Source organism: Pseudorca crassidens, chromosome 20 (assembly GCF_039906515.1).
Source record: "Pseudorca crassidens isolate mPseCra1 chromosome 20, mPseCra1.hap1, whole genome shotgun sequence".
Lineage (NCBI taxonomy): Eukaryota > Metazoa > Chordata > Mammalia > Artiodactyla > Delphinidae > Pseudorca > Pseudorca crassidens.
The window spans coordinates 61217876-61739976 of NC_090315.1; the positions used below are offsets into that span (position 1 = coordinate 61217876).

General features: G+C 58.8%; 8 protein-coding genes, 2 long non-coding RNA genes and 1 pseudogene across 22 annotated transcripts; 6 read left to right on the forward strand and 5 right to left on the reverse strand.

Annotated features, from left to right (window-relative positions):
• Positions 1–12556: 12556 nt before the first annotated feature.
• ZNF469 (zinc finger protein 469) lies at positions 12557–302976 on the forward strand. 6 transcript variants are annotated; one of them, XM_067720960.1, is made up of 6 exons: positions 12557–12950; positions 66207–66256; positions 170687–170790; positions 286632–286691; positions 287019–287162; positions 290384–302976. In XM_067720960.1, exon 6 carries the CDS (start codon positions 290511–290513, stop codon positions 301674–301676), a length of 11166 nt encoding a protein of 3721 aa, XP_067577061.1. In that variant the 5' UTR covers positions 12557–12950; positions 66207–66256; positions 170687–170790; positions 286632–286691; positions 287019–287162; positions 290384–290510; the 3' UTR covers positions 301677–302976. The 6 variants fall into 6 exon arrangements, with proteins under 6 accessions (XP_067577061.1, XP_067577062.1, XP_067577064.1 ...); XM_067720961.1 differs by lacking the exon at positions 12557–12950 and adding an exon at positions 62172–62492; XM_067720963.1 differs by lacking the exon at positions 12557–12950 and adding an exon at positions 64653–65944.
• LOC137214542 (spidroin-1-like) lies at positions 254550–277864 on the forward strand. Its single transcript, XM_067718423.1, has 14 exons — positions 254550–254610; positions 255505–255689; positions 256568–256762; positions 258223–258671; positions 258758–258939; positions 259050–259178; positions 262578–262827; positions 264040–264225; positions 264329–264410; positions 264718–264960; positions 268226–268352; positions 273549–273656; positions 277480–277541; positions 277781–277864. Exons 1-14 carry the CDS (start codon positions 254550–254552, stop codon positions 277862–277864), a joined length of 2343 nt encoding a protein of 780 aa, XP_067574524.1.
• An 8585-nt stretch (positions 302977–311561) lies between the features above and the next one.
• On the forward strand, positions 311562–381219 carry ZFPM1 (zinc finger protein, FOG family member 1). The gene is given in 11 exon segments (XM_067717879.1): positions 311562–311594; positions 311596–312292; positions 337872–337982; positions 340607–340735; positions 362410–362543; positions 373182–373284; positions 374806–375015; positions 378254–378487; positions 378776–378871; positions 378953–379099; positions 379238–381219. Coding segments are annotated over 11 exon segments (3747 nt in total). The 3' UTR covers positions 381091–381219.
• Positions 381220–417028: 35809 nt separating this feature from the next.
• LOC137215588 (uncharacterized) lies at positions 417029–423491 on the reverse strand. The gene is made up of 5 exons (XM_067721000.1): positions 423173–423491; positions 422895–422999; positions 420861–420986; positions 419871–420098; positions 417029–417775 (listed from the first exon to the last, which is right to left on the reverse strand). Exons 1-5 carry the CDS (start codon positions 423474–423476, stop codon positions 417468–417470), a joined length of 1071 nt encoding a protein of 356 aa, XP_067577101.1. The 5' UTR covers positions 423477–423491; the 3' UTR covers positions 417029–417467.
• Positions 423492–433411: 9920 nt separating this feature from the next.
• On the forward strand, positions 433412–484427 carry ZC3H18 (zinc finger CCCH-type containing 18). 3 transcript variants are annotated; one of them, XM_067718821.1, is made up of 19 exons: positions 433412–433603; positions 439784–440373; positions 448004–448088; positions 448807–448878; positions 458206–458354; positions 458648–458740; positions 459377–459534; positions 462138–462255; positions 463839–464101; positions 475193–475384; positions 476112–476237; positions 477964–478065; positions 479208–479351; positions 479699–479758; positions 480608–480768; positions 480898–481097; positions 481511–481607; positions 482678–482774; positions 483591–484427. In XM_067718821.1, exons 2-19 carry the CDS (start codon positions 439798–439800, stop codon positions 483802–483804), a joined length of 2907 nt encoding a protein of 968 aa, XP_067574922.1. In that variant the 5' UTR covers positions 433412–433603; positions 439784–439797; the 3' UTR covers positions 483805–484427. The 3 variants fall into 3 exon arrangements, with proteins under 3 accessions (XP_067574922.1, XP_067574924.1, XP_067574923.1); XM_067718822.1 differs by lacking the exon at positions 433412–433603 and adding an exon at positions 433950–434086; XM_067718823.1 differs by lacking the exon at positions 448807–448878 and having other exon boundaries at positions 433414–433603.
• LOC137214707 (proteasome subunit beta type-6 pseudogene) lies at positions 456928–457674 on the reverse strand (annotated as a pseudogene).
• On the reverse strand, positions 474146–479213 carry LOC137214709 (uncharacterized). The gene is made up of 3 exons (XR_010939009.1): positions 477203–479213; positions 476779–476847; positions 474146–474760 (listed from the first exon to the last, which is right to left on the reverse strand). It is a non-coding gene; the product is annotated as an uncharacterized lncRNA (long non-coding RNA).
• Positions 484428–484552: 125 nt separating the features above from the next.
• IL17C (interleukin 17C) lies at positions 484553–491246 on the forward strand. Of its 2 annotated transcripts, XM_067718827.1 has the most exons (4): positions 484553–488691; positions 489165–489540; positions 489817–490151; positions 490585–491246. In XM_067718827.1, exons 2-4 carry the CDS (start codon positions 489538–489540, stop codon positions 490844–490846), a joined length of 600 nt encoding a protein of 199 aa, XP_067574928.1. In that variant the 5' UTR covers positions 484553–488691; positions 489165–489537; the 3' UTR covers positions 490847–491246. The 2 variants fall into 2 exon arrangements, with proteins under 2 accessions (XP_067574928.1, XP_067574926.1); XM_067718825.1 differs by having other exon boundaries at positions 489165–490151.
• A 2038-nt stretch (positions 491247–493284) lies between these two features.
• On the reverse strand, positions 493285–500668 carry CYBA (cytochrome b-245 alpha chain). Its single transcript, XM_067718828.1, has 6 exons — positions 500509–500668; positions 497130–497199; positions 496567–496641; positions 496265–496348; positions 495662–495743; positions 493285–493697 (listed from the first exon to the last, which is right to left on the reverse strand). Exons 1-6 carry the CDS (start codon positions 500564–500566, stop codon positions 493488–493490), a joined length of 579 nt encoding a protein of 192 aa, XP_067574929.1. The 5' UTR covers positions 500567–500668; the 3' UTR covers positions 493285–493487.
• Positions 500669–501546: 878 nt separating this feature from the next.
• MVD (mevalonate diphosphate decarboxylase) lies at positions 501547–508283 on the reverse strand. The gene is made up of 10 exons (XM_067718824.1): positions 508132–508283; positions 506096–506166; positions 505589–505703; positions 505164–505310; positions 504186–504385; positions 504023–504097; positions 503707–503925; positions 503432–503547; positions 502552–502660; positions 501547–502207 (listed from the first exon to the last, which is right to left on the reverse strand). Exons 1-10 carry the CDS (start codon positions 508199–508201, stop codon positions 502127–502129), a joined length of 1203 nt encoding a protein of 400 aa, XP_067574925.1. The 5' UTR covers positions 508202–508283; the 3' UTR covers positions 501547–502126.
• Positions 508284–508683: 400 nt separating this feature from the next.
• LOC137214625 (uncharacterized) lies at positions 508684–517766 on the forward strand. 5 transcript variants are annotated; one of them, XR_010938964.1, is made up of 7 exons: positions 508684–509330; positions 509442–509652; positions 509865–509962; positions 510866–511751; positions 512347–516774; positions 517220–517261; positions 517465–517766. It is a non-coding gene; the product is annotated as an uncharacterized lncRNA (long non-coding RNA). The 5 variants fall into 5 exon arrangements; XR_010938961.1 differs by having other exon boundaries at positions 510866–511049; positions 517220–517766; XR_010938962.1 differs by lacking the exon at positions 510866–511751 and having other exon boundaries at positions 517220–517766.
• Positions 517767–522101: the final 4335 nt, after the last annotated feature.

Below are 522101 nucleotides of genomic sequence, written 5' to 3' on the forward strand. Positions count from 1 at the left end.
GGCTCAGATATCTTTGGCATCAAAACCTAAGAAGATAAGTAGGGACAGAAAATTACAGACCAGTCTTACTCAGAGAAAAGAAATTCTATGCAAAATATTAGCAGATCAAATCTGGCAATAATACAAAGTGCAGACGGGAGATCATTCGCTGCCTGACTTGCGGGTAGCGAGAAACACATCGGGCTTGAGGTTTATTTTATTTCTAGGAACCGGGCTGAGCTCCCTAAACTAAATACGTGAATTCACGAGCGTGGACACAATAAATCCTTCAGGTTTTCTTGGTGCCCGTGTGTTTTTAGCTCAGGACTGCAGCCTGGTTTGTGACACAGCACATTTAGAGATTAAGGGGGAAAGTCACACGATTAGCTCCGCAGAAGCAGAGCCAGCCTTTAAAAAAAATCCAGCCTCTATTCAAAATGCTAAAAAAAAAACGAGACAGCATTCTAGAAATAAGAGGGAACTTCCTCACCTCGCTCAAGGCTTTCCACAAAGCCCGGCCGGCCGGCAGCAGGCTCACCGTTGACCCCAGGAACTTGGTTCAGCGTTGAGCTGAAGGCCTTCCAAGCCGTGGGGGAGAAGGAAACAAGACTTCAGGAGTGGAAAGGGAGAGACAAAGCTGTCATTATTTGAGGTGATGCCGTTGTGTTCTAGAAAATTCCAAACAATTTCCAAAGACAGGTTATCGCAACTGTTGGCTTAGCAAGGTTTGGGGTCAAAACCAAGTCCCTACATACGAACGAGTTCCCTTCTGAGAGCACGTTCATAAGTACAACAAATTAGCCTGGGTACCCAACTCACACAATCGGCTACATAGTGCTCTACTGTAATAGGTTTATACTACTTTTCACACAAATAATACATAAAAAACAAGCACAAAAAGTAAAAGATCTTTAACTTTACAGTACAGTACCTTGAAAAGTACGGTAGTACGGTACAACGGCTGGCATACAGGGCCATGTTTGCATCTCTGAAAATTCCAACTTGAAGCTTTGTGTGTAGGGGCCTTCCTGTACAGAGTGTTACTGCATTTCTGCATTCCGTCAGCAGTCACATGAAAATGAAACTTTAAGAAGACTTCATTAAAGTAGCCGTAAAATATCAAGAAATAAATCCAATTAAAGATTCATACGATGTTTATGGGGGAAAATCACAAACCTCCCGAGGGAGACCTGTCCCCATTGGTGGGTGACAAGGCGCCCTGTTGCCCGGGCCCTGGAGTCTCCTGGGCTTTGGCCCCCTCCCCTGGCCTCCTGAGCCCAAGAATCCTTCACCCAGTCGGGAGCCATAACCCGCTGACAGCCTCGCCCCTCACGCCCTCTCTTCCCTCCTCAACCCGCTTGAACTTCTACTCATCTAGCAAAAGCCCACACAGAAAATCCCAGTGTTCGCCTACCTGCACAGATCAGCGGGGGAGCACCCTGCGCTTCCCAGGGGCCGCGTGATTCTGCCTGGCGAGCCCACTCTCCCCTCCCCGGCCTGTTCCAGCTCCTCCCACCCTCACTGCTGGCAAAGCCTCACTGTTTCATCAAGGGAAGCGAGCACAGGGGTCACCGCCAAGCAAGTGTCGGAGCACAGCTAGAAACCCACACTCTCAGTGTCTGCGTGGGGCTCCGCACTGGAGGTGGCCATGGGGTCAGGTCAGCCACCGGGACTCAGCCTCAGAGCCTCAGACGTGCTGAGCGCTCTCTGTGCTGCATCCCACGGAATCCTGACTGTGCATTAAAATCACCCCCCGTCTCAGCCAGGCGAGGAGGAAGCAGGCCCGGAGAGCACCCGGCCCCTGACCTGACCCCCGCCTCTCGCTGCCCCACATTCTGGCCCCCCTCCCCACACCCCATACCCCAACCTGCTTTCCCAGGGCCTCCCGGAGGGTTAGTCCTCTGGCCAGCTGTCCTGGTCTCCTGAGGTGGGCTGTACGTGGTCTGGCTGTGGCTCGGGGAGCACGTACCTTCCTTGAAAGTGTCCCCCCTACCCAACCCCGGCCGCTCCCGTTCCCTCCCACACACATCCTCTGGTTGCAGCACAAATGAACATGTCAGGAAGTTCGGAGGCTGCCGCTCTGGCCTGGCCTGGGTGGGCTTAGAGCTCGGACCCCTCCTTACCTGGATGGGCCTCCTCTCATCCCCCCAGTGAGTCTCGTTTTCAGAAGGGTCTGTCCCCCGCCACCCCACGCGGCCCAGCCATTTGAAGTCACCGGGCAGTAACCCTGTCCTGGGTTCCGCTTTCCAGACTGTGCCAGGCGGAGGGTAATGAAGGGCCCAGCTCCACACACACAGGAGCTGGGGGGAGCTCCTCCTGCCGCGTCCAGAGGTGGCCAACTCGGGAAGCCTGTTCCTGTCCTTGACCGTGGGCGCCGGGAGGAGGGGTCAGAGCAGAGCCCCCAGCGGCCCCTGCTCGGGCTCAGGCCTGGTCGGTCAGCCTTGAGGTTTCTCGGTGACCCCCCCCACACACACACCCAGAGTAGGGGACGCATGCCAGGCGCCCAGGGGCTTTTGAGAAGGCTGGCGACCCTCCAGAGCGGAGTTGGGGGCAGCGGCCAGCAGCTGGTTTAGGGGAAGGAGTCGGCGGCCGCCCTACCAGTCGGATGGAATAACAGACTGAGCAGGGCCTGTGCGAGCCGTGCCTCTTCTCTGTCCATTTCCTCTGCCAGAAAACGCGGAAATGGGTCAGGCTCTGGTTCCCCCTCCAACGGCATCAAAGACCACTCACCCACGCTGCCCGCTTCCTAGGACGGTGCCAGCGCCCACAGCCTGCCGTCCACCTGCCCTCGCTGCTCCCTCCCTGGAAACCCACACGCCGCGGCCCCGGGGAGCGAGCAGCCACTGGCTGGCTCTACAAGGAGTGAGATTCGCCCAGAGAAACCCGGATCCGAGCGTTGCCGGCAGATGCCAGGAGTGAGGGTCACTGCTGTGGGCACAGCTGCCAGGCGGCGGTTGTGACTGTCCTGGTCGTGTTGCTTTACCACTGGCTTCGTTCCATGAGGCCGTAGGACCCATAGGCCCAGGCTGCGTTTCTAGGTCAGCTGCCCTCTCGGGAGGATGGGCAGAGGGCCGAGGGGCCGTGACGCCCAGAGGAAGCCAGGAGTGGGGGGTGGTGGGCGGCCTGGCCCGCCTGCACAGCTGGATGGCGGCCTGAGGTTCCCGTAGGACCCGGCTGCTTAACGCCACCCCGGAACCAGGCTGCAAGCCCAAGTGGGCAGAGCCGGGAGGACTGGCTGCAGCCGCCCCTGCTGCCTGGCTGGACCTGAGCCCCTGCTGACCCTGGGAGGTGCCCACTGGGGCCCCCTACCCCCACCCCAGTTCCAGCCTCCTGAGGCCCGGGGAGGGGCCCTCGCCATGCACTCCCGTGGCCGTGACCTTCCATAAAGTTTGCACGGTGACGTCGTAGCTGCATTTGGTTATGACCACCGGCGCGACCCCCCATCACCCCTCCCCTCCTGGCACGGGCGCTGCAGTGGCTCTGGCTCGTCTGGGGCCTGTCCTGGGGCAGCAGGTGGGGGATACGGAGCGTCTGGGTTTAGTGGGGTGTGTTGACGGGTTTGCTGTCTCTTCTAGTAGAACTGAGCACCGCTAGCCGTCCTGGGTGTAGATAGGGGCGGCGCCCAGGGGGAGTCTGAGCGCCCCCGGGCCCGACGCACCCAGTGGTGACGTGGGGATGCCGCCACCACTGCGGCACCGGCAGAGCAGGAACCAAGTGTTCGCCACCGTGCCGGTCTGGTGTCCGTGACTTTGCACTGCTTTTCCTGAGAAGGACTCCACAAAGTTGCGTGAGCTCTTGGCCTCACAAAACCTGGATTTATTCTCCGTCTAGCCCCCAGCTCCCCGATTCGAGGGAGCTGGGGGCTGAGGAGCCCAGAGGGAGGGACGAAGGGTCTGGCCTGGGATGTGGGCGGCAAGGCTGGTCTTCAGCTCATTCCCTGTGCACTGTCCCCTGGGGGACTGTGCTGGCCCTGCTCCCTGAGAGGACCTCCGGGTGTGAGCACACAGGGGCCCTGGCTCCCGGCCAGGCTGGTGGGTGTGGGTCAAGGCCGCTCCTTGGAGTCCCAGGCTCTCTCCGCCCACCCGCGGGCGGCCTGCCTAGCGAGGACCTCGTGCCGGCCGGGCCGCGAGGCCTGGGGCAGCTCCAGGCCCCCTGAGCCCGCACCCGGCTTACCGCGGCCCCGCCCCCCCCGGCCTTGCTGTTTTCAAGGATGACCTCAGTGCCGTGGGTGTAGCTGATTGCAGGCCTGTGTCTGGTCTTTGCTGGAGTTTATCACGAGCCCTGCAGGCGGATCTCTCGCGCACCCAGTACCGTTTGCTTTATTCCCGTGCTGCTTTCTCCAGCTGGGACCAGGCCCCAGAGGACCCGGACCGCTTGCGCGCCTGCGGGAGTCCCCATCCCGGCCTCCCTGACTCACGTGGGGCTGGTGGAGTCGTTTTATCCACAAGCCACGGGTGCCAGAGCCTTGCCAGCGAACAGAGGGGACAAGGGTGGGTATAGGAGGAAACCGAGTTTCTCAACAGGGTGATCCTGACCCCGCAGGACATGCTGGTCAATGTCTGAAAACACTGCGGGGTTGCAGCTTGGGGGCGGGCGTGCCACTGGCATCTAGCGGGTGGAGGCGGGACCCGTGATGTCAGGTGCGGGAGTTATTGTGAGCAAAAGGGGGCGGGGTGGGAGACCAGAAAGCCCTGGAGGCCCCCATTTCCCCCCCACAAGGCCGGGAGCCCCTCTGGGCACAGCTGGCTTCCCACCGCGGGGCAGCCCTTCCTTTCCTCGGCGGGGACGACGGGGTGACAGTGGAGCACGGGCAACAGGGCAGAGGCACCGTGGAGGGACGCCCTCTCACCCTGGTGCCTGCACTCAGCGTCTGTGGAGGAGTGGGTGGTGGACAGACCAGGCCCGGGGCCCCCTGTGGGTGCTCTGAGCGCTGGGACACGGCTGTCCCTTGGGGCCTTGCTCAGACCCATGGTCCTGGGGGCCCTCCTTGCTGACCACCCCCCTACCCCACCCCCACGGACCGGAGGCCCTGCAGTCCCTCCAGCCTGGGCCCTCGTCCGGTGTGAGCCCTCGGGCAGCAGAGCAGGAGGTGGACATCGGGAGGGCTCCGTTCGGGTCAGGAGAGGCCGGTGGAGGGACGAGCAGAGCTGGGCCTGTGGACGGGTCAGCCCCACCCCTGGGGAGGGTGGATGCGCTCCATGCACAGGTGGAGGGGGGCGGTTCGATCCATCCCTCTACTGGCCATGCAAACGACATCAGCCTCCCCTGCAGAGCTACCCCGTCCCTCTTTATTATAAGTAACTATTTTGTAGGAAAGCACTTTAAAACTACACAAACTTCCCACGCTTCCTCAGACTTCCACTTGTCTATTCATCTGAGTATAAGCGCGTGAATTACAATTCTTTTCAGCAGGCGGTAGTCTGTTCCTGTCGGGGCACCCTGTCAGGCTGGCTCCAAGCACGCTGGGGGCCCCCGGGGGCCCTGGACGGCTTCCTGGCCGTCTGGTGTTTCAAGATGTTCCAGGAGCATCTGGTGTTTTCCTGCCCAGGTTGGAATCAGCCATCTCTCCAAGGAGTCCCGGCCACTGTCAGTGGAAGCTGGTGTTTAGAAACCATGATCTGGGTGCTGGGGTGCCCTGGGTCCTTGCTGCTGGGGTGTCACAGCTGCCAGCCCTCTCAGTGGACAGAACTAGGACTTGTACAGACGCAGGTCCACACTCACAGTCACCCTCGCACAAATGCACTCACTCACACATTTATATCCGTGTTTATCTCATGACCAGTTTCCCCATCGCCGGCTCACTTCCCCTGCCAGGCGGGCCGTGTGTTCAGGTTACTGATGCACAGAGTTCCTCACTCGGTCCATGGCAGGGTTCTGTGGGCCTTAGGAAGCTGTCCCTCGAGGCTGTGATTTGATGGACGGAGCAGCCTGGGCTCAGCGGGAAGCCTGGACCCGGGTGGAACTCAGAACAGAGTCCGTCCTCGAGGCCCTCCTAGCAGACTTCTGCAGCAGCTCCTGACCTTGGCAGAGGGTCGAGCAGGCCTCCGTGTCCAGTGGTGGGGAGTGATTCTGTGAACTATGGCTTGGGCGTCTGTCACGGAATTCTTGGCTCCGGACCGAGGGCCGGGGGCAGAGGGCGAGGCGGGTATTCTCAGGCTGCAGCTGGCGAGGGGAGGAGGGAGCGTTTTGGCAACACAGCTTGCACTAGGCCAGGGCAGGCCAGCGCTCAGAGCGGTAACCCCGTGACCTGCGTCCGGGCTGGCTGGGACTTGCTGTTTCCTGGGGTCACGACGGAGCCCCCACCTCTCCACTCCGGAGGACACCCTGTGACCCGGCTCGGGGGCCCACGGGGCCTTCTGCTCGTTGGCCTTGTCAAGGATCGCGGCAAGGGGCCGGGAGAAGTGAGTCCGAGTCCACACGTACCGTGAGCCCGTGCTCGCGTCCCTTTGCCCTGGGCCGCCAGAGCCGCACCCTGACTCCCACCGAATGTCGTCGATCGGTAGGAAAGTCACGCGGCCAGTGCCCGTCTCCTCTGTGCAGGTGCCTGGCCAGCCCGCCGGGCCGCGCCACCATCCCCCGCCGGTGCTCCGGCCTGTGGGGCCCACCCGCCCCTTCTCCCGGGTTTGGCTGCAGGACGGCCTGGCTGGAGCCGGAAGCACAAAGGAAAGGAGGGTCGGATCGGGGGGCGACATTACACCCCAAGCTCCCCACCCTGCGGGGCTGGACGGGTCCCAGGGTGAGCTGCAGGGGCTGGGAAACGTCTGCAGGAGGGGAGGGCGGAATTATGCCCCCGGCCGCAGGGACCCTCTCCCCACAGAGCCAGAGAACGTGGGTAGGGATGTCGGCCCGTGAACTCGGCGCTGGATTCAGGAAGCAGGTTCTCACTGTGGTGCTGAGGCCCCTCGGGACAGGCCGCCAGGCTTCACGCCAGCATCACGGGAGCGAAGCGGATTCTCTGGTGATATCCACTCACGGGCGGTTCGGCCCTGACGCCTCCAGACCTGTCTTCCCACCGAGGTCCTTTTCAGCCCGAACTTCATGGTTCCTAGTACCTCCGGGGCAAGGAGTTCCCTGCTGAACTAGCCACATCGACCGGCATTTCTCTTCAGTGCCCGAAAATACCCTCTCAAGTGTCAAAAGGCCTCACGAGTCTGTCTTGGTGACGGCAGACCCAAACCACTGAATCACGGGCTTCCTACTGGTGAAACGTACAGCATATGACTTGCAGCACAGTAAAGCTGTTAATGACAACGGCATCACCCTTCGGCCCTTCATTATTCTTTCTGTTACTCCTTCGAACTCCTAACAGGTAGGTGTAGAAGGGGGTCAGGCACCACCACCGTCCCCATTTTGCTGCTGAGGGAGCTACGTGATGGTCACAGCCCCAGATGGGAAGTGGGAGGTCTAAGACTTCGGCCCGGAGATGGTGAGTTTGGCTCCTTCTGTAAGCTCACCGTCAGCCCGCCTTCCACGGTCTAACGCTGATCCCCCTCCTATCTAATTTGGTCATTTTCAGGTGATTAATCTGACTCCCTGGACCCTCCCATTGCTTTTCTCTGAACCCTCTGAGACGGCGCAGTGGCGGTCAGCCTCCACGATGACCCCACTCATCCCGGCCTCTTGGTCAGCGTCACCTTCCCGCATCAAATCAGGGCTGGTCCATGTGGCCAATGGCGTAGGGCGGAGCTGATGGGGTTGACTTCTGAGGCTATAAAAGGCACTGCAGCCTCCGCCTTGGCCTCTTGGATGGCAGCAGCCGCCGTGTCGTGACACTCAGGCAGCCCCACGGAGAGGGCCACTTGCAGAAACACAGGTCTCTGGCTAAGAGCACCAACGTGCCCGCCGCGTGACAGAGCCACCTTGGAAGTGCCCCTCCCGCCCTAGGCCAGCCTTCAGACGATGCCACAGCCCCGGCTGACACAGGACCACACCTGCACGTCACGGCCCAAGTGGAGACTGCTCAGCCAGGCCCTCCCCAGAGGCCTGGCCGACCGACGGTGTGAGAGAAGCCACTGAGTTTGGGGGGTGTGACTGGAACGAGCACCCAGACCTGCACAGAACCTAGACGTGGGGCTACACCCGAGACAGACAAAACCTTCTCATTTTCCTGCCCAGGTCCCTTCTTAGTCATCCTGGGGTAACTGGACTCCCGTCAGCATCAGTGACCTGCTCGGAGGGTCCACTCCAACCCGCAGGGCCACAAGCAGGGCACACCCTCACGTGACAACCAGACTAGCAGTTTCACCACTCGGGAGGCCAGGTTTGGGTCTCAGCTCCTCCCCAAAGCTGGGCAGGCTGTTAGCAGGGCGCGAGGCTGTGTCTGCCCCACGAAGGAAAAGCCTTCCTCTGAAGTGCCTCAATCAGAGTTCTTGTGGGTAGACCAGAGGCGCTCAGCCTCGGCCATGCACTGGGAGCAGCGGCGGGAGCTTGAAGCCCCCCGTGCCGGCCCCAGCCCGACACCGGCTCAGCGTCTGGGACACATCGGGTGCCAGGAAGCTCAGACCTACCCGGGCGTTCTGAATGCAGCCGCGGCCGAAACAGCTGGTTCACGTCAGCCACGTTGATGCTTAAAAGTGTTTTCAGGCCTTGTTTACAACATAGAGCAAGCACTTGTTTAAAAAGGAGACTCCAACACATCAGGCAGGCCACATCTCAGGAAATGGTTTTTCTGGACACAGTGGTCTAACCTGAGATGGTTTACGTTTAATCGCATTTTGCCACAGGAAAAAGTGCCCCAGGAAACACTGCGCGGAGGGCAGGATGCCCAGCTGGGCTCTTTAAACAGCAGTGGCCACAGACAGCGCAGTTCACTGATTCTGTAAACGACCTCAGAGGCTCTACCTGCCCGGAGCACAGCTGCCCGACGGTACGAAACTCATTAGGAAGCAGGCACTACGGGGACGTCCACGTTTTACTAACTCATGAGGTCCCTTCAGACAGCTGACACCCAGCGACCGGTTCGGTCTCGTACTGGGCAGGGTTCTACCAGGGACAGAAGTCGTAGGACATTTTTATGCAGAAAGATTTCTTACAGGGCTGGGCGTAGACGGCTGTGGGGCTGGCACCTGGGAACAGCCAGGAGCTAACGCTGCAGCTCAGATGCGGGATTTCTTCTTCCTCGAGGAAACCTCCAATTTCTCCAAAAGGCTTTCAGCCTAGCGGCCGAGGCCCCCGCACATCACGGAGGGGGATCTCCTTCACCTAAAGCCGGCTGGTGGCAGAGGTGACACACATCCCCCAGGTGCCTTCACCCCAGCCCCCAGGTGAGCGCTTGATTGAATGACGGGTGGACGGCAGCCTGGCCAGGTGCCTCGCCAACCTGACCAGGTCCCTCACTCGGCCGGCTCCGCCCCAGGTTCCTCCCGCCCCTTCCTCAGAGGGGCCTTCCCTGGATACTCACCCTGAAATAGCCACTGTGTTGGGATTCTTTGCCCAAACGCACCGCTCCTGGACACCTGTGATGTTCCCTTGCTGGTTTAGGGCCCGCGTCCCTCTGCTCCTCTGCGGGGTGGTGCAGACTTGCCTCTAGATGTTCCCTGTGATGATGGGGACACCTGGATGACTGTGACATGGATCGTGAGGCCACCGTCCCCAAGGGCAACTCCCAGACAAGCTCCAAAAGGGAAGCCCCACGTGGGACTCGGCACCTTTGCCCTGGTCCCCACGGGGGAGTTCCTGACCTCACAGGCCAAGGGACTGGACTCAAGTCCCAGCCCTGCCACCTGTTACCTTGGTGACGTGGGCAGGTCACTTAGCCTCTGGGAGTCTCGGCTCCCATCTGTAACTCGGGCAAGAACACCAGCAGACCCTAGGTGGTGAGCGTGACAATGGGCCAGGATGCTGTGGGCCCGCAGACCAGGCAGGGGACAGCGGGTGGAGGAGGAGGGAGGTGGCTTGGTCAGGCAGAGAAGAGCAGAAACAGAAAAGTGGGAGCAACAAGAGAGACATTTCAAAGGAAGAGCCTGTGACTGAACATGAGGGAGAGGTCAGGGCTGGCTTTTTATTTTTTGTTTTTTTTTGCAGTACGCGGGCCTCTCACTGTTGCGGCGCACAGGCTCCGGACGCGCAGGCTCAGCGGCCATGGCTCACAGGCCCAGCCGCTCCGCAGCATGTAGGATCTTCCCGGACCGGGGCACGAACTCGTGTCCCCTGCATCGGCAGGCGGACTCTCAACCACTGCGCCACCAGGGAAGCCCCAGAGTTGGCTTTTTGTTTTGCAAATGTCTGTTTCCTGATTATAGACGCAGTCCTGCTCATCGTACAAAACTCCAAGATTAAAGTTTGGGGGTATTTCAGTTATTCATTCTTCTTTTCTCCACCCTCCCCCACCTCCCCGATTCAGCATTTAATGTCTTAGACATCAGTTAAGATGATTTAAAAATTCTAATCATTTTATTTTAATGCATTGGTCCTCCATCCTGGACATCTTATTTTGTCTATTCTAGATGGACTTCTAAATATATATATATTAATATCTATTAAACCTATTAAAATTACATCTAAAAATATATGTTCAGATACAAAGCCCACAAGGTAGCAGCCCCTCAAGCATCACCCCGTGAGCTGCATGCTCACCTGTGTCATTATGTTTCCTAATTTACCAGCCCCCTATTTGGGGGCCTTTCGTTTCCAGTTAGCATCCTTGTAACGTGTTTCCTGGACATGGCAGTTCTTCCACAGAGCAGTGCCCACGGAGTGACTGCCCTAGAGGCTCACAGCGTTTTCAGGGCTGCGGATACGTGTCGGCAGATTCACTGCCTGGGGCCTGCTCTTATGTGCTGGAACTACAGGGCTTCGCAGGAGCCCTGTGTCAGGACCAGGGGATGGTAGGATCTCTCCTTTGAGTTCTAGTAATAGCACCTTTGAGAATGTTACATGTGTTAAAAGTCATTTAATCCTGAACACCATCCCCACGAGAGAGGTACTATTATCATCTGAATTTTGCGGATTTGCACACTGAAGCTCAGAGAGGTTAAGCAACTTGCCTCAAGCAGCACAGCCAGTAAGTGGTGGAATCAGATTTGAACCCAGGCAGCTGGCTCCAGAGTCAGGGTCCGACCTGTATGGACCTGCATGTCCAGCGCCTGATTCACCTACACCCGACGCACCTGACTGACCTTCCTACATACTTGCCCCAAGCCAGCTGGTGACTGTGCTCATCAAGGGGAGGAGAGGGACGGGCCCCTCCGCTGGTTTCCCTGGTAACTAATGAGCGCACCTGATGGCAATTCCACTGTAACTGGTAACCTCCCCTTCCCGGCTGGAGGCTGCCACATCGTCCTGCCCACTGTCCACCGCACGCGGTGGGGTGTTGCTCCAGGACCTTTCTTCAGACACGTAAGCTCTGCCACCCATGAAACCACTGATGCCTCTGTCACCGACTCCGGGCTCCTTCTTTGGTCTTGGGCAAGCACAGGCCTTGCAGGCCTGCAGGGGGCAGCCCAACAGGGCCCCTACACACCGCCGCCTCTCCACCATGGTGTGGGTGCTCAGGGGGTCTCACCCCTTTCCTCCACGTGGGAGCAGGAGCCACTTCAGGGGGAGCCACTGAAGGAGAACCCAGGGATGCCCCCTGTGGACCGGAGTTCGTGGGGCATCAGCTGAGTTCTGGAACCAGGAATCGGAACCAAGATCGGGGACGCATCTTTTCAGGCTCCCCATCTAATGGCCACTGAGGGTCCTTCCTGAAGGGGTCTTAGTCAAGAGGGAGGATTCCTGAGACACTTTGGGAGGGTCACGTGACCCTCGTGTGACCGGGGAGCATAATAACAAGGGCCTCACAAGGTCCACGTGGTCAGACCGGGAGGGGGGACCTGAGCGCCTGTGTGTGCGTGAGGACGTGCCGTGGGGGCGTGCGTGAGCGTGTGCGTGGGCGCGTGGGGGGCGTGCGTGGGCGCGTGGGGGGCGTGCGTGAGCGTGCGTGCCATGCGTGCGTGAGCGTGCCTGGGGGCCCTCAGGGGCGGGGACTTCTCCCCCTCCCCGGCCGCTGGCCCTCAGGGGGTCACTTCCGGCTCCCGTTCCTGCCTCGGCAGTGGAATCCCAGGCTGGCCGGTGGTAGGGCTTCAGGACCCGCTTCGGGTCAACATCAACAATGGCCGTGTTAAGCTCTCGGGCCGTGTCTCCCTGGGGGCTCACGAGAGTCGAGGGCGCCGTGGTGGGAGTACAAAATGGGCACCTCAGGGGCGCGACTCGGAGGAAAGGCGACCCTCGCCCCAACCCCCGGGCACGTACAGCCCCCCTCCCCACCCTGGGGTCACTGGTGTGTGCGTGTGGGTGCTGTGGACAGCTGCTGGACGAGGACGCCGGTCCCGGAAGGAGCGTGACCGCTGAGCATCCCAGGGGAACCAGCGGGGAGGCTGGTGTCCGCCCGGCCACTCTTCTCCGCCCCCGCCCCGACCCCCTCGCCCACCAGTCTCCCGAGCCTGCGGGTGGGTCTGAGCCGCTCCACGCCCTGAGGGAAGTCCCCAAAGGAGCCCGGCGAAAGGCAGCCTCCCAGAGACCTGCGGGCTGGTAGCCCCGGGGTGGACGTCTCCAGAAATCCCTGCCGGCAGGTGCGCCCTCGCTGCCCGGGGAAGCGGTCCAGAGGGTTAAGAAGCGGGCCTGCGCTGCAGAGAAGCATCTTCCGGCTCCTTGCACATGTGTTCAGTTTACGAAGGAGAAGCAGGAGGGAAGCCAGCCGGGGACCAGGCGCCGCTCCTTCGTTCTGGAGCACACGAGACTGGGTTTCTTCCAACCACGCCTCGGCAGGCACGAGCAGGGTTAAGTGTGTGCGAGGGGAGAGGGAATCCCAGACCGTCCGGAACTTGAGACTTCCCAGCTGAGAGCGAAGCAGCCCGGGGAGAGGCAGCGCCAGCCACCCTGCGGTTTCCGCAGGCACCTGGGCCCGCGAAGTAGGGGAGGACACGTCAACAGCCTTCTCGTCACACGCCATCCGCAGGACACGCGGCAGACGGGCCACGGCCGCCTCCGGGGTAAGTGCAGGCCCCCTGGGTCCCCGCCGGCTGGCAGCGGGGTGTGAAATGAAGTGCTGTCCTTAGGAGGTGGGATGCGCTGGTGATAGGGCTCTCTGTTTCTTCTTTTCGTTATTAATGCATGCAGACTTACAACCAAGCCGTGGCAACAAATGCAGTTTGGAAACATCTTTATGGCAAAACAAAGCGTTCCGCTTTCCTGTTGACAATTCAAGTGCTGGACCCAAAGCCAGAGCCCAGAGGCAGATCAGTTTGGCGTGGAGAGATGTGTCTGCGGTCTGTGCTCTGAGGGCGCAGTCAGGGTCTCCCTCCTTCCTTCGGGCCTTCTATTCTTTGCCCAATTTATTCTCTCTTTTTTTTTTTTTTCTGTGATATGTCCCCAGTGACAGTCTTCTGTCTCACCACCCAAGCTCGGATGTGCCGCAGACAGGCCCGATTAGCGACACTTTCTGCTCAATGTGCATCTCATTAAGGCTGTTCTGAGCAAGTGTGGAGACAGGGCTGGGTCCCCCGACCCAGCACGGGCGGAATGGGGGGCTCGCGGTGGCATATAACCTGTCACAAGCCTGCACTATGGGTGACAAGCCATTTTACCAGACATGGGGCCAGCAGTCTCTTCATAACGGTTTCACTTGAGCAAGTTTCAAAGCAGGTTGCCTCCCAGTGCTTTGATATGTCTGTTTCCCATTATACGGTCAGGCCACCAGCAAAAGTGACAGTCGCGGTTTCCGTGCGTAGACTTTCTGAACCACCCCGGGAGGGGTCGTCCACACGGGCAGATGCACCCACCGCCCTCACTCTCGGGCCTTCATAGCGATGAAGGATGGCAGCCCCCCCATGGGTTCTGGTTTCTTTTATTTGTTTGTTTTTAATTAAAATACAAAAGCCCACCTCTTAAATGGTAAGGGAAAGATAAAGGATGAGACATGGCAATCCTGTTGCCTGCAGAGCTGGGGTGGTAACAGTAGTGACAACACAGTAACACTGATAATAATACACAGCTTCCCAAAGGTCTTGTGCGTTGTGCTTTTATTATATTTTTTTTATTTTATTATTTTTTTTTTGCGGTACGCGGGCCTCTCACTGTTGTGGCCCCTCCCGTCGCGGAGCACAGGCTCCGGACGCGCAGGCTCAGCGGCCATGGCTCACGGGCCCAGCCGCTCCGCGGCGTGTGGGATCTTCCCGGACCGGGGCCCGAACCCGTGTTCCCTGCATCGGCAGGCGGACTCTCAACCACTGCGCCACCAGGGAAACCCCCCCTTCTTTTTATTTTTTTATTTTTATTTTTTGCGGTACGCGGGCCTCTCACTGCTGTGGCCTCTCCCGTTGCGGAGCACAGGCTCCGGCCGCGCAGGCCCAGCGGCCATGGCTCGCGGGCCCAGCCGCTCCGCGGCACGTGGGATCCTCCCGGACCGGGGCCCGAACCCGCGTCCCCCTGCATCGGCAGGTGGACTCTCAACCACTGCGCCACCAGGGAAACCCCCCCTTCTTTTTATTTTTTTATTTATTTGTTTTGCGGTACGCGGGCCTCTCACTGTTGTGGCCCCTCCTGTTGCGGAGCGCAGGCTCCGGACGCGCAGGCTCAGCGGCCATGGCTCACGGGCCCAGCCGCTCCGCGGCACGCGGGATCCTCCCGGACCGGGGCCCGAACCCGCGTCCCCTGCATCGGCAGGCGGACTCCCAACCGCTGCGCCACCCGGGAGGCCCGCGTCGTGCTTTTATTTCCTCTTATGTCATTTGATTTTGCAACCACCATTTTCAAGTGAGGAACTTGAGGTTGAGGATCTTGGCCAAGGACACATACCTAGTGAGGGGCAGAAATGTTAATCCCGGGGTTCCGATAATAAGTCCCATGTTTTGTGCTGAAGTCGTTCGCCCCTTCCCGTGTTATCCTCCGTGATACCCGAGTGCTACCCTGGAAAACTCCCGCTAGGCAGAAGGTGAGGCCCAGCTGGAGGCCTCTTACGATGTGAAAACTTGGTGTGTGTGTGTTTAAAATCCAGCAGTTAACGGGGTTAGAGCTGTGTCTGCCGTCTACTGGTAGGTAATTCAGAGAGCCCGGAATGATGATGTGAGCTCAGCACTGACGTCATCTGGGGCGAAACAGACGGGAACGCGAGACGCTGGGGAGCATTTCTTGGCCCTTCTGCCACGTACCGCGTGTGCTTCCGTAGGGCCCTGTGTCCACTGCACGCTGTCGCAGAGGAGAAGGCCCTGGACTGCTCGCGGGGTTTCTGGGCGGGGCTCAAGTGGCAGAACAGGAAGGGAGATGGGTGAGGTTGGCCAGAGACAGCCTCAGAGGTGGCTTCTCCTGAAGTGTCACTTCGCTTTGTGCAAGAATCTGGCGTGACGTAGAATCTGGGGAAGCCCTTGCCACGTGGTGGCGACTCCGTCTCCCCGCGTCCTGAGTGGTGGCAGAGACAGGGCGGGGGCGGCTTCCTGATTGTTGAAAACGTGGGCAGGATTTCCTGCCTCGCCGAGGATGGGGTCAGAGCTCGGGGCCTCTGATGCCTTGGGCTCCCGTCGGGTCTGAACCTGGCGGTGGTCAGGCTTCCAGGTTTGGAAGTGTCAGCTGTCGGGCACCCCCATCGTCTTCCCGGCTTGGACTCCGAGAAGAGGGTCCCTCCAGGCCGGGAGTTCGGTTTAAGCTGAAAAGACAGAAATGAGGTGCTGGGCGGGTGAGCCCGAGGCCCGGGCACTCGCGGCTGGCGTGTTCGCTCCCGGGAGCCGAGTGTGTTCGTCCCCACCGCTGCCTGCTGGGATCTGTCCCCTGGGTTTTGAGTCCCATGGCGTGAGTTTTCAAGGGGGGAAGACTGCCAGGCTTCAGGGTGAGTGCTTACTTCACGGTTCTGATTTTCCTGGCAACGGTGTCCCAAGTCGCCAGAGTGCAGAGGCCCCTGTAGGTAGGAAGGGCCCTCGTCCGCCTCCCCAGACCCGGGCCCGGACTGCCGGCAAGGTCATGAGGCTCCGTCTCCAGAGTCTGCGATTCCTCCACCCCGAGCACCGGCCTTGGGTGCTATCGCGTCTGCCTGCGGACAGCAGGGCTGTGGGTTTGGCTGGACTCTGACCCCTCCGCCAGGCCCCTCGCTCCTTAGCTGGTTGGGGGGGCGGTAACCCCTCCACGTGGGTGCAGGCCCCACTCCGTTGCCCCCCCAACCTGCTGAGTCCTCCCTTACCCGAGGCGGCCGGAGCCAGCCCCGCCTCCCTCCCAGGGACCCGCTTGAGACCCTCCTCGCTGGGCACCCTGCACCCGCATTTGGGGCGATGCCCCTCCTCCCCAGACCCCCTCCACACGCGCCAGGTGGGCCTGTGGATGGGTGTGGGCGTCTGCTTCCCGTTGTCCTGCAGGGAGCGGCTCTCACCCCGTGGGAGCTGTGGGCCCTGCCTCCCGGGTGGGCGAGGGCTGGGCACAGCCCTCAGGAGTGGTCAGAGCGGCCCCTTAGCTCTGGCTCTGGGATCAGGCTTCTGCTCCCGAGGGACCCGCTTTCCTGTCTCCTGCGCGCCAGGCCGTTGCTGTCGTGGGTTTCCATCCTCACGTGAGTCCCCATAGACGAGCGGGGTGAGTTATGTTAACCTCATTTTATGGTCACAGAAGCTGGACCTCAGCGCAGTTAAGCCGCTTGCCAAGGCCACCTGGCCGGAAGCTCTGAGCCTCCCGGCAGCCTGGCTGTGCGGAGAGGGGTCATCTGCCCCCCAGATGTGATCTTAAAGAAGACGCAGCAGATTTCTCGAGCTGTAGCTCGCATGCCGTTCAGTTCACTCATTTACAGAGCACAGTTCTGTGGTTTCCAGGGTGTTCGTGGAGCGGTGCAGCGCTCACCGTAACAATTTCAGAACATGTTCGTCACCCCAAGCAGAAGCCCGTTCCCATCAGCAGTCACCCCATCTCCTCAGCCCCCGGCAGTCCCTAACCTTCTCAGTGTGTCTGGACATTTACCCTGAATGGAATCAGATAATATCTGGCCTTTGTGTCTGGCCTCCTCCCTCAGCATCACATCTTCAAGGTGCGTCCACGTGGCAGCCTGAGTCTCTAGGTGAGACCCCAGCCTTTCCCGCGAGAGCCTCCGAAGACATCCAAAGACTCGGGGAGGCTCGGGCTTCATCCAGGGCCCTGCTTCACGTTTCTTGTGGAGATCCTGTGTTCTGCCCTGTTCTCTGTGTCATGACAAATAAACACAGAAGGCCGTGGACCCCTGGCTGCCTGTGGCCAGATTTGCTAAGCCAGCAGCCCAGACACCTTTCACCATAAATGTGTGGGACCCTGCTGGCTTCCCTCACCACTTGGACGTGAAGAGGAATTTCCACCGTTGCAAGTGTAAAAGCCATTTCCGGGAGACCCTGGGGGACATTTTCAAAATAGTGTATGAAGTGTGTATTTGAAAGCAAACAACCATCTCAGGCAAGATAAGTGACTAGGTGTCATTTCAGGTGAACAGAGTATTGAGGACCTGCCTGAAGCACTGTGCTGTAAAGGATTCCAAAGCCCTGGCTTTGGAATTTTGGTGATTGATTGATGATGTCTGCCGTGGGCTGGGGAAGGGGTGACAGTGAGCTGTGTGGTGGCTTCTGGTTGGTGCAGATTTGGTTGGAAGGGAGAAGCCTGGATCCTGGAAGTCAGGGCCGGGCACACTCAGAAGGCAAGTGTTTACACCAGCCCGTGTGTGTGTGGACGGAAGGACACGTCCTCAGGCCCAGCTGCTCAGACCAGGCCAAGTTTCAGGAAGGCGGAGTCTGGGCCCAGGCCCAGCAGGCTGGTTTCGGGAGTCCATGAGGAAGTCTTCTTCCGGGTCATCCCCCTCTGAGTAATTGAGGATTTAATAACCAGAATCTCTTGCCTCACCACATCTGGCAACGTTTGGGCCAGCACAGCACATTTCCTTCTTGGCCGGTGGGTCCCCTCGGAGGGAGCGGCGTGGATGGGCGCCAGCGCTGGGCCGGCTTCCAGCCCCCATCACATGCCCCGCACCTCTGAGGTCAGCGCGTTGCAGAGGCGTTACGAGCCCGTCCCCGCTCCGTCCTGCCCCCGGTGCCTCCCCTGCTCACAATTAACAGACGGTCCTTGGCAGGTGGGGGCCCTGAGGAGGATTCCTCCAACGGGGGGACGGGGGTACAGCAGAGGCCCACGGATGAGGCCGGAGGAGGAACCCGTGTACCATCTCGGGGGGTCGGGTGTCTGCATGCTCGCCGCCAGGTCCCAGTGCTTTCCTTCAGTGTCCCCTTAATTATGCGTCTCCTTTATTTGCCTAATTCGTTTCTCTTGAAAGGTTGGCTTTTCCCCTTAAAATGCAACCCAGATAGCAGATGTGACCAGAGCGGGGAGGGTGTGGTCAGTCTGTCCCTGTCGGGGTGACGAGGTTGTCCTGGCGTGTCACCCCACCTCTTTCTAACCCACGGTTTCCTCTGCTCTGCGGCGTGCAGGCAGGTGGGCAAGGCTGGCCTGAGGCTGGTCCCGTCCTGGTTAAGTGCCTGGGAGGTGTTTATCCTGTGCAGTCTGGGGTGAGGGGGTCGCTACCAGCCAGGAGAGGGGACCCCAGGTGGCTGCCGCTCTCCATGTGGCAGGGTGACCTCAGCGTGGTCCGTGCCCCCCCTGCCAGGTGGACCTCGCCAGGCCCACGGTGGGTGGGTGCGTGTCCCGCGTGCCTCTGCCCTCTTCGGCCCCTGAGGGCGGGCTATGACTTTCTGTTTTGAGATGCGGTGACTCTGAGGGGCTGGAAAGTGGCCCCCAGGACACCCCCATCCTGATCCCCAGAAGGGCGGCTGGATATGTGACCTGACGTGGCGGAAGGACTGTTGCAGGTGTGCCTGGGTCAGGGGTTGGAGGTGGAGCGTTTCGTGGACCGTCCAGGTGGGCCCGGCATAACCATGGGGTCCTCACACGAGGCTGGGGACTAAGCCTCTGACGTTGGGCCCGTCAGGCCATGTGGGTGTCGTGTTCCATTCCGGCCCCCGGGACGGGGGCCCCATCAGCGAGTTCACGTCTTACCTGCTAACATCTGGTGGATGTGAGCAGGTGTCCCGAGCAGTGGCCACCCACGTGGGGCGAATCGAGAAAACCCTCTGCTATAAAAACAGTGTCCCTGAGGCGCACACCACATGGCCTGGATCCCCTGTTTACAATCCTGTTTTGTCCTCACCACTCAGCTATGAAATGCAAACCCTCCAAGGAAGAAACCGCATGGAACATTAAAGTTTTAGGGTGGGAAGTGGCTTTCACAGGACGTCCAACTCCAGCCCCTTCTGGAATGACCCGGTGCGACGCCACTTACCAGAACCCTTGGGGAGGGCGGGGGTAAAACAGCGTGGGGTGTCTGATTCAGCAGGCCTGGGCTGGCCTGGGAACCTGCATCTCTCACACGCTCCCAGGAGGCACTGCTGCCGCTGGTCCAGGGTCCACACTCGGAGAGCCCCCTCCGGTTCGCGGCTGGGCTGAACTGGGGGCTCCCCCAGCCCCTGGGTCCTCACCTTCTGGTTCTGGGAAGGACGCTCCGGGAGTGTCCCTGGGTGTCCCCAGATGGTTCTGACGCAGGTTGCTCACAGGGTCTGTGTCACGAACGAGCGGTTCCACCTGCAGGACCCGACTTGCTCGAGGTCACCCAGCCTGGCTCCCGGCCTCCTGGGCTCTTTTCAGGCCATCGTCCCTTTGCCTCCGTGCCAGCCAACGTGGAAAAGATGTTCTCCTGTCGTGAGCGGCAGCTGCCGGCTAAGAACCCTTGTGTGGCTGTTAAAAGCCTCTCATTGCAAATACCTTCTCCAGCAGAGACAGCTGCTCCGTCAGAGGTGGGAATCCGAGCGGGGGGTCTCGAGCAAGGCGGACCCTCCGAGGCCTTCAACCAGGATAGGTCGCTGTGCACGTTGGGCTTTCCTGGCGAGCTCACCCTGAATGCGTTATTCATGAGGGACCCAGGTGAGCTGGGAGGGACCCACTGGGCAGGTGCCGACCTCTCAACAACCTTGGTGCAGCCATGATGGAGACGTAGGGCTGTGTCTCACGTGCTCGCCCGCCTTGGTCTCTCTGGGGCCCCAGGAGAGACACTGGGGTCCAAGGAGCTGCAGTGAACCGGGAAGCAAACCGCCTGTTGCCGCCCGCACGTCAGACCACCTCCTGCAGTGGGGCTGGTGGGGCTGCTGCCTTTGGGGACCTTGAGAGACGTTCTTTTTACTTAGAGCCGGTTCCCATGGCACCTGGTGGTGGGGTGGCCAGGTTCCGCGGGATTGGCGATGCCTAGGCGAGGAGAGGGGACCAGGCTTCTGAGAAGCTGGGTTTGAAGCCCAGCGTGTTGGCGGGACGCTGCACTGTGACCTCGGGCCCTTGGTTTTCTCTGTACAGCAGGGCTGTCGTGGCCTCCGGCCTATTGTAAACGGTCAGCAAAGGGCCGCTCTTGGGATGCGTCCAGGGCCAGTCCTGTGGGCACCACCCCCGCCCCCACCCCCGTGTCTGCTGGGTGAAGGGCAAGGCGAGGCGAGGGCCGCGACAGGATGGACGAGGGATGCGTCTGCTCTGCGCAGCCGTCGTGGTCCCCTGGGCAGACGTTCTGGCCTCTCCAGGAATGTGGGACGTTCCTGCTCGGCCACAGGGCTGGGGGGCGGACAGCGGGCTCCGTGCCGGACTTGTGCCTTGCGACGCAGACCCCACTGTCCCTGATTGTCTGGGTGACACCAAAGAGGTGCCCCTTCCTGACAGCGGAGCCCAGCCTGGCCCCCACCTTCAAGTGGAGAGAACAGTGGTGAGCAGCTGGGTCGGTGAACTTGAAGCTTGGACTGAGCTCCTGGGACCCTGGGCCTCGAGGCTGCTGGGTAGGACGCACCCCTCCTGGGAAGTCAGGGTGGACAGAAGGCACGGCTGGAAAAGGGCTCTGGGCTTCAGGTTGTCCGCTGTGGCAGGGTTCTGGATTTGGGGGCGCAGATGTACAACCAAGAAGAGACCCCTTCCTGCTTTGGGGGAGGGGTTTGTGCACCCGTTTCGATAGGGATCTTAGCCGTCTGCACGAGCCTCATACACTTGGAAGAATCAAATCTACTGAACAAAAAGCTAAATCCCAGTTTCCATTTGGAGGATCAGTGGGCCCCCCCTTGACCTGCACTGGCACCGCCATCGACTCCACATGCCTGTTCCAAGGGCTTTGGCCCACGCTGTTTATACTTTTCACCATACCCGGTCCTTGTTCTGCAGGTGAAGACACAGACGCCACCAGAGATAAAGAAACAAAACGCTGTCCAAGGTCACGGGGTCAGCAGATGGTGGATCCCGGATGAAGACGGGATTGTCTTACCTGAAACCCCAAACTTGTTTCGACCACACTGCCTTTTCTTGCGTTTAAGGCATGACGCAGTCGAAGCCACACTTAAAATAGCAGCGTGCAAAGGTGGCAGACGGGAGTGCGCGAGCCCCGAACGGTCCCGGTGTTCATTCCTGGGGGGTTGGAAAATAGCAGCGTGCAAAGGTGGCAGACGGGAGTGCGCGAGCCCCGAACGGTCCCGGTGTTCATTCCTGGGGGGTTGGAAAATAGCAGCGTGCAAAGGTGGCAGACGGGAGTGCGCGAGCCCCGAACGGTCCCGGTGTTCATTCCTGGGGGGTTGGAAAATAGCAGCGTGCAAAGGTGGCAGACGGGAGTGCGCGAGCCCCGAACGGTCCCGGTGTTCATTCCTGGGGGGTTGGAAAATAGCAGCGTGCAAAGGTGGCAGACGGGAGTGCGCGAGCCCCGAACGGTCCCGGTGTTCATTCCTGGGGGGTTGGAAAATAGCAGCGTGCAAAGGTGGCAGACGGGAGTGCGTGAGCCCCGAACGGTCCCGGTGCTCATTCCTGGGGGGTTGGATTATTTTCATGCATTGTTGTAGTTTTTCATCTGTCCACAGTGAATATATATTATTTTCATGATCATAAAAAACATTATGAGGATCTTTAAGAACACAGGCATGATGTGCCAATCACGTGAGTCCCAGCGGGGGGAGCGGTCACCTCCTGAGAGAGGCTGGCGTCTACCGCACTGACGGCCCCGCGTGCAGCCGTGTGTGTGGTCAGGCCTTGCTGGCACACGCCATCATCCCTTCTCTCCTCCCTTCTCGATTTAACCCTGACTTGTCTGGGGTGACGGTGGGCTCCGTTAAAAATACTTCCAAGGCTCCCTTGTGGTTAGGGCTGGTCATGTGGCAGCTCAGGTCAAGGAGGTGATAGCCAAGTGTTCCTCATAGGCTTTTAGGGAAGCAATGAGTTTCCTGCTTAGAAGGGACAGACTCAGCCTGCGAGCACTGTTTACCCTTCCCCCTCCTGTCTGGAAGGCAGATGTGATGCTCAGAGGTGGAGCAGCCATCTTGTGTCATGAAGACAAAAGCCACACGCTAAGGATGGTGGAGTGGAAAGAGAGGAATTGGGTCCCTGGTGGCATCAGGCCCCATCCTGCCACTGGATTTCTGCTCCATCCTAACTGATACCCCTTCCTGTCTATTCTCTGGTCCAGTGTCTGGTGGCCAGAGTATAATAAAATGCCCTGAGCACGACAGCTGTCTCCAAAAGACATCTTCTCATTTTGCTTTCTCCTTGAAGACATGGTCCCTAGCTGCTCTAGGCCTTGGGGGTAAACTCTAGGACAGGCTGAGTTCAGAGCATCTGCCCTCCTGGGTGGGGATGTCCTAGCGTGGGCTTGTGGCCACAGAAGTGGTGGCCCAAGAGCAGCCTGGGGAGCTCTGCTGTGCGGGAGGGGAATGTGGCCCTGGGCACGGGGGTGAGAGTGGAGGGTGGCGGGGCGTGGGGGCTCTGCTGTGCGGGAGGGGAATTTGGCCCTGAGCACGGGGGTGAGAGTGGAGGGTGGCGGGGCGTGGGGGCTCTGCTGTGCGGGAGGGGAATGTGGCCCTGGGCACGGGGGTGAGAGTGGAGGGTGGCGGGGCGTGGGGGCTCTGCTGTGCGGGAGGGGAATGTGGCCCTGGGCACGTGGGTGAGAGTGGAGGGTGGCGGGGCGTGGGGGCTCTGCCGTGCGGGAGGGGAATTTGGCCCTGGGCACGTGGGTGAGAGTGGAGGGTGGCGGGGCGTGGGGGCTCTGGGGGCAGGCTGCGGTTTGTGGGCCAGTTACTCGACTGAGCTTAGAGGAAGAGGTTTTCTCCTGTGCCGAATGGTGGCCGAGGTCTCTGCCGCCTCACCGGCCTCTCGTAAGGATTAAATAAGACATGCAGGTGCCCACACGCGGTGTGAGCGTCCTGTGGCAAGTCGCCCCGGACCTGGGGAGTTACAGCGGCGAGCGTGCCCTCTCACAGCTCTCGGCCCAGAAGCCCCAGACCACCTTCACGGGGCTGGAATCGAGGTGTCCCAGGGCCGTGCTCCCGCTGGCAGCTCCGGGCGGGGGGTTCCCACTGGCAGCTCCGGGCGGGGCTTCCCTCCGGCCTCTTCAGCTTCCGGTGGCTCAGGTGTCCTGGGCTGTGGTCGCCCCACTCCAGCCTCCTCCCCAGTAGTCACTGGGCCTCTCCCCGGCTCTGTGCCAAGTCTCTAAGGACACCTGTGACTGCACTCAGGGTCCACTCGGGTAATCAGGGTCATCTCCCCACTCTGAGATCCTCAGCTCAGTCACACCCACAGAGTCCCTTTCTCCAGGCGGGGTCACAGCACAGGTTCTGGGACAAGGACCTGACATCTCTGGGGCATTCTCCTCCCACACAGGTAGGGCATGGTTGTTGCTGTAGGAAGGGCCTGGCTGTCCCCAGCTCCGACCCGGCTCAGTTCGGGGAACAGGTAACTTTCCAGCCCTGAGCGGACAACAGGAGAATGAATTGAGCTGATACCACAGAGCCCTCTGTGCGTGTGACTCGAGTCCTGCCACATGTGTGACGTGTGACAGCTGCCTTCATGTCATGTGTTCTGCACTGTGTGATTTTTCCTTCAGGGAAGATTCTGTGAGTCGCCAACATATGATTAAAATTAGACTGACTTTGCAAGAAAGCATTTTCCTCACTTCTCCACCCTTCCTTTAAATAACATGAACGATACAGTCTTTACTTTAAAGTGCAACAGCAGGGCTTCCCTGGTGGCGCAGTGGTTGGGAGTCCGCCTGCCGATGCAGGGGACGCGGGTTCGTGCCCCGGTCCGGGAAGATCCCACATGCCGCGGAGCGGCTGGGCCCGTGAGCCATGGCCACTGAGCCTGCGCGTCCGGAGCCCGTGCTCCGCAACGGGAGAGGCCACAACAGTGAGAGGCCTGTGTACTGCAAAAAAAAAAAAAAAAAAAAAAAGTGCAACAGCAGTCTATCATGTAATGAGGGCATTCTCAAAGTGGGGCCCCCAGGCCAGCAGCAGCATCACCTGGGAAATGCAGATTCTCGGGCCCTGCCCCGCCCTCCTGGCTCAGGAGCCCTGGGTGAGGCTGGCTGTTCACAGCCATCTGAACACGGCTGCAGCGCAGGTGGCCAGCCGCTTTTCTAAGGAATGCTTCCTCCCAGCCTGCTACATGCTCCTCCCCGGACCAACTGCGCTGCACGGAGAGGCTCCTTCTGGTTTTGTGAATCTGCTGGGGGAGGGGCCAGCTCAAGGGGGCAGGAGACACTGGCCCAAAGGAGGGCCACCCAGGAGGCCACTTACTAAGTGGTAGACACCGGTGGCCGAGGACGCTGCGTTCGCATCTGCTGAGACTTTGGGGAAACGTTTGGAGCACCGTTGGCCAGGGGTTTGGAAACGTGCCTGCGTGAGTGCAGGTCATTGCAAATGCTCATGTTTAAAAAGGAGAGAATAAAACCCAGAATTGATTCTGGGAGATATGGACACATTTATTCTAAAATTTACGTGGAAAGGCAAAGAACCTAGATTGTTAAGGGGGAAAGAACCACTCTACCTGTTGCTGACACTTACCTACAGAGCTGCAGCCGTCAAGACAGGATGGCGTCGGCGGAGGGACAGAGGACAGGAAGTGGGGCAGAAAAGAAGGCCCAGAAACAGACCCACTCAGACGTGCCCAGCTGACTGGCAGTAAAATGCAAAGGCCGCTCCCCAGAGGGACCACGGCCTTTTCACCACCTGGCGCTGGAGCAGCTGGACGGCCAGCCACCGTGCACCTCATACTAAAGTAAGTGCAGGATGGGTCGTGGACTTGAATGTAAAACAGAAAAGGACAAAAGTTTAGAAAAAAGAAACATAGGAGGAGGTCTGCAGGACCCGGGCCAGGCAGAGAGTTCTTAGAACTGACACGTAAAGCACAGCCCCTCCAGGGGTTGTCAGAAACGTGCTGACACCCATAAACTGGGCTTGATCAAAATGAAAAGCTTCAGCGGAGTGACAGACTCCGTGGAGAAGACGGACAGACGAGATCCAGGCTAGGGGAAGACAGTCGCCAACCACGGAGTTGACAAAGGACTTGGGTCTAGAACATAGAGAACTCGCAAAAGCCAACAGTAAAAAACAGCCCAGTCAGAAAATGGGCAAAAGGCATGAACAGACGCTTCATCACAGAGAGGTACGGGTGGCACATAGGGCACGAAAAGGTGTTCAGCATCATTAGCTGTTGGGGAAATGCAAACTCAAACCCCAGTGAGATGCCGCCACACACCTGCCGGCATGGCTGTAGCCCAGACGGGTAACACCAAGTTCCGGGAGGCTGCCGAGAAGCTGGGTCTCGTCTGCTGCTGGGGGCATGCAACACGGTACAGCTCTTGGAAAAAACGGTTTTGCGCTTTCTTCTAAAGCTCAACAAGCCACCCAGCGATGACACTCCGGGGGCACTTATCCCAGAGAAATGAAGACCGGTCTTCACACGAGAACAGCCACTGCAGCTGTATTTCTCACAGCTCCAAACTGGAAACCACTGGGATGTCCTTCAACACCGTGGCAAACTAGTCGGCAATAAAAAGGAATGAACTCTGTGGGTGGAGAGCTGCTCACACACATGCACACGCACGCACACACGTGCACACACGCACACATGTGCTCGTAGAGCTGGCAGAATCTGGATACGCACGAGGCCTGTGTGGACCTCCTGGGTTGGATGCCCTCCTCCACCTGTGCAGGATGCTAACGCGGGGGAGGTGGGAACGGGGAAGGGGGTACGGGACCTCCTGTACCTTTCTTTTCAATTTCCTGTGAATTTATCATTATTTAAAAATTAAACGTTTTAGGGACTTCCCTGGCGTTCCAGTGGTTAAGACTCCGCGCTTCCACTGCAGGGGGCGCCAGCTTGACCCCTGGTCAGGGAACTAAGGTCCTGCATGCCATGCAGCGTGGCCAAAAAAACGCAAAGAAAGAAAGAAAGAAATTGAACATTTTAAAGAAGGGGAGAATCGAAGCAAAAGCACCACGAGTTCTTCTTTTGTCCCTTTAATCTTTTTAACTTGGGGAAGTGACTAAGGCCTCTGGACAGCCAGCGTCTGCGTCACGGGGAGGCTCTGGGGACTCAGGCTGATCAGACCGCAGGGAACGCGGGACTTTCCTGGGAAGGCCTTGACCCTGCTGAGCCCCAGGGGAGCCCTGTCTCTCTGAGCCTCGGTAATGGGTAACCTACCAAGCTGTCACACGGACCGGGAGGGGGCGCATTTTGAAGGTGGTGTAGTATAGTTACGTCTGTGGCTGTTCCCATCGACGTGTACTCCCCATGTCCAGCCAGCAGGTACTTGCTGGGCACCTCCGGTGTGCCAGACGCAGGAGACGGGAGTGCAGAGGCGTAAAGCGGCTAGCCCCAGGTCACAGAGCCAGTGCGCGGCAGAGCGGGGCTTTGAACCTGCCACTGGTTCTGGGGGCCACACGCTCCAGATGCGGGTTCTGGAGGCCCACTCCCCACGGCTGGACCAGCTGCCACTGGTTCTGGGGGTCTTCATCACCCTCCTTCCTCAGTGCGGACGAGTCTGGGTCCACCCGGGTCACCCAGCTCCACTCGTGGAGGGCGGCTGCAGTGAGGTGTGTCTGTGCAGCGATGGCTCAGCCAGGAAGCCCTCGGCGGGGAGCAGCCATTGTCCTCCCCGAGTTCTGACCCGGCCCGGGGCATGGGCTGTGCTGAGGCCGGGCTCCTCGGGCAGCAGAGGCCAAGGGAGAGTGGAGCCGGTCTGGCCCGAGAGCGCAGCGGTGCCTGTGGGTCCTTGGCCACCGGAGCGGTGTCCCAGCCTCTACAAGCCCTGTCCGTCGGGATCACCGACAGGTGTCAGAGGGAGGGAAGCCCCCGTGAGCCCAGAGGCTCTCCCGCAGGCTCTGCGCTTGTCCTGCTGTGGACGGGAGGCCGCTTAGAGAAGGGGGAGGCAGCACGCTTGGGGGCCTGAAACCTGCTTAGAGAGCCAGCTTTGAAACTTCCTGCTGTGTGACCTCCAGTAAGGCCCTTGACCTCTCTGGGCCCTAGTCTCCAACCGACAGGCTCTGACAGGCTGTGTGTTGGGGTGCAGCAGCCTCTGCCTTCCTTTGCAGCCTGATCGAAGGTGAGTATCTCCTTCTCTCTAAGTAGCAACCGGCCTTTGTGGATGGCGTCTTGTTACCTGGTCGCCTGTCCCAGCATCACGATTGAGAGACAGTGGCCCGGATGAGAGGAAGAAGGACACAGCACCTGTTCAGGACAGCACCTGTCCCACCCCTCCCATCGCTGTGCTGCCCCGTTCCTGTAGGGGAGGGGCACCACCCTGCACCTGTACCAGCGGCAGCCCCCGGGGGGGTTTCCCTTCCCTCACCCACCCAGGAGTTTCGTTCCCCGGCGGTGCTTCTGGTGGTCCTGGCTCAGACCAGGGTCCCTAACCCCCAGGTGCCATGGACCCCATCTCGGAGTAAAGACTTCTAAACATGTAAAATAACAACTCTCTTCTGGACGTACAAAGGGGCCCAGCTCCATCGTGGGGCAGATTCCCAACAAAGTAAATCCGGCGAGTGAGGCGTGAGCTCCTCACAGAGCTGAGTGGCCGCCCAGCAGCTTCTGGACTTGAATGCAGTGCTGAGCGCGCACGATCCCACCGGCGGCAGAGGCCCAGGTGCCACAGATTCTACCCCGCGTTGAGACCCGCGTTTGTACTTGAAGGAAACGCTCCCGTTCACTAAATGAAGATGTAATTCTTGCCCACGCAAGGTCACGGGGTTCTTTATCTGTCCTGGGGACGGCAGATGGACCCCCGGTTAGGCTGATTCAGAAACGACAGGGCCTGCTCATCAAAAATACAGACTGCTAGGCCCCCCCGAAGAAAGTCAGATCCTGAATCCCTATGGGCAGAACTGGGAATCTGCATTTTAAGCCACGCCCCTAAGTGATGTTTATAGCGCTAAAGTTTGGGACTTTTTCGAGAATGCAGGATGGGTTCTAATAACTAAGGTCTCAGTGTGTTTCTGTCGCAGACCAGGAGCCAGATCCCCAGGCCATGGACAACTGGCCACGAGAGGCCGGCCTCCCTCCCTCCCTCCTGTCTTTCTTTTCTAGGCAGTCACGCCTGTAGACATGTTTTTCTCTGTAGATGGCTGTTACCAGCACCTCTATGTTAAAAAGTTGCCTTAGAGCTTTCAGAGGTGGTGTGTTTCTTCCGGGGTATGCGGGGGCCGGGGGGGTGGGCTTCTCCAGAGGCTTGGGCGGTGTTTCAGGCCTTTGGAATTTCCTCAAGGCCGTTCACAGCCGGGCTCAGAGGGGTGAAGGCCTCGGGGCTAGGGCCTCACGTCAGCCGCCCCACGAACGGACAGCAGGGAGGACCCCGTGTCCGGCCATGCAGGGTGGAGGGCCTGCTTTGGGGCCAGTAATGGACTGAGGAGCACAGTCTGCATTTGGTTCACTTTCCACTTAATCTCTATGTAAAGCTGAACGTAAGCGTCCTCGTCTGGAGAATGAGGATTAAATGAAATACAGATGTGCGGCCCATTACCGATGCACCAGATAGGTTCATTGTCCTGTTTTCTTCTGTACCGAGTGGGCTGATCTGGGCTCAGAGCCACACCCGGCCATTTCCTGGCAGTGAGACCCCAGTGGAGAAGGATCATTTCAAAAAGAAGATAAAATTCGGGCTGTAAACAGTACAAGATGCACGCCTGTCAGAGGCTTTATGTAACTCGTTAACAGATGAGGGAAACAGGGAGACGTCGCCCATGTTGCAGAGGTTTCGGAGAACTACGCACGCAGGCGCCAGTGAGGAGCGTCTGCGGATTTACACGTGGGCTGAGCTGTCCGCTGCTGCACCTGCCTCTCTGTGGACCAGAGTCCCTGCGCCGGGATCACCCCCTTGCGGGCACAGGGCTGGCAGCGTCGCCGGCAGTGAGGGCGGAGAGGCAGACGGGACTTTTTCCATCTCAGAGTCTTTGCAGGTTTCGTGACACTGGTAACTGTTGAATGGTAATGACGTTCCCCAGCCCCCAAGTTGTCCTGAGTGTGAAGGAAAGAGATGGAGGGAGGAGAGGCTCTGCAGAGGCTTATGTGCGTCAGGTCTGTGGAAGCCGTGGGGCTCAGGGGCGCGGCGCAGCCATGCTTTCGGGTCAGCTCTTGGCTGGAGCCGTTAAAACTTACAGCCCTGTCTCCTGTCTCCACGCCCCCCCGCCCCCCGCCCAGTCCTCCTTCAGAGCAAGCTCCCTGGCCCCGAACCCGGGCACACGGGCGCCCGCGCTGCGTTATCGCTGTTGCGCATAGCGAGAATGGCCTCCGGCTGCTGGCAATCATCTTTTTTATTCTTGGTCACCTGTTCCCCTTCCAAGCCAATTGCTCAAAGCAACCAGACACCCAAGTTTCTGGCAGAGTCCCTCCCACTGTGTGCAGAGATTCATGACGCCTGCTACTGCCAGGGGCCAGGGCCCGGGCCTGGATGCCATCCACGGTGGGGGTGGGGGGTTGGGGGCCATGGAGCTGGAGGCGCAGGCACGGGAGCTGCCCTCTGCCCGGCGGCCTCCACCCGCCAGGGCAGCTGCTGGCCGGCCAGCGGGCCTGGATGTCGGGGCAGGTGCGCTGCTCCCAGCATCTCCCCACACGTGCGGAGCACTTTGAGGAAGTAGGCTTCGCCCCACTCCCCAAACCCTGGTCTTTGTTAATTGGGAAACATCAGAGTGGACGCGGGCGAGGGAGGACAGCTCACCGAGCGTGAGTGGTGTGGACGCCGCACTTTTTCTGAGCATCCTGTGGGGGCCGTCTGGCCGGCTTGGGGAGCCCGCCTGGTTGGCCTGTCCTGACCAAGTCACTCGCAGCTTGGCCAGCAGTCCCTTCTGGGGAGGCTGCTCACAGCGCCGGGGGCCTGGATCTCCCACCGACAGAGCTGAGGAGGCCCCCACGTGCACGTGCGGTTTTAGAGGGAGGAACCACCGGCACAGCTGGCTCCGCGTGGGTGGCGAGCCCCGGGCGGGTGGGCGCATTTCCCCGCCCCCAGAGAGCGCCGGGTTGGCCTGACGTTCCCGAGGACGGAACAGTCGTCGAGGGGGTGGAGCCGGCCCGGGGCCGTCCTTCCTTGGGGGTGCCTCTGGACGTGCGCTCTCTCTCCAGGGTTCAGCCCTCCAAGGGGCTCCAGGCCCCTTCCTCTGCCTCGCGCGAGTCACAGAGACGGCAGATGATAAGCGCGTTCGTGCCTCTGCGCTTTGTTTCCATTTCACGGGGTGATGTCATCGGCCCTTTCCGGAGGCGTCACTAGCTACAGGGCGGCGAAGGGAAGTCGAGGGGCTCCCCTGAACCTCAGGCGGCTGGGGGACGCGGCCGGACGTCAGTTACTAGGGTCACCTGGGAACTCATCAGTGGCAGGAGGCTGGGTGTCCCAGGCCTGAGACTGGAAGTGGAGGCGAGAACCCCCTCCCCCAACCAGGGCAGGCGCCGCGCTGCATCCACAGAGCGCTCGGCGGGGCTGGCGGGGCTGGCAGCGCCCAGTGTGCCAGATAGCGTGAGTCGCCACAGCTGCGGGTGGGCCTCGTGGGCGAGGACAGGTGGTTCCCACGCACCCTCTCCACTTGGCTCCTGGCGGGCAGAAGGCACAGGGCAGAGGAGCGGGAGGGTGGACCTCTGTCATGTGTCTCAGGGGCTTTGTGGGCGGGGACCCTTGTCCGGGTGACAGAGGCCGAAGTGCCCACATGGTCTCCCGTGGCGCCCACGTGACCTCAGCCTGGGCTGGCCGTGCCTGGGCCGCAGACCCAGGAGTTTGCCCTTTGAGGTCCTGGAAAAGCCCCGTGACGAGGCGTGGGTGTTTTGTGCCCTCGCTTCGTTGGCTGGGCGTCTGCTGCGTGTCCTGCGCGGGGCTGTGCTACGTGTTGCCCTCACTAGGACCCCCGTCCTCATCAAAGCTCTCCGAGAAGTTAACCCTAGTACAAAGATTAAAAAGAAAAGAAAAGACAAACTCAGAGAATTTAAGAGGTTTGTCCAGAGTCAGACAGAAAATAGAACCTAAGCTGATGTATCGAACGCCACGTCACAGGCTGAAAATGTCAAAACTGTTGATTATGGTCACTGGACGGGCAAATGCATTTAACGCTCAGAAGGACATTGTTAGCAGAGGAATGAAATCGGCCCTGAAAGGAATCCGGCTTTGGCCGCGCGGCCTTTGCCGTCTGGCTGTGGACCGTGGTGCTGGCTTGTCTGCTCCAGTCTGGCCCTGGGCCTGTGTGAGAGTGAGTAGGTGAAATTCCAGAAATATTTAAGCATATCTATACTTTATTCCAGTGACCCCAGAATAATAAATCATTTTGTCTGCTGTTCGGTAACCTTCGAGTCCTGCCTTCCCGATCCCTAACTGGCAGAGCAGCTGCAACACCGAATTGCATAGTTCTGATGTAACTATGTAAACATTAACACGCTAGGTCCCAGCTCTGGTCAAGTTTACTCTTTATAATTCAGGCTTTATTTTGTCAAAAGACGCCTCTTCTTTCTTATTCCACTGGCTGCGAGAGTTTCATTAAAATGTGTAAAGAGATGGAGTGGCCTCTCTTCCGCATCACAGCCGTTTCCCTCCCTTTTTTCAGTCCCACACAGAAATAAAACAAATAGTATAAATGAATCCCCCCCCGCTAATTAATTATCCACATTTTGCAATTTTGTTTCATCAATTCCTCCCTCTCCTGCCCACCCCACTCCCGCTACCCGAGTCCTTAAAGTGAACCTCAGTGTGGATCTGCCCGGTGGGCTGGGACATCGGGGCCCCTTGGTCCACTGGAAGAGCCCCTACTTGCCTTCCGCCTGGAGCTTCAGTGGCGGCTCAGTGAGCCTGTGTCCGAGGCTGCGTTAGGGACTGACTGTATCGTTCCTTCTGCGTGTCTTAGCGATGGTTCTTTACAGAGAATGACTGTCCTGCTTCATACAGGATCATGTTGGTAAGTCACGCAGGGAGGGGGAAACCAAGCATTCATCCTGACGAACTAGCATCCTCCAAGACCGACGCGTGTGTTTTAGTGTGATTATGACGCCAGGGTTGTTCGTATGCTGCCTTGCTTTCATCCATTGCAGTCTTTATGTTTTTGATACTCAGATCCATCCTTGGCCAGTGGGAACCCTCCAAGGTTCTCCTGAGTCCTTTTAAATTCTAATTTTTTAATTTTAATTTTTTCATGTGGAATACTTTTAATCTTTTGAATTTTACATGTTGATGAGTTTGGACAAATTTATGCATGTGTGTAACCAACATCACAATCGAGATAAATCGCTTTCATCAGCCCAGTCACATCGCCCCACCCGACCTGCTTCCTCGCACAGATGACCTAGAACTTCATGTAAATGGGACCATCCAGTGTGTGCCTCTCGTGCGTCGGGCCTCGTTCACAGCGTAACGTTGCTGAGATCCACCCGTGTCGTGGTGTTCAGCGGAGGTTTGTCCCCCTTCGTTGTCGGCAGTGGTGGGCTGTTCTGATGTTTGTGCGTTCCCGTGTTGATGGACGTCTGGGTTCGTTCTGGTGTGGGGCTGTGATGAATAAAGCTGCCGTGAGCCTCCACGTACAGGCCTCTGCGTGCACTTGTCCTTTTCATCGTTTGGGCCAGAACCTAGGAGTGGAATTGCTCGGCCTTAGATTAGTTCAGGCTCAGCTTCCTGAGCTGCTGCCCAGGTGTTTTCCAGCGTGGCAGCTTGCTGTGCACTTGGACCAGCAAGGTGCCCGCGTTCAGGGGTCAGGGCTGGGAGGAGGCTGAAGTGAGTGAGGTGCCCGCTCTCGGGGTCCCCCACGGCCAGGCCTGCATGAGCCCAGAGAGGACGCCCCTCGCACGATCACCCGACGCCTGGTTGCCCCCCATCCTCGTTAGCACTTGGTACTGTCGGCCGTTTTAAAGTTTCTTTTAGCCATTCTGATAGGTGTGTAGTGGTGCCCATAGTGGTTGTAACTTTCGTTTTCCTAGTGACTAATGATTTGGAGCATTTTTTCATGAGCCCATCAGCAGTCTTTGATGAAGTCTACATCAATCTTTGATTCATTTTTTATTGGGATATTTTCTTATTACTGAGTTTTGAGAGGTTTTGTATGTAGTTTGGACACAAGTCCTTGATGAGGTACGTGTTTTGTGAATACTTTTCTCCCCGTCTTGGCCTTGCTTTCTCATTTTCTTAATAATATCTTTTGAAGAACAGAAGTTAATGATGTTTAATTTATCAATTTTTGTTATGGTTCATGCTTTTTTTGTGTCCTTTCCAAGGACTGTTTGTGTATCCCAAGGTCATGAATAATTTTTCTTATGTTTTCATCCAGAAGTTTTATTAATTTAGCTTTTATGTTTACATCTGTGGTCCATTTCAAGATAATTCTTGTGTATGATCTCAAGTAAAGGTTGAGATTCATATTTTTTTTCATATGAATATGCACTTGTGTCAGCACTGTTTGTTGAAAAGACTGTCCTTGACCCCCGCAAATTACTTTGGTACCTTTTTTTTTTTTTTTCCAGTACGTGGGCCTCTCACTGTTGTGGCCTCTCCCGTTGTGGAGCACAGGCTCCGGACGCGCAGGCTCAGCGGCCATGGCTCACGGGCCCAGCCGCTCCACGGCATGTGGGATCCTCCCGGACCGGGGCACGAACCCGTGTCCCCTGCATCGGCAGGCGGACCCCCAACCACTGCGCCACCAGGGAAGCCCCTTTGGTACCTTTTCGAACATGAATTGACTATTTACATGTGGGTCTATTTCTGAGTCTCTTCCTTTGACCTAGATATCTGTCTTTGAGCTAATACCACCCTGTCCTGATTGTTGTGGCTTCATGGTGTGCCTTAAATACCATCTTCTAAATCTGTTCTTCTTTTTCAAAGCTATTTTGGCTATTACAGATCCTTTGTATTTCCCTGTAAACTTTAGAATTGGTCTGTCAGTTTCTACAAAAACAACCTGCTTGTCCTCGCCTGGGATTGGGTTGAATCCATGGACCACTTTGGGAAGAGCTGCCATCTTGCTGTACTGACTTTTCTGACCCATGAACCTAACGTTGCCTGCCTCTCCTTTTAATCAGGTCTCCTGTAGCTTCTCTCAGTAATGCTTCGTAGTTTTCATCGTCAGGTCTAGCACGCATTGTGTTAAATGTTTCTCTGAGCATTTTAAGATTCAATTGTAAGTGATATTTAAGTTGCTTCTTCAATCTCCAGTTGCTTGTGCTTACACAGAGAAATGCGTCCGATGTTCGCCATTGACCTTTATCCTGAGGCCCAGCTCAATTCTCGTTCTAGTCATTTTTTCTTTTTAATTCCTTGGGGTTATCTAGGTAGACACTCACATGGCCCAAGAATAGAAGTTTGGTTTTTTAATTGAGGTATAGTTGCTTCACAGTGTTGGGTTAATTCCCGCGGTACGGCAAAGTAGTTCAGTTATACGTACGTGTACATTTTTTTATATTCTTTTCCATTCTGGTTTATCACAGGAGACTGAACACAGTTCCCTGTGCTGTGCAGTAGGACCTTGTTGTTTGTGAGAGTAGAAGTTTGACTTCTTCCTCTCCGACCTGTGTCCCCGCGTTGTGTGTCTCTGCCCTTCTGCTCTGGCCTGGACCTCCAGGCAGGCGGGTACCCTTGCCTTGTACCTCCCATGGTGGGGAGTGTCCCGCGTCTCACCGTCCAGGCCAGTGTGTGCTCCGGATTTCACATGGATGCCCTCTATCGGGTTGAGGAGGTTTTATTCTGTCTCTGATCGGCTTGGAGTTTTTATCCTCATTCGTTGCTCAGTTTCGTGAAAAGCTTTCACGGCGTCTTTGGAGAGGATCTTACTGTCTCCTTTTTTCCGCTCGAAATGGGGAATTTTGTTGATAGATTTTCGAATGTAAAACCAACCTTGCATTCCTGGGACAACCTCACTTGTTAATTATGTGCTGTCATTTTCATATTTGCTGGAAATGATTTGTTCATATTTTGCCGAGGAATTTTGTGTCTGTGCTCATGAGGGGTCTTGGTCTGTTGTTTCCTTGTAATGTCTTTGTCTGGTTTTGGTATCAGAGTAACAGGCCTCATAATGTGGATAAGAGATCATTCCCTCTCTCTTTATTTTCTTAATGAGTTTGTGTGTTTTTTAAAAATTAATTAATTAATTTTTGGCTGCATTGGGTCTTCGTTGCTGCACGCGGGCTTTCTCTAGTTGCCGCGAGCGGGGTCTACTCTTTGTTGTGGTGCACGGGCTTCTCATTGCCGTGGCTTCTGTTGTTGTGGCTCACGGGCTGTAGAGCACAGGGTCAGTAGTTGTGGCGCACGGGCTTAGTTGCTCCGCGGCATGTGGGATTTTCCCGGATCAGGGATCGAACCCGTGTCCCCTGCATTGGCAGGCGGATTCTTAACCACTGTGCCACCAGGGAAGTCCCAGTTTGTGTTATTTTGATGTTATTTTTTTCCTTAAATTTCTGGTAGACTTCAGTGATGAAGCCACGTGGACCTCAGGATCCAGCTAGAATGTAATCGTTTCACCTGTTTTCAGTGTTTCTTGTGGTTACTTTCTGTGTAGTCAGTGGATTCTGATTTTTTCATTTGCCACAGCAGTGTCAAGTTTGATTTCTCAGTACTTGTATTGGGACTTACAAATAAAGATAAGAAGTGAGCTGTAGGACAGGGTGTGTTCAGACATGGCAGTAGTTGTGCGTTTAGATTAGAAAGACTGAGGTATGAGAAGTGGTACGTGCTGGGCTGCAGCAGGAGGGGCCTGCAGGTCACCCCGTCTCCCCAAATGTCGTGTGTGGATTCAGATGGATTCAGGCTAATAATGGTGGGTGTGGGTCTACTTTTTTTTTTTTTTTTTTTGCCATACGCGGGCCTCTCACTGTTGTGGCCTCTCCCGTTGCGGAGCACAGGCTCCGGACGCGCAGGCTCAGCGGCCATGGCTCACGGGCCCAGCCGCTCCGCGGCATGTGGGATCTTCCCGCACCGGGGCACGAACCCGCGTCCGCTGCATCGCCAGGCGGACTCTCAGCCACTGCGCCCCCAGGGAAGCCCCGTGGGTCTCCTTTTGGTTTGGATTCTATACTAGAGACGAAGAAGATGAGATGTGGTGACAACCGGAGCTGTGTTTAGAAGGAAAACTTTGTTACTTGAAGCAACGCCTACCCCTGAGTTACCAGAGGATAAATGGGTCTTAAAGGGGTCTTTCCGACCCTGATGATCAGAGTTCCTTCCCAAATGCCTCCCCTGGAAACACGTTCCAGAACATATAAGCAGGAAGCTCGTCTGTATGAATTGCAATTTCATGCTGAGATGTGTGTGTCCTGGGAAGGAGCGGGCAGACGCCCTCCCCACGCTGGAGTCTGCGCGTGGGGATCGGGTCGTTGCTGCCCGTGCTCGGGCGCCGGCCCTGATGGCGACCTGGGGCACTGGCTGGCGCAGTGCTCTGTAGGTTAGCACTTCCTTGAAGTTCTACGTTTAATCCCGCCATAGAGCCATATCTAATGTTTAAAATAACTGAGCAGTTTAATCTCCTGTTCTCACCTCCAATCCTCCAATGAAATTAATGCTCTGGGAACTCACCCAGTTTCCTGCTGCACTTACCCCACTTCACGAGCTGGCCCGGCTCCTCTGGGATGTTCTCTCCACCTGCGGAATCTGAGCTTCTAAGCAAGGGTGCTCCCTCTGTGGTGTGCAAACGTCAGCCCAGGCGAGAGGACCTTTCCCAGCGGAGCAGGGATTTCTGCCCCCACCCGTCCAGGTGTCCCTCTGCCCCCGGTGTGACGTCGGCCCTCTGCACTTCTTCACCACCTCCGCAAGCCCCTCTGGACCGTGGATTCCCAGGGCTGCCGGGGGAGGAGCCGGGACCCCTGCCAGGGCCTTTCAGGGGCCTTTGCTGCCCGCTTCCCATGACTCGGTCCTGGCTCTGCTCACCTGGGCTGTGAGGACGCAGCGGCCGGGACAGGGAGATGGGGGCGGCAGTGAAAGCGTGCAGGCTGTCTGCTGTCAGTGTGTCACTGCCGCTCCGACAGCGCTCAGGCTTCATTCAGGGCCACAAGGTAACGGGGTGAAGAATGGAGGAAGCCCTTCTCTTTACTGGAGGCCTTGCACCGGGACGAGCAAGTGAAACACCTCTGCTCCTAAAACTCCCACTGTGCTACGCCTGTCGTCTGAATAGCTAAGAATGAGTAAAGTCAGTTAATGAAAGCAATGTGTAATATAGCAGTAGAGTCTAAACTCCCCCAGCAATCCAACGGGGCCTGCACTTCTCCCGAGGAGACCTCACTGGCAGTGAGAGCTGCGTCCGTACCCAGCTCTGCCACTCACTGCGCACGTTTGCACAAGTCACCAACCCTCTCTGAGCCTCGGAGCCCTCGCCTTCGGATGGGCTCAAGCTCAGGCTGTCTGGGGACTTGCACCAGCTCCTCAGATGAGCTGTGGGTGGCGTCTGGCGGGCGGGAGGTCCCCACCGCCCGCAGTTGCTCTGGGTCCTTCCTTCTCTGAGCCGCGCTGTGCGTCTCGGCAGGGGAGGTGGGCCGGCCTTTGACACGCACTTACTATTGAGAGCGCTGCGTCGTATTGTATCCACTTGTCCCAGTGCCTGTTTCTCACTCTAGAGTCCTGCTGGGTTTGGTGGTGGTTTGGTGCTTAGAATTCAGGTGATGAATCAATGCCTGTTCCATTGAAGGGTTGGATTAACCAGCCGTTGAAGTTATTCTGAGGGAATCCTGAAGTTCTTTGGTCCTTGATTTGAAAAAGTTACCAATTCGGTAACTGAATTCTTATACTCAAAACCAGGTCATGCTGCAGGAAGACATCTTTGTAGCTTTCTCTTTAGCGAAAAACGCTAGTCTGACTTGAAAGGACTATTATAAACGGGCGGGTGAGGGGGTCGTGCGCTACAGCTCGCCACAGTCTGGTCCTTGCCTCACGGTCATACACGATCCAAATCCGTGCAGGAGGCAAGGGCGTTCTCTGGAAAAACTGCACATCCCATGTCACACGGATGATTCTGCCGTACTATCACACATGAATTCCTAAAGATCACCATGTCCTGCACATTCACACAATGAAAACCACAGGGCTTGCGGGAAAGATGGGGCTGGGGGCATAGCCCTCTAAACTCCATCACTGACACGTAAAGATGAGAACTCGATGGAAAGGGCACCATTTCCCATGTTCAGTGGGTGCATACGTAGCTGCCTTGGTGACCCTGCACTTGGCAGAGACGGGAGTTTGCAGGGGACGTAGGTGCGGGGGCGCTGGCTGCGGTGACGGTGGGTGTGCCCAGCACAGGGGCCGCGGGCTTGGGGCGTGTGCGCGTCTGTGTTCCCTCCAGGCTCTGTTCAGAGGGGTGTCCGAGTTCCCCAGTGTTTCCGGAGGGCGAGATCGTGCATGAGAAAAACGGGCGATCTGTCTTATCTTCAGACTGTTCCCTGATACATCGATCGTGTTGAACAAATTTGCGTTTTCACAACGGGCATCACAGCAGGGCTTGCCGGGGAGCTGTCTGGGCCATCCAGGGTCGAGTGTTTGTAAAGTGAAAAGTTGACACACGTCATCTTCCCCCATTGAATAAATTTAAAAATGACCGCTTTACTCTGCCAGAGACTGTTGAAAAAATGAAAAGCAAAACAAAACAAAGACTTGGAGTGTTGGCTAAGCCTGCGACCCGTCCAGACGCAGACGGGGGCTGGTTAGTGCCCCCCGCCCTCCCCTCTCTGGGGGGGGGCAGCCCTTCCCTAACCACCCTTCCTGGATCTTCTAGTTTTTGGGCAAGCGTGGTTTCACATTTCCCCCCTCCGGCGCGAGTGTTCTGCAGATGCTGGGGGATGAGGCTGGCGAGGCTCGGCGGGCGAGGGCGCTGGGGGCAGCTGTGCTTGGCGGGGCGTGGGAAAGTGGAAATAGGACGCAGAGCCGTACCCGCTGGGTGTCTCGGTGGGCGCCCCCTCCAGGAGGGGCGCGTGGGACCGGGGCCAGCCGTTGCCCTGTCCACTGCTGACGGGCACGTGTGCTCCCCCGGACACAGCTGAGGTCAGATTCACCTCTGTGACCTCCTGGGCGCGGGTGTCCCCAGCTGCCCACATGTGGCACACCTGGGCCAGGCAGGACGCAGTGTGCGCCTGTCCCCCATCCGTCTCAGGGTAGCTGAGGACAGTGCTGCTTGTCCTGGGCCCCGAGGGGCCCCGTCAGCTGGGAGGACACGTCCAGCCCCTCCATCTGCGTTGCATCGTGGCCCGGAGTTCTGATGCTTCTCAGTCCCTCTCGGCCACGTTTTGGAAATTACCCTCCGCGGACCGGCCTTGCCGATGATGTCAGCTAGCTCACGCTGCCTTGCGGTAATGTCACAGGACCACGGCCTGCTTCCCGTCCCAGCTCAGAGCCGGGAGGTTCTCAGGGCCCCGGGGTCCCTCCGCCCTCGCCTGGCCCTGACCTCGGGCCTCCCTGGCCACAGCATCCGCCGCCTCTCAAGCATTCCTTCACCGTCGCTCTGCCGGCCGTGCGCTCCACACAGAGTGGGGGTCCCGGCCGGCCTTCGGCCTCCATCACCCCATTCCTGGCGGCCTGAGTGAACAGCGTGGCCTTCCCCAGAGGGTTTTTCTCTGTGAAATCAGGACTGAAAGCAGTGAACACTCAGGTGCTTCACAAATGTGACTGTTACATCTAGTGTCTCTGGGTGTGTGTCTGCTCTTCCCGGGAGATTTGAAGAGCTTCAAAAGCCGGGCTGGCGGTTAGCGGTGGCGATGGTCACAGCACGGCCAGAGGGCAGCTTGGGGTCCAGTCCCATCTTGGCCTCGCGCTCGGATGCGGCCAGCCAGGGTGTTCGGTTGGGGCAGCGGCATCGTGTCGGGAAGAGACTCTGGCTCCCTGGCCCTGTGGCCGTGGACGCTGGGTTTGCCTGAATCTCAGCCCTGCACCTGCGGGGGCTGGACCAGCGCCTGCCGGGCAGCGCCGTGCGGAGCCCCGAGGCAGCGCCACCTGTGCACCGGCCTCCTCCCTCGGCGCCCGGCCCAGGAGGTCCTGCTCCTGTGGTTGGCAGGGTAATGGACCTCAAGGATGTTCATTACCAGACCACACCCCCCCAGAATCCGTGGATACGCCCTGAGGTCTTTGCGGGTGTGACTAAATTAAGGACTTTGAGATGGAGTATCCAGGTGGGTCTGTGTCAACCACAGGGCCCTCATAGGGGGAGGCGGGAGGTCTGAGGGGATAGGAGGTATGGTCACGGGGGCAGAGTGAGCATCAGAGAGGGGCTGGGGGCTGCAGCTCTGAGGACAGAGGGAGGGGCGCTGAGCCTCTGGAAGCTGAAAAGGGGCAAGAATGCAGACCCTCCCTGACCGCCCAGAGCCTCCAGAGGGAACCGGCCCCGTGACGCCTTGACTGAGCTCCGTGAGGCTTGGGTGCGACTTCCGACCCCCTGACTTCAGGGGGTCGGTCTGTGTGGCTTTGAGCCACCAGGTTCGAGGCTGTTTGTTCCAGTAGCCGCGGGCCGCTCAGACCCCTCCCTGCCCTGCTCCACTCCCTTCCTGGCTGCAGATACGAACCGAAGAGCAGGGCCGTGGATGGCGGGTACGGCAGGTCTGCTGCGTGCTGAGCTCGGGGATGTCTCTGTGACTGGTGTCGGGATCACTTCCAGGCCTCCTGAGCTGTGTCCGCCCCGTTTCACAAACTCGTCAGGACTTGCACGATGCAGGGCGGCGGGTCGGCCCCGGATTCCACACGCTCTCCCACCCTAGCTCGGCTTCCACTTCTCAAAGCATTTTTGGAATCGTTTAAAGCATCCGTATTTCCTTGCTTTGGATGTTCTCGGTGGTGACAAACCTTTATCTTGCAAGAGTGGATTCAAATTTCAGGACAGATGGAAATGGCTGGAGCGGAGACTTGCTGGTGTCCTTGACAAGCGACCATCCAGCCTGTCGGCCCAAGTTCTCTGTAAGTGAGGTTGGAAGGCTGCCTGGCGGCCCCAGCGAGGGAGGATTAAGTGAATTAAGACACGTCGGCAGGTCGGCAGGGCCCCGCGCGGCAGACACCCCGTGGACGGAGGTGACCTGGGGCGGGTGGGGCCTTTGTGAGGTGGCAGGGCACGGCTGGCGCTCTGGGGACGACGCCCCGCGGTCGGTTCCAGCTGAGGCCTCCTGGGGCATCTGGGGGGTGATGGCGTCACAGGAAGACCACCTCCCTCTGTGGGTTCATCCTGTCAGCAGACCCTGATGGACAGTAGCTGGCTCCTCTGTGCCGGTGGGCTTGGGGTATGGAGTGAAGGAGAAAGAGGGGATCTTCTTGGTCGCGTCGGCATTTATTTAATAGATCCCTAATTCGGAGTTTTTCTCCTACAAACCCCGTGGTGGTGAGCATCTTTATTTATCCATCCTTGTGTAAACATCTTATTAATGCCTTAGGGTCCGGCCCTGGAGGTGGGCTCGCAGATCCGGAGTGAGGCCATTTAACATTCAGACAGGAATCCGAGTAATTCCTACAAAGCCTGCTGCCCCGGCTTCCGTTCGGCGGCCCGGGGGGGGGGTCTGCCACGCCCCTGCTCCGGCGCGGGTGCGGGGCTCTCCGCTCCCTCGGTCAGGCCTGACGGCTGCTTGGCTGCTGTGTCTTGGAGGAGGTGCAGGTGGCCAGGGCCCCCCGCCCGTATGGGAGGTGGAAGGCGGCTGGCTGGGGTACGGGCCGTGGGCCTTCCTCAGGGCAGGGCTCCGGAGGGACCTTCTCGGCTCCTGGGTGGTATCCCCGTGTCTCCCCTCCTTCGCCTCCCAAAGCTTCCTTATCCCGAGTGCATGTCTGCTGAGGAATTTCTCAGCCCCCGCTGCCTGCCGGCGCTCTGTGTGCGGCTCCAGCCCACTCCGATGGCATCTGGTGAGAAGAATTTGAGGCCGGTCTGACTGCTGTCAGTGACGCCGTCAGAGTTCACCCCAGGTGGGGTGGAGCTGGAAGGGGGCCACCCCGAGGCCACCCGGAGGCCTGCTGTTGGCGGGAGCTCCCTGCCCAGGATGGCGTCGCCTGGCTGGGGGCCTGGCTCCCTCGCTGTGGGTCTGCTTATCCCTGATAATCAGGGCACCTACAACCACGCGTGTCGTAGGGCAGCTGGCGTGAACAGTGGAGCCTCCCATGAAGCTCGAAGTGCCAAAGAACTGCATCATAAAAAGTGGATTGAGAACCTTTGCCCTTTTCCTGGGGAGGTGAAGAAGCCCCACCCCACCCCCCACTTTTTAAAAAAATGCAGTGAGAGCTGCCAACACCCTTTTGCACAAGTTCAGTGCTAGCGAGAACAGTTCAGATAAATTAAAAGGTAGAACCATTAAACACAGCTGAGAATCAGAGAATATAGGCCTGCAGTTCTCTCCACAGCTTTGAACTCAAATTGAGAAGTTGATTTTGATGTGACTTATTTGAATTATGTCTATAAAATTTTTCTCAACTGTTATTAGTTTGGTGTGGAGAGAGCTTTATAAAACTGAACCATTGTTTCATACTTTATAATAGACAAGTCGATTTCCCAGGGGGGAAGAAGCTCCCAGGGATTTGAGTAGAGCAGGAGGTTTGCCCCGAAATATAAGCTCAAACCTTTAGCGCCTGTGCGTCTGGGGACCGCGTTTCTACTGTCTCTGGGGCAAGAGAGTCAAGCAGGTGAGACCCTGGGTGACACGGAGGCCAGGACCGGGGGCTGGTGAGCGCAGGGTCCCCAGACACCCTCGGAAGAAACACCTCCTGCCCGAGGTGGGCATGTAGTGAAAAACCACGCGAGGAAATGAATAACTAAGCAACGGAGGATTAGCACTGAGTCAACTAGAAACAATAGAACGAAATGAAATAAGTATGTTGTTTTAAAATGATGAACTCCAAAAGAAGGAGTCAGAATGAAAGACCAGAACAGGAGAAGTGAATTTGGAATTGAACCGGCAGAACTTATCTGAATGAAAAATGTAGCCTTTAAAATAAAAGAACTCACTGGGTAAGTTACACTGAAAAAACTCTAGCAAAGCCAGTGAGAAAAGTAGCTCATTGGAAGAAGGCTCTGAAGACACACAAGAGAGAAAAAGGAAAGAGGTGTGCAAAGGAAGACAGAACTTCTTAGAAAACAGGCTGGAGTGGGAAAGTCCAGTGACAACTCCTGGGATTAACAGTGCGTAGATGGGATATGAGAGAGGCGATTGGAAGATGTTGGGGAAAGTCGGGGGCCTCGCCCTCCTCGTCCTCCTTATTAAAATACAACCTGAGGCGATGCTAACTCAGAAGCACTGTGCAGAGGCAGGTAAGTGGATTTAGAAAATGAAGAGAATCTAGCATGTGGCCCTTTAAATGAGAATTTAGGAATTTGGAAACATTTCAAACAGAGGAAAGGATCACTCAAAAGTATTGTTAGTACAATTAATCCATCTTTTGGAAAAAAATAAAGTTGGAGTCCTACCTCATGTACAAAGTAAAGCCTATGTGGATTAAATGGCAAAATATCAGAACAGTATATAAAAGGATTAGAATAAAAATACAGTATTTTCATAATTGTGGTGCAGGAGAGGACGCTACCCCAAACTCCATAAAGGACATAAAGGACAAGATGAACACATTCAGTGATGTAAAAACTTGAACTGTCACGTAGTAAAGACACAAACGCAGAAGTTGCAAGACAAGTTCAGACCAGGAGGACGCACTTGAAGCATGTGGAGAAGGCAGGGGGATAGGCGGGGCAGAGGCCCCCAGTGACACCTGTGTCCCGATGCCCGGGACCTGTGGGTAGGTCACCTCATGTGGCAAGAGGGACTTTGCAGATGAGGTGAAGTTAAGGCTCCTGAGATGACGTCATCCTGGAGCAGGGTGGACCCATTGTCATCACGAGGTCCTTACAGGAGGGAGGGAGGAAGTTCAGAGTCAGAGAAGGAGACGTGACCGTGGAAGTGAAGGCCAGGCTGGCACACGGCCACGAGCCACGGAATGCAGCACCTCCAGAAGCTGGAAAGGGAAGCAGACGGAGTCTGCCCTGGAGCTCCAGAAGGAACCAACCCGGCGACACCGTGATTTCAGCCCAGTGAGCCCCGTTTTGGATGTCTGCCTTCCAGAACCGTGAGAGAATCAGCTCCCGTCGTCTTCATAAGTTTGAATTTGTTACAGCAGCAACAGGACGCTTATACAGACATAGACATTCAGATCAGGTGTGGCGCACAGATGTCTGATGTATATACTCAGACCAGCTCTTCTATAGATAACACGAAAATAACCCATAATCCTTCGGGCCAAGGACCCGAAAAGACATTTTCTGGAAGAAGAAATACAAACGCATCTGAGGGCATGTGGAAGGTAAAGCCTGAGGGCTCCTTCTTAGAAAGGACGAGAAATCAGCACCGAGAGTCAGACCTGGGCTGGGGGCTGGGGCACTGCCCAGGGGTGGGGACAGTGTCCATCAGGGCCGAGGGACACCCTGGCCCAGCCGCCATCCGTCCTGGCGGATGTGTCAGTAGCCCAGCCTCCCCCAGGCCATCTGCTCCCCGCTCCTGGGACGTGCCGGGAAACAGCTTGCAAACGGCTGAATTCCATCCCTCTACCCGACTGTTAACGGCAGTTCCCCCATCTGAGTGGAGGTTGGGTTTCCAGGCCCCTCCTCCTCTCCTCCCTTTTGTCCCCCCAAATCACCGGGCACTGACTCTGTGCCCGCCCCCCATTGTTGATGGAAACGCATCCCCAGAACATTTCTGTAAACCAGCCTCACTCGTCTCCCTGTGACCCAGAGCAGGGCTGTGGTCTCTGGCGTGGCTTCGAATCTTCTCCTTCGCTTGAGGCCACATGACCTGGCGGGTGTCGCCAGGGCAGGCTCCGCCCCTGTTTATGGGGGGGCGACCCTGCTGTTTACGTCGTGGACTGCTGTTTCTGGACGTGGGGGGGGGGCACGTGCGTGGTGGCGGTGGGCACGCTCGCTCTGACTCTGCAGCCAGGCGCTCCGTTCGCTCTCCAGGCGGGGAGTGCGAACCCCCACGGGTGTGAAGTTTTGTTCCTTTCAGGAGTATCCTGACGGGTGCCGAGCTGGATCACGTGCGGGGAACAGACAGGGTTAGTGTCCCGAATGCACTGTGTGACTCAGTTGGGAAAACACTCCTGGTAATCGTCTCCAGACCCAGGCAGCCTTCGATCAGGAAAATCTCTGTTTATTCTATGATATAAATATGGAAGAAATCCATTTGTTCCAAAGTGGATGCAAATGAACCCCAGCAGATACGCCTGGCCCGCGGAGCTGCCCAGAGCCAGGAGGGGAGGGGAGCACAGAGCCGGCCAGGAGCGCGAGGCCTCCCCCCGCAGCCTGGGTGTACCGTGCGGCGCTCACGCCAGTGGCCCAGGAGCTGTCCCTGCGCTGTGACGCCTGCGCTGGCCTGTGATCCCGGCCCTCCTGACGCACAGTTTGGGGTCAGTGACACAGTCTGTGTCCTTAGCCAGAGCAAGGACGCTGCCGTTTCTGTGTGTGTTTTAGCTGCCTGACTCTTCCCAAGGCCTCCGATAGCATCTGGCCCTGGGCCTCCCGCCCTCCCTGCCTCCCTTCTTTCCATCACAAACATTTACCAAGAGCCAGCTATGTGCCGGGCGCTGGAGAAACAGCAAAGTGTTCGAAGCAGAACGCCAGTGTATTTGGGGAGAGAGATGCACGGAGAGGCGATTGCACCCAAGGGGAGTGAGATGGCAGAGATGGGGAGGGAAGGGGTGGGGGAGGCCTTGAAGGCTTTAATGGAAAGAAGCCCAGACTTCGTCTGTTGGGCCTTGAGGAGTCGGCTATCAGTCATTTACACTTTAGTAAGAACTTAAGCCAAGGTGTTGCTTTCTGTAGGTTGATTCTCATTTTATGTTTGGTTTGTGATTGTGGAACGAAAGCTCTGTGCTCCCGGAAAGGATTCCAAACACCTTGGGTCAGGAGGAGTGATATAAGGCAAAGGGTGGATGGTCCATGGTCAGACCACAGAGCTCAGACGGTGCACCTGGGCTGCAGTACCTTCTGGGCGGGGGAGGCTGGACCCCTGGGTGCATAGCCTGGGTGCTCTCTGGGGTGGTCCAGGACGGGTCCTGAGCCTGGGGAGCTGTGGTGTGCTCCCAGCTGCAGCTGTGTCTGTGTGTCCCCTGGGTTGTGAGTAGCTTCAACAGTCACGCACAGTGTTGCCGCAACTAGAATAGAACATGACCAGATATTTACTGGGTGTCAGCTTAGCTCTCTTATGTCCTGGGGAGGCGGAGAGAAGATAAAGGGCCACACGGGATGAATCCAGCTGCCTGGCTCTGAAGAGGGAGGTGGAGTCTCTCTCATCCCTCTGCCTACTCTGACCATTTCTCTGTTATGTTTCAAGTCCTTTCTTGCTCATTTTTCTACCTGTTTTCAAGGACGGATATGATCACAGATGTAGCACGTGCTGCCTTGGAAGTGTTTTAGATTAATTTTTGCCTCTGATCCCAGACTCTAAGCTGTGTGTTTTCTGAGCCCTCTGTGCTTGCCCGTGTGGCCCTCATGAGAAGGCAAAGCTGAAGGGATGAAACCTGGAGTCCACACAGCGGACTTTGCAGAACTTTTTATATTATTGTCTGGCCATGTCCCTGACTTTCGGGCTAGAGCCTCTCACATCAGGCACTGGTTAAATGCCATTGCTGCCTTTTTAGAGATCAAGTACAGAATTTTTTAAACCTTGAGTGACCTGAGTCCCAGGGGCAGCGATGAGTCACGTTGCAGGGGAGCAGCCTGATGTGCCGTCGAACCGCTTGCAGTTAAGGAAGCAGTGATTTGGGTAAGACTCTAACTGGCACTCATAGAACAAGTGCACCTACCACCCAGCTGCGCGTCCCCCCTCACAGCCCCCTCATACCCCACTCTCCCCGCTCCCCACCCACTGGGCTGTTTGGAGGCAAATCCCAGCTGCCCTTCCCAGAGTAACGCACCGAGATCCTGGCTTCTCGGGCAGCACCTGCTTTGCCATCTGACCCCTGTGGCCTCGTGCTCGGCCCCTCTGCGCCAGGGACCCGCTGTCCTCCTGGGAGAGGCTGGGGCAGGGGGCTCGCTGGCCTCATGTCCCAGATGCTGAGGGGCCACAGTCGCTCCTGACTCCTTGCTCTGGGTCCCCCCGGGAGCCCTACAGAGCCAGCGCACCGGGCCAGGCCTGTGCACCCTCCTCTCCCTGGGGGGCCTCTCCCTGGGGGGAAGATGCTGGGGAGACCGAGGCAGGGCTGGCGCCCCACGTGGAACGAGCACTGGAGGTCACGGGGCGCTGTGAGCGAGACTCCTAACAGGCCTTTGCAACGGGACTCTCGGCCCTGCTGTCACGAGGTGCCCCGAGATGGTGGAAAGTTCCCAGCTGGCCACAAATCTATGCTGGGCGACGGGAGCCTGGGAAGAGGCTGGGGAAGGCCTGTGCCGTCCACCTCCTGCGCCGCCGTGATTGTTGGGGGGAGGGGAGGGCTCTCCACCCCGTTCCCTGGCCTCTGCCCTGGGCTGGGCAGCTCTTGGCCCCCTGCAGAGTCGGGGGGTCTCCTTTTATGCTGTTGGCTTACGGAGGTGATTTCCTACCGCCCCTCCCCATCCTCCCGGACAGGCAAGGGGTGGCCGTCAGCCCAGGCGGTGCCCCTGAGCGTGGGAGAGGGGCCGTCCAGAGGCTGTGTCTCGGGGGCGGAGCCTTGAGCGCAGCGATGGAAGGGCCGGTCGGGGGCTCGAGGGACAAGCCGCGGTGAACTGTAGTCGGGGCTCCAGCTGCGATTCAGTGGGCCACTGTGTTTAGTGTCCCTACGGACGTCCCAGGCGCAGAGAAGCACCCCCTGTGTTGTGTGGTCGGATGAGGAATGGCCCCAGCGGTGTCCACGTCCTGCGCCCCGGAACCTCTGGGGATGGGACCTCGCACGGCAGAATGCAGAGGAGATGAAGCATGTCGGGGTGGGGAGGCTCTCCTGGGTCATCTGTGATCACCTCCTGCGAGAGGGAGGCTGGAGGCCCCACAGCCCTGGCTGTGCCGTGGGGGATGCAGAGGCTCTGGGAGTTGCAAGGGGGCAGGAAGGCCCCTCCCACGGAGCCCCCAGAGAAGCCAGCCCTGCGACACCTCGATTTCAGGACTTCCGGCCCCAGACCGCGTGAGAGCATAGATGTGAGTTCTAAGCCGCCAAGTTTGGGGTCACTTGTGACAACAGGCCCAGGGAACTTCCACAGTGGATAGATCCCTACTGCCCCCCAAACCCTGGCACGCCTGTGGGTCCCCAAACCATTCATTTCCTGGACAGCCGCCTTCCACACCGGTGGTCTCCCGGGGCCTGGGCGGGGGGCTGTCAGAGGTGCTCCCGCGCTCTTCTGTGCACAGTGCGCCCGGGAGGATGGCCTTCTGGGGTGGAACCCGGGCTGCGTGACTGCTGCCCCACCCTACCAGACAGGCCCCTTTCCCCGGGCCTGGTTCTCGCTCCGCCGCAGGGTTGGCCCCCAGGGCCCACCTGCTCCTGGCCGGGCCTGGGATTTCTGGGTGGTGTGCGCTCTGCAGGGGAGGGAGGGACGCTGTGTTTGGTGAGCTGCCTGCTTGGCCGGCGTCCCCAGGGCTGGCCATGGCCCTCAAGGCTGGCTGCAGGTGGCTGACCACTGCCCACCGCCGTTGCCTCCCTCCTGCTGGCAGGATGCCGGGTGGACTCGCTTCTGATCGGGGTGGACCTCACATTTCACAGCATGGCAGCAAACTCTCCAGGGAGGAGCTGGGTCTTGGGGCCACCGTGGGAGCCCGGGATCAGCACGTGGTCCTGGCAGCGGGGACTGGGATTTTCGGGGCCTTCCGTGGGCTCCAGCTTTGCACCGGCAAGTGAGAGGGCAGGGTTTTATTGGTCCCTGTGGACAAACTCCTTGCTTCTGTGAATTCTCACGATTCCTGGCTGTTCGGGGGTCACCTCCAGACTAACACCTTTTAAAAACGGTTATTGCAGTGTGGAGATCTGGGGCTGTGAAACATTACAAGACGTGCTCTTGAAAATCAATTTCAAGTGGCTTTCCTCTCTGGAATTCAGTCAGAGCTTTTTGCTGGGTTTTGGTTTGCGAATCAATGTTTTGAAGGGCGATCCGCAGCCTCCGGCTGAAGGATAGACCCGCCCTCTGTGCCTTTTCACGTTTACGTGGCCGCAAGAACCGTGTGCGGGGCCTCCTAAAATACACGTAGTTGCACCCCCTTCACCCAGAGATCGATTCAGAGCCTGGAACGGTGCCCGGGAATCCGCATTGTAAATTGGCCCCAGACGACTCTGTTGTAGGTGGTCCTCTGACCACACAGCAGGAACCCCTGTCCAGATCCCCACGTGAGCAGGTTCACAGCAGCAGGGTGGGGCCCGCGTGGGAGCTGAGTGTGGGTTTCCAGGTCTGGAACCCGCAGTCCCCAGGAGAGGCCAGTGAGCCAGGCTTCGGGGGGAGGACTCTGTCTGGACTCTTGGTTTATTTATTTATTCCTTTTTATTGTAGTAAAATACGCGCACCATAAAATTGGCCGCCCACACCGCTCTTAAGCGCACGGCTCTGAGGCACCAGGCGCATTCGCGTTGTTGTGCGACCATCACCAGCACCAGTGTCCACAGAGCGTCCACACCGCTCTTAAGCGCACGGCTCTGAGGCACCAGGCGCATTCGCGTTGTTGTGCGACCATCGCCAGCACCAGTGTCCACAGAGCGTCCACACCGCTCTTAAGCGCACGGCTCTGAGGCACCAGGCGCATTCGCGTTGTTGTGCGACCATCACCAGCACCAGTGTCCACAGAGCGCCCACACCGCTCTTAAGCGCACGGCTCTGAGGCACCAGGCGCATTCGCGTTGTTGTGCGACCATCACCAGCACCAGTGTCCACAGAGCGCCCACACCGCTCTTAAGCGCACGGCTCTGAGGCACCAGGCGCATTCGCGTTGTTGTGCGACCATCACCAGCACCAGTGTCCACAGAGCGCCCACACCGCTCTTAAGCGCACGGCTCTGAGGCACCAGGCGCATTCGCGTTGTTGTGCGACCATCACCAGCACCAGTGTCCACAGAGCGTCCACACCGCTCTTAAGCGCACGGCTCTGAGGCACCAGGCGCATTCGCGTTGTTGTGCGACCATCACCAGCACCAGTGTCCACAGAACGTCCACACCGCTCTTAAGCGCACGGCTCTGAGGCACCAGGCGCATTCGCGTTGTTGTGCGACCATCACCAGCACCAGTGTCCACAGAACGTCCACACCGCTCTTAAGCGCACGGCTCTGAGGCACTAGGCGCATTCGCGTTGTTGTGCGACCATCACCAGCACCAGTGTCCACAGAACGTCCACACCGCTCTTAAGCGCACGGTTCTGAGGCACTAGGCACATTCGCGTTGTTGTGCGACCATCACCAGCACCAGTGTCCACAGAACGTCCACACCGCTCTTAAGCGCACGGCTCTGAGGCACCAGGCGCATTCGCGTTGTTGTGCGACCATCACCAGCACCAGTGTCCACAGAACGTCCACACCGCTCTTAAGCGCACGGTTCTGAGGCACTAGGCACATTCGCGTTGTTGTGCGACCATCACCAGCACCAGTGTCCACAGAACTTGTTCATCTTCCCCGAATGACCCTCTGTCCCCATTAAACGCTCCCCCTCCCCCTCCCCCAGCCCCTGGCACCTGCCCTGCTCCTTCTGTCTCTCTGAATTTGTCTACTCCAGGGGCCTCACGTAAGTGGACTCATACAGGATTTGTCCTTTATGACTGGCTTGTTTCACTTAGCATAATGTCCTCAAGGTTTATCCATGTTGTAACATGTGTCAGGATGTCCTTCCTTTTTAAAACCAAATAATATTCCACGTCGCGGATGGACACATTTTGTTTGTCAGCATCCGTTGATGGACCCTTGGGTTCTTCCGCCTCTTGGCTGTTATGAATAACGCTGCTGTGAACGTGGGGGTCCAGACCTCTCTTTGACCCCCGGCTTTCTGTTCTTTTGGGTGTGCGCCCAGAAATGGAATTGCCGGATCATAGGGAAATTCTACTTTAATTTTTTGATGGAGCTGAGCTGGATTCTTGGTGTATCTGACAGTTAGCATTTTCTGTGACATGGGGGAGAACCTTCCCTGTCAGCTGTCAGAGGAGTCCTTCCAGAATTCACTCCTAATTTGCCACGTCCCCTCCTGCCTCCTGGCCCCAGAAGCTGTTTTACTGCTGTGGGTTTCAGGGCTGTGAGCCCGGCCTGGCCTCCCCTGGGGCCTCTCGGGGCCCGGGGTTCCCCCTCACCCCACCTCAGCAGACGTCCCCTGGGTGAGCGTTCACACACACAGCTCAGCCCCCGCCGCCCCGTGGATTTGCGTCCAGTGTGGGACAAACCAGTGCACACGGGTGCAGGGCCCTCAGCTACGAGCCGTCACAAGTGCAGAGTGGGGACAGAGGGGCCGCAGGAGGTTGGTCGTGGTGGGCGAGGGCGGGAAGGCGCTAATTGTGTAGAAGCTGCATTTCAGCAACAGCGTGAAGTCGGCCCCGCTGGAGAAATGCCTTTTCTGTGAGGGAGCGCTGGACCGCACCCCACGGAGTAGTGCAAGGGCTGAGAGCAGAGGCTCAGGGTCTGCGTCCCACAGCCCCAGAGACGGTCACGGCCAGCGGGTGGGTTTCAGATGCAGGAGGAGAGTGCTTACAAAGCGCTCACAGCTCACGAATCCCCAGAGCACAGACCTGATGCTTCACCCCTGGACCAGCGTCCTTCAGAGCGAAGCCTGCAGGGCGAGGCTTGCAGAACCCAGAGTGACGCGGCCGGGCTGGTCCGGGGCAGACCCTGCGGTGCTCTCGGGCGTGGCGCTTGGGTGACACGGCACCCGCCCCCCGTGGCTGACACCGGAGGTCATGCCGAGTGAGGACACGTCACCCGCGCCTCACTGCCAGCTTCTTTTCCTAAAGATAAAAAGAGAAACTCATGGAGCAAGAAATCAACTAATTGTCACGATGCTTATAAGAGAGACGGAAATTAGTCTGGAGATTTCTGATCACCCAACAAGAAGAAGACAGAGAAGGAGAGATCTATTTTTCCCACCCTCTAGAGTGCGTCTCAGAGCTGGCTCAGGGAACCTGGGTTAGCCTGGAAGGGCCATGTGTCTCTCAGCCTGATTTATTCGGTCGCTTAGCAACAACTTAGAACGCAAAACCGGAGCACACACTGCAAGTGTGTGCGTGTCCCCGATGGAACCACGAAGCAGGACTGGCCACAGAGTGCCCTGCTTCGAACCAGCTCCACAGTGGGCGCCCCACTCTGGGAGTGTTGGAAGGTCCCTGGGGACACCGGGCTCCGGACGAGACCCCTCCTCCGGGTTGCGGGTGGAACCTGCCTCTGCTGAAGTCATTTGTCCTCACCGTGTCTGTCGCTCCAGGGCCCGGGCGTCCTCCGTGTGGTCCCTGGTGCCGACCCGAAGGACCCTCATCTTTCACTGGGATGGTCCTTCAACAAACCGCAGACGTGCTCGGTGTGGCCACCGGAATTCTGGTAGACGTTCTCAGTGGCTCAGCCTGCCGTTCCGGAAGAACCCTCGTTCTGGCCACTTCAGAATCAGAAGCTTCAGTTCACAGGAAACGGGTCCCAGCGCTGGGCAGGAAGCAGCACATCACTTTTAAACGCCTAAGTGTGGGCGTCCACATTGATCACAATGAAAGCACAGAAGCCGCTTCTAGTGACAAAGCTGAGGGACCCTGGAGACCCAGGAGACACGTTCTTGCTTGGGGGGGGGGCACTTTTGTAAAGGGTGTGTTTCCTGCACCAACCGTAGACTTGCTCAGTGCCCTTGTGCAGTGAAAATTGAAAACTCCTGCTTCCCCAGCTCTTGGGGGCGGCGGTGGGAGGGGGTGGACCCAGCGGAGAATTGACTTCAGAGAGAACTGGGGCCAAGAGCATTAGGTGGTGGGCAGGGGAGGGCGGGCGGCTCAGACCTTGATGGAAAAACAATTCTGAAAACTACAGCACGAGGAAAATCTCATTTTCCATTTGGCTAAAATTCCCCACCAGGCACTGCTTTGCTCTAGAGCTGACGTACGGCCTCGTGGGCCGGCTCTCCAGTCCCCACAGGGTCTCTGAGGGTCCTGTCCCCTCGACGGCGTCTCCGCCTCCCGGTGTCGATGGGGCCTGGACAGCTATGGACTTCCGCTGACCCGGAGGCGGGATGCGCACGGCTGGTGGCGGCACGGCCCCCTAAGCACCGGTGCGCTGGGATCTGCCAGCCGGCCTCCTCCCAGCCCGTGGCCGTTGCCAGCCCCGACTGAGTCACCGGGGGCTGGGCACCCTCCAGATGCTTTATCCCGACTGTCCTTGCTCACCGGGAGGAACAATCCACGTCAACCTGGGTCTCTGGGTGGATTCTTTTCAGTTTTTGGATGTTCTTAAAATGCCAGAGTACTTAACAATTGGTAAATCCCTTCCCTTCCTTGAAAAGAGCTTCGCTTGCAGAGAAGCTGCGGCGTTCCGGGAATCCTGAGGTTCTAGAGATCTGCGCGCGGCGCTGGGGGCGGGGCCTTGCTGCGAACCTTCGCCGCACGTTTGCCTACACAGACGGCCGTCTGATGAGCTGCCAGACTTAAACCATTCGGGTTTGCGCTGATGATTTTGGACCCGGGCCAAGTTTCTGTCGAGAGGATTTGCTCCAAATGCCGTTTCCTCTGTCTGTCTTGCTGGGGAGGCACCCGGTGCTGTGGGTGCCCAGGTTCCCTCGCCCAGCCAGTTATCTGCGGCCGAACCAGCGTCCCGCTCTGGGCTGGGGAGCGTGAGGGGGTCCAGGCCCTCCCACCAGAGGGGCTTCGTTCTGGGACTTCCACCGACCCGAGTGCAGAGGATGCCTGTGCGCCAGCCGTTCTGGAACCCGGGCGAGGGCACAGGGCACTGGCCCAGCTCGGCCACACCGGCCTTCCCCAGGCGGGACGTCTCGCTGTCGTGGCGGGTGTGGGACGGGAGGCTGGCCTTGCACCCTTGGCCGAAACCTTTCCGCTGAGCCCCCTGGGATGTGATCAGGTCGGTCTAGGTTTCAAGCAATGTCTGTACCCACACACCTAGGAGTGCGGTCGCTGCGTCCAGGTACCCTTTAAACATTGGCGTTCAGATGCCCACTTTCGAGGTGGTCTGTACTTTGGTCTGTACTTCTGACCCTTGTTAATCTGACGGGCTCACCTGGCCCCTCCTGGCTCTGGTCTGCTTACTGGCAGCTCTGATGCCGAGAGAAGGGGGGGCCTCCTGCCCCGCAATGGGGTGCGTTTTCCGCAGCGCAGGTGGTCTACGGGCTTGCAGACATGACTCCTGCCCCTCCCGGGCCTGGCTGACTCTCCGGGATGGTCAGTCTGACACCTTGTCAGGCCATTGGGCTGGCCGTGTGGGAGACCCGGTGGCCTATGTCACAGGGGAGGCCTCCCTGCCTCACCTGTGCCGCTGGCCCCGGGCCTAGGGGATGCCGCGGGCCCTGCTCGGGGTCCTGCTCGAGGGAAGGAAGGAGAGCGCCTAAAACGTGGGTGCCTGCCATGGGGCGCCGTCTAGGGACAGAGCAGGGTGCGGAGTGTGACAGCGGAGCGCGGGGGTTGACAGAGGGTGGCTCAGGGCACCGCGGATGGGCGGATGGAGCAGAGCGACCTTGCTGCCTGCGCAGACATGGAAGAGGCTGCCAGGGACCGTGTCTGACCTTGATGTTCTCTGTGCGAGGTCAGACCTAGAGCACGCAGGAGGCTGGCACGTGTGCTCCTGGGACCTCCCTTTGTGGGGTTTTGTTCTTCCGTTTCCTTATCGCTCTCGTGAACCACAGACGTGGACGAGCCTCTGCCACATGTTAGGGGTGAAGGGTGGAGAGACCCCTCCCCTGAAACGTCCACTCCCCACTGGTTTTCAAGGAAGGCAGTGGAATGTACTGGAAGAAACAGACCATCTGACCCATCCTGTGCCTTCAGGGTTGTCCTACGCCTGACACACAGTAGCGCTCCACGGCCACCTACACCACAGCCTCCGCCGGGCACACACATAGGTGAGTCCCAGCTGGGAACTTACCCCGTCGTAGGACACAGCTCTGCATCTTTTCGTCCTCACCACGAGCCCCACACCTGTTCCTGTACCATGGGACGGGGAGGATGCGTCGGAACGGATGGCAAAGCCTTGCTGGTGAGCAGGACACTGGGCTTCTCATCCCCGAAGCATTTCCCGCCACTGCCGCTCTTGCTTCTTGGGGTTGGCCAGTCCCCTCCAAAGGGGAGCAGCTCACAAGTCCACACGCCAGCTTGTACGCTTTCCTCTGGGTCCGTCCTTTGCCTGGCCCTGTGGGTCTCCACCTTTGGTAGGCAAGACCTGGCGTCAGGGGTGTGTACACCCAACTCGTGTGCCAGGGGACACTTTGCACAGCTGTGACTCGACTTCAAAACCTCCCGTATAAGATGTGACTCAATGGCGTTGCGTCAGGGAGGAGGAGAGAGTATCGTCCCTTTCCTGCCGTCGTGGGTCTTTTGCTTCCAGTGTGGGGTGAGTTACATTCACCTAAACCCCCGTCTGCAGCACAGGACTGTGACGGTCAGAGCTGCGCACTGTGTGTGTGTGAGGTGAGGTGATTGGCTGGGACGGGGCTCACGGGAGCAGTTTCTAATATTTTTTTTTTTTTGGCCAAGCCACATGGCTTGTGGGATCTTAGTTCCCTGACCAGGGGTAGAACCCATGCCCCCCTGCAGTGAAAGCATGGAGTCCTAACCGCTGGACCACCAGGGGAGTCCCAGTAGTTTCTGAATTGAGCCTTGACAGAGGAACTGACCAGATCAAGAAGGGGATGGGAGAGTAGCACTGATAAAACCCTCCTGTTATGGTGATAATAATGGCTGTCATTTGTTGTGTGTCCATTATGTGAGACGTGTGCTTCTGCTTATTGAATCCCAACCCTTTGAGGTGGGGACCATTATCCCATTTTACAGATGAGAAAATTGAGGTCCAGGGGGATGAAATGAATTGTTCGACCTGAGCTGAGTCCTGTAACTGTCAGGACACAAACCTAGGCAGAACTTGAGACATTAACCAATCTTCTAGAGGCAAGGATGGGCTGAGGTGTGAGAATTGTAGGATGTCAGATCTGATTTTAAAAACACATTATTTAAAGGATCTTGACAAGTAGAAGCGATCACCTTTCTGTTAGAAAGGGAGTTTGTCTAGCAGAATGAACTGACTTTTTAGTGGCAAACCAAAACAGTGTATCAGCAATAATTATCAGATGTTTCCAGCTAAATGAGAGCGGATTTGCAGGTTGCTTCTCCCTGTGTAGTGACAGTGGGAGGTGAACAAAGACAAAACAACATGCTTCCAAGAAAGTCATTTATTTGGATGAAAAGTTACATTTTCCTATTGACAAAAGATACCATCTTTATCTTTCAATTTGAGCATTTTGTCTGTTTACATTTAACGTGATAATTAATATATTGGGGATTTCATCTAACATTTCCATCTATCTAAGTTACTGTGTGGTTTTTGTTTTTGTTTTTGTTTTTTTTGCGGTACGCGGGCCTCTCACTGCTGTGGCCTCTCCCGTTGCGGAGCACAGGCTCCGGACGTGCAGGACCAGCGGCCATGGCTCACGGGCCCAGCCGCTCCGCAGCATGTGGGATCTTCCCGGACCGGGGCACGAACCCGTGTCCCCTGCATCGGCAGGCGGACTCTCAACCACTGCGCCACCAGGGAAGCCCTACTGTGTGTTTTTTATTTGTCTTGATTATTCAGTGTCCCTTTTTCTCTCCTTTCAAAAATAATTATTTTTATTATTTTATACCCCCCTTTGTTAGTTTGATAGTTATACGTACCTTTCTTGTTCTTTTAAATTACCGTAGAAATTAAAATATGTATCTGGGAGTTGTCAAACGCTAATAAATATTAATATTTGTGAAAGAGAGAAATAACCTAATTTTTTAAACACACAAAAGTTTGGCATAGGCCCTTCATTTAAAAATCTTCACATGGCCAGTAAGCATGTGAAGAGGGGCTCAATATCATGTCGTCAGGGAGATGCAGATGTAAACCGCTCGAGTACCAATATACCTTCACCAGAATAGCTAAAAAGTTATTATTTTCGTCCGCAAAGTTTCTTTGATTTATCTTCCAGTTCCCTCCTTCTTTCTTCAGTTAGATACAGTCTATTAAGTTCTAAATCCCAGTTATTATATTTCTCAGCTCTAGAACTTTTTTTTTGACTCCTTATTATAGTTTCCACTGTACCAGAATTCTCAATCTTGTCTTTCATTTTCTTGAGTATTGTAAGGGATTGTTAGAAGTTCATATTCTGATGATTCCATTTCCATAATCCATGGCTCTGTTTCTGTTGTCTGTTGTTTCTCTTGATTTTGGATCATGTTGTCCCGTCTCCTTATATGTCACATTATTTTTGACTGTGTGCTGGGTATTATACATGAAAAAATACAGAGATAACTCAAGGCCTAGGACAGTGTCATCTTCCTCCGTGAGAGGATTTATCTCAGTGTCTGGCAGGCAGCTGGAGTGGTAGCCATACCGCGGCCACTGCTGCCTGAGCAGGGACTGAGTTCCAGAATGACTGGTCCTGCTTAACCGTGCAGCAAGGCGGCAGGTGAGGTAGTGCTTACCTTGTGGGATGTGGATGACCCCACGGAGGGTACTGAGAGTGTCTCCAGGAGGAGATGGGAAGCTGACTCAGTGATTTTTAAAGTCCCCTCCAGCACAGCGCCCCAGAGTCTCTGTGGCTGTAGCCCCTACGGCACACGTGTAGGACGGGCAGCCTGTCTCCAGGGCTCCTGATCCACACTGACGAGTCGCTCCTTCTGGCCTCAGAACGGTGGCAGCAGCTGCCTGTTACTCCTGAGGCAAGGAGGCCGCGTCTGCTTTCTCTGACCAGATGTCTCCCGCTCACACGGGAGGGATGAAGCAGCCAGCCTCAGGGATCCAGTCGCAGCGCCTTAATGGAGACATGAATTCCCCGTGGATCTAGTTAAAATGCAGATGCTGGCCAGCACGTCTGGGGCGGGGCCTGAGAGTCTGCATTACTAAGGAGCTCCCAGGTGATGCTGATGGTGCTGGCTCATGGACCATGCTTTGAGTAGCACGTGGGGCTGGATGACTGGTGACGAGGAAATCCAGACTTAGGGAAAACCTATGTGAAGGTGTAAGTCCAGAGGAGGTGACAGAGCAGGCAGTGAAGAGCTTTGACCTGAAGGGCCTGACTTCAAGTCTTGCCTCTGCCCTTTATGTGGAACGTGGTCCGTTGATTACTGCTCCGGGCCTCAGTTGTTCTTAACATAGCTTTATTGAGAAGTAATTCACGTACTGTACAACTCACCTATTTAAAGTGTACAATTAAACGGTTTGTAGTACGTTGACAGAATTGTGCAACCGTCACCACAATCAATTTCAGAACTATTTGGTCGCCCCAAAAGGAAGCCTTGTCTGCATTAGCAGTCTCCCCCCATTTCTCTCTCTAGCTGCCCCTAGCAACCATGAATCTGTCTACACTTGCGTGTTTTGGACATTTCACATACGTGGAATCACGTAGTATGTGGTCTTTTGTATGTGGCGTCACTCACTCAGCGTGACGTGCTCAAGTGTGGCCTCAGTCACTCAGCGTGACGTGCTCAAGTGTGGCCTCAGTCACTCAGCGTGACGTGCTCAAGTGTGGCGTCACTCACTCAGCGTGACGTGCTCAAGTGTGGCCTCACTCACTCAGCGTGACGTGCTCAAGTGTGGCCTCACTCACTCAGCGTGACGTGCTCAAGTGTGGCCTCAGTCACTCAGCGTGACGTGCTCAAGTGTGGCCTCAGTCACTCAGCGTGACGTGCTCAAGTGTGGCCTCACTCACTCAGCGTGACGTGCTCAAGTGTGGCCTCAGTCACTCAGCGTGACGTGCTCAAGTGTGGCCTCACTCACTCAGCGTGACGTGCTCAAGTGTGGCCTCAGTCACTCAGCGTGACGTGCTCAAGTGTGGCCTCAGTCACTCAGCGTGACGTGCTCAAGTGTGGCCTCAGTCACTCAGCGTGACGTGCTCAAGTGTGGCCTCAGTCACTCAGCGTGACGTGCTCAAGTGTGGCCTCAGTCACTCAGCGTGACGTGCTCAAGTGTGGCCTCAGTCACTCAGCGTGACGTGCTCAAGTGTGGCCTCAGTCACTCAGCGTGACGTGCTCAAGTGTGGCCTCAGTCACTCAGCGTGACGTGCTCAAGTGTGGCCTCAGTCACTCAGCGTGACGTGCTCAAGTGTGGCCTCAGTCACTCAGCGTGACGTGCTCAAGTGTGGCCTCAGTCACTCAGCGTGACGTGCTCAAGTGTGGCCTCACTCACTCAGCGTGACGTGCTCAAGTGTGGCCTCAGTCACTCAGCGTGACGTGCTCAAGTGTGGCCTCAGTCACTCAGCGTGACGTGCTCAAGTGTGGCCTCAGTCACTCAGCGTGACGTGCTCAAGTGTGGCCTCAGTCACTCAGCGTGACGTGCTCAAGTGTGGCCTCACTCACTCAGCGTGACGTGCTCAAGGTCCGCCGCGTCGCAGCCTGTGTCAGAGCTTCGTTCCTTCGTGCGGCTGAGTGAGATTCCAGTGGACGGATCGGCCACGTTCTGCTCATCCAGTAATTGTTTCTGTTATTCGCCCATTAAGAATAATGCTGGGGCTTCCCTGGTGGCGCAGTGGTTGGGGGTCCGCCTGCCGATGCAGGGGACAGGGGTTTGTGCCCCGGCTGCTACAAACATGTATTTTTGGTGTGGTCATGGTTTTTTTTTTTTTTTTTTTTTTTTCCCAGTATGCAGGCCTCTCACTGTTGTGGCCTCTCCCGTTGCGGAGCACAGGCTCCGGACGCACAGGCTTAGTGGCCACGGCTCACGGGCCCAGCCGCTCCGCCGCATGTGGGATCTTCCCGGACCAGGGCACGAACCCGTGTGCCCTGCATCAGCAGGCGGACTCTGAACCACTGCACCACCAAGGGCAGCCCAGTGTGGTCGTGTTCTCACTTCTCTTGTGTATGTGCCCAGGAGTGGAATCGCTGGGTCGTATGGTAGCTCCATGTCTAACCTTTTGAGGGGCTCGCAGACATGGCAGCTCACCTTGTTACGTCCCTGCAAGCAGTGCTCGAGGGTTCCAGTTTCCCCCCATCCTCATCAACACTCTGGTTTTCTGTCTTTTTTTTTTTTTTTTAAAGCATTTTTAAAAAATATGTATTTATTTTTGGCTGCACTGGGTCTTCGTTGCTGCGCGTGGGCTTTCTCTAGTTGTGGCGAGTGGGGGCTACTCGTTGTTGCGGTGTGCAGGCTTCTCTTTGTGGTGGCTTCTCTTGTTGCGGAGCACGGGCTCTAGGCGCACGGGCTTCAGTAGTTGTGGCACGTGGGCTCAGTAGTTGTGGCTCGCGGGCTCTGGAGCGCAGGCTCAGTAGTTGTGGCGCACGGGCTTAGTTGCTCCGCGGCACGTGGGATCTTCCTGGACCAGGCATCAAACCCCTATCCCCTCCACTGGCAGGCGGATTCTCAACCACTGCACCAGCAGGGAAGTCCTGTCCTTTTCTTATTGAATGGTCTTGGCACCCTTGTTGAAAACCAATTGACCGTACGCATGAGGGTTTAGAGTGTCAGATTTTAGTCTTAAACTGAGGATAAAGATTGATGCCTGCGTGATATTGCTCTCACGAAGGTTCAGTGATCAGTTCCCACGAGGAGCCTTCATCCGGGGTCTGGCACTCAGAGCATCGCTGATGATGGGGACGCAGGAGCCGGGCGTTCACCCCGGAAGAGGCACAGGCTGGGGGGGCGGGGGCAGCTTGGCCATCGCTGAGCTTGGGGGTGACACTTCCCTCCTCGCAGCCTGTCTCGCTGGCATGCCAACGTGACCTGGGCAGCGGGGACGGAAGGAATTACTCTGACTTCTCACAAACGTGGACGATGATCCTAGGTGAGGGGTAGGGAGTTGGAAGAGCGTCCTCGGTAATAAAGCAACAAAGGCTCGGAGAAAACATAGCCCCAGACAGCGTTTTCTAGGGAGGCCGCTGGGCCCCCGTTGCCCGCAGAGCAGCTGTGGGGGGCTCTCCTTCCCCTGCGGGGCTGGCTTATCCTCTGGCTCCTTGAATCCCCCATGAAGTGTGTCAGGGCACCAGGCAGCCGGCACACAGGTGTCGTCTGCGGCCACCTCCAGCTCAGGGCCACGCTCGTGTCGCTCTGCCGTGGGCTGGGGGATGAAGCAGAGACCACCACCGTGGTCCATCCGGAGGGCCTGGGGTTTGGATGCTCTTTCTACCAGCATGTTTTGTACCCCAGGATCGATGGAGCACCTCCGAGCTTGGTTTCGCGACTCACATGGTGCCTCTGGGCTGCTTCTTTACTCCAGGCGTCCTGTTTGCCCCAAATTCCACTTCCTGAACAAAATCCTGGCAAAATCCTTAGATCGTGTCCTGCTGGGACTCTTCCATCTCAGCTGCTGCTCATGGGGTTGTCGAGACTTGTCCCCTCCAACCTCTGGCGTTCCCGTCAGGGCAGTGCTGTCCCCTCAAGCGTGGGCAGTGCCCATCTCTCAGGTCTCCCCCTCCGTCATCCCCCTCCCGAGGTCCCCCAAACCTGCTGTCGGTGACCACGGCATGCAGACCCTCTCGGGGATGGGCAGTGCCTCAGTGGGTGGGTGCTATCGGGAAAGTCTGATTTGGCCTGAAGTGGGGCTGCTGAAGAAATGCCCCGATCCTCCCCGTGGGCAGCCCTCCCCGGCCAGAGCCACCCGGCATAGAGATGAAGCGGCTCTCGGCCGCTCACGCCTTCTTCCCCCGCAGCCCCCGTGTCTGCAGCGTCAGTATGTGACTGCACATCCCCACAAGGGCAGGGACTGGCCATCCTGGGCACTGCTGAGTGCTGGTGGCCAGTGGGGACCCCAGGACCTGCGCGCAGTGTCCCCTGCTCGCTGGGACCCCTCCCTCCCTCTGCCATGAGGGACTTTTCCAGCACCTCCCTCAGCTGCTCAGAGGCGTCTGGCTCCTTCCTCCTTCAGGGTAAGACACGAGACCCTCTGCTGCCTCCTACCCCAGCCCTGGGAGCCGGTCCTGGCGGTGTGTCCACGTGGCCGTGCCCGCTCCTCTGCAGGTTCTGTGCTCCCCCACCCTGCCTGTTGGGAGGCCTGGTCCTTGGGCTGCCCTGGATGGCTTGGGCTGGGGCCGAGGGGAAGGATGCTATGCTGCACTTTCCAGTGTGACGCTGGGCTGGGCACTTACCCTCTCTGGACACGCCCTGCGGACACTTGCGGAAGGAGGGACTGGCCATCCCCACACGGGCACAGGGGTGGCTGTTGGGGGAGGGGCGTGGGTGTCTACCCCACCGTTCCCAGAGCTTCCGGACGACAGGCCGGTTTACTGGCCTCCACCCTCCGCAAAGCGCTAGTGCCTGGAAGGGGGGCCAGAGAGAGACTGCGAAAGGAGAGGGTGAGTCAGGAACGTGGAGCCACGGTCTGGGGTGCGGGGAGCGGGGAGAACGTCTCCCCCACGTGGTTCTTGCATCCGACGCAGCTTCTGGAAATGAAAACAGCAGTTGAGCCTGCTTTTCCAGTGTTTCATTTTCCTTCGAAACAGAGCTGCATTCCATCAGAGCCGCTAAATATTTATCTTAACATTCTTCCTATAATTTAAAGTTATTTGCCATATTCTAGGGGATGTTTCGTGTCTCCCGTTGTGCAAGAGCTCTCTTGTTGTCACAGACACAAGCCCAGCGTTCTCTGGCCCTGGTCACGGACAGCGGTGTGGCCAGGAGGGAGACTGGGTCAGGCACTGACGAGTCGTGTCTCCGACATTCACTAATCTCCCTTTGAAGCAAAGACAGCAAACATCGGGCCGGAGATTTGGGTGGCAAGAAAATCTAGCTAGGATTTAAAGATTTAAAAAATGAATTTGTCTTTAACGCGTGGAGCCTGCTGCCCTGCCAGCCTCTGGTTCTGGGACACGCGGAGCCCCCACGCCGCCAGGCGACAGGGCAGTGGGCCGCATAGGAAATAGTGCAAAGGCTCTCTCGGATCCAGTTTAAAAGTTCAGCGTTGAAGGTACAAGAAGTTATTTTTGCAGCGATAATACAAATTCAGATTCTGGCGGAACACGCATCATGCTGAAAAGAAGATTTTGCCAGACTGAGATGTCTGTGGAGCAGAAGTATGCTTGGAATTGACGACGCTGCCCAGCTAGCGATAACTGCATCAGAAAACCCTCCCCATCGCGAGAGAGGCTGAGGTGCTCAGAGTCCACAAGAAAGAAGTGGAGCGACTGGACCGCGAGGCCCATGTGATGCCGCTGATGCGGAACTGAAGAGCGAAAGCAAGCTGAGCGGGGCAGGCGCCCTTCTCCCCGTGCTCCCTGCCGTGCGCTCCCTGCCGTCCTCATCCGTCGCGCTCAGAACTGTGGGATCCTTAGTAAATCACGTGGCCCATGGTGGCATTTAACTGTTAAACGAGCCCTTTACATTTGGGGTGCATTTTATTCAAAATCCACTGGGAGCTTCAAATTTTTCAATGAATGTTGTGCCAGAAAACCACTTCGGGAAGCTTTTAGTGAAGCGCAGTTATCGCAGAGCAAACTCGCTCGCGGAAGGATGCTGGCATGTTTCCCTGCAAAAGCACAGGAGGACCAGGGGAGCCACACGCCGTGGTCCTGGCACGGGGTCTTTGGGAACCGTGCTGTCCTGTCCCTGTGGAATGTTCTGGGCCGGTGGAGGAACCTTCTGACGAGGTCCACATTCTAAAATCCTTGCATCCCAGGGCATCTTTTATCCAATCTGGGACCACGTCCATGCACTGAAGTCCTACCCACCTTGAATAACTCCCCCAGGAGGCTGCCCGCCGCCTGTCACGGCAGCACACGCTCCGGCCGGTCCGGGCTCCCCAAACCCCTGGCTTTCACTGCCTCGGGCGAGAATAACTTGTTCATCCCGGTCCCCACGAGCCTCCAGCATGATGTCCCCTGGCGCTTGTCGAAGGTCATGGAATGAGGCTGTTCCTGCCATGGTCCGCCTCCCTGTCCTGTCCCCGTCTCAGGGCGGTGCTCACGCAGGAGTCCAGTGGTCAGAAGCGTTCGAGGTCCAGGACTCGGAGCCATCTACCAAGGCACACCTCAGCCTCTTGGTTCCCAGCGTTTCAAGCAGAAACGGCTGCTAAGGACGGCCGGTGATGCCGAGCGCTTGCTGTCGAGCCAGGGCTGGCCGCGTGCTCTGCGCACATCGCCTTTTAACCTTCGCACAGCCCTGAAAGCGGGTGCTGTCGTTGCGCACCATGTTCAGTTGGGGGAACAGAGGCGCAGAGGTGAAGACAGCTGATCGGTTCTGCAGCTGGGGTTCAGCACGGTAAGGACCCGCCGCAGACAGGCCGGCCCCACCGTTCACACGCACAGGAAAGCTGAGCTGATTTTATCACGGACACCCACGTAACCCACCACCGGCTCCCACCGTTAGCGTCGCGCTGCATTCACTTTCCCAGCGGTCGATCAGCTCTCCCTCCCTCTCTGCATCTGCGGATCCGTCTTATTTCTGTGCGCGTTTCAAGCAGCCGCCGCGGACTCCCGTGCGCTTCACCCCTTAACACTCGGGCTCACGTTTCACCAGCTAGAGCTCAGTGTTTATGTTTTCAAGTAAACTTTCCATGCGGTGAAATGCACAAACCTTAGGTGTACCGTTCGCTGAGTTGTAACGTAAGCAAACACCTGTGAACCCCTCCCTCATCAGCAAGTGGAATTTCCCATCCCCCCAGAAAGTGCCCCAACCCCAGGCAGTCCTTGCCTGCACCCCGATGAGGCAGCCAGTGTCCTGATCTTTTCATCATTGATTAGTTTTGCCTGTTGTGGAACTTCATATAAACCAAGAGCCAGCATTTTTAACTCCCAGTCTGCCCTGCCACCTGGGTGAGGAGCGTTCAAGGGCTGGCCTTGGGGGACTGACAGATCTTTGTTTTCTCTGTGTATCAGCCAGGGTTCTCCAGAGACACGGGACCAAGAGGATCTCTATCATCTGTCTGTCAGTTATCTATCTAATCTGTCTATCTGCAGAGAGAGAGAAATTGATTTTTATTTTCAGGATTGGGGGTTGACAAGTCCAGAATCTGTAGGGCAGGTGAGCAGGGTGGAAACCCTGGCAGGCTGTCTGTTACAGTCACGAGGCAGAATTGTTTTCTTCTCTGGGAAACCTCAGTTCTGGCTCCTAAGAGCTCCATCTGGTCGGATGGGGCCAACCCACGTTACGAGGAGCCGTCTCCCTTGCTGGGAGGTGGCCGGTTGTAGGTGGTAACCACGTCTACCAAATTCACACAGCCTTGTTGTTGGCACTTGACCAGGCAACGCACACCCTGCCCTCTCGCTGTGGGATGTCTCCGTGTTGAGACCTCCCGCCCCGGCCCTGGTTGAGAATTGGGAAGGCAGTTTCCTGTCCCAGAGACCCAACTGGAGGGGAGGAGCCAGGACCCTGGTCAGGAGTCTCACCAGCCGGTGGAGGGAGCCATGCTGGGCCGGGAGCAGACTGGGGGGTGGGCGGTGCCTGGGCCTCCCTACCCCAGCCCAGCCGCTGAGCGCCGCTGCACGTCACCGGAGGGGTTCTCTGTGCTGCCCTCCTCCACAATGGCTCCTCCCAGAAGATGATCTGATTATGTTTTAATGAGAATAATATTTGCTTCGAGGAAGGATGAATCCAGCCGTGTTTTTATATCAGCCAGATGTCCTCAACTATTCACCCCCTCCCTCCGCTAGGAATCTGGCAAAACTTGTGAAGCAGCCGGGCCCCAAAGATTCCCCTCCCCGGCCTCACCTCTCCCAACCGCCAGCTTGAATTCTCAGGCCCAAGGGTGTTTCCAGGGAAAGGGAGCCACGTGGAGCTGATTCATCTGCGCGGTGCTCATCGAGATGGTTTTGTAAGAGCTAATTGGAGCGCGGGTAGCCTTTCAGATCTTTCTCATGAGCCTCTTTCCGACCCTGTTGTTCGAGCCAAGCCTCAAGAGAACCTCGACTTCAGCAGACTGACGATTGGTCCGAAACTCAGAAGCTCTGGTGGTGAAGCAGGCACCAGACTTGGCTGAAATGTTCTGCTGATTTTAGGCTGAGCAAAGCCAGGCAGTTGGGAAAGCCTAGACTTCAGCAAAGCTAGTAACTGTTTCCTTCCCTTCTGTTTTTCAGGCTGACAACAAGCTCTGAGCCGTGAATCTGGAGACCTGCCGCAGCGACAGGTAGGGCTCATCACTTGTCCCCGCCGCTGACCTGCGATGGCCCAAGGGGTGGCTGTGTTATCTTGCCCTGCGTCCTTTTTGATAGAGTTTTCTTTTGCCAAAGAATGGGGTGTAGAGAAGTCACTTCGTGTGTTTCTTGTCTCCAGAACTTAGTTGTTCACTCATACATTCTCTTATTCAATAACTTTTATTGAACACCTACTGTGTGATGAGCTGTAACAAGGGCCGGGCATCAGTGCTGAGAAAGAGACATTGCGTGTGTCCTTCATGGGGAGACGAATAACTACCAGGCAGACGGCTAAGTGGGAATGTGATCGCCACTCGCGATGGAGGGAGAGACTCATGAGCGCCAGACAGGAGCCTCCTCTGGCAGGTGGTGGGACGAGGCTCTGAAGCTGGAGAAGGAAGGGTGTGGGAGGGGCGGGGAGCAGAGTGTGCGGGATCCCTGAGGACCGGAAAGACCTGCGGGAGGGACGGCTGGGAGGAGGGTGCAGAGGCTGAGGACAGGAGCGTGTGTTGTATCCCAAGAGTAATGAAGAGATGCTGACACGTCTGCAGCAGGAGAGGGACGTGGTCTGACGTGTGTTGTTGTTTAAGGTTTATTGGGATATAATCGACGTCACTAAAATCCACGCCTCTCACTGTGCCGTTCTGAGTGTGGAGACATGCGTCCAGTTGCATAACCACCACAGTCAACATACAGAATGCTCCCATCACCGTCCCGTCACCCCCCAGAATTCCCTTTGTAGTCGACCCTTCCCGTCGCCAGCCCCCGGCAGCCCCATCTGATTCCTGTCGCTGGAGATCAGTTTTGCCTTTTCTGGAACGTCCCTGAAGCGGAATGACTGGACCTGCCCTTTGGGTCTGTCTTCTTTGCCTGGTTGCAATGCATCCGACAGCCACCTTGTCACACGTGTTAGTCCTGTGCTCCTCGTGACTGCTGGGTGGTCTTCCGTGATGCAGACGCATCCGTCCACCTGCGCAGACGTCTGGGCGATTCTGGTTCTCGGGGCCGCGCTTAGAGCTGCCAGGAGCCCTTGCACCCGGGCTGGCGTCTCTGCCTGTCTCTCCCCGGCGCCCAGTCGGTGCTCTGTGTGTATTCATCGGGATTTCTGGGCTGTACAGTGACATAGATGTAGCGTGAGAAAGCACCAGAACACATTCCACAGTGGCTGCCCCGCAAGGCACTCCCACTGCCACGCCCAGGAGTTCCCGTGGCCTGGTTGTCAGCGTGCATGAGCTTGGCCGTCCTGGTGGGCGTGCAGTGGCCCCTCGCCAGGGTTTTGACTTGTACGTTGAGCATCTTCCCATGGGCTTCCATGGTCTCGGATGGGGTGGGGGGAGCACCGTCCGGGAGCCGGGGTCCGAGTCCCGGTCTCAGTTCGGCCACCAGCTCGCTGTGTGACCTTGGGCAAGTCCCTTCCCCGCTTTTGCCTCATTTCCTACGCTGTTCGCTGGGGCTGTTGTGAGGATGGAGGCCAAGGTCACTGTGGGAAGGGGCTTGACAGCCGCACGCCCATCGCGTGGTCGTCGTTATGATTCCCAGGGACAGCAGCCGCCAGGCCCCCCTGCCCGTGGACTCAGCAAATCCCTTCCGTCCTTGTTCACCCCCCACCACGAACACGAAGAGATCAGCGATGAGGACAACCGACATTAATCCATCTTTGACCTTCCAGCCTGCAGGTCACCTTCACAAGCACGTCTGTTTTTATTTTCTGTGGTGAAGGAAGGTGGCTCATACACGGTGATCCGTCCTTTCTGGAAAACCGTTTAGCGTCGCTGTCCTCCCATCCCAGCCTCGGCCCCCGCCCCATCTGGCTCCTCCCGCAAGCTCTCCTGAGCTGTACAGGCAATGCCACGTTTCCACCTTCTCGGCCGAGAACCTTCGTGTCATCCTGGACCGCGCACTCGCACCCCCATGCAGCCACCCAGCGGGTCCTGTGGCGCCTTTATTAAGAGAGATGCAGAAGCTTGCCATCACATCCATCGCTCGCAGCCAGTCCAAGCCCTCCTCTCTCACCTGGACCACGGCCAAGGCTTGCTAATGGGTCTCCCCATCCCCGCACCCTATAGTCTGTTCTCCAAAAAGCAGTCAGAGAGGTCCTGCGACCCCTCAGAGCCCCGTCTGGCTGCGGCCCAGGACCTTCTGCCCAGACCCCTCCCGGCTGCCCGGCTCCGCCCTCCGCTCGGGCTCCGCCCCAGGGCCACCTCCTCGAACACCCCTGTCCCTGTTCCCTCCCGACTTCTCTCCACGGCACACGCGGCCCCGTGAGCACCTGCTGAATCGACAGGCACGTGAATGATGGGGAATCAGGGCTGGTAACGGTGGTCCTATCCCAGTGTGAAGGCCAGTGTCATAGGGCAGCGGTTTTTCTGAAACCCCCAGGGGGTCAGCAGGTGGCCCCTGGAGGTCACGCTCACCCAGTGTCAGGTGGGTTCACACGTGCCTTCTCAAATGAGGCGAGCAAGGGGACCCTTGGGTGTGAGAAGAAAATATTAAAACTTCTGTGGACTTTTGAATACCATTCTTTTAAAATTTCGCTGTGTATATGTGTTGAACAGCATGGCCAGTATAGTGATCCGATAGCACGTGTGTACGCTCTATAAACAAGCGGACGAAGTCATTTACAAATGGAGACGCGCCATGAGGAGGATTGAAAGACTTGTTCCAGAGCTGCGCTTCCTAACCAGGGGCACGTCTGCCCACCAGGCAGGGGCGTCGGGTAAAATACAGAAGGCCTGGCTACATGTGAATTTTGGGATTTTAGACGAACAGGTAGGGTTTTGAAACAGTATGAGTATATCTCACATATTGCTCGGGACATTCTTATACTAGAAATGATTCAGTGCTTATCTGAAATACAGACTGGACTGGGCGTCCTATATGTTTATTTGCTGAATCTGACAGCGCTATCCCGAGGGGATACATGGCAGTGCGTGGAGACAGCTCTGACGTTGCAGCCGAGGGGGGGGTGCTCCTGGCGTCTCGTGGGAGGAGGGGTGCTGCTCAGACCCCCAGAGTGTTTGGGACGGCCCCTCCCAACACAGACTGAGTTGCCCCACTTGTCATTTGTGTCCAAACTGAGAATCTTCTCGAGGGGGGGGCCGCTTGGCGGTGCTGGTGGCTCTCCTGGTCCTTGTCACCCTCGGGGGAACGGACTTTCCGCTTGGTGGGCTCCAGGTCTGCTCCAGAAACCGGAGGAAGCGGGCTTCCCAGGGACAGTGCCCACTGGGCAGCTCACCACGTACAGTGTTCACGGAGAGGAAAATCAAGACCCCTTAGTAGATGGTCCTTGCGGGCCAAACAAGGCAAACTTGATTTGGGAAGGTGATGGCCGTCGTGAGAAACTCAGTCCCTTTCCATTCTTTTCCTGTCTCTTTGTTTTTCAACGTAATTTCCCCCGGAAGCTCTCCGTCCACGTGGTGTTGAAAGTCCAGTAGGACGTTATTTTCCACTGAAGACCATTCCCTGCCTCTCTTTCCACTCAAACCCTCTTTCCCAGACAGGCTCCAACTTCTCTCTGTTAGTTGTTTCTTCTGATTAGTTTTCAGTAACTCTAAGTATTTCGCTTTTACTGCTACTTCCTGATCTTTCGCATTTTAAACACCCTTTATCTCTCACGCACAGCTCCCGACCCTGCGCCCCCTGCAGCCTCTTCTGCATCCCCGTCCTCATGACCCTTGGTTAAAGCAGTATTTAGCGTGTGAAGGGTTATGGATGGTGTCAGTCACGTTCCCATCAGGCTGCACGACGTGCTGGAGTCACATTTCTTTTCTGCAACAACCTTTTGTTTTCTCTGGGGTTAATAGACACTTCTCTCCTACAAGCTTAGTGTTCTGCGTCTGGTCCCGTGTTTCTTCTCCAAGCCATCTATCTCAACCCTAAGATTCTCTCCACGTGGTAAGCCCTGCGGACAGGTGACGGCTCCACTGTTTGAGGAGGTTTCCTCCCCACGCTTCTGTCCACCCTGGGCCACAGCTGGGAGCACTGTTTCTCCGCATCTCACATCTTGCCTTATCTTGGTGTTCGCCTTCCCTTCCTAGCTTCTTGGGAAACAGTGCACGGTGGGTAAGTTTTTAAGATCTGGTGTGTCTGGAAATGTCCTTATTCCGCCCTCACACTCGATAACTTGTCTGACTCCAGAATCCTGGGTTTGAAATAATTTCCCTCCAAATGTTAAAGGGTGTTGGGGTTGCCGTTGAAAAAAAGATGCCACCTGATTGCTGATCCTCTGTGACGTGTTTCGTGTGTCTGGAAACTTCTAGGCCCCCTCCCTTCTGAAATCTCATGGTGTGAGGCTGCAGTGTGGGTCTCTTCTAGGAGCTGCCTGGGAACTTGGCCGTGTCTTTCATTGTGAAGATTCCTGCCCCTCTCTTCTGGGAAATTTTCTCTTCCTGGTCCTTTAATTTACAATAGTCCCATTTTGCCTCCATCTTGTGTGTTCCGTAACAGCTCCCAGTCAGGTCCTGGGCCTTTTGGGCTGGTCCTTTTATTCTCGTACCTCTCCTCCCTATTTTTAATCTCTCAATCTGTCTCTTTCTCTTTAGCTGTTCAACTTTCTGGGAAGTTTCCTCAAACAATTTCTTCCTACTTTTCCATGATACTTCTGGTTTTGTCTTGCGAATATGTTTTAGATCTCCAGGATGTTTTCTTGTTGTCTGAACCACTCTTCCTTTCTCAGGGCGCCCTGTTCTTCTTTCATTGATGCGCCATGTTTCCCGCTGATGGTTATTAACTGTGCCTTCTCCGGAGCTTTCTCCTCCTCCCGGCGTCTTCTGTTTCCTGAGAGTTCTTGTTTCTTTCTGCCATCTTCTTCTTTCCCAGCCTTTGGGTTTGATCTCTGTCTTTGTTGTGAGGGTCTCCACTCAGTGTCCGGGGCCCATGGCTGACCTCCATTCTCAGAGTGGGTGTGAGCAGGACCGCACGTTACTCCAAATTAAGCCAGGCTTGGCGAGGGCCTCCCCGGAGGGCAGTGACCCCAGGAGCCAGTAGTTTCACAGGAGGACTCCTAAAGTCAGTATCTGTGCTCACAGCTCCCCAGAGGACCATTTCTCTGGAGGGGGTCTTCTGGTTTCCAGCTGCCGGTGAAGAGGCTGCTTGCCGGTGGGTGGGAGGAGGGGGTGCAGGTCTTGGGCATGGCAGGCAGCAGGCAGCCTGGTGGTTGATTGACGGATTGAGGCAGCCAGCCGTCATCTTGACTCGTGCCTGGGTTCCCCAATTCAGGAACAACCCCTGCCTTTGCCAGGGTGGGAGAAGGATGGGCTCAGCCGATTGGGGGTGGAGAGGAAAGGGGACAGGGGTCCAACCAGGGCTCTTGCTCCCATCTTAGCCCACACTCCCACCCGCGGGGACTCCTGGGGTCTTCACTTCCTGAGCCAGTGGCAAGTTCTCTATTTGAACAGGGCCTCTGTCTAGCTCAGGCTCAACTCTGCTCTCCATCACTGGGACCCCCCCTAGCCTTCTCTCCACTTTGCTTTCATCTTCCATCTGACAGTGTCCACCTCTGACCCCCACTGCTCCTGGTGGGTGTGTGCCGTCTCTGCCTCTGCTCTAGTTCTGTTCTTGTTAAAGGGCAGAGAAAGATGGGGTGTGTTCTTTCAGCCAAATTTAACTGTGCGCTGCAGAATCTTTTTCAAAATTTCCAATTACGTGTAAGAGAAAGTCTCAGTTAGGTATTAATATGACCCTAATACCTCTCTGGAAGTTGCCGGTCTCTCTCTTTAATGAAGCATGAGAAAGTCCCAGGAAAGTAGGAGCATCTGGCTAGAAGTTAATCATAGTGTATGATTTTCGTGGGTCCCTGAGGGTTTTCTTTAAAAAGCAAATGATACTGATTTCTCATTGGTGGCAGTGACGTACATTTCTTTTTAAAATAAATTTAGATATTTTTAGAAATGATGTTAAAGAAACACGTTAAGTGAGTAACAGGTAGGTATTGCGGAGACTTGGCAAACGTTTGCGGGAGGTCCGTGAACAGCTGGTACTTGGGAACCACCTTGACCTGACGCTTGGCAGACCCAGGTGCACCCTGGCTCCACCTCTCATGGTGGTGGGCCACCTGCCACCTGCTCCAGGGTCCCTTTGAGGATGCAGTACGATATTGATATGAAGTGCCGGCCTGGGGGCACCTCGAGGTGTGTGGAGCCCGCTTTAGAGATCGCTGCCCTGGGTCTTGGTGACAAGTACCTGTCCCTGTGTCACTTTGGCTTCCGAAGCAGAACATCTGCCCTTGACTCTGCCAGGAAGACACATGCGAAGGTCATGCTCACGGTTTCTGCTTCACATACACACACCTAATGATAATAAACCACCTTCCTAACTCCTATTCCAGGCACGGTATCTCCATCATCTCTAATCAATATTGTCTTCAGTGTCAGCCTAGCAAAAAACGTTCAAGTCTGTGGTTAAAGAAGGAGATTGCAGAGAGTTTATAAACTGGTGTAAGACCCACAGCTGTCCCACTTTGGGGAGAAATACCCTTTATCCTGAGATAGTATTCTTTTTGTTATTTCATGAAATGATAATGACAGTAGAGAAGAATGGATCTTAGGGGTTCTATTTAAAATGTGGAAAAAAAAAAACCCAGCTCTACATGAGAGCAAAAACCTCTTCTGAAAATGTTACTGACTTCTGGGTTTGGACATCTGATTCTGGCCAGTGTGGGGTAACAGGCATGGGACTTACCTTCCTGCTGTAAATGACCAGAAAGCCGGAGGGAATGTACCAAGCACAGCTCTCACACACTGGACAATAGACAGTGAAAGGGACAAACGAGGGCCCATGACTGCACCGGCTCACTGGAGGGAAGGGAAGTGAAATAGAGGTGGTCTCACTGAGTGGAGGAGAGAGAGCTTGGAGTTCAGGGAAGCCAAATTTGCAAGACTTGGAGGGCAGAGTGCTGGGGCAGAGAGAGCTGCAGAGAGGCCCCACCAGGTCGTGGCTGATGTGTGCATGTGTGTGAGGGAAGGACGGATGGCTGGGGAAAGAGCTGCCCAAAGGAGCAGGCAGAACAGTCCTTGGAGCTCACACAGGGCTTAGGATAGTTCGTGTTTACACCAGTCAGCATGGAAAGACCTTAGAGTACACGGGGCATTAGTAGAATCCTCATGAGTATTTTCTGAATAATGGCGGGAAGTTAGTTTTAGCCTGAGTCTGTTCCGCACCCACCCTAATGACACTTGATAAAAAGGCTTCCGAAGAGTCTCACTAATTCCAAATAACTCAGAACTGCCCACCAGAATAAAATCCAAGACCATTGAAAGGAGCACCACAAAAACCAGAAGGCAACAGGGAACATTCACAACGTCTGGCATTCAGTCAAAATTAACCACGTGTGCGAAAACAGAAAATTCAGACCCAAAACCAGGGGGAAAGTCAGTCAATAGAAACATACCCAGATGTGGCAGAGGTGATGGAATTCTCAGCAAGGATGTTAAAACAGCTACTAAAAATATGTTCCGTACATTCAAGAGGGAAGAGCAATAAACAATAAGAAGCGAAATGAAAGATACAAAAAAGTCACCGTGGATCTTTGAGTTGAAAATTTAATCATCCAAAATGAAAAATATGCTGGATATGAAAAGTACACAGCGGAGCAAACGCTGTAGATTTAGGGATCAGCGAGTCTGAAGCCACAGAAACGATTCAAATGAGAGCAGAGAGAAAAAAGACGTAAAAACCAAAATAGTAGAACCGTGGTGACCTGTGGGATGGCATCCAGTCATCCAGCCTGTGTGTAATTGGAGTTCTAGGAAGAGAAAGAGGCAGGGACAGAACCAGGAAATCATGGCCAGAAGGTTTCTGAATTTGATGGAAACTAGAAACCCCCAGATCCAAGGATCCAGATGGAGCCTGTTTTGAGAAAACACCGAGAAAGCCACCTCAAGGCACATTATAAACAAATGGCTGGAAACCAGTAATAAAAGGAGCTCTTAGAGGGAGCCAGATAGAAATGACACATCGTGGACAGAGGAACAGAACCGTGAGGGACAGCAGACTTCCTGCCAGAAACCATGCAAGCCAGAAGACAATGGGGAAGCATCTTTGGCGTGCTAAGGGCGGTGGGAGGCGGGGTGCCTGTCAACAATGATTTTATTAGCTAGTGAAAATGCAGTTCACAATTGGAAATAAAACAGAGACTATTTCAGGCAAACAAAAAGTGATAGAATTCATTGTCAGCAAATCCGATTTACAAGAAGTGTTAAAGGGGGTTCTTCCAACAGAAAAACAAATGACCCCAGGTGCAAATTTAGATCTACACAAAGCAGTGAAGTGACCCAGAAATAGTAATTAAATAGGTAAATGTAAAAGATATTTTTCTGTTTTTTACGTCTCCTGCAACGGTATTTCACTGTTTAAAACAAGAATAATAACAGTGTATTCGGGGGTTTATAGTTTACAAGGAAGTAAAATCTGTGGCGATAATAGCGCAAGGGATGGGAGGGGGACATAGGAGTATATTGCTGAGTGATTCTTACAGCAAATGGGATGTGGAATAATATTACTTGAAGGTAGGTTGTGATAAGTTAAAGAGGTATATTATAACCTCTAGAACATCCAGTAAAAATAAAAAATTAAGGGGTAACTAATAAGCCCATGGTGGAAATAAAGGAGAATCATTAAAATAAAACCCTTGATTAATCTAAAAGAAGACATGACAATAAGAAAGAAAAAGAAAGAACAGATGGGGCAAGTAGAAACCCAGAACAAGGAGGTAGATTTAAACCCACCTATAGCGTAATTACATTAAATGTAAATAGTCTAACATTCAAAATGAAGACAGAGACTGCAAGGTAGGATAAAGACGCAAGACCCAAGTAAACGCTGCCTACAAGAAGTGCAGTTTACGTAGGAAGCCACAAATAGGTTAAAAGTAAGAGGACGGGAAAAGATGAACCTTGCTAACAGTAACCAGTAGAAAACTGCAGTGACCGTACTAACACCAGACAAAGTAGATTTCACGTCAAAGAGTATTTCCGGGGACAAAGAAGTCCATTCATCAAGATAAAGGCGTCAGTTCATCAAGAAGACACAAATGCTGAATGTGTATACCCCCAGTAACAGCCTCAAGATACATGAAATGAAAACCGATAGAGACGAGACGAGAAACAGGGAAATCACAGTCACTGCTGGCTGTTTCGATACCCTGGGGTTAGTCAGGGTCCAGCCAGAGGAGCAGAACCCGCAGGAGGTGTGTTTGTATCAAGAAGCTGAAAAGCCCATTCGTGCAGTTGTACAGGCTGCAACGCAGGTTGACGTGGGTGCAGATACAGCCAGCGCTCTTGCTCAGGGGAGGAATTTCTTCTTTCCCTGGGGGAGCCTCAGCCCAGCTCTTAAGGTCTCCTGACTGATGAAGCCAGGCCCACCCAGGTCATCTCCTTTACTTAGAGTCCACTGATGAGGGGCTGTAATCACATCTGCAAAATCCCTTCCCAGCAGCACCCAGATGGGTGTTTGACTGGGTAACTGGAGACCGTGTCCCAGCCAAGCAGACACATCAGAAAGCATCCCAACCCTCCTTCCCCCAACAAATGAGGGAGCAGGTAGAAAACCAGTGATGACACAGAGCACTTGAAAGACGTCATCAATTAACTTCACCCAATTGGCATTTACAGAACGTTCCACCCAGCCGCAGTAGAACACACATGGAAGATTCATCCAGACGGACTACATTCTGGACCTAAAATAGATCTCAGTGAATTTAAGAAGATTAAAACCCTTCAAAGTATGTTTTCTGATCATGAGGGGATTAATTTCAAAGAGGGCAGGAGAATTCTCCAAGACCAGGCAGCTGGTAAGTGGTGGAGCTTGGATCTGAACAGAGCCCTTCTTGCCTTTGAAAGATGCAGCCACGTCCTGCTCTGCCGCCCTGACTCCTGGGGGTGAGCAGGTCTGCGCCTGGTGGGCTGGAGATGCCTGGCACCTGGCTCCAGCTGCATCTTGTCAAATGCTTACAGCTGCTGGTGACTCTGTGTTATTAGGACCAGCCTGTGCAAGCGCTCGTGAATTCAGGCTCACATCCATCATCACGAAGGGCCTCGTGTGCTACGCCCCTGGGTGCTTCTGTCTTCGGAGATGCTGGGGTGAACTGATGCGGCTGGCATTTCTCTCCGAGGACCCAGAGATGCAGCAGAGAGAACATGATGAATTGGACCTGGGCCATCAAAGGAGTTGGCTGGGGAGCCAAGCCAGTCAGTCAAGGCGCAGAGGCACCGGAGAAGGAGATCTGCCCTGGGACACCGAGGAGCGAGCCCCGGCCCGTCCAGTGCCCTCCAGACACTGCCAGAACCTCTCCAACAGAACTCGGGGTGGTGGAGGTGGTGGTGCCCCGAGTCAATGCAGCGGGCTTCACACATCGCCCTTTCTCCCACAGAATAATAGAGCACCTCCTGCTCCAAAACGTCTTGAACTTGGAACTCAGAACAACAGCTGAGAGAAAAGTGTAATTCAAAAAGATACCACAGTGTTCACCGCAGCACTATTTACAATCGCCAGGACGTGGAAGCAACCTAAATGTCCACCAACAGACGAACAGGTAGAGAGGATGTGGCACATATATACAACGGAATATCACTAAGCCATCAAAAGGAATGAAACTGAGTTAATTGTAGTGAGGTGGATGGACCTAGAGTCTGTCCTACAGAGTGAAGTAAGTCAGAAAGAGAAAGACAAATACCGTATGCTAACACATATATATGGAATTTAAGGAAAAAGATGTCATGAAGAACCTAGGGGTAAGACAGGAATAAAGACACAGACCTACTAGAGAATGGACTTGAGGATATGGGGAGGGGGAACGGTAAGCTGTGACAAAGCGAGAGAGAGGCATGGACGTATGTACACTACCAAACGCAAGGTAGATAGCTAGTGGGAAGCAGCCGCATAGCACAGGGAGATCAGCTCGGTGCTTTGTGACCACCTAGAGGGGTGGGATAGGGAGGGTGGGAGGGAGACGTAAGAGGGAGGGGATATGGGGTTATATGTATACATATAGCTGATTCACTTTGTTGTACAGCAGAAACTGACACAACATTGTAAAGCATTTATGCTCCAATAAAGATTTGGGGGGAAACAAAAAAGCTGAGGGAAATACCAGTATTAAGGTGGGCACGTTTTTTATTGTTATCACTGCGTCTCTGTCCCCTGGCGGGCTTTTCAGTTGCCTGCTGCAGGTCGTTCCAGACCTGTCAGCCCAAAGGCCATCTCAGCATCTATCATAACTCGCAAATGACCAGCACGTCATCTCGCATACTCATCTGCTTTTGTAGTAAGTCTGGGTAAAAAGCGGCTTTGGAAAAAAGAGTCAATTAAATCCAAACAGATATGACGTGAAATACCTATGGGAACCGTGGATGGTGAAATGATGGGTTCTCATGCGTGGCCCGAAAAGCTGTGGCAGAATGGGGCGTGGCTCATTCCCATGTGGCTTGTGGCAAGGAAGTTCTAATTTTGGAACCCGGCACGCTTTTCCGAGGCCGTAGAAATGGTAAAGCAGAGGAGACGCCTTCCTGTACTTGGCTGGTGATTGACAGGTGATAATGTTTTATTGGAGCAGAAACATTTCCGGGCTAATTTATTCCTTCACTCATCTGGGTTAAAAGGGGTGGGGGGAGTTCCAGGGAGAGAAGGAGAAAATGGGAGTGGATTAAGGGGGGCTAAGCTGAACGTGTTTGCCAAACCACACATACCCAACTTTCATAACTAAAACGAAACGTTGAATTAATCACAACAAATTAAAACACTATTTATTGAGGAACGGAGGGGCCCAACTTTCTGTAACTTGTGGAATTTCCTCTGTCCCTCCTGTTCTCTCCCCTCTCCCCAGCCTCACTCCCCACTGGCAGATGAACTTGTTTTTCTTGCCACGTGAGTCCATCGAAATCAGAACACTACCTCGACAGGAAGCAACGTATTCTATAGTTACCCTGGGAGCGGGGAGGTGTCCGTTCTGCTTCCCGGCACTTGGCATCCCAAGCAGCCTGGGGCTGTACCCTCATACCCCGCTTCCACTCCTCCTGACAAGGAGTCACTGTCAGGACGCGGCCAGGCTTTTTTATTGCAGCAAAGTGAAACTCACCGAATTCTTTCCACTTTTACAACACTGCCTGGCTCACTTATGGAGGTCGTGTTGACTCTTGTGAGCAACAGCTTCTGAAAGCTCCTTGTTCTGTAACGTAGGCCACAGGGGAATGGGACGCTTTATTCTCTCTCCTAAGGGTTTTGTGACTTTTCAATCCTATTCCAGTGACTGAACTCTCGAGACCACCCCCCCGCCCCCTCCCTCTGTCACGTGATGCAGAATTGGAGGTGGGAGGGGAGGACCGGCCCCAGGCTTGGGGGGTGGGTGACAGCTGGGAGAATAGAGGGGGAAGGTTTGGGGGGGCTCTGGTGAAAGGGGCTCGGGGGTTGGGCTGTGAGAATTGGGGGAGAGGAGGGAAGGGACGCCACACGTTATGAACTGGACTCTGAAGGCTGGGTGAAAGGAGCCGTGCCCCTGAGTGGCATCCGCTCCGCTGATGCGCTGGGCCCTTCCGAGGGCACTTGTGCAGAAAAGGAGCATCATTGCCTACTTCTTACCCTCAAGAGGACTCCTCATTTTGCCACCAAAGGGTAGAGCGTGAGATGAACTTCTGTCATCATTCTGCCTGTTTTCAATATACCCTGGACTCTGTTTTTAAAGGAGGTGTTTAGACTTGCTATGTTGGAAAAGCAAAAAAAAAAAAAATGTTTTGTAAAACAAATATTCATTGGCTAACTAATATTTTGGGTAGACTGAGGTTTCCCCACATGTTAGGTTTGCTTGAAGAAGAGACGGACCACATCAGGGGAAAAGGAGGAGAAAGATTCATTCATTCATTAAAAGTAATTATTGGGTTAGAATTGCAGTCTTGCCCTGGGCAAAGAGAGGGTGCTGAGTGCTGTCACTGGAGGATGCCCTTTCTCTTTCACAACCAGGTGTCCTGGGTTCCCACAGACCCACTGGATCAGACCACTTAATGGGCCGTCAGAATTTTCCCCTTAACCCCCAACCCACCTCTCTCCGTCCTCCCAGTATGGATATATCATCATTCAAGTTAGGTTGATAACCTGTGTTAGTAATTTTGTTTACAGCAGTGATTCTCATGGTGGGGGGTGGCCCCAGACCAAGAGCATCAGCATAACCTGGGAACTTGCTAGAAATGCAGATTCTCAGGCCCAGCCCCACATTTGCTGAGTCAGAAACTCTAGAGGGAGGGGCCGGGCCATCTGCCTTTTAATAAGCCCTCCATGTGATTCTGACACAGTTTGAGAACCTCTGGCCTTTGGAACTGTGCACTTTAAATGGCGAATTTTATGCTCAGTAAAGATTTCAAAAACACACACACAAAAACAGACCATGTGAAACAAAAATTATAGTGCTGTTCTGTGGGGTTTATAGCTGGTCAAAGTAAATATATGACAACAATAGCACAAAGGATGGAAAGAGGAAATGAGAACATATATATTGTTGTAAAGTTATTTCACTATATATGAAGTGGTTTAATATTATCTGGACAGACTTTAATATGTTAAAGTTATATATTTTAAGCTCTGTTGCAACCACTAAAAACTAGAAGGAGAGGTATAATCAATAAGGTTGTAGCAATGGAATCATAAAAAATACTCAATCCAATAGAAGGAGGAAAATAGTGACAAAAATTTAAAAGGAACAGATTAAGACAAATTGGAAAATTAATAGTAAGATGATAGATTTAAATTCAGCTTCCCAATGAAAAGATAGGGATAAGATTGTGTAGAAAATAAGACACAAATATATGTTCTCTCAAAAAAGTTTTTTTTAACATTAAAACGTAAGTGGATTGAAAGTAAACAGACAGAGAAAGTCACACCATGAAAATGCAAATCAAAAGAAAGCTGGGGTAAAGATATTAACATTATACAGAGTAGACATCAGAACAAGGAAAGTTACCAGAGATGATCAAGGACATTTTGTAGTAATAAAAGTGTCATTCTGGGGACTTCCCTGGTGGCGCAGTGGTTGGGGGTCCGCCTGCCGATGCAGGAGACACGGGTTCGTGCCCCGGTCCAGGAAGATCCCACATGCCGCTTAGCGGCCGGGCCCGTGGGCCACGGCCGCTGAGCCTGCGTGTCCGGAGCCTGTGCTCCACAACGGGAGAGGCTGCAACAGTGAGAGGCCTGCGTACCGCAAAAAAAAAAAAAAAAAGAACACTGTAAATGTGCCCTCATCTACACGTGAAACAAAAAGTAAAGTAGAAACAGAAAAATCCACAAATATAGTTGGAAACTTCAGTATGCCTCTCTGTAAGTTATGGAGCAAGTAGAAAATCAGTAAGGATGTAGAAATCTTAATCATAATATCATCTAAGTTGATCTGCTTGACATTTATTGGACAATTTTCCCAATATCAGCAGAGTACACATTGTTTTACAGGTGCATACGGAACATTCACAAAGTATGCTGGGCCATAAAACAAGTCTTAACAAATTTAAAAGAAGTGAAATTATGTGAAGTATATTATCTGGCCACAACAGAATTAAACTAAAAATCAATAATATGTAACTCCAAATATTGGAAATTAAACAACATGCTTTTAAGTAACCTACGGGTCAAAAAATCAAGAGAAATTAGAAAATAATTTAGTTGAACAAAAAAGAAAGCACAGGACTTCCCTGGTGGTCCAGTGGTTAAGAATCCACCTTCCAATGCAAGGGACATGGGTTCAATCCCTGGTCAGGGAACTAATATCCCACATGCCCCAGGGCAACTGAGCCTGCATGCTCTAGAGCCCGCACACCACAACTAAGATCGGAGACAGCCAAATAAATAAATAGATAGATGGATATATGTATATATCAAAGAAAGCACAACATATGACAATTTATAGGATGATGCTGGTAAGGCAGTACTTAGAGGGAAATTTATAGCATTAGTTGTACCTGTTGGTAAAGAAGAAGTTCTCAAAGCAGTAATCTAAGCTTCCACCCTTCAGAGCCTTGAAAAAGGAAGAACACAATAAATCCAAAGTAAGCAGAAGCAAGGAAACTATAAAGGTAAGAACGGAAATCAATGAACTTGGAAACAGAAAAATAGTAGAGGAAAATCAACAAAATCAAAAGCTGGTTTTTTGAGCAAAATAGCAATTGAAAAGCCTTAGCCAGACTGATCAAGGGAAAAAGAGAGCCGTCACCATTACCAATATCCAAAATGAAAGAGGGACATCACTACAGATCCTACAGACATAAACTGCAATAGTAAGGCACACAATAAGAGACTATTAACCATTATGACAATAAATGTAATAATATACATATAATGAACAAATTTCTTGAATGACACACACTATTAAAGGCCACTAAAGGAGAATTAGATAACACACACAGCTCTCTATATAATATAAAATTTGAATTCGTACTTAAACATTTTCCTACAAAAATAAACTCCAGGCCCAGATAGCTGGTAGCTGGTGAATTCTACCAAATATTTAAGATATAAACAATTCCAATTCTACACAAACTCTTCCAGAAAATAGGAGATGAGGGAACACTTCCCAACTCAATTTACAAGCCCAGGATAACCCTGATACCAAAACCAGACAAAGATATTGCAAGTAAAGAAGACTACAGACCAATATCCCTCATAAATATAGACTCAAAAATTCTTAGCAAAATTTTAGCAGATCAAATCCAACAACATATAAAAAGAGTGACACATCACAACCAATTCTGTTTACCCTAGGAATGCAAGGTTAATTCAACATTTTAAAACAAATGAATGTAGTTCATCATACCAGTGGTCTAAAAGAGAAAAACCATATGATCACCTCAATATATACAGAAAAAGCATTTAGCAAAATTCAGTATCCATTATTGATTTGTAAAAAAAAAAAACCCTGGTAATTCAGAGTAGAAGAGAACCTCAGGCTCTGATAATAATGGACAAATAATGAACATCTGTGAAAAACCTGTTGCTCACATCACACTTCACAGTAGAAGACTGAAGCCTTCTTCCTAAGATTAGAGACAAGGTAGGATGTCTGCTCTTGTCACTTCTATTTGACATTGGGCTGGAGTTTCCAGCTGGTGAAGTCACTCCAAAAAAAAAAAAAAAAGTAAAGGGCATTCAAATTGGAAATAAATAAAATCACCTTTATGTGTAATTCAACATGATCATCTATGTAGAAAACCCCAAATGGTCTGCCAAAAAAAAAAAAAAGTTCAAGAGCTAACAGATTTAACAAGGTTGCTGGACACAAAGTCAATATGTAAAAATTAATTTTATTTATATATACTAGAAATGGACAATTGGAAATTGAATTTAAAAGGCAACACTATTTACGGTAACATCACAAAGTTGAAATACTTGGTGTAATCTTACAAAATATGTTCAAGGTTTGTATGCTAAAAACTACGAAACATTGATGAGAAAAATTATGAGAAGACCTAAATAATTGGAGAGCTATACCATGTCCATGGATTGGAAGGCTCAGTTTTGTTAGGATACCAATTCCCCCCAAACTGATCTATTGATTCAGTGCAATTCCAATCAAAATCTCACCAGACTTATTTTGGTAGGCATTGGCAAGCTAATTCTAACACTTACGTGGAAATGTATAGGAACTTAAATAGCTCAAACAATTCTGAAAAAGGAAAACAAAGTTGCAAGACACACTGTATGATTTTAAGACCTACTATAATGCCTCTGTAATTAATTCCAATGCTACACAAATTGTGTGACATTGTCATAAAGATTGACATGTAAATCAACAAAACAGAATAAAGTCCAGAAATAGACCACATACAGATGGTCAATAGATTTTTCAACAAAGGTGCCCATATAACTCAATGGAATAAAGACAGTCTTTTCAACAAGTGGTACTGGAACAACTGGATATTAATATGCAAAAAAGAGAGAAATAAGCCTTGACTTAGATCTTGCCCATATACAGAATTCAACTTACAAAGGTCATAGATCTCAAGGTAAAATTTTAAAGCCATAAAACACGTAGAAGAGAACAGAAACAAATCTCTGTGATAATTTGTTAGGCAGAGACTCTTAGGATACCCAAAAATGACCACAAAAGAAAAACTTCATTAATTGAACTTTATCAAAGTTAAAATCTGCTTTTAAAGGACACATTTAAGGGGCTTCCCTGGTGGCACAGTGGTTGAGAGTCCGCCTGCCGATGCAGGGGACACGGGTTCGTGCCCCGGTCCGGGAAGATCCCACATGCCGCGGAGCGGCTGGGCCCGTGAGCCATGGCCACTGGGCCTGCGCGTCTGGAGCCTGTGCTCCGCAACGGGAGAGGCCACAACAGTGAGAGGCCCGCGTACCGCAAAATAAATAAATAAATAAAAAATAAATAAAATAAATAAAAATAAATAAATAAAATAAAAGACACATTTAAGGAAATGAAAAGACAAGCCACAAACTAGGAGCGAGTGTTTGCGAAACAATCTGACAAAGGACTTGTAGCCAGAATACTGGACTCTTATGACTCAGTACTAAGACAGATAATCCAATGAGAAGCAGGTAAAAGATTTGAAATAATACATGAAGTAATATACAAAAAGATGCTCAACTCACTAGTCGTTAGGGAAATCGAAATAAAACCACTGTGAATTACCACTAGACACCTACTAGAATGGCTAAAATAAGAAAATTTAAAAAAAGGAAAGGTAAAGAAAATCAGACTGTACCAAGCGCTGACGGGCGTGTGGTGCAGCAGGAATGTCTCACCTCACTGGTGGCACGGTCTCGTCAGCAAAGTGTCTGACAGTTGTCTGAATAGTTAAAGTACCCTTTACATAGGATCCAGCAATTCTGCCTCTCGGGGTCTACTGGGGAGAAATGAAAACCTACATTCCTCCAAAGTCTGCACACAGATGTTTATAACAGCTTTATTCATAGTAGCCAAAGGCTGGGACCAACCCAAGTGCTTGTCAGCTGGTGCCTAGACGAGCAGACAGTAGTGCGCCCATGCAATGGAAGCCACTCTGAAATAAGGAGGGACAGGGTGCTGATACAACCACATGGGTCTCAGGAGTATTGTAGTAAGTGGACGAGACCAGACTCAAAGGCTGCGTGCTGTGGGATTCCACATACAGAATGTTTCAGAACAGTGAAACCACAGGGACGGAGAAGAGAGAGGTGGGTTGCCTGGGGCCAGCGCTAGGTGAGGGACCGTCTATTAAGGGACCAGTGTTTCGTGCCTGTGTTGCCGGGGAGGGATAGCCTCGCCAGAAACACCTGTCAGGTCGTCCAACTGCACGTCTGAAGGGGGGGGTGGAATTTCCTGTATGTAAATTATGCCTCAGGAAGCCAGAACTTCGTTAAAATGTGTAAAGCCATCAGCACAGGACCTGCCAAGCGTAGTAGGTGCTCAGTTAAAAGGGGATCCCATCACTGCAGCCCACCTGTCTGTTTGGGGGGGACAGGAAAGACGTCCCATGGGAGGAGGGGCCCCTGTGGGCTTGATGCGAGGAGGTGCTCCAGGCAGAGGGCGAGCCCCTCCGGAGGCAGGAGGGAAGGAGCCGCTTTGTTGGGAGCAGCTGAGCAGCAGAGGCCAAGTTTCTGGCACAAACCCCGCTCCCTGCTCCTTGCTGCCTTCGCCTCTCCGATGGGTCAGGGAGGTGAGGCTGGCCCCCCCCCCCCGCCCTTGCCCAGTGACACGTCCCTCGCTGGCTCCATGCAGCCGCCTTTGGTATCTATTTAACCAGATACCGTTTGGACACAGAGACCGAGGTCAAACCCAGAGATGCCAGCCCCCAACTCCCCCGGGTGCTCATACTTCTGCCTGGAGCCATCCTTCCCATCCCATCTGCCTGAGGACGCACTTCCTTCCCACCTGGTCCCTTCCCCTCTTCTGCTCGTATGATGCTGAATGAGGTGCTGAGGGCAAAAGGGGCCCAGCCTGTGAGACTTTCTTTTGGGGCTTTCCAGCACGGGGGTCAGAGGTCCACAGCGTTTGGGAAGGAACCCAGACGTTTGAGGATTTATCCAGCTGACTTGGCCCCTGACAGCTCACCCATAAGTAAGCAAACTCGTTTTCCCAAAGATGCCCACCCTCTTGCCCCGCTCCTGTGCAGCTCTTGGGCATACAAGGGTGCCACGTGGGAAATAGGACTCGACCTTGTAGTGCCGCTGTGCCAGGTGCAGCGATAGAGAAAGGCTTAGTGGAGACTGGGGCCAGGACAAGAGACGGTGGAGGGAACCGAGGCAGGCGGTGATCGGTAATCGGCTGACAAAATGGCAAAATGACGGGTGTACTGGGAGAGCAGATGCAAGCAAGCCAGTGTTTGAGTCGCCCGAAGTACGTGGAGGTGAGGCGGACACACACAGGCTCCAGGTTGGCAGGTACCTGTCCTGGCCTCGCGTCCACAGCCGGGAAGACCCCCTCCCAGGTGAAAGGGAGGGCCTCATGTCTCTGACCAGTCCCGCAGTGCTTAACACGGCTCCATCGGGAGAAGGCCAGCTCCGCATCCTGCTACCTGGGCCATGCTGGGGTGGCTCCACAGCCTGGCGTGTCCCCGGCCCAGCAGCGTCGGGGCAGAGGGCCCAGATCTCCCAGCGACACGGGGAGAGCGATGACGGAGGCACAGCAGAGCCACGGCCGGCCTGCCGCTGGAAGATCCCTTTGGAAAGTGGGAGGAACCGGCTATTTAACGTACTCTTTCTGCCCCCTGCCCCCCCCCCCCAAAGGCACAGCCAACTGGAAAGCTATCTTAGCAGGCGACTGGAAAGAAAAGGCAATTTTTCTTGGCCTCGTGGTCTCGGTTTCCTCTGCTTTTGGTGTCGGGGCTGTTTGCCCTCTGATCACTGCTGAGCAGTGGTGCTGGGCAGCGGGCGGGGCCCACGCCCCGTCACCTCCCCATCTCAGGTAGCGGGCACCTCTCAAGTCTGCAATGAAGCGCCACTGTTTACACGAGAAGAAAGACCAGTGATGAAAGGAAAAACTCCAGGACCACAAAGACGGCCTTCACGGGTGTGTGGAAAGCGCCGGAGGCGTCAGACCCCCGGGATGCCGCTCCCATAATCTTATCATTGAGCAAGCGCTGCTGATGGCGGTGCTCAGCGGACACCCGCTCGCTGGCCCTCGCTTCCCGCCTGCCTCGGCTGGGCTTGTGCTGGGACGCGGGCGCTAGCACACCCCGGAAACACGCTCACGTAAACAAACGTACACACGCTGGTGCACACGCAAGACACGCACACAGACGTGTGGACACACTCACTCCCTGGGGTTGCCCCGGGGTGAGTGAGGCAGCACCAGTATTCTGAACTCTTAGGAATCGCTCCACCTAGAGTAGACGCCCTCGTGGTTGCCCTTTGTTATTCTGACGATGATGACTGTGACGGTATCTTAGATGCTGGGGCCTCGGGAGGAGGAGTCCAGCCTGGCCCAGTGACCTTCCTCCTGGGAGGACCAGCGCCGCCTCCAGGCCCCCACGTCCAAGGGCGTCTCTTTCCCGCTGGGATGCTGGATTTGTCAAACTGGGTCATGCTGACGGGTATGCAAACTTGGCCTCTTTATCCCCTTTCCTTATAAATCAGCCCGTAATGGGAGGCTTTGCCAGAAGCCTCTGGAAACAAGAGTTGCTCTTCCCCAGCCAGCCTGGGTAGCGAGTGTGGAGGGTCTGGGCTGCCCCACCCGCGGGCTCCACTCGACGTGTTTGCGGGGAGGTGAGCCAGGCTTGGGTCACATGCTGCAGAGTTGTTTTTGGCACCAGCCTTTTCTGCCGGAGAGCACCAGAGGGGCTGAAGAGTCAGACGATAGCTCTAAACAATAAGTGCGAGCCCCAGTACCCCCGAAATGTGGCAGGGCTCCCCCTTTTCCCGAGAAGAGGTAGCTCAGTCCAGATGGCATCGGCTGCTCAAATGCACCGGCCCAGGTGAGGGAGCTGCTGGGAGGTGGATGGAGGGAGCAAAGTGCCCTCTCTGGAGGGTCGGACCGCCCGGGGCTGGTCGGGCTGGCGGTGCATTGCCCAAAGGATTCGAGGAAGCAGCCCGTGACCGAGCGGAGGGTGGGTTCCAGAGTAGCTGCTGGTCAGACGGACCCTCGGGGACCCTGGACTTTGGACGGTCCACGTGAGTTTGGACTGCCCAGGGTAGGGAGGGGGGTCCTGGGGGGTGGCAGGGTATGGGGAGCGCCCTCCGTTAGCAGGAGGAGTGGGTGGGGTGTCAGCTCCTGCTGAGGCCCCGCCACGTTCCCGCGAGAGGAGGCTGGGGGTCCAGCACTCCTGGTGGGAAAGCCCTTGAAAGTGGACGGGTGTGGACGCCCAGCGGTCCTGTGCTTGCCCGGCGTTGCCCACGGAAGACCCTCAAAGCTGACGGCCTCTCCTGTCTTGCTGGGGTCCCCAGAACCCCAGCACCCTCTGTGCCCACCGTGCAGGCTCGTGTTCAACCCAAGAACCCACACGTTCTATTAATAACCAAGTTCTCCTTGATAAAATCGGAAAATCTCCTGCAGGTCTTCTAAATGCAGCAATTCACAGCCTCTCTGTAATTAGAACAAGGCTAGATTACGCCGATTAGAACAATGAAGGAAAGGCTGCCTCACGCTGTGGATAATGCTTTTTGTGGAGACAGATTATGAATCACGACCCTGACAACGTCCCCCCCCGAGTTTATTTAGGGTTTTTTTGACTTGAAGAAGTCTCTGTAAATTGAACCTCAGAAATGCTGAGCGAATCCCAAATGTGGTTTATAGAAGAAGTTTGAAGTAGTCCAACTTAATTCCAGATTGGCTGCATTTTTTTTTTTTGCATCTGTGAAATCAAAACCAGACAGATGCTTTATTTAAATGCAGTGCCTGATGCTAATTTTTTTCCCATGGCTAGTGTAAGCGGTCCTGGCTTTCTCGGTTTCTCTGAGTGTTTATCTTGGAGCGGCTCGAATCTCTTCCATGCTCTTTCTCCTCCTCCCGTGGCGTCCCCGGTCTCTCTTCCCCCTCGCAGGGTCTCAGGAAGCAGCCTGGGCAGGGAGGCAGGGGTAGGGGCAGCCACTGGGGTCTGTTTCCCAGACCCTCCTGCTGGGATCATGGCCTCCAGCCTGCTGGGCTCTGCCTCTCCCACCATTTCTCCTTCCGTGACCCCATTTCCACTCTGGAACTCTGGTCTGGCCCTAAGCTGTCTCACACTCACTGTTTCCGAGCAAACATGAGCATTCATTACACATCCCCCGCCCCGCTTTTGCCTAAGCTGCCGTCCCACCCAAGTGCCTACCTTATGAGCCTGAAAATGCCCCCGTCCCCCCTCCTCCCAGTGTCCGTTCCTGTTTCACCAATTCCGTGACATCTCCCTCACCCCAAGCACCGCGACTGGCTCCCTCCCCCTAGGTCCCATGTCTCTTTGTAGCATCTGTGACATCGTGGGAGACTGTCTGTTGTCATCCTGAGTGCTGACTCCCGGGGATTGCCCCAGCTGCTGCGTCGAGAAGGATTCTGAGGCTGTGTGACTTGGTAGGAAGGACACTGCATGCTTCTTTAATGATGTCATCGCGTGCAGGAAGGAGGAGGTGGCAGCTCCCGGGCAGACGTCTGCTGAGCATGGTCTGGATCCCTTGGTGCTTGAACCTGCCAGAGCGCCAGAACCCCTGGGGGCTCGTTAAGCACGGATCCCAGGCCCAGAGCTTCTGGTTCAGGAGGTGGGGACACTGACGCTTGTCCTGGGCTGGCAGCCTCAGCCTCCCCAGGAACCCTGTTCGCAATGCAGACCCTCGCCCTGCGCCAAAGTCTACATTTAAAAAGATCCCCAGGTGGCTCCTGTGTTTACCAGAGTTTGAGAAGTGCTGGCTTAGCCCCTCAGCTCCCTGGAGCAGCGACCCCACGTCCCGTGTCTCTAGCAGTCTTTGCACATGCTCGTAGGACGGATGCTCTGTAAGCCAGGTGTTGCCTCATTTTCCCATTTGAAAAGGAAGACCCTTCTTTCCTGAACCTTGTCCCCAGTGAGGGGAAGATGCTCTATTAAAACCCTGAAGGGCGGGCTTCCCTGGTGGCACAGTGGTTAAGAATCCGCCTGCCAATGCAGGGGACACAGGTTCGAGCCCTGGTCCGGGAAGATCCCACATGGCGCAGAGCAGCTAAGCCCGTGCGCCTCAACTACTGAGCCTGCGTGCCTAGAGCCCACGAGCCACAGCTCCTGAGCCCGCGCGCCTAGAGCCCGTGCACCGCAACAAGAGAAGCCACCGTGATGAGAAGCCCGCGCACCGCAACAAGAGTAGCCCCTGCTCGCCTCAACTAGAGAAAGCCCGTGCGCAGCAACGAAGACCCAACGCAGCCAAGAATAAATAAATTAATTAATTTTTAAAAATAAAAACACTGAAGGGCATTACATAGCAGCACTTTTTAAAGTCTCTGGAGGTTCAGCAAATGCGGATAAGATCGGGGGGAGGGCACGCCTTCAATTGTACCTTCTGAGCTGTATACCTGCCCCGTCACCTCTGACAGCAAAAACGTCTGAGTGCACTTCTCAAAATAGCACCAGAAGGATGAACGTGGTAATGCTTGGACGCTGTACCCAAGCAGTAGGTAGGGTACAGAGGTCTCGTGAGGTCAAGGAGGAACTGACTTGGGGAGGGACGTTGGGCCACGTGGACGTGCGTACCTGCGCAGGCCTGGGGCTCCTCTCGGAAGCACTGGGCATACGCACCACGGGTTTATCGTGCCCCTGCTGTGTGCAGGGCACTGGGCTGGGTCCTGGGGGCGGGGAATCCCTCCCTGTACTGGTTATCAGCGCAGAAACAGCCACAGAAATACTAACCAACCAGGAGGGAAGCAGATTCCAGGGCACTTTCGAGAGCCTCGTGCACCATCCCTGCCTCCGACCCCTTCCTGTCCTGCCTCGACGTTTCTGTCTTGTTTCGTCATCTTGATCCTTTGTGCTGCGAGATGGGTGCTCGTACGTGGGGCTTCGGGCTTCGGATGGGTGGGTGGGTCCGAATCCACGTGTGTAGCTAATCTGGAAACATCAGGCCCAAACCTTCCCACTTTTCTGGGCATCTCTCTCTTTTTTTTTCTTGGTCTGAAACATTTTGATTAGTATAGACTCGCAAGAGTGGGGAAGACTTTAAAGGCTAATTTCAGGTCCAACACCGACACATTTTAGAGGAGAAAAGAGGGGCCCTTGGGCATCTGCCTGGGTAGTGGCTGAACCAGCGCTGACACCGCCCCCCCTCCACGGCCCCCACACACCGGGCGCCATGCTGGGCGCTTTGCACACCTCACGCTTTTGATTCGCGTAGTGGAAGAGATGACATGTTGGTGAGATTAACAGAGGCTCGTGTTAGCTGGAGCAAGGAGGGCGGGGAAGGAGAGGGTAGCAGAGGTTGAGCTGGAGTAGATCAGGATGAGATCACACACAGCCGTGAGATGCATGTTTGGGATTAGTCGTCGTCCTGAGGGCAGCAGGGAGCCACTGAAGGCTCTAGGCTGGGAGGAACACAGGCAAAACTGTGCCTTCTAAGCACCCCTGTTGGATTTGGCAGGGCTGAGACGGAGGCCGAGGTGAGGCTGGTGCAGAGCCCGGGAGAGCGACAGGGTTGCGTGAACGAGGGCAGTGTGTGTAGAAACGTGTAAATGGGATTTTGCGAACTGTTACAGTCGTGCTTTGCCTTCCGTGGAATATTCGTTTCCCGTTGCCTCTGTTACTGACTTAGAGCTTTAAACAGCAGAAATTTGTCGTCTCCCAGACCTGGAGGCCGGAAGCCCCCGAATCCAGGCGTTGCAGGGCCGAGCTCCCTCCAGAGGCTCCGGGGTGTCCTTCCTGCCTTTTCCAGCTCCCGGGGCTGCAGGCTGCATCCCTCCATCCCTGCCTCCTCTCCTCTCCCTCTGTCTGCCTCTTTCAAGGATACTTGTGACTGAAGTCAAGCCATCCAGGAGCATCTCATCTTAACGCACACCCGCAGCGCCTTTGCCATGTAGGGCGGCATCCAGAGGTTGAGGGATTAGTACCTGACGTCTCTGGGCTGCAGTCCAGCCCCTCACATGGGGCCAAAGGGCTCACCTTCATTTGCTGCTCCCTGCTAGCTGGAGGGGGCTTCTGTGGTCCCTGGCCTAGCCTGGACCTGCCGTTGGGAAGTGCTTCCATGTCCGTGACCTCTGACCCTCCCAGGATTCCACGAGAGGGGCAGGCAGCTGCACTCCGGCCTGGAGAGAGGAAGGACAGGCTCAGAGGGAGGGAGTGACTAGCCCCAGGTTGCCCAGCCAGCGACACTTGCAGATGCAAGCCTTGTGCTCTGATGAACGGCACGGGGGAAGGGCTTTCAGGCAGGGCAGCAGGCTGGCCGGGCCACCTGGGGAGGCGTCACGGGGAAGCCAGGAGAGAAGTTGACCACTTGGGGCCCTTTGGCTGCAAGGACAGAAACCCAGCCTGGGCGCCCCCAGCACAAGCGGACCTGCTGACCTGAGCCCTGAGAGCATGTGTCCGGCTCGAGGCTCTGCTTCCTTCTCAGGAGGGCCGGCCCTCATGACAGCAGGGTGGCATCTGGAAGGGTCTGGTCACGCCCCTGTGTGGCACGAGCTCCTTTCTCCAGGGCTCCCAGCCGTGTCCCAGAACCTCATCTCAGGGGCCGGACTCGGGCCACTGCCCCCTGAACCAGTCCTCGAGACCTGGCGACAGTTGCTCCGATGGGCTGGATCACGCGGCAGTTCTGGGAGCCGGTCAGCTCTGCCCAGACCACGTGACCCGAGGAGAGGTGGGGGCGGGGTGCCATGGGGGCGACTGGAGAGCCGTCGCGGCAGCCGGGGCACGGACCCTGTGGAGCTGTGGCCGTCCTGGCTAACACGCTGACCACACAGAAGGCCGTGCCTCGGGGGTACCTCCACCTCCGGGGTTTGGTCCTGAGACCCTGAGTGGCAGACCTTCTGACCACACCGGAGGATGACCTTCCCGCCTGTGTGGAGTCTGTGTCACACGAAGCTGGGGGACACATGCTCAGCTTCCACTTAGCCGTTCCCTCCTAAGTGTGGGGCAGAAGTGTGTTTGCAAACAGCTATAAACATTTAAGACTCCAGTGACCACATCAAATGTGCACTGGGAAAAAAAAAGAAAGGCGCTGCATGTGCATGCAGTCACACGTGTGCAGGCAGCTCGGGTTTCTCTCCGACACCAGGGACGTTCTGAACTTTGTGGGAAGAAGCCTCAGCTGTTTGCACGGTCATCACTGTCCCACGTGTGGGCGTTTGAGCCTTCAAATCACGCGCAGGGAGGGAACGTAGCATCCGCTACGTGCCAGGCGCCGAGCTGAGCATCAGACGTCTGCGCGCCAATCCTCGATGACCTTGAGGAGGAGTGTGACCCACCCCATCCTGATGAGGACACTGAGGCTCAGAGAGGTTCAGCAACTTGTCCGAGGACGCCCAGCAGCAGGTGGCAGAGCAGGACGTGCTGTGTGTGTCGGGTGTCTCTTTTTAATCGCAGCGTTTTCTTTTCCGTGTCCTCATGTGCTGCTGAATTAAAATGTCATCGTTCTAGATGAGCGCCCAAATGCTGTCCCTTTCCAGCAAAGGGGACCGAGAGTGTAGGATTGGAGAGAGCCTGCGGGTTCCCTTGGACACTGGAGAGAGTTATGTGGGCTTAGCACAGGTGTTGGGTTTAAGGAGTTCTCCTGGGAGAGCAGGATCTGGGTGCCTTGAACTATCTCCCCAAGTCTCTGGGGAAGATAATCTCACCCCTGTGGTGAAGCTGGGCCCCCATCCCAACCACGGCAAACGCGGGAGGGGCAAGTCCTCCCTGCATCCCCCTCCGTTCCTGCCCACCTTGGGTCCCGTGCTGTGACCCCACGTCACAGAGTGGGGAAGGGGAGCAGTGGGGCCCGAAATCCTGCACGGTGGGTGCCGGGGTCTCAGTTTCCCACACGATGACCCCAGACTCAAGTCCCACAGCTGGAAGACCAGGGCTCGGATTCAAACTCAGGTCTTCAGATTTCCTGGGGTTGCCCCGTGTTGCTTACGCGCAGGATAAGCGTGTTGGTTTAAGGTCTGCGCTTCTGTTCTGCTGTGCCGTCTCCTCCTGTGTAATGAGCATCCCAAACACCAGGACTAGAGCTCCCAGCAGCTCTGCAGGCTCTGGAGGGTGGTGGAAACAAGGTTCGAGGCTGGCTTTCCATTCACACGCCCCCCCTCCCCCGCCTTCGCCCGCCCCGGGCCCGGGCCCGGCATCCCTGTGGGGCCGACGTCCTTGCCCCCCTGTGCAGGCGGGACCCCAGAGACCCAGAAGTCCAGCCGCCCAGCCGGAGCTGCAGCTGCGTCTGCTCCTTGCCAGGCAGCTGCACGACCAGAGCGGCCGTGGACAGTGCGTGCACTCAGCGGCAGTGCCCCCTGGACCCCAGCTTCCCGGCAGGGTCTCCGTGCCCTTCTGGCTGTGGCAGCAGGCCTGCCAGGTAGGCATGGGTCACCCTTGGGTCGTTGCCAGAGGCGGGTGTGTCATCGCTGAGCGCAGACGTGCCATCGTGCTGTCCCCTCCCCTCCGTCCCCGCACCCACCATGAGGACGAGGGGCTGGCGCCCTCCTCGCTGGGGTGGAGGTGCCCTGGCAGGTCGCCCTTGCGTTGTGAAATCAGTTCGTTTGGCATCAGCGTGGCTGCCGTTGTCCAACTCATCCTTCATCGTGTCAGGGCTCGCGCCAAGAATAGCACAGTGTGTTGCTGGCACTGTCCCGCCAAGTGGGAGGGCCGTGGATGGCCAAGCGGCACGGGTCCAGGAGGCTGTCGAGGGCAGGGAGACATGAGGGGCTGTCTGCTGCTGCTGGGGGAGCATTCTGTCTGCAGGGGCCGGGGCCTGGGCCTCGGGATATGGACACGGGGTCCTGAGAGAACCGTGTGTGCTATTGCTGGGAAGCCCATCACTAGTGGACTGGGTGCAATGACCATGGCCCCAGCCCCGACTGCCTGAGGAGTCCTTCTCTCCACCTGACTGCAAGTCCCTGAGGGCTCCTGTCCTGCTTCCCCTGAGGGCTCCTGTCCTGCTTCCCCTGAGGGCTCCTGTCCTGCTTCCCCTGAGGGCTCTTGTCCTGATCCCCTGAGGGCTCCTGTCCTGCTTCCCCTGAGGGCTCCTGTCCTGCTTCCCCTGAGGGCTCCTGTCCTGATCCCCTGAGGACTCCTGTCCTGCTTCCCCTGAGGGCTCCTGTCCTGCTTCCCCTGAGGGCTCCTGTCCTGCTTCCCCTGAGGGCTCCTGTCCTGATCCCCTGAGGGCTCCTGTCCTGCTTCCCCTGAGGGCTCCTGTCCTGATCCCCTGAGGGCTCTTGTCCTGATCCCCTGAGGGCTCCTGTCCTGCTTCCCCTGAGGGCTCCTGTCCTGCTTCCCCTGAGGGCTCCTGTCCTGATCCCCTGAGGGCTCCTGTCCTGCTTCCCCTGAGGGCTCCTGTCCTGCTTCCCCTGAGGGCTCCTGTCCTGATCCCCTGAGGGCTCCTGTCCTGATCCCCTGAGGGCTCCTGTCCTGCTTCCCCTGAGGGCTCCTGTCCTGATCCCCTTGAGGGCTCCTGTCCTGATCCCCTGAGGGCTCCTGTCCTGCTTCCCCTGAGGGCTCCTGTCCTGATCCCCTGAGGGCTCCTGTCCTGATCCCCTGAGGGCTCCTGTCCTGCTTCCCCTGAGGGCTCCTGTCCTGCTTCCCCTGAGGGCTCCTGTCCTGATCCCCTGAGGGCTCCTGTCCTGATCCCCTGAGGGCTCCTGTCCTGCTTCCCCTGAGGGCTCCTGTCCTGCTTCCCCTGAGGGCTCCTGTCCTGATTCCTCTGAGGCTCCTGATGCCCTTTGGCCCGTAGAGCAGTGTTTGGGAGGTTGCTTGAGGAAGAGCCTGAAGGTTACAAACGGGAAGAAAGAGAACTGCCAGTTGTGCAGGTGGAGTCAGGATCTGAACAGCCCTCCTGAAGTACTCGCTATTTTGAAAGAATATCTGTCAATATCTGTACCAGGTCCCCAGCAGGACTGGTGTCCACAAACTTCATTCCAGCCCTGGGAACTGCTGGCACTGAGGTCTTGAGGGGGTGCTCCCCCATGGCTTGAGCACTTGGCCGTGGCTGGACAGGCCTAAGCAAAGGGGCTCTGGGCTGGGTGAACTGTGATGAAGGAGCATGAAGCCTCCACCAAAGGTTCCAGCCTGCCGAAAGCCCAAGGCCCGATGGCTGCGTCTCGACCCTCGGGACACCTGACATCTCAGGTGCCAGGTACAGAGGTGGGCGGTCCTAGGGTTGGCCAGCGTCTCCCCAGAGGCCCCGAGGCCCCAGCTCGTCCCACGTGTCCTTAGTGGTTGCTGTAGCGTCATCCGGCATCTGCAGGCACCAGGCCAGCTTCTTTCCGGAAAGCACAAAGGCGGCCCAGGTTCCAGCTGGGGCCAGGGGTTCCTGGGCCATGAACAGACCAGACTGCATCCTGCAGTTGGGCGGGTACTGGATCTGGAGTCTGAAAATCTGGATTTGAGATCACAGGCTGCCTCGACAGTGTGGCCTTGTCTCACTTCTGGCAAACGGGGTAATGACGTCACCACCCCGAGGGTTTCGGGAAGATTAATTGACAAGATGCATCCGAAGGTACTTTGAACTCTTTTTAAATATATTTATTTTTCTTCATTCGGTCACAGAAGAGAGAAAGGGCCAAGGGAGCTGAATAAACAAGAGTAGGGGAGGCAGCATTGAGGGAGAGGAAAAAGAAGAGGTATGTATTGGGGCGAAAGTCAGAATTCTTCCAGCATCTCTCCTGGGAGCCAAGTGACGAACCTTATTCATTCATTCGTCAGTCCCCAAACACCAAGGCACGTTAATAGGCCCAGCTGAGAATTTTTTTTTTTTTTTTTTTTTTTTTTTTTGGCGGTACGTGGGCCTCTCACTTTTGTGGCCTCTCCCGTTGCAGAGCACAGGCTCCAGACGCGCAGGCTCAGTGGCCATGGCTCACAGGCCCAGCCGCTCCGCGGCATGTGGGATCCTCCTGAACCGGGGCACGAACCTGCGTCCCCTGCATCGGCAGGCGGACTCTCAACCACTGCGACACCAGGGAAGCCCCCAGCTGAGAATTTTAAAAGGAATAACAGTTCCTGCTCTCATGGAATAGAGGCAGAGAGGAAGTAGTGCTTGTGTCTGGTGGTGAGTTGCTGGTCAGTTTTGCGTCTGTCAGGGAGAGAGGACTGCATGTTTGTGCCCCCCTCAGATTCATTCACTGAAGCCCTAGCCACCAGCGGGGTGGTATTTGGAGGTGGGGCCTTGGAAGGTAGTTTGATGTGGTCGTGACGATGGTGACAGTGGTGATATTGGTGATAATGATAATGACGGTGATGATGGTGGCGGTGATGGTGGCGGCAGTGACGGTGATGGTGGTGGTGATACGCTGACAGTGTTGATGACGTTGGTGGTGATGCTGCGGGTCGGTACCTGTGGACCGTGGGCTTTGGTCCAGCCACTCTCTCGGCTCTTGACCTTGATTACCTGGTTGTTTCCCTTCACAAATCAGCAAAGCTTGAAGTTGTTGATTATCCTCCTCTTCTAGGTGAGAGATCAGGGACCTGGAGGTGAAGACACTTGCCCAGGTCACGTAGCCAGCAGATGGCACTGAGCTGGCCAGCGCCAGAGCTCACTCTTAACCACCTCAGGGTCCCGTCAGGTCATCCCAGCCCCGGGGGGAGGGTGCGGACCTGGGACACCAGTCAGGATTGTCCCAAGACGTGGCAGAGGTCACATGCTCTGCACACACCAGGCAACGGGATGGGGAAGGAATGGTCTGTTAACTGGTATCATCTGCCTGCAGGACCCTCGTGGCTCCCAGGCCTGGTGGCCTCGGGCACAGGTGCTCGGCCGGCGTCTGGAAGCACTCAGCTACTGCTGGAGAGGGTGGCCTCACCACGTAGCCTCCGCCGGGCGTGGGTGACGTCTGCAGTTTCACGCCGTGTCCTTTCCTCCTTCCCTGCCCATTGTGATTCGCTCTGGGGCAGATTTAAGCCCTTCTTTATTTTCCAGTCCAGGGGTTTGTTAGCGTTTCAGCAGACTTGCATAAATCCACCTTTCTGGTGCCAGGACAGTACCGCCGAAGGGAAACGTCCTGTTGTTCTGTCCTTGGAAAGGAGGGAGCGTCGGGTTTCAGGAGTGCGAGGGAGCCAGGCGATCACGGACCCTCACGGAATGCTCCTTCGGAAGACCCCGCTGCTCTCCCAGGAAGTAATTCTCCCTGAGCCCCATTCAGGGGCCAGTTTGGCAAGGGGGCCCAGGCTTCGAGACGTGGTGGCAGTCTTGTTGCAAACCGTCTATTCTCAGAACACAGCTGGGCTGCGTTGTAATCACACACAGATCTCGGCAATAAATAAGGTGTGCACGGACGTGCTCTCAGGTGAGTGTGAACTTCTGCAGTGTGCACAAACAAATCTCCCAGGCTTGAGACGGCTAGAGGGAGCCAGGAGGGGTGGACCAGGGCCGTCTGGGGGCCGCGGTGAGTGGCTTTTTGAAAATCCACAGTTTAGTTCACACCGACGGCTTGGTACGAGGCTGTGGGCGGGAGGGTTTTCTGGGAAAGCGAGAAGCTGGTCGGGAGTGGAGGCTGCGGCTGCTGCCCTCCCTGGTCCAGGAAGGAGGTTGCAGCTCGATTCTGGAAGTCAGGCTGCTTTGGTGGGTGTCCCCTGGCACATCATCAGAGCCTGACACACAGGTAGTGACGGTGCTCACCGAATGGGTGAGGCGTGTGTAATTTCGTCTAGAGAAAGGGTGGAAACGGACAGCTGCTCTGGGACGTTGGGGTACCACGGAGGCTCAAACGAGAGCAGAGCTGTGGACATCAAGAAAGGGCCTGATGACTCTCCTATTGGTTTTCATGCCCTGCGCTATCTAAACAGAAAGCTCTTCCAGAGTGATTCATATTCTGAGTAAACCGGTCAAGGACATCCTCTGTGGGTTTGGGAAGGTGAGGTGGAACTCCAGAGAGGACGATCTGACGGGTAGATAGCCGGTCCCACGGTGACTGATGTGGGCAACTGGAACCGTCCTGCCCAGAGGAGGCCACGGTGCCGCCCACAGCCTCTCCCGAGGCCTCGGGTCTATTCTCGCTTGAGGTTTGGGCTCTGACTCAGCCCCACCTGCCCGGCTGCACCTGGAACGCTGGCACCCCTGAGGCCAGCCCTACCCTTTCAGTCTGGGGGGAAACTGAGGCCCAGAGCGGGCCGTGGCCCACGCTGAGGGGCACTGACTGTGTGAGGCTGTGCTTAGCAGACGAGTGCCCTGAATCCCAGCCTGGGTTCATCTGGACAGCGCCCAAGCTCGTCGGCCACCAGCTCAGAGGGGCCGGTCCAGGGTCAGGTCTGCTGCCTGGACCAGGTAAGGGGCTGGCTCTGAGTGGGGCGGTTTTGTGACTCTCAGACGGAAGGGCCGGCGCAATTCAACTCTCCCTGGGTCTGCCCGCCGCTGCGACTGGGGAAGCCTGGGCTCTGCCCAAGGGGCTTAAACAGGAGGAGGAGGGGCTGGCGGGTCCCCTGGGCACTGGCTGCACAGATGCCACAGGGAGTGGGGAGCGCCGTGGACCCCGAGGCCTGTCTCACGCTCACTCAACTCTCTGCCTGGGTCCTCACAACGGCCCTTCGCACCCTGGTGTCACCATTCATCCTAGACGGGAAAGTGAGACTCAGAGAGGGCAGCCAGGTGCCCAAGGCCTCACAGCAGGAAGGCGCGGCCCTGCCCCACACAGAGCTCTTCCCCAGGGGCCGTGCGGCCTCGTGAGGGTCAGCCCCACCTGTGCCCCCAGCAGGAGGTCCCGGAGGGGACATCTCGCCAGTTACTTCTCATCTGGGTCATGGTCCCAAGGGTCTCTAGAGGAGAAACATCTTGTTCATAATTTGTCCCTGGGTTTCTGCCTTTGACGGTCCTCGAACCTCATGGCTGCTGCCCCAGTAAATCAGGTCGTGATTTACTGGCCTTGGACAGCACTACTGGGCATCCCATCTAGGAGGCCGGCTGTTCCCTCTCTCGAGGCCTTTATGTGAACCGTGCTGCGGGGAGCGGGGAGACAGCGGCCTAGACCAGCCGTGGCCTCGGGTCCTGCCTCCTGTACAGAGAGGCGGGGAGCAGGCTCTGGGACCAGCGGAACAGAAGCTGGCAGGGGTGCCTCCTCCCATGGACCTCCCACCATCTAGATGCTCCTCTCTCGATTTTCAGTGCTGGGCGCACAGCCTGTGCTCAGGCACCGCGTGTCTCAAGGCACAAGCAAAGCGGGTGTCTTTCCCGAAGGCGTGTGGGCCGAAGTCTTGGGGTGACATGACCAGCTTTGCCCGTTCCCATGGTGGTAGTTATCACTGCCGTGTAACAAATGACCCCAAGGTGCAGCAGCTGTGCTCCATCTCACAGTTTCCGTCCAGGAATCTGATAGCAGCTTGGCACGGTGGCTCTGGCCTCACAGCCTCTCCGTCAAGACGGGCTTGTGTGGTGGTCACCTGAAGGCCTGCCGGGCCTGCAGGGTCCACCTCCAAGCTCACGCCTGGAGAACTCACGCTGGCCGCTGTTGGGGTCACCTGCCATGTGGACGTCCTCACGGGGCTGCTTGAGCTTCCTCACAGCCTGGCAGCTGACGCCCCCCCCCCACCCCCCAGAGCAGTGAATCACGGGAGCGAGGTGGCGCCTGTTGACCTCGCAAGTCACACACCATCACGTGCGCAACCTTTGTTCGTTAGAGGCGAATCTCTAAGCCCAGCCCACGCTGAAGGGAAGGGAATTAGGCTCCACCTTTCAAAGGGAGGCGTGTCCATGCATTTCACAGCGTATTTTAAAACCACCATGCCCATTAAGGCTAGATAAAGCGAATTTCTTCATTCGTCCAAAAAATATTCAGTGAGCACCCGCTGTGTCCCCAGTTCCGGGGACAGAGCAGACATAAGTGGCTGTCATGTACTCACATGGCAGTGGGTGAACAGACAACACATGGGTGTTTTCCAGCGTGTGTGGTTTAAAGGGTGAAGACCGGGTAAGATGGTGTTTCGGGTGGAGAAGGCCAGGGGAGCCTCGGGCGGCTGACACTAGCGCAGAAACGCGAGGAGGTGCCGGTGCACGTGGGTCTCTACCTCCTGTGTTCAGAGGCTCGCTCTGGCCGCCGGTGGACGGGAGGCTGGGCTGGGGCTCAAGCGTGGAAGCAGTGAGACCAGTTGGGGCGCCAGCCGTGTCCCGACCAGCGCCGTCCAGTAGAACTTACTGCCACGGTGGAAATGTTCTCCATCTGCACGAACGCGATCGCCGTCACTCGCACGTGGCTTTGGATCACTTGGAATATGTCTCGTGCAGTCGAGGAAGTGAATTTAAAATGTATTGGATTCTAATGACTTTCAACTTAAATAGCACCTGTGGTTCGAGGTGGCTGTAGTGGACAGTGCAGGTCCACAGTGGCTTGGGCGCTGGTGGCAGCGTGGGAGGAGGTGAGAAGCGGCCAGAGCCCGTGTATGTTTTGAGGGTGGGGCTGACAGGTGTTTGATGGGCGGGTGATGAGCAGAATGGGTTGCTAGTTGCCCAGGCCTCCGGACTGTGAAACCCGGGTTTGAATTCCGGCTTTGTTAACGAGTGGTTCTGTGGGCTGGGTCCAGTCCCCAAACCTCACCAAGTCTCAGTCTCCTAAGAGTAGGGGTCATTGCTGTGCTGGCTTCTCGGGGTGCCGTGAAGCACAGATGTGATGGTGCCAAGCCCGCGAAGCTCAGACTCTGTACACGTCAACTCGGGGCGAGCCAGCGCCGGCTGGGGAGAGAGACCATCCCTTTATCGCGCTCGTTCTACTCACAGGAACACTGCTGTCTCCTCGGGGACCGGCGTCAGCCCAGGCTCCACAGGGGCTCCCCTTGGTGCCTTTGGGGCGCACCAAGTTCTGTGCTGTGGCCTGATGGCCGAGGCCTGGCCCTCCCTCTCCCCCAAAAATGCCTCCTCCTGGGCTTCCCGCTCTGGCCTCGCAGGGCCGGCCCAGGCTGCACGAGGAACCCTGGCCGGCTCCTCGGCATTGGCCGCACATGACGTTCTAAGGGCTGCCTGTCAGTGGCTGTGCACCTGCCAGGCACATAGACGGGTCCCGGGCGCACGCGCTTGTGGGTTCGTGGCCACAGCACGGCGGCCCTGGCGCCCCAGGCTCCTTGGTCTGGGAGCCTTGCAGGGCACGAGCCCGGCCTGCCTGGGCAGCTCTGCACCTGTGAGCTTGTCCCCAGCGGCCTCCCCTGGGTCCCCGCATCCGACAGCCCCGCGACGAAAGGCCCATGTGACAGCGGACGATGGAGCTTCCAGAAAAGATGAGACCTTTTCATTATAAAACAGGTGTTTTCAGCGGAAAAAATCCAGCCAATGCCAGGCAAGTATCTGACAGATGAGAGCAGCGGTCATGGCCGGAAGCCGCCCAGCCCCGGGGTGCCCTCACCTTCTGTGGTAGGAGGGGGCCGGCCGGGAGAGATCCCGCCCCGAGCCTCCGGCCTCGAGGCTGCTGCGAGCGTGCTGCGGCGAGCGGCGCCGCCGGCCTCCGGTGCTGGGGAGAAAGGGCTCGACCGCTTCTGCTGCTGTCCCTGGACCTTCTTTGGTGAGCGGCCCGTGACCACCCAGGGTGTCGTAGCAAAATAGGATCTGATGTCAGGGCTCCTGCTTCCCCCAAGCGACACTCGGGTTGGGGTGTCTGGGAAGGGACGATGGCCTCCAGCACGGCGCAGACGGGAGGGCGGAGCACGGCTTCAGGGCCTTAGAAACCCTCCGATCACCCCGTCCTTCCTGCGTTGCTTCGCTGACCCTGGGAAGCTGCCTCAGCCCGGGACCAGCGAGGGGCTGCGTGGCCCTGGAGTCCATGGGGGTGGGGAGCCCGCGAGCAGGTCCACGGGCGTGTTCTTGGCTGGCCAGAGCAAGCTCTCAGAGTCCTCGTCTTTCTTGGGTGGAAAAATCAAAAGGGAGGGGGGCAGAGGGGCGCGGGGGACGCGAGGGGCCGGGCTGAAGCGCCCAGGAGGTTCCCAGTCCCGGTAGCCCTGCGACTGGGCTGAGTCCCCGACGGCGCACACATGATGCTCACCACGCCCGCCTCCGCCACCTGGCCGTTGGTGCCACGCCCTTCGGCCAGCCCCTCCGCGTCCCATCCGCCGGCAGTGGGACTGTCAGCAAGCAGGGGGAGGTGTTCCCGCCCGTGGGGAGGATGACAGGTGGATGAAAGGGACACGTGTGCCAAGTGACGGATCGGTGATGGGGCAGGCACGCAGCGCCGGCACCACCAAACCCTGGCAGGCTTTCCTGGGGAAGACAGAATCGGGGAGCAGGCCCAGCAGGGACGTGCCTGGTTCTCCAGGGTGCCCCGGGAAGAGGGGCAACTCTGTGTCCAGGCACTGCCTCTGGGGCTCGGACAGAAGCCTTCCCTGGAGCCTGGGAGACCGAGAACCCGTCGCTCCCACAATGAGAGGGTGGCTCGCTGCCCTCTGTCACCGGAACCGAAGGCCCAGGGAGAGCACGTGCTCTGTGTCCAGGCACTGCCTCTGGGGCTCGGACAGAAGCCTTCCCTGGAGCCTGGGAGACCGAGAACCCGTCGCTCCCACAATGAGAGGGTGGCTCGCTGCCCTCTGTCACCGGAACCGAAGGCCCAGGGAGAGCACGTGCTCTGTACCCGTCGGTCCCTCTGCTCCCGCGCCGAGCTAAGCAGGGAGACCGACCCTCTCACCGTCACTGGACCAATGGCCTACGATACAAGGAGGGATTTTTGAACGGCCGGCCGTGCCTCTGCTTGTCGTCAGTATGGCCGTGGGCTGGACGGCACGGCACGGCCGGGTAAGGGCAGCCGGTTTACTCTGCCTGGTCTCACTGTTAAAGCCATGGCGTGGGATGAGACTTGGGAGAAAAATCCTAACAAACAAAACGTGTTTCCAGTTTTCTGAGAGCCTTGACGCCTCGTCTCTGGGCGTGAATAGCTGTCAGCTCCTCGGGTTCTCCCGAAGACGCCCTCCGCCCACACTCAGGCCCACGCCCCTGACGCCACCCTCACAGCTGCTCCAGATGCAGGAGGGGGACCGGTGGCCCTGGCCTTGGGGACAGCGTGAGTCCCTTGTGTGTGCGATGAGGTGGCCAGTCCATGCGAGCACATCGTCACTGGGCAGGGGCCTGGGAAGTTCCGTGTCCCTGCTGTGTCCACAGACGCCCCCGGGCGCCCGCGCTGTCGTGGTCCCGGCGAGCAGCGCGCTTCTCCCTGGCCCCGTGAGCCACCAGCCTGCTCTGTGCCCCAGCTCGCCCGTCTGGACCAGGCGGCAGCTCTTTTCTGTAAAAGAGCCAAGTGGTAGATACGTTTTTGTCACTTATTCTTGCTTTGCTGCCTCTTTCTTTAAAAATGCAGTCAGTTCACAGGTCAGACTTGGCCGTGGGCCGCAGTTTGCAACCCCTGGAGTGGACAGTGGGGTGAACAGCGCCTGTCTCGGGGGGACCCCGGAGGCCCCGAGCAGCGCGCCGCCTGGCGGGCGTGGCGGGCGTGGCTCCCCGGTCGCTTGCAGGGAACCGAGGCTCGGAAAGACTAAAGATTTCCCGGAAGTGCCGTGGCGGCTGGTGGGCGGGGCTCTGCCTGAGCCCCAGGCTGCTGGCTCCGTGCTCGTGGCCGACAGACCCTGCTGGCCTCACCCCACCTGCCCGCTGGGCTCTCCCCTCCCTGCCTTCTCCCCAGACTCCCCAAACTCGTGGCCCCTCCAGGGAGATTTGCATCTCAGAGTCCCCAGAGGGCAGCGCCTAGCCCAGGGAAGGGCAGCCTCAGGGAGCTCCTAGCTGGGCTCAGGGGCCCGGGACCCAGTGACCCACAGTGTGCATTGGCTGCTGTACCATTCCGTGAGAGGTGAGGGTGGCATCACGTCCCGTAAGCCCTCGTGGCGAGGCCGCGTAGAAGGGACCGAGCTTCGCTACCCCTCAGGCGGTGCCTGCAGCCGCGGCCTGGGGGCTGGGCTCCGGCCGTCCGGCCACGTGTAGGCATGGAGGCCCTGGTGACCCTGCTCAGGGTCCCCGAGGTTCCCGAGGTCGGGTCAGCTGTACCGGGCGAGCGGGGGCCAGATGCCCTGTGTACCTGCCCCAGGTGACGTCTCGTCCTTCACCTGGTGCCCTTGTCCCCAACGGAGCCACCCAGCAGGATGCGTTTGCTCTGGCCCTGAAGGATCCGGGTTCATCTCCTCTTAGCACCTGAGGCACAGAACGTTGGGGAGGAACCTGGGGGAACACAGCTGAGCTTGCGCTTCCACGGCGGCCCCGAGGGGCGTGTGTCTTTTCTCATCCTCCTGCCTGCTTAGATGTCCTCAGGCCCCACATTGTCCCCGAGGGAGTCTCGCTGGGCCAGCACCCGGGGCGCGGAGGAGACAGGGACAGGGGTGTGCAATGACGGCTCCAGGAGGTGTCTCTGCCCGTGTGGCCCTTGGCGTGCGGCACGTGTCCTCGCTGAGCAGGGCTGCAGCCTCGCACAGCTGGGTAAAGTGCCCTGTGACAAGGGCAGCCTGAGTGATACCTTGGGAGCAAGAGGAAGGTTCAGGTCAGCCACCAGGGAGGCACAGAGCTGAGAGGGAGGCGGAGGGGAGGTGGGGTGCGTCCACAGGGGCTGCGACCTGGTCCGGGTGCCCGGGAGCCTCAGCTGGGGGCTGCCCATCTCCGTCCGTGCCCTGGAGCCTCCGCCATCAGCCTGCTGCTTGGGGGCACTGGGCGTGCCAGGGCCTCACCCACACTGTGTCTTCAGTCCTCGTGGGAGCTCAACCGAGCAGGTCCTCGTGCTAGTGTCCTGGGGCCACCGTAACAGATGACCATGCACCAGGAGATTCAAACAGCACAAGTCTATCCTCTCCCAGTCCTGGAGCCAGAAGTCCAAAGTCAAGGTGTCAGCGGGCCGAGTGTCCTCAGGGGGCTCAGTGGAGGGTCCCTCCTGCCTCTTCCAGCTCCTGGGGGCCCCAGCGTCCTTGGCCTTTGGCCGCCTCCCTGCAGTCTCTGCCCCTGTCCTCCTGTGGCCTCCTTCTCTGTGTCTCTGCACGTCCCAGCCTGCCTCTTCTAATGAGGACCCCAGTCATGGGTTTACAGCCCACCTGACGACCTCGTCCCGACTTCATCACGTCCGCAAAGACCCTGTGTCCAAATAAGGTCACGTTCACAGGTGCTGGGGGTTAGGACGTGGGCGTGTATTTGAGGGGGGGGACATAATTCCACCCGTAACATGTATGAATTTCTAAGTAAGAAGAAGTTTTTAGGAAGTACGTCCTAGCCCCTCAGAGTGGCTGGAGGCGACCAGAGCTTTGGCCCTGAGGTTCCTGGGAACCAGAGCCAAGCAGGATTTTGTGGGCCTGCGTGCGGCCCCTCTGCTTCTCTTTGCCGCTCCCATCAGGCCCTCCTGCCTTTCAGCGCAGAAAACCCCCCAGGGGGAGGCGGGCGGACGAGAGGGAAGAGAGGTTCCGCTTCAAGCTCCTGAAGGATTTTCTCCAACAGACAAGAGGCTTCGTTGGCCAGAGGTCAGGATCTCCTTTGTAAGAGGGAAGCAGGCACGAGGTGCAGGCAGAGCGGGGCGGTTGGTCTGTCTCGGGGTGTCTAGACGTCTCTGCTTCGGTCCCCGCTCCATTGGACTTGGCTCTGGGAAGCTGGTGGCCGTGCGGTAGGGCCCGCCGTGTGCTTTTCAGAAGTCTGCAGCTTCTCACCGGCACCCCACAGACCTGGAGCAGCCCGACATGGGCAGTGGAGCAGTTGCTATGAAGCAAAGGAGTTCCACTTTGGGTGCTGGCACGGGCCTCCCAGCCTCCAGGAAGCTGGCGGGCGGTGGGCTGCGGGCGTCCAACAGAAACCGGAGCGGGGCCAGCCCTTGGTATCTAACATGGAAAGTGGGGAGCACATGCGGAGGGGTTGCTGAGAGCACAGAGTCTCGCCCTGTCCTGCTGTCCAACCTCCCCAGCACCCCGACCTCACCCCTGACGTCCTCGAAGCTCTTGGCCACGAGAATCTGAGGGAGCGCGTTACTTTAAGAAAATGGTGAACGAGGAAAATCATATCCGAATACATAACCTCAAACCGCAGTGGAAAGTGTTCCCGAAACAAAGTCAGCGTCTCCGGGCCCCTGATTACTTCCCGGTGTCCTCGGGGAGATCTGAGGGGCCCCCGGGCGGGGGGAGCCGGAGGAGTTTCGCTGGGGCATCTCTGTGCCTGGAAATCTGTTGCCAGACAGAGTCCCCCATTTGGGCTGTTTCGCAAGAGCCGGTTTTCGGGGTTCTGATCCCCTGGTCAGCAGCCATTGACAGTCCACCACCCGCGTCACGGCCTTTCCCTTCACATCAGTTGAACGCGCTGAGCACTGGTGTGGCAATGCTAAAGGTGGGGTCAGGGGCCTTGGGGTCATGCTGGAATTCCCCAGAAAACTTTGCACAAGGAGAGAGAATGGCCGGAGGCGGCCCCGCACGTAACAGGCGACGGGTCCGGGGCGGGGACTCCCATCACAGTGCCTGCCGTGGCCAGGGCGGGGCCTCAGGGATGCACCGCCCCTCCTTCTCTATGAAGAGGAAGTTGAGTCTCCTGAGCGGTGGTGGAGGGAAAGAGTGGTGTCCCTCGGGGCACGCACAGGCCAGATAAATGATGGGTTTAACACAGATCTGGAAAGCGGGCCTGAAAACCAAGGAAAGTCCGCAGCAGAGCCAAGCCTCAAGAATGTTCCAAGGAGGAATGGGACCGGGGCCGTGGAGGGTCCCGGGGGGGTAGGGGGGCGCCAGTCCCCACAGCCCACGCTTGGGGGGCGGGGTGAGGGCACTGCCTGGCCCTGGGTGCAGGCATCTGTAAGGACCCTGCTGCCCCGGGAAGGGGTGCAGGCGTGCGTCCTGGGCAGACGCGCCCCCCGGGGGAAGCAGGACAGGACGCAGGTCTGGGCGCCTCCCCTGGAAGTTTTCGTTCATTTTCACCCCCAGATACTTCAGGCATGTTTCCTCAGCACAAGGACAGCCCCTTCCATGACCACGGCTCAACTTCTGAGATTGAAAAATTAACATCTAATCTACAGACCTTGTTCACATCCTGCCTATTGTCCCAATAAGGCCCTTTATAGCAGAAAAGAAAACAGAAGGAGTTATTCCTGGTCTGGGAACCGACCCGGAGCCAGTGTCGCACGCGTCGCCCGGCCCTCCGTCGTCCTTCGGCCTCGACCTGTCCTCGTCTCCACACAGAGCCGCGGGGGCTCTGCGGGGGGCTCACAGGTAGGTCGCCCCTCGCTGGCGTGCCTGGTGCCTCTGGGGCTGAGATGCCGCTGGGCGTCTGCGGTGGGAATGGCAGCAAGTGAGGCAGGCGGCGCCCCTCAGTGTGTCCGGACCCCCACCCTGAGGCACTGGGTGCCCGGGGCCCCTCGCTGTCATGGTAACTGACCACCTGCTGAACGGGGCCCCCAGGTTTCTCCACTGGGAGGCGCCAGTCGTATGAGGTTCTGCAGCTGCTGGAACAAAGCGCTACAGACAAGGAATCTCAAAAGAGTAGAAATCTACTCCCTCCAGGTCCTGGAGGCCAGAGTCGGGAATCCAGGGCGGGGTCCCTCCTGCCCCTTCTGGCTCTTGGGGGTCCAGGATACAAACGACTGTAGTCAGGGCCCAGGAAATTCTCCTTGCCTCTAGATCCCTCACTCGCATCTGCAGAGACCCTTTCTCTGTGTGGGATGCACGCCCAGGTGAGGGCGTTAGGGCCCAATGTGTCTTTGGGAGCCAGTCTTTAGCCTGCCTGCGCATAGTGATGGATAACTACTCGTGAGATGCTTTGGGAACGTACAAATGTCCTGAACTTCATAAACTGTGATTTTCCAATTCTGTCATTTCTCTGACATGCACTAGCGGGGTTTCTACCGTGGGGAGGAGATCTTCTTTCCTCCCACTTACGTTTTCATCTGTATACTTATATCAGGATGGATGCATGGGGTTTTATATATTTGTGGGTTATAATCCATTACTGATACGGTTTGACGCCCAAATTGTCGCAGATTTGGCCGGTGGGACTCTGTCCCTTTGACATGTTCCCATCATTCTTCAAACACTCCCTTATTTTCTGGCAAAAACAAAGACATTCCCAGCTCATCTTGGGCGTCCTCTGTCACGGCCCTTCAAGCTGGCATTTTCCCCAAGGAGCCTCCCTGTAGTGGCGGGTGGTGTATCTGGGAACCGGGACCTGGCGCTGAGCGTGGTTGCTGCCACCGTGCGTCTGCTTCTCAGGCTTCTCAGTGGCCGCAGGGAGGCAAGGAGAGAAGGGAGGGAGAGAGGGAGGAGAAGAGAAAGGGGCAAGACACGCCTGCATCCGAAGTTCCCCGTAGTGTTTGCACACACATCACGCGTTTCCCGCCGACACTTCCACCTGCGTCCTGAACCACCGGTGCACTCTCGCTGCCCCCCTTTTCCACGCTCGCCGCTCCCTCCTCCGACAGCAAGGAACCTGGCTTCAGTTGGCCTCCACGTATTTACTTCTGTGCTCAATCCCAGAATACACAGAAAATAGTTTCACAATGGCTAACCCACACCACTGTGAAAAACAAACCTATTAACCAGACTTTAATATTGTTTACGATTCTTTTTGTCTTTAATCAGAAGTCTGTTCACAAATTACGTGGGTGCGTTTTCCCTGCCCGAACATGACTCATGTGAAACACGGTTTGGTTCTTTTGTTTCTATCTAGAATCTGTTGAGAGTCACCACTCCATCCTTTTTTTTTTTCTGCACATGTACAATATTAACATGGGTTCCACAAAACTCTACACACAAGCATATTCAGAGAGTTTACTGAGGATGACCCTGCATGGACACACCATCGTCACCCGCGTCCAAAGTCCACATTAGGACTCACTCTTGGTGTTGAACGTTCTATGGGTTTGGACACATGACGTGTATCCACCTTTATAGCCTCCTGCAGAGTAGTTTCACTGCCCTGTAAACCCTGCGCTCCACCTGTCCGCCCCTCCCTCCCCCCAACCCCTGGCCACCCCTGATCTTTTCACTGTCTCCATAGTTTACCTTTCCTAGAATGTCACAGACTTGGAATCATGCAGTCTGCAGCCTTTTCAGATTGGCTTCTGTCACTTAGTCACATGCATTTACGATTCCTCCGTGTCTTCTCATGGCTCAACGGATCATTTCTTTTAAACCCTGAATAATATTCCACTGCCTGGATGTCTCACAGTTTATTCATCCCTTCACCTACTGAAGGACATCTTGGTTGCTTCCGAGTTTCCGCAGTTACGAATAAAGCTGCTATAAACATCCATGTGCGGGTTTGTATGTGGACATTAGTTTTCAGCCCCTTTGAGTAAACACCAAGGGGCCCAATTGCTAGCTCATATGATAAGAGGATGGTTAGTTTTGTGAGAAACTGCCCACCGTCTTCCAAAGGGGCTGCTCCACCGCATTCTGACCGGCAATGAATGAGAGCTCCTGCTTCCTCACGCCCTCGCCAGCGTTTGGTGTTGTCAGTTTCTGGATTTGCGCCATTCTAATAGGTGTGTAGTGGTATCTCATTGTTGTCTCATTGTTCCCTGATGACATAGGACGTGGGGCATCTCTGCAGATGCTTGTTTGCCATCTGTCTGTCTTCTTTGGTGAGGGGTCGGTCTGTTCAGGTCTTTGGTCCAGTTTTTATTTCTTCTGGCTTGTCGCGCGGCTTCTGGGATTTTAGTTCCCCAACCAGAGATGGAACGCAGGCCTTTGGCAGTGAGAGCTCGGAGTCCTGAGCACTGGACCGCCAGGAATTCCTTTGGCCCATTCTTTAATTGGACTGTTTGAGTTTGTTTTTAATTTCTGTTTTTTTATTGAAGTATAGTTGATTTACAGTGTTTCAGGTGTACAGCAAGGTGATTCCGTTATACGTGTATATGTATTCTTTTTCAGATTCTTTTCATTATAGGTTATTACAAGATATTGAATATAGTTCCCTGTGCTATACAGTAAGTCCTTGTTGGTTATCTGTTTTATATATAGTAGTGTGTATATGTTGATTCCAAACTCCTAATTTATCTCTTCCCCCCCCACACCCGACCCTTGCTGTCCCCTTGGGTAACCACAAGTTTGTTTCTGAAGTGAGTCTGTTTCTGTTTTGTAAATAAGTTCATTTGTATCATTTTTTTTTAGATTCCGCATATAAGTGATATCATACGATATTTCTCTTTCTCTGTCTGACTTACTTAGTATGACAGTTTCTGGGTCCATCCATGTTGCTGCAGATGGCATTATTTCATTCTTTTTTATGGCTGAGTACAGGTTGTTTTCTTTTCTTTATATATATAAATTTATTTATTTATTTTTGACTGTGTTGGGTCTTCGTTGCTGTGCACGGGCTTTCTCTAGTTGCGGCGAGCGGGGGCTAATCTTCGTTGCGGTGCGCGGGCTTCTCATTGTCGTGAATTCTCTTGTAGTGGCGCGCGGGCTTCAGTAGTTGTGGTGGGCTCGGTAGCTGTGGCTTGTGGGCTCTAGAGCTCAGGATCAGTAGTTGTGGTGCACGGGCTGGTTGCTCCGCAACACGTGGGATCTTCCTGGACCGGGCTTGAACCCATGTCCCCTGCATTGGCAGGCGGATTCTTAACCACTGCGCCACCAGGGAAGCCCCCAGGTTGTTTTCTTATTGTTGAGTTTTAAGAGTTCTTTGTCTATTGATGCGTCTTTTCCAGATACTTTCTCCCAATCTGAGCTTGTCTTCTTCTCTTGACAGTGTCTTTCACAGAGCAGAAGTTCTTCATTTTAATGAGGTCCAGCTTATTATTATTTCTTTCACAGATCATGCCTTTGGCATTGTATCAAGGTCATCTAGGTTTTCTCCTATGTCATCTTCTAGAAGGTTTTATTTTTGTATCTTACTTTTCGGTCTGTGATCCATTTTGAGCTAACTTTTGTGAAGGGTGTAAGGCCTGTGTCCAGGTGTATGTCCCGTTGTCCCAGCACCATCTGTTGAAGAGGCTACATTCGCTTCATTGTGCTGCCTTTGCTCCTTAACCAAAGACCAATTGCCTGTATTTATGGGGGTCTAATGTGGGGCTTTTAACTTTGTTCCACTGATCTATTTGTCTCTTCTTCTGCCAGCACCACACTGTTTTGATTACTGTAGCTTTAGAGTGAGTCATGAATTTGGGTAGGGTCATCTCCTTCTTCCCCTTCAATACTTTTTTTTGTCTTTATAGGTGTTTTTATTTATTTGTTTATTTTTACCATCTTTATTGGAGTATAATTGCTTTACAATGGTGTGTTAGTTTCTGCTTTATAACAAAGTGAATCAGTTATACATATACATATATCCCCATATCTCTTCCCTCTTGCGTCTCCCTCCCCCCCACCCTCCCTACCCCACCCCTCTAGGTGGTCACAAAGCACCGAGCTGATCTTCCTGTGCTTTGCGGCTGCTTCCCACTAGCTATCTGTTTTACATTTGGTCGTGTGTATATGTCCATGCCACTCTCTCCCTTCATCCCAGCTTTACCCTTCCCCCTCCCCGTGTCCTCAAGTCCCCCTTCAACATTGAGTTGGTTATTCTGAGTCTTGTGCTTCTCCATGTGAACTTTACAGTCAGTTTTCGATATCTACAAAATAGCTTCCTGGGATTTGAATTGGAATTACATTGAATCTGTACATCAGCCTGGGAATAACTGACATGTTGACAATATTGAGTCTTCCTATCCATGATCATGGAATATCTCTCCATTTATTTAGTTCTTTGATTTTCTTCATCAGAGTTTTGTGGTTTTTCTCATACAGATCTTATACATGTTTTGGTAGATTTTTACCTAAGTATTTCATTTCGGGGGTGCTAATGTAAACGGTATTGTGGGGTTTTTTTTTTGTTGTTGTTGTTTTGCAGTACGCGGGCCTCTCACTGCTGTGGCCTCTCCCGTTGCAGAGCACAGGCTCCCGACGCGCAGACTCCGGACGCGCAGGCTCAGCGGCCATGGCTCACGGGCCCAGCTGCTCCGCGGCATGTGGGATCTTCCCGGACCGGGGCACGAACCCGTGTCCCCTGCATCGGCAGGTGGACTCTCAACCACTGCGCCACCAGGGAAGCCCTGTGTTTTTAATTTCAAATCCCACTTGCATGTTGTGGTATATTGGAAAGTGCTTGACTCTGGCCTATTAACCTTGTATTCTACAACCTTGCTATAATTGCTTATTGGTCCCTGCAGTGTTTATTTTTTTTGTCAGTTCTTTTGGATTTTCTACATAGACAATTATGTCATCTGTGAACAAACACAGTTTTATTTCTTCCTTCGCAATATGTATATTTTTAATTTTTTTTTCTTGTGCATTAACTAGAACTTCCAGTATGACGCAGAAAAGGAGTGGTGAGAGAGGACATCCTTGCCTTGTTCCTGACCTTAGTCAGGAAGGCTTCAAGTTTCTTACCATTAAGCTTGATGTTAGCTGTAGATTATTATTATTTTTTTTTTTAGTATTAGTTTTTTTTGTTAGTGTTTTTTTTAATACTGCAGGTTCTTATTAGTCATCAGTTTTATACACATCAGTGTATACATGTCAGTCCCAATCGCCCAATTCAGCACACCACCATCCCCACCCCCCCGCGGCTTTCCCCCCTTGGTGTCCCTAGGTTTGTTCTCTACATCTGTGTCTCAACTTCTGCCCTGCAAACTGGTTCATCTGTACCATTTTTCTAGGTTCCACATACATGCGTTAATATATGATATTTGTTTTTCTCTTTCTGACTTACTTCACTCTGTATGACAGTCTCTAGATCCATCTACATCTCAACAAATGACTCAATTTCGTTCCTTTTTATGGCTGAGTAATATTCCATTGTACATATGTACCACATCTTCTTTATCCATTCGTCTGTCTGTGGGCATTTAGGTTGCTTCCATGACCTGGCTATTGTAAATAGTGCTGCAGTGCACACTGTGGTGAATGTGTCTTTTTGATTTATGGTTTTCTCTGGGTATATGCCCAGAGGTGGGATTGCTGGATCATATGGTAATTCTATTTTTAGTTTTGTTTTTTTTTTTTTTTTAATTTTTATTTTTTTTAATTTTGGCTGTGTTGGGTCTTCGTTTCTGTGCGAGGGCTTTCTCTAGTTGCGGCGAGCGGGGGCCACTCTTCATCGCGGTGCGCGGGCCTCTCACTATTGCGGGCTCTCTTGTCGGAGCACAGGCTCCAGACACGCAGGCTCAGTAGTTGTGGCTCGCGGGCTTAGTTGCTCCGCGGCATGTGGGATCTTCCCATACCAGGGCTCAAACCCATGTCCCCTGCATTGGCAGGCAGATTCTCAACCACTGCGCCACCAGGGAAGCCCTATTTTTAGTTTTTTAAGGAACCTCCATACTGTTCTCCATAGTGGCTGTATCAATTTACATTCCCACCAACAGTGCAGGAGGGTTCCCTTTTCTCCACACCCTCTCCAGCATTTGTTGTTTGTAGATTTTCTGATGATGCCCATTCTAACTGGTGTGAGGTGATACCTCATTGCAGTTTTGATTTGCATTTCTCTAATAATTAGTGATGTTGAGCAGCTTTTCATGTGCTTCTCAGCCATCTGTATGTCTTCTTGGAGACATGTCTATTTAGGTCTTCTGCCCATGTTTGGATTGGGTTGTTTGTTTCTTTAATATTGAGCTACATGCGCTGTTTATATATTTTGGAGATTAATCCTTTGTCCGTTGATTCGTTTGCAAATATTTTCTCCCATTCTGAGGGTTGTGTTTTTGTCTTGTTTATGGTTTCCTTTGCTGTGCAAAAGCTTTGAAGTTTCATTAGGTCCCATTTGTTTATTTTTGTTTTTATTTCCATTACTCTAGGAGGTGGATCAAAAAAGATCTTGCTGTGATTTATGTCAAAGAGTGTTCTTCCTATGTTTTCCTCTAAGAGTTTTATAATGTCTGGTCATACATTTAGGTCTTGGATCCATTTTGAGTTTGTTTTTGTGTATGGTGTTAGGGAGTGTTCTAATTTCATTCTTTTACATGTAGCTGTCCAGTTTTCCCAGCACCACTTATTGAAGAGACTGTCTTTTATCCACTGTATACCTTTGCCTCCTTTGTCATAGATTAGTTGACCATAGGTGCGTGGGTTTATCTCTGGGCTTTCTATCTTGTTCCATCGATCTATGTTTCTGTTTTTGTGCCAGTACCATATTGTCTTGATTACTGTAGCTTTGTAGTATAGTCTGAATTCAGGGAGTCTGATTCCTCCAGCTCCGTTTTTTTTCACTCAAGACTGCTTTGGCTATTCAGGATCTTTTGTGTCCCCATACAGATTTTAAGATGACTTGTTCTAGTTCCGTAAAAAATGCCATTGGTAATTTGATAGGGATTGCATTGAATCTGTAGATTGCTTTGGGTAGTATAGTCATTTTCACAATATTGATTCTTCCAATCCAAGAGCATGGTATATCTCTCCATCTGTTGGTATCATCTTTAATTTCTTTCATCAGTGTCTTATAGTTTTCTGCATACAGGTCTTTTGTCTCCCTAGGTAGGTTTATTCCTAGGTATTTTATTCTTTTTGTTGCAATGGTAAATGGGAGTGTTTCCGTAATTTCTCTTTCAGATTTTTCAGCATTAATATGTAGGAATGCAAGAGATTTCTGTGCATTAATTTTGTATCCTGCAACTTTACCAAATTCATTGATTAGCTCTAGTAGTTTTCTGGTAGCATCCTTAGGATTCTCTATGTATAGTATCATGTCATCTGCAAACAGTGACAGTTTTACTTCTCTTTTCCAATTTGTATTCCTCTTATTTCTTTTTCTTCTCTGATAGCCATGATTAGGACTTCCAAAACTATGTTGAATAGTAGTGGTGAGAGTGGGCATCCTTGTCTCGTTCCTGATCTTGGAGGAAATGCTTTCAGTTTTTCACCATTAAGAATGATGTTTTCTTTGGGTATGCCATATACGGCCTTTGTTATGTTGAGGTAGTTTCCCTCTATGCCCACTTTCTGGAGAGTTTTTATTGTAAATGGCTGTTGAATTTTGTCAAAAGCTTTTTCTGCATCTATTGAGATGATTATATGGTTTTTCTTCTTCAATTTGTTAATGTGGTGTATCACATTGACTGATTTGCCTATATTGAAGAATCCTTGCATCCCTGGGATAAATCCCACTTGATCATGGTGTATGATCCTTTTAATGTGTTGTTGGATTCTGTTTGCTAGTATTTTGTTGATGATTTTTGCATCTATATTCATCAGTGACATTGGTCTGTAATTTTCTTTTTTTGTAGTATCTTTGTCTGGTTTTGGTATCAGGGTGATGGTGGCCTCATAGAATGAGTTTAGGAGTGTTCCTTCCTCTGCACTGTTCTGGAAGAGTTTGAGAAGGATGGGTGTTAGCTCTTCTCTAAATGTTTGATAGAACTCACCTGTGAAGCCAGCTGGTCCTGGACTTTTGTTTGTTGGAAGATTTTTAATCACAGTTTTAATTTCATTACTTGTGATTGGTCTGTTTATATTTGCTGTTTCTTCCTGGTTCAGTTTTGGAAGGTTATACATTTCTAAGAATTTGTCCATTTCTTCCAGGTTGTCCATTTTATTGGCATAGAGTTGCTTGTAGTAGTCTCTTAGGATGCTTTTCTGCAGTGTCTGTTGTGACTTCTCCTTTTTCATTTCTAATTTTATTGATTTGAGTCCTCTCCCTCTTTTTCTTGATGAGTCTGGCTAATGGTTTATCAATTTTATCTTCTCAAAGAACGAGCTTTTAGTTTTATTGATCTTTGCTATTGTTTTCCTTGTTTCTATTTCATTTATTTCTTCTCTGATCTTTATGATTTCTTTCCTTCTGCTAACTTTGGGTTCTGTGTGTTCTTCTTTCTCTAGTTCCTTTAGGTGTAAGGTTAGATTGTTTACTTGAGATTTTTCTTGTTTCTTGAGGTAGGCTTGTATTGCTATAAACTTCCCTCTTAGAACTGCTTTTGCTGCATCCCATAGGTTTTGGATCGTCGTGTTTTCATTGTCGTTTGTCTCTAGGTATTTTCTGATTTCCTCTTTGATTTCTTCAGTGATCTCTTGGTTATTTAGCAACGTACTGTTTAGCCTCCATGCGTTTGTGTTTTTTACGTTTTTTTCCCTGTAATTCATTTCTAATCTCATAGCGTTGTGGTCAGAAAAGTTGCTTCATATGATTTCAATTTTCTTAAATTTCCTGAGGCTTGATTTGTGACCCAAGATGTGACCTATCCTGGAGAATGTTCCGTGCACACTTGAGAAGAAAGGGTAATCTGCTGTTTTTGGATGGAATGTCCTATAAATATCAATTAAATCTCTCTGGTCTATTGTGTCACTTAAAGCTTGTGTTTCCTTATTGATTTTCTGTTTGGATGATCTGTCCATTGGTGTAAGTGAGGTGTTAAAGTCCCCCACTATTATTGTATTCCTGTCGATTTCCTCTTTTAGAGCTGTCAGCAGTTGCCTTATGTATTGAGGTGCTCCTATGTTGGGGGCATATATATTTATAATTGTTATATCTTCTTCTTGGATTGACCCCTTGATCATTATGTAGTGTCCTTCCTTGTCTCTTGTAACATTCTTTATTTTAATGTCTATTTTATCTGATATGAGTATTGCTACTCCAGCTTTCTTTTGATTTCCATTTGCATGGAATATCTTTTTCCATCCCCTCACTTTCAGTCTGTATGTGTCCCTAAGTCTGAAGTGGGTCTCTTGTAGACAGCATATATATGGGTCTTGTTTTTGTATCCATTCAGCGAGGCTGTGTCTTGGTTGGAGCCTGTTTTTTGGTTGGAGCATTTAATCCATTCGCATTTAAGGTAATTATCGATATGTATGTTCCTATTACCATTTTCTTTATTGTTTTGGGTTTGTGTTTGTAGGTCTTTTTCTTCTCTTGTGTTTCCCACTTTGAGAAGTTCCTTTAGCATTTGTTGTAGAGCTGGTTTGGTGGTGCTGAATTCTCTTAGCTTTTGCTTGTCTGTAAAGCTTTTTATTTCTCCATCAAATCTGAATGAGATCCTTGCCAGGTAGAGTCATGCTACTCCCTTCTGGCTTGTAGAGTTTCTGCTGAGAAATCAGCCGTTAACCTTATGGGAGTTCCTTTGTATGTTATTTGTCATTTTTCCCTGCTGCTTTCAATAATTTTTCTTTGTCTTTAATTTTTGCCAATTTGAGTACTATGTGTCTCGTCATGTTTCTCCTTGGGTTTATCCTTTATGGGACTCTCTGCGCTTCCTGGACTTGGATGGCTATTTCCTTTCCCATGTTAGGGAAGTTTTCAACTATAATCTCTTCAGATATTTTCTCTGGTTCTTTCTCTCTCTCTTCTCCTTCTGGGACCCCTATAATGCGAATGTTGTTGCGTTTAATGTTGTCTCAGAGGTCTCGTAGGCTGTCTTCATTTCTTTTCATTCTTTTTCTTTATTCTGTTCCACAGCAGTGAATTCCACCATTCTGTCTTCCAGGTCACTCATCCGTTCTTCTGCCTCAGTTATTCTGCTATGGATTCCTTCTATTGTAGTTTTCATTTCAGTTATTGTATTGTTCACCTCTGTTAGTTTCTTCTTTAATTCTTCTAGGTCTTTGTTAAACATCTCTTGCATCTCCTCGATCTTTGCCTCCATTCTTTTTCTGAGGTCCTGGATCATCTTCACTATCATTATTCTGAATTCTTTTTCTGGAAGGTTGCCTATCTCCACTTCATTTAGTTGTTTTTCTGGGGTTTTATTTTGTTCCTTCATCTGGTACATAGCCCTCTGCCTTTTCATTTTGTCTGTCTTTCTGTGAATGTGGTTTTTGTTCCACAGGCTGCAGGATTGTAGTTCTTCTTGCTTCTGCCGTCTGGTGGATGAGGCTATCTAAGAGGCTTGTGCAAGTTTCCTGGTGGGAGAGACTGATGGTGGGTAGAGCTGACTCTTGCTCTGGTGGGCAGAGCTCAGGAAAACTTTAATCCACTTGACTGCTGATGGGTGGGGCTGGGTTCCCTCCCTATTGGTTGTTTGGCCTGAGGCAACCCAACACTGGAGCCTTGATGGGGCTAGTGACAGACTCTGGGAGGGCTCACGCCAAGGAGTACTTCCCAGAACTTCTGCTGCCAGTGTCCTTGTCCCCACAGTGAGCCACAGCCACCCCCTGCCTCTGCAGGAGACCCCCCAACACCAGAAGCTAGGTCTGGTTCAGTCTCCCCTGGGGTCACTGCTCCTTCCCCTGGGTCCCGATGCGCACACTCCTTTGTGTGTGCCCTCCAGGAGTGGAGTCTCTGTTTCCCCCAGTCCTGTTGAAGTCCTGCAGTCAGTTCCCACTAGGCTTCAACGTGTGATTCTCTGGGAATTCCTCCTCCCGTTGCCGGACCCCCAGGTTGGGAAGCCTGACGTGGGGCTCAGAACCTTCACTCCAGTGGGTGGACTTTGTGGTATAAGTGTTCTCCAGTCTGTGAGTCACCCATCCAGCAGTTACGGGATTTGATTTTACTGTGATTGCGCCCCTCCTACCGTCTCACTGTGGCTTCTCCTTTGTCTTTCAATGTGGGGTGTCTTTTTTGGTGAGCTCCAGTGTCTTCCTGTCAGTGATTGTCTAGCAGCTAGTTGTGATTCTGGTGTTCTTGCAAGGAGTGAGAGCACGTCCTTCTACTCCACCATCTTGGTTCCTCCTCCTCTCGTATACTTTCGCTGTAGATTATTCTGATAGCGTTTATGAAGTCGAGAAAGTTTCCCTATATTCCTGCTTTACTGAGCATTTATATCATGCATGGGTGTCAGATTTTGTCGAATGCTTTTTCTGCATCTATTTATATAATCACATCTTTTTCTTTTTTAGCCTATTGATGTGATGGATTACTTTAACTGATTTCTAATGTTGGAGCAGCCTGGCACACCTGGGGTGAAGCCCACTTGGTTGTGGTGTATAATTCTTTTAATACTTTGTTGGATTTACTTTGCTAATATTTTGTTGAGGATTTTTGCATCTGTGTTCATGGGAGATATTGGTCTATAGACTTATTTTCTTACAATGTCGTTGTTTGGTTTTGGTATTAGGGTAGTGCTGGCCTCATAGAATGAGTGAGAAAGTATTCCCCCTGTTTCTGTCCTCAGAATATTGATATAACTTCTTCCTTATGTGTTTTTAGTAGAATTCACCAGTGAACCTATCTGGGCCAGACGCTTTCTATTTTTTTTTTTCTTTTTAAATTTTTGGCTGTGTTGGGTCTTTGTTGCTGCCCAGGCTTTCTCTAGTTGCAGTGAGCGGGGCTTCTCATTGCCGTGGCTTCTCTTGTTGCAGAGCACGGGCCCTAGGTGCACGGGCTTCAGTAGTTGTGGCACACAGGCTCAGTAGTTGTGGCTCGTGGGCTCTAGAGCGCAGGCTCCAGTAGTAGTGGCGCACGGGCTTAGTTGCTCCGTGGCATGTAAGATCTTCCCGGACCAGGGCTCGAACCCATGTCCCCTGAATTGGCAGGCGGATTCTTAACCACCGCGACACCAGGGAAGTCCCTAATTTTTTTTTTAACACATTCTTAAGACCCAATTCTATTTATTTATTTGGCTGCGTTGGGTCTTAGTTGCGGCACGTGGGATCTTTGTTGTGATTCACGGGCTCCAGAGTGTGCAGGCTCAGTAGTTTGGGTGCACAGGCTTAGTTGCCCCACGGCACGTGGGATCTTGGTTCCCTGACTAGGGATCGAACCTGCGTCTGCTGCATTGGAGGCAGATTCTTAACCACTGGACCAGCAGGTCCAGATGCTTTCTGTTTTTGAAGGTTATCAATTACTGATTCAATTTCTTTAATACAATACAGGCCTATTCAAGTTGTCTGTTTCTTCTTGGGTGAGTTTTGTCAGATTGTGTTTTTCAAGAAATTGGTCCATATCATCTAGGTTATGGAATTTACAGCACAGAGTTATTCACAGTGTTTCCTTTTTTTCCTTTAACATCTTTACTGGGGTATAATTGCTTTACAATGGTGTGTTAGTTTCTGCTTCATAACAAGCTAGTGTTTCTTTATTATGCTTTTAGTTTCCATGGGATCTGTAGTGATTCGTTTCTGATGTTGATAATTTGTGTTCTCTCTTTTTTTCTTAGTTAGCTTGACTAGAGGCTTGTTAGTTTTTTTTTTTTTTTTTTTTTTTTTTTTGCGGGCCTCTCATTGTTGTGGCCTCTCCCGCTGCGGAGCACAGGCTCCGGACGCGCAGGCTCAGCGGCCATGGCTCACGGGCCCAGCCGCTCTGCGGCACGTGGGATCCTCCCCGACCGGGGCACGAACCCGCGTCCCCTGCATCGGCAGGCGGACTCTCAACCACTGCGCCACCAGGGAAGCCCGAGGCTTGTTAGTTTTATTGATCTTTTCAAAGAACCAGCTTTTGATTTGTTGATTTTCTCTATTGATTTCCTGTTTTCAATTTCATTGATTTCTGCTGTAATTCTTATTATTTCTTTTCTTCTGCTTACTTTGGATTTAATTTGCTCTTCTTTTCCTAATTTCCTAAGGTGGAAACATAGATTATTGATTTTAGGCCTTTCTTCTTTACTAATGTAGGCATTCAATGCTGTAAACTTCCCTCCAAGCATTGCTTTTGCTGCATCCTACAACTTTTGTTAGGTTGTGTTTTCATTTTTATTTAGTTCAAAACATTTAAAAATTTCTCTTGAGATTTCTTTTCTGACCCATGTGTTATTTTAAAGCTATAATAGTTTTTTCCCTTTTTTTAAATAAATTTTATTTATTTATTTACTTTTGGCTGTGTTGGGTCTTCGCTGCCATGTGCGGGCTTTCTCTAGTTGCGGCAAGCGGGGTCTACTCTTCGTTGCAGTGCGTGGGCTTCTCATCGTGGTGGCTTCTCCTGGTGCAGAGCACAGGCTCTAGGTGCAGAGCGCAGGCTCTAGGTGTGTGGACTTCAGTCATTGTGGCATGCGGGGTCCGTAGTTGTGGCTCGCAGGCTCTAGAGCGCAGGCTCAGTAGTTGTGGCACACGGGCTTAGTTGCTCCACGGCATGTGGGATCTTCCCAGACCAGGGCTTGAACCTGTGTCCCCTGCATTGGCAGGCGGATTCTTAACCACTGAAGCACCAGGGAAGTCCCAGTTGTTTTCCTTTTGCTACCGTTGTCCCCAGATCTCAGCCCCTCCATCTCACAGCGTTGTGTGTGTGTCTGTGTGCACATCCACAGACACACACATGAAGAGAGAGATCTGTATTTCTGTACGATGGCCCTGAAAGTAGCTGAGCAGGATGAGAATGGAATATCTACAAGCCTGGGCTTCTAGACCATTCCTTTTTTTGTTTTTTTGGCCCCTTCGAAGGGGTCAAATTCCTCGTTTTATAGCTGAAGACGTCTTACATATCGGCATTTTATGGGCAGGGTTGGCACGTTGGAGCTGTTTACACAGTTCTGAGTCGAAGAATACTGTCTCTTGTTCAGACAGCAAGAGGCTTTGGGGCGAGTGTGGTGAAGGGGCTGTGCTCTCCCCCCAGGTGTTCATGTCTTGTGAGATCCCGCATTTCTCTCCTGAGTTTCCGTGCCGCCATGCCCTCTACGTGGAGCCCCCCAGAAGAATTGCCTTCTGAGGTCACCTGCTCACATCCCACGTGCGCTTCTAAGGGTCTTTCCTGTTGTCAGGGCTCTGGTTTATTAGGACTCTTCTTCTATTTTCACATTTATGATGCACTTTCTCTTTCCGGGAGTGCCTTCAGCTCAGCCTCCACTTGTGTGTTCACGCAGCTTTTCCAGACTCTTTCTCCTCCCACCCAGCTCTCTGCAGTGGGAGCTCACGAAATAGGCCTGTTTGAAACCAGCGTTTGTCTTTCTGTCTACAGATGACTTAATTTTTTTGGTGTCCTGTGTCATGTAGATGCGCTGAAGGTGTGCAGTTCCTGTCGTTTTGCTCTTGATCTGCGTGAAGTTTGGAGGATGTTTGGAAAGATTTCGATGCAGGTGCTGCCGTTACCTTGGTGGCCAGAATGTCCCAGTGCCTGCCCATGTCTTCTTTATGGCAAACCGCTCACAGCTTGACTGAGTAACCTTGAAGAAATACTGAGGTTACCTTTGAAAGAAAAGAGCCAGGAATTTGGGCAGAGGAATGAAAAACCAGGGGCATGTGTCCACTCAGAAGTAACCCACTCCGTAATGAGGCTGTGTTCCCTTAGAAAGGACTCCCTGGTCCCCTCTCGACAGGAGCGTGCTGGGGTTGTCTCAGTGGTTGCCCCATCTGCACTTGGCTCCCAGCAGGGATTTCAGACAAAGAGGAGGACACCCTCCCTGAAGCCTGGGTTCGCTTTTCGCTTGGCCTTTTTAGACATTTCAATATGCATTTCTGTATGAGAGAAACCAGGGCCACTCCTGGGATCCTGAAAGAGGTGTGTTAATGTCCCCAACTATGACTGTAGTTCTTCTGCCTCTCCTTTTAGTTCTGTTGACTGTTTAATGAAGAGACACAGACCTAGGATTCTAATACTTTCCGGTGCGTTAACCATTTTAGCATGAGGAAACGTCCCTGTTTGTCTCTGCTTCCTTCTTTAAAGCTTCATCTGTGTAATATTAGTCTAGCTATACCGGCTTTATTTCCGTTACTGTTTGAATGATTTCTTACTGAATAGTTGGATTTTTCAAACTTCCTGCCTTATGATTCAGGTGTGTCTGTTGTACTCAGCATATAGGTAGACCTGGGTGTTTCTATCTTTACCTAGTCTCTAATAATCTTACACTGGAGTAGTCTGTTTGCATTTAATGAGTCACTGATATATGTGGATTTATATCTACTCTTACTTTTTTCTTTTTGACTGATCTCTCGTATTCTCCCTTCTCTCGTGGTTTGCCTTTGTTTGGGAATCAATTAAAACATTTATTTTTTCACTCCTTCCCTCTACTAACTTTTGCTAGTCCTTCAGTGGTTATCCTAGAGATTCAAGCAGGCACATTTATTTATTACAGTTGAATACAAATTATTACCTTTCCCACTCTTCGATGATGCTAGAAACTTAGAATAACTTAACTCATTAACCCTACTGCGTTTTGTGTTTTTGTGGTCATGCATTTTCATTCTGCATCTGCCTTAAACCCTACAGTTCACTCCAGTCGTTGCTTTGTGCAGCCAGTATTCAGGAGATATTCATTTATATTTATCCATAGATTTACTCTTTCTGTTGCTTCCTGTTTCTTCCAGGAATTCCCTGTTTTTCTCAGTGGTCATTTTCCTTGTGTGTGGAGAACTCTCTTTCTTTTGCCTGAACATGTCTTTGTTTTACCTCGTTTCTGGAGGATATTTTAAGTAGGCACAGAGCTCCAAGTTGGTGGGTGCTGCCTTTCTTATATATATATATATATATTTTTTTTTTTTTTTTAAATTTATCAGCTGCGTTGGGTCTTCATTGCTGTGCGGGGGCTTTTCTAGTTGCGGTGAGTGGGGCCTACTCTTCATTGTGGTGGCTTCTCTTGTTGCGGAGCACGGGCTCTAGGCGCGCGGGCTTCAGCAGTTGTGGCACGTGAGCTCAGTAGTTGTGGCCCACAGGCTCTAGAGCGCAGGCTCAGTAGTTGTGGCACACGAGCTTAGTTGCTCCACAGCATGTGGGATCTTCCCGGACCAGGGCTCGATCCCGTGTCCGCTACATTGGCAGGCGGATTCTGAACCACTGCGCCACCAGGGAAGCCCCAATACTGTCTTTCAAAGATGTCACTTCATTGCCTCAGCACTTCCATCGTTTCTCCTGAGAAGTTGGCTGTCAGTCTCGCTGCTGCTCCTCTGAAGGTGATGAGTCTTTTCTCTGGCTATTGCCAAGATCTTGCCTTTGGTTTTAAGAGGTCTTAATGTGATGTACCCAGATGCAACTTTCTTTGTATTTATCCTGGTTCTGATTTTGTAGGGTTTGGACAGTTGATTCCTTTCATTATCTTTTCAAATAAGGGAAGTGTTTCCTTTGTCACTTGTTTTCTCTTTTCTTGAGACTCCAGTTACTGTGTCTCTACCTTTCAACCATATCCCACTTGTCTCCAACAGGTTTTTCTATATTTTTCATTACTTTTTCTTTTGCTTCAAGTTGGTTATGTTCCATTAACTTGTCTTCCAATTTACCAATTCTGTCTTCTGCTTTGTCTAATCCGTCTTCTTCCTTTTCAGATATAGTATTTTCTCCTTCAGTTCTAGAATGCCCTCTGGGAGATTTCCCCATCTCCCCCTCTGTTTTGTTGAACTTATTCAGCATGGTTATTTTTAAAGGCTTTGCCTAAGAGATCTGATACCTGGATCACTTCTAGGTCTGTTTCTGAGATCTGTGTTTGCTCTTGGTTTCTTGACCGTGTGGTCCTCTCTTTTGTCGTGACAAGTAATTTTGATTGAATGATAAACATTGAATAAGGCACATTGTAGAGCCCCTTGTTCCTCTAAGAGGGTCTGCCCTTCCCTCTGCTGGAAGTTCGGTCTCCCTCCAGGTGCCCCTGGTCCTTTAGGGTTTCAGTTGAGAGCCTGATGTGTTCTTTTCCCCTCCCTTTGGTGGGTCCTAAAGTCTAAACTGTGCAGTGACTCTGCTTCCCCAGGGCCTTCCATAGATCCCATTTCCACATAACCCCAGAATTCACCACGTGACCCTGAGGGGAAACTGGCCAGGCCCTCAGGCCCCCCACGTCTCCACCAAGAGCCCCACTGACCCTCTGCCCCCTCCAGTGGCCCCCAGGTACCAAGCCACGAGATTCTCAGCCTCCTCCAGGCGCCTGCGATCAGCAGATGCCCCTGAGGCAAAGGAGCTGCTGGACTTTGCTCACCTTCCCGGCCCTGCCCTCTCCATTCCCAGCAGTTCCTGATGCCTTGCAACAGGCGATTCTGTGTCTGCGGAGGTTTCTAGTTGTTCTCAGCAACAGCGATGGCATCATGCTGGCTCCTGTCACCACTTGGAACCTGTCGGGATTCTGAAGCAGGCGGGTTCTGTGGGCTCCCTTGGACGCTTGCCACCCTCAGCCAGACCGGGAAGATATCTGCCACGCGGGCCAGATGTCACACACTCCCCACCTGTGCTGCAAAGCCCAGAGCACTGCTCATAAATAGAGAACTCCCGGGGTCTTGGCTCTGCCCAGATGCTTTGGGGGTTCTGTAATGCATAGCGAGTGCCATGAATCCCTAACTTCTCGCTGTAAGAATGACAGGGTTGCTTTCCTGTCCCACCAAGGTGCCCTGAAGGCAAGCCAAAACCAGGTGGAAGGATTTAATGATGTGACGGGACTTGGGGGAATCAGGTGTTCTCAGTCAGTGCTCAAGGAGCCCCAAGAGCTCACTGACTTGTGTGTTCATCTCAATTTTGATTAACAGCTGTGAAGGCGTTACTGTTACGGTCCCATTTCACAGATGAGGAAGATGAGGCAGGGAGGCTGCATGGCTACTTTAAGGATCAGGGCTGGAACTGGAAGTGGGTCTGTCGGCTCCAGGGCCTGAGCTTTGCACCCCTGCGGTGCACAGCTCCCGATGTGGACGTGGGCCACGAGCTCCCTGGGGCCTGTCGCCCTGGGGGTCCTTCCTGCCTGCCTGCCCTCCCAGGTCAGCTCTTGCCTCCTGTGTCTCCATTTAGATCCAGCCCCACTTGCTCCCTGGAGCTGGAAGCACTGGCTTCCACGTTCTCTGCCCACAGTGCCTCACTGACCCTCCCAGCCTGGCTGGTGCTCTGCCCTGCACGGCCTGGTGAGGGTGTCGGTCCAGGAGTCCAGACCGGCCGAGTGCCTGCTGGGCTCTGGGTGTGCGGCCCTGGGATGCTCAGACTCTGAGCACAGGACCAGAGCCCCCTCATGTGTTCTGGGGAAGGTGGGACTCACAGGAGAGAACTGGGGACTTGGGGGAGGACGGGGCAGCCTCAGGAAGCCGTCTCTTTCTGGCCTTGGTTTCCTCGTCCCCGAATCTATAAAACCAGCTTCCCATGGTTGGGGGCCCTGCGAGATGACGTGACAGGAAGTGCTTTGTCACTTGGGAAACGCTGTCTCTGGGCTGTTACCTGCTCTGGCCGCTGGGCCTCCCCTGTGGCCCAGCAAAGGCCCCTGGTCACGTGGATAACTTCCCCTGGAAGGGCTTGTAGAGCCAGGGTCCAGGGCCTCGTAGAAGAGCAGGAATGTGGCAGCCTTGGAGGGAAGGGATGCCTTCCGCATGCTCCCTCCAGACTGTGGCACAGGGGGGACCATGCCCGGCCCTCAGCCCAGGTGACGGCCACCGTCGCCCTGCTGCATCCCAGCGTGGGCCCTCTGAGGTCACCCAGAGCCTAGGTTGTCATTCCCCATGGCTGACCACACCCTGGGGGGGCTGGAGAAAACAGAAGCCTCTCCTCTCTGGCTCTGGGGGCGAGTCTGAGAGCCAAGTGGGGGCAGGCCTGGCTCCGTCAGGGTCTCCCTGCCAGTCCCTCAGCTCCTGGCGGCTGCAGGCGACGCTCAGCACGTAGACGCGTCTCTCCACCTCCAGTCCCGGTGTCCCCAGGCCTCTCCGTGTCCCTTCCGCCCCTTCCCTTCTAAGGACGTTGAGTTCAGGGCCCCCCGCCCAGCCCGGGAAGGGCCCATCTCAGTAGCCTTGACTTAACCACACCTGCAAAGACCTCTTTTCCAGATAAGGTCACATTCAGAGCTTCTGGGACGTGGGCATTTCTTTGGAGGGGGGTGTCACCACTCAACCCACCACATCACGCTTACAAACTTTTTTGACTGAGTTCACAGCCAGGGCTACATTTTTTCACCTTGACCCTAAACATGATCTGCACACGGGTTGAAACAGTCTCACACAAGACTGTTTCGTGTGATGCAGTATTTTCTGTCCTACTTCTGCTCCTTTTCCTTCGATTCAGTTGCAAACTCGCTGAGTGATTCCCGACGTACGAATGGGAATCGTACGAACGCAAGCTTTCGTCTGAGCCCAAGCTCTCCCAGCGGTGCCGGCATCTTGGTTCCACACAGAGCATCGTGGCAGCTGGAGAAGGGGGTAAAGCCCGCGGTATGTGCCTTACTGAGGACGGTGGCCGCCAGGCAGTGGTGTTTATAACAGGGACGGGCCGGAGGCCGAGTGAAATGCGGGATGCAGGCCCCCCTGAGCACTGTGCTGGCCCAACGACCGTGGTTGGAAATGGCTTAGAAACGTGGAGAAGGGTCCGGACGGTGCCGAGTGGAGAACTTAGGGGAGGGTGTCTGCTTGCCAAGCCGTGGCCGCAGTGCACTGTTGATGGTGGCCGAGGGCACGGTTCAGGGAGAGACCGGGGGTGGGGTGGGGGGGTGGGGGAGGGGCAAGCCCCGCCCACTAACCCGCCCAGCGTGCCAACCCCGCGTTCCCCTGAACTGCTCTGTCCGTGCCGTTCTCTCCCTGCCCCTCCCGCTGCCCATTGCCCCCACCCTCGCACGTGGCTGGCCTGAGGGTGTGTGCCTCGTGTGCCACCACCGGGAGCCCCGCACGAGCCCAGACGCAGGGCCCGGGGAGCGTTTGTGGACGACTGATGACCAGCGCGCGACGGTGTGGGTGTCTTTATCGTTTCCCTGCTTGCCTGATCGTTTGTAACGTGGGTCGTTTTCTTTCAAACGGAAAGAGCGAGGCTTATTTTTCCGTGTTTGAAGCTACACAGAATGAAGCTGAAGCACCTGCCACGGCCCCGTGGAGTCGAAGGGGCCGAGTGTGTCCTGGAGAAGCGGAGGCCGCGGGCCAGAGGGAGGCGGGAGGAGCACGCTCCCTGGACACGCGTGGCCGCCCTGGCGCCGGGCTGCTCGTCCTTTCCTGAGCCCGAGGGCGCAGCACGCAGCCTGGCGCCAACAAGCCCTGCGGAGGGAGCCGGGACTCGGGGACCCGGTAACCCCACAGGAGTTGCTTCTTCCTGCTTCGGTGTCACCGCCGCACAGATGCCGCGGGAATCGGGCCTCGTGGATGGGGTACCGCGATGGAGGTGGCTCCTTTCCAGCTCGTGAGCCCCTGCCTGGGGACACTGCGGCGTGGACCAGGCGCTGCTCGCGTGTGAGGTCGGGGAGAAAGCGGCAGCTCCAGTTAAGGGATGAGGAGGACACCGTCTCAGAGAGGGTGAGGGGCAGACAAGGCCACACAGGAGTGGGCCCAGGGCCCTTCACGGCAGGCGCCTCACCTGGCCGGAGCGGGGCACCCTTCCCGCTGCCCACGGGTGCCTCCCCAGCCAGGCATGGAGTCAGCGTCCCCTTGGGGCATCCTTATTCATTCATTCGCTCAGCAGTGATTTACAAGCTGACCTTAGGGTCCGTATAAGAGAGGCGGGGGCTGGGGAAGTCGTCACAGCCTGAACCCAGGCTGGGCTCCCACGTGCCGCGGAGCAAGGAGCGCATGAGACAGAGAAAGGGCACCTGGGCCGCCGCGGGCCTGTATGAGGGGTGGGAGTCGGGGGGAGCGGGAGAGGGGCCCGCAGCTGCCCCCGCCCAGCCCGGCTGGCCGCGCAGACCCGGGGCCCAGAGAGTACCAGCTCAGCCCCTCACGCGGGTGGGACAGAGCCTCACCGAAGCCACGGGACGTGCTGGGTGCGCCGAGATTCAGGGTCCACGTGTCGTCTTCACCACACAGACGCGGGACACCCTGTGCTGAACGCACAACGACAGCGACGTTCCGGCCCAGAGCGAGTGAACGGCTGGGCAGGCGTGGGGTGAGGGACCCGCCGGGGGACCGGGACAGCCTGCCGCTCCGAGTGGTGTGTGGTTACTGGCTCTGTGGTGCACCATGGGGTGGAGAAGAGAGGGCGTTTCAGAGAAGATGTGCAGCGTTCTAGGGAAAATCGTCGTGATGGGACGGCCTGGGGGGGTGGGGGGGCTGGAGAAGAGAGCGTGTGTGTGAGAGAGAAGGCGTGTATGGGACTCTGTGTCAGTGTGACCGTGTGCACGGGTGTGCGTGTGCACGTGGTCCCCGGGTGCAGGCCTCTGCTCCTCCGCCTTTGGCCGGGGTCGCTTCAGGAGCTGGGCCGGGACCGCGTGGCTCCAGGAGGGGAGGCAGGACCAAGGCCCAGGCTCCACCACCTGCAGCTCCGGCCCCCTCGCTCGCCCCACCTCGGGGCCTGGGGTGCCCGCCCCGCGGCCTCCTCCCCGCTCCCTGCCCAGATCCCCTGAGTCTCTTTAAATATTTAAAACTCACCTCTGATGGCGCCCCGGTGAGGCTCTGCTCCTGATTTCCCGAGGGCTGCGCTCTAACGAGTGCCCGCAGTGGCTGGACCCAGGTCTTCCCAAGGCCTAACCTGCAGGCACATCCTTCCCTCTTATCCTAGAAGCTTGTGCTGTGCCAGCACCGCAAGGGAGGCTCCCGTAAAGGGGCCCCTTTCCAATTGGAAGAAGAGAGTCGTGGGCAGGGCGGGGTCAGGGACGAGCTGGGACCGGGGAGGTTCCCCAGGCGGAACTGGCGTCAGCTCCAGCCTCTGTGGGGGGAGGAGTGTAAGGGCTGTAAAGGGTGAGTGCGAGCTGCCGTGCTCTCCCCAAGGGGTCTGTGGGGCTCTGGCGGCCGGGCTCCCAGCAAGCACAGCAGGGGTGCTCGTCAGTGCCAGGTGACGGGGCGCCCGGGGCTGCGGCATGCCTGCTGTGAGAATCCTGCTTCCGGGGCTCGTATCCCTGAAACCACACCCAGAGGTTCTCCTGGGAGTGTGTGTGTGCACGTGCAAGGTGCTAAACACCTTCCACCCTGTCTTTTGGGACAGTGGTTGTGGGTTGAACTGTGTTCCCAGAGGACATGTGCAGTCCTAACCCCCCCTACTTGTGCATGTGACCGTGTTTGGAGATAGGGTCTTCGCAGTTGTTCGCATTAGGGTGGGTCTTTTAAGAAAAGGAGAAAATTCACACGGAGTGAGGCCACGAGGCAGAGGTTGGGCTGATGGCTCTACCAGCCCAGGATCACCAGGGGTTGCCAAGGATCTGTGGGAGCCCAGAGGCTGGGGACAAGGCCTCCCTCAGAACCTCCGGGAGGACCCAGCCCCGCTGATGCTGGGTTTGGACTGCTGGCCTCCAGAGCGGGGAGAGAGCGCGCTTCTGTTGTTGAAACCCCCAGTCTATGGTCATTTGTGACGGCCGCCCCAGGCAGTCCTCTCAGAAAAGCAGGAGCTGAGCTGGCGGTGATGTTCGTCACGCGCTCGGGGTCTGGGTGGATAGCTGAGTGCGGCCGTCCCAAGAGGGGAGCCGCCCGCTCGGGGTCTGGGTGGATAGATGAGTGCGGCCGTCCCGAGAGGGGAGCCGCCCGCCGCTGCCCGTATGCTTTCTTTTCTTTTTTTTTTTTTGCGGTGCGCGGGCCCCTCACTGTTGTGGCTCTGGACGCGCAGGCTCAGCGGCCACGGCTCACGGGCCCAGCCGCTCCGCGGCATGTGGGATCCTCCCGGACCGGGGCTCGAACCCGCGTCGCCTGCATCGGCAGGCGGACTCTCAACTGCGCCACCAGGGAAGCCCCACGTGCTTTCTTCTTCTTTGCTTCTCTTTCTTTTGGCCTTTGGTTATTTCCCATTCCTACTCACTTCACCTTAGAGGTCAGAATTGTGCTTTCAGAGCAAAGGCCATTTGGGAAGCCATTCCACAGCGGGTTGCAATTTGCGATTCCGGTCCTTAGAACCTGGAAAGGCTCCTGTCCGCGGCCCCTCCCTCGTCTCGGGGGCCCCATGCCTTGCAGTGGCTGCTCAGGTGGTGGGGCGAGGTCTCGTTGTGGGCGTGTCTCAAACCCTGACCGTGAAGCAGGAGCCAGGCTGGTGTGCGTCACCCCCAGGGCCTGGGACGATGCCTGACCCACAGCTGGAGTCGTGCACACACCCGTGGAGGGGAGGGCAGGGCAGGGAACAGGGCCGAGCGCTCAGCGCTGCCCCGTTCCGCGCCGTCTTCCCCGCACCTGGCCCAGGTGGCCGACGCAGGCCCCCAGAAGCCACTCGGGTTCTGCCCTGACTTCGTAATGGCATCTCTACAGGACCCCAGCGCCTCACTCACCAGGTGCCCATAAGGACAGAGAGTGTGTTTGTGTCGTGGGGCCGTGGAACCAAAGAACCGCAGACCGAGGGGCTTCAAACCGCAGAGACGTATTCTCTCACCATGTGGAGGCAGAAATCCAACATCAAGGTGTTGGTGGTGGGCCTGTTCCCTCGGGGGTCTCCGAGGGCCCCGGCGGCCCTGGGCTCTGCAGCCCGGTGCAGGGCACGCGTGGGAGCCACGTGGGACCCCGGCCGTGTGTCTTCAGCCACGTCTTCCTCGTCTGAAGATGGGGATCCTGGTGCCGGCGTGGCCGTCACAGGATTCCTGGGGCGGGCAGGGGTGCTCAGGGACCGTTTGACTCTTACTGTCCTGTGGTTGGTGCAAGCAGAGAAGAGCTCTCTGGGAAAAGACGTTTTTGTAGTGGATTGTGGAGGCTGACCCTGAACTTCCTGAACCTGCAACTTCTGTTTTTTCATAACCCATTCTCATTAGGAAATTTGGACAACATAGAAAAGTAGATAAATGGGCAAAAAGACACCCAAAGACAATGATTACTCATGTTTTGGTGTATTTATTTTCAGCCTTTCTCTGTCCCCCACAAGTTGTTTTAATAGTTGAGATTGACCCCGAGAACCATTTTTACGGAGCCCGTGGGGGGCTTGGCCTGGTCGGATATTGTAAATGGGCCTTACTTTCAGGGCAGGACATAAAGAGTTCAGCAGTGGGTCCTGGTGCGCCGGCGGGCCAGGGGTTGAGGCTGCGTGTGAGGGCGGTTAGCGTGTGGGCTGGGAGGGGCGGGCTGCGGGCCGTCTGTCTAGGTGGGAGCCGAACCAGCTGCAGTCTGTGCTCGAGGGACGGCATCCCCCTCACGTCCCTGAGTATTGCAGTCTTTTCCGAGACGTCAAACACAAAGAGGCTTGTTTTGCATTTCACTAAAATGAATCAACCAAAAGGAAAATAAAAAGTCAAAGCTAGGATAAAGAGATCAAATTGATGTAAATATTTTCACCGATTTCCCCATGTTTCCCTCAAGAGGAAAGAACTGAGACTCTGCTGGGGGCCTTAGCTGAACAGTGTGTTTGCCGCGAATCCCCAGTCTTCCCCGAAACCACGGTCCCGTGGACAGATCGCTTCTGAAGCAAATGGCCCATCGGCAGTGAAGGCCAGCTTCCGCGGGCACACAGCAAGAGGGTGATCAGCAGGGACTTGGAGGAAAAGGAAGCAGGAGGCGGTCCGAGGCGGTGAGGCCTCGCGTCCAGCAGGATTGGCCGTGGAGGGCGTCAACACCGACGTCAGCGCACAGACGGACAGAGGAGTCGGCGGCACAAGCCCTGCTGGCACGTGCATGTGAGCGTTTGGTGCAGCTCCCACGGCTGGTTCTGAGTTCTCAGTTGTCTTTTTTTTTTTTTGCGGTACGCGGGCCTCTCACTGTTGTGGCCTCTCCCGTTGCGGAGCACAGGCTCTGGATGTGCAGGCTCAGCGGCCACGGCTCACGGGCCCAGCCGCTCCGCAACATGTGGGATCTTCCCGGACCCGTGTCCCCTGCATCGGCAGGCGGACTCCCAACCACTGCACCACCAGGGAAGCCCCCTCAGTTGTCTTTTAGTGAAAGGAGTTGTCCCTGCGTGAGCCACTGCTGCTGTGGGGAGGGCCCACAGCCAGGCCCAGGGCTGGCGGGAGCTCTCCCAAGTGGGCGACGGAGCGCCATGTGACGCAGAGCCTGTGCCCGCGGGAGGGTGGGCGTGTGTGTGTGTGTGGCCATGTGGGTATGGGTGAGCGTAGGTGGTGTGTGCACACGTAGTGTGTGTGTGTTACAGGACTTCGGTCTCCCCTCCCGCCGCCTCGCCAGCGCACTGCTTCCTGCAACGGTGGCGTCTCTGTCCATTTCTTCCTGTTACTCTGGGGGCCCCAAGAGGTCCAGTGACCATCCAGTCATACACTCCCTGGTCTGCTGTCCCTGCTGGGTCTCTGGTAGGAACGATGGGGTGGTTGACCCTTCCCCTGAGGGCATGCTCCACTCTGGAGGACTCTGGGCTGCGTTGGTTGAGTCAGGGGTCCACAGCCACACGTGTCCTTTCTGGGGTCCTTTCCACCCCGTCCTGCTCTGCGCTCCAAGTGGAAGGGATCCTCACGGCCGTGTTTCCGAGTTCCAGGCGCCATTACTGAGAACAGAACGGTGATTCTGGTTTTAGCCCCGCTTACCGTTTTTTCCCCGAGATCTCAGTGGGGAGAGGGCAGCAGAACTGTCTTCACACTTCCCCGTGAAACCTAGAGGAGGTCAGAAAGGTGTGCTCGGTGGTTTGCAGAGAAGAGCTGGTGCGGCAGGTGGCCAGCCAGGCAGGCCCTGGATGAGGATTGGGGACGAGTTTTATTTGGGAAGGTGACCCCCGGCGGCTCTGGGAGGAGAGGGAGCCAGCAGCCTGGTGGGCGATCAGGATGCAGCGGTGGGCAGCTGGGGCCCCCGAGGTGCTGCAGAGCGTTTGTCCTCAACTCCCGTCCAGCTGTGGGGGCTGCGCCCCCAGCCCCTCCTCGCAGGCACGATGGCCCCTCCTGTGGACAGAGAGCGTGCTGGGTGGTGGCCCAGGTCTGGGCGGCCCCCCTGCGTCCCCAGTATGAACGTGAGGGTAGAACGAAAGCTTTGCGCGCGGCCGTCTTGGCTGTGTCAGCTGTTATGGCGATGTTTAAAACACAGATTTTGAGCCCCCGAAATACTGTTGGTTGGTGGGAGAGTCACGTCAGGAGCTTGTCCACCTGCCACGTGGCCTCGGCGGCCCTTTACCAGCTCCCGGTTCCCGGGACACCGGGGCATCCAGGCCACTGTCGCCACCGTGTTTGGAAGGAGTGCAGTGAACCCACAGCTGCCCTCAGTCCCAAGCGGGTCTCGCTTTTGTCAAGAATAAGTCCCATCCAGGTCGGTACTCTTCTCGCCGGGACAAGAGGTGACCCAGGACGTGACCACACCTACCTAGGGGGCTGTCTGGTGCCTTCTCCCCAGTGGGGAGTGGGTTGGCCTGTTGCGTTCCAGGCCCTCTGGGGAGTTAAGAGGGTCACTGGAGAGTGGGCAGGCCGTGTGGTTGCTGTTGACCCCTGGGGACGCTCTCCTCAGCGGCTGGGCAGGCACGTTGGCCAAGTTGCCCAGAGTACAGTGTGCGTGACCTTGAGCGAGGTCAGCACGGTTTTCCCTGTGAGCCCTCTTTTAGGCTCTGAGCATCTCACTCACCTGTGTCCCAGCCATTCTTAGATCAGTGACAGCCAGGAGCTGGGGCGCACGAGGCTCGGGGTCTGGCAGCAGAGCAGGCCCACGTGGCCACCTCCCAGCCAAGTGCAGGCTGGCTGGGGCCTGGCCCCCTGACTGCCATCCTGTCCTCCTCTGCTGGACCCGGGAGCTCGCTCAGCCTCCCGAAGCCCTGCCCCTGCCAGCCCCGGAGACTGGCCAGGCCACCCACGCTGCCGTGTGACAGATGGGTGGAGGTCGCCACGGGCTGCAGCCTGGGCGAGCGCCTCCCTCTGCCGCGGTGTCTACGCAGCAGCTCCTTCCCACCCTCTGTACTTGAAGCCCGATTCTGCTTGTTTTATTGTGTGTCTTGGGAGGAGACCCCTGACCTTCTTGCTGGGATGACCCCACCGAGGTCAGCGGTCCTTAACTCCCTCCCTCCCTGCCTGCGTCCCTGAGGATGAGGCTGGATGGGTCCAGGTCCACTGGGTGCCTGGCCTTGAGCTCTCTTCCCCGTCTGGCTCTTGGAATCTCCCTGGAATGCCTGTTGGAAAATTGGTAACAACCACCTTGGAAGGGCCCCACGGTGGTGGGAAGCCCTGGATGCCTCGTTCTGGAGGTTTCCGCAGGAGGGAAGGGCCGTGCGCATAGGCGTCCAGATGTACAGCGGTTAGTCTCCCCAGCGACAGGTGACTTGAAAGTTTGGTTTTGATGAGAGAGGTTGATGAAGCTTTAAAACAATTCCGCGTGGCCGGGTGTGAAACAGGAGCCCAGCCCTGAGCCTCCGATTGGCCCCCTCCTCCCGGGGGAGTGGAGGCCCGGCCAGGCTGCGGCCTGGGTGTGCCCAGACGCTCAGGAGACAGACAGCTTTCTGGGGGACCGCTCGGCAGTGTCCGCGCTGGCGGACCCCCCGCCTAACACATTCTCTGCCGCCACCCCCCGGCGCCACGCGCACCCTCTGCGAGTCTGAACCTCGGTTTGGGGATTTGGCCCATTTGTCAGTGGGTTTCCGTGTGTGGTTTCTGCAGGAACTTTGCTGTTTAAGTGCTTTTCTGAAACATGAAATTATCTTTTTCCTAACCGAGGGAGATCACTGGCTTTGTGGGGGGCTGGTCCATCTGCGGGGCCGTGCGCCTCTGAACCCAGAGGCGGACACTCGGACACGCCGTGGAACCAGGGGCTGCTGGGGTCTCCGGGTGCCCGCGGGCCCCTGTGCATCCCTGTGGATTTCCAAGATGCTGACGTGTCCTGGCTGCCCCATCCCTGAGTGAGCCAAAGGATTTAGAACCCTCCACTTGCAATATTACTCATGGGCTGGGGTTTACGTCCCACGGGACCCGCCTTCCCGAGAGCCAGGAACACTGTGACGTGGGGCAGGATCCTACAGGTGGAGAGGGCGCAGAGAAGCCAGGCTGGGCACGGGGCACAGCTCGGGGCGTCCACTAGGGGTGCCAGGGGACCGGCTGCGTCAGCCTGCAGGGCCCCTCCTCCTCCTCTGTTTGGAGGAGGTTGGATGAAGCCCTCGCTGGGTTAGTTGGCGGTTGTGTTTTCCAAAGGACCGCAGCCCTCTCCTCGACGGGAGGGCAAGCCGAGTCGTCGCTGGTGTTGATCTTTCCCGTGTCCTGAAGCCTCAGAAACCCCGCTGGTCTGAAAGCAAAGCCCCGTTCTGCACACACAGGGGCTGGACCATCTGGACGGAGGGCAGTTTATCCCGCCTGACTCACAAGGAGGGTGTAAAACAGGGGTGCTTCCCCCCACTTCTCCTGCCCTCGGGCCTCGCACCTGCCCTCCCTCCCTCCCCTTCTTGACACGCCCAAGTGTCCCTCTGAGAAGACACCTGCCATGTGCCCAGGACCCCAGGAGGGAAAGAAGGTCAGCCAAGGTCGCAGGTCCTGAAGGTCGAGGGCCTCGTGACGTGGGCGCGTGACAGGAGGGCCAGGCCTGGGCGACGTGCTGCCACCCGGTCTCGATATTCTTAGAAGTAAGGGGCCCACGTGTTCAGTCTGCACCACAGGTGACATGGCTGCCCCGCTCGCCACGTCCAAGCCCCAGAGTCACTCAAGCCCCTCACTGACGTGCCATACCCATCCCTGTCCATGGCACTCGGGGTGCGAGCCCCCATTTCTTTCCTTTTTAAAATAGCTCATTTGGGGGGATTTTCTCCTATCAGTACTGGCTTCAGAGCACGCCCTTTGCCCCAGTTCCCTCCTTTTCCACAGGCGCCCCCGTGCGAGTTGCCACAAACCCCTCCATCACACACAGCAGCCGGGGAGGTGTTGCCCGAAGACGCTGGCCCCTCACAGCCTCCCCCCGACCTGAGCGCCTCCCCACCCAGCCAGGCCTGGAGGTGGAGTCTTTGCATCTGCTGGTTCTTCCAAGGGCCAAATCCGTTCACCCCAGACAAGACGGCAAAGCTGACATTGAAACCAGCCCTGTCGGATCCAACACTGTTTTCCCTTCAACTATATCCCGGTGTTTTCAATAGCGGGAGAAAGGACGCCCAAAGGATGCCCATCCCTGTCTTTAATGTCTGCCACCTGCATTAGCGTTCTGGAGGTCAGCGTTCCAGACAGCTCATTGTCTATAGCGTATATGTGTCCATCCCCGTCTCCCCACCCCTCCCCCCCCACCCTTCCCCCTTGGTGTCTATACATTTGTTCTCTACACCTGTGTCTCTATTTCTGCTCTGCAGATAAGGTCACCTGTACCATTTTTCTAGATTCCGCACATATGCGTTATTATTACAATATTTGCTTTTCTCTTTCTGACTTACTTCACTCTGTATGACACTCTCTAGGTCCATCCACATCTCTACAAATGACCCAGTTTCGTTCCTTTTTATGGCCGAGTAATATTCTGTTGTACATACGCACCACATCTTCTTTATCCGTCCCTCTGTTGATGGACATTTGGGTCGCTTCCATGTCCTGGCTATTGTAAATAGTGCTGCAGTGAACATTGCGGTGCATGTGTCTTTTTGAATTACGGTTTTCTCTGGGTATATGCCTGGTAGTGGGATTGCTGGGTCATATGGTGGTTCTGTTTTTCATTTTTTAAGGAACCTCCGTACTGTTCTCCACAGTGGCTGTGTCAATTTACATTCCCACCAACAGTGTAGAAAGGTTCCCTTTTCTCCACACCGTCTCCAGCATTTATTGTTTGTAGATTTTTTGATACCATGTATAAAATAGACAACTGATGGGAACATAACAGCTCAGGGAGCTCTACTCATGCACTCTGGTGACCTAAACGGGAGGGCAGTCCACAAGGGAGGGGATGTGTGTATACGTACGGCTGACTCATTCTGCTGTGCAGGAGAAGCTAACACAACGTTGCAAAGCAGCTATACTCCAATAAAAATTAATTAAAAACAAACAAACGAGAAAACCGAGCAGCTAGGTATCTGAGGAGAGAAAGTTCACCGTTAGGATTCACAGGATGAGTGAACTATATGCAAACCACCGTCCCTCCAACTTTTTTCTTAATTAATAGATTTTCTTTTTTAGAGCAGTTCTAGATCTCCCAGAGATTGAGCAGAAAGGATGGGAAGTTACCATGGATTTCCCCACTCCTCGTCCCCTGTTATTAACAGCTTCTGTTAGCGTGGTGTTTTTTGTAAGTATGAGCCAGTGTTGCTAGATTATTATTAACTACAGTCCACAGTTTAGGTTAGGATTCACCCTTGGTGGCGTACATTCTGTGGGTTTGGACAAATGTGTAATGACAGGTGTTCACCTCTACAGTCTCAAGCAGAGCAGTTTCAGTGCCCTAAAGATCCTACCTGTTCACCCCTCCCGACCCCCGGCCACCACTGATCCTTTTACTGTTTCCTAGTTTTGCCTTTTCCAGAATGTCTTGGAGTTGGAATCATACAGTCTGCAGTCTTTTCAGATTCTGCCGCTGAGTAGTGTGTATTTAAGCTTCCGCTGTGTCTTTCCACAGCTGGACAGCTCACATCTTTCTAGCGCTGCGTAATTTCCCACTCTCTGGTGCGCACAGCTTACCTCCCCATTGGCCTGGGAGGGCACCTCGGCTGCTTCTAGCTTGGGGCAATTGTGAACGAAGCCACCCTCCAGTTTCCAGTTGCCATCTGTCCGCCTCCTTGTCGTCCACACCGGACTGAGTTCCCGCGGGAGGGGTCTCGGCCTATGGGCGTCCGTAGGCCCGGCAGCCCTGCTATGTGTGTGGGGGGGGGCACCTGGCAGCTACCCCGTCAATAATCATAGAGCTCGACAGTGAGGAAGTGAAGAGAGGGCGTGAGAAGGGAGGGCGGAATCGGCCCTTGTGTCCCTGTGTGGGGACCAGAGCCACATGAGTGATGTTCGTGGGGAAAGCATGAGGATGGACAGAAGCCCGGGAAGCCCAAACCAGTCTCTGGCCGCTGCCCAGGCCCCTGGCAGCTCACAGCCGCCCTTCTGATCTCCTGAGGTTGGAGCCTGGGGCTGGCAAACCTCTACTCAATTTAAGCTCTTTAAAATGCACATATCAGAGCAATCAGGACCCAAGGGCAGCCAAGTGAAGTTGGTATTTTCCTGTGGGTCCACTGAAGACCACTTAGATCCCAGTCTTCTCCAGGAGCAGAGGGTCAGGGCCGGGGCCGGGGCATGGACGGGGCTTGGGGGCAGCCTCCGCCGTTTCTGCCCCACCAGAACTGGGCTCCCAAAGCCCGTTGTCCTTCCTCAAGGAAAGCCAGCTGCTCTGCTTTGTAGCGGAATCGTTGGGTAAAGACCACATGGCCAAGGGTTCCCGTGGTTAGTCTTCCACAGACCTGGGCACTGCTCCCCTCGGTGGCCCTCGCCCTCGGCCAGGCCTCAGGAGACAGGTCCAGCCCCTCTGGTGAGTCACCTCCCCTTCCTGACCTTGGCTGATTTGGGTCAAATGATGGATGAGTGACAGGTTTCATCTTTCAAGTCAGCTGGGATCGATTGATAATGGCTGCCCAGAGCGCTGGGTCCACACTCTGTGGTGGATTAGACAGGTCTGACCTGGTGCAGAAGTGGGCAGTGGAGTTGCGTTCAAGACTCTGCCATCTGGTCCTCCACACCCTCAGAGCTTTTCTACACGTCCTCGTGGTTTTTGTTTATGTTACAATCCAGAATGCTGAGTTGGTTGAGTAGGCCAGGAAGAAATTGAGAAGTGGTTAAGTTGGTCTCATTTTTTCCTCTTACGTGGTTAAGAAGAAGAGGATTCTTTACGTTTTTAACATTAACTTGTGACACAGGTGTGCGGAGAACCACGGGATTTTTTGTGTACGGCTTTGCCTTCGGATGAGGCTTAGAATGTGCTGGTGTGGTGTCTGCCCGTGAATTTCCACATGTCCTCGATGGCCCCTTCATCCCTTCAGGCTCCACGTGGCCCAGTGGCTGGTCTTAGGAGGCCCTGGTACACCAAGGGTGCGTCCGCTGGACAGGCCTGTTCTGGAGCCCACCGGCCTCTGCCCCATCCTCCCGAGCCGTCTGCTCCCCGTGCAGAGCGGAGCTGAAGGCCTGTGCCCGCTGCCAACCCTGGGCCGGTGACCCGGCTGCCCATAGTGTTATGAGTGGTGAGTCTTAGTGCCTGGTCAGCCCAGCCCAGCCCAATCAGTCCAGCCCTGACATCTAGAAAGGCCTTGCTTGAGGAACATTAGGGGAGATTCAAGCCGTTCCTCTAATACTTGCGTGACGAGAAGGCAGAGACTGGGAGGGAGGGTCACAGCTGGCAGCTGGGGGCAATGCGGGGTTTCCCACATCTGGTCGGCCATCCAGGGTGTGCTGTCCACTCGCCCTCAGTGTCCATTACACACCCTCTGCAGACCAGGACTGAGAGGGCGGTGTGGTGAGAAATGTGCTTGGCGCTCGGGGTCCATGGGATGCAGAGGCGTCAACCAGAAAGCTTAACGAACTCTCTTGAGCGCTGGGACGGGCAACGCGGGACAGCACAGAGGGGTCTCTGCAGACTCCAGAGCCGTCAGCAGGTGGAGGCGTGAACCTTCCTCATTTGGGAGACGGTGCGTCGTCTGGCTCCTGGCAGCCATGAGGCTCCCTCCAGCTGACTCTGGGCCTGTTAGAAAAATAAGGACGTTGGGGTGTGGAAAGCCCTAGAGCTCCCTGGCCTGTGGCCGCTTCCTGGTTTGCACCAGGGACCCTCTCCTCCCGCAGACCCAGCCTGCACCAGCCTCCTCACAGCCCTGGAACAGCTGTGCATGCACACGTCTGCACACATCTCCCGCCAGCACTTCCCGTGCACACGCCATGCATGCACTCACAGGCACGTGTGCTCACACACGCCTCTCACACGCTCATCTGCTCACGTCCAAGTCTGCACACTGCATGTCGGCTCACACGCTAAGCTGGTGGATGTGTATCCACTGGGCAGTGGCAGGGATAAAAGCGCTTCTGTGACTTTGTGAGAAGTTTATTTATTGGGACCTGGGAGGCTCAGGAGAGTGGGCCCCAGATGTCGTGTGTCATCGGCCTGTGGGTGACTCTGCTGTTAGGGAGGTGAACTTGGGTCGTCTCACCAGGGCCCGGGGGAGGGCCAGGGACATGGCCCAAAAGATGGACGTGCCCGTGACAATCCCTGAGTGACACACCAGGCACTGAGTCGCGTCCTGCACGTGCGCACAGAGCCACTGCGAGGCCAGAGCCATCTTGGAACTCTTGCCCTACTGAAAGGACATGGCACGGACACACTCATACTCACATAATCACAAGGTCACACTCAAACCGCACTCAGAGTCCATACACCAGTGTGTAAGATTTAGTAGAGCTGTTGGCAAGGTGTTAGGTGAGTACGGAATGAAAATTAAGTATATGCCTGGCAGAGCCTCTAAGGATTCAGAGGAGGTGACAGTTCACATGGGTTTTGAAGGATGAGTAGGAGTTTGCTGGGTAGAGAGCACGGGAAGGCTAGAGCAGGATGTGTGCAGGGAAGGAGAGCAGCTTGCTGCAGCTTCCGTGGGCACAGGGATGCCTGGGGAGCTTGTTGAAATGCAAGTTCAAGGTCACTTCCTTGACTGGGGTGTCTGGGGTGGGGCCACGGAGTCAGCATGTTTTGTGAGCACCCAGGCAGTTGTGACACAGGTGGTCCCCTGAGTGCCGTAATACAGGCTGGCATGGCTGGGAGGGGCGAGGTGGGAGGGGAGCAGAGATGAGGCTGGAAGGCAGTGGGGGCAGGCGTGACGGGCCAGGTGCCCTGAGGTCTGCGCATACCCCACCGTGGGCCTCATGAAAGGTGGGCGTCACCACAGCGGGCGTGACCCACCTGGACAAGGTGGCCGGACCCCCATGGGCAGGCTGTGCCTGAGGTTCCACGGGGAGCAGGACATTTGTCCTCAGGGGGGCACACAGTCTGGGAACAGGTGTCCCCAGGCCCACCCCACTGTCATCCTGAGACACAGAACTCAGGGCAGAGGTAGACATTTTGGGGCAAAGGCTGGGGGGGTTCCCAGAACCAACCTCGGCAGCTCCAGAGGAGGTGGGCTGGCCCTGACCTTGAAGGATGGCCCCCGTGCTGACGGGCAGCTTCCTCCTCTGCCCGGGGCCACAGCCAGGGCAGCTCTGCCCCGTGGACACATTTCTGTTGTCAGCACCTGGGGGGAGCTACTGGCGTCTGGTGGGTGGAGGCCAGGGACGCTGCCCAACACGCCCCTGGCAGGGGACACGGTGGTGGGACACAGTGAGGGGACGGCCCCACAAAGGATTATATCCTTTATGAGTTTCCTCTGGCTGCCGCAACAAAGGACCACAAACCGGGGACTTAAATCAACAGAATTTATCCCCTTGGTCTGGAGGCCGGAGTCCCAGATGACCGTGTTGGGCAGAGGCCCTGGGGGAGGATCCTTCCTGCCTCTTCCGGGAGGTTCTGAGGCTCAGGACTTGAGCACGTCTTTGGGGGGGACACGATTCACGACAGCCCCCAAACGTCAGTAGTGCCGAGGTTGGAAAGCCCGGCACCGCGTGGAGAAGCCCGTCCCCCGCCCGTAGCAGCCGGCCAGCCCACGCACCCGCCTCCCAGGCCCCCAGAGCGCATCACCGACCCGCCAGGCTGGCTCCGTCTGGCCTCCACCGCAGCTCAGACCCGCCGCGGAGGACCTGCCGCCCCCTCATGCTGTGACTTTGGAGGGGAGGACAAGGGGAGGACAGTTTGTGTGCCCTTCATGGCTGGTGCAGCCCTGGGTGGCGTTCTGGTGGGGAGGGAGGTGGGCAGAGAGCCAGGGGACACCAGAGAGCAGGGTGGGGGTCCTTCCAGAGCGCGGTCACCCTGTCCAGCCAGGGGGGCAGGCTGACACGGCCTCCTCCTCCCCCGTTTTCTGCGTGTGCGATTCCGCTGGGCTCCCTCTCCTCCCTCGTGTCCCCGCCCCAGAGCTGTCGAGAGGGTGGCTACACCCCAGAGCAGGAGCGGGGGTGGGGGGAAGGTGGGGGCATGGGGCCTGTAAGCCATGCCCATGCCCATTCGTGGGGGTGCTGAAGGGGCAGGAAGGCTCACGTCCGTAATGAAGCGCAGAAGTTTATTCTGCCGGTTCTGGAGGCTGGAAGGCCAAGGCCAAGGTGCCAGCAGCTTGGGTCCTCCTGAGGCCTGGCTCCCTCCCTAGAAGACCGTCTTCTCCCTGTGTCCTCACGTGGTCGTCCCTCTGTGCGTCCGTGTCCTGATCGCCTCTTCTCATGAGGACGCCAGTCATGTTGGGTTAGGGCCCCACCCTAATGACCTCATCTTACCTTAACTGCCTCTTTTAAGACCTTATCTCCAATAACAGTCACATTCTGAGGTCCTGGAGGTTAGGCCTTCAGACACATGCATTTGGGGGGGGAGGTGCGTGATTCAGCCTGCAACAGGTGGGTTAGAGGTTCCAGCGTGGCCCCTACCACCCTGCCCAGGCCAGGGTCCTTGACGGCTCAGTGGGGGTCGACCTGCCAGAAGGGTCAGGCCAGTTCCCCAGCGAGGATGCCAGCCACTGCCCAAAAGCATGTGGACTCTCTAACACACGAGGTTTGGCAACCCATCTTTAAAAGCTCAGGGTGTTTACACATTCCTGTAATGAAGGAAAAAACCCAAGAAGCAGAGAGCCAGAGCAGTCATTCACTCTTGCTTTCTTAAGCTGCAGAAGGAGCCAGTTGGGAAATCATGAGTCAAGTAAAATCCTTTAAGGAATGAGCGAAAACAAAAGGAACAAAAGCTGTTTGACTTGCTCACTGAACCCCCGTGGGGAGACGCTGACTGGGGCCGGGAATGTTTACCATCCACTGCCCCCATCCTCGGCCCTGCCCCAGCCTGGGCTGTCTGCATTCCCCTGTATCCGCTCCCCAGATGCTTAAGTCACTGCTTATAATGGCACAAGATGTCAGGAGGTGGCTCTCAGAGGCTGGAAAAACAGTGCAGTGTCCTCGGCCGGCAGCTGACTCACTGGCTCCACGTGGACGCTCCGTCCCCAGGCACCCACCTGAGGCGGACCGTGCTGGTACCATGGACACCAGTGCCAGCCCGTCCGTTCACAGCCTGCGAACTCTGAGCGGTCCTGCGCCCACACGGACAGCATCCAGGCCCTGTCTGCAAGCGGCTTCGGACCTCAGTTGGGATATAAGACGTACACAACTCCTTCTGGAAGTTCCCCTCAGTCCCCCTGGGTGGAGTGGGTGCCCCTCAGTTGTGTTCACACTTTGTGCTTGTTCCGTGCTCTGTAGCTGTGTGCTGACAGACCCCCAGAGACTGCACTCCTCAGGGAGAGACGCATCTCATCCAATCTGGGTTCCAGGTGAACACAGGGAAGGAGCATTTCATTCAGCCTTGTGCTCCCAGGGCAAGTGTAGGGAGTAGATCAGAGGAGCTGCTTCATCTGCATTTTTTTTGGATAGATGGATGGGTGGATGAATAGATGGGTGGATGGATGGATGGATAGGTGGATGGATGGGTGGGTGGATGAATAGATGGGTGGATGGATGGATGGATGAGTGGATGGATGGGTGGGTGGATGGATGGGTGGGTGGATAGGTGGATGGGTGGATGAATAGATGGGTGGATGGGTGGGTGGATAGGTGGATGGGTGGATGAATAGATGGGTGGGTGGATGGATGGATGGGTGGGTGGATAGGTGGATGGGTGGGTGGATGGACGGATAGGTGGATGGATGGTTGGATGGAGGGATGGGTGGGTGGATAGGTGGATGGGTGGATGAATAGATGGGTGGATGGATGGATGGATAGGTGGATGGATGGGTAGGTGGATAGGTGGATGGGTGGGTGGATGGATGGATAGGTGGATGGATGGGTGGATGGAGGGATGGGTGGGTGGATAGGTGGATGGGTGGATGAAGATGGGTGGATGGATGGATGGATAGGTGGATGGATGGGTGGGTGGGTGGATGGGTGGGTGGATAGGTGGATGGGTGGATGAATAGATGGGTGGATGGATGGATGGATAGATGGATGGATGGGTGGGTGGATGGATGGATGGATAGATGGATGGATGGGTGGGTGGATGGATGGGTGGGTGGATGGGTGGGTAGGTGGATAGATGGATGGGTGGGTGGATGAATAGATGGGTGGATGGATGGATGGATAGGTGGATGGATGGGTGGGTGGAGGGATGAGCATAAGGCAGCACCTCCCTGTGACAACCAGGCCATGTTTTGTGCCCAGGGCTTTGGCTTGGAAAGCCCATGATCTGGGAAAGCACAGAAACTGACCTTCCACCAGGAGACCAGGAATTTATTGCCAGTGATGAGAGGAGATCCTCTCTCACACACCACTGCTGAAGAGATGACCATGAACCAACCCCAGGACTTCCCAGAAGACTAGACTTGCCCTCCAGTCCCAGGCATGTGGTCTCTGTGTGACACCGACGGAGTGTCGCTGCTGTGAGGAGCACAGGAGTGTGTTCTGAGGGGACCGCCGCCTTCCGCATGAGGACGTCCTCCGGGATCAGCAGAGGCGCTATCGTGGGTGCAGGCCGCTGCAGCACGAGGAACTCAGGGCGGACACCAGTCAGGACTCGGGGCTGCCGTAGTGGGGCAGACGTGACTGGTCCCTGCGGCCCGCGGCAGCACCGTCCCTCCTGGTCCTGAAGAGCGGGGACTGGGCCAGGGGGAGGATGCACCGGCTCCAGGCCTTTCCCGCCCTGTCCTCCCACGCTCCCCGCCGCTGTCTCCTCCGCGGATCCTGGAGCTGCGTCCGAGGCTGGGAGGTCAGCTGCCTGGGGAAATCAAAGGCTGACGGGCAGTGGTCAGCGCTGCGTTCCCAGATGAGTCACTGCGTGACGGTCGCCTTCCTCCTCCTCCGCAGGCCCGAATAAGTCATCCCCGAGCATCGCTCCCCGTGTCTCAAGCCTCCCGGCCTATTTTTAGGCTCTTTCTCTGGATCGTCGTGGTGGCGCGTTTACCCTGGAGCAGAGCTGCTCCGGGGACTCTCCACCCAACCAGCAGCCCCAAAACAAAGAGCAAGGAAGTCGGCCTGCTCTGTGACGAGGACAACGGCAGCCTGGCCACACCACAGGGGCCAGGCCGAAGCGGCGCGTGCCCCCTGGACGTCCTCCAGCCGGGACCGCAGGCAGGTGGTGGGGCTTAGCGAGCGGCGGTGCTCCCTGAGTGTCCATGGCCCTGCGGCCCCCGGGGGCCCATCCCTTTCTCCTCTGCCTCCCATGAGGGACTGAGAGCTCCACCTCATTCGTGTGTTCATGTTCCTAACCCCAGCTCTGCCCCCAGGAAAGGCTCATCAAAGTCTGTATTCTTTCACTCAACATTTCTTGTGCCACTGCTGTGCTAGCTACAGGTTCTGTCCTCAGGGAATTTACCCCAGGAGACAAGCAGAAGCAACAGCGACAGGGATCGTGGTGGGGGAAGCAGAAAGGGCTGGGGCAGGTAGTCACGGAGGACTGCCTGGAGGAGGGAGTGTTGAAGATGAGTAGGTGTCAGCTGGGAAGAGCGGGACGGGGGGAGATGTGTTGGCACAGAGGTCCTCACTTGAGCGTGCACATGAGTCTGTAGAGCGTCTGGTAAAACACAAATGGCTGGGTCCCATCCCCCGAGCGTCTGATCCATCAGTCAGGATGAAGCCCATGAATTTACTTTTCTAACAAGTTTCCCGTGATGCTGATGCTGGAGTCCAGGGGCCTCACCTTGAGAACCACCGTTCTAGGGAGAGGGAGCCACAGGCGCAAAGGGTGGAGGTGACAGTGTGGATGAATGAATGAGTGAATGAGTGAATGTGCTTGGAGTTGCTTTTCCCACCACGGAGTTGGGTCGACGTGGATTCGTCTCTCTCATACCCAGTGGACAAGGTCACATTTACAGAGCCTGAGGCTGACCACCATGCTAATCCTGGGGTTGAAGGTCAGCCTTGACTGGGTCCCCCGACCCCTAGGCTAAGGCCGGGCAGCTCCCAGGGATGAGCAGAGGATGTGTGTCTGCGACCCCCAGAGAGGACCGCCACGTGGACAACCCCTCAAACGTGCGGCTTCCCTGGGTCTCCTTCCTGCTGACTCCACCCTCTGTTCATCAAACCCCGCCCTCCCTGTGCTCGCTACTTCCTATACCCCCAGGTTCAGAATGTTGTTACCTGTCATCTGCACCCCCCAGAGCTCGGCATGTTATAGGGGACGAGTGGGTCCAGGACTCAGTGGAGCTCAGGGTCAGGGGTGGCAGGGCCGTTGGGATAGTTACTCTGGACACTTTCCGCGGCAAGAAGCAGGAAGCTGCAGCTCAGCCGCCCGGCACAGGGCAAGCGTCTTCACCAGCCTTGGCTTGTCCGGGTCTTCCCCCCCTTGCTACTGGGAGAGCGTGTGTCTTTTTCAACTGAGTGTGATGGGAAAGGCGCAGCTGGCTTCTGAGGCCAGCCAGAAAGCGTCAGCTTCTTCCCTGTTTGCTGGAGCTCCTGGACCACGGCCTGGGCACCCACGAGAGGCTGTGTGTGGGGATGCTGCCGCCCTGTGCGCTGCTGTAGTCCGAGGGGCTCCTGGTCCAGCTCCAGAGGCCAGAGAAGGAGCCCCTACCCCCGATGATTCCAGCCCCATGTCAGCCGAGGCCCCAGGTGTCCACCACCCTGACGCCCACATCCATGGGCACGGTTCAGTGCGGGTTCAAGACTGTGAAGTAACCGAGACCGAGGGCTGCCGCAGCCACCCAGCTTTGACCAATGGGGAGGCCCCTTGCACTGCCCGGATGGAGCCAAAGAGTCCATTCCACAGCCTGCTCCAATTGCAAATGAGGACCAGGCCCGGAAACGGGGGCTTCTGGGCCAGCGAGACAGACAGAAAGGAGTGTGATGGGCTACTTCTCCGAGAACAGAGAAAGCAGCTTCGGGGCGACTGAACTTCGCTGAGACGTGGAGAGGCCTTCAGAAGCCACCGTGGACGTTACCAGGCAAGATGTGGCCAGATGTGAAACAGTGAGTCCCTGGATCTGTGTCCAATAAAAGCCTCGAGCAGACGTTCTGGATTTTGCAGAATCCCCACTACGGCTCCAGTTTCTCCAAGGGTTGCAAATGTGCTTTAAAAATTCTTCCAATGAATTTTACTTTATGTAGAATTTATGAAGCTGAGAGTAAGCTAGAACAGTGCTGGGGAGGAGGAAGTGGTAGGCTAATTGTGTTACTCTAGCACATCTATGAACTCAGTGTAAAAGAACTGTGGGGCTGGGAACCTTTGCAATCACTTATCTCAATTCCTGCATGTCACCGATGAGGAAGCTCAGGTGGCCAGAGACACAGCCACCTGTGCAAGCAAAACAGCTGAGCTGTCAGAGCTGGGGTTGGAACTTAGGCTTCTGGGAGGAGGTGGGGCTCTTCTGTGTTACGAGTCTTGAGTGTGTTTCCTTCTGCTGCCCCCACGATCTTGCCAGGGGTGCCCCCACATGCAGCCCGATTTCCGTGTGTGTGTGTGTGTGTGTGTGTGTGTCTGGATTCTTCATTCTGCTTTTATTGAACCACTTCCCTGTCTACACTCCAACACAATACCCTGTTGACTGCTATAGAGTTATAGTAAGACTTAGCATCAGATAATGTAACTCCCTTTTGTGCTTCTTTTTAAAGGTCATTTGGCTATTCTAGATCCTTTGCCTTTCCATATAACTTTTAGAAACAGCGTATTAATTTCTACCCAAAAAGGAAGTCTTCTGTGATTTTGATTGCTTTGAATCTATAGATACTGAATTTGGGGGGAAGACTGACATCCTGAGGGCAGTGAGTGTTTGAATCCATGAACATGGTATACCTCTCCCTTGATTTGGGTCTTCTTTAATTTCTTTCAACAATATTTTGTAGTTTCAATGTAGAATCTTCAGAAGCCCCTCCTTAAGACGTAGGCATGTAAGACATGGGTCCTGTTCTCTGTTTGTTAGTGTCTGGTATTGGAAAGAAGCCTAAAACCTGGACCTCGGCTCCAAGCAATTTAAGACAAGTTGTCATTCGCGCCCAAGTGACATTTTTATGCGTATTTTACAGATGGGGTTTTGGGAAGTTAAATGTCTTGGACAAAGTCCCCCAACTGATCAGCAAGGGAGCCCCAAACCCTGCTCCTACCCATAGGGCTGAGCTTTGTGGAAATTGAGCTATGTGTTTGACACCAAGGAGTGCTCTAGAATCACTTCCCTTTTTTTTTTCTTAACACCTTCCCTTCCTTGGCTCCAGAATGAGATTAAACAGAAATGATGGCCCAGGAGCTTCCTTTTGAATCTGCATTTTCTTTTTCTTTCTTTCTTTCTTTCTTTCTTTCTCTCTTTCTTTCTTTCTTTCTTTCTTTCTTTCTTTCTTTCTTTCTTTCTTTCTTTCTTTCTTTCTTTCTTTCTTCTCTCTCTCTGTCTCTCTCTCTCTGTCTGTCTCCCTCTCTGTTTCTCTCCCTTCCTTCCTTCCTTCTCTCTCTCTCTGTCTCTCTCTCTCTGTCTGTCTCCCTCTCTGTTTCTCTCCCTTCCTCCCTTCCTCCCTTCCTCCCTTCCTCCCTTCCTCCCTTCCTCCCTTCCTCCCTTCCTCCCTTCCTTCCTTCTCTCTCTGTCTCTCTCTCTCTCTGTCTGTCTCCCTCTCTGTTTCTCTCCCTTCCTTCCTTCCTTCCTTCCTTCCTTCCTTCCTTCCTTCCTTCCTTCCTTCCTCCCTTCCTCCCTTCCTCCCTTCCCTCCTTCTCTCTCTGTCTCTCTCTCTCTCTCTGTCTGTCTCCCTCTCTGTTTCTCTCCCTTCCTTCCTTCCTTCCTTCCTTCCTTCCTTCCTTCCTTCCTCCCTTCCTTCCTTCTCTCTCTGTCTCTCTCTCTCTCTCTGTCTGTCTCCCTCTCTGTTTCTCTCCCTTCCTCCCTTCCTTCCTTCCTTCCTTCTCTCTCTCTGTCTCTCTCTCTCTCTCTGTCTGTCTCCCTCTCTGTTTCTCTCCCTTCCTTCCTTCCTTCCTCCCTTCCTTCCTCCCTTCCTTCCTTCCTTCCTTCCTTCCTTTCTTTTTTTTTTCTTTCTTTTTTATTTGGCTACACCACGGGGCTTGTGTGATCTTAGTTCCCCAACAGGATGGAACCTGGGTCCTTGGCAGTGACAGCGTGGAGGCCTAACCACTGGACCGCCAGGGAGTTCCCGCAATCTGTATTTTCTGATCACGGTCCTCAAGCGCCGCGAGGGCTCTGGTGCCCTCTGTGTAACATAAGGAAACACTGATAAAATAACGAAATGTGCAGTTTTGTCCCAACCCGAGGTTATTCCAGTAGAATCGAGCAGAGACCAATGGAAATAGACGTTGACAGATTAGATGAAACGTCGCAGGAGACGGACATCGCAGACCAGGGTGGTTTATGTGTGTGTGGACTGGGGAGCAGCCACTCTGCGCCAGCTCTGGGGGGACAGCATCAGGATCTCTGAGTTACTGGGTCACACAGGAAGGCAGAGATTTTAAGACCACTTGGATGACGTTTGATTATTTTGTTCAAGGAAGATTTCCTGGAAGGAAAGAGATGGCTCAGCATAGCTCAGTAGCCCAGAACCCTCACCTCGCGGCGTGGGAGCTCCGTCCCCCATCACCGATCAGCTTTCCCCGATGCAGCTGGGGGCCCTGGAGCCGTGGTCTGGAGGAGGTCCAACCCAGGAGGAGTCCAAGTTCATGCAAGGTTCTGGGCTTGAAATTTCAGGCAGTGATGTAGGAGGGCAGACATCCTCAGGGGTCAAGCTGCTTGGGGGACGCGAAGCCTTGTAGCATTTGGCATGAACCCTCTGTTTCTTTTAGAAGCTTGAAGATCTCGAAGAGTTTGGGTTAATAATAATAATACTGGTGGTTGCGGGTGGTGACAGAGCAGCTGGCTCTCCAGTGGGCTTCAGGAGTGAGTGGAAAGGACGCACCCCAGCCTGCGGAGCTCGCCCCTTGGCAGCAGGAGACACACCAGGAAACAAGTTTCTCCCAGTCGTCCTCTGACACAGGAGTTCCTCTTATTCCTATTGTACACTCGAGGAGCTGGGCCTCGGAGATAGTCTGTGCCTTCCTGAAATCACTCGGCAGGCAATGTGGGCTGGCTTTGAGACCCCTGCCCGTGGGGCGAGTGGAGATGCAGGTGAGGACAGTTTCATGGGAGCACTTCCCTCCCCAGGAGTGACTGAGCTGTTTCTTCTGGTCCCAACTGAGCTCGACCCTTAAAGGGACCAGAGAGTGATGTATTTGTTTCTTTCTCTTTAAGCCCACAGAGCAGAAGAAAGTGTTGGGAACCAAGCTGTTAGAGTCCAGGCCTCGCGGCTGCCCGCCAGCTTGTGGAGAGGAGATGTCCCCTGGGACCACGGCGGGCAGGCCTCTCCAGGGGGAGGCTCGCAGGGGTACCCATGGGGGTGTGGGGCAGGGCCTGACCACTGCCAGCATCCCCGTGTCCCCGGCACATCCCCAAGGGGATCCTGCACCCCTTCTCCCACCAGGAAGCCAGGGCGGTGAGCAGCCAGGTCTCCCCAGAGTCTGTGAAACAAAACCACCCCTGCTTCCAGGAGAGCTGCTCTCAGTAAAAACACAGGTTCTCCTTTGTAGGTGGAGAAACGCTTCAGGCTTTTGTTACTGAACCAGACTCGGGAGCCGATCTGCTGCTGCTGGGTGGTGGTGATGGACAGTACAGCATTTATTTGCAGAGTGTCAGGCAAGGAGAATGGGCAGCTCAGGCTCAAAAGACCCAAACCCCCCAGTGGCTGTCAGGGGAGGGTTTTTAAAGGCAGGGCAAGGGCAAGGGTCGCAGGTGCGGGATCAGCTTGTGAACCGTTCACTGATTGGCTGGTGGTGAGGTAATAGGGTGGTGTTCTGGGAATCTCAGTCATTAGTGTCTGTTTCCAGCCCGTCTGGGGTCTGCATTCCGGTGGGCGGCATGTAGTTAACTTCTTCCACCTGGACGGGGTTTCTGTATCTGCAAAACAGCTCCCAGGACGTGGCGCAGAGTATCATCTACAGCTGTTGAGGAGGAACTAAAGGTCCTTGACTTTGTTAATGGCTGACCTGTTATTAATTTGTCTTGCTTGACTGTTTTCCTTTCTTTCTGCATTTTCTCACTTCTCTGGTTAAATTTATTCTTTGGAACCTGGTAAGGCCTACGAGGCTAAAGTTCTTCTGCAGACAGGAGGCAGGCGGAGGACATGGTGGGGGCGGTCTGTTCTGGGATTGCCCTCCTGGGTTCTGCTCAGTCGCAACTGGTCTCTCCCTTTCCCAGCCCTGCTGGCAGTCAGTTCCACGCTCAGCGCCTCCAAATCTTCCCCGTCTCGGGTCACCCCAGACCACGGGGATCTAGACGGGGGGGAGGGGGGGCTCCGGGCTGTGGTGGGTGAGGAGCTGGCCCCACGTGGCGTTGGGCTGGCCAGGCCCTCGCGGGGCCGGACTCTCAGCTGCAGTGGGCCCTGGGGCCTCTCCTGCTCTGACCCGCTGTGGCTTCTAGCAAGACCTGGTCACAGTGGCGTCTAGGAGGACATTCCGCTGCAGAGTCGGGGTCTGAGCCGTCTCTCCTGGGGTCCATCCAGGTCTGAACCGGCCACTGGGGGCTGAGGTGGCAGGCACCCGCGTGCGTGTACGTACGGGCCCATCGTGTTTGTGGCTGGGATGACACCTGCCCTGATGCAGGCTCTGCATGGATGTGGTGGGGGTGGGCAAAGGAGCAGGAAGGGGCAGCTGCCCCGTGCGGGCTCACAGCCACCATCAGGTCCTCACACGGGTTTGGACCCCGAACCTCTGCCTTGCAGTTGTTTAGGGAGATGCCCTCATGGCAAAGGCTCCCCGAGAGCCCACAGGCCTCTTTCCACCCAGCACCCTGCCTGGAAAGCCAGCCCTGCTGCCCGGAGGGGCAGCCCTGTCTTCTGAGAAATGGTCTGGAATTGGGACAGTGTAGAGAGACTATTCTATTCAGTGTAGAGAGACAGACCAAGGCAACGCTCAGGTGAACCGTGTGCAGGCGAACTTCCGAGCAAGTCGGCGGGAAAGCCGCTGGGCGTGGCCGAGGTCCAGAACTTCCCCCGACGCCCCCCACGGCCCAGGCCTCATGGCCGTGAGTTATGCTTCCAGGACAGGAGGGTGTTGGGGTCCCTCCAGGGCCAAGAAAGTCTGCTGCCTGACCTCCGCCGAGCTCCCCGCAGAGGTGCTTTCCTGCGGCCGGGGGCTCTGGGACCCGCTCTCAGGGCCGCCCCCTCGCCCCCCAGCTGTCTCACCCTCCCCTGTGAGGGAAGATAGCTCCTGCGCGTCCGCTACCCCTGCTGGACGGGGGGCAGCCACAGGATGGACTCCAGAGCTGCTCCTGGGAGGTGACGTCTAAGCTGTCCACTTCTCTCCCCGAGCTGCTTGTGGTAACTCTCAGTGGCGACACTGGAAAACCCAAGATCCTTAGGTTGGACGGGGCCTTCTCTGCTTCCTGCGCCGGCCCTGCTCCCACCCTGCCCACGTCCTTCCCCCACGGCCTTGCCATCACCCCTCTGCGTAGCAAGGAGGACCCAGGCCAAGTGCTGCCCCTCTGGGAAGATACGTGACAGCCACTGCTGACCCTACGCAGGACCGTTCTCATCACCCGGCGGTCCAGCCGAGCCCAGCGAGAAGAGGTGTGCGGTCAGTGAGTCCGGGATAGGCCTCTCCTCGTGGGCCCCCTCCCGAGAGGGCCCTGCTCCCCCGACTCCGGGGGCTCTGACGCGTTCCCAGGGAGGCTCTCGGTCCACACACGGTCCAGATCCTTTGCTCCACTTGGCAGACTGGTTTTCACAGGGTTACCCACTCAGGGGCCAACCTGTGTTTCCGTGGAGACGTCGCTCCACTGTCTCTGACGACGTGGATCCGCCACCAGGAACTCCAGCCCGTCGCGGGGTCAGAGCCGGGCCTCACGGGCTCCCCGCGCCACCACGTGACGCGGTCTCCTTTGCCAGGATCTCAGTTTTACTGCAGTTTGAATAATCTTCCGAGATGAACCCTTGAGAGTTTCCTTTGTTTATGGGAATCTTTGATCCCCTAAGAGTGTTTAGAACTCGCTGAAGTGTCGTCTTCCTGCCCCTGCTCCCGGCCCCGTGGGGCGGCAGGGAAGCCGTCGGCCTGTCCTCGGTCTGTGGGGATCCAGGGCCCCGAGAGAGAAGCCGTCAATCTGGAGCCTTTGCCCCCGGGGTGGAGGAGGGGCCCCTGCTGGGATCCTACAGGCTCGCGGCTGCTTTTCCAGAACAGAAGCTCCAGGGGAGGGGGGAGGGGCCCACTTCCTACAGCCTACGTGAGCAACTCTGCAACCACGCCTGGCCTTCCAGCCACAGCTGGTGGGGGGGGGGGTCTGCTCCCCCAACCCCCGTGAAAGCCGGCCACCTGCTGGCCACCTGCCGCCACCCGGGCTTGACACAACCGCCTCCCCAGCCCCCTGAGATGAGGGACCGGCTCCTGGGGCTCCACCCCTTTGCCTCTTCTGGGCCACGTGCCCCTCTCGCGTGGCGTGGGCTCTCGCCAGAAGCCTCTGCAGTGTGCCCAGTTCTTTTGTTATTTCAGGTTGTTGTGTTTCCAGCACAGATCTCCACTCCGCTGCCGCCAGGACAGAAAAGGCCTCTTCCATCTGAGCCCCGCAGTCCCAAGATTCCGACCCCTAAGTAGAGCCGGCGCAGTTTGGGGCAGAAACGAGCGTGAAGGTGGGCGGCCACCAGGGGTGCGTGTCCTCTGACCGGCCGGGTGGCTCTGGGAGCTGGTGCGCAGACTCAGAGAGCAGGCAGCCCCAAGTCCTCGTGCACCAACGGCCTTCAGTGGTGGCCCCGTCCTTGCAGCCGGCAGGGAACCCTCAGGAAGGCACTGCCATTCCCAGGACCCCCTGGAGTTCTTGTCCTTCGTTGCTCCAGGCCTCCCTCCGCCACCCACAGGAATGGCAGCGACCCGCGGCAGCCCCACCCCCAACAGGCTTGCTCCCTGGTGGCCCTCAGCGGGCAGGATGCCCGAGGGCGGGGGGCACCACGGGCGGACGCGGACGCACTCGGTAACTTATCCTCTGTGCTTTCTATCCCATCCTAGTCGGTTTCAGGGCCAGGTCTGCGTGCGGTGTGGACCTGGACAGCACAGGCCTCCACCCTATGCGGTGGGTTCATAATTCCCAAAGGTCAAGGTGGACTTTTCTCACGAGGGAAACGGGCCCTGTGTACCTCTGCGGACTCCCTGGAGTGAGGCCCACTTCATCCCACACCCTCACTTACCATGGCCCCCAAGAGGCCATGAGATGCTTGAGAACTCTGGTCCCCAGCTCGGCCCCCCTCCCCAGGTCACAGCCTGCCCTAGCTTCTCCAGATGCCTCTACACAGGGGAAGCCCCTGCGGGCAGGAGCCCCTCCACATGCTGGCCCGAGACCCCCATTTTCAGCTAAACCCCTGCAGAACTCGCCTCCTCCAGCTTCTAGAGGCTGTAGGCGCTCCCTGGCTTATGGCATCATGGCTCCAGTGTGTCTCAAATCTCTGTCTCCTCCGCATAAGGAGCCTCCCCTCCCCCTGGATGAGTCAGGTTAATCTCCTGTCTCAAGGGCCTTAACTCAGTCACACCTGCAAAGTCCCTTTTATCGATACATGTTCCCAGCTCCAGGGATGAGGATCTATCACCTCTCGGGGCCGTGAGAGGTGAGTTTGGATTTGATAACAGAGGAAAGAAATGATGGCATTCAGATCGATGGCATAGTAAACAGGGGGCACTGTGTGTCACAGAGAAGAAAAATACCAGAACTCAAGCGGTTTTGTCACAGAATACTCTCTCGGGCTTCCCTGGTGGCGCAGTGGTCGAGAGCCCGCCTGCCGATGCAGGGGACGCGGGTTCGTGCCCCGGTCCGGGAAGATCCCACATGCCGCGGAGCGGCTGGGCCCGTGAGCCACGGCCGCTGAGCCTGCGCGTCCGGAGCCTGTGCTCCGCGACGGGAGGGGCCACAACAGTGAGAGGCCCGCGTACCGCAAAAAAAACCCCAAAAAACCTTCCCTAAAAGCCACTGGGGAGTTCATGTCTTTTCAGCAGGAGCTGCCCGTTTTCCTTGCTTGGTCCCAAGTCGGATACCTTGCCACAAACGCTGTACTTCCCTTCACCACAGCCCGGTGCCAACAGACTGGCTTTACTGCACAGAGGAGTGGACCCAAGTTTGGTCTGGTAACAGCTGGGACAGCCCTAATCACTGCAAAGATGGGCGGTATCAGGGGTCAGCCCAATGAGGAGATGCAGGACCTCCTGCACTGCCGGGTGGCGCCTAAGACAGAATAGCACTTTGGAAACAGACTAATTCCGTGTGGAAAAGTTAAACAGACTGACTTAGGACGTGGCCATCTCACTCCTAGGAATCTGCCCCAGTGAAGTGAAACACGTGTCCGCGTAGAACTCCGTTCGTGCGTGTGCATGGCAACCTTGCTCATGACTTCCCCAGAGCCCGTGGGACCTCGCCCAGTTGTCCACCAGCTGGGGGATGGATGGAGGACATGTGGAGAGCCCACACGACGAATACGACTGGCCGCAGAAAAACACACGCCTCTGGTACACGCTGCACAGCAGACCAGCCGTGGAGACGCTGTGCTCAGGGAAAGAAGCTGGACGTAGAAGGTGGCATCCTGTCTGATTCCAGTCCTTCAGAGTTTTCAGAAAAGGCGAATCTCTACCAGCAGTAAGCGGCTCTCTAAGCCCTGCACTGCACGAGGGCCGTCCCTCACTGGCACGGGGACTCTGGCCACCCGCAGGGCACCCCGCCACTCCCCCCTCTCCTTTCCTGACCTTAACACTCGGAATCAAACTGCAGCCCAGTCCTGAGGGCGGGCTTGCTTCTCACCAGCCCTACAGCCCCGCGTGGCACTGGTGGGCGATGGGCGCTCAGTCCTCGCTGACCGACGGCGGGGTGCGGAGGGACCCGCGACTCTGTGGGCCCCGGAGCGGAAGGCGGGGGAACACGCCCATCACGGGATCAAAGCCCACGCATCCTCCACATGCCTGGGCCCCTCATGTGCTCGACGGCTGGCCATCCTCCTGCAGGATCGGGAGCTCGACCACGGGAGCTGCTGGCGTCCCTCTGCCCCAAGCCCTCCCGGTCACACAGCTCTGGGGGCGCTCTGTGGTGGTCAGTGTGCAGGGCAGTCCTCCCAGCGGCCACACTGACCTCTGACACTGCCTGGAAATCATGACGGCCGGTTCTGAGCAGGCCCGGGGGCGGTGAGCGTTGGCCACCATCTTACAGGGCTCAGGGTGGCCAGCGCCTCGGTGCGGGAAAGACGGCTTGGAAAGGGCACACGGCGAGAGGCCTGGCTGCCCGGGGACAGCGGGGGAGCGGGCTGGGGGAGGGACACTGACCGGGCAGCTGGGCCCTGCGGGTGTGACTTGGGCAAATCCCTGTCCGTCGGATGAGCACGTGGGACCTCGCCCAAAGCCCGGACGCACCCCTGCCCCGGGACGCCTGCGTGCAGGGCAGCAAGTGGAGGAGCCGGCTGCTGGTGTCCCCAGGGGGGCAGGCCCACCAGGGGACCAAGGAGGGATGTGCCCCCCACACCCGAGAGGGCGCAGAGACCTGCAGCCACAGCCCCGAGGACCAGGACCCAGTTCACGGGTGGGATCCTGGGGCTCGGAGGACGTGGTCTGCTCTGGGGGCGCACCTCCCCAGAGCAGCAGGTCGTGCAAGGGTCCCGGGGCGCCCCGTGTGCTCCCCGACTGCTCGGATCCCCTTTCTGGGCACTCTTCTCTTTCTCTGAAGGGTGTTGGGTCTCAGAGACAAGCCGGGTGAAGTCATGCCCGGGGGTTGTTGGAGGACAAAGCCAGTGACTCAGCCGCACGAGAGAAGGGGTGCTTCCAGATGGGGCAGGGACAGCCCATCAGTAGGGCGGGTCCCCTCGCTCCACTGCAACCGGAAGCAGGCCTTGGCCTGAGGTGTCCCGCAGGGACCGAGGAGACGCAGTGGCCCCTAGAGCAAGTGGTCTCTCCCCACCCCACCCCGAATCCTTGACCCTGGCCCTTCTGAGCATCCGCGTTGGGGGACAGCAAGAGTTCTGTCCTGCGTGGACAGAAGGGTCCACTCTGCCCTCTGTCCCTCTGCGGGGAAGGCTCACATCACCTGGACTAGGCCCCCTGCCCCCAACCTTCCTGGAGTGACCACCTCCCAGAAACCCACCAGAAACGCACCGCAGAAGCCCCGATACCCGCAGTTCGAGAGCTGGCGTGGCAGGGCGACAGATGGGGGCCAAGTGCTGGACGGTGCAGGTGAGTGAGAGCTTGGAGACCGAGGGAGGCCAGGGAGGAGGCCCACCTGCGGGGCCTCAAGGAGGCAGGGGGCTGATGGGCGGGACAAGCTTGGTGGCCTCCGGCCTGTGCAGAAGACAGGTGAGCAAGGAGGCCCAGGAGGAGGAACTGTATTTGTAGCGACAGCCGTGGGGCTTGAGGCGGGGTCTGCGGCCCGTCAGCAGGCAGTGGGGAGGCTGGAACGGGGAGACGGGAGCTCGTGCCGGAGTTCCAAGCAGGGAGAGGGAGGGGCCCGTGGAGCGCCCCCATCCGCCCTCCCTGGGCGGCCAAGGGACCACCAGGCTGTGCCGTCCAGTGAGCCGGTCCCAGTGCGGCTGACCAGCACCGGGGGAAGGCCTCAGCCGGGCACGGGCCCCACCGCAGGGCCTGAGCTCTGGGGGCAGGTGGCATCGACGCCGGGGTCGTCTTTGAAGGGAGGCTCCCTGGGAACGGGGAGGGTGGGGGCAGGCCACGCCTTCCTCATGAGCCCCTCCCCCCCGGAGGGCCCGGCCCCCGGGGGCCTCTGGTCCTCCCAGCACCAGGTCCCGGACCCGCAGCTCCCCCTGCCGCAGGGATGTCACCTCGTCACAGAAGACAGGGATTTAGGGACGGCAAAGCTCACCCACTGCGGAGTTTTGGAGAAAACGTGGTCCCTCGCACGGACAAAGCGCCACCAGGGAAGCCCCAGGGAAGGGTTTTTAAAGGCAGTGTGAGGGAGGGCGGTGGGGGTGTGGTCAGCTTGCGGACATCCTTCTGACTGCTTGGTGGTGAGGTCATCGGGAGGCAACGTCATCAACCTTCTGGTTCCAGCGGGTCTGGGGTCTGCGTGCTGGTGGGCAGCAGACAGTTAACTTCTTCCACCTGATGGCGTTTCAGTATCACTCAAGGACGTGGCTCAGGACGTCATCTGTGTCCCTTGAGGAGGACCTGAAGGTCCTTGACTTTGTTTAATGGCTAAACTGTTATTATTTTGTCCTGCTTCACTGCTTTCCTTTCGCTCTTTGGAACTCGGGTGAGGCCTGGGAAGCTGCAGTTTTTTTAATAAACAAGAGGCAGGGGACACGGGGAGGGGGTTCCTGGAAGGGCCCTGCAGGGTCCTGCTCAGCTGTACGGCGGGTGTGAGGGGGCGTCTCCTGGAGGCTTAATTGGCGTCTTCCTTTTCGTTAATGAGGTTGAGGGCCCTTCTGTGTGTTTACCTACTATTCATATGTCTTCTTTGGCAAAATACCTATTCAGATCTCTTAAAAATAAACTTTTTATTTTGGAAGAGTTATACATTTATAGAAGAGTTGCAATGGTAGTACAGAGTTTCTGCGTCCCCTCTCTCCGTCTCTGTTGTTAACACCTCATGTCACCACGGCACGTTCATCGAAACGCAGAGAACAGCCCCAGGGCCTTCACTGGGAACCGAGGGCCAGACGTCACTTGGCTCTCGGTAGGTTTCCACGCCGTCTTCCTTCCTGCTCCGGGATCCCCTACAGGGTACACGTGGTCTCCTCAGCCCACTCTGGGCTGTGGCGGTTGCTCAGACTTGCCTCGTGTTTAATGCCTGTGAGGGTTTTGCGGGGTGCGGGGGCTGTGTTCTGCAGAGTGCCCCGCAACTGCAGTTTGTCCGATGTCTTTCTCGTGGTTAGAGATGATGGGTCGAGGGGAAAGGACACACAGGGGGAGCGTGCTCCGTCACGTGCTGTGGGGGACACGCCGTCACCGTGACCCATCGCTGCTGACGCTGACCCTGATCTCTTGGCTGAGGTCGTGTTTACCAGGTTTCTCTGCCCATCACTGGCTCTATTTTCGAAGCAAGTCACTAAATCCAGGCCACCCTCAATTTTTAGGAGGGAAAGGAGGAATTAAACTCTGCCTCCTAGAGGGGCGGCATCTACATGAGTTATTTGGAATTTTTGGTGTAGATTTGTCTCTTCTTTCCTATGTGATTATGCGTTCGGCCATTTAACTATCTCAGTCTGGACTCACCCATGTGTACTTCCTGCCTTGGGCCCTAACCCCGTGTCACTGGTTTCGTTTCTCAGATGTTCCAGCTTCACTGTCAGCCCTTTCCGGGTGGCACCGGTGTCCCTTTGACCCCCCTCCTTTCGTTTCTTGGGCACGTCCTCGCTTTCTGGCTCTATAAGACACGGTATAATGTGCTCATCTCATATATTCCGCAGTCCTACCCTAGAAGCAGCTGTTTCTCCTAGAAGCCCTGGTTCCTGTTGGAGAATGGTGGTAGAAACCAAGATCTGGGCCCCAGGTGTGCTCGGTGCTACTGGGATGTCACTGTTACTAGGCCTCCTGAGCGGGCAGAGCCAGGGAACGTGTACGTGTGGGTGTGAGTGTGCACTACCTGTGTGTGCTCACAGACCTGGAATGGTTTCTCTGTCCCTCTGTATCTGTATTAAGCTGCACACGTGTTTGTGCTGAGATCTCTGAGTAACCCAGCGCCACGTGGACCATGCCAGCCTTCCTCCCTGCTTATCTGCAGCGAGACGCATGGCCCCTCCTTCCAGCGTCAGTTTACTTATTTGTCAGACCCCCGTGTCCACGTAAAACAGTTTGAAGACTAGCCTGCCTTCCCACGAGAAGCAGCCCTACCAGCTCCAGCCTTGATATGCAGTGGGCCCTTTGTCTTAGCACTGGCACCCAGCCTTCAGCGTCCGCTTTCCAGAGTTACTTAGGTCAGCGCCTTTCTTCCCCTCTCCCCTCGGTGAGGTTGTGTTAACGTTTGTAATACAACTGGATTCTCTGATCACAGTCTGCATCCCATCCTGGGATCTCCTGCCATCCTAGTAGTTTTAATTTGCATACATTAAAGTTTGCTCTTTGTGGCATCAAGTTCTCTGGGTCGTAAATACTTGGAGTCATGTAAACATCACCCCAGTACCATTGCATCCCCCTAAACGTCCTCCAGTGCCTGTCTTCTGTAATCGACCACTGTCCCCTCCCACAGCCGCGGGCGATCCCTGATCCTAAACGTCCTCCAGTGCGTGTCTTCTGTAATCGACCACTGTCCCCTCCCACAGCCCCGGGCGATCCCTGATCTGGCAGATTCCATCCCGGTAGTTTTGCCTTTTCCAGATGTCACAGGAATGGAATCATAGAGTATGTAGCCTTGGGGGTCCGTTAGCTGAATGCATTTAAGATGCATCCGTGTTTCTTAACTCAGTAGCTTGCTCCTTCTCATCAGTAGGTATGATTTTGCCGTGTGGGCGTACCGAGCTTGTTTCTCTATAAACTGTTGAAGGGCGTCTCGGTTGCTTCTAGTTTGGGGTGATTATGCATAAAGTTTGCTGTAAACATTCACCTGCAGGTTTTTGTGTTTTCGGTTCATGGGCTGAGATACCTGATCTCACAGTCGCTGGGGCACATGGTGTGTCTGTGTTTAGCTTTGTAAGAAGCTGCCTGACCGTCCTCCACAGTGGCTGCACCGTTCTGCATCTCCACCGGGGATGAGCGAGGGTTCCCGTGTCTGCGCATCCCCGCCAGCCTTTGGTGGTGTTGGTGTCTTGGATATCAGCCATTGTGATCGGTGTATAGGGATCTCCGTGTGTCAGTTTGCATCTCCCTGCTGACAGTTGATGTTGAGCGTCTCTTCATGTGCCTACTTGCCATCTGTATATCTTCGTTGGTAAAGTGTCTGTGCAGCTCTTTTTCAATTGGCTTGTTTTTGTTGCTGTTGCGTTTTTAGAGTTCTTTATATATTCTAGAAATAAGTCCATATTTAGAAATATGATTCACAGACACTTTCTCTTGGTCTGTGACTTGTCTTTTCATTCTCTTAGGAGTGTCTTTCACAGAGCAAATTTTTAAAATTTTGATAAAATCCAGTAGATTAATTTTTTTTCTTTCACGGATTACGTGTTTGGTGTCTTATACAGAAACTCATTGACGACCTCAAGTTTAAGCAGATTTTTCTCCCTCGTTTCCTACTTTCTTTCTTGTTTTCTAAGTCTATAATGCAAAGTTTCTAGTTCACATTATCGCTTTAGATATATGACCCATTTTGAATTGCCTTTGCGTCTTTGCCAAAAATCAGTTGACTGTGTGTTATACGACTCTGTTTCTGAGCTCTCGTCTGCTCCATTGATCTCCGTATCTGCCCTTTGGCCAACAGCACGCTGTCTGAATGAGACAGTGCAGAGCTCAGAGCAACCTGCATCTCTTCTCTTAGGACTGGGAGCCACTTCTGTGAATCAGCTGCTCATATCCTTTACCCCTCCTCCACCCGTGGTGGTTTTCTTATTGATTCTGGGTGCTGTTTATATATGAAGGGAATGTCTGTTATCTTTAGATTTGGATAAATTCAGCAGCCGTCGATGAGGCTCTGTGCCCTCCACCGTAACATCACAGTGACTCAGCGTCAGCCATGTACCCATCCAGCAGGCACAGGACGGGCAGATGGGCAAGGTCTCACTTGGCAAAGATCACAAAGGGTTTGCTGACCTGTTTCCTCCGCTAAAAAGCTTTCAAAGCTGGTAGAGAACAAAGCTTTCAAAGCTGGTAGAGAACACCAAATGTGAATGCCACTGCCCTGGGGCTGCCACTGGGAAACGGTGGCCGTGACTGTGTCTGCCCTCTGCATCCAGTGCCAACAGCAGACCCGAGAGTGCGAGTCAGGTGGAGAAGTGGGGGAAATACTGCCGCTGCTCCCAGGCCAACTGCGGTGTTGGGCCGGGCCGGTGCCGAGGAGGACCAGGGAGCACAGGAAGCAGAGCCCTTGGGCAGTGACTCTTGGAGGTGTCTGTCGGGTGATGGCAGCATGACAGGTGTGTTTTCTCAGACTCAGTGGTGTCGGGAGAGATGTGACACTCTTCACACGGACGCTGTTCAAACCCAGCTCAATAACTTGGCGGCGGGGCTTCCCCAGAGCAGTTCTGGGAAGGCCGAGCGAGGCTGGAGCTGGCTGCCCCGCCCTGGTTCCCATGGCACCCTGAGGCCCTGGACCTTGTCCTGCTGCAGGGCAGCCACACCAGCTTGGGGGGCGGGGCCCTCAGGCCCTCCAGGCTAATTAGAGAAAGCAGCAGGGCAGCGAGGTGGCGGTGACAGCTCACTGTCTTGCTAATTTTTTTTAACCAGCTTGACCACTGGGTCCCAGGCCGGCTCAGCACCTTGTTGTCCAGGACTGACATGCTTGCCCGCGGGCCCTGTTCCTGGCCGCCGGGGTTCCAAGCCCTTCAGCCCCAGACAGAAAGGGAGGCCCTGGGCAGGGGTGGCTGGGACACGCGGTGGGGGAGGCCTGGCGGGTTCCGGGCAGTAGCAGGTCGTGGGGACTCCTAGGGAGTGGGTCCTGGGGGGGGTGGGTCTCGGAAGGAGGGCGTGCGCTGCCCCGGGGAGGGGCAGTACCGGCCCAACCCATCGTCCGGAAGTGGGCTCAGTGCGTCGCTCCTCCGCTGCCTGAGATGAATTCCCGAGTCTGGTCTGGGGTCCCCGACCTCCGTGAGCTCAGCCTGAGCTCCAGCAAAGGGCACCCCCACCCCGCTCGGCTGTGCGTGAGGCTGGACGGGCCCTGGAGGTGCTTCTCGGCTCGTTTTCTGTCGTGACTCTGAAGGGCGGCCACTTGTTGGCCCTGGTGTGTTTATCGTGCTCCCCCAGGCACGGGGGCGCGGTGAGGCTCCCAGGCCCCGGGGGTCCTGCTGGCCCGGCCAGGTTTGGCGAGGGTCCCCAGGCATGAGTGGTTCTGAGTTTTATTCATTCCCGGGCCCCAAGCCCTCCTGGGGCCCCGCCTCGGAGTCTGCCCGGCCCACTTCAAGCCCGTGGGAGTGTCTGTGCTAGGGACCGAGCTGCAGGGACCTAGGGGGATGGATGTCACCCCGAGGAGCCAGTCTCCTCCATCTCCCCGAGTTCGAACTGCGGTGCCTTCTTTTTTCTTTATTTCCCAATTCTCATCCTTTTTTTTTTGTCTTTTTTTGACATCTTGTTATGAAATTTTGCAGACGTACAGACCACGAAAAGAACTGTACATCGGACACCCCTGTGCCCACTGCCCCATTCTCCCATCACCACCGGCCGCGTGTGCTTTATTACGTGTGTCCGTCTCCACGTTGCTCTGCCCGTCCTACTTTGGGGTGCATTTTTAAGTCATTTCCTGTGCACTTATTCTCTGGCATCGTACGTTAAGGAAGAGCTGTCCCATCCCCACCCCCATCTGTTTATGTTTCCAGGACGGACCGTGGGTCACCGTGCAGGGCCTGCGTTCACGGCCGTGCTCGCTCCCTGACCCGTCACACTGACCCACACACACAGCAGACACCCGCCCACCCTCCGCCCTCCCTGCCGGCCCTGGAGGCCGTGCCTCTTGTCGACAGAATGTCCTCCAGAAGCCAAGATCGAGGGTCTGGGAAGGCTCCGTCCTGGACGGCTTGTAGACCATCACCACCTGTTAGAGGCTCCTTTCCTTGTTGGGAGGTAAATTGAACACACAGTGAAATGCCACATCTTCACAGTCCTATCCATTAAGTCCTGACAAATGCATACTACACCTGGATAACAGTCTTCCGGTCCCCCCACGAGACAGAGGGCATCACTCCCGGAGGAGCCTGCTGGGGCCCCGCCTCGTCAGCCCCAGTACCCCATCACCTCCACCAGGCAAAGGCGAGGGGCTGAGCAGACACCCCTTCTTTGTTTGCCAGCACACAGGCCCAGCCGCACAAGCCAGCGCCCTTGAGGGCAGGTGGACGCAGACCACAGTCAGCCCCGAGCCTCTGACTCTGGGGCGGCTCTGGGGCAGGGTCCTGTTTCCAGCAAGCACCTGAGAGACTGCTGCTACTTCTGGTGCCGAGGCCCCGCTTTGAGAACCACGGCTCCAGGCAGACCCTTGCTCAGGGGGGCCCGGGACCCTGGTGAGGGGAGAGCCCACCCTCCAAGCCCACGTGGCAGAGGGAAGGGACGGGCAGTGGCGCCGTGTCCCCAGCCAAAGGCCCCCTGCCCTCGGGGTCCCCACCCTCGGGCGCTGCCTGACGACGTGCCCCTGGAAGCATCATCCCACGAGCACGGGGGAGCTGGCTCAGACGCAGTCCTGGCTGGGCCCCTGGGGAGCTTGCTTCGCCAGGTCAGGCAGGGACCCGGGCATCTGAGTGTGAAGGGTTCCCTGCCCACCGGGTCCTAGTGTGCCCGACGGAGGGAGGAGGGTCCCGGACACGCCTGCTTCCTGAGCTCAGCCCCTGCCTTGGGGCCCCGTCTGGAGCCTGGGAGGTCAGCCCCCAGGTCTGTTTTCAATACCTCGCCTGCTTTCCGGGGGCCACCCCTCTGCCAGGCTTGGTGCCCGGCTGCTGAGGGACATGGGGAGCCGGCCGCCACAAGCCTGGGTCACAGCCTCGTCTGCCCCCAGTGACCCGGAGGCCGCAAGCTGGAGCCGGAACCAGAGGCAGGCAGGCGGCCAGGGCCCCGCTGAGCGCGAGCCGCCACCAGCTGGTGCGGGTCCCCACCGTGACATGTGTGGACATGTGTGCAGGGGTGTACACGTGCTGGTGCACACGTGTGTTGCACGTGTGTGCGTGCTCATTTATGAGCACGTGCCCTGTGTATGCGTTCGTCTCGGAGTACCTCTCCCCAGCGCGGGAGTCACGGGAGGGTCTGCAGGGCTGCCCTCCGTCGTTTTGGGTGAGACTTGGGGGAGCCTCCCCGTGGCGGTGCCTGAGCCTCCCTCCCCACAGGTCGGGCGACCGAGACGGAACATGCTGGGTGGCCCCGGCACCCCCGGCCGCTGCGCGTGCCCTCGGCAAGGCGTTTACTCTGGGTCTCAGCCCCAACCTGCGCCCTGGGGACCCTCATCGTGGGTGCCGTGGAGGAGGCTGAGCTGACTAGCTAGCTGACACTAGCTGCTGCTTCCCTCGCCGAGGCCGCGTGGGGCTGCGGGCGTGCGGCCAGCGCTCCGGTTCCCAAGGTGAAGCATGGGTCTCTGCTTCTCTGATGATCGGCCCACGGGGCCAGAGCCCTCGGGCCAGGCTTCCCGGGGCTGCATCCCGCGGGGCTGGCCCCCTCCGCTTTTCAAATCCTGCGTCTCCTTGGTCCTCACTCCTTCACGTGACGTGTTTCTCTGCTCAGTTTACACCTGAGAAGGTGTGGGTCGCGGTGAACCTGGAGCAGGTACTGACTCGCCCCAGGTGTCGCTGGGAGAGGGCTGCGGGCGAGGATCCCGCTGCCCCGGAAATCCAGCCCCTCCCCCTCCCCCCCACCATCCACAGGCCTGTGTCTTCCTCTGATTGTTGCCCCTCGGCCCCCTCTGGATCTTCGGGCACGGAGGTCCGTGGCTGTGCATCCGTGGCCCCTGGCTGCCTTGGGCGTGTGCTGCAGAAGGCTGAGCTGAGCTGAGGGGAGGGGAGGTTACGGTGCCCCTCTTGCTTGGGACCTGTGAGCAGGGTGGGGAGGGGTGGCCCCGGGGGAAGCAAGGGAGGAGGTGCCGCGGTGCTGCTGGTGTGTCTCTGGCTGGGACCCGTCCGTGGCTGGGACCCAGGGGGAGTGGCAGGTCAGTGGGCAGGTCCCTGGGAGGGAAGGATCTGGTCCTCTGACGGCCACAGGAGAAAGGAGGGGCAGACATCTGCGCAGAGTCTCCCGCTTTCGTTCCTGCTGGCTGGGTGGGTCCCGTGGTGCGGTGGGACCCCTGCACGTCCACCAGGGCTGTCAAGGGAGCAGACTCCAAGCCCAGGGGGTGGCTTTTCTCCGAAATCCTAAATCCCAGGTGACTGGGTGCAGGGGGGGAGCCGCGAGGCAGAGCAGGGGAGGGAGGCAGGCAGCGGTGAGGGCACTCAGGTGTGTCCCCTCCCTGCCCCTCCTGACCACATCTCTGAGCCACCTTGCTGAGGACAGATGCGTCCTGTCATCGGGACAGACAGCCTCGGAACACGGCTGATGCTCAGAGCCTAGGACACTGCCCACGGCCCTGAAGCAGTGTGCTGATGCCTTGGTGAGGCCGCCAGGAGAGCCCCCTCCCAGGGAGCCCGACCGTGAGCATCCTCTGCCTGGAGCGTGAACAGAAAGTGGGAACGGCCGAGGGCGCGGGCCGGGCGTGCCGGCCGCTTTCACCGGGCCTGTGCATCGCGACAGCCCCTCCGCGGTCTCACGCTCCCGGGGGCTCCAGATGGCCGTTATCCCGTCCGCCTGCAGCAGGTGAAACAAAACACTTATCACTACCTGACGTTCCTCCAGCTGCACGCAGATTCCAGATTCCAGAGCAACCACGCTCACTTCAGGGAGAATGTCCGGCTGTTCTTCTCTGCTTGTTACTTTCCCCTTGGCTCGTACCTTTTCTTCTTGTTCCTTTACAGGAAGGAAAGTCTGGCTCCCGGGCGGCCCGTGCCGACGGGAAGGCCCCCATTTCGTGGCTAACTGCTCAGTCCTCTGGCTTTGAGGTCGCACCCTTTGCTTGAGCCTTCACCCCTTAGTTCATTCATTTATTCTGGTTTTCCGCTCAGGAGCGTAGAGACCGTTCAGGTGTGGTCCCCTGTGCAGGGCTGGCCGCCGCTCTGGGATCGTAGAATCTGTTTCGTCACTTACTCGATCTGTGGTTTAGGGAGAGGGACTCTACCTGTCTGGGCCGCAGGGTCCCCATCTATAGGATGGGGTAACATGAGAACCTGCTTCGTGGGGTTGTTGGGAGGAGTCATGGAAGGTTCTAGTCCAGGGCTGGCTTCCCGCAGGGCTCAGCCACTGTCATCTTTGTCTTCGTTAATAACAGACTCTGCAGCAGCCTTGACAGAGCACATGGGACTTGGAGGACAGGCATGGCTCCTCGGCACCAGGGTGGGACGGGCAAGGGGCTCAGACAGCTTCACAGGCTGTGGAAGGTGAGTTCACGGGGACGCAGGTCCAGCGGGACCAGCACAGGCAGAGGTGCAGGGCGTGGGTGCTCCCAGCACCTGGAGAGGGGTGCGCGTCCACGGCGAGGGGGGCTTGTGCAGCAGGTGGAAGGGAGGCCCCCGGTGCGGCAGTTGGCAATGCTTGGTTGGGCAGGGAATGGGGGACGGCAGTGTCAGGATCTAGACAGGCCAGGGGCTGCTGATCATGGATGGACGATGGATGGACGGACAGATGGATGGATCGGCGTGATGACGGGAGGGAATGACCTTCAGAGGGAGAGCTGTGCCTCCTTTTTTTTTTTACAGAATTTCTCAGGACATACTCAGTAAAGGACTTTTAGGCAAACCTCCTACCAACCAACAAGGAAAAGACAAACAACCCAACAGAAAAATGGGCCAAAGCCTTAAAAAGTCCTTTCTCCACCCACAGCCATCTCCTCCACTCCCGGGGGCTGGAGGGGTGGGGGCACTCGTGTATGTCACAAAGGACGTGCCCTGGCACCTTGTCAGAGCGCTGTTCGTCCTAGCCCGGGCTGGAAACTACCTCCATGCCGATCGGAATGGAATGGGTAGATAAATTGTACTCACACAGTAGAATTTACACAAAAATGTGGACCAATCTTGCACATGAAAAGATGCTCACCATCACTAATCATTAGGAAAATGCAAATCAAAACCAGGAGGTGAGCACCTCACACCCATCAGGATGGCTCCCCTAAAAAACGGAAAATGAATGTTGGCGAGTATGTGCAGAAATGGGAAGCCTGGGGCTCTGCTGGCAGGAATGCAAAGTGGGGCAGCCACTGTGGAAAGCAGCGTGGCAGCGCCTCAAAAAGTTAAAAGCATAATTGCCACGTGATCCAGCCATCCTATTTCAGGTATATGTCCCCAAAAGAACTGAAAGCAGGGTCTCAGAGATATTTGTACACCGGTGTTCACAGCGGCGTTATTTACAGCAGCCAAGAGGCGGAAGCAACACAGATACCTGCTGATGGATGATGGATAGACAAAGCGTGGTCCATCCGCACAGTGGAATAGCTTTCAGCCTCAAGAAGGAAGGAGACCCTGACACCTGCTACCACGTGGACGAACCTTGAGGACACTATGCTCAGTGAAACGAGCCAGTCACAAAAGGCTAAATACTGTAGGATGGCACTGCTGTGAGGTCCCCAGAGGAGTCAGCGTCATAGAGACAGAAAGTAGGACGGTGGGTGCCAGGGCTGGAGGAGGGGGCTGGGGAGTGAGGATCTGATGGGGACACTGTTGGTTTTACAAGATGAAAAGAGCTACGGGGACAGATGACGGTGCTGGTGGCCCAGCACTGTGAATGTGCTGAATACCACTGACCCGTGCACTTAACCATGGTTGGGACAGTGAAACTTATGCCACGTGTATTTTACTGCAATTATAAATAAAAATATGATGAATCTCGTAGCGTCGAATGAAAGAAGCCACACACGGCGACTACCGACGAAGTGGCCCAGCTGACCAACCCCCTCGGCCACGGGAGGAAGCCCCATGGCTGGGCTGGGCTGGGCCGGGCCCCAGGGCAGGGGGCCCACGTTCTGCTTCCCGATGGGGCTCTGGTGTGTGCAGGGTGTGGCAGTGCCGTGAGCTCTATGCCTATGTGTGTCTCCTATACCTGGGGAAAGTTTTAATAAAAAGAAGGGGCTGTCTTAGAATAAAGGGCTGTGGCTTCTGGATGGCTCGCCGTGTTGTCCTTAGTCTTCCCTCATCTCCTTGGGTCTCGAGAACACCCTCGTGGCCCCGCGTGGTCCACAGACCTGTGCTGGAGAAAGCAGGCTTAAGGGGTCCCACCAGCCGCCTTGCAAAGGGCAGGGCTATTTTACAAACACTCACACACACACACACACACACACGCGCGCACCAACATTCTCCAATTTAAAGATTAAAAGGAACAAACACGCCTTAAACAATGAGTATGGGGGGGGGGTCTCTGGAAGCCCGTTGTTCCCGCCTGAACATCTGTGGGCTGGAGAGATGAGACCCAGATGTTCCCACGGGCCACGGCGACCTGGAAACTATTAATTAACCCTTGAAGGAGATGGGTGCCTGTGGTGTATTTGGCCTCTGAAGGTAGTTATTTTTCATGTTTGCTGACAGTCCAAACGATTCTAGATAAACCGGAGGGTGTAGGGAACCGGCGAGCCCCTGGAGAGGGGAACCCCGCTGGCTCTGCAAGAGCGCAGCTGTGACGGGCAGGCGCAAACCACCGGGTGCAGGGCAGGAGAACTCCGCCTTTCAGGGAGCACTTCAGATTCATGCGAGTTAGTTTGGATGGTGGGTGCCGGTGAAGGCGCAGAGAATCCCACCCGTCCCCTGGAACACCCAGAACACCCACGGAGCCTCATTCCTGCCACAGGCGTTCCCGGCGTGGCTGGCAGCTGGGGCGGGGGGACACCTCCAACGCCTCTCACGCTAAGAGCATCTCACGTCCTCAGTTTCTCTCCGTCTCCGTGACAGTCCTGAGGGAGCACACGTCTTTATGTTCGTGTCCTAAATGGACCCACTGAGGCACCAAAAGACAGGGCACGTGGCTGGCTGGGCGCCCTCAGAAGTCAGCCCAGAGGCTGGGACGGAACCCCGTTTCTTGTCTCCGAATTCAGTGCAGTTTCTAAAGAGGTGTTTGTTAACACGTTTTGATTCCTTCCTTCCCCCAAACCTCCTGGGACTGTGGATGGGAACAGAAGGGTCCTGGCTGGTGTCCAGGGCCTTGCCACCCTCACCGTCCAGTGGAGAAGAGGACGAATGCGTTAGCAGTCAGAAGGGCAGCTGAGAGGCGGGGAGGGGGACAGTGGGGGGAGGGCCCCCCCCCCAGACCACGAGCTGCTGGCTGAAAGGGCCACAGGGAGACACCGAATCCTGGAGGATGAGGGCCGGAGGGGCTGGAGGGAGCAGAAACCGAGACCACGGAGGAGGGTCCCACCAGGACAGTGGCACCCCACCCCCTCCGCTCCCCCTGACAGTGAGGACAGCGTGGGAGGGGGGCCGTCTGGTGGGTCCCTGCCCACCCCACCCCCGTGCCCAGGGGTCTGGACGCGGCGGTCCCTGAGCTGGGCGCCGGCTGGGGCTGCTGCTTGAGTGTCCCGTTTACACACTCGTGTGTCATTCACAGAGTCGGCCGGTGGCCCAGAGAGAAGAGCCGTGAGGAGGGGCAGCAGCGGGCAGACCAGCCCGTCCCTCGAGCGGAAGTGTCGGCCTGTGCCCGGGGCTCACGAGGTAGGAGAAGCTTCCTCTTCTCTTCACTTCGATTTGGTGCTACTTCCTGCCTTATTTCACTTATTCTTTATTGTCACCAGTTGTGCTGTGCACGGTCAGTGCTGAGCCGGTGTCAGCGTGCAGGTCGGTTGTGTCCGTGCTGGTAGGTGGTCAGTGCTGAGCTGGTGTCTGTACACGGGTCAGTGTGTCACAGATCTTGGTACACGGCCAGCGTTGAGCTGATGTCGGTGCACGGTTTGGGGTGGTTGTGGACAAAGAGATGTGATCCAGGCACTTGGGTGGCTCTCACAGCGGACCAGGGGCAGGAGGCTTGTCTCCAGCTGGTCTGAGGTGTTTGCCGGGAGTGGCTCAGAGGGCAGTGCTAGCTCCGTCCACAGGAGGGCGGGCGGTTGTGCTGGGTGAGCTCTGTGTGCTGTGCCTCTGGGTCTGCCCTTCACCCTGTGCTCCAGGAGGAAAAGCGGGGGCCATAGCCGGAGCTGGGCTGGGCGCTGTGCTGAGAAGCCACCCGGGCCATCCCGGGGCCTGGCGGGGGAGCCCCTGGCGGCCGTGGAGAGGAGGGCGCAGGTGGGGTATGCTTCCATCAATACCGTACCCTGGCCCTCGGGCCCGCCTTCCAGTGCCCCTTGGGAAGGAATGACCTTCTGACGTCCACGCTGCTGAGGCTGCCTCAGGGCCATCTGGAGCCCACGTGGGCAGGGTGTGGGTAAGAGGCACGGAATGTGGCTAGGTGCGCAGAGCCCGCAGCCTGCCCTCCCCGACGTGGCGACACTCCAGCCGAGGCGCTGGTCTGTGTGCTGGCCTCCGTGACCGCCCGCAGGCCACGCAGAGTGTGAGCAAGGACCTGACCGTAAATGTGTAAGGTCGCCCTGCCCACGGCGGTCATCCCTGTTCCGGGAAGCAGCCCATCTCTCCCTCCCGGTGGGATGCGTGCAGCTGTTCGCTGTCTACAAAACCTGCCCTTGGAAAGCGGCTTCGTGGGCTCGTTTCAGATAAGGTTTGCAGGGAGGGGAAGGGTCCTCCCTGTGAGCACACCCTCCTGGCAGCCTCGAGCAGGGCTGCTCCCTGAACAGGCAGAACGCAAAGCGTCTTGACATTTAGCTTCAAGGGAATGTCAGGGCCTGTGTGAGTCCGTCAGGAATGGGGCCAACTCATTATGTCATGAAATCTGCCAACCCGTTTTCCCGTTCCTGACGATGCAGGACGTGGCTGCACACACTGGTTATTTCAGCTTTGATGTTTATCGAGCCCAGCGCTGGGTGAGCGGCTGCGGGCGTGAGGGGGAGGGGCTGTGAGGGAAACTTCAGGGGGGTGGCCCGACCCCGTCTCTCTCTTGACTGGGTTGGGTCACATGGGGGATGCCTGTGTCAGACCCCTCAACTGGTGCACTTATGAGGTGTGGCTTGCCCTGCCTGTAAATTTCCCCTAAAAACCATAAGCAAAAGTTGAAGTCTAGTTAATGCAGTGCAGGCTGAAGTGTTCAGGGGTGGTGCACACGGATGTCTGCCGTTCCCTCGAAATGCCTCAAAAAATAAGGGGGGTCGGCGCACAGGTGGAAGGATGGGAAGTGAACTGTCCCGTGAAGAGGCAAACAGAGCAAGAGGCGAGCGGCTGTGACCTGAGGTTTAAGTCTGTGGACACTTCCTGCCACGTTTGTCTGCTGTCCATTCCTGTGAACATTGGAGAAAAATTCTGGGCGGGGCTTATGGGGGCCTTTCTGTATCTGTGAGCTACTGTAGGACCCACTGGGGTTCGTGGGACCTGTGTGGCTTCTCACGGTGCCTTTCCTGCTGGTCTGTCTGGGAGCCTCTGCCTCAGGTGCACCCAGCTGTGCTGGTGAGTGGGGCTCTGGGGATTTTGATGGGGGGCGGCGGCCTCGGCCTGTGGTCCAGGCACGTGGACTCACCGCCTCGAACTGTGCCGTCCCTCCCCCACGAGGTAGCGCTCGGGGCAGGCCCACTGCCCTGGCTCCCCACAGGAAGGAGTTAGCGCTCATCTTCCCTCTCGTGACCGTCTGCAGCCTACAGGGCCTCGGCCCCGCCGGCCGGCTCTGAGAGGAAGACCGAGGGTTACCCGTACCGGTCCGGGTCCCACGCTAGGATGAGGCCTGGTGCGGGCGCCCAGTCTAACGGGCAGCGTCCCAGCCCGCTCTGGCTCGAGAAGACGCCCCCTCCTGGCTAAATTCTGTGACTGTGGTGTCAGGGGGCGGCTGCCTGGGGCCAGTGGCCACACCTGTAGGAATAGTTCTATTTCCTGACCGTTGTTATTTTCTTTTGTTGTCCTTTTCCAAGTTCAGAGAAGTTATTTTGATCAAACCCAGATAACAGTCTCCTTCACAGACTCTTAGCATCAGGAGAGCTGGTGGCTACACCCGTGGGGCAGTCCAGAGGCTGGGTGGGGCAGAACCGGGCTGGATCCCGACCTTCTGGCGTCAAGGCCAAGTGTCTCAGCCAGGTCGCCTTTGGTGACGAGTGACAGAAAGCCCACCTGAGGTGGCTCAGGCAGCAAGGGAGCTTACGGGCCCACGTGACTGACCCGCCCAGGTTCAGGTACTGCTGGATCCTGAGGCCAAGCAATGCCTTTGGGGTTTGGTTCTTCTCCCTCAGCTGCCACTGCCCTTTGCTCGGGCCACGCATCCCCACAACTCCAGGGCCAGTGGCGAGGCCAGGCACCTGGCCCTGTAGCAGCCTGGTGGCTGGGGCTAGAAGGGCTGCCTGAGCACAGGCCGCTGCCCGCTCCTGCATCTGGGTGGGGTCCTTCTCACCCACCAGAGGGACTGAGCGTCTTGTGGCTGCAGCCACAGGAAGGACCGTGGCTGCAGGTGTCTGTTGCAAAGGCTCTTAATCCCACAGACACAGAGCTTCCTGCTGCCTCGAAGGGAGGCCGTGTGTCCTGTCATCACCCTCTGGAAACCCGCAGTGTGGAACACCAGCACTTCATTTCTGTTTCTGACCATCTACACTTGCTAATGTATGGCGGTCCTGGTCAGCTTGCCGTTGGAATTCTTTTCCTGGGAAGCCCAGGATCCTGGGGTGAATGGACTTCCCCACGTCACAGCCCCCTCTAGCTGCTCCCTAAGCAGCCCTGTCCTTCCCCACAGAGCCCTTCACAGGTTAAGGCTCAGGATTCAGCCGTGCCCCCGACCCCCCTGCCTGGCAGGACTGACGTGCGCCTCAGGGTCCTGCGGCAGCGGCCGGGGTGCTGACACCTGCCGTCATCGAGGACTCAGTCCCCAGGTGGCGGTCGGGGCTTTCTGAACCTGCCTGTTTGCCGTGGGCTCACTCAGCGCGTCCCCCTCTTCCCTGTCCTCTGTCCATCACACTCGTCTGTCCGCAAGAGCCCGTGCCCACGTGCCATCCTCTGGCTGCTGGGCACGTGGGAGCTGATCTGGGCTGCAGATGACAGCTGCCCCCTCCCTGGCCCCTGCCTGCACTCACCTGGCCTGGGCCCCAGCCAGGGCTCTGTCTCCAGCAGCTGTGAGGGATGCAGTGTCTGTGAGAGGCCATCTCTCAGCTGGGCTGGAACGAAGCCTCCGGGGCGCAGGGGAACCGCTGAGCTGGGGAGGAATGAAACATGCCTTCCTGCTGCCAGGGCGGCTCAAGACGCGCAGCTCAGGCCCCTTGAGGCCCCGTGGACTGGGCGTGGCTGCCCCTTCCCGTGAGGGTGTATTTGATGCAGTCGAGTGGACCCGTGCAGAGCCTCGGGGAGCAATGAGCACAAGTGCCCGCCGCCCATCTGAGACTCGGGCGTCCCGGCCCCATCGCGCTCCTCGGGACTTTTCCACCCTCCCCCTGGGCTGTGCCCCCAGAAATAGGCACGTCCTCATGCCTTTCTCATTTTCTGGCTTTTCTTTGCGAGAAATTTTATTTATTTTAATTTATATTAAATTAATTTTATTAATTTAATTTATAAATTTTAATTTATTTTAGGGACGTAGCATCCCTAAATCCTACAGTTCGTCTTGCTTGTTTTTGAATTTTATTAACATGGTGTTCGCCTGGGGTATATTTTATTCTGTGACTTTGCTTTATTCCACTGAACATTCTGTTTCTAAGGCGCATCTGGAGGGATGTCCGTAGCCGGGGGGCTTCTGTTTTCACTGCTCTGTAATACTCCCTCGTGTGACGGCACCACTGTTTGTTTACCCCGTTCTCCTGTTCACGGACACGGGAGCTTCCAGGGTTTCACCGTCACTAGCAAAGCCACCACGCACGCCCCGAGCCCCCAGCGTGCGAGGGTCTCTCAGTGCAGGCGCGCACGTGGGCGCCACGTGGGGATGGAGGTTGTCCGCGCCAGCGGAGCTGGGTGCTGCCGAGGGTGGCGTCACTGACCACGCCCCCAGGGGGCAGCCCTGCCCCAGGCGTCCCCACGCTGGCTGGTCCTCCCCAGCCGAGTGGTGGCAGGACCGTCCCTCCCTTTTCCTTTAGTTCATCCTGTTATCGCAATTATAAACGCGCATGTCTGGAATGTGGAAGAGTTCTGTAAGGCGGGGGCAAGGAACCACACCCCTGCCACGTCCCGCCTCCCTGCAGCCCCGCTGTCCCTGTGTGATCGCGCGCAGTCCGTGGAGCTGACTCAGGGCCTTTGTCTCCACGTCACCACTCCCTCTGGATGTCCCGCTTTAGGCACAGGTATGCCGTGTCCACGCTGCACCTCCTGCCTCGTGCTCGGCCCAGCCACGGTCAGCACTGACTTCATGGGGCCGCCGGCCATGCTGCGTAGCTGGGTTTGTTGTACATCGTAATAGCCTTTCTTTACCGCACGTTTTGCTGGAAGTGTCTTGGGGGTTTTGTTGGTTGCGTGTGGCTGGCTGGCTTGCTCTTGTGTGGGCCAGTCACCAGTTTGACCCCACGCTCTCTCCCAGGTGTGTGACTCTCCTGTCAGTGCTTGCAAACCCGCCCGGTCATCCTTCCACCTCGTTTCTTTCTTGGATCCTTGTGCTGCCCCAGTCTGCACTGGACGTTCTCTGTGGCTCGTGCCCAAGCAAGGCTCCAGGAATCCCCTTTCTCTGCCTCCCTGGGGAGTGTCTGCCTCCCTCCTGTGTTGGACCCCTTGCCTCCGAGATCTGTATCTCACTTTCTTGGTTTACTCCCTTGTTCTCCTGGAGCACATTCCCCCAGCAGCTTCCCGAGAGAGGGTGCCGGGGAGGTATATTTGCTGAGAATTTAAATGTGTTTCAATGTGTTCGTTCTACTCTGTCACTCAGGCTGCTTGGTGGCAGGACTTGCTTTTTTTGGTATGCGCGCCTCTCGCTGTTGTGGCCTCTCCCGCTGCGGAGCACGGGCTCCGGACGCGCAGGCTCAGCGGCCATGGCTCACGGGCCCAGCCGCTCCGCGGCATGTGGGATCCTCCCGGACCGGGGCACGCACCTGCGTCCCCTGCATCGGCAGGCGGACTCTCAACCGCTGCCCGCCAGGGAAGCCCAGGACTTGCTTTTGATTCACCTTTGTTCCCTCCATTTTTCTTGCCTGGAACATTAACCCCTCCCCTTCCACCCCTCTAAATCGCTCTTTAACGCCAAACTCAACGGCCACCCCCCCCAGGTGGCCTGGCCTCCTCAGTCCTGAGTGGTGATTGCTCCTTGCCTGTAACCCTGTGATGCCTATTCTCCGCATCACACCTTTGGCATCCACACTCATCGTATCTACTCATTAAATCAGCACCTGTTCCCTGAGCCCCTACTGTGTGTGTTGGAGGATTCACGATGAACATAAGACAAGCTCTGCCATCCAGGAGTGTCTTGGAATATTGGAACAAGAAGGGACCCCCTGGTACCACCCATGGGCACCCCTGTCGTGTAGGTGGGGAGACGGAGACCCCCAGGACTACAGGACTTCTCGTCCAGTGAGGACCCAGCCCAGGTCCCCTGACCTCCAGGTCCCTGGTCTGCCTGTGATGACAGCTGTCTACAGAGAGACGACAGATGCTCGTAAAAACCCCACCCCCATGCACGAGAGATGAGTGTTGTTTTACACATGAGGAAACTGAGGCAGAGAGAGATGAGTGTCTCGTGAGTGGTGGAGCTAGTGTTCCGGGTAGTTTGAGTCCAAATCTAGGTGCCTGCGGGCGAGTGTGTGCCCGGGCCCTCGGTCCCCGTGCCTCGGTCCTGACAGCAGATGTTGGCACACACAGCCAGCAGATGTTCACTTAGGATGCGTGGACCGAATACGGGGCCTTCCAAGGCACATGCCCTGCTGCATGTTTCATGTGCAGGGGAGGGGGTCTGTGCAGCTCTGCCTCGCCCGGAAGAGCCCTCCGGGGACGAGAAAACTCATTCTGGTGTTCCCAGGGGTGGACGGTCCTGAGTGTCCAGAGCCTGGGGCTGTGTCAGCGTGCGGGGAGATGGGCTCTGTCTGGGAGCTGCTTGGGAAAACAGCTTGTTCCCAGTCCCAGCCGCGCTGCCCCCCGCGGAGCTGGGGCAGCAGCAGTGGATGCGGGGGCACTGCCTGTGGGGCAGCTCCTCCCAGAGGGACGAGGCCTTGACCGCAGACGGGAGCCGTCACCACGGGCTTATTCACACCAGCAGGAGCCCACATGTGCGCTGAGCCACTGCCCAGGCATCCGCCGGCTCTGAATTTCCTCTGCAGCTGATGGATATTCAGATGAAAGGCGAAATTTCCTGTGTCCTTGATCTCCAGGTCGCACCCCTCTTCCTCTTCAACTGTGCCCGTAGAGGGGAGACAAAGGTGCGTTTTTGGCAGCACAGGGGTGGGCGTCGACAGCCTGCCTCTGCCGTGGTAGGGGATGGCCTTCCTCACAGACCCTCCGCGTGTGGCTGTGTTGGGACTTCACTGCGTGAGTGGGTGGCGTTCCCTCACAGAGCCCGCGGCAGCGTCACCCTGGGGTTGTGAGTCACTGCCTTCCCGGGAGATTCCCAAGAACCATAAAAAGAAACAAAACTGAGTTATTTGTAGTGAGGTGGATGGACCTAGAGTCTGTCATACAGAGTGAAGTAAGTCAGAAAGAGAAAAACAAATACCGTATGCTAACACATATGTATGGAATGTAAGAAAAAAATGTTCATGAAGAACCCAGGGGCAAGACGGGAATAAAGACACAGACCTACTAGAGAATGGACTTGAGGACATGGGGAGGGGGAAAGGTAAGCTGGGACGAAGTGAGAGAGAGGCATGGACATATATACACGACCAAACGTAAAACAGATAGCTAGTGGGAAGCAGCCGCATGGCACAGGGAGGTCAGCTCGGTGCTTTGTGACCACCTAGAGGGGTGGGATAGGGAGGGTGGGAGGGAGACGCAAGAGGGAGGGGACGTGGGGATATGTGTATATGTATAGCTGGTTCACTTTGTTATACAGCAGAAGCTAACACGCCCTTGTAAAGCAATTATGGTCCAATAAAGAATTTAAAAAAAAAAGACTCCGGGGCTGTGTCCTCTTGCACACACATTTACGTTCGTAAGCGTGGGACTCTGAACAGCCCTGGCTCTGGGCAGTCTGCGTCGGGTGGGACTGTTGGTAGCGGCGCTTCTTCAGCCTCCCCGCGCCACCCAGCAGACTCAGCGGTCACGGAACTGCCGCCAGGTGCGCTCCTGCCCACTCTGCAGCCGTCTCAGGGCTCCGGCACCCACAGGGTTTTTGGGGGATGGACGAGCGAACGAATAGAGTCACACGTGGCCAGTGCGCGGCTGATCACGGCCCTGACCAGATGTGACCTCGTGGACGTCAGGCCAGCCTCGTTTTCCGGACTCAGCACTTTCCTGGGGCCCCCGTCCCGTGCTGCTGTTCCCGGCGTGGGTGTGGGTGTGGGCCGGGCGCCCCTCACCCACCAGCCCCTCTTGCCGCCTGGACCCAGGAGGAGGTGGGCAGAGCAGAGGCCTCCCGTTCCGCGCTCGGCCGGGAGCCCGGCATCCCCGGCGGCCGCTGAGTGGGGACGGCTCTCGGGTGCTCTGCCACCCGGCACGGCCACAGGTCGACCCACAGGAGGGGCTTACCTGGGCCACGAGCTCCGGGGTCCGCTTTCGACGCCACCAGTTCTCCGCCCAGCCAGACGCGTCGAGGAAGCCCCGCCCCGTTCGCCGAGCCGCCGCCGCCTGCCGCGGCACGTGCTGGTCTCCTCACGTAACTGAGTGGCTAATCCCACGGCAGCCTCTCGGGGCGGCTCTGATTTCCTCACTTTAGAGATTAGGAAACTGAGGCTCAGACTGCAACTTGCCTGCGTCTCCAGGACAGAAAGGGAGTCAGGGATGAGCTGTGTCCCACCAGCTCCAGCTCCCGCGCCCTCATCCGTGCCCCCTACACTAGGGGCCCGAGCCTGGACGCAGAGGAGGCCTGCATGGGAAGCTTCCCACCCCGACTGCTCCAAGCGGCGGCGGGAATCACAGAAAGGAAGGGAAGACTTTCCATCCCCAGTCCGCCCTGAGTCTGAATCACTGACACAAGCCCTAAACCGCCCTGGTTTCTGTCTCCCTCCCAAGAAGAGCCTCCTTGGCCCTTTCCCCTCTGGGGGCCGCGGGGCTTAGTTACTGTTTGTCTGTTCTGCTTCCTGCCCTGCAGCAGGCGACGGTCTGGGGCTGGGCCTCAGTGGGTGTTGATGGCCCTGTGCTGGGGGCATGACGTCCACATCCTGGGTCAGGGAGGTTTGGGAACCATGGCCTTGGCCTCGGGTCCCAGAAGGAGTTTGGAGAATGTGAACTGGGTCTGGGTACGGGGTCGCAGCCCAAGGCGAGGGAGACGCAGTGAGTGTGGGTCGGGCGGGGTGGGGCTGAGGTTAGGGAACGAGCCTAGCGGACGTCCCTGAGGCGGCGGGGGAGCCAGAGGAGGGGAGCTTCAGAAGGCCCCCGGGTGAGCCTGCGGTGGGCATGGAGCCGGCGGGTCGGTGTGGTACCGGCGGGGCTTTGCCCAGACAGTAATCCGGGGACCCTCTACTTCCAGCGAGGGAGGGGTGGTCCAGGGCACGGGAGGTCGAGCGCTGGGGCCTGAGCGTGATCCCAGAAGTAGTAACTGAGCCTCCCTAGGCCTCAGCTGGCCCGTCCGTGAAAGGGGCTCATAGAGCCCCCCACCCCGAGCTGCGGTGGGAGACCAGCGGGCTTGTGCGTGTGACGTGCTCAACTGGAGAGCACCGGGCAGAGTGAGACGTGGTGAAGGTCACAGCCGCATCCCGTCACAGTGAAGGCTTGGAAAAGGAAGGAACAGGCCTGCTGGATGGGGCTGGACGCGGGGGTGATGGCGAGATGAGAGCCCTGCCGCGTTCCTTCCCGCTGCCGGCTGGCGGTTGTGTTTGCTGCTCGGGGAAACGTCCAGTGTCTCCAGGCGCTGCCTAAGTCATTTTTTCCGTATATTAGCTGCTTCCAGCCTGTGTTGTACGATACAGTTTTTTTCTAGCTGATGTTGATTTGTATCCAGCCTCCTCTGAACTTTAGCTCCCTGGTCCTGGATCCTTTATCTGACGCTGGTCCACTAGACATAGTCTTTCTGAGAGCAGGGCTGACACTTTCAACCCAGACATCCGTGAGTCTTCCTCATCCTTCACACAGAATGATGGAAGTCGACGGCAGGGGCCGGCCAGCAGCCAGAAATACAAACCCACTTCCGTTCTCACGCATCGACTGAGGCCTGTGGATGGATGGGCAGGTGGATGGATTAATTGAGGGATTGACCCATCGATTGATAAATTAACCGATGGATTGCTGGGTGAACCAATGGGTGGATGAATGGATGGATGGGTGGATAGATGAAAGGGTGGCTGGATAGATGAAATGGTTGGATGGGTGGCTAGATGAAAGGGTGAATGGTGGATGCATAGATGAATGGGCGGATGAAAGAGTAGACGGCTGGATAAATGGGGTCCCGCCAGCTTGCACCGTGCCTCCCCTGGACGAGACCGAGGGACGGGCCGGGGGCCTGCGTCTTTGCCTCGGCCGGGGACTCGTACCAGCAGGACGGCCAGCTGTGCGCTGTGCAGACTCTCCCACCAGGGGCCTGAGCACCCTGCCTGGAGCGTACCGCCCCTGGTCTGTGAGGCTGGCACCCCAGGGTGGAGTGGAGTGTCACAGCGTATTAGTCCCTCCGCCGGATCTCTCGCAGCCTGGCCCAAGGCTGTGATGGAGAAGATGTGGCTGGGCCGAACGGGCAGGCAGCAGACCTGGGAGGAGCGGGGCGGGTCCCGGATGCCTGGGAGCCCGGCCAGGAGGGCGCAGCTCCAGGAGGTCTGCTTGCACCATCTGACCTTGGTTGTTTGACCTGGGAAAAGAGATCGGAATTTCTGCGCTGTCCGAGGTCAGTTCGCCTCCCCGTGGCCTGAGGTCACTGTGATTTCAACAGGGCTGATTCTCCTCCAACAGCTGATGGGTCTCCTGGAGGCTCTTCCCCCTCTGTGCAGACGTGTGCTGCCTTCAGGGCTGCGTGAGAGGTGTCCGTGCATGGACGCTGGGTTTATGGCTGGTTGCCTCGGCCCGCCATGTCTCCATCTTCATCTCCGGCCCTTGGAGATGGGGCTGCTGTGCTCCTTTGGCCAGTCCAGAAGCTGCAGAGTGAGGGAGTGAGCTTGGGCAACCCCAGCTCTGCGCTGGACGGCGCCCCGGGCCCTGCCACCCCCAGCAGGGCAGTGGGGGCTTCCCAGGGCCACGCGCCGGCGCTCCCAGGGAGCATTGGCGCTTGGCCTCCATCAGGTGGAGCAGCGGCAGGGAGGACTTGAATCCCGTGGAGAGTTAGCAGGTGACTCTGCAGCAGCCGTCTGGGGGCCTCTGTGACGACCCCACAAACGCCTGGGGCTTGCCTCCCGTGTGAGAGGCTGGGCGATGCTCGCAGGGGTGGCCTCACCTTTCTAATGATAATCTTTCCGATGGGAGCCTCCCCACGTGCCTGGCCCCGCCGTGTGCGCAGCAGAACGTGGGAGGTGAGAGGAGGGCGATCCCGGGGCAGCTTCTGTAGGGGCCTTTGGGGCCAGAGGGCGGGGTGGGGGACAGACATGGCCCACAGACACGGGCGGGTGGTCATTTGTAAACAGGGCCTGCGTGGGGCACGTGGAGAGTTCCGCCACCGGGAGGAGCCTGTTGGGGTGTGGGCTGTGTCGGTGGGGGACCCCTGCAGGTGTGCCCAGGGTGTGGCTGACTCAGCCACTGCCCTTCTTGTCGCTCACTGTGTCTCTGCACATGTTTCTGGCGGGTTGGTGGGAAACGGGTTTCGCCCTCTGCCCCCAGCCCCTCCAGGTCCCAGGCAGGGCTGGGCATCCCAGGCCTGGGGTCAGGGGGAGGGGGGTAACGGTCGGGATGACAGTCTGACAGTGATGCTGCTTCCTCAGTCACCAGCAACTTCCAGGCCCTCGTCCTCACCATAGCACCTGTGACGTGGGTATAATTGTGCCCACTTTAAAGACAAGGAAACGGAGGCTCAGAGAAGCCCCAGGCTCCACCCCAGCAGGGCCGTGCCCGCAGAGAGCAGTGCCTCTGCAGACCCCGGTCAAGAGGGGCCCGGGCTTCCTGGCTGGTAGTCATTGCATCCGGGAAGTCGTGGACACCGGAGGAGGTAAGAAAAGGTGGGGATGAGGGTTTGGCCACCTGTGTTCTGACCCGCCGTCCTTGCCGCTGGTGGGGCCCCAAGCTCTTATGAAACAGTTACCTAGGAGCCAAGATAGTATTAATGGTAAAAATATTTCATCTCTGAGTCCGGCTGATGGCGTCTCTCAAGATAAAGGTCGCTCCTTTTTTAAGAGCAAATACGTTTGAATGTGCTGCTTCTTAAAATCTGTTTCAGTGGTTGCTTCCTTTGGCCAGGCCAGCGGGGCCGCCCCGCCTGGTTCCCAGCACTCTGCCTCAGCTTCTTGCTCTGAAAGGAGACTGCGTTCCTACCCCCTCCCTCCGTTCACAGGGGTCTGCAGTTGGGGAAGGTGGGCTGCCGGCCTTCTGGCGGAGGAGACGCTGGGCCAGGGCTGTGCATACAAAGGGCGCTCCACAGATGCTCGCTGGGCGAGAGCAGATGTCGGGACATGAGGAGGTGGGCCCGCAGCTCCGCTTCCCCGACGCAGACTGACCACCTGCTGCTCGTCAGGCTCCCCCTCTGTCCACTTTCCAGAGTCTGCGCTACGGGGGCTGGGGCGGCCGGGCGTGCGGGGCTCCACGACAGGACCCTCTGCCCCCGGCTGCTCCAAGGGGAGGCTTAGCAGCGACCCCGGAACACTGCAGGAAGCACAGACGGTGCGGGAACGGTCTGGAACCCAGTGCTTCTGTGCCAGCGCTGGCGTGGAAGCCCGGCCTCAAACCCTTGTCCTTGCCGTTAAGCTCAGACCTGAAGGTCGGAAGGCAGATTTCCTTATTCTCTTGATCCCCATCGGTCAAGCCAAACCCTCAGTCCCCCGGGGGCTCTGAGCCCAATTATAAAACATGAAACTGTCTGTAACAGGCGTCGTTATCAGTAGCCAGAGCTGCCCTCTAGATGGGGCAGCCACTAGCCACGTGTGGCTACTTAACGTGTAAGTGAATTACAGTGAAATCAAGTTTAAAATCTCTATCCTCAGCCACTCCGGCCACCTTCCAGAGCCTCTTCATGGCAGGTCTGTTGGGCGGTAGGGCCGCAGGCCTGGCGACAGGTGCTTTCCTGCCCTGCACCTCTTCGGGTGCGCCTGCCCCAGTGAGGCCCTCCCCGACGCCAGATCTCTGCCTGCCCCCAGTGCCCCGCTTTCCAGAGCCCTCAGCTCCCACCTCCTCCGAGCCCACCGGCCGCCTGCACCTGCTCCCCTTGCCCCAAGGCACAGGACGCCACTGCCACTACCCGTGCTCTGTGAGGTATCTCAGGAGAAAACCCCAGGACCGCGGAGCCGGGAGGGGCCACCCACGGGGCATCGGCTCAGCTGCATCTTCCTGGATGACGTCTCCCTGCGGGATCGAGGCCCACTTTGCCTTGTTTCTTTCTCACTCGTCTTCCCGGCCAGATGGCCACCTCTCACGGGCAGGCATGGGGTCCCTGTCGTTTAGAGCTTGGACTCTGGTCACATCCTGAACCTCGCGGGAGCCTGTTCCTCGTCTGGAAAAGGAACGAGGACGGTCTCCATCTCACGGGGGTGCCGTGTGGGTTAGAGAGGGTGGTGGCCCACACGGCGTGTCGTCCATTCTTGTCAAAGTTGCAGGTAGTATCTGGGAGCAGCCCCCGAGCCTCTACAAGGAGCTGCTGGCCACGGGGCAGCTCTGCAGGGTGGACAGGGTAACTGTGGCTCCGGACCTGGCCCACAGCCCGAGTGAACCCCGTGGAGGCTTGTTGCGGGAAGAGTGTGGGCTTTTGAGGGCGGGTGGGGACCCTACACAGGACGCTCTCAGAAGGCCCGTCCCGATGGTGTAGGGAGAGGCCAGAGAAGGGGTGGGATGACGTACCTTTGGCCTGTTTGTCTGGAGGTCGCCGATGCCTGATGCCCAGCGCCATGGAGCAGACCCCACACCAGGGAGTCCCCACACCCGCGCCGCTGCGGGCGAGGTCGTACGGCAGCCTGGAACCACCTGAAGGTGGGAAGCTGAGGAGCGCCAACAGAGGAGGCAGGGACCTGGCCTCCGCCCAGAGCTCCCTTTCCAAAAGGGCGGACGAGCGCGGCGGGGAGGGCATTTGACTGACAGTGACAGACTCACCCCTGGTCACCAGATGCACCTGGGAATCTGCATGTCTGGTCTGGGCCAGCGGCTGAGCCCCGAGAGTTTGACGCCACGGGCATCTAAAGACAGCACCCCACCGCCAGCCCAGTGCCTTCCCTCCCAACGCCTTTGCCTCTGATTCCTGCTCGAGAGCCTCTGCCCCTGCAGGTCACGGCTTGGCAGTGACCCTTTGAGGATCACTTCCTTGCCTCCCCCGGCTAAGGAAGAGATTGGGGTACAGGCTGTCCACGAGGGCGGACGCTGGTGCCGCGCCCCGGAGGCCTGTGACTCGCTCCCCCTGCAGGGGTTGGGGGTTGGTTCCCCAGGTGAGGTCCTGAATCCTGGGCTCTCCAAGCCACACCCGTATTCCATCAAGGATTCCCCTCAACCCCAGCTACCACGCAGGGGCCTCCTCCTGGGTGCCAGGGCAGCACCGGCCATGCTGGGGACAGGCTGCACTCGACACCCACACCAGGGAGCTCAGAGCAGCGAACGTCAGAGGGCGTGATGTCCTGCGGAAACCTCAGAGTCCTTCCGGAGGCCGCTGACGTCCACGCCTGGCAGGGGGCAGGGCAGGCCAAGCCGGGGGAATTCTGCAAGTCCAGGAACCGTGAGCACATGTGCTCACACACGGGCACACAGGTGCACACACATACACATGCGCCCTCAGACATGCACTCACACGTGTGTACACATACACGCAAGCACACATACCCTCATACACGTGTGCACTCATGCATTCGTGCACGTAGGCACACAGTTAACACACGTATTCATAAACGTGCTTGATGAGCGGTGTGACACGTGTGCCCACACACACTCACACCCCAGGCACTCACACACATGGGTAGGAGCGTCACACCCCTTGGCTTGTACGGCGTGCGGCGTGAGCACCTGGAGGTGCTGGAGTCAGACGCGCCTCCAGGGCTTCCTGGGCTTGAGGAGGACGGCGGGAGCCTCGTGCCCGCGGCGCTGCTTTACCAGCTGCTGGCGGCACCGGGGCTGCTGGGCGCGCCACGGGCACGTGTCCCTGGGCGTCCGTACACCCAGGGGGAGGACCCATGTTCTGTCCCCGTCTCTGATGCGGGAGCTGCACGCTGGGCCAAGTTCTGGCCTCCTGTGGGTACTGGGTAGGTCACACACAGCACCCCGCTTGGTCTCCAGCGCGCCCGGGGAGGCTGGTGTCAGGCCAGGCAGGAGCCCAGCTCTCCTGCCTCCAAGCCAGGCGCAGACGGGTGGCCCTCGCCCGGACCCCAACCTGGACTTTTGCTCCAGAAACGGGTTTTAAGGGCCTCTGGCTGTATTCCATCTTCACTCTCTGCTACAAGCAAAGGGCAGGGAGAGGGGAGAAGAACTGAGGGTTTCTTCCAAACAGCTTTATTGAGATACAATTCACTTACCATAAAACTCGCCCTTTTAAAGCGTACGGTTCAGTGGGTTTCACTGTACTCACAGTGTCGTGCAACGATAGACACCATCGAATTCCAGGACGATTCATCACCCAGAACCCCTCATACCCTTTAGCCCCTGTTCCTCCCCTCAGCCCACACCCCAGCCCGGCAACCTCACATCCACTTTCTGTTTCCAAGGGTTTCAGCATCTCACCTAAAGTGGACGCCCTTTGTGACGGGCTTCGCTCGGTCAGCATCACGCCTTCAAGCCTCCCGGGTCACAGCCCGCATCAGCGCTGCGTTTAGGCCGAGTGACGTCACTGCGTGGCAGCACCACAGTGCGTTTATCCATCCGTCCTTCCGTGGAGAGACGTCTGGGTTGTTTCCACTCTTTGGCTGTTGGGAATAGTGCCACTGCGAACATTCACGTGCAAGTTTTTATGTGGACATAGGTCTTCATTTTTCTTGGGTAGGTACCTAGGGCCATATGATAACTGTATAGTTAACATTTTGAGGAACTGTCCGACTGTTTTCCAAAGGGGCTGCACCATTTCACATTCCCACCAGCAGTGTGAGGCTTCCAGTTTGTCCACATTCTCACCAGCACCTGTTGTTTTCTGATATTTTGAATCTAGCCATCCTAGTGGTGTGAGGTGGAATCTCATTGTGGTTTTTGGGTGTTTTTGTTTTTGTTTTTGTTTTTGTTTTCAGTACGCGGACCTCTCACTGCTGTGGCGTCTCCCATCACGGAGCACAGGCTCCGGACGCGCAGGCTTAGCGGCCACGGCTCACGGGCCCAGCCGCTCTGCGGCACGTGGGATCTTCCCGGACCGGGGCACGAACCCGCGTCCCCTGCATCGGCAGGCGGACTCTCGACCACTGCGCCACCAGGGAAGCCCCTCATTGTGGTTTTGATTTGCTTCTCCCTGATGATTAATGACGTGGAGCATCTCTTCCTGTACTTACTGGCCGTGTGTTCATCTTCTTTGGAGAAATATCTATTCAGCTAATTTGCACATTTTTCAGTTGTATGTTTTGTCTTTTTATGCTGGGGTTGCAAGCATTCTTTATATATACTAGATCCACCTCCCTCGTCAGATATATGATTTGCAAGAACTCCCTCCCACTTCGGGGGTTGCCTTCTCACTTTCTTGATGATGTCATTCACAGCACAAAAGTTTTGAATTTGGTGAATTCCTGTTTATCTATTTTCTTTTTTGTTTGCACTTCTGGTGGCATAGCGAGAAGTCATTGCCCAACTCAAGGTTACAAAGACTCATTCCTGTTTTATTCTAAGAGCTTTATGGTTTTAACTCTTACATTTAATATAAGTTGTTGAGTCTTTTCGAGTTAATTTTTGTGTATGGTGTGAGGTAGGGATCCGTCTTCACTCCTTTGCGTGTGGATGTCCAGTTATCCCAGCACCACTTGTCGTGAAGATTATCCTTCCCCCACTGAGTTGTCTTGAGAAGCTTGTCGAATATCGGTTGGCTGTAAACGTGAGGGTTCATTTCTGGACTCTCAGTTCTGGTCCATTCCATTAATCTGTGTGTCTGTTCTTATTCTAATACTGCACGGTCTTGATTACTATAGGTCTGAAGTTGGTTTTGAAACTGGGACATGTCAGTCTTCCAACATTGTTTCTTGGTTTTCAAGATTGTTTTTGGCTGTTCTGGGTCCCGTGCACTTCCATGTGAATTTTAGGATCAACTCGGCAACGTTGGCAAAACAAGACAGCTTTGGGATGGTGGAAGGAATTACCTTGACTCAGAAATGGGACTTTGAAAGCATATGACTCTTTGGGTGGTTGGGGGGAGACCTAGAGAACCGTTCTCCCATTATGAGTTCAAATTAAAAGGGCAGTTTTTCCGTGTCCCAAAACACACCCCTCATTTAGTCCTTACAACCTCACAGGGTGGGTGCTGCTGTCCCATCTCAGAGCACAGACAACCGAGGCCCCAAAGGGCCAAGTCAGGGGCCAGGGCCCACAGGTGCAGGTGAAGGGGGACCATTGGGCACAGTGAGGTGCCCATGGCCACAGACTCAGCAAGCAGTAGCCACTGCCATTCCCATCACCTCGGCCACACGTGTGCCTGGCCCCTGGCTGGACCTTGCAGGGTGGTACTCGCCCCTCGACCAGGGGGAACTGGAAGCTTCCTTTGTTCTTTGCAGAGCCTGCTCGCCCTTGCCGGCTCACTATTATCCCCACTGTGACCAAGAGGGTGACGGAGGGACTTTATGGGTGAGGAAGCAGCCACAGAAGGTGGTGGCCTCCCCAGTGCGGGGATGTTCCCACAGCTGCGACCTCCGTGCAGAAACACACAGCTGCGTCTGCCCATGCAGGAGGAGAGAGGGGCAGAAAGACCCTCGCCCCGTGGCTCAGCCCTAGAGACCCCAGGGTTCCAAAGGATGGCCCGGGGAGTCAGATGCAGACCGAGGGGAGTGGCCAGGTCCCAGCAGGGTCCTCGGAGGAGGGGGGATGTGCAGCGGCTGCTGGCCGGTGTTTCTTACCCTCCGCCCCCTGCTGAGCCACAAGAGACCAGGCCGGGGCCTTCTGAGAGCCAGGGAGCCTCCGCATTCCGCCCCAGGCCGCCCGCTCTGTGTTCCAGAGGAAGCCACCAGGGGCACAAGGGGCTGGATGGAGCCAGGCCCCGCCCCTGGGGAGCTGTGTCATCCCTGCGCACCTGCAGCTCTGCACCGTCAGCCCGCGGAGCATGTCTGCTGTCCCTGCTCAGCTCCTGGCCACCAGGCCACTGCAGCCAGGCCGGCCACGCTCCCTAATCCCAGCTGGCCCGGTGGGCAGAGATGGCAGAGACCTGCCGCCCCACACCCACCAGCCCGCAACCTGAAATGCAGACAGCAGCTTCCACAACTCAGTCCCTCCCGCCTGAACCTCCAGGGCAGTTTAGTGTTTACTTTTTTTAACTCCCGGGAAGCTGGGAGTATCTCTAAACCTTGGGCAGAGGTGATGCTGGCTGCCACCTCGTCCTCTGCAGCGTTTGACTCCAGTGGAAGACCTTGGGGACCGGACGGAGCCGCTCCCACATGGGACAGGACGGGGTTTGGCCCGTCCTCCTCGGGGCAGGCCCTGCATCCTCTGCCCCGTCTCTCCTCATCCAGGAAGCTGGGATAGCACCTTGGGGGGGCTAATGTCCACAGAGCGTGTCTGACAGCTGGCCTGGGCCCCCTGCTGCTCAGCCAGTGAGAATAGGACACCTTGTCTCCATCACGCTGCAGGGTCTGCTGAAGCCTGGACCCTCTCCATGGAAGAGACACACACATGAAATTCCAAGTCGCTCAGGCTTGCGAGCCCCAAACCCAGAGCCCCTGGCCTTGGCCCTTTCCTCTCCAGCCAGGCTGGGATGGGCCATGCTTAACCCAAGTAAGCAGGCCTTGAATGGCAGGGTTTGGGGCAGGGTAACGGGCTGGTGGGACACTTTAGGAGGGTGGCCACATACGACTGCCCCTGGTTCGAACTATACGAGCAGCCCCCGTCCCACTCCCAGTTTGATAGAATCAAATCAACCACAGGGCTGAAGGCCTGTTACTCACAGGCTGACCTGGTCCCTTCCCAGTCAGGCAGGAGCCATTGGCAGAATTTCACCTCTTCTGGACAGCAGGAGCAGAGAAGCAAGGAGCAGTTCCCCAATTGCTCCTCCAGCCCGATGAACTCCTATTCATATGTCAAAGCCCAAGCCAGGCCTCACCTTCCCCGTGCAGCCTTCCTCTTCCCTCTCCCCAAGGCGGAGCACCCACCAGGCTCGTCGTGGTGGCGGCAGCCCCTCTCTCCCACCCTCTGTGGTCTTTGATTTCTCCCAGCCTGACTTCCAGCCCTGGTTTCTCTCCTACCTCAGGACATCCGTGTGGACGCGCCCCATCTCATTCTCAGTGACCGTCTTCCCGGTCCCCAGGATCCCTGGGAAGCTCTAGGAATCTCCCTCTATCTCCCGAAGCCCCTCTGGCTCCGTTTAAGGATTCACCCTATGTCCTGCTTTGTGAGCCGCTGAGCCTGGCCTGGCTCCGAGCTCGGCCGTCCCTCTCTGGGGCAGTGAGGAGCCCACAGTCCATGAGCTACGTGCAGTGGGGCCCCTGCGGCAGCTGGCAAGTTGGGCTTTGTGGTCCCAGCCCTGTCCCCAGTCTGCGACCCCTCTCGACAAGTTATGGCCTCACATTCCAGCATCAGAGGTGTGTCCCACACGTGACAGGCGGGGCCTTTATCCGGGGAGTGTGTGCTCCAGCCGCTCGCGTCTGGATGGCCAGGTAGCAGCGACCTCTGTGTCAGCGGGCTCCCCTTTCCTCCAGAGCTGCCGCGCTGAGCCCAGGCTGGGACGGAGGCTGCCCGGACGGAGGCTGCAGGGACGGAGGCTGCAGGGACGCTCCGTGGAGCAAAAGCTTCTCCACCTTTGAGGATTTCTCTCCGCAGCCACCTCCTCCCGGGACGTCACCGCCAGCCCCTCCTCCTGGGGCCCTTCGGCCACCTGGGAGAGCAGGAAGCAGCCTTCCAGGGCAGCTGCCCTCTCACAGGCTCTGGGACTAGAAATGGCATCACAGAGTTGGGTGATTTTCCCACAAGTCCTTTAGGAAGTCGAGAAGCAGTGGCTTCTGCTGGCAGAGGGCGGGGATCCAGGAAGTGGGGCCCCTTGACCTCTGTTCTCAAGGACGCTTGGACCCGTCACACGGCCACCTGGACTTGCCTTCCCATCTGTGTAATGGACCTAATGAGAAGTGCTTCAGAGTTTCATTGTTGCTCTGGGATCATGGCCTTCAGAAGAGGAAAGCATCGCGTGCAAGGACGGGACTCCAAAAGGGCAGGGTCATGGGAGACCCACCGGCAAGGGACACCATTGCCACGGTCGTGGGGGGGACGGCCACTCGCTCACGTGCTCGTCACCTTGCGAGGCTGCCATGGGTCTTCAGTATCCGGCGAGCAGAACCCAGGGATAAGCTTGTTCTTGCAGGGAGCCCGGGTTCACGGAGAATGTGGACGTTCCCGAGTGGCGGCCAGAGCCGGCCGCGTGGCCTGGCGTTTTCGGTGCACCTCACGGCGTGAAGCTGCCTTGTTTGTTGCCAGGCTCTAGACGGGGCCTGCGCACATCGGGTGGGGCTGGGGGAGTCCTGGCCTCCAGGGGTCTTCGAGGGGTCTTTGCCACATCCTGCCTAGGGCACTGGAATGCTGGATTGGAGGTTCAGGCTGATTGGATGAGGCCCACCGCATACAGAGGGCAACTCTTTTGCTTGGGGTAACCGATTGTAGAGACTAACCCTGTCTCCCAGATACCTCCATGGCAATACCCAGACGCGCATCTGATTGGCTCCCCAGGGAGCATGCCTGGTGAAGCCGACACGTAACCCTGACCATCACACCCTCTGCGCCAGGGTGCAGGCAGCAGGCCTGCAGGTCCCGGCACCACAGGGTGGCAGCTGGAGGAGCCGTAGCCCCCTGACTCTCCCCCACCCTGGCCTCATCTTCCCAGCTTCCTGTGGTGTCTCTGGCGCCGGAGTCTTTGAGTCCCCACCCACTCCACCTGAGAACACCAAGACCCAAGGAGTAGCGACTTGCCCAGGTCCCATGCCAGTTTTGGGCAGGCTCGTGTCACACAAGGTGGCATGTGAGGCTGGCCTAGGGAGCCATTGATCGTTCGCTGGCTTTCATGGCGTTTACCAGTCCGCAGTTCTCCCCTCCCACACGTAATTACTCTGGGCACATGTGTCCTGACAGCTTCTTGGCGGGAGCTGCCGGCAGCTACCCTCGTTAATGGGGAATGCCAATTTCAGTTTTCTCGAAGTCAACAGTGGTCCCTCGTGGCTCCGGCCCCAGATAGCAGGAGCAGTTGTGCCGGGTAGGGCCGTGCAGTCGGCTGGGGACCATCATCCCCGGAGGGGCTCTGGGGCCTGTGGGGACCCAGCCCCCCCCCAAACATTCTCCATCACTCCCCACCCCTCAGGACAGTGCGTGTGACACGTACCACAGGGGTGCGCGCTGGCCCAGGACGGGAGGCCAGGCTCAAACCTGCCCCAGAGCCAAGTCATCTTGTGTGTGTACAGCAATCTGGAGCCTGGGGGACCTGCTGGGTAAAGGGGCGAGTCACTGCTCAGGGCCAGTGTCCTCTGAGGACCAGGGAACCGGATGGGCGGGGAGCGCTTAGCAGGCACCCCTGGCCACGGCTACGGCCACGCCAGGGCCAGTCTCCCTCATCTGCACAGTGGGGACCGTGACGGCTCAGAGCTGCCTCGCCTGGGCTCCCACCCTGAGCAGGCAGGCGCCCGGCGACAGGGCCACGTCTTTTATTCCACGCAGCCTGCCCCAGGTCCTCTGTCCTTATAAACTGTAAAGTGCCACGTCCCCTGAGTCCCCAGTCCCCGAGGTTCCTCATAAACTCTGCAGTGCCAGGCACTGAGGGGCTGAGGCCATGTCCGCCTCCGTTGTTGCCGCGGCCGTGCTATCTCCCCACACCCGCCTGCCATCCACACTAGTTGGTCCCGTGCCCCAGCCCCTGACCCCCTCCAGGCCTCTCAGTGGGTCAGCAGGGCTCTGTCACGATAGGACCACGTCTTGCTGCCGTACATGGTGGCTGCTTGACGCATGAACTTGAAGTGTCACGACCATGTCCGTCCTCACCCCAGGACCGACTGGGGGCTGCTTGGGGGGCAGGGGCGGGTGGAAGGCAGGGGCCATGGAGGCATGGTCAGCTTGTACCCCGGCCCGTGCGGCACCTGCTGCCCACCGGAAGCAGAGCCCCTCTGCCCAGTAGGGCCCGGGCCCCCCACTGCCGGCTGGTGTTTGCCCATTGTGATCACCTGGGACATGGGCTCCTGGGCCCGGGTGTCAGCTCCTGGTTCCCCTCGAGTCAGTTGTGACCATTAAACATTAGCGGAAGGCGTTGAGCCACGGCCTCCCAGCCCCAGCAGCTCCACTCCAGCCGCCCCAGAGAACAGCCCCTCCCGGGTCCCAGCAGCGCTGGCCGAGCGGACGTGCACTGCCCGGCTCCCACCCACCTCTGTGCCCTTGTGGTCTGTCCAGGACACTGGCTGCTGGCCAGGCCGGAGGACAGCCCTGTCTCAAGCAGAGTTCGAGAAACTTTGTTTCTCAGACACAGAGTTTCAGATGATGGGTGACCCTCCCAAAGCCGCCTTCTGTCTGTTTGCTTAAGTTATTTATTTATTTATAAATTTATTTATTTTTGGCTGCGTTGGGTCTTCGTTGCTGCACGCGGCTTCAGTCATTGTGGCTCGTGGGTTCAGTAGTCGTGGCTCGCGGGCTTAGTTGCTCTGCGGCATGTGGGATCCTCCAGGACCAGGGCTCGAACCCCTGTCCCCTGCACTGGCAGGCGGACTCTTAGCCAGGGCGCCCCCAGGGAGGCCCCAGCTGCTTCCTGCTGACCAGCAACAGCATTCACCTCCAGTCTCTGCCCGCGGTCTCCCCGCCCCCACCTCGGCCGTCCAGCGCGCCACCACTGCCCACGTGCGGCCCCTAAACGTAAGTTCGCTGCAGCGTGTGGTGAACTGGAAGCTTTAGTGCCTTGGTTGCAACACCCCCCACGTTCCAAGTACCCCCGTGGCTGGTGGCATCCACTGGCCAGAGCGGACCTGGAACCTTCCATCACCACGGGAAGAGCTGCAGCTCCTGGCTCCGTCCCCTCCCACCCCTTCCTGTCACATCTGTGACCTCAGTCCTCACATACTCTAAGGTGGGGAGACAGGCCCAGAGAGGCCCGGGCCACCCAGTTCTCACCTCCAGGAGGCAGGGGCTCCGGGGCTCAGACCCAGGACGTTCCCGCCAGGCCTCAGGGCCGGTGCCACGTGGAGGTGGCTGTGGAGCTGCAGAGGGGGACGCACAGCTTTCTAGGAACACGTCTTTATTCTCCCTTTAGGCCCGAATGGCAGGGATGCACTTTCCGCAGAGGACCAGGAGAAGGTGTGGCCCCGCCGTCGGCCACCAGGGGGCACTACAGGGGTGGCGCCCCACAGCCTGGGCCTGGAGGGACCTGGGGCCCTGGCACTAGAGCTGGAGGGGCCTCCGAGGGCTGCTGGTTCCCACGCCACTGCCGTCAGTGCCTCCCTGGGGCCTCCCCCCAGACCCACAGTGGAGCCAGGATGGCCCTTCCCGCTAAGTGATGGGTCAGCACCCTGCCTCCCTGCCCCCTTCAACACACATTGGGTTCCGCCCCCTTGGACTCGGGGGCTCGGTTCCCCCGGCTGCACGTCGTTCCCAGCAATCGCGATTGTGACATGAACGCGGTTGTGACAACTCGAGCCCTCGACTCAGTGGCTGTTGCTCCTGCCATCACGTCCCCCTCCCTTTCCCTCTCCCCCTCCCCCAGGCATCGGGGCCGCAGAGTGTCTTGGGTCATGGGATTCGGATGAGTGACCGGTGTCTGCAGCGCGTGTGCTGAGAGCGATGGGGCAGCGGGGCAGCTGCTCGCCCAGAGGCCCGGTGCAGATGCAGGTGCGCCTGTCCACTGGGCACCCACTCCTGCGCCGCTCTCCCCAGGGCCAGTCAGTGCCCGAGGACGGCGGCTAGAGCTGCCAGCTCCTGACTCCCCCCTCTGCGTGTGGAAACCCTGGTCCACTGGGCATGCCAGGGCCTGTTGGCATCCTAGCCCTGGCCCAGGGGCTGGTGGGGGGCCACCACAGGGTGTGGTCTCGAGCCGCCACCGTCTGTAACTGCACCTTGGAGGCGGGGGTCCCAGCCGCTCACACAGGGTGCCACGCCTGGACCCGCGAGGTCCTGATCGCTCACAGGCTGGCCCATCAGGTTCTGTGGGGTGGGGTAGGGAGTGTTGGGGAGAGGTCAGAAACTGCCTGGAGCCGCTGGGCACGGCCCTTCAACCGCCCTCTGGCCTCCAGCCCCCGCGTCCCCGGAGGGTCAGAACCTGATCAAGTCCCTGAGCTCTGGTTTGCTGGGGGAATGGCAGCGGGAGGGTGGGAGGACCCTTCTGGAGGAAGGAGGGACCCTGAGTCCCTCATCCTCCCCCTTGTCTCCTGCAGAAGGATGGGCCTTCCCAGCCCCCAGCCAAGGACAGGCCGGGGCGCTTCGAGTCTAGGCCCCAAGGGCGGGCCTCTGGGTTCACTGAGCCTCGGAATTGCCCAGAGAGGAGAGCAAGGGCAAGTGTGGTTGGGGCCTCTGTGGCATGCGGACCCCACTTACAGCCATCGGGGTTGGGGGCGGAGAAGGGCTGCGACTCCAGAGCCCTGGTCTCCCTGCTCCTGCTACACTGACTGCCCGGTGGGTCCCGAGCCTCCGTCAGGAGCCCAGCTGGGGCGGGCAGGTGGGAGCACAGCAGCACCGGAATGGCAGGAATCCTGGAGGGTGTTTGTGTCCACCTCACCGCCGCAGGGACTCCATCCGGGCCGGGCGGGGCGCCCAGGCCTCCCCCAGCCAGGCAGGCTGCTCTCTGGAGGCCGGCCCTGATGCCCAGCACTTCCTGACTCACCCCGTCATCACCCAAAGGATGCCCGCTGATGCCCCCTTGTCTCTCTGTCGGTCTCTGTGTCTCCGTCTCTCCGTCTCTGGCGTGACGCCGTCAGCTCGTGTCAAGGCCCCATAAGAACAGTCACGTTTGGCGTGAGGCTGATGTCCAGGATGTCCTTCCGTCCTCTGTCCCCAGCATCCTCCCTGTGGGGTCTCCGGGGAAGCGATGCTCTGCACCCAGGGAGTGGGATCCGTCGTGCTGACTGGTGTGAGGGGCCCCAGGTCCTGGCTGGGGTGTGAGCCGTGTGTCTGGGGGACAGCAGGCAGCCCCATCAGAGGAATGGCCCCCAGTGGCGGCGGGCCCGGCCCAAGCGCTCCGCTGAGTGGAGGTCTGCCTCCTGGACATCCACTAGGAGAGAGCAGGGTTGGGGTGGAGCGCGTCAGGGACGGAGCTGGAGACCCCGGGCCTGTTATCTGGCCCTGCCGTGTCCCTCCCTCCTTCCATGGATGATCCAGGCCGTTTCACCCCCTCCAGCTCCCCGAGGCCTGGCTGGGTCGGGCACCTCCGTGCCCCCCGGCCTGGGACGGCCCACCTGTGATGAGGAGGTGAGGACGGTCGTGGCTGTTTGTTGCTTGTGTGGAGTTTGCGGGGCATGAGGCAGGGCTAGGCCTTTGTGGGAGCCAGGTGTCCACACGGATGTTCACAGGGCCGGCTGGGGCCACGCGCTGTGCTGTCACCCAAACAGGACAGCCGCGTGGGAGGGCCGTCCTGACATATGGCCCGTGGTCGTCTGGGGCAGGAGATACAGTCTCCGTGACTCAGCGGGGGCAGACAGCTGCACCATGCCTGCCCCTCATGCCTCCTCCCTGCTCTTGTGCCCGCCCCGCCACTTCCTTGCACACGTTCTGAAGCCCAAAAGGGAGGGTCCGGCTGTGTGGTCAGAATGGGGGTCACGGTTCTCCGCCTGGAAACAGCTGGAGCTCGCCGCTTGGCAGTGGACTGGCCGTGTTGGAAGGCGGGTTGCACCCACCACGCTCAGCGTCAGACGCCCGTGACAGTGCTTCGTGGCCCAAGCCCGCCTGCCCGCAGGCTGCAGAACGCGAGGCCACTGTGGGGACAGCGGGGCGTTGGCGACAGCCTGCGAGGGCACACACGGCCAGCCTCCCCGACGTGGTGGGGCCCCCCACAGTGTGACTCCAGGTCCTGGAGCTGAGAAGAGGGAGGGAGGTCCTGGTGCGGGAACGCCCTGTGGGGAGGGCGGCCGGGCTGGCACCTTCTGCTGCTCGCCCAGAGTCCTCACTGAAGGGGTGCCACTTTCACCATCTTCTTTTTAAAGATCGTGTCAAATGTTTTTTAAAAGAACAACATTCTCACCCTGCCATCGATCATTTGATGTTGGCTAAGCCACGGAAATGCTTCAAACCTCCACTTCCTTACCTGTGAAATGGGATTAATAATAGTGCCTTCTGGGGCTTCCCTGGTGGCGCAGTGGTTGAGAGTCTGCCTGCCGATGCAGGGGACGCAGGTTCGTGCCCCGGTCCGGGAAGATCCCACATGCCGTGGAGCGGCTGGGCCCGTGAGCCATGACCGCTGAGCCTGCGCGTCCGGAGCCTGTGCTCTGCAACGGGACAGGCCACAACAGTGAGAGGCCCGCGTACCGCAAAAAAGTAAATAAATAATAATAGTGCCATCTTCACAGCCCCTACGAAAATGTCCTTGGAGCCCTCAGCCCCGGGTCTGGCCATGTCAGCTAATGAAAAGCTTCTGCTGCTGAAATAAACATCGCCACAGCCCCACGAGGGTCTGCAGTCGACTTGTTCTGCTGAGGAGTCTGAGCAGAGGCAGCCTAGGGCTGATACGGTGTCTGCAGCCTCCGGGAGCCTGCTCCTTCTCCCTGGTACCGTATTTCTTCAGCGGCCTAAGATAACTGCCTCAGCTCCTGCCATCGTACCTGCGCTCCACTCCCCAAAAGTTGGGATGCAGGCAGGGGAGGGCTCCCCCTGGTGTCGCACACCTCGTTTCCACACACTAGGGCAGAACAAGGCACGTGTCACTCTGGGTTGCTAGGAAAATGGGGAGGTAGTTCAGAAAGAACATGGGCAGTGGTCACACCACACCCCGTCAGGGACACTGCAGTTACCCCCAGGGCAACCCCCACGTGGCGGGCACCGGGTGAGGGGAGTGAATCAAGGCGGACGTAAGTCTTGGGAGGTGGGGTGGTGGGGGAGCTGGGTGCCGGGGAGGGGACAAGCCTGTGAGTGACAGGGCGACCAGTCCGGGGAGAAGGCACTCGTGCATTTCGGCTGGGACATAGACACGTGCAGGGGAGTCAGGTTCAAAGGAAACTCGGAGAACACCCGACACAAATTTCCCGTGGTTTTTATTAAAACGCACGTTCCTGGGCCCTGCCCTTGACCCACTGATCCAGCCCTGGCGATGGGGTCCAGGGGTGTGCCTGTGAACTGTTACTGTCAGTAATAGGGAGCCCCTGAGGATCCAGGAGCTGGGGAGTGGCACAGTCCCCGCTGGTGAAGGGGCTCCAGAGGGCCTGACTTTCCCCTGCGCTGCGCTTCGTCATGTTTTGAGAACTCGTAGAAATACCTCCAGAGGGAGAGGCCTGGGTCAGAGTCGGTCCCGACGTGGAAAAAGTCGGCAGATAAGAAGGGCGGACAGATGCGACGTGGTCTGATTCCTTCCACCGATCACCCGTGACGACCTGGGGCGGGGGGAGACTTTCTTGAGCAGCCTCGGCTGGCAGAGCTGGAGCAGGGGAGGGGGGGCCGGGGTGTGGGGACCGGGCCAGCCCAGAGGAGCCGGCGGGGAGTTCAGAAGTTCGGAGGGGCGGGACGCCGGGGGCCTGACCCCACGCTCCTCAGAGGGTCTCAGCAGCTCCAGGTCACGCGTCCCAGGATGGGGTCCCCACCTGAACCCTGGGAACCCCTTGGTCCCAGACAGTCCGGGAAGGTTGGTCGCTCTGGCTGGGATTGGCTTTTGTTGACAGTATTGGTCTCTTGACTGTCCCAGGGCGGGGAGTCAGGGAAAAACGTCTTGAACAATGTTTGGGCTTAAAATTTCATGGGGTCCAAAGGGGGAGCAGAGCCGAGGCCAAGAAGTGGAAGAGCTCACCCAGGATGCTCTCAAAGCAGGTCACTAGCCAGGACGCGGAAACAGCCCAGATGCTCGTCAGGTGACGGTAACAAAGGGCGGCCCGCCGGCCGGCCGGAACACTACTCAGCCATAAAAAGGAACGAACGCGCCCCAGCATGGCCGACCCTCAGGAACGTCAGGCTAAGTGACACAGGCCAGACACAGACCACATATTGGATGACTCCATGGATGTGAAATGTCCAGAGCAGGCAAACCCAGAGACAGAAAGCAGATGGGTGGCTGCCGTGGGCTGGGGGAGGGGGCGGGGCGAGGCTGCTAATGGGAACAGGGTTTCTTTCTGGATGATGGAAAGTTCTGGAATTCGGTAGTGGCGATGGTTGCACAACACTGTTGATACGCTGAAAGCCACCAAACGTTCACTTGGAAAGGGAGGATCTGATGGTGTGTGAATTATATCTCAATTAAAAACAGACACCAACATTCAAAAGTTAAAGCCACATGACTGCTCAGCCCTTGCAGATCCGGGGCAGCAAGCCCTCTCCTGGGATCCCGCTGGGGTGCCCGTGGGGTGGAGGGCCAGGGGCCCCCAGGCACAGCCCCCGCCTCGGCCGTGGGGACCCAGGCCAGCACTTCCCTTCCTGAATTGTTCTCGTGAGCATGGATTTCTTCTGTGATTGGCATGCATTCATGGTTTTGAAAATTATACGGACTAAAATAATAATAAGCCCTAAACCGTTGGCAGCGGTCCCATTTGGTGGGAGAGAAACATCCTTTTCTGTATGTTTGACTCTTCCTCGCACTAAGTATCGCTTTGATGGTCTTCAAATTACAAAAGAAAGTGTGGAAGCCCAAGCAGAGGGCTGTGCCCCGAGCTCTGGTTTCTGTCTGGGCGGGATTTGACAGGCGCTGCACGCGTGCACACACGCACACACAGAGGTGAGCCGTGTGTGCGTGTGCGTCCTGAGCTACTGGGTGAGGTGACAGTGGAGGTCGTGCCCTCCCTTCGACTCTGTTTTGGCAAAAGAACTAAGAATCTTGCTGGAAGGCGGGAATTCGAAGAGTTTAGGCGTTTCCGATGCAGATCAGCGTCTCCCTTTCCCGGGTAGTTGGCTGCCATCAGAGGCCGATCCGCACGTGGGGTTGGGGCCATCAGAGGGCCAGCTCCGTGGTCCCAGAGGCACGGGCCGAGGCTGCTCTGTCCCTCTGACCCCCTACATGCCCTGGGGGTCCAGCAACCAGGCCTCTGAAGGGTCAGAGCCCACACGGAGGGCCGTTTGGACGTTGCCCCCGTGACCGGGGCCTGGCAGCCCCAACCAGGGGCAAGGGAAGGAGACCGCAGGTTCTTGCTGCCGGGAAGGTTCCCTGGGGGCTGCAGAGGGCACTCGGCCCCGGAGACTGTGAGGCAGGGTTTGCCACATTCCTCGCAGGCCGCTCGTGGGTTCTGTGTTTTCCCATCTTTTCTCTTTCTCCCCTTCCAGCCGTGCGCCTGCAGCCCCTGCAGCAGACCCAGCACTTCGCAGGCTGGCCGGGGGCACAGGCCAGGCCGCTCAGCACGTCCCAGGCCGAGCCAGGCCTCTCCCCCGCAGGCTCCACCCCGACAGTGGCTTCCCCAGGGCAGGTGGCCGGCTGGGGGCAGGGGTGCCTTCCCGTGCCCACGTGGCTGCGGCTGCCGTCCCCTCACCCGGCCCGGCCGCCCCTCTGGACAGGCTCCGTCCACAGCTCGGGACGGCCTGCCTGACCCAGATCCGCCTCCACAGAGGATGACATCTCAGAGAGGAATCCTGGCTGGCAACCGCATCCCAGGAGGCGCTTACCGAGGATTAAGGGGGTCATTTTCTTTTTAAAGGGACCGCGGCTGGCTTGGTTATGGACTGGCCAGGAAATTCCACGACCCAGGAGATGGGCCTGGAAACACATGTGCAAGGTCAGCGTGAGGCCGGGCCCCGACGAGTTGGTGGGCCCCTCGGTATTGCCGAGATCTCTGGGATGTCGCCTGGCTGTAGGCGCAGCCACAGCTGCAGGGGGGGGGATGGGGACGGGTGCTGGCGCTCGTCCCGACCTAGGGCTGGCAGCGGGTGGAGGGCACTCGAGAGCAGAGCTCGCTGGACCTTCTGAGACCCCGGCACCCACAGGGTGTCCAGTGAGGCCTCCGCATCGTCCAGCAACACTGCACGGTCCAGCCGACGTGTCCGCCCTGGGGTTCCGCAGGGGAGATCACGGGGGTGACGCGTGGGACCAGGCGGCGGCTCAGCAGCCACCTACCCGCGGTGCAGACGCTCCTGGTTCTGCGCCTCATGTCGCCTCCCAGCTCTGTGCCCACCCCCCCGACTGGCACCTTCTCCCCTCCCACCTGCCCGGTGGCTCCTGGCTCTTGCTGACCTGCCTGGTTTGGGGGTTCTGTGTCCGTCTCTCAGGGGCCAGAGCATGTCTGTCGGGGTCACCGCCCCCTCCCCATGATTCTCCGCCGTCACCTCCTGGAGGGCAGCCCAGGGGCTCCACAGACCCCAGCGCCCTCCTCGCCTAGGACCCCTGGTGGCCAGGCCAACCACAAGGCTGGGATGAGCCCTTGTGGTTTGATCCCATCCCTTCAGACAACAGAGCCTCGGGGGGGTGTGGTGAGACGCCCCAAAAGTAACGCAAAGCTGGACCACAGCCAGGGGTGACCGGCCACATTAAACACTAAAAAATCCCACATCCCGGAAACCCTCTCATCGCGGGCAAACCGAGCAGACGTTCCGGCTACAGCCCGATTTCCAGATGCCCTGGTGACCTGCCCGAAGGTGGACCCCACCAGCAAGGCCTCCCACTCCCTCCCCCGACGCCCAGGCCAGCGTCCTGCCATCACACCCTTCGAGACCGCTGTGAAGGCCCCGCTCGCCTGTCTGCAGGGTGCAGAACCCCTGCCTCCTGGCAGCCCCACCTCTGGTTCTCTCTGAACCCTCTTCCTGAGCCCCGACCCTCCACTGAGTGAGCGGCGGTTGGGTGGGGAGAGGGGCTGACCTTCCTGCTTAGGAATCTCACTGCAGGCTTCGGGGACGGGGTGCAGAACAAGGCCCAGGGGAAGGTCCTCAGCCGGTGCCTTTATTCGTGGCCGTTCTCCATCTTCTTCAAACATAATTTCTTCCCTCAACCCTCTAGTTAAAAGTAGTTGGCAGAACTTCCCTGGTGGCGCAGTGGTTGAGAGTCTGCCTGCCGATGCAGGGGACGCGGGTTCATGACCTGGTCCGGGAAGATCCCACACGCCGCGGAGTGGCTGGGCCCGTAAGCTATGGCCGCTGAGCCTGCGCGTCCGGAGCCTGTGCTCCGCAACGGGAGAGGCCACAACAGTGAGAGGCCCGCGCACCGCAAAAATAAATAAATAAGTAGTTGGCAAAGCCAGGGAGAAACCGGGGAATGGTAGGAGCATGTATAGACCTGGTGCTCACCCTTCATACCCTCTTGGGCTCCAGCCCTCACAGCTCTCCTAGGAAGGAGGGGCTTGTCACACCCCGGTTCACAGAGAGGTAAACCGAGGCTGAGGGCAAGCAGTTTGACCAAGACCTTGGCCGTAAGCCCTGGGCTTGCTCCTGTCTGCCCAGCTGTTCACTTAGGCCCTACTAAATCCAGCTCGTGCCCCCAGCACCCACTCACCCCACACTCCTCACTCACCTGCCCCTGCCAGACACGATGCTCAGGGCCAGGGATGCATAGACACAGGTAAAACTCAGCTCCTGCCCACATAAGCCCCAGCCCCTCCCCTCCTGCAGAGAGAATGCTGTTAACACTGATACGTAACCTCCCAGAACTTTCCACGCCTTCATGGGTATATAGTGTCTTTACTAACAGGGTCTGAAAGCATGTCCTTCGCTTGTGACGCCAGGGGACACCTTCCCAGGATGCTTTGAGCCAGCCTGTTGATGGCCATGCAGCTTGCTGCCGTCTCTTGCTACTCCCAGCTGTCCGCTGCCAGCATCCTCTGTTCCTGTAAGCGTGGACACTCTTGCCGGCATGTCTGTAGGATCAGCACCTGGATGTGGGACTGTAGAACATTCACGCCTGTTGCCGGTCCTTCCAAACAGCTGGGCCAGCTGGGCTGCCACCCAGAGCCAAGGGGGCTGCCCGCACGAACGCTGCTGCTGAGAGGCAGCCAGGCTCGGCACAGCCTCACACCGCCTTGCTGCTGTGACCTCGGGCTTACCTTTTCACTCATCGGAGCGTCATCCACAGAAAGGGAGCACACAGACGGAGCAAGAGAGCATGGCTGAGAAAACACGTGGCATGCAGTAGGTGCTCACTAAACACTGGGCAGCTGTATCATCACCTTCATCACCATCAGCACCACCATCATCACCATCACCATCACCACCATCACCACCATCACCACCATCTCCACCATCACCACCATCACCATCATCACCATCATCTCCACCATCACCACCATCACCACCATCACCATCATCTCCACCATCATCACCACAATCACCACCATCACCCCAACACCATCACCACCATCTCCACCATCTCCACCATCACCACCATCACCACCATCTCCACCATCACCATCATCTCCACCACAATCACCACCATCACCACCATCACCACCATCACCACCATCACCACCATCACTGCTATTAGCAGCAGCAGCGCTCATATTCCCCTCCGGGGATACACCCCTGTGTCCTGAAACCTTAGGATGCAGGCTTTGGGGACAGTCCCCTCTTTGTTTTGAGAGCAGAGCTGGGTCTGGCCCCAGCCCCTCTGTCTAGGGCGCTCTCCCTGCAGGCGGGCCTTTGGGTCTCCAGAGTCTCCTTCCGCAGATGGCTGTCCTCACGGTGTTGAGGAGAGGCAGTGAGGCAGGGGCTCTTGCCGCCCTTCCTTTGTGTTGAGTTGTCATCAGCAAGACCACTGAGAGCATCTCTCAGAAATAAACAAACTTGCATTTCTGACAGATGGAGGATGGAAAATGACTCATACGGAGCATATGCCAAGTGCGCCTTCCCATTAGGTATTAAGAGGGTCAGGTTTCGGTGCGGTGGCCAAGAATGCTGTGGCTTACTGCAGGGAATGATGCTGTCAGTGTGGGGAGCTGGCGGCAGCGCCTGCCGCCTGGAAACACCCATGGGAACCCTCGACACAGGCATCAGCGCACACTCTGCACCCGTCCCCACCAGCCCTCACGGGGGCGCAAGCACCTCCACGCCAGGGCACGGCCTCAGAGCCGGGGGTCCTCGTGGGCAGGGCCGGGGCTGGCACGGACATGGTCCCAAATCCAAGTCATGGACTGGGGGCTGTTTAGTAGAAGAAACCCTTTCTGTGCAGTCACCAGGCACATCCTGCACCGCCTGAGTGAATGAAGCAAGGCTGGCCCCGTAACATGTAAGCTGAGGAGGGCCAGCTGGAGGGGAGGATACCCGGGAACATGGTGGGGGCCCCTCTGGTACCCACTGCCCAGAACCGTTGCTTCACAGATTGCAGAGGTCATCTTCGTGTGGAGGATGTATGGGAACAGTGTCTGCCCCGTTCCACAGATGAGGAGACTAAGGCGCCCCAGGTGCCCCTTCAGTCCAAGCACCTGAGACCCAGGGGTCCTGCCTCCAAGCCTGCAGCTTCCCATCCCCTCAGAGCCACCGAGCTGCGCCTCCGGGGAGTGAGGTCCCACCCCGTGAGCCGTCGTCATGTCTGTGCTGCTGCCTCTCGCTGCCTTGGTCCTGAGCCTCAGGGGAAGCAGCCAGCCTCACATCACACCCCCAGCCATGCTCTGGCCTCCGCGGCACACCCAGGCGTCCTTGTGGCTCCGCACCAACCCGGACAGAAACCAGGTCCTGGGGTTCAGCTGAGAGAGGGCTCTGGGTTGGCTGGGCATGGAAGAGGGGTCCAAGGTGACTCACAGGGACGGTTACGAGTTGGGGGCATTTCCTTCCAGCCTGATGGAGACGGAGACAGGGAGAGAGAGCAACGGAGAGAGATGTCGGGAAAATCGGTTTGGTTCCGCACAATTGCTCACGACGGCTTCACCTTTCTTCCAAGAGGGAGGAGCTTCTGTTCTTCTGACGGATTCGGGCCAGGGGTTCTGGCCTGCTCGTAAGATCTGAGGAGGACAAAAACAAACAGGGCAGCTGGGCTTGGAGAGAATGTGGTGTTGGAGGGGTCAGTTCAGTGAAGGGGGGCAGGAGGGAAGTTGAAGAAGTCTTTCTGTCTCTCTTTTTTGTTAGTATTTGTTTGTTTGTCTGCGCTCGGTCTTAGTTGCAGCGCGCGGGAGCTTCGTCACCACGTGCAGGCTTAGTTGCGGCGTGCATGTGGGATCTAGCTCCCTGACCAGGGATCGAACCCGGGCCCCCGGCACCGCGAGCGCGGAGCCTTAGCCACTGGACCGCCAGGGAAGCCCCGAGGCATCAAGTGTCGCCCCCTTTTCCTAAGAAACTGAAGACTTAGGAGACATCAGTTGTTTTTCGGACACTGGACTGCGCTTCCGTTGACACGTGTGTGTGTGGGTCACATGCACACGGTACAGATGAGATCATGCTGCCTTACGTGCTGCGTCCCATCCCGTCGCTCCTCCGGGTCGTGAAAAGGCCCCTGAACGCGATTCGCTGGCTGCCAGTACGTCCCTGAGGGGGCTGTGCTGTCACGTCCCTCGATGCTGCCCAGGTGTTGAACCTTAGTTGCTTCAGAATCTGCCCCCGTAAAGCGCACTGCAGGGAACATCTCTGTGCTTTAATTTGCGTGATTGTTCCCTCGGTTTTCACTCCTTCGGTGGGATTCCTGTATCCAGCGTTTGGATGCCCATAGGTCTGTGGACGTCGTTCCCGGTGGTTTCTACCCACTGAAACTCGACCACCACCAGCATCTTTGGAGATGCCCTGGAAGGTCAGAACCCCGCAGCCCCGGGAGACAGGACACGGGCCGTAAGGCAGCAGCCAGATTGGGCATGTGGGGTTCGACGGCATCGCTCGCGTGAAGCCTGCTCCCCGGGAGGAGGGGAGAAGAGCTGGCTCAGTTCCTCATGCCCCACCTCGGACCCCTTGTCGCTGGGCCATTCTGGGGATATCAGGGTAAATAACACAGCCGAAGGGAGTGACGGCCTGCTGATGGGGACACCTTCTCAGGAAGCCACCAGCAACGCAGGGTGAGAATCTAGGGCCCCTTGAACCCGTGAGCCTTGAGGGCTCAACCGGCCAGGAGGGGGCAGGGGTTGAGATGTGGCCCCTGGTGTAGGTCCACCTGGAACCTCAGAATGGGACCTTACGTGGAATAAGGGTCTTTACAGGTGTAGTTAAGGTAAAGAGATGAGATGAGAGCGTTTGTCCCGGATCACGATGGGCCTAAATCCAGGTGCCCTTAGAAAAGAAAAGCAGAGGGAGATTTGAGACACAGACGCAGAGGGGAGGCCATGTGAGGACAGAGGCAGAGCCCGAAGGGCTGCAGCCAGAAGCCAAGGACGCCTGGAGCCCCCGGAGTTGGAGGGGGCAGGAAGGCCCCTCCCCCAGAGCCTCCAGAGGGAGCCCGGCCCTGTGACCCCTGGACTTCGGATTTCTCGTCTCCAGAACTGTGAGGGGATAAATTTCTGTCGTTTCAAGCTGCTAAGTTTGTGTTAGTTTACCGTGGCAGCTGCAGGGCACTCCTGGGAGGGTCGGCTCCCTCAGCAGGGGGAAGTGGCTGGGTCAGGTCCCCGGGATCTCCTCTGTTCACTCACCCCAAATGAGTCCTCGGACCAGGGAAACCAGCAGAACTTGCCACGGGGCGACCAAGCCCAGAGCCCATAGCACGTGGAGGGCGCCTCTCAAAAGCCCTCGATCTCAGCCTGAAAGCTCGGACGTGAGACGCGTCGCCAGGTTTTGCGGGGTCGCGTCCTTTTGGGTGTTTCTCCAACATTAATTGACTCATCACCAAGTCTGCAGCCTCTCTGTTTACTTAAACTCTTCCTCCCTCTCTTTAATCAGGGTCCCTGTGCCCTGTTGTCATTCTGTGTCAGGTGCCCGTCCCCTCCTCAGGCCCTGCTCAGGAGGGCGCCGTGCGTTTCTCGGTCCCGTTGGCCCCAGTTGGATGAGTCTCCCTCTTCTGCCGGCCGGCGGCTCCGCGTTCTGAGCGCAGTGATAAGGAGTCTGGGTTTTGGAGCCGGGCTGGGGCGGCCGATAGCCGGTGATCAGGCCCGGGGCCGTCCCAGGAGGGTGCGGTGCGCCAAGGGGCTGCAGCAGATCAGCTGGGGACCGGCACGGCCCCAGACCCCGACTTCGCCCGGCACCGGACTCCTCCACCAGGAGGACGCTGGGTGGCGTTTCCCTCCTCAGCGAGATGGGGTGGCCCTGCCACTCCCTGCCGGGGGGTCTCTGAGCCCCCAGCCCTCCCCCAGTTCTCCTTGTCTCGTAGAATGGATATTACACACGTTTTATTCTCTCACAGTCTGGAGGCTGGAAGTCTGAGATCGAGGGGTCCCAGGGCTGCTCTCCCCTCCAGGGGCTCCGGGGAAGGTCCTTCCCGCCTGCTGCTGCCCAGACTAGGCGGCTTCTTTCACCGCTAAGAGACTGGAAAGAGCGAGTTATCCCACCCCAGTCGTGTCTAAGGATATATTGTTTTATCTGCACATCCCCCTGCGTGCTGTCCTTTAAAGCAAGATGCTAATTTAAATCTGTCTAGACGGGTCCAAAAAAGTGATAGGTTAGCCCTTGTTTTTCAGTTTCTGCCACCTGTTAAAGTATGAAAGTTGTTCGTTGCCTGTGCACCTCACACCCTGCTAGAAAAGAACCTTGCACAAGCTAGTAGGAAAAAATACAGGGCGTTACACCAAGCTTATCTAGGCCTATTTTAATCCAACTATTAACAGAAGAATATTAAAATTCTAAATTCTGGGTCAAATGTCAAATCGGATGGGGTGCTGGGACAACAGACATAAACTGGGACTGTCCCTGCCAAACCCAGACATGTGTTACCTTAGCTATAAGACAAAGTAAGAGTGGACATCTTCGTTTTAAAAGGAAATAAAATGTATAAACGCTGTCTCTCCGTTGTGGGTTCTTATGAATGGATTTATGTAAATAACCAGCTTGAAAGGAGTAGTCCGTTGCCTGCAGGCCTTTGAGCCCCTGGGCCTGAGGCCAGCCCCACCCTGTCTCCTCACGGCCTGTCCTCTGTGCCTGTCCTCTTGTGAGGACACCAGTCCTACTGGGCGAGGGCGCACCCTGTCCTGTGTGAGCTCATCTTAACTCAGTCCCATCTGCAGAGACCCTTGGCGAGTAATGTCACCCTCATGGGCTCCAGGTGGACGTGAGGGCAGCACTACGGGTGCACAGAGGGACTGTAGCATAAGCCACCCGGAAGCTGAAGCTGAAGGTCTCTGGGCAAATCCGGCGACACTAGACAGATGGGACCAGAAGCAGGCCCCAGCCTTGGCGGGGAACTCGGCTCTGGGGGCTCCCACCTCGCCAGGCGGCCCGCAGGGCAGGTGCAGGGCCGGGCAGGGCTCTGTGCAGGTGCGTCCTGCTGGCCACTGGCCTCCCCATCCACCTGGGGCCACACTCGGGCCAACCTGGCGAAGGCATCAGGCCGGGCCCTGCCGCCTCTGCTGACGACGGCGCCTGATGTCAGCCGGTCATTTTCCTTTCCCTCCCGCTCGGTCCGCAGCCCCTCCTGTGTCCCCTCCCCCAGGCAAACCCCCACCCCCGGCCACAGTGCACAGGGAGCACAGCCCCCACGTGGGGCCCCCTGTGGCCGGGGGTGGGGTGTGGACACAGCTGCATCTCTCAGGGAAACCCGAAGGACCAAAGGCCTGGCAGAGCCGTAGAACCGACCACGCGATACCCCGGGGACCGACATGGGCCCAGCGGCTCACAGGACCCGGGCCAGGGGCTGCTGCCTTAGGGTGAGTGCTCTGGGCCCCGAGAGGTGCAGCAGGCGTCTTCCCACCTGAGCCGCAGGTCAGCAGCCCCATCAGCGTGCCACGTGACATGGCTTTGGTTCCAGGGTGAGGGCGGGGACGGGGCAGGTGACATCGACCCCATGGGGCGCGTCCCCTGCTCCACGGGAAGGGAAGGCAGGGAGGGAGGTGGCGGCGGGCAGCGCAGGGGGAGCTCTCTGCTGCTACGTGATGACCCCCCAAAACTTAGCACTCGGGACAGCCCGGGTCACTGCACCCCCTGCTCCCCAGGGTCAGGGACATGGGCAGGACGACCAGGCGGCTCCTCAGTGCCCTGTGGTGTCAACAGGCGTTCCTCCGTGGTGGTCGGCCGGCAGACAGGCTGCCACAGTAGGTCCGAGACGGCGGCCCTCCCACGGTGGGCACCTCGGTGGGGACAGCTGGGAGGCCAGCCAGCTGTGACCGTGGGCTGGACTCCAGCAGCCGTCAGACTTCTTCCATGGCAGCTCAGGGCTGATAGGAGCAGCCCAAGGGGCCTCCTGATGGCCTGGACCTTCACTCGCCTTTCCCAGCACCTCCCTTCTGCTGCGTCCCGTTGGTCAAGCACGTGGGCATGGGGCAGGGGCTTAGTGGGAGGAGGAGCAGAGGATGACTTCATCTGTGGCCACCCTGGGGGTCTGGGTCACCCAGGGGTGGCTCAGAGCCACCGTCTCTACTCTCACCTGGTTGAGGATGGCTCACTGGACAGGACTTCTTGGTTCATCAAAGCAGTGATGGGCTGATGGGGGAATGTGACCAGCAACCTGATCCCAAGTCCCCCAGACGAGAGGCCCCGTGGGGGCCGGATCCAACCCACTCATCTCTGCCTCACACAGAACCAGCTTAACAGCTTTCCAGAGCGAGCGGCAATGGACGGATGGATGGGTGGGTGGATGGGTGGAAGGATGGATGGGTGGACGGATGGAAAGATGGATGGATGGATGGACAGGTGGGTGGACAGATGGAAGGATGGATGGACGGATGGGTGGATGGATGGATGGATGGATGGACAGATGGAAGGATGGGTGGATGGATGGTTGGGTGGGAGGATGGATAGACGGATGGATGGATGGATGGGTGGATGGTTGGAAGGATGGATGGGTGGACAGATGGATGGATGGACAGATGGGTGGGTGGATGGATGGATGGACAGATGGAAGGATGGGTGGATGGGTGGAAGGATGGATGGGTGGACAGATGGATGGATGGACAGATGGAAAGATGGATGGATGGGTGGGTGGACAGATGGAAGGATGGATGGATGGATGGATGGATGGGAGGATGGATAGACGGATGGATGGATGGATGGGTGGATGGGTGGAAGGATGGATGGGTGGACAGATGGATGGATGGACAGATGGAAAGATGGATGGATGGGTGGGTGGACAGATGGAAGGATGGATGGACGGATGGGTGGATGGATGGATGGATGGATGGGTGGATGGATGGATGGGTGGATGGATGGATGGGTGGGAGGATGGATGGATGGACGGATGGATGGACAGATGGAAGGATGGGTGGATGGATGGATGGATGGATGGGAGGATGGATAGACGGATGGATGGATGGGTGGGTGGATGGTTGGAAGGATGGATGGGTGGACAGATGGAAGGATGGGTGGATGGATGGATGGGTGGACAGGTGGATGCATGGATGAAACTTTAAAAATTGAGATATATTCACACACCACAAAATTCTTCCTTTTAAAGTGTACAATTCAGTGGCTTTTAGTGTACTCACAAAGTTATGCAACCACTGCCACCATCTAATTCCAAACAAGTTTCATCATCCCCAAACTCTGAACCCAAGGGGATCACGTTTCCCCTCCCCCAGCCCCTGGCAACCACAAGGCTACTTTCTATCTGTGTGGATTTTCCCTCCTGGACATTTGCTGTTGGTGGATTCATACACTATTGTCCCTTTGTGTCTGGCTTCTTTCACTTAGTATAATGTTGCTAAGGTTTGTACACATTGTAGCACGTGTTAGTCCTTCATTCCTTTTTACGGTTGAATAGCATCCCATTGTGTGGATAGAACATGCTGTATTTACCCACTGATCACTTACGAGCGTTTGGTTTGCTATGAACATGCAGGTAGAGCGTTTGGTTTGCTACGAACCTGCGGGTGTGAGTTTCCGCGTGGACCTATGTTCTCATGAACATTCGGGTGTGGGTTTCTGCGTGGACCCATGTTCTCGTCTCTCTTGGGTGCATGCCTGCGTGTGGAATTGCCCAGTCCTGGGGTCACTGTTCATTTACCATTTCAAGGATCTGCTGGACCGTTTTCCGAGGCGGCTGCACCGGTTTGCATTCCCGCCGGCTGAGTAGGAGGCCCTGATTCCTCGACACCCGCACCAACACTTGTTATTATCCACGCTTCTGACCGTAGCCCGCCCCAGGGGCATGAAGCGGCCCCTCACTGTGGTTTGCATGTGTTTCCCCCGTGGCTGATGGCGTGGAGTAGCTTTTCCTGTGCTTCTCAGCCATCCGGGCATCTTCCCTGGAGAAAGGTCCGTTCAGATCTGTCGGGCTGTAGAGCCCTGTAGATTGTCTGTAGCTACTCGACTCCTATCAGATATACTGTGGGTCACTACTTTCTCCCATTCTGTGGGTGGTCTTTTCACTTTGTCGATGGTGCGCTTTGAAGCACAAACATTTGCAAGTTCAGTGAATCCAACTTATCTGCTTTTCTTTTTTGCCTGCGTTTTGGGTGACACATCTCAGAAAAATGATGTAACGTAATCAGCGGTTGTAGCTGTGAGCTCTCCCACGGGCCGCGTGCAAACTGCCTGGCTGCCCCTTCCCAGCTCTGCGTAGCCCTTGCAGTCCCTCTGATTACCTGGGGGGACCCTCCGCCTCCAGGAAGGAGGCCTCCCACGTGGTGCTGGCTACTGCCCGTAGGGAAGGTGGTCTGTGATTTCTTAGTGACGTCTGTCCTGGCGGGAAATGAGGCCGGGCAACCCAAGTGCCACTGATTTGTCAGTGTCTCTGGTGACACGTTGGCCAGTTGCTAGAGGAGGGCCATCTCCTGGGTACACCGGGGCCCCATCGCCCCAGGACACTGTTGTCCCCTTCAGAGGTACTGGACCATCTTCTCTCCTATGGCTGTCCCCATGTAAGACCCACCCGGGTCTATTCCACCTGGGATAGGCGCGGCCTGTGTGCCGGGTGGACAGAGCCCCTCCAAATCCACACCCACCGGCACCCGTGAGGGCGATCTTATTTGGAAACGGGGTCTTGGCAGACGTAATGAGTTAAGAGGTGTTCACACTGGTGCCCTTATGCGGGGGGGGGGGGGGGCACAGACACACAGAGGAGGCCGTGTGATGGCGGCGGCAGAGCGGGGAGGGGGGGCGGGCACGGACACCAGCCTGTGAGCAGAGTCTCCTGGGCGCTCCCCCGGGGGTGGGCTGTGTCCTGGAGGCCGTGTGATGGCGGCGGCAGGGCGGGGGGGCACCGAGGGGGCACGGACGCCAGCCTGTGAGCAGGGTCTCCTCCTGGGCGCTCCCCCGGGGGTGGGCTGTGGCCTGGAGGCCGTGTGATGGCGGCGGCAGGGCGAGGGGGCATCGTGGGGGCACGGACACCGGCCTGTGAGCAGGGTCTCCTCCTGGGCGCTCCCCCGGGGGTGGGCTGTGGCTTGCAGCGTCACCCTCCAGGCACGGGATGCTGATTTGTCGGGAACAGTCACAACGGATGGAAGACGGGGACCCTGTTCTTACCTCTGCTCCCACAAGTGTGAAGAGGTGCTTCCCTGGGGCTCCCACCCCCCACCCCCCTCGCGCCGATGCCCCCGGGCGTGTCAGAGGCGCCCGTGTGCCCCTTTCTCTTCCGCCCGCTCTCTTACTATTATTCTGCAGTGTTCTGGTGATATCGCAAGGTGTCGAGAACAAGCTCACGCACCCTCCCAGCGCCTCTCACTCAGGAAATACAACAGGGCAGACGGATGACGCCCCCGCCTGCCCCCCGTCCCTCAGCTCCCTGCCCCCCGGGGCCTCCGCCCCGACCCCCCACGTGTCCCCGTAACTAGTAACCGTCCTGTGTGCTTGTCGTCCTTCTGGAGGGCCTCGTTTTGTTCCAGGGCACCCAGTGTCGACCGAGCACCCACACTGACACTCTGACCCCCAGCGCAGCTCCCCTGGCAGGGCTGCAGGCCACGGCGGGGCACAGTCACAAAGCCCAAGGGGGGGCGCGAGAGAGGACGGCGATTACAGGGAAGCAGCTGAGCCATCAGCCCTTGACCCAGGGGCCCTGACGTGAGTGGGCGGCCAGTGCAGGGGAGCAAGAGGGCGGCCTTGTCATAAACATCGTGAGTTTGCGTTCTGTTCTGAGGGAAGAAGGGCCCCAGAATGGAGGCTCAGGAAGACAGCCCACACTGTAAAGCGGGGTCGGCGAGTACCCAGCACTCCTTGTCACCACCTCCCCAGCTCCAGCAGACATCACTGATCCAACGGTGCCGGTCAGGCCCACTCGGCCAGCTGGTGGGCGTGGCCTGAGGATGGGGTCACTGTGGTTCAGGCCGGCACCTCACAGGTGGGAGTGAGATGGAGGTCAGGGCCAGGGGCCACAGGCCAGGCGCCAGAGCCAGGTGTCAGACCCTGAAGTCAGGTGTGGTCCTCAGCTTTGGGGGTTAGGGAATGCGGGCATTGGGAGCTGGAAGGACCCCCCCAGGGAGGGTGAGTCCAGCCAACACACGAAGCGCATGAAGAAACTTAGGCCCAGGAGGAGGCACGACAGGCATGGGACCCACAGCTCCAAGGAGGCAGTGATCGTGCAGGGTGGGCCTCCTGGAACAGAATCTGCAGACCTTGGTCAGCCAGGGGGGTAGGATGAAGAGCTTGTCCACAGAACACACATTGCTGGCAGAGCAGCCCTTAGGGGCCATGGAGAGGGCGGGGGGGGCCTCACAGAGGGACCAGGGGCCTGGGTGGAGGAGGTGGACCCTCCAGAGATGCCAGGGATGTGGGTGGAGGAGGTGCACCCTCCAGAGTCTCCAGGGATCTGGGTGGGGGAGGTGCGCCCTCCAGGCTCTCCAGGGATCTGGGTGGGGGACGTGGACCCTGCAGAGACTCCAGGGATCTGGGTGGGGGAGGTGGGCCCTCCAGAGTCTCCAGGGATCTGGGTGGGGGAGGTGGACCCTCCAGAGATGCCAGGGATGTGGGTGGAGGAGGTGCGCCCTCCGGACTCTCCAGGGATCTGAGTGGGGGAGGTGGGCCCTCCAGAGACTCCAGGGATCTGGGTGGGGGAGGTGGGCCCTCGAGACCCCAGGGATCTGGGTGGGGGAGGTGGACCCGCCAGAGTCTCCAGGGATCTGGGTGGGGGACGTGGACCCTCCAGACCCCAGGGATCTGGGTGGGGGAGGTGGACCCGCCAGAGTCTCCAGGGATCTGGGTGGGGGAGGTGGACCCGCCAGAGACTCCAGTGATCTGGGTGGGGGAGGTGGGCCCTCGAGACCCCAGGGATCTGCGTGGGGACGTGGAGCATCTAGAGACGCCAGGTGTCTGGGCAGGTGCGGGGCTGGTGTCCAAGGAGTGGAGCATGTCTGCAGGCTCCTGGCTGCCCCAGGAGGCCCCCTCCCTTGGGGCCTGTGTGCTGGGTCCTCTTCTCCATCCCAGAGGTTGCAGACATTTCCTGTGAAGGGCTAATGGTAATTCTTTCAGGCTCAGCAGGCCACATATGGTGTCTGTCACTTTTTTTTATGAACCTTTAAAAACATAAGGCCATTCTTCCTTCACAGGCAGTGTTAACCCCTGTTTATGAAGTGCTTACTATCTGCTGGTGCCTGTGGCGGCCCACACCCCCAATCTCCAACCCCCCTCCCCCGGGCAGCATGCCCATTGGCAGGGGAAGTGGCCCCCCGACCTGCCGGCCTGTGAGAGGAAGACAGTGGACTGAACTTGCCCCTCACTGGGCAGCCGAGCGTCCCCACTTGGGGCATCACCACCTGGGCATGTGTCTAACCCCTGGGCAGCATGGGCCCCCACCCTTGCTCCTGGCCCCCAACTTCAAGCCCCCCCAAGCAGGGACCCTACCTGGGCCACCTCTGACCCAGGGCCTGGTGGCAAGAGGCTGAGTCACCGAGGGGTAAACTGAGCCGCCCCGGGTGGTGACAGAGCCCATGAGGTGATCGGGTCCTGAGATGAGCAGACAGTCTGGCCTGGCTGCCCTGGCCCCACGCAGTTTCCACGGCCCGAGGGAGGGAGCGCGTGAGGTCACATCCCTAGGGAGTCAGCCCTGCTGCGCAGCCGTCGTGGGTGCGCCGTCTGCCCAGCTGCCATCAGAGGCCCCTGGTTCACTCGCAGAGCAAACTGGTGGCAGAGGCAGAGGTGGCGGCATGCTGGCTCCCAGGCGGTCAGGATGGCTAGCCGGAACCCATCCCCGGGAGCCCTGTCCACCAGCACTCTCTGGTCGCTGGGGACGTGCTGTGTGTGCACTGTCGCCTGTGACAGCTGCCAGCCACACGTGGCCTGGGAGCACCTGGAAGGTGGCAAGTATGAGCGAAGACCTGAATCTGTCGTTCTGTCTGATTTAAGTCTTTACGTTTAAGTAGCCACAGGCAGCTGGCGGCTCTCGCATTGGACGGTGCAGATGTAATGGCTGAACACGTGCATTTTGGGGACGTAGACGTGGGTTCAGACGCGGCTCCACCGCGTTCTGCTGTGTGGCCCTGAGCAGGTCACTGTACCGATCTGAGCCTCAGTTTCCTTGTCTCAGAATGGGGCAGATTGCCCTACCGGCCATCCTCGTAAGAGCCTGGTACTCAGAAAGCACGCTGCAGGTTTCACCCCCCCTCCCTGTCGTCCCTGTGTCTTTACCAGGTTTCAAGCTTTATCCACCAGCTACGGCTGTGTAACCGTAACCACAGCGTCGCAGAGCAGTGCGCACTTCCTTCTCACTCACTGGGTCCGTCGGGACACGGCGGGTCCGGTCTGTGCTCAGCTGTACCCGCTCCAGACTGTGGGTTCACTCAGGTCTGCCCCACATTCTTCTTGGTCCAGTGGGGCAGCCAGGGCTTGCTCCTCTTAGCCCAAGGGCAAGTCCTGGGCTCATCTCGCCCACCCACACTTTACTGGGCAAGGCCAGCATCTCCGGGGCAGAGAAGTCTGACGCTACCGCAAATCTGGGGAGGAAGGAGTGAACCTTTGCTGAAAAAGCTACCCTCCCGGTCAAGCTTCTGTGGCTAAATGTCATGGGCGCCGGTTTTCGTTATAAGTTGGTGCTGGTTAGGATGACCAGGCGTGAGGAGAGCTGGGTGAGGCCCCGCGGTGGTCACTCACCATGTGACTTGGGCACCCAGCTCCCCGCCCAGCGTCAGGCTCCCCCTTGTAAAATGACAGCGCCCCCAGGACCCCTCCAAGCCGACGTCTCAGAATGCAGGTTCGGTCCTGGGCAGGCTGGACCTGCCCTTCCTCGCCCACGTGGGGATCCTCCGGACCCTCTTTACACCTTCACAGGGGACCTCGTGGGTTGTGGTGCAGTGGACGGTCCCTTTCCAAGAGGCTGCCCTGGAACGTTGGCGTGGGCTCCCTGCTCGCTGGTGAAACCCCCAAGGCCTGGAAAGAGGCAGGTTTTGTGAGAGAGCTTTCCCGTGGAGATGCTGGGCCCGCGCACCCACCCGGGCCGGTATCGGTTTCACGCATGGCCGCCCCTGCCGGCCCGGGGGCGACCTGCGGGGCTGGTCCTGACTGTGCCTTTGTGTGCCCGCCTGCTTGTTCTTCACGGAGAACCGTCTTGCTCTGCTCCCAGTCTGGTATCTCTGTGCCGACCTGGCAGCACAGGGCCCCGGAGGGACCGGGAAAGGCGCCCCTCTTCCCGAGATTCTTGGACGAGGCCGAGCTTTGGAACGGGATTCGGTGTGAGCGCTGCGCTCGGATTTCTGGCTGAAGGGCTGAACTTAGCAGCCGAGAGCATTAAAAAAGAGTTTTTATTCTGTTTCTGCTCCCTCTTGGTTGGTGCCCGGCTGACATCTCTGGGGACCGGAATTCTTGGCGCCGTCCCACGCGCGTTTCTCCAGATGCCTCTCTCCACCCCTGGCCCAGCCGCCCGCGGGTGCAGGACGGGCAGCCGGGGGAGCTGAGCGGGGAGGAGCCGGCCTTCGCTTGGGGGGGAGCCCGTGTGGGGGGAGGGGTCGGCGTCCCCGCCCGGCCAGGCCCTCCAGGAGACTCTGATCAGCCTGCCCCGTGCTGCCCTGCCTGAGCCTGGCCGGGGCCCCTCACGGTGTCACCTCGAAGCCACAGGAGGAGCTGTCAGGCAGCCAGAGTCCAGGAAATGATGGCCGTGTCGCCCCAGCCCACTGTCACCTCGGGCTCCGCCCACGCTACTCCATCGTCTCCTAAACGTCCCGTCTCCACCCGAGGGTCCTCTCCAGCCCCCAGACCTCCACGGACCAGAGGGTCAGTTCGGGTCCCAGAAGAGACAGGTTGAGGGGAGGAGGGGAGGGGAAGACCCCAGCCGTGCAGGGAAGGAGGGAGCGAAGGGGCAGGGGGCGGAGCCTCTCAGAGCCCCGTGCACATCCCGGAGAGACCCCGATCCCCGGGGGCCCCGTGGACCTGCCCTGCGATGTCGAGGCTCGAGGAAGCCTGGCCTGGGGGAACGGGGCCGTGATGCGGTGCGCAGATCCGCTCCCCCAGGACGGCCCACCCTGCCCCGCCCGGCTGCAGGGGAGTCCTGGGGCCTGTAACGAGCACCACAGACGGGGGAAGAAGAGGAACTTAGCCCCTCCCAGGTCTGGAGGCCAGAGTCTGAAGTCAGCGTGTCGCACGGCCGTGCTCCCTCTGGAGCTCCAGACTGTGGGTTCTTCCTGCCCCCCTCCAGCTCCCGGGGGCTGCACGTGTCCTTGGCTGGCGGCCGCGTCCCTCCAGCCTCTGACCGCCATCACGTGGGCTCCACCTGTGTGTCTGTCTTCTCCTCTTGTTATAAGGACAGCCGTCATGTTGGATTAGGGCCCACCATAGCGACCTCATCTTAACCAGATTGTATCTGCAGGGCCCCCATCTCCAGATAAGGCCGCATTCACAGGTAGGGGTTACGACGTGGACGCATCCCTTGGGGCGCCTGCTGCACCTCGCTGTCGCCCCCACCCACCCAGACATAGCCACGTGCTTTTGTTTCAGGCCTGTGCTGGATGTGGGCCCCCCAGGGAAGGGACCTTGCCCGGGGACTGCGAGCGAGCAAATTCTGTCCCAAAGGACTAGTCAGAGGGTGAGGGGCAGCGCTGAGCCAGGTCCGGGAGTGGCGGTGCTGACCCGGCCAGGTCCTCTCCAGCACCTGAGGCCCCAGGGGGGCTCGTGATGATGCCATCTGGGCTCCAGGGCCTGGGGTGGATGTGGGAGAGCCTGGGTAAGCCGCCCTACCTGCGCTGGGACCCCGACTCTCCAGGCAGGAGGTGCCGAGGACCCCTCCCTTTCAGCAGCCCCCGGGATGTGCGAGTGAGCGGCCGTGTGGGAGAGCATGGGCCCTGGGCGTCACACGCAGGCCTGTGTGCACGTGCCCAGGGTGTGGATGCCATCCCCTGCCTCCCGGCTGTGGGCCTCTCTGACCCCAGTTTCCATCACTTCACTGGGAAAGACCTGCAGGGGCCGCGAGGCTGCTGGCCAGCACGGACGGCTCCAGCCAGGAGGCAGAGGAAGCCTCAGCAAGCTGGAGAAAGAAGCTGGCGGCCCCTCGCCTCCGTCCTCCAGCATCACCAGAGCAGACACACAGCCAGTCGGAGGCCGCGTCCCCATTGGACAGATAAGGAAACTGAGGCTGGGAGAAAGGTTCGTGGGGCCCGGGTGCTATTCAGCACAGTGGTGCACGCACACGCTACACGCACACACCAGGCAGGCACACTACACACTACACACAGGCACACGCACACCCACTCCACCCCGACACCCCGGGGGATCCCCGCACGGAAGTCAGCAGCCAGGCCTCTGCGCGGCAACCCCATGTCCAGGTCACCCCTCTCGTTGCCCCACCTTAGGGGCCGACGCTATAAACACAGAGCTGCTTTTAGTTACGGAAGGGAAAATACTTTCCACATTTAAAGAGAAGACAGCCAGCAACGGCCCCTCTAAACTGATCCCTCAGACACTGATGCCGAGGGCGGCCTCCCACCAGCTCCCTCCTCCCCCGCCACCCCCTCCTCGGCCCGTGAGCCTCTGGAGGGACCACGTGGGCTCGGCCCCCAATCCCAAACCCCAGACCGTGGCCCCCCACCTTGGCCAGGAGCGCTCTGGGGAGGGCAGGGCAGCCCACCATCACTCCAGCTGCGACTGGATGGCTGGCCTGGCCGCCTGGAGCCTCAGTTTCCCCCGTGAGAGGCCACCTGGGAGGCCGGCAGCCTGGGTTCAAGCCCAGGCTCCCCTGGTCGGTGGAATAAAGACCCCAGGGACATCCAAACGCTGATTCTGGAGCCTGGGAGTGTGTGACCACACGGCAGGGGGACCTTGGGATGGAAGACAGTTATCTGGGGTCCTGGTGTCATCTCGGGGTCCTTACGAGGGGGAGGCAGGAGGTCAGAGAAGAGAGGCGACAATGGGAGCAGAGGCCAGGCTGAGGGGAGGCCACGAGCCGAGGACCACGGCCCCTCCAGGTGCTGGAGAAGGCCAAGGAACGGACCCCCTGGGGGCCTCCAGAGGGAAGCATCCTGTGACGGCCTGACGGTCGTCCATCCGTGACGCTGATTCGGGCTCCGACTCCCAGAACTATCAGAGAATAAACACGTGTTACTTTTAACCACAGACGTGGTGATTTTTCACAGCTCATAGGAACTCGCACACCCCGCCCCCCGCATGGCTGTGTGACCTCGGAAACGTGTCGTGACCTTGCCGGGCCCCGGTTTCCTTGTCATCAGTGAGGAGCAGTGGTCCGTCCCTCATGAGGGCGGGGACTCAGCGAGGCCAGCACTCTGGGCGCGCAGGGAAGAGGGTGACAAACGCTTGTCCACGGAGCCCCTCCCGGGCCTCACGCGCCCCGGCCATCCCGAGGGGCCGCGACAGCACAGCACAACCGCGAACAGGAACCACGGCCTGGACCGCCGTCCCTCCCCGCTGCTGGCCCCGGGCGCCCGTTAGCACAGCACCTGCAGCCTGGGCCTCAGTCACCCTGTCCACAAGATGGGCGGGACAGAGGTGGTGATTTTCCCAGGCCTCTCTCCGCCCCTGGGCTCACTTGGCCTCCTCCCCAGGCTTCGGGGTTTGTTGTTAAGAGAACGTAAATCAAAGGACAAGGCCTCAGGAAGGCCCTGAAGCAGACGGTGACTGTGATGTTCTGCCTTCCTCCCCCCCACCCCAAGAGAGGTCCAGGGCTCACCGTTCACAGGGCCCAGCAGCTGTCTTTGTGCTGGAGAAAGGCCTGGGGGCGGCGCTGGCTGGAAGAGGGCTGTAGGGGGCTTCCTCTGGGGAGCTGGGGAGCTGCCCGGCCTAGGGGTCCAGGCCATGCTCTTGCTTGTCTGTGAGGGTGAAACGATTTTTGCTCTAATGTGCTATTTTGACATCCACAAGTGGGTTTAAACCCAGGCTGTACGAGGGACGATGGATAAAAGAAGATGTGGTCTGTCCACATAATGGGATGTTTGTTGGGCCATTAAAAAGGGCGAAGCTCTGACACAGGCTGCGACATGGACGGGCCTCAGAAACCTTGTGCCAAGTGCAGGAATAGTCACCACCGGCCACATGCTGTGTGATTGCCTTTATACGGCACATCGTAGACACAGAGAGTAGATTGGCGGCTGCCGGGATCACTGTGAATGGGTTCGGGATTTTCTTTGTGGTGATAAAAACAGTTCTGGAACCAGGCAGAGGAGATGATTACACAACATCGTGAACGCACCCGGTGCAGCTGAACTGTGTGCTTTAAACTGGCTGCAATAGGGAATTTTATGTACGCGTATTTTACGACAATAAAGCCCGTGCAAACATAGAGAAATGACAACGTTACGCAGCTCGAGCTCCCAAACTAAAAACACTATTTTTAATGGAAAGAAAACGGAGTCGTCACCCTTGGGGGTTACGGCTGAAGCAGAGACGTTTCCTCAGCCCCTGCTGAGCACCAGGTGCAGTGGCCCTGGATACAGATGCGCGCGGCGGGGCCGTGCGTGTGCCGGGCTGTGGCGTGCAGCCTGCGTCCTCACGTGGACCTTCAGGATGACTGTGGGCTCGTGTCACAGTGTCACTGCGGGGGTTGGGCGATCGGCATGTTGGTCACGAGCTGCCCTGAGTAGCCCAGCGTGGGAGCGTGCCCGTCACCTCCCCAGGGCGGCCGCAGCCGCATCCTGAGGGTCTTGGCCCCTCTCCTCCGCCCTCCCTGGGCAGCTCTGTGTCTCAGGAAGATGTCCGTATCCGGCCACCCCTGGCCTCCCAGCTCTGACGGCGCCCCCGGCCCCTCAGCGTGGACCTGACCCGTGGGCACCGTGGGGCACCCGTGGGCACACACATTTGGCCCCCCAGCCTGCCAAGTGTGTGTCAGCTCCTCTGGGCTCTTGCCCGAGGCGGGTCCCCATCAGGGTGAGGGGCCTGGGCACCGGTGGGCGAGCGCCGGCCCAGCCTGGGAAGTTGGACCCGATGCTAGTTCTCTGGGGCTGCCAAGGGAGAAAGCAGGCTTCGGGCCAGGCAGCCGTGGGCAGCACAGAGCGGGAGGGAGTCTGCGGAGGGGCTGGGAGCCCAGGAGCTTCAGGTGGGGGTTGGAGAGTGCGGGAAATGCCAGGCCTCCTAAGGACCAGTCAGGCAGACAGTGACACTCTCCAGGCCCCGTTCTCATGGCAGAGCGAGCTTTCTGGGGCCCCTGGCCCCCAAGTTCACACACTTCCGAGGGCTCCACTGGCAGCCAGTCAGCGGGGTTCTCCTCTGGTCAGAAACCGTGGGCGGCTTCTCTCCCACACTCACAACACAGGCCATTCCTCCCGTGAACACGGAGTCAGCCCCTCCGGCCTCCATCACGATGCTTGGAGCCGTGGGTCCCTGCCTCGGGGCCTTTGCACGGCTGGCGCATCCACAAGCTCACACTCTCCCCTCTCTCGGGCCTCCTCCCAGAGGCCCCCCACCCACCTGTCTGTTTTAGACAGCGCCTCCCCACCAGTCACTCTAGCCCCTTCCCTCCTTCATCTTGGTCTGTAGTGGGATGAACAGTGTCCTCCAAAAATTCACGTCCACCCAGAATCTGTGAACATGACCTTATTTGGAAATAGAGTTTTTGCAGAGGTAATTAGTTAAGGATCAAACTGAGATCGTACTGGAGTTGGGTGGGCCCTAAAACCAACGACTGATGTCCTTACAAGAAGAGGAGAGACATAGAGACACCCAGGGAAGACGGCCCTGCAGGGACGCAGCCACGAGCCCAGGACACCTGAGCCCCCAGAAGCTGGAAGAGGCAGGAGGGACCCTCCCGCAGGGCCTCCAGAGGGAGGGGGCCCTGCCCACACCTTGACTCTGGACTTGGAACTTCTGGAACTATGAGAAGACTCGTTTCTGTTGTTATAAGCCATGCGGTTTGTGGTAATTTGTTCCAGCCGCCCCTTTGATAATGCGCCCCCGAGCTATGTGGTGTCTCCTTGCTTACGACCCATCCCCCCACCACCCCCAGAGTATAAGGACACAAGATCAGGGACGTAGTCCATTGGGCTGTGGCTGTATTCTCATCTTTGTTTGTTTTTCATCTTTGTTAGGGTTTGACTGACAGATAATCGTTGTATATATTTAAGGCGTATGGCGGTGTTCTGTTTGTTTCTTTGGCCACATAGCGCAGCTTGTGGGGTCTTAGCTCCCCGACCCGGGATCGAACCAGCGCCCCCTGCATTGGAAGCGTGGAGTCGTAACCACTGGACAGCCAGAGAAGTCCCTGCCCATTTTTAACTCAGGTTATTTGTTTTTTTGCTGTTGAGTTATGTAAGTTCCTAGTATATTTTGGGTATTAACCCCTCATGAGATACAGGGTTTGTAAATACTTTGTCCCCTTCTGTAGGTTGTCTTTTCATTTTATTAATTCTTTCCTTTGCTGTGCAGAAGCTTTTTAGTTTGATGCAGTCTCACTTGTTTATTTTTGCTTTTGCTGCCTGTGCTTTTGATGGCATATCCAAAAAGTCATTGCCAAGACCAATATAAAGGAGCTTTTCCCCTATGTTTTCTTCTAGGACTTTTATGATTTCATGTCTTACATCCAAACCTTTCATCCATTTTGAGTTGATTTTAGTGAGATAAGAGTCCAATTTCATTCTTTTGCAAGTGGCTGTCCAGTTTTCCCAACACCATTTATCGAAGAAACCGTCCTTTCTCCATTGTACATTCTTGGCACCTTTGTCAAAGATTAGTTGACCACACATGCCTGGGTTTGTTTCTGGGCTTTCTATTCTGTTCTAAACAGGTACATGCATCTGTTTGTACGCCAGCACTATACTGTTTGATTACTATAGCTTTGAGATATAGTTTGAATCAGGAAGTGCGATGCCTCCAGATTTGTTCTTCTTTCTCAAGTCTGCTTTGGATTTGGGGTCTTTTGTGGTTCCATAAGAATTTTAGGATTGTTTTTTCTATTTCTGTAAAAAAATGCCGTAGGAATTTTGCTAGGGATTGCATTGAATCTGTAGATGGCTTTGGGTAGTATAGACATTTTAACCCTGTTAATTCTTCCAGTCCATGTACACAGGATAGCTTTCCAATTAATTGTGTCTTCTTCAATTTCTTTCATCAGTGTTTTCTAGTTTTCAGTGTGTAGATCTTTCATATCCATGGTTAAATTTACTCCTGAGCATTCCATTCTTTTTGATGCTATTGTAAATGAGATGGCTTTCGTAATTTCTTTTTCAGATAGCTTGTTGTTAGTGTATAGAAACGCAACTTATATTTGTATGTTAACTTTGTCTCCTGCAACTTTACAGAATTCATTAGTTCAACAGTGTTCCGGTTGAGTCTTTAGGATTTTCTATGTATAAGATCAGGTCGTGTATACAGAGACAAGTTTACTTCTTCACTTCCAATTTTTAATGACTTTTATTTCTTTTTCTTTCCCAAGTATTCTGAACTAAGATTTCCTGTGCTGTGTTGAATAGTAGTGGTGAGAGTGGACACCCTTGTCTTGTTCTTGATGTTGGAGAGAACGCTTTCAGCTTTTCATCACTGAGTATGCTTTTAGCTGTGGGCTTGTCATACATGGGGTTTATTACATAGAGGTACAATCTTTCTATACCTCATTGAGTATTTTTTATCATGAAAGGACATTGAATTGTGTCAGATGCTTTTCCTGCACCTATTGAGATGATCGTATGATTTTTATACTTCATTCCATGAACGTGGTGTATCCCGTTTATTTATTTGGCCGTATTGAACCATCCTTGCATCCCAGGGATGAATTCCCCTTGATCGTGGTGTGTAACCCTTTTAAAGTGCTGTTGAATGTGGTCTGCTAGTACAGTTGGCTCTTCGTGTACATGGGTTTTGCATTAGTGGATTCAACTAACCGAGGATGGAAAATCTGAGCAGCAGTTGGCTGAATTCGAGGATGCGGAACCCACGAACACAGAGAGCCAACTGTTTATTTGTTGAAAAAACCCACATACAAGCAGACTCACACAGTTCAGACGCCTGTTGTTCAAAGGTCAGCTGTACTTGGCTGAGAATATGGCATCTACGTCCATCCAAGATACTGGTCTGTAGTCTTTTTGTGGTGTCTTTGTCTGGCTTCGGTATGAGGGTAATGCTGGCTTTGTGAATCGAATGTGGAAGTGTTCCCTCCTCTTCAGTTTTTTGGAAGAGTTGAGAAGAACTGGTGTTAAATTCTTTTTTTAAATGTTTGGTAGAATTCACCAGTGAAACCATCTGCTTCTCTGTGTTGGGCAGTTTTTGATTACTCTTTAATCTCCTTACTCATTACTGGCCTGTTCAGATTTTCTGTTTCTTTATGATTCGGTCTTGGTAGTTTGTATGTTTCTAGGAATTTATCTGGTTCTTCTAGGTGAGCCAATGTGTAGGTGTATAACTTGTTCATAGTGGTGTCTTAGGAGCCTTTGTATTTCTGTGGTTTCAGCCGCAATGTCTCCTCTTTCGTTTCTGATTTTATGTGTGTGTGTCTTCTCTTTTTTTCTAAGTCTAGCTAAAGGTTTGTCAATTTTGTCTACCTCTTCAAAAAACGAGCCTTGGGCTTCCCTGGTGGCACAGTGGTTGAGAGTCCGCCCGCCAACGCAGGGGACACGGGTTCGTGCCCCGGTCCGGGAAGATCCCACGTTCCGCGGAGCGGCTGGGCCCGTGAGCCATGGCCGCTGAGCCTGCGCGTCCGGAGCCTGTGCTTCGCAACGGGAGAGGCCACGGCAGTGAGAGGCCCGCGTACCGCAAAAAAAAAAACAAACAAAAAAAAACAGCTCTTGTTCTTTGCCTCTTTTCTGTTGTCGATCTAGTCTGTATTTCCTTCATTTCTGCTCTGACCTCTGCTGTTTCCTTCCTTCTGAGCACTTGCAGAACAGGGCTTACTTAGCACGTGGTAATCACTCGATAAATGAGCGGATTCAATTGTCGAATGAATAAATCAAAACCTAAGACAGCTCCCTGCGATGCCCCCACGCTCGACCCCAAGAGTCATCTTCCATGGGAAGAAAGTCAGCCCTCGGGGAGCGCAGGGTGGAAACCTGCTACTGTGGGTCGGAACAGCAGGACCCGCCAGCCTGCGGGTCCACGGCCACAGCTGTCCTGAGAGGGCAGGGAGGGGTGAGGGGCAGCCTGCTGACGGCCTGGCTTCCTGCAGCTCCGAGGTCCCCTGAGCCCAGGACGCAGGGTCTGAAGCGGAGAGGCTGGTGAGAACACAGACGGGGGCGCTGGCGGTCTGCACAGTGGTTACCTGCGAGCCGCGTCTCCGGAATGAGAAGGAAGCGGATCGAGTCCCTGTTTTGCCCACTTACAAGCCGTGTAACCTCAGGCGAGCCACACAAGCCGTGCACACCTTGGCTTCCCCCGTCAAGTTGGGAGATTGAAACCTGCTTGAGAGCGACGTTTTTTTTTCAGGATTAAGAGGGTGTCTGTGAAAGGGCTTTGCTCTGGGCCTGGCTCACCGACACAAATGAAATAGCAGCTGTTACTATCGTGCACTAATTTATCTAAACCCTCCTTGAGTTTAATTTCTGTTTTCAGCCTAAACGGCCTCCCGAGGGGACCAGGTCCCCCAAGCCTCCACACAGCCTCTTAAACAGCGCTTCCTTTTCTGTGTCCTAGCACCACCTCTGCCGGCTTCAAAGGGGCCTCTCAGTTCTAATGTTCCACAGCTGATGGGCCGCTGAGATCGGGGTGTTGCCAGGGGAGGGCTGGAGATGCGTCAGGTCTGGGGGGTCCCGAGCAGAGGGCGTCTGGGCTGGAAAGACTCTCCGTTGGTGGTTCCAGCCCCACTTATCTGCTCTGGGCTCGCCTCTCCCCGCTGATATGCAGGGAATGTGGACACACAGCCCTGTTCCCACACATCTCAGGTGTGCCGAGGGGGCTGGGGCACGGGACACTGGACAGGACAGGGTGCTGGGTCCACCTGGGCCCGTCCGGTGACCTGCTGGCCGCTCGGCCCCACCGAGCCTCAGTGTCTCGGCTCTGAAATGGGACCATCCTGCCTCCTTCTCGGAATCCACGGTGCAAAGCATTGGGTACCACGGCCTGTGGCTCTGGGCTGTCTGGTTTCTCCGTGACCCTGAGTAACCCCCAACCTTCCTGGACCTCGGTTTCCCCGCTGCAAAACCTGAAACTGAAACATGGACTCCGCACTATGGCCTCCCCATGTCCAGCCATTCCCGCAGACAAGGCCGCTCTGCCTTTATCTCCCCGACGGCCTGTACGCGGCCAGTGACGGGGCTGAGGAACATGAGAGAACTCGAGGGACCCGGGCTCCCACGCGCAGCCCGCCAGCAGGGTCTGCTGCAAACCCCGCGGCACTGGCAGGGGCCTCAGCCCAGGCCCCAGCAAGAGGCGTCCCCAGGCCAGCCCACCGCGTGCAAGTGGACAGCGAGTCCAGAGCCCACGGCCAGCTGAGCAGGACCCAGACCGGCCCGGGTCCCTGGCTGCCGGCCTTGGGGCAGGCCGGTCGTCTGATGCCACGTGGGTCCTGCAGAGGCAGCGGAGGCGGGACTCCGGCAAAGCGCTGGTCTTGCGGGGTCTCTGGCGGGCCGCCAGGTGGACAGCGCCCTGCAGCTGGCACTGCTGGCCTTCGTCGTCTCCATCCAACGTCAGCGCAGAGGGCCGCCACGCCCCACGCTGCTCCATGCATATCTCCCTCCGTTTTCATGAAAATCACATCCCCAGGCTTCATTCCCCCCGACCCGGCTCACGGCTGGTTCCCCAACTGGGGCCTTTCCCTGGGGCTCAGGGGGCATCCAGGGCCCCGTGTCCTCCCCTGCCAGCCTGCGGGTCCAACGTGGGAGCCATAGGTTAGAGGTTGGAGAGGACTGGTGGGGTCGCAGGCTCTGGGGTCAGATCCACCGGCTCCCTATGACCTTGTGAGCTTACGTTCTCTGAGCCTCAGGGGGCCTGCAGGGGGCGGGAGTGAACACAGCCCCGCTTGTAGGGGTGTCAGGGTGCCATGAATGGAGCCACAGGAAGAGCTGGTTCTGACTGTGTGTATGTGCGTACCTGTGTGTGTACCTGTGTACGTACCCGGTGTGTGTATACCTGTGGGGGGAACGTCTGTGCACGTGTGAGGTGTGCACGGGGCACAGTCTTTGGGAGTGTACCTGTGTGTGTGCACCTGTGCGTGTGTGTCTACCTGTGTGGATGTGTGTGTGCACACCGTTATTTTTGTCATCATCATCGTTTTCCTACGAGCTGCTAGTGGATCTGGATCAGAATTTTCCGGAGGGCCAAGGCAGGGAGTGGGGGGTGAATGAAGGAGGCAAGACGGCGGGAGGGAGCCGCCAGCCTCCTGGCGGCCCTGCGACGGGCAGCGAGCGGAGCCCGGGACAGCCGGGCAGACTCCTGTCTGCACGAGCCACATCCAGCTCGGTGGAGACGGGCGAGAAGCTCCAGGCCAGGGCTTGGCGATCTGTGCTGGATCTCCACCCCTCTTGCCAGCGGTGCAGCTTTGAGCAAGCACCAGAGAACCTTCCGGAAGCTTGGTTCCCTCCGCTGTGAAATGGAAGTGGGGGTAGGGTTGCTGTCAGCACCGCGCCCCCGGCACGTGGCGGGCGCCCGGCCGGCTCCACGCAGAGCCCCCAGCAGCCGGGCTGGGCTGCTTCTGCGTGGACAGAGTTCCCAGGCTGCCCTCTCCTGGGAGGTGGGGGTGGGGGTGGGGAAACCGGGGTATGTCCCCAGGTCAGTGTGAGGGGCATCGGTGGCAGCTTTGCGCTACTTGGGGGACAAAAAGTGAGCCTGGAGTGACAGCATGAAACTCAAAGGTGGGTTTACGTGCTGCTCCCCACTTGCTACCCCCTTAGGCGGCCCCGTGGCCTCAGTATTCTCACCTGGAAAGTGGGCACGGTGACCCCACCTCAGGGGCTGTGAGGCGCTTCCCAGACCCCCAGAGGAGGACCTGCTGCCGTCGCCGGGGGCCCTGGAGCCCCTTCCTGCCAGGGGCCTCGGGGCTGCCCCGCGCGGCAGCGGAGCCGGTGAAGAAGCCGCACGTTGGGTTTGGGTTTAGCCACGGCTCGGCTTAAACTACACCAGCTCTGCTTCCAGCCCATGCGAGCTATTTACTTCCCGTCCGCATTTGTGGGCGATCGTGAGTCAGCGCACCCTTCTGTTGCTCATGTGATGGAAAAAACGTGCTTTAAACGTTTCCCACGCTGTGTTAGTTATTAAGTGAGTGGCTCAGGCGGGAGGTGTTTACAGGGAGACTGGCGGAGCGGGTGGTGAGGACCCAGCGTGGGTGGGAGCAGATGGGCGGAAACAAGAAGCTGCTCCCCTCCCCGCCGCCTTCCTCACCCCCTCGGGCTGCTCGGGACGCAGACTCTGCCCCAAATGTTCATTTTTAGCCCAGGAGGAAACTGCAGGGTGGGTGGTTGGGAGGGAGGCATCACGTGTACGCACGGGGTCTGGGCAGGCTGAGGCCCCGCCCTCCAGCCTCCTGCAGGGTGGAACTATCACGCAGGCTGCGCTGCGCAAGGGGCCACCACCTCCGTGCGCCCCCAGCCCTGCCCCGGTCGCAGTGGGTGACATCAGTCCAGGAGGAATGGAAGGGGGCATTGGGAGGAGGCCCAGCTAAGCAAACAGAACAGGCCTGGTCTCCCCAGTGCCCAGGGCCTCAGACCCCTGACCCCCGGACCCCACCAGCTGAAAGGCCCACGCACCAGGGCAGGGCTGGCCTTCCCACCTGGCCTCCGGGGGGCCGCCTCCAGCAAAACCCCACTAAGCGAGCACTCTGTAGGCTGGTGCGTGTTTCCTGCAGGGCACTGTAAGATCACTTGTATACAGAAGGCTACACAACTGGAACAGAGAGAGAGTGAAACCACCCACCCATGTAACGGCCACTGAGATCCAGACATTCCAGTGCCCAGAGTCCTTCCCAGCCAGGACCCCAAAGGCGCCCACTAGTACCCACCACCTGCCCTCCATCGCCAGAGGGCAGGCCCACGATGGTGACTTTCACGTGCGTGGCGTCATGCAGAGCGCACTCTTTTGTGTCTGGCCTTTTTTTAGCCAGCATTGTGTCTCTGAGATTCACCCACACGTTGGGGCGTGTCACGTTCCGTTGTGTCAAGGTACCGCGTTTTAGTAGCGATTCTGCTGTTGGTGGAGATTTGCGTCGTTTCCAGCACAGGGCGATTGCAGCTTGCACTGTGTTGAACATTCTTGAATAGGCCTGTGTGCACGTGGGTGCACCCATTTCTGTCGGGACTGTCCCCAGAAGTAGAACCGCTGGGTCATTGAACGGGCATATGCTCGGCCACCAGACACATGTTCAGAGTGTTGGTAGCGAGTTACACTCCGCCAGCCACACGTGAGCATTCCGGGGCTCTGTCTCCCAGCCAACACTGGGTATGGTCTGTTCTTATGGTTCGTTTTCTTGTTTGCTTTTTTTTTTCTTTCCAGTTTAGTCATTGTGGTTTGTGTGTGCAAAGGAACATCTTGTGTTTCATTTCAGTGTTGACTAAGGACCTTGAGAACTTCTCCAAAACTTGTTGTCCATTGAGATATCCTCTTTTATGACGTATCTGCCCAAATTTTTGCCCACTTATCTAAGATGCTGTTGTCTTTTTCTTATTGATTTTAGAAGTATTTTAAAATATTTCCTAGATACCAGCTCCAGAAAAAAAGTGCTGCAAATATATTCTCAAACTCTGTTTTGCATTTTCTTTGTTTTTCTCCAACATTTGATTATGAAAATGTTCAACCATGAAGCTTGAAAGACTGCTACAGTGACCACCCACATACCCACCACCCGGATCCTACAGTCAACTCTGAATATAATTGTTTTAGCGTATCTGTGTGCATCTGTGGACCCATCAATGCATCTTTTTATTTTTTGATGCACTTCAAAATAAGTTGCAGACGTTAGTATGCATTGCCAAAAATACTGGAACACGCACATCATTAACTAAGGGTCAGTGTTTGTGTGTGCGGTCTGGGTTTTCTTTTCAGGTAAATTTACATGTAGTGAAATGCGCGGATCTTAAGGGTGCCATTCAAGAGTCCCAGCAAACGTAAGCCAGAACGTGTCAAGATACTGAACCAGAAATGCCCTCATGCCCCTTCCCAGGCAACCCATGGCCCCACCAGCACCCCCAGAGGCAGAACTCGCTACATGATTCCGTTTATATAAAGAGCTAGAACATCAAGTTAAGAGACCATAAGTGTACATTGCTGAGTAAAAAATTTTAGAGTTTCAAAAACAAAAGAGCTAGAACAAGCAAAACGGATCTGTGATGGGAAAAATCCAGAAAGTGAATCAGAGTGAGTTTGCATTTACCTGTCGGCGGATAATGTTGACACCTTTTCATACGCTTATTGACTATTTGTGTATCTTCCTTTGTGAAGGTTTCAATGTTCAAATTGCTCATTTAAAAAATATTTGTTCTGGTTCTTTATATATGCTGGATGCTAATCCTTTGTCAGGTGTATGCTTTGCATATGTTTCCTCCCAGTCTGTGGCTTGCTTATTCATTTTCTGCATGATGGCTTTTTTTTTCTTTTTTTGCGGCACACGGGCCTCTCACTGTTGTGGACTCTCCCACTGCGGAGCACAGGCTCCGGACGCGCAGGCTCAGCGGCCATGGCTCACGGGCCCAGCCGCTCCACGGCACGTGGGATCTTCCCGGACCGGGGCACGAACCCATGTCCCCTGCATCGGCAGGCGGACTCTCATGATGGCTTTGGATGAGCACTAGTTTTTCATTTTGTTGCAATCTAATTTATAAATATTTTTAGTATATGGTACTGTTTTTATGTCCTGAGAAACTTCTGCCAATCCCCAAGCTGTGAAGGTGTTCGTCTCAATTTTATTTTAAAGCATTATAGTTTTCATCTTTACCCTCAGATCTGTGGTCCATCTGGAATGAATCTGGGTGTGTAGACACCCAGCTGTGCCAGCACCATTTGCTGAGAAGCCTCTCCTTGGATCGCCTTGGCACTTTTGTTGAAAATCAGATGACTAAGTGTGGGTCTGTCTCTGAACTGTTGGTTCTGTTCTGTTGATCTGTTTCTTGACTGTTGTGTCAGTACCCTACTGGCTAGTTCCCGTAGCTTTAGAGTAAGTCTTGAATTCAACTAGTATTAGTTCTTCAACTTCGTTCTTATTTTTCCAACATTACTTTGGCTATTCTTGGTCCTTTACGTTCTCATGTCAACTTTCGAATCAGCCTGTCCGTTTCTCACAAAAATCCTGGTAAGATGATCCTTGGAGTTGTGTAAGCTTAAGGATCACTTGAAGACCTCTGGCTTCTGCACAGGATGCGGGAATCCGGAAGGAGCTTTGCTGCCTCTTGCTCACAACAGTTCACCCACCTGCTTACCATTTCAGCGGCTCTTCTTTCCTTCCAGAAGATCCGAACTTCTGTCTGGTATCATTTCCCTTCAGCCTTAAGAACTTAGTATTTCTCATAATATGGCTTCTGACGAATCCTCCTAGCGAAAATGTCTTCATTTCACCTTCATTCTTGAAGGATATTTTTGCTGGAGACAAAAGTCTGGCTTGACAGTTTTTAATTTTAACTTTAGAACTTAAGATGTTCTGCTGGCTTCTGGCTCCTGTCGATTTTAGTGAGGATTCAGTGGTAATTTGGGTCATTATTCCCCTGGCTTTTTGGTGCCACTTATCTTCGGTTACTGTCAAGATTCTCTTTTTTATCCTTGGTTTGCAGACGTTTGTGACAAACCTAAGTGTAGTTTTCATTGTATTTCTCTTGCTTGGGATCCGATGAGTTTCCTACATCTGTGAATCTATGTCTTTCACCAAATTGGGGAAATTTTCAGCTGTTGTTTATCCAAATAATATTTTTGCCCCATTCTTACCTTCCTCTCCTCTGCAACTTCAAGTACACGTACAGTGGACCTTTTGATATTGTTCTGTATGTCTCTTGAGTCTCCGTGAATTTTAATTTCAGTCTTTATCTCTCTGCTTTCAAATTAAATAATTTCTATTCATCTGTGTTCAAGATCACTGATTTTTTTCCTCTGTCATCTGCATTCTGCCATCTAGCCCATCTAGTGACGTTTTTTGATTTCACACATTGTATTTTTTTAGTTCTAGAATTTCTGTTTGTTTCCTTTTTATAGTTTCTATTTTTTCTGTTGAGGTTTCCTGTCTTTTCACTTATTACAAACATAATCTCCTTTACATCCTTGAGCCTAATGAAATAGATGCTTTAAAATCCTTGTCTACTGAGTCTAACATCTGGGTCACATCAGGGTTGGCCTCTGTTGGTTGCCTTGAGAAAGAGTCACATCTTCTTGTTTCTTTTGGATTGTATCCCAGACGCTGTGAGTGACATGTTTTAGAAACTCTAGACTCCATTATATTTGTTCCTTTACGTTTCCCCATAAATTTTAGGATTCGCCTGTTGACTCCAAAAAAGCTACTGGAACTTTGATTGGAATTGCATTGAATCCATAGATCAGTTTGGGATGAACTGGCATCTTTAAACCATCAAGTCTCCCAATCCGTGGATGTGGTGTATCCCTGCATTTGTTTGGTTCTCAGATAAACTTCCCTCAGTGATGTGATGCAGTTTTTCTGCTCGAAGGTTTGGCATATCTTTCATGAGTTTATTCCTAGGTGGTTGCTGTTTTGTGATGTTTCAGATGGTATTGAGTTCTAAATTTCATTTTCCAATTGTATGTGGAGACACTCAGATGGCACTGTTGGGAATCTCGGAGCAGAGTCCCAGCCCTGCTGAGTATTTGCCACGTAATCTCAGGCAGATCCAGACTCCCCTTCTTTTACCTGCAGAGTGGAAGCTAGGCCGAGGGGCTGTATTTGCTGAGTTTTTAACCCTCAACGTTGTCTCCCTCCTTCTCTGGTTTATGTCACTCTCCCTCCCTGCTGGGCTTCAGGCCGGTGTTGTCTCCATCCACAGCTCCATGGATCAGGGCATCCGTCCCCCGGCCACTGTGGCCCTCCGGAGGCTGTGACCACGTACTCTGGGCTGTCAGGGGGGACCATTTGCTGCTGGACCAGGACGGCTTGAGGCTGCCCCATGGGAGAAAGCAGCCAGCAGGGGGCCAGGGCTGCCACTGGTCTTTCCCGTTACGTGAGCCAAACACTCCCTTCCTAGCTTTGGTCCATGTGGGCCAGGTTTTCTGTCACTTGCCACCAGAGGGTCCTGGCCGTGAGAAGTCAACTCCCTGGGACTGGATTGGCCTGGGGGCTGAGCTCGGTCATGAATGTCCTCCACCATCCTTGGCAAACAGGAGCTGCGATGGGGGCAAGTGAGGGGGACCGAGGGTCCCCTTTGACTTATCAGAGCAGAGGGGATGCCATCTCACAAGCCATCAGAAGGAGAGCATTCAGGTTCCTGATCCTAATCCCGTCTCCCCCCATTCTGCCTGCATCCGTCACCATGGGCGCTGACTTTACGTCGCTCCTCCCAGGCTGCCGTATCTCTGGGGTGGGGACAGTTCCGACCATCTGGGCACTCTTGTGGGGATTCAGGTGCTACCGTGTATAAAGCACAACAGCTGGGCACGTGGTTTACACTCAAGACGACCTAATTCATTGTCATCAGTACCGCCTCACTCAGTGCACGCGTGTCCTGTGGCTGCCACAACAAGTGACCCCAAAATGAGTGGCTTCAAGCCCCACGCGTTGCTTACCTTACTGTTCTGGAGGTCAGAAATCTCACTGGGCTAAAATCAAGGTGTCGGCAGAACGACACGCCCTCGAGGCTCCAGGAGTGAGTCTGTCTCCTGCCTCTTCCAGCTTCTGGAGGAACCTGCGTTTCTTAGCTCGTGGCCCCTTCCCCTACCTTCCAAACCAGCCCTGTAGAGACTTCAGACCTCTCACGGACTCAGACCGTCCTGTCTCCCTCTTACCTGGACCCTCGTGGTGATGCTGGGCACGCTTGCCCCCCATAATCCAGGGTCATCTCCCATCTCAGGGTCGCTGACTTGTCCACCTCTGCACAGGGACTCTGCCGCGCAGGGTAACATTCACGGGCTCTGGGTCAGCGCGTGGACGTCTTTGGGATTCGTTATCCCGTTCTCCACAGGGCCTTTCCCCAGGGGCCCCAGGGGAAGAGGGTTAGGGCTGGGGGCGGGGGCTGGGGCAGGGACTCATCCTATTTCCAAGTTTACCGGAGCTGCTCCAGTAAGAGAATCACAGCGGGCTGGGGATGGGGGAGGTCAGCTCTCCGCCCCCTGGCCCCAGTCCCCCCGTGTCTACACTGCCTTGAGGACGGATGTTGCCACCTGGAGTCCATTCAGAGGCTGTGGCCGGGACGGTGAGGCGTCCACGCAGGAGCCAGAGCCATGCTCCGGAAGACCTAGGAGTGTCCAGCCAGAGGCTATGAGGTGTTTGACCCTGGCCTTCTCATTCACTTATTTATTTTGAAACCATTTTAATTGCAAAACTAGCACAGAGTTCGGATACCTCCGCCGGGCTCTCCTGGTACCTTGCGACGTAGAGCGGGACAATTCATGTGGATTCATGGCAATCCATCCCCCTCCAGCCTCAGCGGAACCTCACCAGCTGACCCGTGACCTCCTTCCTCTGGTTGAGGGTCCAGCCAGGGTCCCACACGGCATCGGTTGGTCGTGGCGCCTTAGTCTCTTCCCATCCGGGATCGTTCCTCAGTCGCCCGTGACCTTGACACTTTTGGAAAGGGAGTACTGGCCAGTTATTTTGAAAACGTACCTCAGTTTGCATTTGTGTGACGTTTTTCACCATGACACAGTGGTTGTGTATTTTGGCGGGAATCCCGCAGAAGTGATGTCGTGTCCTGCTCGGCGCGTGAGCCTGGGGTCACCTGTGCCTCTGGGTCCCACTCCCGGCCGTGGTAACGTCCATCAGTTGGTTAAGTGGTGCCGCGTGGCTGCGCTGTAAGCTACTCCTTTTCTCCTTGTAATTACGGAGCGTCTTATATGACTATGTCAACATCCTCTTTCCCGTGGAGCTCTGGTGTGCTGATTTTAGCATCCGTCGATGGTCCTTGTCGTGGCAGCTCGTCCTGCCACGTTTGAGGCATGAACGGTCCCCTGCACCGACCACCCGGGCTGTGCTGGGCGAGGTCTGCCCTCCCGCACGCAGGGACTGAAGCAGTGCTCTGAACCATTATGGACTCACGGACATTGTTTTATTCTATTGGTTATTACCGTCATTATTACTGTAATTCCTGGTTATTACTCCGTGACTGTCATTATTAATTTTGTTGCTGAAGTTGTCCCAGGCTTGCCTGGCCTTTTTGCACTCAAATAGGAAGCATCACTGGGGTTTTGTGCTCAGAGTGAAAGCAAACTCTCCTTTGCTTGGGGCCCTCGGCCCCTGCAGACCACACGGGACCGTCTCTGACTGGGGCTCGTAGACCTCAGAGGGGCTGTGACAATTCAGAAGGACACACCGAGCGGCCGACACCCCAGTGACAGTGTTCAACTCTCGAGGGAGGTTTGTGGGGGACGGGGGGAGGAATGGAGGTCCTTGTGGGTCCCCCAAACTGCGGGAGCTGCTGTCATTCTTTCAGAATGAAAATGTGTCTTACCTGCGACCTCAGCCCACCTAAACTGGCCCTCACGTGTCCACGTTTGGTTTGGGAGTTTCACAAAGCGGACTTCTGTGTCCCAGGGGTGGCCAATGGGGCAGAAGGTGGGCGCCTTCTCCAGTCACCCTTGCCGAGGTCTCCGTGGTCCCCAGCGGCACGACCACAGTCCCAACTACGAGGCTGCTTGTTTCCCACTGGAGCACCAGCTAAAGGAACATTGTAACGGGGGTCTCCGGGCGTCGGCCAGGGCCTGGCGGGGTTTGGGGGGCCTGCGCGGGAAGCCGAAGCCAGGGGTTCTCAGAGCCAGTGGAACCATCCCGCCGGAGCACCGTGGTTGCCAAGGCCCGGAGGGCACTGCTGGCCCTGGGACCGGGCTCTCCCACATTCAGCCACGCACCGGCCAGCCCGCGCGAGGAAGTGTCGTAGGACCCCTGCCTTTGGAGCGTCCTGCGGCGCCTCCTCGTCTGACTCCTGTTCTCCTTCTGCCACGACACGCACGATCTCAAGGCACCGCCTTTTCCAGGAACACAACCGCTAACTGCATCCGAGGAGGTGCTAATGCTGCTTTCTGGCGGCTAACCAGGAGTCCCTGTCCCCCGGGACACCTCGTGGGCAGCGCTGCTCTGGGCACGAAGCCCCCCTCCTCCTGCAGGTGCAGCTGCCCCGTCACGGTGCTTCTAGCAACGGGAGCAAACGGCTGGGTCTCCCTCCCAGGTCCTGCCTTTGAAACTGCTTCACCAGGAGAGCTGGAGCCCAAGGTGCCGGAACTAGTGACGGGCTGGGATTTGAAAGCAGTCTGAGTGGCGCGGAAGCCTGGGCTTCACCCTCCCCCAGGAGGCCCACGAGGAGCGGCCTCCGCCCTCTTCCCTCGCGCTTAGGGCACCGGAACACTTGCCACGGCAAGGAACCCAGGGAGGCCCTGAGGCTCTCAGAGGGAAGCACACATCCCAGGCGCTGTGATAAGCTAAAGCACACACTTAGAAGGCAAAGCAAAGCCACGTGGCCGCAGAGAGGAGGCTGCCCGTGCGAGGGCTCCCTGTGCCGGCGTCCCCCCGAGTGTGTGCCGACTGCCTAGCACGCGCCAGGCACCACCATCCCCCAGGGGCGCCTTCTCGAGCCAGACCTGCCTTCCGTCACCAGCCGGTCACTGGCTCCGGCCCCTGGGGTCCAGGGCCCCGTCTGGAATGCTGAACACTCCGGTGAAGAGACCAACTTTCCGAGAGACGGAAAAAACAGAAGCAGCGCCCCCGTCAGAGCAGCTCCCACGCTGGGGACTCGGGGGACGCGGCCGGCACAGAGCCCCTGGGCGGTGGCACGGAAGCCCCCGGTGCCGCACATGAAAGCACGCCATCCAGCTGGATCCCGGATGCGCGTCCTCCGTCCAAGTGATGAGAGAGGAAACGTGATATTATTTTAGGACTGGCCTCCGCATAATAGCCGACAGGGCAGAGAGAACAATCCAGCGCTTGTGTCCAACACAGGCGGGCCTGCGCGCGCACCCCGCCTCTGCGCCAGGAAGGGGGTTTGGCGTCGAGGGCCTGGGCCTTCGGACAGATGGCCGGGCCTCTGGGTCGGGCTCCGGAGCCCGTGATGGCCTTGACAGACCGAGGAGAGGGGAGGACGGTGGAGACGAGGACCCTGCGTGCCTGCGAGTCTGTGGAGGGCTCCCCCGGGGATGGACGCAGCCCCGCTCCAGCAGCAGACAGAGCAGAGTCCCCTGCCGGGTCTCAGAGGCCTGACGGCTCTGCCCTCGCCTTTGAAGGCTTTGTGATGCCGGCAGGCCCTGCTTCTCCGGGGGTGGAGCTCGGTCGTTGGCTGGGAGCAGCCCAGGGAGCATGTGGCCCGGGGAGCGTGGCCTCTGCGGTGGCTGTGCTCCTCGTTGAACCTGAGGGCCTGGCCCCATCGTTCTCCTCCTCTGAGGGGAGTGGGGAGTGGCCCAGCCTCAGGGAGCTCTCTGGCCAGGGACTCCCCCTCCCCCGCCGGGGAATAAGCCCTCCCTGGAGGTGGTCTGTCCTGGAGCAGGGGCCGCTTCTGCTGGGCACCCTCAGACAAGTCACCCCGCCCCCCTGGCCTCAGTGCCACTTCCTCCAGGAGGACCCCGTCCGGCTGACCCCAGGCTGGTAACAAGTGTCCAGGAGCCAACACGGAGCCGGTGACACTGAGCCCCACACAAGCTCTGGCCGCACGTCGGCTGACCTCACGGGTCCCTCCCTGGCCGCTTCACACAGGAGCCCACCTCCCAGGCCATGCCCTGCACCCACCGTCGGGGGACCACGTCCAGTCTGGCGTGCAAATGACGTGCAGATCCAGCCCTTGGGATCAGGCCTGCTTGCTTCTTCCCTGGGCCCCTCCACGCCGTCGGCCTGTAGGCAGGGCCGAGCTGATCCTTGTAGGCGCTCCAAATCAGCCTGGGGTCGGTGCAGCAGGTCCAGGGGGCCGCCCATCCACACCTGGACCCGTGAGGCCTCCTCTCCCCCTTCTCCATGTGGAAAGAACGTGGGAATTGAGGTCGGACAAAGTAGGGTTTACTGTTGGCCCACAGCCCATTGCTGTGTGACCTGGGGTGAATCACTTCGCCTCTCTGGGCCCAGCCCCTCATCTGGCGGCGGGGTGCTCAGTTCACATAGCGCTCCCAGAGCACATGGGCATTCTCGTGACAGTTCCATGGGGTGACACTGTCCCACCACCCCGTCTCTCAGATGACAAAGCAGGCTGTCACAGGGCTGGGGGGGGGGGTGAGGGCTGTGCAGTCACGGAAGCCACCGCTGGACCATCGACCCGAGCCTCAGGGACTTCAGAACAGTCACAACAAGCTGCCCCCGCCGCGGCCTCAGAAACCACAGCTGTCTGCTCCGTCTGGTCCCGCCCCGGGGACACCCCCGCCCCCGCCACCAACTTGAGCCCCAGCAGGCCAGCAGGCGGTGGCTTTGAGCTCTTGGGCCAAGACCACTGCTTTTAATTGCATTGTTTTCCTGTTTCAAAAATAATACCTGTTTTTTACACAAAGTTTGGAAACTACAGCAAAACCCAAACAGGGAAATTTCAAAATTCCGCTTGACTCTGCAGCCCAGGGAATGCCCGCTGCTGACTCAGCAGGCTCCCGTGCCCCGAGCACACAGGTCTCGTTGCTTTTTCATAAAATTAGCACTGATGTCTCTTGTAAGCGGCTTTTCACGCTGACACAGAAGGAACAGTTTCCTGGGCGGCGGACGCGGGATTCCAGTGCTTTCTGGCGTCAGGCTCTCTCGCGGCTTTTATGTAGATCACGTCCACCTTAGACATCACGAGGTGGGGGGAGGACACACCTCACCTGGTCTGACGGCTTCCAGGATGAACTCACGAAAGGCAGGAAGGCTCTGGGAAGCAGCCCTGCGAGCTATCCTTGTCGCGTGCCCTGGCCAGACTCGCAGAGTCTATGTGTTTTAAATCTTTGACAATTTGCTGAAGAAAAACAGCACAGTGTCACATCGCTGACGTGTCCACGCTTCACAGAAGCAGCGTGTCCTGTGCATCGGCCGTGGTATTTCTTCCTCAAGCCGCCTGTTTGTGTCACCGCGTGTTTCTTGGTTCCCCGGGTGGTACCTGCGTTTTCCAGGGCGGCCATAAGAAATCACCACAGACCGGGTGGGTTAAAGCAACAGACATGTATCCTCTCACAGTTCTGGGGCCAGATACCCCAGATCCAGGTGTCGTGCGGCCGTGCTCACTCCAGAGGCTCTGGGGGGGTCCCTCCTGCCTCCTCCAGCTCCAGGGGGCTCCATGATCACATGGCCCTTTTTCCTGAGTCTGTCCAAATCCCCCTCTTTTCATAAAGACCCCAGCTATTGGAATCACCACCCTAGTCCAGCATGATCTCATCTTAAGTTGATGATATCTGCAAAGACCCTGTTTCCAAATAAGGCCCACGCACAGGCAATGGCAGTGAGAACTTGAGCATGTCTTTTAGGGGGACATAGCTCACTCCGCTGCACTTTGCTTTTCTCTTGGTGAATGAAAGAGACGTCTCCCTGCAGAGATCTCTTATGAGCTGCTCCGAGCGGGGCTCTGTCGGGTTCGAGAAGGATTCAGAGAGGGGACCTGAGACCCCAGCTCTCAGGTGACCGCAGGCTGAGCACCTCGGGACCCACCCCTCCCGGGTCTCCACCCCCTCCAGGGATGACATCTGTCTCCTGGGCTGTGTCCCGGGCAGAGGGCGGGTGTCCCCACGTGTCTGCAGAGCCCAGCCCTCCCCTGCTGTAACCCGTGTGTCCAGCCCTCCTCCAGAGATGGGGATGGTCACCCCGAGGAGGGAACTAGGTCCAGGGGGTTCAGAACGTGCCCCAGGCCACCTAAGCTAGATGGTCAGCTGTACAGCACACTGTCACCACCACCTGAAGCCCTCCTGTACCGCTCACTCCTTTGTCCCTGGAGACAGGGTGGCTCGTGGGGGGCACAGCTAAGATGCCTCAGAGCCAGGACTGGAGCAGCTGCAGCAAAGGCCCTTCCCATCATGTCCCTCCAAACCCCACAACCTTCAACCCACATCCACTCTGTGAGCCAGTCCTCAGACACTCAGACAGCCCTGAGGCCCTTCTCCGCGGCCGCCGGGGCACAGTTCAGCCCAGCAAGACGCTGAGTGCTCACCTGCTCGTCCCGGTGCCCCCGGCTTCCAGCTCCCAGGTCCTGCGGCCCCTCCACCACGCGTGTCTGCATATGTTCAAACACTTAGTCTCCTGCTTAAAACAAAACAAAACAAAACCATTGCCCGGGGCGGAGCCAGCCCAGCATAATGTCCCCTGTGTCCTGCCCCGGGCTGCCCTGGGACAGAGGGACACTCTGCATGTTCTCGGGCCCCGGACCCTCTGCTCAGCCCCTGCCCACCTACCCCTTCAGCAGGCAGCTCACAGGAGGCCCTGGCCACAGGAAGACAGGATGGGGACGAGACAAGCTTCCCTAGGGGACAGCCACACGGCAGCCGTAGCCCCTCAGCTCCAGTACAGCAAGGACAGTGCCGGCGGGGGCCTCAGACCCCCCCCCCCCACCTGTAGGCTGTTTTAGAAGCATCTGCTCTGGAGCGAGCTAAGGGCTGGTGGTGTCCATTTGATGACATCACTCGTCCCTTTCCGTGTTTTCTAACTAAAGCATGTCTTCGCTTTGTGTACAACAACAATTAATAATAATGATTATAATGAAGAGGGAGGGGGAGAGGAAGAGGGAGTGGAAGGGGGAGAAGGAGATTCGTTTTCGAAGCTCTTGCTGTGAGCTGGGCACTGAGCATCATGACATCCTGCATCCCTGGCACAGCCCTGGGAGGAGGTCTGGGGTCGCAGGTGCTCACTTATCCTGAAATGCGTGCAGCCACACACCTGGAAGATCCGCCCCGTGCTCACACGGGGCCCGACAGTGCACGGAGGGTCTGGTGCATGTCCAGCAGTTCAGTCCTCACGATCATCTCGAGAGGCCGGGCAGGACCGACCATCCCCGCAGGGAGCAGGAGGGGACCTGAGCTCCAAGCGGAGACGTGACTCGCTCAAGGTCTCCAGCCACGCTTCCTGGAAGCAGCGCTCCGGTCCAGTCCCCTAGGTCTGTGCTGGAAAGTCACGTCTCTCCAGCGACTGGCATTCACAGGCGCACTGGAGTGGGTGTGGCCTTGGGGGGGCGGTGCTCCTGTCCCCGCCCTCCCCGGGACGCGTAACTACGGATGAACCGGATGAACCGAGCCAGCCGCCCAGGAGCCGCGCTGGGGCTTGACTTCTCGGTGAAGTCAGTGCCTCAGCTGTGCTGGATTTGTGGGTCTTGGAGGCACTGGTGTCTGCATGCTGGGATGTCGGAGGTCTGCTGGGTGTGCGTGCGCGCACACACACACACACACACACACACACACACACACGCTCTCTCTCTCACAGAAGTAACCCTGTGTGTATGTATCTCTGCATGTTAAATGCCAGCTTGTTGCTGGATGTCCAGGTAAAGGCACCAGCGAGACAGGCTTTGTTGAAACGATGGCAGAAAAGATAAATATCTGAAGGAGGAAGAGGGATCCTTGCAAAACCACTTGCTGTAAAACAGAAACCACATCAGAAAACCTTAAACCCAGAAGGACCCTTTAGGAATCAGCCCGTTTAACCTCACTGTTTCACAGATGGAGAAACCAGAGGCCAGGAGGCGAGGTGATGTAGCTGACATCATTCAGGACACGGGTCTGTTCCTGCCTTTGAGAGCTCTCCTCTCGCCCACAGTCCCGTACCCGCCACCCACCCAGAGATCATCACATCTGTGAAGTTCTGTGTCACAGCAGGAGAGGCAGGAAACAGGAGCATTCCTTGAGGGAGAGAATTTGGAGGTCGTGAAAACATCATCCCGCCACCACCGTTATCTTTATCATCATCACCATCATCCTACCACCACCAGCATCACCACCATCACCACCATCATCATTACCAGTATCCCCACCACCAGCAGCATCACCACCGTCACCACCATCATCATTACCAGTATCCCCACCACCACCAGCATCACCACCGTCACCACCATCATCAATACCAGTATCCCACCACCACCAGCATCACCACCGTCACCACCATCATGATAACCAGTATCCCCACCACCACCAGCATCACCACCATCATCATTACCAGTATCCCCACCACCACCAGCATCACCACCGTCACCACCATCATCAATACCAGTATCCCCACCACCACCAGCATCACCACCATCATCATTACCAGTATCCCCACCACCACCAGCATCACCAACGTCACCACCATCATCATTACCAGTATCCCCACCACCACCAGCATCACCACCGTCACCGCCATCATCATTACCAGTGTCCCCACCACCACCAGCATCACCATCACATCACAACGATGGTAGCAGTCCACTGGCTCTGTGGCAGGCTCTCTCTTAAGCGCTTTACAACATCATTTCCTTGAATCATCCTGACAACCAGTGTGTGTTATCCCCATTTTCGAAGGAGAAACCTGGGGCTCAGAAAATGGCAAGTGTCTGAAATCCCACGGCTGGTGAGCGGCAGGGCTGCCCATGGTCACAGTTTGCCTGGTGCACAGGTCGTGGAGGTGCCTCACGGTGGCGCTGGGCATGTGTAAGGAGGTTTGGGGGCAGTAAAATGAAGCACAGACGCCTGGAGGGTGAGCAGAGCAGGACAGGGCCTGCCAGCCTTGCAGCCCCGCCTGGGGGTTGGAGAGGCCGTGCAGGGGGCTCCTCTGGGCTCAGTGCAGAGCATGAAGCCCCGGGAGAGCTGTTCCGTCTCCGACTGGGCCCCAGCTGTCTCTCCCTCTCTGGGCCTCTGTTTCTTCACCTGTAAAATGAAGAGGCTGGACCAGACCATCCCCCAGTGTCTTTCTGGCACTGCCATCATCGGATGCTCCGTGCAATTGCCCATGTCGCGTGGCCACACTGTGTTAAGCACAGATGGCTCCCTGGAGAGGGTGGGGTGCATCCTTAACGGGTTTAAAAGAGGGAAGGGGCTTCAAGTGACAGAGAAGAGAGCATCCCAGGCTGAGGGGCGACCGTGTGCCAAAGAACGAAAGGACAGAATCAGACCATTGTGGACGTATGGAGCTGAGGAGTGAGGTGTACGAACATGAATAAGGCCCCGAGGCGGGACTGGTGCACAGCGTGGTGCGCGCGTGCCACAATTTAAGGGTCTACAAGCAGGCTTCGTAGAGGAGGGGACTTCTTGTGTGCATCTCGAAGGATCAATGAGAGTTCGCTGGGCTGGCAAAGTTGGCAGGAGGTGAGGAAATGCAGAGTGAGGGGGGGGAGGCGGAGGGGTATTTAGGGTGACGTGTAGCAGCTCAGTGTGGCCTGAGTTGGGGTGGGAGAGGCAGAGAGGAGGGAAGGCACTGAGACCGGGAGGCACTTGGCCCTGGCGGCCAAAGGCCCTGAGTCTACAGCTGACAGTACGTGTCGTCCTAGGGAGCCATGAGCGGCCTCTGAGCAGGGGCGTGACACGACAGAGTCCATGTTTTAGAAAGACAGCCCCCCCCCCAATGATGTCCTGGATGTTTTTGCAATGAGTTGTTCCGTGACTGACACTAACCCACCTTTCCAGCCCTGAGCAGCTAGACTCTCGGTAGCAAACACCATGCGGGGTTGTGCCGGGCCTGGGGTGCCGCCGAGTTGGAGCGGCTGCGCTCGAGCCCTGGGAGCTGTGCGGGCTCACCATGTGCAGGGTGAGCGGGCACGGTGCCCCGTGTGTTCCAGGGCCTGCACGACACGTGAACGTCCTGTTTATCCGAGTCAGCGCCTGGCAGTGGCCGCCCCGGAGGGCGGGAATCACTGCATTCCCACCAACCTCGCGTGCGCAGGGCACCAGGACCACGCAGGCAGCGGTCAGGTGATCTGCTCGCCCAAGTCAGGTCTTCGAGGGCCTTGGCCAGGTGACAGCCTCGGCCCAGGTGTGAGCAGGTGTCCAATACCCACGCCCCTCCGTGGAAAGGCTGCCTGGGAGGCTGAGAAGGACTTGGGGGAGGGGCTGAGAAGGACTAGGGGGAGGGGCTGATTGGTGACATCACCCTGGGCGCCGGGCTGGCTCTGCTCCCGCCCCTTCCATCCGATGCAGTCGGAAGGGATGGGGCCCAAAGGGGAGGCGGTGGCTTCATCTGGTGAAGGACAAGGGTTTGGTAGGTGCGTGACTGGTTTTTTGCTGATTCTACAAGATACAGTGGGAAGAGGAACCCGGGCCGCTGACTAGGATGCGCTGCTCGGATCTTCCTAACGCCTGTCGGGCCGGCCACGTGCACACCTCTGGCCAGCAGGTCCCATGGTTCTTCCTGCGATGGCGGACGCGCTGTCCCACCGTCCGGCCCAGCTCCTCGGCCGCACGTGGCCGCCGAGCACTGGGAGTGGGGCGAGCACAGCGGGAAAGTGAATTCCTACGTTTACTTCATTTGAGCACAGACCACCGCCTGTGGCCCCGATGCAGACAGCACAGCTCGGGGGCGGGGGGGCCAGGTTCTCCCCGCGATGACAGAGACCAGAGCGAGGCTGCGCTGCCGCGGTTTGCTTTTCTCCGGGAGGCTCCGTAGCCCCTCAGGCCCTCCTGAGGAAGGGGGTGCCCTGGGGATGGAGCCCCAGATAAGCCTCTGCTCTCTGCGCAGGCTGGCACCTCGGGGGCAGGGGCGGGAAGCAGGACCAGCTGGAGGCCAGCGGGCAGGACGTGGCAGAGAGCTGTGGGCAAGGACTAGTGGTCATGCTGGGGTCCGAGGCTCGGAACCGGGGGGCACCTGGGGGTGTGCGGATCCTGTGGACACGAGGCCTCTTTGGAGTCAGGCCGCAGCCGCAGGACCGTGCTTCCTGCCACCCCGTGTGCAGCCTGGGCGTCAGGGTGGGGCCGTGGTGCCAAGGGTCCACTGGAGAAGGCCCCTCCACCGCCCGCCCTGTGCTCGGGCCCACGTGTTGCCCACAAAGCCCACTGCTCAAGCCACTCTGCTCGACAGGCAGCCAGGGAGGGTCCAGCCCTTCATGGAAGTGTGTCCCAGGCGGACCCTGGTGACCGAGGCCTGGACAAGCAGAGAGGGCCGGGCGACGCGGGCTCTGAGCTGACCTTCCCCGGCCATTGTGAAAAATGTCTGCAGGGCCGGGGCCCTGGGCTCCGCACGTCCCCACACTCACGTGCTGGGCGCCCGCTGCCGACGGAGGGCCGGGAGGTGGGGCTCCGGCGGGGAGACTCGGGGCAGGTCCCGGGAAGAAGGGGGTGGGGGGTCGCTGTCGGGCTGTCCTGGCCACGAGCTGTTAGTCACGACCACTGTGGGAACTGGGGGAGTGTGATGGGGAAGTAAGTCAGCAGGAGAGTCACTGATGGTGACCATGCGAGGCACTGTCCACTAGTGCTCTCACGCAGCCATGGGGACGGGGCAGGGCAACCAAGGACAGGGCGGAAGGAAGGGGCGGGCCTGCGGTGTGACCCGGACCCCGCAGCGCTGCCGCCCAGCACCTTCATGAGTGAGTCGGACTTACTGGGGCGGGTGGGGAAACTGAGGCTCGGGCCACGTGGCTGGACCCTCACTGGCGTGGGCGCAGTCCCAGAGAGATGGGTGATCGGAGGAAATCCTCGCGGGCTCAGCCGCGAGAGGAGCCGTCGGGGACACATTCACAGGCTGCTGCGCGGCTGTACGCACTTTGCTGGTTCGCTTCTCCGCAGATACGAGTGTTCCTGGGCATCGGCCCCGCTGCAGGCACGGGGGGTGGGGGATGGGAAGCAGGGGAGCAGGCCCGGCCCCTGGTTCAGGGATCCTGAGTCCCAGAAGAATAGGTGTGAGCGCACACACACTCACACACGTGGACGTGCACACACGTGCACACATACACAAGCACACTCACGTGTACACATACTCTCTTGAATATACATACACTCTCACATAAACGTGTACACACTCGCACACACACTCAAGCATGCACACGCACGTACACACACTGACACACGTATTCATGCATATTCGTGGATATATATACACATTCACATATGCACATACACATGCTCCTCACATGCGTGTAAACACACACCTACCCACACTCAGGAACACACACACCTCCCCTAACACATGCCTATACACACGTACACACAATCGCATGTGCATGTGTACACACACACTCGGACACACGGTCACACACGCACACCAAGCTGAGGTCAGGTCACCCACCCACCTACCCAGCGTGTTCCCTCCTATCTTGGCCTCAGTGTCCACCCCTGAGGAGGCGTCCGTGACAGGCATGGCCCCCGGGGAGGAGAGGCAGCCTCCTGGCAGTGCCCGGCAGGGGCAAGCGGGGACATCAGGGGCGGCCTGTGCCCAGGCCCAGGGCCGCCTGAACATCCGCTGGCGTCCAGAGAGGGACCCTCTCCCTGGGCTGGTCCCAGACCCAGGCCCGCCGGCTCTGCGCCCAGCCCGGCAACTTGCCCCTGCAGGCGGGCCCACGCCAGCCCGCCATGTCTCTTCAAAGACCCAGGAGGAATGCCTCATCGCTGACCTTCGCCCCCAGGAAGTCAGAGGGAACCATGGTTGGGGCCATCACAGCAGGTGGCGAAAACGGAAGCACGATTTTTCTTTCACGTCATTAAGTGGAAGAGCTGGCTTGTGTCAGGGCCAGACTGGGATGGGTCAGCCGTTTGGAGAGAAAACGATCCCAGGGACCTTGCCACATTTTTTCTAGAAGAATGTTGGACGTTCTGGTGGCCAGGTATGGAAAAAGAAAACCTCTGTACACTGAAGTCATTCATGGCCAGCGGCACGGAGGCGTGTACACAGGCCAGGCGGTGAGGGCGCCGCTGCTCCCAGAGCCGCCCCGGCTAAAAGGGGCAGTTGTGTCCGCGCGCCGTGGCCCGTCACCCCGAGCAACACAAAAACACACATGAATGCGCCCTTTACAGCTGGGGCCTTGCTCGCAGGCTCCAGATAAATGACCGACCTGAGCAAAATGTAAATTTGTAGTTAGCCCTCGGAGACATAATTATAGGAGAAAAACAACGACAGTGGCATTTGGACAGGGGACGGCCGGCTCCTTTCCTGTAGCCGGGCTGGGTGTCAGGGGGGCGCCCAGGACGGGGAAGGGGAGGAGGTTGGGCCCGGACGCCCCGAGGCCGGGGCTGCAGGCCACTGTCCGTCTCCTCCCTGCCCCGGGCCTGCCCTGGGCACTGCCATTCCTTGGGCCGAACGCGGTGATCTCCGCCCCAGGCCCTCGTTCTGTGGCCGCCCCATGAAAGGGCCCATTCATGCCCCAGGCCGCTGGCTTGGGTTACCTCGGCCGGCCGGCTGGTCTCCGCCACCTCTGTTTTCTTTTCATTAGAAGGTTTCCCATATTGAAGGCCTGCGAGAGGCTGAGAATGTCGGGAGCCGCCCGCGGGGCCCAGCACCTTCATGAATGAGTCGGACTTACTGGGGCGGATGGGGAAACTGAGGCTCGGGCCACGTGGCTGGCAGATGGCAGGGTTGGGGTTTGGACCTGGGCCGCCAGCTGCCTGCTGCCCTGCTGGGAGGAGCCTGGGAAAGACGGGAGTCCTGAGCCAGTGGGCAGGGCACGGAGGTCTTTCTGGAGGCGAGGGAGGGCTAGGAGAGCTGTCAGTCCCGGCGAGGGTCTGCCTCAGGAAGTCCTGCACAGCCCAACCCTCTGCTGAGTCCTGGGTCCCTCGGCCTGGGCTGGACCCCCGCCGGGCCCAGGGGCGCGCAGCCCCCACGTGGGAGAGCGCGGGGCTGTGCGTGACATATGGCGGGAGGGTGTGCCTGTGTCTGTGTGTGACACCCTCCTCGGGAAGAGCACCCTCTCCTCTCCCTCTTTTTGCTCACAAGCAGGGCCACTGGGAAGACAGGAAGACAGGCAGAAACAATCGCGATCCAGGCGGGTGTCTGAGTCACGCCACCGTCAGTCTGGAATGTCTCCTTGGAAAGCGGCTGCCTCTGCTCCAGCCCCACCCGCGCGGCCACCGCTCAGGCCTCCCGCCCTCCCCCTCCCTCCTCCCCCCCACCTTCGCTGGGGGACCCACCCCCATCGCAGCAGACCCTGCAAAGGCCCCAGAAGCTCATCAAAGCAGCTTTTGCGCATGCCCGTTGGGGACCTGAGCTGCACCCGTGCAGGAAAGCTCGCGCCGTGCTTTGTAGATAAAGATGGATTCATTTGCATTTTGTACTTTCCCTAATGTCCTCTAAGGCCTGGATTTTTTTTTTTTCCCTGCTGTCAGGAAGGAGACTTGTAGGTAGGTCCTGCCCCCCGGGTGCCTGAAGGGCCAGAGGGGTCATCAAGGTCCCTCGTGTCCTGGGACCACTTGGTCCTCCTCCCCTGGACACCGCTACTATGTCCGACAGCTCAGAGACCCCCGGCCACTGTCTGGAGGAGCTGGGGCTGCCCCGCCACCCCACGGGTCCTGCTTTGCCCTCCCAGCCTCTCAAATCCTCCCTGGCTGGAGGGCATCACTGTTGCCACCTCCCAGACCAGGAGGCAGAAACTCAGAGAGGTTGCTGACTGGCGCAAGGACACACAGCTGGCCGGGCGCAGCGGGGGACAGAGGCCAGGCCTGCCTGTGCCAGCCTCCCTGCGTTCACGGACTATTTAGCAAATTCTGCCAACATTACGTCCCTAACGTGGGTTCCGTGGAGCCCACAGGGACGGTGCACAGGGCACACCTTCCTCGGCAGGTCGATGTCTGCTGCGTCCGTGCCGAAGAGGCTCTTCGTGGGATGGGGCTGCAGAGCCCCCGAATCCACACTCCCCCGTTAACCAGCAGGACCCCTGAAGAAGTGAGGGGCGCCCAGAAGGCATCTCTGTGAGGCCGGCAGCGGGCTCCCAGGGCTCAGGCGGCCACCTGCCACCATGCCCTCACCCTGGACTCGGCCAGGAGGCCAGCGGCAGGCAGAGGTAGTCAGCGATGGGACAGTCTCTACCATGAACTCCTGCGTCCTTAGGCGGGCCCCTTGCTTCCTCCAGCCTCAGCCTCCCCATCCAGCAAAGGGGGCCAAGGAGCCCAAGATGGCAGGTGACGCTTGCCGGGAAAACTCCAGGAGGGTTGAAACACCCGACCCGGCACGTCACAGCCACAGACCTGGTCCGGGGTCTGAGGTCTCATCTCCCAGGGACGAGGGTCTCGTCCTTGGGGATCCCACTGGAGAGGACCCACCCTCAGGGCAGGGGTGGGCATCACTTCCGAGGTGGGAGGCTGCCTGGACGGATGGGTGTCCCCATGCCAGGCGCTGTCAGTGCCAAGCTGGAACGGCCACGTGACACTGTAACCCCTGGAATCTGCTGGTTTCACTCCTCCCGCCCCTGCTCTGGCTTTGGGGCCGCGGTTTCATTTTGTCATCGGGCAGAAGTTAGGGGATGACTCAGGAGCTGACTGGCTCTCCCAGCACACGCGTGGGGCCCAGGGAGCCTCTGCCCCTTGGGGGTGGCCAGTGGCAGGCAGCGAGGGGACAGACGGGCAGTGGGAGAGCGGGGCTCCGTGTCTGTGACTTTGGGCAAATCGGGTCAGCACCCCTGCGAGGTTGCCTCCTCTTGGGAAACTTCCAGCTCTGTTGCTTCTCGAGGCAGAAGCTGGGCCTCCCACGGAGGAGACCCTGCCGGCCACGCCCCCTCCGCAGAGCCCCACGGGGGTGTCCTGTCGGGCAGCTCTTCCTGGCCAGGGGGCTGCAGCTCCACATCCAGCTGAGGGGGCAGTGAGGAGGGAGAGAAGGCTCTGGGACCCAGAGGCCTAGGTCACCAACCAGCTGGCGGCCGCTGGCCCCGGGGTTTTCACCCTCGGTACCGCCCAATAATCCTTCGTTTGGGGGCCGACCTGAGCTTCGCAGGAGGTTCAGTAACATCTCTGGTGTCTGCCTGATGGATGTCATAGCAGCCCCCCGACTGAGAAGCGCTGGGTTTCACGCCCAAGCAGGTGCGCTTGGAGGATTGGGGCAGGGGCTTGGGGGCTGTCCAGAGTCGCCAGCCTGGAGGGCTGGGCTCCCAGCTGTGTGGGGTGGCGGCCCTGGAGTAGGAGCGGCGCGCCGCGTGGCCTTGGGCGTGTGAGATGGGGAGGGTAGTAGGCTGCCTCCTAGGGTGGTCAAATTCATTCACTCGTGCAGCACCTGTGCATCAGCTCTTAGGACTGTGGTCACAGCGGCAGCACGGAGTGAGGGCCTCTGTCGCTTCTGCACACTCGTGAGAGAGAGCGCGCTTCTCACACAAGGGGTGCACGGGTGTACCACGCTGGACACACACACACACACACACACACACACACACACACGGGTGAGCTCTGAAACTGTGGCCTTTCTTAGAAACAAGAATAGACCCATTAGGAAGGATCCGGAAGGAAATACCTTCTGGGAACTTTGTCTGAGCCAGGGGACCCCCGGCATTAGAAACTTTAGGAAACCAACTGATTGAAATACCGATTAACTAGAGGGGGTTTCTTAGCCCCTTCCTGTGCCGCCTTCCATGGAGAGGGCGATCCCAGGACCCTGAGGCCCAGAGTGATGCCTCGGAAACGTGAGCCGGGGCTCGGAGCCCCTGAGCGCCGGCGGGGCCAGGAGGCGGGGCCGCTGAGCCCCCCCTGAGCGCCGGCAGGGCCGGGAGGCGGGGCCGCTGAGCCCCCAGCCCCTTGTCGATTCAAGCTTTCAGGACAACTGGCAGGAATTTCTGGAACCTCCTCAGATGCTGAAACGAGCAGCCGTAGGAAAATCAGCTTTGATTCGCGGTGTGTTTCAGCTGATTATGAATTGTACGTGCGGAGCTCAGCGCTTGACCCCTGACGCAGAGCCATAGGCCGCAGGCGGACCCGGCAGCCCATTCACTGTTTCCACACCTGTGTGCAGGATTCTGGGCCAGAGGCCCTGTGTTACCTATACCTTGCTTTACATAATAAAGGTGTTCCTAAGAGGGTGTGAAACTTGAACTTTGTAGTCCTAGCAGCGCTGGCAGCACCCTCAGGGGGAACGTGGTTCAAACGACTAGTTCTGAAAGGATGCCTTTCTGCAAAGTGAAGCGTTCCCCTCAATTTCACTTCTCAGAAGTGCCCTAAGCCCGTGCCTTGGTTTGTCTGAAGTGGGGAGGGGCAGCATCTGTTGGTGGACGCCCCCCATAAGGGCTGCCCCCTGACCTTGAAGGACCCACATGTCCACACCAGGGACCGGCCTCTCGCTCCTGCTTGCCCCAGGATAGCCTGTGTCACACACACTGGGCTGTGTGGCTTTGGGCAGATCCCTTGCCTTCTCTGGCCTCGTTTGTGATGAACCACTGAGCGGCTGACCTGTTAGGGTCCCTCCGGCTCTAGGGACCTGCATGGTTCCAGCTCCCCACCATCTGTGTTCCAGCCTGGCACAGGCCAGAGGCTGGACTGGGGGGGCCCAGAGCAAAGGCACTATGATTTTAGGGACCATCAACTCCCACCTTCAAGGCATGGGGAGACCTCCAGCTGAAGTTCCCCAAGCAGGTGCGAAGCGACAGTGGTGTGTGCGCCCCCCCCCCCCCAGCTCATCCTCCCCGCCAGAGGCACAGGGGGAAATGTTTACCCGGTCCCCGGTCCGTACCAGGTGAGGGCTGGAGAGAGGGCCGGGCGGGGATGGAGATAGGGGAGCGATGGGAAAGCACATGGGTACGCTCACGCCACCAGTTTGGGAAGTCGTGCTAAACCCAGCCTTTGCCTCTGAGCACAGCAGGCCCTGCCAGTTTTGGGGTGCGCTGGCAGCGGGCCTGGGCAGCGTTTGCTGGCTTACGTACCTTTCCCATCAGGACCCCCATCACTAGGGTGGATCCCCCTGAAACAAACACCTAGGAAGAGCGGTGCTTAAAAATAGCGGGGGGGGGGGCGGGGGGGAAGCAAAGTTTGTAACTGAAGCCGCCGCCGGTGCCTGGGGGCAGACCCCGCGGCCCGCCGGAGCACCCAGCCGGCTGCTGGGAGCTTGTTTGGAGAGGACTTGGCCCGCGCGGCCCGACCTGGGAAGCGGGTGGAGGTTGCTTTCCTCCTTTCCCCACCCCGCCCCGGAGGGGCAGAGCGCTGCGCGGCCCGGGCGGGCCTGCGGTCAGGGATGAGGACTGCGCCTCCGCGCCGCAGAGCGCTGCGCGCGGGCCGGGCGCCGGCAGCCGCCGCTGCCGTTCTGGGAGCTCGTTCGCATCCGCCAGCGCGGCGAGCGGCGCGGGGCCCTCGGAGCGGGAGGTGAGTGTGGACGCGCCGCGCCCCGCGCCGCCCGCGGCTCCCGGGCAGCGGCACTAGCTCGGGCGGCTGTGGAGGGACTCGGGGCTCGGTCCCCGGGGTCACCTGGCAGCCCGCTCCCCGCCGCGTCCCCGCACCCTCGGTGGCGCGCCCCGGCGGGGCCGGACGGACCCTCCCGGCCCTCGCTGCTCCGCGGCTCGGCTGCCCCGACCTCGCTCCCCGCCCGGGACGTGCAGCGCCGCAGACGCCAGGGCGCGCCGGGGGCTCGGCGGGGGCCGCGGCCGTGCCGCCTGGCCTCAGCCCTGCCCGGCGCCCTTGACAGAGCTTGGGCCAGCTCCGCGGGACACTTTGCAAAGTGCAGCCCAAGTGGCCGCCGAGCGGTGGGTTCCGGGGAGCTGGGAGCCGCCGGGCCGGACTGCGGGGAGCGGGGGCCGGGCGGGGGGCGCGAGCGGCCGTGGGCCGGCCATTCATTTCGGATCGCAGCAGTTGGTCCCCGAGCCGGGCCGCTGCCTCCTCTGGGTCGCCCCTGGGCGTGCTGGCCCCGTGGCACTCGGACACTGCGGCGGAGGCAGCGCGCGGAGCAGGGTGGGGTCTTCCGACCGGGGGGCTCCGCGCCGCTGTGCTCCTGCGGGGGGAGGCCACGCGGCGCCCCAGCCCGGCCCGCGCCCCTGGCTGGCTTGGCGCGCCGAGGGAACCGGGCCAGAGGGACCCGTGGGGACGCGGCGCCGCACGGCGGCGGCCGGAAGGGAAGGCCAGCCGGGCTCGTGGGGACTTCCCGCGGCCACCAGACCCTGCCCCTGCACTGTTCGCCGCGGGGTGGGGGTGAGGGCAGCGGGGTCGGAGGGACAGGCCTCTGGGTGCAGCGGTGGCGGTGGGGGGCTCCTGCGCCGTGGCAGCTGCTCAGGCCTTTAACCCTTTCCGGACTGGCGCTTGAGCAGACACTATTTGCTGTGTAGGGACTGTGCCACGTGTTACCGCGTTGATCCTCATATCATGAGCTAGGTGGTGCTCCATATTCTAGATGAAGAAACTGAGGGCCAGAGAGGTTAGGTAACTGGGCCAGCGCAGCACAGCTAGTGAGCAGCAGTGGCTGATAGCCCCTCTCCATTCCACCAGATAGACTCCACGTCTGCCTCTTGGTTGAGCAAATGTGCACTGAGCCCTCTCAGCGCCCCACAATGTCCCAGGCATCCCCTGACCCAGCAAAGACCACTGCCTTCCTGATAACAGGCAAGGTAACAAGCAAAATGCCGGGGACAGTATCAGACAGGGAGCTGCTGGGGCGGGGGCGGGGGGGGGGGGGAGGTGGGGCGGAGTTACAGTTTAAGGAAGGACAGCCAGGGCCACCTCTGAGAAAGTGGCCTGGGAGGGCATGCCCTCGTGTATCTTGTGCCCGGCCTGGCAGGTCCAGAACCACGGGGCAGAGCCTGCCAGGAGCCTCCCTGTGAGGAGGAAGAGGGGGAATCCTGTTTGAAGAAAATAGGAAGGCCAGGCCATCTCAAGGGGGACCGTGGCCCCTACAGCGTCTCAGCCTGGGAAGCACAGCGTCTCAGCCTGGTGAAGGATGTGTGGCCCCGCACCCGAACCCCTGTCTGGCTGCCACCCCGGGCAGTGTGGAAGCAGCAAGTCCCAGGATTTCAGGGTCAGAGGGAACTTAGAGGTCATGAACTTCAACCCCCTCATCTGGGCTTCGGTCCCCACCAGACTCTGCCTCTGGGTTACCGACTCTGCTTGAATACCCCCGGCGACGGGGAACTCACTCCTGTCACAGCAGCCAGGTCCCACCCCCGAGATCCGCCGAAGGGCTCCGAGAAAGCTCTGCCACAGGTAGAGCAGAAAGCCTCCTGCCTGTGGTTTCTGTCAACTCCAGTCCCGTCATCCGGGGGCAGCACACTTGGGTTCACTCTCACACACGGTTGCCTCTGCAGAATGTTAATAGAGAGATTATGTCCCCTTTTAGCCGCCTCTTTTCAAGGCCTGCGCCTTTTCCAACTTAACTTCCAGGCCAGGCACCTTCCCGCCTCCCTCCCTGGGAGAAGGTCAGCGGGTCTCCACCTGGCTTCACATTTGTGAGCACCAGGGTGGCCGGGAAACAGAGACCTGCCCTCACCTCCTTTCTTCTGGAACCTTGCAACCATTGATGGTGCCAAAGACACATGTGCTCCTGGACATGGGCTCACACTTCTGCTTCCTCCAGAGCCCTGAGACTTCCGCGCCAAGCCCCACCCCATCCCTGTTGGTTCTGACTGTAAGAATTCAGTTACCCTCTGCTTCCTCGTCCAAAAGGAAGGGGCTGAGAGTGAGGGGGAAGGCAGTGCAGATCCAGAGCGCAGGCTGCAGAAACAGCTGTCCACGGGCTGTGTGGGCAAGTCACCAGGACAGTGGGGGACTTCACAGGGCGTCATGGGACAGGCTGAGGGACAGAGCACCGGGGCACAGGCGAGCATGTCAAGTGGGCAGATGCTGCGAGGTTACTGCCCTTGGGGTCACGGAGACTCCGAGGGGTCGGTGGGAGGGGTGTGGAAGATGCAAAGTACTTGAAAGGGTGCGGCGTGCAGCTGCGAGCCCAGGACAGGGAGGCTGCAGGGAGCGCCGCGCAGCCGGGGCAGGACGCAGCCTGGGGCCCGGCGGGCCCCGGGCAGTGTGCAAGCGGCCCACCCCCGCTGGCCTGCCCACCTTGGCTTTGGCTCACTGTAGATACGTGGTGAGGGAGAGAGCTGGGAAAGCGCATGACCAGCCCACTCTCCTGCCCGCTGCAGACAGAGCTGGAGCTGGAGCCCAGCATTCAAGGTAGCCACGGTCCCGCCCGTCCTCTGCCGGACAGCCTCCTGGTCCATTCAGCATCCAGGATGCTAGCTCCTGCTTCCCACCTCGCAGCCGGGACGCCTGGCGTCCTGTCCCCCATCTCCACCGTCCCACCTTCCCCTGTTCCGCCCGCAGTCTTTCTGGCACCCCACCTGTCATCACCTGTGGGCCTGCCCATCCCCCGCCAGACTGTCCCCCGTGAACAGCAAGATGATGCCGTGCTCAGAGCTCTGTCCCCGCCAAGCCATGCAGTGCACTCCGCACCCCCCGGCTGGGGGACTCTCAGGATTTCTATTGCCAACCTCGTTCTCTGATGGAGTCGGGGGCTGAACTGAGCCTAGTGGAGGGAGGAGGGTGGGGACGGGGTGAGCTCTGTGAGACATCCTTGCGATTGCCTGGGGCTAGTTTATCCTCACCTTTCACCTGGTGGCCATAGCTGGGGTGGCAGACGCCGTCTTCAGGGGCTGATCGCAATCTTGTACTTCCCTCAGCCCCACCATCTCCCTGGGTGGAAAGAAAAGTAAGACCGTATGGTTGGGCAGGTTGTTCAGTGCACAAGGGCGCCGAGCCTGTACTCTGCTCAGCAGGCCTCCCTCCGCACACCCAGGCTGTGTCCACCCTGGGGGTGCCTTGTCCTGCACACCCAAAGGTCCTGGAAGCATGAGTGGCAGCCCCACCATAGACGTGTATGCCCCGCACGGACTGCTTTCTTTGCTCGCGAGGACCGCGCACGCGGTGCCGTCACGTGTGCACCCTGGAAGCTGCCCTGCAGCAGGGCCGAGGCCTCTGTCATTTCAGACTCGGGATTCCCTCCTTCCTCGGGTGCTTTCAAGCGCTTCGGCCCCTCAGCCTTCTTGTGGGTCCACGTCACTCCTGCAGGTGCCCCCTTGGACTGGCTCTGCCAGGCCCCCTTGGGGAAGGGTAGGAGGCAGGGGGGCCGGGGGGGACCGGGCCTGGCTGTGGCCTGCGCTGTGAGTTCCTGCAGCTGGTCTTCAGCGCCCGGGGCCCCGCCCCTGCGCACGGCCGGCCTTCGGTCGCGCGTCCTGGCTCCCAGTGACCAGAAAGTGAGATCAGTGACTGCACTGGCAGGACTTTGGGGGCCGTGACCCCGGCGTCAAACTGGAGGTTTTCTGCTCATTACTCACCCCAGTTCTTGTCAGGATTGAAGTGGTCTCTTAGAATTACATCCTTGTCTAAATAAAGCTGGCATTTTGAAGGACAGTTCCAAATATAAGCTCCTTTTATGAGCGTGGGGAGAGCTTGAGGATGGAGGGGGGCTCCCTCCAAAATGCGGGGCTAGTCTGGGGGACCCTGGGGGCTTACCTGCCACATCTCGGCACCGTCGTCCCAGGCCCCCTCCCCTCCCCGTCTTCCCCATCACCCAGAGCGAGAAGCAAGAGGGGACCACGGCCTGCCGCCCAGGAGCTGGCAGCACAGCTGTCCTTGCCTCCCCCAGGGGGTCCTCACACCCACAGCTCTCACCCTCCCACACAGGGGTGGGGGTCACTCGAGTGAAAAATGGGTTTGGGGTGAACTCAGAGCCGGGGTCAAGGCCCTCTCAGCCTCCCCAGAGGCCATAACTAGGCAGTGGCCCCCTGGGGGCCCAGTTTGCATCACAGAGAGGGCCAAGGGGAGGTGGCCTTCCAGGTGCGTCCTTACGCAGCTGCCTGTCCTGGGCTCGGCCACCACCTGTAGCCAGGGTCAGCAGCCAGTGGAGGGGGGAGGGACCGTACAGGTGAGGGCAGGTGGACGGGACAGGGACCCGGGACCAGAGCAGCCTGCTCCGCCGTCTCCAGCCCCCTGGCGGGCAGGCAGGCGGGAGCCAGCGGCCGGCTGTCTGCTAACAGCCTCTGTCCTGACTCTGGGCTGCTCGCAGGCGGGCATCCCAGCCAGCAGCTAAACAGAATCCACATTCATGAGCGGCCCTTGAGTCTTTCCAAAGGCCCGGCCCGCCGCCCTGCAGAATGTGACCATTGCATTTTCTGAATTCCTCCGGGGTGGCCGGGCCAAGGTGGCCGTGTGTAAACGGGGACTGCTTCTCCGGGCCCTGCATGTGGCCGGCCGGGCGCTGCCCTCTGGGGACGCTGCAGAACCGGGTCTCTCTGGGTTCCTGGCTAGGGGCGGGGCCCGGGGGGTGGTCAGTGGGGAATTGCCACGGCCGTGGCTGGACGGGGCGAGGGAGCCAGGACCAGGTCCTGGTACTGGAGGAGGTGGCCCCGTGGGTGGAGGCTGTGGTGCTGTGGGCTGGTGGGCACCTCGCGTCCTACGTCAGCCCTACTCAGCAGGAACCTTGTTTTTAAATATATATATAGAGAGTTCATGTATCAGAAAATTCACCCTTTTAAAGTGTACACGCCGCCAGTGGTTCTTAGTGTGTTCACAAGGTTGTGCAACCATCACCACCGTGTTGTTCTAGAACATTCTCATCACCCCAGAAAGAAACCTGGCCGTCGCTCCTGCCCCTCCGCCAGCCTTGCCAACCACTAAGCGACTTTCTTTCTCTACGGATTTGCCCATTCTGGACGTTTCACGTGAGCGAAACCACACAGTGTTTTTCTTTCTGTGACTCTCTTCCCTTGGCGTGGCGTTCGCCGGGTTCATCTACACTGAAGCCGGGATTGAAACTTTGCTCCTTTTTAAGGCTGAATAATATTCCAGCGTGTGCACGACCACGCGGTGCGTATCCATCGTCCGCGATGGACACCTGGGCACTTTCACCCTTGAGCTGCGTGGATGACTGTGCTGTGGACATGCGTGTACAGGCGTTTGTAGGGACGTGTGTTTTCGGTTCTCGTGGGTAGACATCCGTGGAGTCACGTGGTCACTCTAACCTGTCCAGGAGCTGCCAGACCATTCCACGCTCCAGCTGCACCATTTCCCGTTCCCGCCAGTGGGTAAGGGGATGGGGACCTTACCCTCTTTCTGTGGACAAGGAAACTGGGGCAGAGAGGCAGAGGCGCTGCCTTGGGGTCACTTGCCAGGAAGAGGGGCCCGGATTCAACCTCTGCCTGGACGCAAAGGGGAGACGGAGGCAAAGAGTGGCCGTCATGACCCCGAGGCCATGTCTTTAAGGACAGTCCCGCAGTCTTGCAGGAGGCTCTGGCCCCCGCCCCTCCCAGAGGCATCTCCCCTGAATGAAAGGGAGGCCAGGTCCCCTTGAGGCCAGACCCTGCTGCTCTGCTAAAAATGTATGGTTGCCCGCGCTTCCCCCAGCCTTCCCGAGGGGTTTCTTCCCAGGGTGACTGTGCCCTCCGACAGGGGCCAAGCACATCACTCAGGGACACTGGCTCTGAACTGACACTATTCCCAGGAGATACCAACATCACTTGCTGAGATCAGGTGACCTATGCAGTGTTAGCTCAGGTCCGTCCAAAAGTGGGCCCCGTAACCTGTTCCGTGATTACTTCCATGGTTCCAGAGCACACGGTCAGAAAAGACAAGCCCAACAACTAGCGGGGTCCACGGTTCTCACCCCAGAGAGGTTATAACACTTGCCCAAAGCCCACCCAGCAGAGAGCAGTCAGAGGGGTCGGGGGCTGGGGCCAGGTGTGCCCTCCAGCTCCGTCCAGGGGCGTGCCCTGCCCCGGGCACTCCCAGGCTGGCTCTCGCCATGCAGCCAAGCACGTCATGCTTGGGCCCAGCACAGGGAGCGAGGCGCTGGGGCTCGGTACCCCGACCCGGCAGGCTGGCTTTTCCTTAGCTGTGACACGCGGAGACTGGGGGGAGGTGGGGTCCTCCCTGGCGGCCGCAGAGCGACACCACAGGTGCTGCCTCGTGCCTGCGTCTAGCAGTCAGTCATCTGCGCGGGACTGCCCGGGCCAGGCTGTGCTCCAGGCCTGGGCCGCTGTGACCGGGCCACCCCCTCAGTCCTCCTGGGGGCAGCGACTCCAGGAAAGGGGCGAAGGGGGCGTCTGGGCGGGGTCAGGGGAGGCCGGGAGGAAGAAGGTATTCCAGGGGCCGATCCTAGAAAGAGGAGAGCAGGAGCAGGGGAGGCCGGGGGGCAGCACGGGCCCGGCCAGCCGCCGCCCTGGGGAGAAGAGGGCGAGGTGAAGCGGCCGCCTCCCTCACACAGCTCCGGGTCAGCCGGGCTGCGCACCCGCCCTGGTTCTTACCGCACCCTTCTTTGTCCCAGGGGCCCGGGGGGCCACGCGAGAGCAGCCGCGGAGAGGGTGACGCCCTCGCGGGGCCCTGGCCAGGGCTGCAGGGGGCACGGCCCCCCTTCAGCAGTCACTCCCCCACTCAGTCGTCGGGCTGGTCTGCACCACGATGGGAGGGTGGGCACTTGGCAGGCGCCGGAGCGGCGGCCAGTGCCGGGTGCCCGTCCCCCAGGAAGCGGGGCCGCTGAGGCACAGAGGGAAGGGCCTGGGCCCGGCCAAGGGGCAGGTCGGGCCGCCAGCCCATCCGGCCCACCTCCTGGCCTGTAGAACCCCTGAGAGGCCGGAGCTTCGCTGCCCGCGCCCCTGCCCTGCGGGGCCGCCTTCAGATCGAGGGAGCCCGAGGCCGAGGCCTGCCCTCGTCGCAGCCAGTGGCCGTGTGCAGCCGTCGGAGCAGGGGTGTGCGTGCATGTGGGCGTGTCTGTGAGCCTGTGCCTGTGTGTGTTGTGGGGTGTGCACGTGTTGAGTGAGTGTGCACACGAGTGTGTCACGCGTGTGGGTACATGTGAGTGCGCTTGTGTGCGTGTGTGTATGCACGTGTGTGTGCCTGTGTGCACATACGTGAGGGTTGTGTGCATGTGTGACATTGTGTCGCGAGTACTGCACGTACACGTATAATACGATATAACCAAAGTACACAGGTAAGTTTAAATGTTCTAGAAACTACATATAAAAACAAAAAAAGAAACGGGTGAAATTAATTATATTTAAAACAGCACGTCCAAAAGGCCATCACTCCGACATGGGATCAGTACAAAATCAGTGAGGCAGTTTAGGTTCTTGAGGTCCAGTGTGTGGTCGTGGCCGCCGTGCAGTGCTGGTCTCCAGGTGCCCTTCAGCTGTGGAATCCCTGATGCCCACCCCTAGCACAGGGCCCCTCCCGCATCCAAACCCTCCTCACCCTTCTCACTGCTTCCTCCAGGAAGTCTCTCCAGACTGCACTTCCCTCTCTGGGCCTCAGTCTCTCCAGGTGGGGTTTGTGACCCTGGAACACACTCCTGTCTCACCCAGGTCTGCTGAATCAGAACTGCCAGAGGAGGGCCTGGGGTCTGCATCTTCATAAGCTCCCCTGGTGCCGTTAAGGCTTTACCCACGTTGAAGTTCAAGACCCTCTTAAGCCCTTATCTTTTTGTCCCTAGATGCCACGTTTTAGGTACGCTGGACAGCAGCTGTGCCCACGCACACCACTTCCTTGCTCACCACCATATCATTACACATGCTGTTTTCCTCTCTTTGGGATGTATGGAAAACTTCTATTCATCCTTCAAAACCCACCTCTAACATTGCCCTGCCTTTCCTCTGAGAAGGCTTCCCTTCCACGGGAGCATGAGTCCCCTCCCCTCCGTTGCTCCTTCTTAATTCTGCCCTGCGCACAGTGGTTCCATGTCTCAAGTCCCTGGTGTGCGGTGGCAGCTCCTCTCCGAGCTCCCGGAGTCTGGCCAGGCCCCAGCATGGAGCGGCCTGTGAGCATGGATGTGGAATGAATCCGCGCGTGCGTGGGTGGGTCGGTCTCTGCAATCTCAGTAAACATCTGGCCACAGGGCCTGGCAGGAAGCTGACCTCGAGGGTACCACTCGGCTGGCAGCCGTCTATAAATACATTCTAAACTCGGACCAGCCCACATGCATTCCTGCTCCCGGAGTGCCCTCCCAGTGGAAGAAAGGCAGCCGGCGGCCCTCCAGGCCTGGCCGGGGTGGTCGCTCCTGGCGAGCGGGAGCATGCCCGCTCCAGGGTCAGCTCAGGGCCCCCGAATCCGATTGTTATGTGAACAAGCTCACCGGCAGGCCAGCGCCCAGGCTGCGTCTAGCTCTGAGAAAGGCTCCCGGTGCCGGCAGCGTGCTTTTCGTGGATGTCCAGGCTGTGTTTATGCCGGGCCGGTGCCTGGGGAATAATTAAAGTCTCAGAGGCTCCGGAAGGGCCTGCCTGCTGTTCGTAGGTGCTGAATCTGTGTGTGCAGGCCCGAAGCCTCCTGTGCCGTGTTGCCCGGGGCCTGTTGAGCAAGAGATTGAGGCTGGTGTTCAGGGGGCTGTGAGCTGAGCCCCGCAGGGCCCAGGGGACCCCGTCGTGTCGGGCAGAATGAGGGTCACGGGAAGGGTCAGCCAGGCTGGGGCCCTCAGTGTGTCCCCTCCTGGGCCCTCAGTCTCCCCACTCGCCCCGCAGCACAGCTGTGCCTCCTGGCACAGGGGCGCAGACCTGTATGGCCGGCAATCGATCTGCAGGGGCTTTGCCAGCCAAGGGCCAGGCCTGGTGTGTGGCGACGGACCATTGTTCCCCCAGAAGGTGGAGTGGACGCCATCTGGCAACCAGGCGTCTCGGGCACGTGTCTCCAGGAGAGGCTGTCAGGCCCCGAAGTGTAGAGACCGCTCTGATCTTCTGGTGGCCGCACGAGGAAAAGAAGCAGGTGGCGCGAGCTTTCATGATGTGCTTTATCTAGTGAGCATCTCAACGTGTCGTCTGTAGAAGTGACCGGAGAGCCATTTCACCTTCTTCTGGGCTCATCTTCGAAGGCCGGGTTTGGGGGCGAGGGGGAGCGTTACTGCGTGCACTCAGGGCAGCCTGGGGGCAGGGGGAGGGGGTCGCGCTCCCATCCCAGCTCCCCAGGGGCGCTCCCTCGGGTCGGGCCTGGCGTGTCCTGGAGCCCGGCTGTGCCTGGTGGGTTCATGGCCCCGGAGGCCCGGGGACGTGCAGGTTCCAGCGGGTGAGTGAAGGAGACTTGCGCTGTCCGCGGGGACTCAGGGCTCAGGGACTCCCAGCGTCGTGGTTTCCATGGGGTCTCCGTCCTCATGGTCCCCACAGACAGCCGTGTCCACCCCGGGCCTGAGAGGCCTGCCTTTCACCTGCTCCCGCCCAGCCCCTCCCTACTCCCCTGGAGGCCGCCTCGGCCCAGGCAGCCTCAGGCTGGCTCAGGCGGCCCCCACAGGGCTGGATCAGCCCTGGGACCCCCCTCCCTGGGACAGACTCTGCAGGCGGGTCCTCAGAAAGTTTCGGAAAGGAGGAAGTTTCTCTGTGACCACAGCCAGCCAGTTAGGAAGCTCTGGAGGTGGGCGGGTGGACACGTAGACGACACGACAGGTTATCGTGCGTGATATATTGTTACACGTATAACACTGTATATTATATAGTGTCGTATACGGCGTGTCACCCTAAACATTTAACTGTGTGTAAGTATATGTGTAATGTTATATAAGGTGCACATGTGGGTTACTGGGGTCCTGTGCCGTTCCATGTACCACGTGCCAGGCACCGTGCTAGGATTTTGCCCAGATGATTGGTGTTCCTCTCACTCTACCCCTCCGGGCAGGTAATATTAAGACACTACAGTTCCCATTTGAGGCTCCGAGGCTGCAGGGACTCGTCCGAGGTCACACACCCAGCAAGGGGTAGGGGTTGGAACCCCGATGTCAGCTCCAGGAGGCCGTTTGTCCATCCCACCATATGGCCCCCACCACCGAGAGCACTGACGGCCTTGAGACCGTCCCTCCCCTCCGGACACCTGTCCCCGAAGGCCACGGCCCTGGGCTGTCCCAGGTGGGCTCTGCCTCCTCAGCCCACGCTGGTCATCTCGCTGCCGGCCGAAGCCCCTCCGCCCAGGCCCCCGCACAGGCAGGGTCACCCGCGGGGATGTCTGCTGTCCGTTCACTCATCTTCCGTTCCCATCTGACACCCCACTCTGGGTCCTTTCTCCTTGTCACCCCACTTTCAGCTTGACCGCGTTCTCATGCGTCGATTCTCTTGAGTACAGATGACAGAACAATTCCTGATTGGCGTGTGGGGTCGAGAGGGCCCTGGGATGCTCAGGTTCCCCGGGCGATGCCTGCGAGTCGGCCTCTCAGCCTCTCGGCTCCGCCTTTGCTGCACTGGCCTCACAGGAGACCCTCCTGAGGGGGCAGAGAGACCGCATGGCTCAGGCCTCTGTCCCACCCGCCAGCCCAGCAGAAGGTCCTGGGAAGCCTCTCCTTGGTGGATTCGTGCTCACCACTCCCGGGTCTCCGTGGCCTGAGGACGCCCTGGGGCAGGTCTGTGTCGTGCGCCCGCCCCCGGACCTGAGGTGGGAGCGGCCCTCCCAGTCTCACGGCCTGGGCCTTTCCCCCCCCGGCATCGTCTGTCCCTCATCACAGGGTCTGCCCACCCCTCTCCCGGCTGTTGGGGAAGGCAGGGTGAGGACAGAGGGAGGTGGGCAGATTTCAGGGTCCTCAGGAGGAGGGGAGGGCAAGGCTGTGCGTCCTCCTAAGTCAGTAAATAAGAGTGCGAATATTTATTTCTATAGGTATCCTGTATGTATGTGTGAGACAGATAGATGACGGATGGATGGATAGATAGATAGATAGATTCTCTCTGTGAGATTGCTTTTAGACGTGAACCAAGGTTTCGGTGGCTGCAAAAGTTGGAAACCCCCAGGCTAAGATGACCTCAGACCCCTTGTTCCAGACGTCCTGGCACCCTGGCATCTGGGAGTGACAGTCGAGAGAGGAACCTGGCCCTCATCCCCGAGCCTCCCATTTGGGGCACAGGCCCCAGGGTGTTAGGGCTCCAGGACCCTGGGGCACAGGTCAGAGGCATCTCTGTGCCGGCCGGGTTGGCACGTGGCAGACGGCGCCGCTTCCGTCAGCACGCTGGACAAAGCTGAGTCAGAGAAAACAAAACAAAGGCCTCAGAAAGCGCTTTCTCTCAGCAAATAGAGACAGTGCTGGAGGAAGTGAGCGTCCCCTCCCTCGGATGAGGCTTTGATCCCTGCCCCTCCCGCTGCGGAGTCCGAGGGGCTCCTACAGTGACCGCGGCGGGGGGGGGGGGCGAGAGGGGCACGGGGCCCTCCCCTCATTTCTCACCGAGGTCCCCCTGCTCAGGACACATCTGGGTGCAAAGATGCGTTCACTGGGGAGGAGGATGGGCTGGCCGGCACCCCGAGGTGCACATGAACTTGGATCTGCGTCCTTGGCAGTAGCCCGGAGCGTCTGGGACAGGGATTGTGAGCAGACGGTCAGGTGGGATCCAAGTCGCTTTCCCACGGGAAAACAGTCATTTTCACGGGTCCCGGGACAGAGCTGATGGTGATGACGTTACAACAGCCGTCACTGGTCTGCACTTACTGTGCTCGGAGCTTGAGTTGCACCATCCTGTTTAATCCACTCAACACCCCACTTAGAGAAGAAGGCTAAAGCTGAGAGGTTTTGAGGACTACAGCTACCCACTGCTGTGTAACAAGCAGCCCCAGCTAGGGGATTCACACAGCTGCAGCTGATCACTTTTCGTCATTCTGCAGGGTGGCAGCGGCACTTCTGCTGGTCCCGCCCCGGCCCTCAGGGGCAGCACTGGGTTGGCGGAAGGCTGGCTGGTCCCAGCTGGCTGTGCTCGTGTGGCTGGGCCCAGGGCCACCTAAGTGGGAGGGCTGGACCGTGCCCACAGGCCAGCAGGAGCACTGCGACCCCAGGGGCAGGGCACCCAGGAGGTGGGAGCCACGTTCCAGTCTCCACCCCTGCCAGGCTCTGTGTGACACAAGCATAGTGTGGCCCCAGACAGTGCTCCGCCCTCTCTGGACCTCGGTTCCTCAGGGAGGAGCTGGGGATTACGTCATCGTGCCTGCTCACAGATCAGGCGATGGAGGTGGCAGCTTGGGGTGAATGGAGGGTCCAGGTGAGCTGCTCCTGTCAGCATCTGCCGTCGTGGCCATCGCTGGGGAGCCCAGAGCCATTGGCCCTCGTGGTGGGAGGGGACGGGGACACCAGTGGACGAGCCTGACCTCCAGGGTCAGCACATCCGAGCCTGGGTGCCGCCCCAGCCTGCGGCAGCCTTTGAACCTCAGCATCCTCGTGACCCCAGCTTCCACCGGCGTCTGGCAGCTCGAAAATTGGCTCCATTCTCCAGATGGGTAAACTGAGGCCCCACCTGCTGGCAGAGGGGCCCACACTTAGGCCTTTGCGGGTGACTTCTGCTCTCCTAGGAGCACCCTACCCAGGCTGGCCGGGAAGGAGCACAGTCCCGCGGTCACTGTGGTTCCTGGAAGCACTTTGCTTTCTGGAACCTCCGCACCCAGTGGCCTCCTCGGGGCCTGGGACCCAGCCTCTCCGATCAGTCCCTCCTCTCAGCTGTGGAAACACAGCAGCGGCAACAGGAGGGCTGCTCGGCTGCGGGTCAGCTGGGCACCACGGTGCAGGGACCCCAGTCGGAGGCGGAGGGTGAGCAGGTATCGCGCCCTGGCTCTGTCTGTGCCTCTTGGCATCTTGATAACAGACAGAGGTGCCCTGCTCTCCAGGTGGCACGGGAGGGTCTTCAAGGACCCCCAGCACAGTGGGTTACTGCGGCCGGGGGCTGCGCCAGCCCAGGGAAGGTGCCTAGGGATGGGACGGGGATGGGAACGGCCCGGAGCCAGCAAGGTAGTGTCTCCCTCTGGGAGATGCAGGAGTGTCTCCCTGAGGAGAGCGACGGACCATGTCCTGGGTCTGGTCTGGCTCCCCCACCCCCGGCCCCTTGCCGGCTCTTTGGCCCACGAGGCCCTGGAACCCTCCATAGACTCAAGGAGAAAAAGGACCCAGTCCCCAGATGGCTGCGTAAGGTCCCTCCCCCCATGGGATCACAGAGCTGACCAGGAGTGAGCACTGGGGAGGAGGGCGTGTCCCCTTCCCAGCCTTGGAACAGAGCTGTCGGTGTCAGAGATGGTGTCTGTGCTGCGGGCACCCACGCCATCCAGTGCCAATCATGTCGGGTCCTCTCTGGGGGAGGGGGTTCACCTGGTGGGGGAGGGGGGCAGTTGCTTACTCCAAAGCGTCACAGCACCGGCAGCCCTACTTTGAGCTGGGAGGTAAAGTACAGCACTCAGGGCCCCGAGACTAGAATTCTAGTCCTGGTGACAGATGGATTGTGGGTGGAAGGTGATGGGTGCGTGGACGGATGGATGGTGGACGGATGGATGGTGAGTGGATGGATGGATAGATGATGGGTGGATGGTGGGTGGATAGATGATGGGTGGATGGGGGGTGGATGACGGATGGGTGGATGGTGGGTGGATGGGTGGGTGATGGATGGATGGATGGATGGATGGGTGAATGGTGTGTGGACGGTGGATGGATGGATGGGTGGATGGTGTGTGGACGGTGGATGGCTGGATGGTGGGTGGATGGGTGGATAGATGGTGGGTGGATGGATGGGTGAATGGTGTGTGGACGGTGGATGGCTGGATGGTGGGTGGATGGTGGGTGGATGGTGGGTGGATGGGTGGGTGATGGATGGATGGATGGATGGATGGGTGAATGGTGTGTGGACGGTGGATGGATGGATGGCTGGATGGTGGGTGGATGGTGGGTGGATGGGTGGATGATGGATGGATGGGTGGATGGTGTGTGGACGGTGGGTGGGTGGATGGATGGGTGGATGGGTGGATAGATGATGGGTGGATGGTGGGTGGATGGGTGGGTGATGGATGGATGGATGGATGGATGGGTGAATGGTGTGTGGACGGTGGATGGATGGATGGCTGGATGGTGGGTGGATGGTGGGTGGATGGGTGGATGATGGATGGATGGGTGGATGGTGTGTGGACGGTGGGTGGGTGGATGGATGGGTGGATGGGTGGATAGATGATGGGTGGATGGGTGGGTGGATGGGTGGGTGGATAGATGGTGGGTGGATGGATGGATGACGGGTGGATGACGGGTGGGTGGATGGTGGCGGCTGGCTGACTGCCTTTGCCAAGCATTGTGCCGAGCAGCAGGCACGAGAGCGAACCCTTCGGACGAGGCCCTGCCCTCCAGGAGCTCCCATCCACCTCAGGAGGCTGAGTGACCCAGGCGGGCAGGTGGATGGAGGGCCCGGGCGCCAGGCGTGGATGCTGCCCGCGGCAGGGCGGTAAGCTCCGGGGCGCGGCGCGCTGGGATGAGAGCGCCGGGTGGCGCCGTGTTCGAAGGTCCCCATGGAGACAGGCATCTGACATCCCAGTGGGGCCTGGCCCCCAGTCGCAGTCTGACCCCCCACTGTCCACCGGGGTCCACACCTGTGCCCCAGGCCTGCAGTGTTCACCGCTTTCTCTGAGCCCTCACGGCTCTGCCAGGAGCAGGGCGTGGTGGGGCGGGGCACGCCTGCCCCACGGCCTCACTCTGCTGTCTCTGGGGCCTCAGTCCGTGCAGGCCCGCTGGCCATTCGTCACCCTCACCAGGTTATTTTCCAGGTGGGGAAACAAGCTGGGCGCGGGGAGGCGGGGGTGAGGGGGCAGGGTGTGCCCAGTGTCACATGGCCAGTTAAGCTTCCCCAGGCTCTGCTGATTCTCTCGTCTGACCAACCCGAACAGAAAGACCCCATAAAAAGACCAGTTCACCCTAGGAAGATAAGACCATAACTGCTACACCAGCCACACATACCAGTGCTCAAATATGTGGAAGATATGTAGAGATCAGGACACTCGACTTTTACAAGGTCCAGACGCAGGGAGGGGAGGGGCGGATGGGTCAGGCAGCTGGCAGGCGGCCTGTGGAGGGCACACGGGGGTTGGGGAGCAGCCCCAGGACAAGGCGCAGGTGCCCCACGCGTGCATCCCACTTTTACTGTGTGGATCTCTACTTCCTTATTTCTCATCTTGATCCGGGACCCTTTCTATTTTGCAATTATTATGAATTAATAGCCTGGATTCTTTCACTGCCCTTGCACTCTCACAGGTGCCCACTTTGGACCGCGCATTCTCTTGGTCTGCGTAGACGCCCACAAGGGACCGCCCCCTGCCCTCACCACGCTGAGGGACCCTCCCTCCAGAAAGCTTTCCTCCTGGAGCTGACGGCGCAGACAGTGTCCACATGCCGTCAGGTGGCCCACAGCTCCCTGGCAATTCTGGGATCCTTAGAAAAACAGGTGGAATTTTTGTGGTGGTAGTTGTTTTACAGGATAACTGTTTTTATGGTGGACCTTTCTAAATATAAACAAAGGTAGCAAGAAAGGCATCCCGAGCTCTTGCCCATCACCCGCTGCGATAGTTGCTAACACCTGGTGCCCTGCCCTTGTGCTTATGCTCGCTGCATTTTCTAAAGCAAATGCCAGATGCCGCGTCATTTCGCCTGTGAGGACTTCAAGAAGTGCAGTCAGGGGCTTCCCTGGTGGCGCAGTGGTTGAGAGTCCACCTGCCGATGCAGGGGACGCGGGTTCGTGCCCCAGTCCGGGAAGATCCCACATGCCGCGGAGCGGCTGGGCCCGTGAGCCATGGCCGCTGAGCCTGCGTGTCCGGAGCCTGTGCTCCGCAATGAGAGAGGCCACAACAGTGAGAGACCCGCGTACCACAAAAAACAAAAAAGAAAAGAAGTGCAGTCAGCCCTTCAGAGGCGAGACAAACTGGTGCTCAGCAGCGGGGGCGTTTCAAATGGTGTGTTAGTGAGCTTCCGGTGTGAAGGGTTATTTGCCTTTTTAACCTAAATGAGGACGAATCGGAGGCCGTCCTGTTGCCGTATCCCCTTACGGACTCATCCCCTTAGGCCCTCTCGGCGGAGAGAAGGAGGGCTGGGCCCCAGAAGCTCCGGGGCTCCGGGAGTGTGGACAAGAGCAGTCTGGGACTCTCTGGCGCGGGAGGCGGCTTCGCAGCCCACGGGGCGCGGGAGGCAGGTGCCAGTGTGTGAACAAATGCACTCGGGGTGGTTTGTTTCTTCTCCGCTGGCAGGTGGGGGACAGTGGGAAGGAGGCTCAGACCACGGGGAGAGAGGCGAGGCCGGGTGGCCGGGTGAGGAGAGAGGCAACGAGCAGATCACTGGGCGCGTCGGGCGCCTCCAGAGAGCCAGCGGCTGACCCAGAGCAAAACTGACACCCAGCAGGGTCACCTGTGACCGCCCCACCCCCACCCCCATGACTTACATTGGTCAGGATGCTTTTCAGCCACAGGGGACTAGAACTCAACTCAAAATAGGTTAAGTAGAAAGGAGACTCTGTTGGCTTACCTTAACTGGGTTATGCAGGGCAAGCTTCAGGCATAGCTGGATCCAGGTGCTCAAATAGTGGCATCAGAATTCAGTCTAATAAAACAGGGGAGGGTCAGCCCCACCGGAACCACATGCTCACAGTAGAGGGGAGGGTGGTTTCCCAGAGGAAACCCAAGGTGCTATTGCCAGGAACAGGAGGATGGGTGCTGGGCGGGCAGGAAGCAGATGTTCCCACAGAGGGAACATCTGCAGGTGCAGGGAGGGTCCAGGAGTAGAAATAAGGCAGAACAAGAAGGGTCAAGCCCTGAGCCTCGGGCGCACCCACAAGCAGGATGGGGATTGCAGACTGGCAGCCCCGGGTCAAATCCACCTTGTGTATTTAGTTGGCCCCAGCTGTTTTTAAAACCATAGAACTCCACAAGGAAATCCAAGCTTCTGGTGGAAACCCCAGAGAAGCTTCCACACTGGGCCCATCATGCCGCCAGGAAGCAGTCAGCTGGGGCCTGAAGCCCCCGCTGGCCACAGTCCCTGCCATTCCCTATCGCCCACCCCCAGCGCACCCACCTCACCTGTGTTCTCGCCCCGCCCCTTGGGGCATTTGCTTCTGCACCTCAGGGCCTGGAGGGGATCGTGGGTGGAAGAGGCTGAGAGAGGGTGGGCCTGGGTCCCCAGCCCGGCAGGATGAACGGGAGCAGCGCAGAGTGTGGCGGGTGGGGGGGGCCCTACAGGCCCCCAGGAAATGCAGACAAGGTTTGGAGTGTCCGGACAGTGAAGACCAGCCCCTCCCAGCCGCCCCAGCGTGGCCACAGTGTCCTGGCCGTCGACAGCCCATCCAAGCCCTGCCGGCCCGCCCCACGGCCCAGGCCCCAAACGCCCTCCAGCCCGCAGCTCTTGGCCCGAGCAGCAGAAAAGCCCCTGCCCTTGAACAGCTCAAGATGGTTCCTGCATTCTTCCCCCTCCCCCCGCCCCCCCAAGGCTGATGCGCGGGTGCTAACGTGGCTGAATTGCTGTTGGGGACTTTGAAGGAAACTAATTAAAAGCAGCTGAGATGTGAAAAGCTGGAAGGTGGCAGGAGCCAGGGACAACTTTCCACGGGGCTCCGGAGCTGGCTTGCTGCCACCGCCAGCCATGGTGCCCAGCCAGGCCCCGCGACGGCCCGGCCTGGCCAGAGGACACAGCAGCCAGGAAACTGCGCATGCGTGGACCCCAGAGCTGCGTTCCAGCGCGGGGGGGTGGGGGTGGGGGTGGGGTTCGGGTGGCGTGGGGGGAGGGGCCGGCATGGCTGCTCAACTCCGGGCCTGCGGGGGGGGCGGTCCTGCCCCTCCCTGAAGGTGCCCTGCAGAGCCTCTGGGGTGCAGCCCCCATCCCCCAGAGGAGCACCCCACATCCTGCATCCCCCATCCCCCACGGTCGGGGACCCGCATCTTAAGCTCAGCAGAGGGGGACGGGCTTCCTCAGAAGGTGCCTCTTGGACTCTGTTCATCATCAAAGCAATTTCTGCTCTGTGTCAGAAACTCAGGCACAGATGTTTAAAAAGTGAGCAGGCGAGGCCCTGTCAGTCCCCTCCAATCCCCTCCGCAAACTTCCAGAATCCTCTCCGTGTGCACGGGTCTGGTGCCTAGACGGCTTCTGTTTGGTTTTTACGAGACAGATTACACCGCGTGCGCCGCTGGTACCTCGCTCCTTTGTTGGGGCCGCACAGGGTGGGCGTCTCAGCCGCAGCCCACTGGCTCCCCGTTAATCTCCAAGACGGCTCCCCAGGGCCCCTGGCGGCTGTGACACGGTGACCGAGTCCTACGGATGGCGTTTTGGGCTTCCAAGTTGCTTTTCTATTATTTCCTCCAATCTTTTTCTTAAAATTAGCATAAGCACATTGTTTTAGGGATAAAAAAGATCAACAGGCCGTGCCTGCAGGCTTGGAAGTGGTGGCATCTGTCAGCCGCCCCCTGCAGGTGCCTGAGGCCAACCTATCGGGATGGCGCCCAGCCTTCGCTCTCCAGCCTCTGTGACCCCAGCGGGAGCCAGCGGCCAGCCTCAGCCGGGCAGGCGGCAGGGCCTTGGGGGGCCGGTGTCCCTGTGCAGAAGCGGCTGGCCCAGAGCTGCCTGTGTGTGTATGCCAGTGCGTGCGCCTGGACGTGTGCGTGCACACCAGAGTTCCCCATGTGCGTGTGCACGCAGATGCACGCATGCACACTGCCTGCCTCAGAGCCTGCCTGGGCAGGAACCTTGTGACACCTGGGGCAGGGGAGGGGCACAGACCGGGAGGGAGTCACCAGGGTGGGACACCACCCTCCCAGCAGAGCCCCGGGGGTGGGCAGGGCTTGTCATACCCATTTTTCTCATGGGGAAATGGGGTCCCAGAGAGATGTTTTCCTGGCATCACTTTTAAAATATCTAAATTCGTCTCTTACATCCAGGCCTGTCTGTGCATCCTCCGGGCACTGGGAGAGGTGAATTCATACAAAAATAATAGTAATGAAACAACAGTTTACATTCGCTGAAGCACGTAATGAGCTCAGTGCTTTACAAACACTGTCTGAGGCAACCCCACAGACCCTGTGAGGCAGGGGCGATTGTCAGGCCCATTGACAGGTGGCTGAATGGGGCTCAGAGAGGTTAGGCCAGTTGCCTGAAGTCACACAGCAGGGAAATGGTGGTGCATGTGCTGTGACCACGACACCACACGGCCTCGGTCCCACTCTCCTGAGAGGGAGCTGACTGGCCTGGGCCCCCAGCGCGTGAGCGGGGCCAGGACCCTTCTCTCTGGAGTCCACCTGCCCCGGGCTGTCGCTCACACCACCTGCCCCTACGGACAATGGCCAGGGCGGGGTCCCTGGTCCCATAGTGGGGAGGCTGCAGAGCCCCCAGGTCAAGGGCAGGGCCTGGCTCTCTAGTGCGTGTAGTGGGGCTCGCTCCCGCTGCCTGGGAGACGGCCAGGGGACCATGGGCACACGCCAGCCGGGCAGGGAGTGGGACAGCACGTTGCCTCCCCTTCCTCTCCCGTCAGCTGGAGCCCATGGCAAGCATGTCCTTCAGCCCCTGAGGCTCTGGTCCCCTCATCCCAGAGCAGCAGGACATACAGGCTGCAGCCTCCACAGGCCTGATTCCAGGTCAGGGTCACCCCCAGGTCAGGGTCACCTCAGGTCAAGAGCACTCCCAGGTCAGGGTTACCCCGGGTCATGGCCACCCCCGGGTCGGCGTCCCTGGAGGGTCGCCTTCCTGCCAAAAGGCGTGCACTGCCCCGTCCTTCCCTACTCTATGTTCTCCCCACTCAAGATCTCCTCTGACAATCTGGGTCTCCAGTGGTCCCTCCTAGCGATATGAGAAGCCCCCAGCGGCCTAGGAGGGCAGACCACGTGTGGCAGGTCCCTGTGCCCACGGCCCCCAGAGCTGCCACGCATGCCTTGGGGAGAGACTGGCCCTGGTGATTTGCCCCTCCAGGCTCATGGCAGCTCCAGGACCTCGGCTGGGCACACGGTCAGACACAGGCAACGCCTGGGCCGGGACTCCCCTCCCCCGCAAGAAGGGAAAGTGGAGGACGAGCCCTGGCTGCCAGTCTCAGCACCTGGCCTGCTGTAGTCACTCTCTGTACCATGACCTCGAATGTCATGTGCCTTTCTGAGCCACAGCTTCCTCACCTGTAACACAGAGGAGAGAATTTACAGCCGCTGAGCAAACGCTACGGGCCAGGCGTGTGACACCTGGCGTCTCTTTTTTTTTACATCTTTATTGGCGTATAATTGCTTTACAATGGTGTGTTAGTTTCTGCTTTATAACAAAGTGAATCACTTATACATATACATATGTTCCCGTATCTCTTCCCTCTTGTGTCTCCCTGCCTCCCACCCTCCCTATCACGCCCCTCCAGGCGGTCACAAAGCACCGAGGTGACCTCCCTGTGCTATGCGGCTGCTTCCCGCTAGCTATCTACCTTACGTTTAGCTGGCGTCTCTTTTAATCTCACCACAGTGCTGGGAGGTAGGGACTGATTAGCAGGGTTGCAGGAAAACTGTTTACGACGTGTGCTCCCCTCTGGTCGGATAACGGAAGAGAGAAGCGCACCGTGCGTTGTTCCCTTTTTGCCTTGGTGGCCCGGAAGCGCGGAGCTTACTTTGAACCTCCTATGAGGTTTTTGGCTTTAGGTTTCTGTCTTGGCCACCTGTGGTGTAGGCATCGTTTTTTCCTAAGCCCCCTTTAGTCCGTTTTTGGAGCAGCAATACAAGCTTTACAGAAACAAAGGGGAATTAAAGCTTGCAGACAGACAGGGAGAGGGCTGTTGCCATCAGGGCAGTGTAAGGGGACAGGCCTAAAGAGAGGTCAGGGTCACAGGCTCCAGGGCGCTCAGAACGGCTTTGCCGGCCACCCAGAAGTCATTCCAGCAGATGCTCAGTTAGCACCAACTGTATGTACAGCACTGCCCTTCCGGAATCTTCTCGCTCCTCCGTGTCTCTCTCAGGCCCCCTTCCGGTCCCCAGGGGTTGGCTCACACAGGCTTCCTGGACGGGACCTCGTCCCCTCCAGTCCCCACAGACCCTCGCTGGCTCGAGGCCAGCCCCCCTCCACCACAATCTCGAAGGCCAGAGGGAGAGGACTCCCCGGGTCGGGCGCCCCGTGGCCATGAAGGCAGCACATGGTCACAGTGCCTTTTCGGTCCCTGCAAAGTACTGCACTTTCTTCCTTTCTTCCCTCCTTCTCTGCAGCTGATGAAAGGAAAACAGCCAGAGGGTTGGGGAGGGAGGGACGTTCCTCGGGCCTCCGCCAGCGACGCCCTCGGAGGCCAACAGAGCCAGGGCTTGTCTGGGATGAATATCTGCGTTATTCGGGCTGCACCCCGTGGGGCCGGGGCCCCTCCCTGGCCAGCCCTCTGCATCGGGCCCCTCTGCAGGGAGGCAAGGGGACGGGGGCTTCGCCTTCCAGGACCACAGCGTGGGCCGTGCCTCCAGAGACCCCCAGAGTGCGGTCCATGGAGGTCCCCCAGGAACCCTGAGCTCAGGTCAGTGTGCGGGGAAAGGACGTCCCCCACCTCACTGTGGCTCAGCCCCACCCACCCCCGCTGCAGCTCTGCAGGTGCGATGTCAGCGTCCCGGGGGACGCCGCAGAGCTAGCCGTGAAATGGCAGGATGCTGGCAAATAGAGTGGGGGACAGAGGAGGGGAACGCGAGACCGTGGAGTCTGATCACACCCGGGCAAAACTGCCGCCTGCGATGGAGGCTGGAGGCCTGCCCGCGTGGGGAAGCCCCGCAGGGGCAGTAGGGACGCAGGGGTCTTCAGGGCGGCGTGCTCCCCCGTACGTGCTGTGTGTGCGTGTGTGTGTACACAGACTCCCCCTTACGTGCTGTGTGTGTGTGCGTGTGTGTGTGTGTGTACACATACTCCCTCGTACGTTCTGTGCATGCGTGTGTGTGTGTGTGTACACATACTCCCCCTTACGTGCTGTGTGTGCGTGTGTGTACACATACGTACGCGCACGTATCTATGGATATACGTAAATATGTGCTTCTTTACGTATGATGCACGTCGTGATGACATTTTTTAAATATTTATTTATTTGGCTGCGCCGGGTCTTAGTTGCGGCGTGCGGGGTCTTCATTGCCACGTGCGCGATCTTCGTTGTGGCATGTGGGCGCTTAGTTGTGGCATGTGGTGGGATCTAGTTCCCTGAGCAGGGATTGAACCCAGGCCCCCTGCATCGGGAGCGCGGAGTCACGGAAGTCCCTGAAATTTAAATTAAAACTGGATAAAGCAGGGCAAGGAGATAGCAAGTCCTGGGGACAAGGTGTTGAGGTGGACCCTGTGGTCAGAGGTGCCCGCTGAGCAGCCAGCCTGTGGCCAGAGACGAGCCGTCCGTGGCTGTCTGGGGAGCCCGGCTCTGGGCAGAGGAGGCCGAGGTGAAGGCCCTGGGTCGGGTGTGCGAGGGCTCCGGGCAGGGGTCCTGCTCTGGCAGCTGCTGGGAGAAGGCAGTGGGGAGGTGGTGACGGGTGCAGGAAGGTGACCGCAGTGGTCCAGCAGGTGGGAGCAGGGCCACCGAGGTGCAGGTGCCGGGAGGACGTCAGACCCTGGATGTGGTTGAAGGGGGAGCCGACGGGAGCTGCTGATGGATTGGATGTCGGGGTGGAGAGGAGGGGGCAGCATGACCCCAAGCATTTTGGCCAGAGTGGACTGTTCACAGAGAAGTGGACGCTTGGTCAAGCCACGCTCCCTCTAGAGGCTCTTGGGGAGGGTCCCTCCTGCCTCTTCCAGCTCCTGGGGCTCCAGGCGTCCTTGGCTTGTGGCCACATCCCTCCAGTCTCTGCCTCCGTCTTCACATGGTCTCTCTTCAGTGTCTGTGTCTCTCCTTTTCTGTCTCTTATAAGGACGGTGTCACTGGATTTAGGGCTTCCCTAACCTAGAATGACCTCATCTTAAATCAGTCACCTCTACAAAGACCCTATTTCCAAATAAGGCTGAATTCACAGGTGCCGGGCGTTGGGACTTGGTGATATCTTTGGTGGGGGACACAGTTCAGCCCACAGCTCCCGTGTGCCCTGCCCCTCGCACTGTCTGGGCACAGACGGGGGTGGAGGAGCCACAAGCAACGAGACACAGACTAGAAGGTGAATCACTCCTGTTCGGACTCTCCAAGGAGGTGCACTGAGCTGAGGGGCCCAGAGCCCAGGCAGCCGACACGGAAGGTCTAAGAGGAACGTTCCAGGCACAGGGAACCTCAAAGCAAAGGCCCCGAGGTGTGCGTGAGCGCGAGGCTTTCTAGAAGGCCCAGGAGGCAAGACCCCGATGGTGCAGGGGCTTATGGGCCAGGGTGGGACTTGATTCCAATACCAGCGACGCTGTGGAGCATTTGCAGGGGGGGATGTGGCCCCCTCTGTGCTTGGAGAGACCCCCTGGCTGCTCTGGGGAGAGTGAAGTACAGGAGCCATCAGGGAAACCAGGGGTGGGGCATCACAGTCACCTGGCAGGAGATGGTGGCCTGGTCCAGCGAGAGAGGGGCCCCAGGGATGTAGCCAGACAGAGGCCAACCCAGGTCTCCGGGCCCTCCAGCTGGCGGCTGTGTGTTCATGGGCAACTGTCTCAACCCCTCTGGGCTCATCTGCAGAGTGAGGAGCAAGTTCTCCTGCTCGTCACACACTGGAGGGGACCCCGTCCCCCCTTCCAGTGTCCTGGGGATCTAGCAGGCCGCGCCGCCAGCCAGCCCTGCCCTCCCCAGGGAGGGACTCCACCCTTACCAGGCAGGCGGCTGGCAGTGGGTCTGGAAAGGGCGAGGCCCGCCTGCTCGTTGTGGGTGGTCAGGTGACGGGCAGTGACAGGCAGCCACTGGCATCTGCCACCCGGGAGGAGAGCCTGAACGCTTCTGCCCCTGCTGGAACCCAGGCCAGCCTCAGGCCAGGAACATGCCTGGGTGGGGGCCTGGCTCAAGGCCACAGTGCTCAGCTTGCCCCCCATCTGCTCGACCGCCCCCAGCCGGCCCTCTCTGCAGCCCATGCAGCCTGCTGTGTGACCTGGGGCACATGGAGTAACCTCTCTGACCCGTAGTGAAGGTTCCGGGAATCCTAGAACTTTCCAGGGTACCGCAGGCCTGCACCAGCCGTGGCGTTGGGGGACCTGTGTTCACATCCTGACTGCCCTAAACTGGGCCTCGTGGACTGGGGTCCGTGTCCATCCTGTTCTGTCCACGGTCCTGTCCCAGTGCCTGGAGGGGAGCCTGGCCACCAGGTGAATGAGTGAATGAGCGGCTGGGTGAACCTGGCCGCCCCCCACGGTGGGCCCAGTCTGGGAGGGACCCCGCCCAAAGAAAGGTCACGAGACCAGCCACAGGCCCAGGCGCCCCAGGCGCTTCGGCCCACAGTCCTTATTTTGTCTTATATGAATTTGTTGCCAGAGTTTCAAAATGGGGAGATTTCCCTTTAAAACCTAGATTTCTGGCTTTTCCTAAAAACTCAGAGAGCTGCCTCTGTGCTGCATTTCCTGCTCCAGCGGCTGCCCATTTGCAAGCCCGGCAGGCGGGATGGGCGCGCCAGGCGCTCATGCAGCCGTGAGCCCGTCAGCGGGAAGAAGAGTGGGGGCGGGTGCCAGCCCCCTCCCCCTCCTTGAAGAAACACGTGCTCATCCGGGAAGGGTCCTTGGCACTGGGGGACGCAGAAACACGTAAAACTAATGAAAAGCTCTGTCCGTGAGGAGAAGCGGCTGGGTAGGCGTGCCCGAGAGGGTGGGGCCGGGTGAGACCAGGGAGGCTGCCCCACCCGGGGGGGCGGGGCAGCGGCACAGGCCTGGAGGTCTCGCTCCGGAGCCCTCCTTCCTTCCTACGGCCCCAGAGGAGGGCGGACGGGACAGCAGGGCGCTGAGCAAGTGAACAGACGGTAGATGAGGGTAGATGAGAGGCTGGGACGGGGCGGCCTCCAGGAAGAGCCGTCGCTGCCCTGGAGGCCCAGCGGCCCTGTTGTCTCCAACACCGGGCTGCGTGGGTGAGCGCCCACCCGTCGGCCTGCAGCCCCGTTCCGCAACCCGCTGACTCTACATTCACCCTCCAGGTCTCGGTTTCCCCTTCCACGCAGAGCTGGTGGGTGCCGGGATGGGGGGGCTCCCTGCCCGGGCCTGGGGCGAGGTTGCCGAGGGGTGTCCGGCCGAGGCAGGGGTGGGTGGCTTAGCACGGGCGTGGCTCCGTCCCCGCGCTGCCCCTGGCTCTGTGGCCTCGGTCTTGGCTTTCCCATCTGTGGACAGTGGTGCCCCTGCGGCCGGGCCCTGGGTGAGCTCTGGGGACAGCGGGGAGGGAGCCCAGTCCAGCCCCCTCCCACCACCACCCCCCTCCCGGCTTTGTGTTCTAGGAGGGGAGGTGACAGGTGCCGTCAGGGGAGGAACCGGCAGGGAGGATGCCGGAGGGGCCTTGGTGAGACGGTGACCCTGAGCCCTGGCAGAGCCAGCGTGAGGGCTGGGGGTGGGCAGCGAGGCAAGCTGGCCCTGCAGCCGGCACACGGGCTGGAGGCCGTGGGGGGGGGGGGGGCCCTGGCTCCCTGCACTTCGTCACACCTCACGTCCCTCGGGCCCTAAGTCCCAAGTGTCTCCAGGAGGAAGGGGCGGCCCCGCCTGGCCTCCTCCCCCGGCCTGCATGCCCCCCGCTACCCACAGACGTCACCCCAACAAGCCAAGGGCTCCCCAGACGTGAGCACCTACCAGGCCTCAGGAACTAGGAATGAATGTGAACAAAGGTGACCGGCCTGGCCCATTGGACAGCCCGACAAGCGCCAGTGAGAGGGAGACACGCGCTCCTCCCCCGCTGCAGCCAGAGGAGGCCCTGCGAGGCTGCGAGGGCCACAGAGCCGGGGTCCAAAGCCAGGTGGGAGCGAACCGGCCAGGAGGCACGGCAGGGGGACGGCAACAGGGGCGAGGCCCTCAGGCGGGTCAGGGCTGTGGGTCAGGGAGCGAAGGCCACCAGGCTGCAGGGGGAGGGCGGCCTGACCGCGGACCCACCTCCACCCTCCTGCCCTGTGGCCTCCCGCCCTCTGGAGCAGCGAAGCCTGGAGGACACCCCACGGAGGGCAGCCACCCCCACTCCTGGGATCTGGGGCTCTTCGGAGCCAGGCCGCCGCAGCCAGGGGTCCACCACCACCCAGCTCGGCCCCTCCCAAGCCCGGGTCAGCTGCCCACAGCAAGGGCGCCTTTGGGGCTGCTTCACGGGGGGACTCAGTCAGCTGGATCAGGCCGGCCCGCGGAGAGCTGAGCCAGGCCCTCAGAGCCCAGCTGTGCAGAGACTGGCCGAGGCTGCACTGCCAGAGGACAGCCTCGCAGGAAACACCGGGGGACAGTCCTGTCCAGGGCCACGTCGGGGTGTGTGGCTGTGGGTGGATCACACCCCTTCTCAGAGCCTTGGTGTCCCGTCTGGGCACTGGGGTGATGACAGACGCCCCTGGCAGCTGAGGGAGCCCCTGCAGCCTCGGGGACCCGCAGCAGGACCCCAACCCTTGTGTCCCTCTCGGCACGCGGGCCCGGCTGTCCGTGGAGGACGAGGCAGCAGGAGAGTGGACGGAGCTTGGAAGTGGCCAGAGCGGGGCGCCCATCCCAGCCCGGCCCCTACATGCTGAGCCTCAGTTTCCTCATCTGTAACGGGGGCTGAGTGCCTGCCTGCTTCCCAGGGGTACAGCCCTGAGTCCGGCCGGCGGCAGGCATCTCGTCGGACCCATTGCCCTCCCCCAAGCCCCCAGCTCAGAACCCCACGTGGGGGCATTCACTGATCTGTGGTCCTGAGGATGTGAAATCATCATCACTTTTAATTGAGAAAAGAGGCCGATAGGATTCTGAACCTGACGGGACAGTAATTAACGCAGCCAAGGAAGCTCGTTAATCTTGTCCCTCAGGACACAGCTCCTTAAAGCCCTCCGTCCCCGCGCCCCGCCGAGCACAGTGACCTCTGCGTCGGGCCCCGTTTCTCATGTGGAAGCCTGCTCGGGGCGAGGTGGGCTGCTTCCAAAAGCCAGGAGGTTTCCAAACCCCATCCGGGGGTCTGGGGGGCGCAGGCTGGGAATCCCACAGCCGTGTCCCAGTTCGTTTACCTGCTGCAGCCTCAGCTTCTTCTCCTGTAAAATGGGCTGGCGGGTGAGAAGACTGCCCGGGACACCCTGTCCTGAGGCCTGGAGGAGCCAGAACCAAGCCCGGCCCGATAAGCCCGCAGAGCACGCAGCGAGGCCCGGTGCGTTCCGGGCTCCCCAGCCCCGCTCTGCAGCGTTCCCACCTCTCCCTCCTCCCGCCTGGATCCCAGCTCTTCTCTGTCACACGTCAGGGTCACAGGGTGACAGTGTGTAAACTTCCCCGCACACTCTGACCCCAGCCCAGACTTCAGACTCAGGCTTCAGACCCAGACTGGGCCTCTGGGCACTGGTCCTTGGTCTGCCCTGGGCAGCAAAGGTTTGGAGGTCCCTCTGTCACCCAAGGGTAGTGGAGCCTGAGAGGGCCACGCACAGAGCCGCTCCAGATGCCAGTGCCGTCACGACGGTGCCCGCAGGACTCCATGTTGAACGGTTCAAGTGATGGAGGACAATATCGATGTTTATAATCAACAGTGGAGTGTGGGTCGTTTGGGAGAAAGGACGGAGACAGCCTTTCCCACAAAATCAGAATCACATGGAGCTTTGAACACCCTTCACTCTCCAGGGTGTTCCCAGCCTGACCCTGAGCCCAAGGTCCAGGGCCCGCTGAGGCTGGGGTGCTGGGCTTCCTGCCTTTCTGCTGGGGCCCTCGGGTGGGGGCAGGGTAGTTACGGACAACAGGGATTCAGGTCTCCAAGAGGAGACGTCTGCTCCGGACAGAGCCCGAGGCCTGGGTCTGTAGCCATACCAAGGGCCGGGTCCAACCTAGGGCCCGAGCAGCCTCCACCCTCCAGCTTCCCCTCCGGGGCCCTCAGAACCCCTCCCTCTCACCTACCCTTCCCTTCTCTGCAGACGGGATGGGGGCTTGTGTCGCTGGAGCTCCGAGACAAGGGCAGGCCTGGGCGCTGTTCGTGCTTTTCCAGAACCGCCACTCGGCATGCAGAGTGGTGTCTCCCTCCCCCTCTCCGGGAGGCCGGGGTTGGTCCCACCGACACCCCAGCTTCTGCTGCCGTCTGGTCTGAGCGTCGCTGGGCCGCTGCCCTGGCCTGGCTGTGCCACTGTGTGCCCTTGGGCAACTCCTCGTCTGTGAGGTGAGCGCACTGGACGAGGTGCCCCAGAGGTCCTGGTACTGGAGTTCCGAGGCCAAACTGCCCGCTGGGTGACCCTGAAGAAAACGCCCCGTGCACTGTGGCTTTCCAGGCGGCTTCCATGAAGCCGCCGTCCCGGGTCCTCGCAGCCCCGCTGCCCTCCATGCCCCGACCAGCCTGCCCCGGACGAGCCGCCTCTTGGCTTTGGGACCGTCAGCTTCGTTCACCCCGGACTCGACTGGGGGTTTCCCGGGGCCACTGAGTCCCAGTATGCTCCCTGCACACGGGACCCAGGGGGTCCCTCTAAGCAGGGGAGAAGGACCCTCCGAGGGCCAGGTGAGGGGCAGCCGGAGTGTGCTAGGCTGAGCTTGGTACGCTGCTACCCTCAAGGGTGTGAGACGAGTTCCCAGAACACCTTGCCAGCACACGTTCCTGGACTCGGGCACTACGTGGAGAGATGGGGAGCCCCAGGGCACGGCCTCCGTACCCCCATGCCTGCCCGACAGCCCCCTGCCCACTGGCTGCTGTGCGCGGAGCATCCCCAGGCTCCTGATGCGTGTTTCATCCTGTTCCGTGGCATTGTGTTGAGGGGTCGGGGGCGTGCCCCCTTACCGACGGAGGCCGCAGCGCTTCCCTAGGCGCCCTGTGAGGTCGGCAGCAGGGCTGGGCAGACCCGGCTCCTCTCCAGCCTGGGCCGGACCCTGGGCAGGAAGGGGCAGAGAGTGGGGCCTGAGCCACTGCAGCCTGGGCCCACCTCGAGCGGCAGCTGTGCAGAGCGGGGGACGGTGCAGCAGGAGGCAGAGAGCAAAAAAGGACATTCCCCAAGCGACTGACAGACAGGCCTCGTGGCAGAGGCTGTGGCAGCCCCCAGCTCGGGGAGCCTTCCAGGCGCAGGCAGCACTGGGGCTGCCCCGGGGAGGAGGGAAGGAAGCATCCAGGGAGGGCCCGGCCCGTGCAGGTGCCCGGGCAGGAGCACGCCTGGCCCGCGGCAACACAGAGGGTGGCAGAGGCGAGCAGGTGCCTGGGCGAGTGGCGGCAGGTGAGGGCAGAGGGCAGCGGGGTGGGAGGGCCCAGGCAGCCCAGGTTGAGACGTCTCACAGGTGGGCACTGAAGCAGGCGCTCAGGGACGAGGGCGCAGGATTCCCCGCGGCCCCACGCGAGCGAGCGTCCCCAGCATCTCGACCTCCGCAGACTGTGCACCTTTCTTCCCCTGAAGTCTCCGGTCTCACTCCTCGGCCCTTCCCTGCTCAGCCTGTGTGGGCCAGTGTGGTCACTCCCATCCTGCAGTTCCGGCACCGAGGCCCCCGGAGAGCTGCTGGTGTCCAGGGGACCAGAGGGCGCTGGTCAGCACAGGTGTCGGGGGCGGTCCCTCGCGGGGGGGGGGGGGTGGCCGGGCGGGGATCCTGCCTGTGATTTCTGGCGGCCCTTCCGATGCCAGCCGGCGGTCAGCAGCGCCGGCAAGCGCGTTCCGGATCCACAGGGGTCTTTGGGATGTGTCGGGCGAGCCGCTGCCACCTGGGGGCTGAGGTCAGGGAGCAGCTTCTTGGGCAGCCCAGGCGTGGACCGCCAGCCCCTTCTCCTGCCGTGTCCACTCTGCCCCAGGCCGCTCTGCACCCCCAGCTCCGTCCTGTGCAGCGTCCGCCGGACCCTCCGGGCCCTGCTTGAAATTCCAGGGCTCCCGGCACCCTCAGAGTTAAGGCCCTGGTTCTGCGTCGTGTCCAGAGTGAGGGCGTGTGGTGTCGGCAGGTCGTGGGGTTTGTTCTAGGAGGACTCGGCCAAGATGTGAGTCGGGGGCCTTTTCACACCCTCCCAACGCTGGTCTCAGAGGAACACGAGGACGGAGGCGAGTGGCCGGTACCCGGCGCCGGCCCTCGGCGGCTTCCGCGGGCGACGGGTCCTGCCTTTAAGCACGAATCGCGGCCGCCTCCCTGTCAATTTCGAAGACATCGTTTTCTCCCCACGTGCTCCTCTTATCTCCCTCCTGTTAAAGGATCTCAAATATGCACCCCGATAAGGCGGAACGCACCCCCGCTTCCCGGCCCCGTCCAACGCCAGCCTCCACTTTCCCCCAAAGTAATTAAGATAAATGCAGCTGATAATTTGCCTGGTATTCTTAAACGGACCCTCGGGCCATATCTCAGATATAATTTTACCTGCAGAGGTTTATCTGAGCGCTCGAGTAACAGATAGTTTTTTAAGCAAAGCGGCAGCTTTTGAAGCGAAAGGAAAAGGGAATGTTTGTAAAATAAATGTCAGAACGAGCCGCCGTCATAGCCCCTCAGCTCAGGGTCAGCGAACGGAGACCCCGCGCCGTCCGGGGCTGGCCAGGAAAGGGGCAGGGATGGGCTCAAGGGATGGGCTCAGGGGCACCGAGAGAGCGGGCCGGCGGGGGAGGCTGTGGGTGCAGCCGCGAGGGCCGGCGCCCACGGCCGTGCCCCTCACGCTTTCCCAGCCGCGCTAGTCAGAGCTGACCTGGAGCGGAGGCCCCTGCCTGGGAGAGCTGGCATGCAGGGCACCCATCGGGGAGCGGGCCGGCGGGGGAGGCTGAACCAAGCCACAGGCCAGCGGCCAGGGAGGCGCAGCTCGGGAGGCTTGGCCAGGATGGGGAATCAGTGCAGTGGGCCAGGCTGGTGGCTCCCACTGTGGTGGGGAAGGCAGGGTCCTGCTCCAGGCTCTTCTTCAGACAGGCTGGAGTCCCCTGGGAGCCTCGGTTTCCCCGTCTGCATCCGGTCAGGCTGGAGCCCAGCTGCCCGTCACAGCCTGGTCCCACCCAACAGCACCTACGTCTTGCTTCCTGACGGGTATCCGGGAAGTGGGGCGGGGGCCTGGGGTGGGTGTGTGTCCACGGCACCCCTGACCCGCCAGTAAAACCCGCGCTGACCCGCCTCCTCGCCAGCACCGTGCGCTCACCGCCCCAGCCTCACCGAGCCTCCCACCCGGGACACCCGTCCCCGACGCTGTGCCAGAGGGACCTCACCCGAGGCCCGGCCATGCATCGCTGAGGGTCACCTCCTCACGGGGGGGGGCCTCTCCGACCCCATGTCCCCGCCCCCCTCGGCCAGACCCCTCTCGCTCCCTTTGCCCCGTTCACGCCCGGCTGCTGTGAGCGCCGTTCTAACGGGCGTCACGATGCCTGTGCCTGCCCACACCCCTCTGGGGCCCGACCTCCCCTCTGCAAGCCTCTGTTTCCGGCTGTAGCGGGGGTGAGCGCTGACCTTGCAGGGAGGCCATGAGGTCAAGGCGGTGTCCACGCCGCCCTCTGTGGTCCTTGCTGTTGCCTCGGCGCCGTCCCCTAAAGCTGTGAGCTCCTCGGGGAGGGACGGCTGGTGGAGGAGAGGGTCCAGCAGTCTGGGTCTTCCCCCGTCCATGCCCTCCTCCGCACACCCGTCCTGTCACCCAGCGCCACGCCACACACGGGCGCCGCCGGGCCGAGGCTGGGATAGAGCAGGCACACGGCCCACCCTCACGACCTCGTCCAAGCCTGAGCACCTCCAAGGGCACTGGGGGCTAGGGCTTCAGCACACACTTGGGACAAAGCCAGGACAGGACGAGGGGACAGGGCAGACGCCTCTACCCCACTGAGCCGTGTGGCCTCACTCTCTGGCAGGATGGGAAACGGAAGGCCGGGCCCCTGCCGGTTAAGAAGGTACAGCCCCACCCTGCTGAGAAAGCATCATAACAGGAAAATTAAACCCTCCCACGTCTGGGCACGTCAGCAGCAGGGAGGCCGAGGGGGCCGCAGGGCAAGAGCGAGGTCCGGTGCTGGCCGGGCCCCCAAGCGGCCATGTCACCGGGTCATGGAAGATGGGGGCCGGGGCGGCCTGAGGGGTAGTCAGCTCGAGCCCCTCGTCTAGAGCTGGGGAAACTAAGGCCGGGGGGCCCAGGGGTGCGTGTGGGGTCGAGGCCCAGAGCTCTGACCAGACAGGGCCATCTGTGTGCTGAGCTGCCCAGTCCCCCGGTGTGGGGGGACAGTGCCACGCCCGAGGGCTCCCGAGATCACACCTGCTTTGCAGGTGGACACACACATAACTGGGAGGGCTTCTTGGAAGAGGAGGGCTGGAGAGGAGCCTGGAGGAGCAGTGAGCACGTTCGGACCTAACACCCGCAGGCTCGTGCGTGCAGGGCCGTGTGAATGGTTTGCTGTCCCGTCCACGCCCCTGGCCACAGCCCTTTGACACCAGAGCTGTGATCACCCCGTTTTGCAGCCAGGAGGTGTCAGAGCCAGGATTCAAGCCCGGGCCCAGCTGACGCGCCCCCCCTCCCTCACGGTCTCCCTGGAAGTGGGTGAGAATCGGGAAGCTGGAAGAGGAGGGTACGGAGAGGCCCGGGCTGAAACGAGGCAGGTTGAAAGGGGAGGTGAGGGCAGAGGGTCGGGAGCAGAGGCCGGACACTGTACAGGGCCTGGGGTCCGTGGGGAGGGAACACCGGAGGGCAGGGGCCCAAGGCCCATGGCGGGACGCCCCTCACCAGGAGCTGCCGCCCACACCCCAGCTGGAGCCGGCCAGCACCACCGCGGGCTTGAGTTACCCAGAGGCTGGGGCCAGGTGGTGTTTCTCAGCGAAAAGGAGACGCCTGAACTCGTGGGGTTCCTGGGGGCAGGCCGGGATCTGGGGGATTGGATCTCCCCACTTCAAAGGGGCCCCAGGCCTGCTGAAACCCACACCAGTCAGCACCAAGGGGCTTTGCCAAGAGCCTGGGCAGGGGTGGGAACCCGAGACCCGGGCGCACGCTGTCCCCCACCTGCCCCACAGTCTGAGCACCCAAGATGGGCCCTTGTGCCCCCGGAGGGGCAGCCAGCATGGGGTGCTGCAGGCAGAGGACAGAGGCTGACGGGGTGGCTGAGCCCTGCCCACAGGTCAGCACGTGGAGGCAGGGCCGCCCCAGGGAGGAGGGGGCCCCGAGGCGGGGGCTGAGGTGCAGAGCTGTCCTGCACGGGGCAAGCGTGGTCCCCAGGGGCCTGCCTCACACCCCTACATGTGCACTACATGCTATGTGACTTGACGAAGTCACACAACCTCTCTGCGCCTTCGCTTCCTCATCCATAGTTCCTGTTGACTTTTCGCAGCAGAGGCAGGATCAGTTGCTCACCACTGTGTGGCCCACCATCCAGCAGAAACGTGGAGATCCCTGAGTGAGTGAGTGAGTGAGTGAGTGAGTAACTGGGAAGCTGCAGGGAAGGCAGGGCCCTCCCCAGGCCTCGGCCTGCCCGCCTCCAGGTGAGGGCACGCTTCACGCCCTGTGACGCCGGGACTCACTTGAAAGCCTTGGCGTCTCCACATTGTCAGGAGGGCTGCACGTCAGTACAACCCCCGAGAGTTGTCCCCGTGGTTCCCTAAGGCTGTGTGACGCGTAGCAGCTTGAAACAATGAACCGCTATATACCGTTGCCGTGGGTTCCGAATCTGGGCGTGCATCCTGTGCGTTAGCCGCGCGTCGCCACGTCCAGCCCCTGTTCGAGGGGAGGGATTTGGGCTCCACCTTTTGGAGGGAGGAAGATGAGAGAATCTGTGGCCAAATGTCAAAACCGCAATAGTGCTTAACTTGACCATCTCTCTCCAAATCACAAACGCATTTGCCGTTTCTTCTTTGAGCTCATCCTGCTGGTCTCACTTACACGTACTCGTGGCTCTGCTATTTGCAAAGGCCCAAATAGGACAACCTAGCATCCACCCGTCCGGAGGGATCTGGGCATACGAGTAGCTGTTCCGCAGAACATTCCGTAGCTGCGTGTGGGTGGAGCAACGGACAGGCAGACGTCAGCCAGACGTCGCTTCATGAGGGTCTGTGGGATTACCTCTAAGATTCACCGTTTAATGCAAAAAGTACAGTGCGTGTAGTAGACTATCTTTTGTTGAAGAAAGGGGCGAATGGGAATATTTATTCATATTTTCTGGTATTTGCATCAAGAAACTCTGGAAGGAAACACAAGAAGCTGCCCCGTGTGCTGACCCAGCAGGGCAGCGGAAGAGGGTCCATGGGCCGGGGGAGCCGGTGGGGGGGGGAGACCTCTCACTGCAGAACTTCAACCACAGGAACGTGTGATCTGTGCACACGAAATACCACGACAAGAAACGTAAGATCACCACCAACCCAGCGGGAAGGCGACCAGCTGACCCCACCCCTGCAGGGCTCCCCCACCCGCCAGGCCGGACAGAGCTGCCCACGGGCCTCCTGTGGTCACCCAGCTCCCCGCAGTCCACGTCGGCTTCCTGGGGCTCTGCAGGCTCCGTGTCCTCTCTGGGCCCCGCCCCCCCAGGGCTTGCGGCCAAGCACCACATTGATGCTGACATGCTTCCCATTTTCTTTGCAGCCAAGAAATCCCCATCCCTGTGGAAGCTGCGCGGCGACCCAGCTGAGGACCGACTCCCAGGTACGTAGAGGGCACCGCTGGAGTGGAGGCTGGCGGGCCGCACGCGGCCGGAGCTGCCCTGTCCCCGCCCTGCCACCCGTGTCTCCTTCCGTATTGCTCGCTCAGGCGGTAATGGGGGCTGCCGGCTGCCTCCCCGGAGCCACCTCCGGGGCCGGGTGTCAGGGCCGGCCCTCCGCTCCGAACCGCAGCCCTGGGCCGGGCTTGTCACCTGACGCTCTGTCCCCTGGCCAGCTCGTCAGGCCACTCGGGCCAGACCCCTCCTTTCCTGAGGGGCCTGTAGCACAGCTGATTCAAACCAGCAAATGAGCCTCTTACGCCTGTTTTCAGACCCTGCCCAGCCTTCCGCACAAGCCGCCCTGCATCTGCTTTGTGTCCGTGAGCAGAACAGGACTCAGGGGGTGACGGGACGTAGCGGTTACGGTATTCACAGGGAAATACTTCGGTGGCCACCACACCGTCTGCTAAACACCGGTGAGGAGCTTGTCCACTGCACTCTTTAGGGCCAGCATCAGTCCCGGGGCGGGGGTGGAGACCTTGAGCCCACGGAGGCGGGGCAGGGGCCGGGGCCACAGCCAGCAGGGGCCGTCAGCCGCCCAGGCCCGAGCCCCACCCACCCATCCCTCTCAGGGGGCGCAGTTCGGAGCCTGGACCTGCGGGGCCTCCACGGTGTCTGACAGCTACTTGGGCGTGACCGGCCACCCCCAGAAGGCTCCAGAAGCTGTGGGGAGGCCAAGCCCTGGGCCCTCCCCGCTCCTCACAGCAGCGCCTGGGCAGTGTGCGGAGGGGTGGTGAGGAAGGCCCCTCGAGGTCAGGGGCCCTTGCGCATCTGCCCACCTGGCCCCTGGGCCTCACTGCCTGGCAGGTTCAGGTGCAGAGGCCCCACAGACCAGAGCCCGTCCTTGCTCCTAGGGAGGGGCGGACACCAGCCCCAAGTGGGTTCAGAGCCCCTGATGCCTGCCACGCGGGAGCCCCCTCCTCTGACCCTCCAGGCCCTGAGTTAAGTCCCACCTAGCATGCAGTAGGTGCTGCCTGCCCACTGCCCCCCACGCCCAGCCTCTTTGGGCTGTCCAGGAGCTCTGAGCCAGGGTCAGGTGTCCACAGCTGTGCTGTGTCTGCTCCCCTGGACGCTGGGCATGGGGCAGATGTCCAGAAGCGCCATGTGAACCTGAACTTGAGAACAAGGGGTCGGACCCCATATGGGGCCTTTCCACCAGGAGCAGCTAACTCACAGCTGCTGGAACTGAAAGGACCCTTCAGACAACCGGGTCCGACCGTCCCCTCCGCCAATGGAGAAGGGGAGCCAGGAGATGGGCGGCGCTCCTGGCAGACAGGCAGCCAGCCCACCGCAGCCCGTGACCTCGGCCCTTGAAAGGCAGCAAGGCGATTCCCGAGTCCTGGCTCTGGATGTCTCTGCCTGAAAGAAGCATGAACCACTGCTGCTCGCAGCTTAGCGGCCAGAAGGAGCCACGTGGCCTGTGCTGCTTGCAGCGGGACACACGGACGGTCCTTCCGCAGGGCACAGCGCACTCGTGGGTCATGATGCAGTCTCCCCACCTTGAGCCTAACGGGGAGCCCTCTGGGCAGAGCCCGGGCTTCTGGCGTTCAGAGTGACGAGTGTGCGGGCCCGAGGCCGCAGGTGCCCGAGAGCAGGGGAGGGGCGCCTGGGCTCAGGGCTTCCGCTCCTCCTTAAAAACTCAGGCGGGACGGCCCAGGTGACCCCGACAGACCCCAACTCCCATGTGGCTTCAAGCAGTGCGGGGGAGAAGCAGCTCGGCAGCCCGTGCACAGACGGGGACACGGAGGCCCGGGAGGCGCTGGCATCCGGGGGAGCCCCTGCGTGCCAGCGGCCAGCCAGGCTCTGTGCACTGCTGAGCCTCAGGACGGCCCTGCGAGGGAGGCTGTTACCATCGCTACCCCGAGGGCGTGCAAACCCACTTCCCCGGCCCTGCGCGCCTACTGTGCGCCAGACTCCAGGCCAGGGGCGCGGGCAGAGGAGCAGATGCAGACTCGCCCTCAGGGCTCAGGCGGCAGCAGAGCGAGTCGGCAACCCCCCCCAAACAGCACACATCCCACAAGGGCCTGACCCAGAGTTGGCAGAGAGTCGTCTCTGCAGCAGCCCCATCGGGGGCTCCACTGGGATACCCATTTTCCAGGCACACGGCGACTGAGGGACTTGCCCCAGCGGCGTCACGGGGGGCCCGCCCTCCCCTTGGCCCCCACGGCTCTCTCGTGAGGGGGCCGTCCTGGGGGCCCTGACTGCTGCTGCCCCTACGCCAGGCACAGCCCGGCTCTGAACAGGTGTCCGGACCACATGTGGGGCTGGGAGGAGGCCCCGCAGGAACCCCCGGTGTCCTTCGCTCGCCCTGAGGGCTTGGGCGAGTTACGCCCCTCCCTGTGCTCCATAATCCCACCCGTGAATCAGCGATGACAGTGGCGCTTCTGACCTCTCGAGCCACTGCGAGGACCAGAGGAGCGGCTGGGAAGCACTCAGTGTCCTGGCCCCAGTGAGGGCCCAGAAGGAGCTCAGGCTACTGCTATTGCCATCACTTATTCATTCAGCAAACTTCACCCACGAGCCCTGCCCCAAGGGCTCTCAGTCCACATGTGGAAAGGGAAGCTGAGGACTTGCCCCAGGCAGTGGAGCCCAGAGGAGCGGGGAGGTCCCTACCTAGGAGGGAGGGCGCCCCCAGGCTGATGGGATGGGGAGGGTCCAATGGCGGGGCTGGCCTGGCAGAGGATGGGGGCGGCGGTGGGGCGACGTGGCGCCCACTGCTGGCCGGCACTGGAACCACGCCCAACCTGGGTCAGGAAGCCTCTGCCCCGACCTCAGAGCTGGTGGCCTTCACATGGGGCTGAGCTCCCACGACTGTCTGGGGAGAGCCAAGAAAATCAGCGTTGCTGACAGCCGGCCGCGGGGTTGCTCTGTGGACGAGACCCCCAGAGCCGCCAGGGGGATGGGAGTGGGGTCATGGAGACAGAAGGAAGGGGTGAGGGCCATGCCCCCGGAGGCTCCCCTCACCCAGTGCTCCTAAAGCTCAGTGTCCTGGGTGGGGCCTTTCTCCAGAGGCCCGTGGGGCTGTGCTCCGGGCTAGGGTCACAGGCACAGGCCAGATACGTGTGCCCCCAAACAGGAGCTCAGCTCAGGGACCCAAGAAAGGAGCCGGAACCTTCCGGAGACCGGGGGTCCGCAGGGCGAGGGCCTGGAGGCCGTCCTCTGTGATCCCAGGGTCAGGGGATGGGGCAGGTGAAGGACCAGGTGGGAGCCTCGGCCAGACGCCCCCTCCGTCCTTCCTGGGCTCTCCGCCCTGGCCGTCGGGTGCCCGTCACCCACCACGGGGCCACTGCAGGTCTGGGAGCCACGTGCCACTTGGGGCTTTGCTGCTCAGGGCCCGGCTGGTGCCTCGCATGGCTTGCTTGGGGGTGGCCAGGGGGCTTCTCAGATCTCAGGCCCCAACAGTATTTTCTCTTTTTCCTTCCTTTTCCTCTCCAACCCCAATCCGCCCCCCACTAAGCCCTTTCTCAGTCTGACAGCAACTCTTTTCCCCTCTCATCTCTCAAGGTGCCGACGGAGCCAAGCCCCCTCCCCTAAAAGTACAGGTCACGTGCCCGCCGCTTCTGCTCCCAGCCTGCCACGCCACCATGGGAGCCACGAAGCCCCACGGTCCCCGACCCACTCTGTCCTTTCCTTGCAGGCTCCACTCAGGACCATGAGAGCAGGCCCCTCCAGGGCCCCTCAAGGGGCGAGGATGTCCGCCCAGCCCGCTTTCCGCGGCCCGCCTCAGACCACAGCATCCTCCTAGCACCCAGGACGGAGGGGCCATGCCTGGGGAGCAGCCCCTCGGAGCGCCACCCCCAACCATGACCGGAGACCTGCAGCCCTGCCCAGCGGCCAGTGGCACGGGGGGGGGCCCCCTGCAACCTCCCAGTGAGGTCAGTGCCCCAGCCAACAGGACCGCCAAGACCACGGGCAGCGGGGCCCAAGCCATGGACAGCCCTGAGGCCCAGGTGCGGCAGGCTGGGAAGGCGGGGCCCAAGGCCCCACTCCCCAGAGCCCAGTCCCTGAGCAGCGCCCCTGGGAAGGGAAGCAGCCCCCAGGCCCCAGCAGGGAGGAACCTGGTGCAGGCTCGCACACGGCGGGCGAGCAGGCTGGACAGCGGCCCCCAGCAGCTCTACGGTCTGAGCATCGCCAGCTCCAGGCCCAAACCCGCCCTGGACGAGAAGACCCCTGAGGGCCCGCAGCAAGAGGCCCCCCGGCCCCCAGAGGCCGAGGCCCCCCGGGGCCAAGGAACCAGAGCCCGTCTCAGGCCCGGCCCCCCCAGGGCTGAGGCCTCGCCTGGCCCGGAAGAGCTCAGCTTCCAAAAGTGCTTCCAGGAGACCCCCTCCAGCTTTACCTCCACCAACTATACCTCACCGAGCGCCACCCCTGGGCCCCCGCCCCTCAGGGCCCCCCAGAGCAGCGGCGCCAGCCCCTGCCGGCCGGCCTCCTACGTGGAATTCCAGGCCAGCAGGGCCGACGCCTGGCCTCCCACGGCTGAGAACAGCTTCCCAGGTGCTAGTTTCGGGGTGCCGCCCGCTGAGCCGGAGCCCTTTCCCGAAGGCGGCAGCCCCGGGGTGGTTGCCTTCCAGTACCCCTTCCCAGAGCTGCACGGAGCCGGCCCGAAAGCCTTCCCCGAGGACGCGGCCGGGCCCGAGTTCGCCGAGAGGACGCTGGTGTTCGCCTTCCACCAGCCTCGGGGAGCGTGGCCCGAGGAGCCGGTGGGCACGGGCCCAGCCTACCCCCTGCCCGCCCGCTCAGGCCCCCCAGCCCCGCCCTGCTACCCCGGCCGGCCAGGCGGCCTCAATGCCCCCAGCGACCTTGGTGGTGCGCTCCCTCCCCCTGGCGCTGCTCGCCCGGCCCCCAGCCCCTTCTCGGAGAGCACGGCCACCTTCCGGGACAGTTTGCACGAGAGCATGACCAAAGTGCTCCCTGAGAGACCGCCTTCGGCCCACGATGGGCTGGGGAGCCCCAGGGGGCCCCCAAACTCGATGGCCCAGAGGCAGTTTCCCGGGCAGGCGTATGGAAGCCCCGGAGCCGGCGGGGTGGGCGCCAGCCCAGGGCCTCGGGACACGGAGCTGACTGCCTCCAGGCCCCCCGCCGCCAGACTGCCCCCGCTCTGGGACCCCGCCCCAGCCCCTTACCCCACGCCTCCCCTGGGCCCCCTGGCCACTACCAGGAGCGCATTCTTCGAAGCCCAGCCTGGCCCAGGCCAGCAGCTCAGCCTCCCCCAGAGCCCCCCGCTGCCCTGGCCCCAGGTGCTCCCGGCCGCCGGCCCCAGCCCCCACCAGATGGAGATGTTGAACCAGCTGCCTTTCCCCCCGGAAGTCCCCGAGTGGCAGGGGGGCAGCCAGGGAGCCCTGGCTGCTGCCGCAGGCAAGACGCCTGGGCCGGGCGAGAAACTGGCGGTCCTGAGAAACAGCCCGGGCCAGCACAGCAGTGGCTCCCCTGGGCTGTTCGCCTACAACGGGCTGAAGGACCCTGGAGCCCAGCCCCCCTTCTTCGGGGCGGCCCAGCCCCAGGCCTCCCCCCGGGGCCCCCCCGGCCCGCCCCCGCCCAGGGTGGTGGGAGCCTCCCCCAGCGAGTCCCCGCTGCCCTCGCCGGCCACCCACACGGCCAGCAGCACCTGTTCGTCGCTGTCCCCTCTGTCCAGCAGCCCAGCCAACCCCAGCTCGGATGAGGGCCAGCTCCCCGCGCCGCTCGGGCCGTCCGCCTTCTTCCACCCACCCACTCACCCCCAGGACACCGGCAGCCCCTTCCCGTCCCCCGAGCCCTCGCACGCCCTCCCCATCCACTACCAGCCGGAGCCAGTCAAGGCCTTCCCTTTCCCCACAGACGGGCTGGAGGAGCCCCCGTTCCCTAGCTCGGGGCTCGAGGTGGGCAGCGTGGGCCTGGAGGGCTTCCCCCAGGAGCCGCCCCCCTACTCTGCCCACCACTTCCCCCTCAGCAGCGCCAGCCTGGACCAGCTGGACGTGCTGCTCACCTGTCGGCAGTGTGACCGGAACTACAGCAGCCTAGCCGCCTTCCTGGGGCACCGGCAGTTCTGCAGCCTGCTGCCGGCCAGGGCCAAGGATGGCCACCAGCAGCCCCCCGGGTTCCCCACACCCCCCGTCACCCCCTCTGCACTGGCTGCCCCCAAAGCGCCGGCCAGCGGGACCCCGAGCCCACTCAGCCACACCAGGACAGCGCCCTTCCTGCTGGGTGGGGACGTCCGGCCCGATGGCAGAGATGACCCCCTGAGGATGAGCTTCCTGCCCAGCCCGGCCGCCGCCCCCTTCCCACTGCCTACAGGGGACCTGGACCTGGACGACGCCGCCAAGCTGGACAGCCTCATCACGGAGGCGCTCAATGGCCTGGAGTACCAGTCAGACAACCCTGAGATCGACAGCAGCTTCATCGACGTCTTCACTGACGAGGAACCTTCCGGCCCCCGGGGCCCCGCCACTGGGCAGCCCCCCAAGACCAGGCTGGGGGCAACGCCAGAGAACAAAGCCCAGCTCCCGCTCCCGGCGGTGGCTGCCCCGCTGGAGCCCCAGCCGACCCGGCCCGGCGACACGGGCTACCCGGCCGGCCCCAGGCCCAAAACCCGCTCCCTGGGCCCAGTGCCCTCAGAGGCAGACGGGGCCGGCCTGGCCGGCCAGCAGAGAAGAGGAAAGCGGTTTAAGTTGTTCCGGAAAGAGCTGGACACGGTCAGCACCGCCAAGAGGCCGGGCAGGGGCTCCAGGGCCAGCCGCCTGAGGCCGAGGAGGAAAGGCCGGGCTGAGCCGGCCCTGTCCCGCCCGCGGGACCTCAGAACCCAGGCCCCCAAGAGCCACGCGGACCCGGGGGGACGGGCCCTCCTGGTGGAGACCCGGAGCTCCAGGCGCCTCCGACTGTCCCCCGGCCAGGATTGCAGGCGGAGGCGGCCGCGGGGCGGCACCTGGAGCAAGGAGCTCATCCACAAGATCGTGCAGCAGAAGAACCGGGCGGGCAAGCACGGCCCAGCCCCGGGCACCGTGGACGGCGGGCCCCCCGACTGCGACGGCGCCTCTGAGTCTGAGGAGGAGGTTGGCCCGCGGCTGCGAGGCTCACGCCCCAGAGGCCGGCCCCGCCCCAGCGGCCGGCAGTGGCGCCGGGGCGAGAAGAGGAAGGAAGTGGACGTGGCCCCGGGTCCCAGAGAGGACGGGCAGCAGCAGAAGCCCAGGAAGGCCGTGAGGCAGGAGGCCGTGAGGCCTGGGGGCTCCCCGGGCCCAGAGGAGCCGGGCAGGCCGTGGCCGGGTCCCATCGAGAGTCCCGAGGCCCAGGGCCCGTCGCACGGCTCAGAGGCTGGAGTGGGCCCTGAGGAGAGAGGCCCCCAGTGCCTCCTGCAGGGTCTCACGGGCGCCGAGACCCCAGAGGAGAGCCACCCCTCTCTGGACTTCCCCCGAGACACCGCGAGCCCTGAAATCGCTGAAGACCTTCCCCCCGAGGCCACAGAACTTCACAGAGAGGCTCTGAGCTCCTCTCCAGCCACCCGTGGGGGAGGAGACCCCTGCCCCCCAACCCCAGAGCGACCACAGCTCCGCAAGGAGGACGCAGTGCCGCCCCGCGCGAGCTCGCCCCCGCTGGGTGCCCCCCGGTGCTCGGAGGCCCCTGCCTCCCCGCCAGGAGAGTCACTGGTGCCCGTCGCTAACGCAGCCGACACGGCCCACCCCGAGCCCAGGACCCTCGTTTTGAAGACCCCTGGTCTTGGAGATTCCGTGGGGCTTCCAGCCGCCAAAAAGGGGCCTCAGCCCTACAGCAGCCCTCCCAGCGGATTGTTCCTCAGACCCAAAGACCTGGCTGGCTGTTTCCACAAAGACCTGGGCTCTCAGTCCTCAGCCCCAGACAGCCCACCGGCCATCAGGGCAGGCCTCTGCCAGGGTGGCGAGGACGCCAGTTCCCAAGACCCCAGGCCGCCCAGGAGCCCACCCTACACAGTCGTCACGGGCCCAGGCAAAGCTGAACCGCCACCGGCCTTGGAGCACGCGGCCCTTTTCTCGGGGCTGCCCGGGCACGGCTTCGAGCCGCCAGTCTACGTCAGCCTCTCTGGGAACGGGGACACCCAGGTGCCACGTGCGTGTGCTGCCCCTCCCCCGAGGAAACCTCAGCTAGACCCGCCGTTCCCCTCGTTTCTGCCCAAGATGGGCTGGTCCCTGCTGGAGGAAGTGTCCCCCGTGCCGCCTGGCCATCTGCGCCCTTCTCCCAGCCTCTCAGGGGAAAAGGCATTCAGTCAGAGGTGTCCCAGTGAAGGGACTGTGGCCACCAGCCTCCCCACTTCGCCCGGCAAGGTTATCAAATGTAGCACCGCTTGTAGCGGTGACCTGTCAGAGGAGGAGCTCGAGATCAAAAGGCTGGTCACCGAACTGGAGAGTCAGCTGCAAAGCAAAGGCGCACAGGACGGCCCGGGAGAGCCGTGCGGAGCCAGCGTCACCAGTCCTGGGGAACTGAGTCCACACCCGGAGGGGGCAGAAACAACTGTGGCCACCACGGGGGGCACTCCAGGGGGCCCCCAGGAGGAGTGGCCCTCGTTCCACCCTGGAGAAGCAGCCCTGGCCCCCAGCGCCCACAAGGACGTGGTTCCTGGGGGTCCTTTCAGGCCCACTGGGGCCAGCCTCAGTTTCCGGCCAGTGCAGAAAGCCGGGGTCTCCAAGACGGGGCTCCCCGGGGCCCACCTGGAAGTCTGTTTACCAGAGCCCCCATGGGACATGGGGAGTTTAGCGAAGTGCAGCCCAGGCCCTGAGCCTTCACTTCCTAAGGGTAACAGGGCCTCCAGAACACAGCACAGCCAAGACCTCCGCCTGCTCTTTCTCTGCCCACGGAGAGGGGGGCGTTCCCCGGGCTCCCACAGGGCACCTGGGCCCTGCCGAGACCCCTCAGAGCTGGAAGCGTTCGGCGGCCCTGTTGCTCCTCTTGCACCTGGTTTGGCATTTCGGGGGGCCGAGCTTCTGCCCCTGGGTGCCACCCCACATTCTGGGGCCAGTCACAACAGTGCCCCCAAGGGACACTCTGTGAGCAGCACAGGTGGGCCAGGAGGAGCAAGGCTCCTGTCCTCGGTAGCAGGGGGCCCTGGCCCTGAGGGTAATGAGGGGTTTGTACCAGCGGGGGCCTCCCCAAGTCGTGCCTCTGTGCCCGACCCCAGCCCCGGCAGGAGGCCCCAGGACCCAGCCTCGAGCCCCCTTCATCAGCTCCAGCTCCTGGTGGCCAGAGCGGCCGAGAGAGAAGATGACACCCGGGGCTCACAGGGGCCCCCGCCTGATGACACCCGGAGCCCTCAGCACAGCGACCCCTCAGATCCAGGAGAGGAGAGTGTGGAAGGTGGGAAGATGGCCTGCAGCCCCGCCCAAGGCTTCCCGGGGGGCGTCCTTGCTGTGGCCGGACGCCAGCTGGGGCCAGAGGGAGGTGGACATCCAGGCTCACACGGCCAGGCCGAGAAGCCCGAGGGCCAAGCTGGAGCCAGCCAACCGCAGCCAGATGACCGGGGGAGGCCGGGGCGGCCGGCCCAGCCAGCCGGGCAGCTCCAGCGAAGCAGGGTGGCCGTGGGCCTTCGGGACGGGGCACGGGCCACCCCAGGCCCCGCCTACTCTGAGGCGGAGTCTTCTGTCCCAGCCTTGGCAGTGGCCGACACGGGAGATGGGCCCGAGGACCAGACTCCAGAGGCAGTAGCTGGCCCAGGCCTTCAGAAGCATCTGCTGTTCACTGGCGGGAGCCCAGTGCCCCCCACCAGGGACCCGGCCAGCCACACCCCCTCGCCCACCTCTGCAGCCACCCCTGATCCCTGCGGCCCCACGGAAGGCCCAGCTCGCCACCCTCTCCGGGGGGACTGTGGCCCCCGGGAAGACCCTCCTGAGGAGCCCAGCTTCGTCGGTGCCTTCACTCCCGCCCGTGGAGGGGACTGCCCTGGAGGTCGTGTGGCAAGGACCCTAGAGGGTTCCAGAAAGGAGAGACCCAGGGAAGCTCCTGCCTGTGCCACCCCTCCCCCCCCAGCGAGGGCCACCTCCCCGAGAGTGACCATCACGGCCGCTGCCCGGTCCGGCATCCCTACCACTGGTGGCCTGGGGGCAGTCAGAGGCCCCAGGGCCGAGTGGCCAGACCCCAGGGGAGCCCTGTCCAGCACCCACCCCGATGGGGTGCCCAAGGGCCCCTCCTCAGAACCCCCAGGCAACAGGGAAAGCCACGGTGTCACCGCTGTGCCCACTGACCCTTCCACACAGGGGGCCATGGGGCCAGATCCCCACGCCTGCCAGGAAGGTGAGGCAGAGGCCAGCCTCCAGGAACAGGAGGGCCTAGAGATGCCCGGGGCTGGGCGCCCTGCCGTTACAGACGCCTCCGAAGCCGGCACCAGGGCTCTGAGGGTCACCTGCCCTTCCACAGAGCCCCACCCAGGCAGAACCACAACTCCGAGCGGCACAGCCAGCGACTCCAGGCCACGCTCCCCCCAAAGCCTCGGGGACACCCTCCACCAGAGACCCCAGGGGGATCCCCTCAGTCCCCAGGACCCCAGACAGAAGCCTCGTGGCTTTAAAAAGAAGCCAGTGTTCACTGAGAACGGCCACTGGAGGGGCGGAGCCCCCAGCGGGCAGCCCGTGACCTGTGAGGTCTGCTCGGCCTCCTTCCGCTCTGGGCCGGGCCTGAGCCGCCACAGAGCCAGGAAGCACGGGCTGCACAGGGCTACTGCCTCCCAGCCGAGCCCGGCGGCCCCACCTGCTCCCCGGACGTGCCACCCACCGGGAAAGAAGAGCCGCGGGGCGCCGGGGAAGGAGCGACCGAGGCGCCTGGCGGGAGACCCCCGCCAGGCCGGGAGGCTAAGCCCTGCTCGCGGCTCTGTGGCCCCTGAGGGTGCCCTGGGTCCCGGGATGTCCAGGGGGCTTAGGCGGGGGCTCAGCCTTCTGGGAGCACCGGGCTGTCCCCCTCGCTGGGAACCACATCCCCCAGACACGGTCAAGCAAGGGGTGGATGTGAGGCCTGCAGAGCCCAGGAGACGGGACCAGCTGGAGAGGGATGAGTCCCGTTCCAAACAGACAAAGAGAGGCGGGGGCCAGAGGCGGGGCAGGCCGCCCGCAGACTTCCCCAGCGAGTCAGAGGGGAAAGCCAGCAAGAGGGCGAGAAAGCCAAGAGCGAGAAGGTTCCGGGAGGAGAGCGGTCTCCAGGGCCCCGCAGATGTGACTTCAGGGAGAAGAGGCTGGACTCCATCGGCTGCCATTGCCAGCCGCCCAGCTCTCCCGAGCCGCCGCCTCTCACCAGAGGCAGAGCAGGAGACTGAGGCCCCGCAGCCGCCTCTCGTCGCCACGGACCTGGAGGAGACGCCTGCACGGAAGCCTCCCGGGGATCGGGTGGCCTGTCCAGGGATGGTGGAGGGGGCACCTCCTGGGCCAGAAGGGCCCGCGGGGCGGAAAGCAGCCTCGGCGAGAGGGTGCGGGGGACCCCGAGAGACCAGGATGTCTGGCATCTGCAGAGAGCCGTCGAGGGCAGCTGGGGATAAACCTGCAGGGGACAGCAGAGTGGCCGAGAGCAGAGCAGGGCAAGGTGTCCGGGAGGGGCACGAGGCCCCCTGGGACCCCCAGGGCCCTCCCGAGACTCGTGGTGCTGAAGCAGGCGGCACCGTCAGCAGTTGCCTGCGGGACCCCCTGCACAGTCCAGGAGAGGGGGTCCGGGAGCCGGAGAGCACCGCCCCTGAAGCCCCCAGCCCGAATCTCGGAGACCCCCTGAGCTTGTTTGATGATGAGGCCTCCTTTTCCCAGCTCTTCCCCCTGGGAGACCGCTTGGTTCGGAAGAAGAACCCCCGTGTCTATGGGAAGCGCTGTAAAAAGTCGAAGCCACCTCCCCAGCCCGCGCCCAGCAGCCGGGCAGGCGGCAGTGCCACTCTGTCCTCCTTCCGCCTGCCCACAGACCTCAGTGACTCTGGCTCGCTCTGCCTGTCCCACGAGGACCCGTGGGGTGACGAGGCTGCGGGTCTGCCGGAGTCCTTCCTCCTGGAGGGCTTCCTCAGCAGCAAGGTGCCTGGCATTGACCCCTGGGCCATGGGCCCCAGCCTGTGGGCCCTGGAGCCCCACGCGGAGGCGGACCCCTGCTGCGCCGAGGACCACCCGTCAGAAAGCATCCCTGAGCTGCACATGGTCCCGGCAGCTTGGCGAGGCCTGGAGCTGCAGGCCCCCGCCGACGGGGCCACCTCTTCTCCGGGAGGCGCGAGCCCCGAGCCCCCCAACCTAGAGCGAGAGCACCACGAGTGTGGCGTCTCCGGGAGCGCCGCGGATCTGCAGGTGCAGGACCTGTGCTTCCTAGGACCCTGCGAAGACCCCGCGGGTCTCCCCAGCACCAGCTTCTTGGACTTCAAGGCCACGGCCAGTTCCCAGGGCCCACTAAGCAGGACAGAGGGGGCGGCCGGGGCAAGAAGGGCCCCAGGCGGAGGCCGGCCCACCAAGGCCAGGAGGGCGTCCTACAAGTGCCGGGTGTGCTTTCAGCGCTTCCACGGCCTGGGAGAGCTGGACCTCCACAAGCTGGCCCACAGCCCCTCGCCGCCCCCCACCTGTTACATGTGCGTGGAGCGCAGGTTCGGCTCCCGCGAGCTGCTGAGGGAGCACCTACAGGAGAAGCACGTGCAGAGCAAGGCCGGGCTGTGGGCCTGCGGCATGTGCCGGCGGGAGGTCGCCGGCGTCTGGATGTACAACGAGCACCTGCGAGAGCACGCTGTGCGCTTCGCCCGCAAGGGGCAGGCGCGGAGGTCCCTGGGGAACCTGCCCGGATGTTGGGAGGGGGACGGCGTGGCCACGCGCTTCCTGAGCGGCATCGTGGGACAGGTCTCCAAACCCCACCGGGGCAAGCGCTCCATCGGCGGCAAGGCAGGCGGGGGCCCCGCGGAGGCGGCAGGGGCGGATGTGGGAGCTGGGAAGGAATTCCCGGGGGAGAGACGAAGACCCAAGGCCCGCGCCAACGGCTCAGACCCGGACAGCGCCTCGGCCCAGGGCAGCCCGTCAGCCTGCGTGAACCTCGCCCCGCCCGGCGGCTTGTCCCCCGACGGCCGTTCGCACAGCGAGTCCCCGCCCCCAGCCGTCCCGGTGCACCAGGACTGCAAGGACCCCGCCCGCGACTGCCACCACTGCGGGAAGCGGTTCCCCAAGCCGTTCAAGCTGCAGCGCCACCTGGCGGTGCACAGCCCGCAGCGCGTCTACCTGTGCCCCCAGTGCCCGCGGGTGTACCCCGAGCACCAGGAGCTGCGCGTGCACCTGGGCGGCGAGCACGGGCTGAGCGGGGAGCTGGAGCTGCAGCACACCCCGCTGTACGCCTGCGAGCTTTGCGCCAACGTCACGCACATCAGCAAGAGGTCCTTCGTCTGCAGCTCCTGCAACTACACCTTCGCCAAAAAGGAACAGTTCGACCGGCACATGGACAAACACCGGAGGAGGGGGCAGCAGCCCTTCACCTTCCGCGGCGTGCGGAGGCCCGGCGCCCCCGGGCACAAGGCCTTGGCCCGAGAGGGCTCGCTTCCCAGCAAACGGCGCAGGGTGGCCACGTCCAGCAGCCCCCCCGGGTCCGGCGTGGACGGGCCTCTGTCCCGGGACAGCGGCCCCACCCTGAGCGAGTGGTCCCTCCCAGCCCTGCCCCAGCCCTGCCCGGAGACAGCTCCCAGCACCACAGCAGGGCAGCCCGGGACCCCAGAGAGGCCCACAGACCCCGTGGGCCACCCGGTCGGTGGCGGCGATCTGCCCTCTGCCCTCCAGGAGCTCCTGCCCCCGTCTCTGTCTCCTTTCCCGGCGGCCTCGGCTGATGGCACAGATGGCCACGCGCCGGACCAGGCCCTGGAGAGCTCCGAGGACGAGGCTTCCCCAGGCAGCCCTGGGTGCTTCCTCCAGCAGGCTCTCCCCTTGGGGGGCTCTCTGCCCCAGCCGGGGGCCAGAGGCCAAGACGCAGAGGAAAAGAGGGCAGCTGGCCCGCTCTCAGGGAAACACAGGACCCCAAGCGCCCCTGGCAAATGTGCCCCTGACCATCACCCAGAGGCCCCCTCTCTGCTCTGGAAGGAGAAGCAGGTGTCCACGTGTCACGTGGCGCCTGCCGGGGGTGCAGGAGGCCCCTCCCTCAGAGGCAGTGCCAACAAGCCCGGGGGCTGCCAGAGCTCGTCCAGGGACAGGTCAGCCTCGTCCACCGCCAGCAAAGCACCCAAGTTCCCAGTACAACTGAAGAAGGCGGTGCCCAGCCCATTGCCCACAGAGCTCCCCCATGGCACTGAGGACAGGCCAAAGCCCACCACCCTCAAAGTCAAGCCGGGCCCCGGCTCCCAGGGCGCTGGAGGCCCCCGGCAGGGCACCAAGGCAGCAGGCGGCAGCCAGCCCCAGCCGGCCAGCGGGCAGCTCCAAAGTGAGACAGCCACCACCCCAGCCAAGCCCAACGGCCCGGGCCAGGGCCCTGCCCCAGACAAGGCCCCCCCTCGAGCCCCAGCCAAGGGCTACCCCAAGGGACCAAGGGAAGCCAGTGACCAGGGGCCGCAAGGGAGCCTGGGCCCCAGGGAGGACGGGGACAGCAGTGAGAAGAAGAGGAAGGGCCGGGCGCCGGGGCCAACCAGGAATGAAGCCGTGGGGAGCCTAGGGAGAGGCCCCGCGGTCCCTGACAAACCCCCCCGGGCCCCGCGAAAGCAGGCGACTCCCAGCCGCGTGCTCCCTGCCAAGCCCAAGGCCAGTAGCCAGAACGGGACACCACCCCAGCCCTCAGAGCCGCGGAAGGGGGAGCCCGGCCACACCCAAGGGAGCAGCAGGCGCGGCAAGGAGGCGCTGGGCAAGGCCCTCCCCCAGGCCAGACCCCTGCATAGGCCCCCCAGGAGGGGCGGGGCTGTCCTCGGTGCTGAACCCCCCAACTCCCGGGCCTGCCGGACAGCCGAGTCCCAGAGCCACCTCCTCAGCCAGCTTTTTGGGCAGAGACTAACCAGCTTCAAGATCCCGTTAAAAAAGGATGCTTCCGAGTAATTTATAGGAGCCAGCGCGTGCCGGGAGTGGGGCTGGGGACGGACTGGCAAACGGGGGACCCGGTCTATGCTGAGGAGCTCCAGCCCTCCGAGAGTTTACCTGGTGGCCACATCTTAACCCACCTGCCGTAGCGTGCAGATACTCAAACTTTGGTGTTAGACCTGCGACTCTGATGCCTTGAACAGGGCCTGGGGTGGACAGCAATCCCTTTCTAGCTGGAAGGTGAGGGCGAGGGGCGGGCCAGCTGCAGCCTCTTTGAGACCATGCAGCTGTTTTCTCAGTACCAGGACGTTAAAGAGAAAGCCACTCACACCCACCCCAGCCCCGTGTGCCCCGCAGCCAAGGCCTGGTACGCCAGGGAACCCCTCGCTTTAAAGGTTTGCACAGGGCGCCCCACCTATGTCGTCTAGCAGGAAGTAAGTTGAGGCAGCCGCCGGTCGTGTGGCGGCAGCCTCCGTCTTAGTGTCGTTGCTGCTGTTGCTGGAATTCCAAAGCGACCCTAGAAATCAGATGGGGGCAGAAGAGCCATCCGTGAGCTGCCCGGCGCCCCCCGCACCACCACCACCCCCGAGCACAACAGGCCTTCTCTGGCCACAGGGTCGTGCCGGCCACTGTCCGTGCCGCTGACGGAAGCGCCGGTCTCCAGTGCACCTTGACCCCTGGTCCTCCCTCCCCACCCGCGCTACCCCCAGCCCGGCCTCCGCAGTTGCCCTCCCTAGGGCCTGCCTTCTATGTGGACCTCTCTGCTGCAAGTATCAGCAATTTTACTCTGAAGATCCTGGTGCTATTTTCATGTTGTAATGTGAATACAGGCTTCCTTGGTTTGTTTTACCTGGGGGGTGGGGTCGGGCCAGGAGGCGCAACGTGCCACCCGGGCGGCCCGAGGCACCAGTGGCCTGAGAAGCCCTTCGCTGGCTCCCGGCCGTCGGTGGGAGGCTCCAGCCCACGGGCAGCTCCCGCGCTGGCACGACCCAGGGGCTGGCTCGCGTGTCCTTTCTACAGAATCGTGTCTCCGCGGGGGCAGGAGGCAGGGAGAGGTTTCCTCCTGTTCTTAGGCGTCTCTGAGGTTTGCGGTCTGTTTTGTTCTGTTTCTTCATTTTAGCCTTGGGTGCAACGTGTGTGTCAAAAGCTTTAATTCTGATATTTCGAAAGAAACCAAATCAGGCCCGTACTGCCTTTGTAGGAGGTACGTGTGCCGCTCAGTGCCTCTGTAGTGCTGATGAATAAGCCCGGGGGCTCTGAGGTTGTAACATCTTAGCGCATCCATGCTGTCAAATATATGTCCACTCTTTTCACGGGGCACCTCCTCTGTGGCCTCTGTCCTCCCGCCAGCCCCACCCTGCCTGCCTCCCCAAGCCGCCGCTTCGTCCGTCCTGTCCCAGGGCCACCTGGCCCTGCAGAGCTGCCCCAGCCATAGGGTGGTCCCACCAGCCCCCAGACTTGTTGACACGGTGCAGACAGTGCCTTAGTGCTGGGCGGCACCCTCTCAGGAAGGCACTAGCACAGCTGGGTTAGGGGACCCAGAGGGCAGCAAAGGCAGCAGGAGGGATCACACTCCCACCGCAGGCTCAGACCCCTGGGGCCCACGTGTCCTGAAGACCCCCGTGTCCGGGACAAGCACCCGGATGGCAGGCAGGGCCCGTCCAGAGTCGGGCACCAGCCCTGATCCCATCCTGCCCCTGACGGCTGCCTGGACACGGGGGTCTCTCAGAGCAGGCCTCAAACAACACATGTCGGGCCGGGGGTGGGGGGGCCTCGCCAAGCCCTTCCACAGGGAGGGATCCTGCACGTGACCCGAGACTGCCGAGCCCACGCCCCCCCACCCCCCACGCCCTACGCACTCCCCCTTGTCCTGCCAGGCCCCGGCCCTGCCATTCCCTCCGCCAGGGACGCCCTGCCCTGTCCTCTCTCTCGGTCTCAGCCGCTCCCACCAAGTCCCCCGCCCAGGTGGGCTGCCTCCATTTCCACCCCTACCGTGGGCCGGGAACTAGCCAGCGGCTTACCAAGTGGTGCAGGCTGGGAGTTGCGCTTTCCGTGGGTGGAGCTGGAGCTGCGTCGGGGAGAGGCTATCTGGGGACTTGGTGGTGGATGCCCGTGGGCCGGCTGAGTCCACGGCACTGAGTGCCCCCCGCCATCGGCTCACCACGCCTCGGGCGGCCTGGGGCCGGCGTCTGCATCCCCAGAAACATGACAGGGCGTCCAGGCCCTGCCCCAGACTGTGAATCCGGGGCTGGGGCGAGCCGGGCGCTCCGCGCCCTCGGGTGCTGAGGCTCACCACGTCGGGGACCCCCGCAGCTCTAGTCTTCTCAGGGCTGGACGTGAGCAAAACCCACCCTGCTGGACCCTGAGCCCACCCTGCAGCCGCAAGCCCCGTGGCGTGGACAGCGCCAACCTGGCCAGCAGGTGGCAGCATTCGCCGGCTCAGCGGGGAAGGGGCAGCTCGGCTGCCGGGCCTCAGTGGGCACCGGCCTCCAAGCCCCACATTCACACATCACAGGTACACTGGGCACCCCCGTCCCCACCGACGGGCCCGGAGACACACACTTCACACGGGGGTGCAGTCCTCCACGGCTTCGCACACACACACCCACACACAACCACGTGAGTGACTGTGGGGCACATCCGTGGGACCCAACCCTCGAGGTGTCCGGGGTGGGCATCCCGAAGGGCCCCACGTGAGCCGAGGGAGGGGGCCGGACAGGGTGGGAGAGGGGCCAGGTGGGTATAGGCCTGTGCAGGGGCCATGGTTCCCTGATCCCCTGAGAAAGCGGAGCCCAGACCCCACTGCCCTCGCTGGCCTCGGGCAGAGACCCCTGGGCCTGGCTTCCCCACCTGGGAGGCCAGAGTGCCCCTCACCCTGAGACTGCAGGTCCCCCGGGGCTGCCCTGCACTGGGCAGGGGGCCGGGGAGACAGAGGGTCAGTAGCACGGTCACATGAGCGCTGTATCATACAACTGCACCCTCCCAGGCCCCAAAGCCTGACCCCGACCACCCCTCGGCCCCCAGCCTGGAGACGGGGCAGGAGAGAAGATGGTGCCTGGGACCAGGTAAGGAGGGCCAGGTGGAGGGGACGGGCGGGGGGAGCGGGTGGGGGTCTGCCAGAACTCGGTGGACAGGGCAGCAGGAGGGAGACGGCTGGTGGTGGAGCGGGCAGGCCAGGTTCCATCCCCAGGCCCCATAAAGGGGGAGGCTTGCCCGCGTGGCTAGAGGGCACATTCGCCGGGACCCTGCTGGAGAATGTCATTAAAGTGGGCTTCCCTAGGCTCAGACAATCCGGTCTCCCAGGGAGAGTGTGTAGACGGCCACACTCACACAGGTGGAAGAATCCGCATGTGCAGGGTCCCACAGAGAAGGCCTCAGAGGCGCAAAGGGCCTCCAGGGAAGGGCTGGATCCTCGTCACCGGGGTCCATCCTAGCACCTCCCGTGCGGGGACAGGAGTTGGAGGCCGTGGGTCCCGTCCGCGTCACCTGCGATCGTGCCGCGGGTGGGCTCTAGGATTGAGCCTGAGGCTGTGTCTCCCCAGACCCCGTGTCTCTGCCTGCCTGGTGGGTGGGCAGTGGCCCGAGGCCCCAATGCTATGGCCGTGCCGAGCCCTCGGGGCATTGCTCCTTTCCGCCCGCCTGGGAGCTCAAGGCCACAGCCCCTTCCCACAGGGTAATGTCTACCTTGCTGACCGGCTGGCATGGCCTTGTGGGCTGCAACTCAAGGCCACCGGCCTCCTCCCCGGAGCCTCAGGCAGAGAGAGGATGCAGATGGCCCTCCCGGGGCCCAGGGCTTAGCTGGGCCTGAACACACCGCACCTCGGTCTCAGCTGCCGAGAGACCCAGGACCGTTGCTGGGGCCCAGGCAGGAGGGCGCCCACCAGGGGCAGAGACACCAGGCTCGTCACCAGCCCTCTGGGCCCAGGCAGGAGGGCGGCCACCAGGGCCAGAGACATCAGGCTCGTCACCAGCCCTCTGGGCCTCAGTTTTCCTTTTGTTTTTTTATAAACTTATTTATTTATTTTTGGCTGCATTGGGTCTTCGTTGCTGTGCGCGGGTTTTTCTCTAGTTGCTGCGCGGGGGCTACTCTTCGTTGCGATGCGCGGGCTTCTCATTGCGGTGGCTTCTCTTGTTGCGGAGCATGGGCTCTAGGCGCGCAGGCTTCAGCAGTTGTGGCTCGCAGGTTCAGTAGTTGTGGCTCGCGGGCTCTAGAGCGCAGGCTCGGTAGACGTGGCGCACGGGCTTAGTTGCTCTGTGGCGTGTGGGATCTTCCCGGACCAGGGCTTGAACCCGTGTCCCCTGCATTGGCAGGCGGATTCCAGGGTGGCAGGCGCCACCAGGGAAGTCCCTTCCTGCCTATTTAAATGGGCCCTGACACTCGGGGCTCCCTCCGAGGGCTAAGTGCTGGGGCTCACTGGCTTTGCCCGGATGCTGTCCCTCCGCTGTCCACCTGGCTCCCTCCCTCCCTCCCCTCCTTGAGGTCTTTGCTCAGGTGGCACCTCTTCTCTGTGGCCTCCCTAACCACATGCTAAGATGCCAGCTGCACCCCCATTGCCCCAGGCCCCAGCCCGCTGTACTTAGACCTGATGTGCCCCACAGCCCACTCCTTAATCCTGGCTATTGTCCTGCCGCTGGACCCTGAGTGACGCGTCCTGTGTGCTGTTCACAGTTGTACCTCCAGTGCCCAGTATGGGAGCACAATCCACGTCTGTGGGGGGAGGGGGGAAGGGGAGGGGGAGGGGGAAGGAAGGAAGGAGGGCGAACGAGGAAGTGTGCGCTTCCTATCTGGTGATGTAACCCACGTGACCCCCGCTCTCTTGGTTGGGAAATGTCCAGATAATCTTTCCTGTCTGCGCCTGGCTGGTAAATGGGCCACACCTGGGCAGCTGCATGAAGGGGTGGATCTCACTAATACCAGAGGACAGTTTCCCGGCAAGAACCTTTGCGTCCCGGGCTCTCAGAGGGTGCAGCTTGTTAGAGGTGCTGGTTTCAGAGAGGACTGCTGAGCCGGGAGGAGACCAGACTCGTTCCCCCGTCTCTGCTCCCCCAAGATGTCTGAGGGGTGGGCGGTGGATATCAAACAGGGACCACCTGAGCCCATCTCCCAGGCCAGAGCCAGTCCGAGCCACCATGGGGGCAGCCCGGGCAGCAGCCCACCGCCCCGTACACCTCCCCTCCCCGCAGGGTGGCCCAGGCGGCATCCAGTTGTCACTGGCATGACCCGGCTTCTCCCCTGCCCCTCCTGCAGGCCGCCTCTGATCCCTAACTTAATTTATTTTGACATCCTTGCTGCCATTTGACCTCCCTATGGAGTCACGTGGTGCTTAGAACTCATTATACCCCCTTGAAACAGGAAGTTAATTAAACCCTTCACAGAGCCGGTGTTGACAAGCATCGGTGAGGGCCCCTGGCACAACGGCCCAGCGGCTCCAGGGCCTTGGGCTGACCAGCAGCGGTGGGAGCGAGGCCTGGGTCCCCTTCCCCCCAGCGCAGCCACCAGGGCCCATTCTGGAGCAGCAGGCGTGGGTTTCCTAGGGAGACTCCCGCTCTGCTGCTAACCTGCTGTGTGGCCTTGGGGGACTGACTTCACTTCTCTGAGCCTCAGTTTCCTTGTCTGGCAAATGGGAATTCTAACCATCCCTTCTTCAGAGAGCTGTTGGGAGCAGACGGTGCTCAGCACGGGCCCTGGCACTGAGGAACCGTCCACAACTCACTCATACCACTGCAAGCGTAAGGTAACAGCGTGCTGAGTACCACAGAAAAGGCACCTGGGCCCTGCAAGCTGGACCAGAGAGGAGCAGTCAGGAGCTCCCTGAGGAAGGGTGGGGGGCCAGGCAGTGGGAGGGAAGGGTGCACCGGGCAGCAGGGACAGCTTGTGCAAGGGCCCTGTGGCCACAGGCCACCGGGACCCACATTCAGGGAGGTTCAGAGGAGAAGGTAAGGGCAGGGCAGGGCCTGAGGTTATCATTCGCTTAACGGAAGGCCTGGCTGGCTTCAGCCTTTAGTGGGGCCAGGAGTGGCAGTGGGGATCCAGTAGCGGTCAGGGTGGTAGGTAAGGGAAGCTTGGAGCGGGGGTTGGGCTGACAACAGTGTCCCCACAGGGCCTCTCAGAGCTATACGGAGGTGAAGTCAGGGACACTGGGGGCACAGTGAAGCAGAAAGAGGGCTCACGGTGTGGCCTGGCCATCAGAGGCCCCTCACCTGACCTGGGCTTGGGACGCGCTCCCCACGGTCTGTCCAGCCCTCCCAGCCTTTCCCTCAGCTGAGAACGCCCTTCTGCCACCACTCTCTCCTGAACAGTCTTCATCGTTCGGTGTCCAGCGTAAGTGTCTAGAACATTCTGTGGTTCCCTTGGTCATCACCTAGCAACCAGTGCAGAAGCTGGGATGTGGGAGGCGCCACAGTCAGCCCCCTCCCCACCGGCAGCCACTGCCCGGACCCGGGTGGTCCTCCTGGGTTGGGGCAGCAGGGAGCATGCCCGTCAGCAGAGCCAGGCCCACGGGTGCCAACCCACAGGGCAGAGGGCAGCGGTGGAGCAGACGTGAGCCCAGAGCCACAGTGGCACCAAGGCTAGGGGAGCCCTGAGGGTCATGCCCCCCACCCCCACTGACAGATGAGGAAGCCAGGACCTAACTGCTTAAGGACTTGCTCAGGGTCGCAGCCTCCAATGTGGCAGAGCCAAGGTTCAAACCCAGTTCTCCTGGGGCACAGCCAGGGTTAAGAACCCGGGCTCTGGAGTGCGACTGCCTGGGGTCACCACTTCTGAGCTGCAGGGCCACTCTGAACCTCAGCGTCTTCATCACCACCGCGACAGCCTTGGAAGCTGTGTCCTAGGCCCAGCTCTGCCACCTTCTGCCTGGGTGACCACCAGAGGTGGTCAAGGACATCATGAGAGACCGTGAACCAGCCCAGAAGAAGGGCTCGGAAAAGGCTGGTGATGCCGACAATGACATCGCCCCTAGAGCCATCCCCAGGAGGCTTCCCTAGGCCCAGACAACCTTGGAGCCTTCTCGAGAGGCCTCCAGACTACTAGACCTTGAAATCCAGCAAAGCAGGAAACATCCAGGCCGTGGTCAGGGCAGCCCAGCTCCACGCCAAGCCCTTCTCAGCTCCATAGTGGGTGTTGCCAACCCCCAAGTGGACTGAATGCAGTTCTGTTTTCTTCACCAGTGACGTTTGGATGTGAATCTTGGCACTCCCACAGGGGATGCAGGTGGCCAGATGGAACCCTCTCCCATCTGAGCAGGGATCCCTGCAAAACTCCACAGAGATGGCACCTCCTCCAGTTAGCCTTCCTTGATTTCCCCAGGCAGGGGCGGTCGCTCCTGCTCTGGGCTGAGCCGGGCCTGCCTTTCCACAGCATTTCTTGCTCCTCTTTCCTCAGTTTATCGTCCGTATCAACAGACCTCCCCTGAGGGTATAGTGGCCTGTGTGAGCAAGGTCCTGTGACACCGCCATCGGTCACAAGCAAGCTGGAGTTTCCTCATCTGTACGATGGCGGTAATAATATCCCCGTGCAGGGCAGACAGAGGGGGCAAAGCATGGAAGCCAAGTGCCCCAGAAACATCACGGGCCTGGGTCAGGGCTGTCATGGCAGGTTCTTTTGTTTGTTTTTTATAAATTTATTTATTTTTAATTTTGGGTGCGTTGGGTCTCTGTTGCTGCGCGCAGGGCTTCTCTGGTTGCGGAGAGTGGGGGCTACTCTTCGTTGCGTTGCGCGGGCTTCTCATTGCGGTGGCTTCTCTTGTTGTGGAGCATGGGCTCTAGGCGCGCAGGCTTCAGTAGTTGCGGCTCACGGGCTCAGGAGTTGTGGCGCACGGGCTTAGTTGCTCCGCAGCATGTGGGATCTTCCCAGACCAGGGCTCGAACTCGTGTCCCCTGCATTTGCAGGCGGATTCTTAACCACTGCACCACCAGGGAAGTCCCCTGTCATGGCGTTTGATGGGCACTTGACCCGCGCAGGTGCACAGAGCCCTGCACTTGGCTTAAGGCTCTTCTGTTGCTGCCCGGAAATTCTTAATTTTTGAACAAGGGGCCCCACATTTTCATTTTTCACTGAGCCCTGAGAATGATTTAGTGGATCCTGGTCAGCAGGACCTGCCTCTGCCTCTAAGTCCCTGGGCAACTGGGGTTGTCTCTCCTCTCAGAACCTGAAGTGGCCAAAGTCCTGCCACTCTTTTCCTCCTGCACCTTAGACAGACATCACTAATTGATCGTGGTTCTCCTCCACCTGCTGACCCTCAGAACCCTCCTCAACACAGACCTCCAGGCATTCCAGCAGCACCAACCTGGGTGTCACTTGCTATGCATGGAGCCTCAAACCCAGCACAGGTCCAGCCCGTGGCCACCTCCTCCAGGAATCCCCCTGACTGCCTGACTGTGAGGTTCCCATCCTGTAAAGAGGCCCCCTTTGGGGAAGGCAGCAGGCCCAATGAGAAACCCAGACAGGTGGGGCCCCTTGTCCAGTTGACAAACGTGTGGGAGCCCTGGGCTGAGTGAACCAGCCATCCATGGGCCCCATGCTCCCCAGAGGAGGGGTGCAGCACCGGGTAACTCTAGGAAGGCTGTACCCCTTGGCCCTGGAGTGGGAAGAGCTGGTGAGCACGTGACCCCGGACAGGTCTCTTGGCCTCCCGGCCTTAGTGTTCTTCTCTGTCCACTGGCAGTGGCAGGTCCTGGGGTAGACCTCAACCTTCTGCCCTGCCTGCCAATCTCCTGCCCTCCTGGGAGCAGCGGTAGGGCAGGGGAGAGTGCCCAGGTTCTGAGGGCAACCTTTTCCTCTTCCGTGGGGCAGGGGCAAAGGTAACAGGAGTCAGAATGAGGGGGGGGGTCTCACGGGCAGAGTACTCAGTACCTAGCCAGCCTCCATATGTGACAGTTGTGATGATTATCTGATGCCATCAGATGGGTGGGCCCAGCTTTCTGGACAGGCATCCAGGTGTCCTGTTTGCAAAGGTCTTCCCATTAGCCCCTGGGCCCTGCTAACTTCCTATTTCTTGTGAATATGGGGGGGTGGGGCTAGGCACCAAATGCAGGCCAAGAATGTTAAAAGAATACACTTGAGCCCCCAGGGACAACTCTAATGGTGTATGACTTTGAGCCTCCCTGGAAAATGGGGGGCCTCTGGGATCCCATGAACATATCCCAAATAACAGAAGGCTCGGTCTCCGTTTCCATGGCTGGAACAGGCAGTACTGACCTCGCTCCCTTCTGACTGTTCCAGGCGGGGAGGGGGCTTAGGGGTTCGCTCAGCCCGCGAAGGGTCTTCTTCCTGGGCCTCCAGCAGGGGCGCCCTTTAGAGGCACGGCCGGGGGAGGAGAGGCCCAGAGGGGCAACGCCTGGGGGCAGCTGCGGGGGGAGCAGGCACAGGCCGCTGGCTTCCACAGCACCCCCGCCCCCGATCTCCAGCCATATCTGAGCCCAAGGGAGGGGGACCCGAAGTCCCCCACTCTCCACTTGGGGCTGCAGCCACCGGAGGTGGCGAACCCCAGGGATGCCGCTCTTCCACCACAGCCTTGGGCAGAAGCCCCACCCTGTCAGAGCCGGCTCCAAACCCCAAATCTGGTCCAAGGCAATGTGGAGCGTCAAGGCCTCGGGCTTCCTGACCCGGCCCTCACCGTCCCCCATCCCACGGGCCGAGGAGGGTGGTCGCAGAGCCCAGAGGTTCTGGGCGGGACCGAGGCCCTGGAGGCGGAGTTACAGAGCGGGGGGCGGAGTCATGGGCGGTGGAGGTCGGAGTCATGGGCGGTGGAGGTCGGAGCCATGGTTTGGGGGCGTGGTCTGGGCGGGGCTTCGGTGTCCAGGAACCGAACCAGGTCAGGTCAGGCTGGGGGGCGGAGCTGCAGCTGCGCCGAGGGGGCGGGTTCAGGGAGGTCTAGAGCCCGGCCGGACGCGGGGCGGCGGGATGCCTTGGGTCGCCGAGTCTGAGCCGGGTCTGGGGGACAAAGCGGCAGGGCCGAAGGAGTAGTCGAGGAGGCCACAGGTCTACCCAGGGCCGGGGGCGGGTTCAGCTCTCTGGGGGCGGGGCCAGAAGGCGGGGCGGGGCCATTGCGGCGAGGAAACAGGGCCAGTCCAGGGGCGGGCCAGGGCGGCGGGGCGGGGCGGGGCCAGGGCCGCGAGGTAACAAGATCCGCCCGGGGGCGGGCCAACTCGGTGCAGGCGGGGCGAGGCCGCGGCGCTGGGGGCGGGGCCAGCGGTGGGGGCGGGCCCGGAGGCGCGGCGCCGTGACGTGGACGCCCCGCCCGCACGCCCCGAGCGCCCGGGCCGAGGCCGCCCGGTTCGCCGCGCGCTGCCCGCAGGTTCCATTGAGAAGAGCCGAGCGGCGGCGGCGGCGTCTGCGCGGAGGCGGAGGAGCCGGCAGCAGCCCGCCGCCCGCCGGCCCCGGCGGTCCGCGCGGCCGCACAGCAGGGCCGAGCCTCCGGCCTCCGCAGCGGCGCCGGGCCGGACGCGGCGGGCTGGGGGCGCGGGCCGGGGCGGCCGCGGAGCCCAGGGGCCGGGGGCATGAGCCGCCCCGCGGCCCCGCCGCGCCCCCGCCGCCCGCCGCCGCCCGCCAGGGGCTAGAGGCGGCCGCCACGAGGGCGCGCGGCGCCGGAGACATGTCCAGGAGGAAACAGAGCAACCCCCGGCAGATCAAGCGTGAGTCAAACTTTGCCCGCCGGCCCCGACCCCCGCCGGTCCGCCCCCGGTCCGTCCCGCTCTGCCCGCGGCGCCCGCGACCTTCACCCCGCGCCGCGCCCCCCACGCTGTGTGCCAAGCGCGCCGTAATCTAATCTCCGCTGGCGGGCCGGTCCCCCGCGTCTCGGCACCGGCACCGGGGGTCCCGCCTGGTGGGGGTGTCCGCCCAGAGGGCCGGAACGGGGTTGCTGGGGGCGCGGCCACCTCGCGGCCTGCCCCTCCCCCGCATCCCCCGAGATGGTGCGGCGATAAGGCGGCCCGATCTGGGCTCAGATAAAGTTTAAAATATTCCATTCTGCAAGTCCCATCCTGATAAGATCGCTCTGTCGGGACGGGCTGAAATTGTGATCTTATCTCGCGCGGTTGACTCTCCCAGGCTTTGTATCTAGAGGGAGAAAAAGAGAGACCTGGGAGGGAGAGGGGGCACCCGGGGCGCGTGGAAGTGCACGGCCAAGAGGCGGAGACCCGCCGGCGCCCACCCCCACTCCCGCTGGCTTGCAGAGCCGCCTGGCTTGGAGGATGGAGGTGTAGCTACCTCAGCCCACGCGCTGGGCTCCAGCCCTGTCTCTGGGTCTCGAACTCGAGCCTTCCCTGCCCGGGGACAGCCTCCTGGAGGTCCTCCCCTCCCTGTGTCCCAGCCAGGACTGCAGGGGCGCTGTGCGCTGGGTGGCTTGCGGTCACACACACCCTCTAGCCGAGGGGTCGGGGAGGGGTCTCCTGGGACTCAGTCCTGGGCCAGGGTCGCCTCCGCACGCGTCCAAGTGTCTCACCCGTCTGGCCCGCAGGCCACTCCCCCGGTGGGGGAGGGGGGGCAGGCAGCTGCTGTGTCCACACTGATGATGCCCCCCGGAGATAAGAGCGCCCCGTACTCTTGGGGCCCCTCGGCTGCCTGAGCAGGGAGAGAGAGGGCAGTGCACAGGAAGCACGGCTCCCCACCCCACGCCAGTAATAACTTCGCGCCTCTGCTGCCAGGGCCAGAGTGCGGGGCCACATCTCCCCGGCCAGACCAGCAGGTCGCTGGGGCTGCCCAGGAGGCGAAGAGGGGGCCAGACCACTGCCCAGCCCCATGTTCCCCCGCACTGCCTCTTCTGTCCACATGACCATTGCCACCAGAACCCTGTGTGCATGCTCCTGGGGGAGTGTCTACTCCCGAGGTCCCAGAGAGGGGGAAGGCAAGCATGAATCCGGGTTCCCGTAACCCGACTCCTCAGTGTGCAAGCGGGACCTGTTTTCCGAAAGTCGCTTTCTATCAAGTCAACTCAAGTATTAAAACCACCCACAGGTCCCGATCTGCGCTGGTTCTCTGGTTTCTTTTTCCCCTCCTCCCCTGTGCGCCTGTGTTCGGTCTGTTCTCGTGTGTGCGTGTGTATGTGTTTCAGCGTGATGAGAAATGCAGATAGCGCGGGCAGGGAGATCGCAGGTTGGGAGCCGATCGCCAGAGCCGATAAGGCCCAGAGCGGAGCGAGCGCCCGGGCTCAGCTGGGTCGACCGAGCGGTGCGTGTTGGGGACAGGGACCAAAGCGGGCGCGAGGGCGAGCCCCCGCTGTCTACCTTCAGCGCGCCCGGTAAGCGGGCTGGGGAGAGGGCCGGCCCTGGGAGGCGGGGCCGGGGCACCCTCCCTTCAGCCCGCGGCCCCGGGCGCCTCCTCCCCCTGGCAGATCTTGGCGCGTTAAGATGCGAGCGCTGATTGTCACCAAGCGGCGGCGCCCGCACGCCCGCCCTCTGCCGCCCGCCCTCTGCCTGCGGCTGTGCGTAGGGCCCTGGCGGCTGTGTGCCCGCCGCTCTGGCCTCACCTGCGACCAGGCCGCGGGTGTGGAGGGGAGGGGCCCGAGCGCTTGGGCCGCCGCCCCCCCCGGGGCCCCCACCAAAGCCGGGGCGCAGCTGCCCGCGCCTCTGTGCGCCTTTTGTTCCGCGCAGAGATAGATGTGCCGCGCTGATAAGGCGCACAACCGATGGCGGCGGCGATAGGCGCGCCCATTTATTAACTTCAAACGTGGGAGCGGGGGAGGGCGAGGCGGGAGCGCGGCCTTGGCCGGCCAGATGGCTGCGACGATAGGCCGGGCCGCGCTGGCGGGGAGCGCGGGGCGGAGCGCAGCTCGGGACCCCCGGCGCCCTGGCCCGCCGAGGTTTCCTCCCGCCCGGGTCGATGTGAGCTCAGATAAGCGCCGGGCCGGTCGGCCGGATGGCGATCTCCCAAAGCGATAAGAGCCCTTATCTATGGCCACCAGGCCCCGCCGGGTTCGAGGCAACAACAGCGCGGGGGCGTCGCGGCTGGGGCGAGTGGGGGGCCTCCGACCTGCCGGGGAGGGGTGGAGGGGCGTGCGTGCCTGGGTCCGTTTGGGCGAGTTTTCATCCCAAACACACTTCATTGCCAGGAAGTTGATCCTCCCCCTGCGGGTGGTACAGTCCGTCAAAATGAAAGAAAACTGACTTTGCACCGGCCAGGAGCGGGGAGGAGGGGAGGGAGGACACCCAGCCCTGATTCCTATTAGATGGTGTGAGATAGCAGAGTCAGGGGTGTCACCTCCAGAAGGAGAGAGGGTGTTTTCCCCCTTGAATCAAGTTGGTGTTGGTGTTCTTCCTGTCAAGTGGTAAGTGTGACCTGCGTGGAGTTTTCTTGAAAAAAGAATCGAAGTGGCTTCTGCTGCCGAGCCAAGGTTGGGGGGAACACAGCGTGCTGGCATCTCTTTGAGCAGGTCCCCCAAATCAGAAGGGAAGGTCTGCTCAGACCTGCCTTCATTCACTCGGGAGGTCTTCACTGAGCGCTTGCTGAATGCGAGTACTGGGTCGTAGCCACTGCCCTGGGGAGCCAGGGGAGGGGTGAGCTGACCAGGGGCCGGCAGAGAGCAGTACGGAAACCGGGGAGGTGGGGGTGGATGGGGGCAGGTGGGGCATTGCCTGCAAGGGGGGACCTCCAGAGGGGGTCAGGAAGAGGCCAGCTGTTGGGGGTGCCTCCAGGGACAGTGGGCTAGCCTCAGTTTCCAACTCTGGACAGTGGGGACAGGAGCAAGCCCCCCGGTCACACTGGGGATGCCGAGGGGACCACAGAGCCCTTTTGCAGTGGGAGGGCCCCTGCGGACCATGGCTCCAGATGCCAAGTGGAAGTCGAGGCCAGACAGGCAAGGGGCTCCCGGAAGAAGTCCCAGCCCGAACAGCTGCTCCATTGCAGACGGAGGTGTTTTTCACACATTCTCGGAGCTTGGTTAAGCAAATTATTGGTGGCCACAGGATGACTCATTCACTCCGAGCTTTAAGCCACCTGCCCGCTCTCCCCAGCAGGCAGACGCCCACCTGGAGGCTGGCCGTGCCTCTGGTGAGGGCCGGTTCCGGAGAGAGACTGGGTTGGGCTGGAAGGGGGGTGAGGTGGTCTCTCAGTTTTGATGAACTTGAGAGGATTATCTGCACAGAGCGATGCACCTCCCCCTGCCAGGTGTGGGAGGCTCCTGGGAAGCTGCCTGGTTCCCAGGGGTCACCTTGCAGTACCCACCACCCCACTGTGACGGCAGAGAAGCAAGGAAACACGGGGCTTTGGCAGCCTGGCTGCCCGTAACTCGAGCCCCATGAGCAGGTGGCTGTGCCTTCTGCAGCCTCAGTTTCCCGTCTCTGGAAATCAGGTGTGACCTTGCCTGCCAACCGGGGGTGGACGGGCACCGTGGCTGCCCTCAGCTGGCCTCCGCGCCCTCCTCAGAGCCCTGGGGGCATGGGGGCCAAGCTACAGTGAGCCAGGGACCTGGGCCTTAGAGACGCAGAGACTGGCTCCCAGCCCCCATTCCCTGAACCTGGCCTTGAGCAGAGTTCTGGTGGGCGGCAGCCGGGCCCCGAGCTCTCAGGCCCTGGGGCTGGGCCTTCACGCTGGTTTTCCTGCATTCCTGGGCCTGAGGGAAGACAGACAGCTCATTTGCTCGTTAGATAGTAATAATGATATCTATAGTAGCTAATACTCGCGGGGCTTACTCTGTGCCAGGCCACGTGTTATCTTAAGGCAGGTCCTGTTCTTACCGTTTACATCTTGGGGAAACTGAAGCACAGAGAAGTTAAGTTTCTCACCCAAGAAAATGACAGCCAGAGTTGGAAGGCAGGCAGTCTGGCCCCGCTGTGGACATCACGCTGCTTTCCCACAGTCTCTTGCCTTTGTCTGCCTCTGGGCTTCCCCGGCCTCAGTCTCCACACCTGTGAAATGGGCCTCTGGGAGCAGAGGTGCCCAGGGGTCTTTCCCCAGCCCTGCCCTTGCCGAGTCTCCTGTGACCTCCTTCCGGAGATGTTTCTGCGCAGGGTAGGGGGATGGGGTCCCAGGAGGCTTCATCCAGCCCTGCCAGTGCCCTGAGCCCCAGTCTCATCCCGCCCACCTAGCCAGCCCCTCCCCAGAGGTCACTGGGAGCCCAGCATGGCACCAGCACCGCCAGGGATTTAAATGGGTCAGTTGGGGAAGAAAGGAGGAGGGAACACGATGCCATTAATTGTACCCCTTATCTCCTGTTTCTATGCCAACCAGACGTTCCTGGGGCTTGCCGGGCTCGGGAATAACACTCCCGGGCGGACTATCTACCATCGACAGGCCCTCTCCTGGAGGCAGGTGTTGCGTCCCGGCCGCTGTCGCCAGCCCCGTAGCCCCGGGCCCGGGTGCCTGGCTGGGCTCCTGCCACCGGCCCCCATACCCTTGGATCCTCCTGGCGCTGCCCCATGGCCCCTGTCCCCGTTTCACAGACGGGGAGACTGAGGCCGCCATCACACGTTCACTCTCTGGACCTCACCTGCTGTTCCCCACCCAGGCAGGAGTGGCCTGGACCGAGAGGGTGGCAGGAGAGGGGGCAGCAACACCTGCAGAGCGTGCCCCTGTGCCTCCGTGTCCTCCACTTTGGCAGCAGGAGGCGGGTGGCCCCGTGGGTAAGGGCTCAGCCGCCTTCAGGCCGCAGTGCACGTGTCCCTGTGAGGAGGGGAGGGCAGGCTCCCGTCAGGCTGCCCCCTCACCCGAGCCTGGGTTCAAGCCGAGACTTGGAGGATTTCTCTCTGGCTTCTTTCAGCCCCTTCCAGCCTCAGTGCCTTCGCCTCGGTTTCCCCATCTGCAGAATGGGGATGCCGACACTGGTGGTCCCTGAGCACAGCTGTGAGCACAGACGGGAAATACACGTCTTCTCAGACAGCTGCCAGCATCCCCATCGTCCTCCCCCGCAGTATCTTTGTGGTCCATCGGTCAAGTTAGATCTGTGGTTTCCAGCTTATCTGTGATGGACAAATCCCTTTTCCCAAGCTGTCCCCAGAGAGTGAAACACATGCAAGGACCCTGCCTAGGAAGTGGGGCCCGCACCTGCCCCCTCCCGTCTCTCCTCTTCGTGGCTGGCCTTCGCCTCCAGCCGTTCCAGCTACAACTTGCCAGGCAGGTGCCCGGGCTGTGCACACTGCACACGTTGCTTGCCCTTTCGTCAGAGAGGAGGGGCTGCACTGGGGAGTTGTCAGCGAGGTTCCTCTGTCCCCCACCCACCCCTCACCTCCCCGCCTGAGCTCTGGATGGGTTTGGACCAAGCCAGCCCAGAGTTGAGGGGCTGTGGGGTCGGGCAGCCCACTGAGAGGACCCCAGGGCCTCCTGTGTCCCTGTGCCCATTTCACAGAGGAGGAGCTGGAGGCCTGGAAAGGAACGGCGGCTTGCCGAGGGTCCCCGGGCAGCATCAGTGTGAGCGGCCCCTCTCTGCCTCAGTTTGCCCCCTGGTTCAATGGGCACATCCCAGTCCAGTGCCCCATTTTGCAAATGAGGTTTTGAAGACATCAGGAGGCCGGGACTAGAGTCCTGCCTCCAGGCAAGGAGGCGATGAGGGCAGTCTGGGTCTGAGAGAGGCCGCCCCGCCCTTCTTCCCCCCCGCCCCCCGCCCCCCAACTTTCAACTCCAGCATCACAGCCCCCAGCTGAGTGGCCTCAGGGAGCGTCTCCTATTTTCTCGTCTGTATAACAGGGGTGACACGTGACACGGCATCTACCCCAGAGGCTGTGTCCGGTACCCACGCGGGGCTGGGACACAGAAGGTGATGAGCTGAGCACACCTGGGATCCCAGGTGAGATAGGGGCTGGGCTGTTGGTTGATGGGTGGCGTGTTGCTCCCACCCACCCCAGCTGTCCGTGGGACCACTGGGCGGGCTGAGGACAGGGACCTTTGCCTCCGGGCCCGGGGGTTCCATCCCCACCCGGTGCCCCACAGCAGGGAGTGGGAGCTCAGAGATCGGGGCCCGCACCGTCCTCCGAGGGCTCCGGGCTGCAGGCCAGCCCGTGTCTCCGGAGCGGGAGGCCACTGCAGCGGGGGGCTGCCACGTGGCCTCGAGTCCTGGCCTTGCTGTGACCCTGTGGGCAGGTGGCCTCTCTCCTGCCTCGGTTCCTGCTTTTGGAGCAGAAGCTTAATAAGAGCACCTCCCTCCTGGGGCCTGCATGTGGGGTCCGTGAGATTCCCAGATACAAACTGTAAAGTGTGGTCCCGCAGGCAGGTCCTTGGTGGACGTGGCAGCCCTGGGAGCTGCTGGTTGCACTACTGACGTTTTGCCAGAAGCCCCAAGGGCTGGACGCTTCACACAGAGGCCTGCCTCCCACCCTCCTCCCCTTCGTGTGTTAGTTTCTGAAGAGGAGGGAGTCGTGGGCCGGGTGCCCTGACTGCACCTTAGGCGGGGCGGGCCCAGGCCCCATCAGTCCCTTTCCTGCCCAAGGGTCTTACCTGCTGTTACGATTATCATCGTTATTGACTGACCCATTTTACAGGCAAGAAAACTGAGGCCCTGGGAGACAGTAACATGCTCAGGAACTTGTGATCCAGGAGCTGGGTCTGTGGACCCCAGAGGAGGGCCGAGGTTTCTCTGGGCAGTGCCCACTCGGCCCCCCAGTCACCTGTCCTGCCCTCCTGAGTCATCCTGTGTCCTCCCAGGGCCTCCTGGGCCCAGCTCCTCCCCGCCTCCCCTCCCTCCTCCCTCCCCCCGAGTCTCCTGTTTGGGAGAAGGCAGTGCCCGCTGGGGCAGGAATGTGGTGGCTGACCTTGGGCCAGAGCTGGGGCACAGATAGGCAGGCCCCTCCCCTCTACCTCCTGTCCCTCCATCTGCCTCCCCTGGGCCTGCCGGCTACACCAGGGCCCCATCACCTCTTTTCCGGGAGGGGAAAACACGGCTTCACAGCCGTGTTTTCCCCTCCCGTAAAAGAGGTGATGGGGCCCTGGTGTGCAGCTTCCGCGAGCCCCGGCGTGGGGCGAGCTTGGCCCTGGCCCCAGTGCTCCTGGTTCCCACGGGCCCCACCCCAGGACTGGAGCGGAGTGGGGACAGAGACCCAGCCAGTCAGCCTCAGAGCCTACCCCCTGTAAGCGCTTCGCTGGCGTCCCCTCCTGTGATTCTCCATACACCCACTGAGGTTGGGGTTCTCAAACCATTTTGCACCCCAAAAAGAGGATCAGAGAGGGTGGACGGTTGCACCAGGGTCACACAGCACTCGAACGATGTGGAGATGGGGTTGATGGGGTGGTCTGTGCAACCCTGTGCCAGCTGCTAGACACCCCCAGAAGTGGCGGGCGGGCTGCTTCCTGGGAGGAGGGGGCTCTGCACTCGGGTGGCTGCCGGAGCTTCCCTGCGGTGGGGCTCTTGGGCTCTGCCGGGAGGCTCACCTTGCCTCCCTGAGCCTCAGTCTCCACCTCTGCAGGACGGGGATGTCTTGGGGACACCGGGCTGGGCGCAAGTCAGTTGGTTCCCCTACAAAGTACAGCTGTGATGCTGAGCTCGCAGGCAGCGAGGCTGCTGAGACCTTACAGCAGAGGTCCAGCCTGGGCCAGAGCCTCTGCGTCGTCTGTCGTTTGTCAAAGTTAAAATGAAGAGGAAGGGGGACACCTCTCCCCTCCCCCATCTCCCTTGCACTGCTTCCTGTCAGTTCCTCTTGGTGTCTCACTTCAAGCCCTCCAGCTTTCCCGATCTGCCCTGGCCACTTGCACCTGCCACAGCCTCCTGCCTTCATTTCCCTTTTCTCCACCCTGCAAGTCAGACCCAGGGAGCGGGAGGCCAGGGGGCCACAGGGCCAGGGGTCTCGGCTCCTTCCTGCGGTGGGCAGCGGGGGAGAGCTGCTAGAGAGCCCTCCACTGGAACAGCGGGCCCATGCTGCACTGCTGGACTCTCAGCTCCCAGGGAGGGCTTGGTGGGCCTGGGGAAGCCCCTCGCTGCTCTTCGGGCTGCTCTGGCATCGGGCCCTCGGCCCCTTGCAACGAGAGACAGAGCTGGGGCTTCCCCCATCTGACCCGCGTTTACTGGGGCCCCAAGCTCATCCCGAGACTAACCCCAGCTCGTGGTCACTGGCCGTTAGACCAAGCGTTAGCTGAGCATTTACTAAGCCCCTGCTGGGTGCCCAGCACTTGCAGCCGTGAGCGCACGTCCTCCCCTCACAGCCTGTGAGGGGGGCTCAGCAGTTAGCCCGGTGCATGGAGGGGAAACTGAGGCTTAGAGGGTTTAAAGGTCAGACTCAGGACCGCGGCTCGAGCTCCCCACCCTGGGAGTGAGGAGAGGATGGCGACGGTTGTGGTGTCCAGGGCCAGAGCTCTCCCTGCGGGGCTTGGTGCCACCCTTGTTTACATCCAGGAAACTGAGGCTTTCCTGCGGTTCCAGGCAGCGTCCAGCTGTGGTCTCCTTGGTGGCTGTGTGACCTTGGGCAAGTCCCTACCCCTCTTGGGCCAAAGTGGCCGCTGCCCAGCCTTCCAGCTTCAGGAGAGAGACCAGAGCCACAGCTGAACCGGCACACGAAGGCCAGGCCCTCCTGGGGCGGTTCCTGGTCACATGGGCCCTCTAGGCAGCAGGTGGGGGGTGTCCTCGGGTGAGACTCTCGCTCCGCACCTCAGCGGCGTAAGTGCTCCCAGGGAATGAGTGGATTTGGACGCCCTTTCCTCTGAATGGGCAGATGTGTTCTGTTTATGGGCCCTGGGTGCCCCATCCCCTGGGGCATCCCATGCCGGGGCCCTGAGGGCAGGCAGGAAGCCCCAGCATTTTAGGGCCACACTGAGCGTACCCCGAGCCTCAGGTCGGGACCTGCGGGCGCAGAGCCCACCAGGATGTCCCCACCCTGCTCCTGGGGCTTGGGGCCTGGAAGAGGCTTCCAGCAGAGGTGATAGGGGACCCTGCAGGCCACAGGGCAGGAGGGCAGGCTGCCCACACTCCGGTCCCCCCACCATGCCCCCACACCACCCACCCTTTCCACTTCATGGGCCTGGCACGGCTCGGGAGGGCCTGGGACCACCCAGCCCCACTGGGGCTCTGAGGTGGCCTCCTGCCTCAGTTTCCCCTCCTGCACAACATGCACACACCCAGCTCCGCCCAAACCAGACATTTTCCCAGAGAGCAGAGGGACCGCGCCCCGCCACACACACACTCTCGCTGCAGTGGCCTTGATGGTCAGTGGGCACCCAGGCCCTCATGGGCCCCGGCCAGGTCCTCCTCTCCATCCTGGCTTTGCCCGCCGGGGCCTGGTCCGCCCGAACTGTCTCCCCGGTCCAGGCCTCTGGCAGGCGCAGGTTTCAGCTCCCGTGATAACTCGGAAAGTTGAACTGGCCCCATTACCGCGCCGAGATGGTTGGCGAGATACGGCCTTGATAATGGGGGAGATACGGCGTCTCGTGGCCAATGGCCCAGCCTCTCCACCCATTAACATTCCCCACCAGCGATCCCTCGCGCTATCTCCTCCATTTCCACTCCTCCCGCAGATAAGAATGGAAATTCTGACTTCATAGCTCACTGATTAAAGTGTCTGGATTTCTTGATAATACACAGATAAATTATGTTTTTGAAAAAGAAGGTAGGGAGGAGGGTGGGCAGGGTGGGGGCCGTCTCTCCCGGCCTGTCCTGTCCCCCTGGGCCGGCCATCAACCTTGGCACGTCCAGCCTGCACCTCCCAGGCCTCTGCACAAAGGCAGTGTCCGCGGGCCGGGCTGGGGAGGGAAGGTAGAGGCCTCCGCTGGGAAAGGCAGCAGCAGCGGCGGGGACCGTGTTGGAGGGAACGAGGGCCAAGGGTTGAGCCCTCGTGGGAGATTTAAACCTCCCCAGCTCACCGGAGCTGGGTGTGTGGACCCGGCTGCCTCGCCTCCGTCTCCTGGGACGTATCTCTGGGCCTCGGTGTCCTCATGTGTCAGATGGGCCCAGGCTTGGGTCTCTCCTCTCCCTCCCTGACCCCTAGAACGAGCGGTGCCTGGTTATACACAGTCGGTGCCCGGTAGATGTCAAGGAGCCCGGCGGAGCCCCACTTGCCAGTTAGTTGGAGAAAGGGAGGGGCTCCCAGCTCTCTCTCCCTGCCCGGTCCCCAGCCACCCTGCCTTCGGAGGCCCGCCCGGCCGCCACGTGTGACGGCTGGCGCCCTGATGGGACTGAGGTACCATCTCCGCGTCTGTCTGGGTAAAGCTGCCTCCTTCAGCTGATGAGATCCGGTGCTGATGGTGCGATGAGTGCGATTAGGGCCACCGTGGGACTAATCCTCCCCGCTGAGGGACAGGTGCGGCAGCCACGGGCGAGGGGACGCTACAGAGGGGAAACTAGGCATCCTCGCCCCCTCGATGCAGAAAGCCCGGCAGAGGAGCTGCCTGGGGCTCCCGGCAGGCGCAGGGCAGCCGGCCATTTTCCTTGCTTTCTGCATTTATTTTTTAAGCAACTCTTGAGATACGAGATTCTCTGTGGTCCCAGAGACAGGAGGCCTGACTGGACAGTCAGTGACATTTCTGGGTGGCTCTGGGACTCCACGCTTAAAATCCGAATGGAGCCATTGTTAGCTGATAGCTCCCTTCCCTGAGCACTTGCTATATGCCAGGCCTGGGCGTGACCTGTGTTATCCTTTAGAGTCCTGCCGGCATCCTGGGAGGGGCACCTCTGACCTCATTTCTCCTCGGGGGACTCAAGGTTCAGAGAGGTTGAGTAACCCACCCAAGGTCACACAGCATGGGAGGAAGCCGTAGAGACCTGACTTAGAGGCCTGGTCAAGGTCCGGGTCTCCCTCTTGGCTGCAGGCTCTGGGGATGTTGGCGGCCATGAGCTTCCACCTGCCCTAAGAGGACTGCCCTCTCTGTTTTGGGGGAAAATGCCCAGGCACAGAGAGGGTGAGTGACTTCTCAGGGCCACACAGCCCTGTCCAAGAGCGATGGATGATGGGGCGGCTGCTCCTGCTTGCGTCTGGAGGTCATTTCATCTGTCCTCAGAAAATGGGCCCCTTTGGTGATAAAGTTGGTTTCTTTCTGTCTTTGGGGTTTTATTTTGTTTCAGTATTCTAAAGGAAGTCAGCTATTTCCAGTAAAGTGGGTGCGTATATGGCGGAGGGGGACCAGCATAGGGTGGGGTGACTGGGTCTGAATCCTGCCGCCTGGGGAGGACGCCTGGGCAAGTGACTTACGGCTTCCTCACCTGTGCAGTGGGTGTGACTGCACTTCCGGCCTCCTCGGCCTTTGAGGCAGGAGACGGGAGAGAAGCAGGGAGAGCGTCCTGGGACACATGCTTTGGGGACGCGGGGTTCTCTCAGGGCACCTGCAGGGGTGCCTGCTGCACCTCCTCCTCGAATCCCACCAGCATTCTTCCTGGGCTGTTGGTGGCAAATGGCTCCAGGTTGCAGAGGCCCAGGCCCCTGTGCTCTCACACAGTGACCTGGGTGGTTCTGGAACATCGGTCCTGTGGCTCTGGGAGCCCTCCTCTTGGACCCTCTGCTTTCACCAGAGCCAGAGAGAGTGCAGAGGGAGGCTAGGGGGTCCGCCCCCATCGCTGTGGCTCACAGGCACTTCCCTGTTCTGAGCCTCCGTTTCCACATCTGTAAAACGGTGCTGAAGACACTAAGACCTGCCCCACAGGCGCCAGGCTGGGAGTCAGTGGCCCCTCTGGTCATCTCCCCTGGGGCCTCCCTGTCCCCGCCCAGCCGTGCCCTCCCGGGGCGCACAGGACTTCTCAAGGAAGGAGCTCAGTACCCGCTCTGCAGACCACCACCTTCAAGGCCAGGGAGGCCCAGGTTCAAATCCCGGGCCCCGCACAGCCTTGCGGTGTCACCTCTCTGGGCCTCCCTGCCCTCGTCCTAAAACGGGAGTCAGCCCTCCTCAGGGCCCTTTTGCAGGGCTGGTGAGAGGGATCTGGGTTCTCTCTCGGGCGCAGTTGCTCCCCTGCCGCCGCTGCGCTGTCACCCATCTCAGTGGTGACACCGACCCTCGGGACCCCTGCCCTTTCCAGCCAGGAGCTCCGGGCCTGGACACTGGGTGTGTTAGACACAGAGGGAGGGAGCCTGAGAGGGAGGCCCCTCGGCTCGGGTCCCGGGTGTGGGGGTGGGCTGGGGGGTGTGTTCCGCCCTCCCCCCGAACCTGAAAGAAAGAAAAGGGAACTGCGATAAAGAGCAGATAGGCTTGGTGGTGGAGCAGCCCTATCGCTGTTATCTATCTGCCTGCCTCTCCGAGCGGTTCTGTTGTTTCCTCTTATCTCACCCACCAAAATGCCAGGAACAAAGCCTGTGCACACGCGCTCACACACACTCACACACTCACACACCCGCGAGCCCACCGCCTTGCAACTCAGAGCCGCGAAAATGGTGCCACTAGATCTAAGGTGAAAGCAGGGGGGCCGGGTTCTCGTAAAATCATCATCAATGTCTCCATCACTTCGCAAAGAAAGGGGAAAAATAGCCCTCCCTGAGACGAGGCAGCGAAGAATAAGAAGTGGCCCTACAGGCCCTCCCTGGAGGGAAGGACCCAGGCTTGGGGTGGGGAGCCAGGACTGGAGGCGAGGTCCCAGCTGTGCTGCTGCGTCCTGGCTGTGTGACCTTGGGTCAGTATCTTTCCTGCTCTGAGTCATTCATAGTGGCGGAGAGGGGAGGATTTAAGGAAGTACCTGCGCTCTAACCAGAGTTCTCCCCGAGCAGCAGACCTGGGGCTAAGACGGGTCACCCTGAGCCTGGCACCCCTAGAAGCCACCCCCCAGAACCTGGTCCTCCCACCAGAGCTCCTTAGCCCTCAGGCTCCCCGGAATGGCCCAGCAGAGCCAGTCTCCCCGAGAGCCAGCCCAGGGCCCTCAGAGCCCAGTGCCACCCCCCATCCCACCCAGCATGGTCTCCCCAGAATCGAGCCCCCCACGCCCCACCCCCACAGCCAGGGAACCCAGGGCCTAACCTGTGTGTCCTCAGCCAATGGAAACGGGCATGCAAATGAGCAGGAGTGAGGCCTAGGGATTGGCTGAGCACTGTGCGGGGGGGCGGGCCTCCTGCAGGCGGGCCCTTAGTGTGGGGAGACACTGTCCTGGGCAGGACCTTGCCCCAGTGATGGAAAACTGGGCGCAGGGGGATGGACAGGCGGGCCTTTGGGTGACCTCCTGCTGACCTGCAGAGCCCAGACCCCCACAGCCTGAGTTGGGAGGCCAGGACTTGGGCACTCCCGAGATCAGTGCGGCCAGCTCCCCCTCCCACTCCACGTGTCTGGGGTACCTCCAGCCCCTGTGCGTGCTGTCCCCTCCCCCTCTGCCCTCCCCCGCTGGGATTTTCACCTGGACCCTCCCTCTGCCGCCCCGTGGAGCACCAGGCTGGGGGCGGGGCCTCCGCACCATCCTAGGGAGTCGCGGTCCAGCCCGTTTGCCAAAGCTGCCTCGCAAACCTGCGTCGCGGTCTGTACGACGGGAGGCTCTGGCCTGTCTGCCTCCAGGGTTTCTGTGTGCTCCCTGGGCCTGCGTCCCCATTCACACAGTGAGGGCTCACACAGGAGGTTCTCCGGGGCGTCCTCCTCTATCTGTGGCTGTGGTGTATTCTGGAAACAGCGTTCTCCACAGCTCCCATTTTAGAAATCTATCTGACAAGAGGCCATGTCCATAGGAAGCGTTCAAGAAACTTGGGGGGGTTCTCACGATGTTCAAAGGCACTTTGCACCTCTGGGATGTCTTGTTGGCAAGATGGGGCCCAGAGTCCAGCCAGAGGCCCCCCCAGCTCCCATGGCACCCACAGGGCTCTGCGACCTGAAACGCAGCCACAGGCGTGGGCGTTTTTCAAAAATGTATAAGTGGAAAGTAGCAGAGGGGCGAGGAGGGAAGGAGTTCGGGCTGAGATCGGGGGGGGGGAAACGGGGAGGGGGCCGCGAGACCAGAACCAGACTGCCGCTGGGTGACCACGGCAGGGCAGCAGCTCTGCCTCCCCCAGCACAGCGCAGGGCACACAGCCGGTGCTCCATGAATACTCCCTCGACCGGGCTCTAAATCTGCCCCCCACCCTGGGCCCTGTCCCAGGGGAGCAAAGCAGAACCAAGGAGCAGAGGGAACTGGGAGGAGAATAGCCCCTGCGAGGGGTCGCGGCCACGGGGGTCGTGCGCAGAGCCTCGGCCTCGCCGCTCCGGGGCTGGCTGCCTGGGAACGGGGTGGACGAGAGACCAGGCAGAGGCAGATGACGTGTCGGGGGAAGAGCGTTCCTGGCAGAGGGAACAGCAGAGGCAAGAGCCCTAACCGGGAAAGAGGCGTGACGGTTGGGGAGAGAGGACAGCAGCTGGGACAGGCCTGGTGCTCGGTCTGGGCTCCCTGGGTATTCCTGGATGGGGGCGGGGAGCGGAGGCACCGGGCTGCAGGGGCTGGAGCCAGGCCAGGGAAGCCTTGGCCCACTCCGTGGGAGAGCAGCAGAGCTGGGCCATGACCCGCTGCAGAGGTTTGCCTGGGACCGTTCACGGGACCAGTCAGCTCATCTGACCTCCGTCATGGACGTGCTCCCCAGCATCTCCAGCCCCGATCCGTGGACGCAGGACCAGACCCCGGCAAGCCCTGGCCTATCTCTGCACTCAGCAGTGGCCTGGGGCAGCGTTGTGGGGAGGGCTGTGTGTCTCTGAATCCCTAAGGAAGGGAACAGGCACTCAGGGAGCACCTGCTGTGTGCTCCACGGCACTGGGCGGCAGACTCGTGTGTGTGTGTGTGTGTGTGTGTGTGTGTGTGTGTGTGTGGTGAAATACAGATAACACAGAACTTACCGTTTAGCCGTTTCCAGTGTGTACCTCAGTGGCAGTAAGTGCGTTCATGAGGCTGTGCGGCCATCAACGCTATCCATTTCCCGAAATTTTCCGTCTTCCCGACAGAAGCTCTGTCCCCGTGGAACGCTGGCTCCCTCCCCCTCCAGCCCTGGGCGACCTTCCTTCCACTTTCATCCATGAATTTGAAGCTGTTGTTTTAACTCCCAATGTTTCAGTTGAGGGAACTAGCTCAGGGAGGTGAGGGGCCTGCCGGTGGGATTTAAGCCCAGGTGCACCGCCGCCCCCAGCTTCCTGGACACTGTGGCCCTGGGCCCCGTGGAGACGAGGGATGCACTGGGCCAGGAGGTCTGGGGTCCAGCCCTGCACAGCCACCACCTCCCCGTGGGCCCAGGAAGCACCTCGGGACCTCAGTGGGAGCAGAGTAGATTGGCTGCCTATGACCCAGGCGCACCCAGCAGGGATACAGGCCCGGCCAAAGGACCCTGCTTCTTCCTTTCTTGCTGCACGCCATCCCCGGGGCACTGGAGAGACACCTGGGGTAGTGTGGCCCTAAGTCTGGACACTAGAGTCTCCCAGGCCCGGTGTACATCCCGCTGCTGATCTGCAGAGCATCAGGAGGGCCTGCCTGGAGGAAGAGGAGCTAGCCACCCCCCCAGGGCCGTGGCACCATGGTGTGAATGAAACCCAGAGCCCAAGTGGGCGCGGGAGTCCCCGTGACAAGAGGACCCTCTCACGGGGGCCCTAGTGTGGGACCTGGGGCAGTCGTGCCCAAGGGCTGGGTCTGCAGATGAGCCCGGGCAAGCCTGCCCTCCTGGTACCTGGCCACGGGCCCCAAGGGGCTGCAGCCCCAGGGGTGAGAGCTGAGGAGGGCTCGGCGCCTGGCCCATGCCCCTCGGGGTCTCCCACCCCGCCTATCAGATGGCAGGGCCCTGTCACACCGGAGCCTCATTCCCTACCAGGAAGCCGTCTGCCTCTGTCCATCTGACGGCAGGCCACGCGGATGGCTCCATGAGCTGCGGCCCCACTCCCACCTGTCAGTCCTTATCGGCCCATCCGGAGAGAACCACTCCAGAGCCTGCAGCCCCTGTTCTCGGGCACGACTCCCGTCTCCTCCTCCGCGGGCCTCCTTCATACTCACAGCTCTATGCCGTGGCCTCGGCCACCCTGCCACGTGCCGTGGCCTTGGCCGCCGCTCCCGCCCCGCGCTGTGGCGTCGCCCCGCCCCCTCGCCACCAGTCACACGTGGGGTCTCTGTCACATGCTCCGAGTGCGTTCTTGACAACCGCCTCGGCCCACAAGTGGCCTCGGGGCCCTCCCCGCCCCACCCAGGCCACGTGGTCTGCACCCCTCCCCCAGGAGCGTTCGTAATCGGTTCTCCAGAGTGAAACAATCTCGTGTAATCTATCAGCGGCTATCGGGCCCATCGGAGGCCGGGAGTGGCCGGGCCCGGAGATGGCGCCAACCTCTAGCCTTGATAAAGTCTCCGAGTTCAGCAGTGATGAATGTTGAGTAAGTGCAGGCCGCCGATAGGATGTTGACTTGGCAGCCCTGCGGCTCCGGCTGAAACCAATCTCTCCCCTATCAGCCTGGCTGGGCTTTCTGGGCTTTCTCAGGCCCCGCTCTTTCTTCCCGCCTCCTCTGCTCCCCTTTCTCTCCACCTTGCCCGCCTGGGCCCCTGCCGCCAGGGACCGAGGTGGGGGACCAGCCCGCTGGCCCTAGCCCGAGAGACGGGACAGGCTCTGGGCAGGGGAGGATGCGGAGCCAGACCAAGGAGGTGGCAGAGAACTGGGGACTGCCTGGAGGCGGTGGCCGGGCCTCGGCAGCTGCACTCTGGAGTCCTTCCTGCAATCCAACATCCACATTCTTCCGCTTAGTTTCCCACGGTGCCGAGAATAAACCCCGGCCGGCCACCCTGCTGCTCTGGCTTCTCTGCCTCTCTCAGCCTTGGTGCTCTTTCCTCAGCGGCCCAAACCCACCAAACTCCTTCCCAATTCCGGAACTTTGCACTGGCACTTCCCTCTGTCTGGAGTTCCCCATTCACAGTCCCAGCTTAAATACCGCCTCCTCTGAGGAGCCCTCAGTGACCACTCCCACACCCACCCACCATTCTTTGTCCTGTACCCATCCTGGCCCTTCATGATACCCAAGGTGTGTGTTCACCCCCCACCCAGACTGTTTACCCCCATCTGGACCTGTTTGCTCACGGCTGACCCAGCACATGGAAGGCCTGGTGGAGGGAATCACGGTGCTCCTGCGAAGGACCCCATCCGGGGGCATCTTCATCTCCTGCAAAGCCCTTCCCTGTCCACACTGACAGCGGCTCTGTGAGGTCGGTGGGTCGATACCCATTTCCCATATGGATAAACCGAGGCCTGGGCAGGTTCCCCGGGCACAGCGCAGTCTCGGTTCTGCTTGGTCCTGAAGAGCCGTGTGGCCCAAGGTTCTGCGCTCTGAGGGCGGCTGCTCCTGGCCCGTTTCCCTCTTCGCACTGTGGAGCCGGTTGCCCCACAGGCTGGTGCTGGTGCAGAGCCTGGCAGAGCTTCGTAAACTGTCGAGGGCTGTGCTTACTTGTCTCGGGTCTGAGCCAGAGGGAGCAATAGCTCCTGGAGGGAGGGGCCCTGGGTGCCAGCTGCGTCACACCCCTGCTGACCCCTACCACAGCCAGGGGAGCAGGCGGACACCCCCCCGTTGCCTCAGGGATCAGTCCGAGGGGGCAGACAGCAGTCACACAGACCAGGGAGGGGGGCTGCCCACAGGAGAGGGAGCCAGGAAGGGACACTGAGGCTGAGTGAGGGGAGAGGAGGCCTGGGAGCCACACAGACCTGGGTCCAAGTGCCCCCCAAGCAGGCCCCCGTCTCTACAAACAGGGACGGTGGGTTTGGGGGGCCTCGGCGAGAATGCAGGGCTCGGGAGGAGAGAGCAGGTGGCAGCCCGTCGCTCCCGTAGCTGTGAGGCCTTGGGCAAGCTTCTTTACCGCTCTGTGCCTCGGTTTCCCCACCTGGACGATGGGGTGACACTAAGGGTCGTTACAAGGATCAGAAGCCCCTTGTGGTGAGTCCAGAGCCCGGCCTGCTACAGAGGCCGCCCGAGCGCTTGCTCTGCTACCGTCGTCGTGGTCACGGTGATGGTGGCATTACTCCTGCCTGGGACAGGCCCAGCGCTGCCCGTGGTCCCTCCTGCCCTGGGCGGCCTCGAGGGGTGATGCGTGCCGGGGGTCCGGGCGTGGCCCTGGGGCCGGGGCACCTAAGCCCCCCAGGTTCGCCCGTCAGCTGCAGGCTGGCCGCAGGGGGAAGTGGTGGTGGCTGGGGCTGGTATGTGGTGCAGACCCCCGGGTGTCAGCGCCCCATCTCCCTGCATTCTGTGGGGCCCCATACTCACCCAGGCCTCAGAGCCCCAGGCAGGGCCAGCCAGCTTATCTTCCGCCAGTGGGGGCAGGGGGCCCGCTCAGGGTCCCCGGGGCTGAGTCCCTGCTCACACCACCCCCAACAAGCAGGCTCAGCCCCCAGGCTCCCCTCTGGCCCCACCGCCACCACTGTGGACCCGGGTGGCCCCCAGCCGTGCCCGGCTCTGAGCCCACCTGTTCCCCTCCCCCACCTGTCCCGCAGTCACCAGAGTTCCCGGCGCACCTACTGTGCACCAGAGCTGGGGACGCCCCAGTCTCCAGGTACAGAGACGGAGAAGGCAGTGATGGAGTAAGTGTGCAGCGAGAAGGCGGGCGGTTCTGAGCCGGGACAGTTCAGGCCAGGACGGCCTCACCAGAGCCAGGGGAGGGCGGGCACCGGCGTGGGTCGGGGTGGCCGCAGCCCACGGTCAGGGCTTCAGAGACGGAGAACCGAGGTGCACTCCACACCCTTGCAGCCCAGTTGCCAGACCTCCTGTGAGGAAGTGAGAGCACAGGTGCGAACAGTAGGGGTCTGGGGGAGGGACAGGGAAGCCAGGACAGTGCACAGCCAAGCGGGGGTGCCCGGCGCTGCGTCAGCCGGGGGTGTGGAGAAGTGACTGGGAAAGGCAGTCTCAGATCCTGACTGACCCCTGCAAAGCTTTGGAGAGAAGCGGGTGGGGATTTGGGCTGCTGAAGTGTCTCTTTGTTGAGCCTGGGCTACAGGGGGCCCTGGGTTTTGTCTGGGTTACCTAGGACTGTCCTGCTCATCTTTCAGTGAACATGCCTCCAAAAGGTGAATGACACTTAAAGGATGGATTTTATTGTATGCCACTGATATCTCCCTGAGATATTTTAATGCGTTCAAAGCTGAAGTAGGTTGCAGCACTCGTGTTCCTTGGAGTACGGGGTCCCTGTTCCCGGAGCGCATGGGGCCTCCGCTGGCCTCCGCTCTGAGCACCCAAGCTCTTCCTCGACGCCGAGGGCTCCCCTTGCCCTCCCATGGCCCAGAGTGTGTTGTGCCAGCGGCTGGCCACTCTCCTCGGCCTGGCTTTCTCAGGACAGCGTGCCACCAGCACCTCCCGGGCGTGGCCTGGGTGCACATGGGGCCAGGAGGCTGCGCGCATCAGGTCCAGCTCACAGCCTGGCAGCAAAGGCGGGTGAATCCACGGTCACTCAGCCCCAGCCGTGCTGGGGACCTGCCCACCCAAGGCGGGGGCCAAGCCTGAGAGGCCGAGGGTCCGGGCTCAGGTCTGCTCCTCTGGAAGGAGGAGTGAGCCCCCTGCTGCAGGGTGCGCCCGCGCACCACCCAGCCCACCCTTGGCGGGGAGCCAGGCTGCCCCCCAGCGCCCTCCCGTCTCCTCTGTCCCAGGGCCACGCCTGCCACCGGGTATGGGGTGGGGGAGGACCAGCGTGGGAGGGCATCTGGACCCAGGCCCCCGGCGCACACGGAGGTTCAGACCCTCGCCCTCCCCTCCGCGGGGCAGCCTGCCCACTCGAATAAGCCATTATCTCGCCAACATCCTCTTTGTGGTCGCCCTGGCTGTCAGCAGGAACTGATCCTGGGTTGATGAGGGCCGCTGGCGGGTCACAGTGGAGGCCTGTGGGCCCCTCCCAGCCTGAGCTTGCCGAGGAAGAGAGGCCCCTCTATGCTCCGCGGGGGGGCCCGCATCTCGTCCCTGCTGCCGTGGGTGCAGCCCGCTAGGGGCAACGCCGGCAGCACCTCCCATGGCGTGGGCTGCGGGGCGGGGTCTCCCTCCGTCCTCTGCTGGGCACTGGGGGAGGGCAGCAAAGCATCAGAGCAACACCCCAGGGGACAATGCGAACCAACGTAAGGCTCCAGGGATGACCCGAGTGTGGGAGAGATTTCAGAGGTAGGAGGAGGCCTCAACCAGGCAGGGGAGCTGTCCTGGCAGAGGGACAGCGTGGGCTAAGGACCCAGGCCTGGAGGGGCGTGGACAGCGGAAGCAGTTTGGCTGCCATCCAGGGAGTGAGGGTGGAGGGAGCGGGGAGGAGCTGGGAGCCAGGACGGCCCTGTGCTAATGGGCCTGGACCTCCTGCCAGAGCGGCCCGGAGAGCAGTGGGCAGCTTCTAGCCACGTTTGGGGGGTGGACATGAGGTGGACCCTCCGAGGGTGTCCAGCATCCGTGCTGGGCCTTGGTACCCTAGCGGGAGGGTGGGCACGAGAGGACCCACAGGCGCCCAGGGGGCCTCCCAGATCGTCAGCCTCCCCCCACGATGCCTGCATCCCTGTGCTGTGCGAGCTTCTCAGGGACCATGGGCCGGAACCCACCTTCCTTCTAAGTGCTGGCAAAAGTTTTAAGAAGTTCTGCTTAAATGGGACCCTTGCTAGGCCCTGATGACCTTCCCTGGGGCCGAGGACCTGCCCCTGTCTGCCCGCCTCCCCCCTTTGCCCCTTTCCTGGCAGCCCTGGGCTCTGAGGCGTGGGCCACCCCTGCCCTTCACCAGAGCCCCGTTCGCTGGGCTCCGCCTGCCGCCCCATCCCTGCTGGGGGCTCCCCTTCTCGCCCGCTTCTCTCCATCCAGCTCAGCCTGGAAATCAGCCCAGCTCCTCGTTAGAACTGGGGGCAGAGAGCAAGTCACATGGTCCCGAGGGGCTGGGGCCGCCTCTGTGCTCGGGGCCTCTGTCTCCTCGTCCCCCAGCCCCAGCTGGACCAGAGCCCGTCCTGGCTGGAGGGGCCCAAGCCCCCGGGACACAGCGCAGCCGCCCTCGGGGAGAACGGAGCTGTCCCCACCGCCTCCTGTCCCTGCCGTGGCCCGAGCTGCCCCACTGCCCGGCGGTGGGAAAGTCTGAATCTGTTGCTATTTTCTCTCTGTTATCGGGACCTTATCTGGCTGCTGTGTGCCGCCCAGAGGCCAGGGTCTCTCCCTGGCAGCGCCATGCCCCCTCCCGCCCACCGGCTGACCAGGGCCAGCGGGACAGGAGGCCGGGCCGTCCGCCAGCCTAGGGGGAGGTCTTTCTCTTCCACCCACACTGCCCTCCTCAGGCCCCAGACCCTCATTCCCCTCCCTCCAGCCGTGCCCCTTGGTCCCCACGCCCCTGTCCATGCCCCGCCCCCCATCGCACCCCCAGAGGGGCAGGTGTGGCACCTCCCCAGAGAGTTGAAACAATAACAACAGTTGTAATAATAACCCCAGGTCTGTGCTCGGCACCCACGGGCACCACATTGCTGAACCCTGAGCCCAGCCCATGACTCGAGGCTGCTATAACCCACAGCTTTCCGTGAGGAAGCTGGGCTTGGGGAGGCGTGGCCTGCACAAGGCCACAGGCCTCAGCGTCCCGCTCCTCCTTCTGCCTGGAGTGCTCTTCCCCAGCCCCGCCCGCAGGCAGCCTCCTGTCCCATCCCAGATCTCCACTCACTCGTCGCCTCCTCCAGGAAGCCTTCCCTGACTGTCACTCCACCTCTCCTTGGTGGCAATGACCACACTTGGATTTTTCACGTTTCTTTCCTCGGGGGTACGTGTTGGCTGCTGCAGGGTCCCCAGGAACTTGTGCAGGGAGATGGACTCGGGGGAGGTTTCACGAGTGAATGAAGAGCGCAGGAGTGAACGGCAGTTGAGAAGGAGGCCGTGGGCGCTCAGGTCCACCGCACCCCAGGCTGTGCAGGTGGGGATGTCGGGGGACGAGCAGGGCCGCGTGCCCACCAGCGTCCACCCCACCCCCAGGCCATCGGGCCTGCGTTCATGCTCCGGCCCTGACACAGAAGGGGGCCTGGCAGGTGCCCCCACCTCTCCTTCCTCCTCTGCATTGGGAACACAAAGGATCTCCCCACAGAGGCATAAATGGCTGTGTAATGGCAGCCACATAGCGGGACCGCAGGAAAGCCCCACGCCCGAGGTCAAGCGCGGAGTCCAGGTGGAGGCTCATGGGGCTTTGCTCTGGTTGTTCCTCGTAATGTTTCCAGTGGCTGGGGGGGCGGGCACAGCCTGCAGGGGCCGGCGGGGGTTCGGCCGGGGCCTCCAGATTCCCTGTCCAGTGCTCTGAGCCACCCCGCGCTGCACGCCACCTGGCAGGTGCACCCCAGGGCCACCTCGGGCGATTCTGCCCTCCTCGGCTGCCAGCTCCGGCTTTCTTTGGGGCAGTCATCCAAAGGACCCCTCATCCAAAGGCCCCCCAGCTGCCTCCACATCACAGCCGGGAGGGCCATCAATCATCGGCAGCCTGGGCCTTGGAAGGGAGTCGGGTCATCCCGCTGCACAGAGCCTGTCTCCGTAATTCAGTTTTAAAGCATGAAAAAAGGGAGTTGATGAAATTCCGCTATCAGCGCCAAGCCAATATGCAAAATATCTCACCCCCAATCAAATAGCTATTATGTTTTCATTTCCATTTCGGCGTCCGGCTTAATGAGCAGGAGACGGATCGGCTGGCGGGGCGTCTGCTCGCCGTGATAACTGAGGGGCTTCGGGCAGCGGGGGCCGTACCCGGTGCTGGGGACCACCGTCACCACCCGTGGATGCCCCCAGACAGGTGCTCGGCCTTGGGCCCAGGCCTCTCCTCGCGCCGGGCAATGGGGCCAGCGTCACCCTCACCCCAGGTCATCAGCGGGCGGGGGCAGGCATGGGGCCACACCTGCAGCAGAGGAGGGCCGTGGCCTCAGCAGCGTCCACGTGGGTGGTGTGTGTGGGGAGTCGGGCTCCTGCCAAGGGCCACAGGCAGGTCAGTCCACGTGGCCGGGCCTCCGTTGACTAATCTGCGAAGTGGGCATGACTCGGCCTCACCTCTGGGGTGTCGGAAGGCTCCCAGGCACTCGCCCATCGTGCCTGGCGTCAGGGCCTGCCTCTTGCGGGCCCCTCCCTCCTGCTGGCCCTCCACCCCCGGGCTGCGAGGTGGGCAGGGGGCTTAAGGGAAGACATTTGTAGAAGGCTGAGCACAGGGCTAACATACAGGCGGCGCTTAATAATAGCAGTGCCCTGCTGGGTGCTGGGTGGTAGCAGCTGACGCCGGTGACGGGTGGTGTTTCCTGCGCACTTACTACGTGCCAGGCGCTGACCGCGGCTCCACACAGGTGAAACCGAGTTTCGTCCTGCGGGGCCAGAGCCGTTCTGCTTTCCGACCACAGGAAGGTGGAGTGACTTGCCTGTAGTCACACAACAAGGACACCGCCTGCCTGGCCATGGGTCGGCCTGGCTCCGTAGTTGGGGTGTCTGACCATACAGGGCCCCACAGGGGTCGAGCAGGGTCCTTCCTAGCCCAGGGCACCCCGGGAAGCAGCTGCGTCTCACCCCAGCCAGTGGAGAAAGCTTCCTCCCAGGTGGAGTGGGGACCCAGGTGCACAGGTGGCCCCGGGGTGTCGGGGGGCTCCAGCAGTGGCTCCGAGGCAGATGTGGGGCAGGGCTGGGGCAGGATTCGCAGCGTCGCATCCCGCTGTGGGCCTGGAGCCGTTCGCTGGTTGATGACTGTCTGCTGTGTTATCAGCGTGTTAATTGTGCTGGAATGAATTAGCGCATTAGGGTAAATTGCTGCAGCCGCAGCCTTTCTTCACGCTCCTGTCACGCTTTGTGCGGAGCGGGTGCCTTTGTTCTCCCACAAATGGAGCCGTCAGGAGCTCAGGGCCTCCCTGGGTGGCTGAGGCCCACCTGGGCGGGAGAGGCGTGTGCCCGGGCGGGTGCAGGGCTCTGGTCGCTGCAGTCCCCGAAAGCAGAGGCTTCACACCCATTCTCCAGAGCCGGCCGCTGAGGCCCTGGAGTCCCGGCGTCGGCAGGAGGGACCACAGCTCTGGGGCACCATCTCCAGCTCTGAAGGAGCCGCAGAAGCACCTGGGCTTCTAGAAGGAGTTAGGCAAGCAGGCCTGCGAGCTGTCCGCCAGGGCAACCGGCAGTGCGGGCTGGGGGCCAGTCCCACGGGCCGGGGAGCCTCTGCTCTCCTGCCCCGGCGTCTGCCAGGGGAGGTCACGGGGGGTCAGACCTCTCACCTGTCCCAGGGGCACGAGTCGGGTGTGCCCAGCCCGCCGCAGAGCCCACCGTGCGGGCGCGTTGATGAGAGACCGTGAGGCTTAGCCCAGGGCTGGTTCTGTGTGGTCTGAGCCCGGCCTCGGCCACGGGAAGTGACGGGAGGTGAGCGCCTGCGCTCCTGCTATCAGTACAGCTCTGAGGGGTCCCGGGGAGCCCGGGGCCCGTGGGTCTGTGGGGCCAGAGCTAGAATCCAGAGGGTGCAGCCGGACAGGTGTCTGCACAGGAGGAGCTGGGGAAGGTGGTGGGGCAGGGGGCAGCGCTGCCCGGGCACCTGTCTCGGGCCCCAGGGCCCAGCTGAGACAGGGTGGAGGGGGCCTGTGGGGGATTCGCAGAGCAGTGTGAAGCGGGACAGCTGTTCTCCGCCGTTCTCTCCGCCCACAGCGCTGGCACTGCCCCTCTGACCTCGGGGGCACAGGTTGCCACCCTGGCCTGCACTCCGGGACACGCTGTGGGTCTGGCTTCACCACCCTCCTAGGTGGTCTGGGGACTCAGTCTGCCTTCCCACCTGTACGGAGGGCTCCATGGGGCACCCCCCGCGTGAGACCTGAGGGAGGATTAGTGGGCCGCGGAGGCTGGACTGCAGACGCTGCGCACCCACCTGTGTCCCATCAGCCATTTACCCCCTTAATCAGGCTGACGAGCTCTTCCTGTGTGCCAGGCACCGGGGCCCGCCCTCTGCACGTACCCTCAGAACCTCAGAACCTGAGTGTGGCAGCTTCCTGGAGGAGGGGTCCCAGGCACAGGGGGCAGGTGTGCAGAGCCCCGGGAGATGTTTACCTGCGGGGGTTGTGGATGTGCGCCGGGACCCTGGGACCCCGCAGAGTGTGCGCCTGCATTTCGGCAGCCCCCAGAGGCCCCGCCCAGAAGACGCCAGCGCAGCGCTGCGCTCACGCGTGGAGCCGAGGAGAGGGGAGGGGTCGGGCTGCCCGGGGCCAGCGTCCCGGCAAGAGCGGCCTGTGGGGCCGGCAGAGGCTGCGGGGCAGGCGAGGTGAGCAGGAGGCCGGGTGGCCCCCAGGCGTTGGTGCAGGGCTTGGGGTGGGTACATGGGTGGGGTTCGCACATCTACTCATGGGGGACCTGGGGGAGAGCCCCCGTGCTGACGGCCGCTCCCTCGAGGCCTCTGACCGCCTGGGGGGCCGAGACCCTGCTCGGACCCCACTGCGCCCGGCCCCGGGGCTGTGCCTGTGCCGGGGGGGTCAGGACGCCGGCTGTGGGGGGCAGCGCCTCACGACTCCCCTGGGGCTGTGTCTGCAGGTTCCCTCAGAGACATGGAGGCCAGAGAAGAGGCCCAGGCCGCGGACACCGGCCTCCTGGAGCGAGAGGCCACAGCCCTGGAGCCCGAGCCCCCGAGCCCTTCCAGTCCAGGTGAGTCGGGCGGTGGACGTGGCAGGCTGGGCCCTGGCATCCTGGCACCCTTCCCCGCGTCCGCATCCTCGCTGCGACTTCACAGGAGCCAGTTCCCGCTGAGGACTCAAGTTCTCACACCTGCGAAATGGGCGTTGCACCGAGCGGTGTCTGCGGGCTGCCCGTGCGCACTGGGGCTTGGAGGGGCTGGTCCGGGTAGAGGAGATGCACACACCTGCAGAGGGTCTGGGAAGCCCAGCCCTAGTGGCAGAGATGGGCAGAGATGGGCAGAGCAAGGCCCCGGTGGGGAAGGTCTAGTCCAGGGTGAGGCAGGGGGTCATATGGGCACTGAGTGACCTGGGGAAAGCCACACCCCTTCCCGGCCTCCGTGTACCCTCGATGAAACGGGCTTGCGTGCCTCAGCACACGTGGGGCTCGGTACCGAGCAGGTTCTCCTGTTAAGGCAAATCACCCCATTTTACAGACGGGCGAATGAGGCCCAGAGAGGTTATGTGACTTGCCCAGGGTCGCACAGCCTGTAAGCACCTGAGCGGGATGCAACCCTAAGTCCGGGTTCAGGTTGGTTCTCCCGTCCCCTCTGTCTGCTCCCCACCCTACCCCACCCTGGACACCTGGAACCTCTCCTGGGGCCCTCCTGGCAGTCTCCCCAGGGTTTGGGGGCACTTTTCTGAAGCTGAGAACAGGACTCGGAAGGAGAGACTCCCACACACACACCCAGGGCTGAATTAACCTGACATTAGGAGGCCTTCTCTGTCTGGGTCCCCGGAGGGGCCTCAAAGCCGGGCCATCCTCTCAGGCCAGCTGTGCCCTCAGAGACCCCCAAAGACCCCCCCAAGAGTCTGGGCCTCACTGCGGTGGAGGCCCTGGGGGAGGTCAGTGCCCTCACCCCTGTTTTCCAGAAGGGGGAGCTGAGGCTGGGGGGTTAGCGGAGGGAGGACTGGCGGGGTGGGCTCTGCCCTGGCCCCTGCTCTGAGCCCCGCTCCCCTCGCCCCCCTCGCCCCCCTCCACCCTGCCGGCCGTGGACAGCAATCTCACTCACATCCCCATTCCATATCACGAAGCCCTGTGCACAGAGGCTAGTTACCCCCAGACAGTAGTCCCATGGGGGGAGATGTAGCCATAAATGGGGCCGTTTTAGTGGGTGGTGTGACCAGGATTGAAGGCAAGATGGGGTGGGTGTGGCAGTGAGCAGAAACCTGCAGGACGGGTAGAGTTCCCCGTGCTACACACACCTGTACGTGCAAAGGCCCTGGGGTGGCACAGAGAGGGGACAGGAGGAGAGCCCTGCAGGGCTGGGACTGGGGGGTGGAGATCCTACACAGACGGTGGGGGGCTCCTCACTGTGGACCCCCATCCCCAGAATGTGCCAGAGTCTCCCCCGGCTGACCACAAGCCCCCAGTAAGCCTCGTCCTCTGAGACCCGCTGGCCTGTGTCCCTTTGCCCCGCGGCAGCCCCTTGGGGTCACTGGGGCTGTGCAGTGAGGAGGAGGCTAGGCTAGCAGGACTTGAAACCAAGGCAGGGGCTACCGTCACCCGCAGCTGCCCCGGGGCAGCAGGCGGGGTGGAGGCTCAGGGCCTGGGCTCTGGCGCTCTGTTCACAGCTGTTACTGTCTCTACCCTCACCGTCACCATAAGTGTTTAGTGCTGCGGCCAGCGTTCACCCCGGCCTGTCCCCGCCCGGGCTCCTGCCCTTTCTGAGCCTTGGTTTCCGCATCTGTAACGGGGCGCCAGCCCCTCCGAGGGCCCAGGGAGTGGCGAGGGGCCCCCCATCACCACCACCGTCATCGGGTGCTGCGTGCTAATGGGGGCCACGCTCTCCAAAGGGCTAGCGGCTGGTTACTGGTGGACTTTGCCCTGGGGAGCCGGGCCTCTTATCTGATCTGGGAGCTGGGCTGCACGGGGTGGGGGCGGGGGCGGGACTGGGGAGGAGCTGGAAAAAAACAGCCGGGGTTGCACCTGGCACAGGCCTCAGTGATAACGCGCCGATGGGCGCGATAAGACAGCAGGAGCAATGTCTGCCTGTCGGGCGGGCCCGGTGCGGCTCCCGCGCAGTGGCTGGAGCTCGGATGCCAGCCGCGTTGATTTATAGCCAAAAATAATAGGACTTTTATACCGTGTGATTGATTTATTCGATGTTAATCACGGCCCTTATCGCGGGTATTAATAATCTGCCGGGCACGTGACGTCACCAAGGGGGGGCTTTTACGGGCGCTCATCGATTGGGGGCCGTGGTGGTTATCGGGCCCAGCAGGGAAGGCAAATATGCCCTTTGGGCTGGAATTGGGTGCGGGGCCTGGCGGAGGAGCCCCCAGCTGCCGGCTGAGGAGACCGGGGATCCGGGCCACGCGTGTGCCTGCTGGCCTGGGCGTGCCGGGCGGGCAGCTATCGCTGCCGCAGTTAATAAGGGACTGAGGGCTTTTCAAGGCCAAAAATGAAGGGGGAGAAACTGAGATGTCTGACGGCTCCCCCTGAGAGCAAGCTGGTGGGGGGAGGGTGGTGGCCGGAACTGTGCCACGTGCTCACCCACCTGGGCCTCAGTATCCCTCCCGGCCACAGGCTGGGGTGGGCGGGCAACTCGGTGCCCCGAGGCTCAGTAGAACCTTCTGGTGTTTTCCTTCCTGCAGATGCTACTCCTCCACCCCCACCGCTACCACCCGCCCCCACGTCCCCAGGAGGCTCTGAGGAGACGGAGGGTCCGGAGCCAGAGACGAGGCTGGAGGAAGAAGAGGCCAGCAGCCCCTGGAGCGGGCCAGGTAAGCGCGCCTGTGTCCGGGGTCTGGCGGCCTTGTCTCTCCAGGGCAGCCCTGGGGCCCAGCCTTCTGGGGGTCCTGGGAGCTGGCCACCCTGACAGCACGGGTGCAGCAGGCCCAGGTCTGTCCTGTTGCAAAGTCCAGCCAGCCTGTGGGCCAGCGGCTTCCCTGGAGGTGGGCGCCAAGCTGTGCCGGTGCTCAGGGCTAAACCCCAGGCCCCTAGCAGCAGATACGCCTCTGAGGCCTCCCTGGAGGTGGGAATGCGAGTCTGGAGCGGCCCGAGTTCCTGCGCCTTCCCAGCCCAGCTAGGGGCTCAAGCCTGTGTGGGTGGAGAGGACCCACCCCTGGGGTGGCTGCAGCGCGTGGCAGGGGGCCGGAGGCCGTTCCAAGCCACCGGGTCCTGGATCAGGAGTGTCTTTGAAGGCGGTTTCGTGCTCCCAGCACTGCCCCACCCCCGCTTGTAGCTGGAATTCTGACCTCGGAGGGCCCACCAGACGTGTTGTGCCCGCGGCTCCCCGCTTCCACCGACGTATGAGTATAGGGCAGGCTGGGCGTGTCGGCTGTTGTCATGCTTCCTAAGTACAAGTGACGCGGCTGAGGGGAACCGGGGCAGTTCGGAGGGGTCCTGGGAGCTGCTGGGTGAAGGAGGGAGGGCGTGGTCCTCGGGAACAGAGGGAGAGAATGGAGGTTGCGCACTCAGGCCGGGCGCACGTGCACGTAGCAAGCACACGTCGAGCACCTGCTGTGTCCCCGAGGTACAGCTCCGAGCAAACCGGGTCCTCAGAGAGCTGTGATGACACAAATGCAGTCAGTGGCCAGTGGAAAGGAGGCACGTGGCAAGGGCCTCATCTTGCGGGGGGTCAGGGAGACCACACCAGGGCAGAGAGGACCCCCATGGTCTCCCAGGGGTGTCAGAGATGGTCTTCTGCCAGGTTCAATTTGAGTGGCCATGTGGACCCTTCATCAGGATCCCAAGGTGTCAGGGAGAGAGTGCTGGGATCGATTAGTGATGTCTGCGTGGCACCAAGGAGATGAGGTGGCACGTGTGCCTTCTGGTCCCCCTGCTGATTTAACACACCTCTTCCTACAGTAGGGAGGTGTCTGAGGCCCAGAGACGGAGGGATGGGCCTGGTGGTCCCAGCCTAGATGGTGACCCCAGACCACTGGGAAACAGTCTACTGCCAGCGTCTCCCACCTGCATGGGCCATGGTGCTGCCTGGGAGTGAAGCATCCTGGGTCAGACAGGCTGGGGGTCCCCTCTGCTGCCCCAGGATGGGAATGGGGCTTAGCACAGGGACACCGCTGCCCTCCGGATGGACTCGGCCGCCCCCCACCCCACTTCAGTGACTCAGGGACAGGCAGGGGAGGGGCCCCAAGGGCCCTGGCAGGGACGTCCTCTCCTCACAAGGAGCACCTGGCCAGGGACAGGTCATGTGTGTATGAGCCCCTCACAGCCCGGTCAGGCACAGCTGAGCCAGATACCCACCTGCCGGGGCTGGGCCATTCCGCACACAGGGGACGGTGCTGTGGGACTGGTGCCCGTGGTCAGACCGCTCTGCTGCCTCCGTTTCCCCAGCTCTAGGACAGGGTAACGACGAAGCACCCAGAGACGCTGGCTCAGCGCTGCCTCGGCCCGTGTCTCGCACATTCCAGGGACCGCCTGGTGCCTGTGGGCCCTGATCGGCCACTGGGCAGGCGGGGGGCTGAGAGAGCAGCTGCTGGATAGGGTGACCGTGGGGAGGCATGTGCGAGGCGGTCCTCACACCAGCCCCTCGAGGCAGGGGTGAGGCGACCCTCCCCTTTACGGAGAGATCCAGGCACAGAGCAACTAAAGGGTCTGTCCACGTCACCACCCGCAAGGGGGCACAGCCAGGATGCAGACCCGCCGCCTGGTTCTGGAGCTCAGGCAGCAAGTGTGTAGACGCCAGCCTCAGCTGTCCTCCGGTCGGTCCCCGCCCACCCTGCGGACTTAGTATCACCGTCCCCGTTTTACAGATGGGAAGGCAGAGGCCCCTGGAGATTGGAACCTGGCCCCGGAGTGGCCGCGGGGGCCGTGGCTTGGGTGGGTGCACCCAGGAGCTTCCTGCGCTATTTGCGTCCTCGGGGGCTGGGGGGCTCCCTATCGGCCCCCACAGATAGGAATTTCTGTGCAGTGGGCAGCGATGGCCCGATAAGCAGCCTCCGGCCAACCGCCGTGGTGGCCGCCCCCTATCAGACCCCAAACAGGCCACACTTATCACCCGGCCGGGAAGCCAGAGAGGCCCCGTGGGCTCTTATCTCACAGGGGCCGCCGTGCTGGCGATAGGGTGGCAGGCTTGCCTGGGTCGCCGTCCCCAAGGGCAGTGCCCAGCCCGGGAACCGGCGGGGGGACAGGGGTGTCCAGCGGGGCCTTCGCTGCAGGTCTTGGTGCCCTGCGAGCTTCCCCGGCCCCTTTCCCTTCGCTGTCCCTCTGGGCCCCGCCCCTTCGTGTCTCCTCCCACCCCACCCTCTGAGTTTGTCTTTTGATCTCCACTTGCCCCTCCTGCCCCGTCCCCCATGGGGAAAAGTGCAGCCCTGGGGACCCGACCTGTGCCTGGGGGCACCCCCACCTTTCCCTCTGGGATGGCGGGCTGGTCTGGACCACAGGGCACCCTGTGCCGTCTGGCTTTGAGGAGTGACTGGGCCCCAAGCCTCGGTTTCCCATGTGAGCTGCGTGAGGGGAGGCCCTGGAGGCCAGGGCTCGCACACACCTTGTGCCGCCCCTGCAGGTGGTCGCCCCCATCTCGCCTTTCTGGCCACTGTCTGCTGGCCAAGACTTGGCTTGTGAGTGAGACCCATCGCCCGGGGAGGGTGCTGACACTGCAGGGTCCCAGGGGCAGGTGACATCAGCCCGGCAGAGAGGCTGGGTCTCAGTGCCTCTCTCCAGCTGCATGGTGGGTGCAGCGCAGCTGCCCTGCCTACAGCAGTCAAGGCCCCGAGCAGGTGGCCACAAAGACCCCCAGGAGATACCACACGGCACCAGGCAGGAGGGAGGCCTCCCAGCTCCTGTCCTCCCAGGGGGCTCTCGACACGCGCTGCAGACACAGCGAGGTCCTGGACCCTTGAGGGCTTTGTAAACACGAGAGTGCGGGTGTGCAAGGGGCCTGTTCTCTCCGGGCTTTGTTACTGTCCCCACGCTAGCTCCCTCCTCCCACCTGTGACCCGGCGACCCCAGAGCTCCCGACCCAGGCTGGGATGTGGTCAGTGTCGTGGTCACTTTTGGACGTTGTGACCATCATCAGGTCACGAGCTGCCGGCGGCCAGTTCTCAAGTGTGACTTCAAGTGGGAACCACCCCCACCCCAGCAGTGCTGAGAGGCCGGAGCCAGCCTGCCTGCCTGCCTGGGCTGGGGTCCAGCTTTGCTGAGCGACTGTGGGCTGGTTACTCGACCTCTCTGGGCCTCAGTTTCCTCATCTGTACAAATGGGACGCAGGGCAGAGCAGCTCCCCACTCAGTCCCGTCATCTTGCCCTGGTGGCCCGGGTGCCTGTGGGTAGGGGAGGGGACGTGTAGGCAGGTTCCAGGGAGAAGCTGCTCTCTGAGACCAGAATTCCGCTGTCGAGCAGGAAGGCACCGCAACCCCTTGGCCAGCTGAGCACGTGGCCATGGAGCGGGGAAGGGAGGGTCCGCCTCTCATGTCCCTACTGGTGATGGGCACCTTGGCCCAGGGGTCCCCACTGACGGTCAGGAACCCGGGATCCAGGCTGGGTCAGAGACCGCTTGGCCTCGGAGATGTCACCTCCCTCCTCTGAGCAGTTTGGGCAGCAGCCGCTATGTGGGTGGGTGAGGCTGGAGCAGAGGCCACGCTGCACGGTGCAGGGTGAACGCCTGCTGCCTCGGGAGAGGCCGGGGCGTCCTGCGTCCTCATGGAGCCCAAACGCCACCGGCGAGCCAACCGTGGACTGGGTGGGAAGGCAGGGGTCCTAGACGGAAAGGTGACCCTGAGGGGCCTGAGGGCACGAGGTCCGCGTGGACGTGGGCGTGGAGAGTGCCGGGCAGAAGCACAGCCCACACCAGGCTCCCGGGGGACTGAGCAGGGTGCCAGGTGGGCGGGGGGGTTGGTCCCGAGGGAGATGGGGGGTCCCCTCGGGTTGCCTCAGGGAAAGTGGATGAGAGCAGAGCGGGGGACCCACCCCCAGCTGAGGGTCTGTGGGGAATGGCCCGCCATGGGCAGGGGGCTGCCCTGCCCGGCCCTACCCGGCCCTCATCTTCCCTTGAGCCGCTGGCTGGAGTGTGAAGGGAGAGGGGTTGGGCAGCAGGGACCCGGAGAGCTGGGTATTTTTATCTTTGAAATGACCTTGTGCGCTCGAGGGGCTGGCTGTTTAAAATTCTGATATGCAGATGGCTGAGAGCTAGAATCTGAAATCCCCAAGGCGCATCTGGGAGGGTAGCTGCCACTGCCTTAGCTCTGTGGTCCCCGGTGCCCTCTGCCCATCAGGGTGCGTGGCCCCCAGTGACCCGCTGCCCCCTCTGTCTCCACACTTGACATCCAGAAAAAGCAGAGGGTCGTGCAGACAGGCAGCCCCCACAAGGGCTGAGAGCCCTGAGGGTCCCTTCCGACTGTGGGGTCCTGAGCCTGTCACCTACCTCATGACCCCCGTCGGAGCCTCTGTCCAGTGGCAGTCACCATGACCTCAGGCTCCTGGCCAGGTCATGAGAAAACGGAGGGAGGGCAGTGAATGGACACTAGGCCTGGGTTTGGGGCCCCAGGCCTGGGTTTGGGGCCCCAGGGGTCCGGGAGCCTCCTCTGCAGCCAGATCTCGTGGGGGGTCCCCTCCCCCAGGGACTTGCCTGGGGTGGACCAAGCAGGTGTCACTCCTCTGCCCTCCCCACCCCACTGTGTCCCGCACAGGGGAGGTGGGAACGAGCACACATCCATCCAGGTCTCTGACAGCTTGTCTGGGAGGCAACGTGGTTCAGACATCCCGAGTTCAGGGCTGTCCACTGGGGGTGCCGTGCGGAGCTGGGGAGCAAGGTGATGAACCCAGGGGGCCCACAGGGGCTCCCCATTGGCTCTGAGGGCTAGTCAAGTGGCCTGGGCTCCACAGGTCCAGGAAAGAAGGGGGTGGCCAGTCCTGTGACCTGGCTGTGTGATCACAGCCCCAGGACTGGGGTCCCCTTCACCTGTAAGTGTCTCAGGGCCTGGAACTCTTTCCTGGTGACCACTGTTTACAGAACAAATTTCAACTGACTGAACATCAGGTATCATCTTTTTTTTTTTTTTTTTTAATTTTATTTACTTTTGGCTGTGTTGGGTCTTCGTTGCTGCCCGCGGGCTATCTCTAGTTGCGGCGAGCGGGGGCTACTCTTCGTTGCCGTGTGTGGGCTTCTCATTGCGGTGGCTTCTCTTGTTGTGGAGCACGGGCTCTAGGCATGTGGGCTCAGTAGTTGTAGCACGCAGTCTCAGTAGCTGTGGCTCACGGGCTCTAGAGCGCAGGCTCAGTAGTTGTGGTGCATGGGCTTAGTTGCTCCGCGGCACGTGGGATCTTCCCGGACCAGGGCTCGAACCCGTGTCCCCTGCATTTTGCGGCGGATTCTTAACCAGTGCGCCACCAGGGAAGCCCTAGGTGTCACCTTCTTTTGTCTCAGCTTCATCCTAGGCCCTAGAGGCAGAGATGGGAAGGCTGGCCATGTCCCCACTCACTGCACGTCAGCAGAGGGGACAGCCAGGTGGTCGGGCCAGGACAGCACCGTAGGTGGGCCCCCCCACCCCCAAGGATAAACTGGAGTGGGCCAAGGGTGTTCGGGCAAGGAGCTGGCACGCGCAAAGGCCCTGAGGTTTGGACGGCATGGGCGTGGCTGGAGCCTTAGACGCTGGAACGGGGTTGGGGAGAGATGAGACAGGGCACAAATGGCTCAGAGTTTGGGCTCAATGCCATGGACCGTAGGGAGACGCCTCCGTTTTCTTGGCTGTAAAATGGGGCGTGGGGTGTTAAGTGGGACGTTTGGTCAGCTGCCTTGCAGAGAGTGGGTTAGTGGGCGAGAACCTCCAGGCGCACGGGGAGGCGGGCAGCTGGTGGGAGGGGCCAGAGGATGCATCCGTGCCGTTTCCTGCCTGGGGACTGGCGCCCGCTCCACCCCCCACGCCCCCCGCGCCGGGGTTCCGGGTTCCGAGGGCCTGCTGGAGGCTGGGGATCCTCACGCCGGGAGCGTGAGCAAGGGCGATGGGCTGCTATCTGGGCTGCACTCGGTTGACTAATCTCGCCGCCTGGTGTTTCTATGCAAACCTCAAGGTTTGTTATCGGGCGGTGGGCGGGCAGCTGAGGCAGGACGGCCTGTCCTGATGGACAGCTGGGGAGATGGGCCGATACGGCTTGGCCGCGCGTCCCCTCCCGCCAGCTCAGCATGTGTGGGTGGGAAAAATCATTTCAGCTATTTCGCGTTATCACTGGGCCTGGCATTGCGGCCCCATAGGCCTGTTTATCTTAGATTAGCGGGCGGGGGGGGGCGGTGAGGGGCACAGGAGGGGGCGATGGTGGATGGCAGGGTTCAGCCTGGGGTCAGACCCAGCAGCTGTGTCAGGAGCCACCTCTTCTCGGTACCCCAGGGAAGGGGGTCCAGCCCAGATGTCCCCCGAGGGCCATGTTCCTTGAAAACCCGCAGGGGGCCCTCCGCGCATCCTGACCCCCCACCCCGACAGCTGAGCAGGCCGAGACTCCCGGAGCTGGGGGGTCCTAGGGAGGGGCCGTGTGTGCCTGCAGTCGGCCTTCCTTCCCAGGTGTTTACTGAGCACCTACTGCGGGCGGAAGTGGCAGGTGTGTTGTGCGGTGGCACGGGCCGTAGAAACAAGGAGTGTGGGGTGTACAGCCCAGGGGCGGGCAAGAGAAGGAGGTCGTTTATTCACTCCATAAACACTTGTGTTTTAAGCGCCTGCTCGGTGCCAGCAGAGTCCAGGCCCCCAGAGAGCTGTTGTTCTCATCAGGGGGACAGAGACTAAATAACAGAGAAGTGAAAATGTCCCCCGTCCGAGGAGGGGAGGCTCAGAATAAAGGGGGGCAGTTCTGAGTAGGGTGTCCTGAGCCTCATGTGGGCAAAGACCAGAAAAGGGAGGGGAACCAGCTGCCTCCTGGGGACAGTGTACCAGGCGAGGGCACGGCCAGGGCGAGAGCCCTGAGGCCAGGGTGGGCCCGGCTGGGGCGAGGAGGGAGGGGGTGGGCTCAGAGAGGGGAGGATCCGTTCTGTAGGTGGTTGTCCTGGAAGTGGGGTTCGGGGGTTACGGGCTTCAGCCAGCATGGGCCGAGGGTGAGCGACGGATACCTCGGCTGCCTGCTGTCTCCTGGGCCCTGAGCTCTTCCATGACACCCTCTCCAGCCCCTCCCCGGAGCATCGGTCCCCAGGCCAGGGTAGGGGCCCAAACCCCGGCCAGCATCCACCACCAAAGCTCAGAGCTGCCCCCCTCTCCGAGCAGGGCCGTGTGGGGCAGAGCTCCCAGGCCGGGGCCGAGGTGGGGACCGAGAGCCCGCGGCCTCTCCTTCGCGGCTGGCCTGGCCTGCACGGATGCCATGTCCTGCGCTGCCCAGTGGGCACCAGGGGCCCAGGCACCGGGCCACACACGGCACCCCAAAAAGGCCCTGAGCAGAGGGGCCTCCGCTCGCTGTACCCTGAGGGGCTGCTGAAGCCGTGGCCTCCCCCGTGGTCGGGCTGCTGACCCCTCAGCCCTGGGCAGTCCCCTCGCTGCGGTTAGCAGTTCTTCACCCTGGAGGTGCTGACCGCCCGGCACCATCAGCCTGGCCAGTGGGGAGCCGCCCTTTGGCCCAGTTCTGACTTCAGCGTCTGCCCCTGACGAAGGCCTGGGCGTCGGGGTCAGGTGGGGGCCAGGACCCATGAGAGGGGCAGGTGGTCAGCGGGCCGCTCTTCAGCGAGACTCAGCCGCCATCCTGTCAGACTCCCCTGCCGTGGAGCCCGTTCTGCTCGCTCACTTGCAGTTTCATTTATTGAGCACCTACTGTGTGCTGGTCCCTGCGGACGCAGCCAGCCGCTGCCCTCCAGGAGCCACGGCCCAAGCAGAGAATGGTCAGCCGGGGCACAGAGGCTAAGCAAGGAATGTGACTGAGAAGTGCAGGGGGTGGCGAGCCCCTCCCCCTCGGGGATTTGCACCGAGAGCTCAGTGGCGGAGAGGGGGGCAGCCCTGCGGACACCTGGGAAAACTGCCTGCATGGCCAGCGCAAAGGCCCAGTGGTGAGACCATGGGGGGTGACCTGGGGGCAGCGGGAGGGCTGGTTGCCGCATGGTGAGTGGACTGTAGGGGCTCAAGGGTGGACCTGGGACCTGTGAAACGGGTGAGACGGGAACGTGGCAGCCGGTGCTGTGCTCACCGCATTTCACATGTGGGCACTGAGGCCCAGAGAGGTTCGGGGCAACTGAGCAGGGCCGGAGCCCACAGTCCCGCCCCCCAGCCCCGCCCCACGGGGTTCTCCCGGGTCCCCACTGTCCTGGCGGCGGCTGGGGGCCGATGCCTGGCCTCCTGCCCCGCGCTGCCCGCTGACCTCACCGCCTTCCGGGAGTGGCTATCTGCGGCCGTGGGCGCTAATCGAGCCGCTTCCTCCTCCGCCCTCCACCGGCTTCCTGCCCGGGCCGCCCCCCCAGGCTGGGCGTCTGAGCGTCCGCCTTTGCCCCACCAGGGCCTCCCAGACATCAGGGGGTGCAGGTCTGCCCAGCCCCACCTGGGAGCCTCTGGAGATGGCCGCCCCTTCTGGAAGTTTCCTTCCCAGTCGTCCTCCTGGGCCCAAGCTCAGACTCACCGTGGCCCGGCCGTGCGGCCTGGGACCCATCGGCTTCCCTCCCTACCGTTGCCTCCCTGGTGGAAAGCCCACGGGTGCACACGTGGGGGGACCTGGGATGACAGGCTGGCCTTCACGGCAGGCGGTCACGGCCACTCTGCTCTGTCGCCTTTGTCGGTGCCGTTGCCAGTGCGGACGGGTTCTCTTCCCAGGACCAGGGCGGGCGCTGCTGCTGGCGCTGTCCCCAGGGCTTGTGCGGTCCCGGTTACTGGGGCCAGTACGGTCACCCTTGCCCCTGGTACCGTCCCCAGCACTGTTACCGTCCCGCTACTCCGGGCTGGCAGGGCCCTCGCCACTGGTGCCGGGGCAGACCTGGCTTCCAGCTGTCACCTCTCCCTCTGGGGTCCTCGGGGCCGCGGCGCCCTCTCTGGGCTCGGGCTGCTCTTCTGTGGGACGGGGACAGGACATTCAGGCTGTCTGGAGGAACCGGATGGGCAGGGCAGCGGGGGGACGGGGGGTGGCAGCGTGTGCGTTGCGGCGGCCCCCTCCAAGCACGCGCAGGGTCCCACAGCCCCAGCTGGGGCGTATCGGGGTCCGGGGCCCACCGCCGGGGTTCTGGGCTCCGTCTGTCACGGGATCTCCCCGAAGCTCAGGGCACGGGCGGCTCTGCTGGGCCCACCTGACAGGTGAGGAGACCGAGGCTGGGCGAGCTGAGAGTGTCTCCCAGATCCGGGACGGGAGCCACCCGGCCCGGCCCCTGATCTGATGCTGTCCCCTGAGCCCCCACCCCGTGCGGCACTGGGCTCCTCATTTATTTATTTATTTGTTATTAGGCCTCTATCTCTGCGCGTAACTTCTTATTTCCTCACCGCATGTTTCCATTACGGCGGCGGTGGATGCAGCCGATAAGATCGGTCCCTGGAGATGGGACAAAGGGGCCGCCATCGGCTTGAGGGCTGGTCATATCCTGCCCGAAAGGGCCGAGCGGGGCCTGAAATGAGCGATGCTATCGGGGGTTTATTGTGTGTTGGGGGGGAGGGGTCCTGCCTCCTTGGCCACCCCCTCCCCCTGCAGGCGGAGCCTCTGTGGCCACCCCTCCTTGGCCCCATCCCCCCACAGCACGCCCCAGCCCCCGTGCCTCGGGCAGATGGCCCTGGCATCCACCCGGCTGTCCCAGGTCCACCCGTGGTCTCTGTGGGGCTGGGAGCTGCTGGGTGCAACAGGCACCAGGCCGTCCACCCCCAGCCCCGCGAGCGCTCACACACGTCCAGGTGCTCAGGCTGGAGCTGCCCGAGCCCCTCAGGGTGCTGAGATGCCCCTGCCTTGACTCAGCAGTTCAGCTTCTAGGAATTTACCCCCGAAAAATCATCTCAGCGCGGACAGGCGTAGGGTGGTGGGGACAGACATCACAGCCGTGTGGAAAATAGCAAGCCATTTATTTTTTTATTTCTGCTCTGGTCGGCAGAATTTCTCCAAGAAAGGGGAGAAATGATTCTAAAAGAAGCAAATTGCACGCAGATACCCGTGCTGCTGTGCCCGTGCGTGTGTCTTCCCACGAACACCCAGATCCGGGGCTGACGTTGGTGCAGCCCCACCGCCGCCCACCACCTTCCCTGGTTCCTGGGCCCTGGCCCCTGAAGGCCCGGGACCTTGCTGGGTCCCAGAGGGCAGGAGCAGTGACCTTGGCGGGTGACAGCACCGGGTCCCGAGGCTGGGACCCTGGCGGTGGCGGCACAGTGCTCGATCGAGGGCCCAGTGGGGGAGCCCTGGGTGTTCCTGGACAGGAGGGAGCTGTGTCTGGGGTGGGGACCAGCCTGGGCCCGGTCTGTCCTCCAAGCCTCCTGTTCCCGGGCCCCTGCCCAAGCATTATTCCTCCTTATCTCCCCCTGAAGAGGCAGGAAGGACAGAGCACTGGATAGGGGTCGGGGGCCTGGACTTGAACTCAGTCACCCCATCGCACTGTGTGGCCAGGTCCCCTCTGACCCTCGGTCTCCTCGTCTGTGAAGGCGGGGAATAACCACCCCTTAGGGCATGTGGTGGTTTGAGGACTAAGTCATCAGTGCCCTGAGAGCAGGTGTCTGCTGGTTCCACGCGCTACGGTGAGCGCGCACGGCTTACGAGAGGGGCTTTAGCAGTTCCCTCGTGCTGGTCATCCTCAGGGGCCCTGGGGCCCAGTGTGCCAGTTTGAGCCGTGGCACCTTGGGCAAGACATAGCGCTCGCCGGGCTCAGCCTCCTTTGTGGGCGGAGCAGCCAGGGTGCTCATAAAGGACCCGCAGGCGTTCAGGGCCCACCACGTTCTCTGGAAGGAGCTTCTTATTCCCTCAAGGGCCGGTCCTGCGGGGTGGTGCAGTGTCAGGACGTTCTCGATGGTGTTGGCCAACCGCAGTGCCCGCTGCTGCCCCTTGGGCGGGGGTAGGACGGGACTGGCCCGAGGCTGGGGGCAGCGCCGAGGTCCTGGCAGCGGCAGGGCGGGGCACCCTCCCTTTACCCCCTTGACCACCCGGCCTCCACCCAGACCCTCGCTTGCCCTCATGCCCACCCCTCCTGCCCATCTGCAGCAGAGAGACGGCGCTCCGAGGGACAGGAGGGTGGGGCCCGGGGACACAGGGAGCAGGGTGGGCCACCGGGCCAGCTGGGAGGCGGTGAGCTGGAGGCTGACCGGAAGGAAGGGCCCTCGGTGGCGGTGGCGTTGGCTCCTGGAAAAACAGGGTAGGGGCCGGGAGGCCCAGGCTGATAGGAGCCTGATAAGCTGCTTGCACGGGAGGTGTTTTCTTTACCTTATCTCACCGGTCCTGCTTCCAGCCCATCCTCCTGGACCAGGCTGGGCTGGGGAGAGCCAGGGGCCCCCACCCATCCCTGTTCTCAGGCCGCAGGGTCTCCCAAGACCAAAGGGCCAGGGACTGCGGGGCCCTCCGCCCACTTCACAGGTGGGAAGGCTAAGGCCCAGGGACCCAGGGCGCCTTTTGTTTTTTAAGCTTTTTGAGAAGGCTGGAGAGACCTCAAGGCCTCCCATTTTGAGGCCCCCGGGGAGCCGCGGTGCTCAGGCTCTGTGGGACGAGGGGCAAGGCTCTGACCCGGGTGGGGATGGTGAAGGGGCCGTCAGAAACCTGGTGTGGGGCTGGGCCCATGCTGCGCTGTTGGCTATCCCCAGGCGGTCCCAGCTCCACCATTAGCTGGGGCCAGGGTTCAGCCCGATAAAGACAGGCTGTTGTTCTGTGTCAAAAAATCAATAATCCCCAGCGATGTCCCAGTGATAGGAGGAGAAGTTCACGGCACCAGCTGGCGGGGGCGGAGGGGGGTGGGCAGGGCCAGGGCTCCAGAACCTGGGGGCCGCCCGCCCTGCCCGGCCATTACCCAGCTGGCTGGTGGGGCCGATCCACGGTGGACTCCAGGCCCAGGGCGCAGCGTGTCCTCCTCCTTGCCCACCCCCCATGCCGCCTCTTTGCAGATGGGAAGCTGGAGCCCGAGGTGAGGCTCTGGGCCTCTGTGCGTCCCGGGGTCAGGGGAGGTGAGAGCAGACAGGAGGAGGACCGCCCCCGCCCGCCCCCTGCCCAGCCCAGCAGGACCAGATGCCCCTTCTCCCAGGCCTGTGGCTCGTCAGCAGGGCCCGGGCGTGCAGCCAGTGTCGTCCAGACTCAGGTGCTCACGGGGGTCCACTGGGCCCAGGCGCTTTTAGGACACAGCCAGCTGACAGTGACCCAGGCCCAAGGGGCTGACATTCTAGCGGAGAGACTGGGAGTCAGTAGAATACACACGTGGACTCCACGGTGCTGGACGTGGTAGCAGCTCAGGGCACCGCAAGCCGGCAGAGGTGGGGAGGGGTCGGCAGCCGATGGCGGTGCCCCAGTGCACGCGTGAGGGGACTCGGGAACACAGGTCCAGCCAGGGCGTGCCCCCAGAGGGCCCTCCCCAGCCCGGGCCCTGTGACAGGCACCGTGCCTAGCGCCCATTGGCCCACGTTGGGCCGGCCGCAGTGCCGCCCTGCCAGCCCCCTCTGCCGTCGGCTCCAGGAACCTCGCCTGCCTGCCGGCTCCACCCCACGCTCGGGCTGCCCCATGTGACGCAGCCACCGGGCAGAGCCTGGCAGGAGACGGGAGGCTGACAGGCAGCAGGTGTGGGGGGCAGGTGTGTCCCACCCCGAGGGAGGGCCTTGAGAGGCTCTCTCGGGTCTGAGCTCTGGAACCCTCTCCAGTGCAGCCCCTGCCACCGGCCACTGTGAGTGCAGGGTCTGTGGGCAACTTCTTAGGAAGGACATTCTGGGCTTGAAGCCCTTTGAAAACCTCTGGCCTGGAATGAGAAGGCCACCCCGTCCAGGCAGGCTCAGGCTCTGCACAGCCTGCCCGGCCCGGAACTCAGGGGGCTGGGTGCCGGCAGAGGGCACCAGGGCCAGCAGAGAGGTGTGAGACTTCCCCAGGCGGCGGTAGGACCAGGGACATCCAGGGGCCGCTGGGGGCAGCTCCCAGGAACGTCCTCTCCTCTGACGTTCCCCGACAGGGAAATGGGCGTCCATCCATCTTGGTCACGGTCACAGCTCCAGAGCCGGGCCCTCAGTAACATAAACAGCACAACAGTGATGGGGCGAGCTTGGCCGCAGGATGGGCGCGGGCTGGGGCAGCGTCCTAGGGAGAGGTGCTCACCGTCCGAGGGCAGCAGCAGGTCGCGGCCCTGCAGGAACCAGAGCCTGGCTCGGCCATGGTGTCCGCTTCCCCCAACGAGACCAGAGATCCCAGGCCGTACGTGACATCTGGTATTTAACCTGTGACAGCCAGTCCCCATTTTCATGTGTGCCCTCAACTCATAGCTCCCCGGCCCCTCCAGCTTCCTCTCCCAATTCTGGTCCCTCCTGCCAGGGTCCGGGCCCTCCGAGGGGCTCTGTGGGGACGCCCGGGCTGGTGGAGACCCTCACCCAGCCCCGGAGAGCGCTTGGAGGATTAACAGCTCAAGTGGCTTTGCTCCTGAGCCAGCGCTCACGTGCGCCCACGGCTCCCTCAGCCCGTCTTCCCTGGAGGGTGCACGTCAGCTTGTTCCTGCCATCTAGGCTGTGCTGTCTGCCGTGCGGTCGGGGTCCTGGGGCCGGGCCTGTGTGCAGGGCTGGCGTCGGGAGTGTTTCCTGCCCCACTCAGCTCCGTTGCTGCCACCTGTGAAATGGGGATGGGACTGTGCTTGGGGTCCGGAGCGTCCGGCCCCTTGATGTGCCAGGTTTGCTGTGAGTGACGGCACAACGCCCGCACTGGGGTCGTGGCCTTGGGGTCAGAGGGATCTGGGCTTCACTCTCCTGTGCTACTTGCTGGCCATGTGACCTCAGACGGTCCCTTGATCTCTCCAACTGCTTTTCTCAACTGGAAGAGAGCAGAAGAAACGGACCGCACCCATTTTTACCCCAAGCTTTTTTAACCATGTTCCCTTGACACTTTGTCCCCATGAGTCACACATGAGAGCCGGAGTCTTTCCAAAGGCGCCGTGGTCACTGGTGACACCCAGGGTTAGGATCAAGCTCCGCCCCTTTTTGTTTCCTGATGTGGCATTCAGGTGTGGCCTGATCCAGGGGACGGGCCAGTGCCCCATGGCCCTGGGTCTCCTGGTCCTGGAGCCCCAGGCTGCATGGGCCTGTCAGCCTTCTTCCTGCCCTGAAAGGCGGCACAGCGCAGAGAAAAGCCTGTCGGCAGCCAGGGTGGGAGTCTCGCCAGGGCCTGGGCCTGGGCCTGGGCAACCAGCCCAGATGGGAGAAGCTGCACGGCTCCGGCAGATGTGCGGGCCGCCTGCGGAGCAGCTGGCTGCCCACCACGCACGGTCCCGCAGCCCTCCGCATGCCCCAGGGCCCAGGTCTCCCCCTCCTCGGGGCCTTCTTGCCCCGTCTGTAAACAGGAATCAGAAACGGGCCGACAGGGTGGAGCCCAGAAGTGGGGGTGTCCCGAGGAGCTGATGGGAATTTGCTGTCTGCTGGCCGTTTCTCTCCAGGCCCCATTTGCCCCCTCCCGCCGGATCACGGGAGGGTCACACGCGAGCAGGGCCTCGCATCCACGCAGACGAACCCTCCCCTCCCAGCCCAGAGGCTCCATGACCACAGAGCAGAAGGGAGGGAGAGCAGCCCCGGGCCTTGAGTGTCCAGACGGGCCCCCGCAGCCTCGGGGGCGCCCGCCCCACATGGTCGGGCTCTCGCCTCTCATGCCGCCCAGGAGGTGGTCTCCTGTGCCTGCCCGGGAGCCCTGTTCGGTGTATCCACGAGATGAGGGCTCTGCCCCGCCACGGGCAGCAACCCCACAGCGCACCGGGGCCGGGACACCCGGGCAGACGGCTGCCGGCGGCTGCAGCTGTGTTCCGCTGCCGCGGCACTTGCCGTGGAGGCGAGCACGGTGGTCACGTGGCACCACGCCTGGGCTGCAGGAAGCCCGTCAGCGCTGAGAGCAGCCACTGGTGTCGTCTGTTTGGGGGATGGGTCCCCCCCAGGCCCAGAGGGGCCGAGAGCCTGGCCAGGGTTGTGCAGGGACTGCAGCTCAGCCCAGCCGGCCCCCTGCCAACTTCCCGTGGTCACCGAGCACCCACCCTGCCGGGCCCTGCCCTTCGGCCCTGCACCTGTTGTGTCATGTGACCTTGCAACGAGGGAGGTGGGCACTCTCATCCCCCACTTCACACGAGAGGAAGCCACGGGCAGAAAGGGACACGCCCTGGTACCGACCCAGGTCCTGGAGCCTCGGGGCTGACGGGGGTCAGGCCTCATCCCCTGGCAGCTGGGTTACTAGGAGCTCCCTCCCCCCGCCAGGCATCTCAGTCCCAGAAGGGCAGGGACAGCCCTGTTGCTGAGAGCTGCAGGACAGACACCACCTCCACCCCCTGTCCCCTTATCTCTCTGTCTTCCTAGGGCCTCAGCTGCCACCCAGTCAGGACGGTCAAGTTGGGGGCAGGAAAACGGCTGGGCTTGAGAGCTGGTGACCATGGGCAGGTCCCACCACCCTCAGTTCCGGACCATGGGGGGCCCGGTGAGCTGCATCTGCAGTGGGAGGGGCTGAGCCAGCATATGAGTGAGCAGGCCAAGGGGACAGCGAGGTGGCTCGCCCCGCAGACCCCCACTGACCCCGCTGCCTGGTCTGCTGCGTGACCTTGAGTGAGGTGCTTGCCCTCTCTGGGCCTGGTTCCACGTTGGTGGAACCCCTCGGGGCCCACAGCCTCCCAGCCCGCCCTGCTCTGGGCCCAGGCCCTTGGAGACTTCTAGAACCCTGCGGGGGGGGGGGCCTGCTCACCCCTGGCGTTTTCTCTCCCTCTCTCCTTTTTGTCTCCCTTTTTTGTGACTTTTATCAAAGGCAAACAGCGTGATCCTGAGATAGGGCCACTCCCGACAAAGCCAGGGCCAGCTGGCCCCAGGGAGCCGCAGGGTGGGGCCGGGCGGGATTAGATAAGTGGGTGCTGGCAGTGACCCCAGGGTGGGCGCCCACACGCGGATCCCAGAGCCCACTGTCCAGGGCGGGGGCTGCCGGGCGGCTGGCCTTTGTACCCTGGAGGCCAGTGGCCATTAGCACAGAGCCTGGCCCCTGGAAGGAGGGGCCAGCCGGCAGGGCGCAGGAGGCCTCCCTGAGCTCACCAACACTCCTGCAAACAGCAAGGCTACCCGGCCAGCGCTGCCAGCCCGCCTGCGGGGCCATGGCTCGGTGAACCTGGGGCCTGGGGGGCTGGGCTTGGTGGGCCCCGGAGCCAGATGGGTCCGGGTTGGAGCCCTAGATTCTCTGTCAGAAAGGAGCTCAGGTCTGGTGGGGTGACTGCAGCCCTTGCTGCGCAGCCTGGAGCAGGTCTCGAGCTCTCTGGGTGTTATTGAAGGAGGGCGCCAAGGGCTCCAGAGTGTGGGGCAGAGCCAAGTCTGAGGGCAGCTCCGTGCAGCCCTGGCGGGGCCGTAGGCCTCGGGACACCCGGGCGCCGGGGGAGAGGAAACGCGGGGCCGGCCACGCCGACCGACAGGCTGTCTCGACTCTCGTCGCAGCCGCCAGCCCAGCAGGTGAACCGAGGCTCAGCGAGAGCCGGGCAGAGGCAGGCAGGACTCGGCCCGCTTGTTGACTGCAGACCCCATTTCTGCCAGCCGCCACCCCATCTGCTGGGCTCCCAGGATGGGGTCCTGAGCCTGGCCTGGGGCGGCGATGCCCCGTCCTGCCTCCTTCCCCTGGCCCCTCGGGACACCGTCGAAGGGTTTTAAGACCTAAACAGGTGTTTAAATCGCAGAAATGTGCAAAGGCTGAATTTTCTCATCCGGATCCTCGCAGATGCTCGGGGGTGAAATTGAATCCCAGCGCGGCGTATTTGCTCTGGAAACGACGTGTGTGGGGTTGTACGACAGAATAACTTAGGCTTTGTCCTGACTGTGCCGGTAGTGATGGCCCGACCCCCGTGGGGAGGTCCACCCAGGCAGCGCAGGGCTTGCCCCCTCCTCCAGAGGAGACCAGGCTGCGGATGGGGAAACGTGAGGGCAGAGCAGGGAGAGTCAGCCCTGCAACGGGAGAGCGGGGGCTCGCCTGCCGCCCCTCACCTCCCCTGCAGCAGCCTCTCCCCGCCCTCTTCTCTGTCGCCTCCTTCCTATGACTAGGAAGACCCAGAAGAGGGTGTCAAGGCCCTGGCCAGGAGCATGCTGGGGCTCTGGTTCAAATCCTTCCTGCCAGCTGTGTACCTTGGGCCTCTCCTCTGTACGCTGGGGGGAATAACTGCGGCATGGCTGGGAGGAATCCCTGTGAATTACGCCAAGCGCTTGACCAAGGCTCGATAAACAGAAGCCAGGAAGTGTGTTAGGACTGGGAGTTCCCAGGGCAAATGGCATCGCCCCTGCTGTCCAGCTGTGGGGACGGAGGCCATGGTACAGAGGTCAGGGAGCACTCGGCCACGACCTCACCGGAGCTGGAGTTCTCTGTGCCCCGCTCTGGAGCTGGGAGGAGGAAACAGAGACATGGGTCACAGGAGGCTGCCAGGGCAGAGGACATCTCCACCTGGAAGTCCACCCTGACTGGCCCACCATTGGAGCTGCCGCCACCCATGTTTCCTGGGAGCCCTGAGGGCAGAGGCCATGCCTCCCTCAGCTCTGCCCCAGGTACCCACGTCGAGTTTTGTGAGTCCAGAGGCTGGGTTCTGGCCCCACCTCCGGCCCGGGCTCGCAGTGTGGCTTGAGCACTCCTGGGCCTCCCTGGGCCCCAAGTTTCCTGTCAGTGTGGTTGGGAGCTGACCACTTCCATGGCCACCACTGTCTAGGTCCTCCAGCTCTTTCAGAGGCCGTTTAAGAATAGCTGTGTCTTCCTGTCTGTCACTCTCCCAGTCAGCTCCCATCCCCAGCTCAGCATCTCCTGCCCCCAGCCCCTTCCTCACTCATTCATACTTTCATTCATTCTCAACCTTGAACTGAGCCCCCACCAGGTACCCAGTCTGCGAGGAGTAGGTGGCCTTGCCTCTCCTGACCCCCGTTCTTTGGGATACAGTTTTATTTCTTGTTGGGAGAGGGTCTCTGATAGGTGCTAACTGGGCTTTAACACCTGCTTGACTGTGCAAGGGGTTGGGCAGGAACTGGGAGCTGGAAATAGTTTATCTGAGTGGATGGATGTTGAACATCACCAGGGCCACCGTAGACAGTTGCACAGGTTGTGCACTGCACAAGGGCACTGAATGAGCTGGGGCTGAGATCCAGCCATGTTCCCACCATGGAGCCAGGCATCTGCTATGGCCCTGCATCCACCCACATGGGGTACCCTTTCTAATGCCCAGCCTCTGAGGGACGGCCTCCCCTGGACCAGGGAGGGGGCTTCCAGTGGCGACCACTGCGCGATCCTCAGCCCACATCGCTCAGATCCCTGGCCTCCCTGCCTTTCCCAGGCCTCGACCATCCCCCAGCAAGCCCTGAGTGGTGGGTTCTGCCCCGTCGTGCAGAACGGCCGCCTTTATCAGGAGCCGTCCTCCCTCTGGTGGTGCGTGATACCCAGGAGATGGAGTGGCTGCCACGGGAAGCGCCAGCCACGCTGTTATCTGGGAGCTGGGGCTGCCAGCCCTGGGGCGCGATTAGGGGCCACGGCAGTTTGTCTGTGGTGCAGCGTGGGCGGGTGTGGAGGCTCACTGGCTCTGCCCCTTCCTCTGGGGGGCTACCAGTACTGGGGATGAGCTAGGGCCAGGGCTCTGAGAGAGGGGCCTCAGGACCCCACAGGTGCAGCGAGCCAGGGGTAGACTGGGGGCCTGGGGCTGCACCCCACCCCCGCTCACCCACGGAGTGAGCTGGGCCAGCCACCTCCGGCCCCGCCGTGTCCCTGAGTCTGTGTGGGACTTGGCCCGCACTGGGGAAGACTGGACTGAATTCCCCACCCCTCTGCCCCCCAGGAAGGTGGGCACCGGCCTCAGATGGACGGCACTGTCTCGTACTGGGGGGCCCAAGCCTGACAAGCCAGGAACAGGCCCTGGACACTGAAAGGAAAATATGTGACGGCAACAGAGGGAGTCGTGGTCACTATCCCTGGCTCGTCTGTGGTCCTAGCAGCACAACTGAAGTCCAGAAAGGGTGTGGGCCGACCCCATGCGGCTTAGCGCAGGTCTGGCTGTCTGGACGGGCACCGGCCATGGTGTTGGGAAGCGGGATGATTCCGCCTTGACCCCACCGTCCTGAGGGGGCGGATGGGAAGGGGCAGGTGGTACCCAGCTCAGCCCACGGTGGGCTCCCCAGCCAGCCTCAGAAGGAGAGCGTGGACCCATCGGATGGCTGGCCAGACCATTTGGATGGACAAGTGAATGCCCAGCAAACCTGCCTTTAGACAGCCTCTCCCCACACGCCCACGCCCTGGGGCCAGCTGGGCGGGGTACCAGAGACCCAAATATACCCAGGACAGCAGCGGCCCGGGCTCAGATCCTGGCATCCCACTGCCAGCTATGTGGCCTCTCGGGGCCTCAGTTTCCTCATCTGTATTGGGGGGGGACCAGGAGAGGGCCGACATCATAGGGCCATTCGGGCAGGAACGGGCGACCGCATGCCGGCTGGCACCCTGCAGGCCGGGGGGGGGGGCGCCATGGGCAGAGTCCTGGCTGGGACCCTGGCATCCTGGGTGCACAGGTAGAGGACACGGCCCCTTGTGGGCGGGCTGCAGAGTGACATGGCCGGCCTCTGTCCCCCTCGCCGCGGGGCCGATAAAGGGCGCCGCCTCCTGGCCACGTCCTGGTCCCCTGCCATCTTATCTGCCCTGGGAAAGACAAGGACCCAGTTAGAACATTGTAGCCGGGCCTCCTGGTGTATTTACACGTTATCTGTGCCATTAGGCCGGCGGTTATCTGATAATCGGGCCCATTAAGGCCACAGCCCGCCCGATCGGGGATCCAGGAAGCGGGGCCAATGCAGCAGCGCTTGCTCGGGGCCCAGGCCAGGCCACGTGAGGCCTCTGTGGGCCCAGGCAGCCCAGGTGGCACCCGAGGCACAAGGCGGCCCCTCCTTCCTGGGCAGAGGGTGCGTGGCCTGGGGAGAGACTGCCCTGGGAGGGCACGGCCACCATCATCCCCTCGGCTTTGAGGACACTGAGGCTCGAGACGGCAGGTAACGTGCCAGGTGTGCGTCTCCCAGGGTGGCCCGGGCAAATTCACACCCTTGCTGCCTCGAAGCATCAGCAGTCTACTCTCTCACAGCTCTGGAGCCAGAAGTCCCGGATCACGGCATGGGCAGGGCCGCATTCCCGCAGAGGCTCAGATGCAGCGTCCCCCCAGCTGTATCCCACCAGTCCCCGCCTCGTCTTCAAGTGGACTTGTTCCTGTGCCTCTTTTTTTCTGTGTGTCTCTTACGAGGACATTTGTCATTGGCCGTAGGGCCTACCGGATAATCCGATGGTCTCACCTTGAGATCCGATCTCAGTCACATCTGCAAAGACCCTTTGTCCAAACAAGGGAACATTCCCAGGTTGCGGGCCACGTCCAGCCCCCCCCACAGGTCACGTGGGTCGTGCGCTGAGGCCGGGCTGAAGCTGGGAGCCCACCTGCAGACCGGTGCGACCCCAAGCTCCCTCCCCGTGAGAAGGACTGTGGTGGCGCTCCTGGCAGAGGCCGGTCTGTCCACGTCAATGGAACCGAATCCTGCCGGGGGCCGGGCACAGAGGCCACTCCCCTAGCTGACACAGGAGCCACAGCCCGGGCCACGCAAGCTGGCAGAGTCCGGGAGCTTGGCCCTGATCACAGCACAGGTGGCCGCGGCCTGCGAGCCTTAGGCCCTCAGCCGGGTGACAGGCCGCTCGGACAGGCAGCCGCCGACCAAGGGCCTCGGCAGGAGTTGGGTCCAGACCTTTCCAGAGAGCAGGCGGGGGTCCTGCAGGGAGTGATGCTGGCGCTACCCGAGCGCAGTCCGGCTGTGCCGAGGGCCTCGGCCAGCAGTGGGCGGGGCAGGGGAGGAACACTTGGCTCCAGGCCTGGCTCCCCATGCTGGGCCCTGTGCTGAGATGCTAAGAGGATTGGGAGGTGCGGGGTCCCAGCATTTCACAGCTGCCCACACGGTCGTGCTCTGCGGATTCTGGGGCTCAAGCTGATGGGAAGGGGCTGGGAGGACCGTGTGGAGGGGACGGGAGGCGGTCTCAGCGGCGTCATCATCCTCCACTCTGCCTGCCCCCACGTGAGGCAGTAGGGGTGACCCGGCTCCATGTGTGCGCCCTAGGCTGTGCAAGGCACACGCGTCCCAACACAGCCGCCAAGGTCCCGCCGAGCGGTGCGCCCACCTGCTCAGTGCAGCTGCAGGCGCCTTGCTGTCCTATCTCTGCGACCTGCTGTCCCCCAGAACAGGTCTCACTTCAGGGGCTGGCCTGGCCCCCAGGACCCGGCACCAGCCACCATCCCCGTAACCTGGGCCAGGGCCACCCTCTCGCTTCTGCCCTCAGCCCCCCAACTGCTCCTGGGGGGGCGGGTGCCGCAGGACGGGCTGGACCTGGAACCTGGACCTCCTCACACCTCTGATCTCTCTCCCCGCAGATGAGCTGAAGCTGCTGCTGCAGGACGGACAGAGGTGCGTGCGGGCTCGGCACAGCCTCGCCGAGGGCCTGTCCTGGGGCCCATTCCGCGGGAGCATCCAGACCAGAGCCTTGTCCCCCGGGCAGGCGGAACCGGTAAGGAGCCCTGACCCCGGCCGCAGCGGCCAGGACAGTGTCTGGCCCAGGGCACGGGCCCCGTCAGCCCCCTGAGCCAGGCCCGGGCTAGACTCCCGTGCAGAAGCAACTGCCACTCCACGTGAAACATGTCAGGAGATGCAGGGAGGAGTTAACTGCCTGGGAACACAGGGAGGGCTGCCTGGAGGAGGTGATGCGGGGCCTCTGGGACCTCGGGGTGACACAGGGAGGGCTGCCTGGAGGAGGTGAGGCGGGGCCTCTGGGACCTCGGGGTGACAGGGAGAGCTGCCTGGAGGAGGTGAGGCGGGGCCTCTGGGACCTCGGGGTGACAGGGAGAGCTGCCTGGAGGAGGTGATGCGGGGCCTCTGCGACCTCGGGGTGACACAGGGAGGGCTGCCTGGAGGAGGGATTCTTTCAGCAGGCACTTAATGAATGAGTAGACGTTGGCGAGGCAGAGAAAGAGAAGGGCTTTCAAGGGAGGGAAGCAATAAGGAACCAAGTGGTGGGACTGGACCTGGCCTGTGGCCTGTGGCTGGGGAAGCAGGCAGGGACTGCCCCCCGGCACTGGGCTTCACGAGTGGGGCCACCCCTCGTGGTAAGCGAGGTGGTTATTCGTTGCGTTTCTGCGCCTGTGGCCCCCAGACGACAGGGAGAGGGTGCTGCCTGAGCGTCTCTAGCGCGTGCCGACGACCACTGGGCTGTCGTTTGTCTCGGGGTTGCTGCTGAGCTGCTCTCAGTTGTTGGCAAGTTGGTGTGGTGTCCTCTCGCAAAGGGTACAAATGCTCATTTTAAAATACGTTTCGGTTAAGCAAGGGCGTTGACGTATGGGAAGCAAGTGTGGGGCGGTGGAATGGGCACGTACGGTGTGGTGGGAACCGGGAGGGGCCTGTGCTGGATGAGAGTTCATGGTGACGCTTGCCCGGGAGGCCGGGCAGCACCCGGGTTGGTCCCCTCAAGCCCAGGCTCAGGTGCCCCAAATGTGCCACGGCCTGGGCCCTTCTGATTCCTAACGTGGCGTTCAGGTGTGGCAGGTGCCCTGTGACGCTGGGCCTCGTGGGCCTCTGATGGGCCTTCGCTGGCAGTGGCGGGGCTGTGGGGGGGCTTCCCGCCAGCCCTGCGCCTGGAGGCCAAATGCTGCCTTAACAGCTGGGACTTGGCCTGCAGCAGGGCTGGTAGAGAGCCGTGGGCAGGATCCCCGGCTGCAGCTCTCGGACTACAGCTCACAGCCCGCACCCACTCCCGTGTGCAGTGAACCCTGAGCCGTGGGTCACGCTGCCTCAGAACCTCAGCGCTGGGGCCCGGGCCTCGGGAGATTGGAGACGTCTCAGCTGAGGCCCCTGGGCTGCCCACGCTGCCTCTCCCAGCTGAGTGGCCAGGTTCAGAGGGGCGGTGCTCACCCAGACCACTCAGCCAGGGGGTGGGAGCCGGCCCAGGACCAAGGGCCCCATGGCACAGGGTCCAGGTCCTGGGGTCTCCTACCCTGTGGCTGTTTTGCCGTGTGCCCCCAGGCAGGCCTCCACCTCTCTGAGCTTCTGTCTCCTCGGCCTTTGGGACCTCAGCGGGGGGACCCAGGGGAGCCCTGAAGGGTCCTTGAGACCTGCAAGTTCCTGCAGGCCCTGCAGCCTCCCCGCAGAGGAGAGGGTGGGCAGAGCAGCAGTTCCTCTGTGACGTGGTGGCCTCCCAGGGCAGCCGGCGGGTTAAACGCAGTGATCCACGTGTGGTGCTTACCCCAGGGCGTGGCTTGGCAGGCAGCACGCCAGGGAGGGATGACCCTCTTGCCCCGTGGCCCCAAGCAGGGAGAAAGCAGTGGGAGCGCCAGCGTGGATTTCAGCTCCTTGGAAGGAGCCACATTTTGGCTCCATTGTGTGACCAAGGCTGTGGTATTTACAGCAGTCTCTATAGGCAATGAGCTCCCCGTCACTGGAGGTGTACAAGCAGCAGTCGACTCTTAAGAGAGAGGGTAGGCCGTTGGGGGGAGTTAAGAGGAGCTCCGTGACTCTCGTGTCTGGACTCTCAGAGAATAGCCATAAGCAGTGATGGGACAAAGCCGGGACGGCTGAGGACTGGGGAGCTCAGTGTGTCCTGAGCGGGGCCTGCACCTCTCTCCTCTGCTCCCTCCTTGGGGACAGTCAACCGCTTCCAAGATGGACAGTTCCAAGTGCGTGTTCGAGACGCACTGCTGTGCGCCCGTCCTTATACTCGGCCCCTCGTTTTCTCCACCCACCATGAGGCGGGTACTGCTGTTCCCATTTCCCAGATGAGGAAACTGAGGCTCCAGGAGGTTAGGTAACTTGCCAAAGTCACCAGGACCAAACAGCAGAGGGGAAATCACTATTTTCCTAACCACAGAGACCCCTGCAGGACGGGGATGGGGGGCTGGAGATGCCCGCACCCCCACCCCCAGGCCCTCCCCTCCCGCCTGCAGCCTCCTCACCAGGGGTTTTGTCCTCCTTGGGCCCAGGGCGCAGGTCAGCCTGGGGAGACTTGGCGTGAGGTTGAAAACCCTCTCCAAGCGGAGAGATAATCCAGGGAGTGCGCCAGAGAAGCGGGCCTCTGAGGCTCTGAGGCTCTGCAGAGGGGCCCAGGGAGGAAGGAGCTGCCTGCTCTTCCCTGCAGCTTTATCTCCTGCAGAATTAAATCCTTGATTAACCCTTATCTCCCCAGCAGGCACTATCTCCGCCTTGGCGCCGAGTGTCCAGACACACGTACAAGATGATTGATTTCTTAAAGATATGCGTGCCTTTCCGATACTTCATTTATTGTCTAAATATTTTCGCTAACATTTCAGCAGGCCCCTTATCGAGCTCAGCTGATGGGCCCCGGTTCTCTCCCCCGTGTACCTCCCGCCCCTGATCGTCCTGTCACCCGCCAGGCAGTTTGTCTTCGCTGTTTGGAGAGGGAAGCGGGAGAGGGGCGACGCTGGGGTGTGGCAACCCTTTCCCACTGGTCTCCTCAGGCCCAGGCTGCTTGCAGGCCAGAGGGGAGGCAAGGAGTCTCCCCTCACAGTCCCTGCACACACTGGGCGTCGGGGGCGGTACCCCAGAAAGGACACAGCACGCAGAGCCTGCCAGGAGTCGAGAATTGGTTCTGACACCAATTTGCTGTGGGACCTCAAGGTCCCCCAGGATCCAGGTTCCACCACAGAAACCCAGGGCTTGGAGGTGCAGCAGTTCTAAAACTTGTACCCAGCTGCAGAGGAAATGTTCAGGATGGATGGATGGGTGGTGGGTGGAGGGGTAGATGGTGGAGGGAGGGATGGATGGATGGAGAGACAGGTAGATGGAAGATGGATGGGTGACGGTAGATGGCAGATGGATAGGTAAAGGTGGGTGGATGGTGCATGGACTGGTGGGTGGTGGATGGATGGTGGATGTGTGGATGTATGGATGGATAAATGGATGGTGGATGGATGGTGGGTGCGTGGATGCGTGGATGGATAAATGGAGGTGAATGGGTGAGTGGTGGTGGATGGATAGGTTGGTTAGTGGATGTGTGGATGGTTAAATGGATGGTGGATGGGAAGATGGTGGATACATGAGTGATGTTTGATGGACAGATGGACGGTGGATGGATGGGTGAATGGTGGATGGACGGGTAGATGGATGTGTGGACAGAAAGATGGTAGACAGATGGGTAGAAGGTGGATATATGTACAGGTAGATGTTGGATGGGTCGGTGGGGACAGGTAGATGGATGGATGAGTAGAAGGTGGATGGTTAGGTGGATGGTTGATGGAAGTGTGGATGGTGGATGGACAATTAGAAGGTGGAAGGATGGGTGAATGGTGGACACAGGGGTGGATGGATGGATGGGTGGATGGTAGATTGTGGGGGATAGTGGATGGACAAGTAGAAGTTGGATGGCCGGGTGGATGGACAGGGGAGAAGGTGGCTGCATGGGTGGGTGATTGGATGTGTGGATGGATTGGTGGATGGTGGGTAGAAGGTGGATGGAAGGGTGCATGGTGGATGGATGGGTGTGTGTGTGGAGGTGTGGATGGATAAATGGATGGCAGATAGACAGGGAGAAGGTAGATGGACGGTGGATGGACTGGGAGAAGGTGGATGGACAATGGATGGTAGAGGGATGGGTGGATGGATGGGTGGATGGTTATGGAGGGGCAGTTGAGTGGATATTGAATGGATAAATAGATGGTGGATGGACAGATAAATGGCAGATGGATGATGGACAGTAGATGGACGAGTAGCCAGTGGATGGGTAGGTTGGATAGATGGGTAGCCAGTGGATGGGATGGTGGATAGATGGGTAGATGGATGCATGCACAGGTAGATGGTGAATGGAAGGCTGAATGCTACATGGATGGGCAGAAGGTGCATGGATGGCTGGATGGTGGATGGACAGGTGGATGGTTGATGGAGGAGGGATGGTGGATGGCCAGGTAGAAGAAGGATGGTGGATGGTAGATGGATGGATGGACAGGAAGATGATGGATGGACGTGTGGAGGGTGGATGGAAGGGTGGATGGTGGATGGATAATCAGAAGGTGGAAGGATGGGTGAATGGTGGATAGATGGGTGGATGGATGGACAGGTAGATGGTGGGTGGATGGATGGATGGTAGATGGATGGGTGGAAGGTGGATTGCAGGGGATAGTGGATGGACGGTGGATAGTAGATGGACAGGTGGATGGTTGTGGAGGATCAGTTGAGTGGATATTGAATGGATAATGGATGGTGGATGGACGGGTAGAGGGTGGTTGGAAGGGTGTGGAGGATGACGGGTAGATGGTTGTTGGAGGAGTGCGTAGATATTGGATGGAAAAATGGATGGTGGATGGACAGGTAGATGGTGCATGGACGGATGGATAAATGGTGGATATGTTGATGGTGGATGGATGGGTGGATGATAGATGAACGAGTAACAGGTGGGTGGATGGATGGGTGGGCAGGTGGATACGTGGATGCATAAATGAATGGTGGATGGATGGGAGGTGGGTGGAAGTATGGATGGACACATAGATGGTGGATGGATGGGTCAATGGTAGATGGACGAGTAGCAGGTAGTGAATGGTGGATGGACAGGTAGAAGGTGGATACATGGGTGGATGGCGGGGGGAATGATGAAAGGGTGGGTAGAAGGTGGATGGATGGGTGGGTGAGTGGATGAATGGGAGGATGGATGGATGGACAGGTAGATGGTGGACTGATGGGTGGAAGGCAGAACGATGGGCAGAGGTGGATGGATGGGTGGATGGGTGGGTTAGTGAATGTGTGGATGAATAAACGGATGGATGGTGGATGGATGGGTGGATGTGGATGGATGGGTGAGTGGATATGTGGATGGATAAATGGATAGTGGATTGCCATGTGGATGGTAGATGGAGGATGGACAGGTGGATGGTGGATTGATGGGTGGATGGTAGGTGGACCAGTAGGAGGAGGATGGATGGGTGGGTGAATGGATGTGTGGATGGATAAATGGATGAAAGATGGACAGGTAGATAGTGGATACATGGGTGATAGATGGACAGGTGGATGGTGGGTGGACAGGTGGATGGTAGATGGCCGAGTAGCAGGTGGATAGTTGGGTGGATGGATGGACAGACAGGTAGATGGTAGATGGAAGGTTGAATGCTAGATGGATAGTCAGAAGGTGGATGGATGGATGGATGGTGGGTGGACAGGTGGGTGAGTGGATATGTGGATGGACGGGTAGATGTTAGGTGGATGGGTGGGGACAGGTAGATGGTGGATGGATGAGTAGAAGGTGGATGGTTGATGGAAGTGTGGTTGGTGAATGGACAATTAGAAGGTGGAAGAATGGGTGAATGGTGGATACATGGGTGGATGGATGGATGGGTGGATGGTGGATTGTGGGGGATAGTGGATGGAGAGTAGAAGTTGGATGGCCAGGTGGATGGTGGATGGACGGGGAGAAGGTGGATGGTGGATGGGTGGATGGTTGTGGAGCAGCAGTTGAGTGGACATTGAATGGATAAATGGACGGTGGATGGACAGATAAATGGCAGATGGATGGGTGGACAGTAGATGGACGAGTAGCCAGTGGATGGGTAGATGGATGGATGGACAGGTAGATGGATGCATGCACGGGTAGATGGTAAATGGAAGGTTGAATGCTAGATGGATGGGCAGAAGGTGCATGGATAGCTGGATGGTGGACAGACAGGTGATGGTTGATGGAGGAGGGATGGTGGACGGACAGGTAGAAGGTGGATGGACACATGAATTGTAGATAGACACGTGGATGGTGGATAGATGGCTGGATATGTTGGATGGATGGGTGGATGGGTGGATGGACACAGATGCTGGATGGATGGGTCAATGGTAGATGGACAAGTAGCAGGTAGTGAATGGTGGATGGACAGGTAGAAGGTGGATACATGCGTGGATGGCGGGGGGAATGATGAAAGGATGGGTAGAAGGTGGATGGATGGGTGGGTGAGTGGATGAATGGGAGGATGGATGGATGCATAGGTAGATGGTGGATGGGTGGATAGGTAGATGGTGGATGGATGGACAGGTAGATGGTATACTGATGGGTGGAAGGTAGAACGATGGGCAGAGATGGGTAGACGGGTGGGTTAGTGGATGTGTGGATGAATAAACGGATGGATGGAGGATGGATGGGTGAGCGGATATGTGGATGGATAAATGGAGTGGATTGCCGTGTGGATGGTAAGAGGAGGGTGGGTGGGTGAATGGATGTGTGGATGGATAGATGGATGATAGATGGACAGGTGGATGGTGGGTGGACGGGTGGATGGTAGATGGCCAAGTAGCAGGTGGATAGTTGGGTGGATGGATGGACGGACAGGTAGATGGAAGGTTGAATGCTAGATGGATGGTCAGAAGGTGGATGGACGGCTGGATGGTGGGTGGACAGGTGGATGGACAGGTGGGTGAGTGGATGTGTGCACGGATAAAGAATGGTGGATGGACGGGTAGATGGTGGATAGATGGTTGGATGGATGGATGGACAGGTAAAAGGTGAACGGGTGTATAGTGGATTGATGGGTAGAAGGTGGATGGACGGGTGGATGGTGGATAGATAGGTGAGTCAGTGGATGTGTTGATGGGTTAATGGATGGTGGATGAATGGGTAGAAGGTAGATGGATGAGTAGATGGTGAATGGATAGATGTTGGCAGGATGGGTAGATGGATGGATGAATGAACAAATGGGCCCTCACTCACTCGGCCCATCCGTCTGTCCAGTTGTCCTCCCACGGCTCACCCACTTTAGCCACGAGGCCACCGTGACATCAGTGAGAGCTGGGAGGGTGCCCCCTGGGTGGCACGCAGGGCAGCAGGTCTGAGCCTGCCTGTGAGGCTGACGTGGGACCATCAAGGCCCAGCCGCCAGCTGACCGCACGCAGATGGGCTCTGAGCGGTGGGGCCCCTCCAAAGGCCGCTGCCAGCGGTCATTGCCTGGCACAGCCCGACTCCCAGCAGGATGATCCCGGGCCAGGGGGTGACGGGGCTGCGGTGCACGAGCCCGGTGCCCTCCTGGCGAGGCCCCTCTTCCTCTGGCTGTGATAGGGAGTAATTCCCAAGGGAAGGCGCTCAGCCCAGGCGTGGTGCATCATGGGTCTTTCTTTGCCAGATGGGGCCATGCCTTGAGCCGCCCGTGTCGTGCTTCTCTTGCCTCATGAAACGTCTGGTGCCAAGGGTGGAAAGCCATTGCCTCTGGCGATGGTGAGTGGGACGCAGGCGGGGGCTTCTCAGGACACGCTGAAAGGGAGAGATGAGTGCAGGCCCCGATCAGGGCCTGCCCCAGGTTCCCGACCTCCCGCGAACCTGCCCGCAGTGCCCTGGGGAGGCGTTCTGCAGGCCCCCAGCTCCCCTCGACGCTACTTCACGCGCTGTATGGCGAGTTTGGGAACAGCCTCAGATACAGCTGTCACAGCGGATGCGGTAGAGATAGGGTTTCTGATGGCTATCAGCGGGCACAGAACCCAGACACTGACCTCTTTGTTGGGGGAACAAGGAGGGTTCTCAGATGCACCCAGAGAGTTTAAAGTGGCCGTCCGCCGTCCCGGGGCTGGGTGGGGCAGCCTGGAGTCAGGAGGGAGGGACAGGGCGACCCCCAGGGCTAAGGCAGGGTAGGGGCCAAGCTTTTTTCAGACGCTGCAGCCGGCCTGTCTGGGGTGAACCCCAGACCCAGCAGTGAGCCTGGGGCGCCGGTGGAGGGGAGGTGGCCGGCAGTACACACATCTCTGATCGTTTTAGGCTCGCACCCCGCTGCCCACGGGCAGGGCCAGGAAGGGAACCTGCCTCAGCCTGGCGCCTCCGACCACCAGAGAAAAGGGCTTCTGTTCCAGGGCTGCTTGGAATTGGGGGATGGGGGGAGAAAATAAATAACGGGGCAGCGGGGCGAGCTGTAGCCCTAGCGCACGGCAGGGTCCAGCTGCCCGGGACAGTGCGCGTTGCCACCCCACAGGGACAGGGGCAGACTGGGCATGGCCGTGCTCCTCTCCCCGGAGCCGTGGGGCGCCGGCTCTTGCACCCCTAGGGTCCGTGCGCAGGCAGGGAGGCTGGTGATGGTGGGCCCAGCCTGCCTCATTTAAGTGGGGGCCAGGGGCCCCCAGAGTGTTAAGGGCTGAGGGAACGAGGGTGAAGGGTCTGGTGGTCATACGGCCTGGATCTCCTGGCCCCTCTCCCTCCTGTGAGTCAGGCGCGGGGTGCAGGATGCAAGCCCCCCTCCAGGTCCCCACGTCCCCTGCCCCTCACCCGCCCAGGGCAGCCACCAGGCGAGGGGCCGCTCCCAGCAGGAGGCACACAGCCGGGAACACAGCGCCGCCGTCTCCCCTCCACTCAGATGGACGCGGAAAATTCAGGGGTTCTGCAGCGTCAGCAGAGCTGTGCGCGGGCGCTTTTATCATGCCGCGAACACGCCGCTCCCGGGAGTGATAAGCATTAAACCGACCGGGAGGCTGTCAGTCTCAGTTTGAGGGTTTAGAAATATTGGGACGAATAATTAGATTTCATATCGTTACCGCAGCACCCATCGGAGGATCAGGCAGATTAATTTTTTTCTCCCTCCTCCACTCATTAATATTCATTAGAGACTCAGGGAGACCCTGGCCTCCGCCTCTCTGCTGGCCCAGGTCAGGATAGCTGGGACGTGGGCGCCGCCAGTCAATCGCTGCTGTGCCAGCACCCCCCCACCCCGGTCCCACTTTGGCCCCCCAGCCTGTCCGCAGCTGTGGGTGACGGGGACCCCCAGGTCTGCAGCTGCCCGTTAAAGCATGCTGCTTGGTGGAGACACTCGCCCCCAGTTGATACCTGGCGGTTGCTGGCCTGCCGCCCCAGTGGACATCAGCCTCCTAGGTCCGAAGGCTGTCTTCTGCCCACTGTGTCCTGCGGGCCAAAGGGAATGGAGAAGCAAGGGTGGCGGGACTCCTGTTTGTCCTGTGTTTGTCACGTGCCAGGCGGCTTCACACAGGCTTCCACTTCCCAGTGCCCCAGGGAGACTGAGTCAAAGAGGGATGTGACCCACCCCCAGAGCAGGTGGCAGCACAAGGACGGTGGAGGGAGCCCACGGGCTCGGGGCATTGCCGTTTGCAGGGAGGGCGGGCATGGTGCTATTGGGCACAGTCAGGGAGTCTGGACTGGACCCGATGCCCAGCTCTGGAGCCCACGTGCTCCCTGCAGGCAAAGCTCAGTAAAGCCGTGGTCTTGGACCAGGCGGGGAGATGCCCAGAACACGTCAGGGGACCTCCCATGTGTCACTGCTCCAGCCATCCCATCACGCTAGCTTCCTGGCCAGCTGCCCCATCCAGGTGACGGCGAGTGACACTGGGCCTTGAGTTAGAGCTTCTGATACACAGTTTGACTAAAAAGCTTTTATTTGCATAAAACAAAGAAAATACTCAGACACGAATGGGCTGTGCCTTTCCACACGGCGCCCAGTGGCAGAGCTTGGGGACCCCCTGCAGGAGAGGAGCCGTCCACAACCCATCCAGCCCTGGGGCTGTGGCCTGAGGGGCAGCTGCGGTCATCACCCTAACTTTCTGCGGCCAGTCAGGGCCAGGGTCTGTACCTCATCGCCTCCGTGTGGCAAGGGCCAGCCCCCTCCCAGAACCATGTAGGACAGGGGACGTATGTTTGCAGTGCCGCCTGGGGAGGGTGCCGGAAATCAGGCCACCCCTTCTGGGCGCCGCTGGCAGCCCCAAGTGAGAACCGAGCTCAGGAGTGCTCTTCCACTCCGGGCGCTGCAGAGGCCTGGCTCGCAGACCAGGCCGCTGGAGACAGCGTGTCTGGGCGAGGGGCTGACCACGGTCTGCGAGCCGCAGGGAGGCCAGGTGCTGAGACAGTCCCACAGCTCACTCTGTAGGTCTCTGGGGGCCTGTGTGTGGGAGGAGCCTGCGTCCGGTCCAGTGCCCCACCAGGGAGGGGCAGCAAGAACGGAGGTCCGGGTGTGCCTCCCCGCTCTGCCACTCACTGGCTGTGTAACTTTAGGCAGGTTGCGCCACCTCTCTGGGCCTCAGTTTCCAAGGGAAACCAAGGACCCGCAGCCTGGACAGGGCGCCCACGGGGCAGACTCTCAGGCATCCCTCACAGGGAGCCCCCCGCTGCCCCGGCCAGCCTCTCCTCTCTCCTGCTGACTGTGTCCGAGGGCGTGACTGAGTCCTTGCTGACCCCCCTCCCCGCCCCCAGAGCCCGGCCCTGACCCTGCTGCTGGAGGACGAGGCCTGCTGGCTGAGGACGCTGCCCCGGGCCCTGACCGCGGCCGAAGCCAACTCGGAGATCTACAGGAAGGGTTGGTATCCTGGCGTTTCCCTCACTGCCTTCCGGAGGGTGGGGGGGTCACGGCTCCCCCTGGGCCGGCTCTTAAAGGGAAACCAGCCTGCTTGGGCCGGGCCGAGGGGCTGGCCACCGCTGCCACCACACGCCCAGTGCCCCCATTAATGCTTGCCTAGGGCTGGACAGGCGTCGGCCCCGGGGGTCGGGGAGAGCGGGCCCAGGCCAGGACTGCCCTCAGGGCCTCTGGGAGACCACAGGGACAGTGGACACTGGCAGGGCCTGGTGGGCCCACCTGGGGGTGCCCACTGGACCAGGGCCCTGTGCGGCCTGACTCCCTCCAGGAGTGGTCAGGAGAGCCATGTCCAAACCCAGCTGGGGGGCCTGGGACAGGTCCCCTCACCTTCTGGGGCCTCTGTTTTGTGAAGCTGAGGAAAGCTCCACGTCCCTCCTGCAAACCTGCACTTTCCAGGAGTGGCCCTGGGAGGGCGGGGTGGGGTGGGGGGACCCCCCCATTACAGATGAGGCAGCTCAGGTCCCGGGGAGGATGTGGGGAGCCAAACACCACAGCATGGCCACGGGAAATCCACCTCCTTCTTCCGGGGCGGGGGGGGGCTCCGCTTCGGTAGAATGTTCTGGGGGTGTCACCCTCACCATCGCCTCCTGAGCACACTGGACTAATGTCCTGTGGGCAGAGCCAAAGGCCCCTGGAGGTGGGCAGGGGCAAGCTGGGCTGCTGCTCCAGCACCTCCCCAGCCCCTCCCTACCTGGGGGCCTCCAGGGCACAGCAGGTGCTGAGGCCAGCATCCGGGGCCCTGCACGTTCCGTCTGCCCTGCCATTGGCCCCGAGGACCTGGCTAGCACAGCACCTGTGTGCCTGTTTCACCCCCTGGCCCACCCTCCCTGCTTTGGGGTGCTCTAAGGACCCAGAGAGCAGCTGGAAAGCACGGGAGGGCCCAGGTTGGCAGCAGGTGCCCAGCTGGGGGTACGTACACCTGGCGGGGACGTGGCCCAGTTAGCAGTGCCTGGCCTGTCCCCCCTGCTCGCCTGGTCAACAGGGTTCATCTGCCCGGGCAGATGCTAGCCAGGTGGCCTGGTCCCGTGGGCAGCTCAGCTCGGGTCCTGTTGGCCAAGGCTGCCCCCGCTGGCCACCGTAGCAACAGCCACGCTGGCTGAGTAGCGAGGAGCTGGGAGGCCTTTCTAGGGCGTGGGTGAGCGGCTCCCAAGCCCTCCCCGCCGCTCTGCTCCCTCCTCCTCTAAGAGGGCCGTCGCGCTCCGACGGACACAGGCAGGGAGGCCCAAAGAGCAGGCAACACCTAGTCGCCCTGAGGAGGCAGGTGCACCACGGAAACCAGCCGGCCACAGCTGCGAACCGGGTGTGGCTTCGCCCCGGCCACCACACCGGCTTCGGAACCCCCATGCCTAAGCTGGGGCGGCGCAGCGGGCATCAGGAGGATAAGATGGGCAGGGTCTTTGCAGAGGCGCGGCCGCGGTGGCCTGGGGCTGCCGGCGCCCCGTCACAGACGCCCTCCCCCCGCAGATGGCGCCCTCTGGTGCAGGCTCACCAGGCCAGTGGCCGCGGGCGGACGGCTGAGCGTGCTCCTCGCAGCCGAGCCCCACAGTGCCCCCAGCCAGCCTGTGAAGGAGCCGGTGGAGCCCGAGGGCCTGGCCCCCTCCCCCGCCGCCGACATCCAGCTCCTGCCCCAGCAGGCGGGCATGGCATCCATCCTCGCAACTGCAGTTGTCAACAGTGAGTAACCCGCTGCCTGCCCGCCCCCACCCCAGGCTCAGAGCTGCAGGCGGTGCCCAGCTCAGGATCTGCAAAGACTGGTCACCACTGCCACCTGAGCAGAGGTGTGCCCCGGGGGCACGCACGGGGGCCTAGCAGTGGGGTTCCAGGAGGGGCTCCAGGGTGCAGTCAGCGTGCAGGGGGCCACGTGGTGAGCTCCCAGATGCTGACGGGGAGGCGGGCTCTGCAGCAGAGCGGGCTTCTCACCACAGCGCCTCTGGCACACACTCCGCGGGGTCCAGAAGGCCCTTTTAGGTCGCCAGCTGGAGAGGCCGTGCAGGGCAGGGTGGAGTCTGGGACACATGCACCGTGGGGTGCCCAGCAGCAGCCCTGCCCTCGCTCACTAGATGCTGGTACCATCCCCACCTCCCAGTTGTGAAGGACGTGGTCAAGTGTCCCTTTGGGGCAGAGCCGCCAGTGTGGAGAGCTGCAGTGGAGGGACCACGTTTGTCACTCCTCCCTACAAGCAGCAGAGGGTCTGAGAACCGATGAGATTCACCGTTTCTCAAATCCTTGTTCAACGTCCACACCAAACCAGGCGGTCAAGGCGCTGGGGTCAGCGAGGTGGGGACAGCTGCCCGCCCTGAGGGGGCAGGCGGCACATCCACGAAGGAGGGCAAGTGGTGATGTGGGCAGTGGCTGGGGTGCTTGGGAGACACGCGCGCCGGGGAGAGCAGCTGAGCGGACAGCCCAGGCCCAGCGAGACGGCCACCGTGGCCAGAGCCAGACTCCGAGGGTGGCCCCGGACCAGGGCTGGGATTCCTTCTCAGAGAAACGACCGCGGCAGGGGGCTTTCAGGCAGCAAAGGGTACGACCCCATTTAGTTCTAAAATTGCATGGCTGCTAGACTGTAGGGTTGTAAAATTGGGAGAAAAGTGACCTTTTTAAGCAGGTCAAACGTGAAGACGGCACAGGGCCTGCCGGGGGGGGGGGGGGGTGCGGGGGGGGAAGCGGCAGCGTGAGGCCGGGGCTGCAGCACGGCCGCGGGGCAGACACTGTCCGTCCCATCGCAGTCAGGATGGAGGGCCCGTTCTGAGCAGCCTGACCCAAGACGCCTGTTGGGCACTAAGTGGAGCCCAGGAGGCGACTGGGGGACACGTGCTGGGGCTCAGGGTGCGGTAAGAGTCGGGGAGCTCCGGGCAGGACGAGGCCCCAGGGAGAGACAGGACCTGCAGACACTAGAGCCAGGGGTGAGGGGAGGCCCGCCGTGTCCCAGCTGTTGAGAGCAAAGGCAGGCAGCATGGAGGTCACCGTGACCCAGACACTGGCAGCCAAGTGAGGAGGGTGACACCGGAGGGGTGGGGACAAGCACAGGTGGGTGGGCCGGACAGGGCAAGGCCACTGCCTCAGGGAGAATGGGGTCCTGCAGGGGAGCTGAGAGGGTGGTGGTGAGCAAACAGGGGTCTTGTCTGACGTTGAGGTTTCAGGAAAGAAGGGTGCTGGATAGAAGGGTCTCTCAGAGGCCAGGACGGCCACCCCACCAGGGCAGGGAATGGCATCTGGTGCCCAGGGGGCTGCCTCTCTGTCTCTTTAGGATGGGTAGGTCGGGGGGGGGGGCTGCAGGGAGCCCCAGGTGCTGGAGGGCTTCCTCTCAAGCCTGCCCAGGAGCAGCCTCTCTGGGCCTCGGTTTCCCTCCCCTCGGGTCTGACACTGGTCTGTGAGGGCATGGTGGGCTAGCATCGTTTATACCAACCCCACGTGGGCCTCTCCTACTGGTGGTCTAGAAGGGCTTTCAGAACCCGAGCTCCAAAGTCAATCAGACCCGGTTTAATTCTTGAGACTCCACCACTCTGGGCCTGTTTTCTCATCTGTGGAAGCAGTAAAGGTAATGCCGGTCTTGAGGTGTCTGTGCAGGTTACCTGGGCTGCATCCACCCGGGACTTGGCCCGAGGTCAGCCCTGGGTTGGTGGGGCGACGACCGTCCTTGCTAAGTTTTAGGGCCGGGGCTGGGGCCCACATGGGCCTCCGAGGCTCCCAGTCCCTTCGCTGTGCCGCAAGCAGCAGCGCAGTCCCCAGCACTGACCCTGCAGATACCAACAGCAGCCCACAGCTGGCCCCTCAGACCCGGATCCCAGCTCAAGGCCTCAGCGCTGCCCCTCAACCTCCAAATAAAAGGGAACTTGAAAACCAGAAATAACACAGTAGGAAGAGTTGAGCCGGAAACACCGCAGGCACAGGGGCATGAGGAGTGCCCACCTCACTTGACAGACGGGCACTAAATTCCTTAAGAGAGGCAGAAGGTAGAAACCTGGCAGCCCCCGGGGGGCAGGCAGACCACGTGTTCAGTAACTACCAACCAGCGGGCTGAGAAATACGTCCCAACCCGCACACGACCCCCAAAAGGTGTCCATTCCGTGTGAAGGTCAAGGTCGAGACCCAGAACAAGGTCTCCCCCCTGCCCTGGGTTCAGCCTAGGGGTGGCTGGCCAAGGAGCAGGGACAGAAACAACAAAACATTCCTTATCATTCTGCTGAAGCACCCACCAGAGAATGCTCACCAGCTGGCAAATCCACCCCCGCCATCCAAACCCCCAACCGCAAAGGTACTTGGGTTAAATGTAGTGAATTCAGGAAGTTCTGACCAGTAACACAGGTGTATGGGGGGGGTGGGGAAGGGCGGTGCACCGGGAGGCTCCTCCTGCTCTGCAGCTCCTGGCCTCAGCCCCCTGCCTACCCAGAGCCACGCTCACCTCTCGCCCTGCTGCCCCAGTGCTTGGGGACTCAGGCACCCAGCGGCCCACACACTTGCTCACACGCACACACCTGTCTCCTCGTCCTCCTCCACGGGCACCCAGCTCCACGCCAGCCCTCAAGTCCCATCGCCCCCGCCAAGTCACAGAGACAATCAGGTCACGGACCCCAGCCTCGCTTCTTCCGTGGGCGCCCCCAAGAGACCACAGTGTCTCCTTATGGGGTTCCCTGTCCGGACGCAGCCCAGGGGCCACCCACCCCAGGATGCAAGTCCCCATGGCATCCTGAAGATCCGTAGAGAGGGGCCACGGAGTTACCAAGGGACACCTGAGAAGGCAAAGCAGTGAAGAGGGACAGCCCAGGTCACAAACCCCACCCCACCCCCAAGCTGGCAGACGCCGGGGCACAGCCCTCGTGTTGCAGAGGGCCCAGGGCCTGCCCCGGGTGCTAGGCGGCCAGCGCTGCTGCCGGGGCACCCCTCAGGCTGCACCCGCCTCTCCCGCCCGCAGAAGACGTCTTTCCCTGCAAGGACTGCGGCATCTGGTACCGCAGCGAGCGGAACCTACAAGCCCACCTCCTGTACTACTGCGCCAGCCGCCAAGGCACCAGCTCCCCCGCTGTGGCCGCCCCCGATGAGAAGCCCAAGGAGACCTACCCCAACGAGCGGGTCTGCCCCTTCCCCCAGTGCCGCAAAAGCTGCCCCAGCGCCAGCTCCCTGGAGATCCACATGCGCAGCCACAGCGGTGAGCCCCGCCCCCAACGGCGTGTCTCCCCGCCCAAGCCACGCATGCTCACTGCATTGTTCCTGGGGTTGCACAACTGCCGTGGACGTGCCCGAGTGGTCCTCCCACCCCGCCGAGCAGCCTCCCACAGGGCCCCAGGCCTCGCGCCCCGCCTGCGACCGGCTGGGTGGTCGGCTGGGGGCTGGGCCCCCGATGGGGTCCTAGGAGGCAGAGCTTAGGGGCCCTCCACACGTGCCCGTGCCGTAGTCCTCGGCTGGCCAGGCTCCCTTACCGGGCCCCATGTTCCAGGAGAGCGCCCCTTCGTGTGTCTCATCTGCCTGTCCGCCTTCACCACCAAGGCCAACTGCGAGCGGCACCTCAAGGTGCACACAGACACGCTGACGGGTGAGCGGGGCCAGGAAGGGGGCGGCGGGGTGTGCGGGACGCAGCCACCGGCAGGGCTCTGACACCACAGCCTACCTGCAGGTGTGTGCCACAGCTGCGGCTTCATCTCCACCACGCGGGACATCCTCTACAGCCACCTAGTGACCAACCACATGGTCTGCCAGCCGGGCTCTAAGGTTGAGATCTACTCATCAGGGGCTGGGCACCCCACTGCCAAGCTCCCCGCAGGTGAGCCCCTGGTGACCCTGCGGACTGGGAAGGGGGAAGCAGGCTCGGCCACGAGGGGTGGGGGGGGGGTGTCGGTTTCGGCCTCGGCGCTCCACCACCTCTGTGCCCAGCCCAGCTCTCCCTTCCCGCCCTCCCCAGCTTCAGGTCTGGCCCAGGCAGGTCCTGCTCCAGGCCTGAAGTGTGGCCCCTGGCGTCTCCCCGCAGACAGTCTGGCCGCCTTCCAGCAGCACACGGCGCTGCACGGCCCCCTGGCCTCTGCAGACCTGAGCCTGGTGCCCGCCCCATCACCGGGACTGGACAGGAAGGCCCTGGCAGAGGCCACCAACGGAGAGACCAGACCGGGCCCCCAGAACGGGGGTGGCGGCGAGCCCCCGGCGACCCCCAGGAGCATCAAGGTGGAGGCGGCAGAGGAGCCCGAGGCGGAGCCAGGGCCCCAGGCCCTGTCGCGGACGCCATCACCGCCCAGCGCCGGCCCCAGCCCCGTCCGCGTGAAGGCGGAGCTGTCCAGCCCCACGCCCGGCTCCAGCCCAGGGCCCGGCGCACTCTTCCTGCCGCAGTTGCCCACGGCGCCGCCTGCCTCCGAGATCCTGGCCAAAATGTCCGAGCTGGTGCACAGCCGGCTGCAGGCCGGCGCGGGGGTGGGCGCGCCGGCTGGCCTCTTCACGGGGGCCCCCAAGGGCGCCACGTGCTTTGACTGCGACATCACCTTCAACAACGTCAACAACTTCTATGTGCACAAGCGCCTCTACTGCTCCGGCCGCCGCCCGCCCGACGACACGCCCCCTGCCCGCCGGCCCAAGGCGGCCCCAGCCCCGCCGCGCGCGCCCCCCGCCCCGCCGCCCGCCGAGGCCGACGAGCAGCGCTCGCCGCCGGGCCCCGGGGCGCGCGAGGACGAGGCGGGGGGCGCGGCTACGCCCGAGGCGGAGACCGAGGCCGAGGCGGGCGGCCGGGGCAGCGAAGGCAGCCCAAGCCCGGGCAGCGGGGCAGACGAGGACGACGACCCCCGCCGGACGCTGTGCGAGGCCTGCAACATCCGCTTCAGCCGCCACGAGACCTATACGGTGCACAAGCGGTACTACTGCGCCTCTCGTCACGACCCGCCGCCGCGCCGGCCTGCGCCCGCCGGGACCTCCGGGGCCCCCGCGCCCGCTGCGCCGCCCGTGCGCACGCGCAGGCGCCGCAAGCTCTACGAACTGCACGTGGCCGGACCCGCCCCGCCCCCGGTCGGACCCGCCCCGTCCCCGGTCGGACCCGCCCAGCCCGTCGCGCCAGGCCACGCCCCCACGCCGCCTGCGTCGCCGGCGCCGCGGCCCGGAAGCGGAAATGGAGGCGGAGGTGGAAGCGGCCAAGACCCGGCGGAAGGCCCCATCGACCTGAGCAAAAAGCCGCGGCGCCAGGCTCCCGCCGCCGCCCCTGGCTCTGCGCCCGGCCTACCGGCCCTGGCCGATTACCACGAGTGCACAGCCTGCCGCGTGAGCTTCCACAGCCTCGAGGCGTACTTGGCGCACAAGAAGTTCTCGTGCCCCTCTGCCCCGCGCCGCCTGCGCGCCGCCCCCGAGGACCCGCCCGCCATCGTCTGTCCCTACTGCCCCCCGAACGGCGTGGTGCGCGGCGACCTCATCGAGCACTTCCGCCTGGCGCACGGCCTGCTGCTGGGCAAGCCCCCGGCCGGCTCCGGCCCTGGCGCCGAGGCCCGGACGCCTTCGCCCGCCGCTCCCCGCGACGGCCTCAACGGCCAGGACCCTTGGGAGCCGCCCGCCGGCAGCCCCCGGCCTGGCCCGCCCCCGGCCACGTCCCCCGAGGCCGTGCCGGCACCCCCCTCCCACTCGGACAAAGGCGTACAGACGCCCAGCCAGGGGACGCCGGCCTCCGTGCCCAACGGCAACCACAGGTACTGTCGCCTGTGCAACATCAGGTTCAGCAGCCTGTCCACTTTCATCGCCCACAAGAAGTATTACTGCTCCTCGCATGCGGCCGAGCACGTGAAGTGAGCGCCCGGCGCTGCTGCCCTGCAGGGGGACCCGGGACGCTCCAGGCACAGACCTCGTCCGAGAGGCTGCAGGGGGCAGCGCCCGCCTGGACCTTGGCACTTAATAAAGAAGTTCAGTTTGCTGAGCACAGTGGTGGAGCAGTCTAGTTCTCTGAGCGGGGGGGCCCTGCGGGGAGGGCACAGGCAGGGCCAGCAGCACCTGTAAGTACACGCAGGACACTGCAGGCCGGAGTCCCGCAGTGGCCCCGCCCTGCACCCGGGGCTGATGGCACTGCTCTGGGCCCCCTTGGGGCACGGGGAGAGCAGGCACTGCCCTTCTGGGTCCACTGTGCCCTCCAGGATCCAGCCAGAAGCTCTGGTTTGGCCACCAGACACCAAAGGGAGGAGCTTAATCTTGGCCAGCGGACAGCTCTTCCACCTGCTCAGTGACAGGCCACCAAGGAATCAGGGAGGGGAGCATGGTGGGGAGGATGAAGCCCTGCAGTTGCCGAGGCTGATGCGGGAGAAGGGAGAGTGGGAGAGTGAGCCGCTGACAGGCACTGGGGCCCACAGCGAGCGGGCACTGGGGCCCACAGCGAGCGGGCACTGGGGCCCACAGCGAGCGACCCCTGGGACCTGGGGGCTGCGGTGGGCACGAGGCTGGGGCCACACCACCCCCAGTCTGCCCTGCTGCTGCTGACCATGACCTGGGCCAAACCCAAGCAGGAGGAGCCCAACTGTGGTCCTGGCACGTGGCAGCTGGGGGGCTGTGGGCACCCTCCAGCCTGGTGTCCCTGTTTGCAGTACAGAATGTCTCTTCCGATATACCAGGCCGCCTACTGCAGATGAAAGTGAAACCTGACCTCTCACCTTTCTCTGCCTCTGAACATCAGATGTGCTTCCTGCCACCCACCCAGACTCACTCACCTGCTCGATCGAGGCAGGCTTCCTCCCGCCCAGCCCTCAGGGGTGACAGGCTAAGGAGCTTGTGTTCGGACAGGAACAGTCCCCACACCTCGCCCACAGGTACATGGGACACGGCCCCCTCCCGCTTGCCCCCAGCTGGCCCTGAGTACCAGGGTGTGACCAGGGCTGCTGGACAGTCGGGGGCCCCAGGAGCCAAGCTGCTTTCCTGGTAAATGCCCCACGTTGTGAAGACCTTCCTGGCTCTGCTCTCCTGGACTGGGGCAGGGAGGCTCCCAGACCCCTCAACTCTGCTCACTGTTGCACCCCGGAGAGTCTGAGGCTCCGCCTCTTGAGTCGCACCACCAAGTGCGGCAGATGTCATTCACCCTAAGGCAGGGGGAACGTCCCTGTGTGCTGATAAGCACAGATGCTCAAAGGGGAAGGATGGGGGAGACACGGGAAGGCAGGGGAAGCATCTGTGCTCGCCCCCACCCTTGCACCATGTGAGTGGAGGACAGCGCCACACAGAAAAGGGCCTCGGTGTCCACGCCCACCCGACCCCCACCCCAGGCCTGAACTGCTGGCCAGGCCAAGCTTTGTGCCAGGGAGGTCCTGCAGCTGGGTCCTGGGTCACATGCCCCCTGCTCTCCCCCCAACCCCGGTGCATGGCCAGCACCCTGCGGCCCTTGCCCCACTCAAGGTCCCCAGTGCTAGGCTCTCCACCCACAGCCCGGAGCCCACCTTCACTCTCCTCAGACCCCCATTTCCCACACACTGCCTCCTCTCATGCCACCCCATGTTCTCCCCGAGAACCTGCCACCACCGTCCCAGCTGCAGCCCAGGGACAGCGCTTGGCCTCCTTCCCACCTCTCTGGGAGCCCTGATGCTCCCAGACCAGCCCCCCGCCCCCATCCCCGAAGCTCACTCCACTTACGGTCCTGGGCAGGCACACGGGTTCCCGGGCCCCTATGTCTCTCTAGCCCAACCATGCCCCCCGCCCAGACCAGGGCCCCTATGTCTCTCTAGCCCAGCCATGCCCCCCGCCCAGACCAGTGCACCCACTACATGTCCCTCAAGGGCCCTGACACGTCCAAGGCTGAGCTCTCCCTGCTGCGTCTTCTCCCCACACCTGCGCAGACGTGGCCATCAACCCTCAGTGTCACAGCAGCTGTGACCACGAAACCCGCCTCTGCCCATCCTGGCCCCCAGGTCCACAAGTTCGCCTCACTTCTCTCTCAGGCCGATTCCAAACCTCAGCGCATCTCACTGCCTCCGGGGATGGCCGCCCCCGATGGACTGCACTGTCCCCCGCCAACACGACTCTTCACCGCCAGGTCGGGTGGTTGGGAGACCAGGTGGGGTCACAGCGGCTCCTGCTGCACAGAGGTGGCCGCCAGGCCCTGGTCGTCGCCCCATGGCCTGTTCATGCTGCTCCAGCGTCTCGGCGCCGCCTGCTCCCTGCAAGGGGCTGCCCTTCTCACGCTGTTTAGAGACCTTCCCTGACCCTCCGTCCTAACACCCTGCTCATTTCCCCATCATAGTGGTCACTCTTCTTACCCCCTTCTCCCTGCCCCACGGGCCTCGCCGACCTTGACCACTGCCTCCAGGGCACCTGGCCCACGGCCCGGGGAGGGGCACGTGGTCACTGCAGCCCCCCACCACGCCCCAGTCATCACAGCCCTCTGCAAAGCCAGCCCCGCCTGCCCACCTCCTGGGTTCCCTCCTCCATCCCATTCTCTGCTGGGCTCCTGCCTTCGGCCGCCCCCCAACGCTGTGCCAATTGCACCTCCCCAAGCCAGCTCTTATCAGGTGACACTGTACACACAGCATGCACAGCACTCGGTCCACATTCAAGGCCACTGTCCAACCCCAACTCCTCCTAATTGGGTCGCCCCCCCCCGCCCCGAGTCCTGTGTGCAAACCTCATCCAGGGCTCTGCAGCCCCGCGCACCCTGCGCCCTGTGCTGCCCGTCCACCCCTGGGGAAACCCTGGCACTAGGAATCACTGCAGGTAGACGTTCCTGCCACCAGGGGTCAGCAGTGACTCGTTTACATGGGCCGGCAGGCCAGGTGCCAAGACCTCTCGGCCGGCCAGGGCACCCGCCCTCTGTCTCCTGAGGACCCAGAAAGGGTGGGAGGCGGAGGCGGGTCCCAGACGCAAAAGGAGAACGTGGAGGAGGGCGGCGTGCAGCCCGAGGACCTGTATAGTCTGGAGCCACGTGGTCTCCACCGAAGGTGCAACAGAGATGACCGGCGAGCAAGGGAGGAGCCCCGAGGGCAGGGCCCTGGGTGCGGGGGCGCACGGGAGAAGGCGGGGGGCCCAGGCAGAGTCCCGGCAGGCATCAGGCGGGTCATACAGCTGCCCGTGCAGCAGCCCTGGAGGTACAGCCTCTACCCTCCTCCCCCATCACCGTCCTCACAGGAGGACGTGGGCTCCGGGAGGGGGCGCGACCGGACATCGATCAAGCCGGTGCTGGGAGCACCACCGCTGAGCGCGCACACGGCTGCCGTGGCCACCTCCCTTCTGAGGCTCCGGCCCAGCCTTGCTCGCAGACCTGCCCTCGCCTGCCTCTCACGGGTAGCAGCTCTGAGCAGCAGAGCCCAGGCCCCCCACTGCACGGCCAAGCCCGGCCTCGGCGCCTCCGTGTGGGGACAGCCGCGGGGGACGACTTAGGAGAGCAGTTCCCTGGGACACGGTTGGTCCCCGTTCCCGAGAGCACGCTTCTCCGGGGCAGCCACGTCGCATCACCCGAGCCCCAGTGGAGAATACACATTCCAGGGGCCCCGGACGGGCTGAACAGGCCAGGGCCTGGGAATCGGCCTTGATCAGGTCCCAGCAGATTCTTCTCTGGCCAGTCTGAGAAACACTTGCAGGGCAGGTGGTCAGACACTGTTCATGCCTTTATGGTCAGCCCAGCAGGCGCAGGACGGCCCTGCCGAGGAGCCTCTGTCAGCTGGGGCAGGACGCAGCGAGGAGGGGGCTGGGCCCAGACCTCAGCCCTTCAGAACCGCACGTTCCGACACTCCGTCCCAATACCATTCTGCCTTCACTGATCACCAGATGATCCTCGGAAGCCCCGGCCCCGCTAAGTCCAGGCCACGCTGCTGAGCAGAGCCGCCGGGGGCGGCAGCCATGCCCAGACTGCGGAGGTACCCTGGGCAGAGTCCGAAGGGCACGCGGCTGGGAGAGCGAGCTGGGACTCCGAGGAGTCCGGCCGCGTTACTTAACTAGGGGCTCGCGGGTGGGAACCGCCCCCAGCCGCCGTCCCAGAGAGGAGTGCCAGGCAGCACCCCGAGGAAAGGAGGGGACCCCGCCCCTGACGCTGTGCTTGCGGGCGGCGCAGCCCCGAGTCCTGACCGGTGTGACGGGGCACCCTCGCTCCGGGAGCACGACCAGGCCCGAGGCTCCTTTGTTGCCACACGGCTGCCACCGTCACGCTCGCCCCTGATCCCCACCCCCACCCCAGAGCCTGGCAGCAGGAGAACTAATGCCCCGATGGAACCAGCCTGAGCATCGGCTCCCTGCGCACCTAACATGCCCAGGGGGCGAGCAAGCCCCTCCCTACGTGCAAACGGCCGCACAGTAGCCCAGGCGCTGTGCTCAGGGGCTGGGCGCTGGGGGCTGGAATCCTGCCACCGCTGTGCTGCTGCGGCCGACCCGTCCCAGGGAAGCCGACCAGGGCACCTGCAGAGGGAAGCGGCCACCGGGACGTCCCCATGACACTGTGAGGTCGCATCAGTGGGCGACAACAGATAATTCAAAACAGAAGCTTGAGATGCAGACGTGTCTGGAGATTCAAAATAGTATAGGACTTTGCACGGCAAGAGAGGACAGGGCTGACTGGGTGTCACGAGTCTAACACCAGCTCTGAGTTACTACTCACCGCCCCCGAGACAGGGCCGCTAGCCAGTATTTCCAAGAACCCCAAAATGCAAAGGCTTTAAAAGACACCCAGGGTCTGAGGACCAAATTCTTGAGGGACACACATGTGAACTGACCCCCGCCCCTACCCAGGAGGGGCCACCCCGGGACCCACGCCACTAACTCAGTGGGAATCAAAGCAAAGGCTGCGGCCAGGGAGGATCCCGACACCACGAGGCGGCTCGAAGGACAGGAGACGACGCCCACAGCCCCGCCCCGCAGGCTCGGTTGGGAGAGGCCCTGCCCCTGCACACGCGGGAGCCCAGCCACCTCTGCCACTGGGGTCGCCCCTCGGACGCAAGAAAGCCGGGGGCGGGGAGCGGGGTACGCTGCATGAAGCCCGACTCCCCACCCCCCGGGCTGGTGGGTCTGTAACGTCTCTGAACGCGGCAGCCCCGATGGCTTGATTCCATCCACAATGTGAAGAGGCCCCAGCGGACCCCGAATCCAGATGATCCCAGCAGCCCCTTCTTGACTCCCAGGTGCAACTCTTAGAATTCTGTCGTTAACAGCCCTCTGATCAGGCCCACGGCAAGAAACGCAGCCGACAACGCCAACCTCTCCACGGAAGCTGAGGAACGAAGCCTGCTCCCCACGCGTCCCCGCCTCCGCCTGGGCCGTGCGTGGCCACGCCCCGCTCCGCTCCGCGTGCGGGCCTGCCGAGGGGACTCAAGCTGCTCTTCACCGCCCTCAGTGAGGCCCCGCCCCACCAGGGCCAGGCGGACCCACCAGAGCCAGGCGGAAAACGTAGTGTGGGGCGGGGAGGCGGAGGGCAGAGAGGGATAGCACAGCTGGCCGGCGCTTGAGACCGAAAGCACACCTGCTGCCCCCGCCCCCTGTCCACAGTCAGGTGTTTTCTGAGGCTGTGACTCGATGCTGGGTGGGAGCAGAGCTTCTAGCCAGACGAACGGCCCTCGTACACTCATGCACATGCTCCCAGCCTCTCGTCTGCAGTGGGTGAGCCGTTATCTCGTGGACGGAGCACCTTTACAGGAGCCCCTCGGGCGTGGCCGGGACACACCACTCTGCCCAGTTCTCTGGGTTCCCTGGATGTCACCTTCACGCCGCCCAGGGCCTCTTCAGGGACATCCCTTACAGGCTGGTCTTTGACAGTTAAAGAGTTCCTGCAGGCCCCCTGCAGCTGACACGAATGCCCTTTATCACGCAGAGGGTAGTCAAAGCTGGACCTGCCACCTCATTAGGTCCTGCTCGAAAGCGAGGCCACTCTGAGCTCCATGGAAATCACGTCTCAGCACTCCAGGTGACAGGGCTGACCCCGTGAGTCAGCACAGAGAAATCTCCCTAATGATGCTCGCCTTCCATGACACTCCAGCCACCCAGCAGAGGGCAGCTGGGAAGGAGCAAGGACACGCACACACCTCCTCTGCTTTGACACCAGCGACTCTGAGTGTGCGCCAGGGAATCCAGGGGCGCCCCCAACCTTTCCAGAGGGCCAGCAAGGTCCTCCTTTGACCGAAGTTGCATGAGTGGCACAAAAGCCAAGGCGGGTGTGACAAGTGGACCTTAGCACGGACCGAGGCAGCAGATCTGGCAGATACGGCAATGGGCACCCTGGCCCTCCCACCCCCGTCTCACAGGAAAGCAACAGAAACCAGTTTAAATTAACAATGTCCTTGATGGGGCTTCCCTGGTGGCGCAGTGCTTGAGAGTCCGCCTGCCGATGCGGGGGACACGGGTTCGTGCCCCGGTCTGGGGAGATCCCACATGCCGCGGAGCGGCTGGGCCCGTGAGCCATGGCCGCTGAGCCTGCGCGTCCGGAGCCTGTGCTCCGCAACGGGAGAGGCCGCAGCAGTGAGAGGCCCGCCTTACGCCAAAAAAAAAAAAAAAGAAAATGACAGCAAGGTATCAGAGTTTAAAAACGTGTAGAGGTGAAACTGCGTTTACTGTGTATAAATCACCCCAATTTAAAAAGCTCACAGCAGGATACTGAGGTGAAGGGGGGACACCTGGGGCACAGCAGCCCCATGGGACCTGAAACTCCCCGCAAGGGTCTGCGTCCTGTGAGGGTCTCTGAGCAGTGGCCCCGTCATACCTGTGCCTTTCTTCCTGAGCGAGTGAGTGAGTGAGTGAGTGAGTGAGTGTGTGTGTGTGTGTGTGTGTGTGTGTGTCCCACAGATGCTGACTGCACACCTGCAAGCCGCAGTCCCCAGACCTTCAGAGCAGCCTCACCGCCTCTGGGCGCCCTTCCCACTCCAGACAAGGGACCGTGCCTGGGGAGGGGGACGCCCGTGGAGAAACCGCACCCTGCCACCGCCTCTGCCACGACACCTCTCCGGGAGCATAAGTGCCCTCGCACACAGGCCACTGGTGCCGTCGTGCCCAGCAGCAGCGCCCGTAGACGGCCCGTTGGTGGCAGACTGTCCAGCACCCCCTCAGAGCAAAGGAGCCCCGTGTAAGCGGCTGTGAATCGCTCGGGAGAGAGAAGACCAGACCGTCTTAAGGGCCGAGGCGCTGAGTCATGGGAGCCTTGAGGTGCTGATGGGCATTTGAGAAACTGCCGGACGCCTGTGAGGACGCGGGACACAGAGGGGCCTGGTGGTTGGGGTGTCCTAGGACCGACGGTGGCCGGGCACTCTGCTCCCGGGACAGGGCAGCTGCGCAGGGGCGTGTAGGGCCGCCCCCCGAGGACTGAGCCCCAGGAGGCTCTGGGATGGGGGTGTCTGAACGGTATTCGGTGCAGCGGCGAGCGGCAGGCCTCCCCGGGTCTGCCTCCACCTGCTTCCAACCCTGGTCCGCTCCGCCCACCTGCAGAGAGTGTCCTGGGGCGGCCAGAGCAGAGGACCGCAGGCTGGGGGCCTCAAGGCAGGTGAGGCTGTGGGCGGGCACGCCCTCCGCAGGCTCTAGGGAGCGTGTGTCTTGCCGGCCTCGCCCCCATGCTGGTCTTGCTCAGGTCTTAGGGTCCCCGGCTGTGGGCACTTCCCTCCGAGCCCTCCCTCCGCCTTCTCTCCTCTGCGTCTGTGTCTCTCCTCTTCTGTCTCTTTTAGGGACACCCTTACGGGGTTTAGGGCCACCCTAATCCAGGATGACTTCAGTGAAATTCTCACCTTAATCCCATCTGTAAGACCCTTCTCCCAAACAAGGGCACAGGCTGAGGCACCAGGTGGACGTGAACTTGGGGGACACCTTCCAACCCGATGCCCCCTGAGGCTCTCAGGGAGACGTGGCCTCCCCTCCTCCCTGGGAGCTCCTGAAGAGTCAGGGCTGCCACCTCCTTCACATCACCCGGCTCCACACAGATGGACGGACGAAAACAGCTCCATTTAATCCCTTTGCTACTCCTGGCTGCGCTGGTTTCCCCTGAGGGAAGTGCTCCGCGGCAGCCGAGGAAGCTGGGGCCGGGCCAGGCGCTCTGTCGCCCGACGATGACATGACGGCTACCGCGTGTCATAGGCCTGTTTCCAAGCTGGGCCCCACGTGGGCTCCCATCCCATGCGTGTAGCTGGGCCTCCAGGCTCCAAGTTGAGCCACCTCTGTGCTTAGCAGCGACCCTGGCTGTGACCTTGGCAGCAAACCCACCCTGAGGCCCTGGTGTGAGGGGGAGATTGAGCCCGTTTCTTCAGCCCAAGAGAGAAAAACAGAGCAGGGTAAACAGGAAGAGCCAGAGAGATGGAGAGAAAAGGGGACGAAGGCGGGGGGGGGGGGGGGGGGGAGGAGCCAGGGCCGCCCGTGTCCACAGCATCCTGGGCAGCCCCCCACCTCCAGGGCTGTGGGCTCGCTGGCCGCCTCGCCCACCCTCCGAAGGGACAGCCAAGCACCCACGCCCTACTCCGCCCAGGCCACGCCGGCGCCCCGCGGACTGTGCCGAGCCGGCCTCAGGAGGGCCGAGGGGGTCCGCCACGAGTGGTTTTCTAGCAGCTTTACCGAGGTACACCTCACATGCCATACAACTCACCCGCTTACGTGCACCACTCACCAGTTTGCCACAGATGCGCAGAGGTGTGCAGCCACTGCCACCGTCAAGTTCAGAACAGTCTCATCACCCCCAACCTCCACGGCGCCCCCCCAGCCCCCCGCAACGACGGATGGACTCTCTGTCTCTGCAGATTCACCCGTCCCGGCCGTTTCACAGGCACGGAACCACTCATGCGTGTCCTCGTGTCTGGCTTCTGTCTCTCAGCGCGTTTTCCAGGTGCGTCCAGGCTGTGTCGGTGCCGCTCTCCCGTTAAGGCAGCGTAGTATTCCGCCGCGTGCCTGAACCGCATTCCGCTGCTCATTCGGTGACGCGCACTGTTTAGCTACGTGAACGACGCTGCTGCCGGCATCCACGCGCACGTGTCTGTGTGGATGTGCACGTCCATTTCTCTGGGCAGACACCCGGGCGTGGAATCGCGGGGTCCCGCGCTAACCGTGTCTTTAACCTTTTGGGGAAACACCAGACCAGTTTCCACCCGCCCCAGCAGCGACAGGGCCTGCTTTCTCCCCGCCCTCATCCACACTCGCTGTCTCTGACACTCTCCTGAGCTGTCCTGTCCCCCAGGTGTGCGGCAGTGCCTCACTGCAGTTTCATCTGCATTTACTGATGGCTAATGTTGGCCATCTTTTCCTGTGCTTGTTGGTCATTCGTATTTCTTTGGAGAAGTGACTCTTCAGACCCTTCGCCCATTCCTACAAGGTTTTTATGTTCACTTTGAAGTGAAAAAACAGAACCTGGAGGTCATCGAGTCTAAAAATGATAGGAACGGGCTCTGGCCTCAGACACCCAATCCCACCTTGGTGCCTCCCAGCCACACGGCCACGAGCAGCTCACCTCCAGGACCCCTGGTGTCCTCGCCAGCCCAACGGGGTGAGGGCATGCCCACAGCAGGAACTCCGTAGTGAAGTTCACAGAGCGCCACGGCAGAGCCCTTCTGAACCCGAGCCCCAGGGCAGGCGGCGTGACCATGTCCCACCTCTGCAGGCAGAAGAGCAGTCGGGCGCCCAGAGCCAGCAGGTGGAGGCGGAGTGGCGGGGAGAATGAACACCCCTGTCCCCAAGGGGAGAGAAGCAGAGCTGGGGGCAACGCTTGTCCTGAACCGACAGATTCTAGGTGGGCTCTGGGGAGGGAGAATAGGAGGAGGACACAGAGGACACGCAGACGACGCAGGCGAGAGGCCCAGCTCGCCAAGCTTCACTCCCTGAGCTCGCCTCGCCGTGTCTGTGAAATGGGAAGGTCTCGCAGGATCCCACCACACCCTCAAGGGTCAGGGGTAGACGCCACTCTCCCAGCAGTACCGTCCCATTCACCCCACAGGAGTCAGAAAGGGCTCCAGGCCCCCAGCCCCGGCAGGCTGGGACCCGTGTCACCTGGCGGGGCCACTGCCGCCCTTCCTTCCACAGGGTGTCACGCAGGGAACCCCAGGGACCTCCTTGGTTCCAGCCCAAGCTCAAGGCTGGACTGCTTGTCCATGGGCCCCTGAGTGGCCCAGCTGAGGGTCCCTGCTCTGCCCACCAGGTCCACCCCCTCCGACCTGGCCTGGCACGTGGCTCATCCGAGGGGGTCAGTGGTGGGTTTCGGAGCTGCAGGCTGGAGAGGACAAGGCCCCCAGAGCAGGGCCCCCAGGCTTTGGAAATTCACAAACCAAAAACTGTTCACAATGACCTCTGGTCTCTCTCCTTCTCTCTTCTCCTTCCTTCCTTCCCCAGATACATTCATTTTTTAAAACTACTGTTTAATCATCTCAGTATTTCATAAAAACACATTTTAACATAAAAATGTTAGGAGGAGGACATAATCTCAGAACAAAACAGAGTCTTTTACGTGAAGCAAATTTGACTTCATGAAATCCCCAATTTTGCTCTAATTTCACTGCAGACTCATAGAAACTCTGCCACAGAGCACAGGTCCCTGGGTCAGGGCTTGGGAACTCTGTTCCCATATGAAGCTTCCTGCCCCAACTTCCTTTTACAGAGGACGAAACAGAGGGTCCAAGGGGTTAAACGCCTGTCACTGGCAGTGCTAGGCAGGACCCCGCTGCTCCGTGCCACAGCACAGAGACCCAAATCTGGCTGCGTTTAGCCAGAATCCACCCCGAGCTTGCACATTCACCCCGACGTGCAGACACCCCCTTCTACACTTCCAGCTCACTGCATCACCCCCGAAGGAGACCCCCTCCACCAGCACTCGCGCCCCAATCCGCTCACCCCTGCAGCCTCTCATCTGCTCCATCTCTGAGGACTTGCCTGTTCTGCACGCTTCCTGGAAGTGGAATCCCACCTCCCGGGCCTCGGGCACCTGGCTTGGTTCACTTGGCACACACCCGGGGCTGTCCGCACTGCTGCGCGTGTCCAAACCCCCGCCTTAAGGCTGGCCAGCGTGCCGCCATGTGTAGGCTGAGCTCTGTGCAACCACGATCCCGGGAGGCATGTCTGACTTGTCAGGTTTTACGTGTGTTCGTGGCAGCTGGGAGGCGACAGCTCTGAATCACGAGGCTGGTAGCACTGAACCCTGTCAGCCCCACTGAGTGGCCTGTCCTGCTTCCTCTCACCATCCCTAAGATGACGCCCAGGAAAGCCCCTGCCTGCCCCAGGTACACGAGTCATGGCCGTCGTCTCTCCAGAAAGCAGTGACCCTGCCCAGGGGCCCATCGCGTGACACCTGGCCAGCTGCATCCCCACGCCCCTGGGGTCTGGCTTCTTGCAAGGCAGACTCCAGCGCAGTTGTCCCTGGTTGCCCCCAGCCGCGTGAACCTGAGCCTCGCCCCTCACTTCCACACGCCTTCCTGTGTGCTGTCCCCTCCGGCTGGGGTACCCCTCCTGATCTTCCCCACCCCCAAGTGTTGCTCCCTCCTCAGGACCCAAGTGCTGTTACCCACTGCTCTCACAAAGGGACCGGAGTAACCTCTCCTTCCTCGGAACGCCCTCCCTTGGGGCCGGTCGTGGGCTGAATTATGTCCCCTCGAAAGGTATGTCCACGTCCTGACCCCCTGCACCCGTGGATGTGGCCTTATTTGGAAATAGGGCCTTTGCAGATGTCAGCAGGTTAAACTGAGGTCATTCTACGTTCGGGTGTGTCCTGAATTCAGTACAGGGATTGGTGTCCGTATAAGAAGAGACCGGGACATGGAGAGACCCAGAGACACAGGGCGAGGCCGGGAGGCACAGAAGCGGAGATGAGAGGGATACAGCCACAAGCCCAGGACTCTAGCAGTCTCTGAAGCTGGAGGAGGGAAGGAAGCACCCACCCCTGGGGCCTCTGGACACCTTGATTTCGCACTTGTCGCCTCCAGAACCAGGAGAGAATTGGACGTCTGTGTCTTAAGCCCCCGGCGGGTGGCACTCTGTCAGCTGTGCGAAGCTCATGTGGGGCCTTGTAATTTATACCGTGAATAATCATCCTTTATAAGTGGATTTACCTGCTGTGTCAGGCAGAAGCCTCCTTGAAGACAAAGCCCGCATTTATTATCGCTCCACCCACAGCCTGGCACTCGGCAGCGGCTGGAGGATGGGGCGGGGGGGCGCGGTGGACAGCTGGGCAGCTCCTCCTGGACCCTGCCCCACGGATGAGGAAGGCCCTTCAAAGGCCAGTGTCCCCAAGTCCCCAAGAGTCAACAGCCGTCAGCATCTCCGTGTTTTTTTTCTTTTTTTTAAGTGCTTTCTTTACTTTTTTTTTTTAAAGCATATTTCCTTTTTACTTATTTGTATTTTGGCCACATTGTGCGGCATGGGGGATGGTTCCCTGAGCAGGGCTCGAACCCAGGCCTCCGCAGTGAAAGCACCGAGTCCTAACTGCTAGGCCACCAGGGGACTCCTGTGTTTTTTCCTAAAGCCACAGGTTTGAAGCATTGCAGGTGATGTGCGTTCATGTTCCTCCCCCGAACCTGCCGTGAAAAGCAAGTGAAATGGGCATTTGGGAGGTGACACGTCGTCATCCCGTAAGGCCACACGTTAGATGTGAGAGCGTATCAACGCTCAGTTAAAGGCAGTGTGTGTCGGGGGGTGCTGTGCTGGCCAGACGACACTTCCCCATCGAGCGGGGTCTGGGGAGGAGGGATGCAGCCGGTCAGCATTCCCTGGACAGGGGTGCACAGGCCCCGGGCTGGCTGGGAGGACCCAGGCCGTGCAGAACTGGCACGGGTGGCCGCTCTGGGAGGGGGCACCCCCGGGACTCCCACTGGCATTCGGAGCTGTCTCCTCCACTCCCTTAAGTGGGGTGAGGGGCAGGGGTGGCAGGATCAACAATCGGTCTAGAGAAAACGACAGGGCTTCAGTGAAAGCACCAGTGTTTCCAGAGCCTCAGCCCGGGCTGGCCGCGGCCACTCCACCACCGCGGAGCAAAGCCCTCCAGCTCTTTCTGGTGCTCTTGTCACAGATGATTCCAGCTAAGAGAGGGACAGGTGTCTGAAGGGGTCACTGGGAGGCCCTGGTTAGGCGGGGACTTCGTCCCCTATGGCTGAAAACAGCACATGCCCACCCACTCATAGTGGGATTCATCACAAGTTTCACAAGGATGGTTCAACATACGCAAAATCAATATGATATGCCACATGAACAAGAGTCAAAAACCACATGATCACGGCAATAGATGCAGAAAGAGTATTCGACAAGATTCAAAATCCATTCACGATAAAAACTCTTTACAAAGTGGGTGTAGACAGAACAAATCTCACCATAATGAAAGCTATTTATGACAAACCCACAGTCAACATAATACTCAATGGTGAAAAGCTGAAAGCCTTCCTGCTAAAATCTGGAACGAGACAAGGAGGCCCACTCTCACCTCTTCTATTCAACATAGTGTTGGAAAATTCTAGCCACAGCAGTCAGACAAGAGGAGGAAGCAAAAGTATCCAGATTGGAAGGGAAGAGGTAAAATTGTCATTATATGCAGATAACATAATTTTATATATAGAAAACCCTAAAGACTCCACACAAAAACTATCAGAACTGATAAATGAATTCAGCAAGGTAGCAGGATACAAGGTTAAGGTACAGAAATCGGTTGCATCTCTTTACACTAACAATGAAAGATCAGAAGGGAACATAAAACAAAAATTTAAAAACCTCTCAAAATCACAACTACAAAAATAAAATATTTAGGAATAAGCCTGACCAAGGGAGTGAAAGACTTTTACGTGGACAGATATAAAATGTTAATAAAGGAAACTGAAGATGATTCAAAGAAAGGAAAAGATATCCCATGCTCTTGATTGGAAGAATTCATACTATTAAAATGGCTATACTTCCCAAAGTAATCTACATATCTAACGTGATCCCTATCAAATTGCCCATGACATTTTCCACAGAACTGGGACAAATAATCCTAAAATTCATACGAAACCTTAAAAGACCCAGAATTGCCAAAGCAATCCTGAAGAAAAAGAACAAAGCAGGAGGCATAACCCTTCAGACAATACTACAAAACTACAGTAATCAAAACAGCATGGTGTTGGCACAGTAACAGACATATGGATCAACAGAACACAAATAAACCCATACACCTACGGTCAATTAATCTTCAACAAAGGAGGCAAGAATATACAATGGGAAAAAGACAGTCTCTTCAGCACGTGGTGCTGGGACAGCCACATGTAAATCAATGAACTCAGAACACACCCTCACACCATGCACAAAAATAAACTCAAAATGGCTTAAAGACTTAAACATAAGACATGACACCATAAAACTCCTACAAGAGATCATAGACAAAACATTCTCTGACATAAATCGTACCACTGTTTTCTTAGGTCAGTCTCCCAAGGCAATACAAATAAAAACAAAAATAAACAAGTGAGACCTAATCAAACTTACAAGCTTTTGCACAGCAAAGGAAACCATAAACAAAACGAAAACACAACCTACAGAATGGGAGAAAATATGTGCACAAGATGCAACCGACAAGGGCTTAATTGTCAAAAGATACTAACAGCTCATACAACTCAACAACAACAACAAAAAACCACCCAATCACAAAAAATGGGCAGAAGACCTAAATAGACATTTCTCCAAAGAAGAAATACAGATAGCCAATAGGCAGATGAAAAGATGCTCAACATCACTAATTATTAGAGCTATGCAAATCAAAACTACAATGAGGTACCACCTCATGCTGGTCAGAATGGCCATCATTAAAAACTCTACAAATAAATTCTGAAGAGGATGTGGAGAAAAGGGAACACTCCTACACTGTTGGTGGGAATGTAAGTTGATGCAGCCACTATGGAAAACAGTATAGAGGTTCCTGAAAAAACTAAAAACAGAATTATTCTATGATCCAGCAATCCCACTCCTGGGCATATAACGAGACAAAACTCTAATTCAAAAAGATACACGCACCCCTATGTTCATAGCAGCACCATTCACAATAGCCAAGACATGGCCTGAATGTCCAACAACAGATGGAAAAAGAAGATGTGGTATATATACATACATACACAAGCACACATACACACACACAATGGAATACTACTCAGCCATAAAAAAGAACAAAATAACGCCATTTGCAGCAACGTGGATGCAACTAGAGATCATACTACGTGAAGTCAGAAAGAGAAAGACAAATACCATACGATATCACTTATAAGTGGAGTCTGAAATACAACAAATGAACCTATCTATGAAACAGAAACAGACTCACACACATACTAGTGGTTGCCAAGGGGGAGGGAGAGGGGTGGAGTAAGAGGTTGGGGTGAGCAGATGTATGCTTTTATATATGGAATGGATAAACAACAAGGTCCTACTGTATAGCACAGGGAACTATATTTCAGTATCCATGACAAACCATGATGGAAAAGAATATTAAAAAAAAAGAATATATATATATGTGTAATTGAATCACTGCTATACAGCAGAAATTAACACAACATTGTAAATCAACTATACTTCAATTTAAAAAACGAGAAAAACAAGAACTGATAAGACAAAATACATTTCTACAATATAATCAGAATAAACACAGGGTAAGAGATACTTCTATTGAAGTATAGTTGATATACCATATTGTGTTACTTTCGGGTGTACAGCAAAGTGATTTGGCTATACATTTTTCGATTGTTTTCCATTATAGGTTATAAGATATTGAATGTAGTTCTCTGTGCTATACAATAAATCCTTTCTGATTTTCTATTTTATACGAAGTCATGTGTATCTGTTAAACTTATACTCCTAATTTATCCCTCCCCCTCTCTTTTCCCCTTTGTTTTCTATGTCTGTAAGTCTGTTTCTATTGTGTACATAGGTTAATTTGTATTATTTTTTTAGATATTACATATAAGGGATATCATATGAAATTTGTCCTTTCTCTGCCTTCACTTAGTATGATAATTTCTAGGTCCACCCACGTTGCTGCAAATGACATTATTTCATTCTTTTTTATGGCTGAGTAATATTCCATTGTATACATGTACCACATCTTCTTTATCCATTCATCTGTCAACGGACACTTACGTGGCTTCCATGTCCTGGCTATTGTGAATAGTGCTGCAGTGAACATTGGGGGACAGGTATCTTTTTGACGCTGTGGGCTTTGCCCCATCCCCCCTCACTCCCGTCTCCCCCCTGCACAACCCAGTGGCCCTCCAGCTCCACAAGACACGCCCGGCTCCCAGCCCCCATCACGGGGGGCCCACTGCTCACAGACAGACAGACAGACAACACTGGCCGGGCCCCCGCAGGCTTAACACTCCTGCTCTTACACACACTTCATGCCCCTGTTCCTCTGCACTACCCCCTTGCTCCCAATTACACCGTGATGCAAGTGGGAATGTCACTTCCTAACCCTTCTCAGGTCACCTGGGGGCGCTGTGTGAGGGCAAACAGATTAAAATAGGGAAAAAATTAATTCTCCGGGTGCAAAAAGGGAATGGGACCATCCCCTCTCTTTCCTTAGAGCATTTTTAAAAACCTGTAAATTCTCTCTCTGCCTCTTCTGAAATGGATGTCATTTTATAAACAGTTACATAAGCCTCTTGCAGGTTTTACGACCCAGGACCATCTTTCTCAAGCACCTGGGAGCTGCCTCTTTGAATGTGAGCCTTAGGAAGGTGGCTCCCTATCTACCCCCAGTTTCCATGGGGGCAGGTGCCTGGCTCCAGGCTGAAACCCCACCCCCGAGAGATGCTGGAACTTTTCTTGTCCCTTTAGATAAAGGCAATTAGCTAACACAGATGCCCCCAGTTAGAGGCGGAGTTGGCATGAACTGTGTGTGACAAATGGCACTGTCAAGGCCTCCTACATAAGGACTAATTCTTGTCTGTCCTGGGAACGTGTGTCTAATGGGATGAATCTTCTTGGCTAAATGAAAGGGTGAGCTTCCCTCGTGTGTGCAACAGCCTAGTGGGTGTGATGAGCAACCCACTCCAGTTTCACGCTTATTCAATCATGAAACTGTCCTCTCTACTGTACCCTGTGGAGAGGTTTTCTGGGTTGGCAGGAGGTTTTGTTCTAATCATACAGGCTCACCTCAGAGATACTGCGGATTTGGGTCCAGACCATCGCAGGCAGTAAAGCAAGCATGGCAATAAGGTGAGGCACATGAATTCTTTGCTTTCCCAGTGCATATGAAAGTGATGTTTACACTACACTGTAGTCTGTTAAGTGTGCGGTAGCATCATGTATAAAAAATGATGTGCAAACCGTAATTAAAAATACTTTACAGGGACTTCACTGGTGGCAGAGTGGTTAAGCATCTGCCTGCTGACCAGAGGGCAGACAGCAGAAGCAAGAAGAACTACAATCCTGCAGCCCGTGGAACAAAAACCACACACACAGAAAGACAGACAAGATGAAAAGGCAAAGGGCTATGCACCAGATGAAGGAACACGATAAAACCCCAGAAAAACAACTAAATGAAGTGGAGATAGGCCACCTTCCAGAAAAAGAATTCAGAATAATGATAGTGAAGATGATCCAGGACCTCGGAAAAAGAATGGAGGCAAAGATCGAGAAGATGCAAGAAATGTTTAACAAAGACCTAGAAGAATTAAAGAACAAACAGACAGAGATGAACAGTACAATAACTGAAATGAAAACTACACTAGAAGGAATCAATAGCAGAATAACTGAGGCAGAAGAATGGATAAGTGACCTGGAAGACAGAATGGTGGAATTCACGGCTGTGAAACAGAATAAAGAAAAAAGAATGAAAAGAAATGAAGACAGCCTAAGAGACCTCTGGGACAATATTAAACGTAATAACATTCACATTATAGGGGTCCCAGAAGGAGAAGAGAGACAGAAAGGACCTGAGAAAATATTTGAAGAGATTATATAGTCAAAAATTTCCCTAACATGGGAAAGGAAATAGCCACCCAAGTCCAGGAAGTGCAGCGAGTCCCATACAGGATAAACCCAAGGAGAAACACGCCGAGACACGCAGTAATCAAACTGGCAAAAATTAAAGACAAAGAAAAATTATTGAAAGCAGCAAGGGAAAAACAACAAATAACATACAAGGGAACTCCCATAAGGTTAACAGCTAATTTCTCAGCAGAAACTCTACAAGCCAGAAGGGAATAGCATGACATATTTAAAGTGATGAAAGGGAAGAACCTACAACTAAGATTACTCTACCTGGCAAGGATCTCATTCAGATTTGATGGAGAAATAAAAAGCTTTACAGACAAGCAAAAGCTAAGAGAATTCAGCACCACCAAACCAGCTCTACAACAAACGCTAAAGGAACTTCTCTAAGTGGGAAACACAAGAGAAGAAAAGGACCTACAAAAACAAACCCCCAAAACAATTAAGAAAAACGTTAATAGGAACATACTTATCAATAATTACCTTAAACGTGAATGGATTAAATGCTCCAACCAAAAGACACAGGCTCACTGAATGGATACAAAAACAAGACCCATATATATGCTGTCTACAAGAGACCCACTCCAGACTTAGGGACACATACAGACTGAAGGTGAGGAGATGGAAAAAGATATTCCATGCAAATGGAAATCAAAAGAAAGCTGGAGTAGCAATACTCGTATCCAATAAAATAGACTTTAAAATAAAGAATGTTACAAGAGACAAGGAAGGACTCTACATAATGATCAAGGGGTCAATCCAAGAAGAAGATATAACAATTATAAATATATATGCACCCAACAAAGGAGCACCTCAATACATAAGGCAAATGCTAACAGCTATAAAGAGGAAATCGACAGTAATACAATAATAGTGGGGGACTTTAACACCTCACTTACACCAATGGAGATCATCCAGACAGAAAATTAATAAGGAAACACAAGCTTTAAATGACACAATAGGCCAGAGAGATTTAATTGATATTTATAGGACATTCCATCCAAAAACAGCAGATTACACTTTCTTCTCAAGTGCGCATGGAACATTCTCCAGGATAGATCACATCTTGGGTCACAAATCAAGCCTCAGGAAATTTTAAAAAATCTAAATCATATCAAGCATCCTTTCTGACCACAACACTATGAGATTAGAAATCAATTACAGGAGAAAAAACATAAAAAACACAAACACATGGAGGCTAAACGATACGACACTAAATAACCAAGAGATCACTGAAGAAATCAAAGAGGAAATCAAAAAATACCTAGAGACACATGACAATGAAAGCACGATGATCCAAAACCTATGGCATGCAGCAAAAGCAGGTCTAAGAGGGAAGTTTATAGCTATACAAGCCTACCTCAAGAAACAAGAAAAATCTCAAATAAACAATCTAACCTTACACCTAAAGGAACTAGAGAAAGAAGAACACACAAGTTACTACAAGGAAAGTTACTAGAAGGAAAGAAATCATAAAGATCAGAGCAGAAATAAATGAAATAGAAACAAAGAAGGCAATAACAAAGGTCAATACAACTAAAAGCTGGTTCTTTAAGAAGATAAACAAAAATGATAAACCTTTAGCCAGACTCAGGAAAAAGAGGGAGAGGATTCAAATCAATAAAATTAGAAATGAAAAAGGAGAAGTTACAACAGACACCACAGAAATACAAAGCATCCTAAGAGACTACTACAGGCAACTCTACGCCTATAAGATGGACAACCTGGGAGAAATGGACAAATTCCTAGAAAGGTATAACCTTCCAAGACTGAACCAGGAAGAAACAGAAAATATGAACAGACCAATCACAAGTAATGACATTGAAACTGTGATTCAAAATCTTCCAACAAACAAAAGTCCAGGACCAGATGGCTTCACAGGTGAATTCTATCAAACATTTAGAGAAGAGTGAACACCTATACTTCTCAAACTCTTCCAAAAAATTTCACAGGAAGGAACGCTCCCACACTCATTCTACGAGGCCACCATCACCTTGATACCAAAACCAGACAAAGATACTACAAAAAAAGAAAATTACAGACCAATATCACTGATGAATATAGATGCAAAAATCCTCAACAAAATACTAGCAAACAGGATCCAACAACACATTAAAAGGATCATACACCATGATCATGTGGGACTTATCCCAGGGATGCAAGGATTCTTCAATATACGCAAATCAGTCAATGTGACACACCATATTAACAAACTGAAGAATAAAAACCATATGATCATCTCAATAGATGCAGAAAAAGCTTTTGACAAAATTCAACACCCATTTATGATAAAAACTCTCCAGAAAGAGGGCACAGAGGGAACCTACCTCAACATAATAAAGGCCAGATATGACAAACCCACAGCAAACATCATTCTCAATGGTGAAAAACTGAAAGCATTTCCTCTAAGATCAGGAACGAGACAAGGATGTCCACTCTCACCACTTTTATTCAACATTGTTTTGGAAGTTTTAGCCATGGCAAGCAGAGAAGAAAAAGAAATAAAAGGAATACAAATTGGAAAAGAAGAAGTAAAACTGTCACTCTTTGCAGATGACATGATACTATACATAGAGAATCCTAAAGATGCCACCAGAAAACTACTAGAGCTAATCAATGAATTTGGTAAAGCTGCAGGTTACACAATTAATGCACAGAAATCTCTGGCATTCCTATACACTAATGATAAAAATCTGAAAGAGAAATTAAGGCAACACTCCCATTTACCACTGCAACAAAAATAATAAAATACCTAGGAATAAAGCTACCTAGGGAGACAAAAGACCTGTATGCAGAAAACTGTAAGACCCTGATGAAAAAAATTAAAGATGATACCAGCAGATGGAGAGATATACCATGCTCTTGGATTGGAAGACTCAATACTGTGAAAATGACTATACTACCCAAAGCAATCTACAGATTCAATGCAATCCCTATCAAATTACCAATGGCATTTATTACAGAACTAGAACAAAAAAACCTTAAAATGTGTATGGAGACACAAAAGACCCCGGATAGCCAAAGCAGTCTTGAGGGAAAAAAACGGAGCTGGAGGAATCAGACTCCCTGAATTCAGACTATACTACAAAGCTAGAGTAATCAAGACAGTATGGTACTGGCACATAAACAGAAATATAGATCAATGGAACAGGATAGAAAGCCCAGAGATAAACCCACGCACCTATGGTCAACTAATCTATGACAAAGGAGGCAAGGATATACCATGGAGAAAAGACAGTCTCTTCAATGAGTGCTGCTGGGAAAACTGGACAGCTACATGGAAAAAAATGAAATCAGAACACTCCCTAACACCATACACAAATATAAACTCAAAATGGACTAGAGACCTAAATGTAAGACCAGACACTATAAAACTCTTAGAGGAAAACATAGGAAGAACACTCTTTGACATAAATCACAGCAAGATCTTTTTTGATCCACCTCCTAGAGTAATGGAAATAAAAACAAAAATAAACAAATGGGACCTAATATTTACAAGCAGCTCATGCAGCTCAATATCAAAAAAACAAACAATCCAATCAAAACATGGGCAGAAGACCTAAATAGACATTTCTCCAAAGAAGACATACAGATGGCCAACAAACACATGAAAGAATGCTCAACATCATTAATCATTAGAGAAATGCAAATCAAAACTACAATGAGATATCATCTCACACCAGTCAGAATGGCCATCATCAAAAAATCTACAAACAATAAATGCTGGAGAGGGTGTGGAGACAAGAGAACCTTCTTGCACTGTTGGTGGGAATGTAAATTGATACAGCCACTATGGAGAACAGTATGGAGGTTCCTTAAAAAACTAAAAATAGAACTACCATACAACCTAGCAATCCCACTCCTGGGCATATACCCTGAGAAAACCATAATTCAAAAAGAGTCATGTACCACAGTGTTCACTGCAGCTCTATTTACAATAGCCAGGACATGGAAGCAACCTAAGTGTCCGTCGACAGATGAATGGATAAAGAAGATGTGGCGCATATATACAATGGAATGTTACTCAGCCATAAAAAGAAACGAAATTGAGTTATTTGCAGTGAGGTGGATGGACCTAGAGTCTGTCATACAGACTGAAGTAAGTCAGAAAGAGAAAAACAAACACCGTATGCTAACACACATATATGGAATAAAAAAAAAAGTCATGAAGAACCCAGGGGCAGGACGGGAATAAAGACACAGACTTACTAGAGAATGGACCTGAGGACATGGGGAGGGGGAAGGGTAGGCTGGGACAAAGTGAGAGAGTGGCATGGACATATATACACCACCAAATGTAAAACCGATAGCTAGTGGGAAGCAGCCGCATAGCACAGGGAGATCAGCTCGGTGCTTTGTGACCACCTAGAGGGGTGGGATAGGGAGGGTGGGAGGGAGATGCAAGAGGGAGGAGATATGGGGATATATGTATATGTATAACTGATTCACTTTGTTATAAAGCAGAAACACACCATTATAAAGCAATTATACTCCAATAATGATGTTTAAAAAAAAAAGTCATTAACCACAATGCTCAATGCAGCTCTATTTACAATAGCCAGGACATGGAAGCAACCTAAGTGTCCATCGACAGATGAATGGATAAAGAAGATGTGGCACATATATACAATGGAATTTTACTCAGCCATAAAAAGAAACGAAATTGAGTTATTTGCAGTGAGGTGGATGGATCTAGAGTCTGTCATACAGAGTTAAGTAAGTCAGAAAGAGAAAAACAAATACCATATGCTAACACATATACATGGAATTTAAAAAAAAATGGTCATGTAGAACCCAGGGACAGGACGGGAATAAAGACGCAGACCTACTAGAGAATGGCTTGAGAGTACAGGGAGGGGGAAGGGTAAGCTGTGACAAAGCAAGAGAGTGGCATGTATATATATACACTGCCAAACGTAAAATGGATAGCTAGTGGGAAGCAGCTGCATAGCACAGGGAGATCAGCTCAGTGCTTTGTGAGCACCTAGAGGGGTGGGATACGGAGGGTGGGAGGGAGGGAGATGCAAGAGGGAAGAGATATGGGGATATATGTATATGTATAGCTGATTCACTTTGTTATACAGCAGAAACTAACATATCATTGTAAAGCAATTATACTCCAATAAAGATGTTAAAAAAAATAAAATAAAATTGAAAAAAAAAACTACAATGAGGTATCACTTCACACCAGTTAGAATGGGCATCATCAGAAAATCTACAAACAACAAATGCTGGAGAGGGTGTGGAGAAAAGGGAACCCTCCTGCACTGCTGGTGGGAATGTAAATTGATACAGCCACTATGGAGAACAGTATGGAGGTTCCTTAAAAAACTAAAAATAGAATTACCATTTGATCCAGCAGTCCCACTCCTGGGCATATACCCAGAGAAAACCATAGTTCAAAAAGACACATGCACCCCAATGTTCACTGCAGCACTATTTACAATAGCCAGGTCATGGAAGCAACCTAAGTGTCCATCGACAGATGAATGGCTAAAGAAGATGTGGCACATATATACAATGGAATGTTACTCAGCCATAAAAAGGAACGAAATTGGCTCATTTGTAGAGACGTGGATGGATCTGAGACTGTCATACAAAGTGAAGTAAGGCAGAAAGAGACAAACAAATATCGTATATTAACGCATGTATGTGGAACCTAGAAAATGGTACAGATGAACCGGTTTGCAGGGCAGAAATTGAGACACAGATGTAGAGAACAAACATATGGACACCAAGGGGGGAAAATGGCGAGGGGGGCGAGGGAGGGGGTGCTGTGATGAATTGGAGGTTGGGATTGACATGTATACACTCATATGTATAAAATGGATAATAAGAACATGTTGTATAAAAAATAAAATTCAAAAATTCAAAAAAAATAAAGGAAAAAATTTAATAAGAAACGCTAACCATCCTCTAAGCCTTCAGCCAGTTGTAATCTTTTGTGCAAGAGTAACATCAAAGATCACTGATCACAGATCCCCATAACAACTATAATCATGAAGAAGTTTGAAATATCACGAGGATTACCAAAATGTGACACAGAGACACAAAGTGAGCAAATGCTGTTGGGAAAAAGGCGCCAAAAGACTTGCTCGACACAGGGTCACCACAGACCTGCAATTGGCAGCGCCATAAAGTGAGCTCTGCCTGGGTTTCCTGACAGCTGGCGTAGGTGAGGATGGAGCCTTGGTCTGGACCCGCCAGGCACTTGTGGCCCAGGACAGCCCCGCACAGGTCCTCACTCTCCCAGGACAGTACCAGCAGCTGTCTCTGAGGCCGTCGGGGAAACTCAGGCAGGTGATGGCGTTGAAGGTAGTTTGTGCGTGAAAAGGAGCTCTTTTCACTTTTCTCCACCTTCTTAGGTTTCTGCAGCGGACACTCACTGTTTAGAATTAAGCACCGGCAGTGATTTTCTGTGATTAGGGACATGGATGCAGGTCCCTTGCAGGCAGGCAGGGCTCCTTCCACCTCTGCAGGCACTGCAGTGAGCTGCCCTCTCCTCTCGCGGGGCTCACAGATGTGGGCCGCCGGAGGGGCGGGGGCTGATTCTGACGGAGGGCTCCAAGCTGCACCCCTGCTCTGGCTCAGGAGTCACCAGCAGGAAGGAGGAGGGAGGGGGGGCATCGCCGGGCGGGAGTAAGGCAGGCACCTGGCCCTGCCTGTGTCACGGGTGAAGCTTTCCTCTCTGAACGTCAGTTTCCCCAAAAGTAAACCCAAAGAAAGGACACTGACCATTTATCAGGAACAGGACTCGCCAGGTACTACGTTAATCCACACCTCCCGTCTAAGTAACTTGAAATCTTTTCATCTCAGGACCCCATTTATGTTCATAAATTACTGAGGACCCCAAAGAGCTTTGATCCATGTAGGTTGTATCTATAGGTATTTACCGTATTAGAAATACCTGAGGGGCTTCCCTGGTGGTGCAGTGGGTAAGAATCTGCCTGCCAATGCAGGGGATACGGGTTCGAGCCCTGGTCCGGGAAGATCCCACATGCCGTGGAGCAACGAAGCCCGTGCACCACAACTACTGAGCCCACACGCCTAGAGCCCGTGCTCCACAACAAAAGAAGCCACCACAATGAGAAGCCTGCGCACCGCAAAAAGAGTAGTCCCCACTCGCCGCAACTAGAGAAAGCCCGCGCGCAGCAGCAAAGACCCAACACAGCCAAAAATAAAGAAACACTTGAGAGCTTCCCTGGTTGCGCAGTGGTTGAAAATCTCCCTGCTGATGCAGGGGACACAGGTGCGAGCCCAGGTCTGGGAGGATCCCACATGCCGCGGAGCGGCTGGGCCCGTGAGCCACAACTACTGAGCCTGCGCATCTGGAGCCTGTGCTCCGCAACGAGAGAGGCCGCGACAGTGAGAGGCCCGCGCACCGTGATGAAGAGTGGCCCCCGCTTGCCACAGCTGGAGAAGGCCCTCACACAGAAACGAAGACCCAACACAGCCAAAAATAAATAAAATAAATTAAAAGAAGGCTCAACATAAAAAAAAAAAACTTGAGAATTTTTAAAATATTAACGTTATTTAAAAATAACAGTAATAAACCCATTACATGTTAACAGAGATAATGTTTTTATGAAAAATAATAGTTTCCAAAGTAAGGAGAAGGACACGGTAGCGCTTCAATCGCTTCACTGTTGGCTATTTAACGGCAGACAATGGGGTCCGCACCTGTGTCAATACACTATCGTGGTTGAAGTACGCGACGAAAATCTGGCCCCATACATGTGTGGCTGGAAACGCAGAGGCATTTTAGTAGCCCTGTCGGACCCCCCAGCAGGCCCTAGAGACTAGCTTCGAGGTGGACTCTGCTACCATATCCCCGACCCTTTCCTCCGCTGTTACATTAAAATCCGTTGGTCTGTTTTGCACACTGAAAGGATTTTTACCCAGGCATGATCAGGCTGTTTGGAAAAATCTAAGTTCACGGGGTCCAGTGGACCTCCCAGTGGAGACGCACCTCCCACAACATCAAACACAGACACAGCACTCCGCCCCGTCACCACCAATTGTCAGCAAAGTCAAACCGTGTGAAGCTGTCAAGCTGTGCACAATTCTGATTTCCACGTGAGAGCCCCAGCTTTATCACCAGCACAGACTCTGAGCTGGTCTCGTGGGCGCGTCCTGCAGGAGACTTGGCCCCGTGCGGTGCACCTCGGCTCACACACCTGCTCCTCCCGTTTCATCACCAAGACCATTAAAAAGACAAAACTCAAGAGCTGAGATTCAGTACGATTAGTATCTTGTTGCTGCCTCATCGAGGACAGCGTCAGCTGTGGGGACACCGTGAGCACAGCCCGGGCAAGGCCATCAGAGCAGAGGTCACCTTGTGACAAAAGCAAGTGGCGTCTGAGTGCCTTTGACGTCACAGACCTTGAGGGTTCCACGGACCAAACTCTGAGAACTGCGAGAGTAACCACTCATCACCTCTCCACCCGGCTCAGGGGGGCGAGCGCTGTTTCCTGAAGAAGAAACTGGAGGCTCGTCCGTGGCCCCTACTCCTACCCCACGCAGCCCAGCTCTCTGCCCCGTCCAGCCTCTGTTAAGGCCCCCTCCCCTCCACTGGGGACCTCAGATGGCCAAGACCCCAGGTAACTCCCCCTCCCCCCGGCCCCCCCGCAGCCCAGCGACGACCCAGGTGTCCGTCGAGCCCCCAGAACAAGAACACTTCCCCACCGACAAAGCGCAATTCACCCTCTTTCACCCTCAGGACCAGCGTGAGGATTGTTCCAAGTGGCCGATGAGAGGCGGGGGCCTCGTCTCCCAAGCTTTGGGGCTGTTCCCACCAGAGCATGGCTCTCCTAACCCTCACGGCCCCCGCGCACCTGCCGCCTCCCCAACTTCTCCCCGGCCCTGCTGCCCGAGCTCAAAGTCAGGAGCCACCTCGGGGAGTCCAGAGAGAGCTGGGGGACTCACATGGGCCACGGACACCTCTCCCCGTGCCTGCTGGCCCCAGGCCCTCCCCTGAGGACCACCCTGGCGGCATCAGTCGCCCCGCCCAGCGCCAGGCGCCAGCTGCCACGCCTCCCGGACAATTCCTTCTCAGTCACCAAACCCCTTCTGAGCCAGGGTCCTGACACGGGCATCCTCACGTGGCTGGACTGAGCACCTGGAACCCGGGGCCCAGGCCAAGCAGAGCAGCCCTGCCCAGAGCCAACCACGCCCCCTGGCAGCCTCCTTCCCACCGAGCCAGCAGGCGCCTGTGGTCTGGGCCGGGGTCCCCAGCTCCTCAGTCAGGCGGGGGTGGGAGAGCCTGAGAGGGCCCCTGGCCTCGCGAGGACAAGAGAGATGCGGGCTTGGGGGACCTGAGCCTCCCGAGGATGCAAGACCCTGAAGGACCAGAGGGGGCGCCAAGCGCCCTGGGCGGCGGGCCTGAAGCGTCCTGGGGTCAGAGGAAGACAAAGTGCTGTGCATCTGTGTGGCGCTGACACCAGGCACCTACTGCCTGAGAACACGCCAGAACCCAGCAGGGGAGTGGGCGTCCCATCGCCCCAGGCCAGCCCAGCCCCGCCTGCAGTTAAAGGAGCGGAAAGGCACCTGCGTCCACACACATCTGCCTGTCCTTACTCGTCTCTCTGGTGAACCTTCTTCCCTGGCATTTTGCTCTGCAATTTCTTTAATGCAGGATTCTCAGTCCCCTTGATCCTCCAGAACCAGCTCAGACCGTGAGCTCGGTCTGAGACACCAGAGCCCTGAGGGAGGGGCTCTCCGGGGTCACCCAGCCGTGCGCACCGCGCTAGGCGAGACCTGCCGCACCTGGACGGCCTGACCAGCCAGCCACTGGACACCTGCCACTAGTCTAGGAGCGCTGGAGACTAGAATTCAAAGCCGCTCGCAATGCACTCACTACCCCAGGGCCCATAAATCAACGCTGAGCACCTAGGGAAAAGTGCTAGGGTGTCGGGAGTTTTGGGGGGAGGAAGGAGCGGTGGGGAGGAAGGGGAGGGAGGAGTGGGGAGGGAGGGGAGGGAGGCGTGAGATGTGGGAGGGCTGGGGGTGCCACCAGCTGGGGGCTACCGGAGGGCTTCCTGGAGGGGGAGGCTCCCGGTGAAGGCAGTGGCTGAAGAGGCACTGCCCCAGGCGCAAACCCGACTGACTGGCTGTAATGACGCGATGCCCCCAAACAGGGAACCGCCCGCTCGGGCTCCACATGAAGCCGAGCACAGCGTCTCCTCAGCTACCCGGTGGAACGGCCAGGGCGGCTTCAAAAAGTGCAAAGAGCCCTTCGTGTCCACGCACAAAGCTCAAGAAACTGCAAGCAGGCTTCTTACCTCCACGATGGTGACTTCAGGTACCCCTGGGCCGTCCACTGAGTGCCGCTGGCTCCACCCAGCCCTGTGACAACCGAAACACCGCCTCGCAGGCCGGTGAGGTGGGTGAGAGCCGCGCCGGAGGAGACCAGCACCGGGCAAATCGAGGGAAAACAAGCTCTGGGCCCAGTGCCTGCTGGGATGTCGGGAGGAGGAGGCGAACACGTGAGCAATTGAGTGGATACTAACTCAGCACACCTGCGCCCCTGCGGCCTGCGGCCTTCACAAGAAACACGCGGGCCGCCGTGGGGCCCGCTCAGCCCGCAGTGACAGCCAAACCGCAGACCCAGAGCAAGCGGGGGGCTCCCCGGGGCCGAAGACCAGACGTCCCGGCAGGCGGCCCTGCCCTGGGCTCCTGTGGGGGGGAGGAGAGGTGTGACGGGGGTGCCTGCGGGTGACAGGGCGGTGGTCTCCAGCTGGGCTTGTTTGGCAATCAGGGGAATCTCGGTCAGCTGAACTGGAAATGGTTTTCTCCGTAGCTAGTTTCAGGGGAACAAGTGGCTCTAATCTCAGCGAATCAACCACGAGATGAAGATCGGGGAGCTGGAGGCTCAGGGTCTGGCCTAGTCGTAGGTAACCCCGGGGGTATCTGGGGTCCTCACGGGGGTCCTGAGGAAGAGTGAATCAACTTCACTTCATTCGGGGGAGGCTCTGCAGTAAGCCTTCTCCCAGGGCGCTTCGAGAAACAAGGCGTTTGTGAGGCTTCTTACTTGCCCCTGTTTCCTGGGAGCACAGGCTCAGAGGGGACGCCGCCCAGACACCCTGGCTGCTCCAGCATTTCCCAGGGGAGCCCACTGCCCCCAGGGCCCAGCGCTGAGCTGGGCAGTGTGGCGATGTCTCTGCACCCACGGCGGCCCCTGCTGGAGGTGGGGGGAGTGGGTGACCCACACAGGCTCCTGGAGAGGGGGCAGCAGGAGTCGCTGGCTCCGCCCGCGCTGGGCCAGCACCCGGCCCCGCGCCCGCGGCAGCCCCTTGGCATCCACCCCGAGGGCCACACACACTCATCACAGAGCAGAGCCTCGGGGGGCTCCGAATGGCACCGAGTAAGCCAGCACCAGACATGCTGTCCCGATGGCCCAAGGGCGCTGCACGGCACACCCCGCCCGGGGCCCTGGCACCGTCCCTTTTCCGAGCACTGTTTTGTGGGCCTGTTCCCAGGCAGCACCCGCTCTAACCTCTAACTGCCGCATCTACTCCCACGTGGCGACAGCTCCTCTGCGTCGTCCAGGACAGCTTGAGTTCTGAGCCGCCGCAGGTCAGGCTTCACACACGTCCCCGCAGGCCTCCCAGCCCAGCTGGGAGTGAACCCCTGGTGTCACCCTCCACACACCAAAGCTGCCTCGCTTTTAGCCCCTCGGGGTGGGAAATCCACCCAGAGCACAGTGCTGGCCCATGTCCCCTTAAACTGGGGGTGCTGCCTGTCACAGGCGCTGTCACAGTTAAGGGCTGGGGCCTCATCAAGGACAGCGTCAGCTGTGGGGACACCGTGAGCACAGCCCGGGCCGAGGCCATCAGAGCAGACGTCACCTTGTGACAAAGGCAAGTGGCGTCTGAGTGGCTTTGACGTCACAGACCTTGAGGGTTCCACGGACCAAACTCTGAGAACTGCGAGAGTAACCACTCATCACCCCTCCACCCGGCCCACGGGGGCGAGCTCTGTTTTCTGAAGAAGAAACTGGAGGCTCGGTGATGTCAGTGCAGGGCCCCAGCCCTGCCACTTGTCTCTAGCGGGACAGGAATCTGTGCGTGGCCCCTACTCCCACGCCACGCAGCCCAGCTCTCTGCCCACCCCCCAGCCTCTGTTAAGGGGGACCTCAGAAGGCCAAGCCCCCGGGTAACTCCCCCTCCCCCCGGCCCCCCCCTGCAGCCCAGCGACGACCCAGGTGTCCGTCGAGCCCCAGAACAAGAACACTTCCCCACCGACAAAGCGCAATTCACCCTCTTTCACCCTCAGGACCAGCGTGAGGATTGTTCCAAGTGGCCGATGAGAGGCGGGGGCCTCGTCTCCCAAGCTCTGGGGCTGTTCCCACCAGAGCATGGCTCTCCTAACCCTCACGGCCCCCGCGCACCTGCCGCCTCCCCAACTTCTCCCCGGCCCTGCTGCCCGAGCTCAAAGTCAGGAGCCACCTCGGGGAGTCCAGAGAGAGCTGGGGGACTCACATGGGCCACGGACACCTCTCCCCGTGCCTGCTGGCCCCAGGCCCTCCCCTGAGGACCACCCTGGCGGCATCAGTCGCCCCGCCCAGCGCCAGGCGCCAGCTGCCACGCCTCCCGGACAATTCCTTCTCAGTCACCAAACCCCTTCTGAGCCAGGGTCCTGACACGGGCATCCTCACGTGGCTGGACTGAGCACCTGGAACCCGGGGCCCAGGCCAAGCAGAGCAGCCCTGCCCAGAGCCAACCACGCCCCCTGGCAGCCTCCTTCCCACCGAGCCAGCAGGCGCCTGTGGTCTGGGCCGGGGTCCCCAGCTCCTCAGTCAGGCGGGGGTGGGAGAGCCTGAGAGGGCCCCTGGCCTCGCGAGGACAAGAGAGATGCGGGCTTGGGGGACCTGAGCCTCCCGAGGATGCAAGACCCTGAAGGACCAGAGGGGGCGCCAAGCGCCCTGGGCGGCGGGCCTGAAGCGTCCTGGGGTCAGAGGAAGACAAAGTGCTGTGCATCTGTGTGGCGCTGACACCAGGCACCTACTGCCTGAGAACACGCCAGAACCCAGCAGGGGAGTGGGCGTCCCATCGCCCCAGGCCAGCCCAGCCCCGCCTGCAGTTAAAGGAGCGGAAAGGCACCTGCGTCCACACACATCTGCCTGTCCTTACTCGTCTCTCTGGTGAACCTTCTTCCCTGGCATTTTGCTCTGCAATTTCTTTAATGCAGGATTCTCAGTCCCCTTGATCCTCCAGAACCAGCTCAGACCGTGAGCTCGGTCTGAGACACCAGAGCCCTGAGGGAGGGGCTCTCCGGGGTCACCCAGCCGTGCGCACCGCGCTAGGCGAGACCTGCCGCACCTGGACGGCCTGACCAGCCAGCCACTGGACACCTGCCACTAGTCTAGGAGCGCTGGAGACTAGAATTCAAAGCCGCTCGCAATGCACTCACTACCCCAGGGCCCATAAATCAACGCTGAGCACCTAGGGAAAAGTGCTAGGGTGTCGGGAGTTTTGGGGGGAGGAAGGAGCGGTGGGGAGGAAGGGGAGGGAGGAGTGGGGAGGGAGGGGAGGGAGGCGTGAGATGTGGGAGGGCTGGGGGTGCCACCAGCTGGGGGCTACCGGAGGGCTTCCTGGAGGGGGAGGCTCCCGGTGAAGGCAGTGGCTGAAGAGGCACTGCCCCAGGCGCAAACCCGACTGACTGGCTGTAATGACGCGATGCCCCCAAACAGGGAACCGCCCGCTCGGGCTCCACATGAAGCCGAGCACAGCGTCTCCTCAGCTACCCGGTGGAACGGCCAGGGCGGCTTCAAAAAGTGCAAAGAGCCCTTCGTGTCCACGCACAAAGCTCAAGAAACTGCAAGCAGGCTTCTTACCTCCACGATGGTGACTTCAGGTACCCCTGGGCCGTCCACTGAGTGCCGCTGGCTCCACCCAGCCCTGTGACAACCGAAACACCGCCTCGCAGGCCGGTGAGGTGGGTGAGAGCCGCGCCGGAGGAGACCAGCACCGGGCAAATCGAGGGAAAACAAGCTCTGGGCCCAGTGCCTGCTGGGATGTCGGGAGGAGGAGGCGAACACGTGAGCAATTGAGTGGATACTAACTCAGCACACCTGCGCCCCTGCGGCCTGCGGCCTTCACAAGAAACACGCGGGCCGCCGTGGGGCCCGCTCAGCCCGCAGTGACAGCCAAACCGCAGACCCAGAGCAAGCGGGGGGCTCCCCGGGGCCGAAGACCAGACGTCCCGGCAGGCGGCCCTGCCCTGGGCTCCTGTGGGGGGGAGGAGAGGTGTGACGGGGGTGCCTGCGGGTGACAGGGCGGTGGTCTCCAGCTGGGCTTGTTTGGCAATCAGGGGAATCTCGGTCAGCTGAACTGGAAATGGTTTTCTCCGTAGCTAGTTTCAGGGGAACAAGTGGCTCTAATCTCAGCGAATCAACCACGAGATGAAGATCGGGGAGCTGGAGGCTCAGGGTCTGGCCTAGTCGTAGGTAACCCCGGGGGTATCTGGGGTCCTCACGGGGGTCCTGAGGAAGAGTGAATCAACTTCACTTCATTCGGGGGAGGCTCTGCAGTAAGCCTTCTCCCAGGGCGCTTCGAGAAACAAGGCGTTTGTGAGGCTTCTTACTTGCCCCTGTTTCCTGGGAGCACAGGCTCAGAGGGGACGCCGCCCAGACACCCTGGCTGCTCCAGCATTTCCCAGGGGAGCCCACTGCCCCCAGGGCCCAGCGCTGAGCTGGGCAGTGTGGCGATGTCTCTGCACCCACGGCGGCCCCTGCTGGAGGTGGGGGGAGTGGGTGACCCACACAGGCTCCTGGAGAGGGGGCAGCAGGAGTCGCTGGCTCCGCCCGCGCTGGGCCAGCACCCGGCCCCGCGCCCGCGGCAGCCCCTTGGCATCCACCCCGAGGGCCACACACACTCATCACAGAGCAGAGCCTCGGGGGGCTCCGAATGGCACCGAGTAAGCCAGCACCAGACATGCTGTCCCGATGGCCCAAGGGCGCTGCACGGCACACCCCGCCCGGGGCCCTGGCACCGTCCCTTTTCCGAGCACTGTTTTGTGGGCCTGTTCCCAGGCAGCACCCGCTCTAACCTCTAACTGCTGCATCTACTCCCACGTGGCGACAGCTCCTCTGCGTCGTCCAGGACAGCTTGAGTTCTGAGCCGCCGCAGGTCAGGCTTCACACACGTCCCCGCAGGCCTCCCAGCCCAGCTGGGAGTGAACCCCTGGTGTCACCCTCCACACACCAAAGCTGCCTCGCTTTTAGCCCCTTGGGGTGGGAAATCTACCAGAGCACAGTGCTGGCCCGTGTCCCCTTAACCTGGGGGTGCTGCCTGTCACAGGTGCTGTCACAGTTAAGGGCTGGGGCGCCCAGCGGGGGGGCTGGGGCTGTCTGCCTGTCCTGGCGCGTCCCGTAGCGCGGAGCTGGTTGTCGCGGATTTGTTTCCCACCCAGGGCAGTGCTCCTGCCGAGCAGCTCTGGCCCCTCTCCTGCAGGCGCCCAGAACCCCAGGCCCAGGCCCAGCGCTGGTATTTTTGAGGCTCCCCAGGGGGTGGGACATGGGACCGGCTATTGTGAGAACCAGGAAATAGAAGCCGGAGCGACTGAGCGAGGGGCTTCAGGGGGAGGGCCTGACGCACACCAGGTCTGGGGAGCCCTGGACCACCCAACAGCGCTCCTGAGAGCTGTGTGTAAAGCGAAGCCACAGCACAGGCTTACTCCTGGGCAGCGGGGCAGCGCTTTGGGGTCCTCTCTGACTTTCAGAAGTTCCCTTTTTTCCTTTGCAGGGGCGTGGGGTGCCCAAATTAACTTATTTCCTGATTTGCACCCATGTCCTGGGTAGGGACAATAAAGCAGTCACCCTCCCTGGCAGGGACATGTCCTGATGCCAAAAGAAAGGAGCAGAGCGGTTCAGACAGCGGGACCGGCACAGCGGTGAGACCGGACCCCCGTGACAAGTACCCTCCCTCGGCCCGGTCTTAACTGCGTGCAGGGGCACCCGAGCCCAGGTGTGTGACGGAGCGACGGGAAGAGTATCAAGAAAGGCCAGGAGGAGACCCGAAGGCTCACAGCGGGGGCTCGGTTTGGCCGGAGAGGTAACCTCAGCGTCAGGAGACCGTCCAGAAGGTACCAGAAACAAAGCCTGAAGCCAGGAACAGAGGAAGCAGGAAAAGCTGTCCCAGCTGTGCTGCGTCCGTCGGCGCCCACGCAGGAAGGCCTGCAGAGCTCGTCTCCATTTCACAGATGAAGGAAGAAGGGGCCACGGCTCAGGTCTCGGGACAGCAAGTAACGCGGCCGGGGCTGGCCTCTTAACGCCAGTGCCCAGACTTGGGCCCCGCACACCCTCAGTGGCCACAGGAGATGCTCACGCCCAGGCAGCCTCCATCCCTCGAGCTCAGCCACAAGGTCAAGGTGAGGGCGCCCTCCGTCCAGTGAGGCCCCATTTCTCATCGTCCCCCATCTGTCCCTCGGCTCTCTCTGGGGACAGACCCCACCACGGCCCCAGCTTTCAGGACGCCCTTCCTCCCTGACCGAAGTAATTCCCCATTCCCACCTCTTTCCATCCTGGAAGTCACATTTGGGCGACCTCTGGACACACAGACGTCCTCCCAAACAAGTGTCCACGGAAAATATGCTTTAATGAGCATCACCGGGGCCCAAGAGGAAAATAACTTCGGAGAGAACGGGGATGGGGTCAGGGACCTGTGCCTTTGGCCTAACGAGCTTTGCGGTCAGGAGTTCAGCGGCTCACCCACAGGGGACAGGTGACCGCCTGAAGGTCTCCTGGCCTGTTTCCTCATCAGTAAAACCGGGAGAACTGGAGGTCCCCCTTGACAGGGTCATTGCTGCGTTAGAACGGCTGCTTGTAGCGGGCTGGCCTGGAGCCCCTGACCGTCGGTAAGGACCACCAGGAGGAGGGTCCGGCGTGGACAGGCGGCAGGCAAGGGGCCAGCGGGGCCCGCCGGCTGCGGCTGTCACGTGACCACGGCCACACCCACTCACACCCACGCTCTCCCCTCATTGGTGGATCAGCAGGATGGACAGCCGCGAGCACCAATGGAAGGCCGGGCATCAGTTCGTACTGCTTGGCCGACACCATCCGGCCCCTGTAAATCGGCCGCGTCCTGCCCCGGGGCCCGGACGGCTCAACGCATAGCCGGCCGCCCGCCGGGCCCTTGACCTGAGGGCTAGCTCTGGGGTCCCAGGTCCTGGCCGCTCGCATGTGGCCCTCGGCCCAGCGGAGCTTGGAGTCACAGGAGAGGTGACAGCCGCTGATCTGTGTCCCCGCCCGCGACTTTGAGAGCACCTTCCATACAGAGTCTCGCCTGGGAAGTGGCGGGAAGAAACTGAGGCCTGAGGTTCTGAGAACCGGGCCAGGCAACGGTCCCACGCCCCAGCTGGCCCAGAAACACATCTGGCTCCCCCGCGGAGGGCTGCTTCTGCCACCTGACGCCTGAGTTGTCAATGCCTTTGGCTGCAGTGTTCCACCCACAAAAGAGATGGAGTCCGAGAGAAGCCTGGGGCCTGGCCGTCCCACGCCCTGACCTGCCCCTCCGGTGCTGGGTGTAGAGGGCGGTGGTCAGCAAAGCGGGCCCCACGAGAGCAGAGCTTGAACACCTCGGGCGAGGGGGTTCAGGAAGGCTTCCTGTTTCTGGCTGAGGGCCCCAAAGAAACACAGCGCTCTGCTCTGTGACCCAAGGCAGCACCACTCAGGGCTTGTGGTCCAGGGACAGACGGAGCTCAAAGGGGAGGAAGGCGGAGGCCCGGGTACCGGCCAGCCTCAGCACATGTGAGTGGCGAGTCTGCCAGCGGTGTCTGGGTGTCAGCGGTAGAGCTGGGTACCCCTTCTATGTGGTACCAGGTGGCACCGTCCCGCTTGGAAAACGTCGCAACACGGGCTCTGCCCACAGCCAGACTGACACAGGCTATCATGAGAGACTGGAAATGCATTGCTGTAATACCCATCAGGTGGAAAACAGAGTGCTTAAACGAATGAATAATAACAGATGGAAGGTCCCAACTTTACACCAGTGAAGGCTGGCACCCTCCCAGCTTCTTCCTGCTCCTACTCCCCCCGCCACTCCCAGAGGAGGGGAGGGAGCTACCCAAATGGAGTCCAGCCACCGGGCCAGAACTAGGACACGTGACCAGTCCTCGTTCATGGGGAGGGAAGGCACCGGGGACCCAGAAGAGCCGTTGGCAAAGGAGTGTCTCCCCTCTCCTGGCCCTGGCAGCCACCAGAGGACAGGACCCAGCACAGGAGCAAACCGAGGGAGGCGAGAGGGGCTGGGCAGGGGGAGGGCAGCCCTCAGACGGTGCTGAAACCAGGCCCCTGCTCCTGGAGTGGGGGCCCAGCTGCCTGAGGGCCCGTGACCTCACTCCCGCGGGTCTGCGTCTTCTGGGGTCCACGCCGTAGCTGGTGGAGCTGAGGCCAGCCGTGCGCCTCTCTGGCTCCTCCATCCCGCCCCTGCACAGCCGCTGGAAGGCAGCCGGAACTTCGGGGACGTGAGGCTGTAGATGACGGGGCTGATGGCGCTGTTGGTGTAGACACAGGTGCGGCACAAGAGGAGCCCCCAGGGGTCCAAGAAAGGCCAGGCCACAAAGGAGTAGAGGAGCACCAGTGTGCGGTAGGGCATCCACAGGACGGCAAAGAGTGGCACGACTCCACCAGCATCGGGGTGACCTGCAGGGCGGGAGGGCAGGGGTGGGAAGGCCCTGGCACCCGGCACACCAAGTGACCGAGGGACATGGCTCCTGCCTCAGGGCATGTTTGCTAAGTGATGAGAACGTTACTACAATAATCACTCAAACTACCACTGCGTATGGCTCTGGGCTAAACGTTTCCTGTGCAGGAGCCCGGGGCCGGCATTCAGAGCTGCGCTGGTTGATACGCTCATGAAATAGCCCCACTTCAGGTGGTAAATACTCACTGCCCTGAGCCCCCTGGCGCACCCTATCCCCCAGACCTCTCAGACGCCCAGCAAGTGAAGACCGGATGCCTGGAGCGGGGCCTCGGGCCCGGGGTGACACAGGAAGGCCCCAGGTGGACGCTGTGGCACTCAGGTTACGTCCCCTGCACCGGGCCCTCCAGTGGTTCTGTTTTCATCTCCACATGAAGGACGAGGAAGCAGGGAGTTCCCTGGTGGTCCAGTGGTTAGAACTCGGCACTTTCACTGCCAGACCCAGGTTCAATCCCTGGTCTGGGAACTAAGATCCCGCAAGCCACGCAGACAAAAAAAAAAAAAGGAGGAGAGGAAGCAGAGGCTCAGAGTGAAGGATGACACGGCACATGCACCACGAACCAGCTTCTCCTGCAGCCCGCCTGTGCTCACCACTGTCCTGAGTGGCCCAGCCAGCCACGGTCATATCCCCATTCTACACCCCTATCTGTTCTTTCAGCCCAGGAGTGAGTCGCCAGGCCCAGAAGACAATCCTGTCAGGAGGGGGGCTGAGGACAGGGACACTCTGGGCTCTTCCACCTCACTTCCAGCTGCCAGCCCAGGGTCCCGGCTTCTCTTTGAGGGAGGAGGGTCAATGGTAGGGGAAGGGGCACATGTCCTGGCCACCTCCGAGGGCAGCCTCCACTGACCCACACAAGGAGCTTCCTATGGGCCCCAGAACTGAGGGGAGGTCTCAGGGGGGCCTGTCATCTGCTCTAGGCTTGGGCCCTCCCTGCTGCCACCTTCAGGATGCAGGGGCAGTGGGTGGGAGCATGGGTGCTGGAGCCGGCAGGCGTAAGCTGTGTGACCTTGGGCAGCCCACTTAACCTCTCTGAGCCTCCCTCTTCCACTTGTGGCATCAGGAGAATAGCAGTGTCCTTCCCGGGTCTGTGGAGGGGTAGTGGGGAGAGGGGTCCCCATGAAGTCGTCACTCTTTTGCCCCAGGAAGTTCGACATCTCTCTGTCCATAGCTTTGTGCTGGGGCCATGCTACACCCCGAGTGCAGCAGGCCTTGGCCGCTCTGTGCTTGTGGCTCTCCCTGTCTCTCCATCTCTCTCTCTGCCTCTGTCTCTCCTTCTCTCTCCGTCTCTCTCTCTCTGTCTCTCTCCCTCTGTCTCTCCATCTCTCCCTCTGTCTGTCTCTGTTTCTGTCTCTGTCTCTGTGTCTCCCTCTCTGTCTCTCCCCCTCCACTCACATCTCTGCTGCTCATCCACAGGGGCCCTCTCTGCTCAGCCTTCCCCCTGCCTCAGCCTCTCCGAGTGCCCGTGTGCTTACATGTAGGACCTGTGCACACCTGTCTGGGGCTCCAAACGTATGGGGATCCCCCTGAAACTGGAGAGGGTGCAGCCCCTCTGCTCAGAACCCCAGCTCCCTCCACTCAGAGCCAAGTGCTTCTGGGGCCCCCCATCCTTGCTGACCCTCGGTGCACCAGGCCCTCTCCCTGCCCCCCTCCCCCGCCACCTGGACCACTTCCCGGGTGTCTGCTTGGTCACCTCATATCTTTATTCAGTCATCACCTCAGCAAGGTCTTCCCGAACTTTCCCCTAAACTCCCACTCCCCCAGGCTCCATTTCTTCCTCTGACAGGGTCCATGTTTACTTGTACTGCCGTGAGCCCCGGGGCCGGGATGTGTATCTTGTTCTGTTCTCCCCTGTGTCCCCGCACCTAGGAACTGGCCTGGCACACAGTCAGTGCCCAAGGGACACCTGCCGAGTGAGTGGGTGGACGAACGAGGAGCCAGCACCCCCTCTCTGTCCATTCACGCCTCTGCCGCATCTCCCTGCCTCTCTGCAAACCGACCCCGCCCACCCCTGCTCCCCACTGGCCACCCCTGCCCACCTGCTTCCTGGAAGAAGGGGAGCCTCTGGCCCCGGAGCAGCTGCCCGCTGCACCCCGCCTGGCCCACGGAGCTGCCTCCCCTGGGTTCCGGGCTCTGGCCAGTCCTCATCACCCCCGTGCTGGCCCCCGAGCTGGTCCCCGAGCTGTGGCAGGTGGGCCGGGGAGCTCTGGAACAAGACCGCTGGTCCCCGAGCTGTGGCAGGTGGGCCGGGGAGCTCTGGAACAAGACTGTCAGTGGCAGAGGTGAGAGGAGAAGCCCGCTTCCCGGCGCCTGCCCCCGCCCTTGCCGGTTTCCTGCAGGGTCCCACACAGCGTCCCCTCCATAAATGGGGAGCAGACTCAGTTTACCAAGGCTCGTGGCCAGGAAGTCCTGGCCTGCAGGAGGGGTTGGGGTGTACCTCCCTCTCCGCGGCGAACGCGGGACGGAGGAGTTGGAGGCACAGATGCCCAGCCGGTGTGGCCGCAGACCCACTGCCCAGCCAAGCTTTGGGAGACGGTGGGCAGCCCGGCAGCCGCCAGCACAGTAAGGTCTGCCAGGGCCAGGCTGACCAGGGAGCAGTTGGTGGGCGTGTGCACGTCCCGTGTGGTCAGCACCACCACGGCGTTGCCCACAATGCCCACGGCGCACACAAGGAACACCAGGAAGACCGAGACCATCGTGTACTCGGGGCTGGGGACGGCATCATGGGAACCAGGGCCACGGCGCTGGGGCTGCCCGGCCCGCTCCCGTCTTCCATGATGGCTGTGCAGGCGCTGGAGGGGGAGGGGACTCCGGGAGGCGTCCACACCAGCGGCCGGGCCTCACGCTGCCTCTCCAGAGAGCCTGGCCCCACGGACACGCAGGGACCGGGCGCCCGTGACGTGACTGCTTGGCCAGGCGAGGGACAGAACAGGGATGCTCCTTCTGGCCTGTGCCGTAAGTACAGTCAGTGAGCCGCTGGCTCTGCCAGCCTCAGTCCCCTGGAACGTAAATGCAGACGACCGTCATACCTAAGATGCGAGACGGAGCGGAGGTTACCTGGGAGGACGCGCCTCCGGAGCGCTCAGCGGCCAGCTGCCCCCTGTCACTAGGAAGCCACACAGCACGTCCAAGCCCCAGCAAGCTCATCTGTGAACCTGGGGGAATCAAGACACCTGCTTCTCAGGGACACGGTGAGAGTCCCACAAAACGGCAGGCACGGAAATTTTGGGGCCCGGAGCCTGGCACCTGTCGCATGTCCGTTACTAATGTTAAACTTGAGGCTTTAATCACCCTGGGCCTCAGTCTCCCCATCCTTCAGGGGGTCCTAGCTCAATCCCGGGTGGGCTGTGCGGAGCGGATGAGACGGGAACACCCAGGGCATCCGCAGGGCCCCAGCCGCGGCTACGCGGGCTCTGCTCCCTCTTGCTCTGGAAACGCCAGGGTCAGCCAGCCCCCCTCCACCCATCGGGGTTCATAGGCACCCCTCTCCCTTCTCAGCTCCTGGAGTGATGGCAAAAAGGGTTTGTATCGTGAGCGGATTGAGGGGTGAAGTCACAGCTGGGACTCAGGCAAACGGGTGAAGGCCCAGGGCACACGCAACACTGATGCCACACGATACACAGCACACGTACACACGCACACCACGCACCACGCACCTCCAGCCTTTAACCCCATAGGTGTCACCAGCCAGCAGTGCCGCGTGCCAGCTCCCTCAGAGCGCAGCCTCGCCCCTGGCAGCCCCGCCTCCCCGCTGGACAGGCGACCCAGGACCAGAGCGGAGCCGGAGCTCTGCTGAGCAGACGGATCCAAGGCTGACCCCACCAGAGCTTCACAGGGGGGCCCCCGCTGTGGCCACGGGGCAGGGCCCAGGGCGCAGAGTTAGGGCGGGGCTGGGAGAGAGCTGGTGGCCCCAGGATGCCGGCCACACGCCCACGCACACATACAATACACACAGCACACCTGCACCGCACACACGTGCAACAGTCACATGGTGTTCACACACGCGCATACGAATGCTGCCCACACAGACAGCCCAACTGCCCCTGTGCACAGCAACACACAGAAATGCAGACACACACAACACACGCGAACCAAACCCCCTGCACAGCATACCCGCCACACACAACGACACACACACACACACACGCACCCACTTCTGCATGCACACACTTACCCACGCACACCTGTACCCACAACACAGGGGCCAAAAGCACACACAAGTACACGAATGCACATCACAACCCAGGCATCTGTGCTGCAGCTAAAGACACACCCCGTCCACGCTCACACACCAGGTGCACAAGCACCAGAACACACGCCACACACCTGGGCCCACAGGCGTCTGCAGACACTCCCACACACGGATCCACGCGGCCTGAGGCCCCTCGCTCTCCCGGAAAAGAGCCTCTCTCCCGTTTAGCTGGAGGAGACGATGGCCCCAGGGTCACAGCAGCCGCCGCGACCCCAAAGCCGGCGGCCCGGGGTCAGGACAGACCCAGAGCTCTCCCAGCAGCCCCCCACCCGTGTGCAAGGGCCCCTGCGGCCCGGCGCTCATCCGGCGGTCCCTGCCGCCTCGGTGTCTCGGGGTCCCCCTCCTGCTCACCTCCATCCCCCTCCTGCCTGCGCGAGCCTGTCTGAACAAAGCCTTCCACCGGGCGGGCAGCCGGGACCACCGTCTCCCAGCTGAGAACTTACCCAGCGAAGAGCCTCAGCACCTTGCTCCTGCCAGAGGGGGACAGAGGCAAAAGAGAGCCGATCCCACAGCAAGGCTTCTGGTTCTGCAGGCTGCAGTGCCGCCCACAGACGTGCTGCGTGCTCACACGCATGCGCCCTCGCCAACCTCTCCCCGCCCCCCGCCTGCCGCCCTTGCTGGGCTGGAGGCAGCCGAGGCAGCTTCCCCCGCAGGGACACCTGTGAGAAGAAAGCCCAACCCCCTGCCTTCCCCAGGCCACAGGTTCGCCAGGCTGGGAAGGACCCCGCTAGCCCGCTGAGCCCCTAGAGCCTGACAGGAAGAGGCGGAGACCCAGGGAGGAGGTGGGGAGGGCGTGAGCTGGTCCCCTTACCTGGGAGGCTGGGATTACCGGGGCGGGGGGCGGGGGGCTCCGATGTCTGGAATCTGAAGGTGAGTCTGGTGTGGGGACCGCCCCCCGAGGGCCTTCCACTGTGATCTGGAGAGGCGGAGGGGACCCTGAGCGGAGCGCCGTGCTGGCTGGGAGGCTGAGGCCCGGGCAGAGGTGCAGGAGCGGGACTGGGGCCCTGGCTTGGGGGCTCCAGGGAGCAGGGGTGCCCCACCCTTCCTGCCGGGCTGGGGCTGCCGCTGTGCACCCCACGGCTGGCACACCTTCTCTTAGCCCGAAGGGGCCCCTCCGCTGGCTCAGAAAGCAGGAATCGCAGCTGGCACCCCCAAATGGCCAGCGGCCTGGCTCTTCCAAGGCATTTAAAGTGCAGATTCCGGTGCCAGGCCCGGATGCCTCAGGCTGGAGGGACCTGGGTAGCGTGCGGTCCCTGGCCACCAAATGGAGCGTCCAGGCGAAGTGCCCTTGAATACGTCTCCCAGAAAGACCAGCGACACCTAGTGTCTTTTCTTGCTTCTTCACGTCTTGATTTTGGAGCACAGTATACGCAGGGAAAGGTGCACGAAACATGAAACCACGGTTGAATGAGTAAAGCGAGCACAAGGCTGCCACGCCCGCCCCCACCCTGGGGGCGTCCCCATCACTGTCTTGTGTCGTGCCCGCCTCGGAGCTTTCTATAACCAGAGCCACTGCAACTGTGTCCTGCTTATTCGCTGACACCGGCGGGTGGGAACTCCCCTGGCTGTGTTAACCACTCATCCGTTTCCCCTGCTGTGTGATTCTGTGCCGTAGGGCTGGGCTGCAGCATGTCCACGCAGGATGGACTCTCAGTGCACTTCTGGGTTGTTTCCAGTTTGGGGGAATCAGACGCCACTGTGGTGAACACTCCTGTACGTGAATCCTCGCTGAGTGCATTTTCATCTGCTTGGTCCCTAAGATGTGATTCCCAGGACCTGGCTGGACACAGAGATGCGTGGAGGCGGGGGGAGGGCCGCTGGGGAGGAGAAAGGGCGGCAGAAGCGACAGCATGCCGGGCTGGCTGTGGTCCCACTGCCCCAAACATGGCAGCCCAGCTGCCCACTGGGGCTGCCTGGAGCACTGGGAGGGCCACACGGAGGGCTCCGCAGTACCCGGTGGGCAGGGGATCTCCCTGGCTCTCCCTGCCACCCCTAGCCCACCTCCTGCACCTCTCGCCTCTCCTCCAGAATGGCCCTCCCCTGGGAATTCCACTCCCAGGACCGCTCTCGACTGCTGTCCTGCTGTCTGGTGCTGAAATCACCAGGCTAGACCACAATCTGTCTCCAGCCTCACATTCGGCCCTCGCGCTACACCACTCGCCTGGCTCTCGGGCGCAAGACTCCTCTTTCTCTCTCTCGGACAGGAAAAAGGTGCCAGAGGGGCAGAGGCATCGCCGCCCGGCACCTATGTATAGACTGCCTCACCCGCCCTGAGTTCTCACCCACTAGCTCACCTGTGGACAGACCACAACCCGCAGACTTGCCTGCGTCTCCACCCGCCGGGTGCCCCTGGAGTCCTGCAGCCAGCAACACCCCGCCCGAGCAGCCCAGAGACCCTCGGTGGCTTCTCCCAGGTATGACGCAGTTACGGAGCTCTTGTTCACAGTAAGGCAACTCGCTGACAACTTAGATGTCCACTCAGAGTGGTAAGGACTTGATGCTGTGTCCCCACAGCTGGATGTCTGGCAGTTAAAACAGATGTGGTTGAGAAAAACTGATGGGCACGCGATCCGTTGAGTTAAAGGGTGGGCTGCAGATCGTAGGTGAGCGCTCTCACCTGTTTGCAAAATGTATTCGTGTCTAGTAGCAGCCATCGTCCAGGAGCTTGGCATGTGCCAGGCGTGGGGCCCGGCCCTGGGCATCTTGTGTGGCCATCACAACTATCCCCTCATGGTGACGACTGTTATTGTCGCCGTTTTTCAGAAGAGAAAGCAGAGCCTCACAGGCACAAGTTGGTTAGCTCAAAGCCACAGAGCTAGTCAACGGTAAAGCTGGTATCTGAACCCAAATCTCTCCTTCTACAAAGTTGGTGTCCTAGGCCACAGGCTCCAGAAATGTCTGGAGAAAAGGGACACCCAGCACTTGGGTCACCTTGTTTCTCTGTCTGCATCGATAAACGTGGGTTGATTCTGTAGTTAGGAAAAGAGACAAGGGATTTCCCTGGTGGCACAGTGGATAAGACTCTGAGCTACCACTGCGGGGGGCCTGGGTTCGATCCCTGGTCAGGGAACTAGACCCCACATGCATGCCACAACTAAGAGTTCACATGCCGCAACTAAGGAGCCAGTGAGCTGCAACTAAGGAGCCAGCCTGCTGCAACTTAAGACCACGTGCAACCAAATAAATAAATATTTTTTTAATATATTGTAAAAAGAAAGAAAGAAAAGGAGATGAAATGCCCCACTGAAAGGCTGCCTGTCTCATGGGATCCTTCCTGTATTTGGTCCCAAGGCCCTCCACCTTGATGCCCTGCTACTCCCTGGAACCATCTAGACGTCTCCACGGCCCAGGATCCAAAGCGTAAATGTCTGGTCCTATGTCAGAGGCCCTTCTGGCTGGTCGGTGGCCACACTGTCTGGTTAGTAATGAATATTTGAGCAGCACGCCTGCGTATTTGTGGCCATGGGTTCTGCTGGAATCTGGGCAGAGAGGAGTGGATGGCTCCAGGCCAGGTGAGGAAGGGGTGGGGTGGGAGGTGCTCCTGGAGAGTGACGTGATGTCTGTGTCAAAGAAGACGGAGGCAGAGACAGAAGGCTGTAGGTATAAAGAGACTAGGCAGGGTGGTGCTTGAAAGGGGAAAAGTCACACTCAGGCAGTGAGCTCACACAGAGGCTGGGCACCTGTGGGTGGGGCGCCTGGTCCCCGCCATGGCACTGCCCCTGCCGCCTTGGTCGTCTGGTGCCAGGTGACTGGCCACCCCCAGCGCAGGACTGACACTACAGCATGCTTGTTATCCCGCCTTTCTGCCGGCGGCTCTTCTGCACGTGAGGATGGCTGGGACGGTGTCCGGCTGCCTGTCTAGTGCCCACAGGGAGGATGGGCCGGCTGGACGGGGCCTCTGCCTCTCCCTGCAGCCAGACCAGCAGACAACCGGGCTCCCGACACGACAGCTCAGCACCCTGTCCCCTGCGTCGCCAAGGCCCAGCCAGACTGAGGGGCTGCTGGGGAGCTCAGTCCTCGCAGGCAGGCAGGATCCCTTGGGGCCGTCCTGGAGCCCGGCCACCACAGTCTACTTGTCTTCAGCATAGGAAGCTGCCGGCTGGACCACAGCATGGCCTGCGGGTTCACATGGGCTCTGTTGGTGGCCGAAGTGGAGGAGGGTGTTGGGGTGTGAAAGTGCCGCACCCGGGTTGTCCACCGTGGGAGGGAACCCAGGGTCCTCGATAAAGGCCTTGAGGTGGGAACTGAGCTGACCTTCATCCCTTAGCTCAGTATTCACTCATCAGGACCTCCCTGGTGGCCCAGCGGTTAAGACGCCGCACTTTCACTGCTGAGAGCATCAGTTCGACCCCTGGTGGGGGAACTAAGATCCCACAAGCCGTGCGGCGAGGCCAAAAGAAAAAAATCATTCATTCATTCACCAGAACCAGCCTGCCCAGGCCCTGCTGTGCGACGGGCCCTGGGGCCACAGAAACAACACAGCTTCAGGCGAGGAGGTCCCAGGACCCCTTTCCCCTAACCTCCCAGCAGCCTGTGAACGTCATGAGACAGGGGCAGGCAGCCACCCGTTGGCTGGGTTTCAGGGTTGCCCCTGGATGTCTCCAGGGAGGGAAGGAAGCCAGGTGGGGTCAGTGCCGGGAACCCCATGAGGCCAGGATGGAGCCTGGAGGGACGAGGGGTCCCACGGGGTCAGCACCCCTGACGGTGGAGCCCATCCTTTCCTGAGAGTAGAGCCCTCTCACTGCGTCTGCATAGGGGCTGCTGCGATGTGAGTGGGGTCTGGATGAAGATGGGGGAGTGTGCACGTGTGTGCACGTCAGGGCCCGCACATAAGCCTGCGCCCACCTGTGCCCTTCACCACGTGACCGTGAGCTAGTGCAGGGGACGGACAGCATTTGAACGTTCAGGAGCCTGAGGCCCTCCCAGCATGGGACCCCAAATGCCCGGACTGGCGCGCCCTCTGGTGGCTGACTGGCATCCGGTCGCTTGGAGAGGCGAGGACGACTGGTTCCCTCCTCCCGGTGGATCCGTCCAGCAGATTCATTTTCGCATATGGGGCTTTCAGACAGAAGCCCTCGTGCGGGGCTCACCCTCGCCCCTGGACAAATTCATAAAGACACACACGCATACGCTGAGGCATTTGGGGCGGGGTCGAGGGGATGAGCCCTGAGCGAAGGCAGAGGGCAACGTGAGCCCTGCACCCACCGTGGCGTCGGGGCACAGAAAGGAGCAAGCACAGCGGTGCTGAGCTGAGGAGGCGGGACACACCGGTGGGGCTCGAGGGGAAGCTCCCACCCTGGGGAGAACCTCAGGAACCAGCGGAAAGCACCTGGGGGGGAAGGGCCGCGGCGCGGAGCCAACAGTGTGCGGCACTGGGAGAGACAGGTTGCAGATGGAGCCTGCGGACGGGGAGGTGGGCGTAGAAGGCCTCCTCCCCGGGAGCACGGACCAGCCCTGGTGACTAGAAGCAAATCTTAACAGGGCCCAGTGATCTGCTAAAACCACCTGCCGGGAAGCATGAAGCGTCGCCTTCTTTGGGAGTAGATAATTCATCCACAACGTCCCACAGCAAATTGAAAATACAAGGCGTGTGCTGAAAAAGGGCCAGCTCGCTGAAAACCAGGGGAAACGCGGCAGACCCCCGGGTGATCCAGACGCAAGAGCTGTCAGACGGGGGCTTTCAAATAACCGCCTGCCGCGCCCTTCTTGTCAGTGCCTTGCTTAGGAGCCTCCCGTGGCCCCATGGCTCCTCAGCGGGGCACCCAGCGCCCCCTCCCACCTCGGAAGCAGCTTCGCTTCACCCCTGTATAGATTTATGTATAGATTTCTACACAGAAGCTTGGGATCCATATGTTACAATGCTAAACAATTACAATCTTGGGCTTCCCTGGTGGGGCAGTGGTTGGGAGTCCGCCTGCCGATGCAGGGGACACGGGTTCGTGCCCCGGTCCGGGAAGATCCCATACGCCGCGGAGCGGCTGGGCCCGTGAGCCATGGCCGCTGAGCCTGCGCGTCCGGAGCCTGTGCTCCGCAACGGGAGAGGCCACAGCAGTGAGAGGCCCGCGTACCGCAAAAAAAAACAAAAAATAATTACAATCTTGTAAGTATTGTGTGATATTACAATCACCTGTAAACATTTGGGCCATTTCTGGGTTTTGCCTTTGTTCTTTCGGTTATTACGAAGAGACCTATGAACATCGTTGCCGGGATGGGCAAGAGAGTCCCAGGCCAGTGGTTCTTACTCTTTCCCGGGGCCTGTTAACCTGCAGGCCGCTGGCCCACAGCCAGAGATTCTCAAGCAGCAGGAGTGGGGCAGGGCCTGAGAATGTGCATTTCTAACAAATCCCCAGGTGCTGTTGCTGTTGACGATCCAGGGACCCCGCTGTCTAGGGTGGAGCTGCTGATCCCGGGCTCTGCTCTCACTAATGCCATGCTGTTTCCCAAGGTGGTCGTGGCCCAATGCAGATTACCACACCTTTAAGTTCCCATCCAGCGTTCCACGATTATGGCCGTGCAGATGTCTGTCACAGCCCATGGCCACAGCTATTTTAATGTAGGCCCATTGGCTCAGCTGACCCAAAGGTGACCACACGTATTGTCCCACAGAATGTGGGGGGATGTGCCAGTTAATATCACCGTGGCTGCCGGTGACAGTGACCCCAAATGACCAGGGCTGGATGAAACAGATGTTTACGTTTCTCTTTTGTAACAGCCACAGCCAGAGTACCTTAATCTGGAGACAGCCTCATTCACTAGGTCACTTGGGTTTTGTGGTCCGACTGCCTGGGGTGGAATCCCAGCTCTTAGATGTTACAGTTTCTATTTCCCTGACTATAAAACGGGGAGAATGGTGGGGCTGCCTCCCAGGATTCCACGAGATCGCTGGGCACCAGACCTGCTGTGAGTCCATGTAAGGGCAGATGTTTGTGCCTGTCACCTCCTGTCTCTTCCTTCCCTCCTGAGAGGGAGGCAGCAGGGGTGAATAGCCCCACTTCGCAGAGCCGGAACACTGAGGCCTAGAGAGCACTGCTTGCATCGTTATACTTGGGGAGTCAGTGGCTCAAAGTCGAGGATTCAGATTCAGAGACCTGGGTTCTAATCCCACCTTGGCCATTTTCTGTCTTTCTAAATGCACCTCCCCGCCCTCCCCCCCCCCCCACACACACACTCCAGATGTTGAAAACACTGTGATTAGTAACCCCAGGTGGGGGGCCGGGGGGGCCGGCACGGCCCGGGGGTACAGAGCCGGGGCAGCACACTCAGGGTCGGGTTTTGTCTGGGGGCAGAGGGAGCTGCTGGAGGGGCCTCAGGCCGGAGTGATGAGATTGGAGCCAATCCGACATTTAGCCATGTGGCTCTGAGTGCCAGGAGAGGGTAGGGCTGGGGCAGTGTCACACTGGGAAAGGGGGGGGGGCTGGCGCTGTGGTCTTAATCCTGGCAGGTGGTGAATGTGGCTGGATCCAGAGGCGAGGGGAGGGAGAAACGGGAGGACACTCAGACATTCACCTGTGAGGAGTCCCCTCCCCCAAGCCTCTCCCACCGCCTCTCAGCTCCCACCCACCTCCTGTCCTCTACCATCTCCCTTCATTTCTTTCCTTTTGTTTTTTAATTTTCATTTATGTATTGATTGATTTTTGGCTGCGTTGGGTCTTTGTTGCCGCGCACGGGCTTTCTCTAGTTGCGGTGAGCAGGGGCTACTCTTCGTTGCGGTGCGCGGGTTTCTCATTGCGGTGGCTTCTCTAGTTGTGGAGCACGGGCTCTAGGAGGGCAGGCTTCAGTAGTTGTAGTATGCGGGCTCGGTAGTTGTGGCTCGCGGGCTCTAGAGCGCAAGCTCAGTAGTTGTGCACAGGCTTAGTTGCTCTTTTCTTAAAGAGATTCTTAAAAAAAGAATAGCTTTATTCTTAAAGAGCTTTATTTCTTAAAGAGCTTTATTTCTTAAAGAGCTTTATTTCTTAAAGAGCTTTATTTATTTATTTCTTAAAGAGCTTTATTTATTTCTTAAATAGCTTTATATCTTAAAGAGATTCTTAAAAAAAGAATAGCTTTATTGAAGTATAATTCATATGACATAAAATCTACCCTTTATTAAATTAATTTTTATTGGAGTATAGTTGCTTTACAATGTTGTGTTAGTTTCTACTGTACAGCAAAATGAATCAGCTATACATATACATATATCCCCTCTTTTTTGGACTTTCTTCCCATTTAGGTCACCACAGAGCATTAAGTAGAGTTCCCTGTGCTCTACAGTATGTTCTCGACAGTCGTCTATTTTATACCTACTGTCAATAGTGTATATGTGTCAAACCTAATCTCCCAATTCCTCCCACCCCCCAAAATCTACCCTTTTAAAGTGCACAATTCAATGGTTTTTAGTATATTCACGAAGTTGTACAACCAGCACAACTGCCTGACTCTGGAATATTTTCATCACCCCTAAAAGAACTTTTGTCCCCATTAAGTGCTCATTCCCCATCCCACCACCCCCAGCCCCTGGTAACCTCTCACCTACTTTCTGACTCTGTGGATTTGCGTCTTCTGATATTCCATGTAAATAGAACGTATTAGTCAGCTCAGACGACCATAACAGATACCGCAGACTGGAGGGCTTCAACTACAGACATTTATCTCTCACACTTCTCGGACCTGGAAGTCCAGGCTCCGGGCTCTGGCGAAAGCCCCCTTCCACCTTCTTGTGTCCTCTTACGGTTGGACTACGGCATCTCTTCTTAGACAGAGTTCAGTCTTCTGTATGGCTGAGTAGTACTCTACTGTATGGATGGGCCACATCTTTTTTTTGGCCGTGCCACACGGCTTGTAGGATCTTAGTTTCTGGACCAGGGATCGAACCTGGGCCTTTGTCAGTGAAAGGGCCAAGTCCTAACCACCAGACCCCCAGGGAATTCCCTGGACCACATTTTACTGAGCCATCATCAGTTGATGGACACCTAGGTTGTTTCCACTCTGGGGCTGTTGTGAATAACACTGCTGGAACATTCGTGTACAGGTTTTTGTGCACACATTTCATTTCTCTGGGAGTGACATCACCGGGTCAAATGGTAGCTCCATGTCAATGCCCTCAATTTCTTCTCTCGCTCGTGCATTCACACATGGTCCACTGCAAAGTGAAAACGTGGGCCCCTTGTTGAAAAATGATTAAGAGTCTTAAGGCGAGGACAGCAGAGCATTCGACCAAGCCCAGGGTCCCTCTAAGGGCAGGTTCCTATTGTAACATGGACAGTTTGATGCTCTGCAGTAGGCTCGGTGTGGCTCCACCCTGATGGTTGTGAAGGCAGTTGGTAAGCTGTAAAAATACTCCCAATGCCACATGATGTCCTTCTGATCAAGGACATTAAGCTGATTGCATTTAATAAGATACAGAGCTGTTTATCCACGTGGAAAGAGTGTAAAATTTTAAGCTCTGATATTTAAACGCAGTATCTTTTTTTGTTGTCGTTGTTGTTGCAGTACGCGGGCCTCTCACTGCTGTGGCCTCTCCCGTTGCGGAGCACAGGCTCCGGACGCACAGGCTCAGCGGCCATGGCTCACGGGCCCAGCCGCTCCACGGCATGTGGGATCTTTCCGGACCGGGGCACGAACCCGTGTCCCCTGCATCGGCAGGCGGACTCTCAACCACTGTGCCACCAGGGAAGCCCCTAAACGCAGTATCTTTACAAAATGATTAACTTTTGTGTTGAGCTGATTATTATTTTGTTTTTGTTTCTGTTTTTTGAGCTGATTATTTTTAAGAAATCAGTGTTAAAAATTCAACTGAGTAAACTTGAAGATCTAATTTGCTTTATTCAACAATTTATGAATCAGGCTGCATGCCATCTAGCAAGCAGAAAGGCTTCTAAAAGCTGTACAAAATGGAGGTTGTTATAGGCACAGGAGGGTGGGACAAGGAAGTTAAAAGGGTGGGTTACTTCCAGCAAGGGCACCTTCCTTCTCTTAAGGGATGCAGGGGTCTTAGGCAGATCACCTCCCTAGTGCTGACTGATGGGTTTAAATTACCACTCTAGGGAGAGGCTACAACTTCAATTAAATTAGGTATTAAGTCTTGATAGGCTTAGCATACGTGACTCCATTTTGGACCTGTTGCTACTTTTTAACAACATTGGGAATAGTTCTAAATGCTTAAGCTTTCAGTGGTCTATGTCCTTTTGCCAGCCGGGAGTCCTATTTTTATTATTTGCTATGGGGAAAATCCCACCCTGGAACTCTCATTCTAAGACAGCACACAAAAAAAATTTGCTTTTCAATTTATAAGCTAATTAAGGTTGATTTTTACTACTGAGAACTTTATGGTGCTTCCAGCAAATAGGTTACAAGCCACAGTGTGGTAAAATCCACCAGGACTCTATGAAATTTTCTTTTTAGTTCATCCTGTTTCTTAACCCAACGATAACACCACAAAATGATGAAGCAAACTTTTCAACACTGGATTGCCTACAAAAAAATAATAAAAATTAAATGTTTAAGCTTTGACATTTAAACTCAATATCTCAAAAAAAATGATTAAATTTTGTGTTGGACTGATTATACTTGATAAAGCAGGAACTATTTAGTCGCACAGAAATAGTTTTTAAAAAATGTTTAGGCTTCATTCTTTCGAAGATTTCCTAATTGAATCACCTGGATACATCATGCTTAAGATTCAGTCAGAAATACACCAGAGATGCTCTCTAAAATAATCGGTGGGAGGTTGGATGAAACAAAATGATTAATCATCAATAGCATTACGTACTTATTTGTGTCTCGACATCACATCAACTCTGTTAATTTTATTATGTCGTCATTTCTTAGAATATTTGTTATACAAATAAAAATAGTTTCTTTGTAAAAAAATGTTTAGTCTTTGACATTTAAACTCAGTTTCTCGAAAATGATTAATTTTGCGTTGCATTGATTATATTTAACAGAGAGGGAGCTATTTAGTCCCCGGGAAGAAGTTTAATATGTTTAAGGTTTGCTATTTAAACTCATTTCCCGGAAAGGATTAACTTTGGCTGGGACCTCTTCAGCCAGAACTTAGCAGGTAAGTTCCGAGCCCCGAGGTCGCAGGACCCACCTCCGCGGGTCCGCTACCGCCAGCAGAGCGCACTGCCAGGTGCGAACCGGCGCTCGCGGGTCACGAGACCGCTCGGCTCGCGAGGCCCTCCCTGCGCCTAGGCGGGCGGAGCGCCGGCTGGGAGATCCGCCCCAGGGGCGGTGCCCCGGCCGCGCCTGCGCCGTGCTATCTCGGGCGGGCGCGCGCCGCGGGGCGCGCGGCCGCGCGGAGGCCGGAAGGAAGCGGACGGAGGGCGTGGCAAGCGAGGGAAGCCCGCCGGGCCGCAGACAACCGTCGCGGCCTGATGACGTCGCACAATGGCCGGCCCCCGCGGGTAGTGGAGCCCGTTTGTTCCGCCCGCGTCGCGCCTCAAGCCGGAGCCTGTGAGGAGCGGAAGGGCTGAGGGACCTCATCTCCGCGCCGCCCCGACACCTGCGAAGCCGTGGCCCCCTCTCTGCCCTTGCGCTGAGGTAAGTGATGGCGATGGCGGGAGGCCGGGCCGGCGGGAGGAGGAGGCCGAGGCGGCCGGGCGGGGAGCGTGGCGGCGGCGCGGAGCCGAGGCCCGGGAGCCCCGCCGCCTCCGCCTCCGCCTCCGCCTCCGGGGAGCGCTCCAGGCTGCCTCCAGCCGAAGCGTGGCTCTCGGGCCCCGGGAAGGGGAAGCTGAGCTAGGCACGATCCCACGTTCCTTCCGGGCGAGCCGGCCTGGGGGTCCTGGACCCCCTCAGGTCGAGCGCCCGACAGCTGCTTCCGCTCTCTGCAGTGGGGTTGATCTCCCGAAGCTGTCATTTCTCTTCCGGGATATTCGCGTGGCATTGCTTTCCGCCCACAAGGATGGGGTGGGGGGCGGAAGGAGGCACACGGGTTCGCCCTCCGGATTGGGGATAGGCTCTTCCGGAGCTTTGAGCTCCCCGGAGCCTCCTGGAACTTGCTCCCTCGGCTTCCCGGAGGCACAGGTAGGACCTATTGGCTGTGTCCCAAGACGCGAGCCACTCTTTGGAATAAAATTCCTTGTGCCCCTTTGGTTAAGAGCCCAAAGGATGCCGGCTCATTGCTGGGAGAACCTAAGACTTAAAGACTTTCAGCCTTACTCCTGCTAAGACTTCAGTGTTACTGACTACTTCATGACAGCTGAGTTTGCCGGCTAGAGTGGTTGATCATCTTAAACGAGCTGTTCAGCTCTCTATCTGTGAGAGCAGGTCAGTTCTTCAGATCAATTTGGGGAGAATGGACGAAGGGAGCATTTAGAGACATAGCAGTGCTGTCATCTTTTCTCCTTTGATTCTCATCTCCTTCGTGTTGCCTGTGGAGTGGTCCTGTCCCAGAGCAGAGGTTGCGATTCTCAGGGTGAGCCTGGACCCAGGCTGATTCCCGCTTCCCAGGCAGGGGAGTCTTTGCCTGATGATTTTACAATCTGAGCACATGTGTGGAGCCCAGCCAGCTCTGGAAACCAATCAGGTGTGTCCCAGAGGCTGGAACGTGTCTCCGGTTCTGGGTGGGAAACGATCAAACACTGAAGAGGTTTTTTCCTTTTTCACAGATCATCTCAAGGTGAGTGCTTCCTCCCTGAGGAGTCGTTTGATGTCAAGTTTAGTCAGTTTGGGGATGGTGTCTATCACCAACCTTGACATCCTTCCTTTGGATGTTGTAAATCCATGAAATTATGAGTCTGAATTTTAACCAGATGTACCAGAACTTGGGCATTCAGATAGGGACTGCTCTGTTAAAAATCATTATCCTGGAAGGTTAGGCTTGTATTTCATTGGTGCTCCTTTGCCAAAACCTCTTTGGAACTGCTGTTTTGGTAGTAAATATACAAGCCGTAGTAAATATACAAGCCATAGGAGAAAAGTCAGTCTCATTCAATACTCACACCCCATGTTTGACCAAAACCCATCTTACCTGGCTTGGGAACTCACCTCACTTACCAGACCAGGCTCTGAACAGCTTCCTGCCGTTTGTCAAAGTGACCCACCGTGAGAGAGGGAAGACTTGCTGCCACTGAGAGTGCCAGGGGAGTGTTCTGCAGGTTCCAAAGGTTGCTGAGAAGGAAAAGCTCCCACCTGTCGTGTACTGTACCAGTGTCCTTGCAGTCAGGGCGCAGCCTTCCAGAATGACCGCTGGGAAACGAGGCAGCACCCACTCTGTCTCAGTTCTAGAATAGTCTTCTAAAAAGTAGGCAGTTACTTCAAGTTTCTTTCTGGCGTGCAACAGGTAGTTTATCAAGTAATGAGACTTTGTGATTTATTCAAGCAGCGTCTCTCAGTCCCCGTCTGCCAGTGTAGTACGCTGTGGAGACACAGTGATGGACACTGTTATTCTGTTCTCCAGGCAAGTTCACTGTCTTGTGGGTCAAAGGACTAAAGAGTTCTAAACTTTGCCAAGAACGCTCGATGACGGGTGATTGATTGTGTGAGAAGAAAAGACTGAGTAAGAATAGTGAGCCTGGGGGTTGTGAAGACGTGCAGACGACCCTCCATTTCACTGTGTGCATTTAATAGACCACATGGTTTTCTTGGCTCCTGACACAGAGCACATACTCAGATATTGGCCAAATTGAATTAATCTCAAAACAGGACACCGACGCCCAGAGAGCCAGTTAACTCGCCCAGAGCGGGGCCCGGAACACACACCGTCTTCTGACCCCCAGGGACACACCCCTTCTGTGCAGCGGGGTGTGACTCAGGTTGCTTCTGATAAGCAGGAAGATTCTTTGGCATGTTTTCCTCTGCAAGCTGTTCACCTGTGTGTAGCCTCAGATTGGAAAATCCCAGGAGGTTCCACAGGGAAAGAAGAGATGGGACCCCTTTGCTCAGGAGATTGTCAGAGCCTCCTAAGGGTGACTGTGTGTCCCAGTATGCCTAGGACAGCCAGGCTCATGCCTGCTGTAATGGTTAACAGTGCCCCCTTTCAGTCTCAAACACGCCCCCAAGTTCAGACAATAAGTTATATGGTAGCTCTGCTACCAAGTGCCAGCCATTTGCTGAGCTCGGAGAACCCAGGTGATTCTGAGCCCTTCCACTCAGGACCTTCATGGGGCCGGGGGCGGGGGGTCTCCCAACAGACTTTGCAAACAGATAGTTGGGGTATACAGTGTGGCGAGTTCCGGTATGTAGTAGAATAATGTACAGCGTACTTAGGGCAGGAGTGCTCAGTGGGTGGACCTCAGGAGGTTTTGAACTCTGAAAGTGGGGGATAAATTGTGTATGTCCAGGTTTTTCTAGGGAGAGGAGCCATCCCCTTCCTCAGATTCTCGGAGCAATCCGTGCTGCCCAGAAGGCTGACAGCGCTAGTCCTCCCCGGTAAGAACAGGTGCACACAGGGCCTTTCGCTCTACCACCTTCTGGTCAGCACTGAAAACGGCCGGTGAGAGGAGGGAAGTTAGCTTTGTGCTTGGAAGGCTGAAGTGAATTCCATAGTACAAACTTTGGGGGGCGTGCAGGCTCCGCAAGTACTTCTTTTTTACACACAGTGCAGCAGCCTCAGGGTTTGAATCGGAGGCAGCATTTCCCGTGGTGTCGGGGTAGAAGTGTGCGCCTTTGTGAGGGCTTCTCTATGAGATCCACCTTTAGTGTAAGTGCCTGAGGTTCAAGCTTTAGACACATTGAAAATAAAAGTGGCTGGTGTCACAGGTTGATCCCATATGGTCATCACTGTTCTTTAATAGTCTGTATGGATCATATAGTTACTTTTCCATCTCCGTGAAAATGTGTCTTTTTGGTTCTAGAAGGGCTAAGATAGCAACCTAGACGGATCCGCACAGACCTTTAGAAGGGAGAAAAGAACGACAGGCAAAAGGTACTGCTTCAGTAGAAGTCCCCGACTTATGTGAGGGCTCTGTTCCAAAAAAGAACGTGTAAAGTCAGTTAGAGCTTGGGTCCCATCTTCCTGTCGAAACAAGGGCGGTAGGTGGGGATTAGTCCCTGGGCAGGTAGCAGGAGCTGGTTTCATGCATCGGGCCGGCGCCAGCACTGGGCACCTGCTCCGGCAGCCGCTCGGAGATGCAAGCCCCGATCGCGCCCCGTGGCCACGTGCCTTGGTTTCCTTCTCTGTGAGCGGGGCAGCGCCTGTTTGCAGGGTTGATGCGAGGAGCTGGGTCGAGTGCCTGGTGGAGTAGTGGTCTCTCAGCAGGTGGGGGACTTGATCTTATCGCTCACGTGGTCGTGCACAGGTGACTATCTGGCGTGTGCTGGATGGCTGTTTCCTGAGCACCCAGGAGGCTGACCGCAGGCTGGTGGGGAGAGGGGTGTGGGTATTGGAAGCCAACAGGCTGATCTCATTTAGGTGTCGCAACGACTTCTACAGCGGGTGCTGTTTCCCCGTATTTCAGATGAAGAAACTGGGGTCTGGCAAGTTTACATAATTTGCCCAAGACCCTAAAGCTGGGGAGCAGCAGCGCCGGGATTCGGGTTCTGACTCAGAAGCCCACACTGTGTGCCCTGTTCCATGTGTCCCAGAAAGACATGGCCCACTTGCTTGATCATATAGTTGAAGTTAGGCATTCTCTCTCCCATTTCTTCCCCTAGGATTTAAATCGAAGTTTGCCAGAATAGAAGAGCAGTTTGGTTGGACCTAATCATGACAATGAAACCTTTTGGCACCTGGGCCCCAAGAAGGGGCTGCTATCAAGTTACTAGTGAGGGAGCCTCTGTGCCGTGAACAGGATAATATGTTGCAAAGCTAGAGTATCAGTTTTGTGGATTTTAAACTAGTGTAAGGGGACACTTAATTTTGATTACCAGTTGATTGATTTCAGAGGTGACTTGGTTCCCAAGGTTGCCATTAGCCTGTATGATGTGAGAATCAGAATTTGTCAGGTTTCCAGTAGGGATATGTCTGAGGCTCAGCGACCAGCTGCACGTGACTGCCGGCCTACAGGGTCCCAGGTGCCAGCCTGAGCAGCTGGGGAATGAAAGTCCCTGCCCTTCTGTGGAGAGGTTTCGTTATATACAATGTAATCAGAACTGTACAAGGGTAGGCATAGGACGTCATACACAAAGGAAAATTCCAGTTTTTACTGATGTCATTAGCCAAGGAGCGGGGCGGCTGCCGGTTTGCCACTGGCCCCTGACTGGCTGCCCCAAGGCCCCCGCGCTCTGTCTGGAAGAGGTGCGGGTGCCGGGCCCTGTCCGCGGTCGCCTTCTTGCCTTGCGCGTCGCCCTGGGCTGCAGGGGTGATGTGTGTGGTGACAGGCTCTGCCCTGCACAGGGAAGCCAGGAAGCCACGGGGCAGCAAAATGCACCATTTTAGGGCTAACTTTTTAATAATTCTTTCCAGTAGTCCTACCTCTGGATAGCGTAGTTAGAAGACTGAAAAGTGAATCATTTTCAAAGCTGTCTACTTTTAAGTGACTTTGAATGGATTGGTTGGTTTGTAAATTTCTTTTACTGCTAACCATTTTTTTTATTTATAAAGTGATGAATTTTAAGTAACTTGTCCTCATGTTTGCTGAATTTTAACAATTTCCATTAACAGCAAAAAAACAAAACAAAACTGTTTTTAACTGTGGGTTCAGATACCAACTCTTGGCATGTGCACCTTTAAACATAGGTTCTCCTTTTGAAGGTATAAATTTAAAAGATACACTTTAAATTTTTAGTTATGTAAATGCATAAAGTAATTTTATATAAAGTATGTAAACATGCTGTGCGTTTCCAGATCTCACTGCGGTACCAAGTAGCATGACTGGGGCGTACATTATTTTAAATAAAAAATTTTGAAGAATCAAGTGAACATGAAACCCTTCACTGTCCCTGCCGTCTCACACCAGCTTAGTGGTTACTCGCTACCCGTCGCGTGGCGGACGGTAAATGTTCGCTTGTAGGCTGTTTGGTGTCGACTTCATGCACACACCGTCTCAACCCACCTTCTGCAACCTGCGTTTAGAACCAATGGAACAATGTCCTACCTTTGCACGTTGGGGTGGGAAAACCAGAAAATAGTCACTTTGTAATTAAATCTAGTGAGTAAAAATAGAAATGAAATCTTCTAAAATGATACTGTTGGTCTTTTTATATAAGAAACTCCTTAAATATGTAAGATTTTCTGCCAGAGTTCTTTCCCACGACCTGCCTGTCCTGGAACAGTGGTTCTCGAGAATCACAGTGCACGAAGGCCTTCCGGGCGGCCTTCACGGCCTGACCTGGAGAGACGTGCAGGAACGGGAGATGGCCCATGTCCTGGGGGCTCTCAAAGGCAGGCCGGGTTTCTGTTCCAGACCCTGCGGGTGACTCCGGAAGAGGCCAGGCGCTGCCTTCACTGTTGCCACCTCCTTCCGAATGCACGTTTTCCTGAATTTCACAAGTAATTACTTTACGAACCCAAAAAGCTGTCGCTTGCAATGCCCGTCTTCTTGCCCACTGTCTGATAACCAGTCGGGGTGCCCCGTATGGAGGTGGGCACGCCAGCTCTCTCGCTACCCGGTGGCTCCAGACGTGAGGCTCCTGGCACACAGCTCCGCGCGCTCGGCCCGGCTCCGCGGGGGCCTCGGGTGCGGTGCCGGTGGTCTGCGGCCTGGGATCTGGGGTGTGGAGGAGCCGGGCGGGGCCGAGCCCCCCTGCAGGCCGGAGGCAAGCATGGGGCCCAGCAGACCGGCACGAGATTGACTGGCCCCTTTCTGGATGCTGTGAGTGTGTGTTCTCTTTGTTTTGCAGAACCGTGGGTACCGATGGATGTGGCCGAGAGCCCTGACCGGGACCCTCGCTCTCCAGAGGACGAAGAAGAGGAGCAGCAGGGGCTCTCGGACGATGACATCCTGAGGGAAAGTGGGTCTGAGCAGGATCTGGATGGAGCTGGGGGGAGGGCTTCCGACGCGGAGGACGAGGAGAACGTCGCCCCGGGACTGAGCCAGGAGGAAGAGGAGAGCCGCTCCGACGAGGAGGACCGGGACTCTGAGGCTCCGGAGCTGAGCGGGGGCCCGGCCAGCCCCCCGCGGGCCGAGGGGGACCGGGGGGAGGAAGACCGCACCAGCGACCTGAGGGACGAGGCCTCGTCGGTCACCAGGGACCTGGACGAGCACGAGTTAGACTACGATGAGGAGGTCCCCGAGGAGCCTGCCCCCGCCACGCACGAGGACGACACCGAGAAGACCGGGCCTGAGGATGACGAGGAGAGGGGAGAAGGGGCTCCCGGGGAGGACGGGAAGGCGGGCGTCCACGGCGTGGAGGACAGGGAGCCCGTGGAGGCGGCCAAGGAGAAAAGAAAAGAGGATGACGACGGAGAGATCGACGACGGAGAGATCGACGTGAGTATGCCCAACGGAGCCGGCAGCGACCCCGGAGGAGGGGGACAGGAGGCGTGTGCTGGGAGCCATCGCCGTGGTGATGAGGGAGCGCCGAAATCAGGGGATGTGGGCTACAGTCAGAAAACTGTCTTCCATTCGGTAGCTGGCAGAAGTCCTGTGGACCCTCACTCATCTGGTGCTGTTGGTTGGATTGCGTTAAAGTTCTAGATTTTTTTTTTTTAAACAAGCAGTAATTTTCTGCCTTTTTCTTTGCTGTCTGTAAGTAACATTTGAGTTAGTATTCAACTAGAACCATTGTGGATTTCAGTTCCTGTTAGGTTCTTTTATTTATATGTATAAATTTATTTATTTTGGCTGTACTGGGTCTTAGTTGCTGCACGTGGGCTTTCTCTAGTTGCGGCGAGCGGGGACTACTCTTGTTGCAGTGCATGGGCTTCTCATTCCCTGGCTCTCTTGTTGCGGAGCATGGGCTCTAGGTGTGCGGGCTCAGTAGTTGCGGCAAGTGGCCGTGCATGGGCTTCTTATTGTGGTGGCTTCTCTTGCTGTGGAGCACGGGCTCTAGGCCTGTGGGCTTCAGTAGTTGTGGCACGTGGGCTCAGTAGTTGTGGCTCGCGGGCTCCAGAGCGCAGGCTCAGTAGTTGTGGTGCGTGGGCTTAGTTGCTCCGCGACATGTGGGATCTTCCCAGACCAGGGATCGAACCCGTGTCCCCTGCATTGGCAGATGGATTCTTAACCACTGCGCCACCAGGGAGGTCCCCTGTTAGGTTCTTGAGCCTGAAAAAACTTCCTTCCAGCTTCCTCTATTACTTTAGGCATTTTTATCTTTGCCCTTCTTCTCTGCTGAGGGTCACATCTAGGCCAGGCTTCTTTGGGAGTGTCCCTAAAAAGACCCTCAGGACTGGATAAAATGGGGTTGTGTGTCAGAACGCTTTGGCTTTTGACCAAGCCATCACATTGTTATGACTTATTTAAATTAATCTGGCCTTCAGATTAAGGACAAGGTACCCAGTAATAATCATCTTAGTTGTGCGCAGGTTGGGTTTTTATGACAGATGATTCTGTTGAAAGAATTTCTGTCACGATCTTTTAAGAAGTTGAGTGTGTGGGGGGAAGAGCCTGAAGTCCTGCTGAGAAATGCTTTTACTAAAAGGGGTTGAGAGGGGGACGGAGCAGACTGACGAGATCTGGGGCTTCTAATATCCCGCAAAGGAGATTCTGCTCACTGGAGAGTCGCTGTGGCGAGAGGTGTGAGGAGTGCCTCGGAACCGCTCTGGGTCGCCGAGAGAGGAGGGGCTGGTCAAGTGCATAACCCCGGCTCGCCCGAAGTGCCAGGCTCCTGCGACAGCTGGTATGGACGCTGCGTCGCAAAGACCGTGCTTCTCAAACTCTGGTTCACGAGAGCAGAACTTTGTGGGGCGCTCCGAGATCGTGTATGGAGTTACAAGCTTAGAATTTTAGATCTTTTATCTTCTCACAACTAAGTGTAGGAGATGGCCTCCTAAATTAGCAGCCGTTACTTATTAATACTGTACTCATTTAAAAGGGTATTGTCGGGACATTATCTGTGAACGCTCTTAGGTTTCGCCAGCTATGCTTCCCTTCCCATCTGGAAAGTTCACCTTGACCACAGGGTTACCAGAGGAGAAGGAGATGCCATGAGACTCCAGTTAATCAGTTTGGACGACATTTTGGGCAGAAGATGAAATCATTGGTTGAGGTTGCCCGTGAGTTTGGTTTTTCAGTTTACAAAGAGAAAAGCCACGTCTGCATCCTGCCACCAAGGATTGAGGGGCTCCTGATGACTGGGGTGCTGTGGCCGGCGTTCTGGGCAGTCTGTTTCCCATTAAGAAAGGACCAGTTGCAAGCTCTTCTTGCTTCAACTGTTGAATAAGCTGTACGGGAAAATTCATCTACCTTCCTGCCTTTCCATGGTCATATGTGGACAGGTAGGTGTCTCCCTGCAGGTCCCGGGGGGCCTTGCCGTCATCGCACCCCCGGGCTTTCCTGCCGCACTTAGATGTGGCGGCGTGGGACATTGGGTTGACTGAGCTGGCCCGGGAAAGCACCCATCGTCTGGAGGTTTGCTGGTTTCCCCCAGAAACAGCAGGTGAACTAGAGATCCAGTTTGACTTTCTTGCCCACTTGATCCTAGATGGCTGCTTGGTTTGCCTTGTGCCTGCCTGGCACCTCTCGCAAGGGCCTCACAGCCCTACTGGACCCGCAGGCTGCTGGGACCAGAGCACAGCTTCGTTCAGCCACGGGGTGGCACTGCCCTTCCCACACACAGCCCCACAGACCCTGCAGTGTGTCAGGCTCATTGTAACACGCTGGGGGTGTAACTGGGAAGGGCAGAGCCCATCACCCCCCAGGGATAGGCAGGCCTAGACGGGAGTGGGCACTATGAATGGAGACTTGGGCCCTCATGGGAGCGCACCTGCGTTCCAGGCTCCTCCCCATCCTTTAACCATTGGCTTCCTTCCATGTCTGCTCCCTTCTGCAGGCCCTGCCTCCTGCCCCCGACTCTGTTACACCTGGCTCGGTGCCTCTGCTGGGCCTCCACAGTCTGAATTGACTGGGTCCTTAGTGTGTTTGTTTCTCTTGCTCTTCCGTGCCCACACCTCCAAGGACACAAGTTCCCTAAGTCTGGGACCTGCGTGGCTTTGCCCCTCTGTTCCCAGGACCTGGCACTTTGGAGGCAGCCAGTAACTGCCCTCTCAGCAGACGGGCGAACTCCAGCTGCTTTGGGGCACGTTGAAGTCGAGTGCCGTTGAGATAGGGGTGGCAGTGGGTGGAAGGTCTACACCGGAGAGCCATTCGCATAAAGAGGCAGTTCAGGCACTGCGTGTGGGTGACCAGCATCCGCACTAGCCGCTGTTGGAAGAACCCAGTGTAGACACACATTAGCTCGTATTGAAAAACTACTGCTGCTTCGCTTCTGCTCTCTCCATCCCAGTTCCCGTCCGTCCTTCGTCGTCAGAATCTCGGCTAGAGAGTTCGCCCCACGTTCCCGCAAGCACACACTCCTGTATCTTTCTCTCCCGAGATGGACAGGGAGCCAGAGGTGTGCACTTGGGTCCATGAGCAGCCTGCTTCTGACAGGACTTTGGCCTGGTCCCCTTCAGTTTAAATCCGTGCCAAGTAGCCTCTGGTCCAAGTGGAAAGTATCCATCCCGGGGGGCCTTTTCCCCATTGCTTTCAAGCACATTTTTGGTATCAGAAGTGAGCTACCTGGATGTTATTATGCAGAAGAAAAGGGCAGTTTGGCTCACACCTCAAAAGTGCGTTCACTGAGGCCCCTGAGCTTTTCCACGTCTGGCAGGGGTCTCGCAGCCCCGCTGACTTTTTGAAGAGGCTCACCGTTTCCAGGGACCCTCCCGCACTTCGCTGCCCGTCTCCCCTCAGCCTCCAGGCCTGAATTGCTGGGAACGGCCAGCTGAGTGGAAGCGTCTCAAAGGCCCTGTGATTTATCCTCCTTTTAACTGAGAAGCACTCTTCTCTCCTGTTGGGGTACACTGTCCCTCTTTTTTCCCTTGTAGATTTTGGGTCACTGGGACAGGTGAATTGATTTGGGGGGAGTCACCCCCACCCTCCCCAGCTTTCCTGCTCTGTTAGTGGTTTCCTTGATAGTGACATCAGTTTGTACAATAAACCTTTGACATTCTTTTGTCTGAAGCACGTAGTTTATAACTCAGGCCTTGAATTACTTTTATATGTCTTGGTGTGCTGCCTTCAGATACAAAGGCCTTTCTGGAAGTGCCACGCCCTGCTGCAGTGGGGATGCGATTTTGCAAACAGGATCGTGGGCCCACTATTTACAGCACCCGGTTTATTTGTGGAGGGGGGCCGAGGGTCCCCGACAACCGACAGCTGAAGTGCGGGTGAGTTCGACTTCGTCAGCGGTCTCACCTGTGCAGGAAGCCACGCTTAGGACAGGCAGACAGAGCACGCGGCCGTGTGAGGCCTGCCTGGCTCACTCCCGCAGCCCTGCTGAGTTCTGCACACAGACCCCTTCCTTCGTGGCTCTGTGATTCACCTTGACAGACTCAGGGCCTTCCATCTTTGGTCCATCCTTTGCCTCCTCCGCTTATGGACTTGGTTCTCTTTTATATCTCTCTTGTCATCTGGTTGACAGAACTTCAGCCGCCTGGAGTGTGCCATCCCCTTGGGAAAGCGTGGCGTAATTTGTTCCCTTCCTCCTTTCGTCAGTGACTGTCACACTGATAGGGTGCGCGCTCAGAGATGGGGCGGGGTGGGCGCGCCCCGAGTGGACGGGCCACATGACTCCTTGGGCCCAGCCACAGACAGATATACTTGGAGGCATTTTCTTTGAAGGCGGTCTTTTGTCTTTTCTCCTGTTCACATCTGCCTGCTCCTTTCGCGTCTGGACACACAGTATCTTCTGCCAAAGGGCTTCCAGGCAGGTGAGCCCTCGGGCTTAGGGATCTGGGGACGTCCACAGCGCTGTCCCCTGGTGGGAGCCAGGGAAGCAGCCATGGCGGCCTGGCCGCAAGGGACTAAGTAAGGCCTGCCGCCTCCCTCGGGGCGGTTGAGGGGCCCGGGCCACCGTCCCTGCTCAGCAGAGCAGCCCAGAGCTCTGGGGTGGGAGAGCTCTCCTTCTGTCAGCTCACCTGGCCAGAGCCCTGGAGGCCGTTTGTGGTTTTGTATTTACCCGCTGTGAGCTGGTCCCCTCACAGGAGGAAGACTGTCCGTCCCAGGCGCCGCTCCACCCACCCGATCGCCTTTCTGAGGCCAGAACATGACCTCTGGCCCCAAAGGGTGTGAATGCGGGATTATAGACCCGAATTGCTAGCCCACTTCACAGGTACAGAATTGAGGGCTCGGGGAGCCCCTGGTTGGCCCGGAGGGTGCCTGGGCCTCTGCTCCAGGGCACGTGCCGCATCTTGCTTCCTTACCTGCCGGGACTGCGGAGCTGATGGGTGGGAAATGACTTCTTTTGGTTATTTAGGTCATATATAGGCTTTGTGGTTTTGTTTTCATTTTAAGGAAAATAAAAACCTGCACAAAGGAGAAAGTGAAAGTCACCCATGCTCCCCTCACTCAACGTTTTGACGTGTCGCCTCTGAGGGATTTTTCTATCACGATGATACTCGCGCCCCGGGTGGGAGCTCTGGGTGCTCGGAAGGTCAGTGGGGGAGAGCACGACGGGGGCGGAGGGCCGTGTCCACGGTCATGGCGGCAGGTGTGATCCACGCTGCCCTGTGCCCCATGCCCTGTGCACACTCACCCCAAGGACACGCTGCCGTGGTTCTCCTAGATTTGTAAACTGTGGAGGGCCTGGCACTCACCCCCTGAGTGAGTTGTTGGTGCCATTTTAGCTGTTTATACGCGCCAGTTTGCTTCTTGCTGGACCTCTGCTCTCTGCTGGCTCCGGGATCAGGGGCTGCCCGTCACAATTCCCACCTGACAGGTACAGCCACGACCTGACAGGACGGCTGTCCAGCCGCTGAGCCCTGGGAGTCTGGCTTCAGAGACCTCCTTCTTGAGCCATAATTGCAGGGAACTCTTCATAAGATTTAAGAACTCCTTTTGTTTGTGCAGCACTTGAAAGGCCATTGTACTAAGTGAGCGGTTAGTTGGCATCTGCGGGTGCTCGATTGCTGAGCGATCTGTGGATGTTTTCGTCTGCTTGGCATCTGAGAAGCCGCAGAGGGCTCCCTCGTGGCTCGTGGTTCAGGTGAGCGCTCCCCGTCTGAGCGAGGGAGCTGGCTCCTCCTTGCTCTTGTGCATGTTGAGCGTGACATCTTTGCAGAGACACCTCTTTAACCCGATCTAGTGCACTGACTGAATCTTGATTTCTGAAAAGCAGTCACTCTGTACTCATCATTTCAACTCCTGTGCATTGATTTCCAAACGAAGCAGAAGATTTGAATGAGTTCTGACCTCTCAAAAGAGTTTTGTTTTTCTAATGAGAACAAACAGAACCTGCCTCACCTTAGATGTGAGCTCCTGTGTAATAGATAATAGCACACTGCGCTTATGCCGGGAGGGAAGTAGTGAGAGGACAGCACGGCTGGGAGACCAGAAGGGCGGGGGCTTCTGCCAGATGGCATAAAATCAGCACATTTTCCTCAAGCTGAAACATTTTCGGGGTCGGGAAAATGGGGAGGTGTTGTTCACAGGGTACAGGTTTTCAGTTATAAGATGAATAAATTCTCGGGACCTTTAAAAAAAAAACCTTGAATAACTTATTTAATCTTTCTCTCTAAAAGAGATTCTGTTGACTCTCTCTTTTAAGGGATATAACTCTGAGGCATCTGTTCTTTTTTGTTATAAAATGCCTTTTAATAACTTGGTATTTTTAAGGCAAAAATTATACAAATATTTAAGCTTTAAAATAAGTCATCATAAATCTAGGGTTTGCCTTCAGTATTTCTTCATTCGGTAAATATCAATACTTGCTGTTTACTCTGAGCCTGACGCTGTGCTTGGAGTGGTGACCCGTGGTGAGCAGAAAGCAGGGTCCGGTTGGGCAGCCACGACGGCTGGGACCCGTGCTCCAGGGGCAGGGGGCTGTGGAACCGGTTGTGAAGGGAGATGGGGGCCCCTGAGGAAGGGGACTCGAGCTGCGATCTGGACATGAGATGAGTTACATGCCGGGGAAGAGAGGCAAGAGTATGGTCAGGCCAGACTTGCAAAGGTCACGGCACTGTGGGGAGCATGTGGAAGGGTTCAGGAGTGTGGACACCCATCAGGAAGCAGTCCCCAGGCCAGGTGGGACTGGGCAGTAGTTTGGACGAGAGTGGCGCTGCAGGAGATGGGGAGAGAAAGGTCCAGGTGACTCCCAGACCTCTGCCCTGCTTGTGATCCCTTGCTTTGACCACATGAGGGCGCTCTGGAATGGGCTGGGACCCGGGGGGCGGGGTGGGGGGCAGTGAGGAGCTCCATCTTGGACTTACCTACTTAACTATGTTAGCAGGGCGCTGGATACCCGCCCAAGCTGGAGGCGATTCCGGAGTGGGGTCTCAGGGGCACAGGTGGGGACTGAGGAGGGTACAGAGCCGTGGTCCAAGTCGAGGCTGCTCTTTGGAATCCCTGGGGCAGAGACCCACCCGGGCTGTGGTCTTTAAACCCTCCTGCATTATTCTAAAGCCAAGGTTAGGATCTCTGGACCAAGAACCAGAAGAGAAGGGCCCAGGTCTAAGCTAAAGGTGGATACGCTCGCTGGCCTGAGTCGCCTAAATTCCCTCCTCCTTGCCCCCAGACTTTTAAATTAGAGAAAGTGTCTCATTTAAAGGACATAAATTTTGTTTAAATGTAAAAAATCTTAAAAACCTGAAGTGTAGCCATTTCCTGCCCAGAATTGCTAATTAAGAGAAACATGATGACGCCCTGCTTTTCATCATGCATCACGTACTTCACAGAATGTTCTTTGTCTTGTGTGATGCTGCACTTTTGTGGGTGAAGCTTTGAGAGACCCCCATTGTGTGGATGAGCAGCCTAAGGTTTGGAAAATGTACGTGAACTTGGCCACGTGAGGGGCCAGGACCTGAGTCTTGTGACAGTACCTTTTCTGGTTTAGTGAAGGCCATGCGTGGTGGTAGATGGCCCTCCTGCCTCTTCCCCTCATGAAGACAAGTCTCTCTTCAAGTCACGTTGTCCTCTGTTTCAGGATGATGACCTGGAGGAGGGTGAAGTGAAGGACCCCAGTGACAGGAAGGTGAGGCCTCGTCCCACCTGCCGATTCTTCATGAAAGGTAACTGTCTGAGTGAGGGGCCTTTGCGCGGCCCGCTTGTGTGGCCTCGGCTTTTCCTGGGACTGCGGTGGTGGTTCAGCCCTGGGCCTGTGCAGGGCAGTTCTCAGGGCTGGCAGTGACGGTCTGTGGCGGCAGTGGCAGTGCATCGATGTCAGCTGTGGGCCTTTCCTGGTCACTCTAATGCCTCTCTCGGAGGGGAGCCAGCCTGCTCGTTTCACCCTGGAATGCCAGGCCCACCTGCCTAGCACAGACCTGTATCTTCACTGTAGACAATATTAACTCTTTCTAAGTGGTCCTTCTTATAAGGCCAAATGCCCCAGCCACCATTTGTGACATTTTCCCACCTCTGTAAGGGGAGTTGCCACTTTCTGCAAGGTGTCTCAGAGGCATACCTTTCATTTGGAATGGACTTCTAAATAGAGAGGGTCGGCCTCTGAAGGCAGCAAGGCCCCTCCCTCCTGAAAAGTGGACGGAGTGAGTCCAGTAGCTGTGACAGTGGCAGTGTGACAAGGCTGGTGAGCAGTGGGCCCTCAAGCCCGGGAAGACATGTGTCACGGCACCGTCTGCTGTGCCTCTGTGATCGCACGTTTCCCTCGCATGGCAGGAAGGTGTTCTTCTCCTGCCCTGGGTTTTGTGCTGACCCTAGATGCCTCACACAGTGACCCAGCCCACCCATGCAGCCTAACGTTCACAAGAGCTTCCTGTACTTCTTTTCCAGATGTTGTGACACCATTGTCCACTCCTCCTTCACCAATATCAAATTCCATACCATTCAGAGGCCAGGTTAAAGGTACAAAATATACCATATTCATCTCTTCAGTACCTCACAGTCCCCCTGCCCCGGAGGCCAGACTCCGTGCTCCTGGATCCAGAATACTGCTGTGAAGCCAGGGGAAGGGGGAGACGCTGAGGGCAGAGAGCGGCCATGGCGAGGCCCACGGGAGCTGCGTGCTGCCTGCACGGGGGGTGGGGGCGTGGGGGCGGTGGAGCCCCGTCCTACGAGTGGCCTCGAACAATCCTGTCCCTTGTCCCGAGGTGACCAAGGATGCGGGTGCACAGGAACAGTCGGGACCCCGGTCAGCGCGTGCTGGGGCCGTGTCCTCTTGGCCGTGCTAGTTCTGTGCTGCTGGTTTCTGCCGAGTGGGGGAGTCCGGCTCGTCTGAGTTAGACGGCCACGCGATGGCTCCGTGTGCACTGTGCCCGTGGAACGGGAGTGTGGCCGCCCTCGGGATGCAGATACGTGTGCAGTACCTTGTAGAGAGTAAATTGTTACAGGTCTTCAAAGACTTTGGTATTTTAAGTGTCATTATTTCAGAAAATTTAAACTTAAGACGAAGACTTCTTTTTCATAATGACGTCAGCCCATCTCTGGAATTTCTGGAGTAAAATGATGGAGACAAACACGCATGCATACACATATATGTACTGCAGTCATTTCCAGTTAGCACTGCCCACAAACCGTGTGGTTCAGAAATCTGGCCATCGGTCAAGACCAGCCGGAGGCCCCCGTGGCAGCAAGGGCAGGGGGCAGCAGCATCCACTGTTGGGGCCGCAGAGGCTCTGGCCCAGGTGCTTGGGGCCCCACTGCTGAAGTACTGCCCGGAATTTAGCCCCAGAAGCGCACACACCACGAAGCGAAGTTGGTGGTGGCACTGCAGGTCAGCACCACCGGGAGGCGCCTGGACAGGCGAGGACAGGGTGCCCTCTCCAGGGGCGTCGGGGGGTCAGGCCACAGTAGGAGGGGAGGTGCCCCCAGGTCACGCCGAGCGCCCAGCTGGGGCTTCGGGGAGTGAGGCCAGCGGGTCAGGCATTTTGCAGTGGGAAAATCTGCAGCTAGTGGCAAGCGGCCTTTTTGGCAGTTTAATTGGGCCTGTTCCGTAGCTTGTCTCAGGAATGTAGTTTTGTAATATTTAGTCACCTTTCCCCACACTGTTCGTGTATTCTACAGAGTAATGCGATAGAGTACAGGAGGAGGGTGCTCTGGAACATAGCCTGCTTTTTCTTAGTTATGAGAAGGTTTTGGATGTAAATGTTTTTGCTTACCTGCAGTTTGTAAGATTGGTGTTGAATTGAGATGAACGTGTTTCAGTTCTCTCCAGTAGCAAGAGAGTCACTTTAAAAATAAAATGAAGTTTTTCGTGTTTGGGGAGGATGTGGGGAAATGGAACCTCATATCCAGCTGGTGGGAACGTGAACCGGTGTGGCTGCCCTGGGCACAGCCTGCTCAGTGTGATGGGCGGAGCTGCTCTCTGAGCCGGCCACTGCCCTCCTGGTGTCTATCCAGGAGAAATGAAGGCGTAAGCCACGCAAAGACTCGTACTAGCAGCATAGACAAAACAGCTACGTGACTATGTGGAAACAACCCCAGTGTCCATCAGCTCGTGAACGGATAAACAAAATGTGGTCCATCCTGATACTACAACGCGGTTGAACCTTGAGGCCACTGCCAAGTAAAAGAAGTCGGTCACGAAAGGCCCCATATCGTACAGTTCCACTTACAGGAACTGTCCAGAGTGGGCAGAGCCATAGAGACTGAAAGTAGGTTAGTTATTGTCTAGGCCAGAGAGGGATGGGTAGCCCTTGAGTACAGGGTTTCCTTTTGGGGGATGGAATGTTCTAGAATTAGGTAGTGGCAATGGTTGCACAACTTTGTGAATGTACTAAAACCCACTGAATTGTGCAGTTTAAATGGGGGTATTTTATGATATGTAAATTATATCTTTGAAAATGCTTTTTAAAAAATGTTTGTCAGCTATATTTCTGTTGTTATTGTGATCTGCAGGTTTATTGTTAAATTGCCCAGATGGACACGTTGATATTTGTGACCATTGACAACAAAATGTACCTAGGAATACAAACTGAAACGTTTTAAAACACCAATACTTTGTTTATGGTGTATTTTTACCTGTCTTATATTTAGGTTGAGTCATCAGGACATGAAGTTCTATCCACAAAGGCATAAATAGCATTTTCTTTAAACAGTCTTCTGCTTTGGGTCTCTGATTACCTAGCCGTCAGTAGCACCCAGCCCGTTCTGTGGGCCAGGCCTCCTGTATCCTCTCCTTCCTGCTCTCTTTTCCTCTCCCTCCCTCTTTCTTTCCCTTTTTTAAATTGTGGTAAAATACACAATATAAAATGTACCATCTTAGCCGTTTTTAAGTGTACATTTCATTGGCATTCAGTACATTCACGTTGTGGCCATCACCACCATCCATCTTCAGAACTCCTTTCATCATGTAAAACTGAAACTGTCTCCATTAAACACTAGCTCGCCAGCCCTTGGCCTCTGCCTTCTCCCTTCTGTCTCTGTGAATTTGACTGCGCCGTGTGCCTAATGGAAGTACAGTCTCACAGGGTCTGTCCATTTGTGCCCGGCGTATTTCACTCAGCACAGCGTCCTCGAGGGTAATCCAGGCTGTAGCAGGTGTCAGGATCTCCTTCCTTTTCAAGCGTGAATAACATTCTGCTGTGTGGATGAACCACAGTGTGCTTACCCAGCATCCATCAGCGGACATTTGCGTTGCTTCCATTTCTTAGCCGTTATGAATGATGCTGCTGTGAACGTGGGTGTGCAAACATCTCTTTGACACCCTGCTTTCACATCTTTTCAGTGTATACTTGGAAGTGGGATGGCTGGTCAGGTGGTAGTTGTGTTTTTAACATTTTGAAGAACCACTCTGCTGTTGTCCACATTGGCTGCATCGCTTTGCATCCCACCACTGAGCACAGGGTTCTGGTTCTTCTCGTCAACGCTTGTTTTCCGATTTTGTGATAGTATCATCGTGGGTGTGAGGTGGGGTTCTGATTTACGTTTCACCATGATTAGTGATGTGGAGCATGTTTTCATGTGCTTTTTGGTCATTTGTGTATCTTCTTTTGAGAAATGTTTACTGCCCTTTTTTTGTTGTTAATTTATTTTGGGCTGCGTTGGGTCTTCGTTGCTGCGCACTGGCTTTCTCTAGTTGCGGCGAGTGGGGGCTACTCTTCGTTGCAGTGCGCAGCCTTCTCATTGCGTTGGCTTCTCTTGTTGCGGGGCACGGGCTCTAGGCGCACGGGCTTCAATAGTTGTGGCTCGCGGGCTCAGTAGTTGTGGCTCGCGGGCTCCAGAGCGCAGACTCAGTAGTTGTAGTGCACGGGCTTAGTTGCCCCGCGGGACGTGGAATCTTCCCAGACCAGGGCTCGAACCCGTGTCCCCTGCATTGACAGGTGGATTCTTAACCACTGCAGCACCAGGGAAGTCCCTACTGCCCATTTTTTAATCCCTGCATCCTCTTGTGTTTAAAGCAGCAGGTCTCAAGGTGTGTTCTTGAGACCCAGGGCCGCCCTGAGGTCAGTGCTCTAATGACAGTGACACTGCGCCAGTCGGCAGGTGTCGCCCACTGTATGTGCACCGAGAAATGACATCCGGGGTAGAGCAGGAAGATTCATAGTTAAACTTTATTTTTGGGTCTAGGTCTTTTTTTAAATATATTTATTTATTTTATTTATTTATTTTTGGCTGTGTTGGGTCTTTATTGCTGCGCACAGGGTTTGTCTAGTTGCGGCGAGCGGGACTACTCTTCGTTGAGGTGCACTGGCTTCTTACTGCGGTGGCTTCTCTTGTTGCAGAGCACCGGCTCTAGGCACGCAGGCTTCAGTAGTTGTAGCACACAGGCTCAGTAGTTGTGGCTTGCGGGCTCTAGAGCGCAGGCTCAGTAGTTGTGGCACACGGGGCTTAGTTGCTCTGCAGCATGTAGGATCTTCCCGGACCAGGGATCGGACCCACGTCCCCTGCACTGGCAGGCGGATTCTCAACCACTGCGCCACCAGGGAAGCCGACCCCTTCTTTTTTTAGTAACTTTATCGAAGTATAATTTAAATGCCATAAAATTTGCCTGTTTTAAATGTCCAGTGATTTTTATTAATTTACCAAGTTGTGCACCCAGCACCACAGTCCAGATGTAGAATATTTCCATCACCCCACCACGGCCCCTCAGTGTGTGTCTTTTCGAAACTACAAGTGCTCACGGAGCTCCTCTGCTGACACTGAGGCATGAGGGGCGCCTCCAGGGAGGGTGTGCCAGGTGTGGCTGTGAGCCCAGACGGCCAAGTCTCCTCCAGGACACCCAAGAGACCAGGACAGTGACTGTGCTAACGGTAAGGTTCAGGCTCTCAAGTGAAAATCAGAATTTTGGAGAACTTGACGGCTTCGCAGGGTTTGCTGACTTTTCCAGCAACCGTCATGTGATGTCACAAAAGCATACCTGGGTAGAAAGCCATTCACAGTTCAAGGTGGACTGGTGGACCTCCGCCCGGGAGTCGGAGGAGTTCAGTGATAGGGCTGCAGCTCGCTGTAACAGAGCCTCAGAGGACACACAGTGTCTGGAGAGGTTGTCATGGGTGTCCCCGGGCCGGCTGCACCTCCTCTGAAGCCACCCAGCACAGCAGATGGGGTGCAGAGCACAGTTGTCTGTGAGAACCCAGCTGTCTTTCATTCTAATGTCCAATTAAAGAGATTTGCAAAAGGGAAAATAATGCTACTCCTATCGCTAAGTATTCTCAAAACGTTTTCATAAAACTTTTATGTTCACAACTATTGTTAACATAAAATTACATACGTTATATTTTATGTCTTTAAATTTTCTGTTTTAATTTCCAATATAAATATATCAATTAATATAATCAGTTATTAGATATCGATAAATCTAATCATTACAAAGGCTCTTTGGGGGTCCTGAGACCAAAAAGTTACAAGAACCACTGGCCTGTGTTGTTCACAGAGAAGCAGCGCAGAAATTATTTTAATTCTTTCAGCTACCATAATGACTGTATTCCTTAAGAAGTTAAAATATCTCAGAATACTGCTCAGTATGACCGTAATTGTCTGTCACCGTTCTCTGTGAAATAGGAAAGTACTTGAGTTTTTTGTGTTCTTTCATTAAAAGTTTGTATGCGACAGTTCATTGGATTTTATGCCTGTTAGAATAAGCGTTTCTAGATCTTGGGTTGGTCTTTAAGATTTAATTATTTGATTTTTATATATTCTGCCTTCCTTTTAGGAAGTAATTTTTAAAAACCATGAAGCACTTTAAACTTCTTTATTTTATTTCGACAATCCCTGTATTTGTTACTTATTCTGAGTTGTTCAGACTAACAGGAAATGGGACCAAAGAATACTTAAGTAAGACCACTATGTCTTATTTAGAAATAAGAAAGTCTTTGTTTAAAATTCTAGTGTGAAGCAAGCATTTTGTATGGGAACTAGAGAGAGTAAAATTATTTCCACTGTCGCAGTGGGACGCATTGCAAATACGGTGACATGCGGCTTAGAATGCCATCTGGAGGCGCCACGCTGACGCCGGTCAGACCAGCAGTCAGAATTTTAAGGTCTGTAGTGTTTCTGGACCCACCGGCAGCCACGCTCGCACATGTGCCCGCAGAAACAGGCACTTCCTGCTCCCCTCGCACCGTGAGCGAGCTGGGCTCCTTGGGCTGCTGTGTGTGGTGTGTTTTCCTTTCCTGTCGTCTCTGTGTTCCGGTCCTTGGTTTCTGCTGAGACTCAGGTAGGCTTTCTCTGTGGATGTGTCTGTTTCACTGGTAGAGTTTGGGTTTGTTACTTTTGAGCTTGCAGGTTCCTTTTTTGTAGGTATATTGATTGTGTAGTGAAGAAAAGCAGGGCTCAACGCAGAGCGTATCATACAACCAGGAAAAAAATGGGGCTGGATATACTGATTGACTGATCGATCGATCCCCACAAATGGACCACTGCCTTTGGTGCAGGGCCCTGGAGATGGGGGAACATCACTGAGTACCTTTCTGAGCACTTGGATGCCTTTGCTGACCTGCATGCCCGTGCCTCACCGCGCCCCGCACCATACTGCCACGCTGCGTCCTTTTTTTGTTTTTTGGCCGTGCCACGAGGCTTTCAGGATCTTAGTTCCCGGACCAGGGATTGAACCCGAGCCCCGGCAGTGAGAGCGCCGAGTCCTTAACCACTGGACCACCAGGGAACTCCCAGATCCTTTCTCCTTGTTCCCTTTGGGCTCATATCCCTGTCCACGCAGAGTCCTTACAGAATAGTAAGACTCTTTAGTCATCCAGTCACAATTGCAATCCACATAAATTTTGTGTTTGTGAAGTTTCATTTAGAAGCAGAAGACGTATATACAATTTTTAAACCAGTAGATCTATTTTTGCTTCCATTTCCTGGAGAATTTTTTTTTCCAAACAAATTGCTTTTTAAAATTATGAAAGTTGGGCTTCCCCGGTGGCGCAGTGGTTGAGAGTCCGCCTGCCGATGCAGGGGACACGGGTTCATGCCCCGGTCTGGGAAGATCCCACATGCCGCGGAGTGGCTGGGCCTGTGAGCCATGGCCGCTGAGCCTGTGCGTCTGGAGCCTGTGCTCCGCAACGGGTGAGGCCACAACAGTGAGAGGCCCGTGTACCGCAAAAAAAAAAAAAAAAAATTATGAAAGTAATATGTGCTGACAGAGTCAAAACTAACAGTTTGGGGTGTATCCTTCCAGGCTTTTTTCTGCACAATTAAAAATTCACTTTCCAAAAGGCTGGTGGGATTACACTATTCTTGCTGCTCTTCCTGCCTGCAGGTGTGGGACATCTGTCCTTGCCCATGTGTAGACTGCCCACACTTCTTCCTGGAGTAGTCTCCTCCTTCCCTTTGGAGGCCAGGGGCCCAGACACATGCAGTGTGGACCTTAGCACTCTGGGAGCGGGCGCCCGGGGGCGGGCGTCTCGAGGGCGATGCCCCTGCCCTTGCCTCTCGCCCTCCTGTCTCAGCTCTGCTCATCCACCTGCGCCTCCTCGCTCCCCTGCCAGCATGACGAACGAAGGAGCTCTTTTTGTCAGTGGGCTCAGGGGTGATGTTTTTGTTTTGTTTTGAAAATTTTTTAAATGCAAAAAGAACAGAGAATCACAAATACTCATTTATCTGCTACCCACATATTTATTTTAGATTTTAAAAAATTATAGAAATGCTGTGGTTTACATTGTTAATACTTTTCTGTGCTTACAGTTTTCTACAATGAGCTTTTGTTACTTTTTAACTACATAAGCAGTGTGGACTATGCCATGAGTTTATAAGAGTCAAGCGTTGAAGAAGTGTATGATGTTTTGGAATTCTTTATTTAGAGATATGACTGCATAGTCTTTTTTCTTTGAAACTCTCTGAGTCTCTGGGATTTTGAACCCCCTGTAGTATATATGTCCCAGGCTCTGACTTATATGTGATCTCTCAAACACTATTAGAAATTAAAAAGTTAGTTGGTTATTTTTGCATTCTCAGAGAAGCAATTTTTTTAAGCATACTTTATTTCATATTTAATTTGGAGCATTGTATTATTAAGTTGGTTTTAATACAAGTTTAAATATTCATAATGTTTAAAAGGTAAAATTTAGTGTTTCTTTAAATACCAAGTGATTATTTCTCTTTAATTTACATGATACAAGAAAAAACGTATTTTGTTGACAGAAACATTCAAATGGAATATCATGTTTAGAAGTGAATATACATTAAAAGATGGCTTACAGTTTAACTCATGCTAACCAATTGAAAATGTTTTTAAAACCACTTAGATATTGTATGCCATATTTATTTTTTAAGCCTATATACATATTACCTATTCAAAAAATTAAATTTTAAAAAAGTGATTCACTCACTAATTGATTTGAAAATGTAGACTTCTTGCCTCCCGTGCTGGAAAGTCAAGTGGTTTTCTTGAATAATCTTGGTGTTCTGTTGCTGAATAATGCTAAAAGTTGACCTTCTTAATTCTTTGTTATAAAGTATAAACACCCAATTTATCACTGCTGTCTATGTGTTTTCTCTCTAACGCATTTTTTTTTTCCTCACTGACAAACTATTTATTGAATTTTGTCATCAGTGTGGGATGTCTCTTGTCGTATCTTAGAATCCTAGGATTCAGGGAGGTGGTGAAGTGGCAGTGGTGAATTTGGGAATCTGGTCTCCCAAAAGTACCTGCCGCTCTACCCCTGATTCCGCAGTGGCTGCCAGGCGGATCACCCCTCCGCTGGAGCCATCCCGCTCCATGGCCAAAGCGAGAGCATTGGCAGTGAATTGCAGACGTTCTTCCTTGGTCATGCCCTCCCGGTAGGTAGCATCGACATAGCCATAGATATAGGAACTCCCGGAGCCCCCGATGGCAAAGGACTGTCTTACCATCATACCCGCCATGGGTACCGAATACACCTGCCCCCCTTCTTGGGGGTCCCAGCCCGCAATGATGATTCCTGCCATCAGGTCTTCTCGGTATCGGTAACACATCTCCTTAAAGAGGCTGGCTGCCGTGTGTACCAGCGGAGGCTCATTCAGCTCGATGCTGTGGAAACCAAGCTGATAAGTGGCTGCGTCAGCTACTGCCTGGGTATCAGCTGCTGAGCCTGAGCGGCAGCAAAAAATACGGTCGTGAATAGGGGTCAGCTTGTCAGTCACTCGATTGGCGATGCACGACCCAGTGGTTGCTCTGGAGTCGGCTCCTAGAACCACGCCCCCTTCAAATTGCACGGCCATGCTATTGAGACTTCTCGGTTTTCCCAGTCGGGGGTAATGGCCTCAGGCCCCCAGGCTGGTGCTGGCCGTGCTCTCTAACGCATTTTTTTAAGTACCAGAAATAGCCTGAAGTGGTTTGGTGGGAGGAATGCAATGTGCAGGGCTGGTGAAGGCCACCGTGGCATGAACGCGCAGAATTCTGGTCATTTTCGTGCTTCTGCTTGATTTCCGTTTCAGTGCGGACAGACTTGAGTCAGAATAACGACCCTGTCGGTGCGCCTGCAGGTTCCCCAGGGCGCGTGTGTCCTGAGCAGCAAACCCCAAGGCAGGGCCATCCCAATCATCAGGGCGCTCTCGGGCTTCTCTGTTTCAGGGGAAATGAAGTGTTCCTATGGTGACTGTGGGACAGGGGCCCTGCGGGAGCCCTTTAGAAGGTGCCGCTCGCAGGACAGTCCCAGACCTTCCAGGCCTGCCTGCTGTGGCCTCATGGGGTGGCCGCGACCGCGCTCGGCCCGCTGCCTGGCTGCCTGGCCCAGCACCGGGGGAGCAGGGGGAAGCTGACCTGGGCGCTTGGGCCGGGCGCCCCTTCTGACCTGGCTTTTATTTCCGTAGGGAACTGTACCTGGGGCATGAACTGCAGGTTTATACACCCTGGAGTCAACGACAAGGGCAACTACTCCCTCATCACCAAAGCCGAACCTTTCCCGCCCAACGGTGCCCCGCCTCTCGGACCTCACCCTCTGATGCCTGCCAACCCGTGGGTGCGTGAACACCTCTTTCATTGCTAGCAAATCACACCTAAGCTCTGTGACCCTCTGACTCAAAACACGCTAATACGCCTTGTATGGCAGGCGTTTCCGCCTTCTAGCTGCTCTGGTGTCTCCAGGTAGAGTTCCCCCAGGCTCAGGGCAGCTGGGTTGGGCGGAGGGAGGCTTGGAGGAGAGAGCAGGCAGTAGCCGGCTGGTGTTCTACTTGGTGTTTTTGCTCCCCCGTTTCTGTATAGATTTTAAAGTTTGCTTGCTCTCTTAACTTTTCCCTTCTCATTTTTTAACAGGGTGGGCCAGTAGTTGATGAAATTTTGCCTCCACCCCCTCCAGAGCCCCCTACAGAGAGTGCTTGGGAACGAGGACTCCGGCATGCAAAGGAGGTAACGGAATCAGCAGAAAACCCGAGAAGAAAACTAGTGGCGGAGTTAGTGCTCCCGCTGCGGCCTCTGCGTCTGGAGAAGCCGTCCTGTCCCTGGAGAAGCGGTGCTATGCCGGCCTCCCCTCTCCCGCCGCACTCTAGGCCGCACCCGGCCTGGGTGCCCGGGCTTACCCTTCTTGGCTCTGGGGCTGCCTTCCCTTCAGGGCGATGGCAGACTGAAGCAAAGCTGTCCCTGCCCTCGGCACACGCTCCCCGCCCCCAGCCCTGACGCGCTCCCGGTGCCTCTCCTGTCCGGAGCGCACCTACCTGCCTCCCCACTGAGGGCACGTCTGGAGCCCCCTGGTTCAGTGCCAGTACTGGGAACAGGGAGTCACCACTCTGTCACCTCTTCCCAGACCTGGGTGAGCTCTTGAGTGCAGGGTTCACTGTGTCTGCAGGGACGGGGCACTCCCGTTCCCCAGAAGGGTGCGTGGGGTCCTGTGTCCACCCCCAGCGCGGAGCTTAGGCATGTCCCCAATGAGTGCTCGGTCGTGCTCTCCTGCCGCTCCAGCCCAGGCTTCCGGGGTCAGTCGGGACAGGATCCCCTTTGTTTTCCTAACAGTAACTGGTGTTGGCTTCTCTCTTCTTAAAATGGTAGGTTTTAAAAAAAGCAACCATTCGAAAAGAACAAGAGCCTGACTTTGAAGAGAAGAGGTTTACGGTGACCATTGGTGAAGATGAACGGGAGTTTGACAAAGAAAACGAAGTTTTCCGAGATTGGAACTATCGGATCACGAGAGATGTCAGAGACACAGCGTAAGGAACGGCTCTGCCTCTTCCTTCCCTGTTGAGAGAGAATTTGGTGTCCCCAGCTGCGTGGGGCTTGGACTCTGGACAGCGGCAGTGCCGAGGTGACCCAGGGCGCGCTGGGGCCTGTCCACCCGCCAGCCTGAGGATGGCCTCCCCAGGAGCATTTCAGGCAGTTTGCAGCTGACTTTCCTTGTTGTTTTGCTTCTGGGGAGGACATGCTTTAGCTCCGTGGCTCGGAGAGGTTTTACAGCTGCTCCTAAAGCCCCTGGGGCCCCGTGAATGTCCTCCCCACTTTTCCCCAAGTTCCCCAGGAACCAGGAAAAGCTGTGAAATTTGTCACTAAAATCCGGGAGTATGGCAGGTTTCTTCATTGTTTCCTCCAGGCATTTTATCACTGGTCTTTTTTTTTTTTTTTTGGCGGTACGCGGGCCTCTCACTGTTGCGGCCTCTCCCGTTGCGGAGCACAGGCTCCGGACGCGCAGGCTCAGCGGCCATGGCTCACGGGCCCAGCCGCTCCGCGGCATGTGGGATCTTCCCAGACTGGGGCAGGAACCCACGTCCCCTGCATCGGCAGGCGGACTCTCAACCACTGCGCCACCAGGGAAGCCCTATCACTGGTCTTTTAAAACAAATTGCAGAAGTACATGCGGTTGAAACACCTGTCAGCTCTTGAGGAGCTGTGTAGCGTCCCAGGTGCAGCCCTCGGCTCCCAGCACGTCTGCTCCGGGGCAGGTGCCGCTTTGTCGCGCTCACCTCTCAGGACCGAGCGGGCCAGGCCTCTCCTGAGCAGGCCGGCCCAGCATCGTCTTACCTCACAGTGACGCCGTGCATGGAGGTTTGCTGCTACAAAGCACAACCACCGATTTCTGAGCGAAACGACAGTCAGAGGCTGAGAAAGAGACCCTAGGGTTGGCTCTGCGTTTCCAAGATCACCAGTGCTTGCCTGAGCAGTGTGAGGCTGGGAGCGTCAGGAAGGCGTCTGGCTGTTGGGAATGAGAAACAGCTGTGTCACTTGGTAGAGCAGCCCGGGTCACCCCGCCAGCACCCCGCAAGTGCTGGGGGAGAAATTTCCCAGAAAGCAGCCGCTGCAGGCCACACAGACGCAGCGTGGCCTGGTGGGGGCCTCGGACCTCTGCAAGCTCTGGGCATCTGTTTCCCCCAGCAGTTTACCCAACGGGAAGGGTCAGTCTGGAGCCAAGAAGTCCCTGGAACAGCCTCCAGGGCCATCTGCTGCCGGGTGTACACTTCCCTTCCCTGCGCCCCACCCAGGGTTTGAGTCAGGGACCCGTGCAGGTCCTCTGGGTCTGTGTGTGTGGGAGCTGGGGCCTCCTCTTGCGTCTTCCCAGGGCTTAGTCAGCTGTCCTGTCCTTGTGATTGAAGGCCCACCTTTATCACCCGCACAGGGGTCTGCTCCCAGACCTCCTGTTTTATTCAGCGGGTCTGTTTCTTCACGGGCCGGGCCATCTGTGATGTTGTGAGGTCGCGGAGGGTGTGTCTTTTTTTCCTTTTTTTCCTTTTCTATCATTTGGCCACGCCGTGCAGCACGCAGGATCTTAGTTCCCCTACCAGGGATGGAACCCGTGCCCCCTACAGTGGAAGCGCGGTGTCTTTAACAACTGTTCTGCCAGAGAAGTCCCTCGGAGGGTGTGTCTATTTTTTTTCCCCTGGTTTCTTGGCTTGTCTTACCTGTTTCGGTGTCCTTGTGAACCTGAGGATCAGTTGTCTAGCTGCATAAAGAAATCTCATCAGCATTTTTACAGGGATTGCCCTAAATTTGTAAATTAACAAAGGGCTTTGTAAATTAACTGACTTCTTGGTGATGTTCAGTTGTCCTTTCCAGAGACAAAGGACGTGGTCTCATTTATTCACACGTGCTTTTGTGTCTTTCAAGAGTGCTAAAGTTTTCTGCAAACAGGTTCTGCACGTTTCTGATTAAATGAATTTTGCTCCTAAATATGTTTCCTTCTTTTTGCTAGGGTAAGAGGGGTTTTCTGTACCCTCTGTCTCCTGACTGGTTATTATCTTTGTACATAAGGGTGTTGGTTTCTGTATGTTAAGTTCTCTGCATCTGCCTTACTGGGCTCCTCTTGCCATTTGAATCGGCTTCACCGTCGTGTCTTGGCTTTTCGTGTACAGCATCATTTGATGTGCAGATTGAGGTGGTTCTGGGGGTCTCCTTGTAGTCTGACCACGGCGGTGCCTGCAGCACACGGGTGGGCTGCCTGAGAGGCACTGGGCTTCCTCAGCCCGTCCGGATCTTAACGGGAATGCCTCCCTGTTCCCGATAAGTAAGGTGCTGGCTTTAGTTCTAAAGTGCATAAAAACATGTTATCACGTTAAGAAAGGATCACTTCCTATTTTCATTGAGAAAGGGGTACTGGATTTTTGTCACAAACGTTTTCATCATCTGTAGGTGTAATCCTGTGACTTTTCTCTGTAGGTCTGTGATTTTTTTTAGTATATTCATTTTCTAATATTGACTCAGCCTTGCAATGGTGGTGTGTTATTTTTTTTAATGTGGTGTCTGAATCTTTGCATATATCTTATGTAATGTTTTTGCATTAATATTCCTAAGTGATAAGCTTGACTTTTACTTGCTCTTTTTCCAGACTTGAGCCTTATGCAGACCCTTATTACGACTATGAGATAGAGCGGTTCTGGCGTGGCGGGCAGTACGAGAATTTCCGGGTGCAGTACACAGAAGCGGAGCCGTACCATAACTACCGGGTACGTGGGGCTTACGTGTGTAGGTCAGAACTTCACTGATGGACCCGTTAAAATCATCCCTTTTTTTTTTTTTTTTTTTTTGCGGTACGCGGGCCTCTCACTGTTGTGGCCTCTCCCGTTGCGGAGCACAGGCTCTGGACGCGCAGGCTCAGCGGCCATGGCTCACGGGCCCAGCCGCTCCGCGGCATGTGGGATCTTCCCGGACCGGGGCACGAACCCGTGTCCCCTGCATCGGCAGGCAGACTCTCAACCACTGCGCCACCAGGGAAGCCCTAAAATCATTCCTTTTTTATTTATAGGACTTTATATGAGCTTAATTGTGTGGGCGTGGTGTACTCATTTCAAGCCCCGGTTGACTGTTGGTGGAGAACTAATTCGGGCCCATGGACTAACTTTGTGGTGATTTGAACAGATTCTTCCTTGGGTTAGTCTGTGCTCTTGCCCTGTTTTTCACCGGAGCTGCTGGTTGGGTGACTGATGCCAGCGGCAAGGGGTGTGTCCCGCCCTCTTGAGCACATCACTCTTTCAGGCTCCTTAGGACCACCCTTTACGGGTCGTGCCGCCTCATGCGCTGGCTGCCTGGGCCACTTCCAGCCATTGCTGTTGGTGCTTCTCTGAGATGTAGTAGATTTGTGAATATATGTGCTTCAGTCTCTGAGTCTCTGACTGTATGCTTTTGGCGTGAAGCTGCCACTTGGAAGAGATCTGTTAAAAGCAGGTTAGCAGGACTTCCCTGGTGGCGCAGTGATTAAGAATCCGCCTGCCAATGCGGGGGACTTGGGTTCGAGCCCTGGTCCGGGAAGGTCCCACATGCTGCGGAGCAACTAAGCCCGTGTGCCACAACTCCTGAGCCTGCACTCTAGAGCCTGTGCTCCGCAACAAGAGAAGCCACCGCAATGAGAAGCCTGCGCACCACAATGAAGAGTAGCCCCCACTCGCCGCAACTAGTGAAAGCCCGCGCACAGCAACAAAGACCCAGTGCAGCCAAAAATAAATAAATAAAATAAATAAATTTATTTTTTAAAAAAACAAAACAAAAAACAGGTTAGCAGTTTTTGTGCCACGACTTAAGTCACATTCGTGAGTTTTTTGGAGCAAAGGGAGCTGACTGTCGGGGAACCCATCAGATGGTTGAGCTTGTGGTGAGAAGGGGCCCCTGGTTGACCACGCTGTGCCCTCTCCCCGGCAGGCAAAGCAGACTCCTCGCTGGGGCCGGCCTGCGGTTCCAGGCGCCTCGTGACAGCCGGGGCAGCCTCGAAGGGAGCAGGACCTGCTGGGGTCCCTGCCACCACGTCCCCCGGTGCCCCAGGGCCAGGCTGCCTGTGCAGAGCCCAGTCATCTCCGTCCCTCGACAAGAGCTAAGGCCAGAGAGGGCGCTCAGCTCCCAGCGGCCTGGGTGCTGATGTTGGAAGGGCAGGCTCTGCAGGGCACCCGCCGCCATGTGGCCTCAAGTCCGTTTCTAGCGCTGAAACAAGCCCGCACCCCGGCGGTTCTGTCTCCTCCTGCTCTCGTGTGTCCTCCCCGCGCCTCCCCTTCCGAGTGGCTAATCGCGGCATGTGCGTATGTTTGGCTTTTCCACGAAGGAAAGGGAGCGGGAACGAGAGCGAGAGAACAGACAGCGGGAGCGGGAGCGCGAACGGGAGCGGGATCGGGAGCGGGAGCGGCGGCAGCGGGAGCGCGAGCGCGAGCGGGAGCGCGAGCGGGACAAGGAGCGGCAGCGGCGGAAGGAGGAGTGGGAGCGGGAGCGCGCCAAGCGGGACGAGAAGGACAGACAGCACCGCGAACGCGACAAGGAGCGCGAGAAGGAGAAGGAGAAGCCCAAGGCCCGCTCCCCGCAGCCACCAAGGTGAGGCGCGTACCTTCGCCGTCCCCGGGCCTGGGGGCAGGGACGGGGGCTGCGGGGCGGGTGCGGCCACGGTGTGGCGCTCCAGGAGCTGGGATGCTGGAGCTGGAGGCCCGGGTGGAGGGCTGGTCCTCCCTGCTGGCTCTGGGCTGTGCGCTGGCAGGAGGCGCTGGGCCCAGGGCCGGAGGGGGGGCCCGGCTCTGGGGTTTCGGGTAGCCTTTTGGCAACAACGGCGCAAACACGTATTTGAGTGCCAGCCCAGGACGTGGTCCTCACCAGAAGATCATAGCACTGGCTGAAGTGTGTATGTCCTGTGTGTCTTACAACTTTGTTGAGATGTAAGTCCCATATCATTCGGTGCACCCATGTAAAGTGTCCAATTTCGGTGGTTTATACCATAGTCACAGAGTCGTGGTGCCGTCACCACAATCTTAGAACACTTTTGTCTCCCAGAAGGAAACTCATACCCATTAGCTGTCATTCCCCATTTTCCAGCCCCTGGCAGCCACTCAGCCGCTTCTGTCTCTGTTTCATATAAGTGGGGACATACAATGTGTGGTCTTTTGTGCTTGGCTCCTTTCACTTAGCATAATGTTTTCCAGGCGCCAGCCACTTCGTGGCATTTGTCAAGACCTTGTTCCTCATTATAGCCAAATACTATCCCACGTGGATGGACCACATGTTGTCTATCCATTCGTCCGTTGACGGACACTTGGACTGTCCGGACATTTTGGCGACGGTGAATGTGGACGTTTATGTACGGGTCTTTGTGTGGACATAGTTTTCCTTTCTCTTGCATATCTGTGTATCTAGGAGTAGAACTCCTGGGTCACGTGCTAAACATGCTTAACTGTTTGAGGAGCCACTAAACTTCCGCAGCAGCTGCACTGTTTCACGTTCCCACCAGATATATGTGAGGGCTTGGATTTCTTCCTCACCCTTGTCGACACTTACTCTTACCCATTTTTTGGGCCCTAGCCACCCTAGAGGTTGTGGGGCGCACCTCATTGTGGTCTGGTTTGCGTCTCCCTAGTGACTAACAGCGTGGAGCGCCCTTTCACGTGCCTGTTGCCTGTCTGTGCGTCCTCTTTGGAGGAGTCCATGTAGATGCCTCGCTTGGGTTTCATTTGCGCTGTAAGAGCTCTTCATGCTCTCTAGGGACAGACCCTTTACCAGGTATCTACTGTACAGCTACACGCTCCCATTCTGTGGGCTGTCATTTCACTTTCTTGATGATGTCCCTTTTCTTCTTTTTTTTTAAGGAAGACCTCTTATTTTTTCCAGCTTTATTGAGATACAGCTGACATATAACATTGTGAGTTACAGGTGTGTGATGTGGTGAGTTGATACAATCACACATTGCAGGACAGTTCCGACAATATGGCTTGTTATCACGAGCCTCACATAATTGCCTTTTCTTTGTCAAATACTAATTGACCGGGTGTGCAGGGGTTTGTTTCTGGGCCCTGTATTCCTCCCATTGGTCTGTGTGTCTGTTTTTACGCCAATACCATACTGGTTTGATTACTACGGCTTTATCAGCTTAAAATCAGGAAATGCGATGCCTCCAGCTTTGTTCTTCTTTCTCAGGATTGCTTTGGCTGTTTGGGGTCTTTTGTGGTTCCATACAAATTTTTTTTTTAATACACTGACACCAAGCATTGTAAATGGATGGCCACAACAAAAGCAACAATGTTGCGATTACAAAACACGAAACACACTCACACTATGTCATAATATTGACATTCAGTCCAGGAATCCCCCACTGTAACAGCTCCTTTACTTTGCAGTGAAAATTGATTTGTATATTTTTTGCCTCTGAGTCCTTGTGGGATTTTTTTTATTATTATTCAAACAGAAAGTCACAAAAATTATAATCATCCTCATCAGTTCACTCAGTCCCATCTAATTAATTTTTTTTATCTTGATCTTTTGTTAGCACTTTTATGAGTTCATCAGTTTTCCATTAGAGTTCTGAAAATGCTTATTCATTCAGTTCAGCAGTATAGTCAGTTACCAGAAGCCTGTACTTGTCAGAGTCTTTTCCATCAGTTCCTTGAAGATGAAACCCTTTTATAGGAACATATTTGCAAAAGCATCAGAGTACACCCAGAACTGTCTGTAAATGACAAAAGACTTAAAAATGACCACGGTTAAAGATTTGATGAAAGTTCATAATAATTCAATTGACAAGGAAATTTAGTTATTTCTGAGATACACATTTTAAAGTAATAACTAGAATAACTAAATCCTAAATTTTAGGGTTGTTTTTTCTATTTCTATGAAAAATGCCATTGGAATTTTGGTAAGGTTTGCATTGAATCTATAGATTGCTTTGGGTGTTACAAACATTTTAACAATATTAGTTCTTCCAATCCATGAACGTGGAACATCTTTCAATATTTTGTGTCTTCTTCGGTTTCTTTCATCAGTGTTAATAATTTTCAGTGTACAGATCTTTCACCGCATTCATTAGATTTATTCCTAGGTATTTTATTATTTTCGATTATCAATAGGATTATTTCTCTTTCAGATAGTTTGTTGTTTAGTGTATAAAAACACAACTGATTTTTGTATGTTGATTTTGTATCCTGCAATTGTACTGAATACATTTATCAGTTCTAACAGTTTTTTGGTGGATGAAACAAGGCTCTCATCCCTAATTCTTGTCCATTCGTTTGGACAAACTTCCGTCCTGTGTGCAGTTCTGTTTCTGAAAGTAAATGCCAGGACTGTAATCTTCCATTTTAGTTTGCGGTCAGCGCCAGATCTCACGGTTTTCATCCTCTGGATTACAATGAGCTGACCTCCTTGAACTTACTGTATTTTTTCCTGACGTTGGGCAAAGTGAGGTTTTACAGAACACTCAGAGTAGGTCATATTTTAGACGCATTGAGAGAGTTCTTTCTTTCGTTTAATTAATTAATTTTTGGCTGCGTGGGGTCTTCATTGCTGCACGCGAGCTTTCTCTAGTTGCGGTGTGCGGGAGCTACTCTTTGTTGCCATGCGCGGGCTTCTCAGTGCGGTGCCTTCTCTTGTTGCAGAGCGCGGGATCTAGGCGTGCAGGCTTCAGTAGTTGTGGCACGTGGGCTTCAGTAGTTGTGGCACACGGGCTTCAGTAGTTGTGGCTTGCGGGCCTTAGAGCGCAGGTTCAGTAGTTGTGGGGCACGGGCTTAGTTGCTCCGTGGCATGTGGGATCTTCCCAGACCAGGGCTCGAACCCATGTCCCCTGCATTGGCAGGCGGATTCTTAACCACTGCGCCACCAGGGAAACCCAGAGAGAGTTCTTTCTTTAAAAGGCTACTTTGATGAATCTTTTTACATTACAGTAATCGCTCTTTAAGTTATCTGAAATTTATGTATCCGTTTGAGTGTTTGAAGAGCTTTATTTTGATCTTTCTGTTGTTGGTCCCTTTGAAGCCCCTTTTTGGTAGAAGCCCTTTGCCCTTCTGTTCGTACCCGCCAGCTGTTCCACCTCGGCACCGTTCACCGTGAGCGTTCTGCCCCAATCTTTGCTCTGCCATTGCCCCTGACTCCAGGGCTTTACCCACTGCTCAGAGGGGTCACCCCACTCATTCCTGTCTTCTCACCCTGCTTTATTGTTCTCACAGCTCTTATCACCCCCTGACCTCATATTACTCGCTTATTTATCTGTTGTCATCTGTGGCCCTCGTAGAATGGAACCCCCAGAGGGCACTGCAGTCTCAGGGCCCGGCACAGTGGGAGCGCTCATGAGCACTTGACAGATGCCGTCGTGAGTTTTGGGTTCACGTGACACAAGAGAGCGTTCTGCTTTCCAGGTGATGGCTCGGGTCACTGCGTGTGGCTCTGTGGATTCCCGAACCACACGAGCAAGTCCACTCCTGTGCTTTCACAGTTCCTGAGCATGTTTCCTCCGGCTACAGGCCGCCTTCCCCAGCCCTACTGGGACGTCCTGCTCGTTTCCAAGGAGCCGGCTGACTCTTCCCAGGTTGATGTCTGTATTTCCAGCTCAGGGGCATCTCTACACGAGTGTGGCTTTAGGGACCCTGGGGAAGGGCAGGCCAGCTGCGTCTGCGTGTGACCACAGATCCACCCAACTTACGAGGGGTCACGTCTCGATGGACCCGTTGTACATTGAAAATGCATCTAACCTGCCAGGTGTTGTAAAGTGTGGAATAGCTCATGTAATTTATTGAACACTGTACCGAAGGTGAAAGCAGAATGGCTGTCTAGGTCCATAAGGGTTGTTTGGTTTAGCGGTTGTCTGCCCTTGTGGTCACGTGGCCGATGGAGACACTGTGGCTTATTGCCCGGGCAGGGATCCAAATGCAGAATTCAAAGAACAGCTCCTACTGAGGGCATGACACTTTCGCACCACTGAAAGTCAAAAAATTGTAGTCAAGCCATCGTAACTCAGGGACCATCTGTAGCTCATGGGACAGGCGCCTGTGTTCACATTCCAGGGCTGCCTGGCCTCTCCACAGGGAAGTACAAGCAGATCCAAAAGGAGGGTTTTTTAAAAGGCGGTAGCACGTCTTGGCCTGGCCCCCAAGCAGCAGAACACAGTTGAGAACAGCCTCCAGATCTGACGTTTACACAGCCGCAGGGTCTCCCATGAGGCAGGGCTCAGTGAGAAAGTGGCTGAACTATCGGGTCAGGGTTCAGGAAACTTCGTGAATTCTTCCTAAAATCAGATGCAGCTTTTCTCATGGGCCGATCCGCTCTGCTGCCGGCCTCTGACCTGGTTTGCTTCCTTCTGTTGGGCTCAGCTCTGCTCCCATGGGTCTCCACTCCCAGCACCTACTACCCTCGGGGCGGGTGCGGGGGGCACTCCATCACTTGGGTTAGGCTGGCTCACTGGTCTCTGGAGTCTTGAATTCCATCTTTGATCACCCTGGCTGGGGCCCCGCCAGCCCGGTGACCAGTCTGGAGGGGGGGGATTCACCAGAGCACAATTTCCAACATGGCCTCCTGTTTCCTTTCCCTTGATCAGCCATAGCTGAGTGACCACTTCTTTAGGAGGTGGCCAGATGCCCTGCTGTGCTTCCTTTATATGACCTCCCTTTTATAGAAGAGCTTGTTTATTTAGCCTTCGACAGGTTGGGAATTTTTCTTTTTTTAATAAATTTATTTATTTTATTTATTTATTTTTGGCTGTGTTGGGTTTTCGTTGCTGCGCATGGGCTTTCTCTAGTTGCGGCGAGCGGGGGCTGCTCTTCGTTGCGGTGTGCGGGCTTCTCGTTGCGGTGGCTTCTCTCATTGTGGAGCACGGGCTCTAGGAGCGTGGGCTTCGGTAGTTGTGGCACGTGGGGTCAGTAGTTGTGGCTCACAGGCTCTAGAGTGCAGGCTCAGTAGTTGCGGCGCACGGGCTTAGTTGCTCTGCAGCATGTGGGATCTTCCCGGACCAGGGCTCGAACCCGTGTCCCCTGCATTGGCAGGTGGATTCTCAACCACCTTCCCCAGGGAAGCCCCCCGGGAATTTTTCATCAACAGCTGAATAGAAAGAACTTTTCTCACCTGAGACAAGAGACTGACAAAGCTTCATCCAGAAAGACCACTCGGGAAGCTCTTGTCTCCAGCCTCTGTGTGAGGGGCTCTGGACAGTGGGGCATAGTCTGTGCCGGGATCTCACTTGTGGGTCCTGCGGATGTACGTGGGGGAAGATGATGACAGACTGAGCGTGGTGATGGGTCTTCCGTTTCATCTGCAACAGCACAAGCTCCCTAAACCCGCCTTGGGGCCGGGAGAGGGAGGGAGGCGGGCGCACAGCAGGGTGGGCACTGCCTCCGCCCGGCGCCGGCAGGACCCAGGGCTCCCTTCTTACACCACCTCCGACCCCTGCCCCTCACCTGCCCGAGCTGTCGCCCTGAGACACGTGGTTGGTGAGCTGCCTTCTTCCTTTTGGCTCTTCTCCAGACCCCCGGGCCGGACGCCGTGCCGCTGTTTGGAGATGGCGCTACTCCTTTCGTCCAGGTTTGCCTTCGTAATTAGGCCTTTGGAGACGTTTTGCGCACTCTGTGGCTGGGCTGTTTCTAGACTAGAGCAGAACCTTTCAGCCAGCTCTGTGGTGGGGAAGTCCCTCCTGATCTTTCCAGCCAGGCCAGGGGCTGTGCTCTGCCGGGTGGGGCGCCGGCGGTGGTTAGGATGTTCTCGGCACAGGCAGAGGGGTTTCATTCCAGACAGAAACGGTAACCAGGACCTTCCTGCGGGGATTGCCCAGACTGCCTGTTAGCTCTAAAGCTGTCTGCTGAACGTTTGGGTGTAGTGTGAGGTTTGGTGCCTCTTGGTTGAAACGGCCCGCTTCTCATTTCCCGGGACACCAGTAGTCCTCGTGAGGGAGCGCTGTCCCCGCTTCCTCACACTCGCTGGAGCCCGGCAGGCTGTCACTTCAAAAGCAGGGAGGTGCCCTGCTCAAGCGTGCCCGCCTGGGGATCTGGGGGCAGGCCAGGAGCCACTGTTCTCGAAGGCCCTGGGGGCGGGGAGGTTACTGTGCGGTTGACCAAGCAGCGGCTGGACCCCTGCCCGTGCGTCTCCGTTCGGCTCACGCTGGCCCGTGGGCCGAGGCCGCCTGGCCTTCCGCTGCTCTGGAGACAAGGGTTATGGTCGCTGCGGTCTGCTCTGACCGGTCCGTGGGACTCTGTTGTCTTTGCACAAAAGTGCATGTCAGGTTCGCTCTGCTTTGGACGCTCTTCCCTCCGTTCCCCTGGATGCCGCTGTTCCCGCTCCGGCTTCAGCTCCTGCCACGCTGGCTCCGCCTTCAGGGCCGTCTGTCTCATGTGTGCAATTCGTGGCTTTCAGGAATTTGAACACCACGAGCTGTGATCTGTGTAGACCCCCGTGGTGGTGTCGCCTGCCTTTGCTAACTCAGGGGTGTCAGACGCTCGCTCTGGACCCCTGCCACGCTGTCCCCCGGCACCTCCCACTCCACTCTGTCTCGGGCCTCGTGCTTAAGGATTAGGTCCCCGGCACTGACCTTTCTGTTAGCAAGAAAGACGCTCCCTGAGAGCTCAGGAAACCTTTCTTTATCGTTCTCATCTCATCCCAATCTATCCTGGTCACGGCTTACCTGCTGACCTGCTCTGAGAAAGTCACCGTGCCCGGGGTGTTTTCGAGGAAAGGTGTACCTGTGTTTTAACTTCGTGCCTAACGCACTGAATTACAGAGACTGCCCGACTGAGAAGGTGGAAAGACTCATGGTCTCTCACGTGTTCTGACCTAACTACAGACGTGCGGGTTGCAGGTGGATATGGAAGCAGTCAGGCCGTGGCTGCACTTCACAGTGGGAACGCCATGGGGCCTGGGGTCGGCACGGAACGGAAGGCAGCTTGGGAGTGGGCTTGGGAATGATGGGGCCTCACCTTGGAAACAAAGTTCTCACGACCCCGCCCACAAATTGAAGTCCAGCCTCGCGTTGGAGTTGAAGTATGTTTTCAGAATCTGAGGATTAAAGCAAGAGGCCTGTGGTCCCAGGTGCCACTCACTGGGCACTGCCCTCACCTTCCCAGGCCCCCTGGGGAAACTGAGTAGGAGTGAGGGGGCAGGAGCGTGAGTAACGGGGCCTCTTCCGTCCCCTTTTCATCTGCGTGCGGGACCCTGGGTGCCGCCAGCCTGGCGGAGGCTGGAGGAGGGCTGCTGACAGCCAGGCAGGTCATGCAGGCTGATGGCCGTCCTGGCTGGGGCCCTGGGAGCCGGCTCCACGTCCACCGGGCCCCGGGGCGACATCGTCCAGCGCTTGGGAGGCCAGCAGCTTCGAGGGGAAGGGCTGAGAGAAGGCCCTCGGGAGGCGTGAGCGAGTCCAGTCGGGAAGAAGCCACCTGGGTGCTGCCCGTTCCCTCTCCCTGTGCCTCTCCCGCTCTTTCACCCTTCCATCTTAGAAGAGAACCTTCCTCCTTTTTATCTTTTCTTATCTTTGACCCCAAACTGGGCTTGCTGCTCAGGCTGGAGTCTGCAGACACCCTCGCTGTGGCCTGCTGTGCCTCTCACCTCCGCCCTGGCATCGCACGGGGCCTCGGGGGCCCTTTCTCCTCAGAGTCCCTCTCTTGTGGCCTTGAACAAAGGGTCAGGTGCCTGGAAGATAAGATTGTTGTGTGGCCATGGTGGGGTGGGCTGCTCGGAGATCCCTGGAGGGTGTTTCCCCCTCTCTGTTCAGAATGCAAATTCCAGATCTGTCAGTTTTCGATGCCAGCGTGGCTGGCAGTCGTCCCCCTCCCAGCTGTCCCCGCTCCCTCGGGTTTCCTCCCGTGCATCCCCAGCTTCCCGTCGTGGAGCGGCCCGTGCGCCGGCCTTCGGTGGCTGGCCCGTGGGGAGAGCCTGGCACGCCTGCTCTTTACTGCAGTCCAGTATAGTTGCTTGTCTGGCTGCCAGGCTTTCCAGGTCTCTTTCGGCTCTCCTCTGGGGTGTTGTCAGAAAGCAGAGGGACAGGCTGCGTGTCATGGCTACCGACCTAGGCCCCATCCTCTGTCACGGCTCCCCCGGTGCCTGAGTTGGGAGCTGGCCTGCTCTGCCTCTTCCCCGCCCTTCCCCAGTAGTATGGGAACAGTTTCCCAAAACAGGATTGTTCATGAACTCTGTTGACACTCCGAACTGACCTGGCTGCATCGTGAATCACACCGTTGGCTTCTGTCTGTTTCTCCCTGTGTTAGAAGAGCCACAGGTTGACAGAGCTGGGCCATTCTGATGACTTACGAAAAACCTAGTGATCAAGGTGTTCCGCTTTCTGTTGCATTTTTAGAATGAGAACAACACAGGAAGTGTAAGGGTGAAAGCTGCTTGGGATGGCCCGGGCCAGGCCAGTCATCAGGCGGGTTTCACTCCCCTCCTGGACACTTCCAGGAGGACTCCCTGAGGAGCTGATGGGGCAGTGGCGCTCAGCATTTGCGGCTGAGACTGTAGGGATCTTATGCCTCAGTTTCGTGTGTCCTTGGGGCGATTTTAAATGTTGGGTGTTGTTCCTGGGGTGGGGCTCTTAGCAAATAGTAGGCGTAGAGCCTGCTCGCTGGTGGATTGATTGAAAAGTGCTGAAAACACCAACAGGTGTTGGCGGCTGTATGTTGTGAGGTGGTGTGAGTAGCTGCTGGTGACACAAAATGTGCCTAATCGTGCAAACCTGGCCCCGAGGCAGGAGCACTTTTGAACAGGACTGCGGTGTTTTGTCGGCGCCCATAGGGGGTGGGGGTCGAAGGCAAGGCACAGCTCTTAAGTCTGACAGCGCTCTAACCCAGAGCCCCGCAGGGTGGGGGCAGGGCTGACAGGCACCGCTGCCCTGTTCTTTAGGTCAACGGACAGGGCACGCCCAGAACCGTCTGAAAATTGAGAGTCTAGCAGTGTGACAGCGCTGTGGCCCTGTGTGCAGACAAGATTCTAGAATAGGAGAGGACAGAGTAATGGGGGAGCACAGCCCCTCGGAGTAAGAATTTATATGCCCCAGAGACGGCATCGCCCACAAGCCATTCTGGAACGGAAGTGGGTCCACTGGCCTGCGGGATAGTGGGCAGGAACGTGCACCAGGGGGTTAAAATAGACAGCAGGTCTAGAGCAGGTAGAAGCGAGTGTGGCTTAGAATGGAGAAAGCTCTGTGAGCCTGGAAGAAGCTGTTACACTTGTAACAAGCGTTAGCACCACCGGCGCAAGTGAAAGCCAATGGCCTGGGAGAAATACAGGACGCAAAAGCGATCCCAGGAAACTGGCCAAGAACGAGACACAACCAGAGCTCAGGTGGCCTCCCCGCCGCCAGGTGCCGCTGCACAGATGGGAGCCCGTTTCTGTGCGCGGAGCAGCCAGGGCTCAGGTTTACTTTTGCGTCGGCTGCGCTGTGGCGCCCCCCACCGGTTACACGGGAGCCCAGAATTGATGAGAGGGAGGGAAAGCAGGCACCCCCGCCGTGCTGAGTGCAAGCTGCTTCACTTGCAGGGAACGTGACAGTTTCCCAAGAACCTGTTAAACGCTCTCCTCCTTTGGCCCACTGATTCCCCATCTTAGGAGTTTGCCCTTGGAGAAACATGATGCCCATAAAGATTTATATAAAGGGTGATTTTCTTGTTCTTTGTGTTTTTTAAACACAGAAACAGCTAACCGTAGAGAAATGTCTAAATTACGTAGCACCTGACGGTGAACTCCTGCACCACCAGGGAGGCCAGCTCCGGGTGGAGCAGTCCCCAGGTGGTCTCAGCTGTGCTTCCAGGGTTCATCGCGGGGAATGAAATAGAGGCAGAGAGGAAATTCAGAGGTGCTAAATGGTGGCTGACCCCAGAGAGCGAGATCCTGGGGTTTTTATTTCTCTGTTTTTACTTTCTGTGTGACTTTTTAATTAGTGAACATCACAGGGCCAGCAGATACCTTCATACTGAACTGTTCTGGGACCCTGTGCTCTGGCTCCCCGTAGAGCAGGGGTGCTTTGGTGTGGGGTGCAGGGCACCCTGGCTTGGAGCTGAGCCTTGTCTCCAGTGCTGAGCTGCTGCCGGGCCCCTGCTCCCACTCCCCTGCGCGGTTTGGCCTTGTTGCGTTCCCGGCTGGTGGTGAGCACGTGGGGAGTCCGCGTGCCGGTGGCTTGCTCACGGGGCCCAGCAGGTCCTGCTGTCACCAGCCCGCTGGCCCTCAGTCCTGATGCTCTTCGTCACAGCGTTGACCTGTCCTGCTCTCGTCCCTCTCGCTGGGAAACGATGTTCTTTCAGTGAATTAAACCTAAGAGGACAAAGGAAATGTGTAAGGCTTGGGTTTAACTCGTTTGCAGACAAGGAGTTCCTCAATCCCTTGAGCTTCCTAAGTGCTGGTGTGCGGCCACTGTGCACCAGCTCTAGAGAGAACGTGCCAGGCCCCTTCCTCCCTGTGCTCCCGGAGCCCATGCAGCGGGGAAGGCGGGGGTTCTGGGGGAGGATGGCGCCGGATGGCCAGCTACCCTGCGGCCCTGGAAGGCACCGCTCGTGGAGAGAGCCCCGCGTGTCTGGTTCCAGGTGAGGTCTCCCATAGACAGAGCACCTGCTGCCCTGTGTGTCCGGCGTTCCTGGAGTGAGCCGTTAGGTCACAGTCTCTCCTCTGACTCAGTTTCTTTCACCAAACGGCATTGCTGTCTGCCGGGAGGTGGCCCTAGACCTGCTAACCCCTCTGTGATTTCAGCCGTCAGGCTGAGCCACCAAAGAAGGAGACGGCCTCTGCCGGGCCCCAGGTGAAGAGAGCCGACGAGTGGAAGGACCCCTGGCGCCGGTCCAAGTCTCCCAAGAAGAAACTTGGGGTATCGGTCTCCCCTAGCCGGGCACGACGACGTCGAAAAACGTCAGCCTCGTCGGCCTCTGCGTCTAATTCCTCCAGGTAAGGAGGCAGGGAGGCCAGCGGGACCGAGCGGCGTCTGTGCTCCGCGGGGCTGTGGCGTGGCTGGGTTCCAGAGCCTCGCTGGCTGACAGGACTGACACTTCACCCTGGTGGGGCTTCTCATACCCCCCGGAGCCGTGTCAGCCGGGTGCAGGCCGCCCAGAGTGGAGCACAGACCTGGGCAGGGGGCAGCGTGGGGAGAGACGCTGCTGGGCGGAAGACCAGAAGAGCAGCCTGGCCCCAGTGTCTAGTCGGTCCACCTGTCGCCTCTGAGTTTGGGTCAGCAGCTGTGAGATCTGTGTGTGTAGTAGGTCTGCACAAACAAGTGAGGACGCTGCGGGCGGTGAGAGCGGGGGCTCTCCCTTAAGAGGGCCAGGAGGGGCCTGCGGGGGTGGGCGGGGCCTGGGCGTGTCTGTGGACTCAGGGTTTCCACTGCCTGCACTGGTGGACACACAGATGCACACGCGTGTGTCCGCCCGGGTCAGACACACTCACCTACACACACGGGCACACGTCTCCTGGCTCTGTCCCCCGAGGGCCTGGGAGCTGTGTCACCGGTGACAGTGAGCACACCCAGCACCCAGGTCTTACTTTCTAAGCACCATTCCCACGAGCCAGGGGACTGGAGAGCAGCGTCTGTCCGCGAGGCAGCCAGAGGGCGGGCATGTGTGTGCGAGCCGGGGCGGGCGGAAGGAGACCCCGCCTTCTCTTCTCCCCTGGGCTGCAGGTCGTCATCGCGGTCGTCCTCCTACTCTGGCTCCGGCTCCTCCCGGTCCCGGTCCCGGTCCTCGTCCTACAGCTCCTACTCCAGCCGCTCTTCCAGACACAGCTCGTTCTCAGGCAGCCGCTCCAGGTGCGTCCCTGGGGCCCAGCAGGTGTGGACAATGCCGGCTCATCCGGGTTCCTGCGTGACGGCAGCTTTCTGCTTTGACGGGGGCCTCCAGGTCCTCATTGCTTGAGGAGGAGTCTCGCTAGGTTAGGTGTCTGGTGAATTCTGAAGAACACACAGCGAGGGGCTGAGGAACCAACACGGGTGCACGTCAGGCCTCACAGCCCACACCGATGTTGGCCTGATTGGGGGCTGTGCTCATAGCACAAACGAGGCAGCCACGGGGTCAGCGCCAGCTCGGGTGACCTCCTGTGGACCTGCACTGGCCACACGTGGTGGGTCACATTCCAGCACACTGGAATTTTGGAGTGTGCGCAACCCCTGTTTGGGGGGCTCAGATACAGAATGTTTCCATCTTCACAGAAGGTGCTACTGCCCTATTCCAGAAAGGTCGGGAGTATTTCCCCACTGAAAATAGGCAAACTGCTTGGAACGTTAGAGAATTTCTGGTCATCGCCTGGGTGGGAGGAGTCACTGGTTCGCATGAGGAATAGGAAACACTGACCCCGTTTTTGCCTCTTCAGCCTTTTCAACAAGTGCAGGCTGCCGTGTGCGCCTCCACCCCCGGTGCCACCTGCACACGGACCCAGAGTCACTCCCCCGCCCTCTCTGCCTCCTGCCAGCCTGAGACGCGCAGGTGGGGCCGCACCCAGGACAGGTCTGGGACCAGAGGGAGGCTGCGAGTGGAGGGGGCCGCCTGTGTGGCTCTGTCTCCGCGGTCGCAGACAGGCGCAGCTCTCCCAGGGGCCGCAGCAGGGCGTGGACCCACCCCTACGCGCTCACATGCCCACCACGCACAGACCCACACAGACACACGTGCCCCCCGCTTCCCTGGGGAGCACGTCACAAAGTGTTCTTGGGTAAACTGATGGGTCCTCCTGCGGGGTCTGTGGCCCCCAGTGGCGCCCCTTCCTGGCAGGCTGTCTCACCCTAGGACAGCGTAGAGCGGGTGGGAGCAGCACAATTGAAGCTGTCGCGTCTGAAGGCCACGTTCTTGTGTTCGTGGACTTAGATGACAGCTGGGCCTGCCTTTGCTGAATGTCATCTTGTGCTGAGTGACAGCTGTGAGAAAGGAAAGCCAGCCTTTTGTTAAGGGTATCCAGAGGGCCAGCTGTGGGCACTGGGCCTCACGGCCGTCCTGCCAGGAGTGTAAGCAGTGCCTGGGTGTCCAGGGGAAGGCTGCCTGTAGGAGGCTGAGAGGGAGACAGCGAAGATACCGATCATCAGTGGCAGGAGAAGCCTTCTGTGGTTTCACGTGAAAAATAAGGCTGTTGAGCTGTGGGGAAGAAGCCTGGAACCAAGCTGATAAATTTGGGGGTTCTGGAAATCCAGGGTGTGGGGGGCTTACCTGAGTCTCCCCTCTGTGAGCACTGGGTGACACGGAGACAGACGGAAGAAGGCCCTGTGTGTGGTCTGTATACGGCTGAGCCGTTCTCACAAAGTCGGGGGCGCTTTCTTCGCTACTTAACCTTCCCCTCAGGTTGTGTTTGCGAGCCCCGCCGACTGTCCCAGGGCCTCCCCGCCGGCTCCCAGGTGATGGCTGATGGGGTGCTGCCTGCCCCTTGGCACCTCTTTTCCCCGTGACATGCATCTGAGGAGATGACCGAGACCTGTCCGAGGCTGAGCGGTAGCCCCTGCGGGGGTGCGGCCGGGCGGAGCGCCTCCTCTCACCTCGGTTCACTCCCTATAGGTCCCGGTCCTTCTCCTCGTCCCCGTCCCCGTCCCCGACGCCCTCGCCGCACAGACCTGTCAGAACCAAGGGGGAGCCGGCTCCGCCTCCCGCAAAAGCAGGGTGAGTGCTGCGGCGCCCCGGGAAGTGGGCAGGGGCGCAGGGCGTAGGCCTGGCCTCGCGCTTCCTGGCTGTGGGCCAGGACATCCGTGCTCCAGCGTGCTCACTCTGGCGCTGGAGCGTCACTTGTCAGGAGCCAGTGCGGCACGTGAGGGCCCCTCGCCCTGGGGACCTGCTGTGCTCGGCCCTGGCTGTGTCCGTGGCAGCCTCAGCCCTGCCGTCCTCCCCTTGTCTGCTGCTCCTGGGACTGGTCACATCGATCCTTCTCAACAGATGTGGCGACGGGAGGGGTAGAAGCATCTAGGACTTAGCACACCAACCTCACAATACCTGGCGTGCAGGGTTGGGGTGCATGGTCCGCCGGGTGAGAGTACGCTCCGCTCCTGCGGCTCTGCCAGGCGCGAGGCCCGTCCTGATGTTGGCCGTCCCCACGCGCGTCTGGCCCCAGCCCCCATGGCAGGTTTTCCTCCTGAACGGGGTCGGCTCCCGGGCCTCAGGCTTAGGGAGTCCTGGGCAGCTCGCTGTTAGAAAGGGAATGGTGTTGGCATATGACTTAGGCCCCAGGCACCGCACCCACCTGAACTGTACTGTTGTGGGGGGACCTCGAGCACAGTGCAGGCGCTTCGGGTCCCCAGGCTTCACGCAGATGGCGTCGGGCGGGGTAAGTGCGGGTCTGCCTCCTGGTCGGCACGGGCTTGGATTCAGCCCTGCTGCTGTGCTGAGCAGCTTCCTCTAACGCAGACTCTGCTTCCTGCTGGCGTCAGCGTTGCTGGCAGGGTCTGCTCTGTGGCCCATCTGCCCTGTGCGTGTTCAGGGCGCTTAACAAACTGGCAGGGTATCTTCCCCACGCAACGGTGAAGAACAGCTTGGGGGCCATTTTCCCGACTCCCCTGGGGTCCCCAATTACTGAGGGAGCACAGCCCAGCTCTCGGCACCGCTCCGGGACTCTTCAGCCGGCCCCGTCTTCCTCCCTGTCCTTTCTTGGAGGGGGAGGCCATGGGATGCTCAGTGTGGGGTGGGGGTCCGCGGGAAACAGCTCCTCACAGGGGAGTGTGCGCATGCACTGCACGCGCCCCGAGGTCGGCCGGCAGGGCCGCCTCCGCCTGCCCAGCCGGGTCTGACCCTCCCTCTGTCCCACGTCACAGAGAGAAGCTGCCGAAGAAGCCAGCCCCACCTCCAGCCCCACCGCAGGCCCCCAAAGCCACCGCTCCTGCCCCCGAGCCCACCAAGCCCGGAGACCTTCGGGAAGCCAGGAGGAGGGAGCGGCAGGCCAGGAGCCCGCCCAGGAGGTGAGTGCCCCGGCCTTCCAGGGCTGGCGGAGGGGTGCTCGCAGGCAGCGGAGGCCAAGGACCGCGGCACGTCGCCGAGCCTCGGTGTCCCCAGCAGCTCGATGGCTGCGAGGGGCCCGGGTGCTCCCTCGGTGCCAAGCTCCCCCGTGCGGGATGCACAGCGTGAGCGGAGCTGGCCAGGGCTGTGGTTGGCTCACTTTGAGCGAATCAGAGCCCCGCCCACTGCCCGGTCGGTGGCGAGTCACTGGGGGCGCGTTGGTCTCAGGCCAGCGAGCCCCGGCTTGGAGGAGCACCCGCGTGTCAAGGCCACAGAAACGTGAGCAGCCGGGCTCTTGGTTGTGTTGTAGGCGGACTGTCAGCGGCAGCGGCAGCGGCAGCAGCTACAGCGGTTCTAGTTCCAGATCCAGGTCATTATCACGTCTCTCTGGCCCCGGTCCCATCGGCATCTGCCTCTGTCCCCCCAGTCAGGGTCCAGGGAACCCCGGGAGAGGCCACGTTAGGTGTGAGCACCCTCCTCCCTCGGGTGGCGGCACCGTGGGTCCGAGGAGCTGTTCCCGAGCCGCTCCGGCGAGGAGGGGGTAACGGGCTGAGGCAGCTGGGGGCGGCCGATTGAAAAGATCTGAGGAAAGAGCGAGCAGAAGAGAATGCTGCCGTCTAGTTGTTCAGAGAGCAGGCGGCATCGGGTCAGTCCTTAGGGTCCTTGAAGCCGCTTTCCTCCTTCATTTGCAGGCAGCAGGTGGTGTATATACATTTGCCCAGAGCTGGCAGAGTGGGTCTGGGGTGTGTTAAAGAGCAAACCTTTCCAAAAGGCTGGGCTCTTCCCTTCCGTGTTGCAGCCTCCACACACCTTAGGACGCAGTGCCGCCGCTTTTCTCAGAGGGCGGGAGTCCCTGTGGAGCCTGGGCTGTGAGGGCCCAGGAGATCGGCCACGTTCGGCGCCTCCTGAGCGGCCCGTTGGGTTGTCTGGCACAGCGTCTGCTCGCGCTGTGGCCCATGTCCGCCCTCTGTTGTGCCCCGCCGCCAGGGTGGGTGTCCAGCTCTTGGTCACAGTCAGCCGTGTGTCCCTGCCCAGCTAACAGCACAGTCGCCTGTGAGCACGAGGGCCTGGCCACAGCCACGTGGGCGTCCCCTCCCTGGGCGGCACCTATAGAGTGCCCAGAGCCCCCCACATCTCGGGCTGGGTGGGTTCCCCTTCCCTGGGAACAGGAATCGGGTCTCGGGCTGGGGCCGCGGTGCAGACGTGCTTGTGCGTGCAGGTCCCTGAGCGTGAGCAGCGTCTCCTCCGTGTCCAGCGCCACGTCGAGCAGCAGCTCAGCGCACAGCGTGGACTCGGACGACATGTATGCGGACCTGGCAAGCCCCGTGTCCTCGGCTAGCTCGCGGTCCCCCACCCCAGCCCAGACCAAGAAGGAGAAAGGTAGAGCCTGTGTGCAGGGGAGGGGGCGTGCAGCGGCCCCACGCTGCCAGTGATGACGCCTCCCCCAGACGGCACGCGGGCGGCCGCCTCAGCGGAACAGAGGCTCTGATGGGCGTTTCTCACGGGCAGGAAAGTCTAAGAAAGAAGACGGTGTGAAAGCAGATAAGCGGAAGCGGGATCCGTCCACGCAGCCGCCCAAACCCTCGAGAACCCCCGCGGGCGGCAGGTCCTCCCAGCAGCCCACGACCCCCCAGCAGGCGCCGCCCGGCCAGCCCCCACCGGCCACGTTCATCGCCCACAAGGAGATCAAGTTGACTCTGCTGAACAAGGTGAGGCCGTGGGCGGTGCTGCTGGGGCTCTGAGGCCCAGGGCCGGGCCAGCAGGCGGCTCTCCACGTCACCCGTTTCGTCCTGCCCTCGTGGCCAGCCCTGTGGGCAGTGCCTGTGGGCACAGGGTAGATGGGAGACGGGCCGGTTCCCACACGGCAGCCCTGGGACCTGGGGCAGGGAGCAAAGCAGACTTGGCCTCTAAGTTGACATCCGCGATGCCCTGAGAGACCGGAAGGCCTGAGTCCCACCCCTGGCGTGGAGGCCTCGAGACCGTGGGCCCTGCCCCCCTTGGGGCCACGTGGCGCAGGAGCCCCAGAGGAGTGCCTGCAGCGGCGGAGAGCAGGTGGCCGCCTGCTGCAGGGCCTGTGTTCGCTCAGGCCCTGGTCCTCCTCACAAACACCCCGTCGTTCCAGGCTGCTGATAAAGGGGGCAGGAAGCGCTACGAGCCCTCGGACAAGGACAGGCAGAGCCCACCTCCAGCCAAGCGGGCCAACCTCTCCCCGGACCGAGGTGAGCCTCCCGCGTCTGGAGCCGGCGCCCCATTCACCCTTGAAAAGTCTCGAGGGCCTCAGGGACTTCTGATTGAGTGGGTCGTGTCTATCGACATTGATAGTTTTGGAAGTTAAAACTATATATAATACTTACCTTTAAATGTAACATGGGTAAGATTTTTCATAGAAAAAAACTGTATCTTCCAAAACAGACGTTAGTAGGAGTGGCATTGGTCTTTGGTTTTTTACAACCCTCTTATGGCTGGGATCCCATCTCTTCTGGTCACACAAATCACTCGGCCTCTGGAAAACCCCACCCGGGCTTGTGAGGCCGTGAGCATGCGGAGGGCGGGCAGCATCTCGATGTCGCGGGGCGCACCTGACTGCTGCCCCGGCGGTGCTCGGGCCGCACCTAGAGAACCGCTGGCCCAGGCAGAGCCTCTTCCTGACTGGCTCTAACTAGTAAAGCAAAAGCCTGAGTGTTTCCAAGCCGTCTTTCCCCCTTAAAATGGAGAGGTCCCGTGAACCCCACCAGGAGCAGGAGGTGGACACCGCCCGGCCCCTGAAGCACACCCCCCGGGGCCGCCTGCACGCCTCTGCGGGGCGGGATCCCCTCCACCTGCCCTCGCTCAGGGCCCCGCACTCGCACGACAGGAAGCACTCCTTCCCGTTCCTGGTTTTGCTTGTAGTTTTTAAGCTGCCGTGCCTTTTTGTTCCCCATTTGAAGCCCCTCACCGTGAGTTTCTTCAAGGCACGGAAGGAGGCTTTTGTCTGCTTGGAGTTGGACGCTCAGAGCTCGGTGGCCTGTTTTGATGCTGGCTCGGGAAACCAGAACCGAAATTAGACCTCGGCTTCCGTGTTTTTCTGGGGCTTCATTATCCAGTGTAATCCATCCCCCCCTTTTCCTTTTCTCACTGGCTCTGCTCCTTACGTCTTTCTGTGAAAATGAGGAAGCCGAACTGAGCTTTGTGGCATGGGGTCACCAGGGGCCAGAGGGGCCACCCCATCCCTGTCTGAGCACACCAGCCCCTGCGCAGCTGGCCCCGTGTGGAACTGGGACCCTTGTCTTACCTGTCCTCTGTCACCCAGGTTCTCGGGACCGGAAGTCAGGTGGGAGACTCAGCTCCCCGAAGCCAGAGCGGCAGAGGGGCCAGAATTCCAAGGCCCCTGCGGCCCCGACAGACAGGTGGGTGTCTCCCCCCGGCCCCCGTGCCCTGGGCACAGCGCGCCGGCTCCTTCGCCACACAGGGGGCTGGCGCAGTTTCCCTCCCCAGATGGAGGCCAGCATCACTAGCCAGGGGCAGGCTCAGAGGCAGCAGGGATGTGGCACGTGGCTCAGATCCAGAGGCAAGAGGGCGGTCCGGCCCGTGTCTGAACTCTGCCCCACCAGTGGGTCCTAGAGTGAGGAGCGGCCCTGAGCGCGCGGCCCCGGCCAGGGGACCAGGACCCAGATGGTGGTACCCCTTCCCCTCCCTCCCACGTCAGGCACAGGAAGTAGGGGCACGGATCCCCTTTTCCCAGGAAGTGGGCTGAGTCTCTGCACACCTGCACCCCTGGCTTTGGGTCGAGGGCCAGGTGGGAGGGGCCGCGGGGAGGGTGGGCACAGCCCCCGGCCCTCGGCCCACAGCGCGGCTTGAGGCCGGGGTCAGCAGTGTGGGGTTTCACGTCAGCACAGAGCAGGGTGCGTACGAGGACCAGAGTAGGAGGGCGGGATAGCATGGCTCCAGGCAAGCCCTGATGCTGTGCCCCTTCACCCGCGCAGTCTCTGCTCCACGACTGGGGGCGTGGGAGCGGCGTGGGGAGGCCACCTCGACTGTGGCCAGAATCCGGGCTGGGGGCAGGAGGCCAGGCTGGGCCCCACACGCTTACCCATCGTGGGGGGCCTCGTCCAGTGGGGAGGGGCGCCTTCCACCTGGTAGGTACAGCTCCTGGGGTCCAGGCCCCTGGCAGGAGGCTCATAGAGAGGCCCTCCACCCCTCTGACTGCCTCCCCACCCCCACAGGAAGCGCCCGTTGTCCCCCCAGTCCAAGAGCTCCAGCAAGGTCACCAGTGTGCCCGGCAAAGCCTCGGATACCAGTGCTGCCGCCGGCGCGTCCACGGGCACCAAGTCAGGGAAGGCCAGCACGCTGTCCCGGCGGGAGGAGCTGCTGAAGCAGCTGAAGGCCGTGGAGGACGCCATTGCCCGCAAGCGGGCCAAAATCCCCGGGAAGGTGTAGCCCGGGCTCTGCTCCCCGAGGCAGAGACTCACTTGTTTTTATAAATAGGGTAAGCGCAGCCATTTTGGATTTTGCAGTTAATGTCTTATTTTGGCTGTGATTCTTTTTAAAAATTAAAAAAAAAAAAAAAAAAAAGTTTCTCAGCTGGAAAAGAAGCCACACACGTAACGAAGATGACGCTGAATCCCAGACTGAAGCAGCCCCTTCCCAGAGCAGAAGTCCGGCGAGCCGGCTGGGCGGGCGGCAGCGCGGTGAGGACCGACTCGATTTTATGTAAATGATGAGTCCTCCCTCTGCTCGTCAGTCAGGCGTCCTCACCACCCGTCGGTCGCGCCCTCGGCACCCGCCCTCCTACTGTCGCCAGGAACACCAAGTCTGCCGAGTGTCCTCCCCGCCCCTGCGTCCCCAGGATCAAAAAGTATATATATATTCTTGACTAAAGTCTGATTGGGAAATACTCCTGTCTTTTATTTTAAGCATCAAATTGTTTTAGTTGATTTAAAAAGGAAAAAAAAAATACAGAAAAGACCAAAAAAAAAAGGCCGAGGGTATTGTTGGGCATCTGTCAGATGTGGAGGGTCTTTTTTTGAGGGGTCTCCTAAAATAAAATATTTTGATAAACAGCTGTCTTGCCCTGGTGGTGATGTTTGCCTGTGCCTGGGCCCCCGCCTCGGCCCTCCGCTTGGCAATGCCCACTGGGCTGCTGGCTGAAGGAGGCCCCACCCCGTGGAGCGCTCACCTTGGTTTCCTCGCGGGGGCTGGCCTGGCAGGGCTTCCTGAACACCGAGATCTCCGCCTGAGCGAGAGCCCACCTTCCCCAGCAGCGGGCCCTGAGCCAGAGAGGTGACCCCGGCCCGAAAGCCAGTTCTCCACTCAGTGCCTCAACGCACAGTTGGACCCCACTCGGACATGCAGGTATCTGAGCATGAGACACCCCGGCCAGGACCACGGTGCCGTCTCACTCACTGCAGGCTGGGAGAGGCTGTCGTCAAGTCTGAGAGTCACCGCCCGCAGTGCCCTCCTGAGCCCCTGCCCTCCTCCCGGCAGGACCAAGACCACTGGAGGGGGGGGCCCTTTCTTGTGGATTGAACTTGCAGAGTGGTGCTGGGGCCTGGGAGTGCCCCCGCCCAGTCCCCCCATCGGCACCTCTGCTCTCGGGTGACTTACTTTAAACCAAGTTCTGTGAGTCCTTGCAGGCGACATGCCTCCCAGAGCCCTGTTGTGGGCTGTCAGGAGGCTACGTTCAGTTACCTCAGTTACCGGCTGCTCTGTCCCAAGGCTGCATAGCCACTGACCTGTGGGACAGGAGAGCCGGCCAGGAGCCAGTGCCAGGCCGCGGGGCCTCCTGCGTGCCCTGTTAGCAGTGCAGTCCACGCCCGCCCCACAGCACAGCACACGGGCTGCTGCTTGCATCACCCGCCTCAATACTGTGTCTGGGCAATTTCTCAAGACTTATCTGATTTGCCCTCGGGTCAAAGCCGGGTGCAGAGGGAACTCCCATTCTCTGAAGGGCGGCCTTCAAGGACACAGAGCCAGAATCCACGGCACCTTGGGTGGCAGCCTGTCCCTGCATTCTGCACCCCAGCCGCTGGGCCCCACGAGCCAGCCGAGCAGTGATGGCCTCTGCAGCCAGGAGCCCGCAGGTGAGCGAGTCCCCCACGCAGGTGTCAGCACGCTGCCCCCCTGGCCCGGCTGACCAGCCAGCTCCTGTGCCAAAGGGCTGGGCTGACCTGGCTTCCCACGCCTGGGCTGCATCTACAGCCCTGGGTTCCCTGGACCAGAGCTGGGTTTAAACTAGCAGCTTGCCCTTTGCCATCTGGCGGCAGGGGTGTGTCCTGGGAGGGGTGAGAGTCACACCCCGAGCCAGCTCTCCCCCAGGTCTAGTGGAAAGAACAGTCCAGGCCAGGCGTGTGGGAAAAGGGAGGCTCTGTGCTATAATGGGTTCTCAGCATCTTTGCCCCCCAGGGGACGTGAGGGCTGAGGCCCTGCCAGGCGGTTAATATGCAAAGGTGGGAGTGATTCCCAGTTCCTCAAGCTTCTTTTCTGCCTACTGATCCCTGCCCCTCCCTCCAGCCTTCCTCCTCCACAGCTGCAGACCCCGACAGAGCCCCTCCCCTGCCTGTTTGCATTCCTCCTTCCCACCCCGGGCCTTTGCACGCACTGCTCCCTGTTCCTGAACTGTGACCCAGCTGCACCTCACCCTTCCTCTCCCAGCTCAGGCCAGGCCTGCCCCGGCCCCTCATGCCTTCCCCTGTCTGCTGCGCCAGTGCTGCCTGGAGCTGGCCTCCTCGGGGGAAACTCTGGTGTGCTTTCCCCGAGTGTAAAGCAGAGGCAGAAAGCCCAGCCTCGGCCCTTCTGAGTTTTCTCATACTAACCCTCCTCGTCTTGAGGGAAGGGGAGCCACACCCCTCGGGCCGCCCTCCCCAGGCCAAGGCACCCTCCAGCTTCTAGAGTGCCCGTCTCTCCTCCTCTCGCTCTTGAACGGGTGAAAAAAAAAGATTTCATTTTTTCAGTTTGTAACTTTCCTAACTCAAATGTGAAGTGTCGTCTCCAGCGTCATGACTGAGTACATTGAACTAGTGGGCAGCTCAGTTCAGTGAAAATCAAGTTCCTGTGGGTTTCGTACGCCTGCTGGTGACTTACAGCCGCTGCCAGCCCCCTCCCTGCAGCGCCAGCCCTGTGCCCCCGGTTCCCTCAAGGCCTGGGCCTCCACCCTCCTCTCGCTCTCTGCCAACCGTCCAGCTCCCCCCGTGACGGCTCAGCCAGCGCCTCAGCCCCTGCGGGCCCATCAGCCCCCACCGGGAGGAGGAGCTGGGCGGGAGGGGGCTCAGGCCCTGGGTCAGCGGGCAGGGACCCCTGCCTCGGGCAGCCACCCTTGAGGGGCCGTGGACAAGCGTGAGGCGAAGGGGTCGTTCCCGACAGTGCAAAGTTTGGGGAGCACGAGAAAACTGGGCTGTGTCCTAGGTTGACTGTGGGCAGGACTGCCTGGGGCCCCATGGTCGAAAAGGCCACGCCACAGGAGGGAAGGGGGAGAGGGTATTGCCACCCCCACTTCAGACGGGACTGCGGCCTGCCACTGGGCTTCCCTCTAGGACGGGGGAGAACTTCGAGCCTGGAGCTGGCAGGGCCTGGAGCAAACCCCTCCTGCAGGCCACGTCCCCAGCCCAGGCCCGCTTGGGCTGCTCGGGCTCCGAGCCACAGGCAGGGCCACCCCAGAGGCACTGAGGGACTGGCCCTGGTGAGTGTCCCTGTGGTTCCTGTGTTTCTGCCTTCCTGCCCTGGCTCTGTCCTTTTCTCTCTGCCCCGCCTTCCATCTGTGGTCTCTGCATTTGTCCGAGTCTCCCTAGATCTCTGTGCCTGTCTCCATCCATCCCTCCTCCCCTACCTCCATCCACCACCACCCCCTCTCTGTGCCCCTCCGTCCCCTTTCTGCATCTCTCCAGACAGGGGAACTTGGGAACTTGGTCGAATGGGTGTGGTCTGGGGGCAGAGATGTGGTGGTTGTGCTTTGAGGAGCGGAGCCATCCAGGGCGCCTCCTCCAGGACGCCCTCCAGCCTTCCTCCTGCAGCTGCCTTTCCAGTATTGCCTAACCCTGTACCGGTGTGCTTGCCTCAGCCGCCCGCAGGAATGAGGCACTGCTGGGCTCCGCCCTGTCCTTCCGTGGGTGCCGGGGACTCTGACGCCGGGCGGGCCACCAATGCACACAAAACAGCTCGAGCTTGTAGTGAGGAAGGAGGCGCGAGGCCCGGCCCCGGGGTTTGTCCCCGCCTTGCCCACCCAAAGACATAGAAAATGCTGAAGCTCAGCCCCTTGGCGTCGGGACCCCTGAGGCTTTCACTTCTGAAGATCCTTTGCGGGGGACCCCAGCCCCACGAAGGCAAGGACACTTCCCCTTGGATTTCCCCCCCCAGGGGCCAGTGCCAGGCATGGGTGCCCCCTCCCCTCACTCTGCGAGGGCAGCTCCACGCCTGGGGACAGGGCAGGTCCACTGCACGGTGTCCCTGCCCTGGAGGGGATCACACTACCTTTGGGGCCGAGGCAGGAGGGACTGGGATTTCTGAGGCCCTGGGTGCCCTGCAATAAGGCGGGCCTCACCTCAGCCTAAGAAGGGTCTTTCTCTGGACCTGAGCATCTGTCCTGGTGGAAGGTGGAAGGGGCTCAATTGTGTCCCCCAAAACTATGTTGAGGGCCTAGCCCCAGTGCCTGGGAAGAATGTGCCTTTATCTGGGAGAAGGGTCTGCAGCTGTGCTTAAGGTCGGGCCTTGATGAGGTCACCCTGGGTAGGTGAACGTCTGTAGAAGGTGCAGAGACAAGAGACGCACGTGGGGAGAGGCCATGGGGGAGTGAGGCCGAGGCTGCACTGGTGCGCCTACAGCCCGGGGCCCCAAGGATTGCCAGGAGCCGCCAGAGGCTGGGAGGGGCAGCAAGGATTCCCTCTCAGAGACCCCAGAAGGAACCAGCCCTGCTGACACTTTGACTTGGGGCTTCTGGCTTCCAGACTGTGAGAGAATAAACGTCTGTTGTTTTAAGCCCGCCATTTGGGGGCACTTTGTTATGGCCGCCCCAGGAGATGAATACAGGTGGTGAGCTCCCTGCCGCAGGAGGTGTGCAAGCAGAGGGTGGATGGCCACGGGCAGGGGTGTGGTAGGCAGGAGCAGCCCTGGGGCCTCAATGTGTCTGTCCATCCATCGGTCAGAAAGAAGCTGGCAGAACAGCCGTGACACGATGCCCGCTGTGGGAACATTTCCTCCAGACCGAGGCCGCGAGGGCCCCGGCGTCCCACTGCCTTCTCCATGCCCCTCTCAGGGGTCCTCCTGTCCACCGAGTCTGCGCCTCCAGTGTCAGACGGGCCCCTTGGTGGCGGACATTCTGGCTCCTGCCGGCAGGTGAGGAAACCCGGAAGGCAGGTTGACTCCATCCTGCACGCCCAGGCCCTCCTCAGCGGGACATTTTATCCTGATTCGAGAGGCCCTCGCCAGCATGGCATCCAAACCTCAGCGTTCAAAACTTGGCAGGATCTGGCCCCAAACCGTCTCCCTTGTAGGGTAATGAAGGCACCCCAGCACCCTCACCAGCAGCACGAAGTTGGTGCAGGTGGGCTCCGGTGGCCTCCTTAGAAAGCTGCTTAGGGCACCCTGCCCTTTAAAGGTCCCAGGGCATTGCCACCCCCTCCACCTCAGACTTGCACTTTTGTTGACTGAAACCACAGAAGCCCAGCAGAGAATCCTGAAGGGGCTCGCTGGCCCCCAGCCGCCCGGTCCCTTCTGGAACCTCCCCACGTGGCAGGAGGAGGGGACGGGAGAATCAGCCCTGGGGGAGGACTGGGCAGTGGCGCAAAGTGAGCACGCTCTCGCCTCAGGTCACCAGGTCCAGACAGCAAAAACGTACAAGGGGTTAGGACTTGGCACTTGGAGAAGGTTCGAGAGTTCCTGTCACACGGGAAAGACCGTTCTGAGCCCCATCGGCAAGTGCTTGGCCTGGGGTAGGGTCCCTGGAGATGGGGGAGAGGAGGGCGACTGGGTCCACCCTGTCCTGGAGGGGAGGGGACAGTTGCAGGGAGGGGAGGAGGAAGCAAGGCCAGGCCCTTCCCGAGGAGGGAGGGTGCCGGATTTTCCCCAGGCGTGGCCCGGGGTATAAAGGGCGCCGCAAGCCGGCTGCAGCCAGGGCAGCCACGGGTACGCCGCGACCGCCAGGTGCGCCGCCGCGGAGCCCGGAACCCAGCCCCCGCTGCGATGGTGAGCCGCTCCTCTCCCCGCCCTCCAGCCTGGACGGTGCCGCCCGGCCTGCCGCCCGACACCCAGGCTGAGGACGTGGCGGCAGGGTCCAGGAAGCCGCCCAAATCTGGGGGCAAAAGGGAGCCAGGAGCCCAGACCCCCCCGGGCCTCCGTTTCCCGACCTGTAGAGGGAGGCTACGTCCCCCTGCCCGCTTTCCACAGGGAGCAGAGCCCGCGGCGGGCAGGGCGGGGCCCCTCCCCGGGGCGCCGCTGACCCCCCACCGCCTGGTCCACCAGCCGCTCCGTGTCCTCCTGCTCCTGCTCTGGCCGCCCACCAGCCTGGCTCTCCACAGCCCCCCACTCCGGCCAGGGGCCCGCACCCACACAGCCGGGACCCCGCGCTGCTACTCGGCGGCGGAGCTGCCCCTGGGCCACACCCCTCCCCACCTGCTGGCTCGAGCGGCCAAGTGGGAGCAGGCGTTGCCGGTGGCGCTGGTGTCCAGCTTGGAGGCGGCGGGCCGCAGGGGCCGGCACGCGGGATCGCCGGCCGGGAACCAGTGCCCCGTGCTGCAGCCCGAGGAGGTGCTGGAAGCTGACGTCCACCAGCGCTCCATCTCGCCCTGGAGATACCGGTGAGAGCAGGCCTCTCTGGGCACGGGCCCCTGGGCCCCCCGAGCCTCAGCGCTCTCACATGCTGACCTCCGGCCGGCCCGCTCCACCACTGGGAGGTCAAGGCTCCCCCGCGAGCTGGTCCTCGCCCAGTGTCTCAGACCTCAGCCCAGACCTCAGACACCAGGGTCCCCCGGGAAAATTTGGGGGGCCCCCATTTGAGTTCTTGCAGGGGTGGGGCTGGGACTGGCAGGGAGAGCGGGGGACTTCTGGGCTCTGGGAGGGCCATGGGGCACACGCACAGTCTCACTTCCTGGGCACCAGCTGCGTGCCAAGCCCTCCCAGCGCCCCATACCTCCCACCCTGCGGCCCGGAGCCGCCCTGAGAGCATGGGGCAGCCGCGGGCAGGGAAGGGGGCGCCCGCCCGGGCTCGCTTACACCCCGCCTGTCCCTCAGCGTGGACACGGACGAGAGCCGCTACCCCCAGAAGCTGGCCTTCGCCGAGTGCCTGTGCCGGGGCTGCATCAGCGCCAAGACGGGCCGCGAGACGGCTGCGCTCAACTCGGTGCCGCTGGTCCAGAGCCTCCTGGTGCTGCGCCGTCGGCCCTGCTCCCGGGATGCGGCGGGGGTGCCCACGCCCGGGGCCTTCACCTTCCACACCGAGTTCATCCGAGTGCCCGTGGGCTGCACCTGTGTCCTGCCCAGGTCGGCCCGGTGATCACTGGCTCGGCTCCTGGACTGGCCTCCAGGGACGCCCCTCCTATTTATGTGTATTTATCGGGTATTTATGTGCCCCCCTGGGGCCCTGGGCGGGTACCGAGGCTCCAGGCCTCTGCTTTGAGACCTGGCCTGGGAAGGGCCCAGCCCCCGGTGCCTGGGGGATGACCCTGTGCTGGGCAGCCCCCAGCTGGAGAGGCAGTTTATCCTTTGACAGAAACAGCTGGGCTAGAAGGAACATTCTCACTCTTCTGGAACTTGCTAAAACACCTACAGAAAAGGGAAAAGGTGTGCTGATGGCCACCTCCACTTCCTGGCCTCCTGGGCTCCCCTCACCCCAGCCCCCCGGGAGGAACAAGCACCCCTGTGTTTCTAAAACAGCTATTTATTTTACACGTGAATACGCGTTGTCTCACGGCTAAACAGTATCTCAGAGCACAACACTGGCTGGCACAGAGGGCAGTGGGTGAAGCCACTCTCTCACCCTCTACGCTGCCTGGTCGTTAACACCCAGCTGGTCCCCCAGGGGCAGCCACTGGCCCAGATCGTGGTGTGTCCTTCTAGGAAGGTCTATGCATGGACCCAGGTGCACCCAGGGCGGGGTTATGTTTTAACAGAGTGGAGCCCAGGTGTGCCCCGCTGGCCATGCAGTAGCTCCCGGGTCTGGCGATGGGACTCATTCCCAAAGCCCAGCCCTCTCCCCACAGACGTGGGTGTGGCCCCTGGGGACTACCTCCCTACCCCATGGACAGGTGTCCTGGGGTGACTTCCCGGGGGTCCGCTCAGGGGGACATGTCTCTGTAGCCTGGCTGAGTCATGCTCCCCCAACCCCAGCAGAGGCCCAGGCAGCTCTGGAAACCCCCTTGGGCTTCTGTCCACCACGGGTGACCTGCCAGACGAGGGGCAGCCAAGCTAACGGGCACCTCCCAGCTCAGGCACCCAGCCAGCCACCTGAGAACCACCTGACCTATCACGACAGAAGGTCCTGGCTCAGAGCACGTTTTGGGGCAATGAGTTTAGGGGCCCAGGAGTGCGTGGCCTCAGCAGTTCTCGATCAGCTACGATGCCCGCTTTGGAGCCTCAGTCCCCACACCTGTGACGCACGTCAGCTCTAAGGGCTGTGGGGCTGCAGGGCAGTTGTCTGCACCCCCCTGCCACTTTCACCTGCTGATTGACACCTACTGTGTGTAAGGCCCAGGAAGAGGGGAGGGGTCTCAGAAGGCTCCCCGGAGGAGGTAACCTTTATCTTGAGCTTGGAAGGAGTCTTCAATCAGCACTTACAGAGTTTCTGCCCTGTGCCCAGGACCAGGATCAGAGCTGTGAACAAAATGGATAGCTCCCCACCTGCCCCGTGGGTGACCGACCACCACGGCCCCATCAGCGAAGCCCTGGGCCGGTTGGTGGTGAAGGGATAAGGGAAGGGAGAGGGGCTGCAGTGGTGGCCACCTGGGCACCACCTGAGTGGCCATCCGGGGCCCAGTGCTCCAGGCAGAGGGGATGGCCTGTGCAGAGGCTGAGAAGGTGGCCTGCCTGTGCCCGGGGGGCAGTGTGGCTGGAGCCCAGTGGACGGGGTGACAAGGGCCACAGCAGGTGCGGGCGGGGGCCGGAGACAGTGTCCGTCCTGGGCTATGGGAGCCTGTGGGCTCCGAGCCGGGCACCGGGCGGGACAGGGCAGTGCTGGGAGTGGTCTGGGAGTGGGGGCGGAGGAACGGTGGGCCGACTGGATTTATGCTGAAGACGAAGAGTGTTGGCTGACAGGCAGTGTGCCCTCCAGGCCAGAGGTCCCTAGAGACCCCCAGCTCTGAAAGTGTGAGAGCAGGAAGCGAGCGATTTAAGGGCTTTTCCAGACTTCGGGGGAGTGGGTGCCGGGGAAGGAAGGGGCTTCCCAGGCTGGGGTGTGAGCTGAAGCCAGGCAAAGCTTCGGGGCCACAGGGGCTCCTGGGCCCGCCATGGCTACTGTGGTGTGTGTGCGGTGTGTGCGCGGGGGCATGTATGGTGTGTGGTGTGTACGTGTTAACCAAACCCACTTTGGGTTCACTCACCCGCTGATGACTCCCCCACGCTCCCTCCCTCCCTCCGTCTGTCTATAAAAGCCTTTCCCTGAAAGCCACCAGGGAGTTGGGGGCTTTGGAGCACGAGCTGCCCGGACTCCTTGCTGGTGCCTACAGTAAACCCCGCACCTGCCTTCACCACAGCGCGTGTCAGCAGACTGGCTTTGCTGTGCACGGGTGAGCAGACCCGGGTTTGGTTTGGTAACGATTTTGGCGACCTGGCTGGGGCGGAAGTCCCAAGTGGGCACCTTGCCCACGGCACACTGGCCCCAGGGTGGTCCAAGGGGTGCTGCAGCAGGTGAGTCCTAGCAGGTCAGGGAGCTGGGGGGACACACACACCCTCCCCCCAGACCTGAGACGTTCTTTTCCAGAGTAGAAACACAAACAGTTGGAATTCCAGATACGTGTTTCGTGGAACAGGCGATGCACTGAGATCCCAGTGCCCGTGAGGAAGATGACAGCCCTGTTGCCGGTGAACCTGAAGGAGTCTGCAGAAAAGGGGGTGCCCTGGGCTGGGGGCTGCCCACCCCCACCCGTCTGCAGGAGAAGCCCTCGAAGCTTTGGCGGGACGGGAGTGGCTCGAGGCCCTGGTCACACGACCTCATCAGTCACCGGCATGGGGTTTTCCTGGGGGCCACCCCCAGGGACCCCTGCCACCTCCTCCTCACTCGGCTTCTTGCGGGCCTCGGCTGGTGGCCGGGGCGGGGGGTTGCTGGGTGGCTGCTTGATGGTGCCCCCCACCTGCGGCCGCTCCTTGGGCTTGGTCTCGATGGGGGTCCAGTGCTCCCCGTGGATAGCCGCCTGCAGGACATGGAGGGGCTGGGCTGGGGTCCTCCCAGGCCGCCCCGCCCCGCCATACGGCCTCCCCGCCCCTGCGCTCCCCCACCCCCGCCAGAAGCCAGGACACGACCGAATTCAGTGAGACCTGAGGGGACTGGAGCTCAGAGAGGTTATTTGATGGGCCTGAGGCCACACAGTCAGAACCCAGCTATTTCACCACAACACAAGGGGCCCCACAAGGGCGAGGGGTGCTGAACCCCGGGGCTCCTGAAAGATCCCCTGGAGGCAGCTTCCAGGTGCACAGCCCAAGACCAGCCTTCTTCCCAGGGACTAAGGGCCAGGAGCAGGCCAGAAGCCCAGGCCTGAGTGGCCATGATGCTGAACTGAGGCCGGCAGCTCTGGGTGAGGCGGGTGGGGAGAGGCCCAGGAGGGTGGCCAGGGAGGCCCGGGGCCCAGGTGTGTTGAGGAGGAAGAGTGCACGGCCCAGGGAATTTGCTGAAATGCAGACTCCAGGGCCAGAGGCCAAGCGGACCTGAGAACGTGTATCTTTCATTTTGTCTCCCCTAATACATTAGTTGATACAAAAAATATGTGACAGCATATACTTTATGAAGCATAAGAATAAAGTGAATTTCTAGAATCACGCCTGCTAAGTTAAAAACTAGAACGCTGGGGCTTCCCTGGTGGCGCAGTGGTTAAGAATCCGCCTGCCAATGCAGGGGACACGGGTTCGAGCCCTGGTCTGGGAAGATCCCACAGGCCGTGGAGCAGCTAAGCACGTGCACCACAACTACTGAGCCTGCGCTCTAGAGCCCGCGTGCCACAACTACTGAAGCTCACGAGCCACGACTACTAAAGCCCGTGAGCCACAACTACTGAAGCCCGCACGCCTAGAGCCTGTGAGCCACAAAGAAGAGTAGCCCCCGCTCTCTGCAACTACAGGAAGCCCGTGTGCAGCAACGAAGACCCGACGCAGCCAAAAAATAATTAAGAGAAAAAAAAACCCAAAGTAGAACACTCTATCCCAGAAGGTAAAACTAGAAAGTTGAAGGAAAAGAATGGAGGAAAATATGGCATATGGGCAGGCAAAGCCATTTTTAAAAAGCACAAACTATAAAGCAAATAAATATATTAGACAGACAGACTTCTGCTCAGTGAAGAATTCACGGACAAAGTTAGATCCTTAATAGAGAAGGAGGAAGTACCCACAGTGGCTAAAACTTACAGAGGATTCACAATTAAAATACACATGACACTCCTGCAAACTAACAAGAAAAAGACAAAACCCCCGTAGGAAAATGGGCAAAAGGTCTGACCAGGCAGCCTAGAAGCACTGAGACAGCTGGAGCAAATGAGGCGGCGGCCAGCTCGTCATCAGCGGAGCAATCAAGTCGAAATCATCAGGCCCTGTCGGCCTGACTGAAGCTGGTGGCCGTGGTGGGGCTGGAACCGCGGCTCGGCGGGTCAGGGGCACCACGCGCAGGAGAACAGCGAGCGTCCGGCAGCCTGCGCCTGGTGGGGCCCCCGCCCCATCCCTGCCGCCCCCTGCCCTGCCCAGCCTCACTGACAAGGGGCCCTTTGCGTAACCTGGACTCCAGGCAAACCCAGCCCCAAGGGTTTTGCACATGGCATCTGCCCTGCTCACGAGCTCCTGACGGCATCCCGAACTGGATGAGAAACCTTTGAGCAGCGGATCCCAGTCCAGGCCGGGCCTGCCGGCCGTGTGACCTGGGCCAGCCACGTCCCCTCTCTGAGCTTCCGCCGCTTGTCTGTGAAGTGGGGGCCCCACCTCCCACCGCGCAGGGCTGCAGCGCAGGTTACAGAGGACGTAGGGGAACGGCCAGCACGCTAGATGGGCCAGAATGGAGGCTACATTGGAACTGTCCCCACGACGTGAGCAAGGACACGGGCTCGGCCTGCAGGGCCAGCCACGGGGCCAAGGCTGTCAAGGACCGGCGGGGCTGACCACGGAGGACGCTACTCACCAGCAGGTAGATGCTGCTTGCGATGGCCAAGCAGGCTGTGCCCAGGATGGTGGCGAGCAGGAAGCCAGCAGGTACCGACAGCCTGGGGAGGGGGTGGAGGACGGAAGACAGTCAGAAGGGGGGTCTGCAGCCCCAGGCCTTGGTCAGAGACCACAGGATCTCAGGACAAAGCCCCCAGGACCTTGAGCAGAGGGGATGCCCACTGCTGCCCAGGCTGGGCTTCTAACTTCGGCCCCGGAGCTGTTCTCTGCCTGGTTTGCACAGGGCAAACCGGGCAGACATAGGGGCAGGGCGCTGGGCCCCCCGCCGCCACCCAGGGAGGAGGCCCAAGCAGCTGCAGGTGCGCTGCGCGTGGCGGTCTCCCCGGCGGCGACCACCAGACTCATTGTGGGACGGCTGAGCAGAACCGCCCAGCTGAGCCCAGTCAACCCCAGAACACTGATTATTCCTGACTTAAGCTACCAGGCTGGGGTGAATCATTACCCTGTAAGTAATGACAGATACAGGTTTAGGGAACCTCTGGCAGAGCCCGGGAGGGGCCTAACTTGACGCCAGCAGTCCTCTGCCGGCGGTGCTGGTGATCCCAAGTGGGCAGAGACTCACCCGAGGTGAAGGAAGGCCCGGATGTAGTAATTGCTGGTGAGGGGCCCGAACACCTTCACCGCTCTGGTCAGGTACTTCTGTCCGCTAGGCAGAGGGAGGGAGGGGAGACAGACTGCGTCCAGCTCAGCACACCCCACCGCCCACCCCGGCCCAGAGCGCCCGGCTCTTCCTCCCAGGGGCCCAGGGGCCCAGGGGCTCAGCGGCTGGGCAGACACCCAGTGGGCTGGCGCTGGGGACAGGACCAGGCTCCCGCGTGGTTACGGCTCCTGGGGAGGCCGCCAGGGCAAGGCGGGGAGACTCACCACCTCTCCATGGTGGAGCCCTTGCTCCTCTTACCCCGCGGGTACTCTAGCAGGCAGATCAACACACCTGCCGCTCTGAAGCTGCGGTTAAGGAAGAGCCCAGCTCAGCCTGAGAGGCCACAGTGAGCCCCCTTTGCTGATGAGAAAAGAGAGAGGTGCGGCCGCTGCCTGAGGTCATGCAGCTGGGAAACAGCTGGATGGGATTCCCATAGCTCTGGCCACTTTGCTGCCTCCTTTGCTGTCCTGTGCCCTCCCTCCCCCCATGCCTGCCTTGGCCTCCAGAGAGCCTGTAACAGCTGGGCCGGCGGGGGGAAGGGGGGACCCGGTCCCCTCGTGGATAGGCCCGGCCGGCTAGGGAGGGTGGCTGATAGACGGGGGTGTGGAGGGGATCCCGAGCATTCCCGAGGCCTCAGTGCCACCCTCAGGGGGCACTGACACCTCCCACCCCGCCAGGGCCCAGCCCGGTGGTCTGTCACCTCCCTGCTATGAGCCCCTCCTGCCTTCCAGGGGCAGCGGCATCTCTATCCCCCCGCCCCGACCTGGGGTGTGCAGCGGGAGGATACATGGAGTATGCGCCCAGGTACCACTGGGCAAACTGGCCGGCCGTGGCCACAATGCCCCCGGTGATGAGGACTGTGGACAGAGGAGAAGCAGGTTAGCAGGTGCCCCACCCCATGCCTGCAGGGGCTCCGGCCGCCCCCCTGTGCTCCCCCTCCCCCAGAGGGGCCACCAGCGCACCACAGAGCTGCCCTCTGTCCGCCACCGTGTTAGCCCAGGAAGGGGACCCAGGTGGGTGCAGCCCCTGGCCGGTGATGGGGAATGGCCGTAGGCATAGGGGTCGGGACGCCTTCCCCTGGGAAGCAGCATTCGAGCCAGGGAGGGGCCTGAGGAGCTGCTGAGGGATGTGTGGGAGAGGAAAGTCCTGGGCTCCAGCCTGGACACACTCCTCAGGCCCCTGACCCTCAACACGCTGAGTGTTTGCTCGATGCATTTAAAGACTGCACTGTTGGTTGCTGACTCTGTACCGGCTGCGTGGACGTTCTCTCCCGGCTGGGGGTGTCCTGGACGCCCCCATTCATGTGTTTTGTCTCATGCAGTTCTGAGTGGACTTGGTCTCTCCAGCCCTTTACCTGCAGCCCCGTGTGCACCTGCCGCGAGCAAGCGTATCTCTGTCTTTCCTCCCCAGTAATCTTTTTCTTTTCTATTGCGGTAAAATCAGTGAACAGCTCAGTGCCGTGAAGCACATTCACATTGTTTTGACACCGTCACCACCAGCTGTCCCCAGGATTTCCAGTCATTTATTGAGGTACAATGATTACATAAAGTGCACAGACTTTTTACATGTGTGACCCCCTACGTGATCTCCCCGAATCAAGATTCCCGCCACCCCAGAAAGTTCCACGAGGGCCCTTTTTTTCTGAACCGAAGGTTTGTCCAGGCCCTTCCTGCGGTGGTTTGCGTGGAGCTCCAGCTCACTCTTTGTCTTGTTGGGTAGTTTCCTACTGTGTGATGTGTTTATCCATTCTCCCGTCTTTGGGATGCGTCAGTTGCTTCTGGTCGTGGGCTATAATGAATAAGCCGATAGAGCTAGATTCTTTATGGTTTAAGCAATCTGATAGTGAACTTAACACCTTTTATCGACTGTGCTTGCAGGTAACTTACTTCGCTCTCTTGTGTTTTCTCTTGAAGTAGCTTTTCTGTTGCTTCTTCTGCCTTCTGCTGACCTGATCAAACTTTAATTTTAAAATTCCTCTTCCTGAACCGCATGTGGACTTTAGAAGGTTTAACTTCAGTCTCACCCCAAACTACCCACGGTTATTAATGATTTACAGCCAGTGTCTTCACGCTGGCGCTGCCATCCTTCTCTCTGGATCCAGCTTCGCTCTCGCTGTAGCACATCCTTCAGTAGTTCTTTCCGGTGACCTGAACTTCCTGGTCAGTGGGACCTGTGGCAGCCCCCCCCCACCCCATGCGCAGTACAGGCCTGAGTTCCCAGCGGTTTTGTCTTGTTTGAGACTTTCTTCGTCCAGGCTCCAGTGGCAGATGGCACAGTTCCTTGCGGGGGATGATCTTTTGGTCTGTTTCTTCCCGGCTCTGGCCTCAGAATCTCACCGGGTAAAAGCCCTGACCCTGGCGCCCCTCCCTTCGGCCCCTGAACCCTCATCATCTTCCGCAGGTGTCAGGCTCAGCTGCGTTCATGTTCACGCTTGCTGTGCTGTCGGCGCCTCCCTGAGCTGCGGGAGGGAAGGGACATCTCCCCTGCATTGAGGCAGCACCATGGCCACTCGACCTGGGGGTGTAACTTCCTTGGCCTGGGCCTCTATCACTAGCAAGAGCCTCAGCTCCCATGGGGCTGTGGTCTCACGATGGGGGTGGAAACTTCAGCTAGTGGTGAGCAAGGTGAACACGGGCAGAGGTGCTGGCTACGTCAGGCTGTGCGCTCTGGAAAGACTTCTCCGAAGCCGCTTCCGCAAAGGCCAGGGTGGGTGGGCCCCAGAGGACTAGAGGGCCAGGGGTGGAGCGGTCGGAATCGGAGGGGACATGGTCTGATTAGATGGGACTTTCTACAATAAAAAGGGCCCACGGGCTGCTGGGCCGCTCGTCGGGCCTGGCCTGGTCAGCCCGGAGGGCTGTAGTTAGTACTGAATCGGGAGGAAAAGTCAGCAAAAGGAGGAATTTGGAGCCAAAAGGGGGACCTTCTGACAAACAGCCCCTTCTGATGGTGGAGGAAGCTGAGCCATAGTCATTGCAGGGGGGTGGTGGGGGGAGAGCACAGCTCTGGGCAGAAGCGAGGAGAGCCAGGTACTGACCCACTGAGTTCTCAGCCACTGAGACGCCAGAAGGGGGCCTGTCTGCCTGGGCACAAATCTTGGGGCTGGTGCCCCAAAGCTGCCCACCTCCCAAAATGCAACCTTACAATGCTCCCCTCCGCACCCAGCTCTGCCGGCTCCTCCAGTCCCCAGGATGGGCATGGGGACCTCGGGGTGGGTCCCAGGTAAGCAGGGGTGGGCTGAGACCCTCCTCATCACCGTATCCCCCAGTCCTCCCACCCGCCCACTCGGACTAGGTGTGGGGCCTTCCTGGGAGGGGCAGAGCCGTGAGCGGCTTCTTCTTGCTTCAGGCCTCGCCGCCTCCTGAGAAGTTCCTGCATCTGTACAGCACGGGCTTCCGCCCCATGAGCGCAGGGCGGCGGGGTGAGTGCGCCGTCCCTCCCCAGAAGCAGCCGCAGGGAGCTGGGTGGGAGGAGGTCACATGGCTGTTTCCGGCCGCCTTGTGCAATGGCCTTCTGAGCAGACTCAGGCCTGGGCCCCAGAGACAGAGCGGTCGCCCCCCATGGGCCAAGTCCAAGGCCAGGAGGCAGAAGGAGCCCACCTCCACACCCCAGGACCCCTGGGGCAGGAGGGGCCAGTCCAGGCAGGGGTGGGTCAGGCCAGGTTTTCCCAACCCTGCTGGGCAGTGACTCTCCGGAAACCACCGGGGGCTAACGCTTCTTCCCCCGACTGTAACTTCCTCTTGTGACGGGGGGTGGGGGTGGGGTGGAAGAGTGAAGGGACAGAGGATGGGGTGTGGGTGTGCACGGGTCTGCAGGGGCAGGAGGGCCCTGGATCCCCCTCCCCAGCTCCAAGGCTCCGCTAGGAGGCTGCTGCCTGCTCCCAACACAGGCCCCCAGACTCCTTGCCGCTGGAGTCTCCAGTCTCAGGGCCCCCACCCCGAGGCCTCAGTTCCCACTTCCTGGCCTGCAGCGCAGGGTCTCTGGCTCCTCAGGACCCTCTCCCGCCCCCTCTCCAGCCTGCCCCCTCCCCCTTTCCTCGGCCATAGCCTGAGGCCTCCAGGCCCCCACTTCCCCAGCCCGGGCTCCAGCCTGGACTGCCGCGGCACCCCTCACCCCAGGCGCAGCCGCCCTCTGCAGCCCCGCCCCCAGCGCGGCAGCCCCCCACTCACTCAGGCCGGACGCCAGCGCCTGCTCGTTGGCCCACATGGCCCACTCGATCTGCCCCATGGTGGCGACCCGGCTCGGACACGGCTAAGGCACTTCGGATCCCGCGTCCTCAGAGCTCCGCCTGCCTCCCGCCCCGAGTCCCCCGAGTCCCCCGAGTTCCGGCGCCGCCCGGCCCCGCCCCGCCGCTGGCCCCGCCCCAGCCCCGGTTCCCCAGGTGGCAGGCAGGCCTGGGGGCAGGTGGGGTCCCGGTGCTCCCGGGAGCCGCGTCCCCCACCCCCGCCACGAGAGCCTGGGACCTGGAGCTCAGGAAGGGGCCCTACCCAGCCGGCCCAGGCCTTCCCCCGTGCAGACCCAGCCAGCTCGGCCGCGGTGGACTCGAGTGGGGGCGGGGCTTCCAGCCAGGACCCCTGAGCCTCGTGTCAGCGCAGGCCCAGCCTCCGCCTCATCTGGCCCTGGGCTAGCGCGGGTGTGGACAGGTGTGGCCTCTGCAGGCAACCCTTTGCTCAGAGGCTAATTTGGGAGGGGTGGTGCTGAGAGTGTGGGAGGCTTCAGGGAAAATCCGGAGTGCAGGGGTGCTGGGCAGTCCTCTCACCTCCCTCCTCTGACCCCCCTTCAGGGTCAAGGTCAGAGCGCTCAGATGCCCTCCCTCTCCTCCCCCCAGCTGGTTAGGACAATGGGGAGGGGTGCGAAAGGGGAGGTCACTCAGCTCAGGAATGGAGAAGCTCACTTGGAGCGAGGGCTCTCGTCGCAGACCCACAGCTTCGGGCTGAGTAGGGGCTCCTGCCCGCAAAGCCGCTTCCCACCTCCCTTCCTGGACGGAGCTTAGAACCAGGCCCAAACCGCGTCCCCAGCCCGTCAGCCTGAGTGACCACGTCCACCACGGTGGTGGCCATGGCCATGGGGCAGGGTCAGCTGAGCACCCCATATGTGGCTGGGCAACAGAGGGCGAGCTGGGGGCAGAAGTCGAGTCCCCAGCCCCATCTCCCGCCGCGCCCTCCCAGCCCCCTCGGTGAGCTCTGCCTGTACCAGGAGAAAGCATGCTCGTCGAACTGCCTTTACTGCGGCCTTGGCGCTGCTCCCCGGTCCCCACAGACACAACACTGGTCTTTCTGTGAAGACACCCTGTACCCACTCGGGGGCCTGGGCTCAGGGCCAGGCGGAGCACTTCACAGGGGTGTCCTGAGGTCGCACCCTGTGCGGTGGCCCGTGCTCCAGCTCCGAGGGGGGACCCCTGACACGCCGTCATCTCCAGTGGTCAAGCTGCTGTTGGGGGCAGTGGGCGTGACCCCCGAGTTCAGGGCCAGAGCCCTTTATTGGCGATGCACCGGCAGCTTCCCACTGGCCGGCTCGGTCCCCCAGTGCTTGGATCCGGAACCAGGCTCCCATCTCAGCAAGGTGCTGGGCGCAGGTCGGGGAAAGGTGAGGCACCTGGCGGCCCCGATCCTGACCGCCTGGGCACCTGCAGGCGTCGTCCCACTGTCCAACTCGGCCACAGCCCAGAGCCAGGCGGCCACGCACAAATCCCAACAAGCACGGCCGGGCAGCCGCCACACCCGGTTCCCAGTCCCAGCAAAGCGGCCTCTTCTCCCAGCGGTGGCCAGGGCTCCGTCGAGGAGGCGGTCAGGCGGCTGCCTTCGGCAGACCATCGGGACCCAGGAGGTGAGCGCCAGGGTCATCCAGGACTTGAGGCCCGGGTCCCACCTAGGGGGGTGAGGAATCAACATCAGGGCAGGTGACAGGGAGCGACTTCCTTCCAGGAAGTGCCAGTCAGATAACACCCTGTTGGTGACGCCGGGCCCAGGGCCCAATCCTCCAGCACAGCCTCGGCCCCTCCGGGCAGACCTGGGGTGGACGGCAGAGGCCAAGGCCTGGGTGCACAGGTCACAGGTCTGGGAATTGGATGGATGTGGCGGAAAGCCCGGCCCTGCCACCCGAGTAGGGCCCCTGATCTGTTCTGGGGGTCCCCACATTCCAGACCCACCCTCCCCTCCCCTCAGCCTGGGGCTGAGCCCGCAGGGCACGTGCGGTGCGCGGCCAGGACTCACCTGAGTGGCAATGATGTATTTGATGCCGCCGGGGATGGGGTCCGTACCCAGCACAGCCTTAAGCTCATCCGAGAGCGGGACAGGCTCCACGGGCAGCCCCTTCAGAAACCTAGGAGACAAGGCAGGACTGGACGGGGAGGGCAGGGATGGGGCATGTGCAGAACAGGCAGATCCGGGACGGAACACGAAGCGGCGGCCGGGGGCGGGGGGGTCGTGACTACCGACGGAGTCGGGGCCTCTGGGGCTGACGGACGAGGGTGCCCAGCACGTTCTTAATGCCCCGGGCTGTACACCGCAGAGCGGTTAAATGGTGCTTGACGTCACGAGCACTGACCAGGCACACAGACGCCGCGCGGGAAGGCCGAGGGCCTGGCGCCGTCGCTGAGGGGAGGGTTTCGGGAAAGCTCCACGAGGCTTTGCTGCCGCCTCTCACCCTGGCCCACGGCTGCTGCTGCGCCCGTTGGGGGACACAGCTTGAGAAGCAAAGGCCTCAGCTGACGCTCGGGTTGGTGTTAAACCTACAAACCACCCCCAGGGTGACCAGGGCGACGAGTCCTCGGTCGTGGGGCCGGTCCCACGTGGTGTGGAAGGTAGCACCCGGCTCTTCCCACCAGAAGTGGCACCGCCCCCCCTGGGTGGCAGATCAAAGGGCCCCACCCACACTTCCCGTGCCCCTCGCGGGCAGGCGTCCCCTCACTGAGAACTGGGTCCCTTCAACAGCGGCGAGGAAGAAATCCAGACGCCCCGCCGTCACAGGAGATGCGGGCGGCACGTGCGCACCCCGGGGCTGGACCGAGGGGAGTAGCGCCCGCGATCACACAGAGGCACACGTGGGACACACCGCCTGCCGTGGCCTCCCAGGAGGGGACCCACAACTCACTTGTCTCCGTTCAACTCGGGGGGGAAGCTGTGCCTCACGGCAGCCACAAACTCGGCCACAGTGTCGTCCAGGGTGAAGATCACAGCGTTGGCGCCCGCGTCAAACGTGTACGCCACCTGGAACCACGAGGTCAGACCGGCTCAGACCAGCTCCTGGTGCCTGCTGGCCACCCGCTCGAGACGAGGGTGGGGGGCCGCGCAACGAAAACGAGAGCGAGAGGGAGATGCGGCCCCCGGAGGAGGGCTCGCGGCCCGGGGCGCCCCGCCCGCCCCTGCCTTGGTCTGCCCGTGGTGCGCGTTGAAGCAGTGCGCCAGCTGAATGATGCGCCGGGACGTGTCGTTGAGGTAGGAGATGGGCGGGAAGGTGTCCATGCAGGTGGCGTGGAACTGGTTGCTGTCCTTCATGGTCAACTGGCCGAAGGCCTGGAAGTCGCGCTCCCTGACGCAGCGGGTCATCTCGGCCATACGTGCCGGCACCAGCGCCTCGGCCCGGAACTGCAAGGCAGGCGGCCTCTCCGTGAGCCGAGCAGAGCCACGGGGCCCGGCTTCCAAGCGCCCCGGGAGCCACCCGCCCAGCCGGCCGCGGCCTCACCCTGAGCAGGGCGCTGGTCTCCACGCTGGTCTGCATGCCCGCCGTGCTGCCCGTCGGCTTCTTCTCGGTGCTCACCTGTGGCGAGGGAGGGAGGTTTGCGCCACGCCCACGGCCCCGGGAGCTGCGGAGGCCCTCCCGCCCCCAGCTTGGCCCTCCAGCTCACCACGAGGATGAGGACACGGAGTTCCGGCCAGTGTGACTCGGGGGCCACCTGACGGGCGATGCTGTCCTTCCCGTCGGCCCGCTCCCCCATCTGCCACTCCACGAAGCCGCCGTACAGGCTGCGGCAGGCGCTGCCCGAGCCCCTGCGGGCCACTTCCGACAGGTCACTCTCCACGCCATAGACCCGGGCCAGGGCGTAGGCTGCAGGCAGTGATGGGGGCGGGGAGGCTCAGACAGGCTGGAGGGGCGCCGGCCTGTGCTCAGTGCCACGGGAGGGGGGCACTTGGGGGAAGGAGGCTCGGCCCCCAGCTCCACGGCTGGCATCCAGCACCCATGTGCTCACGCACTCAGCCTCCGCAGGGGGCTCTGGCGGGAGGGGAAGCCCCCTGGGGACTGGGAGGCCTGTGTGCCGAGGGGCCAGAGAAAGCTTCTCTGAAAAGCTCTGAGGGGTGCTGATCGAGGCAGGGCCCAAGCACAGAGGGCAAAAAGTGTGCATGCACGCCTGGGGCTGCTGGCAGCGCTGGGCACAGGGCCGGAACTGGTCAAGGGTCTGATGCCAGGATGCGGACCTGGGGGTCCACGAGCAGGCCGTCTGCCCCCGATGCAGCCTGGCTCACTGGTCTTAGGCTACATGGAGGATGTGACTCAGCTGCCCACCTCTGTGGTAAGTGCCTTTGCCCCCAGCTTGGGGGTGGGGGTCCCTGCTGGAGAGTGAGCCAACAGAGAGGAGGGCAGAGCAGAGATGCAGAGGGAGAGATGGGCTCCCAGTAGGCCGTCTGAGAGCCTGGAGCTGGCCACAGCCCTTGGGATTCTGCTACGTAAGCCAAGAAACCATCCCCACTTAGTTTAAGCCAGTCTGAGGGGCGTTCTGTCACGCACAGGGTCCTATACACGGAGCTCAGCATTCAGACATATTGCACAGCCGAGGCCACGGCCCTATGCCTGGGGCACAGCACTGGGACCCATCCCGGGCACCCACCTAGGCAGGCGTAGCCTGCCGCTGAGGAGGCCAGGCCCGCGGCCGTGGGGAAGTTGTTCACCGAGGCCACGTGCACCTTGTAGCTGAGGCTGAGGGGCAGCGGGTCCTCGTGGCCGTCGCTCCTCCGCTTGCGGGCCAGGCGACGGACTGCAGGGACAGAAGACAGCGCCATGGGTAAGCATGGTGGGGACCGGCCTCTGTCTGAGCTCCACATGCAGACCTCCTTCTCGGGAGACCCCAGGCCCAGACCCAGCTGTGCTGACGGGCGTCCGCGGCCCCTGGGGCGTGGGGGAGGTACGGGGGGTGGGGTGGGGGGTGGCGGTGGCAGCGCCTTCTGTGCACTCGGACCCGCCCAGCACGAGGAAGGGGCACAGGGGAAGGAGCGGGCCTGGCCTGACCCCAGCATCCCCGGGGCCCCCACTCACTCTCCCTCAGGCAGGCCTGGAGGCGCGGCTGCCCCACGTCCTCTTCCCGGCCATTTAGCCAAATCCGGTCCTCTGTGAAGTCCCTGCTGATGGCGGCTGTTGTGGTGGTTTTTAACTGGGAAAGAAAGTGCAGGGCCTCCTGGGTGGTGGGCATCAGCCAAGCACCCCTCTCTGCAGGGGCCTTTCCGGCCCTGGTCCCTCCTGGGCGCCCACTCAGGGCAGTGGCTTTGCTGGAGGTGAAGGCCAAGGCAGGCCGGGCTCAGGCAGTGGGAACACCCCATGGGCGTCTACTACCCAAGGCACGGCCCATACTCCCATCTCCTGGCAGAGAATGCAGGGCAGGGACCTCCTAGGAGGGGGCCAGGCATGTGCATGCCTGTGCGCTGAGCACTCCTCACAGCGGGTGATGGGTCGAGCAGCATTCGTTGGCTGGGGATTTACCGCCACCATCTGTAAACAAAGGTTTTGTAAATATTTTTTCGGTGTGTATCTCCGGCCCAGGCTCACCTGATCCTGGTGCAACGTGACGCTCAGAGAGGAGTTGATGGGCAGGATCAGCTCCTCGTCTCGCTTTCCCCCTGGAACACATGGCCCACGGCAAAGCCAGTCAGTGTCCCAGCCCAGCAGACGGGCGCACTGTTGCTCCCGCCCACCAACGCCCCACCCCTCCCCACCCCCACTGCCACCCCACAGCTCCCCAGCTGCCTGGACCCAGCTCTCTCACTGTACAATCTAAGTCCTCTTCCTGCTGTGCCCCCACCTTCAGGAAGCCCTCCTGGCTTGCTCCCCCACTTCACTTAGCTCCCGAGAGCAGTGCTGGACCCCTTGCTTCACTGCTTCTTTCACTCATTCAACAAATAGCCGTGCTGAGTGCTCTGATTATAAGGCCCTTGCCTTTTCCTCCCAAACAGGAGCCCCAGTTACTGAAAACTCTTCAAATCTCCCTGTTCGTACCCCCTAGAGACAGCATTCCCCCCACTTCCGCTGAGCACTTCCACTCCTGTCATATCACAGCAAACACAGGAAACCTTCCAGAAAGTCCAAAATTTCAAATCCATTGTTAGGCACAGGTGCTGCACTTTTGTGCAGGATCTTTGGGGTGGCAGATAGTTACGGGACACAAGAAAGATGAATCGTGTTAGGTAATACAGGAAAGTCCAGAAGGATCCCCCATAAACACACCCAACTGGTTTCTGGCAGCTACTCGGAGGAGGAGGCACAGCCTCTTCCAAAAAGACTGCTGGGTCACTGGACATCCACCACTGAGCAGAGCTGAGCCCCACATCTCAGACCTTGGACAAAAAAGTCACTCAGAATGAATCACAGACTTAGATTTAAAACGTAAAACCCTAAAACTTCTGGGAAAAAACATAAACAGTCTTCAGGACATAGGACTAGGAAAGACGTCTCTGACTTGGTACCAAGGATGGAGAAGATGACCCACTGGGCCCTTTGAAAGACCCTGTTCGGAGGATGGAGAGAGAAGCTACACGGTGGGAGAGAATATCTGCAAAGCACACATCCAGCAAGAATTAGTATCTAAAATACAAAGCGAACTTTCAAAACTCAACGGTAAGAAGCAGACAATTCAGTTAGAATGTGGACGAAAGTCCTAAAGAGACATTTCACATAAGACTCTCAGAGGGCAAGCAGATGAGCACTGGGAGACCCGTTCAGCATCACTGAGCGGCAGGAGGACACAAACTAAAGCCACGGTGAGATGTCACCACACACCCATTAGAAGGGCTAAAATAACAGCTGGTGACAACACCGCATGCGGAAAAGCTGGATCACACCTACATCACATGTTGTTGGTAGGGATGAAAAATGGTACAGCCACGCAGGAAAAGTTTGTTTCTTTAAAAAACCAAACATGCAACCACCCTATGGCCCAGCAACTGTACTCCGGGCCATTTATCCAGAAAAATGAAAACTTACGTTCACACAAAAACCTGTACAGAAAAGTTTACGGCAGCTTTATTCAAAATTGACCCAAACTGGAAACAGCCCAGCTGCCTTGAAAGGGCATATGGCCAAGCAAACTGTGGCCCCTCTACGCTGGGGACGGAACAGGACAGAAGAACTGACTCCAAGATTCACCCGGGCGACTCTCCAGAAACTAGTGAGCAAGGAGAACGAATCCCAAGAGCATTCCTGAGACCAGAACCAGACAGACACGGAGAGCAGGTCGAGGTGGCAGAGTGGGCGTGACCATGGGAGCCAAGCCCCCGCGGGGACGCGCGTCCTGTATGGACTGTGTCTCCCGCTGTCTAGCCCCGCGGGGACGGATGTCCCGTAAGGACAGTGCCCCCAGGTGTCCCGGCTGCAGGTGGTGCCCAGCTCCGCGATCGCACTGCCCTGCCGGGTGGAGGGCGCGGCGGGTCCTCACACCTGCACGCGGACACACAATCTCATCCAGACGAGGGCCCAGCCCACCTGCCGCGGGCGGAGGACCCGTTCCACCGCCCAAACCGGCCCCTCCGAGCCTCAGTTTCCCCGTACGCAGGGCCCCCACATCCCGGGTCCCGAGGCCCGCCACTCACAGTACTTGATGACCGCGATGTTGACCGGCGCGGTGCAGGTCACCACCTCGAGCCGCTTCTCCGAGGCCATGGCCGAAAAACAGCGCGACCCCAGCTCCCGGCAGCAGGCCTTTCCGACCCGCGCCGCAACCAGCCCCACGATTGGTCCGCGTCGCCCCACCTGCTCGCGTGCCGCCCAATCAGCGGCGGGCCCTGTTCACGCTCCACTTCTCAGCCAATGAACGGGATCGGACGATGGACTGCCGAAGCTGAGCCCGCCCCCGCTGGCCAGCGGCCGCGCTCCGGCTCTGCGCAGGCGCGGGGATCTGTCCCAACGCGGTGTCCGCGCAGGCGCCGGCTCTGCGCAGGCGCGGGGTGTGCGCCGGCGCGTGGCGGCGGCCTTACCGGTAGCGCGCGGGTCCCTGAGGTGGAAGACTCGAGGTGAAAGCTGAACTCAGCTCGGCAGGACGCGGGCCCCGCCGCCCGGGGTTCCCATAGACTCCCCACCCCCTGGGCGACCAGTTCCTGGGTGGCGGGCTGCTAAGGGAGGAGCTCCTTCGGAGATAGGTGCTTTCAAACCCCGCTCCCATTTTAAGCAAGGATTCTTTTTTCCTGGTTGAAATGGGTTGCCACATTTATATTGACTCTTTTATTGCTGTAAAATGTACCATTTTGACCACTTTTAAGCGTGCAGTTCTGTGGCATTAAGTATCTTTATATCGCTGGGCAACCATCCCCACCCTCCACCTCCGGAACGTTTTCATTTTCTTAAACTGGAACTCTATTCCTTACACAGTAACTCCCAATTGCCCCCTTCCCTTTGTAAAAATTTATTTTTAGTTTTAAAATGATTCAGGTGTCAGTGAAGATAGGAGTATGTGATATAAATTCTCCCACTCTGGAGGCTGCCCCCCCCCCCCCAGTTCCGTTCCTGAAAGTATCAGCAAATAGCTTTCTTCCCCTTCGGTGTTTCTTGGAGATCATCCCCGATGATCTAGACTTGCCATAACTTGTCCACCGTGTCCCCTGTTGGTTGACAGTCGGGTTGTTACCAATGTTTGGACACAAGCTGCTTTTTTGTGCAAGTGTGAGGTCTTCTGTGGGAGGAATCCCTGGAATTGGCATTGCTGGGCCCAGCAGGATGTGCCTAAAGTAACGTTGGTAGCTCTTGGCAAGCTCCCTCTGGAAGCTCCATTGATCATTGAAGCCCAGCCACAAAAGTAAGGGAGCCCGAACCTTCCCCGGCACGGCGGCTCCCCCTCTGCCTGACGCGTGAAAACTGGTATCTCACTGCCGTTTACAGCTGTGTTTCTGATGGTGGTTATTTTAAGGTTTTCTTGGAGTCGCTTTTCGGTTTCATGCAAAGCCACTGAAACCTTTTTGAAGAGTTGCTGGTGGATTCCTCTGGACAGCGGTCGCGGTGTGTTCTCTGAGCCACAGAAGAAGGGTCACCCGTGAACCTCAGTGATTTATGCTCTGCCGTGGTAGTGACGTGAGGGACAGCACAGACGTTCATGACACATCTGTTTTGCGCCAGATATTGTGCTAGGTGCTCCACCCTACATCACCTGGGTAACTTCAGTTTTATGGTTTATAATTTAAGTATTTACCGTAGAGTGAATGTCACCCCAGATTCGTATGTTGAAACCTAACCCCCCAGTGTGATGGCGTTAGGAGGGGGACCTCTGGGGGTGATGAGGTCATGGGGATGGAGCCCTCATAAAAGGGACCCCTCACCCCTTCTTCCAGGTGAGGAAACAGCAGGAAGACACCACCCGGGAACCTGGAAGGGGCTCTCACCAGACACTGAATCTGCCAGCACCTTGACCTTGGACTTCCAGCCTCCAGAACTGTGAGAGCTCAGTGGTAGTTGTTTAAGCTGCCAGCCTGTGGTGGTGTTTGGGATAGCATCTTGAACAGATGTAGACAGTACTACATGGACGTGATTTAGAGAGTGAATTACCAGATCCCCTTCTCTACCCCCCGCCCAGGTTCCAGCTCACCAAAGGCAGCCACTTTTAAATCTCTTATATTCCTCTGTGTTTCTAAATAATCTGCTTCTTTCCCCTCTTTCTTTCTCTCTTTCCTTTATTTCCGTTTTCGATGGTGTCTGTTGATTACCACTAAGTAGGAGTGAGGCATTCTCTTCCAGCCCCGCCACAGTCCTTCCTCCCCCATACAGTTAAATGTTCTCAGTGTTACGATGGTGTAAACCATGTTCACGGTTGAACGTGGAGGCATAAATGCCTGACTGTGTGCATGTGGGCAAAGGCTCCCTTATGTAGTGGGGAACCTTGAACAAACAAGCCCCCTGAAGGAGGGCTGGACGTAGACCCCCAGGCTGGCACCGTGAGCCCCAGGTCTCCTGCATGGTCAGTCTACGTGCATGTATGAGGTAAACTCATCATAGGGCCTCTATTTTCTTTTTCTTTCTTTCTTTCTTTTTTTTTTTTGTCAGAGAGGTGTGGGTTAATGCCTGTTGGGTCATGGTGAGGGTGAGAAACCAGACGGAGAAACCTTAAGACCCACGTCCACACGTTCTGATTTGCTCCATTCAAACGTGTTTCACGGGCGTGGTGGTAGGTGCAGGGAAAATGGAGTCAGCTTGAATTGTCAAGGTCGAGGGGCAACAGCGAGGCCTGGAGCATCTCCCGTAGTCCTCAGGTTTCCTGTCTTGTTTCAAAGCATTTTCTTTTAATGTGGTGAAATATACGTAACGTAAAATTTACCATCTTAAGCGTTTTCAAGTGTGCAGTTCAGTGGCAATAAGGGCACTCACGTTGCTGTGCGGCCATCACCACCATCATCTCCAGAGCTCTCTGATCTTCCCAAACTGAGACTCTGTCCCCACTGAATGCTGACTGCCCACCCCTCCTCCAGCCCCTGGCAGCCACCCTTCTACTCTCTGTGTCTGAATGTGTCCACTCCAGGGGCCTCATGTAAGTGGAATCCTATAGGATTTGTCCCTCTGTGTCTGGCTTATGTCACTGAGCATAATGTCCTCAGGGTTCATCCACGCGGTAGCAGGTGCCAGGGTTTCCTTCCTTTTTAAGGCTGAGTAATACTATTCCGTGGTGCGGACGGACCATTGCTTATCCATTTATCCATCAGTGGATCTCTGTGGTGCTTCTGCCTGTTGGCTGTTGTGAGGAATGCTGCTGTGAACGTGGGTGTCAGACATCCCTTCAAGTTCCTGCTCTCAGCTCTTTTGGGTAGAGCTGCCCAGTGGTAGGATTGCTGGCTCGTGCGGTAGCTCTGTGCTTAATGTTTTGAGGAGCCTCCAGACTGGTTCCCCGCGCCCGCGCCATTTTACATCCCCGCCAGCAGTCACGAGCTTCCCGTTTCCCTGTGTCCCCGCTGACCCTTGTTCTTTTCTTTCGTTCTTTTTCTGTGGTAGCCACCCCAAGGGCTGTGAAGTGTGAGCTGGTGTCTCGTTGCGGTTTCATGTGCATTCCCAGGTTTCCTTCTATTTGTGGGGGTTCCTCAGTGTTGATGAGAGAGCATGTGGGATGGCGTTTCCCAAACGTTGGCGTGCGCACCCGTCGCCCAGGGAGTGTGCTGCAGTGCAGGTTCTGAGTCAGGAGGCCTGGGGGTCTGCCTGTGTAGCCAGCGCCCCAGGCGTCGACGGCAGAAGCTGCTGGGTGAGGACCACACCGTGAGTAATAAAGACAGATAACACGGTGCACAGAGGCCCTGCAGTCAGGCCAACCCAGCGTGGGGGTAACTTTCGAAGCCGCAGAGAGCGTGTTTCCTACAGCAGGGCAGTGCTCCCTGAAGGGACTTAGTGGATGGGAGGTGACTTGAAAAGATGATATGTGTCTGTACGCAGATCTTTCCTTATTGCCCTTTCGTTTCAATTCAGTCCACTCTGGAGATCCTCAGCAGCGAGGTTACTCTGGAACCGGGGACGTGTGAAACACCAGGGAGTGAGGCAGTGGGAGATGGAAAGGGAGGGAGTCTCCTGTCCCGGGGGAGATTACCTTGGTGGGGGGGATTCGCTACTTACAGAGAAGGTGACATTGCAGAGGTGATGAGGTGCAGGGAGACTCCACCGCGAGGTGGTACACGTGGGCGATGCAGACGGTGTGGTCCAGGGCAAGCGGACGGAAGAGGAGTCCGCGGGGGCGGGCGGAGCCGGGGGGTCGGAGCGGCGCTGGTGGCGGGGACGTTCTGGCAGTGGAGGCGGTGGGAGCCACTGAGCAGGAGAACATAGGAGGAAGCTCCTCTCTCCTCCAGGCCAAGCCAGCAGCCCGGCGGCAGCACCCATTCAGAGCGAGAAGGGCCAGTGCCCCGGATTTCACTGCGCGCCTCGTTTCTCATTGTCCTCTCCGTCACCTTCTGGAGTCCCATGGGGCTTCTCATCTTGAAGGGCTTGAACTCGACGACCTCTAAAGGCCCAGGACTCTGACCCTGCGCCCACACAGCGAGCCCGTCTCCGTGGGTCCCGGCACTGGCTCGAGGCTTTTCTGCAGAAGGCTGGGTGGCAAACACCATTGGCTTCCTGCCTCTTCCAGCTCGGCCGCCACGACCTGCCTTTGCTGTGGCAGATCCAGAGCAGCGCTAGAAAACGAGCAAGTGACACGGACACGGAGGTGTGCATCTCAGAGAATTTTCAGGCCACAACATCTTCTTTTGATTTTGTTGGTATTTTTTTACAGTGGTAAAATACACATAACACACAACGTCCCTTTTAACCGGGTTTGAGTGTTCAGTTCTAAGAGCGTTCACACTGCGGTGCAGCATCACCACCGTCCGCCTCCAGAACGTTCTCACCCTCTTAAACTGAGACTCTGTCCCCAATAAACGCCGACTCCCCGGCCCTCACAGCCACCATCTACTTTCTGTCACTCTGACTTTGGCTCCTTTCGGTCCCCATATCAGTGGAATCATATAGGACCTGCCTTTTTGTGTCTAGTTTATTTCACTGTGCATCGTGTCCTCAGGGTTCACCTGTGTGGCGAGCATCACGGTTTCCTTCCTTTTTATTGCTGAGCGACGTTCCGTTGTACAGATGGACCACACTTTATTCATCCATCCGTGGACGCTGGGCTGCTTCCGCCTCTTGACCATTGTGAATAATGCTGCTATGTCTTTTTTTTTTAATATTTATTGATTGTTTTGGCTGCGCTGGGTCTTAGTTGCGGCACGTGGGCTCCTTAGTTGCAGCACGTGGGCTCCTTAGTCGCGGCATGCGGACTCTTAGTTGCGGCACACATGCGGGATCTAGTTCCCTGACCAGGGATCGAACCCGGGCCCCCTGCATTGGGAGCACGGAGTCTTAGCCACTGGACCACCAGGGAAGTCCCTGCTACGTCTTTTGCTTTTCTTTGATATGAGCATCCCCAGCTCTTGGGCTGTCCAAAACAGGTCGGGAGGGCTCGGTCTGGCCCCTGGCCATGGCTCACTGACCCTGCTCTCAAGCAAAACGGTCCCAAATCACATTCTGTGCTCTGCTTTGCATTGCCTTGTAAGTATCCAGGAACTGCCCACGCTCACCAGCCATCCCCATCTAGAGAAAACGGATCTCGGTGGAGTGGCCCAGGGCTGAGGGCTGTCAGCTGGACCATGTCCCGGTCATCACTGCAGGGGACGCCCGCCCTACCCTTTTCTTCTTGATAACTTTTTTTCCCCCACAGCCATTGTTTCTCGGTAAAAGTTTTCCTGTTTCTTAAGGAACGTTTGATGCACATAAAAGAATACAGGTCATGTGGTCATTTAAAGCGTCAAAAAATGAAGCCCTAGCCTCTACCACTTACTTGGAGAACTCCCACCAGTTTCCCCAAGTACCTGGTGCATCTCCCATCCTGGTCCACTCGCAGATGCAAGGAGGTGGATGGCCCTCCTTTCTGTGAGGTCTTGTCCCTGCACAGCACTTCCTGTGTCTGAGCCTGGCTCTTCTCGTAGTTATGTCTCTAAGGACCCCTGACTCTTCCTTATAGGATGAATTGAGTGTCAAGATGACCCAGCTGCAGAGGACCTGCTGGCATCCTGGGAAGGTGAGGATGACAGACTAGTGGGGTTGGTAGCAGAAATGGAGAAACAGAGCTCAGTTCACGCTCCGCGCGGAGACTCGTGGGAGGTCACCCCGGCCTTCATGCTTTCAGGCTTTCAAAATCACCTTCCATTGTCTCTCTCTTGAGGGAAGAGTGTAACTTTCTAGTAATCACAGAACGGAAGTTCTGAAGCCTTCAGAGTCCTTTTAAACTTGGCTACGTTGTGCGTGCCCCTCTGATCGTTCACGAACTTTCGTTGGGGTCCTCCTCCAGCAGGTGCTGTTTCGGGTGAGGGGGGAGGTTGGCAACCTCCTTGTGGAGGTGAGACGGCTTCTAAAAATTGAACAAAGGGGACTTCCCTGGTGGTCCAGCGGTGAAGACCCCGCACTCCCAATGCAGGGGGCCCAGGTTCAATCCCTAGTCAGGGAGCTAGATCCCACGTGCCCCAACTAAAGATCCCGCGTGCCGCAGCTAAGGCTTGGCACAGTCAAATAAATAAATATTTTTTTAAAAAAAGACTGAACAAAAGCACAGCAGAGAGAGTGGCACGGGAGGCCACAGGTGACAGCGGTGGGTCGCCGGGAGATGCAAATATATGCTGTGGTCCCACGGGCGTGGCGACAGCCTGGAGAACGATGTGATTGTAACTGTGTCTTGAGAGCAAAGCCAGTCGGTGACATGGATGCATTGGAGCGAGGGCTGTCTGTGGCCAGCGAGACCTCTAAAAGGTCACCGCGGTGGTCTGTGCCACTGTCCTCTTCTGTGACGTAGGCTAAGAGATAAAGTGTCACAGACAGTGACAGTCTGGAATGGAAGGTCTGGACCAGCAGGGGAGTGGCAGCGAACAGAGCCTGAGGCCTGGAGGAGTGAGATGGGAAGAAAGCACAGGGCGTGTCGAGGGCCCAGGGCTGGAGACAGAGGGAGGGCAATCGTGGCAAATTCCACCCGTGGGAATTCCAGAAAGCGCCATCGCATCTGTAGTGACAGAAAGCAGACCAGTGGCTCCCGAGGGGGTGGGTTGGGCGGATGAGGAAGGGGCAGGAGCAAGCTTCCTGGGGGTGGGTATGTCCCTTCCGTCGGTGGGGGCGATGGTGTCACAGGTGCGCATCACACGTGGACGCCAGCGTACGTGCAAGTGAGCATATGCCAGCCACCTCTCAGTGAAGCAGGTTTGATTGTGCAGGATTTTCTGTGAGGCCCAGGTGGATGACTTTGAACTGAAGGGCTCAGAGAGGGTGGGAGAGGGCTCTCGCTGTTGTCTGAGGATAACACGCTCATGGTGTCAGAGGCGCTGTCTTTGCCCAGATGCTCATCTAAAAGTACTTGCCTTCAGTCTTGGAACCGAGAGGGCAGCGCGGGAAGAAGTTCCACAAGTGGGGAATGAAGCTGCATCTGGAGGAGGGCGGGGTGTGGGTGGTGAGCCCCCTCCCCTCCTCCTGCTTGCGTCTCTTTTTTCTTTTAACGTATGGATTTTAAATGAATTAATTAATTTATTTGGCTGCGTCCGGTCTTAGTGGCAGCACGCGGAATCTTTGTTGCGGCACGCGGGATCTTTCATTGCAGTACGTGGGCCCATCTTTGCAACATGCAGGCTTCTCTCTAGTTTTGGTGTGCAGGCTCCAGGGCACGCAGCCTCAGGAGTTGTGGCGTGCGGACTCTCTAGGCTCTCTAGTTGTGGCGCGTGAGCTCTAGAGCGTGCCGGTTTAGTTACTCCACGGCATGTGGGATCTTAGTTCCCTGACCAGGGATCGAACCTACGTCCCCTGCGTTGGAAGGCAGATTCTTAACCACTGGACCGCCAGCTAAGTTCCTCGCGTCTGACGTTTGCGTCTCGGGCCTCGAGTATAGGCCCAGCGCACGTATGCACATGTTCAAGAAGCATGAGTTTCAGGAGCGTCGCCTGAGTGCAGGGCCTCCTGCGGGGCCTGATGCCATCGTGAAGAGACACAGAGGCCCTGTTTCCACCATGGTCTGAGCCCTAACCTCGTCCGTCTGCATGGCCCCTGCTCCCCCCCTATTGAAATGAGTGACGTTTTCCCAGGAGCAGCTCACTCTACCCTGGATCCCACTCCCAGCTGCCGTGTCTGACCCGAGTTTGGATCTCTGCTCTGCCATTGGCCAGTGGGCCTCTCACAGTCCCAGCCTCTGTGCGCTCCCATTCCCTACAGAGTCCTTCCTCTTGGGGCCTGTTGGGAGATGACACAGCTGGCAGGGAGCCAGCGCCAGCATCACCCTGCAGGCCCCGTGTTTGGACGTGGGATCTTTACAGAGCGGATTAGACTAAAGTGAAGCCAGAGATAAGAAAAGAGATAAGAAAATAGGACCCAGGGCTTCCCCGGTGGCGCAGTGGTTGGGAGTCCGCCTGCCGATGCAGGGGACACGGGTTCGTGCCCCGGTCCGGGAAGATCCCACATGCCGCGGAGCGGCTGGGCCCGTGAGCCATGGCCGCTGAGCCTGCGCGTCCGGAACCTGTGCTCCGCAACGGGAGAGGCCGCAACAGAGAGAGGCCCGCGTACCGCAAAAAAAAAAAAAAAAAGAAAAAGAAAATAGGACCCAGACACATAGGCGGATGACCACGTGAGGAACTGGGGAGAAGCCGGCCTCGGGAGGAGCCACCCTGCCGACCCCTGGATCTGGGACGTCCGGTCTCCAGGACGCTGAGACAGGAAAGGTGTGTGTTGAGCCGCGGGCTTGTGGTACTCTGTCATGGGTTATAGCACACCAGTTCCCCAGATCTTAGGAACAAAGGCCCAGAGCAGGCTGCTCTGCGTGTGTAACTGTAGCCGTTAACAGGGACCCTCTGTGGGCTCTTCAGCGGCCCCGGGGTTATCCCCGCTCTTGCAGGTGTTTGGCGAATCTTGAGAGGTGCCTTCCGGCCGCGTCTGCCAGCGTCTTGTTGCCGAGCTTCCCGTGAGACGTTTACGGTTCCAACAGACACGCTTAAGGTCTCACTGAGACCCAGGGCGCTGGGCTCCCGGAGGCAGAGTGCGGAGGGCTGTTCACCAGGGGCTGCGGGCTGCCTACCTGCCTTTAGCCCCCAAGCCCGGCTCGCAGCAGCCCACGTCAGCCCTCCGGTGGACCAGGCGCTCCAAACTCCCTTTCCTCTTTCTCCTCAGCTTCTCTCTCCTGTTTCCCAAAGCCCGGTCAGCTCTGAGATGGTGAGTGTCTCCTGCCATTCTCCTTGCTTCCAGCCCATCTTCCCCCCCCACCAGGCGTGGGAGGGGACCCGCTTCCCATGTGGATTCCAGAGCTCCCCTTCCTGCGCGTCTGGCCGCCCTCTGACCGTCTCACCCCACGCCCTGGCCCTGCGTCAAAAACGTATCTGCTCTCCTGATCTGGCGCCTTATTTGTGGTTTCCAAGGGAAAGGAAAGCTCGGGATTGCTTACTGAGCAGCAACGTGGTTTAGGAGCCAAGACTACAGACTCCGGAGCCAGAAATCCCAGCCCTGCCGTGGACCCGCCGTGAGACTCTGGACAAGCTGCTTGGGCCCTCAGTGCCACGTCCTCCCTCACGGGGATAAAGCCGTGAGAGGGGTCGTGTCGGCGCCATGCCACGTCCGTCCGCAGTAACTGTTGATTACTGTCGGTCCCCAAAGAAGCTCTCGGGTGAGTACAGTCGCCCTTCAGAAGAAACTCTTCATTAAATCAGGAGTAAATAACGCAGCCTCTGCAGCTTCCAGTTTTCTGAAACGAGGGCTCCAAACACGGCATCGTCCACTGTATGCACGAGGCTGGGAAGCCTCGCCAGCTGGGTGGACAGCTGGCATCCCGCCCACGCTCCTTGGCCTCCCTGTTCGAGCCAAACACCGTGGAAAGTATTTCCCTCATCAGGAGACATGTGCACCCGGCTTACCTGCTTCCAGACGCCCGCACATGTGGTCCTGCAGCCCGGCTGCCCCTGTAACTAGATCTGGGGCTTGATCCATGCAGCCTGGATGAGCCCAGGAGGCTGCTTGCCGGGCCTCTGGGGCTGACGACGGTTATCACGTCTGTGCTAAGCACAGCAGACCCCTATCCAAGGGCGGGAAAAAGCCGCGATTGTGAGACAAGCCCCAGAGCTGGATCGAAGGGGCAGGAAAGTCTGGTGTAGACCAAGGCTCACCCTGGCCCCTCTTTATTCCCCCACTCCCTCGGTGTTTGTCCAGGGCCTGTCCCGGATCAGATAGAGGTTAGGCACGCGGGATGCAGAGGCTGCCGCCACGTGGGGGCTTCGTGGGAGAAAGTGGCCTCGTGTGCGATGCGAAGGGCGACAGGCTTGAACTTGAGACTGAGGGGCAGGCAGCCTGTCTGAGGCTGGAACGGCGTGAGCTGAGGAGGTCGTGGAGCCGCCCCTGGGGCGCAGGATGCAGGCTGAATGGGAGGTGGCAGCAGGGGCCGGGAGGATCCTTCCACTGTCGGCCTGGGAGGTGGCCGTGAAGGTCGAGGTGAAGATGCTGGTCTGAGAAGGCCTGAGAGGTGCAGCTGGCTGACTGTGGGGTGGGAGGGTGAGTACAGGGCCCGTCTCTCGTGATGCACGTGTGAGGAAACCACGTGGCCTCGGAGAGTCATTTCTGGAGTCAGTGGATAAAGCAAGAAACACGTCAGGGCAGAGCTGCCCCGTGACCGGTGGATGGCTCCCCGGAGCGGCGGACCCCCTCCCAGCTCCTCCCCGGGCGGCCCCCCTGCCACTCCGGCCCTGAGGGCTCACGTTCACACTCGAGGGTCCCGGGTAGGGCTTCCCACGCCCGCCCAGACGATTAAAGGCCCCCGAGAGCTAGTTTGTGTGGAGGCTTCCATCTGTTTTTACACACTTCGGAAGTTCAACTTGCGGAATTCGTTCACTAAGTTCATTTAAAGTGATCAGTGATAAACCCATCACGTGTTACCGTTTTGTGAACAATAGACATTTTCTGAGGCAGAGTTGTAGCGTGGACAGTGGTGGTGGTTCGCATCTTTGCGAGTGTCCACGTGCGGCCCCGTGGACGTCTGTGGCCAGGCTGTCCCCTCAGCCTCCTCCTTCTGACGCTTTGGCTGACGTGTGGGAAGGAAACCTAGCCGTGTGGCGGGCACGCGCTGGAACCACTTTCGGACGATGTGGCTCTTGTTTGAAAGCACCTGAACTCTGCCCGTTGTGCTGTGATCCCGGCGCCGGCAGTGAGCTTCCCGCAGTCTGCTCCACTGGCTTCCCTGGTCTGTCTGGTGCTTTGTGTCTTTGGTCCAGGCGGGGCTTTGTGACATCCACATCGTCATTTGGAAAATATTGCTTCACTGACTACACAGAGCTTCCAAATGCTGACGTTTCTTTTTTATATATATATAAATTTATTTATTTATTTTTTGTGTTGGGTCTTCGTTGCTGCGCGCGGGCTTTCTCTGGTTGCGGCGAGCGGGGGCTACTCTTCGTTGTGGTGCGTGGGCTTCTCATTGCAGTGGCTTCTCTTGTTGCGGAGCATGGGTTCTAGGCACGTGGGCTTCAGTAGTTGTGGCACCCGGGCTCAGTAGTTGTGGCTCACCGGCTCTAGAGCACAGGCTCAGTAGGTGTGGCGCACGGGCTTAGTTGCTCCGCGGCATGTGGGATCTTCCAGGACCAGGGCTCGAACCCGTGTGCCCTGCACCGGCAGGCGGACTCCCAACCACTGCGCCACCAGGGAAGCCCCTGACGTGTTTCATTTTACAGTATGAAAAACTCACTTCCTCATCAGAAAAGTCTTGAAGATTGGGAAGTTGCCAAGCTTTTACGGAAGACAGACGTTTCCAAAATTGCCGTTTTCTCCTGAAAGCGCAAGTGCTATCATTGGCAGTAAATACTGTCCGTCCTCCCTGAAGTGGCAGGCTCACTGGTCCTTTTCTGAGAAGCCGTCTGCGAAGACTGTGGTCGAGGTGACCCTGCACACCTCACACGGCAGGTCCCCCTCCAGTGGCAGTGGAGGGCCGCGCACACTCCCCACATCTCCACTCAGAACGTCGCAGGGACCAGGACTCAGGTTGGAGGACGTCCTGAAGCTGCACTGCTCTGCCTGAGTGTGTGGTGGTGAACTTTGGTGCCTCGGTCTGTGCGGAGCCGCCAGTGGTGCAGCCCCCTGCTTTTGCACCGTCGATGTTGTGAGGAATGTAACGAGTCTCCCTGCGCGTGGCCCCCTGGACAGGGGTCTGCAGGCCACCTGTGAGAACTACTCTGCTGGAGGAGGAGGGAGACGACCCCTGGGGTGAGCGGAGCCAGTGAGACGGCGGGCCATGCTTCCCCGATGCCCAGCAGGGTCACCTCGACTGTCCTCAGCCTCTTTCTGGCCAGTTCAGAGCAGCTGCATGTCAGAGGTCACGCTGCAGCATTCCCAGAGAGCCCCTGTGACTCCATGATCTGCCTTCCCTATAGAAGTACAGGTGTCACTGTGTGCTGGGCCCCAGGCCTGTTCCCGGGAGAAGGAAAGGGGGCAGGTGTTGGAGCTGGGAGCAAGACTGAGGTGATTCTGCCTCTGCCTGAGGACCAGTTACAGGTGACCCTTATAGGGGGCAAAAGCAGCCCTGAGGGGCAGAGGTGTGGGGAGGGGGAGGCCTGGGCACAGCTGGCTGTGAAACCCTGGGTGGTGGGGAGCGCTGACTGGCGCCTGGGAGGACGGTCTCTATTCCACGTGACACCCAAGGATGGCCCGTGCTCACCCAGCAGGATGGACCCTGGTGGGAGCCCCGCCCTCACACCTTCTGCCCTCCTGTCCGTCAGCTCTCCCCAGCGCCCTGCTGGCACCTGAGGACACCCTGGGCAGCTGCCAGACCATCTCTTGGGCAGCTCGGCTTGGGCTGGGGGGTGCAGCTGGGAGGAGAGGTTTCCTGGAGCCAGAACTTGGTGGTCGAGAAATGGACGCAGAGTCTAGGAGGGGTTAAAGGCCGAGGGTCTCCCTAGAGGTAGCGATCGTATTTTATGTTTGGTGTGCCACGTGTCTTCTTTTGCTGCTGTGTCTCCCGGGCCCCTCCTGAATTCTGGAACAGAGGGTAGCCCACTTCCCTTCGCTCAGAAGCAGGAACCAAGGCTTCACAGTGGAATGAAGCCACTGTAAAGGCTGGAGCCGGAACGCCTCACTGCTGGATCTGGTGGAGGCTCTGTGTTTGCAGCGGACTCCCACAGACCCCGGCTGGGGGAGCGGTGCCGCCTCGCCCCACATCAGCTCCAGCCTCGCCCCGCGCCTCTGAGTCCTGGCAGCCGGGGCGCTCTCCCTGGAATCCTCCGCCATCCACAAGGTGATGGCGGCTGGAAACTTGTTCCACTGCACTTTGCCAGGGAGCTATACTTAGCCGCCAAGTGGAGGCCAGGAGTGGGCTCGCTGAGTATAGATAGTAACCAGCGGACTATTTTAGAACTCCCAGAGAACCCCCAGCACGGTATTTATAGAAGCCTCTGGGCTTCTGGAAGGGAAGCCATAACCTTAGCGTGCCTGGGCCTTCAGGAGAGAGGTCTCTCCACGGGGAGCGGGGCAGGGAGCTGGGCCCCCGAGAGGCTGGGTGTCCCTCTCACACCTGTTCTGGGACCCGAGCCACGGGGCCGGGCGCTCGCGTCCCAGTCAGAAGGCAGCGCGCGCGGGTTTTCTGTCCGCTGCCTGTCACGTGCCTCCTGGGAGCGACTTTCATGTGGTGCTGACGCCGCCCCGCCCTCGGCTCGTTCCGAGATTCTCGTCCAGAATCCTGGCGATTTCTCAGGCTCCTGCTTTTGCCCAGACTGAGCTGGGCTGCCTCTGAAACACCCGCCTCCAGCTCCTCTGGCCCTGGGGCTCCTGTCCCCCAGCCTGGCTCCTTCCCTGGAGAGAGGCACCAACAACGTGCCTCAAGCTGTGTGGCCAGAAGGCCTTCTTTACGGAGAAAAGGGGAAATGTAATGCGTAAAATTGGGTAGAGAAAGCCTGTAGCTGGGGGGACCCAGGTAGCAGTCCTGCCCTCACCCGGGCTGGTGTGAGGGATGGTTGCACCCCTCCTGATTCCCATCTGTGGGTGTTGGGAGAGGGCTCCAAAAACCCAGATCTTAAGCGAGCAT

Bases quoted from the DNA above. Each gene is read 5' to 3' on its own strand.
- LOC137214542 (XM_067718423.1), top strand. From the start codon at position 254,550: ATGACCAGCCCACTCTCCTGCCCGCTGCAGACAGAGCTGGAGCTGGAG. The intron at 258,672-258,757 runs GTGAAGCGGCCG...TCTTTGTCCCAG, and splicing joins CCTGGGGAGAAGAGGGCGAG to GGGCCCGGGGGGCCACGCGA. The intron at 258,940-259,049 runs GTGCCCGTCCCC...CCTGGCCTGTAG, and splicing joins GGAGCGGCGGCCAGTGCCGG to AACCCCTGAGAGGCCGGAGC.
- ZNF469 (XM_067720960.1), top strand. From the start codon at position 290,511: ATGCCTGGGGAGCAGCCCCTCGGAGCGCCACCCCCAACCATGACCGGA.
- LOC137215588 (XM_067721000.1), bottom strand. From the start codon at position 423,476: ATGTTTCGTGCACCTTTCCCTGCGTATACTGTGCTCCAAAATCAAGAC. The intron at 423,000-423,172 runs GTGTGCCAGCCG...CCGCCTCTCCAG, and splicing joins CCCCTTCGGGCTAAGAGAAG to ATCACAGTGGAAGGCCCTCG. The intron at 417,776-419,870 runs GTGGGCAGGGGT...CCCGCCCTGCAG, and splicing joins CCCCTTCTTCCAGGAAGCAG to GTCACCCCGATGCTGGTGGA.
- ZC3H18 (XM_067718821.1), top strand. From the start codon at position 439,798: ATGGATGTGGCCGAGAGCCCTGACCGGGACCCTCGCTCTCCAGAGGAC. The intron at 462,256-463,838 runs GTACGTGGGGCT...TTTTCCACGAAG, and splicing joins AGCCGTACCATAACTACCGG to GAAAGGGAGCGGGAACGAGA. The intron at 479,759-480,607 runs GTCATTATCACG...TTGTGCGTGCAG, and splicing joins GGTTCTAGTTCCAGATCCAG to GTCCCTGAGCGTGAGCAGCG.
- IL17C (XM_067718825.1), top strand. From the start codon at position 489,538: ATGGTGAGCCGCTCCTCTCCCCGCCCTCCAGCCTGGACGGTGCCGCCC. The intron at 490,152-490,584 runs GTGAGAGCAGGC...CCTGTCCCTCAG, and splicing joins ATCTCGCCCTGGAGATACCG to CGTGGACACGGACGAGAGCC.
- CYBA (XM_067718828.1), bottom strand. From the start codon at position 500,566: ATGGGGCAGATCGAGTGGGCCATGTGGGCCAACGAGCAGGCGCTGGCG. The intron at 497,200-500,508 runs GTGAGTGGGGGG...CTCTGTCCACAG, and splicing joins GGCGCTGGCGTCCGGCCTGA to TCCTCATCACCGGGGGCATT. The intron at 495,744-496,264 runs GTGAGTCTCTGC...CCCCCTCCCCAG, and splicing joins CGGGCCTTCCTTCACCTCGG to GCTGTCGGTACCTGCTGGCT.
- MVD (XM_067718824.1), bottom strand. From the start codon at position 508,201: ATGGCCTCGGAGAAGCGGCTCGAGGTGGTGACCTGCACCGCGCCGGTC. The intron at 502,661-503,431 runs GTGAGTTGTGGG...CTTGTCTCCTAG, and splicing joins CCCGAGTTGAACGGAGACAA to GTTTCTGAAGGGGCTGCCCG. The intron at 502,208-502,551 runs GTGAGTCCTGGC...TCACCCCCCTAG, and splicing joins AATACATCATTGCCACTCAG to GTGGGACCCGGGCCTCAAGT.